General features: G+C 47.5%; 9 protein-coding genes across 19 annotated transcripts; 4 read left to right on the forward strand and 5 right to left on the reverse strand.

Annotated features, from left to right (window-relative positions):
• Positions 1-17,002: 17,002 nt before the first annotated feature.
• Positions 17,003-57,530, forward strand: BCL7A (BAF chromatin remodeling complex subunit BCL7A). Of its 2 annotated transcripts, none has more exons than XM_008005016.3 (6): positions 17,003-17,301; positions 25,903-25,984; positions 30,874-30,970; positions 38,676-38,843; positions 49,203-49,387; positions 54,569-57,530. In XM_008005016.3, the coding sequence occupies exons 1-6, from the start codon at positions 17,210-17,212 to the stop codon at positions 54,638-54,640; spliced, it is 696 nt and encodes a 231-aa protein (XP_008003207.1). In that variant the 5' UTR covers positions 17,003-17,209; the 3' UTR covers positions 54,641-57,530. The 2 variants fall into 2 exon arrangements, with proteins under 2 accessions (XP_008003207.1, XP_008003208.1); XM_008005017.3 differs by having other exon boundaries at positions 49,203-49,324.
• An 18,359-nt stretch (positions 57,531-75,889) lies between these two features.
• MLXIP (MLX interacting protein) lies at positions 75,890-144,346 on the forward strand. Its single transcript, XM_008005018.3, has 17 exons — positions 75,890-76,440; positions 124,028-124,134; positions 124,680-124,765; positions 125,912-126,001; positions 126,363-126,404; positions 126,718-126,889; positions 127,619-127,708; positions 129,105-129,196; positions 130,157-130,796; positions 132,212-132,333; positions 132,476-132,653; positions 134,483-134,604; positions 135,185-135,286; positions 135,415-135,542; positions 135,807-135,930; positions 137,930-138,059; positions 138,671-144,346. Exons 1-17 carry the CDS (start codon positions 76,028-76,030, stop codon positions 138,790-138,792), a joined length of 2,760 nt encoding a protein of 919 aa, XP_008003209.1. The 5' UTR covers positions 75,890-76,027; the 3' UTR covers positions 138,793-144,346.
• Positions 144,347-168,440: 24,094 nt separating this feature from the next.
• Positions 168,441-177,687, reverse strand: IL31 (interleukin 31). The gene is made up of 3 exons (XM_073021182.1): positions 171,285-177,687; positions 170,978-171,123; positions 168,441-169,869 (listed from the first exon to the last, which is right to left on the reverse strand). Exons 1-3 carry the CDS (start codon positions 171,298-171,300, stop codon positions 169,540-169,542), a joined length of 492 nt encoding a protein of 163 aa, XP_072877283.1. The 5' UTR covers positions 171,301-177,687; the 3' UTR covers positions 168,441-169,539.
• A 1,267-nt stretch (positions 177,688-178,954) lies between these two features.
• LRRC43 (leucine rich repeat containing 43) lies at positions 178,955-201,515 on the forward strand. Of its 4 annotated transcripts, none has more exons than XM_073021177.1 (12): positions 178,955-179,340; positions 180,563-180,823; positions 182,235-182,345; positions 183,761-183,900; positions 185,823-186,061; positions 187,075-187,262; positions 188,257-188,516; positions 196,725-196,962; positions 197,066-197,194; positions 197,274-197,465; positions 197,828-197,861; positions 201,359-201,515. In XM_073021177.1, the coding sequence occupies exons 1-12, from the start codon at positions 179,197-179,199 to the stop codon at positions 201,484-201,486; spliced, it is 2,064 nt and encodes a 687-aa protein (XP_072877278.1). In that variant the 5' UTR covers positions 178,955-179,196; the 3' UTR covers positions 201,487-201,515. The 4 variants fall into 4 exon arrangements, with proteins under 4 accessions (XP_072877278.1, XP_072877280.1, XP_072877281.1 ...); XM_073021179.1 differs by having other exon boundaries at positions 197,277-197,465; XM_073021180.1 differs by having other exon boundaries at positions 178,959-179,340; positions 196,725-196,866.
• An 831-nt stretch (positions 201,516-202,346) lies between these two features.
• B3GNT4 (UDP-GlcNAc:betaGal beta-1,3-N-acetylglucosaminyltransferase 4) lies at positions 202,347-205,536 on the forward strand. Its single transcript, XM_008005027.3, is given in 3 exon segments — positions 202,347-202,699; positions 202,702-202,712; positions 204,316-205,536. Coding segments are annotated over 3 exon segments (1,134 nt in total). The 5' UTR covers positions 202,347-202,647; the 3' UTR covers positions 205,387-205,536.
• Positions 205,537-205,767: 231 nt separating this feature from the next.
• DIABLO (diablo IAP-binding mitochondrial protein) lies at positions 205,768-226,349 on the reverse strand. 4 transcript variants are annotated; one of them, XM_008005021.3, is made up of 6 exons: positions 226,224-226,349; positions 224,750-224,882; positions 218,673-218,804; positions 216,866-216,976; positions 216,595-216,691; positions 205,768-206,565 (listed from the first exon to the last, which is right to left on the reverse strand). In XM_008005021.3, the coding sequence occupies exons 1-6, from the start codon at positions 226,271-226,273 to the stop codon at positions 206,369-206,371; spliced, it is 720 nt and encodes a 239-aa protein (XP_008003212.2). In that variant the 5' UTR covers positions 226,274-226,349; the 3' UTR covers positions 205,768-206,368. The 4 variants fall into 4 exon arrangements, with proteins under 4 accessions (XP_008003212.2, XP_008003214.1, XP_008003213.2 ...); XM_008005023.3 differs by lacking the exon at positions 224,750-224,882 and adding an exon at positions 224,883-224,986 and having other exon boundaries at positions 226,224-226,311; XM_008005022.3 differs by lacking the exon at positions 218,673-218,804.
• Positions 226,350-226,707: 358 nt separating this feature from the next.
• LOC140712809 (uncharacterized) lies at positions 226,708-227,768 on the reverse strand. The gene is made up of 2 exons (XM_073021183.1): positions 227,642-227,768; positions 226,708-226,941 (listed from the first exon to the last, which is right to left on the reverse strand). The coding sequence occupies exon 2, from the start codon at positions 226,856-226,858 to the stop codon at positions 226,724-226,726; it is 135 nt and encodes a 44-aa protein (XP_072877284.1). The 5' UTR covers positions 226,859-226,941; positions 227,642-227,768; the 3' UTR covers positions 226,708-226,723.
• Positions 227,769-232,130: 4,362 nt separating this feature from the next.
• Positions 232,131-265,800, reverse strand: VPS33A (VPS33A core subunit of CORVET and HOPS complexes). The gene is made up of 13 exons (XM_008005033.3): positions 265,645-265,800; positions 263,570-263,635; positions 262,704-262,831; positions 260,481-260,667; positions 250,924-251,040; positions 249,811-249,985; positions 243,476-243,669; positions 240,929-241,055; positions 239,080-239,147; positions 237,808-237,945; positions 236,369-236,506; positions 233,387-233,555; positions 232,131-233,011 (listed from the first exon to the last, which is right to left on the reverse strand). Exons 1-13 carry the CDS (start codon positions 265,744-265,746, stop codon positions 232,830-232,832), a joined length of 1,791 nt encoding a protein of 596 aa, XP_008003224.3. The 5' UTR covers positions 265,747-265,800; the 3' UTR covers positions 232,131-232,829.
• Positions 265,801-268,185: 2,385 nt separating this feature from the next.
• Positions 268,186-422,132, reverse strand: CLIP1 (CAP-Gly domain containing linker protein 1). Of its 4 annotated transcripts, XM_073021184.1 has the most exons (26): positions 421,985-422,132; positions 376,611-376,801; positions 372,878-373,449; positions 360,241-360,365; positions 358,003-358,225; positions 354,352-354,549; positions 353,695-353,798; positions 350,639-350,699; positions 349,005-349,037; positions 345,329-345,433; positions 339,058-340,002; positions 334,704-334,820; positions 332,716-332,773; positions 332,097-332,180; positions 330,722-330,878; positions 326,332-326,497; positions 326,018-326,233; positions 317,082-317,198; positions 314,612-314,718; positions 307,964-308,084; positions 286,677-286,729; positions 276,178-276,295; positions 275,942-276,092; positions 274,987-275,036; positions 270,794-270,918; positions 268,186-269,849 (listed from the first exon to the last, which is right to left on the reverse strand). In XM_073021184.1, the coding sequence occupies exons 2-26, from the start codon at positions 376,693-376,695 to the stop codon at positions 269,624-269,626; spliced, it is 4,317 nt and encodes a 1,438-aa protein (XP_072877285.1). In that variant the 5' UTR covers positions 376,696-376,801; positions 421,985-422,132; the 3' UTR covers positions 268,186-269,623. The 4 variants fall into 4 exon arrangements, with proteins under 4 accessions (XP_072877285.1, XP_072877286.1, XP_072877288.1 ...); XM_073021185.1 differs by lacking the exon at positions 349,005-349,037; XM_073021187.1 differs by lacking the exons at positions 345,329-345,433; positions 349,005-349,037 and adding an exon at positions 320,016-322,283 and having other exon boundaries at positions 421,985-422,093.
• Between the last annotated feature and the right edge of the window lie 32,929 nt (positions 422,133-455,061).

Below are 455,061 nucleotides of genomic sequence, written 5' to 3' on the forward strand. Positions count from 1 at the left end.
AGCCAGATGCTCTCTTTCTCTGTCCATCCGGCCTCAGCATCTCCTTTGGAGTCAGAGAGCGGGGAGGTGGAGGTCCTGGTTATGGATTGTGGTTAGGGTTGTGTTCACTGAGGAGACCAAGATCACCATGGACAGCAGGATTGGCATGAATAGCATTCCCACCCCATACCCAGCCCAGCCTGGCCGGGGGACCCTTCTTACCTGGGGACCTCTTTCTGCAGGTGTTTGTGGGTTTTTTGGTTTTTTGTTTTTGAGATGGAGTCTTACTCTGTCACCCAGGCTGGAGTGCAGTGGTGCAATCTTGGCTCACTGCAACCTCCGCCTCCTGGGTTCAAGTGATTCTTGTGCCTCAGCCTCCCGAGTAGTTGGGATTACAGGCATGTGCCACCAGCCACCACACCCGGCTAATTTTTTTCTTTTTCTTTTTCTTTTTTTTTTTGAGACAGAGTCTCGCTCTGTCGCCCAGGCTGGAGTGCAGTGGTGCAATCTCGGCTCCACTGCAACCTCCATCTCCTGGATTCAAGTGATTCTCCTGCCTCAGCCTCTCGGGATACAGCTGGGATAACAGGCATGTACCACCATCCCGGCTAATTTTTGTATTTTTAGTAGAGATGGGATTTCACCATGTTGGCCAAGCTGGTCTCGAACTCCTGACCTCAGGTGATCCACCTGCCTCAGCCTCCCAAAGTGCTGGGATTACAGGTGTGATTCCACCACTGTGGTGAAGGTGCTTGCATTTTGTTGTCTCCTGACTTCCTTGACAAAGGCAGGGCACAGTCAAGTGCCCCTTTCAGCTCCAGGAGGGCCTCTTCACCTCCCATCAGGGCAGGCCCAGCCTGGTGGCCGCACAGATGAGAAAAGGGAGGCCCCAGCGGCCCGGTTCCATCAGCAGGAAAGAGGGCGCAGTGCAGAGAACTCAGGCTCCCGGCAGTAGGGGTGGCAAGGCAGCAACAACAGGAAGGGAGAGCAAAGAAGAGAGCATCATGGAGCTCGCTCGTGCTTCACACTTAGGGACTAAACGCTGAACACAAAAACACTGTGATGCTCCTTTGCAGAAAGATTCCTGTGCGTTTCACGTGGGGCCTGTGGCCGGCTGACTCTCACATCGCGGTTTGTGAGTTCTGAATCTGGAACCACCAAGAGCCTCCCCAGTGCCAGCTCTCTGCTCCAGACCCCCGGTCCCACCTGCAGATGAGGGCCTCGCCCACACAGTGTCTGCGCTGGGAGCCCATGGACTTGCCACGCTCCTGTTCGGCTTCTGCAACTTTCTAGCCACCTGTGCGCCTTGGGTGTGGCTAAGCTCCTAGACCTCAGTTTCCTCCCGGAGCAACTCCTGCGGTGGTAGTGCGGATGAGAAGAGATGGTGCAAGTAAAGCGTTATTGGCACAGGGTAGAGCTCCAAATATGACAGCAGCTATTATTATCACAGCAGAAACTGTGCCTGAGAATCAGGAAGACATTTGGTGCGAATTAACCTCTCCCAAACCCAGAGTTTGAGCAAGAGTTAGCGTTTGCTCAAATAGGGGTCTCTCCTAGTTTTGATGATGAACTCTCAACAAGTATTTGTGGAATGATGGAATAAATGAATTTGAAGCCTCCGTACTCTTTTTTTTTTTTTTTTCTTTTTTTTTTTTTTTGAGACGGAGTCTGGCTCTGTCACCCAGGCTGGAGTGCAGTGGCCGGATCTCAGCTCACTGCAAGCTCCGCCTCCCGGGTTTACGCCATTCTCCTGCCTCAGCCTCCTGAGTAGCTGGGACTACAGGCGCCGCCACCACGCCCGGCTAGTTTTTTGTATTTTTTAGTTGAGACGGGGTTTCACCGTGTTAGTCAGGATGGTCTCGATCTCCTGACCTCGTGATCCGCCCGTCTCGGCCTCCCAAAGTGCTGGGATTACAGGCTTGAGCCACCGCGCCCGGCCGCCTCCGTACTCTTTTCTTTTTTTTTTTTTTTGTCGCTCTGTCACCCAGGTTACAGTGCAGTGGCATGATCGTGGCTCACTGCAACATCCACCTCCCAAGTTCAAGTGATTCTCCTGCCTCAGCCCCTCCCAAGTGGCTGGGATTACAGGCCTGCACCACCACACCTGGATAATTTTTGTATTTTTAGTAGAGATGGAGTTTCACCGTGTTGGCGAGGCTGGTCTCAAACTCCTGACCTCAGGTGATCCACCCACCTTGGCCTCCCAAAGTGTTGAGATTACAGGCATGAGTCACTGTGCCCAGCAGCTCCGTGCTCTTTTCATAGCTGACTTAGCTTTGGAATGAAGACCAATGGCAGGTCCTCACAGGGCCCTCATCAGGGTGGGCAAACCTCCCCTGTCAAAGGCCAGGGAGTAAATATTGAGGCTCTTGGGGCCAAAGGGCCTTGGTGGTGACTTCCTAATCCTGCCACTGTAGTGCAAAAGCCCCCAGGGTCAACACGGAAAAGAATGCCTGTGGCTGCCTCCCAGCCCCGATTTCCCTATGGACATTGACATTTGGATTTCATGATAATTTCCACATATCACGGAATATTATTCGTCTTTTGTTTTTCTTTCAGCCATTTAAAAATGTGAAACCTGGCCGGGCGCGGTGGCTCAAGCCTGTAATCCCAGCACTTTGGGAGGCCGAGACGGGCGGATCACGAGGTCAGGAGATCGAGACCATCCTGGCTAACACGGTGAAACCCCGTCTCTACTAAAAAATACAAAAAACTAGCCAGGCGAGGTGGCAGGCGCCTGTAGTCCCAGCTACTCAGGAGGCTGAGGCAGGAGAATGGCGTAAACCCGGGAGGCGGAGATTGCAGTGAGCTGAGATCCAGCCACTGCACTCCAGCCTGGGCGACAGAGCAAGACTCCATCTCAAAAAAAAAAAAAAAGCGAAACCCATTCTTAGCTCGGAGACCTGCAAACACAGGCGTCAGCCTAGATTTGTCCCGCAGGGTGTAGCTCACCACCCCCAACTCTGCCTCGTAGGCCAAGGGCACTCATTCCAACAGATTTCCACAGATACTACAAATCTGGACCAAACACCTGACCAGCACGCTTCAGAAAAATGTCAAGGTCATGACAGACAAGGAAAGAGGGAGAAACTCTCACAGACCAGAAGAGACGGAATCATGACAACTAAATGCAATGTGGACACCTGGATCCATTCCTGAAACAGAAAGGACATCAGTGGAAAAACTGGTGAAATCCAACTAAAGTCTATGGTTTAGTTGCTAGTGTTGCACCAATATTAATTTCTGAGTTTTGGGCAGGGTGCAGTGGCTCACACCTGTAATCCCAGCACTTTGGGCAGCCGAGCTGGGAGGATAACTTGAGCCCAGGAGTTCAAAACCTGCCTGGGCAACATAGGGAGACCCCCATCTCTACAAAACATTTTTTAAAAATTAGGTGGGCATGGTGGAGCCTGCCTGTGGTCTCAGCTACTCGGGAGGCTGAGGCCGGAGGATTGCTTGAGCCTGGGAGGTTAAGGCTGTAGCAAGCAGTGATCGCGCCACTGCACTCCAGCCTGGGTAACAGAATGAGATCCTATCTCAAAAGCAAATTCCTGAGTTTTGCTCAGTGTATCACGGTTGTGTGAGATGTTCACATTAGGGAAACTGGGTGAGGGGTCCAGGGAACATGGCACTATCTTGGCAAGCCTAAACTCATTTCAACATAAAGTTTTTAAAAAATGAAATCTGTACCACCTTTCTGACTCAGTCACCCCTGAATTATTTCCACTATCTGCCCTGTGCCTTTCAATTATTGAGCAAACGCTCCTGCCGGCGCCATAGCACCTGGGTGCCCTCGCTCACTGCCTGGCCTGTGCAGACCCAGCCTTCTGCTGTGCTTCGAGGTGATGCAAACAAAAAGGTCTTTTTTTAAACATCTGTGTCCTCAAGCTGTGGCTGCCTGAGACACTGGTGTTTTCGGCTCGAGCGTGTTCTTTAGGGATTTGGCCAGCAGTTCCCCTGCGGGTAGCTATTTCCAAATTGACTGTAATAAATAGATGCCAGGCGCTAGGAGTTGACGGCAGTTGCCACCCTGCTCATATGTCATGTAACCACCCTCTGCTAGCTTAGCTGGAAGGAATATTAAAAAAAAAAAGAAAACAAAAGCCAGTTGATGCAACACTGTTCAGCAGCAGTGCGATGCTGACTGGTGGGACAGTGAACTGCGGGTCTCTGTGCCCCGAAGCTTGTGTTCTCTGGAGTGCACTGATGCCAAGGTGGACTCGCGTTTGTCAGTGCCCAGGCGAGAGGCATCAGCTCCAGGAAGGTTGTTGTCCAGCGCTGGCGTCACTGCCCTCCCTGGGAGTGTGAAATCGCAAGTGATGCCATGAGGCAAGGGTGGGGCATCAGTACCGAAGCTGCCCCCACTCAAAAGGGCTTGGACCATGGCCGGGTGCGGCAGCTCACGCCTGTAATCCCAACACTTTGGGAGGCCCAGGCGGGCAGATCATGAGGTCAGGAGATCAACACCATCCTAGCTAACATGGTGAAACCCCGTCTCTACTAAAAAAAAAAATACAAAAAATTAGCCGGGCATAGTGGGGCGGACACCTGTAGTCCCAGCTACTCGGGAGGCTGAGGCAGGAGAATGGCATGAACCTGGGAGGCGGAGCTTGCAGTGAGCTGAGATCATGCCACTGCACTCCAGCCTGGGCAACAGAGCGAGACTCCGTCTCAAAAAAACAAAACAAAACAAAACCAAAAGGGCTCAGACCATCATCTGAGGCCCCCTCCCCATGTCCTCTTGTTGTTTTGATTGGAAGTCATAAAACACATCAGTGTAAACATAGTATTTATTTGTGCATATCTTTTTAAAGCTGCATATCTTTAAAGCTGCATATCTTTTTAAAGCTGCATATCTTTTTAAAGCTGCATATCTTTAAAGTTTTTTGAGGGGGAACAAGTTTCGTGACCACAGCCAGGGCAGGCTCCGGTGAGCACTTCATGCCACCTGGATGTGCTGCAGACTGCACCACCCCCAGCCCACCAGCCAGACTGACTGCCCTGGAAAAGGGACAGTGGGTAGTCCCCTGGGTCTGGACCACAACTGTCCCTGCACCCACGAGGGGATGGGGGAGCGGGGCACATGCCCCCTAGATGCGCGGGTGGCCGCCGTCCCTCTCCCCTGGAAGCATCTCATTTCTTCCTTTATAATCTGAGCGAGATGGGGCTGGAAGAAGTGGCTATAATCCTAGCTCTTTAGGAGGCCAAAGTGGGCAGATCACCTGAAGTCAGAAGTTTGAGACCAGCCTGGCCAACATGGCAAAATCCCATCTCTACTAAAAATATAAAAATTAGCCGGGTGTGGTGGCATGTGCCTGTAATCCCAGCTACTTGGGAGGCTGAGGCAGGTTAACCTGGGAAGCAAAGGCTGCAGTGAGCTGAGATGGCACCACTGCACTCCAGCCTGGGTAACAGAGCCAGTCTTCATCTAAAAATAGAAAAAAAAAAAACCTGTGAGAGACGGACTTCATTTATTTACCCACTCATGAATTCAACAAATGCTGACTGTGTGCTGGGTACTGTGTGAGGGCTGCCTATCTGGGGTGAACAAGAGAGTGGCTGTTGTTTTTAGGGGGCTCATGTGAAACAAACACATTAACGTAAACTTGCAAATGGAGGTCAGAGCCACGAGGGAAAAGCCCGGCCCCTGTGAGAGGGATTCCCTAGAGAGGAGAATGTTCCAGAAGGGGCCAAGTGAGCCAAAGCTGGGAGCTGCGGAAGAGCCAGATGCATTCAGTGAATCAAAGGTTTGTACAGTCAACCCTGGGGAATACTGCAGGCTCCAGACAAGGCATCTAGAATGACCTCTAGTGTTCCTTTACCACTGCCATTGTATGATTCTTCCTCATGAGTCTTAGTAGGAATGTTTCATTTGGAAAGTGGGTAAGTGGCCAGGTGCAGCGGCTCACACCTGTAATCCCAGCACTTTGGGAGGCTGAGGTGGGAGGATTGCTTGAAGCCAGGAGTTCGAGACCAGCCTGGGCAACACAGCAAGACCCCGACTCTATTAAATTTAAAAAGAAAAAATAAAGAAAGTGGGTAGGAAGAATGGAGGCTGGCCAAGTGTTCCAAGTGGAAGATCTGGCCACTTCTCATTTCTTCATATCCCAGGGCCCTGATGTGGGATAGGCGGCCACTCAGAGGGTCCCAGGAAAGACCAGCCCCAAAGTCAGCATGTTCCTGCCCATGACACCAGCCACAGATTGAATGGCTCACAGTGGGTTTCAGCCCCACAGACTTTAAGTCCTTGAGTTGGCACTTTTTCATGCTTTTGAGTTTTCCAGGGATTTCAAGTTTTTAAAAATGAAATCAGCTGGGCACATGATTACAGCTCATGCCTGTAATCCCAACACTTTGGGAGGCCAAGGCAGGAGGATCATTTGGGCCTAGGAGTTCGAGACCAGCCTGGGCAACATGGTGAAATCCCATTTTTATAAAAAATACAAAATTTAGGCTGGGCACAGTGGCTCACACCTATAATCCCAGCACTTTGGGAGGTCGAGGTGGGCGGATCACCTGAGATCAGGAGTTCGAGACCAGCCTGGGCAACATGGTGAAATCCTGTCTTTACTAAAAATACAAAAATTAGCTGGACGTGGTGGCACGCACCTGTAATCCCAGCTACTTAGGCGGCTGAGGCGGGAGAATCACTTGAATTTGGGAGGTGGAGGTTGCAGTAAGCCAAGATTGTGCCACTGCACTCCAGCCTGGGTGACAGAGCAAGATTCCATCTCAAAAAAATAAATACAAAATTTAGCTGGGCATGGTGGCACGAGGCTGTGGTCCTAGCTACTCAAGAGGCTGAGGTGGGAGGGTCACTTGAGCCTGGAGAAACTGAGGTGCAGTGAGGTGTTTTGCACCACTGCACTTCAGCCTGGGCAGCAGAGTGAGACCCTGTCTCAAAGAAGGAGAAGGAGAAGGAGAGAGGGACAGTTTCAATTTGGTGTCAATCATGATCTTTGGTTTGCAGTAACAGAAATTGACTCCGCTTAGCTTAAGTGGAAAAGGACTTGATTTCAAAGCTACCAGGCAACTCACAGAATCAGTAGAGATACTGGAGAAGCAAGCCCTGGAGATGAATGGGAACAAAAGGATGCCAGGATGCCCCAGTGGTGCTGCCACCCCTGAGCACTCAATCCTCCAATCCTGTTAAGCTTTCCAATGGCCACGTCTGCTGTGAGTCATTTCTCCATTGTCCCTACCTTCCTCAAACCTCAAAGTCAAAATCAATCCCACAATGAGATCCTGCTTGACCTCCACTAGGATAGCTAAAAAATTTATAAGACAATAACAAGTGTTGGCGAGGATGTGGAGCAGTTGCCACATTACCGGTGGAAGTGTAAAAGGGTGCTGCTGCTTTGGAAAGCAGCTTGGCAGTTCCTCAAAATGTTAAATATAGAATTACCATATGACCCAGCAATTACCTTCCTAGGTATGTAGCCAAGATAAGGGAAAATATACACCCACACATAAAGACCATTATGTATATTAGTGTTCATAGCAACATTAATCATAGTAGCCAAAAGTTAAGGTAAGACCAGGCACAATTGCTCATACCACAGATCATAGATCCCAGCACTTTGGGAGGCCAAGGTGGGAGAATTGCTTGAATCCAGTAGTTCAAAACTTCACGACTAGCCTGGGCAAGAGAGACCTCATCTCTAAAAAAAAAAAAAAAAAAAAAAAAAACAACACAAGGCCGAACATGGTGGCTCACGCCTGTAATCCCAGCACTTTGGGAGGCAGAGGCAGGTGGAGCACCTGAGGTCAGGAGTTTGAGACCAGAGGCCGGTCAACATGGTGAAACCCCATCTCTACTAAAAACGCAAAAATTAGCTGGGCATGGTGGCTTGAGCGTGTAATCCCAGATACTTGGAAGGCTGAGGCATGAGAATGGCTTGAACTTGGGAGGCAGAGGTTTCAGTGAGTTGAGATCACGCCATTGCACTCCAGCCTGGGTGACAGAGCGAGACTCCGTCTCAAAAAAAAAAAAAAAAAAGAAAAGAAAAGAAAAACAAAAAGTAGAAACAACCCAATAACCATCAACGAAAGAATGGAAAAATCAATTGTGGTATATCTATACAATGGAATATTATTTAGCTATAAGAACAAACGATGTATTAGTACATGCTACAAGATAGATGATCTTTGAAAACATGCTAAGGGAAAGAAGCCAGACCTAAAAGGCCACATATTGTATGACTCAATTTATGTGAAACATCCTCAATTTATGTGAAACCATAGAGACCAGTGGTTGCCAGGGGCTGTGGGGAGGGGAGACAGAGAGTGACTGTTTAATGGGTACAGGGTTGCTTTTATGGATGATGAAATGTTCTAAAATTGATTGTGGTGACCGTTGCACAACTCTGTGAATATGCTAAAAACCACTGAATTATATACTTTAAAAGGGTGAATTTTATGCTGCATGAATTATATCTTAATAAAACCATTATTTTAAAAAAATCAACTGACTAGACCATCCACCATCCATGCCTAAAGCTGGAACCCATGCCCAGGACTTAACTGGGCCCCCAGTTAAGAGAGAGACAGACCCCCTTTAGCTCCTGTAGCGGGGTGGGGAGGGGCTGCCTCCACCCACAAAGGCTCACCCGGAACTGGGAGGGTGTTCAGATGCTGAACAGGCGGAATCACTCCACATGTGGAGATTACAGGGGAAGAAATCTGGGCAGCCTTCTAGATCCCTGGCCTAAGAATGTACCAAGCCTGTGTGTAGAAAGATTCCAACTGTTAACTCCAAGTCACTGTGTCATCCAGACTTTCTGCATTTAGAAAATGCTAATAATTTGGGACCTCACTGAGCTCCACCAGCTGCATGCTGCTAAATGCTTATCAACCAGCTCTGGGTGGGAAAGAGGGGAGGGGCCTGACATATAGCACTTGCCAATTTCCATAGTGTAAATATTCCCATTAGAGCTGATTTCAAACTATCAGCATTATGACATATGTGGAGTCCAGAAGCCCAGTTTCCCCAATTGGGAGAGCTGAGTTCTGGCCACAACTCTGCTAAGTGACTGGGCAGCTATTGATTGTAGCTTTCTTTTCTGTAAAAGGAGGGAGGCGGCCTTGATGGTATTTTTTGTGCTTTGCTTCATAGCCTTTCTGTTCCTGTGTCAGAGGAAGGGAGTATATTTCATTCTGTGGTTGGAGCTTTCTCCTTAAAGCTTTGCCTCTTTGCTAGGCCTGGCTAATGACCTGCTCCCTAAACACCAGAGCACCTCTGTTTATGAAACCACAGGCTGCTGCTGCCACTGCAAGTTGCTAGGCTGCAGAGACTCACTGAGGCTGGGCCTGCACACGCCTCACAATTACACATCTCTGTTCCAGAGATGGAAACCTCCTCCACCCAGCAGTGGTGAACGAGCCTCCAACCCAGAGGAACAGCAGCAGGAATGGATGGAGACTTGAATTTAGAAAGCCAGGAAAGGGGAATAGTTTGACTTTAGTCCCTAGCGAGGATTATTACATAGTAATGATGTTTAATCATTATGATGATTATAATGACGACGTGAGCAATTGTACAGGTCCTTTAACAAATTTAGTCGTGTGTCACTTAATGACGAGGATATGTCCTAAGAAATGCATTGTTGGGGCCAGGTGCGGTGGCTCACACCTGTAATCCCAGCACTTTGGGAGGCCGAGGCGGGTGGGTCATGAGGTCAGGAGATCGAGACCATCCTGGCTAACACAGTGAAACCCTGTCTCTACTAAAAATACAAAAAATTAGCTGGGTGTGGTGGCGGGCACCTGTAGTCCCAGCTACTCGGGAGGCTGAGGCAGGAGAATGGCGTGAACCTGGGAGGAGGAGCTTGCAGTGAGCCGAGATGTGCCACTGCACTCCAGCCTGGGTGACGGAGTGGGACTCCGTCTCAAAAAAAAAAAAGGAAATGTATTGTTGGGGCAATTTTTTTCATTTTTTTTAAGAGACAGAGTCTCATTCTGTCACTCAGGCTGGAGTGCAGTAGCACAATCACAGCTCACTGCTGCCTTGAACTCCTGGGCTTAAGCGACCCTTCCACCTCAGCTGGCCGAGTAACTGGTATTACAGGAGTGCACCACCACACCTGGCTGATTTTCTTTTTTTTTTTTTTTTTTTCATTTTTTTGTAAAGAGTAAGTCTGGCTATGTTGCCCAGACTGGGCTTGAACTCCTGGCCTCAAGTGGTCCTCCTACTTTGGCCTCCAAAGTGCTGGGAGTACAGGTGTGAGCCATGGTGCCCAGCCCAGGCAATTTCATCAGTGTGCAAACAGCATGGAGTGTGATTACACAAACCCAGATGGTGTCACCTCCTGTATACCTAGGCTAGATGGTAGAGCCTACTGCTCCTACGCTGCAAACCTGTGCAGCCTGGGAATCCTGTACTGTACTGCACTGAATTCTGTAGGCAATTGTAACACAGCGGTAAGGGTCTGTGTATCTAAACACTTCTAAGCATAGAAAAGGTAGAGTAAAACTACAGTGTAAAACATAGAAAATGGTCCCTCTGCAAAGACACTTCTCATGAATGGATCTTGCAGGCTAGAACTTGCTCTGGGTGAGTCAGTGAGTGGTGAGGGAATGTGAAGGCCCAGGACATTACTATCCACTACAATAGGCTTTACAAACATAGTACACTTACGCTGCATTAGATTTATTTAAAAAATAGAGTTACAGCCAGGCGCGGTGGCTCATGCCTGTAATCCCAGCACTGTGGGAGGCTGAGGCAGGTGGATCACCTGAGGTCAGGAGATCCAGACCAGCCTGACCAACATGGTGAAACCCCGTCGCTACTAAAAATACAAAAATTAGCCTGGTGTGGTGGCAGGCGCCTGTAATCCCAGCTACTTGGGAGGCCGAGGCAGGAGAATCGCTTGAACCAGAGAGGCGAAGGTAGCAATGAGCCGAGATCATGCCATTGCACTCCAGCCTGGGCAAGAGTGAAACTGCATCTCAAAAAATAAAAAATAAAAAAATAAAGTTAGGCTGGGCATGGTGGCTCACACATGTAATCCCAGCACTTTGGGAGGCTGAGGCAGAAAGATCCTTTGAGCTCAAGAGTTTAAGACCAGCCTGGGCAACAAAGCGAGACTCCCGTCTCTACAACAAAGAAAAAAAAAAAAAGCGTGGTGGCACACACCTGTAGTCTCAGCCTCCTCAGGAGCCTGAGGATGGCTTGAACCCAGAGGGTCAAAGCTTCAGTGAGCCATGATCCTGCTACTGCACTCCAGCCTGGGCAATAGAGTGAGACCCTGTCTCAAAAAAGTAAATAAATAAAAAATAGCTGGGCATGGTCGCACACACCTGTGGTCCCAGCTACTCAGGAGGCTGAGGTAGGAGGCTTACTTGAGCCTGGGAGGTGGAGGCTGCAGTGAGCCTTGATCCTGCCACTGCACTCCAGCCTGGGCAGAGTGAGACCCTGTCTCTAAATAAATAAAGTAATTGCGGGAGCAAGACCCTGTCTCTAAATTAATGAATGAATTAATTAAAGTAATTGCACTATGATGTGAGGATGGATCCAATGTCGTCAGCTCCGTTACAATTTTCTGGGACCACCGTCGTATATGCAGTGGCTGACTGGAACGTTGTTATGTGGCACACTTCCGTCCTTTCTGATGTAGCACTTACTGCGTAGCGACACTGTTGTAAGTGCTTGACAGATAGTGTGCATTGCATAATTTTCTTTTGTTTTTTTGTGTGTTTGTTTGAGACGGAATCTCACTCTGTTGCTCAGGCTGGAGTACAGTGGCACGATCTCTGCTCACTGCAAACTCTGCCTCCCGGGTTCATGCCATTCTCCTGCCTCAGCCTCCCAAATAGCTGGGACTACAGGCGCCCGCCACCACGCCCGGCTAATTTTTTTGTATTTTTAGTAGAGATGGGGTTTCACCATGTTAGCCAGGACGGTCTCGATCTCCTGACCTCGTGATCCGCCCGCCTCCACCTCCCAAAGTGCTAGGATTACAGGCGTGAGCCACCTCGCCTGGCCTGGTGTGCGTAATTTTCGTAAGAACCCTATGAGATGGGTGTAGTTTTTTTCATTCCCATTTTACAGATGAGACACAGAGAGGTTAAGACATTTGACATAGCCATAACTAACTCACTTCTGTGACCCTGGAATCTCTCTTTTACCCTTTTCTTTTCTTTTCTTTGAGACAGAGTCTCGCTTTGTTACCCAGGCTGGAGTGCAGTGGTATGATCTCTGCTCACTGAAACCTCCATCTCCAGGGTTCAAGTGATTCTCCTGCCTCAGCCTCCTGAGTAGCTGGGATTACAGGCACGCGCCACCATGCCTGGGTAATTTTTGTATTTTTAGTAGAGACAGGGTTTTGCCATGTTGGCCAGTCTGGTCTTGAACTTCTCACCTCAGGTGATCTGCCCACCCACCTCAGTCTCCCAAAGTGCTAGGATTACAAGTGTGAGCCACTGTGCCTGGCCTTTTATTCTTTTAATATACCTAGAATAATAGTAAACATATGTAGAGAGCTTGACTTCCAGTTTCTGGTAAACAATTAGACTAACTCTCGAAGTAACTAAAAATGCTAGGAAAAGTATTTGAAAATATGCTAAAAGCCACTATGTGCTGACTGTAAGAAAGAAGACAGTGAGAAATTAGGCCAAAATTGAAGGAAAAAAACGCTGAAAGGTAATCTGGAAAGGAAGCCACTTTAACTTGTGCCAGCGCTAGCATATTTGAACTTGCCCATGAATGGTTTTATGGGGCAAAAGGCCAGAAAATTAGGCTGGGCATGGTGGCTCACGCCTATAATCCCAGCACTTTGGAAGGCCAAGGTGGGCGGATCATGAGGTCAGGAGATTGAGACCATCCTGCCTAACATGATGAAATCCTGTCTCTACTAAAAATACAAAAAAAAAAAAATTAGCCAGGCGTGGTTGCGGACACCTGTAGTCCCAGCTACTCGGGAGGCTGAGGCAGGAGAATGGTGTGAACCCGGGAGGCAGAACTTGCAGTGAGCCAAGATTACGCCACCGCACTCCAGCCTGGGCAGTGACAGAGCAAGACTTTGTCTCAAAAAAAAAAAAAAAAGGCCAGAAAATTAAAGAATTAAAGTCCATGACTCACACTAAGTGGGAGTCCTTTCCCATGATAATTTGGGCCTTGTCGGACTCCACCAATGGTATGCTGGTAAATGTTCAACCACGAGCTCTGGCTGGGGCTGGGGAAGGAGGGTCCTGATGTATAGATCATTTGCCAATTTCCATGGTGTAAATACTCCCACCACAGCTGATTCCAAACTCTCAGCATGAGGTCACTGAACACAGCGCTGGGAAGCAGAGGCCTGTAAACCACCTGCAGCACAACCCTGACTCCACCCTCAGACTACAAGGAGTCAACCAGTCTGGCACAGTTGTGTGGCCAGTATTCACATCACCTGAGTGGTCAGGGACTCACAAACCCTGAACTTGGATTAAGGTCATCCTGGACTAGCGGTGACCTGAGGAGCCTGGCAGAAGCCAATATAAATTATCTTCAGGGAAGGCCTCAAATTATCCCTATGAATAAATTTTAAAATAGTGTCCAGAATGGTCAAAGAGACCCAGGCATATAACAAGGAACTATGACACCATGAGCAAGACCTAGCAGAAACTCTCAGAGATGTCAAATATTAGAATCATCAGACACAGGCTGTAAAACTACTGTGCTTTGTTGAAAGAAAGAAGTGTAAAAATACCTGCAGGAGACAGGAAACTACTAAAAGTGACATACTAGATTTACAAAGGACATTTGAAGAAAGCTTTATGGTTTTTATCGGGGATCAAAGTCACAAATACCTTCAGGGGCCAGAGAGGTAATACAAATGAGTAAAGTGGCTACGAGTGCACTGGTGACCCAGAGAATTCTCTCTGAAAAATACAGGGTCCTTCAGCTCTAGCCAATGGGTGCCATGTGGCACTGAGGGTCCAGTTTGCAGGTCTGCTGGTTCTAGAGAAGCTGGGTATTTTTTTTTTCCTTCCTTCCTTCCTTCCTTCCTTCCTTCCTTCCTTCCTTCCTTCCTTTCTTCCTTCCTTCCTTCTCTCCCTCCTTCCTCCTCCCTCCCTTCCTTCTTCCTTCCCTCCTTCCTTCCTTCCTTCCCTCCCACCCTCCCTCCTTCCTCCTCCCTCCCTTCCTTCTTCCTTCCCTCCCTCCCTCTCCTCCTCCCTCTTTCCGTTTTCTTCTTTCATTCTTTTTTTCTTCTTTCATTCCTTCTTTCTTTTCTTTCCTTTCTTTTCTCTCTCTCTCTCTCTCTCTCTCCCCCCCCCCCCTCTCCTTCATACAGTGGCATGATCTTGGCTCACTGCAGCCTCTATGTCCTGGGCTCAAGCCATCTTCCCACCTCAGCCTCCTGAGCAGCTGGGGCTGCAGATGCGCACAACCACAACGGGCTATTTTTTGAATTTTTTGTAGAGATGGGGTTTCACCATGTTGCCCAGGCTGGTCTCAAACTCCTGGCCTCTAGCAATCCACCCTCCTCAGCCTCCCAAAGTGCTGGGATCACAGGTGTGAGCCACCGCACCCAGCCTAGATTTCTTTTTATTATGATCAAATACACATAAAATTGACCATTGTAACCATTTAACAGTGTACAATTCAGTGTCATTAAGTACATTCACACTGTTATGCAGCCATTACCACTATCTCATCCCAGAACTTTCCTATCACTCCAAAAGGAAACCCCACATCCGTTAGCAGTCACTCCTGTTCTCCCCTCCCCCTTGCCCCTGGTAACCACCAATCTGATGTCTGTCTTTATGGATTCGCCTAGTTTTAGATATCTCCCACAAATGGACTTCTTTATCCTTTTGTGACCGGCTTCTTTCACTTAGCATGTTTCAAGGTTCACCCATGTTGTAGCATGTATTCATTCCCTTTCATGGCTGAATAATATCCCGTTGTGTGGATAGACACATTTATCCGTTCCTCAGTCACTATCTGAATTCTGACATAATATTTTCCTATTTTAAATTTTAAGATACATCTTTTTAAAGTTTCGTGTGGCCCAAAGCACCTATCTATTGATCTCACATATCTCTGTGAGATCTGTTTTATGACCTGCTCTTGCATATTTTCCCAGAAAATTCTCGGAATGATTCTCTGAAGTATTTGTTCTTTTATTTTCTTTTCTCTTTTCTTTTTTTTCTTTCTCTCCTTCCTTCCTTCCTTCCTTCTTTCCTTCTTTCTTTCTTTCTCTTTCTCTTTCTTTTTATTTATTTATTTCAGTCTTGCTCTGTCGCCCAGGCTGGAGTGCAATGGCATGATCTTGGCTCACTGCAACCTCTGCCTCCCAGGTTCAAGCGATTTTCCTTCCTCAGCCTCCCGAGTAGCTGAGATTACAGGCCCGCACCAGCGCGCCCAGCTAATTTTTGCATTTTTAGTAGAGACGGGGTTTATCCATGTTGGCCGGGCTGGTCTCAAACTCCTGACCTCGTGATCTGCCCACTTCGGCCTCCAAAGTACTGGGATTACAGGCATGAACCACTGCATCGGCTTTTTTTTTTTTTTTTTTTTTTTTTTTTTTTGATACAGGGTTTCACTCTCTCCCAGGCTGGAGTGCAGTGGCTCCATCTCCGCTCACTGCAACCTCCGTCTCCCAGGTTCAAGCGAGTCTCCTGCCTCAGCCTCCCGAGTAGCTGGGATTACAGGTGCCCACCACTGCGCCCGGCTAATTTTTGTATTTTTAGTAGAGACGGGGTTTCACCCACCATGTTGGCCAGGCTGGTATCGAACTCCTAACCTCAAGTGATCCGCCCGCCTCGGCCTCCCAAAGCGCTGGGATTACAGGCATGAGCCACCGCGCCCGGCTGGTATTTGTTCTTTTCTTCATTTTTCACGTCAGGACTTTGCGTTTCAGAATAGTAAAAAGAAATGCCTAGGGAAAGGCCTGCGGTCTCTCCATTTCCTCAGTAGCGTTTTCCCCAAAGACCAAACCCTCAGGGGAAACGTCTAGAATGAGTGACAGCTTAAGGCTGCAACCTTGAACTTTCCCGGGACTCAGTTTCCCCAGCTGTGAAATGGCTGCTGTCGGGCTCTCATCTCCAGGCCCGGGGCGCTGACATTTGGGCCACTCTCGGTCTCCCACTTCATTCTGGGAGCGCATTAGCTCTGGTCCAGCCGGTTCCGCAGCTGAACACCAAGATGCGGCACCCAGGTTACCCTGATCATCGCAGATGTCTCCCCAGGGCTCTGTTCGGAGGCCTCAAAAGCCCTCCTTGTAGATGGGACCAGCCCCTAGTACCCGCTAGGGCCATTTGGGCAGTAGCAGCGCCTGGTCTCAGTCTGGTACTGAAGTCAGGAGTGGCTTTAGGTGAAATCGTGGTCCTCCGGTGAAGCTCAGGAAGACCCTCTCGCCTTGTTTATGACAAGGGAACTTCTAGGGGGACGGGGGCGGGAGGAAGAGTCCCTGTTACGATGCTGATCATCATTCAGCTTTTGCTGAGCAGAAAACTCTTTAGTACGCAAGGTCGAGAGTCTCTGGTAGTCCGCCTGGCCCCAGGCACCTTCCTACAACCCCAGTTTTCCAAAAGGACAAAGCCTGGGGCAGGCGACGTCCTAGCTCGCATTTGAACAGGGCCGCGGGCCAGCAGAGATGCGCGATGCCCAACTCTTTCCAAGAGCACCTCGCGTCCCGAACCGGCGCCTTCAACTCGGAGAAGTCAAGAGACCTGCAAGAAACTTGCACTACTGCACCCGCCGCCGTGCTCCGGGGGCAGGGCAGGGGCAGTTGGGCTGGGTCCCGGGGAACGCGTCCCCCCCGCCCCGCAGACCGGCTGTCTCCGGTGGACCCCTCCGCACCTGCGGCCTCCGAGGAAGGGTCCGCGCGCACGTCCGCACGCCCGCCCCCGCCGCGCGCCCGGAGCCGGGGGTCGCCGTGCGCCCTTCGGCACCTCCCCGGGAGGGCGTCCGGGGCGTCCCCTCTAGGGGCGCAGGAGGCCCGGTGGCGCTGCCCGGTGGCCGCGGCGCCCGGAGGCCGCACTGCCGGCGGCGGCGGCGCGGCTCCCCCTGCTCGGTGCAGCTGCCGCCCGGCGCTTGCGCACTGGGCCGGGCGCGCGGCGGCCCCGGGCTTTGTGTGTGTGTGTGTGTGTGTGTGTGTGTATGTGTGTGTGAGTGTGTGCGTGTGAGAGTGCGAGTGTCTGTGCGCGAGTGAGTGAGCGGCGGGCGGGCGCGAGTGTGGCCGCCGCGGAGCGCGAGCAGGACCCGGCGGGCGCGCTCCCCAGCCTCCGTCTCCCCGCCGGAACCATGTCGGGCAGGTCGGTTCGAGCCGAGACCAGGAGCCGGGCCAAAGATGATATCAAGAGGGTCATGGCGGCGATCGAGAAAGTGCGCAAATGGTAAGCGGAGGCGCCCGCCGCCCGCCGCCTCCCCGGCCACCCCGAGCCCGAGCGCGGCTCCGGAAAGCCGCGGGACGCAGCGCCCCGGCCGCCTGCCCTGGCCCGGCCCCGCCGCGGGCCCCGGGACTTGGCGAGGGCGGGCGGGCGGCGCGCGAGCCGAGTCACCTGCGCCAGGCGGGGGCCGCGGCCGCTGCCCAGGTGCGCTCGCGCCTGTCGCCCACCTGGCGCGGCGGTGGCGGCGGCCCGGAGGCGGCGGGCGCCGGGGTCGGGCGGCTGGAGCGGCGGGGCGGCCCCCGCGGCGGCGCTCGGCTCCCGGGAGGGGGGCTCGGGGCCGGCCCCAGAAGCCATTTCGTTTTGTGCAAGTCACATGAAAGCGGCTTCCCGCGCGCCGGGGCCGCGATGCCGGCGGCGGCGGGGAAAGCGCGAGCTCCATTGTGCAGGCTCCGAGCGGGCCGCCGCCGCCGTCTCCTCCCCGCGCGCCCCGGCCCGCGCCCCGCCGCCCTCCGCCGGCCCCGGCCCGCCCGGCCGCCCGCTCCCGCCTCCCGGGCCCGGCGCCCTCGAGTCTGCGGAGTTTGCAAAGCGCGAGCCGTTTAAATTTAGCGCTTTGGGCTGCCTGGAGCGAGGGCTCTCGGCGACCAGGAAAGATGGGGGCGAGCGCCGGGCGCCAGCGGCCAGGGGCGCGGGGCGCCCACGTTCCACCCCACTCTGCGCGGCGCCCCGGGAGGGGGGCTCGGGCCAGCCGATGATTTTGGCCAGAAGCCGTTGGTCCTGGGCCGCGGCTGCCTCTCCACACCGGGAGCTCGTGTTTGTTTTGCGGAGGGAGCCGTTGTTTTTGTTCTCTGCACGGGGGAGAGGGGAACGCGGCGGCGGCCGCGCGTGGTTTTCGGGTTCACTTTAGCGTCCCCCCGGCGTGGCCCGGTCGATATTAAGGGGATCGAACCTTTCCGCGGCCTCGTCGGGGTCTGCTCGGAATCGGCCCCTGGGCCAGGCCCGAGGCGCGAGCAGATCGCCAGGTTGGGTCAGACTTGTTGAAAACTCCCCGATCCCTGATTTCAACTTTATTGTTTTTTTCCCACGCCTTCACCGGGGTCCCGGAGGGAGAGGAGCCGCGGCGACTCTGGCCCCGAGTGTCAGCGCCCGCGGGCTCGTCCCGACGCTTTATTTCGAGCTTGGAAGCCGGGCAGGCCCGGTGGCAGGGGATGTTTACGTTTGGGGGTGTCGTTTCTCGAGTAGCGCCTCGGTCTCTAAAAGCCACTGGGGGCGAGCCTCCGGTGTGGCGGTGTCACAAGTTAGCTGTCCTTTCTGAGTCAAACCCAACAAAAAAGGCAAGAGGAAAATCAATAAAGTCCACGTGCTCCCCGGCCTCCTATGGAAAGGGCTGGCTGCGATGGCCGGATGCCCGGCCGTGGGCTGGGTTTGGCTCCAGTGGGACAAAGAATTTTCAGAACCGTGAGAAGGGGAGGCATTCCAAAGTTGAGATCCAAGTCGTCGGTGTCTCGGGAGCTCCCCTGGTACGCAGGGTGCCCGGTGCCCGACTGGAGCCATTTAAAAATGGCAGAAACAGCTGCAGGCCAACACACACACGCTGGGAAACAACCCGCAGCCCCCTCTACTGTGGGATTCCCCGCGGGAAGCCCGGAGTTGCTCCCCTCCTTGCCTCATCCCCTGTGCAAAGAACTGGTGTCTGTGCCTGGGTCCCTTCTGTCGCCGACCTGGAGGTTGGGAAGCAGCCGACAAGCCGCCTTTCTCTGCTCAAGGAGGCGTGGTGGGGCCTCCTACCCCAGGTTCCCGGCGGGACAGAGGCTCCTGCACCCTGACAGCTGCTCCCGCAGAGCGGCCAGCTGCTCTGCCGGGAGGGCAGATGGAGAGATGGGGCTTCCCACCCCGCGGGCCCCAGGTTGGCCGGCCTGGAGACCTTCCAACCCGCTGACCCCGCGGGGACCAGGCCTGTAGTTGGGGCTTGTGGGGCTGTGCCTCTGCACCTCCCTGGGTTTGGGGAAACAACACCTCGTGTCCTCTGAAGACCTCAGGTTTTGGGATCTCATGGTCCAGCTTCCAGTTCACTTCGTTGCCGCGACCTTGGGCATATCATTGTCACTTCTCTAACCATGGTGACCCGGGGCTCTCTGCTTGGCTTCCAGGTCTCGTCGGGTTGTTGAGGACGAGTGAGGTCATGCCTCCAAGAGCACCCCGCCCTGGGCGCAGGAGGAGCTGTTGCTCAGTGTTGTCCGTGTTATAAGGTGGACTTTGTAGAAACTTGGCTTTGAGATTTTTTTTTTTTTTTTTTTTTTTTTTTTTTTTTTTTTGGCCCCTTCTAAGCGAAAGCCTTGGACTTACTGCCCAGGTTTCTCCGGCCCCTGAGAAGCATATCCCACCTTCCCCGTGCCTTCGGATTGCCCAGGTTTCTCCGGCCCCTGAGAGCATATCCCACCTTCTCCGTGCCTTCGGATTGCCCAGGTTTCTCCAGCCCCTGAGAGCATATCCCACCTTCCCCGTGCCTTCGGATTGGGTCTTTGACTCAGCCCATGAGACTTTGGGTTGTTTATTAATTGTGTGGCCACCAACCATGCATTTCACCACTGGTGGGGAGGTGGGGTTGCCAGGTTTAACCAGATAAAAATACAGCACACCCAGTTAAACTCGAATTTCAGATAAACAGTGAAAGAATTAAAAATAAATGTTTTTGAGTATGTCTCATGCAATATTTGGGACACACTTATACTAAAAAATTATCTATTTATCTGAAATGCAAATTTAACAGGGCATCCTGTATTTTACCCAGAGGGAAGCTGAAGTGTCTGGCAGATCATTTGGCCCCATGAGCCTTGGGTGGGTTTCTCCTCAGCCCTAGTGACCCCTAAAATTACCCACCCACCCACTGTCCCCTGCCGCTTCCCCCACCCCCGGAAAAGCTGTGGCCTCCCTCTCATTTGGGGCAGGCTGTGTCCTCTCCTGTTTGTGGGCTGTTTCAGCAAGGCAGGCCGGTGGAGTGTGAGGTGACCAGAAGATGCCTGAAGGGAAAACAAAATGGCAGGCCTCTTTTTGGGAAACTGGGCCAGGGTTTGGAGGCCCTGTGCTGGTGGAGGAGAGAAGGGGTCCAGGGCGATGGTGGGAGATGAAAGCTTGGGCTGCAGCGGAGGCTTGGAGGCCCGCCACGGTGGCTCATGCCTGTAATCCCAGCACTTTGGAGGCTGAGACAGGAGGATTTCTTGAGCCCAGGAGTTCAAGACCAGCCTGGGTAACATAGTGAGATTCCATATCTTTAAAAAAAAAAAAAGCCAGGGGCGGTGGCTCATGCCTGCAATCCCAGCACTTTGGGAGGCTGAGGCGGGCAGATCACGAGGTCAGGAGATTGAGACCATCCTGGCAAACACAGTGAAACCCCGTTTGTACTAAAAAAATACAAAAAAATTAGCCAGATGTGGTGGTGGGTGCCTGTAGTCCCAGCTACTCGGGAGGCTGAGGCAGGAGAATGGTGTGAACCCGGAGGCAGAGCTTGCAGTGAGCTGAGATCGCACCACTGCACTCCAGCCTGGGCAACAGAGCAAGACTCCGTTTCAAAAAAAAAAAAAAGAAGAAGAAGAAAAAGCAAAAGAAAAATTAGGATGGACGCGCTGGTTCATGCCTGTAATCCCAGCACTTTGGGAGGCCGAGGCAGGCAGATCACCTGAAGTCAGGAGTTCGAAACCAGCCTGGCCAACATGGTGAAACCCTCTCTCTACTAAAAATACAAAAAATTAGCTGGCTGTGGTGGTGCATGCCTGTAATCCCACTTACTCTGGAGGCTGAGGCAGGAAAATTGCTTGAACCTGGGAGGCAGAGGTTGCAGTGAGCCGAGATCGCGCCACTGCACTCCAGCCTGGGCGACAGAGCAAGACTTCATCTCAAAAAAATGAAAAGGTCGGGCACGGTGGCTCATGCCTGTAATCCCAGCACTTTGGGAGTCCGAGGTGGGAGGATTATGAGGTCAGGAGATCGAGACCATCCTGGCTAACATGGTGAAACCCCGTCTCTACCAAAAATGCAAAAAATTAACCGGGCGAGGTGGCAGGCACCTGTAGTCCCAGCTACTCGGGAGGCTGAGGCAGGAGGATGGCGTGAGCCCACAAGGCAGAGCCGGCAGTGAGCTGAGATCGCACCACTGCACTCCAGCCTGGGCAACAAAGCGAGACTCCGTCTCAAAAAAAAAAGAAAAAAAAGAAAAAAAAGAAAAAAAGTTAGGCATGGTGACCCTCGTCTGTAATCCCAGCTACTCAGGAGGCTAAGCCCGGAGGATCACTTGAGCCCAAGAGGTTGAGGCTGCAGTGAGCTGCGATCATGCCACTGCACTCCAGCCTGGGTGACAGCCTTGTCTCAAAAAACAAAACAAACAAACAAACAAAGTAGGCTTAGGCCCAGGACCCCTCAGCCTGGTCTGAGGGTTCCCTCAATGACTTGCCGTGAGGACTGAGAAAGGTCTGTGCCTGAAGACCTCCTGTCTGTGCCGGGAGAGGTGGAGGTTTGGGCCTGAGGCCTCCCTTATCTCAGCTCCTCCGGAAGTTTCATCATGGAGACCTTCCTTCTAGGCACATGGCAGGTCAGGCAGACCTGGGCCTCGCTAGGGTGAGGCCAGCCATGGGCCAGGCCTCCTGAGGTGGCAGGGACTAGCCCTGAGAAGTGAGTACAAGGACAGGGATTAGAGCTCTCCTGGAGGGAGTCAGCAGGGTCCTCTTGGGCAGTGGGTAACGCTAAGATGGTCTTGTTGGCTAGCCCTTGGACCTGGACGCAGGAGAACATTCAAAATTGGCCTTAGCCTGGAGAATCTGGGATGGATTCTTGTAGTTTATATAGGAGTCCGTGCTGGAGAGGAGCATTTGGGGCTATATTCCTACTGCTAGGAACTCATTTTTGTCCTTTCCTCCCAGGAGCCCAAGTGTAATGGGAAGAGAGAGGTGCTGAAGTCAGGGTAAGGTGACGGGGCCGCCAAGACAGGAGGCGCGGGGCACAGCCAGGGCCAGCTTTGCAGCAAGCTGGGCTGCAGCCTAGGGGTCGCGGTGATTTCTAGACCCAGTGCCTACAGGTGTCAAGAGTGAGGGTATCCGAGGGGGCCAGAGAGCCCATCTGGGGCAAGCTGTCGCTCCCCAGGGCACATAGGCCCGGGTCATGTTTTCAAGAGTAGCCAGAAGTCTGGAATCTTATGGGAAGCCTGTTTTTTTTTTTGTTTTGTTTTTGTTTTTTTTTTGAAGTTTGGCAGCAGATTTAACATTTTTAAAGTACTGTGTAGGCCAAACAAAACACGTCTGTTGACCGGTTGTTTGCCACCCTAAATATAAAGTGGGGCTCAGGCGTCGTGGCTCACACCTGTAATCCCAGCATTTTGGGAGGCCAAGGCAGGAAGATCACTTGAGCCCAGGAGGTCGAGGCTGCAGTGAGCAGTGATCGCACCACCGCACTCCAGCCTGGGCAACAGAGGGAGACCCTATCTCAAAAAAATAAAAAATAGGCTGGGCGCAGTGGCTTATACCTGTAATTCCAGCACTTTGGGAGGCCGAGGTGGGTGGGTCACCTGAGGTCAGTCAGCCTGGCTAACATGGTGAAACCCGTCTCTACTAAAAATACAAAAATTAGCCGGGCATGGTGGTATGTGCTTGTAGTCCTAGCTACTCAGGAGGCTGAGGCAGGAGAATCGCTTGAACCCGGGAGGCAGAGGTTGCAGTGAGCCGAGATTGTGCCACTGCCCTCCAGCCTGGGCCACAGAGTAAGGGTCCGTCTCAAAAAATTTTAAAAAATGAAAAAATAAGAAAGTGATGGGCATAGCTTAATACTCTCATTGGTGGAGGGGAGCAATGCCCCTTTTTGGGAAGGGCTATGTGTTCTGTGGTGATGGTTTTGGGGGGCAATTGTGGGAAACCTCAGCTACTCTGCTGAACCTGTGTGCCCTCCCAATGTGTCTGTGGAATCCTGTGTCCTCCCGGGTGCTCACTTGGTGCCTTAAACTTGAGCTCCGCGGCCTCTCCGGGTGGCTGCTTGACTGAGCATAGGTCCAGCCCAGAGGTAGAGTTCTTAATGTCCTTGCCTCTATCCCGAAGCCCCCTCAGTGTCCACACCTAGAAATACAGTTTCTCATCGCTGAGGTAACTTGAGAACTCGGTGAAGAGGTTGCCAGTCGGGGCAGAGAGAGGCACGGAAGCCTGGCTGCATTCAGCTTGTAGCCTGTGGTGGTCTTGAGCCTCACTGGGAAGCAGCTGCAAACTTGCATCTTGGCTGATTTGCGGCCACAAAGCCCAGATCTCTGGCACACTTTCTGCCCTGAAAGGTGTCTTGTGTGTTACAAGTCAATTACTTTTTTTTTTTTTTCCCCCCAAACACAATCAAACCTTGAATGGGTTGATTTACTGGGAAGCTGGTCCAGGGCTCATGAGTAATGAATGGCTTTGGCCAATCTGCATGGGGTCCTGGCAATTTGTCATTCTTCCTCCAGCTTCTGTTACCTTGGCGCTCCTTTAGAATGATTCTTGGTTTTCATGGGAAGCAGAATAGCAGGAGGTGGTGTCTGGGGTCCAAGCCCAAATCTAATTCTCTTCTGCCACTTCCTATCTGTGAGACCCCAAGCTAGTGGTATAACCTCTCTGTGCATCCTGTTTCTGCATCTGTAAAAAGAGTGACAGTCGTCCCCCTCTTGTAGCCTGTTGGGAATCCCAGGGAGAGAGGGTGTGTGAGTAAAGTGCTTGGCGTGGAGCCTGGCATGTAACAGCCTGGGCACACAATGGCTATTGTGATGGTTGCGCTAACAACTGAGGTTCTTCCCAGGAGTACCCTGTCTCTTCTGGACACCTTCTGATGGCTCAGAATGGAGGAGGGGAAAGGTGGGCATTGTGGTTTGTCTGCTCTGCCCACAGGAGGCAGGAGACTGGCCAGTAGACTTAAGACACCCGTCTTTCCTGCATCGTTTCTGGGTGAAAATGTGCAAGGAGGGGGAGCAGAGAGGCTGGTCTCAACAGCTGTGCTGGGTGAAGGGTTTGAGTGCTGGCTCTGGGAGAATGAGTTCACCTTCACTGCCCTGTGCCTCAGTTTCTTAATCTGTCAAATGGGGAAGTTGCCATTTCCTGCCAGATGAGCCGGCACAGTACTTGGTACATAGAAGGCACTAGGAATGGCCATTGGTATAATAAGAAAAGCCGGGCCGTGGTGTCCTCTGAGGGAACACATGGGACCCGAGCAGGCAGGGTTTTTGGGGGTGAGGTGTCTGTGGTTTCGGCTGGCTGGCTTTGAGTATGCTCTGTCATCCCGCAACCCTCGTGGTGACAGGGTGGGAGTCCTGTAACCTGTCACACCAGCATGTGAGGGCCGTGTGCCCCACAAGGGGGTGACCTAAGGCTGAGTTTGGGCAGAGAGTCCAGAAAAGGTGCCAGGCAGTTCACGGACAGAGGTGCTTGTGCCACAGAGAATTCTTGGTTCTGGGAACTTTTGTCACTAAAATTGCTGAGGACTTGGGCAGCTATGTCGCCTGTACCAGGGGTGTGCCTGCCCCGACAGCCCCTGCTGGGGCCCTTAAATCTGCCAGCCTCCTAGCTGAGCCATCAGTGGCTCCCTTGGTGGCCTCACACATCTCCTATCTGGCAGAGCCTTGATTTAGAAGCCTCGGTTCCAACCCAGCCCTGCTTCTGGGGGGCTCTCCTGAGCCTCAGTCCCCTCAGGGGTGTGGCTGCTGGGCCTTTCAGGCTGTAAGGGACAAGTGGAGTGCAGGGAGTCAAGGACAGGAGGTGGCTGGCTGTAGCAGTAATCGGAACAATGGCAGTGGCTCGGAGCGGAGTGGTGGGGTGGAGGAGAGGGTGGCCATTGTTACCTCCAGTGAACACTGGTCCTGTTTGCTTCTGTGGCTTGTAAGTTTCTCCTCATCCACAAATCTGCCTCTCATAGTGAGGGGTCTGGACTTGGTCCTTCAGGTGTTTGTAATGCAGCTGGGGCGACCTTGCAGATAGGGTCGCTAGGAGCCCCGAATCATGGGTGCAGGTCCCCTCCCACCCGGCTGCCACCCACAGATTCAGGCCGTGTAACCTCCTTTCGGGCTGAGGTCACCACTCCCTGGCTCTCCTTGGCCGCCTCGAAGGGCGTTCTTCCGGCAGTGTGGGCGGCGCCCCGGCTTGCCTGCTTCTGCCTCCCCGACCTCCGACGCATTGCCCAGAGGGCAGGAGGAGCCCCGGGGTGTCCTTGGTGACGACTCCACCCCCGACAGGAGGAATCGGCCTGCTGGCCTGAAGGCGTCTCTGCTGCCCAGAAGGGCTCGGGTGGCCCAGTTCACTGGCTGAGTGGCATTGGCAGTGACACAGGGGGACCTGGGCCTGACTCCCGCCACCCATAGGAGGCCTTGTAATGGCAGCCCCGCCATTTTTTGGCGACAGCCTGGAGAGGGCAGCCACCCTGTGTGGTGTAACGGGGTGGAGAAACCAGGCTTAGTTGGGTGATGTGGCCTGCCCAGGGGCTTCTGCTACTGAGGGTGGAGCTGGGATTCAAACCCTCATCTGTGTGATCTGGAGCTTGCTCTCAGCCCCAGAGGAGTGTGGCCTGTGTCCCCCAGGGATGAAGAGTCCGCAGTAACAGGCTCTTCCTCGTCCTCCTCAGGGAGAAGAAATGGGTGACCGTTGGTGACACATCCCTACGAATCTACAAATGGGTCCCTGTGACGGAGCCCAAGGTTGACGACGTGAGTATGGAGGGCTGGTCCCCTGGGGTGGGCCACCCATTCGTGCTCCTCCCACCATGCGGAGGGAGGTTGTTTGCTGCTACCCACCGTGCTGGGGCTCTGGGACCAAGAGCCCCTGGGATTAAAAGGACCCAGCTTAGACTTGGGGAGGCTGCTGGACCAGTCCCCACCCCTCCTACTCCAGCCCAGAGTCTGGCCCTCAGAGCAGTGGGGGTGGGGAACATCCTGCAAGGTGTGTCCTCTTCTTCTTCCTTCCTCTTCCTTCCTCTTCTTCTTCTTCTTCTTTTTTTTTTTTTTGATACAGAGTCTCACTCTGTTGCCCAGGCTGGAGTGCAGTGGCGTGATCTTGACTCACTGCATCCTCTGCCTCGTAGGTTCAAGAGATTCTTCAGCCTTAGCCTCCCAAGTAGCTGTGATTACAGGTGCGCACCACCGCATGGGCCAATTTTTTGTATTTTTAGTAGAATGGGGTTTTACCGTGTTGGCCAGGCTGGTCTCGAACTCCTGACCTCAGATGATCCACCTGCCTGGGCCTCCCAAAGTGCTGGAGTTAAAGTGTGAACCACCGCGCCTGACCTGCAAGTTGTGTCTTCTGGGCTGAGCGCCCTCCCCAGGGCTTGGCACTGTGTTTTGGGGCAGGTGTGGTGGCGCCCACAGATAGGCATGTTCTCCCCACCTTTGTGGTTCTGTTCCTGAGCCTCTGACCATCTGCCAGGCCCTGGGCTGATGCCTCACATGCAGCATCTCTGTTATTTTTCCTACTCAGCCTGTGGAGTTGATGTTTTTAACTCTCCTCTGTACAAGGGAGGACACAGGCTCAGAGAGGTGAAGCCACTTGCCTAGAGTCACACAGCTCACCTCAGAGCTGTGAATGGAGCCCAGGTCTGTCTGACTCCAAAGCGCATGTTCTCTCTGCGCTTGGAGAAGCTTCTGGTGAGTGGAGCTGGTGGTGACAGGGCCCCCCCCCCGGGCCCCCCGGGGGTTAGGAAAGCCTGGTGCAGGGATGCGGGGTCTCCAAGAGGGCTCCAGGAGGGGTGGCGCCATCCCGACTTCCACCACTAGAGGGAGCGCGAGGCGCTGTCCTGTGATGGCTGGCAACTGCCCCGAGCAGACAGGGCTCTCCAACTTAGTGGCTCCCAGGCCAGTTACCTCCAGAGACCCCTCTCATTTCCATCCCAAATCAAGAACAGTCTCCCCCATAGGCCTTTGCCCGGGCTGTTCCCCCCTGCCTGGACTGCCTTCCCTATTTACCCAAACTCAGTCCTTCTACCCGGGAAGATGGCACAGACTAACCCACATGGCTGTAGCCACTCCTGAGAGCGACATGAGGTCATGATTGGTAGATTTGGGGTGGGGGAAGTATGTGGGGGTCCAGCTTCCTCCAAAAAGACAGGGGCTAAGTTTCTCCGCCCATCTTCAGTTACCTGCCCTGCAAGCCTTGGGTCTCTGAGCAGGGCTGTGGCTCCATTCTTCACCCCGTGATCACATGCTCATCCCTGAACGTGGGCTTTTGTTGTCCCTTCTGGTTCTAGCCTGGGCTCCTGGAACCACCAGAGCTGCTTTCCCCAAAGGGACTGAGCCTTAGTCTCTCTCTACATCTCCCAGGGAAGAGCAGGGCAGGCCCCTCGAAGGCAGCTCCTGGCTCCAGCTCCTGTCTGTGCCTTGCCCACCATTAGGTGTAGAAACCCCGGTTGCATTTGAGAAGATGTGGTCCCTGCTCTCAAGGAATTTCTAATCTCGTTGGGGGAAGATAATTATAGAATAGCATGAAACAGATATCAGGGAAGTGCCAAATGGAATATGATCAAGGGGAAAATGTAAGCTCTGGGCCATCAGGAAGGACCTGGCAGCTCTAGGCTTCAAGGGACCGTTGGATTTGGAGGCAGACAGACCAGCCCCGATTAACCTGTGATGTTGGGCAGGTGACCCCACCTTGCTGGGCCTTAGTCCCCTCTTTTGTGTAATGGAGCAGTAACATCCAACTCGCGGTTTCTGCAACAGAGCAAAAGCAATATATTACCACGGAGAATACTGAGCACTGTGTCGGCTGTGCAGACGGTGCCGAGAAATGCAAATTCCCTCTTCATCTGTGAACCAGGATGTGCCACGTGCCACTCCCCCACCCCCTTTCCCTCTGGGGCAATGGTTCTCAGCCTGGCTGAGCACCTGGAGAAGATGCAGATTCCTGGGCCCCACACCTGGTCGCTAAGTCTCTGTAGGTTGGGACTGGGAATCTGCCTGGTGGAGGGAGAGCTTTTGATTGTTTTAAACACTCAGTATCTGGTTATATCCATTTGTTACCTTAGAACTCTTGAAAATTTCGTCCTTTTAAATAGGTAAAACATGTTACAAAATTCAAACTCAAAACGGTTTCTTAATTAAGACAATTTACATATCATAGAAGTCACTTTTTTTTTTTTTTTAAGAGACAGGGTCTCTGTGCCCAGTCTAGAGTACAATGGCAGGATCATAACTCACTGCAGCCTCGACCCACTGCGCTCAAGCTATCCTTCTATCGCTGCCTCCTAAGTAGCTGGGACTGCAGGCATGCACACCTGGCTAATTTATTTATTATTTTCATTTATTTATTCATTTATTTTTTGAGACAGAGTCTCACTCTGTTGCCAGACTGGAGTGCAGTGGCATGATCTTGGCTCACTGCAACCTCCCCCTCTTGAGTTCAAGCAATTCTCCTGCCTCAGCCTCCCAAGTAGATAGGACTACAGGCGCCACCTCCACGCCCAGCTCATTTTTGTATTTTTAGTAGAGACGGGATTTCACCTTGTTGGCCAGGATGGTCTCAAGCTCTTGACATCATGATCCGCCTGCCTCGGCCTCCCAAAGTGCCGGGATTACAGACGTGGGCCACCATGCCCGGCCGCACACCTGGCTTATTTATTTTTTTATTTAATAGAGACAGGGTCTGGCTATGTTGCTCGGGCTGGTCTCAAACTCCTGGCCTCAAGCCATCTTCCTGCCTGAGCCTCCCAAAGTGCTGGGATTACAGGCTTGAGCCACCGTGCCCGGCCAGCAGTCACTCTTTTAAAGTATTCAGTTCAGTGAATATATTCACAGAGTTGTGCAACTGTCACCTCTGTAATTCCAGAACATTCTCATCACCCCCAAAAAGGAACTCACACCCATTAGGAGTCACTCCCCATTCCCCTCGCCTGCCCCTGGCAACCACCAATCCACCTTTTGTCTGTTTGGATTTGTGTATCTTCAGATGTTACTCTTTTACTGCATATCTTTTTAAAATCTGCCTCTCATCCCTGCCTGTACCCCCCATCCCCACCCCAGTTCTTGCCCCTGGAGGCGCCCAGTGTTGCCAGGTTTTGTTTATTTTTCTAAAGGGAGCCTTCGCTCGCAAACATGCATGTAAATACACGCATGCACACACACACAGGCGCGCACACATGCGCACACACACATTCTTTGCTTGGTGAGGCTCACATATCCTGCATCTTTCTTACATATGTGTGGGCAATATTGACATATTTTAATGTGTTAGTATTTTGCAGATCACCCCATGTTAGTCTGTGAAGAACCACGTTACTCCCTGTAATTGTTGTATCGGATTTCATTGAATGAATGTACCATGATTGGTTTAACGAGTCTCCTACCGTTGAGCCCAGGTTGTTTCTAACATGATTTCTGACTTCATGTGAATCCCACCAGGACCTTGGGAACTGCCCTTCCATGTCTACAGCCTTTTGTTAAAAAAAAAAAAAAAAAAAAAATGGGCCAGGCGCGGTGGCTCACGCCTATAATCCCGGCACTTTGGGATGCTGAGGCGGGCGGATCACGAGGTCAGGAGATCGAGACCATCCTGGCTAACACAGTGAAACCCCGTATCTACTAAAAATGCAAAAAATTAGCCGGGCATGGTGGAGAGTGCCTGTAGTCCCAGCTACTCTGGAGGCTGAGGCAGGAGAATGGCATGAACCCGGGAGGCGGAGCTTGCAGTGAGCCGAGATTGCGCCACTGCACTCCAGCCTGGACGATAGAGCGAGACTCCGTCTCAAGAAAAAAAAAAAAAATGGAATGACCGGGCATGGTGGCTCACATCTATAATCCCAGGACTTTGGGAGGCTGAGGCAGCAGATCACGAGGTTAGGAGTTCGAGACCAGCCTGGCCAAAATATTGGTGAAACCCGTCTCCACTAAAAATACAAAAATTAGCCTGGTGTGATGGTGTGTGCCTCTAGCCCCAGCTATTTGGGAGGCTGAGGCAAAAGAATCGCTTGAATCCGGGAGTTGGAGGTTGCAGGGAGCCATGGTCGCACCACGGCACTCTAGCCTGGGTGACAGAGCGAGATTCTGTCTCAAAAAAAAAAAAAGGAATGGCACAAAAAGCATCCCCACCCTCCCTCCTTTCTCCTGGGGTCTTCCCTCCTAACTCCTCCTGCACATTTGTGCTGGAGGTCGGCAGAGTACACTTTGAGAAAGGCTGCCCCAGGGGGCCTGCAGCTGGCGCAAATGAGTGACCTCTGGGTCACCTGGCATTACTTTGTACCTGCTCTGGGCTGACGGCGGCCTCTTCCCCAGATACTCTCCCTAAAAGAGGAGGCAGGTCCTGCCAGCCGGGCGTTTCCACACTGCTGCTGCCAGTCCCAGAAACAGGCAGGCTTATTTCCCAGGGTGCTGGAGCTGGGCCAGCCTCAGAACCCTCCCCTCTGTGGGGCTCTTTGATTCCACAGCGGGCGAGATCCAGAGGCCAATCCCGAATAGGACGCGTTCAAATGCAGGCCCAGGAAAGCGCTCCGGAGGCCTGGGGGCTCCAGGAGGCTTCCACGGAATAAAATATTCACGCCACTCCCCAGGGGCTCAGAGCACGCGCACACACATGCGATCTGGTGACTTGGTTTCTGCTCCATTCTCCCCTGCAGAAAAACAAGAATAAGAAAAAAGGCAAGGACGAGAAGTGTGGCTCAGAGGTGACCACTCCGGAGAACAGTTCCTCCCCAGGGATGATGGACATGCATGGTGAGTGCCCGTGGCCTGCCAGCCTCTCCTGCCCAACCTAGGGCCTTGGCCAAGCACTCGGTCATGTTTTTGTTTCTCCAGCAGGTTTGTTCACATTCCAGGCAAGGGGTAGGAGGGCTGGGCAGGGCCCGGAGGCCTCTGTGCCAAGGAGAAGACTCAGCAGAGGAGAGCAAGTTTCTTTTCCCAGCGTACCAAGCCAAGAGACATAAACTAAGCCAGAGACATAGAAATCAGACCCTCTCCTCACCCAGGGACAGGAACCACACAGGAGAGGGTTCTGTCAGCCTCCTATGCTCAGGAAGATTGTTTGGATGTATGTTTCTTACCCCCCTCATTATATAAATGAGGATGTATGTTTCTTACCCCATTATATAAATGGCTATAAATGGGGTTTCTTACCATTTATAAGATGGCTATATAAATGGGGTTTCTTACCCCATTTATATAAATGGCTGTGTTTCCCGTTTTGTTTTGGCTGCTGGAAATCTCCAAACTGGATTTTGTTTGTTTGTTTGTTTTGGTTTGGTTTGTTTTGTTTTGAGATGGAGTCTGATGGAGTCTCGCTCTGTTGCCTAGGCTGGAGTGCAGTGGCGTGGTCTTGGCTCACTACAATCTATGCCTCCTGGGTTCAAGCAATTTTCCTGCCTCAGCCTCCCAAGTAGCTGGGACTACAGACATGCGCCACCATCCCTGACCAATTTTTATATTTTTTAGTAGAGACGGGGTTCCACCATGTTGGCAAGGCTGGTCTCGAACTCCTGGCCTCAAGTGGCCTGCCCGCCATGGCCTCCAAAAGTGCTGGGATTACAGACATGAACCACGGTACCCGGCCTCCAAACTGGATTTCTGACTTCACGTTAATCCCACCAGGACTTTGGGAACTGCCCTTCCATGTCTACAGCCTAACTCCCTTTGCTGTTTAATTTCAAATGTTGTAACTTAACCAGGTACGGGGAACACACACCTGCAGTCCTAGCTCCTCGGGAGGCTGAGGCGGGAGGATCACTTGAGCCCAGGAGTTCAAGGCTGCAGTGTGCTATGATCACACCTGAGAGTAACTGTTGCATTCCAGCCTGGGCAATACAGTGAGATCCCATCTCTTCAAAAGGCAAAAAAACCAAAAAAGTTGTAACCTAGGTCCATCCACCAAATTCAGATGGTGCTGTGTGCCATCGTTTCCTGTTGCTGGTGTCTGTTTCTGTTTTGACCTTTTTATTTGAGAGGAAACGTGCAGATGATATGTGTACGCCTCCGTGAAATGTTCCCAAACTGCACACACCCGTGTCACCACCCAGGTCAAAACACAGAACGTTCCGAGCCGGTCCCCAGTGTCCCCCACGGGTCCTCACGGTTGTCTCCATCCACCCAAGGAAAACGCCCTCAGAAATTCAAACCTACAGCTCCTCTTTGTTTTTTGTTTTTTTGGTTTTTTGGTTTTTTGGTTTTTTTTTTTTGAGGCAGAGTCTCGCTCCTGTCACCCAGGCTGGCGTGCAGTGGTGCGATCTCAACTCACTGCAACCTCTACCTCCTGGGTTCAAGCAATTCTTCTGCCTCAGCCTCCTGAGTAGCTGGGATTACAGGCTTGTGCTACCATGCCTGGCTAATTTTCTTTTTATTTTAGTAGATAGTAGGTTTCACTGTGTTGCCCAGGCTGGTCTCCAACTCCTGGTCTCAAACACCCGCCTTGGCCTCCCAAAGTGCTAGAATTTATAGGTGTGAGCCACCGCGCCCGTCCCTAAAGCTTCATGAAAATTAAGTTGGCTTTCCACATTTGAAAATCAGTAAATCTCCATCCTGTCATCCCTTGAGAAATCACATCTGGCAGCCCCATAGCTGAGTGCTCCCTTGAGGCAGGGGCTGCCTGGAACTGCCTGAAGCCAGACCGCCTTCCCTTATGAAGAGTGTGGCACCTCCAGGCCCACCTGGGTCACCCACTGCCTCTTTATCACCTGTCTGGCCTGCTAAGACAAGAGCCTGCAGCCCCTGCCTTTTTCAGTCTCTTGACCCTCATTTCAATGTCTTTGTACTTTTGACCACCAGAACCTTTGGTCCAGCCAGGTAGTAGTAGATAAATAACTAAATAAGAAACTGGAAGGGAATATTGGTTTGCTGGAGTTTCTGACCTCTCCAGACGCAGGGCTGTCTTGTTCCAGGGAAGAAAGGCCAGCAAACCTCCCCACGTGCCCAAATTGACCTATCTGGAAAACGCAGTCACCAGTTCCAAGGATACGGGGACTGGTAGGTTTCTGAGCGGGCTTTAGAAAATCACAGTGGTGGTGGCTCACGCCTGTAATCTCAGCCCTTCAGGAGGCCGAGGCAGGTGAATCACGAGGTCGGGAGTTCAAGACCAGCCTGGCCAACGTGGTGAAACCCTGTCTCTACTAAAAATACAAAAAATGGGCGCGGTGGCTCACACTTGTAATCCCAGCACTTTGGGAGGCTGAGGCAGGCGGATCACGAGGTCAGGAGATCGAGACCATCCTGGCTAACACGGTGAAACCCCGTCTCTACTAAAAATGCAAAAAATTAGCCTGGCGTGGCAGCGGGCGCCTGTAGTCCCAGCTACTTGGGAGGCTGAGGCAGGAGAATGGCGTGAACCCGGGAGGCGGAGCTTCTAGTGAGCTGAGATCGCGCCACTGCACTCCAGCCTGGGCGATAGAGCGAGACTCCGTCTCAAAAAAAAAAAAAAAACCTTGGCATGGGACCAAGCGCAGTGGTTCACACCCGTAATCCCAGCACTTCGGGAGGTCGAGTTAGAAGGATCACTTGAGCCCAGGAGCTTGAGACTAGCCTGGGCAACATAGGGAGACCTCATTTCTACAAAAAAATAATAGGCCGGGTGCGGTGGCTCACACCTGTAATCCCAGCACTTTGGGAGGCTGAGGTGGGTGGATCACGAGGTCAGGAGATTGAGACCAACCTGGCTAACACGGTGAAACCCTGTCTCTACTAAAAATACAAAAAAATTAGCTGGCCATGGTGGCGGGCACCTGTAGTCCCAGCTGCTTGGAAGGGTGAGGCAGGAGAATGGTGTGTACCCAGGAGGCAGAGCTTGAAGTGAGCCAAGATTGTACCACTGCTCTCCAGCCTGGGCGACAGAGTGAGACTCTGTCTAAAAAAAAAAAAAAAAAAAAAAGATTAAAAATTAATAATAAATTTAGCTGGGTGTGGTGACACGCACCTATAGTCACAGCTACTCTGGAGGCTGAGGTGGGAGGATCACTTGAACCTGGGAGTTGGAGGCTGCAGTGAAAGGTAATTGTACCACTGCATTCCAGTCTGGGCAACAGAGCAAGACCCCATCTCTTTAAAAAAACAAAAACAAAACAAAACAACAACAACAACAACAACAAAATATATATATATATATATAATGATAATAAATATTTTATTTTGGGCCAGGCATGGTGGCTTATGCCTGTCATCCCAGCACTTTAGGAGGCTGAGGTGGGAGGATCATTTGAAGTCAGGAGTTAGAGACCAGCCTGGCCAATATGGTGAAATCCCATCTCTACTAAAAATACAAAAATGATTGAGTGTGGTGCTACACACCTGTAACTTGGGAGGCTAAGGCAGGAGAATTGCTTGAACCTGGGAGGCGGAGGTTGCAGTGAGCTGAGATCATGCCACTGCACTCCAGCATGGGCGACGGAGCAAGACTCCATCAAAAAAGAAAAAATTGTTTTATTTTATTCAAAAATAGAGACAGGGTCTTGCTGTGTTGCCCAGGCTGGTTTCAAACTCCTGAGTTCAAGCAATCCTCCTCCCTCAACCTCCCAAAGTGCTGGAAGTATAGGCATGAGCCACTATGCCCAGCCTATAATAAAAATTTGAAAAAACCTTGGCCTGTTAACAGCTAACATTTATGAAACCGTCACAACGTGCCAAGTATCATGCTAAGCATCATTGCCTCGTTTGAGTCTAATTACCAACCCCATTTTACAGACGGAGAAACTAAGGCCCAGTGAGGTGAAGTAACATGCATGGTTAGCAAGTTCATAATTTGCAGTGCCATTGCTGGCATTTGAGGTCCTTTGAAGACAGAATCCAGGTTTGTGGCTGGGCTTGGTGGCTCACACCTGTAATCCCAGCACTTTGGGAGGCCAAGTTGAGAGGATCATTTAAGGTCAGGAGTTGGAGACCAGCCTGGCCAAACATGGTGAAACCCTGTCTCTACTAAAAATACAAAACTTAGCTGGGCATGGTGGCGGGCACCTGTAATCCCAGCTACTCGGGAGGCTGAGGCAGGAAAATCCCCTGAACTGGGAAGGGAGGGTTGCGGTGAGCCAAGATCACGCCACTGCACTCCAGCCTGGGCAAGAGAGTGAGGCCGCGTCTCCATAAAAAAAAAAGATCCAGGTTTGTGACCTGGACGAACTCTCCAGAAGAATCTAGAATGCTGAACAAACCAAGTCCCCAGCCACAGAGGCCCTGTTCACTTTCTCATTTTCATTTTCGTGCACGTGCGGCCGAAACCCAGTCAGACTGCAGTCGTGTGAATGGGAAGGTCAGGGAAAGGTGTGGGCTGGGCGAGTTTTCTGAAAGGCATCCAGTGGGAGGATGGGTATAGCAGGAGATGAAGGGAGAGGGTGGTGCCCCGGGCCCTTTAGTCCACAAGACTCAGCTGAAGTTAGCCCAAGTATTGGTGTCACGCTGTTACCAGGCTACCAGGCTGGACCAGACATTAAACATTAGTGCTCATTGTCATTCATTAACACAGCCTCACAACCTCAGGAACCTATGGGGCCAGCTTCTTGCACACGTGCTTGCCGTAGGAAGTTTAGATTTTCTCGAGGGAGAAATCGGGGAGCATACATCCTTTTTTTTTGTTTGTTTAAGTCCCAGAATTCACAAGAGGATGCTTTTGTGTAACGAGCACCCCAGAGTACAGTTAAAATCAGATCCAGGTCACCCGTGTGGGGCCGCCTGACTGCCTGGTGCTTCCTTGGCAGGTTGAGGTAGAGGAGGGACATGGGGCTGGGAGTTGGGCAGATGGGTCCAGCAAGTGGCTCTTCTGCTCCCAGCCTCAGTTTCCCCCTCTGGAAAGTGAAGGTGGTAATGGCACCTTTCCAGCGGGTTGTAGGGAGGATTCCACGAGGTGACCAGAAATGCTTTTGCTTAGTGCCTGGCACAGTGGCAGGTGCCCAGGTCTGTTGGGATGTCTCTGTCTCCTCATGTTTACAAAAGTGGCCATCGCCCTGGGTGCAGCATGGCCCCCAGAAAGGCTGCTTCATATTGTGTTGGTTTTGAAACCTCCACTTGGGTCTCTGCTGTTTCAAACGACTCTCCTAGGTTGGGCATAGTGGCTCAGGCCTATGATCTCCGTGCTTTGGGAGGCCAAGACAGGAGGATCACTTGAGCTCAGGGGTCCAAGACAGCCTGGGCAACATAGTGAGGCCCCATCTCTACAAAAAAATTAAAAAATTAGCCAGATGCAGTGGCACATGCCTGTGGCCCCAGCTACCCAGGAGGCAGAGGCAGGAGGATAGCTTGAGCCTAGGAGTTCAAGGCTGCAGTGAGCTATGATTCTGCTGCTGTACTCCAGCCTGGGTGACAGAGCAAGACCCTGTCTCTAAAAATAAAAAATACATAGATGGCTGGGCGTGGTGGCTCACTCCTGTAACCCCAGCATTTTGGGAGGTTGAGGTGAGCAGATCACCTAAGGTCAGTAGTTCAAGAGCAGCCTGGCCAACACGGCAAAACCCCGTCTCTACTAAAAAATAATAACTAACAAAAATTAACTGGGCATGGTGGTGCATGCCTGTAATCCCAGCTACCTGGGAGGCTGAGGCATGAGAATCGCTTGAACCAGGAGGTGGAGATTATAGTGAGCCGAGATCGCGCCACTGCACTCCAGCCTGGGTGACAGACTCCATCTCAGAAAACTAAATAGAGTGACTATGTGCTTGAGAAGGGGGTGCAGGACAAGGGGAGTTGCAGCCCGGGCCCCAGCTCTGCCCGCAGCCCCACTGTGGATGCCATTGCTGATTACCCCTTCTCTTTCTTTGTATTGTAAAGGGTTTTGTTGTTAAGAACAGTAGAGAGGGGAATACAATCCCCCTATACACTCCACCTTGATTTTCATGAACATGATGCCATATTTGTCTCATCTATTTTTTCGATGTGTTAAATTTTTGTATTTAAAATATAATTCACATATAAAAAATACACAGCTAGTGGCCAGGTGCGGTGGCTCACACCTGTAATCCCAGCACTTTGGGAGGCTGAGGTGGGCAGATCGCCTGAGGCCAATAGTTCGAGACCAGCCTGGCCAACATGGTGAAACCTGTCTCTACTAAAAATACAAAACTCAACCAGGTATGGTGACAGGCTCCTGTAATCTACTTGGGAGGCTGAGGCAGGAGAATTGTTTGAACCCAGGAGGCGGAGGTTGCAGTGAGCCCAGACTGTACCATTGCACTCCAATCTGGGCAACAGAGCGAGACTCTGTCTCAAAAAAAAAAAAAAAGTGTCAAAGTTCAGAGCACCCTAACACTGGCCTGCAGCCTGCACTGAAGCATTTTCTGGTAAATTTCCCTGCCTCATGACATTCAAGTCTGCACCTAAACGTCACAGCATGCATTGCTAAAAACAGGATGTTTCTACATACCCACTGTCCCATGATCATTTCTAACGAAATTAACCAACAGTTCCTTAATAGCTTTTAAAACCCAGACCATATTCAGATTCCCCAGTTGTTCCAAAGTGTTACAGCTGGCACCTTCGAAACAGGATGCAAATAATTTCCATACATCATATTTAGTCGAGTCTCCTAGCTTTCTTTATTCTAAAATCATCTCCCCTCCCCCACTTTTTTTGAATTTTTTTTAATATGATACTGACTTTAAGGGAGTGGACCATGTGTCCCGTGGAATGTGCCACCTCCTGCTGTCTCTCTCTCCCTTTTATTTCCTATCAAGTGGAACTCGGCTCCGGGCTGCATCAGTCACACAGAGCGTCTTGGCAGCCCCACCTCACGGACCATGCCATGTCTTCCGTGTCGCTTCTCTGCCAGACACACAAGGCGTCTGGTTTCCAAACCCAGAATGAGGCCTCAAATGTCCCCCCAAGATTTTAAATATGTGAGGCCACTGTCCCCAGCTGGCTGCCTGCAGACACAGGGTACAGTTGGCTCAGTGTGGGGAAGGTCAGGCCAGCGCTGGAATTCTTTGCCTCTCTGGACACATGGGACGGCTGTGGTGCTTGGGTGGATGGGGGTGGGGGCGGGAGTGAGCTCAGGGGTCCCAGGAGGAGGAGTATCCAGTATCCAGACCCCTACCGCATGGCCGGGTGCAGTGGCTCATGCCTGTAATCCCACCACTTTGGGAGGCCAAGGTGGGCGGATCACCAGAGGTCTAGAGTTCAAGACGGGCCTGGCCAATGTGGTGAAACCCCGTCTCTACTAAAAATACAAAAGTAGCCAGGAGTGGTGCCTGTAATCCCAGCTACTCGGGAGGCTGAGGCAGGAGAATCACTTGAACCCGGGAGGCGGAGGTAGTGAGCTGAGATTGCACCACAGTCCTCCAGCCTGGTTGACACAGCGAGATCCGTCTCAAAAAAAAAAAACGATAACCAGACACCTCCCCGGTGGGAGAGCTGCTGTGGGGTTCCGGGCATTGAGGCACAGGGATACCGAGTCCTCCGACCTGCCCGTCCTTGGCAGCTGTGGGATTTCATCCTGTGGTTCTGTTCCCACACCCCACAGACGACAACAGCAACCAGAGCTCCATCGCAGATGCCTCCCCCATCAAACAGGAGAACAGCAGCAACTCCAGCCCCGCTCCAGAGCCCAACTCGGCTGTGCCCAGCGACGGCACTGAGGCCAAGGCAGACGAGGCCCAGGCTGATGGGAAGGAGCACCCAGGAGCTGAAGGTACGTGGCCTCTGGAGGTGGCTCTGACGGCCTCCCTGTAACCGGCCTTCAGGCAGTCTGTGGCTAGGTGTTCCAGGAGGCCCTGTCATGTGCCGGCCGCAGCACAGAGACAGTAGAGAGAGGTGACACCTGGAGTACATGGTCTCATGGGGGAATTAAAAAAATCAGACAGGCCAGGTGCAGTGGCTCATGCCTGTAATCCCTGCACTTTAGGAGGCCAAGGTGTGAGGACTGCTTGAGCCCAGGAGTTCAAGACCAGCCTGGGCAACATAGCAAGACCTCATCTCTACCAAAAAAAAAAATTAGCCAAGTGTGGTGGCACACACCTGTGATCCCAGCTACTCAGGAGGCTGAGGTCAGAGGATCACTTGAGCACAGGAGGTCAAGGCTACAGTGAGCCGTGATCATGCCTCTGCACTCCAGCCTGTGTCAATAAGACCCTGTCTCAAAAATAAGTAAATAAATAAAAATCAAACAATCAGCCAGGCATGGTGGCTCACACCTGTAATCCTAATGCTTTGGAAGGCTGAAGCAGGAGGATCACTTGAGGCCAAGAGTTTGAGACCAGTCTGGGCAGCATAGCAAGATCCTGTCTCTACAAAAAAATGTATTAAAATGAGCCGGGCATGGTGGCATGTGCCTATCTGTGGTCCCAGCTACTCAGGAGGCTGAGGTGGGAGTATCGCTTGAGCCCAGGAGTTGGAGGCTGCAGTGAGCCGTGATCACACAATTGAACTCCAGCCTGGGTGACAGAGTGAGACCCTGGCTCAAAATATAATTATATTAATAAAAATGTTTAAATATATTTAAAAATCAGACAACCTAGTATTAGGGAGATAAGTGTGGTGGAGAATTATAAAGTAGGAAAGGGATGGGGGTGGGGGGTCTTGCTGAATGACCAGGGGAGTTGCAATTTTAAATGGGGTGGTCAGGGGCAGCCTTTGAACAAGACGAGGCTCAAACTAGGTGAGTGAGCAAGCCGTATGGGGATCTGGGAGGAGAGCAGTGTGGGCAGAGGGAAGAGTGAGTGAGGAGCTGGAAAATAAGACGGGGACTGGGTGCAGTGGCTCACACCTGTAATCCCAGCACTTTGGGAGGCCAAGGCAGGCGGATCACTTGAGGTCAGGAGTTCTAGACCAGCCTGGCCAACATAGTGAAACCCCGTCTCTACTAAAAATACAAAAATTAGCGGAGCGTGGTGGCGTGTGCGTGTTGTAATCCCAGCTACTCAGGAGGCTGAGGCAGGAGAATCACTTGAACCTGGGAGGTGGAGGCTGCAGTGAGCCGAGATTGTGCCATTGCACTCCAGCCTGGGCGACAGAGTGAGACTGTGTCTCAGAAAATTAAAATAAATAAATAAATAAATAAATAAGATGGGGTCAGATAGGAGGCGGCGCCTCAGGTGTGGGGGGCTCGTAAGGCCACTGCCTGGGTTTTCATGGTAAGACGGGAGCCACTGGGGGCTTGGGTGACACGATCTGAAGGATTAAGAACAGATGATGGGGTGATTGTGTGTGTGTGATTGTGTGTGTGTGTGTTTGAGTCTCCACAGAAAAATTGAAAGAACAGCATAATACTGTCCTGTGCCTCCACCTGCTGCACTTGGCAGTCGTTGGCTTTTGGGGTTTTTTTGCTTTGTCTGTATTTTTTCTGGGACCATTTGAAAGTAAGTCACAGATCTCAGGACATTTCATCCCTAAGCATGTTGTCAGCACGTGTCTTTCAAAAATAAAGACATTCTGGGCTGGGCACAGTATGTGCTTATACTTACAATCTCAGCACTTTGGGAGGCCGAGGCAGGAGGATCTTTTGAGCCCAGGAGTTCGAGACCACCCTAGGCAAGAAGACAAAACCCCATCTCCACAAAAAATATAAAAATGAGCCCGGCATGGTGGCACGCGCCTGTCTTCCCAGGAGGATCGACTGAGCCTGAGAGGTTGAGGCTGCAGTGAGTCATGATTGTACCACTCCAGCCTGGGTAACAGGGTGAGACCTTGCTAGAAAAAAAAAAAAGAAAAAAAGACATTCTCTTGCAGGATTACAAATAGCGTGATTGCATCTAAGAAAAGGAGCAGCAGTCCGGATGGTCTAACATGGAGGTATAGTCTGAAGGTGGGGGAGAGCCTGTGTTGGGCAGTACACAGGGGGCGTGTGGACCCAAGGGTCACTTTGGGCACCTGGAGGGAGAGGCAGTGGCTGAGCGGGTCTACGGAGGGCAGGCCAGGTCTGGAGCGCCTTGCACACCCACGAGGAGCTGGCGAGCATGGAATGTGGAGTGGCAGATGTGACCAGCCTGCAGCCGGGGCCACCCCAGGACTCAGCGCGTGTGTGTCCTGGGAGCAGCCAGTGTGGTTCTAGGAGAAAGGCCGTCGCCTGCTGCACAGCTGATCCGCACACCTGTGCGAGGAGGCTCCGGGCTGGTGCCAGGGTCCCAGTCACAGCTGCACTCCGCCTCCTGCACCCCAAGAAGCCATAGGTCAGCGGGGAAGACAGACACTGGCACCAAGGACTCACTGGCAGAGTTGCCTACAGACGCTGCAGACAGACTCCAACCAGCCCGTGGTGTGAGGGTCTGGCCGTATAGAACCCCGTGGTATCATTTTTAAAATTTGAATGTGATGTCAAAATTTAAAACTTGAGCTTAAAACAGGATTGATTTCTAGCTTCTTTTGAAAAATCAGCTTTGACAATATCGGGCCTGCTTTTCCCTGGGGCAGTTACCAGCCGAAGCAGAAGAGACTCTTCCTATTGTCTCTCCAAACCAAGGCCAAAGGGCGCTTGCCCTGTATTACCAGGTGGCCACTCTTGTTTTTCTTATTGTAGATTTTAAAAAGAAAATTAAGATATTTCTTGTTTTTTTTTTTTTTTTTTTTTTCCTCAGACAGTGTCTTGCTTTGTCACCCAGGCTGGAATGCAGTGGTGCGATCTCGGCTCACTGCAACCTCCGCCTCCCAGCTTCAAGCAATTCTCCTGCCTCAGCCTCCTGAGTAGCTGGGATTACAGGTGTCCACCACCACGCCTGGCTAATTTTTCTACTTTTAGTAGAGATGGGGTTTCACCATGTTGGCCAGGCTAGTCTCAAATCTCCTGACCTCGTGATCCACCCGCCTCGGCCTTCCAAAGTGCTGGGATTACAGATGTGAACCACCGCGCCTGGCCTATTTCTTGGTTTTTGTTTGTTTGAAATGGGGTGTTACTCTATTGCCCAGGCTGGAGTGCAGTGGTACAATCTCAACTCATTGCAGCCTTGAACTTTTGGGCTCAGGTGATCCTCCTGCCTCAGTCTCCCAAGTAACTGGGACTACAGACATGCACCACCATGCCCTGGTAATTTTTATAGTTTTTTTGTCCAGATGGGGTGTTGCTATGTTGCCCGGGCTGGTCTTGAACTTCTGGGCTCCAGTGATCCTCCCACTTTGGCCTCCCAAAGTGCTGGGATTACAGATGTGGGCCACCACACCCAGCCAAGATGTTTCTTGAAGATATTTCTCTATCAAAAGTGGAGGTAGAAAGTGGAAAAGAAAAAAGAAAAAGACTGGAGAGGCTTTTTTTTTTTTTTTTTAGATGGAGTTTCGTTCTTGTTGCCCAGGCTGGAGTGCAATGGTGCAATCTCGGTTCACCACAACCGCCACCTCCTATGTTCAAGCGATTCTCCTGCCTCAACCTCTTGAGTAGCTGGGATTACAGGCATGCGCCACCGTGCCCAACTAATTTTGTATTTTTAGTAGAGATGCGGTTTCTCCATGTTGGTCAGGCTGGTCTCGAACTCCCGACCTCAGGTGATCCGCCTGCCTCGGCCTCCCAAAGTACTGGGATTATAGGTGTGAGCCACCACGCCTAGCCTGAGAAGGCTATTTTTTCTTTTTAGGAAAACTGGGAAAGTGCATATTTGAAGAGAGTATTTCTTAACATTTTATTTGTGAAGCTTATCTATGTCTGAATCAAACAGCCCACTTGACTCATTCGTGGTATTGCCTGGCCCCTGATGGGGCTTTTGAGTTCATAGTCACTGCTGTGATGGACACAGTAAAAAAGGGATTTGGAGGGCCACCAGAAAGGCTTGCTGGAGGAATTGAATTGCTGTCTTGACCTGGTATTAGAAAGGAGGCAGGCTGGCTGGGCACGTGGCTCATGCCTGTAATCCCAGCACTTTGGGAGGTCGAGGTGGGTGAATCGCTTGAGCTCAGGAGTTCGAGACCAGCCTGAGCAACATGGTGAAACCCTGTCTCTACAAAAAATTAAACAATTAGCTGGACGTGGTGGTACATGCCTGTGGTCCCAGCTACTTGGGAGGCTGAGGAAAGGATCACTTGAGCCCAGGAGTTTGAGACCAGCCTGGGCAACATGGTGAAATCCCATCTCTACAAAAGAATACAAAAATTAGGCAGGGGGAAGTGGCTCACACCTGTAATCCCAGCACTTTGGGAGGCTGAGGTGGGTGGATCACCTGAGGTCAGGAGTTCGAGACCAGCCTGCCCAACAAGGCGAAACCCCGTCTCTACTAAAAATATAAAAAATTAGCTGGGTGTGGGGGCAAGTGCCTATAATCCCAGCTACTCGGGAGGCTGAGGCAGGAGAATCACTTGAACCCAGGAGGTGGAGGTTGCAGTGAGCCAAGATCACGCCACTGCACTCCAGCCTGGGCAACAAGAGTGAAACGTCTTTTTTATATATATATATATAAAATATATAGTGGGGTGTGGGGGCATGCGCCTATAGTCCCAGCTGCTCAGAAAGCTAAGGTGGGAGGATTGCTTGAGCCCAGGAGGTGGAGGTTGCAGTGAGCATGATTGTCCCACTGCACTCCAGCCTGGATGACAGAGCACGACCCAGTCTTAAAAAAAAAAAAAAAGAAGAAGAAAGTAAGAAACTGTGGTGTGGCAAGACCACAGAGCTCAAAATAGGGAGTGTTGGGAAGGAAAGCTGGAAATAACAGGAATTTGGAAGCCTCCCTCACTCAATGGGGTGAGCAACTGGCTCTTCATATATGCTGGCGGCTGGGCACGGTGGCTCACGCTTGTGTTCCCAGCACTTTGGGAGGCTGAGGTGGGTGGATCACCTGAGGTCGGGAGTTTGAGACCAGCCTGGCCAACATGGTAAGACCCCATTTCTACTAAAAATACAAAACATAGCCCGGTGTGGTGGTGCTCACTTGTAATCCCAGTTTCTTGGGAGGCTGAGACAGGAGAATAGCTTGAACCCAGAAGGCAGAGATTGCAGGTTCATGCCATTCTCCGTATCAACTATAATGGTTCCCGTCAAGTCTGTGACTGTGCCATAATTTATTTGAATAGTCCCTTAGTGATGGTCACTTAGGCTTTTGTTTTGCGCATGCAGTCCTGCGGGGAGTCTGGTACCCTCATCTCTCTGCATCTTTGCCCAGGTGCAGGTGGCTCTGCAGGCTGCGTCCCTGGAAGTGGAACCGTTTAGGCAGAGGCTGCATGCACTCAGAACGTCCAGAATGTCACAGGTTCTGCCTGGCTTTCCTCCCGAGAAGTCGTGGGTAGAATGACGCCACTAGCGCAGGGGCTCTCAGGCTTGGCAACCCTGGCATTTGGGGCCAAATCATTCTTGTTTTTTCTTTTTTTTCTTTTTTTGAGACGGAGTCTTGCTCTGTCACCCAGGCTGGAGTGCAGTGACGCAGTCTGCAGGGCTCGCTGCAACCTCCGCCTCCCAGGTTCAAGCGATTCTCCTGTCTCAGCCTTCTGAGTAGCTGGGACTATAGGCGTGCGTTTGCCATCACACCTGGCTAATTTTTGTATTTTTAGCGGAGACAGGGTTTTACCATGTTGCCCAGGCTGGTCTCAAACTCCTGACCCCAGGTGATCCGCCCACCTCAGCCTCCCGAAGTGTTGGAATTACAGGCGTGAGCCACCGCGTCCAGTCTTGGATCCGTCTTTATTGTGGGGGGCCATCCTGTGCATTGTGGGACATTGAGCAGCCTCCCTGGCCGCCGCCAAAATGTTTCCAGTTGTTAACCAATGTCCCCGGGGCGGGGGGAGTCACCCCTGCTGAGAGCCAGTGCCCTAGCGGCTTTGCCATAGCGCTGGGAGAGATGGGGGCTGTGGTCACATCCAGGTGGACACTCACCAGCTGTATGGCCTTGGGCAGGCAACATCACCCCCACACACCCTCCTACTTCCTTGTTTGTAAAATGGGACAACCAGCCGCTCGGGAGGCTGAGATGGGAGTATCCCTTGAGCCTGGGAGGTGGAGGCTGCAGTGAGCCATGATGGTGCTCATTCCAGCATGGGCGACAGAGCGAGACCCTGTCTCAAAATAAAATAAAATGGATGAGCAGGAGCTGCCTCCCTCGCCGGGAGTGAAGAGGGCGAGAACGCCAGCAAAGTGCTCAGCCCGGAGCTGGGGCTTAGGAGGAGGGTCTGGTAGCTGCGGGGTTGCCTTGTCTGCCCTTCTGTTGGGGGAGCGATTGCGGGGGTCCCAAGGACAGACGTGGGCTTCATCTGCAGCTGTGTTCCTCCTTCTTTCCCGTCCTGTTTTTTTCTGGCCATGGCCTTGTTTCTCCCATGTTGGAGGTGTGTGTCTCCTTTGCTCTAGAAGCCAGATTTGAGCTCCGCAGCAGGAATTCTGTTTTGAGTTAGTGTGTCCAGTTAGTTGCTACTTTCTCGCTACCACCACCAGATGCTAAATTGGTGGGACCCAGGTGGGAGCCACACCAGGGCCCTCTCTGGCCACCCTAGGCCCCCGGGCCTGCACAGCTGCCCTGCACTGCTCAGCCAGGCTCCACCTGCCCACTGCCCGAGCTGCCCGTGGGAAGGACACAAGGACAGACCCGTGTGGCCTTCCCAGGTGGGTGCGTGCTCTCTGCCAGGATGGGGCAGGTTGGCCACCAGCTGTTGACCTTGCTTTGAACTTGTTTACTGCTATGTGAGTTCAGGGAATGACATAATTCCTGTCCAAGCTCCCTGGCCTAAATTTAGACCCCAGGAAAATAATTTTCCCTGGGTGAGTTCCAGCACCGCGGCTCCCAGAGAACCGGCTGCTGCCCTGAGCTCCTAAATGCTCTGTGGGTTCCAAGGCCGGTTCTCACCAAGCTCTGGGGTCTGGCTCTCAGGGGAGGCCTCTGCCGGGCACCTCTCTGCCCAGCATGGGTCAGCGTGAGTCTCTCGGCAACTGGCCACTTTCATGATTTCTAAGCCTACATCTGGGGCACCCACCTCCCCCACCACTCTGCAGAGCCTGCTGTGCCAGGCAGAAAAGGAGCTGTGGTCAGAGATGCAAAGCCACAGATGGGCAACTTTTCTAGGTCGGTAAAAACTTAATGTTTATGTTAAAGCAAACATGTAATATGAAATAGAGTGTAACATTAACATGATTTCTCTCTCTCTTTTTTTTTTTTTTTTTTGAGACAAAGTCTCACTCTGTCACCCAGGCTGGAGTGCAGTGGTGCGATTTTCGGCTCACTGCAACCTCTGCCTCCTGGGTTCAAGTGATTCTCCTGCCTCAGCCACCCGAGTAGTTGAGATTACAGGCACCCGCCACCACACCCAGCTACTTTTTGTATTTTTAGTAGAGGCAGGGTTTCACCATGTTGGCCAGGCTGGTCTCGAACTCCTGACCTCAAGTGATCTGCCTGCCTTGGTCTCCCAAGGTACTGGGATTACAGGCGTGGGCCACCATGCCTGGCCTGGCCCCTCTCTTTTAAAAAATAAATAAATAAACTCGAGATGAGATTTCACTATATTTCCCAGGCTAGTCACAAACTCCTGAGCTCAAGCGATCTTCCCACCTTGGTCTTCCAAAGTGTTGGGATTACAAGTGTGAGCCACTACACCTGGCTGATTTTTCTTTTTATTGAGATGAAATTCACATAAAATTAACCATGTTAAGTGAATAATTCACTGACAGTACACTCACAAGGTTGTGCAACCACCACTTCTCTCTGGTTCCAAAATGTTTTAATCACCCCAAAAAGAAATCTTGCACCCAGCAGCAATCATTCCCCACTTCTCCCTTCCCCCGCGACGGTGGGTCCCCACCCCAGGCAACCACGAAACTTTCTGTCTTCATGGGTTCGTCTATTCTGGACTTTTCATATAAATGGAATCATATACTCTCTGGCCTTTTGTGTCTGACTTCTTCTCACTCAGCATGATATTTTCTTTCTTTTTTTGTTGTTGTTGTTTTGTTTTTTGTGTTTCGTGTTTTGTTTTGTTTTGGAGACAGAGTCTCACTCTGTCACCCAGGCTGGAATGCAGTGGCATGATCTTATCTCACTGCAACCTCTGCCTCCTGGGTTTATGGGATTCTCCTGCCTTGGCCTCCCAAGTAGCTGGGACTACAGGCACGTGCCACCACATCTGGCTAATTTTTGTATTTTTTCAGTAGAGAGGGGGTTTTGCCATGTTGGCCAGGCTGGTCTCAAACTCCTGACCTCAGGTGATCCGCCCACCTCAGCCTCCCAAAGTGCTGGGATTACAGGTGTGAACCACCGCGCCCAACCTGTTTTTGCTGTTGTTGTTGTTGTCGTCGTCGTTTTTTGAGACAGTCTTACTCTGTCACCCAGGCTGGAGTGCAGTGGCGTGATCTCAGTTCACTGCAACCTCCACCTCCCAGGTTCAAGCGATTCTCCTGCCCCAGCCTCTGAGTAACTGGGATTACAGGCATGCACCACCATGCCTGGCTAATTTTTGTATTTTTAGTAGAGACGGGGTTTCACCATGTTGGCCAGGCTGGTCTTGAACTTCTGACCTCCAGTGATCTGCCTGCCTTGGCCTCCCAAAATGGTGGGATTACATGCGTGATCCACCGCGCCTGGCCAGGGCTCCTAGTCTGAGGAGTAACAGTGTCAACCCTGCTCAGCCTCCCTGGGAAGGAGGGTCTTGCTGTTCCGTTCCCCCATCCTCCGTGCCCCGGGTCCTGTACTATCTTCTTCTTCCCATCTTGCCTGCTGGCTTTTAAGCTGAAGTGTGGGTTATTTTCCCCTTTGTTATTCCTCTGCCTCAGAAACCCCAGTAAAGAAGTCTTGGTTGCACAGGCATTCTCTAGGATTAGTTTAGCATGCTTTTCAACATCAGGGTACCATGGTGTCGGGCCTTGGGTAGGATTTTTGCTGCCCCTTCACGAGTGTCAGGCTCTGTGTCCAGTAAGCTTTAGGAAAAACCACTGCGGCCACTGCCTCGTCCCAAGCTGCACCCACCCCCCGCCCCATCCAGCCTGCACCTTCTGCTAAAAAAACTTGGGGTGGAGCAGCAGGAAGACTGAGGCATGAGAAATCACCCAAATAACTGGGTTCATTCTACAGGTGATTGCTTGATGGAATGGTGTGCAGCCATCTTGTAAGCTCTGATATTTAAAGAATCTTTAAAGACGTGAAGAACTCCTCCGAAATACCATGTGACCCCCATTTGGGAAGAGGAGAAAATTTGTATGCAATGGAGCGAGGGAAAACTGTAAAGATGGGCATTAATCCTCTAAAGCATTAGTGGGGTGGTCCCTGGGTGGTGACAGGTGATTTTTAACTTTATTTTTTTTTCTGTATTTTCTGTTTCCTGCAATGATCAGTCATTGCTCTGGCAATCGGAAAAATACCCGTATTATTATTATTATTATTATTGTTGTTGTTGTTGTTGTTATTTTGAGACAGAGTCTCGCTCGGTCCCCCAGGCTGGAGTGCAGTGGCGCGATCTCGGCTCACTGCAATCTCCGCCTCCCGGGTCCTCGCCATTCTCCTGCCTCAGCCTCCCGAGTAGCTGGGACTACAGGCACCCGCCGCCACCACGCCCGGCTAATTTTTTGTATCTTTAGTAGAGATGGAGTTTCACCGTGTTAGCCAGGATGGTCTCCATCGCCTGACCTCCTGATCCGCCCACCTCAGCCTCCCAAAGTGTGGGATTACAGGCGTGAGCCACCGTACCTGGCCAAATACCCATATTATTAAGAGAAATGTTTACAAAAGGTTAGTTACCTCTGATGTTCCCCAGGGGGAGAGGGCAGGCTCTTTAAAGGAGGACGACGAAGCCACCTTGGCTGCGGGAGAGAGGAATTGACAGCCATGATTGTTAGTGCGCACTGCGGCCGCCAGGGGGTGCTGGGTGCATGCAGCACGGAGACTGCAGCCTCCTCCCGTCGCCTCCCAGGGCCCTCAGCAGCTAAGTGTGCAGGAGAGGGTTGCAGACTCCAGGGTCCGTGTGTGGCCTGGCTGCTGGAAACAGCGCCACTGAAAAATCCACAGGAGATTCCCCAGTCCTCCAGCCCTCCAGCCCTCCAGCTCATTGTAGCCTTCAAAGACCCCTGGCCCCAAAACTACCCGATTCAAAGTATTTTTAGTATTTGGCCCATCCGGCCCCGCCTCTCACGTGTCTGAAAATAGCTCCTGTCCTCTTGCTCTTCCCTCAGACGCTTCTGATGAGCAGAACTCACAGTCCTCGATGGAACATTCGATGAACAGCTCAGAGAAAGTAGATCGGCAGCCGTCTGGAGACTCGGGTCTGGCCGCAGAGTCGTCTGCAATCTCTCAGGTACCTCGCTCGAGGTCTCAGAGGGGCAGCCAGATCGGCCGGGAGCCCATTGGGTTGTTGGGGGTACGTTGAAAGGTGTTTTGTCACTGTGTTTTGTTGTTTTGTCGTTGGACCATTGGAACTGTCATTTGTCCATCAGGCGATGTCCATGAACACAGTCCTGGGCTCTGCCTTGGGCTCTGGGGCCAAGGGATAATGAGACTTGTGGCCTCTGCCCTCAAGGAGCCTCTGGGTCGGAGGAGGATGAAGGGACTTGAAGCCAGCCTCAGCTGCCGAGTTTTGTCTGTTCGGGTTCACAAAAGCATTGCCTCATCTCAGTGATCCGCAGATAGGTGAGCTTTAGAGCTGGGAAGACAAGACTTCAGAAACCTAAGTGGTGGGGCCTCCTGTGGAGTGGTGCCGCTGACCCCGCTTGCACTGCGTGGGCCCCTCTCCAGGGCATCACTCTGTGTTGGAATCTGGTCTGAGTGACTCAGCACAGGTGCAGTGGGGCTTGGTGGTTAGGAGCAAACCTCCCAGAGTCGGGCCCAAGTTTTAATCCCAGCTCCCAAAATGGGATCACAGAACTGTCTTAGGGCCACCGTGAGGATTCAATGGGAGAACGTAGGTAAAACTTAGCATGGAGTAGACACAAGATGCAGAACTGTTATTGGCCATGACCACTATTAGGATTTTTCACTGTAAATCTAGACTCTTTTTTTTTTTTCCTTCGAGACAGAGTCTCACTCTGTCACCCAGGCTGGAATGCAGTGGCATGATCTCAGCTCACTCTGACCTCCACCTCCTGGGTTCAAGCAATTCTCCTGCCTCAGCCTCCCAAGTAGCTGGGATTACAGGTGCCTACCACTATGCCCAGCTGATTTTGTATTTTTAGTAGAGATGGGTTTCACCATGTTGGCCAGGCTGGTCTCAAATTCCTGACCTCAAATGATCCACCCCCTCAGCCTCCCAAAGTGCTGGGATTACAGGCGTCAGCCACCACGCCCAGCAACTTCAAAATCTTTAAACCCTTTGATCGGCAGCTCCTGTTCCAGGAACTCACCCTGTGGAACCCCCTCCACATGCCCTAGCACAAAGGGGCTGCTTAGGGAAATCGAGTCTTGTCTGAGACAGACTAGGGTTCAGCCGTTTCGAAGAGTATGGTTGGGCCTTCCAGGTTCTGATAAACATTCCTGCAGTGTGCAGTGAGAAAAGCAAGCTGCAGATCCAGCAGGCGTAGCATGAGCCCATCTGGTTAAAAACAGTAGAAACCAAAGCCTGGTGATTTATACTAAGACCAAGGTTGTTGGCTGGGATCTCTGGGCCTCTTGAGCTCAGAGAAGAAAAGCTCAGCTTGAAACTTTGATCCATACCCTGAGAGTATGCAGTGTTCCCCCGGCAGTACCTGGAAATACCAGGAGTCCCCCATTCTCACATCGCCCCCACTACCCCCACTCTTGCTTCCAGGAGACCCAGACCTAAAATTGGGCCTCTTCCACCATTGTCACAGGCACACTGACACACATACTGTCCATGGAGCTAGGCGTGAGTGACATGGGGATATACTCCAGTAAAGCAGACAGCCTGACATTTCAAGCGACACATTTTTGGCAGGGTGCAGTGGCTCACATTTGTAAGCCCAGCACTTTGGGAGGCTGAGGCAGGTGGATCACTTGAGGCCAGGAGTTCAAGACCAGCATGCGCAACATAGCAAGACCCCCGTCTCTCCAAAAAAAGAAAAACAAAATTAACCAGGCGTGGGTGGTGCGCACCTATAGTCCCAGCTACTCTGGAGGCTGAGGCGGGAGGATCACTTGAGCCTGAGAGTTCAAGGCTGCAGTGAGCTCTGATCATACAACTGCACTCCAGCCTGGGTGACAACAAGACCCTGTCTCAAAAAAACAAAAAAACAAAAAAGGACAGAGAGGACAGCAAGGCAGCCTTCCTGACTCCCTGCGATCCCTGCTCCCAGGGTTCCCCAGAAGGGGCTCATGTCACCATCTCTGCAAGTCCATCACACGTCCTACTTGAGGCCTCTCTGCAACATTGATCTCTGAGAACCCACCATGGACCAGGGGCTATACCTAGTCCCTCCCTGCCACGGTGAGGCTGACAATGGGCCCAGCATAAGCAGATATAAGCAGGTCACGGAGTCCCACTAAGTCCCGTGAGAGAGAAACAGGGTGATGTGAAGAAGCAGAACAGGCTGGCCGGGCGCGGCGGCTCACGCCGGTAATCCCAGCTCTTTGGGAGGCCGAGGCGGGTGGATTGCGAGGTCAGGAGATCGAGACCATCCTGGCTAACATGGTGAAACCCCGTCTCTACTAAAAATACAAAAAATCAGCCCAGCATGGTGGCGGGTGCCTGTAGTCCCAGCTACTCAGGAGGCTGAGGTGGGAGGATCACAAGCCCAGGAAGTTGAGGCTGTAGTGAACCATGATTGAGCCACTGCACTCCGGCCTGGGCAATAGAGTGAGATCCTAAACAAAAACAAAGGCTGGGCGCGGCGGCTCACGCCAGTAATCCCAGCTCTTTGAGAGGCCAAGGCGGGTGGATTGCGAGGTCAGGAGATAGTGACCATCCTGGCTAACGCGGTGAAACCCCGTCTCTACTAAAAATACAAAAAATCAGCCTGGCGTGATGGGGGGCGCCTGTAGTCGCAGCTACTCAGGAGGCTGAGGCAGGAGAATGGCGTAAACCCAGGAGGCGGAGCTTGCAGTGAGCTGAGATCCGGCCGCTGCACTCCAGCCTGGGCGACAGAGCGAGACTCCATGTCAAAAAAAAAAGCAGCAGCAGCAGCAGAACAGGCCATGGGTAGAGGGTGTTGTGGCTGGTGTCAGCAGGGAGGGGCTGGCTGTGAGCCGGACATGAAGGGGGCCCAGGCTAGGACGGCGGGCTCTCCAGGCAGGGGCAGACCAAGGTGCACAGACCTTAAGACAGGAGCCAGCTTGAAGAATGAAAGAGAGGCCAGGGTGGCCGGGGAGGCCAGAACCTCATGGGTGAGGAAGAGAATAGCCTGATGAGGGAGGAAGTGGGCACCAGGCTGGTCACTAGGGCCTTCTCAGTCCTGGTGAGGAACTGCGTTTGTTCAGAAGTCAGTAGGAAAGTTGCGGAATGCTTTGTATTTTGTGTGTGGTTTCTATCGGAGGAAGGTTGCTGGGGCCATGTTCCTGGCCGCAAGGAAGGCACTCCATCAGCAAGGCCAGAGGTGAGGGGGAGGTGTGCAGGCGGAGATGGGGCTTCAGGGGGCTATCCCGGCCTGGGGCTTTCTCCCAGGCTGATGGGGAGCACCAGTTAGGACAGCTGCAGTCTGGAGTTTGGTCTCAGGTGACAGGTTAGGTTTGAGATGCCCAAGACAATTGTGTGATGGATGAGTGAGTGTTAAACCTTTTCTGGGGTCCTGGGTTTCTTGGGAATTCCGTGACAACTACAGACCCTTTCCCCCAGAATAACACACACACATATATGTATACCCAACAAATGCTGAGAGTCCAGCTCAGACCAGGCACTGTGCCCAGCCCCGGAGGAGCAGGAGTCTACATGGCAAAGTTGGTCTGGGCCTCTGGGAGATGGCCTTAGAACTTGGAGAGATTGCCAGGCATCATGGCTCACACCTGTAATCCGACCAGTTTGGGAGGCTGAGGCAGGAGGATCACTCGAGCCTGGGAGTTCGAGACCAGCCTGGGCAGCATAGCAAGACCTCATCTCTACAAAAAACTTTTTAAAAGAAATTAGCGGCCGGGCACGGTGGCTCAAGCCTGTAATCCCAGCACTTTGGGAGGCCGAGACGGGCGGATCACAAGGTCAGGAGATCGAGACCATCCTGGCTAACACGGTGAAACCCCGTCTCTACTAAAAAAATACAAAAAACTAGCCGGGCGAGGTGGCGGACGCCTGTAGTCCCAGCTACTCGGGAGGCTGAGGCAGGAGAATGGTGTAAACCTGGGAGGCGGAGCTTGCAGTGAGCTGAGATCCGGCCACTGCACCCCAGCCTGGGAGACAGAGCGAGACTCCGTCTCAAAAAAAAAAAACCAAAAAAAAAAACCAAAAAAAAAAAAAACCAAAAAAAAAAACTAGCCGGGCGAGGTGGCGGGCGCCTGTAGTCCCAGCTACTCGGGAGGCTGAGGCAGGAGAATGGCGTAAACCCAGGAGGCGGAGCTTGCAGTGAGCCGAGATCTGGCCACTGCACTCCAGCCTGGGTGACAGAGCCAGACTCCGTCTCAAAAAAAAAAAAAAAGAAATTAGCTGGGCATGATGGCATATGCATGTAGTCCCAGCTACTCAGGAGGCTGAGGCAGGAGGATCCTTTGAGCCCAGGAAGTCGAGGCTGCAGTGAGCTATGATGACCACTACACCCCAGCCTGAGCAACAAAGCAAGACTCTATCTCTAAAAAAAATTGTAAAAATAACTTGTAAAAGCTGGCGCAGTGGCTCACGCCTGTAATCCCAGCACTCAGGGAGGCTGAGGCGGGCGGATCACCTGAGGTCAGGAGTTTGAGACCAGCCTGGCCAACATGGTGAAACATGGAGACATGGTGAAACCCTGTCTCTACCAAAAATATAAAAAATTAGCCAGGCGTGGTGGTGCGCACCTGTAATCCCAGCACTCTGGGAGACTGAGGTGGGCACATGACCTGAGGTCAGGAGTTTGAGACTAGTCTGGCCAGCATGGTGAAACCCCGTCTCTACTAAAAATACAAAAATTAGCCTTGCGTGGTGGCGCATGCCTGTAATCCCAGCTACTTGGGAGGCAGGAGAATCATTTGAACCCGGGAGGCGGAGGTTGCAGTGAGCCGAGATTGCGCCACTACACTCCAGCCTGGTGACAGAGTGAGACTCAGTCCCAACAATAAAAAAAATAACTTGGAAAGGTGAACTTGAAACAATAATCACAAGTAATCACCCTAACAATTAATCACAGATGGGAAGATTGATAATAGCAACTCCTGGTCCAGTCTGAATGAGTGGGGAGAGCCTAGGGTCCAAGGCAGCAGTGTAGGAAACCTCCTGAGTTACTGGCCATTGGCATGTGATAGGGCCAGGCAGGGGCCAGGGGACACCGTGCTCTATAGCTCCAGGAAGAGTTCGGGTGTGAGGGTCTCCATAGGTCCTCGAACTCTCTGGAGTCCACGCTTGGGCCTCGGGTCCGGAACCACAAAGCCGCCCTCCCTCAGTTCCTTCCTGGGCCGACCTTTGGCCTCACGCCCAGCCTAACTTGCCCTCCTGGCCTATTAACCTGTGTTCCCCTTTACTTCTCTCCCCAAGGATTTGGAAGGAGTGCCACCCTCTAAAAAGATGAAACTGGAGGCCTCTCAACAAAACTCCGAAGAGATGTAGACGATGCTTTAAAGCCTCCGATCCATGTTCCATGGAAGGTACATCAGCAATTAATTCTAGAGCAACTTTGCCCCAGCGATTCCTCTTGGGTGCGAACAGAACTACTAACGTTTCAAGTTTACCAAGTGCAAATCCAAGAAGACCCAGAACGGCGTCACTTCTCAGACACTGAAGAACTCTGCTGTGAAGCAAAACACTCAAACCTTTAAGGGACTGTCCTTGGGGAGGCAGGTGGGGCTGACAGCTCAGGAGTGTCTGCACACTGTCTCGGAAGCCAGGATTCCATTTGTGTTGCTGCTGTATTTTTTTCCCCACTTCTCTATGTAACGATATAAGCTATTGGAGGGTGGTACCGATCAGGAACGCTTTTCGGCGGGGCTTTTCACTGTTCAACCGATTCCTTCCGCTTTCTTTTTTTGTGCCTTGTGCCCTTGAGGTGACCTCTGGCATGTATCCTGGTGGTTCTTGCATCCCCCTCTGCAAAGTGCCCTCTTGGTTTGGTTCGGGCGGCAGCTGCCACCCTACTCACCGCTCTCCTCCCTGCCCCAGGACTTCATCGGAGCAGGCAGGGTGGAGCGGAGGAGCTCCTTAGCCCACCTGGTTTGCAGGTGCAGGGGGACCTTAGGCATGCCCCAAGTACCAGGCACCAGGGCCCAAGGACACGCAGGTGTTGGGGCATAGTCCCCAAGAGCTCGGCTCCTTGGATCAGGCTGGGCACTCACTGTGCTGTCCCCTCCTTGGGGCGTTCAGGACTGGGCGTCTCCAAGCCCACCATGGCCCAGATGGACATGCAAAGCCCTTGGAATTTTCTGGCACTTCCTCTCTATTGCCCCCCGCACCACCACCACCACCACCCCCATTACTGCTTTCTCCCAGACCTCCGAATACGAAATGGCTTCTCTGGCTGACTGCAAGGCTGTCTCCTTAAGGTACTGAGTGGGCCGGGGAGGCTGGGAGCCGGCGGCAGGATTAGCTGGTGCTGAACTTTCTCTCATAGGACGTCGCTTGGATTTCAAATCCACAGTCACCTGCTGCCCTTTGCCTCCCCCGATGCCCCAGCCGATGCCCCAGAGTGGCAGGATCGCAGCGGTCAGAATCCATGTGCTTTCCTATTCACAGGCTGTTCTGACTCTCAGAGCCAACAGCTGGACCATGTCTCATCCCCGGAACATGCCGTCTGTCCCCACCAGGGAGCGGGCCTTGATGGCTGGGCCTCGAAGGCCACAAACAAGACGTCGAGGAATTGGAAAGATTTGCACACCCTCCAGAAAGGAGAGACACAATCTCCCCTCCCTCCCATCCCGCACCTGCGCTGGAACAGCTTCCTCTCACTGAACGGAGACGCCCCCTTGGACGAACTGCCTAATTGTTTGGTTCTGAGGCCTGGTTTGCTCTTAATTAATATATGAACTCCTCAGACCTTAAACCTTTTCCTAAGCTTTCTTTACTGCACTGGAGTTCTGACTCCCTTTGAGTTGTGTGTTACCGGGGGGGTGGGGGTTGCGGGTTTTATTGTTTTTTGGGGCTAATTGGTGCATATTCAGGTACCACCTTTGACGTGTGGATCTTTCTCCTGACCATCATGGGAAGTGTCTGCTGGATTCCATTTTTTAAGAGTTTCTGAGGGTGAGGCTCTTATTTTTTTTCAAGGGATCCTGTCTATTTCCTGCACTTCAAGAAGAATCAAAATGTTCCTGAATTTCAAATACCTCATGCAAAATGTCTCCTGAAATAAGGGAAAAAAAAAAAAAAACTTTGAAAATCTTAATGTTGAAGTTAGCAATGCCGAAAGGTTTCTGTCTTTAAAAAAAAAAAAAAAATCCTTGTACTTATCAATTTTGCCCCTTAGGCAGTCAGTTTTGTTGAGAACTGTGTCCTGTATCCTGGCGCAGAACCTACCTGATGCGGTTCCTCTCCACGCATCTCAAGGCGGCGTTACCTCCAGATCCCGTAGAGTTAGAGTCACATTTTTCTTTGCAGCAAAACTCCATTTTGGTGAGAGATGAATTTGGATATTTATTTCCTTTTCTTTTTTGGGAAATGAGAGGCTACAACCAAGACAGCTGAAGGAGAATGAAACACACATCTACAGAAACAGAGAGGCGTAGGTGGCCCTGCCGTTGGCAGCAGCCTCTCTGGACAGGCAAGGGGAGTTGGCGCAGGTGAGGACTAAGACGACGTCCACCGTACTGAGGCTGTCACTAGTATTTCTCTGAAGTGCCTGAAGGTAGGAATGGGCCGGCGATTGGGACCAGCTGGGCCCCACCACGGCCATGCCAGGCAAAGCGCCAGCAGCCCTGCACTCCACGCTGGCCAAGAAGGCCTTCCACGCAGAATGACGAGACTGCAAAAATCCGATGTGCTTCCTTCCCTGGCGCAGTCGCTCCTCTGAGCTGCTGCCCCCCACCCACCCTGCACCCCTCGCCCTCCCCCCACCACAGAATCTAAGACCTTTCAGCTTCGAGCCAGGGGGCGGGGAATCCCGAGCAAAAGCCTTCCATGGACATCAGGCCCCGTGGCCTCAAGGGCTCCCAGGGCAAACCTAATTTCCCCCAAAACTTAAATTCGGGGAAGCTGCGGCTACACATTCCACAAAGTGCTGGCACTTACACCTACAACCCGGAAGGCTGTGGACCGATTCCTCTAGGGTGGTGACCTCCCATGAGCAAACAGTGTCATGGTTTGGAATGTTCATTATCGCCGAGAACCTGGTTAGAGGCATAAAGACCTTTTTTCACCGTTACCTAATTTTTTTCCCCTCTCAAGACTTTTTTTTTTTTTGGTGTGTTGTACAGCAGTATAATTTTTCACTTATTTATTCCATCAGTAGATATGGTTTGTACAATGTACAATGGTTTCATTTCAGAAAATAAAAATTTCAAATCATGAATACTTTGTGGTTTTGTCACATTTTAAGTAAGTAAAGTCAGATCGATGGTGACATCCCTCTCTAGCTGCTCCAGCCTCTCCTGCATGGCCGTGTGGCCCTGATTCTACAAGACACACAAGTTCCTTGCACACAAGAGCTGTTGCCTACCACAGTCATAAGAGCTGCCATTATCAAGCACCAACTGGATGCCAGGCAACCCACTAGTTGCTCCTTTCTGTGTGCAGGTATTGTCGGCCACCTTGTGCAGGTGAGGAAACAGCAGGACAGTCCCATGTAGGACTCTCATGCCCGTCAGGCCCCCAGGTTGAAAGCCACACCTGAGGCCAGGCGTGGTGACTCACGCCTGTAATCTCAGCACTTTGGGAGGCCGAGAAAGGCGATTGCCTGAGGTCAGGAGTTTGAGACCAGCCTGGGCAACATGGTGAAACGCCGTGTCTACTAAAACTACAAAAATTAACCAGGTGTGGTGGCACGCACCTGTAATCCCAGCTAGTTGGGAGGTTGAGGCAGGAGAATGGCTTGAACCTGGGAGGCGGAGGTTGCAGTGAGCTGAGATCACGCCACTGCACTCCAGCCTGGGCGCAACAGAGTGAGACTGTCTCAAAAAAAAAAAAAAAAAAAAAAAAAAAAAGCCACACCTGATCTGTCTACCCCGAGCCCTGGGTTCCAGCAGGGACATGTTTTCGGCTTCCCTGTCTCGGAGGGGGCTCTGGATTGTGGCAGGGACTCAGGGGCGTTAGTGCATGGGTGGACTGCAACCTCAGCTTGACTTGTCTTAATGGCCTCTAGTGACGTACATGGTCGGGCTGGAACTGGACCTTTCCCAGGGCCATGACCCTTTCGGCCCAAACTGCTTCCCCCAAGCTGACTTCCCCACCTGTGTCCAGCCTCTCCTGGCCCTGGGCCAGCCCCTAAAGAGAGCTGGCAGGGGTGGGGGTATTGTGTCAGCGGGTCTAGGCCAAGCTGCACTGCGTGGACTGGCTACAGGCAGATGCTCTCTCCTGTGTTCTGTCTGACTCTCCTTCCTACCCGTTCCTTTTTAACATGTTCCAGTGTTTTTACCAGAATTGGCTGCTCAGCTAAATAAACTCCTGATATGGAAAGTTCAGCTTGACAAAACACAAATCATAGAGGCCTTGTTTGCTTAAGGGAAAAAAAAATGCCTGAGCTGGCACACGTTCCCGCGCTTCCTTTCTGCCCTCTCTGCGTGTCTGTTCCCAGCTCTCGCTCTCTGGATCGGCATCCCTCCCTCCTTTCTCTAAGGCTTCTGCCTTTTCCCCCTGCCTCCCTTGTCTCCACCCGCCTAGATCACTGTCTGTCAGTCATTCTGCGGAACTTCCTCTGTGTATCTCACTGGAGCGCCCTAACTTCCTCTCCCACCTCCCTTCATCAAGGAGCAGTCTCATGCACAGGAGCTACAAATGTAGCTTTGCAGGCATTGATTGAGCTGTGCTGGGCCCTAGGCAGCAATGACTCAAACTTGACACTTAACCCCCAGGCAGGTAAGTGAGCCCCAGTGCTTTCCGATGCCGACCACAGTTTGGAATTAGGGGATACAGACGTTCTGATGGCAAGGGTCAGGGAATCTCCTAGGACACTGGAGGAATACCAGGCCTGGGGATAAGCAGCTTGTTTTTCGTTTTTGACACAAAGGAGTGGCTGGAGGTTTCTGAGCCAAGGCTCTGCTGGACTGGGGATGGTGTTGCCAATGAATAGCATGGATTGGAAAAGACCAGACTGGAGGTGGGAGCTGGGCAACTAGGGAACTGGAACAATAGGCCAAGCAGGGAGCCAGCAGTTGGCAACACGGCCCATGTGCCCCCAGGGAATGCGAAGGCGGTCAGTAGGCAGGGAGGTGGGGTGGGGAAGGGGTCAGCTGGGGGAGGTAGGCAGAGAAGGCTCAGGTCCAAGCTCCAGTCCATGCCATGGCAACAAGTGTCACAGAGGTCCCTGGTGGGGCCAAGGATGAATTGCAGACCCTAAAGGCCAAGTCCAGCTTCTCTCTCTCGCTCCTCTGGGTGAAGAAGGTATGTTTCCTCCAGAGCCTCAGATTAGACATCCATTGACCTTGTCTATCCAGTTCTGTTTCCCTCCTCTTCCCATAGGGGTCGCCCTCCTTCCCCGGTCCTTAAGTGGGGCGGGCACCCTCCCAGGATGGTCATATGACCCAGTCCTAGCCAATCACCATGGTCCCGCCTCCTGGCTACCACAATTGGCTCAGGGATGAGCACATGGCCCATAGTGGCCCAATGAGAGTCATCCCTGAGTGGGAACTGGTGGGAAAGAATTCTGCTGGAGCATCTGGAGTTGCTCAAACGGTGTGCCTGCCGCCATCTTTCCTTCCACATGCGGAGGAATCAGCCTGAGAATGAAACCATCTCAGGAAAGGGCTGAAAGACAGTGAGTGTGTGCTTTCTAAGGGCAGCATTTGAGCCTAGGCCCCAGCCAGCCCTGAAGCCAGCACAATCCTCAGAACATCTCAATTTTGTGAGCCAATAAATGCCCTTGATTGTTTAGGCAAGTTTTCACTGGGTCTTACCCCACGTGAGCCCCCACTCCTCCATATGGACCTGTTTTGGACCAACGAGCCATCCCCTTCTGTAGTCCTCAACACGGGAAGCTCCACCACTCCCTAGCCGTGTGACCTCAGGCAAGTATCTTAACCTTTCTGGGTCGCTGTTTCGTCATTTGTATAATAGGAGAATAATGGTGCCTATAGGGTTGTTGTGAGGATTAAGTGAATACGTGTAAAGCGCTCAAAGCAGACCCTGGCACATGGTGAATCTCAAATGATAGCTGCTATTTTATCGTTATTATCCTCACGCACCTCTATCTTCAGAAGACCAGTTCTGAGAGCAGGAGGCACAGGGAAGGGAAGAATGGCCCTCCCCTGGTTGCCTTGGGTTTGCCCTCCGTTACACTTTGCTCTCTGAAGACCCACCTCTTCCCTAAGTGATTGACACTGGAGTCATCTGCACAGCATGCCCCAGATGCGGTACAGCCTGAGTCAGGCTTTGTGGGATGCGCCCACCCGGGAACAGGAAGGAGAGACGTGCCTGACTGAGCAGAGGGCTAAAGGTCAGACAACACGTCCCTGCCCTGGGCACTGGCTGCTCAGTCATTAAAGCAGACCCAAATAGCTTCTGGCCGGGGGCTCAAAGGAACAGCCAATTAGAGACTCATTCTTCCAGTCTCTCTTTCACTGTTGTTCTCTTTCCACAGGTGGGGTTGGGGAGAGGCCTCGGGATGGCAAGGACCAGGATCTGCTGCCAAGCCTGTGGGTCCTGTCTCTGGGATGCCCCTGGGACACTGGTACCCATGGATGCACTGGGTGACTTGAGGTCAATGGCTTTCTGTCTCCAGACCTAGGCAGAAAAAGCAGTCTGCTTTGCATCAGAGAACCTTAAGAGACTCTTAATCCTGCTCTTTTCTCCCTCTGGGCTCCCTCTGTGATGAGCTCATCTGACCTCTTGGCAACCCCAAAGGGTGGTTTAGAGCAGGGAATCAGCCTCCCGATTTACAGAAAGGATAACTCAGACCAGGGAAGCAACTTGGACAGGGTCCTGCAGAGACTCAGCGAAGGAGGCTTCGGAACCCAGCCTGTCTTCCAGCAGACCAGGAATCAGCAAATCTGGCTGACTACCTGTTTTGTTTTTTTATTTTATTTTATTTTATTTTATTTTATTTTATTTTATTTTATTTTATTTATTTTTTGAGACGAAGTCTAGCTCTTGTCACCCAAGCTGGAGTGCAATGGCACGATCTCGGCTCACTGCAACCTCCACCTCCGGGGTTCAAGCAATTCTTCTGCCTCAGCCTGCCAAGTAGCTGGGATTACAGGTGCCTGCCACCACACCCAGCTAATTTTTGTATCTTTAGTAGAGACGGGGTTTCACCATGTTGGCCAGGCTGATCTTGAACTCCTGACCTCAGGTGATCCGCCCGCCTTGGCCTCCCAAAGTGCTGGGATTACAGACCTGAGCCACTGCACCCAGTCCATCTGATTTTTTAAAAATAAAGTTTTATTAGAACAAACCATGCTCATTCATTTACATATTGTTCCTGGCTGCTTTCACCATACAACAACAGAGTTGAATACAGATGCTCTTCAATTTACAATGGGTTACTTCCCAGTAAGCCCATAAATTGGCCTGTGGTCCCAGCTAACTTGAAAGGCTGCGTGGGAGAATCACTTGAGCCTGGGAGGTCAAGGCTGCAGTGAACCCTGATGGCGCCACTGCACTCCAGCCTGGATGACAGAGTGAGGCCGTGAGTGAGGGTCCCAAGTAGCTGGAACAACACAGGTGCATGCTGCCATGCGTGGCTATTTTTTTTTATTTTTATTTTTTTGTAGAGACTGGATTTTACCATGTTGCTCAGGCTGGTCTTGAACTCCTGGCTTCAAGTGATCCTCCTACCTTGGCCTCTGTATTTACAGGGGTTACAGGCCTGAGCCACTGTGCCCAGTCCTGAATATTTAATCAACATGTAATGGTATAGCTCAATGATTTTTCACCTACTGAACACACCTGCGTGACTTGCATCTGGATCAATAAACAATATCACTAATCCCGAGTCCCCTTCCTATCCCTGTGTAGTCACTACCCCTCTAAGTGTGGCCGATACCCTGACTTCTACCTGCACTGATTTATTTGGCTTATTTTTTAGCTTTACATACACGGAATGATGTAATATATGCTCTTGTGTGTCTATCTTCTTTCACTCAACATGCTATTTGTGAGATTCAGTACTACTGTGTGAGATTGTATGTCATTCATTCTCATTGCTGGAGAATATTCCATGGGATGAGTGTACTACAATGTGCTTATCCATTCTTTGGACATTTGAGATATTTCCAGCCAGGGTGGCGGAGAGAATTATGAATTCTGGAAGATGGCTTGAGGCCAGGATTTCAAGACCAGCCTGGGCAACATAGCCAAACCCCATCTCTACAAAAAATTTAAAAATTAGCCAAGCATGTGATACACACCTTTAGTCCCAGCTAGCCAGGAGGCTGAGGTGGGAGGACTGATTGAGCCCAGGAGTTGGAGAGTGCAGTAAGCCAAAACTGTGCCACTGCACTCCAGCCTGGGCAACAGAGCAAGACCTTATCTCAAACAAAACAAAACATACAAACAAAAAAATGGCCTGGCAAAATCTTTGTGACTTTAGGGTTAGGCAAAGCTTTTTGCTAAAGCTTTGCCTAACCACTCCCCCAAAAAAAGGTTTCTTTTTGCCTGTAAATCCATCACTTTGGGAGGCCAAGGTGGGCAGATCACTTGAGGTCAGGAGTTCGAGACCAGCCTGGGCAACATGGTGAAACTCTGTCCCTACCAAAATTACAGAAGTTAGCCAAGTGGCTGGGCATGGTACACCTGTAATCCCAGAACTTTGGGAGGCCAAGGTGGGTGGATCATCTGAGGTCAGGACTTCGAGACCAGCCTGGCCAACATGGTGAAACCCCGTCTCTACTAAAAATACAAAAATCAGCCAGAAGTGCTGGTGGGCGCCTGTGATCCCAGCTATCAGGAGGCTGAGGCAGGTGAATTGCTTGAACTTGGGAGGTGGAGGTTGCAGTTAGCTGAGATTGCGCCACTGCACTCCAGCCTGGGCCAACAGAGCGAGACTCTGTCTCAAAAAAAAAAAAAAAAAGTTAGGGCCAGGCATGGTGGTGAGCATCTATACTATAATCCCAGCTACTCAGGAGGCCGAGGCAGGAGAATCACTTGAACCCGGGAGATGGAGGTTGCAGTGAGCCGAGATTGCGTCACTGCACTCCAGCCTGGGTGATGAAATGAGATTCTGCCTCAAAAAAAAAAAAAAAAAAAAAAAAAATTTCCAAACCCACATCCATCTATTTCTTCACCCTTCTGTGCCTCAGTTTTCTTATGTGTAAGAAAATGGTAACTATCCCTGACCTGCCCACCTCCCAAGGTTGTGTGGGAACCAGTTAAATCTGGACCTTTGAGGAAGGCTGTACAAACTGTTGAGGGCTGTTCAGTCATGAAACTCTTCTGCCTGCACCCCATACATACAATTAGGTGCTTGCTGCAGAGGCATCGGGGGTCTCTGGCCAGAGGCGACATCTGAAGCAATCGGGATCCTGTTTGGTTTTGCCACATCCGACCTGCCGCCTGGCCGGGGTAAGACAGCCACGCGCAGCGGATGCACCAGCCCTGAACTCTTTCTCGAGTAGTCCCCAGAGGTAGCTGCTGCCTTTCAGTTTCTGCACTTGTTTATTTTCAAAGGGACGTTGCCAGACCACGAGGCCACCCTGCCCTTTCATGGTTTGTTTTATGCAGATTTCAGGAAGAGAGAGAAGAGGTAAAGAGACCAGAAACAAAGTCTTCTGCAAGCAAAGAACTGCAACAGGCCCCAGCTGTTAGGTTTGAGGGGCATATGGGGCAGGCGACTGAACTGCACAGTTGGGGCCAGAGGTACGGTTGCTGACCCCTGAGCCCAGGAGCCTTGAGAATATGGACAGTGTTAATAATAACTGCAAACATCCAACAGATGATGCTAGAATAACTGGACATCTGTGTGCAAAAATAATGAACCTATACCTTGCACCTTATCACAAAATTCACTCAAAATAGATCACAGACCAAAATGTAAAACATAAAACTAAGACTCCTAGGGGAAAACAGGAGAAAATCTTTGTGACTTTGGGTTAGGCAAAGCTTTTTGCTAAAGACACTGATAAGAGATTGAAAAAAACAAGCAGACAGATCACCAGATGATCCTTGCAAAACATATATCTGATAAAAGACTTGTAGCCAGAACATAAAAAGAACTCTCTTTTTTTCTTCATTGTTATTTATTTATTTATTTATTTTGAGATGGAGTCTCACTTTGTCGCATAAGCTAGAGTGCAGTGGGGCGATCTCAGCTGACTGCAACCTCTGCCTCCCGGGTTCAAGCAGTTCTCCTGTCTCAGCCTCCTGAGTAGCTGGGATTATAGGGCATGTGCTACCACACCCAGCTAATTTTTTTTTTTTTTTTTGAGATGGAGTCTCCCTCTATCACCAGGCTGGAGTGCAGTGGTGCAGTCTGGGCTCACTGCACCCTCCTACTCCCTGGTTCAAGCTATTCTCCTACCTCAGCCTCCCGAGAATGTGGGATTACAAGCACGCTCCACCACCCCCCGCTAATTTTTATATTTTTGGTAGAGATGAGGTTTCGCCATGTTGACCAGGCTGGTCTCGAACTCCTGACCTCAAGCAATCCACCCATCTCAGCCTCCCAAAGTGCTGGGATTATAGGTGTGAGTCACCACACCCAGCCTCTTTTTCCTTCTCTTTTCTTTTCTTTTTTTTTTTTTTTTGTTCTTTTTGTTTTTTTGAGACGGAGTCTCGCTCTGTTGTCCAGGCTGGAGTGCAGTGGCCAGATCTCAGCTCACTGCAAGCTCCACCTCCCGGGTTCACGCCATTCTCCTGCCTCAGCCTCCCAAGTAGCTGGGACTACAGGCGCCCACCACCACGCCCGGCTAGTGTTTTTTTTTTTTTTTTTTTTTTTTAGTAGAGATGGAGTTTCACCGTGTTAGCCAGGATGGTCTCAATCTCCTGACCTCGTGATCCACCCGTCTCAGCCTCCCAAAGTGCTGGGATTACAGGCTTGAGCCACCGTGCCCGGCCCTCTTTTCTTTTATTTTCTTTTCTTTTTTTCTTTTTTTGAGACAGGGCCTTGCTCTGTCACCCAGGCTGGAGTGCAGTGGTGTGATCACGGCTCACTGCAGCCTCGACCTCCCAGGCTCAGGTGATCCACCCACCTCAGTCCCCCAGGTAGCTGTGATCATGCCACTGAACTCCAGCCTGGGCAACAGAGCAAGACCCTATCTCTAAATTTTAAAAAAGTGCAAAAATCTGGATGTAAATATTTACACTGGTCTTATTCATAACCACCAAAAACTAGAAACAACTAAAATGGCTTCAACCAGTAAATCTATAAACACAAAGTGGTACGTCCATAAAATGAAATACTACACAGCAATAAAAGGGAACGCGCTACAGATACACACAGCAGCATGGCAGAATCTCAGATGCATTATGCCCAGTGAGAGAAGCCAGACTCAAGGCTACTTTTTGGAGGATTCTATTCCGGAAAAGGCAAAACAATGGTAACAAGTAACAGATGGGTCATTGCCAGGGACTAGAATGGAGAGAGGGACTGACTACAAAGGACAAGTGGGAACTGGGGGTGAGGATGGGTACTGGAACTGGTGTGTGTGTATGTGTGTTTGTATACATGTCTATGTATATATATGTGTGTGTGTATATTATTATTATTATTATTATTATTTTTTTTTTTTTTTTGAGACGGAGTCTGGCTCTGTCGCCCAGGCTGGAGTGCAGTGGCCGGATCTCAGCTCACTGCAAGCTCCGCCTCCCGGGTTTACGCCATTCTCCTGCCTCAGCTTCCCGAGTAGCTGGGACTACAGGCACCGCCACCACGCCCGGCTAGTTTTTTGTATTTTTTAGTAGAGACGGGGTTTCACCGTGTTAGCCAGGATGGTCTCGATCTCCTGACCTCGTGATCCGCCCGTCTCGGCCTCCCAAAGTGCTGGGATTACAGGCTTGAGCCACCGCGCCCGGCCGTGTGTATATTTTTTGAGAGACAAAGTCTTGTTCTGTCATCCAGTCGAGTGTAATGGCACGGTCATAGCTCACTGTAGCCTCAAACTTCTGGGCTCAAGGGATTCTCCTGCCTCAACCCCCCGAGTGGCTGGGACCACAGGCTCACGCCACCATGCCTGGCTAATTATTTATTATTTTTTTGTACCGACAGGATCTTGCCATCTTACTAGGTTGGTTTCCAGCTCCTGGGCTCCAGTGATCCTCCCCTCTCAGCCTCCCAAAGTGCTGGGATTACAGGTGTGAACCACTGTGCCTGTCCTGTCCTATATCTTTTCTTTTCTTTCTTTTTTTTTTTTTTTTTTTGACAGAGTCTCACTCTGTCGCCCAGGCTGGAGTGCAGTGGTGCAATCTTGGCTCACTGCAACCTCTATGTCCCAGGTTCAAGCAATTCTTCCTCAGCCTCCCAAGTAGCTGGGATTACAAGCACATGCCACCACGCCCAGCTAATTCATGTATATCACCATGTTGGCCAGGCTGGACTTGAACTCCCGGCCTCAAATGATCCACCTGCCTCAGCCTCCCAAAGTGCTGGGATTACAGGCGTGAGCCACCGCGCCCAGCCCTGTCCTATATCTTGATCGTGGAAGTGGTCACTTTACTGTATATGTTTGTCAAAACTCCCGGAACTGTACATTAAAAAGAACTTTTCCAGGCGCAGTGGCCCATGTCTGTAAACCCAGCACTTTGGGAGGCCGAGGCAGGTGGATCACTTGACACCAGGAGTTGGAGACCAGCCTGGTCAACATGGTGAAACCCCATCTCTACTAAAAATACAAAAATTAGCCGGGTGTGGTGGCACACGCTTGTAGTCCCAGCTACTTGGGAGGCTGAGGCAGGAGAATTGTTTGAACCCAGGAGGCAGAGGTTTCAGTGAGCTGAGATCATGCCACTGCACTCCAGCCTGGGCAACAGAGTGGGACTTCGTCTCAAAATAAATACATAAATGAATAAAGAGGACAGTCAGACTGTGCACAGTGGCTCATGCCTGTAATCCCAGCACTTTGGGAGGCCAAGGCAGGAGGATCCCTTGAGCCCAGGAATTCTTTTTTTTTTTTTTGGAGACGGCGTCTCGTTCTGTCACCAGGCTGGAGTGCAGTGGCGATCTTGGCTTACTGCAACCTCTGACTCCCGGGTTCAAGCGATTCTCTTGCCTTAGCCTCCTGAGTAGCTGGGATTACAAGCGCCCACCACCACGCCTGGCTAATGTTTATATTTTTAGTAGAGACAGGGTTTCACCGTGTTGGCCAGGATGGTCTCGATCTCCTGACCTCGTGATCCACCTGCCTCGGCCTCCCAAAGTGCTGGGATTACAGGTGTGAGCCACCGCACCCAGCCAGAGCCCAGGAATTCAAGACCAGCTTGGGCAACATAGGGAGACCCTGCCTCTATTAAAAAATTAAATAATATAAAAATAAAGAGGATAGTTGCTCCTGAGCTCCAGCTGCTGACATGTGGAAATAAGGGCCCAGTGTTGTCAGGTGTTCTGATAGTTCAGGAAAATCCTTTTTTTTTTTTTGAGACGGAGTCGCGCTGTGTCACCCAGGCTGAAGTATAATGGTGTGATCTCGGCTCACTGCAACCTCCACCTCCTGGGTTCAAGTGATTCTCCTGCCTCAGCCTCCCGAGTAGCTGGCACTACAGGCATGGGCCACCACGCCCGGCTAATTTTTGTATTTTTAGTAGAGATGGGGTTTCACCATGTTGTCCAGGCTGGTCTCCAACTTCTGACCTCAAATGATCCGCCCACCTTGGCGTCCCACAGTGCTGGGATTATAGGCGTGAGCCACCGGTGCTCAGCCAATCCTAACATTCTAGTGTCTCTATAATATGAAATGTCATGATTTTTACAATGTTAGCAGATCATTCAAAATTTTAATAAACTGTCTAGATGTTAGTTTTTACTATGGTAAAAACATGGTCACCCCTTTTGCTCCTAAATCACCCTCAAAGTAAAAGAGAACAAGAAACAGAAGCAGAAAATCCATATTTATTGAAATAAGGCAACACCTGTAGCTCCAAACCTGTAGAAGCAGATCCCAGTGAAAAGCAGGCTGGTTCTCTTGGAATCCCATAAAGTCTCAGGAATTGGAGGCTTCAGTGCTGCAGTAGGGAGGGGACTAAAAACAAAGTCTGTATATGGAGCAGTAAGACCTCCGGGTTCTCATCCACCATCCTGTGCGCTCTCGGGTGACTAGCTCTCTCCCTCTCCAGGTTTAGCTTATGGAGAAATTAAATCAAAGAGGCTCCAGAACTGGGGACAGCAGGCATTGAGTGCAAGGAGTGAGTTGCCAGAGGCTGGGAGCAGAGAGATTTAGTGGCAGTGGGCAGAGCAAACAGCAAAATGACTGCCCTCTTCCCTGGCCTTGCTCCAGAAACTGAACAGCCAGACATACATACTCCCAGAAGGCAATTGGAGGTCCCCCTGGGCAATCAGAACCACCCACAGAGAAGACCTCCAGATACTGACATTTAGAAGCCTCTGACCAAGGAGCTGCCTGGCCACCCACTGGCTTACTCGCTGACAGGCCATGCTCCTGCTGTACACACTGATCCTATCAGTCATCCTCATGGGCTTCTTTCCAGACTTCTGAGGAAAGCTTCCAACATGAAGAGGGAGTTCAAAACAAACTGAGAGAGAGAGAAAAATAAATAAATAAACAAACAATGCAGGGAGCAAAAGATAACTTCAAATAAACTCAAAATATTCTTCGGGGAGAGATAAGAGACAATATTGCATACATAAAACAAGAAAAGGATGCTGTCACTAAATTTAAAAAAAAGTAACAGAAAGTAAGAAAGACCTCTAAGAAATGTTTCTGAAATGAGGTGTGTGTGTGTGTGTGTGTGTGTATAACACACACACACACACATACACACACACACACACGCATATATACATATATACATATATTATTATTATTTTTTTTTGGAGAGGGAGTCGCACTCTGTCACCCAGGCTGGAGTGCAGTGGCGCAATCTCAGCTCACTGCAACCTCCGCCTCCCAGGTTCAAGCGATTCTCATGCCTCAGCCTCCCGAGTAGCTGGGATTACAGGCACACACCACCATGCCCGGCTAATTTTTGTATTTTTAGTAGAGATGGGGTTTCACCATGTTGGCCAGGCTGGTCTCAACCTCCTGACCTGAGGTGATCCACCCGCCTCGGCCTCCCGAAGTGCTAGGATTACAGCCGTGAGCCACTGGACCTGGTGAAAACTCTTTTTTTTAAAATCATAACTTTAAAAACCCAGTTTTAAGGTTTTTTTTGTGTGTGTGTGTGCTACACTGTTTCTTGTGTTCCATATCTTTCTCGTACTTGAATTTCATTTTTGTCTTCTTGGAGAGAACAACCTGTAGTAGTAATTCTTTCAAATGTGGCCTATGGATGAAAAGACTATTTTACTTTATATCCTCCAGAATTTATTGAGGTGACAATATGAGGAGCTCAAACAACTCTACAGGAAAAAATCTAATCATCTGATTTAAAATGGGCAAAAGAACTGAATAGACATTTATCAAAAGAAGACATACAAATGGCAAACAGGTATATGAAAGATGCTCAACATCACTGATATCAGAGTAATGCAAATCAAAACTACAATGAGGACAGGTGTGATGGCTCACACCTGTAATCCCAGCACTCTGGGAGGCCGAGGCAGGAGGATCACTTAAGCCCAGGAGTTCGAGACCAGCCTGGGCAACATGGGGAGACCCAGTCTCTACAAAAAATTAACAAATTGGCCAGGTGTAATGGCACATGCCTGTAGTCCCAGATATTCTGGAGGCTGAAGTGGGAGAATCACTTGAGTCCAGGAGGTAAAGGCTGCAGTAAGCCTTGATTGAATTACTACACTCCAGCCTGGGCAACACCGTAAGACCCTGTCTCAAAACAAAACAACACACTAAATGAGACATCCTCTGTATTAGTCCATTTTCACACTGCTGATAAAGACATACCCGAGACTGAGCAATTTACAAAAGAAAGAGGTTTAATGGACTCACAGTTCCACGTGGCTGGGGAGGCCTCACAATCATGGGGGAAGGTGAAAGGCACATCTCACACGGCCGCAGACAAGAGAAGAGAGCTTGTGCAGGGAAACTCCCCTTTTTAAAAATCATCAGATCTCATGAGACTTATTCACTATCACTAGAACAGCACAGGAAAGACCTGTCCCCTATGATTCAATTACCTCCACCTGGTCCCTCCCACAACACATGGGAATTCAAGATGAGATTTGGGTGGGGACCAAAGCCAAACCATATCATCATCTCACCCCAGTTAAAGCAGCTCTTGGCTGGGCACAGTGGCTCATGCCTGTAATCCCAGCACTTTGGGAGGCCAAGGTAAGCAGACAATTTGAGGTCAGGCATTCCAGACCAGCCTGGTGAACATAGTGAAACCCTGTCTTTACTAAAAATACAAAATTTAACTGGGCATGGTGGCAGGTGCCTGTAATCCCAGCTACTCTGGAGGCTGAGGCAGGAGAATTGCTTGAACCAAGAGGAGGTTCATAAAATAAAAATAAAAAATAAAAGGCTTGTGTTTGTATCACTGGGAAATTTTCTTTTATTGCTGCTTTGGTTATTTCCTTTCTTATTTACTTCTTTCTTTCTGTAACTATCTAGATAGATCCTCCATGTCACAACTTCTCTTTGTCCTTTTGGCAGCTTTCTGGGAGAAACCCTCAGTTTATTTATTTATTTTGAGATGGAGTTTTGCCCTTGTTGCCCGGGCTGGAGTGCAATGGCGTGATCTCAGCTCACCGAAACCTCTGCCTCCTGGGTTCAAGCGATTCTCCTGCCTCAGCCTCCTGAGTAGCTGGGATTACAGGCATGCACCACCATGCCTGGCCAATTTTGTATTTTTAGTAGAGACGGGGTTTCTCCAACTTGGTCAGGCTGGTCTGGAATCCCGACCTCAGGTGATCTGCCCGCCTCAGCCTCCCAAATTGCTGGGATTACAGGCGTGAGCCACTGTGCCTGGATTATGCATTTTCTGAGACAGAGTCTTGCTCTATTGCCCAGGCTGGAGTGCAGTGGTGCAACCTCCGCCTCCTGGGTTCAAGTGATTCTTGTGCATCAGCCTCCCAAGTAGCTGGGACTAGAGGCATGTGCCACCATGCCTGGTTACTTTTTATAGAAACCCTCAGTTTAATCTTTTAGCTTACTGCTGTGTTTTTCAGCTTTATTCACTTTTCTTTTTTTCTTTTTTTTTTTTTTTTTTTGAGACAGAGTCTCGCTCTGTCGCCCAGGCTGGAGTGCAGTGGCCGGATCTCAGCTCACTGCAAGCTCCGCCTCCCGGGTTTACGCCATTCTCCTGCCTCAGCCTCCCGAGTAGCTGGGACTACAGGCACCCGCCACCTCGCCCGGCTAGTTTTCTGTATTTTTTTTAGTAGAGACGGGGTTTCACCGTTTTAGCCAGGATGATCTCGATCTCCTGACCTCATGATCCGCCCGTCTCGGCCTCCCAAAGTGCTGGGATTACAGGCTTGAGCCACCGTGCCCGGCCTCACTTTGCTTTTTTTCTATATTTTCATTTCAACTCAGCTTTTTAAAAATCATACTTGTATATTTGTATTTATTTTCCAAGACCTCATTTTTTTTTTTTTTTTTTTTGAGACAGAGTCTCACTCTGTCGCCCAGGCTGGAGTGCAGTGGTGCGATCTCGGCTCACTGCAAGTCCGTCCGCCTCCCGGGTTTACGCCATTCTCCTGCCTCAGCCTCCCAAGTAGCTGGGACTACAGGTGCCCGCCACCACGCCCGGCTAATTTTTTTGTATTTTTTTTAGTAGAGATGGGGTTTCGCCGTGTTAGCCAGGATGGTCTTGATCTCCTGACTTTGTGATCTGCCTGCCTCGGCCTCCCAAAGTGCTGGGATTACCAGCACCCGGCCCTCATTTGCCTTTTTCATAATGGGCTGTTGCTCAATGGTACAGAATCTTCTGTGTTCTTTCCTGAACTATTAGTTATTTTTAAAATCTTTGTTAACTTTCTCCCCCTTGCTAGTTCCCAGGTAGCTTTCTCCCAGAGTGCTGGCTTTCCTTAACTATTTGCTGACTTGTGCTGGTGTGTAACCCTTCATACTTGCGTATTTCTATTTGTCTGACTGCTGATTTGATTCCAATCCAGTGTTTCTTCTGATTTTTGGAGAAAAGACGGCAATCCTGTGAGGCTCTGGTTTGGTGGCTTGTCTGGGTGTGGGGGCTCCTCGTCCTCATGGGGTTGTTAGCTCCCTAGGTCGCCATCCCGCATGGCCACTCTCCTGCCGACGCTGCCCGCTACTCAGAAGGAGGGGAGGTCGAGACCTCCTCCTTATCCTTACAGACACTGATTGTGAGCTTGGAGCACCTTCTGTGACTGGACCGCCCATGCAGTGGTCCTTTGCTTTTTGCATTTTTAACTGCAATTTCCCCCAAGAGTCTTTCCTAATACAGTCTCTTAGGAATTGATGGTGGGATTAAATAAGGCATGTTTTTGCACTGAATACAGTCCATGGGTTGCCACTTTGCAACCTCAGCTTTAAGGCTTATCTCCTCCCAGGAAACTGATTTTAACTTTTTAAGTTAAAAATGGGTATATAAGGCCGGGTGCAGTGGCTCACGCCTGTAATCCCAGCACTTTGGCAGGCCGAGGCAGGCAGATCACGAGGTCAGGAGATTGAGACCATCCTGGCTAACACAGTGAAACCCCGTCTCTACTAAAAAAATACGAAAAATTAGCTGGGCGTGGTGGTGGGTGCCTGTAGTCCCAGCTACTCGGGAGGCTGAGGCAGGAGAATGGTGTGAACCCGGGAGGCAGAGCTTGCAGTGAGCCGAGATCGTGCCCTGCACTCCAGCCTGGGCGACAAAGCGAGACTCCACCTCAAAAAAAAAAAAAAAAAAAAAAGTGTATAAGTAATACATGTTTATTTTGGAAATTAGAAAATACAGGCCAGGTGTGGTGGCTCATGCCTGTAATCCCAGCATTTTGGGAGGTCGAGGCAGGAGGACTGCCTGAACCCAGGAGTTCGAGACCAGCCTGGGCAACATAGGGAAACCCCATCTCTACAAAAAATTAAAAATTAGCTGGGAGTGGTGGTGCTCACCTATGGTCACAGCTACTGGGGAGACTGAGGTGGGAGGATAGCTTGGGAAGGGGAGGTTGAGGCTGCAGTGAGCCATGATCACACCAATGTGACACAGTGAGAAAAAAAAAAAAAGGCAGAAAGAAAATATAGGTAAACATGAAGACAAAAATAAAAGCAGGGTATGGTGGCTCACCCTGTAATTCCAGCACCTTGGGAGGCTGAGGCAGGAGGATCACTTGAGGTCAGGAATTCGAGACCAGGCTGGACAGCAAGGAGAGACCCCATCTCCACAAAAAATACAAAAATTAGCAGGGCACTGTGGTGCGCACCTGTGGTCCTGCTACTCGGGAGGTTGAGGTGGGAGGATCGCTTGGGTCCTGGAGGTTGAGGTTGCTGTAAGCCATGATGGCATCACTCCACTCCAGTCCAGGTGACAGAGCCAGACCCTGTCTCAAAAAAAAGTGGCTGGGCATGTACACTTACCAAGGAGACAAGTCTTCAGATAAAGGAAGGCAACTCAAAGGACGGACTTTCAAACATTTGCAACCAGCATTGGGAACAGTAGTAGGTTGGGGAAGAGGGAAATCTAGGACTCACGCCTGAAAACTGCCAGTCATCCAGCCCATTTTTCCTTACAGACATTTGGAAATAAGTTAATGGAGCCATTTTGGTGAGAGCCCTCAGTTCCCTGCAGGAGGCCTTTGTCAGGAAGAGGGTGGGGCAGGGTATCCAAATCTGGAACTGAAACCAGCTTCAAAGCCAAGCGCAGAGCCATCAGGATGGCTCACGCCTGTAATCCCAGCACTTTAGGAGTCCAAGGCAGGCCTCACTTGAGGTCAGGAGTTCCAGACCAGCCTGGCCAACATGGTGATTGCACCACTGCGCTCCAGCCTTGGGTGACAAAGCAAGACTCTGTCTCAAAAAAACAAAACAACAATAAAACAAAGCAGAGTGCAGGAATGGCTGTGGACTCTAGATGCCCTGCTAGGATTAGGATGGGTGTTCCTGGCTCATGGGCCTCACTGGCTCTTCTGGTGCCCTGCCACCCCCACCCCAGACTGGCTTTGAGCCCTGGAAACCTTGACAGCTTTCTAGAAGTGTCTGTCAGTTAGGTTGTGCGACGCGAAGTTGCCGTTTCTGCAGGTCAGAAAGTGGTGGACTATTGGCAATTTCTAGGCACCTCTGGTCTGGTTGATCCAAATCCTCCAACCTGTGGCACATTTATTTAGCGCTCATTTTGTGCCATCCTGCCTGCTAAGCACCTTATAGCCATTTTTATTTGTATTTCTTTTTCTTTCTTTCTTTTTTTTTTGAGACGGAGTCTCGCTCTGTCGCCCAGACTGGAGTGCAGTGGCCGGATCTCAGCTCACTGCAAGCTCCGCCTCCCGGGTTTACGCCATTCTCCTGCCTCAGCCTCCCGAGTGGCTGGGACTACAGGTGCCTGCCACCTCGCCCGGCTAGTTTTTCGTATTTTTTTAGTAGAGACGGGGTTTCACCATGTTAGCCAGGATGGTCTCAATCTCCTGACGTCGTGATCCACCCATCTCGGCCTCCCAAAGTGCTGGGATTACAGGCTTGAGCCACCGCGCCCGGCCTATTTTTCTTTTTGAGACAGGGTCTCGCTGTGTCACCCAGGCTAGAGTGCAGTGGCGCGATCTCGGCTCACTGCAACCTCCACCTCCCGGATTCAAGCGATTCTCCTGCTTCAGCCTCCCGAGTAGCTGGGATTACAGGGGTGCACCACTACGACCGGTTAATTTTTGTATTTTTAGTAGAGACAGGGTTTCACCGTGTTGACCTGGCTGGTCTCGAACTTCTGGCCTCAAGTGATCCACCCGCCTCGGCCTCTCAAAGTGCTAGAATTACAGGCGTGAGCCACCGCGCCCCGCTATAGCCATTTTAGAACTGTCACAGGTTTCTGAGGCACCGGATTGTTCACCATTTGACAGAAGAAAACTCGGGCTCAGATACTCCCCTTTTGGAATTGTTTCGGGGGCTGCCTCGTCCGTCAAACTTTAAAAAAATAACAACAGCATCCTGAGTTGAAGTTAAAAGAGCTGGGGTCTGGAGGCCTCTGGGCTCAGGGGCGCTGCCACTCAACCGCTGCGCCGCGCTGGGGACGCGCACGGGCAGCAAGTTCCCAGCTCTGTGGACGCCAGGTCTCAAACAAATCCTGTCGGTATTCAGTCACCCAGTGTTCCCATCAATACGATGAGAATAATGGGGACAATAGCCACCTAGTCCGGCAAAGTCAGGCGTGAGCTGCGAGGACTCGGTACCGCCCGGCAGGGAAAAGCAGGGCCTGGAGGACGAGGAGCCCCACCCGCACCCACCACGTGGAGCCGGCCGGGCCCGCGGCGAGACCGCAGGGCGACAACCGGGGCGCGGAGCGGGGCGGGGGTGGGACTAGCAGTGGTTCCACTCCGCCGACGCCTCTCCCAGGCGGCGACACCGGCGAGCCGCTCCGCCCGGCCACCGTGTCCCTCAGCACCCGCGGACGCCGGGAGAGGAGGAGGTGGCGAGGCGCACGGCCGGGAGGCGTGGCCTCCGATTCCCGTATTTTTTTTGGTCCGCCTAGCTAAGGAAAGGTTCCCCTGCGCCTTTAAGAGGCCGACGCGGGCAGTCGATTGGGCCAGACTCCTCGGTGACGTCACGCCGGGGCCGGCGCCCTACTCCTCCCGCGGCGCCGCGCGCTCGCGGACAGTCGGCTGGCGGGCCGGGCCCCGCCGGCGCCCCTCAGCTTCGCGTGTCTGTGGCGTTGCCCCGGGATCCGGGGGATGCCCCCGGCCGAGCACTTCTCATGGCCGCCGACGTCTTCATGTGCTCCCCGCGCCGGCCCCGCAGCCGGGGCCGCCAGGTGCTGCTCAAGCCCCAGGTGCCTGAGGACGACGACGACTCGGACACGGATGAGCCGTCCCCGCCGCCCGCCTCCGGCGCGGCCACCCCGGCCCGGGCCCACGCGAGCGCCGCGCCACCGCCGCCTCGGGCCGGGCCGGGCCGCGAGGAGCCTCCGCGCCGCCAGCAGATCATCCACAGCGGCCACTTCATGGTGTCGTCGCCGCACCGGGAGCACCCGCCCAAGAAGGGCTACGATTTCGACACGGTCAACAAACAGACGTGCCAGACCTACAGCTTCGGCAAGACCAGCTCCTGTCACCTGTCCATCGACGCCTCGCTCACCAAGCTCTTCGAGTGCATGACTTTGGCCTACAGGTAGGGACCCCCGCGACCCCCGGAGGCCCCTGTTTGACAAAACAAGCGTGGAGGGAAGGGCCGCCTGGCAACCCCGTGGCTTCATGCGTTCCCTTTGGGTCTTCCCCCTTCGAGAGGGTTTATGGATCTGGGGTTCTCCGCGTTGCCAGAGAGGCCGGGATCCTGGCCTCTTTCCCTGCCAGCAGTGCCGGGGTCCTTTCGGGTTCACGTTCCCTATCCAGGCCCTCCCCTCTAGTGTCCTGGGGCCACTGATCTTGGACGAGAAAGAGGTATAAACACTGGCTGCATCTTGTGTTACCTGACTCTATGGACTCCTTCCTCCAAACGCTTTGTGTGTTTTCCCCATATCCAGCAGCGGTCAGGACCACCTGTTCCGGGTGACGGGAGGCTGGCTCTGCTGTTTAATGGTTGTGTAACACCTCGGAGCCTGTTTCCTCCTTCATAAAAGGGGAATGACTGTAGTGTCTGCCTCCAAGGGGCTGTTGTGGTACTGGAGTGACTTAGGTAAATTGCTTATTCCAGTGCTTGGCCAGAGTTAGGTGTCCCTGCACCTGGAGGCTGGCCCATTACAACCTCATCGGGAGGCCCTCCCCCATCTCGGGAAGGCCTTGGGTGCCTCCTAAGAAGACTTTTGGTGCCACAGCTGTTGGAGGTGCAGTCTGTCCTCCTGGCAAGTTGGAGGGTTTTCTGGCCGTCGCGAAACATTATATGAGGGAGATGTCATTGTTGAGGGCAGACATCCCAGACACCATTCTGACATGTGGATTCGGCTCTGGGCAGGGATTCCTCTTTTCCGAGACACAGAAAATGCCTGGCCCTCAAAGATTAAAGCACTTTTCCACTCTCCCTCCCAGCATGAATATTAGGTATTTGCTGCAGGTAACTTTTCTGCCTGCGCAACAGAACTTCTTTGGACCGGCAACAGCGGCCTTGAGCAGCTCGGCCCTGCATAAAGCTCTTGATAGGATCTCTGCTGAGTTGAGCTTATTACATTAGGAACTGGACTAGCTGGCGCTGTCTTAGGTCTGCTCTGCAGGCATCTGGGGAGAAGTTTCCTAGGAGACTCCATAAACAGCGTAATAAAAAAGCAGGAATATCTTGCCGTCCCCCAACCCCCCATCCTTTTTAAGAGAGCTGTGAGCTCCAAGCATAGCCAGGTTTAAACATTATGCTTTTACCTGAAGTTGAAATATTAAATACTTAGCCCTGGATGGCACCCCCTCACTGCCGCTGTCCCTGGAATAAACGATTAGTCAACTTGTTCTTTGTTATGTTCCTGAAACACCCCTATTTCCTCTCTTGAAGGTTTCCCTGATGATCTGTTCCCGTAGCTCCTCCTCCCATCCCCCTTACCCAGCACATTGGTCAGTCTCTGCTGATTCTCTGGTCTTGCCAGTTTGAGCTGGCACTCAGCCTGTAAAGATGTTCTGCTTTTTAAAAAACAAATGGTGTTGAGGCTGCAGCCCTGTGCACCCTCCAGTCTCAGATTTTGAGCACTTCCATTGGAATCAAACCCAACTGGATCACAGCATATGCTATGCCTCGAGAGAGCCTTTTCAAACAAAGCTCGAGGTGAAAAGACTGGAATGTATCTTATTAAGAAAACTTAATCCTCTCATTTTAATATAAACTTCTACATATACAGAGAGAGAATGGATGATTGAGTCACGGGGGGCATGGGCTGGGAAAGTCTTACCTAAGTAAGCTCTGCTAAATGAAAACTAAATCAGTCTCCCCTTTGCACTCTGTTTGGATGACCTAAAGCCTTATTAAACAACACCAGAGAATTTTAGTAATGTCATTTTTTTTTTCATTTCTCTCAAAAATATTTTGGCAGCTGGCCATTGCTCAGTTAACTTTCTTGATTGCAAAATGCACCATCAGTTTGGTGCAAGAAGCTTACCTTGCTCTCTTGGCTCTCACTTTCGCTCCTTTTCCCTGTGCCTAAGGTCGGCCACCTAAGGTCTACCACCACAGGCCCTCGGATGGGATCTGTCCAGTCGTTTCTCATGAAGATGCCCTTTGTCTGTCTGTGTGAGGCTGGTTTGTCCAGCCCTGAGTTTAGTTGGCAGTGTGGAACTTTGGTATGGATGACAGACGAATGACTCAAAACCAGTTGTCTGGGCTGTAGCCTGTGGGACAGAAGGAAGCTAGAGGAAGGTGAGTTTCTGACCCCAGCTCTCCTAGTGAGGACTGCTAGCTGGCTTTCAGGGAGGGAAGGTTGAGATTGGAGGCAATGAGGGGCGTGGTGGCTCACGCCTGTAATCCTAGCACTTTGGGAGGCTGAGGTAGAGGATTGCTTGAGCCCAGGAGTTCAAGATCAGCCTGAACAACGTAGCAAGACCCCATCTCTAAAAAAGAAAAAGAAAGAAAGGAAAAAAAGGGATTGGGGGCAGGGCAGAAAGAAGACGTAACCTCAGAGCTGGTCTGGTTTCCATCCTCGTGGGGTTCGTGTCTTCCCTGCTGGCTGTCTGGGTCCTCCCCTCCTGCCTGAGCTGAGGAAAGCCAGCTGGGTCTCCTCTTCTGTGTGACTGTTTCTGGCCTAGGTTCTTTCCAACTTCAACTTCCTGTCTGTCCCCTGGCCTCTTCGTTCTAGCTGTCTAACTCTCCGTGGTACACTCTGCTTTTTTTGTTGTTGTTTGATTTCCTGTTAGCTGCTGCCTCCCAGCTGTTTCCAGATGAGGTTCAACAGCTCTTTGGGGAGGAACTAAGTGCAGGGGAAGTTGTGGTTATTTTTTACCGAGTCCTGAGAAGTGGCCTAGGGATTCTGACTGTGATCCATTCCTGAACTGGCAGTGGCTTCACCTCCTGAAGGGTCTTTGCCTGGGACTGACTTCGGGTGGGGAACAGGGTGTTTGAGAACTTGGATGTGAGTGTGTGCCAGGGCCTACTGGGTAGGGAACTGTGCAGATGGGATTCCATGTCGGTCTCACTCTGTTTTGCTGAGAAGCCCTGTGGCGAAGGTTCTTGATTTGGTCCGGAAACATGTGCTCAATTATTGGGACATTTTGGAGAGAAGGGGTTGCCTTTCCCCGAGGCAAACCAGGTGTTAATGATGGAAAAAAGCCCTTAGCATTCCTTGTCTGAACTCTAAGAACGCTATCCGATGGGAGAGATAAAATTTCCCTGCAAGGTGGAAGTGAGGATCAGCAGAGACAACCTCTGGGAATGGGGCTGGGAATGGGGCTAGTGCCTGGCAAGTAACAGACAAGAGGAGGGTTAACTGGCTCCGCGTAGCAAGTGGGTTATGGCGGAATTTTAGTTCTGCATCTGCATTCATCTGACATTTATGAGGAGCCTGTGTCTTATCTGTGAACTGAAGGAAATAGTGTATCTAACCAGGGTCTTAGCTGAGCTTTCGAATGCCTGCTTGACAAATACTAAATAGAAGCATTCTTGATTTGGCCGGGTGCTTTCTGAGGCTCTACAATGGAGCTATGTACTGAAGAACATAGTTCATGGTTCTTGCCTTCTTAAGACTGTAAGGAATGTCACACATGTATATTCTCCACACAGAATTTCCTTTTTTGAGATAGGGTCTCGCTCTGTTGCCCAGGCTGGAGGATAGTGATGTGATCATAGTTCACTGCAACCTTGACCTCCCAGGCTCAAGCAATCCTCTTGTCTCAGCCTCTTGAGTAGCTGGGACTGCTGGCACGCACTACTATGCCTGGCTAATTTTTTATTTTTTGTACATATGGGGTGTTGCTATGCCTCTCAGGATGGTCTTGAACTCCTGACCTTAAGCAGTCCTTCCACCTCAAGCCTTCCAAAGCGATGGGATTATAGGAGTGAGCCATCGTGCCCAGCCCCCACTTACAGATTCTGAACACATCTAGTGTGTACCTTTTCGTGGTTGGTGTTGGTTTCGTTTATTTGCCTTTTTAGAAACTCCTTATTTCAGGGAGTGTTGGTATGAATATTTCCGGTGGTGGGGGGAAGAGATGGTCTTTTTCTGTATTTAAAGATAAGCAGTTTCTGGAAAATAGATTTCTGTTTAAAAAGTGGGTGTTTGAGGAGACTTAAATTTGGGCTTGTAAGATAGCCTTGGGATGTAAGTTTCTAAGATGTAGCCCCCTCCATGAATGCTTTGTATAGTAACCATTTTTTTTTTTTTTTTTTTTTTTTTCTGAGACAGAGTTTCACTCATGTTGCCCAGTCTAGAGTGCAGTGGTGCGATCTCAGCTCACTGCAACCTCTGCCTCCTGAGTTCAGGCGATTCTCCTGCCTCAGCCTCCCAACTAGCAAGGATTACAGGCATGCACCACCATGCCCAACTAATTTTGTATTTTTAGTAGAGATGGGGTTTCTCCATGTTGGTCAGGCTGATCTCGAACTCCCAGCCTCAGATCATCTGCCTGCCTCCGCCCCCAAAATGCTGGGATTACAGGTGTGAGCCACCGCGCCTGGCTAACCCTTCATTCTTGATCAAGGCAGAAATCTGTGCCAGACTTAAGGAATAGCAAGGGCTAATGGTTAGAGCACTGTGTCCTCCAAACTTTGAATTTTCAATAGAGGAACCGTCTAATGCTAGGCACAGTTAACCAGTTGTAAATGGAAACCTTTCATGCAAATACTAAATTGGTTTTTCTCTTTTGCAGTCATACCGAAGATAAGCAGTGTTTCTTCTCCTGCGTTCTTCAGTCTTTAACCATGAGATAGTGCACCATTGCAGGGTGTGCACTGAGGTGGGAACTGGGGCTGCAGAGATGAAGAACATAGTCTCTCTCCTCAAGGGGCTCACAGGCTAGGCATGGGAACAGATAGACAGTTGCAGAACAGTTGATAAGGGCTGTGATAACTGTGACCAGGTCTTGTGACACTACCGGGGAAGGATGTCTCAGCCAGATTGTGTGTGTGTGTGTGTGTGTTTTGACATGACCAGGAGCAGTGTGGATGGTCTTCCTGACATCAGGGTTTAATGCGTATCTCCCCTTTCACTGTTAACTCTCAAAGATTACCGATTATATTACCCAACAGGAAGCCCCAGTGCTCCCTGCTTTAGTGGTGCGGGACCAAACTTCCATTGTTTGTAGAGGCTGGTTGGTTCATTGCCCACATGCGGGAAGGGGAGGAAGGAGAGGAAGAGGAGGAAGACTTGGGGAAAGAGTCCGGTGACGAAGTTAGAGGAGAGGATGGAGGGAGGTTATTTTCCAGGTGGGAGAAGAAAAGAAAATTCACACAGGCTGAGCATTTATTATTTATTATGTTCCACATTCTCTTTCCATGATCTTTTTTTTTTTTTTTTTTTTTTGAGACGGAGTTTTGCTCTTGTCACTCAGGCTGGAGTGCAGTGGTGCAATCTCAGCTCACTGCAACCTCTGCCTCCTAGGTTCAAGCAATTCTCCTGCCTCAGCTTCCCAAGTAGCTGGGATTACAGGTATGCATCACCATGCCCAGTTAAGTTTTTGTATTTTTAATAGAGACAAGATTTTACCATGTTGGCCAGGCTGGTCTCGAACTCCTGACCTCAAGTGATCCGCCGGTCTTGGCCTCCCAAAGTGCTGAGGTTACAGGCGTGAGCACTGCACCTGGCTTCTTAACATGATCTTAAGCAACTCACACAACAGCCCTCTCAGGTAGGTGGTGGAATCCTCATTTAAAAAAATAAATAAGTATCAAGCCTGTAATCCCAGCACTTAGGGAGGCCGAGACGGGTGGATCACGAGGTCAGGAGATCGAGACCATCCTGGCTAACACGGTGAAACCCCGTCTCTACTAAAAATACAAAAAACTAGCCGGGCGAGGTGGCGGGCGCCTGTAGTCCCAGCTACTCCGGAGGCTGAGGCAGGAGAATGGCGTGAACCCGGGAGGCGGAGCTTGCAGTGAGCTGAGATCCGGCCACTGCACTCCAGTCCGGGCTACAGAGCAAGACTCCGTCTCAAAAAAAAAAAAAATAAAAATAAATAAGTAAATAAAAATTTAAAAACTGGAGCTCAGAAGTTAATTAGCTGTGTTGCCGAGAGGTTACGCAACTTGTCCATGGAAAAGTGTCTCGAGCAGAAAAGTGACCTACCTTATCTGCCGACAAACGCCCGGCTTCTGTTAGAGGGGAGTGCAAGTGCCAGTTCCTCTCCAGAGGGGGAAACCCGGATGGGGAAGGTGGATGCCTTGGGCCACTCCATGTCTCTCTGTGGCTGCCGTCCCTGCTGGGGAAACCCTGTGCTTCCCAGAGTGCATGAACATCACATCCCCCTGGAAGCTGCTCTGATGTCATTCAGCCTGTGTCATTATGTGATCCAGGCTTACCAGAATCCCTGCTGTCTTCACCTTTGACTTCCCTGCTAAGCCTAACAGCTTCAGCACATCCTAGGAGATTAAGAATCATATGATGGATTGAAAGGGACACTCAGGGACCTGGAAGCCAACTTTATAATCTGTAGCGAAATCTTTTTTTTTGAGATGGAGTCTTGCTGTCACCCAGGCTGGAGTGCAATGGTGCAATCTGGGTTCACTGCATCCTCCGCCTCCTGGGTTCAAGTGATTCTTCTGCGTCAGCCTCCTGAGTAGCTGGGATTACAGGCACCCGCCACCACACCCAGCTAATTTTTGTATTTTTGGTAGAGACAGGGTTTCACTGTGTTGGTCAGGCTATTTTTTTTTTTTTTTTTCTTTTCCTACTTGCAAGCTGACAAGTTAAGTGAATTGTGTTTGTCTTCAGCTCTGCAGAGACAAGCACAACCTTTGTGGAACAGTGCTTTATGGGACATTGGTGTGGAGTGGGACAACAGGAGAAGTGCTTTTGCTGGATGACGTTTGTATTGTGGCCTGCTTGGACAGGTGTGGTGGGCAGTTTAATGGCCCCCCAAAGATGTGCACATCCTCATCTACAGAACCTGTGACTGTGCTAGGTTATATGGCAAAGGTGAATTAAGGTTACAGCTGGAATTAAGGTTGCTGGTCTACTGACCTTAAAATAGGGAGATTATCTGGATTATCTGAGTGAGCCTGGTGTAATCAGGGGTCCTTAAAATTAAGAGGGAATCAAAAAGAGAACCAAAGAGCAAGCAGCGGAGGAAGGACATCAGCTGCTGTTGGGGGCTTTGAAGATGGAGGAAAGCCACGGGATTGGGAATATGCTCCCCTCAGAGCTGGAAAAGGCAAGGGGATGGGTTCTACCCCAGAGCTTCTGGGAAGAAAGCAGCCCTGCTGAATCCTGTGAGACCCAAATCAGACCTCTGACCTCCAGAACTGTAAAATCATAAAGTCTGTTGTTCTAAGCCACTAAGTTTGCGGTAATTTGTTAGAGTGACAACAGGAAGCTTATCTTCACTCTTCTCCCACCACAAGACAGCACAGGAGCCCACCCGGGGTTTAAGATTGAGCTATAATGGTTGGGCGTGGTGGCTCACGTCTGTAATCCCAGCACTTTGGGAGGCCGAGGCAGGCGGATCACGAGGTCAGGAGATCGAGACCATCCTGGCTAACACTGTGAAACCCCGTCTCTACTAGAAATACAAAAAATTAGCCAGGCGTGGTGGCGGGTGTGTGTAGTCCCAGCTACTCCAGAGACTGAGGCAGGAGAATGGCGTGAACCCGGGAGGCGGAGCTTGCAGTGAGCCGAGATCGCACCACTGCACTCTAGCCTGGGCAACAGAGCAAGACTCTGTCTCCAAAAAAGATTGAGCTATGCTGTGGGTCCTCGGCAGCAGCGAGGGAACTAGTGATAGGAGGGTCCTGGTTATAAAAGGAAAGGTTTGTAAAGTGGATCCTTGTTCCCTGGTATAATTCTATAATAGAGTATTGTAGAAAGTTAATTTTCCTCTTTTCAAAAAGGATTTATGTGATGGCCGATGAGAGCCTGAGCTCTCATTCCCTAGAATCAAATTACTTTTGGGTATAAAATATGCAGTCCAGAGAGCCAGTGTCTTAGGTGATTACTTTCTGTATTTTGTTGGAGTTCTCTTGTCTGTGATTAGAATTCAGGCCACGGAGCATGTGTTTTTGGCAGAGCTCTCTGGCTGCGTGGATCAGGGACCCTCGTGCTGGCCTGTGGAATGGGAGTGCCGGTCACCTCATGCTAATTCCGGGACTCCGAGGACTGGCCGATTTCAGTGGAGACTGGTCCTGGGTTCCAGGCAGCGCTAGGTCCCCCACAGGGGAGATACTCTTCTTCACTGTCCGGCCAGACGCCTTGAAGAGACTGGCTCTCACAGGCCGGCTCCGCCTCCTTTACAGCCCTGCTTCTTGCACTGCCGCTGGCTGTCACCCACCACCCTATTCTCTGGTACAAAGCTCTGCTCCTAGGAGCTTCTGGATCTGCTCAGCTTGAGCCTGCTGGGGCCTGTGTCTCGCATATGGACCTTGCTGTGAGCTTTCTGGGACCATCAGCTCTCTTTGGCAGTTGCCTAATCGAATTAGCCCTGTGAGGGCTAATTGAGAGGGAGCCTGGCTGGCCGGGCCCCAGCGCATGAGGCTGGCTATGGTCTGGGTTTGGCCGCCCCAGCACAAATGCTTTTTCCCTCCAGGCACACCCTGTTGTGTGCAGGCACGGTTCTAGCCCTCCGGGATACAGTGGTAAGCTAGATGGGTTAGTCCTCTCTCCTCATGGGACTTCCATGCTGGTGGGGGAATTGTCAGCACATCAGGTCTTATATTGTGAGTGCAGGCAAGAATAGAAAGAAGATGAAGGCTAGAGAGTACTGGGGCTGGGGAGGGTGGGCCGATACTTTAGGCTGGGTAGGGAAGTCCTCTGGGGAGGTGACCTTTCTGGGTGAACTCTGAAACCTAAGTGGCAAGTAGGAGCCAGGCACGATGGTCGTTCCAGGTGTGGGAAGAGGCCCAGGCAGAGGCCCTTGCTGGAGTGAGCTTGGCGCATCACAAGGTTAGAAAGAAGGCTGGCTTGGCCAGAATGTTGAGGGCAGGAGGTAAGATAGAAGAGGCAAGGGGCCTTGTGGGCCAGGGTAGGAAGTTAGGAGATGGTTTTGGTGGCACTGGGGAGTACTGTCTTACCTCCACAAGGCGGCTCGGGCCAGTCTACAGGAGACGGGTCTAGGGAGGGTGAGAGCAGGAGCAAGGCTACCAGTTGGGCAGTTGTGGAGCTCCAGCCTCAGCCTAGGATGGTAGCAGCGAGGTGGTGAGGAGCTGGATTCAGGGTGGTTTTTGGACTTGCTGGTGAATTGGACCTGGCAGATGAAAGGAAGAATTGGACCTGGCAGATGACTCTGAGGTTTGGCCTGAGCAGCCGGGGCCATTACTGAGATGAGGAAGGCTAGGGAAGGAGCGATGAGCTGTGAAGCTGGGACATGTCTCGCTGAGGACAATGCAGTGTACAAAGCTTGGCTGCCCGGAGGCCGCCCTGACAGCCAGAGCCGTGAACGGGCAACTTCCCTGAGAATGGCTGAGGGCTGTCAGTGTGGTGGGCATCACAGCCGTCTACTTTGCCCTACCTGGGTTTCTTCTTGCCCCCCAGTCCCTCCCCCTACCCCCGAGCTCGCTGTCCCTCTCCAGGGGAGGCTTTGGAGTTTGGAGCTTGCATTCTGAGTGGCGTGGAATATGCACCTCCTGCGGGCTGTTTCTGCTCAGCTGAGTCTGGTGGTGCTGGAGAAATACTGTCTGCTTTGAATACCCTAGAGACCTCTCCAAGCCCAGCATTCTTGATGTGTTTGGGAGTTGATTGCACCATCAGAAAAATCTTCTAGAAGGAGCAGTAGAGAAGGGGTGATTTTGGTAGCTCCAGAAGGGGGTCCAGGAACTGGAGAAAGAATTCTAGGAACAGGATTCCATGTCATCCACCTTTAAGTCTCAGAAGTAAGCATGAAGAATCCCAGTTGGGTGATGGTGAAGAGGAAAGGCTGAGGAGTCAGAAAAAGCTCCTACAAGAAGATGGAGCAGCTCCTCCAAAGAGATGGCTGTGGGTAGAGGCAGCCGCCCTGCGCAGTTTTCAGGCATTGGAGAGGAAAGCGGCTTCTCTGTTGAGGAATATTCTGTGAGTGGGCGATCCACTTTGAAAGCTGGTTACTATTCCTTCCTTCTAGGCCTGTGGGCAGGGAAGGAGGGCAGCCGTGTTTGCTCTGTTCCAATGAGACAAATTCGGTCACCAAAACAAAAAAACAGCTTCTTATGTAGAAAGTAGGGGAGTTAGCCTGGTTTTCGGATATTCACCCAGTATTCTAGCTTTTTAAAGAATAGCCTGAAGAGGCTGGGTGCAGTGGTTCGTGTCTGTAACCTCAGCACTATGGGAGGTTGAGGCGGGAGGACTCCCTGAGCCCAGGAGTTTGAGACTAGCCTGGTCAATGTAGCAAGACCCCCATCTCTACAAAAATTTAAAAAATAAAAAATAAAAAAATTAGCCAGGCGTGGTGGCGTGTGTCTGTAATCCCAGCTGCTGGGGAGGCTGGGGCAAAAGGATCCCTTGAGCCCAGAAAGTGGAGGCTGCAGACCTATAATCATACCACTGCACTCCAGCCTGGATGGTAGAGCAAGACCCTGTCTCAAACAAGCAAACAAACAAATAAAACACAGCAGCCTGAAGAACCTCTTCATATGGTTACATGGTCACATGGTAACCAGCCCGTTCACAATGGGCTGCCTCATTTTAAACTGGCAGTTGGGACCTGCCCAGATAGTTTGATTCTAAGCTTTTTAGAGAAAGTGAATCAATAAATTCCTTTTATTTATTAAAAGGAAACGCTTTCAATGTATTCTTAAAACATTATATAATTATCTTAGCTTGGTGTTTTAAACAACTGTTTTCTAGTTGAGTAGTGGGGTCTTTTAAATTGCCTCTTTTGTTCTTTAGATTATCAAGCAGATCCTTCTCTGCCTTGAAGCAGAAAACTCTTTCATCCATTTGTAGTCAGGCTTTTTTCTTTTTAACACAACTTTCTGTAAGTGTAATTTACGTAGCATAAAGTGCACCCATTGTAAGTGTAAGGTTCAGTGATTTTGGTTTTTTTAGTTGTGCAGTCATTGTCACAGCCCAGTGCTGGGACATTCCATCACCTCAGTAAGATCCCCAAAGTTCATCCATGTTGTAGCGCACATCAGGTATTTAGTTCATTTTAATGCTGAATAGTCTTCAGATTTTTAGGTGTACCACATTTTGTTTTACTGACATGTTTTTGAGGAGACACCTAGTACCTTTGTTATTCAGTTGTTGGCTTCCCATTTCCTATAGTAAGGCTGTTTTAGAGAGTCAGCTAGGAACTTCCTTACAGGGTGAGAAGAAGGAAATGGCTGTGAGGTATGTGGAAAGATGATGGGATTGGAATCCACAAGACAGTGGTGCGACTGGTTAGCATCTGCCATTTAGCTCCTCTAAGTCTTGGTGCCCATGAGGGTGGGGGATGCAAGAGAGAGAGGGTTAGACTGGAGTCATGGTTACCAACCTTACTCTTCTTCCTTGGCTTTCTTTTTTGAAAGACGTTTCCTTAGGAACAAAGTGCATTCAGTAATTTAAAAAGAAACTAATTACCAGTGTATGCCACAACATGAATGAATCTCAGAAACATTATGTTGAATGAAATAAGCCTTACCCAGCCGGGTGTGGTGACTCACACCTGTAATCCCAGTACTTTTCGAGGCCGAGGCAGGCAGATCATTTGAGGTCAGGAGTTCGAGACCAGCCTGGCCAACATGGCAAAACGCTGTCTCTACCAAAAATACAAAAAATTAACTGGCGTGGTGGCACACGCCTGTAATCCCAGCTACTTGGGAGGCTGAGGCAGGAGAATCGCTTGAACCCAAGAGGCGGAGGTTACAGTGAGCCGAGATCTTACCACTGCCCTCCATCCTGGGCAGCAGAGCGACACCCTGTCTCAAAAAAGAAAAATAAGATAAAATGAGATGGATTAATGGATGGAGAGATGGCTTAGTGGTTCTAATTGTAGAATCCAGGTGGTGGGTACTTGAGTATTCATTGTATAGTTCTTTCAACTTTCCTTGTATGTTTGATAATTTTCTTAATAAAATGTTAGGAAAATTGCATTTATTTGAAGAATGACCATCATGGTTTTATCATGGGCAAGTAAATACTTTAAAAAATATTGATCTACCTGAAGCTATCTTCCCACAAATAAAAGAAAAAATATTGAAAACAATGTTTGGAATGAAGTACTGATGCATGCTGCAGCATGGAAGAACCTTGGAAACGCTGCCCTAGGTGAAAGAAGCCAGACACGAAAGACCATGTATGTGATCTGTTGATGCGAAAGGCCTAGAGCAGCAAACTCATAGACTCAGAAAGCAGAGCAATGGCTGCCAAGGGTTGGGGAAAGGGAAAATGGATAGTCACTGCTAATGGGTTTTTTTTTTTTTTTTTGAGCCTGTGATGAAAATGTTCTAAAATTAGGGTGGCAATGGTTACACAACTCTGCATATACTGAAAACCACTGAATGCTGTTAAAGGGTCACTTTGATGGTATGTAAATTATGTCTCAATAAGCTGTTATTGTTTTAAAAATGTTGAAAACAGTTCGGATTTTCAACATTATCTTTAGGAATCTGACTTGGGAAGTGCAAGATCAGATGATCTTAGAGATCCTAAGTATGTCAGTGTCTAGAAATTCCATGATTCTTTATCTTTACTGTGTACAGTAAGTGGAGGAGTGTTTGGGAAAGTGACCTCCTTGGAGCATTCCTTTTAGACTGAAAATGACGTGGGAATTGGTTTCTCCAGCTTGCACCAGAGCTTGCCAAATCACCATCTGTATGTGTGTGGAGGGTAAAGTTAGTTTGTTAAGACCTTTACGGCCGGGTGCAGTGGATCAGAGCTGTAGTCCCAGCACTTTGGGAGGCCAAGGCAGGTGCATCGCTTGAGCTCAGGAGTTTGAGACCAGCATTAGCAACATGAAAAAACCTTGTCTCTGTTTAAAAATAAATAAATAAATAAAAGACTTTTTCTTCTTTTATCTGGGTCAAGGGTCACAAACTTAAATACAAGGACCAGCAAATAGGGTATCTGTAAGGCTAAAAAGACCTTTTCTGTTACTTATTTTCCTCCTCTTCATAAAGTCATGGTTATGGAGAAATCTCTCTTTGTTATGAAAACTGTAAGCATAAACTGCAGTTGATTTGGTCTCAATGATAGGCAGTAGGGAGTAGTGGAGACTGTGGTGGACTACAGAGTGTTTGCTGAAAGAGCAGCCATCACTCAACTTCAGGTGATTCTTGCCATTTGGGAATGTGAGCCTAGTGTTACGAGATTCGACATATTTGAAAAACTGGAGGAAATCTGGATTTAAGGTCTGAATTCAGCTATTAGGTATTCTGGGGATGTGAGTTTAATCTAGATTGAATCTGGTTTAGAAGTGAGTCTTGGCCTAAGCGATGAAGGTGATGTGCCGTTTGCCACAGATCGGCTCTGGCACAAGAAAATATATTTTTTTCCTTTCCTTTTTCTTCTCTTCTCTTTTCTTTTCTTCAGTTTTTCAATTTTCTTCTTTTCTTTTCTTTTTTTTTTTTTTTCTTTGAGATAGGATCTTTCCCTGTCAACCACACTGGAGTGCAGTGGCGCAATCTCAGCCCATTGCAACCTCCACATCCTGGGCTCAAACTATCCTCCTGCCTCAGCCTCGCAAGTAGCTGGGACTACAAGGCGTGCACCACCATGCCTGGCTAATTTCGGTATTTTTTTTGGAGAGACAGGGTTTCGCCATGTTGCTCAGGTTGGTCTTGAACTCCTGGGCTCTAGCAACTCATCCGCCATGGCCTCCCAAAGTCCTGGGATTACAGGTATGAGCCACTGAGCCTGGCCAAGGTAGATTTTTTTGGGGGGGTGTTCTTACGCTATGTCTACCTTCTTGGCCCTGCTCTGTTTAAAGTCACAGGACCATAATCTTCTGAATACCAAATCTAAGACTGTCTGCCTGGTACACCCCAGAGGTATGCGTGTGCCTAGGAGACAGTTAGTTACTCTGAGTTATGAGGTTTTAAGTATGATTTTAAGTATTCTTGTCCTTGGAATGGAGGATATATTCTCCATTTTGTGAAATTCTTGGACTATAGGTTCCATTCCATTTTAAACTCTCACCCCTCAGCATCACCCCCATACTTGACTAAGGTGGGGCTGTTTGTATAGGGTAATTTTGGGATGAGGGAAAGGGACAATACTTTGAACTCTATAAACAGTTGATTTGGCTGGAGTTGAAACAAAATTACAACATTAAGTTAGACTGAGGAGACCTCTGTCTTGGCTCTTGTTGAGTTTCTGACCTGCACATTTTATATTATGTTACATATCTCCGGCTTTGCTTCCCCAATATATGTGGTGTTGTGTGTGGCGTGTGGGATGTGTGTGGGGTGTGGGGTGTGGTGTGTGTGTGGTGTGTTTGTGTGTGTGATGGGGTATGTGGGGTGTGTGGTGTGGATATGTATGTGTTGTGTGTATGTTATGTGTGTGTGTGGTGTGGTCTGTGTATGTGTGGTGTGTGTGTGGTGTGTGTGGCGTGCGTGTGTTGGTGTGTTTGCAGTGTGTGGTGTGTGGCGTGTGGGTGTGTGTTGGTGTGTGGGATGTGTGTGGGGTGTGTGTTGGTGTGTGTGTGTTGGCATGTGGGGGGTGTGTGTGTGTAGTGTGTGGGACGGTGAGTGTGTGTGGTGTGTGTTGGTGTGTGGTGTGTGTGTGAGGTATGGTGTATGGTGTTTGTGGTGTGTGTTTCTGTGTGTGCTGTGTGGGTGTGGGGTGTGTGTGTGGTGTGGGTGCATGGTATGTGTTTGCGGTGTCTCTGTGTTGTGTGTGTTGGTGTGTGTGGTGTGTGGGTGTGTGTATTTGTGTATGTGTGGTTTGTGTTGGTGTGGTGTGGGGGGTATGTGTGTGGTGTATGGGTGTGTGTGTGGTGTTATATGTGTGAGGTGTGTGTGGTGTGTGTGGTGTGTGTATTGGTGTGTGTATGTTTGCAGTGTGTGTTTGATGTGTGAGGTGTGTGTGTGCAGTGTCTGTGTGTTGGTGTGTGTGCAGGGTGCGTGTGTTGGTGTGGGGGGTGTGTTTGCGGTGCCTGTGTGGTGTGTATGTGGTGTGGGTGTAGTGTATATGTTGGTGTATGTGGTGTGTGTGTTTGCGGTGTCTGTGTGTGTTGGTGTGTGTGTTGGTATGTGTGTGGGGTGTGTGTGCGGTGTCTGGTGTGTTAGTGTGTGTGCTGTGTGGGGTGTGTTGGTGTGTGTGGTGTGTTGGTGTGTGTGGTGTGGGTTTGCGGTGTCTGGTGTGGTGTACTGGTGTGTGTGTTGGTTTGTGTGTGAGGTGTGTGGGATGTGTGTGTACATGTTTGCAGTGTCTGTGTGTGGTGTTGGTGTGTGTTGGTGTGTGTGTGTATGCGGTGTCTGGTGTGTTGGTGTGTGTGTGGGTGTGTGTGATGTCTGTGTGTGTTGTGTGTGGTGTGTGTGGTGTGTTGGTGTGTGTTGGGGGTATGTGTGAGTGTGTGTTTGCGGTGGGTGTGGTGTTGGTGTGTGTTGTGTGTGGTGTGTTGGTATGTGGGTGTGTTTGCAGTGTAAGGTGTGTTGGTGTATGCGGTGTGTTGGTGTATGCGGTGTGTTGGTGTGTGTGATGGTGTGTGTGGGGGTGTATGTTTTCGGTGTCTGTGGTGTTGGTGTGTGTGGTGTGTGTTGTGTGTGGTGTGTTGGTGTGTGTGTGGGTGTGTGTTTGTGGTGTCTGTGTGTTGTGTGTGGGGTGTGTTGGTGTGTGTGTGTGGTATGTGTGGGGCAGTGTGTATGTTTGAGGTGTCTGTGTGTAGTGTTGGTGTGGGGTATGTGTTGTGTGTGGTGTGTTGGTGTGTGTGTTGGTATGTATGTGGGGTATGTGGGTGTGTGTTTGCAGTGTTTGTGTGTATGGTGTGGTGTTGGTGTGTGTGGGGAGTGTGTGGGTGTGTGTGTGCAGTGTCTGGTATTGGTGTGTGTGATGTGTATGTGGTGTGTTGGTATGTGTGTACAGTGTCTGTATGGTGTGGTGGTGTGTATTGTGTGTGGTGTGTTGGTGTGTGTGGGGTGTGTGGGTATGTGTGGGTGGTGTCTGTGTGTGGGGTGTGTGGGGTGTGTGGGTATGTGTGTGCGGTGTCTGTGTGTGTGGTATGGTGTTGGTGTGTGTGGTGAGTGTGTGGTATGTTGGTATGTGTGTGGGGTGTGTGTGGTGTGTTGGTATGTGTGTACAGTGTCTGTGTGGTATGGTGTTGGTGTGTATTGTGTGTGGTGTGTTGGTGTGTGTGGGGGGTGTGGGTATGTGTGGGTGGTGTCTGTGTGTGGGGTGTGTGGGTATGTGTGTGCGGTGTCTGTGTGTGTGGTATGGTGTTGGTGTGTGTGGTGAGTGTGTGGTATGTTGGTATGTGTGTGGGGTGTGTGTGGTGTGTTGGTATGTGTGTACAGTGTCTGTGTGGTGTGGTGTTGGTGTGTATTGTGTGTGGTGTGTTGGTGTGTGTGGTGTGTGTGGGTATGTGTGGGTGGTGTCTGTGTGTGGGGTGTGTGGGGTGTGTGGGTATGTGTGTGCGGTGTCTGTGTGTGTGGTATGGTGTTGGTGTGTGTGGTATGTTGGTATGTGTGTGGGTGTGTGTTCGCAGTACACATTCACATACATGGACACGTACTGCTTGTGCAGCCACCTTGCACAGATTCCTTAGGATTCCTGGCTCTGGCTTTTTGATCTGGTTTGGAAAGGTGTTGGCAAGTAGCTTTGTCGTTCTTAAGTGCGTTAGCATGGGCCTCTAATCCAGATTCAAATAGCGTTTGTATTTATCCGCAATGCAGTGCTTCCTCTGCGGAGATATGTTTGCTGAAAAGTTGGGGAATTCTTTAAAGCTTAGGATCTTACTTTTTGGAATTTTTCCACATCTTTCAGGCCTCCTTCCAGATTTTACTCATTGTTATTTCTCTATGTTCATAGTATAGATTTTTGTTTACATTTTTTTTTTATTATACTTTAAGTTCTAGGGTACATGTGCACAACGGGCAGGTTTGTTACATATGTGTACATTTTAAAATTAAAGTTAACTTTTTCTTTTCAAGTTTCATTTCAAATTATCATAGAAAAATCAGAAATATAGGTAAAGCTAAAAATAAATAAATAAAAATTACAACACCCAGAGATAACTTGTCAGTTCTCTAGTGTTTATTCTTATAGACCTTGTTTTTTATTTTTATTTTTTGCGTGGTGAGTACATATATGTTTTCCTTATTTTTATTTTTATTATTTTTTTTGAGACAGAATCTCGCTCTGTCGCCAGGCTGGAGTGCAGTGGTGCAGTCTCGGCTCACTGCAACCTCCACCTCCCTGGTTCAAGCGATTCTCCTCCCTCAGCCTCCCAAGTAGCTGGGACTACAGGCACAGGCCACCACATATTTTTTCCATTTAATAGAGTTTGTGCATTCCTCCAAGCCACAAAATATCCATCTGCAATTTTTTATTTTTTAAAGGTAGGTTCACTTTGTTGCCTAGGCTGGGCTGCAAATGTGTGATCGTAGCTCACTGCAGCCTTGAACTCCTGGGCTCAAGCAATCCTCCCGCCTCAGCCTCCCGAGTAGATGGGACCACGCATAGGTGGGACCACAGGTGTGCACCACCACACCCGGCTTCTGCAGTGTTACTTAGTAGCTGGATAGTATTTCGTTGTGTGGATGTACTACTGTTTATTTAATGTCTCTTTGTTGATCACTGAGAATATTTCCGTGGTGTTTTTGGTAACCTCTCCCTGTGTTTCTGGGCCCCTGTTCCATTCATTTCTGTTTTCATACCCCTGGTTGGCTACTTTCTCTGAAAATATCTCTGCTTCCTCCTTCTTCCTGACAGGACCCTTTACCCTGGGAAGCTTTCAAGACTGTAAAACGGCAGCAATTCCTGTCACCACTTTAGGCACCCCTCCTTGTCCCACTGTCCCACCCTCCCGGGACAGGCGTGTCTAGGGGAATGGTGGTCAGCAGGCGCTGAGCTGAACGGTGGTCTGTTTGTTCTGAGTCCAGAGCTGAAAGCTCCTGCGCTTTCATGTGTGTCCAGCAGCCTGCTGTGGGGCAGGGGTAGAACGCAGTCAGCAGCGTGCCCACAGGACTGATGCCGCAGCTTGCATGCCTAGTGGCGCTCTGCTGACAGACCCCCGAGGCTGTGACCGCAGCGTCCCTGAGGTGACTGCTGCCCTTGGCGGTGTGTTGTGCCTGAGGTAGGGAGAGCAAGGCTCTGTGAAAGTTGTGATTCCAGGTGTGAGTCCCCCCAGCTGGTGTGAGCTCTCACGTGGAACTGGAATGCTGCAGATGCATGTCCCTGCGAGTTACAAAACTGGGGAATGACTTGGTACGTGGAAGGAAGAGCTGACTCAACGCTCTGAAAAATGATTTAAATACTTTTTGTCAGATTGAGTCCGGAGATGCTGCTCTCTGGCTTGGCAGCCTTGTTTCTCAGCTGCTCGCTTGTGGTGCTTCCGTGGGTCTGTCTGTCCTAACACTTCCATTGTCAGAAGAGTGCTCAGCAGAGGGGCTGTTGGTCGAAGGCATGAGGACTTTGGTTATGGGTGTTTCTTTTGCAGGGAACAGGGTCTCACTCTGTCGCCCAGGCTGGAGTGCAGTGGTGCGATCACAGCTCACTGCAGCCTTGAACCCCTGTGCTTAAGCAGTCCTCTCACCCTGGCCTCACTACAAGTGTGAGCCACTGCACCCAGCCTCAATTTTAAACATAACCAGGGCCAGGTTCGGTGGCTCACGCCTGTAATCACAGCGCTTTGGGAGGCTGATGTGGGAGGATCACTTGAGCTCAGGAGTTCCAGATCATCCTGGGCGACATAACAAGACCCTGTTTTTACAAAAACTAAAAAATTAGCCAAGTGTTGTGGCTCACACCTGTAGTCCCAGCTACTCAGGAGGCTGTGGCAGGAGGATCTCTTGAGCCCAGAAGTTGGAGGCTGCTGAGCTATGATCACTGCACTCCCCCCTGGATGACAGAGTGAGACCCTGCCTCTAAAAAAAAAAAGAATTAATTAGTTAAAATTGCTCAGGCCCAGCTGTGTGAAGGCTGGTGTCCCCACACTGCCCACCATTCCCCTGCTGTGTTCTTGCTGAGAGCTCCTTCCTAGGGCTCCATTTCCTGGCCCAGTGGAAGGCCTGCTCCCAGCTCCCTACACTCCCAGGCTGCTCCCTTATCTATTGGGCCAGTCTCTCTTTCCCTTTCGTTTTGGAATCCATGGGTTTCCCCTCCCCACCCCTCCACGAGAAACCTTGGCAGAAGGCTTTGTCCATAGGGAAGCAAAGAACCCAGTTAGCAGCTCAGCTCTGGCCTGGCCTTGGCCTTGGCCTTCCACAGTACTGCGAGCCAGCAGGTAGGTAAGCTCACCTGTACTATGCATGGCCTCCTTCAGATCCTTCTTAGGGCAGCCTACCAGAGACTATTTGCAGAGGAGCTGGCAGGGCCTGTGTGGAGCCAGCTACGCTGTGCCTGATAAGTTTGTTTGCTTATCTTTGTTTGTGTGCTTGTTGTTGGCTCCTTGGAGCTATGGGTGTGTTTGTGGGGTGTTGGAGATGACTGACCCTGATTGGTAAAGTAGGGATGAAGTGAGCAGGGCAGGGTGTGGTGTGAGAAACCCTGTCATCTGTTCTTCCAGTGCCCCCCAGTTCTTCCCCACAGAGAGATTTTCCTTCTGTTCCCTGTCTTAGAGGGCCCTGGGGCAGCAGCTTTTAGGTTCTTGGAAAGATGGGGAGCAACCACCCCCGCTGAGCAGCTCAGATTGAGGTTGGGGTATGCTGCCCTCCCAGACGACTGGAAGATTGACACAGCAGCGCTGTGTTTCAGCTCTTTGTTCTTTGTTGGCTGGGATCACTAGAAATATATCAGTGAGACTTAAATGTGTCCTGGGAGCTTGAGCTGCCCAGTAGGCGACCCATGGCTGCGGAACAGCCAGCTCCAGTGATGTGTCATCTTGGAAGGGCAGCTGGCCTGCCTTCTGTCGAGTCACATGGGTTGGCTGATGTTGGATTCTATGTAATTTTTTTCCTCCTTTTTAACATGGTGCCTCAAAGTCACGGGGACTTGAGGGTAGAAATTAGGAGGGAAGGACAGGTTTTTAGCTGGCTCTTGGGCTGTGCTTGACAAAGCCATCATTGTTTTGAATAAAGTGCCAGTTGGTGTGGTTTGCGTCGCTCTGGTGCTCTGAAATTGGCTTCTCTTCTTCCACCTCTGCTGCTGATCCTGGGGGTGGGCTGGGAGGAAGACCACTGGTTCCAAAGGAGAAACCATTTCCCTTTGCCTCCCTGCTCAGCAGAAGCAGCGGGAACAGCGTCTTAGGGCAGTGAGTTAACTACTGCAGAGCAGCTGGGCATGGTGGCTCATGCCTGTAATCCCAGCACTTTGGGACGTCGACGGGGGAGGATCACTTGAGCCCAGGAGTATAAGACCAGCCTGGGCAACATAGCAGGATCTTCTACAAAAAATTGTTAAAATTAGCCAGGCATGGTGGCATGTGCCTGTGGCCCCAGCTACTTGGGAGGCTGAAGTAGGAGGATGGCTTTAGCTGGGGAGTTTGAGGCTGCAGTGAACCATGATTGTGCCACTGCACTTCAGCTGGCCTGGGCAACAGAGCAAGGCCCTGTCTCCAAAAAAAAAAAACAAAAACAAAACAAAACCCCAAAACAAACAAACACAAAAACCAAACTATTGCAGAGCAAACTGCTGTCTCTTGGTTTAGTGGGCATCCTGGACCCCAGCTGTTGCAGTCAGCCTTGCCTCTTGGTAATGCCCTGGGGGCATTGCCCTTCCAGGCATCACACTGCGTGCTGGTGGCCCCAGCCTCACTTGGCCCTTGCTTGTTCCAGACATGAGACCACCTGCTCCGGCCAGGTTCCCCACCTGCTATCCCTGCAGCCCTGGCTGATTTCTTTAACGTCCTTTTTGGTCTGATGTCTGTCCCTATCATGTGTATGATGCTTCAGGCTGCAAATAACCAGCAAGAGAGAGTAGTTCCTCTGCTGAACTCCCTCAGGTGGAGGAGCAGAGCCTCAGGGCTTTGGCTTTCTGATGCCAACTTAGGTTGCATTGTCCTACCTCTGCGCCTGCTTAGTTTCCTATTTGTGTGGCTATATGAGGAATAGTCCTCATATCCAAATATATTTGTGGAAATCCCAGCCCTGAAGGAGTTTAGGGCATTAGGAGAACTCCCTTGGTGGGTGGGAGGGTGGAGGCGGCTCACATGGAAAGGTGTTTGTAGTGAGAATATGGAGACTCCATTTCCTCCCCAAGTCAGGAACTTCGTTTGTCTGCCTTTGAATTAATAGCTCTCCAAGTGCAATGTGGTTATACCCTGACATTTGAAGAGCCTAGAAGGAGGAAATGCAGAGTGCAAAAACGTGTCAGGTCCCTGCCCCAGACAGCCAAGTTCAAGTGTTTTTTTCTCAAAGATGGAGCTGCTGTGCAGGAGTGTAGACCTGGTGGAGAGAGCTGGGTGGTCGGGTGGTGAGATGAAATGACCTTATCTACAGGTTAGTTATTCACAGACAGACTTGGGAAGCACCTCTATGGTACCATTTGAGGAGCACAGAAGAATCTGTGAATGGATCTAAAATGACTTCTTTCAGTCAGTCCTTTGAGTTTTATGGGATTAAGGTTGGCTTGCTATTAAAATGTGTTTGCAAAAATACCTAATTTGCTCCTCTCTCGAGGAATAGAGCTTCCTTTGATATTAACCAGTTTTCTAGATCACTGTTGTTTATTTTGTTTAATCATCTGTTTTATGAAATTAACCATTTTTAATGGGAAGTAGAAATCTCTCTCAAATGCATACTCATTTTTGCTGCTTTCTTGAACATATTGAACAGAACTTTTGATTATTTAGAAACATATTTTTGAATATTATTTATTGCATTATTGTGGTAATCTTCCATTGTTAAGGTATATTGAATTCTCTGTTCAACTGTTCCAGACTTTCTCATGAGTTAGGTTTTCAGATTGAATGATCGTCTCCTCTAGGCTGTTGGCTGTCACTTGATCAGCAGTGAGTTTCCCTTTTTGTCTGGCATCTCCCGTTTTCTGTTGGTTTGCATAACTTGTTAAATTGAGTGTAAAATAAGGGTAATTAACTTAGTGAGGGTTTAGAGACTCTCCTCTGAGTCAAGTGCACAGACCTTTGTTATCTATCTTGAATTACTTTCACTTACTTCTGGATAACTAAACTAAGCTCCAGATAATTGTGAAATAATGGTATACATATAGATTCCTTTTACAGAATACTCTGAAGCCATTATTAGCCAGTTATTAGCCAGTTACATCAGTGAATGTTGTTCACCAGATTAACTTGTATATGTAATAGAAATTATCTGCAAATCATGTGAAAGGGCAAAGATCCTAAACTCTTCAAAAAATTACAGTATATTCTCATTTTTGAAATCTGGCAAATAAGTAAACTCAATCAACAGGGCAGACTGTGTCCCCGTGCTAACTGAATTTTAATTTTGCCAATTATAAGATGGACATTCACTTCTTCCCCTTTGCCAAGAGAAAATCATTCCGTGGAGGTTCTTTTCCTTCCTCCTCCCTCATTGTATAGAGGTGCATACTCATGGTCAAAAGTAGGATTCAGACATTTCGGAAAGACAGGAAGAAAAGAGCCCTGGAAAGCTGCTCTTAGAGTTACACCCTGTGGTTTTGTCACTTTGCTTTTTTTTTTTTTTTTCCTGTGCCCATGTAGGTAAAAATAGACATGCAGCATCATTCTCAGTTGTCTTTTGAAGAGCAAAAAAGTTTTTAATTTTGAGAAAGTCTAATATATCTGTCTTTTTTTTTCTTTTCATGCTTTTTGTGTTGTATTTTAGAAATCTTTGCTAATCCAAGGCCTGTGAGATTTTTCTCCTATATTTTCTTCAAGAAGTTTTATAGTTTTAGCTCTTATATTTAGGCTGTGAACCATTTTGAGTTAATATTTGTGTGTGGTGTGAGGTAAGGGTTATGATTCAGTTAAATAGTCCTTTGATGAATATCCTTGTTTATTGCTCTTCTCATTACACTTCTTAAATTATTTCCTTAAGATACATTCTTAAAAGTGAAACTACAATGTCAAAGTAGGTATCCACACTGAAGTCTGATATACAATGCAAGAGTAGTTTTCAGAAGTTGTATTAATTAGAAAAGACAGCCCCTAGAATGGGAGAACATATTGGCAAATTATGTATCTATTAAAGGATGTATATCTAGAATATATAAAGAATTCTACTAATTAAAAAAAAAACAAATAACCCAATTTTAAAAAATGGACAAAGGACTTGAATAGACATTTTTCTGAAGAAGATTACAAATGGCCAATAAACATGTGAAAAGATGTTTAATACCATTAATCGTTAGGGAAATGCAGCTCAAAACCACAATAAGAGGCTACTTCACAGCATTAGCCTGTGGAAAGTGTTGGGGAACGTGGAGATCTGTTCCCTCTGTGCGCTGGTGGGAATGTACAATGGTGCAGCCGCTCTGGAAAACAGTCTGGCAACTCCCCAACACGTTAAACATGGAGTTACCATGTGACCCAGCAATTCCCTTCCTAAGTATCTCCCCAAGAGAAATGAAAATATAGTCCCTACAAAAACTTGTACACACATGTTCACAGAAGTATTACTCATAACAGCCAAAAGTTGGAAATAATCTAAATGTCCACCAGCTGATGAATGGATTAAACAATGTGATATATCCATGCATAGGAATATTATTCAGTGGCAAACAGGAATGGAATGCTGACACGTGCTACAGCATGGATGAGCCTTGAAAACATGATGCAGAGTCAAAGAAGTGAGTCCCAAATGGTTACATATTATATGATTCAAGTTATATGAAATATGAAACATCCAGAATATGTGTTCATATAGAGACAGAAAGTGGATTGATAGTTGTTTAGGGGTGAAGTGGAATAACTGAAGAGTGTGGGCATTTCTTTTAAATGCTCTAAAATTGTGATGGCAGTTGCATAGCTCTCTGAATATATGAAACACAATTGAATTGTACACTTTATTTTTTGAGACAGGGTCTCACTGTGTCACGCAGGCTGAAGTGCAGTGGCATGATCATGGCTCACTGCAGCCTTGACCTCCCAGGCTCAAGGTATTCTCCCACCTTGGCTTCCCAAGTAGCTGGGACTACAGGTGTACACCACCATGTCTGGCTAATTATGTATGTATGTATGTATGTATGTATGTATGTATTTTTGAGACAGAGTTTCGCTCTTCTACCCAGGCTGGAGTGCAGTGGCGCGATTTTGGCTCACTGCAACCTCCGCCTTCTGATTTCAAGCGATTCTCTTGCTTCAGTCTCCTGAGTAGCTGGGATTACAGGTGCCCGCCACCATGCCTGGCTAAGTTTTGTATTTTTAGTGGACAAGGAGATTTACCATGTTGGCCAGGCTGGTCTCGAACTCCTGACCTTGTGATCCCGCCTTAGCCTCCCAAAGTGCTGGGATTACAGGCATGAGCCATTGCCATTGCGCCTGGCCTATTTTTTTTGTTTTGTTTTTGTTTTTTTTGAGACATAGTCTCGCTCTGTCGCCCAGGTTGGAGTTTAGTGGCATGATCTCGGCTCACTGCGACCTCCGTCTCTCGGGTTCAAGCAGTTCTCTGCCTCAGCCTCCCAAGTAGCTGGGATTACAGGCGCCCACCGCCACACTTGGCTAATTTTTTTTTTTTTTTTTTTTTTTTTAGTAGAGACAGGGTTTCACCATCTTGGTCAGGCTCGTCTTGAACTCCTGACCTCATGATCTGCCCACCTTGGCCTCCCAAAGTGCTGGGATTACAGGCCTGAGCCACTGTGCCTGACCTAATTTTTTTTTTTTTTTTTTTGTAGAGACAAGGTTTTGCTGTGTTGCCCAGACTGGTCTCTAACTTCTGGGCTCATGTGATCCTCCCGCCTTGGTCTCCCAAAGTGCTGAGATTACAAGTGTAAGCTACCGTGCCTGGCTGAACTATATACTTCAGATGAGTGAACTGTGTGGTATGTGAACTATATTCCAATCAAGCTGTTAAAAAAAGCATGTGGTACCAATTAATAGTCCCCCTAGTGTTATTTAAGAGGGTCCAACTCCTTACATTTTCCCCAACCCTGAGTGTCATTACTATAATTACTTCAATCAGCTCTATTAAGGTATAATATGTAAACAAATTCACCCTTAAAAGTGTACTGATTTATAGTTTTGGCAAATGTATCCACACATGTGACCACTGCAATCAGTATACAGAACATTTCCATGACCCCAGAAGGTTCCCTCGTGCCCTTCCCAGGCATCCTCTCCTTCCCCATCTGCGCACTATCACTGTGAATCAGATTAGTCTTTCTGTGTGTTTTGTATAAATGGAATCAGTTTGTATTCTTGTGTCTTGCCTCGTTTGTTCGGCATGTTTTTAAGACTTATCCATGTTGCTGTCTGCACCTGTAGTTTATATTCTATCGTATGGATATAGCAGTGTGTTTTCTCCATTCATCTGTTGATAGATGTATTTGGTTTATCTTCAGTTTTCTTGTTTTAGGCTTTACCGTAATTACTTTTTTTTTTTTTTTTTTGAGATGGAGTCTCACTGTCTCACCCAGGCTGCAGTGCAATGGTGCGATCTTGGCTCACTGCAACATCCGCCTCCCGGATTCAGGCAATTCTCCTGCCTCAGCCTCTCCAGTAGCTGGGACTGCAGGCACCCACCACCACACCTGGCTAATTTTTTTGTATTTTTAGTAGAGATGGGGTTTCACCGTGTTAGCCAGAATGGTCTTGATCTCCTGACCTCGTGATCTGCCCTCCTCGGCCTCCCAAAGTGCTGGGATTACAGGCGTGAGCCACCGCGCCCAGCCAGCCTTTTTTCTTGTAGAGGAATCCTTCTGCCTTTCCCCCATGGCTCTGACCTTTTGAAGGGACTGGCCCAGTTGTCTTGAAGTTTGTCCCACAGTCTGCATTTGTCGTCTCCTGGTGAACATGTTTCCTTGCTCCGCGTGTTTCCTCTAAACCACATGTGAGTCCTGAAAGGCTTTGTTAGATTTAGGTGAAACATTTTTGGTGGGTGCCTCACGGGTGATCACATCAAAGGTCCATACTGTCAGGTGTGCCCAGCCTGTTGGTGGTGCTAAATTGGGCCATTTGGTTCAGACCTTGACAGCCACATCCTTTTTATCTCTGCAGTTAGTCATCGGGGAAGCTTCACTGATTGTGGAGCTCCTACACCTTAAGGACTAAACTTTTTTCCTAATGCCTCTCTCAGTTTGACACTTACCTTCAAACTTTGCTTATTTATTTATTTTTATTTAGAAGAGATTTTTCGCTTTTTTTTTTGAGATACAGTTTCACTCTTGTTGCCCAGGCTGTAGTGCAATGGTGCGATCTCAGCTCACCACAACCTCTGCCCCTACCAGGTTCAAGTGATTCTCCTGCCTCAGCTTCCTGAGTAGCTGTGATTACAGCCATGCCTGGCTGATTTTGTATTTTTAATGGAGATGGGGTTTCTCCGTGTTGGTCAGGCTGGTCTAGAATTCCTGACCTCAGGTGACCTGCCTGCCTTGGCCTCCCAAAGTGCTGGGATTACAGGAGTAAGCCACCGCGCCCGGCCCATTTTTCACTTTTATGTAGTCAAAACACCCATGGTACAAAAGAGGTATCTCTCAAAAACTTCCCTTTTATAAGCCCTTTCCTCCCCTTCTTTTCCTAATCTCTCTCTCGTTCCCTTCTTTCTTGGTTTGCTTTACTTTGGAACCTGATGTGACAAGTTAGCTTTGATTCCTATTCTGTCATCTTTTTGGACTATAGGTTCAGAAAATTACACTTAAGTGTGAGATGTTGGCCAACTGGCATTTCCATCGCTTCACTTGCTCTTCTTTTTTAAGGACTTGCCTGTCTCCCAGGCCAGCCCCTGGCTGGGAAAAGTAGCAGCAAGGTTGGGACTTTGATCCTAGGCTCTGCACCATGGGTGGTGTTATCTTAACTTATCTTTTGTCTTCAAAGCTGCAGACCCATTTATGGTGGTGACGGAGAAGGGAGGGAAGAGCATGTCCAGAAGCCAAAGCTGCTCGTATCTGGAAAAGGCCTCTTGATTCCCTCTGCCTGAAACCCTTTTCTCTCCCTTTTCTTTCCCTGGTTAACTCCTGCCCATCCTTGGGAGACTCTGCTCAGGCATCCTGATGAAGGAAAACACCGACTGGGCACGGTGGCTCACACCTGTAATCCCAGCACTTTGGGAGGCCGAGGCGGGCGAATCACAAGGTCAGGAGATCGAGACCATCTGGCTAATATGATGAAACCCGGTCTCTACTAAAAATACAAAAAATTAGCCAGGCGCTGTAGCGGGCGCCTGTAGTCCCAGCTACTCTGGAGGCTGAGGCAGGAGAATGGCATGAACCCGGGAGGCTGAGATCACACCGCTGCACTCCAGCCTGGGCGACACAGCGAGACTCCGTCTCAAAAAAAAAAAAAAAAAAAGGAAAACACCATTGGGTGCCCCTCCATTGCATTTCTGTACACTCCACACGTGCCTTTGCTCACTCAAAGGAAGACCTTTCTATCTTCTATGTTAGCTCGTGAGGTCCTGAGGGCAGGGCCAGGGATGGCATTGTCACTGTCTGTGCAGAGCCTGACACATTGGGCTTTTGGTTAGTGTTGCTGGGTTGTTCAACTCCCTGGCCTGCAGAGGGTTTCTGTATGGTGTAGATGCATTTGATTCCTGGTGGTGAAAGCAAGATGGAATCGCAGGCCTTTTTTTTTTTTTTTTTTTTTTTGAGATAGAGTCTTGCTTTGTCACCCAGGCTGGAGTGCGGTGGCGCCATCTTGACTCACTGCAACCTCCGCCTCCTGGCTTTAAGCCCCAGCCTTCTGAGTAGCTGGGAGTACAGGCACCTGCCACCACACCTGGCTAATTTTTGTATTTTTAGTAGAGACGGGGTTTCACCATATTGGCCAGGCTGGTCTTGAATTCCTGACCTTGTGATCCACCCGCCTCGGACTCCCAAAGTGCTGGGATTAAAGGTGTGAGCCACTGCACCTGGCCTTTTTTTTTTTTTTTTTTAATCAAAACAGACATTTATCTGTACCTTATAAATAGTTGAGGAATGGAAACCCTTTGTTCTTTACCTTTTTTTTTTTTTTTTTTTTGAGGCGGAGTCTCGCTCTGTCACCCAGGCTAGAGTGCAGTGGTGCGATCTCGGCTCACTGCAAGCTCCGCCTCCCGGGTTCACACCATTCTCCTGCCTCAGCCTCCGGAGTAGCTGGGACTAGAAGCGCCGGCCACCATGCCTGGCTAATTTATTTGCATTTTTAGTAGAGACGGGGTTGCACCATGTTAGCCAGGATGGTCTCGATCTCCTGACCTTGTGATCCGCCCACCTCGACCTCCCAAAGTGCTGGGATTACAGGCGTGAGCCACCGCACCTGGCCTATCCTTTACCTTTCTAACCGTTGCAGCTGCCCTGAAGCTGGCTTCTCAGCATTCTAGGGGAAGCATTTCTTATTTTACTACTATTTTTTTCTTTTTTGAGACAGAGTTTCGCTCTGTTGCTCAGGCTTGGGTACAGTGGTAAGATCTCGGCTCACTGCAACCTCTGCCTCCCAGATTCAAGTGATCCTCCTGCCGTAGCCTCCTGAGTAGCTGGGACTACAGGCATGTACCACCAAGCCTGGCTAATTTTTGTATTTTTAGTAGAGATGGGGTTTTACTACGTTAGCCAGGCTGGTCTCAAACTCCTGACCTCAGGTGATACACCCACCTTGGCTTCGCAAACTGCTGTGATTACAGGCATGAGCCACTGCACCCGGCCTTCACTGCTTTTGATTCCCATAGATTCACAGAGCTCAGAGAGATGTAGCGGCATCAGCTGTACTAGCTGCTGGGTGCAGGACTCCAGCCGGGCCTGCACCTCTCCTCTGAGAGCACTGGCAGGGGTTCACACGTCACCAGCCCTCCTCCTTGTGTTCTCCTCTGTCTGTCGCCCTCTCCCAGGTTGTCCACTCTCTAGCCTGACTAAGAGGAACTTGATAAGGGTCACTGCTGTGAAGTGTGCCTGAGAGCTGATGTTGCAGGCAGTCATCGGGCCCTCAGTGGCATTCCCTTACTGCGGGAACTTGGGGTGCAGGTGACGGGACAGCTGTGAAACCCCCAGGTGTGATTCCTGTGTAAGGGCTAATAAAGAAAGACACTTCTGCCTGTGCTGTCACTCCTGGTGGGATGCATTTGCATTTTCCTGGATGTACCTAATCTCACAGCTCTGGTGCTGTCCAGCTCCCCAGCACCTTTGCTCAGCACCCCGCACAGTTGTTCCCCTCTTCCCATCCAGAGTCACAGTGAGGCTTGGCCACAGTGGCCTGGAGGCTTTAATTGTGCGTTCCCACAGCACAGTGAGTCAGGCGACAGCCCTGAACGTCTTGGGAAACATCAGTTGAATGTATGAATTCTTTTGACCGAGAAGCTCCTGTGTTCCAGATAGAAAGTCAGTCTGCTCTAAATACCTGGTTTCGTTTCATTCTTACCGCAGCTCTGTGAAGTAGTTTTCTTTTTTCCCAAAGAAAGTGAAGTTCTGAAAGGCAGGTGTCTGTCCAAGGCTGTAGAGCTGGCAGGCGGTTGGACACTGACTGCCCTCTCCCGGCTCCCTGTGGCTGGTGGTGACCGGGTGGTTAGAAAAGCGTCTTTTCCGAGTTGGCCCTAATTGAAAAGGGGGAGGGTTGCAGGGACACTGCCCTCTCCGGCTCTCCCCTGGCCGGTGGTGACCATGTGGTTATAAAAGCGTCTTTCCAAGCTGGCCCTTATTGGAAGATGCGCTGTGTGTCCCCTGTGAAAGGCAGCCTGGCCTGGGATGCTGCTGATGGAGAAGATGCATTTTTATGACATTAAGACAGAATCAGGGCTGAGAGGGGTGGTTCACACCTGTAATCCCAGCACTTTGGGAGGCTGAGGCGGGTGAATCACGAGGTCAAGATATCAAGACCATCCTGGCCAACATCGTGAAACCTCATCTGTACTAAAAATACAAAAATTAGCTAGGCATGGTTGCGGGCATCTGCAGTCTCAGCTACTCAGGAGGCTGAGGCAGGAGAATGCCTTGAACCCAGCAGGCAGAGGTTGCAGTGAGCCGATATCACACCACTGCAACTCCAGCCTGGCGACAGAGCGAGACTCCATCTCAACAAAAACAAACAAACAAACAAACAAACAAAAAAAACGACAGAATCAGATTTCCTCAGTAAAATCTGGGATTTTGCCTTCAGAGGAATCAGATATTATCATTCTTCCTTATGTCAGGAGAGGGTAGCAGGCCCTTGTATATAACACGAGGACTGAAACTTTACAGTAAAAAAATCAGCATAAATGATTAGCTTGAAGTTTTGTTCATAATTCCTCTCTCCCTGCTTGACTCCTCCCCACCTCTAAATGCACACTAGCCCCCGAAGATCTGCAGGAAGGAGAAAACACAAAATCTCCTTCCCATGTGGGTCACGCCCTTTCATTAGTCCATGAGCTCCTGCAAGGCCTGTGTTTTGGTTTCATTTGTGAGTGTGGAGGGAACCAACAGTACATCAGGGACTTCAGTTTTGAGAAATCAGTGCCCATCACTGTCTAGGCAGACTTCTTTTTCCTGCTCTGTAGTTTTTCTTACATTATCTGTGCCTTACAAATTCTCATTCCATTTTAGTCTATTCTTCCAGGAGGTCTTCAAGCAGGGGTAAATGAAAGAGAGACATTAGTCACTCTGACTTTGACTTTTAGTGACTAAATGCGTGCTCACCCTCACATGAAGCTATAAAAAATATAATTTCCTTTTAGGTGGCACAATCTCAGCTCACTGCAACCTCCACCACCCGGGCTCAAGAGATTCTCCTGCCTCAGCCTCCTGAGTAGCTGGGGTTACAAACATGTGCCACCACACCTGGCTAATTTTTGTAATTTTAGTAGAGATGGGGTTTCACCATGTTGGGCCGGCTGGTCTCAAACTCCTGACCTGAAGTGATCTGCCCACGTTGGCCTCCCAAAGTGCTGGGATTACAAGGCGTGAGCAGGCCGGGCGTGGTGGCTTCCATTCAGCAAAAAGAATAGCTGGATCGCATCCCTGCTCTGGGTGCCTCTCACTTATATTCTTTAGGGCCAGGAACTCTTTTTCTGGGGAGGGATACAATTCCAGACCCTTAAAACTGAAAATAATGGGGAACAATCTTTATTGAATTATCTCTTGTCTCAAAAAGGGAAAAAACTATTTCAAGCCTATTTAGGTTTAGGGTCAGGTGCGGTGGCTCGCATTTGTAATCTCAGCACTTTGGGAGGCTGAGGCAGGAGGATCGCTTGAGCTCAGGAGTTCGACACCAGCCTGGGCAGTACAGGGAGATGCTTATCTCTCTTTTTTTATTTTTTGAGATGGAGTTTCGCTCTCGTTTCCCAGGCTGGAGTACAATGGCACGGTCTTGGCTCACTGCAACCTCTGCCTCCTGGGTTCAAGCGATTCTCCTGCCTCAGCCTCGAGAGTAACTGGGATTACAGGTATGTGCCACCACGCCCGGCTAATTTTGTATTTTTAGTAAAGACAGGTTTCTCCATGTTGGTCAGGCTGATCTCAAACTCCCAACCTCAGGTGATCCACCCGCCTCGGCCTCCCAAAGTGCTGGGATTACAGGTGTGAGCCACCGTACCCACCCTGGGAGACGCTTATCTCTACCAAAAAAATAAAAATTTAGCTGGGCATGGTGGTGTATGCCTGTAATCCCAAATTCTTGGGAGGCTGAGGTGGGAGGATTGCATGAGCCCAGTAGTTCAAGGCTACAGTGAGCTATGATCTTGCCACTGCACTCCAGCCTGCGGAACAGAGCTAGATCCTGCTGTTAAAAAGAAAAAAAAAAAAGGACCAGGCCCGGTGGCTCACGCCTGTAATCCCAGCACTTTGGGAGGCCGAGGCGGGCGGATCACGAGGTCAGGAGATCGAGACCATCCTGGCTAACACGGTGAAACCCATCTCTACTAAAAATACAAAAAATTAGCCGGGCGAGGTGGCGGGTGCCTGTAGTCCCAGCTCCTCGGGAGGCTGAGGCAGGAGAATGGCGTGGACCTGAGAAGCGGAGTTTGCAGTGAGCCGAGATTGCGCCACTGCACTCCAGCCTGGGCAACAGAGCGAGACTCCGTCTCAAAAAAAAAAAAAGCCTATTTATAGGTCTTGGCTACCTGGCAAGTGTTACCTTATCCTTTTAAATGCATCAGACAGCTTCAGATTTCTCTGCCTTGTAAGTAGGCTGTGTAGCTGGCAGTGCCTTGAAATGACTAATAATGGTGATAATATCACGTTTGTTTTTTGTCAGTCTTCATAGGTGCTTAGAAACATTTGCAAGTATGATCTGTTTATATTACATCTCTGGTAGCCAATTTCTAGAGTCTTGACTCCAGGTGTGTACTCTGGCTAGTGAACGCTGTTTCTTGATTTATCGCCTCTTTAAGCCAGGTGTCTGCAATTGGGTGGAGTTTTTCATTCTTTACCTAAACATTTTACCTTGGTGAATATTTAAACCAACTACCACTTAATTACCTTTTTATGAAGGTGCTAGGGAAAAGCTGTATTCTTTGGGGACAGTCATGCTTAGTACTGAATATAATGGAAACCTTTCCCTGCTGCCTATGGCTTAGCCACTTGGTCAGGGTGACAATGGCAGTTGCCGTATCAGCTAGGTGGGGCTATGTCAAACACAATAAAATGTGGATAGTGCTTGTGTTTGAGTGGTGTAACTGCGTGATTTGGTTTTGTTTTGCTGTTTTTTCTTTCTAAATTTCCTTTTTATATTATTTAGAAATGTTAGAAAAATATGATCAGACATGTGAAGGAAGTGCATGAAGCAAATTATAGAAAACCAGATAGCTTTGGATTTCTCTTACTTTTAAAGTAGGTTAAGTAGTGTAAGTAGAGTAACATTCCTTAATTTGGTATGGAGATGGCCCAATTTGAAGTGGGGTGCTGCCCACATTAATTGATGTATTAAACATAATCCCAATCAACATATTAAAATAGTTTTCTTTTGGCCGGGCACAGTGGCTCACACCTGTAATCCCAGCACTTTGGGAGTCCGAGGCGGGCGGATCACGAGGTCAGGAGATCGAGACCATCCTAGCTAACATGGTGAAACCCTGTCTCTACTAAAAAGTACAAAAAATTAGCCAGGCATGGTGGTGGACGCCTGTAGTCCCAGCTACTCAGGAGGCTGAGGCAGGAGAATGGTGTGAACCTGGGAGGCGGAGCTTGCAGTGAGGCGAGATTGCGCCACTGCACTCCAGCCTGGGCGACAGAGCGAGACTCCATCTCAAAAATAAATAAATAAATAAATAAATAAATAAATTAAATAAAATAGTTTTCTGTTTTTTTCTTTTAGAATAGTTTTCTTTTGAGATTTGTCAACATGGTTGTAAAGTTCACTTGAGAGAATAGTAGGCAAGAATTCTAAAATTGTTTTAAAAGATGATGGGTACTAACCTTACCTAGATAGTAAAGTATATCACAGAGTCGTGATGATTATATTAGTGTGATAGCAGCACAGGATTGGACAAAGGTCAGTGGTGATGCGGGGCCCAGAACAAGCCCTGGTGTATGTGAAGATGCAACATATATTCATGGAAGTGTCATAAGTCATTGTGGGAAGATGAGACAATGAGATAACTAGTTGGAATTTCTTTTGGTGAGCTGTGTAAAGAACTAAATTGATTTTTTCCCCAGATGAATCAGAGTTATGTAAAAAGTGAAATCATTAAAAATGGATGTACAAAACCCTGTAAGAAACAGCATCCAGAAGTGGCCCCAAATATATGTATCTATGGGAAGGGGGTGTATGATGAAGATGGACCTTTACTTTAATGGGGAAAGATGGATTATTTAGGAAATCCTACCTAAAGCAGGATCCCTACATCATCCCTGTACGTTCATTCCACCAAATAAATCCCAGTGGGTTTTATTGAATTGAATGTAACAAGGGAAGCCATGAAAGTTCTAGAAGGAAATAGGTAAGTGTTTTCAAAGTCTTAGGCTAGGAAAAAGCCTTGTTAAGTACAACACAAAAAACATAAAAGAAAGGACTTCTGAATTTCAACTATGTTAATGAAAATTAGTGTTTATCACAGCATTGTTTGTTTGAAAAAGCACATCTGTTAATATAAATGTATGTCTATGGGGAAATGGTTAAGTAGATTATGATAAATATGTACAGTGAAATATTCTGTACATAAAAATAAAATAATATAAAACTTTATTGGCATAAGATGTCTGTGACATATAAGTGAAAATTGCGTTATAAAACGAACCTGTTCCTACCTATTTAAGGATTATGTTATTCATATATATATGGATTTTTTGGGTTTTTTGTTTTGAGACAGGGTCTCACTCAGCCACGCAGGCTAGAGTACAATGGTGAGTTCACAGCTCACTGCAGCCCTGCAGCCTCCGCCTCCTGGACTCAGGTGCTCCTCCCACCTCAGCCTACCAAGTGGCTGGGACTACAGGCATGTACCACCACACCTGGCTAATTTTTGTATCTTTTGTAGAGATATGGTTTCGCCATGCTGTCCAGGCTGGTCTTGCTCTCCTGGGTTCAAGCGATCCACCTGCATCAGCCTCCCAAAGTGCTAGGATTACAGATGTGAGCCACCACGTCCAGCCTATTTATATATTTTTATCTTTATTTATATACATACATAATCAGATGAATATGTATTGCCAGGACTTAAGGGCCAACTACAGAGTTAGAATAGTCCATATATAACTGCCTTCATTTCTTTTTTTTTTTTTCTTTTTTTTTTTTTTTTGAGACGGAGTCTTGCTCTGTCGCCCAGGCTGGAGTGCAGTGGCACGATCTCAGCTCACTGCAAGCTCTGCCTCCCAGGTTCACGCCATTCTCCTGCCTCAGCCTCCTGAGGAGCTGGGACTACAGGTGCCCGCCAGCACGCCCGGCTAATTTTTTTGTATTTTTAGAAGAGATGGGATTTCATCGTGTTAGCCAGGATGGTCTCAATCTCCTGACCTCGTGATCTGGCCACCTTAGCCCCCCGAAGTGCTGGGACTACAGGCGTGAGCTACCGCGCCCAGCTGACTGCCTTCATTTCTAACACCAATACAAATTGGGGAGTTCCCAAAACCACCCTCAGGTTCAATAATTCACTAGGAAAAACAGAACGCACTGAAAAGTATTATATTTGTGGTTGCAGTATATTTTAAGGAAAGGATTCAAATTAAAATCAGCCAAGAGTCAAGTTTTTACTGTACTTGATCCATTCTACCCCTGTGGTTGACCTTTAGTCTCCAGCCCCTCCCAAATGTCTGGTTAAGACCTTTAGTTATCCTTTCCTCTGGAGGTTGGAACTGATATCCTGTGCTCCAGGCCCCCGTTGTAAATCAGATTGGTAACTGTTCTGTGGCCAAAGCCCCCAGGCAAACAAAGACACTCCCATCAGGCAGAAGTAATTTCTAATTCCAAGGGCCTAGAATTCAACTCACAGCAGCCCAGGGCAAAGACTGGACCTCTCTGCGGGAAGGTTGCTTCTTTTTTTGGGGGGGGGGTAGGGGACAGGGTCTCACTCTGTTGCCCAGTCTAGAGTGCAGTGTCACGATCTCTGCTCACCTCAACCCCCACCTCCGGGGTTCGAGTGATTCTCCTGCTTCAGCCTCCTAAGTAGCTGGGATTACAGGCATGCACCACTACCACCCTGCTAATTTTTAAATTTTTAGTAGAGATAGGGTTTCATCATGTTGTCCAGGCTGGTCTTGAACTTCTGACCTCAAATGATCCACCTGCCTCGGCCTCCCAAAGTGCTGGAATTACAGTCATGAGCCACTGCACCCAACCAGGAAGACTGCTTTTTTGCTACACAATGTTATCACCAAAATGTAACAGGTTATTTCTAGGTGGTGGAATTGAAGGTGACTTTGCTTTTATTCTTTGCACTTTTCCTTTTTGTTTGAATTTTCTGTCATTATGGACATGTATATTTTTAATCAATACAACTACAAAAGCTTAAAAGATAAAAGTGAAAACTAAATCTCTGAATGGGTGGGAGGGCAGACAGGGAAAGCAGTACAAGAAATTCTAAAGAAAAACCAGTAGCAGCCGGGCGCAGTAGCTCACGCCTATAATCCCAGTACTTTGGGAGGCCAAGGCAGGTGCATCACCTGAGATCAGGAGTTCAATACCACCCTGACCAACATGGTGAAACCCTGTCTCTACTAAAAATACAAACAATTAGCTGGGCGTGGTAGCGGGCACCTGTCATCCCAACTACTAAGGAGGCTCAGGCAGGAGAATTGCTTGAACCCAGGAGGCGGAGGTTGCAGTGAGTCAAGATCACACCATTGCACTCCAGCCTGGGCAACAAGAGCTAAACTCCTTCTCAAATTAAAAAAAAAAAAAAAGAAAGACCAGTAGAGATGACTACACAAATATGTAACCTACATTCAAAAGACATGCCATAGGCTGGGCCCGGTGGCTCATGCCTGTAATCCCAGCACTTTGGGAGGCCGAGGCGGGTGGATCACGAGGTCAGGAGATCAAGACCATCCTGGCTAACACGGTGAAACCCCGTATCTACTAAAAATACAAAAAATTAGCCGGGCGCGGTGGCCAGCACCTGTAGTCCCAGCTACTGGAGAGGCTGAGGCAGGAGAATGGCGTAAAACCAGGAGGCAGAGCTTGCAGTGAGCCGAGATCGCGCCACTGCACTCCAGCCTGGGTGACAGAGTGAGACTCCGTCTCAAAACGAACAAAAGACATGCCATAAAAACAAGTAAAAGACAATGAAAATCCTAGGGGAAGCATTTGCGGAAACATCACAAAGCATTAATACCACTAATGTTATAATATTGCAAATATAAAATAGCAAGGGAAACAATGGCTGACACTTGGGCACGGCGGCTCACACTTGTAATCCCAGCACTTTGGGAGGCTGAGGTGGGCGGATCACCTGAAGTCAGGAGTTCACCACCAACCTGTCCAACATGGTGAAACCCTGTCTCTACAAAAAGTCAAAAATTAGCCAGGCACGATGGCAGTATCTGTAATCCCAGCTACTTGGGAGGCTGAGGCCGGAGAATCGCTTGAACCTGGGAGGCAGAGGTTGCAGTGAACCGAGATTGTGCTGCTGCACTCCAGCGTGGGCAACAGAGCGAGACTCCATCTCAAAACACACACCCACAACGTTGATATTTCAATGACTGTAAATGACACGTAGTCTGTTTGCCAGTAATGTCCCAAAGCCAGTTTCTCGGTTTGGACATTGTGCTCCAGAGATAGAAGAGCCACGACTGGGGAAAGCTGGGTGAAGGGTGCATGGAGCTCTGTGTTCCATTTGTGTGAGTTCCTGTGAGTCTATAATTATTTCAGAATAAGTTATTAGAAAAGGCAATGGGCTTGGGCGAACAGCCTAGAAAATAAGGGACACATGGCTAACACACAGGTTTTTAATTGTGAAATTTCATTAACAAATAATGCAAATTGAAGTGAAACACCAAGTTTGCCCCTTGCAAATCTGGTTTCATCTCCAGTCCAGAGGAGTGGGGAGCACCTTGGGGTCTGATTGGGGTTTACTCTCCTGGCGAGGAAACCTAGGACTCTGGCTTTTTTTTTTTTTTTTTTTTTTTGAGACGGAGTCTTGCTCTGTTACCCAGGCTGGAGTGCAGTGGCCAGATCTCGGCTCACTGCAAGCTCCACCTCCCGGGTTCACGCCATTCTCCTGCCTCAGCCTCCCGAGTAGCTGGGACTACAGGCGCCCGCCACCTCGCCCGGCTAGTATTTTTTTGTATTTTTTAGTAGAGACGGGGTTTCACCATGTTAGCCAGGATGGTCTCGATCTCCTGACCTCGTGATCTGCCTGTCTCAGCCTCCCAAAGTGCTGGGATTACAGGCTTGAGCCACCGTGCCTGGCCGACTCTGGCTTTAAATGGTGCCCTGCCCAGGGGTCCCTGCCCCTGCCTGAAAGTCCACTTATGGCTTGAATCTGACAGGAAACTTAAGAACATGCCCAAGAATCTCCTAAAACTCAGGAGCGTGCCTCAGCATGCCCAGCATTGACCGTGTGCTGGGCCCAGGCCCTCATATCTGCTATGGCCGACCCTGCTGTCCTGAGTGGTGGATGTGGTCACTGTTTTGCAGAGGGTAGACTGGGTTGGCCTGGGTGACAAGGCCAGAAATGGAGCCACTCTGCTTTCTTTGTTGGTTAGAAGTGGTCTAGGCATGGTGGTGTCTGTCCTCTAGTGGAAGGCCTGGACACAGCCCATCCCAGGCAGGGTAAAGTCACCATTGCAGGCCGGCACATCTTGCCTAGTATCCACTCCCTCAATTGCCCTATTTTTGGATGGTCATGGAAATGATTACTCCCTGCTTTTCACACAAAAAAGACAAACATACACCCTCACAAACAAGCTGGCACGCACGTGGGCGGAACACCTGCAAGCACTCGAACGCTTGCACACTGGAGTGTGCACCAGCCTTCCCGCCACAGCCCTCGGAGCCTGCTTCTCCAACAGGATGTTCTTTGAATATAAGAAAAAAGATGCCAAGGATGCCACGAGGAGGATGGAGCAGGACCTGAAACCCCCGGGCTTCCTCCGTAGGAGGCTCTGTGCTCGGGTGGGCGGCCTGACATGCACACTGCCCCTCCTGCCAGGCCACTGGCGGTGGCCCCTCCCGTGTCCTGGCTCCTCAGTGAACTTTTGTTTGTCTGTAGCCTGTTAGCTTTGGCTGCTGGCAGCCTGTGGGACCAGGCCCACATCCCAGGACCAGCCGATAGAGACTGCCCTTTTGAAGCAAGTGAATTGGACTCCTGGAAGAGTCATTCCTCTACTCCCCCGTTGAAACCACCTAATAACTGTGATCCTCATATCTGGATCTGGTGCCCAGAGTTGACTCATTCACAAGTTTATATCTCTTTTTGTGATGAATTGTCTTCCGCAGTTAACTAGAAGCCCTGGAATGTCTTGGACCTTACCTGGTCTTTTTTCCTTGTTTACTTTGAAAAAGTAATACAGTAGTCCCCCTTATCTGAGGGGGTGTGTTCTAAGACCCCAGTGGATGCCTGAAAGCTCAGATCGTACCGAACCCTGTATACACTCTATTTTTTCACATGTTAGCTATATACTTGTGATAAAACTTAATTTATAAGTGAGGCACAGTAAGAGATTAACAACAATAATAACACAGAGCAGTTATGACAATCTATTCACAAGTGCACGGGGAGAAAATCTGTTTTTACCATAGATCTTAGCAACCTCAGCATATGAGTTTTTTTCTTAAGTCAAGAACTTTCACCTTTTCACTTAGTGAAAGCACTTTAAGGCTTCTCTTGGGCATATCTGAATTGCCAGCCTCACTACTCTTATGCTTTGTGGCCATTATTAAATAAAATAAGGGCTACCTGAACATAAGCACTGTGATACCACAACCATGGATCTGACCACTGAGATGGCTGCTAAGTGACTTAGCAGATGAGTGGCAATTACCATGTGGATCTGCTGGACAAAGGGACAAGTCGTGTCCCAGGCGGGACAGAGCGCACAGCATGAGATTTCATGCTATTCCAAACGGTGCATAGTTTAGGATTTATAGATTGTTTATTTCTGCAACTTTCCATGTAATATTTTCAGACAGCAGTTGATCATGGGTAAACCACAATACCACAGTAAAGGGAGGAATGGTGTACATTCCAGTGTTATATTTCAACAATACAAAACGGTGACCAGTGAACACTCCTTCTCACTGAACCCCTTGCTTCTCCAGCTCATCTCTGCAAAGGGAAATCGCTGTGGCACTCTTACCCTTGTGGCACTCTTACCCTTTTCTTATGTATCCATCCTGGCTGTCTTTTCTCCTCCCTCCTTTCCTATGTGTCTGTGTGGATATCTCTGAATATAAACGGTAGCCATACTGGGCCAGGTGTGGTGGCTCACGCCTGTAATCCCAGCACTTTGGGAGGCCAAGGTGGGTGGATCATGTGAGGCCAGGAGTTCGAGACCACCCTGGCCAACATGGCAAAAACCCGTCTCTACTAAAAATACAAAAATTTACCAGGCGTGGTGGCACATGCCTGTAATCCCAGCTACTCAGGAGGCTGAGGCAGCAGAATTGCTTGAACCCGGGAGGCAGAGGTTGCAGTGAGCTGAGATCGCCACTGCACTCCAGCCTGGCAACAGAGCAAGACTCCATCTCAAAAAATAAATAGATAATAAAAATAAAAATGAAAAACAAATGGACCGGGCACAGTGGCTCACACCTGTATTCCCAGCACTTTGGGAGGCCGAGGCGGGCAGATCACGAGGTCAGAAGATCAAGACCATCCTGGCTAACACGGTGAAACCCCATCTCTACTAAAACTACAAAAAATTAGCTGGGCACAGTGGCGGGCACCTGTAGTCCCAGCTATTCGGGAGGCTGAGGAAGGAGAATGGCGTGAACCAGGGAGGCAGAGCTCGCAATGAGCCAGGCTTGCACTCTAGCCTGGGTAACAGAGCGAGACTCCGTCTCAAACAAACAAAACAAAACAAAACAAACAAACAAAAAAACAGAAACAAGAAAAACAAATGGTAGCCATACTGTATGTCTTGTGCCTTGGTTTTATTTTTGTTTTTGCACTTACTTAACAGTGCTTCTTGTAGGTCTTCCCTGTATGTTACCACATAGAAATGTATTATTTTAAAAATTACCCCATAGTGTTCCACTGTGTAGATATGCCAGTTTTGACTGGTCCCCTGTGATGAATATCTAGGTTATTTTCAACCTTTTGCTACTGCAAACAGTGCTGCAGTTTAATGTCCTTCTCTTCACGTCTTTGTGCCCATGTGAAGTGAATCTGTCGAATCACTTCCTTGGAGGGGGCTTGTGGGCCACAGGGATGTGCAGTTATGATGTTGATGGGCAGTTGTCAGCTTGCCCTTCAAGAAGGCTCACAATTGTTTTTGCCCATCATTCTATCCCCAGCACCAGCTCAGTGATGAGAACTCTTCCCCACCAGAGCTCTACACTGATTGGGAAATAAAACGGAGGAGTCACTTTGTAGCAGCGCTATTTGCCATAGCCGAAAGGTGGATACAACCTGTGTCCTACTGATGATGGATAAACAGAATGTGGTCCATCTATGCATGGAATATGATTCTGCCTTGAAAGTAATGAAGTTCTGAGAGTATTTTTTTCTTTCCCCCTCCCTCCCTCCCTTCTTTCCTTCCTCTCTCTTTTTCTCTTCCCTTCCTTCTTTCCTTCTCTTTCTTTTCTCTTTTCTTTTGAGACAGGGTCCTGCCCTGTCACCCAGGCTGGAGTGCAGTGGTACAATAGTGGCTCACTGCAGCCTTGACCTCCTGGGCTAGAGCGATCCTCCCATCTCAGCCTCCTGAGTAGCTAGGACCACAGGTACATGCCACCAAGCCCAGCTAATTTTCTAATTTTTTGTGGACATGGGGGTCTCACTCTGTTACCCAGACCAGTCTCAAACTCCTGGGCTCAAGCAGTTCTCCTGCCTTGGCCCCTCAAAGTGCTAGGATTACAAGTGGGGAGCTAGGTAATAGTGCTGGTTAGAAAACATTGTGAATGAGGCCGGGCGCGGTGGCTCAAGCCTGTAATCCCAGCACTTTGGGAGGCCGAGACGGGCAGATCACGAGGTCAGGAGATCGAGACCATCCTGGTTAACACGGTGAAACCCCGTCTCTACTAAAAAATACAAAAAAATAGCCGGGCGAAGTGGCGGGCGCCTGTAGTCCCAGCTACACGGGAGGCTGAGGCAGGAGAATGGCATGAACCCAGGAGGCGGAGCTTGCAGTGAGCCGAGATCTGGCCACTGCACTCCCGCCCGGGCGACAGAGCGAGACTCCATCTCAAAAAAAAAAAAAAGAAAACATTGTGAATGTTCTTAATGGCACTGAATCATCTACTTTAAAATGGTTAAAATGGTACATTTTATATTTATTTTACTACAAGAAAAAGAGTCAGCAGATGTTGGCCAAAATATTAACTTTATTGTTGACCAAGCTGAGGATATGGCTTGTAAGAGAAGCCCGGACTGAACTTCCACCCCCATCCCCTCTTCAGGAGCAGGGGAAGGAGGGAACGACCCCAGCCCAGGTTGTCCTGCAGCCCTCACGGTACCTGTCCTGCAGCCCTCACTGAGGTGCCCCACTCTACCTGTCTGTCAGGAAGTAGGGAGGAAGCCAGGGGTGTTTTGCTAAGGGGTGTCCCTCTAAGAAGCACCAGGAATGGTGAAGAAATGTTGCCCCATGACAAACAAATATGGTTGAATGAACAAATGAATGGGCTCCACCACTGTTCTGAGACCTATAATGACAGCCCCAGAACCCTCTGCATGCTTGGTTTTTTTTTCTTTTTTTTTTTTTTTGAGACGGAGTCTCGCTCTGTTGCCAGGCTGGAGTGCAGTGGTGCCATCTTGGCTCACTGCAACCTCCACCTCTCAGATTCAAGCGATTCCCCTGCTTCAGCCTCCCAAGTAGGTGGGCCTACAGGCACGCACCACCACACCCAGCTAATTTTTGTATTTTTAGTAGAGATGGAGTTTCACCACGTTGGCCAAGATGGTCTTGATCTCTTGACCTCATGAACCGCCTGCCTCAGCCTCCCAAAGTGCTGGGATTACAGGCGTGAGCCACTGCATCCAGCTTTTTTTTTTTTTTTTTTAATTGAGATAGATTCTTGCTTTGTTGCCCAGGCTGGAGTGCATTGGCGAGGTCTCAGCCTCCTGAGTAGCAGGGATTACAGGTACGTGCCACCACGCCTGGCTAATTTTGTATTTTTAGTAGAGACAGGGTTTCACCATGTTGGCCAGGCTGGTCTCAAACTCCTAACCCTCGTGATCCGCCCACCTCGGCCTCCCAAATTGCTGGGATTACAGGCGTGAGCCACCGTGCCCGGCCTCTGCCTGCTTTCTTTTGGAGAGAGTGGTCTAAGCAGGAGTCAGGAGTTCGTCCCAGCCAGAACCAACAGAATTAGGGACCCCTGACCTTGCCATGCCCTGCCTGCCCTCTCTGCCCACCCCTGTTCTTACTTCCAGCTTGGTCTGTGCATGTCTTGCAATTTAATTTCCTTCCATTCCAAAGCAGTCTCTTGCCAGACCTCTGAGGAATTCATAGTTTGCTAGTTTCATCCAAGAAAAGTTTTGAGAGAGACTTTTGTTGTACTGTGAATTTCCTGTTTCACGTCAAGAACCTGCCTTCTAGGAAGGGCGGCCGTGGCAGGGTGGTGTAAAGATTGTTCTTCATGGAAAATTTAGCATTCATTTAATAACTGCATATTTAAAACACCTCCCACATGCCAGACCCTGTGCTGGCGACCCTAGTTGATGGCCTTCCCACAGAGGGGGAGGAGAGGGCTAGCGAATGGGTGAGTGCAGTCGGCCTTCACTTTTCTGATGGGCAGATGGCAGGGGCAGGTTCGGGAGGTAGAGGCCGGAGGAGAATTTCATGTCTTCGGGGAAGCCAGTGGTCTCACAGAAATAGTCAGGACATGTTTCTGGTCTGCTTTAAAGAAGGAATGGGGCATAATCCAAGTTAGACTAAGAGGCAGCCCAGTCACCTTTGTCTGGAAGATGTTGAGCTGGCAGCGTGAGTTAGGGGAGCAGAAGTCCCGGCAACTGCAGATGCTTTCAGTCTCACTGTCTCCCAGGCTGGAGTGCAGTGGTGCGATCTCAGCTCGCTGCAAACCCTGCCTCCCAGGTTCATGCCATTCTCCTGCCTCAGCCTCCTGAGTAGCTGTGACTACAGGCGCCCGCCACCACGCCTGGCTAATTTTTTGTATTTTTAGTAGAGACGGGGTTTCACCGTGTTAGCCAGGATGGTCTTGATCTCCTGACCTCGTGATTCACCCGCCTCGGCCTCCCAAAGTGCTAGGATTACAGGTGTGAGCCACTGCGCCCGGCCCTATTTTTTTTTTTTTTTTTTCTTTTTTTAAGAGACGAGATCTTGTTATATTGCCCAGGCTAGTCTGGAACTCCTGAACTCAAGTGATCCTCCCGCCTCAGCCCTCCAAAGTGCCGTGAGCCACTGCGCCTAGCCCCTTGTGGGACTTTTAGAGCAGCTTTTCCTGAGTACCCTGTGAAGAAGGGCCCCCATGGATGTCTGCGTAGGAAACGTCCCCGCTCCCCTCCTTGAAGATTGACAGTGCATAGCCTAACAGCTCTGCCAGGCCCATCAGGAGAGAAATCTATACAAGCTTGCCCAGGGTTTCTGGACGTGAGTCTTCGAGGGCGTCCCTTCCTTTGTAACACCTGAAGCATTCATTACCACCTTGCCACCTTCTGAGGCATCACAGAACTTCACGCGTTGCCTCCTCTGATCTTGACTTGAAATTGCCATGAGGGTGCGGGCGGTGGACCCTTTCTGGCGGTGGCTGGTTTAAGTTTGGATTTTGAGTTGGACGCCCTTCTTTGTGTTTGTTGAGCGCCACCTGTTGGCCATAGAGATATTACAGAAACTCGGGGTGGAGGGGTCATGCCAGTTGGGAGTTCTGATCTCCGTGTTGCTGCTGAAGTCTGACTGTGTTTGATGTAAACACCAAAGAAAAGGGAAACATTTCAGCTCACAGAGAGGAAGAAGAGGGGACCCTCAACTAAACCTTCTAGCCTGTAAGGCTAAATTTCCCTGCGTATTGCCACTCCCCTCATTGTATGTGATTAAAACCCTCTGCCCTCCAGGTTTGCTGCTACCCCCTGCCTTCAGACTCCCTTTTTTGGTTGGTTATTTTTGTTTGTTTGTTTGTTTGTTGAGACAGGGTCTTGCTCTTTCACTTAAGCTGGAGTGCAGTGGTGCCATCATGGCTCACTGCAACCTCAAACACCTGGGCTCAAGCGCTCCTCCTGCCTCAGTCTCCCCAGTAGCTGGGGCTACAGATGCGCGCCACCATGCCCGGTTCACACATTGAGGGCTTTTCACTGCCTCGATCAGGCTGAGTTCTGCTCACTGGGGCCACCACAGGCCAGGCAGAAGGAACTGCGTGGGCTTTGTCTCCTCTCGGCTGAGCTGGCTTTCCTTATCCTCTAGGCCTTTGCTTAAGCACCACTTCCTCCAGAAAGCCTCCCCTCACTGCTCTGGCCAGGTTGGTTATCCATCTTGTGCCCACAGCCATCTGCCCTTCAGGACGCTGAGCACGCGGGCATGACATGTGACCCACCAAAGACATGTTGCATGAGGAGAACCTCCCCGCCTCAGCTGTCCCCTGCCTTTAGTCCTCAGCTCTTCACAGCACAGAGTGGGTGAGGCTTCTGCAGCTACATGGATCCCACCCTCAGGGCTGGCCTGGCACTTGGAGCTGACTTCTGCCCAGGTCTCTGTTCCTTGTGTTGGCAGAGGGCACCGGTGTTACCTTTTCCACCTGTGGAGGAAGAGGAACCACATGGCAATGTGGCAAACAGAAAGAACTTCAGGGCGGGGGTTGTTAAAAACATCATGCCCTTCAATATATGTACCTACTGTGTATCCACGAAAATCAAAACTAAATTTTTTAAAATTATGCCTTTTGCCGGGCACAATGGTGCATACCTGTAATCCCAGCATTTTTGGAGGCTGAGGCAGGAGGATCACTTGAGGTCAGGAGTTCAAAACCAGCCTGGCCAACATGGTGAAACCCATCTCTCCTAAAAATACAAAAATTAGGCCAGGTGTGGTGGCTCATGCCTATAATCCCAGCACTTTGGGAGGCCGAGGCGGGCAGATCAGCTGAGGTTGGGAGTTCCAGACCAGCCTGACCAACATGATGAAATCCCGTCTCTACTAAAAATACAAAATTAGCTGTGTGTGGTGGCGCATGCCTGTAATGCCGACTATTCGGGAGGCTGAGGCAGGAAAATCACTTGAACCCGGGAGGCAGAGGTTGCCGTGAGCCGAGATCGCGCCACTGCACTCTAGCCTGGGCAACAAGAGCGAAACTCTGTCTCAAAAAACAAACAAACAAAAAATTAGGCTGATGTGGTGGTGGGCACCTGTAGTCCAAGCTACTCGGTTGGCTGAGTCAGGCAAATCTCTTGAACCCGGGAGGCGGAGATTGGAGTGAGTCAAGATCTAGCCACTGCACTCCAGCCTGGGCAACAGAGCGAGATTCTATCTCAAAAAAAAAAAAAAAAAAAAAAATTTATGCCTTTCAGTAATAACTTAACTCTAGATCATTGAGATGGTTATTAATATCTTTGTGTTTGCTTTAGGGTTTACCAGTTGTGTGTGTGTCTAAGCATGCATGTGTGTGTGTATTTTACTGTACACAAGAGTGCTTTCATTTAGTCCTTATTAACACACTCTGGAGGAGGGGATGTCATTCTGATTTTACCCAGGGCACTGCTGTGGTAGGCAGCAGGTACGCCATGACACAGCGGTGGCTGTCCAGTGCCGTAGCTGCCTGCTGTACTGCCAGTGAGGCCAGGCCATCAGCATGGAGGTGGGTTAGATGAGCCTTTGAACTGGGGAGAGAAGGAAGGAAGAAGGCGTGTGACTGCTTTGAGTCCCTAATCCGTTGCACAGAAGCTGCTGCTGTCTGCGTGTCTCTTGTGTGCTGAGAGGATGCACTGTGACATTTTTCTGGGGGTGTCATAACCTTCTGGCCTGTATTGCCCAAAGCCTGGGCTCCTTGGGGGTTTGGGTGGGGATAGGCACAAGGGTCCTGCCAGCGGTACAGCCAGGGCATCTGCCTTCCAGGGCAGGTTCCAGGTTCACAGAATGGTTGTTGCTCAGGCGCTTCCTGTGAAGGCTGCAACTATTGTTGGCAAATTTTGGCTTGCCACGTGGCCTTTCTGAGTAGGACTGGAGAAGGGGCAGGACTGTGGCCTGTGGTCAGATCAAACCTCCACAGCCCCACTGTGATATGGGCCAGAAATAGTGCCTTGCCCATCTCAAGCCATCTGAAAAAAAGAAACCCTATGCCAGCTGCCCAGAGATGGCTTGGAAAACTGAGCTGCCCAAGACAGCTGTGCCACCATGGAGGCTGGATTTACGAGTGCTCTTGACATATAGTGAAGAATTGTTAATTGAACCCCTACTATGTGCCAAGCCACCTAACAGTCTTCCCTAGAGCAGCTGCAGTGTCAACAGGGAAAGGCGCGTGTGTGCAGATACTGCTACATAAGAGCTCCCGTGAGACCGTCCCAGAGTAGAGGAGAGCAGAGGGACCCAGAAGGAATAGGCAGCAGGCTGGGAGAGGCCAGGCCGGCTCAGAGGAGATGGTGTCGGGGGCAGCATCTTGAAGGATTAGAAGGTGGCTGAGTGGAGGGACATCATGAGTGAGGACCATGTCAGAGGCTCTGGGAGGCAGGAGGGGCCCTGCCCTGCAGGCACTCAGGCCAGTGGGATGCTCAGGTACTTGGATTGTGAATGCCTCGTGGGGGGCTGGTGGCAAAGCAGGTGGGCCACGACCAGGTCACAGGAGCCTGGGTTTCACTCTGTGGTCAACAGATTTCTTTTAATTTTTAGTTATGGAAAATTTGTAGGATATGCCAAAGTAGGTGGAAGAATGTGGTGAACCCCACATGCTGCCGCTGCGCACACCAGTCGCTACCCCTGCAGCCAGTCCTGCCCTCCGCACCCTGACAGCATCCCCGCCACGCCCTGCCCTGTGTGGCTCTGAAGAAATCCCCCAGTGACCTGAATTCCATGAAGCCCGGTGTCTGGCTGGGGGTGGGTCAGTCAGGAGTTTGGTCCTGGAATGATTGGGTGGCACTTTGTAGTTTCACTTCAATTTCAGAGTAATCACTGAGTCTCCCTGTTTGCCTTGCCTTTCAGTGGGAAGTTGGTGTCTCCAAAGTGGAAGAATTTCAAGGGCCTGAAGCTACAGTGGAGAGACAAGATCCGGCTCAATAATGCCATCTGGCGGGCCTGGTACATGCAGTGTAAGTGCCACCCAGCCTAGGCTCCGGTGGTGGTCAGAACTCCATGGCCTGGAGGCCTGGGCACCCAGGGGCTAGAGTCTGCTCCTGAGACCTGGTGTTTCTAACAGAAGTTCAGTCTGTGCAGACAGGAAGCCCAAGCCAAGTCCTAGGGGAGTGGACATTTACTGGCTATCAGGCCCAGCAGAGGGGTGGCATCTGAAGAGTCAGGGAGCAGGTCTAGGAAGACTCGGGCACGGGCCTTCTCTCTCCAGCCCGGGTGTCGTGGACCTGGCAGCTTCTTCGGGAGATGAGTGTGCTGGGGCAGGCTTGTGTTGGGCTGGCCTTTCTCTGAGTAGCCACACTGCCTTTCTGGCTGAGGCGTTATTGACAGATTCCTCCCCTTTCACCTGGATTCCTTTATTCCCCTGAAATCTCCTTTTCCTAGGGAAGGAGAAGGAAAGGGTACCTGGGAATATGGTCCGCCCTGGGGGAGGGGTGCAGCAGACAGGCTGGGGCTCCCTCAGGGGTCTGGATCATGGTATGACTCTCACCCTCTCTCTGCTCAGATCTGGAGAAGCGCAAGAATCCTGTGTGCCACTTTGTGACGCCCCTAGACGGCTCTGTGGATGTAGATGAGCACCGCCGGCCGGAGGTACTTGGCAGTGACCAAGGGTGGTTGAGAATGGAAACATACCAGCACCTTACCAGGAGCGGCTCACCGCGGGCTAGTCCTGCAGGAGAGGCTGTGGAGGGGAGTACAGGGGCCAGGCCTGGAAGCTGGTGGCCTCTGGCAACCCCAGGCTGCAGAGCCTCCCCCTTCTCAGAGGGATTGGCCCAGGGACTGAGGGGGTTAATATCTTTTCTGTTAATTTTTAAAGTGTGTGTCTATGTGTGATTATACATGCACAGGAAGTGTCTAGAAAAATATACAGACGTGTCTTTATTAAGAGACTTCAGGAACCTCTGGGGAGTAGGATTAGGGCTGCCAGATGAGGGGGAGATGTTTTCTTCACTGCATACTCTTCTGCGTTGCTTTAATTTTGTCTAGGCATGTCTCACTGTTAACAATAAAGGGGAATTTAGAAGGTAAGCTAATGAAAGGCAGTTTTGAGACAGTCAGGTATAATCTGGTATTAGACAGTATCAAGGGATATCATTTTGTTGGGTATGGCAATATTGTAATCAGTTCTTTTTAACAGAAAAGCATCTTCGCTGTCACTGTCAGGGACCCACACAGAGTGTTTGTAGGTGAGGTGATTTGGGCCTTGAGATCAGAAAGTGAGGCAGCCCCAGGCGCTGGGGCTCCTTACCTCTAGAGCTCGGAGGCTGTCATGCCAGGCATCCACGCTGGCATCACGCGAAGGTTGGATGAGAGGCTCCTGGAGGGCACATTCCACCTGAAACTTCCTGGAATTGGCTGTTCATTTTTGCCCTTTGAATGTGGCAGAGGCTGTGGGGAAGGAGCATTTATGGAGGGCTCGGGAGTTTCTGCAGCGTTCCCCTGCTGCCTCCTCTGCTGGAGTGTTCTGCTCTCACCCCGTCCTCCTGGTCAGAGCCTCAGGACCGTGCCCCCAAGGCCTTTGGATGCCTTAGGTCTTGAGATGAAAGCACATTGTTAGCTAGAGGGCCTGCTGTGGCACAGCAGAAGTGAGACGTACTTTCTGAGTGATGTGGTAGCCACCGTGGGGTTTCCAGCTGGATTGCCTGAGGCCTGATTGTAGTGCCTCGGTACACCAGTTGAGCTTTACTGATCAAGCAGAGCCCCCTCTTTTCACTCTGGCCTCTGTCCCTGTCCTAGGCCATCACCACGGAAGGGAAGTACTGGAAGAGCCGCATCGAGATTGTGATCCGGGAGTATCACAAGTGGAGAACCTACTTCAAGAAAAGGGTATCTGGCTGGAGTGTTCAGGCAGCCCGCCTAGGGAGGGAGCCGGCAGAGTCCCTGGTTCAGAGCCCTGGCCGAGGCTGTAGGCTCCACAGCCGCCCCACCTGGATGTGGAGCATCAAGCAGTAAATCTGGGGCCCAGTGTGCCAGATTAGCCCAGGCGATGGCCTGCCTCAGTCAGGTCATCTTTGCTCTCAGTTTCTCCATCTGTGCATTGGGTGGGAGTCTCCTTTGTGCAGGCATCAGCCTGGAGATGGTGTGAGCAGGACCCCTGCCTGCCTCCCCAAGAGTTCTGTATATTCTAGAGCCCTTGGGCCCTCCTAGGGCCATTGGTGACCGCCATGTCCTGTCCCTTTGCCCACAGCTACAGCAGCACAAGGATGAGGACCTCTCCAGCCTGGTCCAGGTGGGTGAGCCTGGGAGCTCTGAGGACCTCCACTTTGACACGAGACAGCAGGGACTTCGGTGGCCCACCGGGGAGCCCTGCAAAAGGTGGCAGGCCATGGGCCCTCCCTGGAGTCTCAGGAATGGCTCAAGAAGCAGTCCAGCTCTCCATTGGGTGGGCTGGAGGGAGCTACTCTCCGAATGCCTCCACCCTGCTGCCTCACTTCCACAGAGCAGCCCTGTGACGAATTTCCCCAGGTGACAGGTGTGGGAATTCTTCGTCCCATTGTTAGTTACTCTTTGATGCTTCCTCCCCCATGTTGGTGTTGTGTTAGGACGATGACATGCTATATTGGCACAAGCACGGGGATGGATGGAAGACCCCCGTCCCCATGGAGGAGGACCCCCTGCTGGACACAGACATGCTCATGTCGGAATTCAGCGACACCCTCTTCTCCACGCTTTCTTCACACCAGCCGGTGGCCTGGCCCAATCCCCGGGAAATAGGTAACCCAAACCAGGCCCTTGGACTTTGAACAGCCAGCCGCTTCCTTCTCTGCCAGGCCTCCTCTGGGCCAGGGTTCCTTCAGGGCCGTCTCTGAGCTGCTGCGCATCATGGTTGGGGGCAGGCAGGAAGGAAGGGAAGGATGGCTGGCCTCATTTGACATCCAGGCTGCACGTACCGAGTGGGTGGGTCTGCAGAGTGGGCCTACTGGGCCGCTGCCATTCCCATAGTGCCATGGTGGGAGGATAGCAGCAGGGTCTAGTCTGAGTCATTGGCACATTTCGGATGCTGTTCCCTTCACGGGGGACATGTGCCATGCCTAAGCCAAGGCAGCCGGGCCGTGACTCATACTAAAGAAAATCGGAAGCACTCCCGGGTGTGACCCCTCACCTTGGTGGCATTCAGTCTTCCAGTTAACCCCTCAGGGAAGAGCCCTAAGATTGAAAGTTAGAACAGTGTTGGGGGAGGTCTCTGTTCTCTGTTGAGCTCTTCACAGCTTCCTGGGGTATCCATTCCCTGATACTCAATTTTACCTTCCTGGCAAAAACACTTTCCTGCCTTCTGAGGGTTCGGAATGGCCACAAACCCACGAGAAGGTAGAAATCCCAGCCAGCTCCTTGGAAGACTCTAGAATGTGAGCAGGGCCAGGAAGGTCTGTTCCAGGCCTTTTTTATGTTCCTGCAACATTGTCTGAGAAGACAAAATGGTTCCTCTCTCTGTGATTCTTGCAGCACATCTGGGAAATGCAGACATGATCCAGCCGGGACTGATTCCTTTGCAGCCTAACCTGGACTTCATGGACACCTTCGAGCCTTTCCAGGGTGAGGACCAGAGGCAGACAGAGCATGGCTGCCTGCATCTCCCCCAGCCCAGCACAGAGCAGATCGCTGCCTTCCTTTAAGAGCAAGACTTGGTAGAATGGGCAAGGGGGCGAGCACATAATTTTTTAAAAAACTAAACTGTTTTTTGTAGTAACTGCAGGGTCTGGGAAGTTTTTCTGGGACATTGTTCAGCAAGGAAATTGGTCCTGGGTTTAGCCGTGACCGTAAGCAGTTCTCCCTCGAAGCAGCAGAGGGTGCTGACGACACGGCCAGCTTCCTGCCAAGGCCCTGCAGTTAGATGGGTCCTTGAGCCCCTGCTGTTGTGAGAGCAGCAGAAACGCCAGGCCTGGGAGTGTTTCAGAGCCCAGGATAGTTGCCAACATGTGTGGTTCCAACCAGAGCCCCCTTTCTACAGAGAAAAAAGGTGTCTCTAAGGGTAATGCCTCTGGCCATGGCACCCCCTGGGCCATGTGGGCTTTAGGGGTTTAGTCCTTGATTTGTTTGAGTCTTTTTTTTTTTTTAGAGACAGGGTCTTGCGCTGTCACCCAGGCTAGAATGCAGTGGCTCAATCATGGTTCACTGCAGCCCTGAACTCCTTGGCTCAAGTGATCCTCCCACCTCAGCCTCCTGAGTACCTGGGTGGTTCACTGCAGCCCTGAACTCCCGGGCTCAAGTGATCCGCCCTCCTCAGCCTCCTGAGTACCTGGGACTACAGGCACACACAAACACACCCAGTTCATTTCTTCATTTTTTGTAAAGACGGGGTCTCCTATGTTGCCCAGGTGATCCTCCTGCCTCTGCTTCCCAAAGTGCTAGAATTACAGGTGTAAGCCATCACACCCAGCCTGTTTTAGTCTTTGTTATTTTGAGACAGAGCCTGGCTCTGTAGCCCAGGCTGGAGTACAGTGGCAAGAACACAGCTCACTGCACCCTCTAACTCCTGGGCTTAAGCGATCCTCCCACCTCAGCCTCCCGTGTAGTTGGGACCACTGGTGGCACCAACCAGGCATGGTGGTTGGCACCATTTTTTGTTTGTTTGTTTTTTGAGATGGGAGTTCTCACTCTGTCGTCAGGCTGGAGTGCAGTGGTGCAATCTTGGCTCATTGCAACCTCTGCTTCCCAGGTTCAAGCCATTCTCCTGCTTCAGCCTCCTGAGTAGCTGGGACTACAGGCATGCGCCACCACGCCGGGCTTATTTTTGTATTTTTAGTAGAGATGGGGTTTCACCATGTTGGCCAGGATGGTCTCGATCTCTTGACCTCATGATCCGCCCACTTTGGCCTCCCAAAGTGCTGGGATTATAGGCATGAGCCACCATGCCTGGCCCTGTTTGAGTCTTGATTCCAGCAAATGCTGGGCACACTGAGCTCAGAAGACCCCTGCTGTTGTTTTTCAGACCTCTTCTCTTCTAGCCGCTCCATTTTTGGCTCCATGCTACCTGCATCTGCCTCAGCACCTGTACCAGATCCCAACAACCCACCTGCACAGGTAGAGGAAGCTGGGGGATGGGTGGGGGAAGGGGCTGGCAGGCACAGGGCTACTCATCAAAGGTTTGCTGCCGGAGCAAGGCTAATGACATAGCCACACAGTCACCAGCAAAGCGTCAAGCGGTGCTACACCAGTGCTAATGTGCAGAGGCACGATTCCAGCCCTCTGACAGCATCCTTCAGCACCCATGGGTGGGAGACTCTGTCAGTCCAGGTATGCTCCTGCCTGAGTGCCAGGTAACCTATGTGCAGCTAGCTCTGCTCTGACTAATTAACATGGAATTAGCTAGACAAAAAAGAAAAGCATGGATTACTAATAAAAATATCTTCTGTATATTTCTTTCACGTTTTACTAAGCAATCCAAAAAGTTGCTTACAAGTGCTTGGGCTACAGAGCTGAGCGAGGTACCATTCTTTGTCCTTATGGAGCCCTCATGCTTATGCCCATGACCAGTTAGATACTGGTAAGCTGGCATCATCTTCAAACAGGCTCCAGGAAGAATTTCTACTGCAGAGACTGGGATCTGAACCATTCCTCGTAGCTTTTCTTATTTAGGAAGAGGTGGCCTGATGACCAGTTGACTCGTGAAATTGTCCTCAGGGAGCCCTGAGCAGCTGCAGTCCAGGCTACCTCTGCTCAGTAACAGAAAATGGCAGAGACTTTGGGAGACTCTGCTGGACTCCAGAAACAAGATATTCCCAGGCTGCTAGCCAGCTGTGTGAGGGCCGTTGCCTTATCTGAGCTCTGAGTTACTTAGTTTTTAATGGAAACAAGACCCCCGCAGACACGCAGGGAAACACAAATCCCTGTCCCCAGATCAGCAGCCATGGGCATGGAGACATGGCCTTTGTGCCTCTGTCCTAGCGCCTAGCCTGTGTAGTTGGACTTGGCCGTGTGCAGCGCTAGAAAGGAATTGTCTGACCCCAGTGTTGCTTCCTGGCTCCTCTTTTCCTTTTTCAGGAGAGCGTCCTGCAGACCACCGCCCTCCCCACTGTGAGCCTGCCTGACAGCCTCATCGCGCCCCCCACCGCCCCGCCCCTGGCTCACGTGGACGGGCAGAGCTGTGAACACACCTCCCGGGCTGAGGACCCGTTTATCCAGCCCACAGACTTCGGTCCCTCAGAGCCACCACTGAGTGTCCCACAGCCCTTCCTCCCTGTCTTCACCATGCCCCTGCTGTCTCCCAGCCCCGCTCCACCACCTGTCTCCCCCGTGTTACCGTTAGTTCCTCCTCCTGCCACTGCCCTGAACCCCCCAGCTCCACCCACCTTCCACCAGCCACAGAAGTTTGCTGGAGTCAGCAAAGTGCCATCTGTCATCACCCACACGGCCTCCGCCACCCTCACCCATGACGCCTCTGCCACCACCTTCAGCCAGAGTCAGGGCCTTGTGATCACCACCCATCACCCTGCCCCATCAGCGGCCCCCTGTGGACTGGCACTGTCTCCTATCCCCCGGCCTCCCCAGCCACGGTTAACTTTTGTGCACCCCAAACCTGTATCCTTGACTGGGGGCAGGCCTAAGCAGCCCCACAAAATAGTGCCTGCTCCCAAACCAGAGCCCGTGTCCTTGGTGTTGAAGAACACCTGCATCACCCCAGGTGAGCCAGGTGGGGGAACTTGGTGTGGGGCTCCCCCTGACCTAGAGCAGAGGGATGTTTTCCCATCCCAAAGGCTTTCCAACTTGTGACCACCACCCCCACCCTGGTGTGCACATGTGCGCGCATGCACACACAACCACTTAAATGAAACAAAAGTGGCATTAAATAATACATGTCCATGATCTAGTCCATTTTCTATGCTCTATCTTTTTTTGGTTTTTCTGTTTGTTTTTTTTTGAGACAGAGTCTTGCTCTGTCACCCAGGCTGGAGTGCAGTGGCATAATCTTGGCTCACTGCAACCTCCCCGTCCTGGGTTCAAGCAATTCTCCTGCCTCAGCCTCCCGAGTAGCTGGTATTACAGGTGTGTACCACCATACTCGGCTAATTTTTGTTTGTTTGTTTGTTTGTTTTTTGAGACAGAGTCTCACTCTGTCGCCCAGCTCTAGTGCAGTGGTGTGATCTCGGCTCACTGCAACCTCCGCCTCCCGGGTTCAAGCGATTCTACTGCCTCAGCCTCTTGAGTAGCTGGGATTATAGGCGCCCATCACTACGTCCAGCTAATATTTTGTATTTTTAGTAGAGACAGGGCATCACCATGTTGGCCAGGCTGGTCTTGAACTCCTGACCTCGTGATTCACCCTCCTCAGCCTCCCAAAGTGCTGGGATTACAGGCATGAGGTACCACGCCCAGTCCATTTTTTTAATTTTTAGTAGAGATGAAGTTTCATCATGTTGGCCAGACTGGTCTCGAACTCCTGATCTCAGGTGATCTGCCCACCTCGGCCTCTCAAAGTGCTAGGATTACAGGTGTGAGCCATCGCACCCAGTCTCTATTCTCTATCTTTTTTTTTTTTTTTTTTTTTTTTTTTTTTTTTTTTTTTTTTTGAGATGTAGTTTCACTGTTGTCGCCACGGCTGGAGTGCAATGGCGCAATCTTGGCTCACTGCAACCTCCGCCTCCCGGGTTCAAGTGATTCTCCTGTCTTAGCCTCCTGAGTAGCTGGGATTACAGGCGTGTGCCACCACACCTGGCTACTTTTGTATTTTTAGTAGAGATGGTTTCACCATGTTGGCCAGGCTGATCTCGAACCCCTGACCTCAGGTGATCCACCCACCTCGGCCTCCCAAAGTTCTGGGATTACAGGTGTGAGCCACAGCACCCAGCCTCTCTATCTTTTTTTAAAGTTAGTCACAACCTACAGTGTGAAAACACATGGTCCTGGCTATCTCTTTACTGGTTCTATAACATATCTCCTTCAAGAAGTCACACAAAGTTTTAGGTGCCTTGGTGCCTTCATCTTCCTGTCCCCTGCGGTTGGAAACAAGCTGTCTCACTGGCAGAGAGGCAGTCTCTGCAGGGTGGGCCAAGCCCTGTGGCCCAGGGCTGCACCTGAACCTCCTCCTTGTCCTGGCAGCTGCCTTTTCAGGCCAACCACAAGCGGTGATCATGACGTCAGGGCCTCTGAAGAGAGAAGGGATATTGGCCTCCACGGTGTCCCAGTCCAACGTGGTCATCGCACCTGCTGCCATCGCCAGGGTGAGGAGGGCCCTGGACAGACCCGCAGTGTCCTTCTTACCCGGAGCACCCTGTTCTTGGGCAGCCCTCACCTGAGACGACGGGTGTCCCGCCCTGCTGTGCATCAGCAGTCGGGGGTGACCTCTCTCCCATGTCACTGCAGGCTCCTGGGGTCCCGGAGTTCCACAGCAGCATCCTGGTGACAGATCTCAGCCATGGCACGAACAGCCCGCCCGCCCCCATCTCCCGGCTCTTCCCGAGCACAGCGCAAGACCCCCTGGGGAAGGGCGAGCAGGTCCAGCTGCATGGGGGCAGCCCCCAGGTCACTGTCACAGGGCCCAGTGAGTGTTCACTCAGCAGGATGGTTGGGACATCACAAGGGAAGTAACTGGGCCTGCTGTGGATCATGGGGGGCGCTTGCTGGGTCCTCAGGATGGAGACTGGGCTTAGAACACACAGTGAGGTCTTGTAAGCCTGCCAATAATACAGTCTGGGAACATGCTCTGTGGGTGGCAGGATGACCTGTGGTGGCACTGGCAGGGGGAAAAGTAATGGGCACGTGGCCGTGTAGGTGACCAGTGTGCTCAGGGAGTCCCAGCTGACTGCCCACGAAGGCCTGGCACTGAGCTGCTGTTCTCACCCAGAGAAGGGATTGAGGAGCCCTGGGGTTCCTGTCTCTGGGAACTTCAGCCTGGGGTTGCTGTGGCCACAGAAGCCACCCAGCCTCATCTGGGCACCAACATGGCCTTCCCCAGCAGGTCTCAGCACTACAGGTCTGTGCCCCATGCCCACTCTTGGGCCATCCAGGGGTGAGACAGTCAGAGCAGGACTGATTTTGCCCAGGGACATCTGAGGAGCCAGCAGGCCAGGTCAGGGATGAATGGTTTGCCTGAGGCTGTGCTGCTGGTAGAGGGTGTAAGCAGATGGGGCCCCTTCCCTCAAATGCCTGCCGTGCCAGGAAGGGAAATGGAAATGGCCTCTTTTCTTAAATAAAAGCATGGTGTAGGCCGGGTGCAGTAGCTCATGCCTGTACACCCAACACTTTGGGAGGCTAAGGCAGGTGGATCACTTGAGGTCAGGAGTTCAAGACCAGCCCGACCAACATGGCGAAAAATAAAAATAAATTTTTTTTTGTCCCTACCTAATAATAATAATAATAACAACAACAACAACAACAACAGGGCGTAGTGGCATGCACCTGTAGTCCCAGCTACTCAGGAGACAGAGATGGGAGGATCACTTGAACCCAGGAGGTGGCGGTTGAAGTGAGCTGAGATGGAGTCACTGCACTCCAGCCTGGACGGCAGAGCGAGACTCCGTTTTAAACAAACAAAAGCATGGTGTAGCTGCTCCTGGAACTCTGTGAGCGAAGAGTTGTCTCCCTCCTCAGGAAGACACGAATGAGGGAGAGTCTCTGACTTAGCGGGCTCGGCCAGCAGGGGCCTTTTCCAAGGACAGGCTTTGGAGAATAAGGACTCTTCAGTCTGGAAAGACAAAAACACAGGAGAGTTGGGAGTCAGGCCCCTCAAATAATCGAGGGAGAGGTTAGGGCCAACCATTGCCTTGGTCTCCGGAGTCTCAGAACACAGAACTTAGAGCCTGCTGTACAGCTTCACGGGGAGTTTGGGGAAAATAATCCAACAGAGAGGAAAGGAAGCTGAGGCAATTGTTACAGTAAAGCGGGATGGGCCAAGAAGGCCGAGTCCACCTGGGGCCAAGTGCGGTTGCTCACTCCTCTAATCCCAGCACTTTGGGAGGCTGAGGCAGGTGGATCGCTTGAGCCCAGGAGATTGAGACCGGCCTGGACAATATAGTGAGACCTTGGCTCTATAAAAAATGTTTTTTAATTTAAAAATATGATAATAATAAGGAGCCCACCTGCGAAATATCTCCTAAAATGACACCAGTGACTGGAACACGTCACACAGGGTGGCTCCATCGTGTTCTCTGTGGGTTAAGGGTGTTTTTGTTGTTGTTATGAATTTAAAATTTCTGGGGAGTGAATAAGAAAAATCTAAGGAAGCATACGTGTGCAGTTTAAAGGACCAAGTGCAGCACATGGGTAGCAGCGAGCGCCTCATAACCCTGCAGAGACCCTGGGCTGCCTCCTGGTGGCTTTGAGGGGCCAGGGCTCCGTCCCCCGTCCCTCAGAGGAGTCTGTCCTTACCAGGTCGGGACTGCCCAAACTCAGGGCAGGCCTCTCCATGTGCATCGGAGCAGAGCCCCAGTCCTCAGTCTCCCCAGAACAACTGCTCAGGGAAATCCGACCCCAAAAATGTGGCTGCACTAAAGGTACCGCGTGTCTCTCTCGGGTCTTGGTTCCCTTGGGAGGAGGGGAGAGGAGTGCAGAAGGACATCAAGGAGCTGTGTCTGTCTGGAAGGGAGACCTCAGACCCAGCCAGAGCTGCCCAGGCAGGGGTGGATCAGAAATGGGCTTCTCCTTGCCCCATCCCACAAACCAGCCCTGTGGGGACGGTGGGCCCGCTGGAGGCTTCTGGGTGGGCCCCAAGCCCGGGAACCAATGCTGAGTCCACGTAGTGTGGCAGGTACCGCATCAGTTGCAGGAAGGGTGTGGCCACCACCAAGGCTGGGCTGGGTGGGGAAGGCGGGGCTTGCAGCACCTGGGATGCACCCGTGCAGCCCTGCGGTTCCCAGCCCTGGCTGTGCTCCGTTCTGCAGAGCAGGTTTTCTATGGTTCCCCGTCTTGTCCCTGCGGCTCCTCATTGGAGCCTTCAGCTTCTTGTCATGCCCTCCTCCCACGTAGCTCTCTAGCCCTGGCCCTTGGGCACCCAGCATCAGCGTAGGGAGTGAGGAGGGGTGGGCAGTGTGCCTGCAATGTGCCTGTCTCAGTGACCAGCGGGTTCTCCAGCAGAACCGGCAGATGAAGCACATCTCAGCTGAGCAGAAAAGGCGCTTCAACATCAAGATGTGCTTCGACATGCTCAACAGCCTCATCTCCAACAATTCCAAGCTGGTGAGTTGCCAAGAGTGTGGGCCGTGGCAGGGCAGGGGAGCTGGCAAGACGTGCTCCCTGCGTGGTCATTGCTGGTGGCAGGCCTGCTGGCTGTGGGTGCCACCTCCAGCCACCTGCCCCTTCTGCAGACCAGTCACGCCATCACACTGCAGAAGACCGTGGAGTACATCACCAAGCTGCAGCAGGAGAGGAGCCAGATGCAGGAGGAGGCCCGGCGGCTTCGGGAGGAGATCGAGGAGCTCAATGCCACCATCATGTGAGCTTCTGGGCCTTGGGGCTCCAACCAGGCACCCCAACCCCACGCAGGGCCTGCCTCAGAGGTGGTGGGACCCTGTGGCCTCGTCACTGGTCGATGCCTCTTTGCTGCAGTAGTTCTGCTGTTTGTCACCCTCCTACCACAGACCTCTCTTCTCTGTGCCTGGCTGCAGCACGGCACTGGGCCAGCCCTGTCCATCTTGTGTCCCAAGGTCCTTATTGGCCACTGGCTGCTCCACAGCTCCCACGGCTCCTGTCATTTCAGCTCCTGCCAGCAGCTGCTCCCTGCCACGGGAGTCCCCGTCACCCGGCGCCAGTTTGATCACATGAGAGACATGTTTGACGAATACGTGAAAAGCCGGACCTTGCAGAATTGGAAGTTCTGGATTGTATCTTTGGGTTTTCTTTTTGCTCTTCCCCGCCCTCAGCCAATGCACTGAAGCCACAGACCTTGGCACTGTAGTTACTTTAGAAAGACTCTTTAAATGCCTGTCAGCAAGCTCCTCATGACAGGCAGTGCTAGTGTCTATCTCAGGAGAGAGTGGTCCGGCCTGGCCTGCTGTGTGGGCTGGAGCTGCTGATGGGGCTTCAGGGTGCTTTGCAGGAAGGGCTAAGGAGGCAGAACGGTGGGCTTCGCTCTCTAGGTCCTTAAGAAATCAGGACAATGCTAGAGCCACTTGCAGAAGGTGCAGGGGAAGGAGGAGTGGTCCCACAAAGCCTGGCAGCCAGCTTGGTCCTTGAAGTCACAGGGAGGGTGAGTGCCACCCCTGCTGTGACAGGCGGAAACCAGGACTCCCTCCACCGAGTGGCAGAGCCCAGTCTGAAGCCTGACGGAGCATGTCCACCTCTGTCCACCTCGGGGGGCTCTTGGGCCAAGGCCACCCTGCACTTGGCCTTCCAGGTGGCAGCATAGCTCTTACGGGGAGTGGTTCCTGCCTGGTCACTCCCCACCCTGCCACTGCTCTGCCTCTGAGTAAACAGTCAGCACATGTGTTGGGTTGGCCGTGGCATTGAGGCTTGGGTCTGACAGTCACAGGTGACGGTCGTGCAGGAGGAGAGAATCCCAGTTGCAGCTGTCAGGCAGGGCAGACACAGCACCTGTGTGTGCGGGAAGCGGCAGGTGTTTTTGTTTGTATCTTTTTTCCCCCTGAGACAGGGTCTCACTCTGTCACCCAAGCTGGAGTATAGTGGTGCAGTTACAGCTCACTGCAGCCTTCACCTTCCCAGACTCAAGTGATCCTCCTGAGTAGCTGGAACTACAGGCTCACGCTACTATGACCGGCTAGTTTTTGTATTTTTAATGGAGATGGGGTTTCACCATTTTGGCCAGGCTGGCCTCGAACTCCTGACCTCAGGTGATCCCCCCGGTCTTGGTCTCCCAAAGTGCTGGGATTACAGGTGTGAGCCACCATGCCCGGCCATAAGAGGCAGTTTTTAAATGAACAGGTGACAGCCTCCAGCTCTGATTCCCTGTGTTGCTGTTTTACTGCCTGCCCTGGTCCTGATCCCCGTCATTAATAGAGCTGGGTGGCATCTGGAATGAATTGGAGCCTCTTTGATGAAATGGCACACTCCCCATCATCAGGCTGGCGTGGGGAACTGTGGGCGCCGTCCTGATCAAAGTCCAAGAGGAAACATGCCTCAGGCCTTCACTAAGATGGTCTAGGAGACTGGCATGCATTTTTGCATTTAACACAGAAGGCAAACACCACTTTCAGGCAGATGGCTCCTGCCTTTATTATTATTTTTGAGAACAGAGTCTTGCTCTGTCGCCCAGGCTGGGGTACAGTGGCACAATCTCGGCTCACTGCAACCTCCGCTTCCTGGGTTCAAGTGATTCTCCTGCCTCAGCCTCCCAAGTAGCTGGGATTATAGGCACCCACCACCACGCCCGGCTAATTTTTGTATTATTAGTAGAGACAGGGTTTCACCAAGTTGGCCAGGCTGGTCTCAAACTCCTGACCTCAAGTGATCCACCCACTTCAGCCTCCCAAAGTGCTGGGATTACAGGCGTGAGCCACCGTGCCCGGTTGGCTTCTCCCTTTCCACCTGTTCTGTGCTTCTGATGTTCCTGCCACTGTATGTAAGAACGATTTTGATCACGTGGTTGTGCTAGGACCTGTTCGAGACTAGAGACCTTCTGTGTCCCTGCCCCCTGCCCGCTTGGTGTTTGGCCCTGTTGTCCAGATACAGTTAGAGCAGAGTGTTTTCGTGAAGTAGAAGACATACCTTGCCTAGAGATCGCTCCCCCTTTTCCCCAGTGATCCATTCTCTGTGGGCAGGTGCTTTCCAGCCCCGGGGGAAAGGAGTAGGCCAGCCCGGCCACCTTCAGGTCTGCAGTCCCCAGCCCTTCTCTGTGCCTGCCTTTTCTTTAACCACACACTGCAGTTCAGCATAATTATCAAGCCGCTGTTTGAGTCATTCAAGGGCATGGTGTCCACCAGCAGCCTGGAGGAGCTGCACCGAACGGCGCTGTCCTGGCTGGACCAGCACTGCTCCCTGCCCATCCTCAGGCCAAGTGAGTGGGGCAGTGCCAGGGTGAGGGGCTTCATGCTAGTCCTGGAGGGAGGACGGCCCCAGGCTGAGGACAGTGTTTGCCAGACTCCACTGCAGGCAACCAGGTGGGGCCGGGGCAGGGGCACAATGCTGTCCAGGAGGCCCTCAGTCAGGAGCGTCCAGTGGGGGCGGGAGGCTCCTGCCCTCCCATGTCTCCCAGCCTGCTCAGACTCAGCTTGCATGGATCGAGTGCCCACTATTTGCCAGGCCCTGTATCAGGTGCCTTCGGGTGTGTTTTCTTGTGTAATTCTTGTAATAACAAGCAAAGATGATCCTGTATGTTAAGGTTATAGAAGCTTAATATCAGAACAGCTGGCAGCCCCGTGGCACCAGGAACAGCATAGGATGCTCCGCCTATGGCAGCTCCTGCTAGGATTTGGGGAGGCTTCTGGAGGCAGAGGGGTGAGTGCCCAGGTCTTGGCGTAGGCCCCCAGCACTCCTCCCTGCAGTCCAGAGTGGCTGCCACTTGCCCCATGTCTGAGCATTCCCACATGGGTTGTAGGTACGAAACCGGGTGTGTGGTGTGTGGTGGTTCTGTGTCACTGCCCGTGTCTGACCCGTTCTGTCTTGCAGTGGTGTTGAACACGCTGCGGCAGCTGAGCACCTCCACCTCCATCCTCACAGACCCGGCACAGCTGCCGGAGCAGGCATCCAAGGCTGTCACCAGGATCGGCAAAAGATTGGGAGAGTCCTAGCTGCTTAGCTGGCATGCAGCCGCATGAGATGCCAGGAGACCTTTCTCTGCTCATGGAGAGTGGGCTGCGCCCCCCCAGCCCTTCCTGACGCTCAGCCTTGGGGCCTCTCTCCAACTCTGCTGGCCCACCGTGGCGTCGGGAGGCCATGCTCAGGTCTGAAGCAGGTTCGGGGCCTGCTGACAGCAATAGCCCGCCTTCGGGAACCCCTTGCTGTGAACTCTCTCACTCAGTGACCTCAGTCACCAACCTCTTCTGCCCTTGGGGCAGCCCAGACAAAAGGGAAGTGCTGGCCGTGCTGGTCCTGCCCTGCTGGTGGCCTGCCAGTGAGCGCCAGTGAGCGGAAGCGATGGGATGAGGGTGACAGGGCCTGCTCCTGTCCTGAGGCCCAGCCTTGTCCCTCCTGCCACATCCTGTCCACATGCATGCCTCTGCCTGATGCCCTGCTCCACTCTCTGGCCTGCCCGTGGGGCAGTCGGAAGGCATCTTTCTTTCTCCCCTCAACTCTTGACAATGCCTGGCCCTTGTGGATGGACTTGGGCTTCTATTCAGGCTTATGCATGGCAGGCTGCCAGGAGGAAGTGCCTTCTTCAGAGAGCCTCCAGGACACATGTGTGCAGAAACAGTGGATGTGGGACACACAGGACCAGAATGGAAGTGTGTGATGCACGGTGGCTGCTCTGGCTGAGAGGCCCTGCTGGGTGTGTTTCATCAGTCCCGTTTTAGCTCCACCTGACGTTGCAGGATCCACAGGGACTCAGCCTAGGACTTTCTCGGATGTCACCTCACCACCATGGCCCTTCTGCCATTCTTCTCTACTTGTCTCCAGCTGCAGCTGTTGACAGGTCAAGCGTGTCCAGTGGGAGCTTAGAACCCTGAAGTTCTAGTGTCCGAAAGATCAGACTCCATGTCCTGCTGTCAGCCTTGTCATCTTGTCTGATGTCTTTCAGCTGGGTTCCCCAAACGAGGACAGTTCTCAGACCAAGGATGCCCTCACACTCAAAAGTCTGTCCTGCCTTGTGTTTGGAGAAGGAAACAATGTTGGCGAGCAGCACTCTGCGGTGGTCAGCCCTCAGAGCTGTCTCTAGGCATCTCTCAGATCAGACAGCAAAGAATCTACCCAGATCAGGGCTGGGTGGAGGCGTGGCTGGGCTAGGGGCCATTTTGAGCCTGCAGCAAGAGATTGGCCCAGCCTCAGTCCTTGCCCTTCTCCGGCTACCTCTGCAGGGAGCTGCAGGGGCAGGCACTCTCTCCAGCACTCAGGAAGCCCGGCTGAGGGTACCTCCTCGTGGAAAGAATGCACTTTAAAGCTCTGCTGAGGAGTTCGGAGCCCAGGCTTTCAGGCGACTTCTGCCCTCTCTGCCTCTCTTCACCCTCCCTCTCTGCCTGCAGGGCCTGGGAAGGGCTTTGAGGGAGCCTGGGAGCCGTGTGAAGAGGGGCACCCTGGGCTGTCCCCAAAGTTTAGATCCAGTTGGAGGTTCTCCCTGGCTCCTGCAGGCCTGCAGGGGTCTCTCCCCAGTTCAGGCCTCCGGCCAACCGCCTGCCCCCTTATCTGTGCTTCAGCCTTGCACAAAAGCAGCTTGGTGACACCACTCAGCCACTCAGAGCGTGTGTTTACAGGCTTTCCAGATCACCTTCCTTTGGGGTGAACATAAAATGAGGCTGGGCTGGTCCTTGGAATTTCCCCTGGGAAATGGTAACAGACTCCATCCTTGACCCAGGGATAAGCATGAAGGCAATGTCCCAGAGGCAGAGGCCACGGTGGTAGGAATTCCACCAAGGCCAGAAGGGAAAAAGGAAGAGGCCACCGTGTCCAGCTGTGTGGGCCCTGGGGAGGGTCGTGAGTGCAGCCCCTCTCCACTTCCGTGCCTTTGTAAAACGTGTAGATAACCGCAGAGGTTGGCTGAGCCAAGAACTCTCCTAAGTCAGTGGCTTTCTCCCCACCCCTTGCTGGGGATTCATTCTTTTTAAACTCCGTGGGATATAAAATTGGCCTCCTGCTGCTTTGGCCTACCTCTCCCTCTGCTGACTTAATGATTCTGTTTCTTCAGGTATTTAAGGCTGTTAGGTTGTGTGAGCCTTGAAGGATATGTGTGTGTGTGTGTGTGTCCCAGCGACTGTCCACTGTCCAGGAGATGCATGTCTTTGTATTGGAGATATTTCTGTAACTCATTCTCTTGGTGCTCACGATTGCCATGGCCATAGGGCCACAGTGCCGTATCTCTGCTGCAGACATGATTGTTTCTTGTTCTAGAGGTTTCCTTGTTTTCAAATCTTGCCTGATGAATCCAGCCAGACCAAGGGGCCTAGATTTGACCTCTGTCCTGGGCTCCTGGGCCAGGTGCAGGGACATCTGAGGCCACTCTGCTGGCCGCCTCCAGTGGGAGCTGACCTCAGGGTGGGCTTTGTTTACACTCATTTTCACCCTGATTCTTGCCCCCACTTTCATAAAAGAAATTTCAAAATGCTGACGCTTTGGAGAGTAAGAAAATCAATCTTGGCTGGGCGCGGTGGCTCCTGCCTGTGATTCCAGCACTTTGGGAGGCTGAGGCTGGAGGATCACTTGAGCTCAGGAGTTGGAGACCAACCCTAGCAACATAACAAGATCCTGTCTCTACAAAACAAAATTTAAATTAGCCGGGTGGGTGTGTCAGTGAGTGCCTGTGGTCCCAGCTACTTGGGGCTGAGGCTGGAGGATTACTTGAGCCTAGAAGTTGCAGTGAGCTATGATCATGCCACACTGTACTCCAGCCTGGACTGACAGAGTAAAACCCTGCCTCTAAATAAAAGAAAACAGAGGCTGAATGCGGTGACTCACACCTGTAATCTGAGCCCTTTGGGAGGCCAAAGTGGGTGGATCACCTGAGGTCGGTCCGGAGTTCACAACCAGCCTGACCAACATGGTGAAACGCTGTCTCTTCTAAAAATACAAAACATTAGCCGGGTGTGGTGATGCACGCCTGTAATCCCAGGTACTGGGGAGGCTGAGTCAGGAGAATCACTTGAACCTGGGAGGTGGAGGTTGCAGTGAGCTGAGATTGCACCACTGCACTCCAGCCTGGGTGATAGAGCGAAACCCTATCTCAAAAAAAAAAAAGAAAAAAATAGAAAATCCAAAAAGAAAAACCAGAAGTCCTGCTGGAATCCCTGGCGGGTTTCTGAGAAATCGCCCTGTGCTGTCAGCCCCTACCCTGCACTGCTGCCTTCCGTGGTGGGTGGGAGACCCCAGAGCAGGGCAGGCGCTCCTGAGGGCCTTTCCTGGAGTAGGCCGGCAGGCCACACAGCGTCCGGCACCCTGGGTGGGCTGGCTGCCACCTACTTAGGACGTCTCTACTTTGGAGGATTTTACTGCAGGAAGCAGCGGCAGTGCTGGCCATTGGTGCTGGTGACAACATTGGGTTTGGTTGAGGGGAAGGGGCTGGAAAGCAGCAGGCCCCCCAGTGCTGCACATGGTCCCAGAGCTGTCGGCCAGGGGAGTGGGGTCAGTGGTCAGCCAGCCCTCCCATTTCTTGCCTATGGGCCCTGACCACACTCCCTTTTCTAGAAGTCAATCCCAAGGTTTCTCTGCTGTGGCTAAGAGGGATGGAAATTTGGATTCTTGGAGGGCATCACGCCCCCGTCCCTGCCCAGGTAAAGTGGCACAGTGGCATGCGGCACCTCTTTCTGTTGCTGGGGTGGGGGGCTCACACACCCACCTCATCTCTGTGCGGAGCTGTGACTGGCCCTGCCGGCAGCTGGAGTACAGGTAAGGGTCTCTCTCAGAGAGGGGAGCTGTAGCCGGGAACTGGCAAGGCCCCTTCCTGCAAGGCCCTAGCTGGCCTCTGGGTGAACCTGAGGTGGCAGGTTCAAGTTTTCAAGATGGTGAGGTCTTGTCTACTGGACAGGACATTATGCTCTCAGAACTCGTGGGAGTGGAGCTGGGCCTGTCCTGGGCCAGTGGACCCCTGTGTGTGGGGGATTTGGGGTGCTGCGGGCCTGATTCTGCACTGGCAGATGGACTTTGCTTTAATCCAGCTCTTTCCTTACCCTGGCTCTGACGTGGGAAGGCTTGGAGGGCCCCTCTCATCACCCCTGTTGGCCCTCAGCTGTCCCTTTCCTTTGTCGCCTGGCTCCTGCCTGGCCTGCCTGAGGCCTCCTAGCAGGCACCCTGGGTGTGAGTTGAGCCTTTCTCTTTTCCCTCTGATGGGAAAGTGGCCTTTCCCTCGACACCTGCTCCCTGGCCCCAGAGGAACCCACCCGTTTTGGAGCTCAGCTTGGCCCAGCGTTTCCTTGGGAAAGGGAAAGGAGAGCTGGACAGCATGATCCAGGCAGGCAGCGTGTGCAGTGGTGGCCGGCCAGGGCGCCACAGATGTACGGGGATGTGGCGTGTGGCTCCGGGCCCTCGACATCTCTGCTTTGGAGGATTTTACCTTGTCTGCACACCTGTCGGGAGAGGGGACAGCAAGGTGGGAGGTTGAAGAGCTTTGAGGCTCAGCAGCATGTTTGTGGCATTCGGTGGACTCCGTGGCCTTGGGCGGCTGGACAGGTTTTTGTGATGTGAGGGACATACATGGGGCACATGGGAAGCTTGACCAGGGCTCCAGGAACGCTGACAAAGCGTTTTAGGACCCCCACCCCCATGCCTGTACCAGGGCTGGCCTCCAGAGTGGGTGAGAACAGAGCAGCTGTGGGCTTTTCATTCTGAGGTCTTGGCCCGCCCTGGCCACCGCGTGGGACTCTTTGCTTGTCAGGGCTTGCAAAAAATCAACCTTCGAGAAAGAAAAGGGAACTCTTCACGTTGAATGTTGACGCTGTGTGTGTGTGTGTGTGTGTGTGTGTGAGAGAGAGAGTGCGCATGCGTGTGTGCACTTGCACAAGCTTGCGTGTCCGTGTTTACTTCATGGAATTTTGTTTTTGTGAAATCCCCCTCCAATCATGTGTCAGAATTTACCTCCATGCCCCAGTCACACTGTTGGTTCTGCTCTCTGAACCCGGGTGTAGCTCATTTGAAGGACTCTTCTGTGTTTCCTAACAGTTATTTGGTGGTCTCAAGAGTTGAGGTTGTGGAGGGTTGGGAGAAACTGAAATTCTGTACATTTCCATAGAGTTTACATCCTGCAGTTAAAAGGCAGGAAGGGCTCAGCCCGGGCCCCACAGCTCCACGCCGCCCCCCACGGGTCGCCCACAGTGCCCCCGTTTCTCCAGCTGAATCTTTTTCGAACAGCCCAGGAAAGGAAAGCGGGTTCGCTTGCTGATTTTGTTCACAGCGGAAGCACCATGTTCTGTTCCTTTTTTAGGTTCAGTTTGTTGTGTAAATGGCGGTTTTTTCTGGTGTGAGCTTTGGTGATTGTGGCAGGGCTCCTCTGAGGAGACAGTTCCACCTCGTGGTCTGAAGAACAAACCAGAGAAGAGTCTGGTTTGGCCAGAGGCCCCCTCTGGCCCACGTCACCCTGAGTACGCCCCTCTGATGCTCTGCTGTCAAGAAGCACGTTTCCACCAGCTGTATTCAACACTACAATGCATTTTTAAAACTATATTTGCATCCAAGACAATAAAGAAATCTTATTTTTTTTGAAAAGCCTGTGATGTGTGGCCTTAAATACTATCCTGTTACGCAGTGGGAGAGATGGGAAAATGAAGAGATCTGAGCACAGCGATGCCCTTGGCCAGCTCACTCCTTCTAATCTCAGGAGGTGTGATCAGCCTGGGATGGAGGCATCGGGTGGGGAAGAGGCCCAGGGTGGGAGGGCGATTCTGGAGGTGTGTCCAGAAAGTCAGTGCTCCTAAAGACGGGCCTCCCTGCAAAGGCTGATGAGAAAGGCCCAGTGTGGCAGGTTCTGCCTGTTTCCTCAGCAGGGGCTAGTGAGGCAGGCCACTGCTCCAGGCCGCACCCAGGTGGACAGAGCTCACTGGTGCCCCTGTAGACCTCTCATTTCCTCATCCAGGACTTGGGCAAATAGCACCAGGCCTGCACACTTGACAGTTTCACGTGAAATCACGTGTGTCTGCGTGTTCAGTAGCCCGTGGAGCTCTGTGCTTAGAGAGAGCAGTCATCAGCACAGCCAGCACTGGCCCAGCTCTGCAAGATCCTCAGTCACAATGGGAGCCTCCAGGCACTGTGGTTCCCCTGCTTATTATTGACTCAATACCAGAGATGGGAAAGACTAGAAAACTGACCAGTAGAAATGTCCCTTTGTTCAGGTGCTGAGAAGGTTTGGCTCATCTCTGTTTCATGTAGAAGCTTTTCTCTGCCATTTTCCTGGGCCCCACACCCACCCATCTGGCCCCTTGTGCCTGGACAGGGTGACCCAGCAAGAAGAGCCAGCCCCGCACGGAGCCGTGGGGTTGATTCACGAGATGACTGCCCAGATCTGGATCTCGATGTAGAATGCAGTGGGTTGATACACAAGCTCTTGTCTGATCAAACCTCCACGCCTCCCCTGAGGAGACACAAAGCAAGCCTGGGCCTTGAGAACCGGGGGTCCTGGAGAGAAAGGTGAACGCCTCACAGACTTATTTGGGCTAGAAGAAACTCGGTTTCCACTGAGCTCAGCCACAAGTGTCTGTGTTAATGTTTTGAGCACAGCTCCATACCTACCTGGGATCCTAAAAGATGGTAGAGACGTGATTGGAGGAGAAAGCCGAGTTTTCTTTTGGGTTGGGGAGGGAGTAGCAGCGACAGGAGCAGGATCCGGAGGGAGCCAGGCCGGTGCCCTGGAGTCCCGTTCCTTGATGTGCACTGGGCCCTGCTCAGGCTTAACGTTTGCGGCTGCTGCAGGGGCGTGTACAGCTCTGCACAGTTCTCAAGGTGGTGGCGTGGTTAATTCCCTTTACAGAGCAACCAGAGTCATATCTGAGGTAGCAAGGCCACATGGGTCAGAGAAGCCTAACAGGGCTTTTCCATCTTGTAAGTGGCCTCTCCATCCACCACTCACCAAGCCCAAATCCAGAGAGTTATCCCTGATGTCCTTTCTCACCCCTCCCAATACCAAGTCCTGCCAAGTTTCTCTTCTCAGTTTCTTCTAAATACATCATCCGCTTTTCTCCATCCCCACTGCCATCCCCCGCCGTCCAAGCCACGCCATTGCCTAAGCAGCTCAAGTAGTGACCTCATCTGTCCTCCACATCACAGCACGAGCTTTCAAAACCCCAAGTCTAGCCAGGTCGCTCTTCAATCCTTCCAGTGCTTTCCAGATAAAGTCCTGGGCCCTCATGGAAGCCCTTCCCCTGCTTTCTGTGCTGTTTTTTCGTTTTCTGAACACACCAGGTTTGGTTTGGTTTTGCTCTTTACAGTTTTCCCAAGGCCTGTCTCCTCTCTCCAAGCCCTTCTCCATCTCTACTGTTTTCCTTCAGGTCTTTCTTTAAACATCAAATCCTCAGAAACCAGCCTTTGTATGCCCTCCCCGCCGCACAGGTGCACACACACATGGAGTCTCGGAGCGGCTCTCAGGACCCCGATCATGTTAAATTACTCAGTTTCTCTTCCCCACCAGATTCCGAGCTCACCGGGACCAGGGCCTGGTGCCCCCGTACCTCGCACAGACCTGGCAGGAAGCAGATATCCAGACAGCCAGGGGACAAACCCTCCCCGAACTCACCCCACTCCAGCTGCCTCTGCCCACAGCTCTGGGAACTGGTGGGGCAGGGGAGGAAAGGGGATCAGAGGGGCAGGGTTGAGCGACAGTAGGCGTTGACACTGAAGACTGCGTAGGTAATTTCAAAACTTCAACTTGAGTAATTGTAGCTATAAGACTAATCTCTAAATGGCGTAAAAAGCATTTCATCTTGATGTGGACTCGATTCTGTAGAACATGGTTTCCTTTATTTTTGGTAAAGATCTGAAATTAGACTTGTATAGAGTGGTGTGATTGAACTTATCCTGAAGTTTAATGCGTGTACTTTTTACCTTTTTAGTTCAGAAAATCTCCAGTACACACAGAAATGGAGAATAGTATAATGAGCTCCTTCGTCATAATGAATGCCCATCATCTACTTTAACAATGATCAACTCCGGGCCGATTTTGTTTTCTTCTGAGACCTCACGCCCACCTCCATTATTTTGAAGCACGTTCCAGACACCATATGGATTTCATCTGTTAAGTATGCCTTTTTTTTTTTTTTTTTTCTTTTTTTTCTTATTTTTTAAGACAGGGTCTCACTCTGTTGCCCAGGCTGGAGTACAATGGTGCAGTCTCAGCTCACTAAAACCTCTGCCTTCCTGGGTTCAAGCAATTCTCGTACCCCCTCCTCTCGAGTAGCTGGGACTACAGGTGCCTGCCACCAGGCCGGGCTGATTTTTATATTTTTAGTAGGACAGAATTTCACCATGTTGGCCAGCCTGGTCTCAAAGTCCTGGCCTCAAGTGATCCACCCACCTCGGCCTTCCACAGTGCTGGGATTACAGGCATGAGCCACCGCACCCGGCCTTAAGTATGCTTTTTAGTACGATTTCCAGAACTGCGTATATACCTGCAAAGTTGGTCATTTAAAAGTTCCCAAAGGCTTTGTGAAAAGCAACAAAATCACAGTTAATGAGAAACCTGGGGAATGGGGCATTCTGATTGATCAGATTTTCTGTTTCACTGAAAGTCATTAGCTAGAAAACCCTTATTGTGTAGAGAGGGGAAAAGCTTTTTAAGATAACAGTCTGCTTTCCTGCCTTAAGGGCTTGGTGCAGTGAGCAGTCTAATCTCTTCATCTAGTCTGACTGATTTTCACTCCTGGGGGAAGTACTGAACAGAGCTGGTTGGTTCCATTACAATTTTGTATTGGGGATGGGGCCTGAGTGATCAGGGGTTAGCGGTCCTCCCCACCTGCCCCCATCACCTGTCCCACAGCCCTGATTCCAACGTGTTGGTGTCTCCCAAGTTCCCAGCGCCACCATCAGTGGACTATAGTGACGCTGTGTCAACTTTCCTGTATGTACTGAGATCTGTGTAAATTTCTCTAGTTTCTGTCCCTCCTTTCCCTAATACTTGCTGTGTATTTACCCAACTCTTCCTTTTTTATTCTCCTTTGACCAAAATGTGGGTACTGGCCTGGCGCAGTGGCTCATGCCTATAATACCAGCACTTCGGGAGGCCAAGGCTGGCAGATCACTTGAAGTCAGGAGTTTGAGACCAGCCTGGCCAGCATGGTGAAACCCTATCTCTACTAAAAATACAAAAAAATTAGTCAGGTATGGTGGCAGGCGCCTGTAGTCCCAGCTACTCAGGAAGCTGAGGCAGGAGAATTGCTTGAACCCCAGAAGTGGAGGTTGCAGTGACCCAAGATTGAGCCACTGCACTCCAGCCTAGCGACGGAGTGAGACTCCCTCTCAAAAAACAAAAAAGTCCAGGCACGGTGGCTCATGCCTGTAATCCCAGCACTTTGGGAGGCTGAGGCAGGTGGATCATGAGGTCAGGAGTTCAAGACCAGCCTGACCAATATGGTGAAACCACGTCTCTACTAAAAATACAAAAATTAGCTGGGCGCAGTGGCAAGTGCCTGTAATCTCAGCTACTCAGGAGGTTGAGGCAGTAGAATCACTTGAACCTGGGCAGCAGAGGTTGCAGTGAGCCAAGATCATGTCACTGCACTCAAGCCTGAGTGACAGTGAGAATCTGCCTTAAAAAAAATAAAAACCCACAAATTAGCCAGGCGTGGTGGCACACATTTAATAATCCCAGATACTTGGGAGGCTGGGGTGGGAGGATCACTTGAACCCAGGAGGCAGAGGTTGCAGTGAGCCAACACCATGCCACTGCACTCCATTCTGGGCAACAGAGTGAGACTCCATAAAAAAAAAAAAAAAAAAAAAGGGCTGGGCGCGGTGGCTCACACCTGTAATCCCAGCACTTTGGGTGGCCAAGGCGGGTGGATCACGAGGTCAGGAGATCAAGACCACGGTGAAACCCCATCTCTACTAAAAATACAAAATTAGCTGGGGTGGTGGCACACGCCTGTAATCCCAGCTACTCGGGGGGCTGAGGCAGGAGAATCGCTTGAACCCGGGAAGCAGAGGTTGCCATGAGCCGAGATCGCGCCATTGCACTCCAGCCTGGGCAAAAAGAGTGAAACTCTCAAAAAAAAAAAAAAAAAAAAAAAAAAAAACAGTAGCTGGGCATGGTGGCAGGTGCCTGTCATCCCAGCTACTTAGGGTGCTGAGGCGGCAGAGTTGCTTGAAACTGGAGGTGAAGGTTGCAGTGAGCTGAGATGTGCTACTACATTCCAGTCTGGGCGTCAAAGCGAGACTCTGCCTCAAAAAAAAAAAAAAAAAATAAAAACCAGATGTGTGTACTGAAGGTTGTATTTTAATGAGGCTCAGAGAATACAACAGTGACTTTATTGTGAATGCATTAAAATCTTTGTTGATACCTGCGATCGGTGTGGCAGGTGGCTTCTGAACAGAGATCCACCAGCAAAGGGGTTGGGGGCAGGCCGAGGAGGTAGAAGGCAGGGCTCCCATGCACAGCCCTTTAGGGAAGGGCAGACTTCACAGAAACAGCGGCCAAATCTCACATCTGCAGAGGTTTTGTCTTTTCCTGGACCATTCCCTTTGCTATCCCCTGGGGCTTGCTCTTGTCAGTTATCTCTTCTGTCACTTGCATTTTTCTCCCTTTTTCATCGACTCATTCCTCTCCATTCACAAGTTTCTCTTTCTCAAGTCTCTCTACCTCTAACTTACCTTACTTTCCATCTCTGTGCCCAAAACTTGTTCCTCCGCAAACATTCTGCATGCCAATAAACGGCACTGGCGTCTCCCCAACTGCTTCAGCCGGAAACTCAGACTTCACCCTGACGTCTTCCTTTCCCTCTCTTCCCACATTCAGCCTATTAGCAAGTCTCGCCAATAACACCTCCGAAATACAGACAGCCCTAACTTAGGATTCCTTTTTTTTTGAGACGGAGTCTCGCTCTGTAGCCCAGGCTGTAGTGCAGTGGCGTTATGTGAGCTCACTGCAACCTCCACCTCCTGGGTTCAAGCGATTCTCCTGCCTCAGCCTCCCTGGTAGCTCGGATTACAGGTGTACAGGTGCCCGCCTCCACGCCTGGCTAAATGTTGTATTTTTGGTAGAGACAGGGTTTCACCATAGTGGCCAGGCTGGTCTTGAATTCCTGACCTCAAGTGATCCACCTGCCTTGGCCTCCCAAAGTGCTAGGATTATAGGCGTGAGCCACCACACCTGGCGATTTAGGATTTTTTGATTTTAGGATGGTGTAAAAGCAATACAGACTCAGTAGAAACTGTACTTAAGATGTCGAATTTTGATCTTCTTCCAGGCTAGTGACATGCCGTATGATCTCTTCGTGGTGCTGGGCAGTGGTGGTGAGCTGAATGAGGGCAGACAGCCAACACTCCTGCATCCTGGGCTGCCAGGCGCTTTTGCCCAACTGTAGGCTGCTGTGAGTGTTCCCAGCCCTTTTAAGGCAGGCTGGGCTGAGCTATGATCAGGAGGTTAGGTGTATTAAATGCATTTTTTACTTAACATTTTCAACTTACAGTGGGTTTATTGGGACGTGACCCCATTGTAAGTCCAGGAGCATCTGTAATCACAGACCCAGCCACCTTTCCCCATCCCCACTGCCATCACAATAACCCTCTTGCCTGGACAACTTGAATATTCATGTTGTTGTTGTTGTTATTGATGTTGTTTTGAGACACAGTTTCACTTTCTCACCCAGGCTGCAGTGCAATGGCACAATCTTGGCTCACAGCAACCTCCACTTCCCAAGTTCAAGCGATTTTCGTGCCTCAGCCTCCTGAGTATCTGGGATTACAGGCATATGCCACCGTGCCTGGCTAATTTTTGTACTATTAGTAGAGATGGGGTTTTGCCATATTGGCCAGGCTGGTCTTGAACTCCTGACCTCAAGTGATATGCCCAGCTTGGCCTCCCAAAGTGCTGGGATTACAGAAGTCAACCACCCCGCCTGGCCTGTGTTTTGCCTCTTGCTGCTTTCAGTCAATTCTCTATATAGCTGGAATGGTCTTTTTAAAAGATGCTGCTTCAACTTCCAACGGCTTCCCATTACATTTAGAATGAAATCCAGAGTCCTCATTGTGAAGTGCTAGTCTCAATATGGGTCCTGAGTGACTGCCTGGGTGACAACTGTCCTGTGCCTGGAAGTCTTCTATGAAGTGTGGATAATAATCACACCTCTCCCATGGATTCTTGGAAGAATCAAATTTGCTGAGTTTGTAGTCAGCACCTATAAAGGCAGCAACTTTTCTTTTTCTTTTTGAGACGGAGTCTCACTCTGTCACCAGGCTGAAGTCTAGTAGCGTGATCTTGGCTCACTGCAACCCCCACCTCCCAGGTTCAAGTGATTCTCCTGCCTCAGCCTCCCAAGTAGCTGGGATTACAGGTGTGTGCCACCACACCCAGCTAATTTTTGTATTTTTAGTGGAGATGGGGTTTCACCATGTTGGCCAGGATGGTCTCGATCTCTTGACCTTGATCCCAAAGTGCTGGGATTACAGGCATAAGCCACTGCGCCTGGCCCAGCAGCAACTTTTCTTTTCTTTTCTTTTCTTTTTTTTTTTTTTTTTTTCTTGATGGAGTCTTGCTCTGTCACCCGGGCTGGAGTGCAGTGGCGTGATCTCGGCTCACTGCAAGCTCCACCTCCCTGGTTCAAGCAATTCTTCTGCCTCAGCCTCCCAAGTAGCTGGGATTACAGATGCATGCCACCATGCCTGGCTAATTTTTTATATTTTGTTGTTAGAGACCGGGTTTCACTGTGCTGGCCAGGCTGGTCTCCAACTCCTGACCTCGTGATCCGCCCACCTCGGCCTCCCAAAGTGCTGGGATTACAGGCATGAGCCACCGCGCCCAGCTGCAATTTTCCTTATTCTTCATCTCTGTTTCCCCATTCCTGACAAAATGTCTCAGTTCATGTGAAGACTGTCCGGCTCAGTCAGTAACACCCTGGCAGCATTTCTGAGTTTTCTCTCTTCACAGCAGCCTGCCTGCCCTTCCCATTCATCGAATTTTGGGTGGTGAATTCTTTCTCCAAAATGTTGCTACCTGTGGTCCCATCCCATGCCGTGCACATAGCTGGTATAAGTCAGAATTCAGTTACCTCCTAACAGAACTCTCCTAGCGCTGATCAAAAAAGATCAGGAAACATCATCCTGCTTTCTAACACACATCCCTTTTTCTTTTTTCTTTTTTTTGTAGAGATGGGGTCTTCCTTTGTTGCTCAGGCTGGTCTCAAACTCCTGAGCTCAATCAGCCCACCCACCTCAGCCTCTAAAAGCACTGGGATTACACGCATGAACCACCATACCCGGCCTTTCCCCACTCCTTTTTCTTTTCTTCTTTTCTTTTTTTTTTTGAGATGGAGTCTTGCTCTGTTGCCCAGGCTAGAGTGCAGTGGCACGATCTCGGCTTACTGCAACCTCCGCCTCCCGGGTTCAAGCGATTTCCGGCTAATTTTTGTATTTTTTTAGTAGAGACAGGATTTCACCATGTTGACCAGGCTGGTCCCAAACTCCTGATCCACCCTTCTCGGCCTCCCAAAGTGCTAGGATTAGAGGCGTGAGCCACTGCGCCTGACTTCTTTTTTTTTTTTTATTTGAGACAGAGTTTCGGTCTTGTTGCCCAGGCTGGAGTGTAGTGGCATAATCTCGAGTCACCACAACTTCCACCTCTTGGGTTCCAGTGATTCTCCTGCCTCAGCCTCCCGGGTAGCTGGGATTACAGGCATGAGCTGCTATGCCCATTTAATTTTTTTTTTTTTTTTTTTTTTTTTGTATTTTTAGTAGAGACGGGGTTTTACCATGTTGGCCAGGTTTGTCTTGAACTCCTGACCTCAGGTGATCCGCTTGCCTCGGCCACCCAAAGTGCTAGGATTACAGGTGTGAGCCACCATGTCCAGCTCCCATTCCTGTTTCAAAACTCTGCCTCCCTCCACACCTGCCCTCAGCAGGACCACTTCAATTTATAAATCTTCTAAAATAAGTCCCCCCACCCCTGTCCATTACTCAGCATTCAGTGCAACAGTAAGTTCAGTCCCATTGCTTCCCGATTACAATTACACAGCCCAGGTCCCAGCAAGAGGAGCTCCCTGTGGCTACTCAACCGTACCCCACACTTCTTCCCTCGTGCCGCTGTGCATTTCCCTCCCTGGAAGGCCCGGCGCTCTCTCTCCACTGTGACCTGGCCTGGCCCGCCCTGCTGTGCCCCCGGAACCAACACCAATGTTCCATTTCTGCTGCTGATATCACATGCAATGTAGCTGTCAGTACCACATTTTATCTCTCCTTTTTCAGGACAAGGACCACATCTCATTTTATCTGTCATCTATCATAGCACACAGCTTCTATGTCCCAGGCACTTAGTAATCTCGCAATTTAAATCACATCTACCACTGCCTGCCATGTGAGCCCTAGGAGGTAGATGCTTTATAATACCCATGTTAGAGATAAGGAAATTGAGGCTTACGGGGTTATATCAGATATACCCCAGGCGTGAGCCACTGCACCCAGTCTTATGTTATCCCATTTTCAACCTCAAAAAACTCTCCATATAGATATTGTTGTCCTTATTTTACACATGAGAAAACAGTTTTACCTTTCAATATAACATTTAACAAACCAGGAGTAGATGGAATAAAACTTCCCCAGCCTGATGAAGAGCATCTACAAAAAGTCCACAGCTAACATCATGTTTAATGTGAGAGACTGATGCTTGCCCCTAAGATCAGGAACAAGAAGTGGACGTCTGCTCCTTCCCCTTCAATATTGTCAATAGCAGTACTGTCCTGAAGGTTCTGGTTAGGGCAATTGGGCAAAACAGAAAATACAAGACTTGGCCAGGCACAGTGGCTCACGCCTATAATCCCAGCATTTTAGGAGGCCGAGGTGGGCAGTCACTTGAGCCCAGGAGTTCCAGACCAAGACTGGGCAACAGTGAGACCTCGTCTCTACAAAAAATAAACAAAATTAGCTGGGTGTGGTGGTGCATGCCTGTAGTCCCAGCTACTTGGGAGGCTGAGGCAAGAGAATCTATTGAACCTGGGAGGCAGAGATTGCAGTGAGTCAAGATCGCGCCACTGCACTCCAACCTGGGCAACAAGAGCAAACCTCCATCTCAAAAACAAACAACAGCAACAACAACAACAACAACAACAAGAGGCAGGACATAGTGGCTCACATCTGTAATCCCAACACTTTGGGAGACTAAGGTGGGTGGATCACCCGAAGTCAGGAGTTCAAGACCTGCCTGGCCAACATGGTGAAACCCCATCTCTACTAAAAAAAAAAAAAAAAAAAAAAAAAAAAAAAAAAAAAATTAGCTGGGTGTGTGTGGTGATGGACATCTGTAATCCCAGCTACTCAGAAGGCTGAGGCGGAGAATCGCTTGAACCGGGGAGGCAGAGGTTGCAGTGAGCTGAGATCACGCCATTACATTCCAGCCTGAGTGACAAGAGCTAAACTTCGTCTCAAAAAAAGAAAAGAAAGGAAGAAAAAGAAATACAAGGCCTTCAGATTGGAAAGAAGGAAAATCATTTGCAGATGATACGATGGTATGCATAGAAAGCCCTAAAGGATGCACACAAACTCTTTAGAGCGAGTGAATGTGATCAGCAAGGTTGCAGGACATGGGATCAGTATGCAACAATCAGCTGTCTTTCTGTACACTGGCAAGAAATAGCCCAAAAATGAAATTAAGAAAACAGTTTCATTTTCAATAGCATCAATGAAGACAAAATACTTAGGAATAAATTCAACCAAGGAAGTACACTCAGTATTATACTGAAAGTTATAAAACAGTGTTGAATAACGTTATTCAACCATACAAAGGAATGAAATGCTGATATGTACTACAAGGTGGAAGACCCTCAAAACCATTATGCTGAGTGAGAGGAGTCAGACACAGAAGGTCACATGTTGTGTGGGCTCATACAAATGAAATATCCAGGGCCAGGCGTGGTAGCTCACGCCTGTAATCCCAGCACTTTGGGAGGCCGAGGCAGGTGGATTGCTTGAGCCCAGGAGTTTGAGACCAGATGGTGCAACTTGGCGAAACCCTGTCTCTACAAAAAAGTACAAAAATCAGCTGGGTGTGGTGGCACACACCTGTAGTCCCAGCTACTTGGAAGTCTGTGGTGGGAGGATCACTTGAGCCTGGGAGGTCAAGGCTGAAATTCAGTGAACCATCATTGCACTACTGCACTCCATCCTGGGTGACAGAGTGAGACCTTGTCTCAAAATAAAAAAATTAATTAAAATTAAAATTTAAAAAAAGAGAAATGGGCCAGGCGCGATGGCTCATGCCTGTTAATCCCAGCACTTTGGGAGGGTGGATCACCTGAGGTCAGGAGCTTGAAATCAGCCTGGCTAACATAGTGAAACCCCATCTGTCTAAAAATTCAAAAGTTAGGCCGGGCGCGGTGGCTCAAGCCTGTAATCCCAGCACTTTGGGAGGCCGAGACGGGCGGATCACGAGGTCAGGAGATCAAGACCATCCTGGCTAACCCGGTGAAACCCCGTCTCTACTAAAAAAATACAAAAATCTAGCCGGGCGAGGTGGCGGGCGCCTGTAGTCCCAGCTACTCGGGAGGCTGAGGCAGGAGAATGGCGTGAACCCGGGAGGCGGAGCTTGCAGTGAGCTGAGATCCGGCCACTGCACTCCAGCCTGGGCGACAGAGCGAGACTCTGCCTCAAAAAAAAAAAAAAAAATTCAAAAGTTAGTCACATGTGGTGGCAGGCACCTGTAATCCCAGCTACTCGAGAGGCTGAGGCAGGAGAATCACTTGAACCCAGGAGATGGAGGTTGCACTGAGTCGAGATCATGCTACTGCACCCCAGCCTAGGCAACAGAGCGAGAATCTATCTTAAAAAAAAAAAAAAGTAGGCCAGGCATGGTGGCTCACGCCTGTTCCCAGCACTTCAGGAGGCCGAGGCAGGCTGATCACGAGGTGAGGTAGGAGAATCGCTTGAACCCAGGAGACGGAGGTTGCAGGGAGCCGAGAGCACACCACTGCACTCCAGCCTGGGCAACAAGAGTGAAACTCCATCTCAATAATAATAATAAATAAAAACAGGGATACTTGTAGGTAAATGTTGGAAGCAGCATTGTTCACCATGGCCAAATGTGGCAACTACCCAAGTGTACTTGAAGTGATGAATGAATAACAAAATGTGATCTACCCATACGATGGAATGTTACTCAGCTGTCAGAAGGAATACGCACTGACACACACTGCAACATGGATGAACCTTGAAAAAGGGAAGAAGTCAGACGTAAGAGGACAAATACTATATGATTCTCTTTGTGGGAAATTGTGGAGTAGGCCGGGCGCGGTGGCTCACACTTGTAATCTTAGCACTTTGGGAGGCTGAGACGGGCAGATCACCTGAGGTCAGGTGTTTGAGACCAGCCTGGCCATCATGCTGAGACCCTGTCTCTACTAAAAATAGAAAAATTAGTTGGGCATGGAGGTGGGTGCCTGTAATCCCAGCTACTTGGGAGGCTGAGGCAGAAGAGTCGCTTGAACCTGGGAGGCAGAGGTTACAGTGAGCAAAGATCCCGCCATTGCACACCCCCGTGGGCGACAGAGCAAAACTGTCTCAAAAAAAAAAAAAAAAAAAAAAAAATTGCAGAATAGGCAAATCCATCAAGACAGAAAGCAGATTAGTGGTTTCTAGACACTGGGGAGACTGAAAGCAAGTGGGTAGTGACTACTAATGGGGAGATAAGAATGTTCTGGAATTATATAGTGATGATAGGTGCACAACTCTGTGAATACACACACACACACACTGCTAAATTGTATAATTGTTTAATTGTAACTTTTAGAGATAAAGTAGTTTGACTAAGGTTACGTCACATATAGTAAGTAGAGGACTAGAAACTGGAATCCAAGAATAGCTGCTCTTAGCACTAATGCTGTTGGGGGAAAATGTTTCTAGGGCCATTGAATAGGAAATTAATAACGTTGGGATCTTGAAGAGCCTCAGAATTGTCATTCTAAGTATTCCTTCTCGTTATAAAGTGCTGTCATTTTGGGTAGTGCATAAAAGGGCTAAGAGAAATAATATTGCATTGGTTTTACTGCAAAATTGGTTCTGCAAGGAGTCACGCCAGGGGACTGCTTTGCCCATTCAGTGGGGAGATCCAAAGAGCAGATGAAGAGCTGGGGACAGTGGAGCTGAGCCTGATGTCAGGGATAGTTGAGAAGAAACACTGATGTCACCAACCCACTGCTACAGTAAGACACCTGGGGGTGCTAAAGTCTTTTACCCTTTTTACCAAGACTTGGAAAACTCTTCGCACCTCTCCGTTTCTCACCTTCTCTCCAAGTGCTATTTCTTTTTTAAAACTTTAAATCATGTTTATTTGACTGATTTCTAAAATACGACATACTAACTTTAGAAAATTTGGAAAATACATTAAAATATAAAGAAAATTCTTGGCCGGGCGTAGTCGCTCATGCCTGTAATCCCAGCACTTTGGGAGGCCGAGGTGGGTGGATCACCTGAGATCAGGAGTTCAAGATCAGCCAGACCAACATGGTGAAACCCCATCTCAACTAAAAATACAAAAATTAGCCTGGTGTGGTCGTGGGCACCTGTAATCCTCACTACTCAGGAGACTGAAGCAGGAGAATCACTTGAGCCTAGGAGGAGGAGGTTGCAGGGAGCTGAGGTCGCACCGTTGAGATCAAAAAGAAAAAACAAAAAAAGAAAAAATCTCCCGCTGCCCAAAGTTTTTTTTTTTTGCTAGTCTTGCTTTCTGTCCATATGTAAGATAGATGGACACACACAGACACTTTTGTTTAAACTTATATTTTAGGTTCAGGGGTACATGTGAAAGTTTGTTACATAGCAACATGGTATGGTTAGGCTTTGTGTCCCCAAATCTCATCTCGAATTGTAATCCCAGCGTGTCTAGGGAGAAACCAGGTGGAGGTGATTGGATCGTGGGTTTTCCCCATGCTGTTCTCGTGATAATGAGTGAGTTCTCACTGATGGTTTAAAAGGGTGCTTCCTCCTTTGCTCACCACTCTCTCTCACCTGCGGCCATGTAAGAAGTGTCGCTTCCACTTCTGCCTGTGATTGTAAATTTTCTGAGGCCTCGCCAACCCTGCAGAACTGTGAGTCAATTAAGCCTCTTTTCTTTATAAATTACCAAGTCTCGGGTATGTCTTTATAGCGGTATGAAAATGAACTGCCGGGCGCTGTGGCTCACGCCTGTAACCCCAGCCCTTTGGGAGGCAGAGGCGGGCGGATCACCTGAGGTGGGGAGTTCACGACAAGCCTGACCAACATGGAGAAACCCTGTCTCTACTAAAAATACAAAATTAGCCGGGCATGGCAGAACATGCTTGTAATCCCAGCTACTCGGGAGGCTGAGGCAGGAGAATCACTTGAACCTGGGAGGCAGAGGTTGCAGTGAGCCGAGATGGCGCCATTGCACCCCAGCCTGGGCAACAAGAGCGAAACTCCGTCTCAAAAAAAGAAAATGAACTATGTAAACTTGTGTCATGGGAGTTTATTATACAGATTATTTCATCACTCAGGTATTAAGCCCAGTACCCAATAGTTATCTTCTCTGTTCCTCTCCCTCTTCCCTCCACTCCCTGCCCTCCTCCACCCTCCCCGTCAAGTAGACCCCAGGGTCTGTTGTTTCCTTCTTTGTGGTCGTCGGTTCTCATCATTTAGCTCCCACTTACACGTGAGAATGTGCGGTATTTGGTTTTCTGTTCTTACATTAGTTTGCTGAGGATAGTGGCCTCCAGCTCCATCTGCGTTCCCCCAACAGACATATTTTTTAACTCAGTGGGGGATCGTCAAAAATATATTTTATAATCTGCTTTTATAAATTAACATCATACTTGAAGCATTTACCTTGCCATTAAATATTCTTTGAGAAAATGACTTTGAATGGCCACTGTTTGATCATTGCCTTATTTTCAGTCATTGAGGTTGTATGGCGGCCGTGAAAGTGTGCCCCTCAGATTTCCCGCTCTGGGAAGTATAATGGACCGAGGGCCCCAGCTGCTGTGCCCCTAAATCCATCACCCAGCACATGGAGACCCCACTTCCCACAGGCTTCTCCCAGCTAGAGACAGCATGGCAGGGATGCTGAGGCTGGCTCGCTCCTGGCAGGCCTGGGCTCCTCTGTCTGAGGATTTTCCCACATTCATGCTGAAGTCTCCCAGGATGGCACCGCAGGCTGAGACGCTGCCCCCAACCTCCGTTCCTTCTTTCCTCAAGTCCTTCAGCAAGTCAGACCTGCCTGGGGTGGGACAGCTCCCTGAGACCTCTGCTCCCTCCTCTTTTCCCTCCCAGACCCAGCTCTGATGAATCTCTTTATGTATTCAGTATTTTTTATTTTATTTATTTATTTATTTATTTTTGAGACGGAGTCTCGCTCTGTCTCCCAGGCTGGGGTGCAGTGGCCGGATCTCAGCTCACTGCAAGCTCTGCCTCCCGGATTTACGCCATTCTCCTGCCTCAGCCTCCCGAGTAGCTGGGACTACAGGCGCCCGCCACCTCGCCCGGCTAGTTTTTTGTATTTTATTTTTAGTAGAGACGGGGTTTCACCATGTTAGCCAGGATGGTCTCGATCTCCTGACCTCGTGATCCGCCCATCTCGGCCTCCCAAAGTGCTGGGATTACAGGCTTGAGCCACCGCGCCCGGCCCAGTATTTTTTTCAAGACATTCTCGCTCTGTCGCCCAGGCTGGAGTGCAGTGGCGCCATCTCTGCTCACTGCAACCTCTGCCTCCCAGGTTCAAGCAATTCTCCTGCCTCATCCTCCCGAGTAGCTGGGATTACAGGCACCTGCCACCACGCCCGGCTAATTTTTGTATTTTTAGTAGAGAGAGTGTTTCGCCATGTTGAACAGGCTGGTGTTGAACTCCTGACCTCAGGTGATTCTCCCGCTTCCACCTCTGAAAGTGTTGGGATTACAGGCGTGAGCCACCACGCCTGGCCTTGATGAATCTCTTGCATGGCAAAGAATCCCATCTTGTTCCCTGCGTCTAGAGGACGTGGACTAACACAGGTCACCTCCACTTTGGTTTGCTTGTTTGGTTTTGGTGTTACCCTCAGTGCTGCTGTGAACATGTAAGTGCGCATATCCCGTCCAAATCTAGGATTATTCCCTTAGGAAATTATGTGAGGCAGGAATTCCAGGAGAGGGTTACTGGGTAGAGACAGAATCCTTTTGTAAGGCCCTGATGCCTGTTTCAGAAGTGACTGAGTGGGCCTTTCTCACCCTCAGGCCTTCTCACTTGTAAAGCTCTGCTGATGTGAAGGCATAAAAAAACCTCCTGTTTATTTGCCTTTCTTGGTTACTTGTGAGGTTGAGCAGAGTTTCACATTTACTGCCTATTTAATTTCTGGTTTTATATTTAAGCTTTTCTTTTCTTTTTTTGTTTGTTTTGTTTTGTTTGTTTTTTGAGACGGAGCCTTGCTCTGTCGTCCAGGCTGGAGTGCAGTGGCGTGATCTCAGCTCACTGTAACCTCCACCTCCTGCATTCAAGTGATTCTCATGCCTCAGCCTCCTGAGCAGCTGGAATTAGAGGCATGCGCCACCACGCCCGGCAAAGCTTTTTTTTGTTTTTGTCTCCCCTCTCCTCCTTCTTTTCTCATTTGTCTCTCTTTGTCTGATTACCTCTCCTATTTGCTTTGTCTTTTTTTTTTGAGATGGAGTCTCTCTTTGTTGCCCAGGCTGGAGTACAGTGGTGCGATCTCGGCTCACTGCAAACTCCACTACCTGGGTTTAAGCAATTATTTTGCCTCAGCCTCCCAAGTAGCTGGGATTACAGGTACCCGCCACTCTGCCCAGCTGGGATTACAGGTACCCGCCGCTTGTATTTTTAGTAGAAACGGGATTTCACCATGTTGGCCAGGCTGGTCTTGAACTCCTGACCTCAGGTGATCCTCCCGCCTCCATCTGCCAAAGTATTGGGATTATAGGTGTGAGCCACCACGCCTGGCTTCTTTTTCCTCTCATCTCTTCATTCTCCAGAAAAGGAAAATGATATTCTTTAAAATTGCTTTTTTACAGCTCTGTATTCCCTGTTCTTCCTTGATAAATTGGGCAGGTTTAAGCTTTGACCCCATCTTAGAAAGGTTCCCCTAAAATAAAAAAATCATATTATCATATTACCATTTTCTTCTCTGTGACTCTTGATGTTTTGTTTGTTTGTTTGCCTTTCCTCTGTGAGTCGGTGGTACTGAATTTTTAAAAGTAATTATTTTGGACTGTTTCGATCACACTATACACCCTGGAAGTTGGTGTCTTTTTGCCTCTTTCTCTCTTCCTTTTTTTTTTTTTTTTTTTTTTTTTACGGAGTCTCACTCTGTCCCCAGGCTGGAGTGCAGTGGCGTGATCTCGGCTCACTGCATCCTCCAACTCCTTGGTTCAAGCCATTCTCCTGCCTCAGCCTCCTGAGTAGTTGGGATTACAGGCACGTGCCACCATGCCTGGCTAATTTTTGTATTTTTAGTAGAGATGGGGTTTCACCATCTTGGCCAGGATAGTCTTGACCTCCTAACCTCGTGATCCACCCACCTCAGCCTCCCAAAGTGCTGGGATTACAGGCATGAGCCACCGTGCTTGGCCTTTTTTAAGTTTTTGTTTTTTTGAGACAGAGTCCTGCTCAGTCGCCCAGGCTGGAGTGCAGTGGTGCGATCTTGGCTCACTGCAACCTCCACCTCCCAGGCTCAAGCCATTCTCCTGCTTCAGTCTCCCGAGTAGCTGGGCTTACAGGTGCCTGCCACCATGCCTGGCTAATTTTTGTATTTTTAGTAGAGATGGAGTTTCACCATGTTAGCCAGGCTGGTGTTGAACTCCTGACTTTGTGATCCGCCCACCTCATCCTCCCAAAGTGCTGGGATATTACAGGAGTGAGCCACTGTGCCTGACATTTTGTTGTTTGTTTGGTTTTGGTTTTGGTTTTGAGACGAGTTTTGCTCAGTCGCCCAGGCTGGAGGGCAATGGCACGATCTCGGCTCACTGCAACCTCCACTCCCGGATGCAAGCGACTCTCCCGCCTCAGCCTCCTGAGTAGCTGGGATTACAGGCGCCCGCCATTAAGCCTGGCCAATTTTTGTATTTTTAGTAGAGACGGGGTTTCACCATGTTGGCCAGGCTGGTCTTGAACTCCTGACAGCAGGTGATCCACCCCCCCTCGGCTTTCCAAAGTGCTGGGATTACAGGTGTGAGGTCCTTTTTGCCTCTTTCTAGGTTTTGGCAGATTATCATCCACATAAATTCTAGTGACTTGAGAGTTTATGGTAGTTGCGTTCCAGATAATTTAGGAGTTATCACACTCACCCCTGCAGTCGGTTCTGTCCTATGTTGCGTTCGGGAAAGGCAAATATGAATTAGGTTTTTTCCTCTTGCATATGTTGTGGGAGGTGATCTTGATTTACATACAAATGTCTGCCCCTAATCTCCTTCCCTATCTCCCTTTGAAATTTTTCTTGTTTCTGAGAATCTGTGGGGAAAACAGGCATCAAGTCAAATGTTGTCATACAGGTAGACCCCCTGCATCAGGCCTCAGGGGCTTGTGCCAAAAACAGCGATCACAATGAATGGGAGTGCTGCTACAGGCTGCAGCCTGGATGAACCTTGAAGACACCAGGCTAAGAGAAAGAAACAGCCAAAAAAGACCACATGTTGTCTGATTCCTTGTATATGAAATGGCCAGACAGGAAAACCCATGGAGACAGGGAGTAGCTTAGTGGTTACCAGGGACTGAGGCTAGGGAGGGATGGGAAGTGCCTGCCCATGGGCACGAAGTTTCTTTATTTTTTTGCAGAGATGGGGTCTTGCTGTGTTTCCCAGGCTGGTCTCGAATTCCTGGGCTCAAGCGATCCTCCCACCTCGGATTCCCGAAGTGCTGGGATTACAGGTGAGCCACCATACCCAGCATGGTACAGTTTCTTTTGGGGATGATAAAAATGTTCTGGAATTAGATAGTGGTGATGTGGCACAACTGTGAATATCTTTAAAAACATCCAATTGTGGCTGGGTGTGGTGGCTCTTGCCTGTGATCCCAGCACTTTAGGAGTGATGTGAGAGGAAGGCATGAGCCCAGGAGTTCGAGACCAACCTGGGCAACATAGTGAGACCTCATCTGCATTAAAAAAACCAAAACAAGCACAAAAGACATCTAACTGTAAACTGTATGTATGTATGTATGTATGTATTGAGACGGAGTCTCACTCTGTCACCCAGGCTAGAGTACAGTGGCATGATCTCAGCTTACTGCAACCTCCATCTCCCAGGTTCAAGCAATTCACCTGCCTCACCTTCTCCAGTAGCTGAGATTATAGGCACACGCCACCACGCCTGGCTAATTTGTGTACTTTTATTAGAGATGGGCTTTCACCATGTTGGCCAGGCTGGTCATGAACCCCTGACCTCAAGTGATCTGCCCATCTCAACCTCCCAAAGTGCTAGGATTACAGGTGTGAGCCACCACGCCTGGCCCAATTATACACTTTAAATGGGCTAACTTTACAGTATATAAATTATATGTTTAAAAAAACTGTTTAAAATACTGATTCCGTGCTGGGCACAGTGGCTCACGCCTGTAATCCCAGCACTTTGGGAGGCTGAGGTGGGTGGATCACATAAGGTCTGGGGTTCGAGACTAGCCTGGCTAACATGGTGAAACTCCATCTCTACTAAAAATACAAAAATTAGCTGGGCGTGGTGACGCGTGCCTGTAATCCCAGCTACTCAGGAAGCTGAGGGAGGTAAATCGCTTGAACCCGGGAGCCAGAGGCTGCAGTGAGCCGAGATTGTGCCACTGCATTCCAGCCTGGGCGACAGAGCAAGACTCTGTTTAAAAACAAACAAACAAACAAACAAACTGATTCCAGGGCCCAGCCAAAACTACTAAATCAGAACCTCTGGGTGTGAGCCTGGGAATCTGCATTTCACCTCCCTCTCAGCAGTACCGGCTGTGCACTTTGTTTAGAAATCACTAAGCATTTCAAGACAGTGATGAGAACAGAGAGTGAAAACAAGCTCGGGGCCCTCTAAGCTCTGGGCCCCATGACTGAGTAGGTCACAGGCTCGTGAAGCTGGCCCTGCAGCCCGGAATGAAGCCTGCATGCTCTACCCAAAGGACGAATAGAGCACTTGCTTAGCGGGTTTGCCTCTTCATCCGAGGACCTGGAAGGTGAGGAGAAATTAGCAACTTCTAAAGGTTTCCTCTGCAAGAGCAATGCAGTGGTTTTAGTGAGAAGACTGCAGCGGAGTCCCCCGGCCCATGGCTGAGTCATCTCCAGAACTGCGGGCTTTCTGTGACAGAAGGAGAAAGGCTGAGCCTGCGCGAGATCTACGGGAGCTCCTAGGTCAATCCATCAATCCAACAGCATTAAATGACTCTTCTGGCGAATTGAATCAGAATGGGAGTTCATTAAAGGACACCAGGTGGTTCGCGGAATCCCTGTGAGCCTGTTGCTCATGGGGAACCCAGGGTGGGGAGCACCAGGCGGCCACTGAGGGCTCAGCCCCTGTTCCTCCAGAGAGGGGATCTTGTTGCAATTGCCACCTCTCCCTGAAACGAAGCACCTGCCACCATCTCTGCTGCTTCATGTCACCAGCGTCTGATTTGAAGTCTGATTGCATTGCCGCAGTCTCAGGCCCACAGCCTAGCTACGAGGGAGGCTGGAAAGACAAGTGTCACATTTCAGCTTCTGCAGCAGACAGCAGGCCCTGCTGCCCACCAAACAACCCTTCCCCAGAGTGGGCATATGTCAAGCTTTTATTCAACTCGGTGTTGAGGGAATCAGCATAACGCAGCTGATGCAAAGGAGGAGATGAGAGACTAATACTGGTGTCTGTCTGTCTGTTGTCAATGAAGATAAAGAATGCCAAAAGCAAACAGCTCTGTTAGATGCGAAAGTGGTTCATGCACTACAGTCAATACGACCATAACCTTTGGAGTCATCTTCTCTACTTGGTAGAGATCATTTGCATCTTATCTGTTTTCTCTAAGTTCAAAGACCCTGGGACCTAATGAATAATACATAATACGTCAAACAAAGTTCCATTCTCTGAGAACAATGCCATCTAATAGAACTTCCTGCGGTAATGGAGATGTTCTGTGTCTGTGCTATCCAATAATGTCGCCATTAGCCAGTGCAGCTGTTGAGCACTCAAGATGTGGACACTGAGGAACTGAATTTAAAAAAAAAATTTTTTTTTAATTTGAAATGGAGTCTCACTGTGTTGCCCAGGCTGGAGTGCCGTAGTGCAATCTCCGCTCACTGCAACCTCTGCCTCCCAGGTTCAAGCGATTCGCCTGCCTCTGCCTCCCTAGTAGCTGGAACTACAGGTATGCACCACCACACCTGGCTAATTTTTGTAGTTTTTAGTAGAGATAAGGTTTTACCAAGTTGGCCAGGCTAGTCTCAACTCCTGACCTCGGTGATCCACCAGCCTCAGCCTCCCAAAGTGCTGGGATTACAGGTATGAGCCACCGCTATATATATATATATATTTTTTTTTTTTTTTTTTTGAGACGGAGTCTCACTCTGTCGCCCAGGCTGGAGTGCAGTGGCCGGATCTCGGCTCACTGCAAGCTCTGCCTCCCGGGTTTACGCCATTCTCCTGCCTCAGCCTCCCGAGTAGCTGGGACTACAGGCGCCTGCTACATTGCCCGGCTAGTTTTTTTGTATTTTTTAGTAGAGACAGGGTTTCACTGTGTTAGCCAGGATGGTCTCGATCTCCTGACCTTGTGATCTGCCCGCCTGGGCCTCCCAAAGTGCTGGGATTACAGGCTTGAGCCACCGCGCCCGGCCTATATTTTTTTTAAGTAATTAAAAAAAAAAAAAAAGAGATGGGAAGGCCAGGTATGGTGGCTCACGCCTATAACCCCAGCACTTTGGGAGGCTGAGGTGGGTGGATCACTTGAGGTCAGGAGTTTGAGACTGGCCTGGCCAACATGGTGAAACCCCATCTTTACTAAAAATACAAAAATTAGCCAGATGTGGTGGTGCATGCCTGTAATCCCAGCTACTTGGGAGGCTGAGGCAGGAGAATTGCTTGAACCTGGGAGGTGGAGGTTGTAATGAGCCGAGATTACATCATTGCACTCTAGCCTGGGCAACAAAGGCAAAACTCTGTCTCAAAAAAAAAAAAAAAAAAAAAAAAAAGAGGTGGGCTCTCTCACCATGTTGAAATCTTGCCATGTTGCCCAGGCTGGTCTTGAGCTGATCACTCAAGTGATCCACCCACCTCAGCCTCCTAAAGCACTGGGATTACAGGGGTGAGCCATAGCACCTGACCTGTTTTAAGTAATTTTAGATTTATAGAAAAGTTATAGATAGTACAGAGACTTCCTGTATACCCTTCACCCAGCTTCCACTAAGTGGGAATTTCTTAAATAACTGTGCATATTTATAAAAACTAAGCGATTAACACTCATAGGATATCAATCACTAAACTACCAGCTGTCTGAATTTTCTCCATTTTTTTCACTAATGTCTGTTTTCTGGTCCAAGAGTCAGTCCAGGTTCCCACATTGTGCTTAGTGCTTGTATCTCCTTAGTCTTCAATCTGTGACCATTTTCTTAGCCTTTCCTTGTTTTTCATGACCCTGACACTTTTGAAGAGTGCCAGTCAAGGATTTTGTGAAATGACCCTAGGTTGGGCTTGGCAGGTGTTTTCTCCTGATGGGACTGGGATGGTGATTTTGGAAGATCACAGAGAAGTGAGGGAGGTAGCTTCTCATTGTGTCACGTGAGGGGCGCGTGCTATCCAAGTGTGGGCTCACTGGCCAGAGGTGATGTCTGAGACGCGTCTCCCCTGCCGCCTTGCTGCCTTGCTGTATTCCCTCTTGTGCTCTGTTCTTTAGAAGGGAGTCACCAAGTCCCACCCACCTTCAAGGGGAGGGGAGTTAAGCCCCTCCTCCTGGAGGGAGGAATATCGATTTTTTGTGGACATATGTTAAAGCCACCACCATGGTTTGAAGGGAGATTCTTTGAGGCTGTGCAGATTTCCTGTTTCTCCTTAAAGTTTCACCTGCTAACTTCAGCATTCTTCTGTGGATCCTGCCTGAGGCCGTTATTACTGTGGTATTCTAATGATGATTTTCTATTTCCCTCATTCCTCTGTATTTATGTTTTATTAATTAGAATTCTATAAGGAACATTTGTCCCTTTTCCCTCATTTATTTATCTCGTCAACCATTTATTTTTATCTTTATTTTTTGTTGGTTTTGTTTTTTGAGATAGGGTCTCACTCTGTTGCCCAGGCTGGAGTATAGTGACGCCATCTTGGCTCACTGCAACCTCTGCTTCCCAGATTCAAGCAAGTCGTACCTCAGCCTCCCAAGTAGCTGGGATTACAGGAGTGCGTCACTACACTCGGCTCGTTTTTGTATTTTTTGTGGAGATGGGATTTCGCCATGTTGCCCAGGCTGGTCTTGAACTCCTGACCTCAAGTAATGCTCCTGACTCAGCCTCCCAAAGTGCTGGAATTACAGGTGTGAGCCACCATGCCTGGCCCAACTATTTGTTTATATCACAGTGAACTTATGGGTATTTACCTTATTCTTTGAAAGGACATGTGGTCATCTTTTTGCCTTATTTCCCAGTTTTAGATAATTTTTCTAATATATGTAAAGGTGTTCTGATGTAGGACAGTCAAAAAGAGAGAGAGAAGTCCACTACACTGGATATTTTCTGGAAAGATCACCAAAACCTCGTCCTTGGAGACTAGGATATCTGGCAGCTTAAATGCCTGCTATGGGGCTGGGTGCAGTGGCTCACACCTGTAATCCCGGCACTTTGGGAGGCCGAGGCGGGCAGATCACAAGGTCAGGAGATCGAGACCATCCTGGCTAACATGGTGAAACCCCGTCTCTACTAAAATACTAAAAATACAAAAAATTAGCCAGACGTGGTGGCGGGCGCCTGTAATCCCAACTACTTGGGAGGCTGAGGCAGGAGAATCGCTTGAACCTGGAAGGCAGAGGTTGCAGTGAGCCGAGATCGCACCACTGCACTCTAGCCTAGGTGACAGAGTGAAACTCTCTAAAGGAAAAAAAAAAAAGTCTGCTAGGGGACTGCAGTAGAAATACGTGCGAGAATAAAAATGAGAAGCCCAAGACTGAAGTGCATGTCTCAGAGTCCTAACCACATCCCCCCTTGAGTGTGAACTTGTGCAAACCACACCTCTTTGGTCCTCAGTTTCCCCAGAGATAAGATGAAGATGTAGGTGCTGGTTGACTCAAGATTAGTGGTTCTCAAACTCTAGGGTGTGTTAGAATCCCCTGGAGGGCTCCACAAAGCCCAGATTGCTGTCTCCACCCACAGACCTTCCGATTCAGTAGGTCTGGGGTGAGACCTGATGATTGACATTTCTAAAATGTTGCCACGGGCTGTTGCTGCTGCTGCTGGCCCAGGGACCAGGCTTTGAGTCTGGGTGATCTCTAAGAAATCTTAACAGTTGTGGACTTAACAATGATTCAAATGACAAAATCTTTGGACCTGGCTGTGAAGAAGTCCCCTAGGCCCTGAAAACCCAGTGGGGAGTTGTGCAGAGGACACTGTAAGATTGCTGCATGCCGCACCTGGCATCGAGGGCCTGTGAGACCCAGCCACTGCCCGGGGAGGGTCAAAGGCTGGGTAAGGCGGAGAAGCCCAGGCTGGAATCTGGGCTCCACCCCTTAATAGCTGTGTGGCCTTGAGCAAGTGACTGACTGACTTCCTGCCTCAGTTTCCCTACCTATGAAAAGAGGATGGTACTTAACATGACCTGGCATAAAGAAAATGCTCAATGAGTATTTATTGCTCCTGGGATCTTGCTTTGTCTCTGGAGTGAGTGGTACTGTCCTAGCTCACTGCAGCCTCGAACTCCTGGGCTCAAGCAATCCTCCCACCTCAGCCTCCCAAGTAGCACACCACCATGCTGATTTTTTTGTTTTGGTTTGGTTTGGTTTTTTTAGAGATGGGATCTTGCTATGTTGCCCAGGCTGGTCCTAAACTCTGGCCTCAAGCAGTCCTCCAGCCTTAGCTTCCCAAAGTGCTGGGATATCTGATCTGTGTTACAACTCTATGAGGCTGTGGCCATCACCATTGCCATTTCCAAACGAAACTAGCCACCATGCCCCGCCAAAGTCATTAGTTTTTTTCTCTTTCTTTTTTGAAATAGAGATGGGGTCTCACTATGTTGCCCAGGTTGGTCTTGAACTCCTGGGCTCAAGTGATCCTCCTGCCTTTATCTCCCAAAGTGCTGGGATTACAGGTGTGAGCCACAGTGCCCAGCTCAGGGTCATTATTTTTTATTGAGCCTGTCCAGTGGGAAGAATGACAGTGGTAAAGTGATACCTCTTTCTAGAGCATGTCCATCCGCCCTCTGCCACAACGCTACCCAGCTTGGAGTCCCATTTGCCAATGTCAAGCCCCTCACAAAATGCATCACAGATAATGAGAAAAATTCAATATAATTTATTAAATAGATTCCACGGGCTCCCGCAAGGAGCATTAACAACTTTTAGTACAATAAATATCAATAAATTAACATAGCTGCCACCTCCTGCCCTCACAAAGGTATCATAAGTAAGATTTAAGCCTCCTGAAGAAAAACATTCCATAAATACCAAGACTAATAATAACCTAATGTTTTTCAAGGTAATTCACAAATTTACATCTCAGCCCTCCCAGGACTAGCCCATCTGAGGGGTCACTGAGATTATTCACTGGAAAAATGTACTTAAGGAATCATGGCAGAGTTCCCACACTTAGCTGTCAGTCATCTTTTTAAGGCTCCTTAAGTTCCTGCCATTCCGAAAGGAAGAGATGGCCTTAAGTGGTGGCCTGCTGGGCTCCAGAAGTCAATGATTTTAATGCAAGGTCCATGCACTCTGAAAACTGTTGAGAAATAGTCAGGATGAAGCGTTTACATTCATGGGTGTCTGTTGGCACAGAAATGTTTGTTTCTGGTGCATCTTGAAATATGAGTTTGTCGAGGTGCTCTATGATCTCATCAATAACAGATTTGTTGTCTAACTGTCTGATTGTCTTGAGATATGCCCGGATGGCTGGGCTGTGGATGATGTTTGGCGGCTGGGCGTCAGGGGTGAGACACGGCAGCTTGTAATTCTGGGACACGAGCACCCCCTTGTCTTCCTTCACCTGTGGAATGAGGAGAAATGGTGAGTGTTGGGTTTGCAATAACAGCTGCAAGTCCTGACAGTGAATGTTTGCATGCTTCCTCCACAACCCGCCTGGTGGATATATTTATCTGATCAATGTCACAACCCTATGAGGCTGTGCCATCACTAACCCCATTTCCAGATGAAACTAGAGCTTAGGTGGCTGCAGTCCTGAAGCCTGTGCTCAGAACCACCGACCCATCCAGCTGAGGCCTCCCCAGCCTTCTAGAACCCACTCTCAGGTGCTCAGGGTGGTGGAAACTGCAGCACATCTGGCCTTCCATGGACTTCCGCCCTTTGTACTCTGTGTTAAAGCCACGTGCGCCCCACTTAGAGAGGACAGTGTTAGGCTTGTCCAGAAAGGCATCCAAGATACAGGGGAGAGTTTTCCCAAACAAACCAAGGAGTCTGGACCACTCCCTCCCTGCCCTTTTTCTAAGGACTAACCGTTTTTGAGTCAGACCAAATTGGCAGCAGCACCTCATCAACCTGAACTGCCCAGTCATCTTTGGTTGGTAACAACCTCTGCCTTTTATCAAAGCCAAGGCTAAAGTCTAAATGCCAAGGCAGATGAGAAGGGTAATGCCAATTTCATGAATTGCTTCCAAGTTTGGGTATTTGTTCGTTTGATCAAAGCTATCTTGGCTGGGCACAGTGGCTCACGCCTGTAATCCCAGCACTTTGGGAGGCCGAGGCAAGCGGATCACTTGAGGCCAGGAGTTCGGGACCAGCCTGGCCAACATGGAGAAATTCCGTCTCTACTAAAAATATGAAAATTAGCCAGGCGTGGTGGCATGTGCCCTTACTCCCAGCTACTCGGGAGGCTGACGCAGGAGAATCGCTTGAACCCATGAAGCAGAGGTTGCAGTGAGCCAAGATCGCGCCACTGCACTCCAGCCTGGGTGACAGAGTGAGACTCTATCTCAAAAAAAAAAAAAAAAAAGCCATCTTCTCCTGTCTAGTTGCCCCCATCCCTTCCTGGCATAGCCACAGCCCTGGCTTCAGGTCTGGAGAGATGAGCCTCTTCGGAGGGCAATGGAAGGCATTTTTAAGAAATCGTTTAGAAAATAAATCTCTAGGGCACTCACGTCTTTCAAAAGCATCTTCGAGAGGGACTGTAATTCCTCGACTATTTTCTGTATATCACTTGGTTGTAGGAAATGGACGGGCAACGTGTGAGAGGTCAGCCAGCCTCCCAGGCAGCAGAGCAGAAACAGCACGGACGTCGCGGGGCCTGGAGAGAGAACGATGCCGTGAACGCATGCATCACACACCCCGTCCACCCCGGCTCCCCCTGCAGCTGTGCTGAGCCACCCCTGGGGGCAGTGCTTCCAGAATCTTCCTGGTGAGATAAGATGATGCCCAAGACTCCGGAAGCACCAGGACCAGCGATACCTGAGTGGGAGGCCATGGCGAGAGAGAGCAAGGCCAGCTTCGGTGGGGTCTTCTGGAGCCAGATGTGTTCGCCATGGCTGCCTGGAGATATATAAAGGGCCAGGGTGAGGAGGAAGAGCAGTCAGCGTCCCGCCCATGGCAAAACCATTTACTCAGCTTTTCTCCAGAAAACACACAAAGTTCTGCTGGCCACGGCTGAGTGAAAGGGCTGAAAGGAAATGCTGAGGTTACCCTCAAGGTGGGCAGATGCCTGACTCAGACATACACATACTTCACAAAAACACACATGCATGCATCTTTGCCTTTCTTCGTGGAAGGAACGTGTTGATTTGACTAGACAAACTTTTGAAGCCCAGGGTTGACAGACACAACCGTACCACCAAGGAGCGGGTGACTTCCAGGAGTTCAAGGCCAGCGCCCACAGGGAATTTCTGGGGAGGAAATGCGAAGCTGGCGTGAGATGTGCGGAATGCGGTATCTCTGGAAATTTCTGCAGTATATGCCCACGCCGGTGTGCAGGGACGGCCCTGTAACTGCTGTGAGTGTGGTGGGTCGAAGGCTTCATCTCAACTCCGTGTATCCTTGGACATCACTGGACTCTCCATCGTGCCTCTGCAATCTCAGGGCCCAGAACCAGAGGCTGTGCTCCAGAGTTATTGCTTGAAATCCTTGTTCATATCTTTTTTTTTTTTTTTTTTTTTTGAGATGGAGTCTTGCTCTGTCACCCAGGCTGGAGTGCAGTGGCCTGATCATTGCAACCTCCGCATCCTGGGCTCAAGAAATTCTCATGCCTCAGTCTCAGCCTCCCAAGTAGCTGAGACTACAGGCACGTGCCACTATACCCAGCTAATTTTTGTATTTTTAGTAGAGATGGTGTTTCACCATGTTCGCCAGGCTGGTCTTGAACTCCCGACCTCAGGTGATCCGCACACCTCAGCCTCCCAAAGTGGTGGGATTACAGGCATGAGCCACCGCGCCCAGCCTGCCCGGCTAAGTTTTAAAATTTTTTCGTAGAGACAGGGTTTCACCATGTTGCCCAGGCTGGTCTCAAACTTCTGGGCTCATCCTCCCACCTTGGCCTCCCAAAGTGCTGAGATTACAGGCATGACGACTGCACCCGGCCTCCTTATTCATATTTTAGTGCCAGCTTTGATCAGGCCCTTTTCTAGGGTATTGGGAATAGTGGCGAAGAAGTTAGACAGGGTCCCCGCCCTTGTGGGCCCGGCATTGCAGTGGGCCGTGGCAGACAATAGCAACAACATTCATAAATAAGCTAGAAGGCACTGTGATGGTTGGAGAGTGACGGGCGGGATACTTTCAGTCAGGTGATCAGCAAAAGTCTCTCTGAGAGGTGACAACATTGAAGCAGAGACTGAAAGACAAGAAAGAGGCGGTCATGCGAAGACCTGGGAGAAGAGTGTTCCAAGGCGACAGGACAGGAGTGCAAAATCCTCAGGCGAAAATGAGCTCGATGCTGTTCCTAGAACGGGAAGAGGGTCATGGCAGCCTCGGTGATGAGAGAGGACAGGAGGGTGGTGGGGAGGCGGGCAGCGGCCCCATCACAGAGGCCTGAGGCTGGGACAAAGAGCCTGGGTTTATTCCACATGTGACGAGGCAGTGCTGGGCGACTTTCAGTAGGGAAACAAAGGATCGGATGCACTTTATTTTTTTCTTTTCTTAATTGTTTTGTCTTTTGTTTTTTTTGGAGAGGTGTCAAGGCCATCCTCCCACCTTGGCTTCCCAAAGTGCTGGGATTACAGGCATGAGTCACCATGCCTGGCCCTGAGGCACTTTATTTATTATTAGTAGTAGCATTTTTTTTTTTTCTTTTTGAGACAGAGTCTCACTTTGTCACCCAGGCAGGAGTGAAGCGGCGCAATCTCAGCTCACTGCAACCTCCACCTCCCATGTTCAAGTGATTCTCGTGCCTCAGCTTCCTGAGTAGCTGGGATTACAGGCATGTGCCGCCATGCCTGGCTAATTCTTGTGTTTTTAGTAGAGATGGAGCTTCACCATGTTGGGATGAGGTCAGTCTGGGCGGCCCATAGAACCCAAGATGCACAGAGGGACATACCAGGAAGCCTCCCACCCATCCTCCCAAGTCCCCCTGCTGCCAGCCACCACTGACTTTTTCTTTACTTCCCAAACCACCACAATATGGCTTTCAGCACCCCACTAATTTAATCAAAATCCTCCAGCAGAGTCCATGGTGGGCATGACCTTCATCTGCAGGTGTTTACTGCCATAATTATGTTGCATTGCACGACAAAAGGGATTTTGTAGGTATGGTCATGGTTACTATTCAGTTTACCTAAAATAGATTTTCCTGGGTTCCCTGGGCTGCCCCAACACAATCCCACAAGCCCATCAAGCAGAAGAGGAGGTCAGAGGGATTCCGAGCGAGAGAAGAGCTCACCTGCTGTTGCTGGCTTGAAGATGGTGGGGGCAGCGTGGAAAGCACGAGAAGGAAATAATTTGGTCAATAACCACTGAGCTTGGAAGTGGATGCTGAGACCTAAATGAGAACCCTAGCCAGCCAGCACCTTTATTTTAGTTCAGTGAGTTCCTGAGCAAATAATCTATCCATGGCATGCTAGACTTTGACCTACAGATGCTATGAGAAAGAAAATGTGTGTGTGTGTGCGTGTGTTTAATAGACAGGATCTTGCTCTCTCATCCAGGCTGGAGTGCAGTGGTATGATCACAGCTCACTGCAGCCTTGACCTCCCAGACTCAAGTAGCCCTCTTACCCTAGCCTCCCAAGTAGCTGGGACTATAGGCCTCCACTACCATGCCTGGCTAATTTTTGTATTTTTTGTAGCGATGGGGTCTCACCATGTTGCCCAGGCTGGTGTTGAACTCCTGGGCTCAAGCAATCCCACCTCACCTTCCCAAAGTGCTGGGATCATAGGCATGAGCCACTGCACGTGGCCACATTTGTGGTTTTATTTATTTATTATTTTGAGATGGAGTGTGGCTCTGTTGCCCAGGATGGAGTGCAGTGGCATGATCTTGGCTCACTGCAACCTCTGCCTCCTGGGTTCAAGCAATTCTCTTGTCTCAATCTCCCAAGTAACTGGGATTACAGGCGCGTGCCACCATGCCTGGCTAATTTTTGTATTTTTTTGTAGAGATGGGGTTTCACCATGTTGGCCAGGCTGGTCTTGAACTCCTGACCTCAAGTGATCCACCCACCTTTGCCTCCCAAAGTGCTAGGATTACAGGTGGGAGCCACCACGCCTGGCTGCATTTGTGGTTTTAAACTGCTGTTTGTGATATTTGTTATGGCAGCAATAGAGAACTAATACGGTACCCAGAGACCACATGTTGTCAGCCTTCCCGGGGTTTCAGCCTTCATTTTACATAACCCATCTATAGCATGAAACATTGCCAACCACTTCCACTTTCTTGACAACCTCTTGTTCCTCTCCTAAAACAACTTCATCCTGATCCATTTTGCCCCTCTCCCCAGCTCCATGGACTCTACCCGTGATCTGGATTCCTCATACTTTAGTGTATGTCTCCTTCACACTCCAGACCTAAATGTCCACCTCAATGTCCCACTGATACCTCAAAATCAACATGCCCAAAGGTGGGCGTGAGAACAGGGTAATAGTGACAGTGGAGATGAAGAGGTGTGGATGGATTGTAGAAATGTTTAGGAGGGAAAATACATAAGAGGTGACTTTTTTGTTGTTGTGTTTTGTTTTGTTTTGTTTTTGAGACAGCATCTCGCTCTGTCACCTGGGCTGGAGTGCAGTGGCACGATCTCAGCTCACCACAACCTTTACCTCCTGGGTTCAAGCGATTCTCCTGTCTCAGCCTCCTGAGTAGCTGGGATTACAGGTGTGAGCCACCACACTTGGCCTTTTTTTTTTTTTTTGTATTTTTAGTAGAGATGGGGTTTTGCCATGTTGGCCAGGCTGGTCTTGAACTCCTGACCTTGTGATTCACCTGCCTCGGCCTCCCAAGGTGCTGGGATTACAGGTATGAGCCATGGCGCCAGGCCAGAAGTGGTGTTTGATTGGATATGGGGATAGTGGAGAGGAAAGAGTTGAGGACAACTTCTAGGTTTTTGGTTTGGGCAACTGGAAGAATGACATTGGTACAAACTGAGAGGATTACAGGCCTAAGGCCTTTGGGGATTGGGTAAGGTGATGAATTCTAGCTCTTTGCTTGTTGGTTGGCTGGTTTTGTTTTGTTTTGTTTTCTTTAAGAGGCAAGGTCTCACTCTGTCACCTAGGCTAGAGTGCAGTGGTGTGATCACAGCTCACTGCAGCCTCAAACTCCTAGGCTCAAGAGATCCTTCTGCCTCAGCCTCCTGAGTAGCTGGGGCTACAGGCACACAGCACACCACCATGCCTGGCTAACTTTTTAATTTTAACTTTTTGTAGAATTAGGATCTTGCTCTGTTGCCTAGGCTGGTCTTGAACTCCAGGGCTCAAGCAATCCACCCACCTTGGCCTCCCAAAGTGCTGGGACTATAGGTGCGAGCCACACACCCGGCCTGATTCAGCTTTTGACACAGTGAATGGGAAGCGTTATGGATGCTCAGCGGAAGACATACAGCAGGCCATCGGACGTGTGCATCTGGAGCGTGAAGGAGGGAACTACAGACGTAAATGTGGGTGCCATCAAGGTATTGTGGCAGATAAAACTATAAGCCAGTAAGAGACGAGCAGTGTGAGGTGTGGAAGTCAAGCATGGAGCCCTGGGACATGCCTCCATTAACAGGACAAGGAGAAGATGATTTAATCTAGAACATGGAGAAGGCACTCTCAAGAGAAAAAGAAGGCTGGGCGCGGTGGCTCACACCTGTAATCCCAGCACTTTGGGAGGCCAAGGCAGGCGGATCACGAGGTCAGAAGGTCGAGACCATCCTGGCCAACATGGTGAAACCCCATCTCCACTAAAAACACAAAAAATTAGCCAGGTGTGGTGGTATGTGCCTGTAGTCCCAGCTACTTGGGAGACTGCGGCAGGAGAATTGCTTGAACCCAGAAGGCGGAGGTTGCAGTGAGCTGAGATCGCGCCACTGACCTCCAGCTCGGTGACAGAGTGAGACTCCATCTCAAAAAAAAAAAGAGAAAGAAAAGTAACCAGAAACACATGCTGTCATGGAATAAGATGAAAAGTAGTTTTTCAAGAAGGAGGAAATGGTTGGCATCATCAAAAGCCACGAAGAGGTCAAATAAGATAAAGGCTGCGGAGATTCACTAGATTGGGCAACATGAGGTCACAGAAATTTTGCTGGGAGAGTTTGAATAAATTGTTGGTGTGGCAGTTATATCGTGGTGGTTTGGGAAGTGAGGAAAAAGTGAGCATAGGCCAGGCATGGTGGCTCACACCTGTCATCCCAGCACTTTGGGAGGCTGAGTCAGGTGGAACACCTGAGGTCAGGAGTTCGAGATCAGCCTGGCAAACATGGTGAAACCCCGTTCTACTAAAAATACAAAAATTAACTGGGCATGGTGGCGGGGCGCCTGTAATCCCAGCTACTCGGGAGGCTGAGGCAGAAGAATTGCTTGAACCCAGGAGGTGGAGGTTGCAGTGAGTCAAGATTGCACCACTGCATTCCAGCCTGGGCGACAGAGCAAGACTCCATCACAAAAAAAAAAAAGAAAAAAGAAAAAGAACAAGTGAGCATAGATCACTGTGTCAAGAAGCTTGGATGAGAAGGAAGAGAAAAGAGACAGTGGTGGCTGCAGGTATACTTGGGATGAAGGGTGGACGGACTTCCTGGCTGGGCCCATTCTGTGCATCTCGGGTTCTGTGGTCCGCCCAGACCTGACCTCATTCCTGAGCTCTTACTCCTAACCAATGGCTGATTTGACAGAGTAGATGCCCACTGGCATCTGGACCTTAACTTGTTCCAAACAGGATGCTTGATTTCCTCTCTCAGTCTTCTCTTCCTTCACTGCACATTGTCTATCTGTTGCTCCATCAAAATCGCAGGAGCCATGTCTGTGATTCATCTCCTTGATTTATTTATATCACTATGGACTCAAAGATATTTATTTTATTCTTTGAGAGCCAGGCATGGTGGCTCACGCCTGTGATCTCAGCACTTTGGGAGGCTGAGGTGGGTGGATCACTTGAGGTCAGAAGTTCGAGACCAGCCTGGGCAACATAGTGAAACCCCATCTTTACTAAAAATACAAAAACTTAGCCAGGCGTGGTGATGCATGCCTGTAGTCACAGCTACTCAGGAGGCTGAGGTGGGAGGACCACTTCAGCTCAAGAGGTCCAGGCTTCAGGGACCTGTGATCACGCTACTGCACTGTAGCCTGGGTAACAAAGTGAGACCCTGTCCCCCCCAAAAAAAGACATTTTCTTCTTTGAAAGGACACATGCTCATCTTTTTGCCTTAACTACCTGTTTTGGATAATTTTTTTTTTTTTTTTTTTTTGAGACAGTCTTGCTCTGTTGCCCAGGCTGGAATGCAGTGACGTGATCTTGGCTCACTGCAACCTCCGCCTTGTGAGTTCAAGCGATTCTCCTGCCTCGGCCTCCCAAGTAGCTGGGTTTATAGGCACATGCCACCATGCCTGGCTAAATTTTGTATTTTTAGTAGAGACGGGATTTCACCATGTTTGCCAGGCTGGTCTTGAACTCCTGACCTCAGGTGATCCACCCACCTCAGCCTCCCAAAGTGCTGGGATTACAGGTTTAAGCCACCGCTCCCAGCCGCCCAGCCTAATTTTTCTAATAACAGTAAAGTTGTCCCAATATCGTATAGTTAAAAAGAATGAGAGATGTTAATGTGTTCCTCCGAAATTCATTTGTCAGAGCCTGATGCCCAGTGTGATAGTATTAAGAGGTGGGACCCTTTGGGAAGTGATTAAGTGTGGGGGCTCCTCAGGAATGGGATTAATGTCTTTATAAAAGAAGCTTCATGGCTGGGCGTGGTGGTTCACACCTGTAATCCCAACACTTTGGGAGGCTGAGGCTAGTGGATTGCCTGAGCCCAGGAGTTTGAGACCAACCTGGGCAACATGGTGAAACTCCATCTCTACTAAAATGCAAAAAATTAGACCAGGCACAGTGGCTCACGTCTGTAATCCCAGCACTTTGGGAGGCCGAGGCGGGTGGATCACCTGAGGTCAGGAGTTCGAGACTAGCCTGGCAAACATGTTGAAATCCTGTCTGTACTAAAAGTACAAAACATTAGCGGGGCGTTGTGGCAGGCGCCTATAATCCCAGCTACTCGGGAGGCTGAGGCAGGAGAATCGGTTGAATCTGGGAGGCGGAGGTTGCAGTGAGCCGAGATCACGCCATTGCACTCCAACCTGGATAACAAGAGTGAAACTCGGTCTAGAAAAAAAGTCGGAAGTGGTCATGCGCGCCTGTAATCCCAGCTACTAGGGAGGCTGAGGCAGGAAAATCGCTGGAACCCGGGACACGGAGATTGCACTGAGCCGAGATCTCGCCACTGGACTCCAGCCTGGGCGACAGAGTGAGATTCTGTCTCAATAAAATAAAATAAAAAGTTAAAAACATAAAATGAGGACTGAGTGCTTAAACAGTTATACAGGTGGACAGTATGAAACCCTTGACTCCAGGCTTAGAGAGACCCACCCTGGAACCCACTGGCTGGCTGGAGTTGGGTCCTCTTCTCCTTTCTCCAGCTGTCAGATGGGTATAGGATGACTTTCCGTGGGGAGTGCTTGGCAGGAGCTAAGAAACAGGTCAGCTACGGCGCTCACTGCCTGCGGGAGCTGCTGCACTTAGAACCACTAGCTGTTATCCCATTTTTGTAGATGAGGGCAGAAGAGAAAACCCAGGTGGTTGGGGCCGAGTTGTCTGTGATCCAGATGGGGGGGCTTTTTCCTCCGGGCAGTTGAGCGCGCTTGGAGAGGCCCCGGCCCCCGCGCACGCGTTCCTGGCGGTTGCCTGGCAACGCGGCCCGGCCATGGAGGCGTCTTACAAGTCTGAGTCCGAGTCTGAGGCCTGGCCTGGGACTCAGCGGCCCGGGACCGGGACCGTGAGCGCGGCCGTGCGCGAGCACTTGCGGAAGCTGTGTCTGCGCGAGTTCCCGTGCGGTGCCGGCAGCTGGGTGCGGGCGCCGGGGCTGGGACTCTGGGGGCCTGGACCGGCTGCGGGGAGGCACGGGCCTGGGCGAGCGGGGCGGGCTGGTCCCTGGGGCCTGGGATCTGCGCATTCTGGGGGCCGCCAACGTGGGGGCGGGTGGGGCTCGAGGGTGAAGGTGGGGACCGGGCCGTGGGCACTGCCGGGGGGAGGAGAGCGGGGCCCGTCCTGAGCACCTCAGCTGACCTGGGCCAGGGCCTCTCCCTGACTCGATGCCAACACCCCAGATTTCCAGTGGGCAGGTTCCTTTGGGGTGAAAAGCTTTTGTTTTGGGCAAAGAGTGCAACAACTTTTCCCAGCCTCCGAGCATTTAATGAGAGCCTGAGGCAGTGTGAGTCGTGGCTCTGAGCCTGAAGCCTGCGACCCGGGGTCCAGGAGAAGGGGTTACCCCTGCATCCCACCTGTCTCCAGAGTCCTAGACCCTTCCCTCCCGTGGCTTCAACCACGAGGGGAGCCCAGGTGTAGCCCAGGAAGGCCTATTGCCCAGGCTGGAGCTTAGTGACGCGATCTCGATTTACTGTGACCTCCGCCTCCCAAGTAGCAGAGATTACAGGCAGCTGCCACTATGCCCAGCTAATTATTGTATTTTTAGTAGAGACAGGGTTTCACCATGTTGCCCAGGCTAGTCTCAAACTCCTGACCTCAAGTGATCCGCCCGCCTTTTTAAAAGGAATGGGATCTTTTAATTATTTTTATCTCACCTCATCTGTAGTTATATCCATGGCTAATAATCCATCAAAATTATTGATTACTGTCTAAATTTCTTTTTTCTCTCTCTTTTTTTTTTTTTTTTTTTGAGATGGAGTCTCGCTCTGTCCACCCAGCCTGGAGTGCAGTGGCGTGATCTTGGCTCACTGCAACCTTCGCCTCCCGGGTGCAAATGAACCCAGCCTCAGCCTCCCGAGTAGCTGGGACTACAGTTGCATGTCACCACGCCTGGCTCATTTTTTGTATTTTTAGTAGAGACGGGGTTTCACCGTGTTAGCCAGGATGGTCTCGATCTCCTGACCTCATGATCCACCTGCCTCGTCCTCCCAAAGTGCTGGGATTACAGGCGTGAGCCACCGCGCCCTGCCCACTCTCTACTGATCCCTAATCATCCAGTTTTATGATCTGTTCTGTTTTGAGCATTTGGTGTCCTTAAGGGGGCTGTGTCACACCTAGAGAAATCCCCACCTCTGCCACTGCAGAATAAGTCACGCTTTCTTCCTCAAACTTGGCGAACATGGAGAGAGCTGGTCCCCAAAGAGGAGGATGTGGTGAGCCCCGGGGAGGAAACGGTGGAGGCCCTGCTGGGCCTGGTCCGCAGCCCCCACTCCCCCTGGGCTCTGCTGAACGACTCGAATGCTGAAGACAGTTTCCTGAGAGAACTGGCCATCCGGAACCCGCTGATGATCACAGACACCTTCTTCTACTCCTACTTCCGGTCCCTGCGGGTGGTAGACAAGGAGGTGAGTGCTGGGCACGTGGGGGGTGATGTTAGGGTGGCCGCTTCCCTAAGGGAGGTTGGGGGGAGGGCACCCTTCCCCACAGCGCCTCAGGGATCCTGCCCTGGGGGCTGAAGCCAAGGCCAGCCTGCCCTCTGCTTCATCTCCCTGGCTTGTGTGCCAGCCAGGGTCAGCTACTCGGTCAGCCTCGCGTTTCTTCTTCCTTTACCCCTGGTAAAGGAAGGCCATCATGGCACATCTTCCACAGCTGAGTTCTGCAGTGGACCCTCCTGGGTTCTAGTAAAGGTTTTCCAAAGGGTCTGTGTTAGTTTTACTTCATTTAAACCATGGAAGTCAGGGTGGAGGATGGTTGGTGTAGTTCCAACTATTTTAATTTGTTACCAAAAAGCATTTTTTGTTTACATCAGTAACAGAGCCGAGGCTCGGCAACGGTGCTTGTAATCTCAGCACTTTGGGAGGCTGAGGCAGGAGGATCGCTTGAGTCTAGGTGTTAGAGACCCAGCCTGGGCAACATAGTGGGATCCCATCTCTATAACATTTTAAAATTTAGCCAGGTATGGTGGTGCACGCCTGTAACCCCAGCTACTCGGAGACTGAGGCAGGAGAATCACTTGAGCTGGGGAGGTAGAGGCTGCAGTGATCATGATCACACCGCTGCACTCCAGCCTGGGTGACAGAATGAGACCCTGTCTCAAGCAAGCAAGCAAGAGTGAGACTCTGTCTCAATGAATAAATAAAGTCAGCAAGCCAGCCCAAACATTGCCTGGAAACTTGGTCTCAGCCTTCCCCAGGCTTGGCTTTCTTTTTCCAGAGCCACTGGGAAGTGACACGGCACTGGGGGACAAATAGGGTGACTGGTAGCAGTTTGCCAGGGACTTTCAGTTTCAGTGCAGAAGGTTTCGTGTCCTGGGAGTGAACTCCTTCCGTCCTTGGCAGACTGGCACAGTTGGTGACCCTGGAGAAGGGAGGCCCCGCTAGAAAGGGTCCGGATGTCTTTGAGGCCACAGGAACTGAGGAGTCATGGATGGGTCACTGCAGCTTCTAGTCAGACCCTGCTCTGGGTGATTCCTGGACACCTTGACTGACTTCAGTGCCCAGAGTTCACTGTGGCTCTGGGGCAGGCAGAAAGGAGAGAGGTTCCTGCCCTCACAGGTGGCTTATGGTCCAACAAAGGACACAGGTCATTGGCCTGGAAATCATGCACCGCCTATGGTCAGAGAAGGATGGAGGTTGAGAGAGGCTCTTGGATCTTGGCAGAACAATGCAGTGCAGGAACGGCTTCCAGGGAAGCAGGGGGTGGGGAGGGAGGGGAGGTAACTGATGGAGGAGCCGCTGTCTTCCTAATGTGGACATGGGTTCTGTGCCTGTCCTCCCTTGCCTGCTATAGCCCTCAGCTTCCTCTCCCCTCTTCCAGGTCACCCTGGTGGATAAAGACCTCCTGAAATTTCTAAAGCTGGAGGAGTTGGTACTGAGCGCCAATCGAATCAAGGAGGTGGATGCCACCAATCTGCCCCCCACACTCAAGGTGAAGGAGCCCTGGTCTGTTTGGAGTATTTGGGCCACCGCAGCCCAGAGGCCTTGCTCTACCCTGCCCCACATAGGTGTGGCCAGTGTGGGTGGAGGGTAGGGCCCAGCTCCAGGCTTTTAAAATGTAGGGCACTTTCCTAGAAGTTTAACATAGAATTACCGTATGACCCAGTGCTTCCATTCCTAGGTGTATCCATGAGGGAACTGAAGACAGGGACTTAGCCAGATTCTTGTACTCCAGAGTTCAGAGCTGCTTTACTCACAATAGCAGAAGGGTGGACAGAACTCAAGTGCCTATAAACAGATGAACGGCTAAACAAACAAAAAATGTGGTACAGGCCAGGTGCGGTGGCTCACGCCTGTAATCCCAGCACTTTGGGAGGCTGAAGTGGGCAGATTGCCTGTTCTCAGAAATTCGAAACCAGCCTGGGCAACATGGGAATATCCCGTCTCTACAAAAATACAAGAATTAGCTGGGCGTGGTGGCTGGTGCCTGTAATACCAGCTACTCTCAAGGCTGAGGCAGGAGAATCGCTTGAACTCAGGAGGTGGAGGTTGCAGTGAGCCAAGATTGTGCCACTGCACTCCAGCCTGGGCGACAGAGCAAGACTCCACCTCAAAATAATAATAAATAAACAATAAATAAATAAAAAATTTAAAAAGCCCAAACCAGCAAGCAAACAACAACAACAAAAAAGGTGTGTGAGGCCATGGATGAGAACTACAAGCAAGGAAGGTTAGCTTTGGATTTTTGCCTTATCCATCTAGGGGCCCTTTGGGCCTCCCAGGGACACATTCCTATGGGTTGAGAAGGTGCCAGATGTTATGCAGATCCCCACTGCCAATCCAACATCACCCCCCATTCCAGATGTTGACGTGTCTTTCACAAAAGGCAAAGAAACTTCCCGAGACCTGCTGCAGGAATCTTTTCTTCCTGGGTTTTTTTTTTTTTTTTTTTTTTTTTTTTTGAGACGGAGTCTTGCTCTGTCGCCCAGGCTGGAGTGCAGTGACCGGATCTCAGCTCACTGCAAGCTCCGCCTCCCGGGTTTACGCCATTCTCCTGCCTCAGCCTCCCGAGTAGCTGGGACTACAGGCGCCCGCCATCTCACCCGGCTAGTTTTTTTTGTATTTTTTAGTAGAGACGGGGTTTCACCGTGTTAGCCAGGATGGTCTCGATCTCCTGACCTCGTGATCCGCCCGTCTCGGCCTCCCAAAGTGCTGGGATTACAGGCTTGAGCCACCGCGCCCGGCCTCTTCCTGGGTTTTTTAAAGGGAGGCCGGGTGGCGCCAGGGAGGCCGGGTGTGAGTAATTTGTGATTCCTCTACTAAGTTCTGCGGGACGGAGGGGAGGGGCCTGATCCTCAGCGCTGACTTGGCGCCCTATCCTCCCGGGCCTTCCGTGTGGTCTCCCAGGTGCTGGAGCTCTACGGCAATGAGATCAGCAGCATGGAGTGTCTGTGCGCCCACCCGCCCGCCGGCCTGCAGCACCTGGGGTTAGGCCACAACAAGCTTCTAGGCCCCTTGGAAAGTCTCTACGTCACCGCTGATCACTGGTAACTCCGGAGCCCAGGTGGAAAGCGAGAGGGAGGGATTAAGTATCAGGTTGAGGCGATTTTACCCCGGTGGCGTGAGAGCTCAGCTTTGGTCTTTTCTGTAACTCCCAGTTGACTGCTAACTCCAGACTTAACGGTTTATTTCTCTGAATCCCCCTTCAGTGGGATTTTGTAAACAAAAAGCCCAGAGAACAAGAGGTGGTGGGTGTGAAAGCCTTTGCTTTGGTGCCATCTTTTAATTTTTTAATTTTAATTTTTTTTTTTTGAGATGGAGTTTCACTCTTGCCCAGGCTAGAGTGCTGTGTGCTGTCTCGGCTATGCAACCTCTACCTCCCAGGTTCAAGCGATTCTCCTGCCTCAGCCTCCCAAGTAGCGGGTATTGCAGGCACCCACCACCACACCTGGCTAATTTTTGTATTTTTAGTAGAGATGGGGTTTCGCCATGTTGGCCAGGCTGGTCTTGAACTCCTGACCTCAAGTGATCCACTTACTTCAGCCTCCCAAAGTGCTGTGATTACAAGCATGAGCCACTGCACTTTGCCTGGTGCCATACTTTAGAGGAGGGTTTCTCCCCTTGGGCTTGCTGGCATTGGAGTCCCATCATTCTTTGTGTGGGGCTGTCCAGGGTATGGTAGGATATTGAACAGCATCCCTGGCCTGCATCTGCAGATGCCAGGGGCACCTCCCTGCTAGTTGTGACAAACAAAAATATCTCCAGACAGTACCTAATGTCCCCTGAGCAGCAAAATCCCCCAAGCTGAGAACCACCGCCCTGGAACGAAGCCCTCCTAGCACCAGCCGCTCCATCGCTGTTGAAGGTTCAGGCTCTTTAGGAGCCTGCAGACGGTTCAGCTCCCAGTTGATACTCAGCTTGGTTTCCTCCGTGGGTGAGCGGTAGAAAACTTAACATCCTGGACCTGAGGGGTAGGAGGGGGACCAGAGACCACCCAGAAAAGGCCATCAAAGGAAGCTGGGAGAGGAAGGCTTTGCAAAGCATGCTGTGAGAAGTCCCAGGACTTCAGCAGTCCAGCAAGGACGGAAGGGGTAGAACCGCCTCCCCGCTTTCCTTCCCCCAAGGAACCTGGAGGGCACGCCCTTGGGGGGTCCAACCCTCTGCATGCCTGGAGCGGGCGGATGCAGCAGGGAAGGGAAGCCCCTCTCGGACCCTGCTCTCCTCTCCCCCCTCTTCTCTTCTGCTCCTAGGGGAAGAGTGAGGCTAGGATTGGGGGACGCTGTGCTGGCAGCGGCCGCTTGTGTTTTTCGTCTGTTCTCAGAGCTGAGATCAAGTCGCTTTCTAGTTTGTGGCAGCAGGAAATTCACCCTGCCCCTGCCCTGTGTCTTGGTCTGGCCACAGGCCTCGGCCCATGCCCTTTGCAGGCCCCTCCCAGCCCCCTTGCCTCCTGGGGTCCTGCCCCAGTCTGCCTTTGAGACGCCATCTCCTGCTTCTAGAATGCCCAGCCCTCCAGCCTCTGGCTCCCTCCTCCTAGTCCCCAATGTCAACTCCACTCCTGCCCTGTCCACTCCTGCCCCTGTCCACAGCTCCCCCACGGTGGCTGTCCCCTGCTGTGCCATCCAGTCTGCCCGTAGTATCTGTGCAGAGCCTCCTAGATGCACGCAGTGTGCAAAGCTCTACGGAAGCTACTGAGAGGTTTGGCCAAGAAGAGAGGAGTCCTGTGAGGGGAGGTTGGTGGGGGCGTCTCTGTGGCTCTGACTGAGGGCGGCAGTGCTACGGAGAGTGGTGATGAAGAGCCAGGCACTCATTCCCGACCCGGGGTTAACTTGGGTCAAGGGTAGGACAGGGTGGGCAGGCCATGGGTGGGCAGAGTCCTTAGGCCCAGGCCCGCCGTTGGTTTGGCTGCAGGGCTGCTTGTCCCCTGCTCACCTGGCTTCTTGACCCTCAGATGGTCCTGCTCACCTTCCAGGCCCAACCTCGTCTCCCTGGACCTGGGCTTCAATGACCTGACAGACCTGCAGAGCATGGTTGCCAGCCTGAGGACCCTCCGGCACCTGCGACTTCTGGTGCTACAGGGAAACCCACTGGCCTTGGTGCCTTACTACCGCGGCCTCACCATCGACAGCCTGGCCCAGCTCTGCGTGCTGGACGACATCACCGTGTCTCCCAACGAGAAGCATCTCTTCCGGGGGCTCAGCCTCAATGGCGGTGAGGGTGCTGGCAGGCAGGGAGGGGGTGGCGCGTGACACCCCAGCCTCCGCCTGGCTGTGCCCCACCCTCCTGGGTCCGCACACCCCTCTGTCCTGCAACTCCCCATTTGACCCAGACCCTAGTCAGGTACAGCCTCTCTTCTGGGCCAGAGTTTCCCGCCAGGCTTTGATTCCTGTGATTGGGATTTGGCAACAGAAATGATAGGGGGAGGCTGGGCACGGTGACTCGCGCCTGTAATCCCAGCACTTTGGGAGGCTGAAGCAGGCAGATCGCTTGAAGTCAGGAGTTTGAGACCAGCCTGGCCAACATGGTGAAAACCTCATCTCTGCTAAAAATACAAAAATTAGCCGGGCATGGTGGCGAGTGCCTGTAATCCCAGCTACTCAGGAGGCTGAGGCATGAGAATCTCTTGAATCCGGGAGGTGGAGGTTGCAGTGAGCCAAGATGACACCAGCGTACTCCAGCCTAGGCAACAGAGCGAGACAAAAAAAAAGAAAAGAGGTGGTGCGGGAGGATCACTTGAGCCCAGGAGGTGGAGGCTGCAGTGAGCTATCATCTCACCACTGCACTCTAGCCTGGCCACAGAGCAAGACCCAGTCTCTAAAAAAATAAAAAATAAAAACCTGTAGGGACTTGGGACAGTTATTTCAATCAGCTTCTTCACCTCCCTGGTGGCTGGAGATCACCCCCTTGTGGTTCATGCCGCAAGGTGCACTGGAGGCTTCTTCAGGTCACTGTGACGTGCTAGATAATACTAAGGTGACCTTCTGCAAAGCAGCCCTTATCACTCCCATATACAGATCAGGAAGACAAGCCGAAGAGGGGTATAATGACACCCAGATCACTCCAGGCCAGCTTGCCGGAGCGGTGGCCTGAACCTGACTGCCTCACCAAGGCTCAGCCCTGAGTGCTGGAGAGAATCCAGGGCCCTGTGCCTTCCCAGCCCTCTTGTTTTCTGTCTGCCAACTTCCATTCCACGGGGCCCCCGTCCTGCCCATTCCTCTCTGCAGATCTCTTGGCACAGGAGGCGCAGTTCGTGGTGACCATCGGAAACATCAGAGGAGTCCTGGACACCTCTGTTCTAGACCCAGAACCCGGGCCCGAGGGCCCTTTTGTCGCTTATAGCTATTATGTGACGTACGATTTTGTGAGAGACGAAGAAGGTGAAGCGGATGAGGACACAGGCGAGCTGGCTGAGGTGTGCCCTGGGCTGTCCTTGGGAGTGTGGGAGGCTCTTGTGAAGGCTGAACCGCTTCCTGGGCCCCAGGAAGAACCTTTTAATTAATTCATTTATTTATTGAGGCGGAGTCTCACTGGAGTGCACTGGTGCGATCTCAGTTCACTGCGACCTCTGCCTCCCGGCTTCAAGCGATTCTCCTGCCTCAGCCTCCCCAGTAGCTGAGATTACAGGTGCCCACCACTACGCCCAGCTAATTTTTGTATTTTTAGTAGAGATGAGGTTTCACCTTGTTGACCAGGCTGGTCTGGAACTCCTGAGCTCAAGTGATCCTCGGCCTCCCGAAGTGCTGGGATTACAGGCGAGAGCCACTGCACCCAGCCCCATTCTGCAATTTCTACAACTCCTCCCATCTCCCTCCACATCAGAAGAAAACCCAAGGATACCATCCGACTAGGGGAAATGTGGTGACACCTGTCTCCTGCTCCCACGTAGAAGTGTTTCTTTTTTTTTTTTTTTTTTTTTTTGAGACGGAGTCTCGCTCTGTCGCCCAGGCTGGAGTGCAGTGGCCGGATCTCAGCTCACGGCAAGCTCCGCCTCCCAGGTTCACGCCATTCTCCTGCCTCAGCCTCCCGAGTAGCTGGGACTACAGGCGCCCGCCACCTCGCCCGGCTAGTTTTTTTTGTATTTTTAGTAGAGACGGCGTTTCACCATGTTAGCCAGGATGGTCTCGATCTCCTGACCTCGTGATCCGCCCGTCTCGGCCTCCCAAAGTGCTGGGATTACAGGCTTGAGCCACCGCGCCCGGACAAAGTGGTTCTTGCTTTTACTCTTAACATAGGTCTCTCAGAAAAACAAAACTGGGTTTCTAAGAGCCTTCCTATCTCCTGGCGTGGTGTGTCTGCTCATGCGTGAACCTCATCCAGATGTCGGGAGCTGCATTACAGACACCCCGGGCATCAGCCGAGCGTGTCCTGAGGACGGCAGCCTTGGACGAGTTTCTGTCTTCCTGCAGATCATCAAGCCCTCTCCCAGCTCAGAATTATTAGTTGAGGAATCTCCTGAAGAGGTCGGCGAAGATGTCATCAAAGACATTGTTGGAGGGGTCACTGAAGAGGTCGAAGGATCTCTGGAGTCTGAGGTGGAGGAGTCAGGAGAGTCGGAGCTGTCTGTCATCTCGGGGCCTTCGACCGTCTTGCAGACGCCAAGGGCCTCTGCAGAAGAGCTGGCCAAGTTGCGGCTGCATATAGATCCCCGGCTCTGCCCATCCCCAGGGTAAGAATGGAAACCTGAACCAGGGCAAGTGGTCAGAGCAGTAGGGTCACAAGCCTAGACCACACTGTGGCCTTCCATTAAAAGTCCTGAGGCTGGCTGGGCGCAGTGGCTCACACCTGTAATCCCAGCACTTTGGGAGGCCAAGGCAGGCAGTCAGGAGATTGAGACCATCCTGGCTAACACGGTGAAACCCTGTCTCCACTAAAAATACAAAAAAATTAGCTCCAGACCTGGTGGCGGGCACCTGTAGTCCCAGCTACTTGGGAGGCTGAGGCAGGAGAATGATGTGATCCCAGGAGGTAGGGCTTGCAGTAAGCCAAGATGGCGCCACTGCACTCCAACCTGGGCGATAGAGCAAGATTCCGTCTCAAAAAAAAAAAAAAAGGTCCTTAGACTGAGTCTCTCCTGGATCCCCCACCCCCAGGAATGGTTAAGGCCCCACTAGGCTGTTAGCTGTGCTGGCAGCATTTAGATTTAGTGTTCAGCCCTCTTTTCTGAAGGGTTGAACTTAGCTCAATCCTTCTACTCTAACCATCTACTCAAAGTACAACTGAGTCTCACTTCCCTGACCAGCCAAGATTTTCGGAATGATTGAATTTCTTTTTTGGCGGGGACAGAGTCTCGCTCTGTCACCCAGGCTGGAGTGCAGTGGTGTGATCTCAGCTCACTGCATCCTCCACCTCCCAGATTCAAGCAATTCTTATGCCTGCGCCTACAGTTCAGACTACAGGCATGTGCTACCATGGCCGGCTAATTTTTATATTTTTAGTAAAGATGGGGTTTCACCCTGTTGGCCAGGCTGGTCTCGAGCTCCTGGTCTCAAGTGATCTGCCCGCCTCAGCCTCCCAAAGTGCTGGGATTACAGGCATCAGCCATCGCACCCGGCCTGAATTTCTTGAGTCGATTGAGAGATTATAAATTAACAGCCCTTTTCATTTCAGCCCTTGGGTGTGAAAACCTTTTTTGGTTTAACATTTTAATCCATCTAAGATGTATTCTCACACATAAAGTGCTGTAAGGATCTTCCATCTTCCATCCTGTATATCATGTTCTTTCTTGCCAGTCTAGCTCCATTCTTTCTCTCTTTTTTGTGCTACTTTTGTTATGAAGATTGTAGTAATTGTTATAAATATTAATTTTATTATAAACATACATGTTACAGACCCAACAATACATTGTTATAATTACTGCTTTATATAATCCATGTCTTGCAGAGTAGAAAGGAGAGCACAAAAATTTTTTTTTTTAAGCTTGTTAACCTTCTTAGTTACCATTTCTGGTTCCTTTCATGTCTTCCTTTAGAATTGATTTGCTGTTGTGGCTCATGCCTGTAATCTCAGCACTTTGGGAGGCCGAGGTGGACAGATTACTTAAGTTCAGGAGGTGGAGACCAACCCGACCAACATGGTGAAACACCGTGTCTACTAAATACAAAAAATTAGCCAGGAGTGGTGATGCACACCTGTAATCCCAGCTACTTGGGAGGCTGGGGCAGGAGAATTGCTTGAACCCAGGAGACAGAGGTTGCAGTGAGCCGAGATTGCACCATTGCACTCCACCCTGGGCAAAAAGAAAGAAGTTCCATCTCCAAAAAAAAGAAAAGAAAAGAAAAGAATTGATTTACTTTCTGGTTTCATTCCTTCCCTCCCTCTTTCTTCCTTTCTCTCTCTCTCTCTTTTTTTTTTTTTTTTTTTGAGATGGAGTCTGGCTCTGCTGCCCAGGCTGGAGTGCAGTGGCCGGATCTCAGCTTACTGCAAGCTCCGCCTCCCAGGTTTACGCCATTCTCCTGCCTCAGCCTCCCGAGTAGCTGGGACTACAGGCACCCGCCACCTTGCCCGGCTAGTCTTTTTGTGTTTTTTAGTAGAGACGGGGTTTCACCGTGTTAGCCAGGATGGTCTCGATCTCCTGACCTCGTGATCCGCCCGTCTCGGCCTCCCAAAGTGCTGGGATTACAGGCTTGAGCCACCGCGCCCGGCCCCTTTCTCTCTTTCTTTTTTGTGGTGGGGTCTCACTATGTTGACCAGGTTGGTCTTGAACTCCTGATCTCAAGCAATCCTACTGCCTCGGCCTCCCAAAGTGCTGCAGTTACAGATGTGGGGCACTATGCCTGGGCTTGGTGTCATTTTCTTTCTCCAGTATGCTTCATTCTCACCTCCATTTCCTTCATGTTGTTACAGTCAAATATATTACATTTCTACATGTTATAGCCCAAACTACAATCTTATAGATGTTATCTTATGCTATTGTATTTTATTCTAATTAGAATCAAGGACAAGAAATATATGACAATACTGTCTTTTGTATTTGCCTACGTAATTACCTTTATTGGTGCTCTTTGTTTTTATGTGAATTTGAATTACCCTCTGGTGTTACTTCCTTTCAGCCTGAAGAACTTCCTTCAGGATGTTAATGTATTCATGTATGCAACTTCTTTTCATGTTTCGTGTAAGGCAGATCTACTGGCAACAAAGTCAGTTTTTTCTTTTTCTTGATATGTCTTTATTTCACCTGCAATTTTGAAAGATAGTTTTGTTGGGTATAGAATTATTGGTTGACAGTTTTGGTGTTTTTTTTCCCCCCACTACCCCAGAACATCTTTTTTTTTTTTTTTTTTTTTTTTTTTTGAGAGGGAAGTCTAGCCCTATTGCCCAGGCTGGAGTGCAGTGGCTGAGTCTTGGCTCACTACAACCTCTGCTTCCTGGATTCAAGCGAGCGATTCTCCTGCCACAGCCTCCCAAGTAGGTGGGATTATAGGTGCCTGCTACCATGCCCAGCTAATTTTTAGTAGAGGCAGGGTTTCACAATATTGGCCAGGCTGGTCTTGAACTCCTGAGCTCACAGTCGAGCCTCCTCAGCCTCCCAAAGTACTGAGATTACAGGTGTGAGCCACCATGCCTGGCCTACCCCAGAACTTTGAATATGTCTCCTGCCTGCCTACTGGCCTCCATTGTTTATGATGAAAAGTCAGCTGTTCATCTTATTGGGATTCCTTTGTCTGTCATGAGTCGTTTTTCTCTTCCTGCTTTCAGGATTTTCACTTTGTCTTTCAGCATTTTTACTATGATGTGTCTGGGTGTGAATATGTTTGCATTTATCCTGCTTGGAGCTTGTCAAGCTTCTTGAATATATAGATGAATGTTTTAAATCAAATCTTGGAAGTTTTCAGCCATTATCCTTCAAGTATTTTTCTCTATTCCTTTTTCTATCGCCTCTCCTTCTAGCACTTCTATTATGTGTTCTTTTAGTAGCTCTTCAGAAAACCCAAGGAAAATCTGGAGTGTTTACCAGGGGCCCACCTCCTTGGAGGGCTTTGAACACAAATTTTTGTCCCCCTAGTGCCCATGAGGTTGCCTAAAGTTCTCTTCAGCTTCTCAGCCACCACTTTTGGAATTGGCTCTTGAGCATTAATGTGGCACTAAGCTCATTTTCTTTGACTGTTCCCCTTTGCCCTGATGTTGGCCCTGAAAATTCTGTGACTTGGCTCTTCAGCACCTTCAACAGATAATGTTAATATTGTGTCCAGCTGATATGACTGTTCTCAGCAGGAAGGTTTGTCCAGTATAGTCTAGTCTACCATGTCCTAAAACAGAATTTCCACATTGATTTTCTAAAAATACATTTTGTTTTTGCAGTCTAATAGATTTATTTTAAATTGTCTTAAGTTATATTCCTTAGTTTACTTGTAAGCCTTTATATTTTCCATATAATTATTTGCCATATGTAATTGCCCAAGTTCAACAATTAGCAAACGCCAGTCATCCACATACCATTTCCAGGTGTGATGCTGGGTATCGGGATTATAAACAACAAATCAGATAGAAAATTGTCTGTTCTAGAGGGTTGGGTGCAGTGGCTCATGCTTGTAATCCCAGCACTTTGGGAGGCCAAGGCAGGTGGATCACTTGAGGTAAGGAGTTCGAGATCAGTCTGGCCAACATGGTGAAACCCTGTATCTACTAAAAATATAAAAAAGTATCTGGGCATGGTGGCACATGCCTGTAATCCCAGCTACTCAGGAGGCTGAGGCAGAAGAATCGCTGGAACCCGGAAGGCAGAGGTTGCAGTGAGCCGAGATCGCGCCATTGCACTCCAGCCTGGGAGACAGAGCAAGACTCCGTCTCAAAAAAAAGATCTGTTCTATTTGGGCGCTTACCTTTTCATGAAGGAAGTGAACAAACAGTAATTACATATTCTAATGTCACAAGTGGTACACCAGAGGAAGTACAGGACAAATCTCTGCCCCTAGGGTGGGCACATAGACTTAGACACAAAGAACAGCGGAAATGAGACTTTTAATGGCAGTTTTGCAAGACCCGGTGACTGGTAGGCAGGCAGCTGGGGCAGTCACAACAGGTCATTTATCTCCTAGTGGGCAAACCCCTCTCCCAGTTCCTCATTGGTTGAGTACTATGGGGTTACAATCTTCCTGGGTGTCACCTAAGTTTCATTATCCTCTTATAAGATCATACTGCGTCCCCTTCCCCACTCAAGTTTTGCTCTTGTCGCCCAGGCTGGAGTGCAGTGGTGCGATCTCGGCTCACTGCAACCTCTGCCTCCTGGGTTCAAGCAATTCTCCTGCCTTAGCCTCCCAAGTAGCTGGGATTACAGACGCACGTCACCACTCCTGGCTAATTTTTTTTTTTTTTTTTTTTTGGTATTTTTAGTAGAGACAGAGTTTCACTACGTTGGCCAGGCTGGTCTCAAACTTCTGACCTCAGGTGATCCACCCACGTTGGCCTCCCAAAGTGCTGGGATTACAGGAGTGAGCCACCACGCCTGGCCCCCTTTTATGGGCTGACCCCTCCTCTACTTCCTGTTCGCTAAGCGTGACTTTCTAGGTGCCTGAGTCGTGTGGTTTGTCACGTCTGCAAGGCTGGCTGCCAGTACTTAGATTTTTCATGCCTTGCAAATGGACCATTTAAACTGTTTCTCATAGGAGGAATGGTAGAAAGAAGATTAACTATGGAGGAAGGCAGGGATTGGCAAGAGACAGGGCTGGAGAGAGAGAGAGAAAAAGACCCCTTTCTCCTAAGCGGAAACTATCGGAAAGTTTTTCAGCAGAGGAGTAATGAGATCAGGTTTCACATTTGAGGAGGATGACTGCAGTGGACACGGTGACAGTGTGCAGATAGACTTTGAACTCTTCTCACTTCTCTGCTAGATTGTTGAGTGCTAGCCTTCATATGTTTGTATCATTTATGTACGTATGTTATCACTGGTTTGGGGTTTTTTTAATGCCATTTTTTATTCAGGAGGGTCAACATTTCTTTAAGCTGAGAAGTACAATTTTTCTTTTCCTTTTTTTTCTTTTTTTTTCTTTTTTTTTGAGATGGAGCCTCACTCTGTTGCCCAGGCTGGAGTGCAGTGGCGCAATCTCGGCTCACTACAACCTCTGCCTCCTGGGTTCAAGCGACTCTCCTGCCTCAGCCTCCTGAGTAACTGGGATTAGAGGCATGCACGACCACACCCAGCTAATTTTGTATTTTTAGTATAGGTAAGGTTTCTGCGTGTTGGTTAGGCTGGTCTCGAACTCCCGACCTCAGGTTATCTGCCCGCCTCTGCCTCCCAAAGTGCTGGGATTACAGGCATGAGCCACCGCGCCTGGCGAGAAGTACAATTTTTCACATTCTCTCTTGGATTCTTTCTATGTGTCCATTTCACTACATTTCTTCTTTTTTTTTTTTTTTTTTTTTTTGAGACGGAGTCTCGCTATGTTGCCCAGGCTGGAGTGCAGTGGTGCGATCTCTCTCACTGCAATCTCCACCTCCTGGGTTCAAGTGATTCTCCTGCCTCAGCCACTTGAGTAGCTGGAATTACAGGTGCCCGCCACCATGCCCGGCTAATTTTTGTACTTTTAGTAGAGACAGGGTTTCTTTTTTTTTTTTTTTTTTTTTTTTTTTTTTTGAGACAGAGTCTCGCTCTGTCGCCCAGGCTGGAGTGCAGTGGCGCGCGATCTCGGCTCACTGCAAGCTCCGCCTCCCGGGTTCCTGCCATTCTCCTGCCTCAGCCTCCTGAGTAGCTGGGACTACAGGCGCCCGCCACCGCGCCCATCTAATTTTTTGTATTTTTAGTAGAGATGGGGTTTCACCGTGGTCTCGATCTCCTGACTTTGTGATCCGCCCGCCTCGGCCTCCCAAAGTGCTGGGATTACAGGCGTGAGCCACCGCGCCCGGCCGAGACAGGGTTTCACCATGTTGACCAGGAAAGTTCGAGACCAGAACTCCTGACCTTAAGTGACTCACCTACCTCAGTCTCCCAAAGTGCTGGGATTACAGGCATGAGCCACTGCATCCGGCTGAGATATAGTTAGCGTATCATAACGTTCATTTTAAAGCACATGTGTTGGTGGTTTTTAGTATATTCACAGAGTCGTGCAACCATTACCACGGTCTAATTCCAGAACGTTTCCATTACCCCAGAAAGGTACCCATTAGGCGTCACCTTCGATTCCCCTATCCTTCTAGTCCAAGGTAACCATTAAAGTACTTTCTGTCTCTATGGATTTGCCTGTTCTGGACATTTCATATGGATGGAATCACAAAATGCGTGGCTTTTGTGTCTGGCTTCTTTCACTGAGCATCATATTTTCAAGGTTCATCCATGGTGTAGCATCAGTGCTTCAATCTTTTTTCTTTTTTTAATTTAATTTTTTTTTTTTTTTTTTTTGAGATGGGGTTTCGTTTTTGTTGCCCAGGTTAGGGTGCAATGGTGCGATCTCGGCTCACTGCAACCTCCACCTCCCAGGTTCAAGCAATTCTCCTGCCTCAGCCTCCTGAGTAGCTGGGATTATAGGCACCTGCCACCATGCCCGGCTAATTTTTTATTTTTAGTAGAGACAGGGTTTCACCATGTTGGCCAGGATGATCTGCCCGCCTCGGCCTCCCAAAATGCTGGGATTACAGGTGTGAGCCACCGCGCTCAGCCTAGTTTCACGATTTTTACGTTTTCCTTGTAACACTTGGTTTTTCACAGTTTACAAGCCTTCGTTAATTTACTGGGCTTTACCTGCTGTGATATTTCATTTGGCAACTTGGTCTCTACTTATCTTGGAGGGAAAATGTTCTCCATCCTCAGTGATGAAATAAGTTATTTATTCTATTTTCTTCTGTTTTCTATTAACGTTCAACTTGGACATACTTTAAATTTGTTGGAGTATATTATTCTCCTTCATGCTGTGATTCAGTTGGTAGAACAATTTATGTTAAGTCACTTCCCGAGTGGGATGCTGCTTCAGGATTGCCATGGTGTTCTGAGACTTAGGAAACTCCAGTTGCCTCTGTGTTCTAGCCTGGGGCTAGGCTAGAATTGTTTCTGCTTTTTTTTTTTGAGATGGAGTCTCACTCTGTCACCTAGGCTGGAGTGCCCTGTCACAATCTCGGCTCACTGCAAGCTCCACCTCCCAGGTTCAAGCGATTCTCCTCCCTCAGCCTCCTGAGTAGCTGGGACCACAGGCACGTGCCAACACGCCTAGCTAATTTTTTGTAATTTTAGTAGAGATGGGGTTTCACTGTTAGCCAGGATGGTCTCGATCTCCTGACTTCGTGATCCGCCTGCCTCGGCCTCCCAAAGTGCTGGGATTACAGGTGTGAGCCACCCCGTCCAGCCTCTGCTTTTTTTTTTTTCCCCCTGTAAGAGGGCCTCACTTTGTTGCCCAGGCTCGAGTGCAGTGGCATGAACACGGCTCACTGAAGCCTTGACTTCCTGGGCTCAAGCAATCCTCCCACCTCAAGCTGGGACTACAGGCATGTGCCACCACGCCCAGCTAATGTGTCTATTTTTTGTAGAAACGGGGACTCGACATGTTACCCAGGCTGCTCTCGAACTCCTTGGTTCATGCGATCCTCCCGTCTTGGCCTCCCAAAGTGCTGGGATTAGAAGCCAGAGCCACCACGCTCAGCCCTTGGCTGAACTCTTCACAAACAACTCTTGGTGCATTGTGGTTGGTTTCTGTCAGTTGCTCAGGGCGGTCCTGCCTCTGAAGGAGGGCTCCATGCACCTTTGTTTTGCTCTCTCCTCTGTGGCCACATTCCTTTCTGGCCTTCTGGTCCCCTTGCCCTGCCTGCTGGCTGGCAGCCAGGCCCTGCCTCACGCTGTTTGTGGGCTTCGATGCTCATGGTCTCCTCGGATGTCCCCTCGCAGTCCTGTTCCGGGTCCCCGGCCACAGCCCCTGGCTGACGGCACCCACGTCTTCATCTCTCCCTCCCCAAGGACTGTCCTCTTCAACACCACCCACAAGCCCTGGGCTGAGGTCATCCCGTGCGGCTACGAGATGCAGCACTCTCTCAGGGACCTGGTGCCACTGAAGGCCTTCCTGCTGGCGGGGACCACTGTGACCATCGTGGAGGAGAAGGTGGGCAGGTGGAGTCAGCGCCCGCCATCCACAGGCTGCACTTCTGCCCCGTTCCTGTTCTCATCGGGCCGTCCCCCATGGGAGCCCCGCTCCCTGGTTAGATGAGGTCTCAGCGCCGCTCCAGAAAGGGTGAGGGAGAGGCGACCCCAGGCAGCCCACCTGGGCCTCTGCTCACTCGAAGATTCTCTCCTCCCCCTAGATTCTCTCCTGGCCTGTGGTGCTACCTGCTGTTGACAGTCCCCTGTCTGCCAAGAGAGGAAAGGCAGAGAAGGACAAGAAAGGGAAGGAGAAAGACAGGAAGGGGCAAGGAGAGAAAGAGCCGGCCAAGGTACCGGGCCTTGGTGCTGGGGAGGGCAGCCTGGCCACATCCTTGCCTCGACATGTCCCACCCTCCTGTCCTCCCCTAGCAGGAGTGGAAGGTGCCGAAGAAGAAGAAAGAGCTGCCCAAGGAGCTCCGGCAGGACCCCCCCATCCTCCAGGTGCTGGGCCGGAGCCTGGTGATCCTGGAGCCCCTGCTTGCCGGGGAGCCCCTGGTGTCCACCGTGTGCAACTTCGGCATGGTCCGCACCTTGACATCGGACAGGCTGACACTGGCCAGGGTACAGCTGGGCCCCAGCCACATCCTCCACCTCTGCCTTCGCCCTCCCCACCGGAACCCTGTGGGCAAGCAAGGGCTGAGGGCCTAGGTCACCGGATGGGGAGGAGGTGGCGGGGAGGGCCTTTCCCTGGGTCACGCAGCCAGCGAGGCTGCTGGTGCTGCCGCCTGCACAGAGGGCGCCTCCGTGGACTTTGGCCCAGTCAGCAGCCTTCCCCTGGGGGTGGGCTGGGGCAGGCACCCTCACCGGGAGACCTCCGCCTTCCTGGACCTGTCAGATGTCTTGGAGGAGGTGGGCCCCCAGAGACACTCCTCCAGCACCTCCCCTCTCCAGTAAGCATCTCATTTTGTGGTTCTTTCTCTCAGGATTCAAAGAAGATTAAGAAAGTTGCCAAAAAAGGTGAGTGCCGATGGTGGTGACTGAGGGCAGGAAGTGTTAGTAGGACCCGCCGAGAGCCAGCCCTGGTGGAGGCCAAAGGAACAGAAGGGTGGGGAATGGTAGCTTCTGGCCTGGCCTGGGGAGAGGCCACATCCCCCCTTAGGATCCAGTGTTGTTATTTCTTCTCTGCAGCCCTCAGACCACAGGGCCTGTGTGGGTTGTGGCGCGGGTGGGGAAGGCACCTGTGGTAGAGCCATAGGGGGCAAGGGCTTGGAGCTGGGGCTGCCTGGGGTTCATCTGCTTCCGAGGTATCTGCCTCCAGCTTCAGGCCATCGGCCCTCATTTGCTGTAAAAGGGACCTGGACTTGTCCTGTGGGGAGCTGCAGAAGCATCTGAAACGGGTGCGTCTCAGATTTGAGGTTCAGAAAGAACATCCAGTGGGAGGGAGAGAAAGGAGACAGGGAGAGCTGTGGGAGGTGGCTGCAAAGGCACGAGGCCCGATCACAGCAGAGCAACCCATCATGCTGAAGCTGAAAAGTGGAAACAGGCCCGACGTGGTGGCTCACGCCTGTAATCCCAGCACTTTGGCGTGCTTATCACCTGAGGTGAGGAGTTCAAGACCAGCCTGGCCAACACAGCGAAATCCCGTCTCTACTAAAAATACAAAAATTAGGCCGGGCGCGGTGGCTCAAGCCTGTAATCCCAGCACTTTGGGAGGCCGAGACGGGTGGATCACGAGGTCAGGAGATTGAGACCATCCTGGCTAACACGGTGAAATCCCGTCTCTATTAAAAAAAAATACAAAAAACTAGCCGGGTGAGGTGGCGGGCGCCTGTAGTCTCAGCTACTGGGGAGGCTGAGGCAGGAGAATGGCGTCAACCCGGGAGGCGGAGCTTGCAGTGAGCTGAGATCCGGCCACTGCACTCCAGCCTGGGCGAAAGCGGGACTCCATCTCAAAAAAAGAAAAAAAAGAAAATACAAAAATTAGCCAGGTGCGGTGGCGGGCGCCTGTAATCCCAGCTACTCAGGAGACTGGGGCAGGAGAGTTGCTTGAACCTGGAAGGCAGGTTCAAGCTCAGGTAGTGGGCTGAGATCGTGCCATTTCACACCAGCCTGAAGAAGTAAATGTTGGAGAGCGTACGCTACTGGACTTCAAAACCCATGCCTATATGAACACATGATTTGTGATACTTATCTGTGGGTTAAGATGGCCTTAAAAGGTTGTTTTGGCTGGGCACGGTGGCTCATGCCTGTAATCCCAGCACTTTGGGAGGCCGAGGCAGGCGGATCACGAGGTCAGGACATCGAGACCATCCTGGCTAACACGGTGAAACCCCATCTCTACAACAAATATAAAAAATTATCTGGGTGTGGTGGCGGGCGCCTGTAGTCCCAGCTACTGGGGAGGCTGAGGCAGGAGAATGGCGTGAACCCAGGAGGCGGAGCTTGCAGTGAGCCGAGATTGTGCCACTGCACTCCAGCCTGGGAGACAGAGACTCCGTCTCAAAAAAAAAAAAAAGGCCGGGCGCGGTGGCTCAAGCCTGTAATCCCAGCACTTTGGGAGGCCGAGACGGGCGGATCACGAGGTCAGGAGATCGAGACCATCCTGGCTAACACGGTGAAACCCCGTCTCTACTAAAAAATACAAAAAACTAGCCGGGCGAGGTGGCGGGCGCCTGTAGTCCCAGCTACTCGGGAGGCTGAGGCAGGAGAATGGCGTGAACCCGGGAGGCGGAGCTTGCAGTGAGCCGAGATCCGGCCACTGCACTCCAGCCTGGGCGGCAGAGCGAGACTCCGTCTCAAAAAAAAAAAAAAAAAGTGTTTTTTTAAAAAAATCTCTTTAATGTTTGGCTTAATTGAAGACAGCTGGATTCTTATAGCTACTTCTGTAGTCAACCGCTTGCAATATGTTGCTGTAATTGAAGTGCATAAAGAATAGCCGGGCACGGTGGCTCACGCCTGTAATCCCAGCACTTTGGGAGGCCGAGGCGGGCGGATCACAAGGACAGGAGATCGAGACCACGGTGAAACCCCGTCTCTACTAAAAATACAAAAAATTAGCCGGGCGCGGTGGCGGGCGCCTGTAGTCCCAGCTACTCAGGAGGCTGAGGCAGGAGAATGGCGTGAACCCGGGAGGCGGAGCTTACAGTGAGCCGAGATCGCGCCACTGCACTCCAGCCTGGGCGACAGAGCGAGACTCTGTCTCAAAAAAAAAAAAAAAAGGCCGGGCGCGGTGGCTCAAGCCTGTAATCCCAGCACTTTGGGAGGCCGAGACGGGCGGATCACGAGGTCAGGAGATCGAGACCATCCTGGCTAACACGGTGAAACCCTGTCTCTACTAAAAAAATACAAAAAACTAGCCGGGCGTGGTGGCGGCGCCTGTAGTCCCAGCTACTCGGGAGGCTGAGGCAGGAGAATGGCGTAAACCCAGGAGGCGGAGCTTGCAGTGAGCTGAGATCCGGCCACTGCACTCCAGCCTGGGCGACAGAGCCAGACTCCGTCTCAAAAAAAAAAAAAAAAAAAAAAAAAAAAAAATCCAACCTCAGACCTACAATTGGAAAAGAGGGGAGTATTTTAATAGACCTTCAGATAATATAATTTCTTTAATATTACACCAAATTTGACAAGTGGTAGTTTCTTAAAGGTTGTTACAATGTGAAAACAATCTATATTGAATTTTTCATAATCAGATTAAAATTAGTCTAGTTTGCATTTTGAATGGATATTTTACCATGCAGTTTGTAACATGCATGAGTTACTTGTAAACTACAGGTTAACCGACTTATGCAGACATTCCAACTGTTGACACCCCTCACTATACATTTTCCAAAAATCACGTTCTTTCCTATCACCACCCACGTCATTAGAAAGGTCTTTGAGTATTGGAAAATTGGTAACTTCATGGTGGCAGTAACAATGTTTTTTCATTTTTAGGGCAAATGTTATAATTTATTGAAATACTTTCAGTTGTTTCCCCCGAAGTGCTAGAATTACTTCATTTTTAAGAAAATATCTGCAGCTGGGCGCTGTGGCTCACGCCTGTAATTCTAGCACTTTGGGAGGCCTAGGCGGGCGGATCACTTGAGGTCAGGGGTTCGAGAGCAGCTTGGCCAACATGGTGAAACCCTGTCTCTACTAAAAATACAAAAATTAGCCAGTCGTGGTGACAGGCGCCTGTAATCCCAGCTACTTGGAGGCTGAGGCAGGAGAATCGCTTGAACCTGGGAGGCGGAGGCTGCAGTGAACTGAGATCGCGCTACTGCACTCTAGCCTGGGCGACGGAGCAAGACACTGTCTCAAAGCGAAAAGCAGCCAGTCTTGCAACTCAAACAGCTGCGACTTATTAAATGATCTAATTAAATGCAATTTAATTTTCTTATTACGGTTAAGACCCGAGGACGGAAACTGAGCTCCTGCTGGGATAGGGCCCAGGGCTTGCATTTGGGATGGGTCAGAGCGACCGAGAACGCCAGCCCATCCGTCTCCCGGGGCTCATGCTCGCGTTTTAATTTTCTCAGAAAAGCCAAAAGCCGTGAATCCGATCTACGAAAGCGATTACCGCCCCGAGCCCCTGACGGTAGAGGTGCAGATCCAGCTGAACCAGTGCCGCTCGGCGGAGGAGGCTCTGCGCATGTTCGCCGTGTAGGGCGTGGGCAATAAAGGCTGTTCCCAGGACTCCCGCCTCGGCGTCTGTCCCGCCGCGCGCGTCGAGGTGGGCGGGCGTGGCGCTGGCGTCCTGGGGAGGAGGAGCAGCCTCTGCCCGACCCGCTCGTGCGGACCCCAGGACCGGGCGCGGGACCCGTGCGTCCATCCCCGGGCACTGCGGAGACTCGCGGCTGGGACCGGGGAGGGCCCGAACCCGCCCCCGCCAGAACCTCCGCCCTAAATCCCCGCCTCCTCCAGAAGCCCCGCCCACCCCCGAGCCCTGAGAGCTCCGTGCACCTGGGGACCATCCGCCCTGGCTCCGCTGCGCGAGCTCCTCACCCGTACCCCGGCGTCACGCTCAGGTAGGTTGGGGGCCGGGCCCCCGCTGCTGTGAGGGAGGCTGGGTCACCGTGCGGGGAGGGGCGTCGCCAGGGCGGCCGTGTCTTTTCACCCCGCGGCCCGCTCCCCGGTCCCCCAGGGTCCCCGCGAGGACGCCGGCCCCGCCCGGGTGCGGCGCGAGTCTGGCCTCGGCAGGCACGGCTCGGGACCCACGGGCCGCTCGGCTTTGGTTCTCCGGGCTGGGGACAGAGGCCGGAGCCGGGCGTCGTAGACCCCGCCAGCCTGGGCCGCCCGCGCCCGACGCGCAGCGCTGCCGCCAACCCCGGCCCGGGGGACCCGCGGGGTGGGTCTCTGCTGCCGCCAGCCCTTCAGAGACTGTCGCGTTGAAAGAATGAACCAGAGTTCGCCCCCTGCCCGCGCCGGGGCGTTTTGGGTCACCTAGTCCTGTGGGGACCAGAGGTGGCTGTCGCCCGAGGCCGAGCGCAGCCTCAGGACCCGCGCCCCACCGGAAGGGGTCGTGCGCCCTGCGGCGGGTGGAGAGCCGGGCTCTGGGGTCTCCGCGGCTCGGAGGGCGGTGGGGCGAGGCTGTGCGGCCAGCGCCTGGGGACGCCCGCGGACCACCCGGGCCGCGGCGCAGCCTGGACTGAAACCTCCCGGGACGGAACCAAGCCACCTGCTGTGCGCCCTTCTCGGTGAATGGCACCGCCGCCCACCCGGGCCCCTCGCCCATAGCCCGCGGTGCTCTCATACCTGAGACTCATCTCCCTTCGACCCTGCCGCCGCCCGGCATCCCGAACACGGAGACAGTCTCCAGCTGCGCTTCATGCTTCCTCCCCAGCCTTCCGCAGCCCACCAGGGAAGGGGCGGTAGGAGTGGCCCTTACCAAAGGTCAGATTCTTTCACCACCTCGGCCAGACCCCCTTGTCCCCCGCCCCCGCATAGATCTCCAGGGCGCTCAGAAAACTCTGGCCGGTGGCTCACGCCTGTAGTCCCAACGCTTCGGGAGGCCGAGGCAAAGCGGAAGGATCGCTTGAGGCCAGGAGTTCCAGACCAGCCCAGATACCACATCTCTACAAAAAATAAATTAGCCGGGTCCTGCACGCCTGTAGTCCCAGCTACTGGGGAGGCTGAGGCCGGAGGATCGCTTGAACCCAGGAGTTCCAGGCTGCAGTGAGCTATGGTTGTGCCACTGCACAAGAGTCTGGGTGACAGAAACACTGTCTCAAAAAACCAACAAAACTTTAACTCTTTCACTAGCCGGGCCGGCCGTCTCCTACTGTAAACCCGCTGGGCCCCCCTCTCCCTTCTCTCTCCCCTCACTCCTGCCCTGGAGCTACCTGACTCTGCCCTCAGCCTGCAGAGACCCCAGGTCTTCAGGCAAGGTCCCACTCCTCACCCAGTTCTTGCTCACACGTCCCTCCATCAAGGAGGGCTTTGTTAGCTACCCCTGGCTATAGGATCCGTCCTCCCCATCAGCCAATTCTCTGCATTAGATTGTAACTTTTCAACATACCCGGTTCCTATGTATTTTGTGCTTCCCTCTGAGAGGGCAGCAACCCTGTCTTGCTTGCCACTGCATCCCTAGCACCTAGCAGTTGCTTTTCTGGTGGTGGTGGCGGTGGCTGTGGCAGTGGCCGGTGCGGCAGACTGGTCAGAAGTGAAGGGACAGGACGACTTGGCAGTGGAGGTGAAGGGGAGGGGACTGGGGCAGAGGGAGACACCAAAGGGACCAAAATGATGAGAAACTGAAGCCTGGCTTTGCTACTGTGGAACTCAGGCCACTTGGTTGGATTCTGTCTCCGCATCCTTCTCTGTTCAGGTCCCTGGGAGAAATCAACCCTTAGAGCATGGTGGGAAGGCAGGGCGGGGGCCTTGGAAGCCATCCCTGATACAAGTCCCCAGCTTTCCTGCTCCCCCTCTTGCTGTGTGTGGCTTTGTCTCACTACCGCCTGGAAGCCCGAACCTCTGAGGCAGGTGTAAAGGGTGTGTGCTTTGGTGGCCACGGCCACCCCGTGGTGCTGGTTCCTCTCCAAGGGAGGCAGTGCACTCCTGGTCATCTTGGAGATGCCCAACACAGGACCCCACAGGCACCAGGCTTTTTTTGGGAAATGGTGTCAGTTCCATACTTAGTGAATTTGATCCAAGCTAAACTGAGTCTGTGCCTAAAACTCATCAGGTGCTCGAGTTTCCTGGGACAATGGCTGGGAACATTTATGGTGTCAGCTGTAAAGTGGCAGCAAATCATTTTGGGACAGACCGACCTAGGAGTCCTCAGATGATGGCAGAGGAGGGCAAGGGCTGGCAAAGGAGCTGTGCTTAGCCCATCCTCAGGGGAGGGAGGACTCTGGAAAGAGCCTGAGGACACTGAGAATAAAAAAAAAAAGTCCAGAAGCCAGCAGGGACTTAGCCGCTGGGGTGCAGGACTTAGCTGCTTGGGGACAGCAACAGGGACCCGGGACTGGACCCTGCTCAGGTGGCTCTCTCCTTGCAGGGACCAGCAATGCTCCGCAGGCTGGGCTGGCTGGTCTCGTACAGCCTGGCTGTGCTGTTGCTCGGCTGCCTGCTCTTCCTGAGGAAGGAGGCCAAGCCCGCAGGAGACCCCACGGCCCACCAGCCTTTCTGGGCTCCCCCAGCACCCAGTCACAGCTGGTGTCCACCCAATCACACAGTGGCTAGCGCTTCTCTGTCCCTGCCTAGCCGTCACCGCCTCTTCTTGACATATCGCCACTGCCGAAATTTCTCTATCTTGCTGGAGCCTTCAGGCTGTTCCAAGGATACCTTCTTGCTCCTGGCCATCAAGTCACAGCCTGGTCACGTGGAGCGCCGTGCGGCTATCCGCAGCACGTGGGGCAGGGCTGGGGGCTGGGCTAAGGGCCGGCAGCTGAAGCTGGTGTTCCTCCTGGGGGTGGCAGGACCCGCTCCCCCAGCCCAGCTGCTGGCCTATGAGAGCAGGGAGTTTGATGACATCCTCCAGTGGGACTTCACTGAGGACTTCTTCAACCTGACGCTCAAGGAGCTCCATCTGCAGCGCTGGGTGGTGGCTGCCTGCCCCCAGGCCCACTTCATGCTAAAGGGAGATGATGATGTCTTTGTCCACGTTCCCAATGTGTTAGAGTTCCTGGATGGCTGGGACCCGGCCCAGGACCTCCTGGTGGGAGATGTCATCCGCCAAGCCCTGCCCAACAGGAACACTAAGGTCAAATACTTCATCCCACTCTCAATGTACAGAGCCACCCACTACCCACCCTATGCTGGTGGGGGAGGATATGTCATGTCCAGAGCCACCGTGCGGCGCCTCCAGGCTACCATGGAAGAGGCTGAACTCTTCCCCATTGATGACGTCTTTGTGGGTATGTGCCTGAGGAGGCTGGGGCTGAGCCCCATGCACCATGCTGGCTTCAAGACATTTGGAATCCGGCAGCCCCTGGACCCTTTAGACCCCTGCCTGTATAGGGGGCTCCTGCTGGTGCACCGCCTCAGCCCCCTAGAGATGTGGACCATGTGGGCACTGGTGACAGATGAGGGGCTCAAGTGTGCAGCTGCCCCCATACCCCAGCGCTGAAGGGTGGGTTGGGCAACAGCCTGAGAGTGGACTCACTGTTGATTCTCTATCACGGTGAGAAACTGATCCCTGCTGGTCTACAGAACATGCGACTTGGTTTTTGTAACTCCCCTCACCTTGTTAGCTCTGATTAAAAACACTGCAACCTGGCTAACTTGTCTAGCATATGTTGAATGGGAGCCAAAGGGTAGCAAATGCTGCCAGGAACCTGTCGGAGATTCCTGCAGCCACCTGGGGCACTGCCAGTCTGGGGCCTAAAGGAAGGAGGCTGCATAGGACCCCAGGAGAGAGACGCATTTTCTCTTTTAGATGCAAACAAAATCTTACTCTTCTCCTTTGGATACAATAGAGAAACACAAAGGAAAGAAAGGAACAAGAGGCCTGTGTTAAGAGTCCTGTTGAGAGCACCAGGTAAACATTCTGCATCCCTTCCCTTAGTAGTAGTAGTCTTTTCACTCCTTGGCCTGAGCTGTCCTCACAGGGCAGTGAGGGCAGATCAGAGAACACATTAGAAACACTTAACAGCAAAGCGTACAAACTGGACAGGTTCCCTGCCCCCTGCCAAAACTCGCATCCCAACAGAGGGAACAAGTACTAAATCATTTTTGACAATGTAAATAAGACTGAAAACAGGTTAAACAGCTGCTGAACTTAAGGGCACGACAAAAAGGATTCCTCTCTCTGACCCAGGTCAGCAAAAATGCTTTGGGTGTGAGGTGAAAAAATGGGTGGGTAAGAGCAGCTGTACAGAGTGGGGTGAAATGTTAAACAAGGTACAGTGCCCAAGGGCTGAGAACCAGGTCCAGGTGCAAGCCTGAGACCACAGGCGGCACTCAGAGCTCACAAAGGCGTCTCGCCTGATTGGCCAGAGCAGGACCTGCCACCTCTTGTCGGTGTAGATACTCATGCCAACCCTGGGCAGGATGGCATCTGCCCGTGCTTTCCCCACTGAGTGGGGAGACAGGGCAGTGGACTCAGGCCCTCAATCCTCACGCAGGTAGGCCTCCTGCTCCAACTCAGCCCGGTCCTCTCCTTCCTCCTGTGTTTTCTGACGGAGCTCTTCTATCTGTGCTTCTGCCAGCTTGGTTTCTGCTTTCCGGGAGAGCTGGTGCACCTCGTCCACCTGCAGTTTCACCAGCTGAATGTGATTTCTGGCGGTTATAGAGGCCTGATCTGCGCCTGCCAAAAGATGGGACAATGGGGTTGAGTAGTTGTGCAGGGCAGAAGGCTCATGTGGACGTCGGCCTGGGGGTGCTGTGGCTGTCATCTGAACCCCTCTTGGGGTCATTTTCCTTGACCTCCCTGTCTTCTCTCTCTGCAAAGGAACTCCCACCTCTATGTTCAGGTCTGGATTTAACCGACACTGTCAAAAACAGTATTTTTCTTCAGCTATCAGCGGCCAACACAATTATTAACTCTCACAATCATCTTTATAGCTACACAGCTTTTAATACAGACCTTTGATGAATTTAACTACATGTCATCCATTTCTTTTTGACAAAGAGATCACAAATAAAACTGTCAAAGATCCCTTCTGTCACCCTAATCTTTTTTTTTTTTGAGACGGAGTCTGGCTCTGTCGCCCAGGCTGGAGTGCAGTGGCCGGATCTCAGCTCACTGCAAGCTCCGCCTCCTGGGTTTACGCCATTCTCCTGCCTCAGCCTCCCGAGTAGCTGGGACTACAGGCGCCGCCACCACGCCCGGCTAGTTTTTTGTATTTTTTAGTAGAGACGGGGTTTCACCGTGTTAGCCAGGATGGTCTCGATCTCCTGACCTCGTGATCCGCCCGTCTCGGCCTCCCAAAGTGCTGGGATTACAGGCTTGAGCCACCGCGCCCGGCCTGTCACCCTAATCTTTAAAGGTAAAGGAATGCATAGAAAAATATTGTTACTATAAATTTATAAATTTTAAAAAAAGAAACAGCATAAAAGGTATTAAACATGTTTTATAATTTTTTCACTTAAACATGTGTTTTGAAGGCCAGGCGCCGTGGCTCTAATCACAGCACTTTGGGAAGCCAAGGCAGGCGGATCACCTGAGGGTCAGGAGTTCAAGACCAGCCTGGCCAACATGGCGAAACCCTGCCTCTACCAAACATACAAAAAAATAAATTAGCCAGGCATGGTGGTGCATGCCTGTAATCCCAGCTACTTGGGAGGCTGAGGCAGGAGAATCACTTGGACCCAGGAGGCGAAGGCTGAAGCGAGTCAGGATTGTGCCACTGCACTCCAGCCTGGGTGACAGAAACTCCATCTCAAAAAAAAAGGTCAGGCGCAGGGGCTCATGCCTGTAATTGTAGCACTTTGGGATGCTGAGGCGGGTGGATTGCCTAAGCTCAGGACTTCGAGACCAGCCTGGGTAACACAGTGAAACCCCGTTTCTACTAAAATACAAAAAAATTAGCTGGGTGTGGCGGAATGCACCTGTAGTCCCAGCTACTTGGAAGGCGGAAGCACAACTGCTTGAACCTGGGAGGCAGAGGTTGCAGTGAGCTGAGATGGCCACTTCACTCCAGCCTAGGCGACAGAGTGAAACTCGTCTCCAAAAAAAAAAAGGCGTGTGAGCTCTCATTTTACCTGCTGCTAGTTAGTGTATTTCATCATCTGGGTATACACATTTTATCAATTCATCTATAGAACATTTTGATCTTACTGCATTACCAAGAGCCTTCAGTACAATGTTGACAGGTAGTGGAGAATGGCAGGCATCCTCCTCTTCTGACTTCGATGAAAACACTTCTGATAGTTCACACAATTAAGTAGGATTACTTAACCTTTATTACATTAAGAAAAGTATCTCTTCATAATTGTACTTAGATTTGAATCATAAAGGCTACATTTTATTGAAGATGTTTTGGGCATATATTGAGATAATTAAGTGGTTTTTCTTGTTTAATCTATGGATGTATCATCTCAAGTAGTGAATTATGTATTTTTTTCTGAGGAGTCGTCTCTCTAGTTTTTTACAGTGGTGAACTATCACTCTATTTTGAGGGTAAATGGCTACATTTGATTTACGGCTACATTTTGAAGTGATACTGAACTATACCTTCTTGTTTTGGTGCTGCCCTAGCCCCAGTTTGGGATCGGGGCTATGCTGGCTTCATACAGTTGTAATATGAGGCTTGTCATTACTTTCTATGTTCAGGTACACTGACAGTAACATAGGTATTCTAGTTTTGGGAGATTTGATACAACTCTCCCACAAAACATCCTAGGCCCTGGTGTCCATTTCAGGGACATCAAAATCTTTGAATACCATTTCTACTTTTTTTTTTTTTTTGAGACGGAGTCTCACTCTTGTCACCCAAGCTGGAGTGCAGTGGCGCGATCTCAGCTCAGTGCAAGCTCCACCTCCCGGTCCCGGGTTCACGCCATTCTCCTGCCTCAGCCTCCCAAGTAGCTGGAACTACAGGCGCCCACCACCATGCTTAATTTTTTTTTTTTTTGTATTTTTAGTAGAGACGGGGTTTCACCATGTTAGCCAGGATGGTCTGTCTCCTCACCTCATGCTCCACCTGCCTCGGCCTCCCAAAGTGCTGGGATTACAGACGTGAGCCACTGCGCCTTTCTACTTTTATAGTTACTTATTTTTGGAGATGGAGTTTCGCTCTGTTGCCTAGTGTGGAGTGCAGTGGCACAATCTTGGCTCACTGCAACGTTGGCTTCCTGGGTTCAAGCAATTCTCCTGCCTCAACCTCCCAAGTAGCTGGGATTACAGGTGCATGCCATCATGCCCAGTTAGATTTTATATTTTTAGTAGAGACAGGGTTTCACCATGTTGGCCTGGTTGGTTTCGAACTCCTGGCCTCAAGTGATTACCCTGCCTCAGCCTCCCAAAGTGCTGGGATTACAGTTTTTTTTTTTTTGAGATAGGGCCTAACTCTTGCCCAGGCTGGGGTGCAGTGGCACAATCATGGCCCCCTGTAGCCCTGAACTCCTGGCTCTTAAGTGATCCTCCGACCTCAGCTTCCCAAGTAACTGGAACCACAGGTGTGTACCACCACACTCGGCTAGTTTTTTTCGACTTTTTGGTAGAGATGGGGTCTTGCTATGTTGCCTAGGCTGGTCTTGAATTACTGGGCCCAAGTGATCCTCCTGCCTCAGCCTCCCAAGTACTGGGATTACAGTTGTGAGCCACTGTGCCCAACACAGTCTTATACAGATTCTTTGAGACTGACATAAAGATCATAATATTCTCATGTTAAAAAAAAAAAACACTTCTGTTAACGATTATTTCTGATGTTACTTTACCACTCTCTCTAAAGTCATACTTACCAAATCTTTGCCTAATTTTTCAGTCTTTTCAAGAGAGCAGATTTTGCCTGATTGTTCCTATTTAACTACTTCTAATATGTTCCATTTTTCTCATTTTGCCTTTCTGATAACTGAGTTAAAGTTTAACTTGCTTATTTTCAGTATTGTTACAGTAAATATTACCTGTCATTCACAGTCTTTGTATTTATGACATAGGTGTAAATCTCCCTTTAAGAGCTACTTTTGTCTACAACCTCCCAGTTCTCCTATATACGGTGCTTGTCATCACCGTTCTAAATATTTTTAAATTTCCATTTAAATTTTTTTAGCCTGTAGTTTTTAAGAAGCATGTTTTTAAACTTTGTAGACATAAGGAATTTCTTTTTTTTTTTTTTTTGAGACGGAGTCTCACTCTGTCGCCCAGGCTGGAGTGCAGTGGCCGGATCTCAGCTCACTGCAAGCTCCGCCTCCTGGGTTTACGCCATTTTCCTGCCTCAGCCTCCCGAGTAGCTGGGACTACAGGCGCCCGCCACCTCGCCCAGCTGGTTTTTTGTATTTTTTAGTAGAGACGGGGTTTCACCATGTTAGCCAGGATGGTCTCCATCTCCTGACCTCGTGATCCGCCCGTCTCAGCCTCCCAAAGTGCTGGGATTACAGGCTTGAGCCACCGCGCCCGGCCAGGAATTTCTTTATTAGTGGTAGATTGAAGGTTGGTGAATGTGATATATCAACCTTTTTTTTTTTTTTGAGATGGAGTCTTGCTTTGTTGCCCAGGCTACAGTGCTGTGGCACAATCTCGGCTCACTGCAACCTCTGCCTCCCGGGTTCATGCCATTCTCCTGCCTCAGACTCCCGAGTAGCTAGGACTAAAGGTGCCTGCCACCATGCCCGGCTAATTTTTTTGTATTTTTAGTAGAGATGGAGTTTCACCGTGTTAGCCAGGATGGTTTTGCTCTCCTGACCTCGTGATCCACCCGCCTCGGCCTCCCAAAGTGCTGGGATTACAGTCGTGAACCACCACGCCCGGCCGATATATCAACTTTTTAAATGATTTTGTTGTCTTTTCCTTTTGTCACCTGGTACAAAATTTACTTTGTGTCTTAGAAGAATATGAAGGTATAGAGGGAGGGAACAAAGTTTTATATTCAGTATATATACATTTATCACGTGTTTAAAAATCACTCTGCGAAACCAGCCTGGGAAACTTAGTGAAACTCTGTTTCTACTAAAAATAAAAAAATTAGCCAGGGCATGATAGTGTGCACCTATAATCCCAGCTACTGGGGAGGCTAAGGTAGGGAGGATCACTTGAGTCCAGGAGGTTGAGACTACAGCAAGCTATGATGTATGATCCACCGCTGCATTCCCGCATGGACCCTGTGTCTCTCACACACACAAATCTGATTTTCCTTTGTTTAGTTAAAAAAAAAAAAAAAAATCACAGACGGGCACAGTGGCTCACACCTGTAATCCCAGCACTTTGGGAGGCTGAGGCAGGTGGACTGCCTTAGCTCAGGAGTTCGAGACTAGCCTGGGCAACATGGTGAAACCCCATCTCTACCAAAAAATAAAGATTAATCGGGTGTGGTGGTGACTGCCTGTGGTCCCAGCTACTCAGGAGGCTGAGACAGGATTGCTTGAGCCTGGGAGGCAGAAGTTACAGTGAGCCAAGATCAAGGCACTACACTCCAACCTGGGTGACAGAGTGAGACCCTGTCTGCAAAATAAAAAATCAAAAATCATACTGAGCTGGGTGCAGTGGCTCAGCTCACGCCTGTGATCCTAGCACTTTGGGAGGCCAAGGCGGGAGGATCACTTGAGCCCAGGAGTTCAAAATCAGCCTGGGCAACATAACAAGACCCCATCTCTTAAAAAAAAGAAAATTAGTTGGGCTACTTGGGAGGCTGAAATGGGAAGATGGCTTGAGCCCAGGTCAAGGCTGTAGTAAGCTGTGATCATGTCATTACACTCCAGCCTGGGCAACAGAGCAAGACCCTGTCTCCAAAATTCTGTTCTAATCCTTAATAGCTTTAATTTTTTTGGTCTTCTTGACCTGCAAGCGTGCTCAGAAAATTAAGTATTACACACATCTCTGAGATCTCCTTGTAATTCTCAGTTTTTGCCTTATTAAGTACATGTTTCATGATTGATGTCTAAAAGAACTGTTCTGTCCTACTGATTGCTTTTTATCTTGAATGCTTTCTTTGATTTAGCTAGATTTTTTGGAACACAATCTAAAAGTGTCATTTAATAAGTTTACTTTTACTGTAATCACTGATGTTTGAAATCATTCCTATATATTTTTTTAAATTAGAGATGGGGTTTCGCCATGTTGGCCTCGAACTCCTGACCTCAGCTGATCCACCTGCCTCGGCCTTCCAAAGTGCTGGGATTATAGGTGTGAACCACTGCGCCTGGCCGTTTTGTATTTTCTAATTAATGGGTTTTCTTTTTAAACCTTTCCTGCCTCGATTGAAGCTACCAAGTTTCCTGCCACTCCTACTAATTCTCTGCAGTGTTTAATAATGTCTAATGTCAATGTGCTTAGCATGTTTTCACTTTCCCAAATTTAAAAACTTGTTTTACACTCAGAACTTTTGGAAAAAAATTTTAGTAGCTTCTTTCAAAACTGATTTTTCCTTCTTCATAGTTCTTCCAGAAAGTGTATGCAGGTGGTACTTTGAGTCTATGTCTGAGGGTATATTTTATTCTCACTTTTTGATGGTAGTTGGCTATACATAAAATCCTAGGTTATTTATGTATCGTCACCTCTAGTGTTGTGGAGAAGATGCCTGATGTTTGATTCTACTTCCTTTGTAGGTAATCTGTTTTTTCTTAGTAGCTTTTGGGATTTTGCTCTGAATCTTTCTGTTATGCTGTTACTTTATTATTTGCTTATTTTATTTGTTTTTTGAGATGGAGTCTTGCTTTGTTGCCCAGGCTGGAGTGCAGTGGTGTGATCTCAGGTCATTGCAAGCTCTGCCTCCCAGGTTCCCACCATTCTCCTGCCTCAGCCTCCTGAGTAGCTGGGACTATAGGCGCCTGCCACCACACGTGGCTAATTTTTTTGTATTTTTAGTAGAGACAGTGTTTCACCGTGTTAGCCAGGATGGTCTTGATCTCCTGACCTCGTGATCTGCTCACCTCAGCCTCCCAAAGTGCTGGGATTACAGGCGTGAGCCACTGCGCCCAGCCATTTTTTTGTTTTTAAGACAGCGTCTTGCTTAGTCAACCAGGCTGCGGTGCACTGGCCTGATCATGGCTCACTGCAGCCTTAACCTCCAGGGCTCAAGTGATCCTCTCACCTCAGCCTCCCAAGAAGCTGGAACTACAGGCGCCCACTACCATGCATGGCTAATTTTTTTGTAGAAACAGGGTTTCATCATGTTGTCAAGTCTGGTTTCGAACTCCTGAGCTCAAGTGATCCACCTGCTTAGGCATCCCAAAGTGCTGGGATTACAAGAGTTATGAGCCACTGCACCTGGACCAGATTTTTTGTTAAAAAAGTGAAATCATAAGGCCGTGCACAGTGTCACATGTCTATAATCCTAGCAGTTTGAGAGGCCAAGGTGGGCGGATGGGCAACATGGCAAAACCCTGTCTCTGCCAAAAACACATAATCCCAGCTACTTGGGAGACTGATGTGGTAGGATCGCTTGAGCCCAGAGGCTGAGGCTGTAGTAAGCAGTGAGTCATGACTGTACCACTATACTCCAGCCTGGTGACAAAGTAAGACCAGAAAAAAAAAAAAAAAAAATTCTGTTTACAACTTGCTAGCCCTTTTATGAGTTCTAGGAAAATGTCTACTTTTTTCAGATAATGCTTATACATCCTATCCTTCTTTTCTCCTTCTAGATCTAAGCATATCCTCCTGTTCACTGCACCCAGGAATCCTCTGCCATCTTTGTGTGGCACGACTATAATGCTGCTTCCACACTTCTGTTGTTTCATTTTTTGTTCCAAATCTCCGATTCCTCAGGATCACTAATAATCCTTTTTTCTGGGCCAAGCGCAGTGGCTCATATCTGTAATCCCAGCACTTTGGGAGGCCAAGGAAGGCGAACCACCTGAGACCAGGAATTAGAGACCAGTCTGGCTAACATGGTGAAACTCCGTCTCTACTAAAAATACAAAAATTAGCCAGGCATGATGGCAGGCGCCTCCAATCCCAGCTACTCAGGAGGCAGAGGCAAGAGAATTGCTTGAACCAGGGAGGTGGAGGTTGCACTGAGCTGAGTTCACACCATTGCACTCCAGCCTGGGGGACAGAGTGAGACTCTGTCTCCAAAAAAAAAAAAAAAACCTTATTAACTTCTAAAAGAATTACTTTTTGTTTTTCAGTATGATGACACAACACTTACCTTAAAAAATGCTTTATATCGGGCCGGGCGCGGTGGCTCAAGCCTGTAATCCCAGCACTTTGGGAGGCCGAGACGGGCGGATCACGAGGTCAGGAGATTGAGACCATCCTGGCTAACACGGTGAAACCCCGTCTCTACTAAAAAATACAAAAAGCTAGCCGGGCGTGGTGGCGGCGCCTGTAGTCCCAGCTACTCAGGAGGCTGAGGCAGGAGAATGGCGTAAACCCGGGAGGCGGAGCTTGCAGTGAGCCGAGATCCGGCCACTGCACTCCAGCCTGGGCGACAGAGCCAGACTCCGTCTCAAAAAAAAAAAAAAAAAAAAAAAAATGCTTTATATCTTTTGAGATGGGGTCTCACTCTGTTGCCCAGGCTGGAGTGCAATGATCTCGCCTCACTGCAACCTCTGCCTCCCAGGCTCAAGTGATCCTCCTGCCTCACCCTCTCAAGTAGCTGGGATTAGAGGTGTAAGCCAACACACCCAACCCTTTCTGTCATTTTTAAGATTTGATGCTTGAGACCCTAGTCTGCTAATCTTGACATCAGAAAACAAGAGTATGTTTTAATATAACAATTTCTTTTTTGAGAGACAGGGTCTAGCTCTTTTGCCTAGGATGGAGTGCACAGGCATGATCATAGCTCACTGCAGCCTTGAGCTCCTGGGTTCAAGCAATCCTCCCACCTGAGCCTCCCGAGTAGCTGGGACTATAGGCAAGCGCCAATACGCCTAGCTAATTTTTGTATTTTGGGTAGAGATGGGGTTTTGCTGTGTTGTCCTTGAACTCCTGGGCTCCAGCAATCTGCCCGCCTCGGCTTCCCAAAGACACGCGTGAACCCCTGGGCCCGACTCATACCAGTTCTTTTTTTTTTTTTTTTTTTTTCCTTGAGACAGAGTCTCGCTGTGTCACCAAGGCTTAAGGTGCAGTGGAGCCATCTCAGCTCACTGCAGCCTCCACCTCCTGGGTTCAAGTCATTCTCCTGCACAGGCGTATGCCACTACACCTGGCTAATTTTTGTATTTTTAGTAGAGACAGGGTTTCACCATGTTGGCCAGGCCAGTCTCGAACTCTTGACCTCAAGTGATCCACCCTCCTCGGCCTCCCAAAGCGCTGGGATTAGAGGCGTGAGCCACTGCAACCAGTTTCTTAATAACAGCTAGTACTGGGCTATAATTCTGGTGAGCTGGCTGGGTGTGGTGGCTCATGTCTGTAATCCCAGCACTTTGAGAGGCTGAGGTGGGTATATCACTTGAGGTCAAGAGTTCGAGACTGGCCTGGCCAACATGGTGAAACCCTGTCTCTACTAAAAATACAAAAATTAGCCAGGTGTGGTGGTGCATGCTTGTAACTGGGAGGCTGAGGCAGGAGAATTGCTTCAACTGGAGAGGCAGAGGTTGCAGTGAGCTGAGAAAGTGCCACCACTGCAGCCTGGGCACCAAGTGTGAAACTGTCCAAAAAAAAAATTTTTTTGGCTGGACGCAGTGGCTCATGCCTGTAATCCCAGCACTTTGGGAGGCTGAGGTGGGTGGATCACCTGAAGTCGGGAATTCGAGACCAGCCTGGCCAACATGGCAAAACGCCTTCTCTATTAAAAATACAAAAACTAGTTGGGGCGTGGTGGTGGGTGCCTATAATCCCAGTTACTTGGGAGCCTGAGGCAGGAGAATCACTTGAACCCAGGAGGCAGAGGTTGCAGTAGGCCTAGATGGCGCCACTGCACTCCAGCCTGGGTGATAGGAACAAAACTCAGTTTCAAAACCAAAAAAAAATTCTGTGAGCCTACCTAGTTTGGAACCACTCAGGTAGGATGTTCTATGATGGGCACCTTGGGGTACTAAGGTGCAGAGGACAAAGCACCAGCTGCTAGGAGAAGCAAAGGCTTTGGAATTCGACATACTTGGCTCGGTGGCTCATGCCTATACTCCCAGCACTTTGGGAGGCCAAGGTGGGTAGACTGCTTGAGCCTAGGATTTCGAGATTAGCCTGTGCAACATGGTAAAACTCCATCTCTATTTTGTAAAAAAAAGAGACCTACTCAGCTGAGTCCCAGCTTGGCTGCCTGCTCACCGCACCACGTCGTCTTAGCTGAATTATTTGGCCCATCTGCCCTCTAGTTTCTTCACATATAAAAAGTGCCTACGAAATGCTTACCACAAAGCCTGACATAGACAAATAATTTGTCCTGGTTTTGCCACTGACTATGATTCCACATCTCATTTTCTCCATCTATACAAAAAGGTTCACACAGATTAATCATCTCAAGTCTCATCTAACAGTGTAATTCTATGATTGTTAATAAACTGTATTACCAAAAACTCAAACTATTTGGAAGCAATCCAGTTTTCCAATGGTAATGGTTGTATCATTTTTCATTTTGAAGATACAACCTAGCTTCTACTGGTCTGGTCTGCAAAGGTATGCTCATTTTTTCTATTGTGTAAATAAAATGTTCGTTAATATATAGGAAATGGGGAAAATTTCTCAAAGTTAGAGCCACTTAGACCATCTAATATAAAGCCCTCATTTTAGAAAACCAGATGAAAACTCAAATGGCACCTCTAGTTAAAAAAACACCAACACAAAACTTGAACCTACCAGTTTGATATGCAGCTTCTGCTGCCATCTCTGAAAGACCAACTGCAGTCATCCAAGTGGTTTCCAGCTTCAAGTATTCTTGGTGTTTCGAAGACATCTATATAAATCAAGCAAAGTGCTTCAGACAGTATGAGAGGTCTAGCCCATTTAAATGGACTTAAAGTAGAAGATTTAGAGAACACTGATTATATTGATTAGACTTAATTCAATAATTTAGATACCACATGAGGTAGATGCACTAACACAGAAATGCCTAGAACTTTCTGCTTACCTCAGCTCTGGCTCCTATGATCACCTGCCACACTTCATCTTCCTCCTGTGAATTCATTTTCCCAAGTAAACTTGTATATTGTCGGTAAAGAGAAATTAAGGTATAAACAGCCTACAAATACAGAATGAACAAGTCTGAGTAAAATAACTGAGACATATCAGAAGGAATAGAGAGATTTCTACCTCAAGGAAACTAAGTTCCACCACAGCAAACTGGCTCTTCCATCCTGCTGCCTCAATTAAATTGCACTATTATCCTATGAAGTAAAGGTATCAGGACATTAGTATCTCCGTCTGTAAACTTCTGTGTGTATGGTTTTTTTTTTTTTTTTTTTTTTGAGACGGAGTCTCGCTGTTTCGCCCAGGCTGGAGTGCAGTGGCCGGATCTCAGCTCACTGCAAGCTCCGCCTCCCGGGTTTTTACGCCATTCTCCTGCCTCAGCCTCCCGAGTAGCCAGGACTACAGGCGCCCACCACCTCGCCCGGCTAGTTTTTTTTTTTTTGTATTTTTTAGTAGAGATGGGGTTTCACCTGTTAGCCAGGATGGTCTCGAACTCCTGACCTCGTGATCCACCCGTCTCGGCCTCCCAAAGTGCTGGGATTACAGGCTTGAGCCACCGCGCCCAGCAACTTCTGTGTTTTTAAAAGCTTGTCAGCAGTTCAGACACAGAAAGAGAAAATAATGCAAGGGAAAAATCTAAAGGCTGAGGAAAAAAAGCTGCTGGAAAATGTATGTAAAACAAATGCACAAATGAGACTTCAATACTTGATTAACCATATACTCTTTAAAAAAGTTTTATTGGCTGGGTGCGGTGGCTCACGCCTATAATCCTAGCACTTTGGGAGGCCAAGGCAGGTGGATCACCTGAAGTCAGGAGCTCAAGACCAGCCTGGCCACCATGGCGAAACCCCATCTCTACTAAAAATACAAAAAATTAGCCGGACATGGTGGTGTATGCCTGTAATCCCAGCTACTCAGGAGGCTGAGGAAGGAGAACTGCTTGAACCCAGGAGGTGGAGGTTGCAGTGAGCTGAGATCATGCTACTGCACTCCAGCCTGCGTGAGCAAGACTCCATCTCAAAAAAAAAAAACTGTTTTTTACAAACAGGATGCTCTGTCACCCAGACTGAAGTGCAGTGGCATGTTCACAGCTCACTGTAACCTCAAACTCCTAGACTCAAGTGATCCTCCCACCTCAGCCTCTGGAGTAACTGGGACTACAGGCACACAACGCACTATGCCTAAGTTTAAAATTTTTTTTCTGGTAGAGGTAGGGCTTGCTACATTGACTGGGCTGGTCTTGAGCTCCTGGCCCCAAGTGATCCTCCCAAGCTGCTGCTGGGATTATAGATGTGAGCCACCATGCCTGGCCCATATACTCTCTTTTCTATTAGCTTAGATCAGTGGTTTTTAATCCTCACAGAGAAACCTCTGTTGATGGACCATGGCCCTGTGCCCCTAACTGCACCACATGAGCTCTACTTCTGTTTTATATACTAGGCTGCCACATTTAAGAGTTTTCTGAAAAAAAGGTTCCTGAAAAAAGTCTAAAAACTAGTGATTTAGATCAGGGCTCAGCAAACATTTTTGTGAAGGGCCTAACAGTAAATATTTTAGGCTTTGAGGGCCTTACAGCCTCTGCTGAAACTACTCAAATCCTCAAAAACCGTTACTGACAATACATAAACAAATAGTCCTGGCTATGTTTCAATCAAATACCAACATGGGCATCAGACACAATTTGGTTGTGAGCCATTATTTGCTAAACCATGGTTTAGAAGATCAAGAGTTAACAAGAGGAGACATACCTTAGTATACTCAGTAATAGCTTCAATCAATGCATATGTGGTCTGAGAGAGAAAGGTAGAGGTGCTATCTGTTACCAAAGACACTGCCCTTCTCATCAATGCTTCACTACTAAGGGAATGAGGCTCCGATTTCTGAAAGACACAAACATTGTCACTCAACCTCTAAAGCTCAAACTGAGAACTTTTTCACAAACTGGCAAGTAAAAAACATAATTGTCATGCTGCTTAGTGTTTTAGGCTGAAACTGCACTATATTCCTTTGGGTTATATTTTTTAAGGCCTTATTTTGGCAATTTAAGACAATATAGAGAAATAATTCCAGAGTATGCTTTCTAACCAACTTTCATTCTCTGCTCCAAAAAGCAAATTATTTCTTTATATATAAAATAAAATGCAGTGGGGTGCGGTGGCTCACACCTGTAATACCAACACTTTGAGAGGCAGAAGCAGGCGGATCACTTGAGGTCAGGAGTTTGAGACCAGCCTGGCCAACATGGTGAAACCCTGACTTTACTAAAAAATACAAAAATTAGCCAGGTGGTAGTGGTATGCATCTGGAATCCCAGGTACTCAGGAGGCTGAGGCAGGAGAATCGCTTGAACCCAGTAGGCAGAGGTTGCAGTGAGTCAAGACTGCGCCACTGTACTCCAGCCTGGGCGACAGAGCAAGACTCTTGTCTAAACAAACAAACAAACAAAAACAAAAACAGTGCCAGGCACGCTGGCTTACGCCTGTAATCCCAGCACTTTGGGAGGCTGAGGCAGGCGGATCACGAGGTCAGGAGATTGAGACCATCCTGGCCAACATGGTGAAACCCTGTCTCTACTAAAAATACAAAAATTAGCTGGGCGTGGTGGCACGCGCCTGTAGTCCCAGATACTTGGGAGGCTGAGGCAGAAGAATCACTCGAGGCCGGGCACGGTGGCTCAAGCCTGTAATCCCAGCACTTTGGGAGGCCGAGACGGGCGGATCACGAGGTCAGGAGATCGAGACCATCCTGGCTAACACAGTGAAACCCCGTCTCTACTAAAAACAATACAAAAAACTAGCCGGGCGAGGTGGCGGGCGCCTGTAGTCCCAGCTACTCGGGAGGCTGAGGCAGGAGAATGGCGTAAACCCAGGAGGCGGAGCTTGCAGTGAGCAGAGATCCGGCCACCGCACTCCAGCCTGGGTGACAGAGGGAGACTCCGTCTCAAAAAAAAAAAAAAAAAAAAAAATCACTCGAACCCAGGAGGCGGAGGTTGCAGTGAGCTGAGATTACACCACTGCACTCCAGCCTGGTGACAGAGTGAGACTCCATCTCAAAAACAAAACTAGTGATTATAACAAATTGACAAGATTACAATTCATTCATTAACAGTGTTCGATACTTGAGACACAAGTCTCAACAAGACGTTCTCTGCCCTCAAACACAGGTGCAGGGTAGAGAGAGGAGGATGATGGGCTAATAGAACTAGAAAAATGAACACAATCATGTATCATGGAAGCCGTGGGAGGAGTATGTAGGAGCTACAGTAGGGGCATGCAGAAGGGAGCAATCAGTTTTTTTTTTTTTTTTTTTTTTTTTTTTTTTTTTTTTTTTGAGACGGAGTCTCGCTCTGTCACCCAGGCTGGAGTGCAATGGCCGGATCTCAGCTCACTGCAAGCTCCGCCTCCCGGGTTCCGGTCATTCTCCTGCCTCAGCCTCCCGAGTAGCTGGGACTACAGGCGCCCGCCACCTCGCCCGGCTAGTTTTTTGTATTTTTTAGTAGAGACGGGGTTTCACCCTGTTAGCCAGGATGGTCTCGATCTCCTGACCTCGTGATCCGCCCGCCTCGGCCTCCCAAAGTGCTGGGATTACAGGCTTGAGCCACCGCGCCCGGCCGGTAGCAATCAGTTTTATGCTGAGTGCTAATAGCTTAGAAAAGGCTTCACAAATTTGATGAGGATTAAGCTGAGTCTAAGAAAGGGGGCTGGGCACAGTGGCTCACGCCTGTAATCCCAATACTTTGGGAGGCCGAGGCGGGTGGATCACAAGGTCAAGAGATCGAGACCAGCCTGGCCAACATCGTGAAACCCCAACTCTACTAAAAATACAAAAAAAAAAAAAAAAAATTAGCTGGGCATGGTGGTGGGCGCCTGTAGTCCCAGCTACTCAGGAGGCCGAGGTAGGAGAATCGCTTGAACCCGGGAGGCAGACATTGCAGTGAGCTAAGATTGTGCCACTTCAGCCTGGGCGACAGAGTGAGACTCTGTCTCAAAAAAAAAAAAAAAAAGTAGATGGGGGAGGGCAATTCTGAGCAGAATGAAGCAGTACAGTGTTGATGGGGGGACCTCAGCTGTTTTATTTTTTTGAGACAGAGTCTCTACTAAACAGACACAAATTAGCTGGGTGTGGTGGCGGGTACCTGTAATCCCAGCTACTCGGAAGACTGAGGCAGGAGAACTGCCTGAACCCAGGAGGTGGAGGTTGCAGTGAGCCGAGATTGCTCCATTGCACTCCAGCCTAGGCAACAAGAGCAAAACTTGTCTCAAAAAAAAAAAAAAAAAAAAAAAAAAAAAAATCAATCACTCTATGTTGTGTCTTGTTTTTGCGACTCAAGAGTACAAACACTCAGAATCACTGCATGTTGAAAGAGGCAGTCAAAAACTATTTTTGATATGAACAAATCAAGAACTTTATATTTCAATCAAATAATTAAGTATTAATTAGGCACCTCATACAGGACTACAAAAGGAAGACACCTCTGCTCACAAGAAGCTAATTTTGTCTCAATATTCTGAGAGTCTTCGTAATGTGCTACATTTTATAATGTGTTTTCCCTTGTTCCTCACAATAGTCCAGTTATTATCCTTTACAAGCAATGACACGGAAGCTCAGAACAGTTCTATAACTTTTCCAAAAAGTCCCATCTAGACCTCAAACAAAATCTCACTTTAAAGTCTGTACCCTTCCCATTATGCTCTGATGACTCAGGAGAGTGCCAAAGGATTATCATCAAATATCAAAATACACAACATTAAGTGGCCAGAAAGGAGATAGTTGTTGGACAGGAATAAGGAAAGGCTTTAAACAGAGGTGAGATTTGGTACTAAAGACACCTAGAATCAGAATGGCCAGGCATCCTGGAGAATAGGTTAGCGATGAAGAAAAGAATACTTGTGTTGCGGGGGATGTCCAGGGATCTAGCCTGGTTGGAGCAATGGCACAAGAGAGACGAGACCCACTAGGGTCCTGGGTGCAGGGAGACTTAAGTTTGATTTTAGTTCTGAACGCCTCATGGAAAGCCACTGTAGGTTTTTCATTTCTCATTCTGTTGCCCTCCATCCAGTGTTGATCCCAGCTCACTGCAGTCTTGAACTCCTGGGATCAAATGATCCTCCTGCCTCCCAGGTAGCTAGGACTACAGACACACACCACCACACCTAGCTAATTATTTTTTGTAAAGGGGTGGTCTCTGTTTCCCAGGCTGGTTTCGAACTCTTGGCCTACAGTGATCCTCCCACCTCAGCCTCCAAAAGTACTGGGATCACAAGAGAGAGCCACTGTGCGTAGCTGACCACTGAGGGGTTTCGAACAATGGAAGTGGCACTGCTGTACTAAATGACTAGAGGCCCCAGTCATGTGGCCCAGAACTGAGGTTAACTGGGCTTAGAAAGTAATATAATAACTGAGACAGGACAAACCTAAAAAAAAAAACCAAAAACCTTTTGAATGAAAAATCAAAGGTTGTCCCAATTGTGGCCGAAAATGGCCTGGTATTCAAGTGAGGGGTTTTAGGGCTATGGATTCATCAGCATGCAGAGATGACAACTGAAGTGAGGCACAGTAAGGTGAGGGCTCATGAGTGAGCCACAGAAGATGCTGAAAATACTTGTGATACATGGAATTTATCTTCCTTTTGTGATGAACACACACGTAAGTGGCAGGAATATTTTGCTGAAATGGAGCTTGCTGGTTTCCTCTCTAGCTCTTCCCCATAAAACAAATAAGCTATGATTTTTTTAAGTGAAGTGCCACTTTTATATCAACTACCTGATAGCTCCACCTAGATGTTTCCTAGACATCTTAGAAATTACATTTCCAAAAAATTTTTCTTTCAAAACCCACTCCTCTTCATCCTACTAAATGGCATCGCCATTCATTCAGTTGCTAAGGCCTTTAAAAAATCTTGGAAGCTAGACCAGTGGTCCCCAACCTTTATGGCACCAGGGACCGGCTCTGTGGAAGACAATTTTTTCATGGACTGGGTGGGGCAACGATGGTTTCAGGATGAAACATCCACCTCAGATCATCAGGCATTAGTTAGATTCTTATAAGGAGCACACAACCTAGACAGATCCCTTGCATATGTAGTTCACAACAGGTTTCGTGCTCCTATGAGAATCTCATGCCACTGCTGATTTGACCAGAGGCGGAGCTCAGGTGTAATGCTCACCTGCCCACCACTCACCTCCTACTGTGCAGCCTGCTTCCTATCAGGCCACAGACCAGTACCAGCCCAGGGGTTGGGGGCCCCTAATCTAGAGAATACACCCCACAACCAATCCATCGGCAACTCCTGCTAACTACATTCAGCTTAATTCTCCCCACCTCTTCTGCTTGCCTGGTCCAAGCCAGTATCATTTCATGCCTAGATAGAGCAACAGCCTATTAGTCTTCCTAGTTCCACACAGCAACCTTTTAAAACTTCTAAAATTTATGTCAGATCATAACACTTCTGTGTTAAAAATCCTCTGTGAGGGCCAGGTGCGGTGGCTCAGGCCTGTAATTCCAGCGCCTTGGGAGGCCGAGGTGTGTGGCACGCCTGCGGTCAGGGGTTGGTGACCAGCCTGGCCAACATGGTGAAACCCAGTCTCTACTAAAAATACAAAAATTAGCAGGGTCTGGTGGCACACCCCTGTAATCCCAGCTACCTGGGGGGCTGAGGCATGAGAATCGCTTCAACCTGGGAGGCGGAGGTTGCAGTGAGCCAAGATTGTGCCATTGCACTCCAGCCTGGCCAACAGTGAGACTCTGTCTTAAAAAAAAAAAAATTCCTCTGCGGCTTTTCAGAAAACCCAAAGCCTTACAACAATGGCCCACAAAATACAAAGTACACAATCTGATTATCAGTTAACTCTCTGGCTTCATCTATTACTGTCTCCCCGATTCCACTCCAGCCACATTAGCCTCCCTGCTCCTCAGACATACCAGGCATAGTTCTGCTTCTAGGTCTTTGTCCTGAGTTCCTTCTGCCTGGCAAGCTCCTCTCCGCACCAGACAGTATAATGGCTCTTTCAGAACATTCAGATCTCTATTGCACCTTATCAGAGTAGCCTGACCACCTTTATCTAAAACAAAACAACCCCCTCCCAGAATTGCCTATTCACTTACCTCATTTGTTTTGTTTTGTTTTTGAGAAAAGGTCTTGCCATGTCGCCCAGGCTGGGAGCAGTGGTGAGATCATAGCTCACTGCAGCCTCAAACTCCTGGGCTCAAGCGATCTTCCTGCCTCAGCCTCCTGAGTAGTTGCGACTACAGGTGTGAGCCACCACACCTGACTAATTTTTTTCTTTTTTGTAGAGACAGAGTCTCCCTATTTTGCCCAGGCTGGTCTCAAACTCCTGAGTTCAAGCCATCCTCCCACCTCGGCCTCCCAAAGCCCTGGGCATCAGCCACTGTGCCTGGCCCTGTTTTCTTCCTACCATTTATCACCAGCTGATATTTTATATTTGTTTATTTTCTCCTCTTTCATCTCCACAAAGCATTTTGTGAGAGCAAGAATTTTTTGTTCATGTTTACATTCTCAGTGTCTTGCACATAAAAGTTGCTCAATAAATTTCTGTGAATCAAAGACTACTTTGTTGATAGACTGTAATATTCTCTTATTTCTCTCTACTCGCTTTATACAATCTGATGTGCTGTTCCTATCAAATGAGACAATCAAAATGAGAATATTAACACATCTGCTCAACTGTGAAAAGATGCTGGTACTGCAGGGGAAGGGATGGGAGCACTGGGTAAAACTATGGTAGCTTGTCTAATGCTTCATTGACCATGTGAGACTTCAAGACGACACGGTACACTAGATAAGAATCACTGCACACGACAGTACCTGTGCAATAGGAACCGCACACAGGGTTACTCCAAAGCCAACCGTCACAGTTTTGTGCCATGGTCTTATCAATTCTGAGAAACACCGCTTCTTAAAGTTAGCCACAACAGGAACACACAAACACTGTCTGTACCTGGAAGTAGAAGTCAGATTTCATAAGGCACGACCGCCAATCTGTAACAGGCTCTTGGATTTACTTGCAGGGGCTGTAAACTCAAACTCGAGTCAAGCAGGAACCTAAATGAGGATGCAGGACAGCTGAGGGGTTTTGAAATTTTGAACATACAGCAAGTTTAAAATGTTGCCTCAGGTGGCTCACGCCTGTGATTCTAGCACTTGGAAGGCCAAGGGCAAGGCGGGAGGATCACTTGAGCCCTGAAGTTCACGACCAGCCTGGGCAACATGGCTGGCAACATGACCCGGTGTCTATTTAATATATATATATATATATAAAAAACAAAAAGGCCGGGCGCGGTGGCTCACGCCTGTAATCCCAACACTCTGGGAGGCCGAGGCGGGTGGATCACTTGCCGTCAGGAGTTCGAGACCAGCCTGGCCAACATGGTGAAACCCCGTCTCTACTTAAAACACAAAAATTAGCCCGGAGTGGTGGCACAGTCCTGTAATCCCAGCTACTCGGGAAGCTGAGGCAGGAGAATCGCTTGAATCTGGGAGGCAGACGTTGCAGTGAGCCGAGAGCGCCCCACTGCACTCCAGCCTGGGCAATAGAGCGAGACTCAGTCTCAAACAAAACAAAACAAAATTAGCCGGGCGTGGTGGTGGGCGCCTGTAATCCCAGCTACTCGAGAGGCTGAGGCTGAGAATTGCTTGAACCCGGGAGATCTCGCCACTGCACTCCAGCCTGGGCGAGATCTCAAATAAAATAAAAAATAAAATAAAATAAAATAAAATAAAATGATGCCTTAAAACATTTTAGAAACGGATGCCACAATAACCGCTCCTGCAGGCAGGATTTAGCTCTGGACCCCTGGCCTGCGTGTCAGGTGTGTGTGACGGTCCCGCTACAATCGCCCAAAAGCCTGCAGGGCTAGAAAGGGAGCCGAGGTCCCCCGCGCCTGCTCCCCGGGCCCCTTCTGCCTTCGGGAAGACGTCCTCAGACGCTCCCCTCCCTTCCCAGGCTCCCCCATGCCGTGTCCCTCCTCTCCACGTCTCCTTAGGGACTTCGAGGGGCTGACGCGAGCTGGTCGGGAGGCGGAGCGGCCCCAAGAAGGCAGCCTGGGGTCTAGGGGACTCGTTTCTAGAAAATGGACGAACTGAAAAGGAAGCCAGCTTGACCCAAGGGGCGGAGGCGGGACTGTCCTCAGTCCTCTCGAGCGGGGCGAGACGCCGCTACCCAGCTGGGCCGACGAGGGATGTGCGCGTAAGAAAAGCGGGCACCGCGGGCCGGCCCACAGCGCTGTCCGCGTCGGTCCCTCCCTCTGGTCCTGTCCCCTCTACGCGGCGGCAGCGGTACCTGAAGAGTGAGGTTACACTGCGCGACAGCCAACTCTTCAGAGCCGCCATCGTGCAGCGGGCGGACGCCGGACGCACACGCCGGAAGTGACGCAGCTTCGTGAGCGCGGGGCCGGGCACGGCCTCCGCCAGAGAGAGCCTCACCCCATGGCCACGCCCCCACCCAAGGAAGCAGTCGGGATTGGGCAGACAGGGGGAAAGGGGGCGAGGCTTAGGGCAACGGCTGTAACGGCCGCGCAAGGCAACCAACCGCCGGAACTTCCGCGTGGGGCGGGGCATACGCAGGGCCTGAGGGCGCGGAGCTGAGTCGGACACCGTGACGCTACGGGTGGGCGGGGACTCCGGCCAGGGCTTGAAGGGAATTCCCTGTTGAGTTGGGGAGGCGGGGCCGGGCGGGAGGCGGGGCCGGGCGGGAGGCGGGGCCGGGCGGGAGGCGGGGCCGGGCGGGAGGCGGGGCCGGGCGGGAGGCGGGGCCGGGCGGGAGGCGGGGCGGCGGCGCTGTCACTTCAGCACCAGGAAGTAGGTGGTCCAGCCGGCCAGCAGCAGCGCCCCGATGAGCACCGTGTAGCTGAGGAGCACGAAGGCGAGCAGCTCCCGCAGCAGCTGCAGCACGTGGACGGTGGACAAGGCCGGCATCGCGCTGCGCGGGAGACCCGGGATGGTCGGCACCCTGCCGGGCTGGCGCCGTCCCAGAGGGGCGGACGGGAACACACGAGGCCCTCGAAACAGCAAACGAAGGCTAGGAAGCCCACAGTGCCGACCTCCCCAACAGCCTCCTGGACGCTCGCTTCTCGATTACACTGGAGAATCCTTCTCAACTCAAACTGCCCTCGTTCTTTGGCTCTGATCCGGGCTGAGGAGGCAGAAGCCCGGCTCTTCCCCGCGCCCCGCAGCTGCATGAGTCTTCCTCCCGGCTCGCTCCTCCCACCACCACCTCCTGCATTTTTAATGCTGTGAGTGCCGCTAATGGGCTGGTGGAGTATAGCTTTCTTTTCCCGTCACTCAAGCTGCAGCCCCAGCTGCGGCCCTGGCTGGAAGGGGAAGAGAAGACCCATTTGGGCAGGAGGAAGGCACAGGCCCAAACCTGCCCTTCTGTGAGTCCCCTGACCCCAAGGCTTGCCAGCAGCAGAGCTGGCGGATCTTTGCTTTGTGGTCCGGTATGCTTGCCTTCTGGCCAGCTGGAACTGCAGGGTGCCAGGTAGTGGGTGGGCATCAGTCCGATCCTGGGCTCACCTCCCCCACCGTGCTCTGCACATCTGCCCCAGCCCTGCTAACTTCCACAAGAGACGGCATCAGACAGTAAGAACCCCACACCAGCTCATCAGACAGTAGGAACCCTACAGCACCTCCAAAGCTGCTTTGCCCAGCCACTCCCCGCAGTGTCGGGCACTGGCTTCCTTCTCTCCCCACCTCACTTACTTGGCAAAGTTTCCACGACTCTTCCACCCTGAAGCTCTGCGGTTCCGTCTGCTCTGGTGCCCAAAGGTAGCTTGTGTGTATTCCGCGATCTCAGTAGAACTGAGATTTTCAAGCAGCGGCACTCAACTAGGTGTGGTCTAGAGACCAATTACAACCTCCGCGTGGTCCCCGAGCTCTTAGCGAGCTGTGCACAGGCGTTCCCAGCCCAGACGGGGCGCTGGCAACCCTGCCCGCCCTCCGCCTGTGTCGCCACCACAGCCCACAGGGCTCAGATGTGGTTTCACAGACCCAAATGGGCTGAGCAGGCGGTACACTAGTGGGTATTTCAAGCCCCTTCTTGTTTTTTTCTGAACGTTGTAGGGAGTTATGGGGTTATAGTGCCAATAGTTTCGTTTCTAACAAACACATTGAGAGCAGTCCCATCTCCTCCTCGTCTGGGCACCAGAAGAACCACTGGACAGTGTTCACTTGCGACCACCCAACTACTAAAGCAAAAGCTGTTGTCTTAAAAAAAATGCAAGTGCAAACATGCACGTGTGTGAGAACCAGGCTTAAGTGACCGAGATCTCCTGAGTGCTTGATTCCGATTTACAAAGAGTTTCGCAGCTTACAGACTCATTATACAGGTACCTTCCCAATGTGACACTTCCAATTTCACCTCCTCAGAATGTGAGGCAAAAGGAGCCAGTAAGGATTTCTGCAAAGAACAGACACTTTCCCAGATGCAACAACAAAGGAAACGAAAGCATAAACTATGCTGCTTCTGAATATTTTGCTTGTTGCAGTAGTTTTTAGTTCAAGACTGTTTTCTGACCTTTGAAAGAGCAGGCAGTGTGGACATCAACCCTTTTATCAACATCATCATCCAGAAGCAAATGGCTCCTTAATTTAATCAGGATCTCTTATTATCAAATTATTGCCTTGGCCACAGTGAGGCTGAAAACAGGAGCAGAACATTATCAAGCTGCTCAGGAAGCCAGTGAGTAGTAATTACTCCCCCAGAGAACTGGTCATCTTCCGTGTCCTACCTAGTGGAAACGGAGTATAGCTGACATTTATACCCTCCTCCACACCAAAATAATGGATGAAACAGACAGGCTATTAAAAATAGGCCTGGTTCTGTTCCCTTTTAACTCTCACATCCTTCAAATGGATGTCTCCAGGCAGTTAAGTGTTCTAGCCTTTGCAGCTCCTTGTTACCACCCGATTTTGGGTGTTTTACAGCAACGGAGTAACTTAAGCTAAGAAACACTATGTGGCTTGAAATTCACACTAATCCATTTAGAAATAAAAGAACCAGAAATTTTAAATAACTGCCTTTTTCTTCTGTTGTCTGACAAAAAAGGTATCCTCTATTTTCTATAGGATGTCATCATTAAACCACATGACTGAATATATCAGACTCTACAATAAATTCAGTCTAAAGATCATCTATGTGATGTCTGCATTTTTTGCCTCACCATCTTTATCATAGTCCCTCTTACTGTCTGCTTTAGACATCCAGTTCATTTTGATATTTTTAAAAGAGTATTTCAGCTGGTGTGGTGGCTCACATCCATAATCCCAACACTTTGGGGGGCTGAGGCAGGAGGGCCGCTGGAAGCTAGGAGTTCGAGACCACCCTGGCCAACAGAGTGAGACCTGTTTCTACAGAAAATTAAAAAGATAATAAATTTAATAAAAAAGAAAAAAATAATTATTTCTCTTAAGGCCAGGAGTTTGAGCAACATAGGCCCTGTCTCTAAAAGGAAGAAAAAAAAATTAGCTGGGTGTGGTGGTACTTTCCCATAGTCTCAGCTACTCATGAGACCGAGGCAGGAGGACTGCTTGAGCCCAGTAGTTCAAGGCTTCGGTTAGCTATGATTGTGCCACTGCACTCCAGCCTGGGCAACAGAGTTAAGACCTCATCACAAAAAAGTAATTTCTTCTTGAATTAAACTCTGCTCAATTCAAACACTTCCTCCTGGTGACAGGCTGGTCTTTAATGTACAACTGAGAACAAGACAGACCAGCATGTCATGCTTAATCATAATCCATTTCCAGTGAGGGCGGATCTGAATGGAACAGAACTCACAGTGAGACTGTCCCAGTTTTCTCTGAGAATTAAATGTGCTGTTTTAAATCATCCCTCTTTCAACCATTACTCTTTTGTTCCACAATTAACAAAATACTTAATTCTCTGTTGGTTAGAATTCAACACTGTATAGCAAGACACGAAACAGTGTCTATGTAGACTTCTTTATTAAGGGGGCTGCTGGTGTAGAACTGTCTACCCAACGAGACAAAAGTCCAGACATGATGTAAACAATCCACTCTCTCCAACAATAAATGTACCGTTCACATATCCTTTCTCAGTAAGGGCACACTCTTTTGAGACAAAGACTGCTTCAAGTATTAAATGAACTTACTCAAAGGCGTGTAATATATAATCATCTACCACTTTCTATTTGCATACAAATGAAGCAATTGATGTTTTTCAGTCTTCTGCTGAATGCATTTTTAGGAGCTGACCTAACTATGCTCTGAGCAAGCAAGTATAGAGTCTCGGGTGAGTGTAGACACATGAGACTACAACTAAGTATCTGTTCCCAGGACAGAATCTCCAGCCAGGGAGACCTGACCAGACTTGAATTGAGCCCCAGGAACCAAAAACGTGGAGGGGCAGGATGGATTTCATTCTCTAAAGCAGCTGATGACTGCCTGAGGTGGAAGGTATAAACTAATCTCCCTGGGATATAACAAGTATTTGAAAAAGGATTTTCTACAATGAGAATGGTTTTCTTTAAGACATTTCCAAATACTGAATATTAAGGCCAAATTAATTCCATGACAAACAAATCTTTCAATTATTATCTCTACCACCCTTCATTCCTTTTTTTTTTTTTTTTTTTTGAGATGGAGTCTCGCTCTGTCACCCAGGCTGGAGTGGTGCAGTGACGCGATCTTGGCTCACTGCAAGCTCCGCCTCCCGGGTTCACACCATTCTCCTGCCTCAGTCTCCCAAGTAGGTGGGACTACAGGTGGCTAATTTTTTTTTTTGTATTTTTAGTAGAGATGGGGTTTCACTGTGTTAGCCAAGATGGTCTTGATCTCCTGACCTCGTGATCCACCCGCTTCGGCCTCCCAAAGTGCTGGGATTACAGGCTTGAGCTGCTGCATTCTTTTATTAAAGAGATTTTTTAAAGTATACAGAATTTCTCTTTCATTACTAGTATTTACCGTGCCCATCAGAACTCCACTAATGGGCCGGGCACAGTGGCTCACGCCTGTAATACCAGCACTTTGGGAGGCCGAGGTTGGCCAATCACCTGAGGTCAGGAGTTCAAGACCAGCCTGGACAACATGGTGAAACCCCGTCTCTACTAAAAATACAAAAATTAGCCAGGTGTGGTGGTGCAAATCTGTAATCCCAACTACTCAGGAGGCTGAGGCATGAGAATCGTCTGAACCCAGGAAGTGGAGGATGCAGTGAGCCGACATCGCACCACTGCACTCCAGCCTGGGCATGAGCGTGAGACTCTGTCACAAACAAACAAACAAACAAAAACAAAAGAAACTCCACTAATGAAAAAGGTGGGGGAAAAACAATGTGTAGTTACTAATCAACAACCAAAACCACACCTCGCTGGGACCCAGAAAAGCAGGGGACGAACTAATTCTGCTAGCGGCTTAGGCACGGGCAGCAAAGCTGCCAATCTGACTTGGTGCCCTTGGTGCCTTAACTCCTCCAGAAGCTGAGATGCAGCAGCAGAGAGGCAGAGAACACACGGATTTCCAACTTCTCCTCCCACCTCCTGCCCTCCACCACAGCCTGACAGTCTCCTGCAGGAGTAGCAGCAGCTGTGATTGCTGGTCTCCAAGATCAAGAGATACACCTGGAGAAGGCTGAGGTCACCAGAGAGGGGGTTGAAACAGTGTTTTCAGCTGAGAAGGGAGTGGCCACAGACTGCTAGAAAAGTACATGTGGCAGTTACCATGGAAACAAAGTGGCCAGATGCTGAAGAAGCAAGAGTTACCCCTCCTCATCGTGGGACCAGTTGGATGTTGGGCCCTTGATGGACAGGAGAGAAAATGGAAACCTCAATGGAGGCATCCACCACTGCTGTGTCTGCAGTTACCATGTGGGCTAAGAAACTGTCTTTGAATTCTTTCAAAGGCTGAATTCCAGAAGGCTGCTCCTCAATTATCACATTCTTCCATGTCAAAAGCCCCTGATAAGTATGGAACCTACAGAGATGTAGCTGATCGCATAGAGCATAAACGTTGTTTCTGGGCAAGAAGCTCCTCTAAACCTCTTGCTTTGTAAGAAGTAGAAGGAAGCAAACTTGCCTTAGTGATCAGTTGCGACAGCAACTGATGACCCTAAATATAATCTCCCATACTCTGCAGGAAAAAGAAATCTCAACTCAGTGATAAAATGATGTCCAGCTCCCAACACTTAACCACTGTCCTAGGCCTGATGCACCCTGAAGAAATACAGCACTGGGGATTAGGGGATGGACTTTCTCTTTTTATTTTCAGTTTCACCTCCTCAGTCTCAGCTTTCTTATTTTAAGAGCCGGCCTCCTTTGTCTGGCAGAATGGATTATCTACCCCCATCATCCTTAATGTGTTTCCAGAGGTCTCTAATGAAGACCCTGAGCTTAGAAAACTCAAAACCAGTGCTTCTTTGACTCAGGTTGATTCTCTTCTATTCTTCTTTATTCAGCAGATTAGGGGCTGGGCATGGTGGCTCAGGCCTGTAATCCCAGCACTGTAGGAGGCTGAGGTGGGTGGATCACCTGAGGTCAGGAGTTTGAGACCAGCCAGGCCAACATGGTGAAACACCATCTCTACTAAAAATACAAAAATTAGCTGGGTGTGGTGGTGCATGCCTGTAGTCCCAGCTACTCAGGAGGCTGAGGCAGGAGAATCTCTTGAACCCAGGAGGTGGAGGTTGCAGTGAGGTGAGACCGTGCCACTGCACTCTAGTCTGGGTGACACAGCAAGACTCCGTCTCAAAGCAAAAAAAAAAAAAGGAATACAAAAGAGAAGGAGAAAGCAGTAAACGGTAGTATAATTTAAGAAGCTGACCCCAGAATATATTCTGCATTCCATGTTTCTTCTATGGGGTTTAACTTCCTTTCAGCAACTTCTTCAAAGAGGCAGTTTATTCTGCAGTACACTCGTTAAGTCTCCTCTGAACACCCTAGAAAGGTTTTTCCATCAGAGCCTCTATCCAACTGGTTCCGTTCATTAGTTTAGTGGTGGCAATGACATATTCTGTACCTCCATCTTCCAACTGGGAGAGAAATCGCAGGGCAGCAATTTCAGCAAAGGTTACGCCCCCGAGGAAAAATATCAGAGTCACTCGGTTTTCTCCTGGTTGACCTAAAATTTAAACATTTCAGAATTAAAAACTATTTATTACCGGTGCTCCTCTTCCCACCTCTTCAAACATTTTATCATTCACAAGAATAAACAAGTGTCTTCATCCAGACAGTTCATCTGAAACCCAGGAATACTGATTTTGATCTCAATGTTTTTTCTAACTCCTGAGATTCTCAACATAGAAGTTGAAAGCTGCTACCCCTCAGGGAATAATCCGATTCTAGTGCTAACTATATACATTAGCAACGAACAAAAGAGGTATATTTAATTCTGACTCCTAAGTGCTTTACTAAGTATTTTACAAAGCAACTGTACAATACCTGAAAACCACACTAACAGGACATAATTATCTGTAGATGCTGCACTGGGACTTACGTTTCTTCTGCAGTCCTGTGGGCAGTGGCTGTCGCTCCTCAAAGTGGGGCCCTGGGAGGATGCGGAGGACCTCCTCGATGCTCCGCCAGCCAGGTCGGGAAAGCAGCTGGGCCAGCCGCACACTGAGTGGGGCATACCCACTGTACACGTAGGATATGTCCGTGGGGTTCTGTGAGATAATTAAAGAACAAAAATCCTGTAGATACAGAGACTTAGAGCAACCTGACTGTGGCCTTTTGGGTAATCCAAAATTATTTGATTTGGATTTAAAGATAGATAAACAACCCCCACCCCTGCCATGCCCTGTTCTAATCCACCCCAGCAGAGCTCAATTTTAGCAGCCAGAGCTTCACTTTTGACTCAAATCTTGAAAAGCCACTCAAAGCAGCTCTAGGTACAGAAGATGAAAAATTACTTGGTTTGGCATGAAACTTTTTTTTTTTTTTTTTCTGAGACAGAGTCTGGCTCTGTTGCCCAGGCTGGAGTGCAGTGGTGTGATCTCGGCTCACTGCAACCTCCGCCTCCCAAGTTCAAGCAATTCTCCTGCCTCAGGCTCCCAAGGAGTTGGGATTACAGGTGTGCACCACCACTCCTGGCTCATTTTTGTATTTTTAGTAGAGACAGGGTTTCACTATGTTGGCCAGGCTGGTCTTGAACTCCCAACCTCAGGTGATCCACCTGCCTCGGCCTCCCAAAGTGTTGGGATTACAGGCCTGAGCCACTGCGTCCGGCCAGCATGAAATGTAGTGGGGGGAACTTGGCACTCCCTAGCTGAGCAATGATGAGCAATAACCTTTGAACTTAGCAATTCTACTTTTAGGCATTAATCCTACAGAGATGCTTGCAGAACAAAATATAATAGACCAAAGTATAAACATATTAACTGCAACACTGCATGTAATAGCAAAGACTGGAAACAACCTGAATTTCTATCAGTAGCAATCTGTTAAATCATTAAATAAGGTATAGCCTCAAAACCACTATGTAGCAATTTAGAAAAATTAAAAAGAAGGGGAAGATCACAAAAGACTCTTCAAGATCCATTGTTAAGTGGTAGGTGGGTCCGGAGTCAGAAAGGTCAAAACAGTGAAGGCAGCTGAACTAATATGTACATGACAGACTCTAGACATTAAGGGCCTCTATTTTCCCACTGGGAAAAAATCATCCAATTTTGCTCCTGACAGAGGAGACTGTCTAGTTACGAGCTTTGGTTGCAAGAGGCAGCCTAATAAAGTCCCTTATGAAAAAACAAAAAAGACTGAAATTTAGAAACATTAGAATAAATAATAAATGTATAGCAAAGTGCACCCCACTTTGGAGACCAACAGTAGAGAATATGCACTCTTTATGTAAAAATGTATATGCACAGAATCTTTCTGGAAGGATAGATAAAAAACTGGCCACAGTGACTGCCTCTGAGGGGAAATGGTGGAAGGAAACTCACTTGGCCCTGATGGCCCTGCTTTTGCATAGCTTTTTTCTTTTTCTTTTTTTTTTGAGATAGAGTCTCATTCTGTTGCCCATGCTGGAGTGCAGCCATGCAATCTCAGCTTGCTGTAGCCTCAACGTCTCAGGCTTAAGGGATCCTGCCACCTCAGCCTCCTGAGTACAGTAGCTGGGACTACAGGTGCATGCTCCACCATGCCCTGATCACTTTTGTATTTTTTGGTAGAGACACGGTTTCATCATGTTGGCCAGGCTGGTCTTGAACTCCTGACCTCAAGTGATCCTCCTGCCTTGGCCTCCCAAAGTGCTGGGATTACAGGTGTGAGCCACCACGCCCATCCATGGCTGGCTTGTTTATGAGAGCTGGACGTCTCCACTGGCTCCTCTAGACACTCTCCACCCTTCTCCGCAATGCTCTATGCCCAGAGATGGACCTGTACGTCCCACACCAACACACTCCAATGCCTTCTCTTTGGGTCTGACCAGTGCAAAGCACCAGAGTGAACTGGAGAGTTGGTAGCAGTGTGAGGACGAGGTTGTCACTGGCCGGCTTCCTTTGCTGGAGGTTGACCGTACCCTCAGCCAGAGGCCCCTCACCCCTTACCTCAACAGATGGCCCCACCACAGCTCTTCTCTCCAGGTTCTAAGATAAGTTTCTAGAATACCCCCCTCTCCTTGCTCTTCAGGCCACGTCTGGCAAGGGCTCCCTACCACACTGCCTCTTACTGGTCTCCACTCTTCCCACAACTTTATTTAAGACAGAGTCTTACTCCCTAGCCAAGGCTGGAGTGCAGTGGCGCAAACATGGTTCACTGCAACTGCCTCCTGGGCTCAGTGATCCTCTAATCACGGCCTCTCGGACTAAAGGCTCATACCACCATTGGCCATTTTTTTTTTTTGCAGAGATAGGGTTTTGCCACGTTGCCCAGGCTGGTCTCGAACTCCTGGACTCAAGCGATCTGACACTTCAGCCTCCCAATACACTGGGATTACAGGCATGAGCCACTGAGCCTGCCCCATATCTTTTTGTTTTTGGAGAGAGAGTCTCGCTCTGTCGCCCAGGCTGGAGTGCAATGGCGCGATCTGAGCTCACTACAATCTCCGCCTCCTGGGTTCAAGCGATTCTCCTGCCTCACCCCGCAAGTAGCTGGGATTACAGGTGTGCACCACAATGCCGGGCTAATTTTTGTATTTTTAGTAGAGATGGGGTTTCCCATGTTGGTCAGGCTGTTCTCAAACTCCTGAGCTCAAGTGATCTGCCCGCTTTGGCCTCCCAAAGTGCTGGGATTATAGGTGTGAGCCACCGCGCCTGGCCCACATCTTTATTAAACTCTCCAGAAACTCCCCAGTTTAAGAGCATTCTCTGTTTCCTTCTAGGGTTCTGATGGATACAATACATGATGCATTACTTTTTCGAAAACATTAGAAAATTGTTTTTAGAAAGCAAGGCAGATGTGTAGGTTCAGAAGCATGTGTTGTCATGTGGACGATCTAACCAGTCCCTAAGCTGAGACGAGGTGGAGAAGTGTGGCTTACTTGCTCGTTAACATCATCCATCCAGAGGCGTAATGTTTTCCGTATAGTTGGGTAATTGTTTCTGCCCCCGGTCTGTGGTTTCAGTAGGCCGGCCTTCTCCAGGTTGTGTAAGGTCAATATGTGCTCATAGCCATATGTCTGCAAGGGAAGTCATTTGGCCTTGATATTAGATTAGGAAAAGAATTTCTGCAATTTTCAAAGAAGGGCACTTCCAACAAATCAATTTGGTTTGTACCGTAGGACATGTTACCAAAGTCCAGCAATGTTAGTGGATGGGCACAGAGGACAGGGTGGAGGGATGAAACTTGTCCTAAAACTGCTTGCCTGTTAACTATTAATTCAGCTCACTGTTTCAAAGAGAAATTTAAATTTTTTACTTTAAAGTCAGAATGTATGGACCCAATCTAAGTGAGCATCAAATAAATGATAGTATATTTTTATATGGTATATAATTAGCTCCAAAAAAGAATAAGGCATATCTACACATCCTGATAAGAAAGGTCTCCAGAATATATTAAAAAACAATAATATGCAATGTAGGATATTATTTCTATTTTTAAAAAATAGCCAAGGTCTGGGCATGGTGGCTCACACCTGTAATCCCAGTACTTTGGGAGGCCAAGGTGGGTGGATCACTTGGGGTCAGGAATTTGAAACCAGCCTGGCCAACATGGCAAAACCCTGTCTCTACTAAAAATATAAAAATTAGTTGGGCCTGGTAGCGGGTACCTGTAATCCCAGCTACTCAGGAGGCTGAGGCAGGAGAATCGCTTGAACCTAGGAGGTTACAGTGAGCCAAGATTGTGCCACTGCACTCCAGCCTGGGAAACTCTTGCTATGTTGCCTAGGCTGGTATTGGCCTCCAGCGATCCTCCTGCCTCAGTCCCACAAAATATTGGGATAATAGGGGTGAGCCACTGTGCCCAGCCTGTTGACTATTATCATCACACAAATACAATAAACAGTGATGGCTACCAAGACTAATTCCTCTAGGTGTTAAAAAATTTACAAAACAGTGGTGACAAGACACCAAAATGGCAGCATTGTATTTTTTATTTTTAAAAAAATTTTAACTTTTTATTATTATTTTTTGAGACAGAGTCTTACTCTGTTGCCCAGGCTGGAGAGCAGGGGCGTAATCTTGACACACCGTAACCTCCGCCTCCTGTGTTCAAGCAATTCTCCTGCCTCAGCCTCCCAAATAGCTGGGACTACAGGTGCATGCTACCATGCCTGGCTAATGTTTAAATTTTTGGTAGAGATGGGGTTTTACCATGTTGGCCAGGCTGGTCTCAAAGTCCTAACCTCAAGTGATCCACCTGCTTCGGCCTCCCAAAGTGCTGGGATTACAGGCGTAAGCCACTGTGCCCGGCACATGACGTATTTTTTAAAAAGATGCTGTCCTCCTTGGCAAATTAATAATTTAAAAATATACTTACCTGGAGAATCTCTCTTTTGTAATAATCCAAAACTTTTTGTTTGAGCCCACTATTACACACGGATTGGAGGCAAACTAATCTTAACACCTTGATCAACGAGTGCTTTTGGGCGATACAATCCTCAATGTAATTGTTGACCTAGAAATAAAGTAGTGTACATATACATTTACATATACATATACACATACATGTACATATACACACATACACACACACAATGCATGGTTTGGGAACTTAACTTGATGTTTATTATTTTTCAAAGTCCAATAAAGGAGATATGTGGGAAAATGAGATATTTTTCCACAGTCCCTAACCCTTTCCTGAAATAGCTCTGCTAGCCCCAGCCACATACACACCCTGGCCACCACACACACACACAGACACACAGACACACACACACACACACACACACACACAGTGATCAGGCCAAGTCACTGGAGCCCAAGGCTGCTGAGAATACAATTGGTCACTCCCTATGCCTGTCTGGACACATCTGTCTCTAAGGACACGCTTCTGAGAGGCTACCAGATGCCTACTCCATTTCAATAGTATCAACAACTAATCTAGCAAAAAGTATCAGTAATTGTTTTATGTTAGGAATTTTCATAAAGTGAATAAAATTTGTTAATATTAAGAGCTACTTAAAGGAGTTATATAAGAAACTCTTTCAAAAGAGCAAATACCTTAATTTATCTAATATGGTCTTAAAAAGATTTGATTTTAGGGGCTGGGTCTCATCTTGCCATGTACGGCAGAAAGTGTCTTGCACAGAATAATGTTAAATATCTGTTACTTGATAAAATCTACACTTGCACATTTTGCATTTGCTCTTAAAAATATTTAAGTGGCTGGGTGCAGTGGCTCACTCCTGTAATCCCAGCACTTTGGGAGGCTGAGGTGGGCAGATCACAAGGTCAGGAGATAGAGACCATCCTGGCTAACATGGTGAAACCCTATCTCTACTAAAAATACAAAAAATTAGCCAGGCGTGGTGGCAGGTGCCTGTAGTCCCAGCTACTCAGGAGGCTGAGGCAGGAGAATGGTGTGAACCCGGGAGGCGGAGCTTGCAGTGAGTGGAGATCGTGCCAATGCACTCCAGCCTGGGTGACAGAGCGAGCTGGACGACAGAGTGAGACTCCATCTCAAAAAAAAAAAAAAAAAAAAAAAAAACTTAGGCAAGGCATGGGAATCGAAGCAGTTGGTTTTCTGGCTATAATCTGAGGTTTAATAAGTTTTCAATTACTTGTTAAAGAGGTTTTTTTGTCCACATACCTTATCAGTGTCTATTCCAGACATAAACTCCTGTTCCACGGTTAATTTATCAAAGAAGTCTTCAGAAGCTAAAATGAAATTAGCAAATTTGCAACTTAGAAATTAAATGTTAATCTACTTGAGTGGCATGCTTTTATACATAGAGCACGATTCAGAAACTAGACATGTAGCTGGGCACAGTGGCTCACACCTGTAATCTCAGCACTGTGGGAGGCCGAAGTGGGTGGATCACTTCAGGCCAGAAGTTCAAGACCAGCCTGACCAACATGGCCAAACCCCATCTCTGCCAAAAATACAAAAATTAGCTGGGTGTGGTGGTGCACACCTGTAGTCCCAGCTACTCGGGAGGCTGAGGCACAAGAATCACTTAAGCAGGGAGTGGAGTTTATAGTGAGCCAAGATTGCGCTACTGCATTCCAGCCTGGGCAACAGAGTGAGACTCTGTCTCTAAAGAAAAGAAACCAGACATCAAGCAAAAAAAGCAAGCAAGCAATAAGTTTAAGTCATCACCTGAAGAAAATCTTCTAGGAAACATGGAGAACCCTAGGCCTCTGCACTCCTAAGTTACACTGAGATACAGTCAACAACAGTGCTCCTTTGTATCCTTAGGATTTCAGTACATACTCCAGAATAAGCGTCAGTATGAATGAAAGCTAATTTCTCAAGAACATTTCATTTTCATCATTAGGTTCAACCCAATTTCAACTAGTTTCCACTTCTATGAACAGGAAAACAAAGGACTGATTTTCCAATACTGTGATTTGGTTAATATTCGAAGTATACTTCATAAAACAATCTCCTATTCAGCTCTTATAGCCCTGTGTTGTAATGAACAAACTCATGTCTGCTTTAATAGGTGTCTTCTGAGCTCTTTCAAAATACTTAACATATACTCTTTGTACCAATTCTGCAGAGTATTCAAGGGAAGAACACGAGCCAATTAAGTAATCCTTCAAAAAAGGAAAAAAGCGGCTGGCCGCGATGGCTCACGCCTGTAATCCCAGCACTTTGGGAGCCGAGGCAGGTGCATTACCTGGGGTTGGGAGTTCGAGACCAGCCTGACCAACATGGTGAAACTCCATCTCTACTAAAAATACAAAATAAGTCGGGCATGGTGGTGCATCCCTGTAAAACCAGCTACACGGGAGGCTGAGGCAGAAGAATCGCTTGAACCTGGGAGGCAGAGGTTGCAGTGAGCCGAGATTGTGCCATTGCCCTCCAGCCTGGGCAACAAGAGCAAAACTCTGTCCCCTCCCCCCCCACAAAAAAAAAAGAAAGAAAAAAGCTAGACTAAAAACATTAACCATCTCAAATTATGATGGCAAACTTATGGATAATTTTTTTCTCTTATCTACATTCCAAATATTTTTCATATAAATTATAATGAAAAAATTTGAGTTAACAAGTGGACTCTTCCTCCCTCCCTCTCTCTTTCACTCTTTCGAGACAAGAGTCCTGCTCTGTCGCCTGGTTCAAGCAATTCTGCCTCAGCCTCCCGAGTAGCTGGGATTACAAGTGCCCACCACCATGCCCGGCTAATTTTTATATTTTTAATACAGATAGTGTTTCACTATGTTGGTCAGGCTGGTCTCAAACTCCTGACCTCAGGTCATCTGCCTGTCTCGGACTCCCGAAGTGCTGGGATTACAGGCATAAGCCACCAAGCCCCGCCTAGAACATTCTTAACTATTAACATATGTACACTTCATTAATGCTGAGAAGAACACGTGGTACTAAGACAGAGCTGACACTCCCAGGAGGCATTGTGGTGTTGATGACCTAGGTGTCAAACCTAGGTTGTATGTGCAAGTAGCCCCAGAATGAAACAATCATTACAAAGGATACTCACTAGTGACATCTTTGATCAATTCTGCAATTGAGGTATGGTTTGCAAGCGAGCCCCTTGCTGCCTGCATGTGGGGCAACTGGGAAACGAACTGCTTGATCTCCCCCACGGTCTTAGCATTGTGTCTTTCCTGAAATAAACAACAGAGCAGTGCCTCAAGCAGGGAAGACAGTTTATTTATTTTATTTTTTTGAGAGGGACTCTCGCTGTGTTGCCCAGGCTGGAGTGCAGTGGCGTGATCTCGGCTCACTGCGACCTCCACCTCCTGGATTCAAGAGATGCTCATGCCTCAGCGTCCCGAGTAGCTGGGATAACAGGTGACCGCCACCACGCCCAACTAATTTTTGTATTTTCAGTAGAGATGGGGTTTCACCACATTGGTCAGGCTGGTCTCGAACTCCTGACCTCAGGTGATCCACTTACCTTGCCCTCCCAAAATGTTAGGATTATAGGTGTGAGCCACCGTGCCCGGCCAATATTTTTTTTTTTTTTTTTTTTTTTGAGACGGAGTCTCGCTCTGTCGCCCAGGCTGGAGTGCGGTGGCCGGATCTCAGCTCACTGCAAGCTCCGCCTCCCGGGTTTACGCCATTCTCCTGCCTCAGCCTCTCGAGTAGCTGGGACTATAGGCGCCCGCCACCTCGCCCAGCTAGTTTTTTGTATTTTTTAGTAGAGACAGGGTTTCACCATGTTAGCTAGGATGGTCTTGATCTCCTGACCTCGTGATCCGCCCATCTCGACCTCCCAAAGTGCTGGGATTACAGGCTTGAGCCACCACACCCAGCCGCCCGGCCGATATTTTAAGTGCTCTGTTTTTTGTATTGTTCAGAGGATGTTTCATTTATATTAATGAGAAAGGAAGAATGGAATACAAATAAATCAGGGCAAACACAGCTCCAACAGTATATAGAAAAACAGAAAAGAAAAAGTATATATATCACTGAAATACAGAGTTCATGGTGCCTGTCTCCTGAATTAGCACTTCTTTAGAGAAGCAAATGCCTCAGAGTCTGTCTTCCAATGTACCAGCTCACACATTGTGTCAGTATTTTGTGGACATCTGAGTATTGGTGAAAGATAGTATTATATAAATCATACAAATTTCCGAGTAAAAAACTAAGATAAAAAATTGTGCTCAGAGGGTATCATAAAGAGGAAAGGTTTCCTATGTAACAGAAAAAAATCCATTTTTCCTGTTGACCGTCAGTCTTTTATTTGATGTCGAAACAGGGTCTCTCTGTCGCCCAGGATGGAGTGCACTGGTGTCATCACAGCTCATGGCAGCCTCTGCCTCCTAGGCTCCCACCTCAGCCTCCTGAGGAGCTGGGATTACAGGCACACGCCACTGCCCAGCTAGTTAAAAAAAAAAAAAAAAGTTTTATAAAGACAGTGTCTTGCTATGTTGCCCAGGCTGGTCTAGAACTTCTGGGCTCAAGCGATCCTCCTGCCTCAGCCTCTGATAGTGCTGGGATGACAGGCGAGAGCCACTGTGCCTAGCCTGAACCTTAGTCTTGAGTATAGTCTATGAACAAAGCAAACCTAGCTTGGTGATGATGATATTTGTTGGCAAAATTTAATAAACCAAAAGTAACTTCAGAAATATGAAAATCAATTAATGAATATAATTCCTGAGAAAGATAAAATCTGGAATTACATGGCTGAGTTCCAAGCCAGCCTGGGTAACACAGGAAGTCCCCGTCTCTACGGGAAAAAAAACAAAACAAAACAAAAAAACAACAAAAAACTTGGCTGGCATGATGGCATGTGACTGTGGTCCCAGCTACTCAGGAGGCTGAGGTGGGAGGATTGCTTGAGTCTGGGAGGTAGCAGCTCCAGTAAGCTGTGACTGTACCACTACATCCATCCTGGAAGACAAAGCGAGACCGTGTCTCAAAAAAAAAAAAAATCTGGAACTACATACTCAGTGAAAAATTCATTCTCAAAAACTTCCAATTTATGTTTCCAAAGTTGAAATATTCAGACTTTATGATCTTGTTGAATTCCCATATTTCAAAAAGGAGCCTGAGCAAGAATAAACTAGTGAACGGGCAAGAGGAGGTAGGAAGGTGATAATAAAGCCACCAATTTCAAAGCTCTGGGTTGCTGGGGATTTCAGTCTCATTATCACCTGCCACACGTGCTGAGTTTCCCTGCCACATTCACACTGGCTAAACTGGAGTTTTCAGCATGAAGCACAGGTTCTATCATAGAGGATCTTTAGTTATAGTACAATGGCTTCCTCTTAAGTGAGGTAGGAAATAATTTAAAGGACAATAAAGCAAAAGTTTATGATGGAAGTCTGTAAACTGCACACACTTGTGCCTCCACCTACCCCCCACACAAAAAGAACTTTACACAACGCGGGTCTGAGAAAGTTTAAAATGAAAGAAAACCTTGGATCTTCCAATACTGAATTTGCAGTTACTGAAGATAAGAAAACTTGCACTGAAGCCTGGTTTAATGGCTACATATTTTTGGAGCTCTTATTCCCCTCAGGGATGGGCATCTACCTGAGACCTAGAGTTGCAGAATGACACCCAAAACTTGCCTCACCTCGAATGCTGCCGAGATGATCTTTGCTTTCTTGCTGAGCACAGAGCCCACCGCATTGAAGTTCTTGTCTCGGATCTCAGCATAGAGCTCCTCTGCAGAATTCAGCTGCAGCTTCTTTGCTTCCGTGGGGAGGTCCTTACCACCATCGCCCTGTTTCTTAGGTGCAAATTTCTCTGGAGGTAATTTCACATAACCTGAGCAGCAATGGAAGGGAATAAGCACCTGTGCGCAATGACTGGAAGAACCAATCAAGCGGCCAAGCACAAAACAGAATTTCCCTCAGGAGAAAATGGAAAATGGCAAATGACACATAGCTCTGAGCTTTTGATTTTCCATGATCAAAGTACAGGAAGCAGTGACTCTAATATTGATACCACAGTTCTAATTAACTTTGGGGCACTTATATAAACCACATGCAGCACTGTCTACCTCCTAAATTTATTCAGAGATTAGGTCACTTTTCCACTCAGAAAACTTTCAAGGATCACCCCATTGACTTTTAGTGTTTTTTCAAACTAGATCATGTTCCATTAGTGGATCATGAAATCAAGTTGGTGGGTTGCAAGTAGCATCTTAAAAACAAAACCAAGACAAAACAAAACAAAACAAAACAGCAGTACCAAAAACAGCGAGCGGAAAGTACACAAGCTTATCACATGACGTTAGAGAAACTAGTGGTGACTTCGGTTTTTTTTTTTTAATAAAACTTTTGTTTCAGTTTCACATGCACACATATACATACATGTATGTACTGGGTCATGATATAAAATACATTTCTTACTGTGGGATGGAATCCAAAATAGTTTAAAAGCGATTATAGAACAAGAATTAGAAACTATGATCTGAGGGCCAAACTCTGCTCACTCTCTTTTTTTTTTTTTTGAGACGGAATTTCACTCTTGTCACCCAGGCTTGAGTGCAATGGCATGATCTCGGCTCAATGCAACCTCTGCCTCCTGGGTTCAAGTGATTCTCCTGCCTCAGTCTCCTGAGTAGCTGGGATTATAGGCACCCGCCACTACGCCCAGCTAATTTTTTTGTATTTTTAGTACAGATAGGATTTCACCATGTTGGCCAGGCTGGTCTCGAACTCCTGACTTCAGATGAGCCACTTGCCTCGGCCTCCCACAGTGCTGGATTATAGGCGTGAGCCACCACGCCCAGCCCACTTTCTGTTTTTGTAAATAAAGTTTTATTGGCACACGGCCACAGCTATTCTTTTTGTATTGTCTATGGCTTCTTTCACATTACAATGACAGAGACAAGGAGGTTCCTCTGTATGACTTGCGCTGTGTAACAAGTGAAAGCCTAAAATATTTACTATCTGGGTCTTTATAGAAAAAGTGGTACACCCTCATCTAGAATAAGCTTCCAAATTCCTTAGCATGGGAGTCTTAATTTCCTTCTCCCTACTCTGCTCCTGCCAAGCCAAGTGAGTCTCTATTTCCCTGGAACACCCCACACGTGCTCATGAACTACTGATGGCACGGAGCTGGTGTAACTCTGTAGTAAAGCAATTTGGCAACACGTACCTAGTGCCTTTCACCCCAAAAATCCTGCATCAGGGAATCCAGGGAAAGAAAATAATCTGATATATGAAAAAAATCTTATGTAGGCTGGGCACGGTGGCTCACGCCTGTAATCCCAGCACTTTGAGAGGTTTAGGTGGGAGGATCTCTCTCTTTCTCTTATTTTATTTATTTATTTAAGAGGGAGTCTTGCTCTCTTGCCCAGGCTGGAGTGCAGTGGCGTGATCTCAGCTCACTACAACTTCCAACTCTCGGGTTCAAGCGATTCTCCTGCCTCATCCTCCCGAGTAGCTAGGATTACAGGCACCCACCACCACATCTGACTAATTTTTGTATTTTTAGTAGAGATGGGTTTCATCATTTTGGCCAGGCTGGTCTCGAACTCCCGACCTCAGGTGATCCGCCCACCTCAGCCTCCCAAAGTGCTGGGATTACAGGCGTGAGCCACCGTGCCCAGCCACTTCTTTTTTTTTTGAATTGAGACAGAGTCTCACTCTGTCACCCAGACTGGAGTGTAGTGGGATGATCTCGGCTCATTGCAACCTTTTTACCTCCTAGGTTCAAGTGATTCTCCTGCCTCAGCCTCCCAAGTAGCTAGGATTACAGGTGCACACCACCATGCCCACCTGATTTTTGTATTTTTAGTAGAGACAGGGTTTCGCCATGTTGGCCAGGCTGGTCTCAAACTCTGACCTCAAGTGGTCTGCCTGCTTCAGCCTCCTAAAGTGTTGGGATTACAGGCATAAGCCACCACACCTGGCCTGGGAGGATCTCTTGAGCCTAGTTCAAGACCAACTGGGGGGCAACATAGAGAGACCCTATCTCTGCAAAATCGTGAAGTTAGCTGTGCGTGGTGGTGCATGCCTATAGTCTCAGCTACTTGGGAGGCCGAGGTGGAAGGACTGCTTGAGCCCAGAAGGTCAAGGCAGTAGTGAGGTATGATCACGCCACTGTTCTCTAGTCTGGGTGACAGAGTGAAACCCCGTCTCAAAAACAACAACATTGGCTGCGCATGGTGGCTCAGGCCTGTAATCCCAGGAATTTAGGAGTCTGAGGAGGGTGAATTGCTTGAGTTCAGGAGTTCGAGAACAGCCTGGGCAACAATGGTGAAACCCGTCTCTATTAAAAACAAATAAACAAAAAACAAAAACAACAAAAACCCCACTTATGTATACAGATGTTTTTATAATCACACACACAAAACCTAAAATGCCCAGCATTAGAGGAATGACTCTGTAAACTAGGGTTCAAATATACTATGAATTTTCCCTTTTTTTTCTGAGATGGAGTTTTGCTCGTTGCCCAGGCTGGAGTGCAATGGCGCGATTTCGGCTCACTGCCAACCTCCACCTCCCAGGTTCAAGCAATTCTCCTGCCGCAGCCTCCCAAGTAGCTGGGACTATAGCCGCCCGCCACCATGCCCGGCTAATTTTCTTTTTGAATTTAGTAGAGACGGGGTTTCACCATGTTGGTCAGGCTGGTCTCGAACTCCTGACCTCAGGTGATTGGCCCGCCTTAGCCTACCAAAGTGCTGGGATTACAGGCATGAGCCACCATGCCTGGCCTATACTGTGGACGTTAACATAACGATTACAGTATGCATACACTGGGAAAATGCTCATTAGCATACCAAATCAAAACTCAGGTTTGACACTACTTGTGCAACCTGATTCCATTTTTTGTTAACTAAAGTAAACTACATAAGGGGAAAAAAAGACTAGGAAATAATACCACAATATTAACAGTGGTTGTCCCAAGGTTTGGGGCCACAGGATAGGGCTGGAGGATAATAAGGGATCTATGTTTCCTTCTATTTTTCCAATTTTTTTCTTAATCAATGTTTGACTTACATTACCAAAAAACTTGCTACAAGGAGGATGGGAATTTATACATATTTTTTCTCTTCCTGGAAAATCCCTTCCCACCTCTCACCTCTCCTATACAGCTATCCCCCTCTCCCCCTGCCACTCCCCATCCTGAACTTCAGAACTCTTCTCTCATGCCTTCCTGGGTGGTACACACTCTGGGACCACCCTGTTTCTTTGATTTCCACCCATGACCCAGCATAGGGCTCTTCTGAAATAAATTCCTCTGTCAATAAATAAGGTTTTAAAAAGTATTAAAGGTGCCATTTTTTGGACAAATAACAGTAATAAAAAGACTTTACAATCTTACCACTAAAGACCTTGAGGAGGCGTGTGGAAACGCCTCTTCATGTCTCTCTCTCCATTCCCTCACCCACGTCATTCATTTATCCATTCTTGTGGTAAACGGCACATAATATAAAAATTACTACTTTGTCTTACAGTGAATATCCAGTAGCATTTAGTACATAGACAACATGGTAGGACCACAACCACTATCTAGTTCCACACTTTTTCATCCTAAAGGGAAACCCCATCCCCTTCCCGCAGTCCTGGCAACCACGAGTCCGTTTCCCTCTGAATTTCAGGCCTTTCCTCCCTTCCTTTCTTTCTAAATATTTTTAAAATTTTTCACCTATTTTATTATTTTTTTGAGACAATGTCTCACTCTGTTGCCCAGGCTGGAGTGCAGTGGTGCGATCTTGGCTCACTGCAAGCTCCGCCTCCTAAGTTCAAGTGATTCTCATGCCTCAGCCTCCTGAGTAGCTGGTACTATAGGAATGCGCCACCAAATCCAGCTGTGTGTGTGTGTGTGTGTGTGTCTGTCTGTGTGTGTGTGTATTTTTAGTAGCGATGGGGTTTCACCATGTTGGTCAGGCTGGTCTCAAACTCCTGATCTCAAGTGATCTGCCTGCCTTGGCCTCCCAAAGTGCTGGGGTTACTAGTGTGAGCCACTGCACCCGGCCTCATCTTTCTTCCACATCCCTCTCCTCTGGCCTTCCCTTGGCTCCGTGTGGCTTCATTCAGGATGGCAATAGAGGCTGGGGACTATGCAGATGAGGGAAGAAGGCCAGGCTGAGACAGGTGTGGGGGTCTGTGGTGAGGCAGGGAGTTCTAGAGGCACTAGGTCCTGGCCACCAGCGGGAGCGTGGCCTCTTGCCAGTGCTTCCAGTATTTTTCAAGTCATGGCATAATTCAGGATTATTACTTAAAATGTATTACATTTAAAAACTGACAGAAATAAATACCATGTAGGCCAAAACCAGTCAAACCAAACATGCTTGTGATCTCTGACCTAATCACTCACCAAGGCCAAGCTCTAGCCAGCCATCCACATTTTCCATCGAGTGGCCTCGACCTTCTGTACCAGTTGTTTTTCTTTTTTTTTTTTTTGAGACGGAGTCTTGCTCTGTCACCCAGGCTGGAGGGCAGTGGCGCTATCTCGGCTCAATGCAAGCTCCGCCTCCCAGGTTCACGCCATTCTCCTGCCTCAGCCTCCCAAGTAGCTGGGATTACAGGCGCCCGCCACCATCCCCGGCTAATTTTTTGTATTTTTAGTACAGATGGGGTTTCACTGTGTTAGCCAGGATGGTCTTGATCTCCTGACCTTGTGATCCACCCACCTCAGCCTCCCAAAGTGCTGGGATTAGAGGCGTGAGCCACCACGCCCGGCCCTGTATCAGCCGATTTTCTAAAATATTTCTCCAGCCATGCGCTCCACTCAACCACGTTGTTTGGCTCGTCATGACTTGTGTATGATACCGCCTGCCCCTGCCCCAGGATCTTCATCTAAACTCTCCGTGTCTTTCCAAACCCAGCACAAACACCACTGCTTCCACCGCCTTCCTCAACTACTGCTGGCCGCAAGGATGTGTGCATTGCAAATGCCAGTGCCCTCTGTGGGAGACCCTTGGCCTCTGCTCACAGGGGACAATGACAGGCCTGGGCACTAAACTTCCGGCCAACTCTTGTGTCACCGATAACTGCAGTTTGCTCAGATGTCACTGAAGCCTAGTGTCTGAAAGTCAGAGGTCAGTATTTTCATTGTTTCAAGGGTTCTCAGATTTCTGTGTAAAGGAAGCAGCTTTCTAACAACTGAGCCTTTGGAGGCATGGTCTGAGTATTCCGCCTCCAGTTATTCCTGGTTTTTATGGTATTCTTAGTTATTTTTTATAGATATAAATATAGTTTGGAACACACATATATACGCAGACACATATATAACAATTTCTAATGGAAATAGACATGGCTATGCAGTTTTTCATGTTCCACATTTATTATTTTGATGGTTCCACAGTATTTTCTTTTTTTTTGAGACGGAGTCTCACTCTGTCAGCAGGCTGGAGTGCAGCGGCACTATCTCAACTCATGGCAACCTCCTCCTTCTGGGTTCAAGCAATTCTCTCACCTCAGCCTCCCAAGTAGCTGGGGCTACAAGAACGCGCCACCATACCCGGCTAATTTTTTGTATTTTTAGTAGAGACAGGGGTCTCATCATGTTTGCCAGGCTGGTCTCGAACTCCTGACCTCAAGTGATCTGCCTACCTTGGCTTCCCAAAGTGCTGGGATTACAAGTGTGAGCCACCATGCCCAGGTGGTTCCATAATATTTTATAACGTACTCAACCACTGAAATTTTTTGGAAAATTCTGGTAAGAAAATGGAAATCGAAATTTTTATGCAAACCTCACTGATGCCCTTTTTTGGAATGATTCCTCAATGCACGTTCTTAGGCTTTGGGCTTTCTTGGGCCAAGGGTTAGAAAAGTTTTTTGTGTTGCTAAATTGCTTACAAAAAGGTCTATATTAATCTACACTTTGAATCATTAAAATTAGATCTCTGACTTCAAATTACGCTTAAGTGTGCAATATACAAACAGTAGTCTCCACAAAGGATATTCTTCCCATATTACCTATTAGTGAAAACAGATGTCACGTACTTACTGTTCTGAATGCCATAAATTTCATCAATGAGTCCTTCATATGTCAGCTGAGTGGCAAGAGGTGTTAATAAATCCACATTCCGATCAAGCAACAAGAGATTATCAAAAACGGGAAATATCAAATTCTGGCTTCCTGTAAACTCTCTCTTCATCCTGATCATCATATTGGCCACTTGCTGGAAACAAAACATTAGATGAGGTGGGGCCCTCCTGGGAATGAGCAGATGTGAAAATTTGTCTAAAACCAGCAAGACAATCAAAAAAGTGAAAAAGGAGAAAAACTGGAAAAGTGCATTGCTAAGAAATAAGCAGCTCTAGAAAAGCACCTTGCTGTTGGCACCTATCCCAACACTTGCGCCAAGGGAGCTGCCATTTGCCAATGAGGCATAAAATCAGATCAGTCTATTCTTGTGATTGGCAGTAGTGATGCTCTATGAAGTCACTGCAAACACTAAATTAGCAAAGATGGAACCACTGGTCCTGGGAGAAATGCAGACTTAGGTTCCTAGGAGCCTCTGGTCTCAACGTTTTTGTCATTTGATCAATACATAACCCAGTTTTATATGTGTTTCTGCTTAAAGATGCCCGATTTAACATAATTATTGATCACTCACATTGAACTGACAGCCAGCAGCTCTGTGACTCGTGCCTGAACAAAGCGTCTCTGACACACGTAATGTCTCTGCCAGGCACACCACAGCCTTCTTGTGCACAGGACACCAGACTGCGCCTCAGCCCTACGTTTGGGGGCCATTTTAAACAGTGAAATCACCAAAAAAAGTACAGATGTGTGGAAAACATGACAGTGAGACTGTGAAAAGGACACTTGTTTGCAGTCCGAGAGCTGAAATGGGAAGGTGGAGTGTCACCTGCCTCAGCTGGGAACATGCACAGTGGTTACTCAAACTGTCACCACTGTGCACGCCCACAAAAGCACCATGAGTACTGACTTGGAGGATTATAAATGCATTTTAATCAGTAGGCAAATTCATGAGTACAGTATTCGTAAATAATTAAGATCAACAGAATTTGTTTGTAAGGAGCTTCCCGTTCCTCCTCCCTTCTGGGGTGTGAAGGGCCCCTTCTTTACCACCAGAAAGCAGCTGGTTCTTACCCGAGCGCATTCTCCTTTCCCAAAGATCTGGGGGATCGTTCCGTACAGAGCTTGCAGGGTCATCAGCCCCTTGGCTGCATGGTACAGGCTCGTCTGGTCACCCTCCAGGTAGCACTCCTGTGAGGGGAAAGGCCAATTACTGCCAGGCCATGGGGGCCTCCCAGGGGTCCATCTCTGTTCCTGGGGCTGGGGTGCACCAACAGACAATAAAATCATTTCCAGTTATTTCACACTGTGCCAGGAAAATTGGGAACTCAAGTTCATTTTCCAAAACTGCTGCCTGTCAGACCAGGCCCTGAGGCTGGCAGCCCCAGGGTGGATGCAGCCCTGGAAGCACCTCTCCTGGGCAGAGCCGGGACTTCTGGCAGAAACTGTTCACCCAGCATGCCAGCTCTTCTGAATAAGCTCTTAACTAAAAGACGGAAGAATACAGACTTACACTGAACGATGGGTTCCCATTCACTGGTGAGAGTAAACTCTGGCAGGACATGCTGGGAGAGCCACATGCTAATCACCCAGAAATACAAAAGACCACAGGACAGAATACTTTATTGTTTTTACAAAGGATGAGGCAGATTTTCATGACAACTGACAAATGAAGGCCACAATCTCTTGAGTATGATCTCATTTTATAAAAAATATATATATTTGCACTGAAAAAAGGACCTCCAAATACACACAAAACCACCTGGGAAGGCTAGGTGCATGGCTGTAAACCCAGCACTTTGGGAGGCCAAGACAGGAGGATTGCTTGAGCTCTGGAGTTTGAGACCAGCCTGGGCAACATAGTGAGACCCTGTATCTACACAAAATTAAATTAGCCAAGGATAGTGGCATGCACCTGTATCCGAGCTACTCAGGAGGATCACCAGAGCCCAGGGGTTTGAGGCTGTAGTGAGCTATGATCGCACCGCCACACTCCCCTCTGGGCAACAGAGCAAGACCTTACCCCTTTAAAAAAAAAAAAAAGAGAGAGAGAAAAAAACCACCTGCAAAGTGAGAGGAGGGAAGCGGTCACTTTTGATACAGGTAGATCAAAGCACAGATTCTAGACTCAGATTGCCTTGTTCTGAACCCAGCTGTGTCACTTACTAGCTGTGCCCTGGGCCAGTTAGAGAATCTCTCAGTGCCTCAATTTATTCATATGTAGAAGGGAGTATAGTCCACATAGGGCAAGGATTACATGAGAAAAATACATGTAAAGCATTTGATCGCAGTACCTGAAACATATAGCAAATGCTCAAAAACAGTTAGCTTTTTTTTTTCTTTTTTTTTTTGAGACGGAGTCTCGCTCTGTCGCCCAGGCTGGAGGGCAGTGGTGCGATCTTGGCTCACTGCAAGCTCCGCCTCCCAGGTTCATGCCACTCTCCTGCCTCAGCCTCCCGTGTAGCTGGGACTACAGGCACCCGCCACCGCGCCCGGCTAATTTTTGTATTTTTAGTAGAGACAGGGTTTCACCGTGTTAGCCAGGATGGTCTCAATCTCCTGACCTCGTGATCTGCCCGTCTGGACCTCCCAAAGTGCTGGGATTACAGGCGTGAGCCACCGCACCCAGCCTAACAGTTAGCTTTTATATGGAATGATTTGGGTTTTTTACAACCATTATCCACTCATAAGTCAATACGGTACATTTTATCAATTCCCTCCACCCCTACCAACCCAACATGTCCCTGCTGTCCACAGCCAGAAATGAGGGGGCCCTGAGGGTCCAGGTCCTGAGGAAGAGAGAACGTGGTTGTCACTTGTCAGGCCCTCTGCCCCAGGGAGGAAGGATGGCAGACATGGTGGGGAGCATTTGGTTATTATTGAAAGTGTTGCCAGACTACTCTTTCGAGTGTGGTGTATTTTAACATTTCCCAGAATATGGCAGACCATCATTGAGAATGTCAAAAGACACACTTTTTGGCAAAACTACTTAAAGCTCCAGATCAGATGAACATCCAAGGGCAAAAGACATTAAGGGCCAGGCACAGTGGCTCATGCCTGTAATCCCTGCACTTTGGGAGGCCGATGGGGGTGGATCATGAGGTTGGGAGTTTGAGACCAGCCTGACCAACATGGTGAAACCATGTCTCTACTAAAAATACAAAAATTAGCTGGGCGTGGTGGCATGTGCCTGTAATCCCAGCTACTCAGGAGGCTGAGACAGGAGAATCACTTGAATCCGGGAGGTGGAGGTTACGGTGAGCCAAGATTGTGCCACTGCACTCCAGCCTGGGCAAAAAGCAAGATTCTGTCTCAAAAAAAAAAAAAAAAAAAAGACATTAAGGAACTCCCCTCCAAATAGCATTCATATTTTACTTAATTTTTTTAAGTTGTACTACTACAAAGACATCTCTTTTACAATATTTTTTAAAAGATGTAAAAGTTAGCAACAGATTTTAATCTTGTGGGTTTTTTTTTTTTTTTTTTTTTTTGAGTGCAGTGGGGCAACCTCAGCTCACTACAACCTCCACCTCCCAAGTTCAAGCGATTCTCCTGCCTCAGCCTCCTAAGTAGCTGGGATCATAGGCGCCTACCACCATGCCTGGCTAATTTTTTGTATTTTTAGTAGAGATGAGGTTTTACTATGTTGCCCAGGCTGGTCTCAAACTCCTAACCTCAGATGATCTGTCTGCCTCAGCCTTCCAAAGTGCCACCACACCCAGCCCAATAACCTTAACATTTAAATGCACATTTTTTTTTACCCCAAAGTCTCACACACCCACACAACAGAATACCTTGCAGTTTGCATAAAAGAGGCAGATTTTATATATACTGATTTTTATATATGCGAATAAAGACCACAGTACCTTAAGCAATGCTATTGAGCATTCAAATGGGCAGAACTCTAATTCTCACATTTTACACAGAGCAATGACATAGATGATCACAACCGTAACTCAAAACACAGAGATCTAGATGTGCCTCCTGAGGCCAAGAAACCACCAAGTTGTGCTCAATATTGAAAATCACAGAAATACGATTATGTCATCTCCGTCAAAAATCCGGGTTGACTTTAAAATTAGGCTCTCAGGTAAAGCTCTTAGCTTTACCATCCAGATAAAGTCCTTTCTTTTTTTTTTTCTGCCACTTCTTCCAACTCCCCCAAACCCCCCGCCTTTTTTTTCGTCGTTGTTGTTGAGATAGGGTCTTGCTTTGTTGCCCAGGCTGGTGTACAGTGGTGCGATCTCGGCTCACTGCAACCTCTGCCTCCTGGCTCAAGTAATTCTCCTGCCTCAGTCTGCCAAGTAGCTAGGATTACAGGCATGAACCACCACATCCAGCTAATTTTTATTTTATTTATTTATTTATTTATTTTTAGTAGAAATGGGGTTTTGCTATGCTGCCCAGGCTGGTCTCAAATTCCTGACCTCAGGTGATCTGCCCACCTCAGCCTCCCAAAGTACTGGAATTACAGGTATGAGCCACCATGTCCGGCCAAAATCCTTTCTTTCTTTCTTTCTTTTTTTTCTTTTTCTTTTTTTTTTTTTTTTGAGACGGAGTCTCGCTCTGTCGCCCAGGCTGGAGTGCAGTGGCGCGATCTCGGCTCACTGCAAGCTCCGCTGCCTCCTGGGTTCACGCCATTCTCCTGCCTCAGCCTCTCGAGAAGCTGGGACTACAGGCACCTGCCACCACACCCGGCTAATTTTTTGTATTTTTAGTAGAGAAGGGGTTTCACCGTGTTAGCCAGGATGGTCTCGATATCCTGACCTCGTGATCCGCCCATCTCGGCCTCCCAAAGTGCTGGGATTACAGGCTTAAGCCACCGCGCCCAGCCAGTTCTGCCCTTTCTTACAAATCATAAGTAAAATAAACAAGTTATTTCTCCTCTGCACAGATTTTGTCACTCCAAGAGAGTTTGCTTTGGCTGCTACCAATTCCCATTAAATACACAAATATGGATTAATAAAAAATGGGTATATCATCACAGATATGTGATAAAGCACATACAGAAAACTGTTAATCCAGAAGATAAGTGGTGGATAGATGGGTGTTCACTGTACAATTCAATTTTTTGGTATACTGAAATTTTCCTATAAAATGTTAGAGGGAAATCTGTATTTCCATCAGATGGGATTTAGTGTAAGCAAACCACTAGGGAACAGGGTACAAAAGAGCCAAGAGGATTGGGCGCAGTGGCCCACGCCTGTAATCCCAGTACTTTGGGAGGCCGAGGCGAGAGTATCGTAAGGTCAGGAGTTCGAGACCAGCCTGGCCAACATGGTGAAACTCTGTCTCTCCTAAAAATATAAAAAATTAGCCAGGTGTGGTGGTGGGCACCTAATTCCAACTACTCGGGAAGTTGAGGCAGGAGAATCACTTGAACCTGGGAGGCGGAGGTGGCAGTGAGCCGAGATTGCGCCACTGCACTCCAGCCTGGGGAACAAGAGTGAGACTCTGTCTCAAAAAAAAAAAAAAAGCTAAGAAAGTCCCCTGGTTATAGCACTAGTTGGACTAGTTGGTAGTGCCACTGACTTCTACTGTCCCAGATTAACTTTTTTATTTTTCACTTTTTTCTGTGGCCATGTCTCACTCTGTCACCCAGACAGGAGTGCACTGGTGTGATCACAGCTCCCTGCAGCCTCAACCTCCTGGGCTCAGGTGATCCTTCTGCCTCAGCCTCCTGAGTAGCTGGAAATGACAGGTGCACATCACCATGCTTGGCTAATTTTTTGTAAAGACAGGGCCTCACTCTGTTGCCCAGGCTGGTCTCGAACTCCTGGCCTTAAGTGATCCTCCCACCTTGGTCTCCCAAAGTGCTGGGATTACAGGCATGAACCACTGTGCCTGGCCTATTTTATTTTTTGCATTTCTACCCCTTTTGTGAAAACTGTAAAAAATTAACTCTTTTAACGAGGTGATCTCTGTAACAACACAACAGGGAAAAAAATGATTCGAATAATTTTATGTACTTTACCAGTGGTTCTCTAAAGTTCTAGTCTATACCTTCTAAGTATTTTATTGGTAAAAAGAAAAAAAGGTCAGGCACAGCGGCTCACACCTGCAATCCCAGCAGTTTGGGAGGCCGAGGCGGGCAGATCTCTTGAGGTCAGGAGTTCGAGACCAGCCTGGCCAACATGGTGAAACCCCATCTCTATTACAAATACCAAAATTAGCCGGGCATGGTGACATGTGCCTGTAATCCCAGTTACTCGATGGCTAAGACAGGAGAATTGCTTGAACTGGGGAGGTGGAAGTTGTGGTGAGCTGAGATTATGCCACTGCACCCCAGCCTGGGTGACTGAGTGAGAATCTGTCTCAAAAACAATTAAAAAAAAAAAGTTCTAGTCTCCAGAGCAGCACCACCGGCAGCAGCAGCAGCATCATAAACTCATAAATCAAAGAAACATGGGTAAGTGTGATTATGTTAAAAACATACACACAGCCAAAACTACCAGAAGCAATATCAAAAGAAACGACCAAGGCAAAGGCAGCCTGCAAAGGGCACATGTGCAGAGGGGCCTACATACAGGCTCATTATCGGTAGCATGGCCTCCAACAGCATAGGGAGGAAAACAATGCCCTCCACTAGAAGGCTGATTGAATACATTATGGTACATCTAAACAATAGAACTCTATGCAGCTTCAAATGAGAACAACACAAGCATTGCTATATGTGGTAGAAAATAACTTAGATATATTATTAAGAGAATAACGCAACATACCAAAGTGTGTATGTCACATGCTACTACTTGTACAAAAGTGGGGAGGGATTATATACTACGAGCTGTAGCTGCATATAATATCCCCCCCCAAAAAATAAAAAGAGAAATAGTGATTGCTTCTGGGATAAGCGGCAGTCTGAGAACTGGGGTAAAAAGTAGCTTCAGGCTGGGCACAGTGGCTCACGCCTGTAATTCCAGCACTTTCTGAGGACGAGGCAGGTGGATCATTTGAGGTTAGGATATCGAGATCAGCCTGGGCAACATGGTGAAATCCCGTCTCTACTAAAAATACAAAAATTAGGCAGGCATGGTGGCAGATGCCTGTAATCCCAGCTACTTGGGAGGCTGAGGCAAGATAATCACTTGAACCCAGAAGGCGGAGGTTGCAGTGAGTCGAGATTGTGCCACTGTACTCCAGCATGGGCAACAGAGTGAGATTCTGCCTCAAAAAAAAAAAAAAAGAAAAAGAAAAAAAAAAATGGGCTGGCGTGGGTGGAAGCTTAAGAGTTCAAGACCAGCTTGGACAATTCGGTGAAACCCCATCCCCACTAATACACAACAAAATTAGCTGGGCATGGCAGCATGTGCCTTGTAATGCTAGTTACTTAGGAGGCTGAGACAGGAAAACTGCTTGAACCCGGGAGGCAAAGGGTGCAGTGAGCCAAGATCACACCATTGCACTCCAGTCTGGGAGACAGTGTGAGACATCATCTCAAAAAAAAAAAAAAAAAAAAAGATTTCCTTCTTTGTCTGCAGAGTAGAAGATTTATGAAGACTCAAAAAGCACAATCTAAAAGAACAAAAGTGATATATTTACCTGCCTTAGGATGAAAGACTCACACTTCTATTTCAAAGCTTATGGCAAAGCTACTGTAATCAAGACAGTGTAGTACTGGCATAAGGACAGACATACGGACATACAGATCAGTGGAAGAGAACTAAAAGACCAAAAACAGACCCTTACGTTTGTGAACAGTTGATTTTTGACAAGGGTACCAAGACAATTCAATGAGGAAAATACAGTTTTTTCAACAAATAGTGCTGGAACAAACACATATCCACGTGCAAAAAATGAAATTTGGACCCCCACCTCGCATTATATACAGAATTAACTTAAAATGGGTTGAAGACCTAAACGTAAGATGTAAAAAAATTATAAGCTGGGCACGGTGGCTCACGCCTGTAATCCCAGCACTTTGGGAGGCTGAGGTGGGAGGATTGCCTGAGCTCAGGAGTTTGAGATCAGCCTGGGCAACATAGTAAGACCCGTCTCTTTAAAAAATAAAAAATTACAAAACTCTTAGAAGGAAACATCAGAGTGAATCTTTGTGATCCTGGGGTAGGCAATGGTTTCTCAGAGATGATACTGAAAGCACAAGTAACAAGAGGAAAACTGGATAAAAGGGAGTTCATCAAAATGTAAAACTTTAGTGCATTGAACGACACCAATTTCACCAAGAAAGTGAAAAGAACTCACAGAACAAAAGAAAATATTTGGAAATCATATATCTGTAATCCCAGCTACTCAGGAAAGTGAGGCGGGAGAATCGCTTGAGCCCAGGAGGCAGAGATTGCAGCGTGCCAAGATCGAGATCGCGCCACTGCACTCCAGGCTGGGAGACAAAGTGACAATCCGTCTCAAAAAAAAAAAAAAAAAAAAGACAGAACAACAAGTATGTCCATGTGGATATACAACTGGAACCCTCACACACTGCTGCTAGGAGTACAAATGGTACAGCTTCAGTGCAAAAGTTTCGCAGCTCCTCCAATTGTTAAATGTAGAGTTACCACAAGACTCAGCAATTCTATTCCTAGGGGTGTGTGTGTGTGTGTGTGCGTGCGTGCGTGTGTATTTATTTATTCATTTAAGACAGAGTTTCACTCTTGTTGCCCAGGCTGTAGTGCAATGGTGTAATTTCGGCTCACTGCAACCTCCACCTCCCGGGTTCAAGCGATTCTCCTGTCTCAGCCTCCCAAGTAGCTGGGATTACAGGCATGTGCCACCATGCCCAGCTAATTTTGTATTTTCAGTAAAGATGGAGTTTCTCCATGTTGGTCAGGCTGGTCTCGAACTCCCAACCTCAGGTGATCTGCCCACCTCAGCCTCCCAAAGTGCTAGGATCACAGGCGTGAGCCACCACGCCCAGTCTCTACTCCTAGGTATATCTAAGAGAAATGAAACCATATATCTACATAAAAACTTTTCACAATATTCACAGTATTGTGACAGCCAGAAAGTGGAAACAACCCATCAGATGTCCATCAAATGATGAACGATAATATCATTACAATGGAATACTATTCAGCAATACGAAGGAATGAAGGCCTCACACAGGCTTCAACCTGGATGAATCCTGAAAACATTATACTAAGTGAAGATGCCAGACACAAAGGACCACGTATGTATTACAGGATTTCATTTCTAAGAAATCTCCAGAATAAGTTCAAAACCAGCCTGGACAACATAGTAAGATGCTGTCTCTCCAAAAAATAAAAATAGAAATAAAAGAAATTTTAAAAAGTTAGCCAGGTGTGGTGGCACATGCCTGTAGTTCCAGCTACTCAAAAGGCTGAGGATGGAAGATCACTCAAGCCTAGGAGGTCAAGGCTGCAGTGAGGTATGATCATGTCACTGCATTCCAACCTGGACAAAACAGTGAGACTCTACCTCAAAAAAAGAAAAAGAAAACTCCAGAATAGGTGAATTCATACAGACTGAACTAGATTAGTGGCTGCCAGAGGCTGGAAGGAAAGATAGGGAAGGACTGCTACCGGGCATGGGAATTCTTTTTGGGATAGTTGAAATGTGCCATACTTAGATAGTGGAGATAGTTGCACAACTTTGTGAATATACTAAAAACCACTGGAATTTCACACCTTAAAGGAGAGAATTTCATGGCATTGTGAGTTTTGGTTCTGTTTTTATTTTTTTTTTTGAGATAGAGTCTCCCTCTGTCGCCCAAGCTGGAATACAGTGGCACGATCTCGGCTCACTGCAACCTCTGCCTCCCAGGTTCAAGTGATTCTCCTGCCTCAGCCTCCTGAGTAGCTGGGACCACAGGCACCCACCACCACACCCGGCTAATTTTTGTATTTCTAGTAGAGATGGGGTTTCCCCATGTTTCCCAGGCTGGTCTCAAACTCCTGATCTCAGGTGATCCACCCGCCTCAGCCTCCTAAAGTGCTGGGATTACAGTCATGAGCCACTTAGCTCAGCCAGTATTGTGAGTTATAATAAATAAAGCTATTATTTTAAAATTTAACTACTTTTAATGGGAAGTGTCTACAAGATAAAAGACATTATACAGAAAGTTAAGCCGGGTACAGTGGCTCACGCCTGTAATCTCAGCACTTAGGGAGGCCGAGGCGGGCGGATCACAAGGTCAAGAGATCAAGACCATCCTGGCAAACCAACATGGTGAAACCCCATCTGTACTAAAAATACAAAAATTATCTGGGCATAGTGGCACACGCCTGTAATCTCAGCTACTCAGGAGGCTGAGGCAGGAGAATCCCTTGAACCCAGGAGGCAGAGGTTGCAGTGAGCCGAGACCACGTCACTGCGCTCCAGCCCGGGCGACAGAGCGAGACTCCATCTCAAAATAAAATAAAATAAAATAAAATAAAATAAAATAAAACAACAACAAAAAACAAAGTTGAAAGACAAGTCACAGACTGGGAAGATCCTTGCAGCTTTTGTAACCCATAATGATCAACATCCAGAATATATAAAGAATTACTCAAAGAGAAAAAAATGGGCAAAGAAAACAATTTGTTGAATAGAAAATCTGAAGCATCAGTAAACATATAAAATGGGACTCAGCTTCACAGTAATCAATACTGTGATACTTTCACACTCAGAAACTGGGCAAAAATTAATGCCTCAAGTTAAGGAAATGCCAAACTTACTTTGAACGCACCCTCTGATTCCATGGATAAGAGATCCCCATCGAATGGAATGAGATCTAAGCTGTACTCCTCCCTATGAATAAAGGATCCCAAGACTCCCAGATCCTTCAATCGCTGTTCGCACAACAGGCTACGGCGTGGCACAAACAGAATATGAAAATCTCTCGTCGGGCCTCGTCTATCTTCACTGCAAAGGAAGCAACATTTGTTAGTTTATGAGCTCCTAAAAGTCATAGACCACTTTGCTTTTTTTATCCCCACTGCCTGGCACACAGCAGGCACTAAATAAATGCTGGCTAGATAAATAATATAAATACTGACTCTCAGGCTGGGTGCAGTGGCTCACAACTGTAATCCCAACACTTTGGGAGGCCAAGGTGGGCAGATCACTTGAGGTCAGGAGTTCGAGACCAGCCTGGTCAAGATGGCAAAACCCCGTTTCTATAAAATACACAAAAATGGCCGGGCACAGCGGCTCACGCCTGTAATCCCAGCACTCTGGGAGGCCCAGGCGGGCGGACCACAAGGTCAGGAGTTTGAGACCAGCCTGGTCAACATGGTGAAACCCCATCTCTACTAAAAATACCAAAAATTAGCCAGGCATGGTGGCAGGAACCTGTAATCCCAGCTACTTGGGAAGCTGAGGAAAGAGAATCGCTTGAACCCGGGAGGTGGAGGTTGCAGTAAGCCAAGACCACGCCACTGCACTCCAGCCTGGGCAACAGAGTGAGATTTCATCCCAAAATAAATAAATAAATAATAAAATAAAATATACAAAAATTAGCTGGGCATGGTGTGCCTGTAATCTCAGCTACTTGGGAGGCTAAGGCAGGAGAATTGCTTGAACCCTGGAGGCAGAGGTTGCAGTGAGCAGAGATCCCACCACTGCACTCCAGCCTGGGCAACAGAGTGAGACTGTGTCTCAAAAAAATAACCAAAAACTGACTCTCAGACAGAAAGTGTTACAGCTGTGCCCACTCTCTCTCTCTTCCTCCCCCCTGACAGGAAAGCAGCACTGAGTCCTGGCTAGAACTTTCTAGCATTCTCTTAAACCATTTATGGGGCATTAAAGCTCTCAGGTTTATTGAAATAGGGTATCTGTGTCTCACTAAAAACAAATGGTTCTTCAACCGAAGCAATGCAGCCACAAAGAGTCTTAAATTAAAATGAAAGATCACTCTTGACTCCCGCCCTTACTCTCCTTGACAGAGGACTTCCAAAAATAGCCCACATGCTTTTAAGATTTTAGGGGCTGCAACAATCAATTGTACCACAGACCGGAGACTGGGCTGGGAGCACTTCCTCTATAGACTGGATGCTATATTAAATTTTAATCAGCTTTTTTTTTTTTTGCTTATGAAATTCAAGTACATGCAGTATATTTAAAAATTACTGCTGGAGGTTTATTTTTTTAAACTAGGGTCCTTTTTATTTTTTTAAACTTTTTACTGACACAGGTTTAAGCTTTTGGCTATCCTGAAAGAATGGGGTTATAGAATGATCCTCCTCTCAAACTGCTGAGAACGACCTCCTAAGTTTCCCATCTTCTCTATTTTCAATTTTTGGGGGGTACACAGCAGGCACATATGTTTATGGGGTCCATGAGATGTTTTGATATGGGCATGCAGTGGGAAATAAGAACATCATGGAGAACAGGCGGGCATATCCTCTCAAGCACTTATTCTTTGAGTTACAAACAGCGGCGTGATCGCTCACTGCAACCTCTGCCTCCCAGGTTCAAGAGATTATCATGCCTCAGTCTCCCGAGTAGCTGGGACTACAGGCACACGCCACCACACCTGGCTAATTTTTGTATTTTTAGTAGAGACAGGGTTTCACTATGTTGGCCAGGCTGGTCTCGAACCCCTGACCTCAAGTGATCCACCTGCCCTGGCCTCTCAAAATGCTGGGATTACAAGTGTGATCCACCATGCCCAGCCTTACTCTTTAAGTTTAAAAATATGCAATTATTATTAACTATAGTCCCCCTGCTGTGCTATCAAATAGTAGGTCTTATTCATTCTATTTTTTTTTGTACCCATTAACCATTTCCACCTTCCCCCAGCCCCCATCTTCTCTTTCATATTCTTCCATGCTTATCCCAGTTTTTCAAAAGACCACCTTGCACTGGCAAGAGTGAGGGTCTTCCATGAGAAGGAGCTCATACATTAAAAGTATTATAAGGACCAAACTCTTTTAGATCAAACACAAGCTCTGAGATACCTGAGCACGTTTTCAGCAATTATATCCATCAACTCTAGCCTGGGTCTGACAAAAAAAATAATATTCTTGACATCAGCTGCCGGCAAACGATTTCCTTTAAGTGTGAACATTTTTTCCACTTCATGTTCCTAGGCAAACACATACACAAAAGGTTAACAAAAGGACTGAAATTTGCCTGTCATTTTCAGACTCAGAAATCATAAATACCCCCAATCAAGTGCACATTAATATTTTAATATCGAAATTTAGATTTCCTCAAAGCCAAATACATAAAGGACAAAGTTTCAGTATAAAGCCACTGTTGTTTTTTTTTTTTTTCTGAGGCGGAGTCTCGCCCTGTCACCCAGGCTGGAGTGCAATGGCGTGATCTTGGCTCACTGCAACCTCCGCCTTCTGGGTTCAAGTGATTCTCCTGCCTCAGCTTTCTGTGTATCTGGGACTATAGGCGCACACCTCTGTGTCCATCTAATTTTTGTATTTTTAGTAGAGACAGAGTTTCACCACATTAGCCAGGCTAGTCCAGAAGTCCTGACCTCATAATCCACCCGCCTCGGCCTCCCAAAGTGCTGGGATTACAGGCATGAGCCACCACGCCTGGCCCTAAAGCCACTGTTACTGCATCAGCATTCAAATGACGCTTACATGATGAACTATCAAAGACACCAGGTAATGGTCACATAATATAATGCTAGAATCAGTACAGAATCACTGGCCAATGGATACAAAATGTTAATCGGGCACTAGTGTTAGTGTTTATAAAGACCAAACAGCTTTGCAAACCAATGATTCAGGAAGAAATATAAAATCCTACCATAACTGCTAAAGTACAGATTAATCCCCTAACAAAACCCAAATAGCTCATTTACCTTCAATAGTGAATACTGTGCAATCAGGCCAAAGGGTCCAGTTAGGTATTCATCCCAAACTATTGCCTGTAAGAGGGGAGAAACATTCTCTTATTATAGTTAATATCAGGAATTTTAACAATATCAATAAAAAATTGCCTATCATAAACAGAAGGAATATTTACTTCAAATTCTGGGTTAAAAATTTTTCTCTTAGTGTTACAAGATTAAAATAATAATAAAGCAGAAAAAAGAATTTAAAAATGTTTGGGGTTTTGCTGTTATTTCATTTTTGAGACAGAGTCTTGAGTGTTGCCCAGGCTAGAGTACATTGGTGTGATCTCGGCACACTGCAACCTCTGCCTCCAGGGTTTAAGTGATTCTCCTGCCTCAGCCTCCTGAGTAGCTGGGATTATAGGTATGCACCACCATGCCTGGCCAATTTTTGTACTTTTAGTAGAGATGAGGTTTCACTATGTTGCCCAGGCTGGTCTCAAACTCCTGACCTAAGGTGATCCACCCATCTCGTCCTTCCAAAGTGGTGGGATGACAAGCATGAGCCAATGCATGCAGCCGAATAAAAAAAAAATTAATTACTTCTGACCACATTCACATCTTTGTATATCTGTGTCATGGATTTATCAAATTGAGCCATATGGAAATTGTCAATTATACAGAATTAAAACCTACGATATAGGTATCACAAATCTTATTTTGGCAAAAGAGAATTTTTTTTTTCTTTGGAGATGGGGCAGTGGTGGAATCACAGCTCACTGCAGCCTCGATTTCCTGGGCACAGGTGATCTTCCTGTCTCAGCCTCTGGAGTAACCGGGACTACAGGTGTGTGCCACCACATCAGGCTAATTTGTGTTTTAGTAGAGATGAGATTTCGCCATGTTGCCTAGGCTGGTCCTCCAACTCTGGGCTCAAGTGATCTGCCTGCTGTGGCCTCTCAAAGTGCTGGGATTACATTGCACTTCCTCTTCCACCACGCCTGGCCAGAAGAGAAAATTCTTAAAAGCTCAGTAAGTTTAAGTAACTTTCCAAGGCCATATAGAGACCTTAGACCATACAGAGTGTAAGGGAGTGAGGACTCCAACCTAGGACTTTTTGACACCACGAGTCACTGCTCTGGACCCCTATGAGCATTTCTACCGCTTAACTCCAGTATAAATTTTTTTCTTAAATTAAAATATTTATTTAAATAATCGTACATTAACATTTAATTAAAAGAAATAATACAGAGCGAGCCCCTGTACACTTTGCTCAGTTTCCTCCAGGGGTAACATATTACAACCAGGAAATTGACATTGATACAATCTATGATGCTATTCAGATTTCAGCATCCTTTGCTGAATTGAAACTGGACCCCTATGATGTAGTCTGTTTTTTTCTCTCAAAGGTTGCTAGCACCTACTCTACCTCTTCCGGTTCTGTTCTCTCCAAGACTGAGGCTCCCCAGTTCGACTTTTCACAGTTGTACTGTCAGTAACTTAGGGTGACAGATAAACCCTAAGGGGATGAAGGACAGGTGACACCATTTAAAAGAAATCCTATAAAATCTCTGATCTAGTTCCTAACTCTCTTGTGAAAACGGTGCTACTAGATAAGTTACACTACCTTAGGAGGCCAGGTTAAAAGCCCAAATGATTACAACTTCTCTCTTAACACGCGTGAGCAGCAGGTTGCAAGGTGCTGGTGTTTCAAGAGAGTTTCTAAGGTACGATTTGTACTGACACGTATGATCTCCGTAATGAATGGACACTGGACCATCCACATTGTTGGACCGCCCACCCGTCCGGTGCCTCGGCAGGCAGCAGAGGAAACACCTGACGTAAACCGGCTCATGAGCGGCCGGGCTATCACAGTGGCTTACTCTGCTCTCACAAAACAGTCGCGGTGCCACTCCGGCTCCAGGCTGTACGCCCAGGGCCCGCCCTTCATCGCTACAGGGGTGCAGGTAAAAGGGCCCTGAGGCTCGCCTCCTTGGAAGCCCCAGGGACCTCGTAAACCGCGAACTCAGGCGGCAGGGAACGGATTAAGCCAGGCCGGACCAAGGGAGGCGAGGGCGGTGTCACTGCCTCCCGCCCCTCACCTTGCTTCCTGCGCACTTGTCCAGGAACTCGCGCAGCTCGCGACGCACCGCCTCGCGCAGCACGTTTAGGTTCACTCGCCCGTAGGAGAGGTGTGCCGCCATCTTTCCCCACCACCCGCTGCCCCACAACGCCAACCACGTCCGCCGGTTGCAACAGGACCACTGACGCAGTCACGTGACAACGCGTCCACGTGACTGGTGCGGCTGCGCATGCCAACTCGGAAAACGGAGTCTACCGGGTTCGGGTTCTACCTCGCCTGGCCCTAGTGTCCACCTCTTTCTTCTATTCTGGTGGTGGTTCAGATTCTCGCCAAGACCCAGGGCGCGTTTCAGAACCTGGTCACTCCAGGAGTCGTCGGGCGCTGAAAAGCGATTTTAAAGATCTGGAGTAGACCGGGCGCGGTGGCTTACGCCTGTAATCCCAACACTTTAAGAGGCTGAGGTAGGAGTGATAGCTTGAGGCCGGGAGTCCGAGACCAGCCTGGGCAGACTTCGTCTCAAACAACAACAACAACAACAACAAAACAACCAAACAAACAAAAAAGAAATTGTTTCTTGTCCCTTTTAAAAATCGCGAATTTTTATTTGCAGCAAACGTACTTGCTGTAAGATATCTTAAGGCCAAATTTGGACAGAAAAAAAAAATTTTTTTTGAGACGGTCTCACCCTGTCGCCCAGGCTGGAGTGCAGTGACATGATCATAGCTCACTGCAGCCTCTACCTCCCGGGCTCAAATGATCCTCCCACCTCAGCCGCCAGAGTAGCTGGAAGCACAGGTGTGCGCCGCCACCCACTGCTCAAATACTTTAAATTATAGCAGTCAGAAGGTTCTTAGCTTTGCAGTAATCAAGGCTGTTTTGATTTGTGAGCTAAAATGAATGAATATGGTGAGGAGTCGAGGGAATCTTGAGTGGACGGTTTTTTTTTGGGGGGGGAGGGGGGTAATCCCTTCCTAACAGACTTTTACAGCGATGTGGCATTTCACACAAATAGTATTGCTTCTGGAATCCAGGTCCCACCACTTGCCTCAGTAAAATTCCATGTTACCTCTGAGTTGTAGTGAGGACCAATGAGGACATGAATTTCATCGTGTAGTCCACGTGAAAGGCTTAGCTGGGTGCCTGGAACTTAATTGCTCAATAAATTATTAATATTAGTAGAATATATGCGTTTCGATACTTTGGGGTGGAAATGGGCTTTTTGGGATCTGGTCAAAGACGAAAATTTCCTTCGAGAGTGAATAGCTTACCTTTTTTTGAGACGGAGTGTTGCTCTGTCACCCAGGCTGGAATGCAGTGGCACAATCTCGGCTCACTGCAACCTCCGCCTCCTGAGTTCAAGCAATTCTCCTGCCTCAGCCTCCCGAGTAGCTGGGACTACAGGCATGTGCCACCACGTCTGGCTAATTTTTTGTATTTTTTTAGTAGAGATGGGGTTTGACCGTGTTAGCCAGGATAGTCTCAATCTCCTGACCTCGTGATTCACCCACCTTGGCCTCCCAAAGTGCTGAGATTACAGGTGTGAGCTACCACGCCCAGCCCCCAATTTTTTTTTTTTTTTTTTTTTTTTTTTGTGAGACGGAGTCTCGCTGTCGCCCAGGCTGCAGTGCAGTGGTGCAATCTCGGCTCACTGCAATCTCCGCCTCTCGGGTTCACGCCATTCTCCTGCCTCAGCCTCCCGAGTAGCTGGGACTACAGGCGCCCGCCCACCACACCCAGCTAATTGTTTATATTTGTTGTAGAGATGGGGTTTCACCGTGTTAGCCAGGATGGTCTTGATGCCCACCTCCGCCTCCCAAAGTGCTGAGATTACAGGCGTGAGCCGCCGCGCCCAGCCAGCCACCAATTTCTTAAAAACCATTTAGTAACAAGACTGCAGTAGAAATTGCTATATGACTGTATAGGGTTTGATCATTTGAAGTAAAACCATTATGACAAACCTGAGAATATCAGTTTACTACCATTAGCAAAAAAGAATAAGCATTTATTAGCTGGGCAAGTACAGCTCACACCTGTACTCCCAACACTGTAGGAGGCTGTGGTGGGAGGATCTTGAAGCCAGGAGTTCAAAACCAGCCTGGGCAACATAAGGAGACTCACTCTCTACAAAAAAATTTAAAAATTAGCCAGGCGTTGTAATCCCAGCACTTTGGGAGGCCAAAGTGGGCGGATCACGAGGTCAGGAGATCGAGACCATCCTGGCTAATATGGTGAAACCCCGTCTCCACTAAAAATACAAAAAACTAGCTGGGCGTGGTGGTAGATGCCTATAGTCCCAGCTACTCCAGAGGCTGAGGCAGGAAAATGGCGTCAACCCCGGAGGCGGAGCTTGCAGTGAGCTGAGATTGAGCCACTGTAGTCCAGCCTGGGCGACAGAGCGAGACTCAGTCTCGAAAAAAAAAAAAAATTGGCCAGGTGTGGTGGCACTTGCCTGTAGTCCTAGCTACTTCAGTGGCTGAGGCGAGAGGATTGCTTGAGCCCAGGAGTTGGAGGCTGCAGCAATCCACAGCCTGTGCAAACAAAACCAAACCCACAAAACAAAAACGAATAACCATTTATTAAAGTAGATACAGAACACTTGTTTGGCCAAATTTTAATACTGCTTTACACGTTTTCTGTTTGTCAAACAATTTGTATTACATTTATAACCAAAAATTTCAACTGGTAACAGATTTAATATTCACTGTCAAACACACAGTTGATCATCTTGAGGGGAAAATACATCAAAGGCATATATACAATTATAGAAGTTCTTATTGTACATGTAGCATGGAAGATACATTTTATTCCTTTTTACATATTCTAGAAGACATTCAAATGAAGATAAATAGATTCAAACTGGTCAATAAACTGTTCTGGTGCTTTGAGGTCCTTCATTTTCTTTTTTGTGATAAGAAAATCCAAAATTATTAATGTTGAATTTCTCATCGTACATTCATCTAAAAACAGTAAAAAAACTTGTAAAGGAAGATTGTAGACTGGTTAATTTAGGCGTTTTATACTGGCTTATTGTTAACTGACTGCTGGGGATACCTGCTAGAGAAGGAAACAAAATTGGAGAAAATTCCTCCAGTTATTTAAATCTGTTTAAGAAATAAAAGGAAAACAAACAAATGAAAATGTTGCAAAGCCGCATGATGCTATGTCTGGCCTAGTCCGGTATGTCCTAATGATCATTTTAAGTGTTTTCTTTTTCAAAAAGGTAAATATCCAAAAAGAAAGACACATTGTGTATGTTTTTTTCCCAAAATATAGATTTTTAAAAAATATATACATATAATATATAGAAGCTGAAATTATGGAAAACTAATAAACAAAACACCACAGTAGATTAAGTGGGTGCAGCATATAGATTATCAAATGTCCCCACAGCAGTTTGGGGGCTTTCCCCTCCCTTTACCTGCTTCATGATTTTATAATCACACCTAAGTATTATCAAGCCTGAAACAAAGGCACTACTGATAACAGGTAGTGCAAAGAGCTCAGATATTTCTTTGAATAAGAATAAAATACTTTAAATGAGTAGATGAAAATGCAAAATGGCACATTTTTTCAACTCATTCCAGTGTCAAAGCTTAACCAAAAAATCTAAATATACAAATGCAGCCTGGAAACATTTTAGTGCAAATATGAAAAGTAACGGCATAATTTAAAGTTACTTAAATAAGGTATTGTAAGGGTAGGGATTTTTCTATGAGGTCTAGGGACAATAAATGTAATGGCATCTGGTGCAATGTCTTCAAACTTAAAAATCAAGAAAACAAAATTTGAGGTGAAAACTCACCTACTAAATATTTATTCTCCTAACTCATAAGGGGAGACTAAAGGGCAATTTGTTGAAGATCAAAATATTTTCCTAGATTTGCTGATGGGGTAAAAAATACCATGAGTTCTCTTGGAGTCTGCACACACAATGCTGGTGTTACGCTGTGTCAGTTCGAGTGCATCTGAGAGAGCCGTGTCCTCCACTTGAGGCTTCATCAGAAGGTCTCGTCGTCATTGCAGTTGGTGGCCCAGTGTCCAAACATCTCACAGATTTCACAGTATGGGCGCTCCTCACCCCGACTGCCATGGTGTGTGGAATGGGGAGGGTCCTCTGACATCTGTGCCTGGGTAGGACAATCCTCTGTATCGTGGAGATCAAAGCAGTCACAAATGTCACAGAAGAGGCGAGGTTTCTTCTTGGACTGTTTCTCCTGATCATCGCTACAAATGTCAATGTGTGAAATCAGAAAATGTGTAAGAAGAAACTGAAGAGACAAGAACACTTGCAAAGAATTTTAAAAATTAAGCATGAACTAACTATCGTCAAGTCTGTGAGCCTCCAGTATAAGTAGTACATTATTCCACATTTAAAGTTTTTTTTGTTTGTTTGATTTTTTGAGATGCAGTCTCACTCTGTCACCCAGGCTGGAGTGCAGTGGCATGATCTTGGCTTACTGCAACCTCCGCCTCCTGGGTGCAAGCAATTCTGCTTCAGCCTCCTGAGTAGCTGGGATTACAGGCGTGCACCACCCCCTGTCAGCTAATTTTTTTGTATTTTTAGTAGAGATGGGGTTTTGCCAGGTTAGCCAAGTTGGTCTCAAACTCCTGACCCCAGGTGATCTGCCCATCTCGGCCTCCCAAAGTGCTGGGATCACAGGTGTGGCCACCATGCCAGCCTCACATTTAAAATTTTCACATCAAACCATTTGTAGTCTCCTCTCACTCACTTGCCAGATTTACAGAAATCTATTTATGGCAAAGGAACTGCAAAACAATTGGTTTTTTTGGTTGCGTCTTTTTACAATCCCCTAGAGAAGCTGATTTTAAAAACATATTTATTTTGATGAAACTAAGGTTCCAACCAGTATGGCTTTTTTTGAGACAAGGTCTTGCTCTGTCACTCAGGTTGGAGTACAGTGGCACAATCTTGGCTGATTGCAACCCACACCTCCAAGGCTCAAGCAGTTCTCCTGCCTCAGCCTCCCAAGCAGCTGGGATTACAGGCATGCGCCACTATACCTGGCTAACTTTTGTATTTTTAGTAGAGACGAGGTTTCACTATGTTGGCCAGGCTGGTCTCGAACTCCTGACCTTAAGTGATCTGCCCGCCTTGGCCTCCCAAAGTGCTGGGATTACAGCAATCAGTATGTCTTCATATGAAATACCTGTCATAATTGTTCAGGTCATCCCCGTTCCCATTCAGGGCTGCTTCTGACATCATTTCCACCTTCATCTTGAGGTCTTGATTCTTCCTTTGAAGGTCCACTATTACTGAATTTAGGAAATCAATCTGATTTGTTTAAAAAAAAAAAAAAGATGTGTAAAATGTCAAGAATATATATAAGCTGAAGCATCAAGAAATCATGAAGTTTATACCTTTAAGCTCTGGTGGCAAAATGTGCAGAAGGGGCCAACAGTGGCTATTAGGAACCCATGCTTTTCACTCTCCCCAAGGACAGGCATGCTGAGATTGTGTGAGTAAAGAGCTGAACTTAAATGAGGCTATGTCTAGGTGGTAAGACTATGGCAGTTTCTTTTACCCCCTCATACCTTTCAGATTTCTTCAAATGTTCCTGAGTAGATGCTATTTTATATTAAAAAAACATTTAAATTACACTTCATTAAATGTTTCTAGGTATAACATGGGTAAACTTCATTTCTTTTTGAGGCAAATGAAATTATTATTATTATTTTTTTTTCTCGCTCTGTTGCCTAGGCTGGAGTGCAGTGTCAGGATCTCAGCTCACTGCAGCCTCTGTCTGCTGGGTTGAAGTGATTCTCCTGTCTCAGCCTCCTGAATAGCTGGGATTACAGGTACGTGCTACCATGCCTGTCTCATTTTTGTAGTTTTAGTAGTAACAGGGTTTCACTATGTTGGCCAGGCCAGGTGTCAAACTCCTGACCTCAGGTGATCCGCCCGCCTCAGCCTCCCAAAGTGCTGGGAATACAGGAGTGAGCCACTGTGCTGGGCCATGAAATTATTTATTTATTTATGAGACGGAGTCTTGCTCTGTTGCCCAGGCTGGAGTACAATGGCTCGATCTTGGCTCACTGCAACTTCTGCCTCCCAGGTTCAAGTGATTCTCCTGCCTCAGCCTCCCTAGTAGCTGAGACTACAGGCATGCACCACCACACCCGGCTAATTTTTCTATTTTTAATAGAGACAGGGTTTCATCATATTGTCCAGACTCGTCTCAAACTTCTGACCTCGTGATCCCCCAGTCTTGGCCTCCCAAAGTGCTGGGATTAAAGGCATGAGCCACTGCACCCAGATGAAATTATTCCTAAACATCTAAATCTGTGGGCTGGTGGAGTGCTATTGGTTCATGAAAAAGTATAAGAAACATTTTTTTTTAAATAGGAAAAATCTTGCATTCTCCAAAGTCATAATCTTGACATTTCTGAATATATGGGCACAAGTTTGTTTTCATTCTACCACATAAAAAATATTGGCCGGGCACGGTGGCTCACGCCTGTAATCCCAACACTTTGGGAGGCCGAGGCACACAGATCACCTGAGGTCGGGAGTTCAAGACCAACATGGCCAACATAGTGATACCCTGTCTCTAGTAAAAATACAAAAAGTAGCCAGCGTGGTGGTGTATGCCTGTAGTCCCACCTACTCAGGAGGCTGAGGCTGGAGAATCACTTGAACCCAGGAGGCGGATGTTGTAGTGAGCCATGACTACACCACTGCACTCCAGCCTGGGCAACAGAGCAAGACTCCATCTCAGATAAATACATACACACACACACACACACACACACACACACACACACACACACAGCATAAAAAGGTTAGTTCTTCCATTAAACTCTACAATACCTCCAGGATTTTTCTGTTCTGTAGATTTGAAAAAGTCACATGGAAATCTCCTTCAGACTGTCATTTATCAACTGACTGGTAATGGTGGAGCAATAAGTAAACATGTCCTCAGGGAAAATGGAGAAGGCTAAAGCTCCCTCCCAACCAAGGAGAGACAGCCGAGCACGCCAACTAGGCGGTGTTCAGGTACCACCCAGAGGGCGAGCACCTGTGCCAAGAGCCCTGGGGCAGCAGGGACAACAAGACGGCCGACAGGAGGGACCGCTCTTGTCCTGAACATTTCCTTTCAAACGAAGGGCATTTTGACTTAAAAACAAAAAATTTCTTCCTTCTTCTACAAATAATAAAAACATCTCATTTCTCTAAATTGAAAGAACCCACTTTATAATATTTAAAATATATATAGATATACACATACATATATACATAAATATTTTACTTTTTTTTTTTTTTTTTTTTTTTTTTTGAGACGGAGTCTTGCTCTGTCACCCGGGCTGGAGTGCAGTGGCCGAATGTCAGCTCGCCCGGCCAATATTTTACTTTTTAAAGAAATATTTGGTCTTTTTCTCCTGCTGGGGAGTTATGAAGCAAAGTTAGCAGTCACTGCAGTCCTTCTCTGCAGCATATCCCAGCATCATGGAGGCCACCTATGAAGGCAGACCTACTGAGTCTATCTTCACTTCTCAAAGTGCATTTTCTAAGTCATCATCATGTTAAGAGCTCCATTTCAGGAAGAAGAAAAAGCCACAATACGGATGTAAGTATAGTGGGAAACTACACACACACACACACACACACACACACACACACACGTGTGCACGCAAATTAGGAAACATGAAACAAACCATTTGCTGATGGGAAGAAAAGTGTTGTCAGCAGCAGATGAAACAGACCGAAGCAGAAAGGAAGGGGGAAGAGAAGACACTGTTAGTTATTAAGCCCGGTAGACATACAAAGAGGACAATGCTAATCCATGGTAAGTTTGTACAATGTTGAATCGTTTCATGCCCCTCAAGGGAGGTGTCTGGCAACTAAAACCTCAAGGTGAGTTTTTCTTTTATTTAAAAATAGAATGTGGCTTTTGTACTTGTGAATTTTGAACACGACTAATACATACAAAATACATTATTAAAATTAAAAGATGGATGTTTATTGCTATATACAATTATATTTCCAAATATAGAATAGTTTTCCTTTATATAATCCCTTTCTACAAATTTTTGTCTGTTTTGAGACAGGGCCTTGCTCTGTCACCCAGGCTGGAGTGCCCATGTTGCGCAGGCTGGTCTTGGGCTCGAGCGGTCTGCCTACCTTGGCCTACCAAAGTGCTGGGATTGCAGGTGTGAGCTGCTGTGCCGGAGCCCCCCACCCCACCTTTTTTTTTTCTGAGACAGGTTCTTCCTTTGTCAGTGAGGCCTAAGTGCAGTGGCATGATCATGGCTCACTGCAGCCTCAACCTTCTGGACTCAAGTGATCCTCCTGCCTCAGCTTCTGGGGTAACTGGGACTACAGGAGCATGTCACCACGCCTGAGTAATTTTATTTTTTGTAGAGATAAGGTCTTGCCATTGTTGCTCAGGCTGGTCTCGATCTTCTGATCTCAAGCAGTCTGCTTGCCACAGCCTTCCAAAGAGCTGGAATTAAAGGCGTGAGCCCCTGCACCTGACCCAGGCCCTTAACTTTTTTTTTAATTAATTAATTGTTTTGAGACAGGGTCTTGCTCTGTCACCCAGGCTGCAGGCTTTTTTTTTTTGAAGAGATGAGGTCTCGCTATGTCCAGGTTGGTCTCAAACTTTTGAGCTCAAGCAACCATTGCACCTTGGCCTCCCAAAGTGCTGGAATTACAGGGGTAAGCCACCATTCCTGGCCTAAACCCATTTTTAGTTTAAAACTAAAGTTGTTTTGTTAATTTTTGCTTTAAGAGACTGAGTTTTCAAGAAACCAGTCTTTTTAAGGTTAAGATGAGTAACAAACCCTTTGACAGAGCAATTCTACTTCTAGGAATTCATCTTGCAGAAATACCAATACGTAAAATGATAGCTGCCCAAGATAATTCCTTACAGCATTGTTTATAATACACCCAAAGGATCAGAAACATCCCAAGGGTCATTGTCAACCAATAGGGAACTGACTAAATTATAGTAAATCCACGTAATGGAACACTACATAGCTATAAAAGAGATAAGTGCAGAACGGTTTATGTAGAGTATGCCATTATCTACGTTAAAAAAGGGAGGGAAGACTGTATTAGTGTTGGCTTATATACACATTTTTTAAAAATCTCTGAAAAGGAAAGACACTAATAACAGTAATTAACTGTTTGCAGGGTTGGGAACTGAGCAGAAGAGAGAGAAGGTTTGGACATTTAATGTATATATGTTTAATTCTGTTCAATGTTTGGACTAGAGGAATGTATTACCCATTCAAAAGACTAAATGATACAAAAGGCATCAAATGAGAAGGAAAATAAACCAAAAGACTCAATGATTTTGAAAAATAGCAAGAAAGCAAAGCAATAAGGCAGGAACATTACCTGACTTTCCTGGGCTCTTTCATCCTCGTCTGCCTGAGTGTCCGTATTACCTTGTATTTGAGAAAAAAAAAAAGGTGGAGGGAGAAGAGATGTATATTTTTAATCACAATCTAAACTACAGGGAAAGGGCCTGTGTTCAAAACTCATTTTCCTGTGGACTTCCCAGATGCACCACTTTGTTTTTTTTTTTTTTTTTTTTTTTGAGACGGAGTCTTGCTCTGTCGCCCAGGCTGGAGTGCAGTGGCCGGATCTCGGCTCACTGCAAGCTCCGCCTCCCGGGTTTACGCCATTCTCCTGCCTCAGCCTCCCGAGTAGCTGGGACTACAGGCGCCCGCCACCTCGCCCGGCTAGTTTTTTGTATTTTTTTGGTAGAGACGGGGTTTCACCGTGTTAGCCAGGATGCTCTCGATCTCCTGACCTCGTGATCCGCCCGTCTCGGCCTCCCAAAGTGCTGGGATTACAGGCTTGAGCCACCGCGCCCGGCCAGATGCACCACTTTGAACACATGTGGATGAGTTCCTGTCCCCTTGCGGGACCCTACAGGGTCTCACAGACACCAGCCCTGCCCTTCACGTCGTGCTCTCCCTCAGGCCTGCTAACTCCTGGGTAAGAATGCCTGTCACGTCCATCTGAATGTACACAGGCAATCCACCCTTCTTCACCAAAGGGACCACCTCTTCTCCTGCACTGCTGTGTACTTTAAGACCCCCCAGTCTGGATGGCAGCAGGCAGTCATCATCGTAGGTTTGTGACAACATTGACAGACCACAAGAAGGCCCAGGAATAGGGATGGCAGGCACGTGGCATTAGCCCTCGATTGATTAAGTGGTGGAAGAGCTGAGGAGAGTCAGGGTCAGGGCAGCACGAAAGCTGTCTTCGAAGAGCATCTCTACTAGAAAGGGCTCCTCGGGAGGAAGCGTGGTGTACAGAGCAGCACTGGGCAGGCGTCCTTTACCTGAGGAGCTGCTGAGCTGCCTCTTGTTTTCTTTGAGTTGAAGCTCCAAGTTCTTTACCTTGAGCTCAAGCTTCACCTTATCAGACTCTAGAGTCTGAACAACTGAATGCAAGGACTTGGCAGAGGCGTTTTCTCCCCTGAGCACTGTGACCTGAAACACAGTTGTTTAGCTTAGGCTGGGCGTTTGAACAAAAGGAGGCGGCGGGAAAGCTCGCGCACCCTGTGTGGTACTCTACCTCATTTCTCAGTTTCTCCAGCTCGGCATCCTTCTCTGTGAGTAAGGCACTAGTTATGCTGATGGATTTCTGCAAGGAAGCTTTCTCTTCATCTGCGTCTTTTATGAACTTGGATTCTCTAAAAGACCAAAGAGTTAAAAGTTCCACAAATCAACCGAAAGACTGGTCAGTGTACAACTGTTCTAGAACAAACACATAATTAACGTTAATGTAAAAATATATATATATATAAAACAGGGAAGTTGTATAGGGCGTTAAGGCCATTATGCTCACAAAATTTTACTTGAAATTTTACTTACTGTGAGGGGAGAAAAAGTTTACCTATGCATAGACATGCCAGAGTCTGCATATGATTGTATCCATTTGAACTTAAAGAAACAAGTTAATAAATTTGGAAGAGGTAGAATTAAAAAAGAAAAACCGGTTGCACCCTCCCCAATATTCTACTAAAATCTAACCCCAGGTTGAATTTTGTTAATTCTTGAATAAATTATTACCAAGCAATAATAACAATTAAAATACACACATGCAAAGCAGTTATACAGATGTCATGCAGAGCAGCTTTATGCTGGAAATATCAGTTGGTTCTCACTAATTTCAGTAACTTTTTTAGCAAGTTCCAAGAATGGGTGTTTAAGATGTTATGGGCCAAAACAGTAGTAAAGATGATTATTATTACTCAAACTGAAGGATTATTACTTTCCAGCCATAGACTCTGAAGAGGACATTAAATTAGCTCATAGAAATTAGTGGTAATTCCATAAAGGCTAGAACAGAAAATGTTACAATGGTTTTCTCAGGTGCACAATGAAAGCATGGCGAGCCTTGAAGGAGGAACTCAGAGCGCCTGGTTATGTTCTCAGCCTGACTCAGTACTTGGTTATCAGCAGAGGGCAGGGGTGAGGCCGTTAATGAGAGGGCTGTGGGAGTGGGAAGAAAAAGGGAAAGATGAAGGAGGAACAGGGAGGGACGCAGGACACAGTGAAAAAGCCCAAAGAGCAGGCTAGCATGTGTTTCCATATGTGTACCTATTTAAAGTTGTGGGTTTTTTTTTTTTTTTTTTGACAGAGTCTCGCTCTGGTGCCCAGGCTGGAGTGCAGTGGCGTGATCTCTGCTCACTGCAACCACCGCCTCCTGGGTTCAAGAGATTCTCCTGCCTCAGCCTCCCGAGTAGCTGGGATTACAGGTGCACACCACCATGTCTGGCTAATTTTTGTATTTTCAGTAGAGACGGGGGTTTCACCATGTTGACCAGGCTGTTCTCAAACTCCTGACCTCAAGTGATCTGTGCACCTCAGCCTCACAAAGTGCTGGGATTACAGGCTCACACCACCAGGCCCAGCTAATTTTTGTATTTTTAGTAGAGTCCAGGTTTCACCATGTTGGCCAGGCTGGTCTCAAACTACTGACCTCAGGTGATCCGCCCACCTTGGTCTCCCAAAGTGCTGGTATTACAGGCGTGAGCCACTGTGCCTGGCCATACTTAAAGTTTTGTTATAAAAACTTGCATTTTAAAATGCCAAGGTCATTAAAGAGAAGAGAAGGCTGAGAAACTGTCACATACAGAGGAGACGAAGGAGATATGACAACGAACTGCAAGGCGGGATCCTAGTTTGGATGCTGGAACACAAAAGGACATTAGTGAGAAAACTGGTGAAATCTGAATGAAGTCCCTTGTTTCAGTTGAGAGTATGCTGCTCATGGTAATTTCTCAGTTTTTTGATAACTGTGCCAGGGCTGTGTAGGATGTTCAATTAGGGGCATCTGGGGGAAGGTCTATGAGAACTGGATGTACTATGTTTGCAACTCTTCTGGAAATCTGAAATTATTTTACAATAAAACGTTTTTAAGCGACATGCAGTGTGAAACACGAGAGGAAAATGACAAAAATACTTTAGGAAAAACAAAACTGGAGAAAAATTTCCTAGGCTAGGCCACAGGCCATACAACCTAAGATACTGCATTAGCAGAGACAATCATCAGTGAGCGGTCATAACCTTCACAAGAAGTCAAATCACACCTGCTGCTATTCCAAGGAACTGGGAAAATGCAGAGGATGTACTGGTTGTCTGTTTTGGAACCAACTGGAGGAACAGGAAACTGAGGCCCAGGTTAGAAACGGCAGAATGTATGTCTGGTTAGTGAGACCCAAGATATCCGGCACACAAGTTACAGAAATCTCATGACTTATGGCAAATTGAAACTCTACACAAAGATGAAAATATAAGTGTTGTATTTATCTCATTGTGTGGCTTACACTTACACTCCAGAATGAGAAGTAGTAAGAAAAGAATCTGAGACAGAAATTTCTTGAATTAAAAACCCCAACATTACTCATGCACTGGAAACGGGTGGGCATCAGTGCAGGTAAATTACTAAGCTAGTAATACCTTGTTAGGACATAGGCTCTTGCTTAGGTTAAAACAGCAACTTAAATGAAAGGAATGTACAGGCGCTTTTTGCCATCTGGGAAGTAAAAATATCTGATGTCATCCAAAAATGCAATAAAGCCTGGGTTTCAGCTAGGCATGGTGTCTCATGCCTGTCACCCCAGCACTCTGGGAGGCAAAGGCAGGAGGATCGTTTGAGGCCAGGAGTTCGAGAGCAGCCTGGCAGACACAGTGAGACCCCCGCCTCTACAAAAACTGGAAAAAAAAAAAAAAAAAAAAAAAGCTAGGCATGGCAGCACATGCCTGTTGTCCCAGCTACTAGGGAAGCTGAAGCGGGAGGATCGCTTGAGCCCAGGAACTTGAGGTTGTAGTGAGCTGTGATAGTGCCACTGCACTCCAGTCTGGGCAACAGAGCAAGACTCCATCTAAAAAAAAAAATTCCCGGGTTTCTTATGTTTCTATTAAACGCATTTAGTAACTGATTGTGTTATAAAAATGATTTCCAGAGCTTCACTTGCTATAAATCCAACTCAAATTTGAAAAATGTAATTTTAAATGTTTTTACTAAAAAAATACCAGGATTTGGGGTTGTCAAGAAGAGATTTAGATTTCCCTATAATCGGGACTCTATTTGGCCAAGATCCCACAGATGCTCAGTGCTGGGGAGGAATAAACAAACCTCCAGCTGGCAGAAGGAAAAAGGGACAGGTGTCCTTCTCGGGGGCCACCAAACAGACTCTGCTCATAATCACATACACACACAACCTCTCAGTCTGGCTGCTTTCTAAGGAGATGGCTGCCAGAATGTTTCTTATACAAGTTACCAACACGTGCATGGTTAAGAAATCTGACTTGTGATTTATATACCAGATGACAGGGTAAGTAGACTCTGGCAGCTCATCTTTGCGACCCATCGTCATCGCTAGCTTCTTAAGCCATCTCTAAGCCCCAGTTCCACCGTGCAAACCACCAGGAGGGGCGAAAATAAACCATCGTCTATGCCAACATTACTGACATCTGAGTCACAAATTGTATTAAGCCATTAGCTGGAATGACTTGGTATTACCAAAAAAAAAAAAAAAAAAAAAAAATCAAGAAGGGAAAATAAACATAATATGAAAGAAGGGATAGAGGGACCAGAAATCTCTCTCTCTCCATCTCCCAAGGGAACATTTTATCTAGATTCTTTCCTTACTACTTATATAAGAAATAAATTCCAGTAATGAAGCAAATACCTTAAAGTGTTACTGGGCAAGCTTTAAAAATGCAAGATAACAAGAACCAAATATTAGAACCATGAAGAGAAATGCAAATACAGTAAGGAGACTAAATTTGCACTGAAGTTATTTGCTGTATATAGATATAAAAAGGAAATATGTGTGTGTGTTTGTGTGTGTGTGTATATATATATATACTGCTGAGAATATTTTACAAAACAAAAGCAAGACACAGAGGGACAAAGGCAGCCAAAAAATATATACAACAATTTGGTTTACTAAAAATATATGAAATTTATTTATTATAACGTGGATAGACTTTCTTTAGTCTTACCATTAAAGACACACAGATATAGCAAAGGAAGCAAGAGTAGGAAAGGGAAAAGAGAGGGGTGAAATGAGCATTGGTAAGTAGCGCAAGCTCGGAGACAGTCAGACAGTTAGCAACCCACAGTGAGCCGGATGAGCTGAAGTAGCACGGGACCTCTTCAGAATTTGGGGGCTTTATTGTCAAACCAGTTTTCACTCCTAACAGAAATACTGCATGGGCACTGACAGGATGCATTCTGACTCCAAAAATCCAAGCCTTGCGCTTTGGCTTTGGAGCCCCTTCTTTGACACGAAAAAGCCTGGAGAAGGGAGCGAAACCAAACCAGCTCCCGAAACTGCATCAGGCTTCAGAGGCACAGATGAACAGACCCGCCCCCACTCCCAGCTCTGGCAATTAGAGCAATGCGAGGCATACCCTGCTTTACCCATTAGACTCTTAGAGCCTGTTTTAAAGGCTTGCCCAACTTGAGAGTTTTTCAAAGAAATGATTACATTTTTATGCTTGGGAAAGAATTTTTACTACATATTGCTTGCAACTCGGTGTTTAAAGTTACCAAAAAAAAAAAACCACACACAACAAATAAAGAAAGGTTCTACTAATTTCTTTCTGTCTTTCTTTCTTTTATTTTTTGAGATGAGAGTCTCGCTCTGTTGCCCAGGCTGAAGTGCAGTGGTGCAATCTCGGCTCACTGTAACCTCTGCCTCCTGAGTTCAAGCAACTCTCCTGCCTCAGCCTCCTGAGTGGCTGAGATTCCAGGCATGTGCCACCACACCCAGCTAATTTTTGTATTTTTAGTAGAGATAGGGTTTCACCATGTTGGTCAGGCTGGTCTTGAACTCCTGACCTCAGGTGATCCTCCCAAAGCACTGGGATTACAGGTGTAAGCCACCGTGCCCAGCCAGATTCTACTAACTTCTTAATGATAACCAGTTTAATCCTACAGTTGGGAGTAAGGTGTGCACTTGAATATCATGACCATTTGGCCAAAGTGATTCTATTACTCTCTTAACTACGTATATTTAATGATCACTTCTGAATTCAAGTGTTGACTAAGCTCTCAGTTCTTGCATGACCAACTACATTTCAAATACTTCACAATGTAAGTATTTGCAAGGCTTTTTAAATTAATAGTATATTAAGTTCTTTTTGGTACTCAATGGTTGATACATTTATTTAATCATTACACACAGACCTACATATGAATCCTTCATCAAACTGACTTTTAGAAGGCATCCCAACTATTAGCTAAAATACATTTACATACAGGTTTCTAAAATAGAGATAACTTTCCATAACCGTTAATTAACAAACAAACAAAAAACACTTTTACATATGAGAAACTAGGAGTGAAATTTTCACTTCCAGAAACAGTTATCTTTATCTATAATTTCTGATGAAAATTAAGAGTGATTTTCAAGAGACATTCCCCTAAACATTGAGGACATAAAACAGGAACAGAGAGAAGTAGGAGAGAGAACTTCACAGCCCCCAAATTTGTTCCATTTTTTTTTTTTTTTTTTTTTTTTTTTTTTTTTTTTTTGAGATGGAGTTTTGCTCTTGCTGCCCAGGCTGGAGTGCAAGAGTGCAATGGCACGATCTCGGTGCACTGCAACCTCTGCCTCCCGGGTTCAAGCGATTCGCCTGCCTCAGCCTCCTGAGTAGCTGGGATTACAGGCGCCCGTCACCACGCCGGCTATTTCTGTATTTTTAGTAGAGATGGGGTTTCACCATGTTGGCCAGGCTGGTCTCAAACTACTGACCTCAGGTGATCCACCTGCCTTGGCCTCCCAAAGTGTTGGGATTACAGGCATGAGCCACTGCGCCTGGCCATATTCCATCTTTTTTTTTTTTTTTTTTTTTTTTTGAGACGGAGTCTTGCTCTGTAGCCCGGGCTGGACTGCAGTGGCCGGATCTCAGCTCACTGCAAGCTCCGCCTCCCGGGTTTATGCCATTCTCCTGCCTCAGCCTCCCAAGTAGCTGGGACTACAGGCGCCCACCACCTCGCCCGGCTAGTTTTTTGTAGTTTTAGTAGAGACGGGGTTTCACCATGTTAGCCAGGATGGTCTCGATCTCCTGACCTCGTGATCCGCCCGTCTCGGCCTCCCAAAGTGCTGGGATTACAGGCTTGAGCCACCGCGCCCGGCCATATTCCATCTTTTTAAGCCATGAAAAACGTCCCATACCTAACCGTATTTTGAAAGGCATGTAATTTAAAGTTACATAAGGACTTTATCATTAAGTATGTCATATTTTTAAAAATATATATATAAATAATAAATAAATAAAAAGCTGAAAAATTCACTGAGAAGAGAACCAGCATAAAAATCTGATGACCTGAGTCTTTAGCCTGCACCTATCTTTTATTAGTCCTGAGTTCTCGGCCAACTTGCCTAAGGTTTTGAGTTTTAGTTTCATCGTTTTATGTATTTATTTTATTTTAGAGACAGAGTCTCGCTATGTTGCCCAGGCTAGAGTACAGAAGCTCTTCTCAGGCATGATCAGAGTGCACTACACTACTGAATACCTGTGCTCAAGTGATCCTCTCACCTCAGGCTCCTGAGTAGCTGGGACTACAGGCATGTGCCACCATGTCCAGCTAATTTCATCATTTGAAAATGCAAGCTCCACCATTATATTTCACTGGGTTGTTTTGAGATGAGATCAATTTGTGAATTATGAAGTGCTACATAAATGTAGGGAGACACCAGTCTTTTTTTTTTTTTTTTGAGACGGAGTCTTGCTCTGTCACCAGGCTGGAGTGCAGTGGCACGATCTCGGCTTACTACAACCTCCACCTCCTGAGTTCAGGCAATTCTCCCACCTCAGCCCCCCGAGTAGCTGGGACTACAGGCATGCGCTACCATGCCCAGCTAACTTTTGTATTTTTAGTAGAGATAGGGCTTCACCTTTCACTGTGTTGGCCAGGATGGTCTCGATCTCTTGACTTTGTGATCCACCCGCCTCGGCCTCCTAAAGTGCTGGGATTACAGGTGTGAGCCACTGCGCCCGGCCTAATTTTTGTATTTTTAGTAGAGACTGGGTTTCACTATTTTGCCAGGCTGGTCTTGAACTCCTGACCTCAAGTGATCCACCCGACTTAGCCTCCCAAAGTGCTGGGATTACAGGTGTGAGCCACAGTGCCTGACCTTTTTTTTTTTTTTTTTGAGGCGGAGTCTTCACTCTGTCACCCAGGCTGGAGTGCAGTGGCTCGATCTCGGCTCACTGCAAGCTCCGCCTCCCGGGTTCTCCTGCCTCAGCCTCCCGAGTAGCTGGGACTACAGGCACCCGCCACCGCGCCCGGCTAATTTTTTGTATTTTAGTAGAGACGGGGTTTCACCGTGTTAGCCAGGATGGTCTCGATCTCCTGACCTCGTGATCCGCCCACCTCGGCCTCCCAAAGTGCAGGGATTACAGGCGTGAGCCACCGCGCCCGGCTTTTTTTTTTTTTTTTAAATGAAGACACAGTCTCACTATGTTGCCCAGGCTGGTCTCGAACTCTCGTGCTCAAGTGATCCTCCCTCTTTGGCCTCCCAAACTGCTGGGGTTACGGGCATGAACCACCTTGCCCGGCCACAGCTCCCTTGCCAGAATGCTACAGGAACAAGTCCTATTTATTTTTCCACATGTCCTTGATAACTCCTTACATAAGGGTTTAAAAAAATAAAAAATGAAAACCTTATTTATGTAAAATTAAATACCCTGAGGCCCACAGAGACAGAATGGTGCCTGTGAACAGGAATGAGGTTTGGGCACGTCAAACTAGGCATCACTTTTCAAGGTCCCTGGAGAACATCTGGCTGGGCTGGGAATCATTGGTCATGCTATTCTTTAAGGTTTGTTTTTAGTTTTAGTTTTGTTTCTAATAAGCAAAAAAGCACATCACTATTGTGATACGCACCCATTTAGTATTCTGCAGCAACTGCTGGACAGGCTGTGGTTCTCAGCAGTAGCACCCACTAAACCTGCTTGGCACCGTGTAAAGCACATTCTCTAAACAAAAAAACGCACATTTTAAAAGAGCAGACAGGCCAGGCGCAGTGGCTCATGCCTGTAATCCCAACACTTTGGGAGGCTGAGGTGGATGGATCACGAGGTCAGGAGTTAGAGACCAGCCTGGCCAGGAGGGTGAAACCCTGTCTCTACTAAAAATACAAAAATTAACCGGGCATGGTGGTGCACGCCTGTAATCCCAGCTACTTGGGAGGCTGAGGCAGGAGAATTGCTTGAACCTGGGAGGTGGAGGTTGCAGTGAGAGCCGAGATCATGCCACTGCACTCCAGCCTGGGTGACAGAGCAAGACTCTGTCTCAAAAAATGAATTAGACAAAAACTTATCAGGGGCATGGCAGTGGTGAAACACACATGCATTCTGAGTATAAACACCACCTTAGGGAAATTTCATTAAGTATTTCTAAATTTAAAAAAAGGAAAGGTAGCCTGGGCAACATAAAGAGACCTTGTCACTATAAAACAATTTTAGCTGGGCGCGGTGGCTCCCACACCTGTAATCCCAATACTTTGGGAGGCTGAGGTGGGCAGATCACAGGGTCAGGAGATCGAGACCATTGTGGCTAACATGGTGAAACCCCATCTCTACTAAAAATACAAAAAATTAGCCGGGCATGGTGGCGGGCACCTGTAGTCCCAGCTACTCAGGAGGCTAAGGCAGGAGAATGGTGTGAACCCGGGAGGCAGAGCTTGCAGTGAGCCGAGATTGTGCCACTGCACTCTAGCCTGGGTGACGGAGAGAGACTCCATCTCAAAAAAAAACAAAAAAACAAAAAAACAAAAAAAAAAACTTAAAAGCCGGGTGCGGTGGCTCACACCTGTAATCCCAGCACTTCGGGAGGCCGAGGTGGGTGGATCACAAGGTCAGGAGATCGAGACCATCCTGGCTAACACGGTGAAATCCGCCTCTACTAAAAACACAAAAATTTAGCTGGGTGTGGTGATGGGCACCTGTAGTCCCAGCTACTCAGGAGAGGGAGGCAGGAGAATCACTTGAACCCAGGAGGCAGAGGTTGCAGTGAGCCGAGATCGCGCCACTGCACTCCAGCCTGGGCCACAGAGTGAGACTCCCTCTCAAACAAACAAACAAAAAATTAGCCAGGTGTGGCCACACATGCATGCCTGTAGTCCCAGCTACTTGGGAGGCTGAGAGGTGGGAAGATCAATTGAGCCCAGGAGATTGAGGCTGCAGTAAGCCATGATTGAGCCACTGTACTCCAACCAGGGCGACAGAGCAAGACCATGTCTTGAAAAAAAATAAATTTAAAAAAGAAAATGCATCCCTGGACCAAGGCCTAATATCCTTTAGAATGTGGCTAATGGAATCCAAATAGCTAAATCTAAATAAATAAATAAAACCCTCAACTCCTAAGCAACTGTCACGCTGGCAGAGGAGACAGTGCTGTGTAAAACACACACCTCAGTAGGTTGGTGGGGAAACCTCCTCTGCCCTGACGAGTGGGAATAAAATACTTCATGAGAGCATGGAGAAATTACTGGTTATGCTACTGTTTAAGGTTTTTTTTTATTTCTAGTTTTGTTTCTAACAAAAAGCACATCACTGTTGTGATATGTACCCATTCTGTAGCGCCCACTGGACAGACTGTGGTTCTCAGCAGTAGCACCCCCTAAACTTGCTTGGCACTGTGTAGCACAGACATTCTCTAAACAAAAACTGCACGTTTTAAAAGAGCAGACAAAGACTTATCAGCTTATAGAAGCATCAGGCTTCTGTATAATTATTTCTGTGGGCCATGTTCTTTCTTACTGGAAAGTACTGAAAAAGTTATCCTAGTTTTTAATTTGAGTAACATTTGACTATCATGGGAGAGTAAGTAAAAGCCTTTTAAAGCAAATAGAAACATTTAAAATGACATTACCCATTACTAGTGAACATTAAAATTTTTATATAATTGAAATCAGTATTTATATCCAGATCAATAACTATATGTAAGACTCTAGTATTTTTAGTTACTGAAACTAGGAGATAACAGTGGTGTAACATGAGACAATCTGATTTTAGATCACTTCTGAGTGAAAGCAACTGAACATGGCTTACAAATAAAACTACTGTGAAACTTCTGCAAATGAATTTTCTTTTTTTTTTTTTTTTTGAGACGGAGTCTCGTACTGTCGCCAGGCTGGAGTGCAGTGGCGCTATGTTGGCTCACTGCAACCTCCGCCTCCCAGGTTCAAGCGATTCTCCTGCCTCAGCCTCGCAAGTAGTTGAGATTATAGGCGCCCGCCACTATGCCCGGCTAATTTTTTGTATTTTTAGTAGAGATGGGGTTTCACTATGTTGGTCAGGCTGGTGTCGAACTCCTCGTGATCCGCCAGCCTTGGCCTCCCAAAGTTCTGGGATTACAGGTGTGAGCCACTGTGCCTAGCCCTGCAAATGGATTTTCATATTTTGTCAATTACAAGTACCAAACTATCACAATGCCATTTCCCGAATATAAGAAGGTCACTTGTTTTCTGCTTTAAGTTACCATACATATCATGTTCTGACATTTTATTAAACACACACACATACAACAGTAAACAGAAAGCTTACCTTTTTTTCATTTCTAACAACTGGTTATTGAGCACAGATCTTTCCTCTTCCAGCTAGGAAAAAAACATAAACAACTTTCGTTCATAACCAGGCCACAGAGAGGCATATTTTTCATCCCACATGTCATCCCCCAGGCTCCAGGATACCTAAAGCCACTGGCTTTCCTCACCCGCAATGAAGAGTAGCAAGTGGTCACTCTATCACAGGATATCGTTATTAATATATAAATCACTTATGACCTCAGTAACTCCCCTTCCTCAGGGATCTGAGAGTTAAAAATATTAAATAATAACACCTTGAACACAACAAAGCACCACATCTTAAGCATTCAAAAAAAATTTTTTTTTTTGAGACGGAGTCTCACACTGTCGCTCAGGCTGGAGTGCAGTGGCGCAATCTCCGCTAATTGCAGGCTCCACCTCCCAGGTTCACGCCATTCTCCTGCCTCAGCCTCCTGAATGGCTGGGACCACAGGCGCCCGCCACCATGCCCAGCCAATGTTTTGTATTTTTAGTAGAGATGGGGTTTCACCGCGTTAGCCAGGATGGTCTCGATCTCCTGACCTCGTGATCTGCCTGCCGGCCTCCCAAAGTGCTGGGATTACAGGCACAAGCCACCGCTCCCGGCCAGCATTCAAAAATGTTAATTGGCCAGGCACAGTGACTCACACCTGTAATCTCAGCACTTTGGCGGGCCCAAAGTGGGCAGATCACCTGAGGTCAGGAGGTCGAGCCCAGCCTGACCAACATGGTGAAAGCCCATCTCTACTAAAAATATAAAAATTAGCCGGGTGTGGTGGTGTATGCCTGTGATCCCAGCTACTCCGGGAGGCTGAGGCAGGAGAATGGCGTGAACCCAGGAGGTGGAGCTTGTAGTGAGCCGAGATCGAGCCACTACACTCCAGCCTGGGCAACAGAGCGAGACTCCGTCTCAAAAAAAAAGATTGTTAAATGAGTGAGTAAAGCTCCACTGCTAACATTCTAGTTCCTCTACTTAAACTGCAAAGGTCAAGTGTCACTAAATTGCAGAGGACTAGGAGCAGGCTACCTACTCTCTATGGGCCTCAATTTACTCATCTATCAATTCAACACACATTCACTGAATGGTTACTATATTCAAGCATTATTCAAGTATTTGTTTCTCACGTATAAAACAAAGAGGTTACAAAAGAATTTCCAGTGGTTCTTTATTATCCCATGAAGGATAAAAAACAAAAGATTCAGGTAGTTAATCTTGTGAAGGAAGAATCATCTCTGCCTCCAACTTGCACTACCCAGTTTGGCCAAATACCACCAGTTTCAACTCACACTGTTTTTTTTGTTTTTGTTTTGATATAGAGTCTTGCTCTGTTGCCCAGGCTGGAGTGCGGTGGTACAATCTTGGCTCACTGCAACCTCCGCTTCCCAGGTTCAAGTGATTCTCCTGCTTCAGTCTCCCAAGTAGCTGGGATTACAAGTGCCTACCACCATGCCCAGCTAATGTTTGTATTTTTAGTAGACAGGGTTTTGCCATGTTGGCCAGGCTGCACACTGTTAATTTTTTAAATAAGGGTAAAAAAGCTCTTATATGTTTTTCTTAAATAAAAATATAACAGCAAAGATTATGTAATGGTTTCCAACAGCCTAGAGTTTAAGTTACTAGCTCACTCTACGTAGTTATAGTCATTATTAGTTATGTTCATGCTTTGCTATGAGGTCTTACTTTTAAAATTCTTAAACATACATAACACATGTTCTGAACATAAATATCCCTTTACCATGAAATCTATAGAGGTTAACATAGTTTTATAGACTCTTTGATGTCCTAGCCCATTAAGATATATGTTTTTGCTGCATGACTAATTCACAGAAATATTTAGAAATTTTTAGAATGAAAGAAGAAAAAAGAGTGGGAGGCAAACTTTTAAAAAATGAAATGAGAAAGAGAACATCTGGAGAGTGGGATATGGAGATGAGAAGGGTTTTCATTTTGGTCTTTATGGCCTTTGTACAGTTTATATTTATTCTTTAAAGAAGGAATCTGTTTTAGTTTTAAAACTTAAAAGTTAAAAAAATGAATACTTAAAACTGGAAAATTTTTACAATGAATATATAAATGGACAAAGAGCATGGCAGATAATTCACAAAACAGAAAAATCATTAATGAACATTTGAAAAATCATTCAACCCTACAAACACACAATACACAAAGATTCTCCCTCTTTCTCAGAGGGTCCATGTGCCTGAACTTCCAAGGAAGAGACGTTTGATATTTATTATACTGATCTTTATAGAAAACAATGTTTTTTCTTCTTCTGGTCCAGGATTATTACCCAATCTAGGAGATAACAAGCTGCATCTAGCAGTTTTATTTCTTTTTTCTTTCTTTTTTTTTTTTAAAGACAGCGTTTTACTCTTGTTGCCCAGGCTGTAGTGCAATGGCACGATCTCACCTCACTGCAACCTCCGCTTCCTGGATTCATGTGATTCTCCTGCCTCAGTCTCCTAAGCAGCTGGGATTACAGGCACCACCATGCCTGGCTAGTTTTTCATATTTTTAGTAGAGACAGGGTTTCACTATGTTGACCAGGCTGGTCTCAAACTCCTGATCTCAAGTGATCCACCCGCCTCAGCCTCCCAAAGTGTTGGGATTACAGATGTCAGCTCCCGCACCAGGCCCTTCTTTTCTTTTTTTCTGAGATGGAGTCTCACTCTGTCACCTAGGCTGGAGTACAGTGGCGTGATCTTGGCTCACTGCAACCTCTGCCTCCCAGGTTCAAGCGATTCTCCTGTCTCAGCCTCCCGAAGAGTGAGGATTACAGGCGTGTGCCACCACACCCAGCTAACTTTTGTATTTTTAGTAGAGATGGAGTTTCACCATGTTGGACAGGCTGGTGTTGAACTCCTGACCTCAGGTGATCCACCCGCCATGGCCTCCCAAAGTGCTGGGATTACAGGTGTGAGCCACTGCACCCAGCCAGTTTCTCCAGTTCCTCATTCTTTCCTTGTATTTTGTGGCCTTGACCGTTTTGAAGAGTAGAAGCCAGTTATTTTGTAGAGTATCAGTTTGGATTCGTCTGATGTTTCCACGTGATTAGAGTCAAATCATGCACTTTTTGGCAGGAATACCACAGAAGTAATCCTGTGTCCTTCTCAGTAGATGATATCAGGAGGTACACATGGTTAATTTTTGGTGAGGTTAACTTCGGTCACTTGGTTAAGAAGGAAGTATCTTCCATGTTTCTCCACTGGAAAGATACTATTTTTTTCTTCGTAATTAATATGTATTTTGGGGAGATACATTTTGAAACTATGTAAATATCCTGTTATTCAACAAACTTTTACCTACTTATTTTAGCAAAGATTGATGATTCTTGCCTGAAAAAGTTATTACCGTGCTGGTTACCATATGGTGATTGTATGATTCCATCATTCCATCCATTAAATATTTATTAGTTGGCCTTCTACCATCAGGAAGGGCTTTCATTTTCCATCCATCCATCCATCCATCCATCCATCCATCCATCCATCCATCCATCCAAGACAGAGTCTCGCTCTGTCACCCAGGCTGGAGTGCAGGGATGCAATCTCGGCTCACTGCAACCTCCACTTCCCAGGTTCAAGCAATTCTCGTGCCTCAACCTCCCAAGTAACTGGGATTGCAGGCATGCGCCACCTCGCCCAGCTAATTTTCTGTATATATATATATATATATATATATATATATTTTTTTTTTTTTTTTTAAGTAGAGATGGGGTTTCACTATATTGGCCAGGCTGGTCTCGAACTCCTGGCTTCAAGAGATCTGCCCATCTTGACCTCCCAAAGTGCTGGGATTACAGGTGTGAGCCACTACTCCTGGCTTCCATTTATTTATTAATACCTGTTTAGATTCATGGTTTCCTGTTATTCAATCGGTTATAATCCATTATATCTCTATGTATTTTGATGCTCAAATTATCTAATATTTGGTCAGTAGGAGCTTCTTCAAGATGGCTCTGATGTCCTCTCCACTAATCTCCATTATTCTTTGAGCGCTTCCTTGCTTTTTGGTACACAAAATATTCCATGCTCACCTTATACTCTTTCCGTCCCAGCCCTGGAATCAGCCATTTCTCTATGGACTTCTGGTTCCTTTAGTGAAGAGTATTTAGAAAACAAGCTCTAGGTACTAGTTGTGCTCATTGGTACTGGGTTTTGTTGCTTCTAAGCCCTGTCAGTGGAGTTGACCAAAACTTAAAACTTCTACTCTTCAAAAGACATTGTTAAGAAAATATAAAGACAAGCCATAGATGGAGAGGAAACATTTGCAAAACACAACCCAATAAAGAACTTGTATCTAGAATATATTAAGAACTCTTACAATGCAATAATATGTAGACACAAAAACAAAATGAAAAACGACCAAAAGATTTGAACAGACATTTTACCAAAGAAGAGAGACAGATGGTTAGTAAGCACAGGAAAACGATACTCAGCATTATCAGTCATCAGGAGAACATAAACTGAAACCACACTGAGATACACTCCACGTGCCACCTGGGCACCCAAGCCCTCCATCCCAGTGGTTCCCTAGTTGGCAAGTAGATTAATGTTTAATATTAAAAAGACAAAACAAAACAAAAACCCCTAGATGCTGAGAAGTATGTGGAATAACCAGAAACCTCATAAGTTGCTGGTGGGAATGTAAAATAGTACTAATTTTGGAAAATGGTTTGAGAATTTTTCTTTTCTTTTTTTTTTTTTTTTTTGAAATGGAGTTTCACTGTTGTTGCCCAGGCTGGAGCACAATGGTGCAATCTCAGCTCACTGCAACCTCCACCTCCCGGGTTCAAGCTATTCTCCTGCCTCAGCCTCCTGAGTAGCTGGGATTATAGGCATGTGCCACCATGCTCGGCTAATTTTGTATTTATAGTAGAGACAGGTTTTCTCCACGTTGATCAGGCTGGTCTCGAACTCCAGACCTAAGGTGATACACCTGCCTCGGCCTCCCAAAGTGCTGGGATTACAGATGTGAGCCACCGTACCCGGCCTGAGAATTTCTTAAAAAGTTAAACATACACTTACCATACTAGCAATTCCACTCTTAGGTGTTTACCCATTATAAATGAAAACATATGCCCTGGCCTCTTCACGAGTGTTCAAAGCAACTGTACTCAAAATACTCCCAAACTGGAACAACCCAGTGTCCAAATGGATAAAGCAACTATGATATAATCCCAATCTATTGATATACATAACAACATGGACAGAGCTCCAAAGCATATGCTAAGTGAAAGAAACTTAGAGAGACTGGGCGCAGTGACTCACACCTGTAATCTCAGCACTTTGGGAGGCCAAGGCAGGACGACCACTTAAGCCCAGGAGTTTGAGACCAGCTTGGGTAACATAGTGAGACTTTGTCTCTACAAAAAGATCAAAAAATTAGTCAAGTGTGGCGTGGATGCCTATAGTCCTAGCTACTCAGGAGGCTGAAGTGGGAGGCTACAATGAGCCAAGACTGCACCACTGCACTCCAGCCTGGGTGACAGAGTGAGACCCTGTCTCAAATAATAATAATAGAAAAAAATAGGGCCGGGCGCGGTGGCTCACACCTGTAATCCCAGCACTTTGGGAGGCCAAGGTGGGCGGATCACGAGGTCAGGAGATAGAAAGCATCCTGCATAACTAACATGGTGAAACCTCGTCTCTACTAAAAACACAAAAAATTAGCTGGGCATGGTGACGGGCACCTGTAGTCCCAGCTACTCGGGAGGCTGAGGCAGGAGAATTGCTTAAACCCAGGAGGCAGAGGTTACAGTGAGCCGAGATTGTGCCATTGCACTCCAGCCTGGGAGACAGAGCGAGACTCCATCTAAAAAAATAAATTAATTAATTAAAAATAAGTTAACATTAAAATTAAAATTAAAAATAGAAAAAAATTTTCTCTTTGGGAGGCTGAGATGGGCGGCAGATCATTTGAGGTTAGGAGTACGAGACCAGCCAGCCAACACGATAAAACCCTATCTCTACTAAAAATACAAAAAATGAGCTAGGTGTGGCGGTGCGTGCTTGTGGTCCCAGCTACTCAGGAGGCTGAGGCAGGAGAATCGCTTGAACCCAGGAGGCAGAGGTTGCAGTAAGCCAAGATAGCACCACTGCACTCCAGCCTGGGCAACAGAGTGAGACTCCATTTCAAAAAAAAAAGAAACTAGATATACATAAGGCTATATAATGTTTTGAATTTCCCAAATTTTCTTATATATAATGTCTAACCTTTTCTACTGTGGTAGGGGAAGATAGTTTGAAATATTTCACTCTTTTAAATTTACTGAAAATCATTTTATGGTCTAACACATAAACTGTCCTGGAGAATCCTCCCTGTGCACTTGAGAAGTGTGTGTATTCTGCTGTTGTCAGATGGAACAATCTGCAGATGACTGACTGATAGGTCTAATTGATTTCTAGTGTTATTCAAGTCTTCTGTTTCCGTCTTCATCTCTGCATAGTTGTTCTATCCATCACTGAAATGGGGTACTGAAGTCTTCAGCTATACTTGTTGAATTCTATTTCTGTTTTTAATTCTGTCAGTTTTTGCTTCATGTATTTCGGGACTCCGTTATTAGGTACATCTATGTTTAAAATTGTTATGTCTTCCTGATGGATTGATATGTTTTCGTTGTTCTCTGTCTCTAGTAACAATTTCTGCCTTAAAATCTATTTTGTCTGATACTAGCATAGTTTCTCCAGCTTGCTTTTGGTTACTGTTTGCATGGCATATCTTGTTCCATCCTTTTACTTTCAACCTATTTGTGGTTTTGAATCTAAATTGCATCTCTTATAGACAGCATATAGTTAGATCATGTTTTTTAAAAAGTCCATTCTGCTAGTCTCTGCCATTTATTCAGTGTTCAATCCATTTATGTTTACTGTGTTTTTGAATAAGGTTACATACTGTTTTGACTTCATTTATGTGACCTACTAAAAAAGGCAAAACTATTGGACCAGAAAAAAGATAAGCATTTTCAGGGAGTGAGAATGAACTGACTATAAAGGAGGATAAGAGAACCTTTTGGTGTGAAGGAAATCTTGACTGTGGGGTCAGTTTTATGACTGTATATATTTGTCAAAACTCACCAAACTATACACTTATAAAGGGTAAATTTTATTTGATGTAAATTAGACCTCAATAAAGATGACTCTGAGAAAAAGAAAGCAAGTTGGAGTAATTTGTGCAATACGGCTTTTGTAGAAAACAAAAACAATGTATGCATATATGTATTTGCATATGCTGGTATACACATGAGGAACACCAAGGAAAAATATACCATTTATAATGTAGCTTCAATGAAATGGCAATGAAGAGTAATAACTTTTAAATTACACATATTTGTATTGTTTCACGTTACAAATGTATTATATTTCTAATTTAAAAATAACATTAAAATTTAAAATAAATAATTCTTATTTCTTTGGAAATAAAAAATTTATAGATGAAATGACAGGATATCTAGGATTTAGGATTTGCTTCACAACGCTCAGGGTAGAGCTGGGTGTGGTGGCTCATGCCTGTAGTCCCAGCTACTCAGGAAGCTGAGGCAGGACTGCTTTAGCCTTATAGCTGGAGGCTTCAGTAAGCTGTGATCATGCCACTGCACACTAGCCTGGGTGACAAAGCGAGATTAACTCAAAAAAAAAAAAACACAAAAAAACAAACAAACGCAGGGCATACAAGGTAGAGAGGATGAATGGGAGTATAGCAGAGACGAGTGGCCAAGAGTTAACTGCTAATGGAATTTTATACACAGAGATTCATTGTACTGCTCACTCGGCTTCTGTATATGCTTGAAACTTTTCATAATAAAAGGTTAAAAGGAACATGGATATGTAAAGGGGAAAAAAGGGAGAGTTGAAGAAGAATATTTCAGAGAACGACGTTACAGTGAAAGTGATGCCCAAATAATCATAGTTTGGGGAACGCTGGACCGGAAAATCTCCAAGAGCTCATCTTTGCATAACCCTATTTTGTAAATAAACATGGTGGGTACTTTGTTTTATGTCTGTCAGCTACGCTAAGAAAAATAGCAGCTCAGGTGAAATGAAGGTCATGTAGAAGTCCCTAGTCATAATATATACAACTTCTGCTTTGTCGGCTCAGTAAAACCACTTGAATACAAATCTCCAGAGACGAGAAGCACCTTTCTGTTTTGTGTACTGTGATCTCCTCTATATTTGGAACACTGACGGGCACACAGTAGGCACTCAATAACTATGTACTGCATGAACGAATGTGTCATAGTCAGTAAGCTGGTGCTCTCAATGGGTATAGTTAGTAGTGGCACTCAGAAGCCAGGATTCTCACCGAATGAAGAACTTTCTGCTCAAGTGAGGTGTTCACATTTGGGCTATTTTAGTCTCTTCTCGAACCAAGCAAGTGTTCTGAGGCCCAAAATAGCAGCTCTACCTTGACAGCACAAAACCCATTCCCTGTGTCTGAGAAATTCTAGTCTCGCCTCCCACACACAGACTTCTGCTCCTGGAAGTGGAGAAGGTAACAGGGAAAACGGAAGAGGAAGACGCAGTCATTTTTGTATGGCAAAGCCCTTTCAGAGAAGAAAGGAGTGGGGCGGACACAGAGATCGGCTGCGTAGATTCGCCTTTTGCTCAGCTTCTGGGACAGCTTAGCTGGTGGCCCCATCAGGCATCACCACAACTATGGAGCCACTTCCAGCAGGGTCATGTCGCCTTCCCAGGAAGGACCACAACCAGTGACTGATCCATGTGGGATTACAGAAAGACTGGCCATCTCAGTCCAGTTTGGGACAAATCTGCAGGCCACTCCAGCTCCAGAGCTCGCCATGGCATTGGTCAAGGCTGTTGCTGGGCCTGCATCACGGCTCAGTTTCTCCCACTGCCTAATCCTGTCTCTTTCTCCTCCTCTCCATAGGAGCTGCCCCGAGAGCATACTTCAGTATCATCACACTAAACTCTCCCTCGGCCTGTTTCCCAGGGAACTCAACCCACAGCAGTGCGCATTATGCTACCAACTAAAGTTCTATATTATGCAGGAAAGACCACATGCCTCAGGACTGGTTTAAGTTTACATGAATATGTACATGAATTATGTAAGAATATTTACATCTTCAGGCTGGGCATGGTGGCTCACGCCCGTAATCGCAGCATTTTGGGAGGCCGAGGTGGGTGGATCACCTGAGGTCGAGTTCAAAACCAGCCTGGCCAACGTGGCCAAACTCCATCTCCACTAAAAATAAAAAAAAAATTAGCTGGGCGTGGTGGCAGGTGCCTGTAGTACCAGTTACTAGGGAGCCTGAGGCAGAAGAATTGCTTGAACCCAGGAGGCAGAGGTTGCGGTAAGCTGAGATTACGCCATTGCACTCCAGCCTGGGTGACAGAGCAAGCCTCTGTCTCAAAAAAAAAAAAAAAAAAAAAAAAAAAAAAAAAAAAAAAAATTACATGTTCAAATACATTCACATAGGTATCATTGTCCTTATCAAAGAATGACATTGGGGCTGAGCGGTGGCGCACGCCTGTAATCCCAGCACTTTGGATGAGCCAGGTGAATCACTTGAAGTCAGGAGTTCAAGACCAGCCTGGTCAACATGGCAAAACCCTGTCTCTACTTTTTATACTAAATACAAAATTAGCTGTGTGGTGACACATGCCAGTAGTCCCAGCTACTAGGGAGGCTGAGGCAGGAGAATCGCTTGAACCCAGGAGGCGGAAGTTGCAATGAGCTGTGATCGCGTCACTGCACTCCAGCCTGGCAACAGGGTGAGAGTCCATCTCAAAAAAAAAAAAAGAAGAATGATATCGATGGTGTGGCTACAGGGCGGGAATATCATGACTGCCTGAAGCCAATACATACAAGTAGTTCTTCACAGAGAGTGCACATGTCACCTTAATCTTTACTTTTTACTCCTGGGTGCTGAAAAGACAACAGCTACTCTTCCCTTAATACTGCTAGTATCTTTAGTGCAGCTGAAGTGCATCTTCTGTTCAGATGCAAACACCCTTAACTATGCAGAGGCAGAGTGGAAAAGAGCTACACCCTTTGGCCTAGACTCTGGCAGTCATTTCCAGAATGGATAACTTCTCAGTGCCAGGCATGGCTTTCTACAAAACCCCTCAAAAGTCAGAGAGGTTAAGAAGACTCCCAAGTCTAGAGGAACGTCTCAAGCAAGAAACTTAAAAGATACGAAAGAGAATACACAGACTGTAAAAAGACTTTCAGTAACTGAACATAACACTTGGACCATTTCCTAAACGTAATAATGCTTGAATGCATGTGATTGGGTGAAAGGATGATTCCCACAGAATCTAAACAAATCAGACATTTGGCTTTAGTGACTCCCTAAGTTGCGGATATAATTATTATTTTTTAAAATAATAATTATTGTTAAAATGATACATGCTATTTTTTTAAAAGAATACATTCAGCAATATTTTAAAAAAGACAGCTGGGTGTTGTGGCTCAGGCCTGTAATCCCAGCACTTTGGGAGGCCGAGGTGGGTGGATCACAAGGTCAGGAGTTCAAGACCAGTCTGGCCAACACAGTGAAACCCCATCTCTACTAAAAATACAAAAAATTAGCTGGGCATGGTGGTGGGTGCCTGTAATCCCAGCTACTCAGGAGGCTGAGGCAGGAGACTCGCTTGAACCCGGGAGGTGGAGGTTGCAGTGAGTTGAGATCACACCATTGTACTCCAGCCCAGGAGACAGTGCAAGACTCAGTCTCAAAAAAAAAAAAAAAAAAAGAAAAAAAAAATGAAAGACAGAAAGAAGAAGGAAATATATTTCCCCAATTCTTCCACTTAGAAATAACTACAACTAGGCTGGGTGTGATAGCTCATGCCTATAATCCCAGCACTTTGGGAGTCCAAGGCCAGAGGATCGTTTGACTCCAAGAGTTTGAGATCAGCCTGGGCATCACAGCAAGACCTTGTCTCTACCAAAATCAAACAACCAAACCTTAAAAATTAGCCAGGCATGGTGGTATGTGCCTGTGTTCCCAACTACCCGGGAGGCTGAGGCTGAAGGATGGCTTGAGCCAGGGCACTCGAGACTGCAGTGAGCTGTGATTATGTCACTGTACTCCAGCCTGGACGGCAGAGCAAGACACTGTCGAAAACTAAAGAAAGTAAAAGAAAAAACATAACACTAGCTGAATGACATGCCAAACATCTCCATGTATATATACAATGAGAAGGACAGAGAGGGGGAAAAAGCAAATTCAGTTTTACTTTAACAGGAGAGAGAATAAATGGAAGTAAAATAAATTGGTTGAGAGCAAAAAAATGTTATTTATCACAAGATATACATGATTCTAAGACATCCCAATAGGTTCATACTACACATTCATTTTGTAAAATTTAAGTAAAATATGTTCTTAAAATGTAAGAGGTTGATGCAATTTTCTTAGGTATAAATTAATTCTCTTTTTGTTTTGAGTCAGGGCCTCACTCTGTCACCCAGGCTGGAGCGCAGTGGCGCAATCTCAGTTCACTGCAACCTCCGCCTCCCAGGTTCAAGTCATTTTCCTGTCTCAGCCTCCCAAGTAGCTGCCCGACCTTAATTTTAATTTTAAGCCATATTGAACATTTCTGTGATATAAAAGATGAGGAAATTTGTACACTTCTTTCAGTCGTACCCCTCAAATTTTGTTAGTCACATTCTCTATTTTTTTCTACTGTTTTTCCTTTTTCTTTTTACCTTGCAAATGTTTTAAACTTGCATTCACCAAGTGATCAAATTCACATCACCAATAATGGGACAAAGAAATATCACGTGCCTCCTGGCAGGACACAGTATCACTTACATAGTCTTTCCACTAAAAATGCATAACCTGAATATCATCAGGAAGAAGCATCACACAAACTCAAAATGAGAGACTTTATGCAGCTTAACTGGCCTGTTCTCATAAAAAATGTCAATGTCATGGAAGACAAAAACAGAGGAATCGTTCCAGATTAAAGATGACTAAAGAGACGCGACAACTCAGTGAAAAGAATGCATGATCTTGGACTGGATTCTGAATTTAAAAAATAATGCTGTAAAGGACATTACTGGGACAACTGCCTGAACAGGAACAGGGTCTGTACATTAGGTAATAGTGTTGTATTGAGGTTAAACTTCCTGAATTTGATGACTGCACTATGTTTATGTAAAAATAATAGAATATATAAGCATCATTTGTTCTATTCTTATAACTTTTCACAAAGTTTGAAATAATCTCCAAATAAAATATTTAAAACATTAGTCTGGGTCAGGCGTGGTGGCTCATGCCTATAATCCCAGTGCTTTGGGGGCCGAGGCGAGTGGATCACTTGAGGTCAGGAGTTTGAGACCAGCCTGGCCAATACGGCGAAACCCCATCTCTACTAAAAATACAAAAATTAGCTGGGTGTGGTGGCGCGCACCTGCATTTCCAGGTACTCTGGAGGCAGAGGCAGGAGAATCGCTTGAACCCAGGAGGCGGAGGTTGCAGTGAGCCGAGATTGCAGCACTGCACTCCAGCCTGGGTGACAGAATGAGACTCTGTCTCAAAATAACAAAGAACCCCACAACATTAGGGTGTGCCCATAAACCGCACAGCTGTGTGCTTAGCTCTCTGTTTACTTGGATTTAATGCTCATGAGCAGTCCTTGTGTCCGCTTCTCTTTTGCTAAGGCCTTTACTTTGATTCATGTCTTGCTTGGCTCAAATTTATCATCAAGTGGCTCCTTTTCAGAAGGACTCACAAACACCACAGCTTTTAAGTCCTTTCATGTATGAAAACATGTGCCTGCCGTCTCACCTGAAGAGTCATTGTCTGGAGATGATGCTCTTGGCCATACTTCCTGTCCCTCAGAACTCTGGATGCAGTGCAGCAGAGTTTTCTTGCACTGAATGTACCTGCAGTTGGGTTGGTTTTTCAAGTTTTTATAAAAAATTTGATTTTTCTGCCTGGGCACTTAGAATTTTTTTTTTTTTTTTTGAGACAGTTTTGCTCTTGTTGCCCAGGCTGAAGTGTAATAGCGTGATCTCAGTTCACCACAACCTCCACCTCCTGGGTTCAGGCAATTCTCCTGCCTCAGCCTCCCAAGTAGCTGGGATTACAGGCATGTACCACCACGCTTGGCTATTTTTCTTTTTTTTTGGATTTTTAGTAGAGAAGGGATTTCTTCATGTTGGTGAGGCTTGTCTTGAACTCCTGATTTCAGGTGATCTGCCTGCCTCGGTCTCCCAAAGTGCTGGGATTATAGGCGTGAGCCACCCCACCCAGGCTAGAATTATTTTTATATGGTTGAATTTCAATAATCACCAGGGTATTTTTGGGGGGTATCTATTATTGTGGATCAATTTTTCCCAGTGGGTCCCCTTACTGGGTTTCCATACAACCCACTCTCTTTTCTGTTTGTGGATTCAGTTCTTCTTTTACTTGGGGAAATGTCCTTATCATATCTCCTAATACTTTTTTTTTTTTTTTTTTTTTTGAGACGGAGTCTTGCTCTGTTGCCCGGGCTGGAGTGCAGTGACCGGATCTCGGCTCACTGCAAGCTCCGCCTCCCGGGTTCACGCCATTCTCCTGCCTCAGCCTCCCGAGTAGCTGGGACTACAGGCGCCCGCCACCTCGCCCGGCTAGTTTTTTGTATTTTTTAGTAGAGACGGGGTTTCACCGTGTTAGCCAGGATGGTCTCGATCTCCTGACCTCGTGATCCACCCGTCTCGGCCTCCCAAAGTGCTGGGATTACAGGCTTGAGCCACCGCGCCCGGCCCATATCTCCTAATACTTTAAACACACACACACACACACACACACACACACACACACACACACATTTTTTGAGACGGAGTCTTGCTCTGTCCCCGCCATGCTGGAGCACAATGGTGTGGTCTCGGCTCACTGCAACCTCCACCTCCCGGGTTCAAGCTATTCTCCTGTGTCAGTATCCAAGTAGCTGGGATTATAGGCGCCCGCCACCACACCTGGCTAACTTTTTTATTTTTTAGAGACAGGGTTTCACCATGTTAGCCAGGCTGGTTTCAAACTCCTGACCTCAAGTGATCCGCCCACCTCGGCCTCACAAAGTGCTTGAATTACAGGCTTGAGCCACTATGCCCGGCCTAAATATAGATACATTTTTGAGACAGAGTCTTGCTATGTTGCCCAGGCTTGTCTTGAACTCCTGGGCTCAAACAGTCTCCTGCCTTGGCCTCCCAAATTGCTGGGATTACAGGTGTGAGCCACTGCACCCAGCCCTTCCCTTTATATTTTAAGAAACATTTATAAGGCTGCAGTTTATGATTTATTTAGTAGTCTTGATCTGGTGTGGTTTGGTCTTCAATTTGTTTCCTTAATTCTTCAATCTCCCTGTTAAACTTGTGTCATTTTATCATCTTCTCTTTGAACAGTTGTTTTATTCAAATAACTTGAGTTTTACATAACACAAAGCACTATTTTCCCTGGGTAACAGCTTCTCTTGGCCTGAATTCCTGTGTCTCTCTGGCTCTCGATGTTCCCTTCTTTCCCGTTCCCTCTTAGGGTGCAGAATGTATACACTTCTTCATCTTATTCTGGATGGCTCTACCTAGACCTTGCCTTTGCTCACATATACTGAGAGTTTCCCCCAACACCCTTCCTACCTTATCTGAGGCCTTTATCTTTAACCCCTCTACAGCTAAAAGGTAAGCACTACAACTGACACATTTCTGTAGCCAGAGGCTTCTGGATACAGTCAAGGTTGGGATAGTTGAGGCTACAATAGAGTCTGCTGGCGATCTCTTTCCTGAGATTTTTTCTTCAGTGTTCTGTGCACATCACTCACTCTACCTGAACACACGTAATTCCATTCCCACAGGAGAACATCCTCAGCCTTGGGACACGTATCCCCAGTGGGCTGTTTCCACAGTGCTCCTACTGCTTCTGCTGCCTTCCCTTCCTAGAGACTGGAACCCAGCCTCTCCTGTGATTGGAGGTGGTTATGTGATACAATCACAGAAATATGAACTTTCTTCCCCAAATTAGAAGACAGAGCCATGTGAGAAGCCCCTTGTGCTTCCCTGCCTTGTCCTCCCGTTGCTTCCTTCCAGAAAGCTCTGTGATGCTTCAGGTACAATAGCGGACCGGGGATCAGACGGACAAGAACTACACACCTAGCAGAGCTGCAAGCAGGAAGGAAGAGCCAGCTCCGTGCAGACGTGCCTGAGGGGGTACCCACCCCAGACTGCCTACTGCGGACTTATTATCACTTGGGAAAAATACCCACAGTGCCTTGTGCCTGTCAGCCGCAGTTTGTTGGCTGGACTAGCTACAGAAAATGACCACGGGCAGTTTTTCCCACTGTTGGTAAAATCCTGTGGTGGTGCAAAGGGGCATCGAGCCTCAGAAACTTTTCCTTTACTTTTCCCAGGCTGTCTACTCACCTCTTCAGTCTAATTTTTTCCAAACTAGACTGGGCACAGGGATGGGGAGAATTCGAGTAAAAATTTTTAGGATTTTGCTGTTCACCATCCTTTCCACTTAACACTGGGGACAAAGTGTCAGAGTCAAACCACAATTTTGTTTCCTTTCTTGGTTGTCAATTTACCTTTAATTTTTTGAGACGGAGTCTCACTCTGTCGCTCATGTTGGAGTCCAGTGGCGCAATCTCGGCTCACTGCAACCTCTGCCTCCTGGGTTCAAGTGATTCTCCTGCCTCAGTCTCCCGAGTAGCCAGAACTACAGGCGTGCACCACCATGCCCGGCTCATTTTTGTGTTGTTTTATTAGAGACGGGGCTTCACCATGTTTCTCAGCTGGTGTCAAACTCTTGACCTCAGGTGATCTGCCTGCCTCAGCCTCCGAAAGGGCTGGGATTACAGGCGTGAGCCTCCGCGCCCAGACTTGAGTGCCAATTTAAAAGTTTACAGCATCAAGTTGACTGGCTCTGTTGGCTTCTTTTGGACACACATTTTAATACAGAAAAACTGTGTTCATAGCATTGGGTACTGAAGGGAGAGAGAGTCTGTGATCCAGCTTCAATCAGCCCTAGTTGCCCAGAAGTCCCTGAGCCCAGATTAAAATTATGATGGCTGATAACCACCATTTTTCCAAACTAATACACAATAAGCTAAAAATAGCTTTCCCTTTCTAAGCATTCATGTCTGGGAATTGAGGCTCATTTATTAAATGGCAGGTGATTTCACGATCAATTTAGATGCTAACCTCATTTTTTTTGTATAACACATCTGCTGTAACCTCTGTCAGGAAAAACTGTTCATGAAAAACAGGTATTGTGTCATTTAATCCCTGTCCAGTTTCCATAAGCAAACTGTAACCTCATTCTACAAATAGCCAGGGGGAGAATCAGCTCTGTTCCCATAGTGACAGCTCACTGTATTTGCTATCTTTACAAGGTGGAACACATGTGAGGTTGGAAATGATAAATCAGACATATCAAAAGTGACTACCTAAGGTGACTATTTCTATAGAAGAACTAACATTATTTTTAGAATTCCCTATGAAAAGAAAATAGAGGCTAGACTATACCTGTGGTCCCAGCTACTGGGGAGTCTGAGGCCGAAGGATCCCTCGAGCCCAGGAGATTGAGGCTGCAGTGAGCTACGATAGCACCACTGCTCTCCAGCCCAGGTGACAAAATAAGACTCCGTCTCTTAAAAAAAGAAACGAATGCTCTGTATGGTTTCCATTAATCTTAAACCATACGACCCTGCCTGAATTTACACCGTATGCTTCTATCAGCCACGCAGAGAGCAAATGCCCCACTAAGTTGGTGATCAGGCTTTTGGCGACCACAACTCTGCAACAAAAGCTACTGCGATGGTTAATACTGAGTGTCAACTCGATTGGATTGAGGATAAAAAGTATTGATCCTGGGCATGTCTGTGAGGGTGTTGCCAAAGGAGATTTAACGTTTGAGTCAGTGGGCTGAGAAAGGCAGGCCCACCCTTAATCTAGGTGGGTACGATCTAATCAGCTGCCAGCTTGACCAGAATAAAAAGCAGTCAGATGGCTGGGAACAGTGGCTCATGCCTGTAATCCCAGCACTTTGGGAGGCTGAGGCGGGCAGATTGCCTGAGCTCAGGAGTTCAAGATCACCCTGGGCAACATGATGAAACCCAGTCTCTAATAAAATACAAAAAATTAACCAGGCCTGGTGGCATGCGCCTGTAGTCCCAGCTACTAGGGAGGTGCTACTAGGGAGGCTAAGGCATGAGAATCGCTTGAGCCCAGAGGGCAGAGGTTGCAGTGAGCCAGGATTGAGCCACTGCTCTCCAGCTTGGACTACAGAGTGAGACTCCATCTTTAAAAAAAAAAAAAAAAAAAGCAGGCAGAATGTGAAAAGACTAGACTGACTTAGCCTCCCAGCCTACATTTTTCTCCCATGCTGGAGCTTCCTACCCTAGAACATTTGGACTTCAAGTTCTTCAGCTTTGGGCTTCCTTGGTCCTCAGCTTGCAGATGGCCTCTTGTGGGACCTTGTGATTGTGTGAGTTAATAGTCCTTAATCAACTCCCCTTCATATATATCTATCCTATTAGTTCTGTCCCTCTGGAGAACCCTGACTAATACAGCTATGAAACTGGAGGTAAAAGGAATCATCTAAAAAAGTGGAAAGAGCAGTCACAAAGTCTGTCTTCTTCTGTAAAACAGAAACTGGGCCCTAGCTAAAAACAAGTTACTCACCAAACACCCATGCATTCATTCAAACCTACAGGTGGTACTATACGATTCCTACTTTCTCACAGTCTGTGGGAGAAGCAGGAGAAGCAGAAGTACACAATGCTGACCACAATGCTGGGTTCTAAGGGTCAGGGCACTGCAGAGCCCACACCTAACCACAGAGGGGCAGCAGCTTGCTCTGCTTAAGATCAGACGCGAGGACCTTCAAGATGTGCCTTTAACAATGAGGACACGCTCACCAAGTGGGAAAGGAGACAAGAAAAGATGCAAAAGCGGCCAGGCGCGGGTGGCTCAAGCCTGTAATCACAGCACTTTGGGAGGCCGAGACGGGTGGATCAAGAGGTCAGGAGATCGAGACCGTCCTGGCTAACACGGTGAAACCCCTTCTTTACTGAAAAATACAAAAGGCTAGCCGGGCCAGGTGGCGGGCGCCTGTAGTCCCAGCTACTCGGGAGGCTGAGGCAGGAGAATGGCGTAAACCCGGGAGGCGGAGCTTGCAGTGAGCCGAGATCCGGCCACTGCACTCCAGCCTAGGCAACAGAGCGAGACTCCGTCTCGAAAAAAAAAAAAAAAAGAAAAAGAAAAAAAAAAAAAGAAAAGATGCAAAAGCAGACCTGTGAATGGCAAGATTCTGGGATGCACTGGGTTTTCTAAGCAAAATAAACACTTGAGGTAGAAAAAAAAAAGTACCAGTAGGGTTCAGAGTCCATTTTTAGAGCACTGTTTGACCCACCTACCCCATTTCTAGCTCACAGCTTTTTAAAACCTTCAACAACAATAATCATGAAGTAAGCAGAAAAAAGTTTTATTCTCACAATAGAACAGCAGCTGGACAAACAGGCTTTCAAGTTAGGCAGACATGATTTCGAATCTCGGCTCCTCCACTGCCTATCCGTGTCTCCTTGGTAAGTTAGTTCACTTTTTTTTTTTTTTGGAGATGGAGTCTCACTCTGTCGCCCAGGCTGTATTCAAGCAATTATCTGCCTCAATATCCCGAGTAGCTGGGATTACAGGCACCCGCCACCATGCCTGGTTAAATTTTTGTATTTTTAGTAGAGATAGGGTTTCACCATCTTGGCCAGGCTGGTCTCGACTCCTGATCTCATGATCCACCCGCCTCAGCCTCCCACAATGCTGAGATTACAGGCGTGAGCCACCACGCCCAGCCGTTAGTTCACTTTTGAGCCTGTTTCCTGTCTAAAAATAATCCTACTATCTCTGAGGTAGGTTGTGATGATTCCATGAAATAATGGTAAAGCAATCAGCTCAGTTCAACAAATTATGATGCTTCTAAATAAAGGAATCAGGAAAGAACCTAGGTGGTGGGTCAGTATTTACCTTTCCCAAGTCAATCTAGTCGCCGCTGTCTTGATTTTAGAATGAAAAAGCAAATTTTTCTGTAGTACTACAACTAAAATTATTTTTTTTAAATGGCATTTCTGCCAAATACTGTAGCTGTGTAATACATTTCAAACACAGTTGATCAATAGTTTGACTTAACTATAGAAAGCAACTAAGTGAAATTTTATAGAATTCTTGGAGATGATACAATAAGAGAGTAACAGAGCCGAATGAATTAATCGGTCTTCATTAAACTAAGGTTGCTTCTAAGTTACTTTAAACGGGTGGCTCACTCCACTCTTTTGAAATATATACACCATGGAAAGAATGATCTGTAATCTTTCTTGGTAATCAATATTTTTCACAATCTCCATCATGAAAGCCTATCACATTTTAGTTCACACACACATTATTTCTCCTTCTGAGTTACATACAGGAAACTACCACTGGCATAAGAATCCATCCCATTCTTTAAAAGGAAGTCACTTGTTGGCCGTTCCTGTAGGCATTATTTTCTAACACTCTGCAAAGTACCTGATTTTTACATTTTTTAGTCACAAAACCTTTTCAGTAGGAAGCTAATTGAAATCTTTACTGCAAAAGAGAACAGAGCTGCTAGGATGGAGAGGAGCCCAAGACAGGCAAAGAAACTGTGGGAAATTCTAAACAAGGAAGCATGATGTCTCCTGAATTCCTTCTGGTTCTGAGTGACAGAGACAAGAACTGTAATCATCAGTCCAGTCAAGGGCCACAGCATTAAGATAAGAGGATGATCTCTGTGTGTTCCTCCTATTTATGGAACCCACTCTCTCTACCAGAGGTGTTCAATGAAATGATAGGAGATGGCAATAGACTCAGCACTTAGCCAACATCTTTCTCCTTCCAAGTCCCTGTGGACACACTGATGCTGGAGATGCCAAATGCTGTAGGTGTTTTAGCTTGTGCCAGGAAAAAAGAACCCCTGCTGGTTAATGGGCTTCCATTCTTCATGAACTCCAGTTTCTCACAAACTCATCAAAGGAGAGTGCAGTGACCCTAGTTAAGTCAACACACTGATTCTTTCCTTGGCCCCCATCAGAAGATGACATCTCTTGACACTAGTCGCCAAATGATGCTGAACGAATTACTATCATCTTTGTGCTTCCATTTCCCCTTTTACAAATAGGGATAATAATAGTGCTATCGCTTAGAATTGTGGCAGGGACTGCGATGATACCTAGCACTTATTTGTGCCTGTCACATAGCAAGAGCCCAAAACTGTTAGCTACTATCAACAACAGCATCATCATCATCTCGGAGTCTGGAGAGACGTGGCATTTCCTTCACAAAATAAGAAAATTGTGGAGAGCAACAACGAAGATTTTAAAGTCTAAAATTAACTCTCCAAAAAGTGCTTTCACCACGAATTGCACCATGTCAATGGGTACTCAGTACAATTACCCCAAACTAATCCTAATCCCAAGTAAGAATTAATGTTTGGAACATACAATGGGGGGAAAAAAATTTTCCCCTTGGAGTATAAAGCAACAATGAATGACTACACAGCAAAAGTCTCCTAAAAATGTAATTTTAAGCTGCTGCTCCGAAGTCAGATGTGACTTACAATTCAGCACTTTGATTCAACTGTTAGAGAAGAATAAAAGGCAGAATACAGCTTCCTTTAAAATCAGTTTTGTTGCCATGTTTAATCAACTTCTCTAAAAGAAACCTCTGAAATTTAAATATAGAAGCAAATAGGTTGTGGTTTGCTTATAGTTCATGCCAGTTGTAACATATATTCTATATTTACCAATGCATACAAGTGCACATGTATGCACAGTTCCATTAGAAAAGGCTTAAGCATGCTTTTTAATTTAAACAAAAGCAGAGTTCTATTTAAAATCAGCTGCCAACACTCACACCAAATCTATATTCTTGGAATCTGTTTCTTCAAAATCAATTTTGATGAAAGTGAAAAAAAATCTTAAGGGAAAAATAATTTTGTAATCCAAGTAGTAGTAGGGAGAAGATACTGTCCCCTTCCATTTAAATGTTGAGCTACAAGATTGTCTAATAAAGATCGTATTTTCTACTTGCTTGCAAGTTCCAGTGTTTTGTGTGTTTTTTAAAGGATCTCTCAAATCTCTCCTACCCTAAATCCTACAGCAGCACGTTTGAAAACGAGACACATAGCACAGGTAACTTGGAATTCCGTTTGGAATGACCCCACCACACTGAGCAGACCTCCGAGTAGCCTCTGAGCATGCTGCCAACAGCAGCAGCACCCAGCATGGCAGAGCTGGAACCCCTCGCCAAAGGACACTGACCTTTTGATGACTTGTGACTTCGTCCCGGCTTCTCCCCAGCTCCTCAGCAAGTTTAACGTTCTCTTCTTGCAATGCTGAAAGCTGCTGGGACTTCTGAGCTGCTGCCTGCTTTAGGGTTTCTCTGCAAGGACAGTGAGTGCAGGGTTACCATAGAAACAAGACAGGCAAGGAAACTGTGGGAGACAACCAGCTTCACAGCACTGAAGAAAATATATCTGGGTCACGTGCCTGATAGGATCTATAATAACAGCAGACAGTATTATCTACATGCAGAAGGGGCTAAATGGCCACAACCTCCCAAAAGGAGGACTGCCACCCACAACTATTACATTTTTCAGAACCTAATAAACCCTATGGCCACCCTCCCACCACCCACTTACCCCATAAAAAGGAATTTTGCTATAAAATAAATGACAAATGAGATAGTCAGTACAGCCCTCCTATCTTTAGGAATATTTCCGTTAGATGATTTTACTAAAACCCACTTCGTTGATAAAGTGATTTAATTTGCTGCCAAGGCACTCTGTTCTAACTGCACAGATCTATAATTTTTTTTTTTTTCTGGAAGAAATACAAATCCAATGGTCCCATTTACCAGTGTATCTGTCAGAGTCGAGTGCTGATGTAAATCTGAGTATATTTTTAGGACAACCAGAGGCGGAATGCCCAAAGGAAATACAGTTTCCTAATTACATAACAGGTGTTTTATTTTGATAGTAGTCTTTCCACAATGCTAATTTATAATTGAAAGAAGCAAATAAAAATATAATACAAACTACTAACTTATACCATGAATATCAGCATAAAAAAATGAACCGGATAGGTATATTTATTAAACATCTTCTTGTTCTTAAAATAATCCGAAACACAGATCCTAAACATTATCCTTTATACATGAATATGCACAATATTTGAGCACTAAATCTTAGTTTTAATGTTATAGAGGGTTTTGATGGAATTGTGAATTTTAAGTACATCTGTGTTGGTTAAACTCCGTTTAGCAAGCTGTCATACATGGCTGAATTCTCAATCAAGTCATCTGGGTATGAATCCATCTGCTGATGCATGAACGCATCTATTTTTAACTTCAATTGTCTAATGGGTGGCAGTTCTCGGCACATTCGATTTTCTCAATTTTTATTTCTCCATCCACCTATAATATGCACACTGAGATGACCTCAGGAAGACTTAGGGAAATAAATCTACACAAAAATTCTCTTAGCACACTAAATTAGGCTTTTTACAGAGATGTTTATTTAGCAATTGAAGATAAACTGAGAAGGAATTTTAGCCTCAGCTAGTCACTCACGAAAGAGACTCATATATATGAATCTCTATATATATGTATATATGTATGTACATACACATACACACACATCACAGCGAAAGTTCATCTGTCCAAAGTCCATCAATCTTTGACAAATCAGATTTCCTTATGGTAAAATTACCATAAGCCAAACGTATTTCCCAGGTGGTCACTGCCTTTATGAGTGGCTACACGGTGTCTGCATGTGTGTGGCCTGTCAAAGTGCTACGCTTATACTCCTGTTCCTTCCTCTCTCAAGCCTACAGGAAGGAAAATTATAACAATGCATCAAGGAAGTAATCTAAAAGTGGCCAAAGTGTCCTAAAGAATTGACCTATAAAAACAAAATTATTGGTTTTTTTTTTTGTTATTGTTGTTTTGAGACGGAGTCTTGCTCTGTCACCAGGCTGGAGTGCAGTGGCGCGATCTCAGCTCACTGCAAGCTCTGCCTCCCGGGTTCACGCCATTCTCCTGCCTCAGCCTCCTGAGTAACTGGGACTACAGGCATGTGCCACCGTGCCCAGTCAATTTTTGTATTTTTAGTAGAGACGGGGTTTCATCATGTTGGCCAGGATGGTCTGGATCTCCTGACCTCATGATCCACCCACCTCGGCCTCCCAAAGTGCTGGGATTACAAGTGTGAGCCACCACGCCCGGCCAAAATTATTGTTTTAAAATTTACAAAATGCTTCCATTTTCTCATTTAATCCTCAAAGCCCAAGGAAGCTAATGTTATTTATGTTTTAATGAGAAGATTGAAGCTCCGGGAAGTAAACAGATTTGCGATTTGCCCCAAATCATAAAGCCAGTACGCAGCAAAACCACAAGAACAGGAGCTGCAGTTGGCAGATGACTTCAGTCGTGATTCAGACCTAGAGCACTTCGTTTTTTCTTTAGTGGGTAGCGGGTGAATCCATTTCATAGAGGAAAGAGGCTCCAATAACCCAAATTCTGGAAATACTCAAGGAATGATTCTCAAAATAGCTACAAAAATATTTCTACTGGTTTTTAAAGAAGCTACTTTTCTTTCTGCATGACAAGATATCCTGACACAGAAAAGACTAGGTTTAAAACTAAAGACAAACATTGTTAATATTGACATGCAAACATTTTACTTATGAATCCATCATAAATCTATTATCATGCTAAATGTATTGTACATTTACTACTGTGCCAGGTGAGTAAAGACAAAAATTAGATTGCTTATACCCTTTTTTCCCTAAGATCCAAAATTATACACAAGAAACTGTTTCATTGTTGATTTACAACTGAAAATAGGAGCTGGCTAACCGAAATCAAGCAAGAGCTTTCCTAAAAGCAGACTTGTAAGTGGCACACAGGAAAAGAACATTGTTACAAGTGCTGGTTTCCAGGGGCAAGGGCAATATTCCAGAGGGAGTGGTTTCTATTAGAACCCCTGTGGTGGTTGAGCACAGTGGCTCAAGCCTGTAATCCCAGCACTTTGGGAGGCTGAGGCAGGCGGATCACTTGAGGCCAGGAGTTCGAGACCAGCCTCGCCAACATGGCAAAACCCCATCTCTACTAAAAATACAAAAATTAGCTGGGCGTGGTGCATGCCTGTGATCCCAGCTACTTGGGAGGCTGAAGTGGCATGATGAATTGAACCCGGGAGGTGGAGGCTGCAGTGAGCTGAGACTGCTGCCACTGTCCTCTAGCTTGGGCAACAGAGTGAGACCCTGTCTCAAAAAAAGAAAAAAAAAAAAGAAACCCTGTGTCTATATTGGTCCCCTTTTCCTCCAGTAACCACAGTCCTATTAGGTGAAGAGAAACACCAAAAAAGCTCCAGAGGACACGCAAAACCCCACACACATTAAACCACGGATGAAGTAAGTGGCTGCTCATTCTCCAGCTTTGAGCTCTGAGGAATAAGACTAAGGAGGAGCCAAGTGACTGCTTTGTTTTGAGAAGCACTGTTCCCATTACACAGTCCTCTTACAGCAGAAGGCCCTGGAAACTGGACCAGGGGGCCACTGGTCATCAGGGGCAGGGGTTTTTTCAACCTACTCCCCATACCTCCTGCGCTGGCTTCCATGGAACGCTACCAGCGTGTCTCCCACCGTTCCTCCCTCCCGTTAACAGTCCCAGGCATATTGTGCCAAGTCACTAACAGGAAGATGTGGTTCCCTCAGGTCTTTTGGGGCAGAAAAAAGGTAGAAAATCCAAAGCAGCCCAGGCTCTTTCTGCCCTGGGATCCGGTTCTTCCCTACCCGAATGTGTTCAGGGATCAGAGGTCTGGGGAGTGCAGCACCAGGAACAGCTCAGCACAGGCTGGGGCTAGCATGACAGCAGCTGGAGCCACGATCTCAGCTAAGCTTTTATTAGCCAATGGAATAATTCGAAGGAGGAGGTCACAAAAACAACTTATGTCACCCGGCCAGGCACGGTGGCTCATGCTTGTAATCCCAGCACTTTGGGAGGCCGAGGAGGGCGGATCACCTGAGGTTGGTAGTTCAAGACCAGCCTGATCAACATGGAGAAACCCTGTCTCTACTAAAAATACAAAATTAGCTGGGCATGGTGGTGCGTGCCTGTAATTCCAGCTACGGAGGCAGGAGAATCACTTGAACCCAGGAGGCGGAAGTTACGGTGAGCCAAGATCATGCCACTGCACTCCATCCTGGACAACAAGAGCAAAACTTCATTTCAAAAAAACAAAAACAAAAACAACACCACCAAAAAACTATTTTTCTTCATAAAGGTGAAATCAGCGCCACACTGAGGGTAGGTGACATGACAGGATTCAGTGAGGACTCTGAACATTAAAGAGTGATCTCACTGGAATACTAGTAATGATCACAACAAAAGACTCCTAAGAGCCGGGTGCAGTGGCTCCCGCCTGTAATCCCAGCACTTTGGGAGGTCAAGGCGGGCAGATCATTTGAGGCCAGAAGTTCAAGACCAGCCTGGCCAACATGGTGAAACCCCATCTCTACTAAAAATACAAAAAAATGGCCAAGCGCAGTGGATCACGGCTATAATTCCAGCACTTTGGGAGGCTGAGGTGGGCAGATTACAAGGTCAGGCGTTCGAGTACAGCCTGGCCAATAGGATGAAACCGTTTCTACTAAAAATAGGAAAAGTAGATGGGCATGGTGACAGGCACCTGTAATCCCAGCTACTCAGGAGGCTGAGGCAGGAGAATCGCTTGAACCCGGGAGGCAGAGGTTGCAGTGAGCCAAGATTGCACCACTGCACTCTAGACTGGGCTAAAGGGTGAGACTCCATCTCAAAAAAAAAAAAAAAACAAGTACAAAAAAATTAGCCGGGCATGGTGGCGCACGCCTGTAATCCCAGCTACTTGGGAGGCTGAGGCACGAAAATAGCTTGAACCCAGGAGGCAGACATGGTGAGCAGAGATCACACCACTACACTCCAGTCTGGGGAACAGAGTGAGACTCTCTCTGAGAAGCAAACAAACAAACAAATAAAAACAACAAAGCACTCGTACGTAGTACTGCAGGAAAGTGGAATTTTATCTCAACCCCACGAACCCTCTTGGCCAGGTCCACTTGGCCCTGCCCCTCCATCACCTAGTAGGACCCAGGGAGTTCGATGGTGGGATTATGGCAGCGGAGGCTGGAGAGGGAGTCTCCCATGGCAGTTCACACACTCCCTTACCAGCTGCCCGTGGGACACATCGCAGGAATTCAACCTGATGCCCCAAAGCCCTCCAGGTTTGCAAAATGACTCGTGTCACCAAGAAAAGAAATCCTAAGCTGTACCTGCACCCCGCTTCCTGAATGAATAGAACTGTCACGTTACAACAAATGACTTTGTTTTTCCTGCCATGGTGACCCATCTTCTATTTGTGTCATTTGATGTTGGCAGGCCAAGGAAATTGAAGCCTCCCCTGATGACCATAATCATAATTATAAATTTATAAATCTGCATAAGTGAAATTGTTGGAACTGTTTAAATATAATCCCATCATCTAGAGACCCGCCATTTAAACTAGGACCGAGGAAGAAAATCGCTGACATCACAAGCTGTACATCTCCTCGCAGGAGCAGCTCAGATCAGATTCTTCCCAGGAAAATTTTAAAACTCTCAGAAGAACTACACATGTGCTAGCTTAATCCAAGCTCAATCAACAAATAGTATTGAGGATGGTGACTTAAAACAGCAGTTTGGAAATGATGCTTTTGTTTTTGTTTGAATCTCATCTATGTATTAGGATTGGAAATAAAAGACACAAACCCTCGAAGGGCAGGGACCATATATACTCACCCTCTTATGCTTCCTACCTTAACTGTACCTACCATGAAAGAAAAAGACACACTCAAATGTTCACCAGGTGAATTAGCTTTAGGGTTTTAGGTTAATACGGTTGATACAGTGTAGTTAACAGAAGATCAAATGAAATCTACACTGTAACCATCCTTTAAAATGTCAGAAAATGCCAATCTCTAATAACTACACTAGCCAAACTTGAAAGGCAAGAACTGAGTTAGCATCAACAAAGGAAGTATGAACAGTCTGTCTGCCTGAAACCACGTAACAAACTGATGTGTAAATCTTAATTTTAAAGTCTTCCAAAATGCTGGTCATTTCATTTGCATGCCAGATGGTTTGATTACTCTTTTTTTTTTTTTTTTACTATAAAAAGAGTTTTGAGGGACTTGCTAATAAAGGGTCTGACATTTCCAAATGTTAAGATTGGCTGGCCAGGTGCAGTGCTCACGCCTGTAATCCCAGCACTTCGGGAGGCTAAGGTGGGAGGATCACTTGAGGTCAGAAGTTCAAGACCAAATGTTAACATTCTGCTTGTACTTTCAAGGCTTTCAAGTCACTTCTTTTCTTTTTTTTGAGACAGGATCTCACTCTGTCACCCAGGCTGGAGTGCAGTGGCACGATTACGGCTCACTGCAGCCTCAACCTGCCGGGCTCAAGCGAGCCTCCCACCTCAGCCTCCCGAGTAATTGGCAAATAGGCATGCACCACCATATCCAACTAATTTTTATATTTTTTGTAGAAACAGGGTTTCGCTGTGTTGTCCAGGCTGGTCTCAAACTCCTGGGCTCAAGTAATCCACCCACCTCAGCCTCCCAGTGTTGGGATAACAGGCACGTGCCACCACACCCAGTCCAAAATCACATCTGAATCCCCAGCTTAACTCATCAGCCAGTACACATTTCATTCTGATCCTTTAACTCAGCAGTGGTTCTGACTTAACAGCGGTTACTGATGTTACTTCTAGGGTATGCAATAGAGTTGGCATACGTTTATGTGCTTCTCAAATATTTTTAAAATAATTAGCATTGTGTTCACATTTTCAATTTAAAATAAATTCCGTATTTTTTTCTCAAAGGAGAGAAACTTACATTTCTTTCCTAAATTCTTCCATTTTTTGATTCTCCACAGTCAGGAGTTCTTTTGATTTGTTCAGCTCTTCCACATTTTTCAAGTTGTTTTCTTTAAGTGTGTCCAACTTAAAGACCAAGAGAAAAAAGCTTGATGAAATTATTTCATTTTCCAATGACATGAATGAACAAATTATTCATGAAAGTGTGTACTGAAAAGACAGATGAAATTAGTCACTTGCAAAAAAAAAAAAAAGTCTCCTGGGTGAAGAGATTACAGATGACAAGTCTATTACAAACTGCAAACCTCCTCCTTACATTTAGTCTGACATATCCTGTACACCTGGCCAAAATGTCAAACTAAATTGCTACAGAGAAGTAAAGTTTTCTTTCATGTTGTGTACAATTCTCAGCACTTATCACGGAACTTGCTATTCAAATATGATTCATTAAAAACAAGAAATAAAATGCAAAGCAATGACATCAGCAAGGATTATTCTTTGTAATGAAAAAGAAACCCTTTTCTTTCCCCAGAGATTAGTGATTTAGGATATGATATTGTTCAGTGTCAGTACCAGATTTACATAGTCCTCATTACAAAAATTATTTATTTAACTCAAAATTATTTGTAGATTGGAAAAAAATTTAGTAACCCATCTGAACTTGAACCTGAAGAGGAAAAAGTCACGTTGTGGGACTGAAGGGCACTTACACCCATTTGGCTCCATCATTGGCCCACGGGGATGCAGCCAGCGGAGGGTCTGGCCCTTGGTGGAAAGCCAGAGCTGTCACTGCAATGAGTGGGGATGTGACTGATCATAGGCTGTGGCAGGTGGCTGGAGCTCTAGGTGTGGAGCCACCACCAAGGATGGCAGCTAATGTGGGCCTCCATTCCTCAAGGTGGCTCCTGGGGCCATGCTGGCTTTCTGGGCCCTGACAAGTTGTCTCCTACAGGCAGAAGAGGGAGCTAGCTCCTTTTGCCATGCCCCATGCCACCAGTCAGGAGTCCTAGAAAGTGTCTTGCTAGTTTTACAACTACCATCTTCCTTTTAACACTGAACATTCCAGATTAACAAAACAAGAAAAATAAAGTATCACAATGTGTCTGAAAACATGGTTCATCCAACCCTGAATTCTGGCTGTAACAAAGACACCAAGGGATCTGTTACAGAACGACACAGTTCCCCCTGGTTCCACTGCTGCAAGTTACACACATTCCCTAAAATCCTCTCACTTACTTCAGCTCTTAATTTTGATTAACAGCTACGATTTTTTAATGCTTTTATATTTTTAGCTTAAGTCATCTTCTCTTAGGATTGTCAGTTCTATAAATGTGCTTCCTTCTACGTGAACTGTTGTTATTTACCATATCATTACCTCCAAATGTTCATCTCCTTTGAGAAGTTGATTCTTGACCTCCACAATGAGAAGGCCTAGTCTTGACAGTGGCTCCTCAGTTTGGCCACCGCCTCCCCCTTGATTTCCTTCCTTAATGTCTTACCTGCCTATTACTTTTAAAAGCATCTGGGCAGGGCGTGGTGGCTCCCACCTGTAATCCCAGCACTTTGGGAGGCCAAGGCGGGCAAAGATCACGAGGTGGAGTTCAAGAACAGCCTGGCCAACATGGCAAAACCCCGTCTCTGCTTAAAATACAAAAATTAGCCAGGCATGGTAGTGGGCACCTGTAGTCCCAGCTACTCAGGAGGCTGAGGCAGAAGAATCACTTGAACGCAGGAGGCGGAGGCTGCAGTGAGCCGAGATTGTGCCTTTGCACTCCAGCCTGGGCAACAAGAGCAAGACTCCGTCTCAAAACAACAACAATGACAACAAAACAAAAAACAAGCAACAACAACGAAAAAAGCATCTGAAGTTGCACAGGACTTCACATAACCATTTTGGTGCGTCAGTCGGCTTAGGATTTAGATAACAGCTTTCCAAACAAAGGGTTGGTATGAGCTGGGAGGGTGGGAGCAGGGAAATCCAAAGAGGAGGACAAATGCTACTTGTGGACAGAATCAAAATATCTTGACGCCACATATTTGTCCCTGCTCCAAAAGTGACTCATTCAAGATGACACAAAAGGAAATCAGTACTGAAATGGGCCAAGAAAAGGCCTACATCAGACTCAGGACTGAGGAATGCAACTTAGTGGCTCAAAGTTGGGAAAGCGAAGAGAAAAAACGATGTGTGTGATGTAAGATAAAGGATACAAAAGCTAGAGCAGGCCATCAGTAGCTCTTCTCACTAGCGCTATCACTAAATAGTCATCTTAGAAAGCCACACTATTAGGGTTTTTCCCTCAATTTGTAAAGTTGATCCTAATAAGTAATGAAGTGATACACTTTATTTAAGATTATCATGACTCTGGAATGCATTTCAAACCTGTGTAAGGTCACACTTCAAAAACATAAGCAATCCTGAGTTAGTGATCAAACATTCCACGAAGCTGGTAAGCTGTTCTTTGTATAAAAAGCTATTTAAATCTGATTACTTCATTCTGTAGTTTTGCATTTGTTTGCTTGGTGTCCTCCAAGGAGGCCAGAGTCTCAGTCTTCTCTTTGGTCATCTGTTCCATTATCTGCATGGCATCTTCCGCTGTTTGAGCAGCCTAAATACAAGGAAACACTGTGAGAAATGAGGACACCCCTCACCAACACCGTTAGGTGAGGATCGGGCTGTGCCGTTCAGGCAGCACTCAGTGTCTGTGTGGGTAAGGGAGGCACACAGAGAGGGTGAATCAGTCACCAATCCAGTGCTGAAACAGACAGACCAGGACAGGAAAGGTCTTTACTCTAAAGTAGAATACGCAGACTCTTTCCTGCCATTTTTCAATGTCCATTGTTACGCAATTTGCATGTTTTCAGAACCTCTAAACATACATCTTCCAGTGAAAGTTCCAAATGACACTGGCAAGCATGCTCCCTTCATTCTGACTTAAGTTTGAGAGACTATTCGGAGGTAACAATGAATAACATCCTAATATAGCTGAATTTCTTGGAATCATATTTTTTATTATAAGTTTAAAATACTATCCTTGCTATTTCAAATCTGGGGCTTTTAAAGTCACTCAAATTTAGGCTGAGAATTTTTCAAATAAATATAAAAATTATTTGGGCACTTCTAACATGAGGCTCAAGTGTTTAATGAGAAGTATTTAATGCAAGTTGTGGGTAATGAATAAAAACATGGCTGTGAATAAAAAGATGCATATGGAGACAAATTCTTAGCTGCTATCAAAATTAATTATAAAAAGTGAGATATAGGCTGGGCGCGGTGGTACACGCCTGTAGTCTCAGCACTTTGGGAGGCCGAGGCGGGCAGATCACAAGGTCAAGAGAATGAGACCATCCTGACCAACATGGTGAAACCCCGTCTCTATTAAAAATACAAAAAACTAGCTGGCCGTGGTGGCGGGCACCTGTAGCCCCAGCTACTCGGGAGGCTGAGGCAGGAGAATGGTGTGAACCTGCGAGGTGGAGGTTGCAGTGAGCCGAGATTGCACCACTGCACTCCAGCTTGGCAACACAGCCAGACTCCATCTCCAAAAAAAAAAAAAAAGTTAGATATAAAAATAAATGAAAATATAGCTAGGCATGGTGGCATGTGCCTATAGTTCCAGCTACTCAGGGGGCTGAGACAGGAGGATTGCTTGAGCCCAGGAGGTTGAGAGCGGCCTGGGCAACACAGCAAGATTCCCACCTCTAAATAAATAAATAAATAAACAGGCCACACACGGTGGCTCATGCCTGTAATCCTAGCACTTTGGGAGGCCAAAGCAGGTGGATCACAAGGTCAGGAGTTTGAGACTAGCCTGGCCAATATGGTGAAACCCAGTCCCTACTAAAAATACAAAGCTTGGCCAGGTGTGGCAGCACGCACCCGTAGTCCCAGCTACTCAAGAGGGTGAGGCAGGAGAATCGCGTGAACCCGGGAGGCAGAGGTTGCAATGAGCCAAGGTCACACCACTGTACTCTGTACTCCAGCCTGGGTGACAGAGCAAGATTCTCTCTCTTTTTTTTTTTTTTTGAGACGGAGTCTCACTCTGTCACCAGGCTGGAGTACAGTGGTGCAATCTCAGCTCACTGCAACCTCCGCCTCCCTGGTTCTAGTGATTCTCCCACCTCAGCTTCCGGAGCAGCTAGAACTACAGGCCCACACCACCACCACCTGTTAATTTTTGTATTTTTAGTAGAGACAGGGTTTCACCACGTTGGCCAGGACAGTCTTCATCTGATCTCGTGATCCACCTGCGACAGCCTCCCAAAGTGCTGGGATTACAGGCATGAGCCACTGCACCCAGCGAGACTCTGTCTTAAAAAATAAATAAATAAATAAATAAATAAATAAATTTCTTTTAGGCACTTGTTTATAATTTATTGGTCTAATAAAGTTTATGAAAATTCTGCAATTTTCCCTATCCAATGATCAGCCATGAAGATTTTAATGGAATCTTCCAACTCCAAATGGATAGACACAATGAAAGAGTTAAAAGCCAAACAGAAGACCCTATATTTCAATATGCGCCAATTTATTGCTTTTTTTTTTCTTGAGACAGATTTTTTTCACTCTTGTTGCCCAGGCTGGAGTGCAATGGCGTAACCTCGGCTCACTGCAACCTCCATCTCCTGGATTCAAGTGATTCTACTGCCTCAGCCTCCTGAGTAGCTGGGATTATAAGTGCACGCCACCACACCTGGCGAATTTTTGTATTTTTAGTAAAGACGGGGTTTCACCATGTTGGTTAGGCTGGTCTTGACCTCCTGACCTCAGATGATCCACCCGCCTCAGCCTCCGTGTGCCACCACGCCCGGCTGCTTTTTTTTTTTTAAGATGGGGTCTTGCTCTGTCACCCAGACTGGAGTGCAATGGCATGATCTTGGTTTCCTGCAACTTCTGCCTCCTGGGCTCAAGCAATCCTCCCATCTCAGCCTCCTGAGTAGCTGGGACTATAGGTATGTGTCACTACACCCAGCTAATTTTTGCATTTTTTGTAGAGACAGGGTTTTGCCATGTTGTCCAGGCTACTCTCAAACTCCTGGACAGAAGCCATCTGTCTACCTCAGCCTCCCAAAGTGCTGGGATTACAGGCGTGAGCCACTGCGCCCGGCCTTATTTCACTATTGCTCTTAAGCCTTTAAGAAACCACAGTTAGCTTTTTCACAAAGTTTCTCCTTAAATTAAAAAATAAATCCTTTTTATTCACAGTTTGCAATTTTTTTCAAATGGGGAGAGACTACTACAGTGAGATACTTCGTAAAGAATCCCCCTTTCAGACTGTAACAAACAGCTTGAGACATATAAGCAACTGACTTAATGAGGTGGATTTCCATAAGCAGAAATGAAGAAACATGACCTACACCACTTGAGTTAGTGCACAGTGTTAGTAAACAGTCTGGGTGCTCAATACTTGACCCTCTCACTTTACCGTAAATGACTGAAGAGTCTCGAGCTCTCTAATTTTAAGAGTAAGCTTGTTCTTGTCTTTCCTCAAAGTACGGTTTTCATTTTGAGATTCTAGGAGATTGGCTGAAATATGGCTGTTGGTTTTGGCCAACTGGCTGATCTCTTTCTGAAGGATGAAGTAGCTTTCTGCCAGCGTTTCCTTCTCCTTCAGGAGCTCATCCTTTTCCAGCATCATTTCACTCTTCTCAGCCAGGAGGTTCTGGTTGTCTTGCATCACCTGGGCTTTTTCGGCCAGGGTCACCTCATGGTTCAGCTGAAGGTCATCCAGAATCTTGGTGAGGCAGCTGTGCAGTTCCTGCAGTTCTCCCTTGGATGTGGACAAGGCAGCAAAATCACTTTTCAGAGTCTTTATATGGGCAGCAAGTTGAGCTGCTTCTGCAGTCAACAGTTCCTTCTCCTCAATTATCTCTGCCACTTCTTGCTCCGATTTGGTCTTCTCTTGAAGTAGCACAAACTTCTCGGACTGCAGCTCCTCGATACACACTCTTAACTCCTCCACCTCCTGCTCCAGGAGCACCATCCTCCCGTTAAGTTGATTGTTTTCGTACAAGGATGACTCTTTCTCCTTTGCTCTGGCTTCCTGTTCCAGGATTAAGGACTGCTGCATTTCCTGGATCTCCTCGCTTAATTTCTGACACTCTTCTTGCAGGTTCAAGCTATCTCTCAGCAAAATGTTCTTCTCGGAACAACACGTGTTAAGTTCAGCATCCAGACTCTCCTTTGCTTGCAATATGTGAGTGTGTTCTTTTTCCAGATTCTTTTTGGCATTTTGAGCCTCTTTCAGCATCAAAGAGAGGTCGCACTTGCTGGCCACTAGTTCTTGGTTTTCGTTTTTTCTCTCTTGAAGCTCCTTCTTCAGAGCATCAATATTACCGAGGAGTTTCATATTCTCTTGCACAATTATCCTTCTGTTTGCAGACTCTTGATCACATTGCCTTTTGAGGTCTCCTATGGCTTTGATGGAATTCTCTCTCTCTGCAAGTAAAACTCCATTTTGGGTTTCCAGTGCGGATTTTTCTTTCAAGAGACTATCCTGATGCTTTTTAAGTTTAGTCATTTTCTGAGAAGCCATCTCCTTCTCGGAAGTCAGGTAAGTGATCTTCTCATTCAGGCTCATCTCAGTATGAGCAGCCTCTTCTGAGCATTTGTGGAGTTTTTCAGTGATGATTCTATTTTCACTTAAAAGTTCTTCTTTCTCAGCCAAGAGCCTTCTCTCAGAGGCAGCCAAGGTTTCTTTCTCATGCAGAAGCTGGATGCACTCAGAGTCTGTGACTGCCCGCCTGGCCTTAATTTCCTCCAAGAGCTTCGTGAGGCTTGTGTTTGTGGCCTGGAGTTGCATGGTCTCCAGCTCTGCCTTCCTCAGGGCCTTGCTGGCATCATCCAGCTGTGCGCGGAGCCCACTGGCTTCTGAGTGGAGCAGCTGTTTGACCTGGAGAGCGGCCTGGAGGCTGGCATTCAGCTTTTCCTGATCGTGCAGCAGTATGTCTGTCTCTAACTGCAGATCTCTGTTGTTCTGAAGAGCATTATCTCGTTCCACCTTTAAGGCTATGCACGTGTTATCGAGATTGGACAGTTTCTCTAAAGCTGACTTTTTCTCAGCTGTGAGATCTTCAATGTCCTGTACCAAAGCTTTCTGATCTTTGACTAGTTCCTCATAAGAGCTCTGCAGCTTCTGAATGATGTCATCCTTATCTTTGGCCAAGATGAAGTTTTCGGTAATAAGTTTCTTGATCTGGTCCGCCAGGTGATCTCTTTCTTCCTGGTCCTTCTCAGTCTTAGCAATCAAAGCATCTTTGCTGAGCTGCAGCTCTTCGATGAGCGTCTGCATGCTCACCTTGGAAGCTTGCAAAGAGTCATTCTCCACATTGATCTTCAAGAGTTCTTCCTGTGCAACATTGATTTCTTTAAGCAATTTCTCTCTCTCAACAGCCAAAACTTCTTTATTGAGATGTTCCTGCTCATAATGCTTTTCAGCATCTTGCTTTTCTTCTAAGAATTTCTCCTTTTCTAAATTAAGAGTTTCATTCACTGACCACAGTTTCTGCTGGTCTCCCTGAAGTAAAGCTATTTTGGCCTCCAATTCTACAAGCTTGGATAAAAGTGAACCGTTTTCTAACTTTAAATCATTTCCCTCCTGCGAAAGAAGCTGCTTCTCTGATTTCAGACCCCTCAGCTCTTCTGACATTAGTTCAATTTCTTTTTTGGCTGATGTTAACAAATAAGTTAGCGACTACAGAAACAAAAGATGGAAAGAATGGAAACAAAAATGAAATCAAGCAGACAAATGCAAGCCCAAATAACTTAATGTAACCTAAATGATAAAACCTTTACAATTTCTACAATAAACTTTATAGAAACTATCTGAATAACAAGGGAAAGAAACTAAACAGAGCCCATAAAAAGATAAGTCAAAAGTAGCTTTGCAAAGTGCTTCTGTATCTGTTAGCTTATTTTATCTTTGAAACAACTTGTGAAATTATTCCCAGTAGCTACCTAGAAGATAAAAATAGTAGCTTGATTTTAATATCAGGGCAAAAAGATTCTTTCCTACCATTCCAATTATCAAATTATTTTGAATGCAGAAAGGATTCATAGAAGAATTTTTAAAAATACAATTAAAAGCAATACAAAAAGTCAGTACATTGTAATAAAAAAAGGAAGGGGCACAACAAGGGAAAATAAACTATTGCCTTCCAAACTCACCGCAGGACCTTACTTAAGGACAGCCACTGGGCTGAGAGTGATTTAGTCCTAATATCACATATAACTTAAAAACTACAGCCTAATTTCTAGGCTTTGGTGACTAAAATGAATAGATTTTTTTTTTAATTTACTGAATTATAATTTGACCACAGTGTCTATACCAGTGCTGTCCAGAATTTTCTACAATGATATAAATTTTTTTTTTTTGAGACTGAGTCTCGCTGCATTACCCAGGCTGGAGTGCAGTGATTCAATCTCAGCTCACTGCAACCTCCGCCTCTGGGTTCAAGCCATTCTCATGCCATAGCCTCTCGAGTAGCTGGGATTACAGGGCTCCGCCACCATGCCCGGCTAATTTTTGTATTTTTAGTAGAGACAGGGTTTCACCATGTTGGCCAGGCTGGTCTCAAACTCCTGACCCCAAGTGATCCACCCACCTAGGCCTCCCAAAGTGCTCGGATTACAGGCATGAGCCACCATGCCCAGCTGATATAAATGTTCTTATTTGCAGTCCCATCATGGTAACCTTATGACTACTGAGCACCTGAAATGTGGTGAGTGCAACTGAGGAGCTAAATTTTTAATTAAAATGTAACAAATTTAAATTTATTTATTTATTTTTTGGAGACAGTCTCACTCTGTGGCCCAGGCTGGAAGGAAGTGGCGCGATCTCAGCTCACTGCAACCTCTGCCTCCCAGGTTCAAGCGATCCTCTTTTAAGCATATACAAAAATAGAGAAAATAATGTAGACCGCATATATTTCCATATTAAGGTTTTTATTTTTATTTATTTATTTATTTTTTTTATTTTTTTTATTTTTTTTTTTTGAGACGAAGTCTCGCTCTGTCGCCCAGGCTGGAGTGCAGTGGCGCAATCTTGGCTCACTGCAAGCTCCGCCTCCCGGGTTCACGCCATTCTCCTGCCTCAGCCTCCTGAGTAGCTGGGACTACAGGCGCCCGCCACCACGCCCGGCTAGTTTTTTTGTATTTTTTAGTAGAGACGGGGTTTCACCGGGTTAGCGAGGATGGTCTCGATCTCCTGACCTCGTGATCCGCCCGTCTCGGCCTCCCAAAGTGCTGGGATTACAGGCTTGAGCCACCGCGCCCGACATTTTTATTTATTTTTTGAGACAGAGTCTCACTCTGTCACCTAGGCCAGTGTGGTGGCACCATCTCAGCTCACTGTAGCCTCCGCCTCCCAGGCTCAAGGGATTCTCCTGTCTCAGCCTCCTGAGTAGCTGGGACTACAGGTGCATGCCACCACGCCCGATTAATTTTTTGTATTTTTAGTAGAGACAGGGTCTCATGAAGTTGCCCAGGGTGGTCTCTAACTCCTGAGCTCAGGCAATCTGCTCACTTTAGCCTCCCAAAGTGTAGGATTACAGGTGTGAGCCACCAGAACTGGCTACAAATTTAAACTTGAATGGCCTCACATGGCTGGTGGCTACTATATTAGGCAGCACAGCTATAGCCCACTGGCTCTTAAAAGTAGGGAATAAGGAGGCTTCATGGGCTCCATGAACCTTGTTGAGTGCACACATAAACTTTCCTGAAAGAATATCTGTAGATTTCATTAGATTTTTCCAAAGAGTCTGGGACTGATTAAGATCCACTGAAATCAGATACCAGACAACTTTGGAGGCGAACAGTCCTGGCATTTTAACTCAGTGACCCTTGCACAAAACCAACCAACAAAATTAGTGAGACTGGCCAGGAATGATGGCTCACACCTGCAATCCCAGCACCTTGGGACGCTGAGGCAGGTGGATCGCTTGCATCCAGGGGTTCAACACCAGCCTGAGCAACATAGCGAGACTTTGTCTCTACAAAAAAAATTTAAAATTAGCCAGGTGTAGTGCCACGTGCCTTTAGTCTCAGCCACTTGGGAAGCTGAGGCAGTGGGATCACTTGAGCCCAAGAGGCTGAGGTTGCAGTGAGCCATGATTGTGCCAGTGCACTCAGCCTGGGTGACAAAGTGAGACCTTGTCTGAAGAAACAAACAAAAACCGAGGAGACCTTACATCAGCTTCTACAATGCTGTGGTTTGCTCAGGCTGCAACATTTTAAAGGAAATCCAAAAAGAAAACTGAAGTCTGTACAGATAAAGGAAACCACAAAGACAAAAGATCTGGGAATTGTATCTAGTGTTAAATGGCTCATAAAACTGGAGGTATTTCACAGAAAGAAGAGAAATCCTCAACTATCAGCACGTAGAAGAGGGAGAATATGGGCCTCCCAGATGACATGCACGGCGCACACACACCACGTCACGTCCACTTAGTTAGCAAGAGGCTTTTCATGAGATTGGTTTCAAGTCCTAATATGCTCTTTTATCATTTCTTTCTACTAAACTCCCATAACACATTAAAAATAAATAAAGATGAATATTTACTTTCCTTTGAGCAATAAAAGGTTAAATAGTGGGAAGGTTGAACTTCGTGAAGTTACCAGACTCACAAAATATACTGGTCAGGCCAGGCACGGAGGCTCACACCTGTAATCCCAACACTTTAAGAGGCCAAGATGCGAGGATTGCTTGAGCCCAGGAGTTCAAGACCAGCCTGGGCAACATAGTAAGACCCCATTCTCTACAAAAAAAGAAAAAGAAAAAAAATATATATTGGGCACAGATACAATCCTGAAACCACAAAATGAAATCCAACATATCAAGTTCTGCTCTATCTACTAACAGGGTGTTTCCTCCCTGCCCTTGAATCCAGCTTCCTTGTCAATAAGTTCACGGTACCTTCCTGAGGACACATAAAAGCCCTCTGTGGAGTTTTCAATTCTAACTCTTCCTGGAAGAGCTCTGTTCCTCCAACCAGGCTCTCTCTAGTCCTGATTCCTTGCTTGCTTGCTTCATGTGACCTCTGCCTCTTGCTTTACTGCAATGTCTCTCCTAACCCTAGTGCAAGGCGGCAATAAGCATGGCCAATATTAGAAGAACAAGCAGGCAAGCAGAGCTCAGGCAATGGAAGAACCTTTGTGATGGCTGGGAAACAAGCAGCACGGGGGTGACAGCTACACACTCCATTCCAGGAAAGACCGGCCGCCATCACCATCCCTGAGAAGGAATGGCAGCTGGCACAAAACACTTGAAGCCATAGGAAACGTAACGTACCACCCACGCACTCAGAAGGGTAACGTTTGTAGAGGCCATCGTAACTTGTCCCACTGGATGCTGCTTTCTAAGCACCCTTCCTGCCTTGACACAGAGCTCAGGCAAGCTACAGCACAAGGAAATTCTCTCGCATCACGTACTTTGGCTTTGTCGGCTTGCTTTCTCAGCTCCTCCAGCTCCTGCAGCAAGCCACTGTTCTCCTCCCGTGCACCCTTCAGCTTGTCCTCTGTGTCCAGCAGCGTCTTCCGGAGGTTCTGCAGGATTTCTTCATGCTTGGTTTTTGTCTCAGAAGTGGCTTTCTCATACCCGGCTTTCAGCTCCTGACACTGGTTGTGGCTCGTTTCCATCTTCTTTTCCTGCAGAGACCCCGAGTGAGGGAATGAGTCATCTGCCCATGTGTGTACTACCCCTTGCCTTCCTTTCCAGCCAAGAGACCCACTGAGTCTCTCCTTACCAGGTCTGACAATTTCCTCTCCAATTCTTTCTTTTCTTCCTCATGCTTTTCAGCTGCTTCTTGCTGGCTCTGTTCAGCTTTGAGAGTCATGTCCTCAATACTTTTTTGCAGAAAACTTGCATTTTCATTAGCCTTTGTAAGTTTTAGCTGTAATTCTTCTACATATCTAGAAAAAGTTTCAACATAAGGTGTCAGATTTTTCATAAGAATGTTTTAAATTTAAGAGTTATATTAAAATATACTACTAATAACAACTGTAGTAATTATTTTTTAAAGTTATGTGCAATTAACAACATCTGAACTAGGCAAGAAATTTTAAAATGCTTTGCCTAATCATTTTACCAATTATGACAGTTACAAATACATTATTTACAGTAACAACTACTATAATTGTGAAGGTTTACTATTTTACGTCAATAATTTTAAAAGGAAAAATGAGTGAAAAATAAACTTATTAAAGGAAATGAGGCCAAGTGTGGTGGCTTATGCCTATAATCCCAGTAACCTGGGAGGCCAAGATGAAATCACTTAAGTTCAGGAGTTCGAGACCAGCCTGGTCAACAATGTGAAACCCCGTCTCTACTAAAAATACAAAAATTAGCCGGGTGTGGTGATGAATGCCTGTAATCCCAGTTACTCAGGAGGCTGAGGCAGCAGAACTGCTTGCGTCTGGTAGAAAGAGGTTGCAGTGAGCCAAGATCACGTCACTGCAGTCCAGGTGGGGCAACAAAGCAAGACTCCATCTCAACTGAAAATAAATAAAGGAGGTCAGGTGCAGTGGCTCATGCCTGTAATCCCAGTACTTTGGGAGGCCGAGGTGGGTGGATCATGAGGTCAGAAGATCGAGACCATCCTGGCTAACATGGTGAAACCCCATCTCTACCAAAAATACAACAAATTAGCCAGGCATGGTGGCGGGCGCCTGTAGTCCCAGCTACTCGGGAGGCTGAGGCAGGAGAATGGCATGAACCTGGGAAGTGGAGCTTGCAGTGAGCCGAATTCACGCCACTGCACTCCAGCCTGGCCGACAGAGTGAGACTCTGTCTCAAAAAATAAAATAAAATAAAATAAAATAAAATAAAATAAAATAAAATAAAATAAAATAAAGGAAATGAGTATTTTAAAATTTTAGCAGACTATATAACCAAAAATTCATTCTAGTGCTTCTGGAGGACAGAAGATACAAAAATGACAATAACTCGAAGTTCTACTTTAAAGAGACCACGTGGTTGAACAAAAACATGTATACAAAACATGGGGGGCTGGCACATTGGCTCACGCCTGTAATCCCTGCACTTTGGGAGGCCGAGGTGGGCAGATCGCCTGAGGTCGGGAGTTCAAGACCAGCCTGACCAACATGGAGAAACCCTGTCTCTACTAAAAATACAAAATTAGCAGGGCGTGGTGGCGCATGCCTATAATCCCAGCTACCCAGGAGGCTGAGGCAGGAGAATCGCTTGAACCTGGGAGGCAGAGGCTGTGGTGAGCCAAGATGGTGCCACTGTACTCTAGCCCGGGCAACAAGAGTGAAACTCCATCTCAAAAAAAAAAAAAAAACACGGGACGCTGACCAAGAAAACAGACTATCAGATGAATCACAGATACGAGAGGGAAACTTGGGGGCACTTCTGGCTTTTACATCCACAAAACACCTACAAAAATGGAGGTTTTTGAAGGCACTGAGCCACCACTACCTGGACAACAGCACCACCTCAAGGCAAGGTTGACCAAAGTTGCCCAACCAAGGCCTGACCACCACTCAGTGCTGACAGAATTGTGTGAGGGTGAAAGACTGGATGTCTTAATAAATAGAATTTTGCAGGTATTAACACTTTTAAGAAGTAGAAGTCTAATGCCTACAGACTTAATTTATAAATCTTTGCCTTATAAATTCTTTGATTTTTATATGACAGCTATTAAAAGAAAAAGATCAAAGCAACAAGAATTCCAAATAAAGACAAGAACAGATATTAAGACAGAGGAAACTTCAGCACTGAGGAAGTACAATGCAGTTTTTGTTTTTTTTTTTTCTTTTGAGATGGAGGCTTGCACTGTTGCCTGGGCTGGAGTGCAATGGCACGATCTTGGCTCACGGCAACCTCTGCCTCCCGGATTCAAATGATTCTCCTGCCTCAGCCTCCAGAGTAGCTGGGATTACAGGTGCACACCACCACGCTCAGCTATTTTTTTGCATTTTTTTAGTAGAGACAGCATTTCACTATGTTGGCCAGGTTGTTCTTGAACTCATGACCTGTGATCCGCCCGCCTTGGCCTCCCAAAGTGCTGGGATTACAGGCGTGAGCCACTGCGCCCGGCCTACAATGCAGTTATTAAGAGCAGGAGGGGCTCTGGGACCAGACTGCTCAGATCTGAAACCTCAGGCTTCACCCCAGTAAGCCTCAGTTTCCCTCCCTTCCTTCCTTTTTATTATTTATTTATTTATTTATTTGTTTATTTATTTTGAGGCGGAGTTTTGCTCTTGTTGCCCAGGCTGGAGTGCAATGGCACAATCTCGGCTCACCACAACCTCCGCCTCGCAGGTTCAAGTGATTCTCCTGCCTCAGCCTCCTGAGTAGCTGGGATTACAGGAATGCACCACCACACCTGCCTAATTTTGTATCTTTAGTAGAGACGAGGTTTCTCCATGTTGGTCAGGCTGGTCTTGAACTCCCGACTTCAGGTGATCTGCCTACCTCGGCCTCGCAAAGTGCAGGGATTACAGGCATGAGCCACAGCGCCTGGTCTTATTTATTTTTTGAGACAGAGTCTAGCTCTGTTGCCAAGGCTGGAGTGCAACAGCGTGATCCTGGCTCGCTGTAACCTCCGCCTCCTGGGTTCAAGCGATTCTCCTGCCTCAGCCTCCCAAGTAGCTGAAATTATGGGCGCACACCACCATGCCTGGCTAATTTTTGTATTTTTAGTAGCGATAGGGTTTCACCATGTTGGCCCAGCTGGTCTCGAACTAGTGACCTCAGGCAATCTGCCTGCCTCAGCCTCCCAAAGTGCTGGGATTACAGGCGTGAGCCATCGTCTCTGGCCTCTTTTTCTTTTAAATGGGAATAATACTAAACTCACCTCGTAGGATAATAAGAATTAGAAAGCTGTTAGCACAGTGCATGGCCCATAGTAATAGGTAATGTGTGTTTCCTATTAAAATAAGTTCAGGCCAGGTACAGTGGGGCTCATGCCTGTAATTCCAGCACTTTGGAAGGTCAAGGCAGCCAGATCGCCTGAGGTCAGGAGTTTGAGACCACCCTGGCCAACGTGGTGAAACTTCATCTCTACAATAAACACAAAAATCAGCAGGGCATGGTGGCATGTGCCTGTAGTCCCAGCTACTCAGGAGGCTTAGGCAGGAGAATTGCTTGAACCTGGGAGGTGGAGGCTGCAGTGAGCCGAGATCATGCCACTGCATTCCAGCCTGGGCAACAGAGTGAGACTCTATCTCAAAAAAAAAAAAAAAAAAAAAAGTTAAAAATATTTTTAAAGGCTGGGCATGGTGGCTCACGCCTGTAATCCCAGCACTTTGGGATGTCGAGGCAAGCAGATCACCTGAGGTCAGGAGTTCGAGACCAGCCTGACCAACATGGAGAAACCCTGTCTCTACTAAAAATAAAAAATTAGCCGGCATGATGGTGCAAGCCTGTAATCCCAGCTAATTGGGAGACTGAGGCAGGAGAATCACTTGAACCCAGGAGGCAGAGGTTGCGGTGAGCTGAGATAGCACCCAGCTGAGATCACGCCACTGCACTCCAGCCTGGGCAAGAAAAGTAAAATTCCATCTCAAAGAAAAAAAAAAAAAAAAAAAAGGAAAAAAAAACCTTTTCTTTTTTCTTCTTTCAAGATGGAGTCTCGCTCTGTTGCCCAGGCCAGAGAGCAGTGGCACAATCTTGGCTCAATGCAACCTCCACCTCCTGGGTTTCAAGTGATTCTCTCATCTCAGACTCCTGAGTAGCTGGGATTACAAGCACATACCACCACATCTGGCTAACTTTTGTATTTTCAGTAGAGACAAGGTTTCGCCATGTTGGCCAGGTTGGCCTCAAACTCCTGACCTCAAGTGATCCGCCTGCCTCGGCCTCTCAAAGTGCTGGGATTACAGGCATGAGCCACTGTGTCCGGCCTTCTTATCTTTTCTTTACAAGTCACCAGAAGCTCTACAAATAATACTGTATTCCTTAATTCTGTTGTTCTTGACAAGTAAGATATGTTAAACCCATTTTAGAAGGTTAAATAGTTGATTCAAGGACACAATGAGGTAACAACAGAAAGGAACAGAGACGGGGAACTTGAAAACATAACAATCCTAAACATTTTCTCTCCCCTCCCATCTATAGCTTGCCGCAGAGCCTAACTGAAGGTGGGCCCTCTTTTCAACAGTCACATATACCTTTCTTTCAGACGTAACTCATCGTTCATTTTCGTCAGCTGAGAAGAGTTATCTCCTGACATCTTCATTATTTCTGCAATGTCATTTTCCAGTTTTTCCTTCGCCTTTATCAGCTGCTCTTCTCTCTCATCTTTCTCTCTAAATTTTGCCTCCATCTCTAAATATATATAGAAAAAAAGAATAGCATGGCTGTGTTATAATCAACAAAAACTGACTGAGTATATCCTTGCTCTTGTAATATTTTCACATAGCAATCCTTGTCCTCATAAAAATCACATTCTAATGAAGAAGGCAGACAATAAGCAAGACAAAGAAAATAAATTGGTCAGGCGCGGTGGCTCACGCCTGTAATCCCAGCACTTTGGGAGGCCGAGGCGGGCGGATCACAAGGTTAGGAGATCAAGACCATCCTGGCTAACATGGTGAAACCACATCTCTACTAAAAATATAAGAAATTAGCCAGGCGTGGTGGCGGGTGCCTGTAGTCCCAGCTACTCAGGAGGCTGAGGCGAGAGAATGGTGTGAACCCGGAAGGTGGAGCTTGCAGTGAGCCGAGATTGCGCCACTGCACTCCAGCCTGGGCCACAGAGCGAGACTCCGTCTGAAAAAAAAAAAAAAAAAAAAGAAAAAGAAAAAAAGAAAATAAATCATATAATTAATAGTGGTAAGTTCTAAAAGGAAGAAAAATAAATGCAGGGAAAGGAGCTGGGAAGGAGGTTAGACTCTCAGATGGGGCTTCCCTGACATTTCAGGGGCTGACATTTCAGAGAAAACCTGAAGGAAGTGAGGGAACAGGGAAAAGCAAGTGCACAGGCTCTGAGAAAGGAACACCCACCACGTCCAAGCACTGCAAGGAGGCTGAAGTGGTTGGAGTGGAATGAACAGGGGAAGGGGGTCCCAGATGAAATCCAAGAGGTAATAGGGCCTGATCGTGGTAAGGACCACGGCTTTCCCTGAGTGGGATGAGAGCCACTGGACGACCTTGAGGAGAGAAGCGACATGATCTAAGTTCATATTAAAAGGATTGCTCTGGCTGCTGTGTTGAGAACAGACGGAGGCTGGCACAGGCAGCAGCAGTGAGCCCTGGTGGTCAGCTGTCAGGGTAGCTCAGATGAAAGATGGCTGTTGGCTTGGAGCAAGGATAGCAGTGGGAGTGGTGAGATGTGGTAGATTCTGGCTCTTGTCAAAACAGAGCAAAGAGGATTTGCTGGAGGTTACAGATCTCGAACAAGTATTTCATCACATTGTTATATCACCATAATGAGTGAAGAGTCTACGCTTGAATAGTACATTTGTTATGTAACATACTACAAGTGTCTCAAATACGGGAAAGCCTACTGTATTTAATGTTTAGTCACCAGAGATGTCTTCTTACCTGCTAAGTTTTCTCTCAGCTTCTCCAAGTCAGAAGACAGCATGTTAAACTGTTCCTCCTTTTGGTGTAACTTATTTACAGTTTCTATTTAGGATAAAGTTAGAAGTTTAATATGTTTCATATTTAATAAGCTATCTGGAGCTTGGCTGTCTTACAACCCAATCAAATATTATGCTCAAAAGATCTGAGAACACAGGAATACTAAAAAGTCCCCTTACAAATCATATAGCTGTGCACAGCCTGAAAGAAGCAGGTCTGCTGCTGTCTCTGGCCTCCCCGAATCTGTACTTTCGGCAGGCATCAGGCCCTTTCCACTCATCTCTTTCCTTCTTCCAATTAAAACTCAATAAAGCTATCAATGATGAAAGCATAAATAACACTCTTCCCAGGAATACTTACATTTTAATACGGAACAAGCCTTAAGCTAAAAGAAGAAAAAATTGGGAGTTTGAGGCTTCAGGAAACCAATGGAAGCCAGTCTTTCTGAGCACGGCAGGAACTTCCAGGGAAGTGAAATTAGGCTACGGGCAGTGTCTACTCTGTGCACTCCACAGGCCAGCTCCAGTTTGAAAGAATGGTATTCTTTAAAGCAATCTGCACACGCTCTAGTAAGACATACCTTGCATACTTCTCTGAACAGAGACTGCCTCCTCTGAAGCTTCAGCAAACTTTTCTTTCTAAAGAAAAAGAATCAGAGATTCTGAACAGAAAGATTTCAAACTGTGAAGACAACAAGTTTCTATCAATTATAATTACAATACTATCTACTTTTTGTTGCTGGCCTTGTTTTATTAAAACTAATATACTTGAAACATATGATACCAATTACTACCACATGTGGGTCATACACATGTGCATGTATACACACAAAAGACTGCAGTCTGCATGTGTGTGTGTGCACACGTGGGAAGGCAGGTGTACCTGCATGCCCATGTAGGCATGTTCATACTTAGGTTAAGCACATGCATGTGCGTGTATACACAGGGTGCAAGTGTATGCTTCATGTTGCCACCCCTCAAACAGCAGACCTTCTCTTCAGAAATCTGCCTGAGATGGTGAACAGAGCTCTGAAGTTTGTTATTTCTGAGAGTAATCTGAGTCTAATATCTTGAATCTAGGTCTGTGTTGCTACTTTTGAAACTGAAAAGGCCCTTCAGTCACTTACTGTTCAAGGTCTTCTTTTCTAAACACGACTATAGGCCAAGTTAAGAATCACTCTCCTGGTTGTCCTGAGATGAACTTCGAGCTAGCTACATCAAGAAGATTGTTACATGAGTATTTCTAACTAGCTAAGATTATGATAAGATGGCACAGGGGCCACAGTGCATCCAAGCCCTCAGGCTGCCCCCTGTGCCATCCCACAGCCAGACTCAGGGTGTCATGTCTTGTCCTAAGATATACAGAAGGATACTCTAACTTAGGAGGAAAAAAAAAAAAGGCAAGGCTTCCTAAAAGCTTTGGGAGGAGGGCAGAGAAGCAATGAACTCAAAACATTTTCTTAAAGGACATCAGGCCGGGTGTGGTGGCTCATGCCTATAATCCCAGCACTTTGGGAGGCTGAGGCGGGCAGATCACTTGAGTTCAGGAGTTCGAGACCAGCCTGGCCAACATGGAGAAACCCCATCTCTACTAAAAATACAAAAACTAGCCTGTCGTGGTAACAGGCGCCTGTAATCCCAGCTACTCAAGAGGCTGAGGCAGGAGAATCTCTTGAACCTGGGAGGCAGAGGCTGCACTGAGCCGAGATCGTGCCACTGCACTCCAGCCTGGGCAATAGAACAAGACTCTGTCCCAAAAAAAAAAAAAGAAAGAAAGAAAAGAAAAAAAATCACACACGTTTATTCACACTGTTAATAGCACAGAAGTGTAATGAACAGGGAAGAGGGAGGGATGTGGAGGACCTGGGACAGCTGAGCCTGCGTGGCACATATGCCTCTTGTCTAGTTTCTCCATAAGCCTCTGGCTTTTCTTTCCATGGCATGTGGATGGGTACCACTGGCACTACTCGTATCAGCCTTGTTTAAACTCAGGTTTTAAGTGCAGGAGGCAAGTAGGAAGGAACAAAGTTGAGAAAAGGTAAAAAAAATATATATGTCATACAACTTGAGATTAAGGTAAAAGACAACATATAAAAGGGAAAGTAATTTTCTGAGATGGAATAAACTGAGTGAGATTTCTTTGAATTTGTTTAATTAGACAGCAAACATCCTGCCTCGCCAACAGAGGGCGCCAATGGCCCAGGACAGCTGCTGCCCTGATAGGCACAATTGAGGGGCCTTATTCAATATGAAACCTAACTGTTCAATGCATAACTTGGAAGGGCTCTGTCTTTAGTAAAACTAAGTAGTCAGTAACGTTTCAAAGCAGTGCGTTACCAGAGGCGAAGGGATAGATTAAAAAAAAAAAAAAAGTAATACCTACCTCAGTTGTTTAGGTTTGATCTGATTCCCCTCAAAGGACAATATTTATTAGCCAATAACTAATACACTCAAGTTCAATCAACACTTAGAAAGAGAAGGAAACAGCTGCAATATTTCTTACTGGAGGATTTTTTAAAACAGGAAATGGCCAGAAACCCTGAGATTCAGATTCCCAACAGGTACTTACCAAAATCTGAAGTTCTTTTTCCAAAGTGTCTTTCACTTGACTGACTTCACTCAAATTTTCCTGAAGGTTAGTAAGCTTTAGCTCTCTCCCCTGGAGCTCTCTGGTAATGCTACTAGCCTAACACACAGAGTTACATGGTATGGAAGCAAATGAACAAAAGGAAAACAAAAGAGAATGAGAAGAAAAAAAAAATAAACAAATGTAAAAAAACTTATGAGAAACATAAAACAAAACTGAAAGGAATACAAATTTGGTATTGGTTTTTAATTCTAAGACGTCAACGACTTTTCGAACAATCAGTTCTACGATACGATTTCCTAATGGCTATTTTCGTTTTTTTGTTGTTGTTGTTTGCCTTTTTGTTTGTTTTGAGACGGAGTCTCGCACTGTTGCCCAGGCTGGAGTGCAGTGGCGCAATCTCGGCTCACTGCAAGGTCCGCCTCCTGGGTTCATGTCATTCTCCTGCCTCAGCCTCCCGAGTAGCTGGGACTACAGGCACCTGCCACCATGCCCAGCTAATTTTTTGTACTTTTAATAGAGATGGGGTTTCACCGTGTTAGCCAGGATGGTTTTTTTGTGTGTTTTTTTTTTCTTTTTGAGACAGGGTCTCTCCCCTGTCACCCAGGTTGGAGTGCAGTGGTGTGATCATGGCTCACTGTAGCCTTGAACTCCTGAGTTCAAGTGATCCTCCAGCACCAGCCTCCTAGGCAGCTGAGATTATAGGCCCGTGCCACTACAGCTAATGTTTAAAACAATTTTTTACAGATGGGGTCTCTGGCCGGCCTCGGTGGCTAATGCCTGTAATTCCAACATTTTGGGAGACTGAGGCAGGTGGATCATTTGAGGTCAGAAGTTCAAGACCAGCCTGGCCAATATGGTGAAACCCCGTCTCTACTAAAAATACAAAAATATACCGGGCATGGTGGCATGTGACTGTAATCCCAGCTACGCGGGAGGCTGAGGCAGGAGAATTGCTTGAGCCTGTGAAGGAGGCCGAGGTTGTAGTGAGCTGAAACTGCGCCACTGCACTCTAGTCTGGGTGACAGAGTGGGACCCTGCCTCAAAAACAGAAAGAAAGAAAGAGAGAGATCATGCTGCCCAGGCTGGTCTCAAACTCCTGGACCCAAGCAATCCTCTTGTTTTGGACTCTCAAAGTGCTGGGATTAGAGGCATGAGCCACTGTGCCCAGCAACTATTTTTAAAGAGTCAAAATAGACTCTTTTTCTATACTTCATTGTAACTTGGGAGTATCAGCATGATCTAAAGTAGACGGTGTGGATGCTTACTTTCTAAATGAGCTACTTGAGCAATTTCATTTCCTAGACTTTAAAAACCTTGGCTGGCCGCGGTGGCTCACACCTGTAATCCCAGCACTTTGGGAGGCAGAGGTGGGCGGATCACAAGGTCAGGAGATAGAGGCCATTCTGGCCAACATGGTGAAACCCCGTCTCTACTAAAAACACAAAAAATTAGCCAGGCATGGTGGCACGCACCTGTAGTCTCAGCTACTTAGGGGGCTGAGGCAGGAGAATCGCTTGAATCTGGGAGGCGGAAGCTGCAGTGAGCCAAGATCACACCACCGCACTCCAGCCTGGGCCAAAGAGCAAGACTCTGTCTCAAAAAAAAAAAAAAAAAAAAAACCTTAAGGCCAGGCACAGTGGCTCACACCTGTTATCCCAGCACTTTAGGAGGCCAAGGCCAGTAGATCTCAACTGAGGTCAGAAGTTCAAGATGGTCTGGCTAACATGGTGAAATCCTGTCTCTACTAAAAATACAAAAATTAGCCAGGCGTGGTGGCACACACCTGTGATCCCAGCTACTGGGGAAGCTGAAGCAGGAGAATCCCTTGAGCCTGGGAGGTGGAGGTTGCAGTGAGGGTGACAGAGCAAGACTCTGTCTTAAAAAATAAATAAATAAAAACAAAAACCTTAAGATGGGAATATATGTGGTCTACATTATTTTCTCTATTTGTGTATATGCTTAAGGTATTTTGACATTTAAATATAAATACAATTTAAAAATCCACTGGACAGGCAAGGTGTGGTGGCTCAAGCCTGTAATCCCAGTACTTTAGGAGGCTGAGGTGGGTGGATCACTTGAGGTCAAGAGTTCGAGACCACCCCGGCCAATATGATGAAACCCTGTCTCTATTAAAAATACAAAAATTAGCCAGGCATGGTGGCGGGTGCCTGTAATCCTGGCTACTCGGAGACTGAGGCAGGAGAATCGCTTGAACCTGGGAGGTGGAGGTTGCAGTGACACCCAAGATTGCACCATTGCACTCCAGCCAGGGCGACTGAGTGAGACTCTGTCTCAAAAAAAACAAAACAAAAAAATCCACTGGACAATAGTCATTATAACTTGGTTTTCATGAAATCTTGATGTTAAAAAGTAAACTAACATTAGCTAAATATTATCTTCTAATTTTTGTGTTTTGATTAGTATTTCGGAACCACATGAGGAGATTTGAGAAAAATTTCCTGTAACCAGTTTGTCATCTTTGACTACGGTTAGTTAGAAATTCTTTGCTGTTTGTCAGTCCTCACCTCACCCCACCTTAACCATTACAACCCTTCCTTCTTTGCCAATAGAGCAGCTTCTCCCACAAAAAAGTTCAGAACATTGAGCATCAATACCAGTGCCTCAACTAGTGGCAGGACTGGGAAACAATTCCTCCAACCATCCTTAAAAATAAAGATGACTTTTAACAAGGCTAGTTAGTAAGGAACACAGCTGGCGAATGTTTCATTTAATTTTCTAAGCCTTGACCACATGCACACTTGTTCAGTATTTCCCCCAGAAAAGAAAGGGACTGATCGTGTTCTCATTGTGCCACAGAAAAAAACTCCAATGAGATTTTTGCCATGCAAAGGGCTCCAAGCTTTTACCCTTAATTTTGCTGTGAATGTTATTTATCACGACATGTGTTTTTTCAGTTTTTTTGTTTTTTGGAGATGGAGTCTCGCTCTGTCGCCCAGGATGGGGTACAGTGGCACAGTCTCAGCTCACTGCAACCTCCACCTCCCAGGTTCAAGCAATTCTTGTGCCTCAGCCTCCCGAGTAGCTGGGATTACAGATGCACACCATCATACCTGACTAACTTTTGTATTTTTAGTAGAGGGGGCCAGGCTGGACTCAAACTCCTGACCTCAAGTGATCCGTCTGCCTTGGTCTCCCAAAGCACTGGGATTACAGGCATGAGCCACCTTGCCCGGCCAACATGTTAATTTATAATCGTCAAGAAGCACTGAGTTCACATTCTGTTTTTATACATAACCCTATAGATTAGGCAATTACAGTCACGCATTGCTTAAGAATCAGGATACCTTCTAAGAAATGCATCATGAGGCATTTCATTATTGTGGGGACATCACAGGGTGCACTTACACACACCTAGAAGGTATAGTGTACTACACACCTGGGCTACATGGCACAGCCTATCGTTCCTAGACTATAAACCTGTATAACATGTTACTGTACTGAACACTGCAGGTAATTGTAACGCAATGCTAAGTATTTGTCTATCGAAGCATATTTAAACATACAAAAGGTAAAGATACCATATTATAATCTTATGGAACCACCTTTGTTGATGTGGTCCATTGTTGATTGAAACATCATTATGTGGCACCTGACTACGTGTGGTTAGAAAAGGAGGAGATGATCTTTCAAGCTTTTTTTTTTCTTTCTTTTTTTTTAGACTGAATCTTGCTGTCTCCCAGGCTGGAGTGCAGTGGCATAATCTCGGGTCACTGCAATCTCCACCTCCCAGGTTGATCAAGCGATTCTCCTGCCTCAGCTTCCTGGGTAGCTGGGATTACAGGTGTCCGCCACCATGCCAGGCTAATTTTGTGGTTTTAGTAGAGATGGGGTTTTGCCATGTTGGCCAGGTTGATCTCGAACTCCTGACCTCAGGTGATCACCTGCCTCAGCCTCCCAAAGTGCTGGGATTACAGGCGTGAGCCACTGCGCCTGGCTGATCTTTTAAGTTTCTGTTCATTTATTCATTTATCTTAACACCATAGTGTTAGGGCATTCTTTATTTTAAAGAGTATAGACTGGAGCTAAGCTCGAATTAGAAGTCACAGCATAGCCCAGAGATAAATAGATCAGGTACTCAGATAATAGGCAGCCAAAATAAATTCACATGGTTGAGCCATTATTTTCTCTAATCTCCTCAGATGAAACTATACTTGAGATACTCAGAACATACTACACTATACTCAACTAGCGACATCGAACAATTTAATTAAATTAGCAATTTGAAAGATGAATGACCTCAACTCAAAAGTAACATAATGCAAAATAAGAATAACAAATGGAAAAGAAAAGGATGGAGGATGTCAATACAAACCTTGCTACTTTCAGCATTCTTTTCAATCTCTAAATGTTTAATCTGTTTCTCAGCTGCCTCAAGCTGCTGTCTAAGTTTCTCCATTTCCGATTTACCTTCGGAACTGGCTTTCCGAAGTGCATCAAGATCCAAGAGCTTTTCTTCAGTAGCCTTGAGCTGTGATGTAAAATTATCAATAACCTTGGTTTGTTCATTGCATTTGGCTTGTAGTACCTCTAGTTCCTTTACCTTTATTTCAGCTTCCTGTAATTTGTTCAACGTATCTTCCATTTCTACGAGATGCTGGTCTTCTGCTTTGTCCAGTTTCGACTTGATGGCTTCCAGACTGTTTTCCTTTTCTTTAATAACTTTCATCAGTTTAGCCCTCAAGGCTTCCATCTCTTTAGCATGAGCAGACCGTTCAGAGTCTTGTTGATTCTGCAAATTTTCTATTTCATGTTGGTAATCTAGTCTCATTTTCTCTATTTGTGTTTTTAGCTCAGCAAATTCTGCTGTCTCTGTCCCAAGCCCTTTGCTGAAAGATACCTTCAGTTCTTCCATCGCCTGCTGGTGGGACGCAATGGCAGTCTCCAGTTTGGACTTCCATAGAGCTATCACATCTGAGTTCTCTTTGTTGGCATGCTCCAGCTTGCTTTTCAATGACTCGTTCTCTTTGGAAAGCTTTTCCGTGGCAGTATACAGAGCTTTTATCTCCTTCTGATGAGTTTCTTCCCGGGCTCCAAAATGCTCCTTCAGAGAAGTTATTTCTCTCTGGTGGTCAGTACGGGTGACTTCTAACTTTTCTTGCAAAGAGCTTATCTCTTGCAAAAGGGAAAGTGACATGTCCACATCCCCAGCAGGCTTATTGGACTCTAGCCTTCTTCGGAGCTCAGCTACTTCCTGTACTCTCAATGCTAGGTCTTTCTCCAACTCCATTATACGTGATTTTTCTGAAACTGTAGCCACCTATTAACAGCAGCCCAAAGAAAAAAAGATCATTTAAATAATAAGTCATTGACTTTTTTTTTTTTTTTTTTCTTGAGATGGAGTTTCACTCTTCTTGCCCAGGCTGGAGTACAATGGTGCGATCTCAGCTCACTGCAACCTCCACCTCCCGGGTTCAGGCAATTCTCCCGCCTCAGCCTCCTGAGTAGCTAGGATTACAGGCATGCGCCACCATGCCCAGCTAATTTTTGCATTTTTAGTAGAGACGAGGCTTCACCATGTTGGTTAGGCTGATCTCAAACTCCTGACCTCAGGTGATCCACCCACCCCGGTCTCCCAAAGTGTTGGGATTACAGGCGTGAGCCACCGCGCCCAGTCTGATTTTCTCTGACACTGAAGATATTTAATAACTACCTCATCTCAGGCAGCAAACTATTATGAATGTTTATAGGTTAATACATATTTCTAACTGTGATAATGGCTTAAGTCCAACTTTAGTAGCTCCAATTCTAAAGAAGCTTAAATCAGATAAATATCCATTAACTGATAAGTTAACAGAAACAGTAACTTTCAAAGTTCTCAGATATATCTGCCTCCTGAAAGAAAACATTTCCTTATTTTGCCAGTTTGTTCTACTCCACTTCATCCAGGCTGCATAAATGCTTATCCATTTCATGGAGGTGATCTTACAGAACTGTGCCATCCGGAACAGTAGCTGTTAGCCACACGTGGCTACTGAGCACTTGAGACAGGGCTCATCTGAAGTGAGGTGTGGTATAAGTGTAAAATACCCATCAGAGTTTGAAGACTTAGAAGGAACACAAAATGTCTTGTGGGCCAAGTGCAGTGATTCACGCCTGTAATCCCACCACTTTGGGAGGCCGAGGCAGAAGGATCACTTGAGGCCAGGAGTTCAAGATCAGTCTGGGCAACATAACAAGACTCCATCTCTGCAAAAAATAAAAAATTAGCCAGGTATGGTGGTGTTGCCTGTGGTAACAGCTACTCGGGAGGCTAAGGCAGGAGGATCGCTTGAGTCCAGGAGGTTGAGGCTATAGTGAGCAGTGATTGCGCCATTGCACTCCAGCCTGGGAGACAGAGCAAGACACTGTCTCTAAAAAAAAAAAAAAAAAAAATGAAATTATATTTTAAAATGGTTAAAATATCTTGCTAATTTTTATATTGATTAAATATTTTGGATATATAAGTTTACATAAAATATATCATTAAAACTAATTTAACCTGTGATTACAAAAAAGTAATGTGGGTACCAGAGAATTATAAATTGTACATGTGTGGCTTGCATTATACTTCTATTGGATAGCACTTGCATAAAAGGTCTAAAGTTACCTATCAAATGTTTCAATAAATAACACATCACCTGTAGAATGAAACTCTCATTGAAGAATGAAGAATTAATTTACTAAACCTTTTTTTTTTTTTTTGAGAGGGAGTTTTGCTTTTGTTGCCAAGGCTAGAGTGCAATGGCATGATTCCAGCTCACTGCAACCTCCGCCTCCCAGGTTCAAGCGACTCTCCTGCCTCAGCCTTCCAAGTAGCTGGGATTACAGGCATGTGCCACCACACCTGGCTAATTTTGTACTTTTAGTAAAGACAGGGTTTCACTATGTTGGTCAGGCTGGTCTCGAACTCCTGACCTCCAGTGATCCACCCACCTTGGCCTCCCAAAGTGCTGGGATTATAGGCGCGAGCCATCACGCCCGGCCTACTAATCATTTTATTAAAACACAAAGTAAGAATGATTACTTACCTGCAATAATACGTAAGAACCTTACACAAAATCCCCTTTTTAGATCTGATAATTCTGTCAGCATTTTGATGTAAATATCTTCTTCCCCTAACCCTCTAACCCAGTGGTTCTCAGACGTTAGTATGCACATGAATCACCTGGAATGTACGTCTAACCTGCAAGTTTCCACCTATTCCCAAGTACTTCGATTCTATTTGAGCTCTTGGGTAGTACCCAAGAATCTTCTTCCTTTAAATAAATACCCCAGGGCTAGAAAAACACTTTCTTAACCTGTGCCCTTTCATTGCTAGAAAATTATTTCCCTCTGCTACCTGCTACGCAGGCCATTCAGTACATAGGACATGTGGAAAATAGCTTCCATCATAAAAATTCTTGGACTAATCTGGGAAATGAAAGGAAACAAAATAATTTTAAAACAGCAATGAGTCCCATATTTCAAGGATCAAAACTCCTGTGATTGGCTGGGTGAGGTGGTACATGCCTATAATCCTAGCACTTTGGGAGGCCAAGGCAAGAGGATCATTTGTGGCCAGGAGTTCAAGATCAGCCCGGGCAACACAGCAAGAACCCCATCTCTACAAAAAAATGTTAAATATTCCTCTGAATTTAAGACTCCTCTCCCACACACACTGCCTTTCTTTGAGACAGAAAATAACAGATACGTTTCTTTCATTTCCTCTGCCCACCCTATAGTCTGTGACAACATTAAAGATTAAAATGTCCATAAAAGAAGAGGAAAAGAAAGCACTGGGTCTCCAAAATTGCATAATCAAAGTAAATAAAATTAAATATTTCAGAGCTGACTATAATTGCTGTGCTTCATAGTTATAGACTCATCAGGTTAAAGATGTTAATTCATTTACACATGATTTTCTGGAGAGGGAAGAGTCCAAGAGTTTGTTATGCCAAAATGACATACAAAACATTAATAAACCCATCAGGATATGGTAAAATTTGCTAAATAAAAGAAAAAAAACCACAAAACACTAATAAACCCCATTGCTGCAAGGTCTGTAGCATAAATACATTAAACCCAATAGGGCAATGGTTCTTAGTTACAACAAAACAGTCAAGTAGAGAAAAATGCCAAGTAAAAAATAAGTAAAAATAATAAATAACAATGTGATTTTACTTTCCATGGCATTTTCCTATAAAGTACAGCAACTTATTTTTCATTTCCCAAAATCTGCCCTCATTCAAAACTATGTAGTATGTCTGCTTCTCCCACTAGTTTAAGACCATGAATTAAGTCAGAAATTATTTCTTATTCTTGCTAACATCTCTACAGCACCAAGCACACTGTTTGGAAACTGGATTTATTGGCTAGAAAAAATTCTAAAGCACTTCCTAAAAAGTAACATAGGTGATACGAAACTTACATGGGTAGCTGGTTATTTTAACACTTGGGAAACCAAGAGTGAGGATCAACGGAAGACATACTTCATTATGGAAAGATATAAGCTTTACACTGAAATACCTGGATAAAACATAGTGTAACTGTATGCCTTATCTAGAGCAGAAAAAAAAACACAAAATTGTTTGCTGACAAAAGGGAGAGGAGTTTACATGTTTAAAAAAAATATATTGCTTCAACAGCCCATCACACTAAAAGAACTCAATCTCATTAGTCCATTGTATTTCCCAGATCAATTATTCGGCTCTCAGTTAATGAGGAAACAGCACCAAATTACCACTTTTTTTTTTTTTTTTTTAAACAGGGTCTTGCTCTGTTGCCCAGGCTGGAGTGAAGAGACATGAACATGGCTCACTGCAGCCTGAACCTCCTGGGCTCAAGAGATCCTCTCACCTCAGCCTCCCATGTAGCCACCACACCCAGCTAATTTTTTTTTTTATTTTTTGTAGAGGCAGGTGTCACCATCTTGCCCAGGCTGGTCTTGAACTCTTGGACTCAGGTGATCCTCCTCCCTCGGCCTCCCAAAGTGCTGGGATTACAGGCATGAGACACCATGCCTGGCCCACTTTTTTTGTTTTCTTACCAAATACACAGGAGAAATCTTTAGTTCGGAGGCCGATTGTTCCTTCTTCTTAAAAAATAAAAACGTATGATTTAGAAAAGAAAAACTGTCTAGATTTTTAGATCAGTGAATGAATTCTCAACAAGAGAAATTTCTACAAACATTAGAAATTTCTTTTAAAAATCAAGATAGAAAATTTGATTAGAGTAATTTTTGAAATTCTAAAGTTAAGAATCTGGGCAATTTAGTCACTGACAGACAAATTCATGATTTAAAAGGGTATGTGAATACATATCTTACATGTAAGTGACTGTTTCTTAATCTTTAAGCACAAAATGACTTCTATAATAGACAGACTCCATCCTGTGGTGCTTAAGAGCACAGGCTCTGGGGCCAAATGTCCTAGATGCAAATCCTGCCTCCACTATTCTATTTGCTGTTTTATCTTTGGCAAGTTACTTAACTTCTCTGTCCCTCAGTGTTCTTGTCTGTAAAATGGGGACACTAATACTCCCTACCTCCTCTGGTTGTGTTGAGATGGAATACGTCTAAAGCACTTAGAATAGTGTCTGGCATGTAGTATGTACTATATAGGTGATTTAATACATAAATAAACTAAAACCTGACTAATGTCCTGGCTCCAAGGGCCAAGCACAATGAGCTCGGGGCAGGAAGAAGCCATTCTGTTCCCAACATACATTTCCCTCCTGACCACTGAGTGTTTTTATTGTTTTGTTTTGTTTTGTTTTTTCCAGTCTCATTCTGTCACCCAGGCTGGAGTGCAGTGGCATGATCTCAGCTTACTGCAACCTCCACTTCCTGGATTCAAGCAATCCTCCTGCCTCAGCCTCCCATGTAGCTGAGATTACAGGCACATGCCACCAGGCCCAGCTAATTTTTGTATGTGTAGTAGAGACAGGGTATCACCATGTTGGCCAGGCTGGTCTCAAACTCCTGACCTCAAGTGATCTGCCTGCCTCAGCCTCCCAGAGTGCTAGGATTGGAAGCGTGAGCAACTGCGCCCAGCGTCCACTGAGGTTTCAATCCCCTGCGTGACAGGATGGAGGGAGATGCAGAGATCAGCCTTCCAAGATAAAAAGGTAACTGGGGTGAAAGTCTTTAACTCTCATGAAACAGAGCCCATGTTTCCATTTCCTTCTCCCAAGAGGCCAGGGAAGAAGTCAGGAAGAGAGCTAAAGTAAAACAACAATAACAAAAAATTCTTTAGAAAGCCTACTAACTAGAAATATGAGAACAAGAGGACAATTGACTGCTTGTGGCCAACTGGAGAAATGTATTTCATGGTATTAATATAAAGAACTTTAAATACCGTTATATCCACTCATTTATTCAGTTGTAAAGTTTCTGATCCTGATTTGGTTGGGTTGCCAAAGGAATGAGTCTTTCCTTTTGACAAAAGAGGAGATATAAACACCTGTTCCTGCTCATCAGTCTCAGCTCACGAACACCTGAACGGCACCAAGACCAAACTCAGGTTGAACCACTGGGTCAAGGCTCAGGCCAACTCTAAAGCCTGTCACCTGAGGTGTCCACCATTCACATGCATGGGTCTGCTTCATTAAATAGTGAAAACCATTACCCTAGTGTCTTCTAACTCCCTCTGGAGTTTGTCAGCTTTGGTCTTTTCAAAGAGCAGGCTCTGTTCAAGCTCCTTAATGCGGGCATGCTCCAGTTTGGTCTGCGTCTGTTAGTAAAAAGGAAGAGGAAGAGAACACAACAGTGCCACCATGACATGCCAGCGCGAGAGGAGAGACAGCGGCATGCAGGCTGAGCCACCAGTACCTTCTGCCAAAGGGTGAACCAAAGGGGAATGGAGAAGGGAAGACGTGGAGGTGAGATGAGGTGGGCAGTGAGGATGAATACCAGGGATAAAGGATGGTGGTGGGCAGGGGGCATGGGCTAGTCTGTTCAGAAAGAAAAAAATGGAAAACACATGAGGCCAGATGAAGTGTCAGAGGCATGCAGCCAAATATAAGTAATATTGATAAGTGAAGTTTATCAGCACCAATTAGAATAGTTAATATCCCTCCCTCTAAACTATCCTTATCCCTCCGCCCCACAAAGGCTGCTTGACATTAATGTGTATGTAACTGACTTGATCACTTTAAAAGGTATATTGACCCTCAGAATGACCGTCACTATCACCTAAATATGGCAAAGATACCATAAATCTTAAACTGTTCAATAAGTCCTTAGAGCAGATTCTTGCACCTTAGCATATAACTTGACGTAAATAAGGGTCAAATAATAACCCCAATAGAAGGAATCTGGAAACTAGAGCTAAGAAATCATGCTAGCAGCCTCTGCAGAAATGGGCGAGAAGGGTCTGAGTTAGAGTCTCAGCAACATTCCTACATGTGATGGGGAAGAGGCCATGGAAGCTCTAGCTTCCTTCCAGCAGTGGATTTCCCAAAGGCTATTTGGCTCCAGGGAGGGAAAAAAGGACTCAGAATTACAAAGAGAAAATTTAGTAATAATTATCCTCTATAGTCTCCATCTCTGAAGCAGGCCAATGAGAGGCTCAGGAGAAGAGCAAAGTTTAGCTCAAACTGGTAAGGGGTTATTTTTACCTTAAGATGCAGATGTTTTTATTAGCTCAGATGTAAAAAGGCGACTCAACACAAAGGCATGGGTTCGAGCTCTCGCAAAAAGAGCTGGTGGGTTACTAAGGTGATTCAACACCTGTGATCTCAGAAACTCTGCTCTCCCCACCATCACGCACTTGGGTGTAGCCTGATGGGGAACCCAGAGGATAATCTCTAACAGGTTTAAGTGCAGCAGAATCTTAATCAATTTGAAATAATCTGGGTCCAAATGTACCTCTTCCCACCCCCACCTTTCTTATACAAGAGGTTATCAGTTATCAGAATCAGTGACTGACAAGGCCCACACCTGCAGGGCTGCTCTCAGCAGCTGTCAGTTACTTGCAGTAATTTAAATATTTTGTGGTTCTAATTGACCTGTCAGTCTGGACAATTACAGGCAATGAAAAAATGACAACAGACTCTAAACAAAGTGACACAAAGTAGTGCAGAGTTTGAGTAGAGGAGGGGAACGTAAAAGTGAAGGTTACAAACGTCTTCACTCATTCCAGTGGGACTTGGGGACCTCAATGCATTCAAGAGGTCATTTTGCTTGTGAACCAGGTATCAACAAACCATCACGGGATATTTAAAAGGTGAACAAAATATTTTTTTTAATTTATCACCTGCTTCAGCTCTGTAGAGTCCACAAAAATAATGAAATACAATTCAAGCCCTAACTGTCTGGATAATCCCCTTGGTCTGTATGTGCCTTGGATGGACACTGTTCAATTTCCCTGCTTTTATAAGAAAAGAATCTAATCCTTACCCACATAATTGGGGTCACAGCCTCAGGAGCTAAAATCCAAAACTATAGTAGTAGGAAAAAGAAAAGGCAACAGAACTTTTCTTCTCTTGACATAGTTAAGTGTCCTCTGGGTAAAAGGTCACTATTTCCAGATAAAAAGCAAATATACATTTAATGTGATCTCTTCCCCATTCAGAGATCTTCCAGATAAGCGTAGCCAATGCCTCCTTACTGATGGGTCTATATACCTATTATCTGGGGCTCTACAGTGCCTCAGCCTCCCCAGTAGCTGGGATTACAGGCGTGCGCCACCAAACCTAGCTAATTTTTGTATTTTAGTAGAGACTGGGTTTCACCATGTTGGCCAGGCTGGTCTTGAACTCCTGACCTTAGGTGATCAATCAGCAGCAAGGGAACTAGTGATCCACTTCCATGCCGCAGTACACAGTAAAAAATGTGACACTGAACAGGACAACCCTTCTTATAAAATCATTCCTTTCTTAGAATAAGACACAGAGTATCCCAAGAGGAAAGTCCTGGGACAGGGGACTGAGAAGGAATGCAAAGGCTTTGCGAGAAGCGCACAGGAAAGGCAGGGGGGAAATCCCATGCAGACTGACACCGGGGGCAGCAGCAGCCTGTTTCGGAACGAGAGAAGAGACCCAGATCACTGAAGTAGCTTCACAAAAAGGAACTCTTCAGAACGAAGACCTTTTAAAAAATTTAGTCTTTTTTTTTGAGATGGAGTTTTGCTCTTTTTGTCCAGGCTGGAATGCAGTGGCGTGATCTCTGGTCACTGCACCCTCTGCCTCCTGGGTTCAAGTGGTTCTCCTGCCTCAGCCTCCCTAGTAGCTGGGATTACAGGCGTGTGCCACCACACTCGGCTAATTTTTTTATTTTTAGTAGAGACGGGGTTTCACCGTGTTGGCCAGGCTGGTCTCAAACTCCTGACCTTAGGTGATCTGCCCGCCTCAGCCTCCCAAAGTGCTGGGATTACACGTGTAAGCCACAGTGCCCAGCCAAAAGTTTAGTCTTGAGCTGTCTATTTCAGCTGCCAGGAGGTGGTAGGAAGTAATGTCATTCTTTAATTTCCTTCTTATGTGGCAATAAATCAAAGCGGAATGCTTTCAGGTTCTTTACAACCAGCAGCACAGCTGGCAGGGTACACCAGGAAGCAGTGCTCTAGAGACCACATAGCAAGAACTTGTACTGGATGTTTGAACTTAGAGGAAGAAAAATAAAACACCTGCATGCCTAGTAATGCTACAGCTAGAAAACTCTCACTTCACTAATAACAATTTAAAACATACTGTGTCTTCACTGACAAATGCTTGCCTCTAGTTTCGCAACTAAGGAAAATACTGTAGAAACAAACGGAAGTTTGAATGTCTCATCAGCTGCATTGGCAGGCACTGGCCAGTGGTGGGGGCACACTGAAAAGGCAGCCAGTCAGCTCTGGGACAGCAGCCAGCCTCACGATACCCTTTCCTCTCACGGGAAGTAAAATTAGACAACTTGGAAACTTCCCCAGAATTCCCACAACTCCACATCTAGAATGCTTTATGCTCTAGTCAGATATCATCTCTTTTGGAGTAATTCCACTAAAATTAGAAGACATTATGAATTAAGTGAAGAAGGCCAGGTCTCCAGACAAAACACTTTTTCCCCCCTTTCTGGCAAAATTCTTTATAAAGCAAACATTGACCTAGTCGTTAAACACATGAATGTGTGGTGCTTAGTCATTACATACAATTTCTTCAGGATATGAACGTAATTGCTTTGAAAGCCACATGCACAGGAGCGTTAAGGTCAATGTCCCAAAGTCAGGTTATGCAGTTAGTGTTTGAGTATATCAATAAGCATTTTAACCTGTGATCAATCTTTGTTAACAAGGGAAATATCCACACAGTTAAGTGCCCTCTTACATTCTCAGGATCTTCAGAAATCTGGCTCTTTTGCTATCAGTAAAAAAATGAAAAAAATTAAACAACAACAAAAAAGAGATTCCAATAGAGCTTCAATATGTGTTAGGGTTTCAAGATAACTTTATTTGATTAATTTCAAGTAAGTTTATCAGACAGACTATACAAGCCTAGTGCTGATGTAAATTATTGTAACTGGACCCTCCCCAAGACACCATAGGCTGTATTTCATATGAATTAGATGATGACATGAAACTTCTAATGAGACTTTGGGATGTTTTTAAATGGATGAGAACAACACAAAAATTGACTAAAGGAATGTGGCTGTATATGAAATGAGTGAAGAAGATATCTATTACATTGTTAATGAACCATTAAATTCTGGGCCCCATAAAACTAGAACCCAGGAAATGCCCCGCCCCCTTGCTTTGTTAACTGTAAAGATACATTTATTTCCAAAGAAATCAGAGTTGCTGTTTGGAAGGACCCCTCAAATTTAAGAACAGTGTGGGCAGCCGACAGACTCTAAAATTGTAGCAAAACTGCATATTTGGGAAATGCACAGTTAAGTACAATTTTTACTAAAATATTGTAGATTAAAGGACCACAAATCTGGAAAATTTGAAAAACTGAATGATTTACATTTGTCATATATCTAGCAATGGCTTGAAACCATCAAAACCATTTAATTCTGATATCTAATTTAAAAACTAATATGAATACATTGTTTAAAAGGGATGAGAAACCTGACACTAAAGGAAAATCCATGAATTCTACAAATGCCATGAAATAAAAGAAGCTGAAATATAAAGTGTTCTTAGTTTTTGCTCTGCCGATTACTTTTTTAAAAAAAAATCAACAATTACAACATATTCCTTTTATAGGGTTATAAAAGGATTTATCCTGCTCAACTGGAAAGCAAAGTTGAGATAAAGAAAAAAAGCTTTGTTATGGACTTTTTTTTTTTGAGACAAAGTCTCGTCCTGTCCCCCAAGCTGGAATGCAGTGGCACCATTCGGCTCACTGCAACCTCCACCTCTCAGGTTCAAGCGATTCTCCTGCCTCAGCCTCCCAAGTAGCTGGGATTACAGGCACCCGCCACCATGCCCGGCTAATTTTGTATTTTTAGTACAGATGGGGTCTCACCATGTTAGCCAGGCTGGTTTTGAACTCCTGACCTTAGGTGGTCCACCCACCTCGGCCTTCCAAAGTGCTGGGATTATAGGCGTGAGCCACTGCGCCCGGCCTGTTAGGGGCTGCTATGACCAAATTTTAAATGCCTTTTCTAATCACCAGAGGAACATCAGTCTCACTTAGGACTGCTTTAAATTGAGGACACACTGCCAGATTTATGACTTGATGAAATCCAATTCATGGTTTTGAATTGTGAAGCACGAGAAAGAAGTAGTGCAAGTTTCACTCTGCCACAGGACATGGACACACAATCACAGGCTCAAGGACTGGCACCGTCACCACAAAGCCACCCCCAGAAGCCAACCTGGCCAGAGAGGCCAGGGTTTCCCCTGCCACTTCCTCAGCTGACTGCTCTGGCCGCTCATTTCGATTGGTGCATTATTTCACTCATGTTCTGAATACTGATACCCATCAAAGCTTTAAGAGAGCTGAAGGGGTTTTACCTCAAGATCACCTTTGGTAATTGATTCTTCTTCAACCCGGAACTGAAGGTCCTCAACCTTCCTGCGGAATAAAACCCAAACAAAACACTTAAGAAACTAAGTAACACACAGCCTTAAAAAAAAAATCACATTGGGGATGGTAGGTCACTCCTATAATCCCAGCAATTTGGGAGATGGAGGCAGGAAGATCACTTGAGGCCAAGCAGTTTGAGACCAGCTGAGGCAACATAGTGAGACCCAGTTCTTATATTAAAAAAAAAAAAAAAAAAAAAATCTATCATCACTACCCTGGTGAATTCAAGCAGAGAGCAGCAACAAATGCCTTAGAGACATAACAAGTTTAAAAATGCATCTCTGCACTTTGGGAGGGCAAGGTGGGAGAATGGCTTAAGGCCAGAAGTTTAAGAGCAACATGACGAGACCCATCTCTACCAAAAAATTTAAAAATTAGCCAGCTGTGGCAGCATGCACCCGTGATCTCAACTACTTGTGAAGCTGAGGTGCGAGGATCACTTGAGCCCAGGCAGTCAAGGCTGCAGTGAGTTATGATCGTATCACTGCACTCCAGGCTGGGCAACTGAGTGAGATCTTGTCTCAAAAAGAAAAAAATAAAATAAAATAAGCTACCTGTAATTCTAGCATTTTGAGAAGCTAAGGTAGGCAGACTGCTTGAGCTCAGTTTGAGAGCAGTCTGGGCAATATGGCAAAACCCTATCTCTACAAAAATTAGCCACGCATGGTGGCACGTGCCTGTAGTCCTAGCTACTTGGGAAGCTGGGGTAGGAGGATCACTTGAGTCAGGGATATCAAGGCTGCAGTGAGCCATGATCACACCAGTGTACCCCAGCCTGAGTGACAGAGTGAGACCTTGTCTCAAAAGATAATAATGGCTTTTTTTTTTTTTTTTTGAGACGGAGTCTTGCTCTGTCGCCCAGGCTGGAGTGCAGTGGTGCAATTTTGGCTCACTGCAACCTCTGCCTCCTGGATTCAAGCGATTCTCCTGCCTTAGTCTTCCAAGTAGCTGGGATTACAGGCACCTGCCACCAGGCCTGGCTAATTTTTGTATTTTTAGTAGAGATGGGGTTTCACCATGTTGGTTACGTTGATCTCGAACTTCTGACCTCAAGTGATCCGCCCACCTTGTCCTCCCAAATTGCTAGGATTTACAGGCATAAGCCACCGCAGCCAGCCACACATTTTTTTTTTTAAAAAAAAACAGAAGCAAATGGAACTGGTGCCATGGAATTCAGAAGGGCCTAGAGGGTCTATCACTGTCTCTTGTTTACTTGCAGCCATTTTTTAAATATGAAGAGAATTTCCTACGTATAGTGTTTCTCTCTCCAGTGAGAAAGTAAGAGATGGTATTGTACCCCACTATGACCCCTGACAACACTGCTTATGACTGGCATAAGCACAAAGCAATACTAATTTATTACTGAATTAAGTCCCTGTTACCAGAAATGACAGAAGATGGCATTAAATCCAAAAGAGATAAATGTCCCATAACCCAGGGATGTTCAAATGATTTCCATGCAGACACTTTTTTCAGAGACTGTGTCTGTTCACGGCCTCAAGAAAGTTCCTTTGTTTGTTTCTGAGACAGGGTCTCACTCTGGTGGCCCAGCTGAAGTGCAGTCTCAGCTCACTGCAGCCTCAACCTCCTGGGCTCAGGTGATTTTCCCACCTCCTGAGTAGCTGGGACTACAGGCATGCGCCACCACGTCCAGCTAATTTTCCTTTTTTTCTTTTTATTTTTAGTAGAGACAGGGTTTTGCCAGGGTGTTGCCCAGGCTGGTCTCAAACTCCTGAACTCAAGCAATCTGCCCGCCTCAGCCTCCCAAAGTGCTGGGATTACAGGTGTGAGGTGCCACGCCCGGCCTGAAAGTACCCTTTATAAGAACCAAACTTAAGTCTCTGTCTCATACCATTTAACATTTGATCTCGTACTGACCCCTACAATTCTCTCATCGTTCCACATGTGAGAATTTCGTTTTCCTAATAAGGCCTGAGTTTCTCAAGTACAGGGACCTTATGTCACTTACCAGACGTAACACAATTCATAAACACTAGGTAACTTGGACCTAGAAGAGCCTCTCACCAGGAAACTGGTTCCAGGTGAAAACCGGTTGGGAATGGCCACCACAGCTCTGATGAAGGCGACCCTCCAGAGGAGGTCTGGAATGCATCACAGCTCAAGAAATAGGTTATATTAACCAGGCCATGTCTTTATTTCTTCTTTTTGAGATGGAGTCTCACTCTGTCACCCAGGCTGGAGTGCAGTGGCGCAATCTTGGCTCACAGCTATTTCTGCCACCCGGGTTCAAGGGATTCTCCTGCCTCAGCCTCCCAAGTAGCTGGGATTACAGGCACCCACCACCAATCCCGGCTAATTTTTTTGTATTTTTAGTAGAAATGGGGTTTCACCGTCTTGGCCAGGCTCGTCTAGAACTCCTGACCTCATGATCTACCCGCCTCAGCCTCCCAAAGTGTTGGGATTACAGGCGTGAGCTACTGTGCCCAGTCAATCAGGCCATGTCTAAATGATTCCAAACTTATTGAAACAAGTTGAATCAAAGCAGATCCTCTTCACACAGTATGGCAGAGTTCACTTTCTGCTGGATATATAGTCATTCCTTTGGTCCTGAGGGTTGATACCAACATGATTATTAATAGGAAATTTTCTTCTAAAGTCATTTAAAATGAAAAGGCTGCTGGGCACGGTGGTTCACGCCTGTAATCCCAGCACTTTGGGAGGCCGAGGCGGATGGATTTCCTGAGCTCAGGAGTTCGAGACCAGCCTGGGCAACGTGGTGAAACTCCATCTCTACTAAAATACAAAAAATTAGAGACAGGTGTGGTGGCGTGTGCCTGTGGTCCCAGCTACTTGGGAGGCTGAGGCAGGAGAATCGCTTGAACCTGGGAGGCAGAGGTTGTAGTGAGCTGAGATTGCACCGCTGCACTCCAGCCTAGGCGACAGAGCCAGATTATGTCTCCAGAAAAAAAAAAAAAAGGGCGGGTGGAGGCTACAACTGCACCAGGAAACAATCTGGGGTCACCTTTTCTCCTCTTCAAGCTGGTTAAGCAGCTCCACCTTCTCCCTGTCCGCAGCTTCCACCATGGTTCGCAGCTGGTCCATTTTGGCTTCCAATTCCAGGACATGCTGGGGGAGGCAAGAATGTCAGTGAATGGACTATTTCTGACCGAGACACAGACCCAGAGATACTTCCCCAAAGAGCTGTGGGTCACCATAGTGGGTGGGCGTTACTCTAAAACCTTATGTTAAAATGCTTTCTCTATTTTAATAGGTTATTCTCAACAGCTTTCCTGGAAGATAGATGATGAAAAACCACACCGTTAAAGTGATAAAGAACAATGTTAAAACAACCCTCATCTTTTTTGAAGCTGAAACACATATTAACAGTAATCCACAAATAGCAGCTATAATCACTGGTAAGGCCCTAGTAACTGAGCTGGCCTAACACCCGACACAAAGACCAGACACTAAGGTTGAATCAAGAACAAAACTTCATCTCTCTGATCATGGAAACTGGCACCCCAGGTGGTAGCTTTCAAACAAGCACAGCAAAGAAATGTACACCCATTTCCAGTGCTCTCAAGACCAGCTCCTCGGTGCCAAGCACTGGGCATGCTTCTCGGCCTCCTCGGCGGCTTTAGAAACCATCACCATCTCCACAACAAGGTCCAGACTTCACCTGGTCATGTCCGTCCCGGGCCAGAGCTAGCTCCTGCTCTATCTCCCCCACGTGGCTTGTGGCCTTGGCCACCTCCGCCCTCTCCAGATCCCGTTCCGCCAGCAGCTGCTCAATGTGCTGCTGCTTCTCCTTCAGGGCCTCCTGGAGGGCAGTGGTACCGGAGATCTTCCTGGCGTAACGGGAGGAGGTTTCAGTCAACTGCAAAGGAAAGTTAGAGAAGTGAAGGGCGGTGATGCTGTCAGAAAAGCGAGGGAGGCGTGATGCATGCATGGCGGGCATCTGCTCAGCAAAGCAAGGGCGCTGCTCCAGTTGGCAGGCTGGCCAGGATTAGGAAAGGCTTCAAAAACACAAGACAGCGTGTGCCTTCTGTCTATAAATCTCACAAAGAATACGTCAATGTAAAGAGATCGGCCATGTGCAGTGGCTCACGCCTGTAATCCCAGCACTTTGGGAGGCCAAGGTGGGTAGACCACTTGAGGCCAGGAGTTTGAGACCTGGTCAAGATGGTGTGACCCCATCTCTACTAAAAATACAAAAATTAGCTGGAGTGCAGTGGTGCGATCTCAGCTCACTGCAACCTCCACCTCCTGGGTTCAAGTGATTCTCCTGCCTCAGCCTCCCAAGTAGCTGGGATCACAGGCACGCACCACTACCACACAGCTAATTTTTGTATTTTTAGTAGAGACGGGGTTTTGCCATGTTCGCTAAGCTGTTCTCGAACTCTGAAGTGCTAAGGTTACAGGTGCGAGCCACTGCACCAAAGGCCATCTGCTCAGCCACTGCTGGCTCCAGACCAATTCAGCCTTGACTTCATCTTCTGCCGTCAGAGCTGCAGCTGTCGCCTGAAAGCTCTTCTCTTCATCGGTCTCCCTAGGCCCTTGCTGCAAGATGTACAGGATGCAGACTTACAGCGAGGATCTTTCCTCAATTAATAACTCGGCAACTTGAGAACTACAAAAGAAGCCAATCGAACCCAAATTGCCCTTTGCTGTTTCATTTAGTCAAAGTTCTTGAAATTACTTAAACATACTAGGAAGTAACTCCTGTTGTCTTTTTTAACCATTTGACCTTGACCTTCCAATTGCATTATATAGCTAAATTATATAATTCTTCTCTTGCTAGTATTTCTTCCTGAATACATTAAATGTGTGGTTCCCAACCACGTGCAGAGATGCCCCAGGGTGCTGAGCAAACTCACCAGTGCACTGTAGGATGCTTTCAATTTTCAAGAGAAACACAGCGACATCTGCTGGACTCTATGGAAACTACTAGTTTGAGGCAATTCAGTCTCATCATTAGATTGTCCTACAGTCCTTTCAATAACGTCATGTCTTTCAAAGCTGGGTTTTGGCTATTCCCATGACGGAAAAGAAAGTACGATGCAAAAATCAACATGCATAGGAAATGAGGTTCGCGATGAGAAATAAGATTCCAAGGCTCGACTAGATGTGTAGAGTCCAACAGCAGCACACACAGTAACACTAAGTCATTGTGGTTATTAAATAATGAATTGGCCAGGCGTGGTGGCTCACGCCTCATGCCTGTAATCCCAGCACTCTGGGAAGCAGAGGCAGGCAGATCACTTGAGGTCAGGTGTTCAAGACTGGCCTGGCCAACGTGGTAAAACCTCGTCTCTACTAAAAATACAAAAAGTAGCCGGGCATGGTGGCAGGCGCCTATAATCTCAGCTACTTGGGAGGCTGAGGCAGGTAAATCACTTGAACCCAAGAGACAGAGGTTGCAGTGAGCTGAGATCACGCCACTGCACTCCAGCCTGGGCAACAGCGAGACTCCGTCTCAAAAAAATAAAAAATAAAAATAAAAACAAAGAATGAATAAAATATTTTTTCAATTTTTGTTTTTCTAAAACAGAAATACATTTCTGAGCAAAATAATTGAAATGACACTTTCAATTCCTCTGTATCTTTGTCATACTATTTTACGGTGATTTTTGGATTAGAAACCATAAAGACACAACAATAAGCTGTCTCACAGGTACAGAAACTCATGTCTCTTGTCAATTTTCACTGCATGAGGTGAGCGAAGAGGTGCGAGCACTGGTCCAAAAAGTAAGAGGAGAGATTGGTGGGAGCAGGGAGAGCTTGCTATTTCCCAAACAAATGGACACAATTACAAGGTAATAAAAATTACTCAAGAAAGAATTTCTAATCCAGAATAGACCCTTCCATGGAATTGTTCCTAGAACAGCAAAGGAGGCAAGCTGTCCATATCAGAGTTTCCGACCCACATTAAATAAAGCTCTGTCTGAACACAGGGGTTTGGGGTTCTTCTCCATGTCATTGTTCTTGTCATGCTTTTCTCATAAAAGTAATTCATCTGTCTCTTCATGTGCAAATGGAAACGCTCTGAGCAGTACTTATTCTACCTGAACATAGAGGAAGAAAGCCTAGATGGCTGGCAGAGGAGCACAGCGCCACGTAACGATTTCAGCACCTGTCCCTTCTCTGCCCGCCGACAATGGAAGAGCAGGCACCGTGAGATCCCAGGCTAACCACCTCCTCCCCATAGCACCACGCAACATCCTAGCTCCTAGCCTGTGGTTCCCCACCACCCAGAGGAGACCTGAACTCAGTCTGAGGAGAGTCTGATGCCGCCATTTCTAACTTAAACAGTACTTGCCCCACTTCTAGGAAATAAACTTATGGGCAGGGCTTTTGACCCTAATAATACCTTAATAAACAGAATGAGATGTTGCCTATTCTAATGCTAGTGATTCTATTTTTACTGCTCTAAACAGGAAAAAGAGGGAGAGAGGGAAGGGGACCGGGAGAAGATGGAAGAAGAGAGTAATGCAAACAGGGCTTTCCTACTATCCCCTTCCGGCTCCAAAAGTTCCCTTTAGTGTCCTCCGGCTCAAGTCAGGGACGCTTCACACACTAACTGCTTCCAGTAGGTTAGGTTGTATTAATATTAAAATCCTACGGACACACCTTTTCTCAAAACACTTCAGTTCCTAAAATTATTTGAAGTCAAAGAGAAAGACAGGCTGGGAGCGGTGGCTCACACCTGTAAATCCCAACACTTTGGAAGTCCAAGGCAGGAGGATCGCTTGAGCCTAAGAATTCGAGACCAGCCTGGGCAACAGAGTGAGTCCCTCTCTCTACAAAAAAAAAAAAAAAAAATTAAATTAACCAGGCGTGGTGGTGTGCATCGGTAGTCCCAGCTACCGGGGAGGCTGAGGCAGCAGGACGGCTTGAGCCTGGGACGTTGAGGCTGGGTGACAGAGTGAGACCCTGACTCAAAAGAAAAAAAAAGAGAGAGGGAGCGACAGATCTATGGACTTGAAGAAAAGGATCTCGCCAATGTTCCTATCATTTTGTCCTAAAATATTTTCATAGAAAATAATTTGACCCCTGTGTTAGACTAAGCAGTAGTTACACAGATTCACCATGAACACATGCATTTTTAAGCTTTTAAGAATATGAAAGGGACGATTAAAAGCACTTTCTGATTTCAAAAAATGCATTCTTGCTGGAGTTACCTTTTTCAAAACTTACTTGCAAGGACTTTCACAGCAAAAGCTGTGAGCAACATTCAGCACAAGGACAAGCAAAGCAGCAAAGCAGGGGCACTGACCACGGGCCTTAGTCATGCCTGGGAAGTGGAGGCAGGTAGAGAAAGGGGGCTTACTAGTCCTGTTCGACTGGGCCTGCTGCTCACAGAGGAGGCCACTGAGCTCATGGAGCTGAGAGAAGAGGCAGAAGGGCTGCGCTTCAGGCTGGCGGACGTGGTCGCCATCACTCGCCTCACTGCGTTGGCCTTGGCTTTGGCTGGTGTAGTGGAAGGGAAGCCAATCTTGGTAACTTTGTGGACAGGAGCAAACAAGCCGTATTTGGGTTGACACTGAAAATACCTTTAGAGAACAACAAGAACAGTAACAAAAAAACGACTTAATCACAAGAAATAATAACTATAACCAAAATGCTCTCCCAACTCCTAACTGAAGGTGGGATTCCTGGAAATTCAACTACTAAGCTGGGGTTATACACCAGCATGTAGCAGTCACGTGTATGTAGGCTGACTAACAGCTTCAGTGATGGTTTAGAACACACACTGGTGACGATATGATACACAAAGTCAGGTTTACTCACCTGTTGCTGAGATTCTACATAAAGGAAATAAATATTTCCACAACCTGATAAATGTACAGCAGAGGAGTTTAGCAACAGAGCAAGCCCATTTAATAAAACTGTGCCAAACAAAGGGAAAGGAAATCAACAGGCACCTAACTTTGGCAGATCCATTAAAGTAAACATGAAGAGCTGTGCGTGGTGGTTCACGCCTGTAATCCCAGCACTTTGGGAGGCCGAGGTGGGCAGATCACGAGGTCAGAAGATCAAGACTATCCTGTCCAACATGGTGAAACCCAGACTCTACTAAAAATACAAAAATTAGCTGGGCGTGGTGGTGCGTGCCTGTAATCCCAGCTACTCCGGAGACTGAGGCAGGAACCTGAGAGTCACAGGTTGTAGTGAGCCCAGATTGCGCCACTGCACTCCAGCCTGACAACAGAGTGAGACTCTGTCTCAAAAAAAAAAAAAAAAAAAAGATTCATTGAAAATTTGCAATGTTTGTTTCAATAAAAATATGCAAAAAAAAAAAAAAAAAAAAAAAGATAAAGTATTCTGCAAGTATAGCATTGAGAAGACTCAGAAAAAAGAAAACGGCATTGAAGAAAAAGAAAAAAAGAGTAAACATGGAGAAATATTAACTAGTAATGTCTGTTTTCGGACTGACATGGGCAATGTCATGACTCTAAAGGATTACAATGCTTTAGTATTAAGAAAAGATGGCTTCGTAATCATTGCAGTTCCAAGAGATCTTTATCTCCATGAGTCATAATTACTGTATGTGGTAGATAAAGCCCTTTTCTCTATAATTAATTTGCTTATAACCAATTTGTCTGTGTTTTATAAGTAAAATGTTAACTACCACATTTTACTAATCAAGTGATTCATTAGTGTACTATATACTACTAATAATGCATCACAGACAACACCTGTGCCTTCAAAACATCTTGAAGAGAAGAGTGGAAATTCCTTCTGCATCTGTGTGCATTACTGTACTCCCATCCTGTGTCTGCGAGGCAAGAACGGGGTTATCCAGGCCGGGCCGGACGCAGTGGCTCACACCTGTAATACCAGCACCTTGGGAGACTAAGGCAGCTGGATCACCTGTGCCCAGGAGCTTGCAACCAGCCTGGGTAACAGGCCATCTCTACTAAAAATACAAAATTTAGCCAGGCATGGTGGCGCACGCCTGTAATCCCAGCTACTTGGGAGGCTGAGACAGGAGAATTGCTTGCACCCAGAAGGCGGAGGTTGCATGCAGTGAGCCAACACGGTGCCACTGTACTCCAGCCCGGGCAAGAGAGGGAGGCCCTGTCTCAAAAAAAAAAAAAGAACGGGGTTATCCTTACAATGGAAGAAGTCCACTTGCTGGTCTGTTCTCCTGCCACAGGATGGAATTCTCATCAAATATGAAGACACGTTTTGCAGTTCTTTTCCCTAACAAAGGTGGCTACCTTCTACCCCCACCCACACCCCAGATGCCCAGGTGCTCTTTCAGAAGTCAACTCCTACTAAAAGGGAGAGAAACCAGACAGATAACGTAGTATTTGCTTTCTATTTTGAAAAATAAACAGAATGCTTGTTGAGAATCTACTCAGTCATGTATTATTACGGAGACAGTCAGAAGAACAGCCCCAGTTTTAGTGTGGGGAAAACAAATCAGCAGATGGGTCTCAGGAAATAAAAGTGCCACTCTTCCGAACACACGTTTCCATGTTATGATACACACTTGGCGAGACTGGCTTGAGCATCGTCACGTACAAGAGTGACACAAGAGGTTGCACAACGCCAAACCAACCTTGTTCCAGCAACAGCGCCATCGTTCTTCCCAAGCGGCTCGTCTAACTCCACACCACACCATTCCCCCTTGGCAAAGTCCGTCTCGCCAAGAAACCGGACTACACCAGCCTTAGTGCCACCAACCTGGAAGAAGAGAAGGTTAAAATCAAGAGATGAACGTTACTCTATAGCTTAATCATTTGTGGTTCCAACTAGTAACTAGGTACTACATTCCACCATTTCCACCAGCAACTTCTTTGCTTTAGCTTCTCTTTGACTCTAACAGTTCTCTTGAAGGAAGTCTGGCAAAGAAACTTACCTGGCTGACTTATATTACCAGAGTGATTTGATGCCTAATATGTTGTAATAATGAGATAGCCAATCTAACATGTAGATATTAAGGCTGTTCACCAAGTTCATTATTCCTTGTCTTAGAAAATACTTTATCTTTTTTTTTTTTTTTTTTTTTTGATCTCTGTCGTCCAGGCTAGAGTACAGTGGCACGATCATGGCTCACCGCAACCTTGACCTCCCGGGCTCAGGGGATCTCCCCACCTCAGCCTCCTGGGTAGCTGAAACTACAGGTGCACACCACCAAACAGGCTAATTTTTTTGTATTTTTTGTGGAGACAGGGTTTCGCCATATTGCCCAGGCTGGTCTTGAACTCCTGGGCTCAAGTGATCTGCCTACCTCAGCTTCCCAAAGTGTTGGGATTACAGGCGTGAGCCACCACTCTTGGACCTTATTTTATTTTTCTAACAGAAATGCTTCTGCTTCAAAAGAAACTTGTGGCTGGGCACAGTGGTTCATGCCTGTAATCTCAGCACTTTGGGAGACCCAGGCAGGAGAACTGCTCGAGCCCAGGAGTTCGAGACCAGCCTGGACAACATAAGGAAGACCCTGTCTGTACAAACAATAAAAAAAATTAGCCGGGCACAGTGGTGTGTGCCTGTGGTTCCAGCTAGTCAGGACGCTGAGGTGGGAGGACTGCTTGAGCCCAAGGGTTTGAGGCTGCAGTGAGCCACAACTGTACCACTGCACTCCAGCCTGGGCGATGGAGTGAGACTCCACCTCAAAAAAATAAAAAAGTAAATAGGCCAGGCACGATGGCTCACGCCTCCCAGCACTTTGGGAGGCCGAGGTGGGTGGATCACTTGAAGTTGGGAGTTTGAGAGCAGCCTGGCCAACATGGTAAAGCCCTGTCTCGACTAAAAATACAAAAATCAGCTGGGTGTGGTGGCTCACGCCTATAGTCCCAGCTACTTGGGAGGCTGAGGCACAAGAATAACTTGAACCCAGGGGCGGAGGCTGCAGTGAGCCAAGATCACATCACTGCACTCCAGCCTGGGCAACAGGGCAAGACTCTGTCTCAAAAAAAAAAAAGACTTCAAAAAATAATTGGCTCGGTGTGGAAGTTCATGCCTATAATCCCAGCACTTTGGGAGGCTGAGGTGGGAGGATCATCGGCGTCCCCAAGGCTGCAATGAGCCATGATCACACCACTGCACTACAGCCTGGGCAACAGAACAAGAAACTGTTTCAAAAAATAATAATAATTGACTCTTGCTATTTTCCACAGTGAGGCTCTCTGTTTCTTCACAACTATTAAAATTATCATTCCTAGGCTGGGTACAGTGGCTCAGGTCTGTAATCCCAACACTTTGGGAGGCCAAAGCAGGTGGATCACTTGAGGCCAGGAGTTCGAGACCAGCCTGACCAACATGGTGAAACTCCGTCTCTGCTAAAAATACAAAAATTAGCTGGATGTGGTAGCACACACCTATAATCCCAGCTACTCAGGTGGCTGAGGCATGAGAATTGCCTGAACCTGGGAGGAGGAGGTTGCAGTGAGCCAAGACTGTGCCACTGTACTCCAGCCTGGGTGACACCGTGAGACTTTGTCTCAAAAAAAAAAAAAAAAAAAAAGAGTACTAGTTCTAGACTTGACACATTTGATCTTTTAATACTCGTTAGTTAGTACCAATACACAAATCGTCACCTATATAAAATTGGCCTTACTGCAGTTGAGTCAAAAGAAAATAAAGCAAGTTGGCCTGAATTTTCTCCTTCCTCCCACATCACACCATTCAGAGCAGCAGTCCAGCCAGCATCATGTGAGCACGACACAGCACATTAGTTAAAGATGATGTAGCCTCTTCAGATAATGTGTTAAATTCTTTGGGGGTGAGTCGAAGTTACTGTCATGACAATTGTTTTTCCAAGAGACATCTAACAGGCTATAGTCAGTAATTCTCCAAGCAAACTACAAGCTTCATTCAGATCAGCTTTGTAAAAAGTAATCACAAATAACAAATTAGCAACTATTTCTCTAAATGCAGGTAATATATATGTATCCTGAAAAAAAATCATGTCACAAAGTTTGTCTGAAATGAATGATTACTAGTTCCTAGAACAGAAAGGTTTTTAATATTTTTTCTCCCACCAAATGTGGAACTCTTCACTCATATAACATAAAATGTATTTTTCTTTTCCCTGTAAAAAATCAGTAATTATTCTATGGAGACAGAAAGTCACATGAAGTCCTAAAATCATCAAATGTTTTTCTACTTAATCATTCTACAATCAAAAAACGTTTATGCATTTAAACAGGACTTTACAAACTTAGGTTTTATTTCTCATGTGTTCCAGACAATGCAGAAAAGTCTAGTACATGCACGTACAGGAAACAGAAGCATTAAATAATGCATTGACAATAAATAGAAGCCACTATGATCAAATCATATCTAAGAAATCTATGTTCTAAGACAAATATCTAAGTGATTAAAGAAAAACATTTTTAATATTGAAACAAAAAACAAGGCCAGGTGCAGCAGCTCATGCCTGTAATCCCACCATTTTGGGAGGCCAAGGCAGGAGGATCATTTGAGGCTAGGAGTTTGAGACTGGCCTGGGCAACACAGTGAGACCCCATCTCTACAAAAATTTAAAAATTAGCCAGGCACGGTGGCATGAGCCTGTGATCCCAGCTACTCAGGCTGCAAGTGAGCTATGATCATGACACTGCACTCCAGCCTGAACAAGACAGTGAGACCCTGTCTCAAAAACAAACAAAGAAACTAAAAGATAGATTCCCATGGCAAACACAAACAAGCATAATTCATTCTCTTTACTCTCAGAATGTTAGCATAAAACTCCTAACACTGTGGTAAAAGTCACTATTGAAGACAGAATTAATTTAAACTAGAAACTCAAAAAAAAAAAACCCTAGCTACTATTTTTATGCTTTAGCAAACCTCAGATTTTTAAGTTATCATTCATTTATTCAATATGTATTTCTTGAGTGTTTGGATCCTTGAAAAACAAAGATAAACAGAATACAGCGTTGGCCACTGAGGGAGACAGACAAGAAGATTCGGACAAGAAATTCCTGTAAAAAGTGTGAAGTGCATCCAGAGGTTTCTACAAAATGCTGTGGGAACAGAAACAAATACCCTTCCTGTAAGCTCCTGTGAAAAATAAAAACACTGATAAATTCCTGCTGGGTTAATGAGTGGGTCTACAAACAGGAAACAGAAACGATCCTCTCTGGACTCTCATCTCTTCATTATCCAGTTCTCAGCAAGTCATTTAATCTTACAGTGCCTTAGTGCATAAAGCTATAAAATGTGAGGGGTTGTTTCACAGGAATTTTGTAAGCAGTCTTGTAAGGTGGCTTCTTATCTGCCATATTCCAAGATAAACGGCTTATTTTAAAAAGTAAACATGGGGGCCGGGTGCAGTGACTCACACCTGTAATCCCAGCACTTTGGGAGGCCGAGGCGGGCAGATCACTTGAGGTCAGGAGTTTGAGACCAGCCTGGCCAACATGGTGAAACTCTCTCTCTACTAAAAATACAAAAATTAGTCAGGCATGGTGGCAGGTGCCTGCAATCCCAGCTACTCGGGAGGCTGAGGCAGGAACGTCACTTCGACCCCGGAGGTGGAGGTCGCAGAGACCCAAGATCACACCACTGCATTTCAATTAAAAAAAATAAAATAAATCAACATGGTTAGCTGGTATTTGCCAAATACAAATGTAGGCCTCACTTAAAACTTAATTGCCTGTGACATGAAAGAGCCAAAGCACTGGTACTTTTTTTTTTTTGAGACAGAGTTTCGCTTTGTCATCCAGGCTGGAGTCAAGTGGCATGATCTCAGCTCACTGCAACCTCCGCCTCCCGGGTTCCAGAGAGTTTCCTGCCTCAGCCTCCCGAGCAGCTGGGATTACAGGCGCCCGCCACCACGCTCGGCTAATATTTTTGTATTTTTAGTGGAGACGGGGTTTCACCATGTTGGCCAGGCTGGTCTCAAACTCCTGACCTCAACTGATTGCACCCACTTTGACCTCCCAAAATGCTAGGATCACAGACGTGAGCCACCAAGTCTGGCCACTTTTGATTACCTCAAGTAATATAATTCTCTCCAGTGGAGGGCCAGTTGACCTTCCAGCAGCTCCCCTATAGAGAAGGGTAAAATCTTCACTGGTCCTAAGTTGACCTCTGCGTGTCATACTTTACTCTCCCCTTCATGGGTATAAAGTTATGACTGTATTCAAAACCCTCTGATTCTGTCCACACTATTTAATGAGCTTCTACTATGCGCCAGGCACTGTCCTAAGTGTTGTGGGTGTGACAGTGAATGAGACAGAAAGTTTCTGTGCTTTCACGGAGGTTAAATTCTGGTCAGGGAGAAATGGATAATAAACAAGTAAAAAAATGCAAGCCAATTTCAACTGGTGAAGAGTGCGATGAAAAAAACAAAACAGGGTAGTGTGATGCTGCTATAGAAGGTGTCTTTAGTTGAGGTGGCCAAGGAAGGGATGCCTGAGGAGGTAACATTTGAGCCACGACTTGAGTGACCACGAGGCACCGGGGACAAAGCATCTCAAGCAGAAGAAACAAATTCTGAAGTGGGAATGAGTCTGGGAGTTCAGAAACAGCAAAGGGGGCTGGGCACGGTAGCTCATGCCTGTCATTCCAGCACTTTGGGAGGCCAAGGCAGACAGATCATTTGAGGACAGGAATTTGAGACCAGACTGGGCAACATGGCGAAACCCTGTCTCTACTAAAAATACAAAACTCAGCCAGCTGTTGTGGCTCACACCTGTAGTCCCAGCTACTCAGGAGGCTGAGGCGCGAGAGTTGCTCGAGCCCTGTAGGCAGAGGGTGCAACGAGTCGAAATGGCGCCACTGCACTCCAGCCTGCGCAACAGCGCAAAACCCGTCTCAAAAAAAAGAAGAAGAAGAAGAAAGAAAAGAAACAGCAAAGGGGCCAGTATAGCTGAAGCAGAGTGAGAAACGGGGGTGAGAAGGACAAGAGGTCGGGAAGGTGGGCAGGGTCCAGAGAACAAGGGGCACTGCAGGTCCAAGGAAGGAGCTTCGATTTTTATTTTAATGCCATGAGGAGCCGCGTTAGATCACGATGTGTTGGTCCTGGTTGGTGCCACATCTACAACACCTGGAACAACTTCCGGTGCCTAGCAGACGCTCAGGATATTTTCTGAATGAACCGCAGACTGTTAAACACAGCCCTTATAAAGTCATCATATTTTCTCTAGGCTAAATAAACAGTCCCAGTTACTTTGTTCCTTTTATGACATCATTTTGAGTCTCCCAATCTCTAACAGGTGACATTAAATAAATCCCCTTAAAAATAAATGTGACAAGAGTAAACGACATATAACAGATACCCTCTCGTAAGTCTAACTCTCCCTAGAACAAACAGGTAAACAAAAGATGCGTAATTATGAATAGACGCTTTGGCTAAAAGATGAAGTGACACTTGACTTGCACTTTATGTCTCGGAACTACTTAATCTCCGCTTCTGAAAGGCATCTGAGCTTCCACAGGATCCAGACCCCAAGAATATCAAGACACTGGAAAGGGTAGTTCACGCCTGTAGTCCCAGCTACATGGGAGGCTGGGACAGAAGAATCGCTTGAACCTGGGAGGCAGAGGTTGCAGTGAGCTGAGATCGTGCCACTGCACTCCAGCCTGGGCAACAGAGCAAGACTCTGTCTCCAAAAAAAAAAAAAAAAACCACCTCTTCTAACCATGGGGGTAGATAAAACGCAGAATATTTACTCACCAGAAGCAGTCTTGTATATGGCACCCACTTGACCAAAATACTAGCAAAGTTTGCTTTTTAAATCTACAAAAGATCATACACTACGAAGCGTCTGAGGCTCAAGATATTTTTGTGATTATGCTTAGAGAACTCACAGGGACAATCAAGTTGTTAAGTTAGGAGCTGGGATCCAGTAATAAGACAACACTGGCGCTCAGGACTCAGGCCTGTGTGGTCAAACCTCCCTCTCCCCAAGTCCCAAAGCAGCGGCCTGGGCTCCTCAGCACAGAAAAGCTCCAAACTCCCAAGCCCCAACAGCCTACACAAAGTTCTCAAGGCTAGACAGATACCAAATTTGGCACCTTTGGGGTTAAGATGTTGGCTCAGGTTTACAAAAAGAAACCACTGCCCAATTACTGAGCACCACAGAAAACGCTCCAAACATTGTGAAAATCAAAGCCAACGTTGCAGGCAGACTGGGCACTACTAAAAAGATTTCAGGCAAGGGAACAGCATCACCAAATTGACATTTTAATTGAACCTCTCTGTAACTGTGCAAAGAATAGAAGTGAGGAGAGACGGGGCAAGAGGCATGGATGGTGCCCTGCAAGTCCAGGTAAAGATGATGATGGTCTGACCCGAAGCAGTTAGGGCCACGGGACACAGGCGAGGAGGATGGACAGCGAGACCAGAGGCGTGGGATCGGACAGGCAGGTGGACGGTCTCCTGTGTTTCCAAGCCTCAAAAGGAAAACTGGGGAACCTTCTCATAACTGAAAGCAAGGAGCAGGAAGAGCACTGACAACAATGACCTGCTAAAACCTGACCCCACTGAGTCTGCTGTGCGCAAACAGGAAAACGCTGCCGAACGCAGCTTCTCTGCAGCAGCATGAGGTGCTCTGTATTTCCCTCCTGGACGATCCTAAAAGGTTATACTGGGTGAAGTTCAGAACTTCTGGGAAACTGAAAAATGAAAAAAAAAAACTTGGCCGGGCGCAGTGGCTCACGCCTGTAAACCCAACACTTTGGGAGGCCAAGGTGTGCGGATCACTTGACGTCAGGAGTTTGAGACCAGACTGGCCAACATGGTGAAACCCCGTCTCTACGAAAAAAAAATACAGGCCAGGCTTGGTGGCTCACGCCTGTAATCCCAACACTTTGGGAGGCCGAGGAGGGCTGATCACCTGAGGTCAGGAGTTTGAGACCAGCCTGACCAACATGGAAAAACCCCGTCTCTATTAAAAATCCAAAATTAGCCAGGCATGGTGGCACATTCAGGTAATCCCAGCTACTCAGGAGACTGAGACAGGAGAATCGCTTGAACCCGGGAGGCGGAGGTTGCAGTGAGATTGCACCATTGCACTCCAGCCTGGGCAACAAGAGTGAAACCTGGTCTTAAAAAAAAAAAAAAAAATTAGCTGGGTGTGGTGGTGGGTGCCTGTAATCCCAGCTATGCTACTTGGGAAGCTGAGGCAGAAGAATCGCTTGAACTCATGGGGCAGAGGCTACCGTAAACTGAGATCATGCCACTGGACTCCAGCTGGGCAAAAGAGCAAGATTCCATCTTGATTTAAAAAAAAAAAAAAAAAAACTAAAATCAGAAAAAAAAAAAAAATTCAAATCTGCAGCAAACCTCGTTGCAAAGGAATTAAGCCAAGTAAAACCCATTGTGTCAGAAAAGATCTCAAGATTCAGCCAAAAGGGCTTTTAACTAAATGTGACTATCTGGAGTCTTTCCAATTGTGGACCATACAAAACAGCAAATCCTGCCACCAACTACTCCATCAGCAATCAAGACAAATGGATTTCAGGTAAAGAACAACTTCCCCAGAGCACAAACCCCCACCCAAAAAGAGCCCAAGAATTCCCCAAGTCGGCAATGAAGAAACACTCAATGTAAATGCAAGGTCACAACCAGGCTCAGAGGTTTGAGGTTCTAAGTCACCGGTAAGAGGACGAAGAAAAATAGAAGAAATCAAATTATTAGGTGCAGCGTATACTGCTCGGGTGATGGGTGCACCAAAATCTCACAAATCACCACTAAAGAACTTACTCATGTTAGCAAACGCCACCGGCTCCCCAATAATCTACGGTAACAAAAAAAATTTAATTAAAAAAGTTAACAAGAGCCGGGCACAGTGGCTCACGCCTGTAATCCCAGCACTCTGGGAGGCAGAGGCGGTGGACTGCCTGAACTCAGGAATTCACGACTAGCCTGGGCAACAGGGCAAAACCCCATCTCTACTAAAAATGCAAAGAATTAGCTGGGCGTGGTGGCGCACGTTTGTAGTCCCAGCCACTCCGGAGGCTGAGGCACGAGAATCGCTTGAACCCAGGAGGCAGAGGTTGCAGTGAGCCAAGACTGCACCACTGCACTCCAGCCTGGGGGGACAAAGTGAGACTCTGTCTCAAAAAAAAAAAAAAAAGTTAATATGATAAATGAATTTTAAAAAAGAGCTTTAACTACCTTAACAAGGTGACAAAAAGCACCAGTAAGACTAAAAAAAAAACTTACCAGGAAGGACATATTTGTATACTGTTTGTGGAAACAAAAATAAAAGCTTTTTGGATTGCAATTTGGCAATATCTATTAACGATTTTATTTATATCCCTTGACTCGAATTTCATTTCTAGGGGAAAAATGGGTGCAATCTAAATGTGTATGATTAAATTAGGTATAGTACATCAAAATAGTATAATACCAAACAGCAGCTTATTGTTTTAAATTAAGACCTGTATTTCCTTCCATACAAATGCCCCAAATCCACAGTCTACAATCTACAAAAGCATATCATTAAAATTGGTCTATATATAAGACCCTACTATGTGTGCATTTTAATTCTACAAATTATAGACAACCCTCACAAAAACAGTGTTCGGCAAATGAAGACAGACACTAAAAAGCACATACTGGATAAATTATAGTTATTTAAGGTTCAAACACAAGCAAAACAAATCTGGTAAATTTTTTTTTAATTCTCAGGAAGATTATTTTTCCCCTTTCACAGTATCAAAGACCTGTATAAGAAGTCTTGAGCTCGTGCCTGTAATCCCAGCAGTTTGGGAGGCCAAGGAGGGCGGATCACAAGGTCAGGAGCTCGAGACCAGCCTGGCCAATATGGTGAAACCCTGTCTCTATTAAAAATAAAAAAATTAGGCCGGGCATGGTGGCCCACGCCTGTAATCCCAGCACTTTGGGAGGCCGAGGCAGGCAGATCACGAGGTCAGAACATCACGACCATCCTGGCTAACATGGGTGAAACCCCATCTCTACTAAAAATACACACACACAAAAAAAAAATTAGCAGCCGGGCACAGTGGCTCACACCTCTAATCCCAGCACTTTGGGAGGCCAAGGCAGGCAGATCACTATGTCAGAAGATCGAGACCATCCTGGCTAACACGGTGAAACCCCATCTCTACTAAAAATACAAAAAAAAAAAAAAAAAAAAGTAGCGGCCAGGCACGTGGCTCATGCCTGTAATCCCAGCGCTTTGGGAGGCCAAGGTGAGTGGATCACGAGGTCAGGGGTTCAAGATCAGCCTGACCAACACGGTGAAACCCCGTCTCTACTAAAAATACAAAAATTAGCTGGGCGTGGTGGCAGGCGCCTGTAATTCCAGCTACTCAGGAGGCTGAGGCAGGAGAATTGCTTGAACCCAGGAGGCGGAGGTTGCAGTGAGCCGAGATCATACTACTACACTCCAGCCTGGGCGACAGAGCGAGACTCCATCTCAAAAAAAAAAAAAAAAAAAAAAAAATTAGCCAGGCATGGTGGCAGGCACCTGTAGTCCCAGCTACTCAGGAGGCTGAGGCAGGAGAATGGCACGAACCCAGGAGGTGGAGCTTGCAGTGAGCTGAGAACGTGCCACTGCACTCCAGCCTGGGGGACAGAGTGAGACTCCGTCTCAAAAAAATATATAAAAATTAGCTGGGTGTGGTGGCACATGCCTGTAGCCCCAGCTACTCGGGAGGCTGAAGCAGAAGAATAGCTTGAACCCGGGAGGCGGAGATTGCAATGGGCTGAGATCGCACCACTGCACTCCAGCCTGGGAGACAGAGCGAGACTCTTGTCTCCAAAAATAAAAAATAAAAATAAAAAAAAGAAGTGTTGAGAACAAGAAGATTCTTAGCGTAAGGGCCCTGGGGAGTAGCTCATAGAAAGATAAAGCTTGTCAGTTCAAATATAAAGAGCTGACAAGTCACCTCATGTATGGTCATGAGCTAAAAATTCAGCACAGAACATGCAGTCCAAGGCATGGAGACAACCATGTTGAAACAGAACAGCTGGGCGTCAGTCAAACTGTCCAAGAACCTGACATCACATCCTAGAAATATCAAATATAGTCGAAATGCAGCACTTTAGCCTTGCTTATAGAGGTTAGGAAACTAAGTTGTTAAATATCTCACTGAGGTCCCAAAGGCAAAGCAGGGACTCAGCTTGTCTTCTTAGCACTATGCTACTCTGCTCCTCTTAAAAAAAAAAACAATCACTAAATTCAGAGGTTCTAGAATGTAGAGTACATAGACCTTATACCTTGCATTTCCGCTTATTAGTCAAACAGTAGCTACTGTACATTTCTTTCCTCTTCCTAAATCTAAACCTCATCATTTGAAAGGCCCGGAAATTCTTTTTTTTTTTTCCCTTTGAGACAGAGTCTCACTCTGTTGCCCAGGCTAAAGTGCAGTGGCACAATCTCAGCTTACTGCAACCTCCATGTTGACCAGGCTAGTCTTGAACTCCTGACCCTAGGTGATACACCTGCCTCAGCCTCCAAAACTGCTGGTATTATAGGCATGAGCCACTGCACCTGGCCTTGGCCCAGAAATTCTTAAGTAACATCCTCTGACGCCTTGAGTTTTCCAAGCCATTTAAGGTAGCAGAATCTTACAGACACCCACATAATTTCACTAAACCAAAAATTAAAAATCAGAAGGGGCAAAAAATCTGATTTTTATAAACATACCTAAGTTCACTCCTGAGCTTATTTTGTCAATAAAGTTACTTTTTTTTGTTTTGAAACAGGGTCTTGCTGGAGTGCCATGATGTAATCATAGTTCCTCGCAGCTTCCATCTCCCAGGCTCAGCCTCCTAAGTAGCTGGGACTATAGGCATGTGATACTATGTTTGGCTTATTTTATTTTTATTTTATATGGAGTCTTGCTTTGTTGCCCAGCCTGGAGTGTAGTGATATGATCTTGGCTCACTGCAACTTCCACCTCCTGGGTTTAAGTCATTCTCCTGCCTAAGCCCCCCGAATAGCTTGGATTACAGGTGCCTGCCACCATGCCTGACTAATTTTTGTATTTTTAGTAGAGACGGGGTGTCGCCATGTTGGCCAGGCTGGTCTTGAACTCCTGACCTCAAGTGATCCACCCGCTCAGCCTCCCAAAGTACTGGGATTACAGGAGTGAGTCACCCCGCCCGGCCAATTTTTTTATTTCTTATAGAGACGGGGTCTCACTTTGTTGCCCAGGTTCAAGTGATCCTCCCACCTTGGCCTCCCAAAATGCTGGGATTACAGGCGTGAGCCACCGTACCTGGCCACTGTTACCTTAATATTTACAAGTTCCTTGTTAGTATAGTGGTGAGTGTTTCTGCCTGTCATGTGGAGACTGGAGTTCGAGTCCCCAACAGGCAGCCATATAATATTAAGAAAATAAATTTTTGGTTTTTTCGAGACAGAGTCTTGCTCTGTCTCCCAGACTGGAGTTCAGTGGCACAATCTTGGCTCACTGCAAGCTCCGCCTCCGGGGTTCGGGCCATTCTCCTGCCTCAGTCTCCCGAGTAGCTGGGACTACAGGCGCCTGCTACCATGCCCGGCTAATTTTTTGTATTTTTAGTAGAGACAGGGTTTCACTGCATTAGCCATGATGGTCTTGATTGCCTGACTTCATGATCTGCCCGCCTCGGCGTCCCAAAGTGCTGGGATTACAGGCGTGAGCCACCGCGCCCGGCCAAGAAAATTTTTAATAACAAAAGTAAATATTTACAAATTATAAACTCAATATTCTTTTAGCTAAACTGCTAGATACAACTAGAATAGATCACTGCAAACCTATGCTCTTTCTAGACACAAACTACATGCCAGTTTCTAATTTGTTGCATAGTTACCCATAAACTGAACTGATTAATTTCTCTATAAAGGAGGGGTCGTCCCTCCAGAACAGACGCTGAGCCAAGAAGTATCCCATGTGTGTATTTCCAGCTTTTTTTTTTTTTTTTTTTTGGGACAGAGTCTCACTCTTTCACCTAGGCTGGAGGGTAGTGGCACAATCTTGGCTCACTGCAACCTCCGCCTCCCGGGTTCCAGCAATTCTCTGCCTCAGCCTCCTGAGTAGCTGGGATTACAGGCGCCCGCCACCAATCCCAGCTAATTTTTTTGTATTTTTAGTAGAGATGGGGTTTCACCATCTTGGCCAGGCTGGTCTTGAACTCCGGACCTTGTGATCCACCCGCCTTAGCCTCCCAAAGTGCTGGGATTACAGGCGTGAGCCACCGTGCCCGGCCCTGATGTGTGTATTTCAACCACTCCCTGGTGTTTACATCTCAGTTCAACAAAATGACCTCAGAATGTTTCTCTACTCACCAATACTCTGTCTCCAATTTTGAGCTCTCTTTCTCCTTTCTTGATTGAGCCAGCCTCTGAAAGGTTGGAGATAGATTCGCTGGCAGTTTTTGTAAGGTTGCTGATGGGAGGCGTAGCTGAAGGTTCCTTGGCTGTTGGCTGTGATGGTTTCTGGGGAATGTTTGAGGGGGTGGCTGGGGAGGAAGACACCATGCTGGCTGTAGAAGTGGACAGCGGTGAAGTAGCTCGGGAGGCAGGCGTCATCTGCAGGCCATTAGCTTCATCTTCTGCTTGCACCTTCCTTGTTAACTTTGAAGGTCGGGTAAATATACCCTTTAAAGGCTCACATTGGAAATAGCGAACTCCTGCCACCGAACCGTCGTTCTTGCCTATGGGTTCATCTAAAACAATTCCAGCCCACTGGCCTGGTGCAAACTGAGTTTCTCCAAGAAACTGGATAAATCCAGGCTTATTTCCATTCACCCAAACTCGCTCCCCAACTCGAAAGTCATCCACAAATTCCTCCTGAGTCTCAGATGATGGAGTGCTGGATGCTTTTTCACTGGATATTGTTTTTTCTACTGGAGCTACAACTGAAAACAAAACATCAGAAGAGATTCGATTTAATATTCAAGTAGACAACCTCTAACTTCAAGAAAAACTGGAGAAAGCCAACAGCCTGCAGGAGTAGTCTACAACTCTTAGAAAGGTTTTTTTTGTTTTGTTTTGTTTTGTTGTTTTTAGACAGTCTCTCACTGTCTCCCAGGTAGAAGTGCAGTGGCGCGATCTCAGCTCACTGCAAGCTCCGCCTCCCGGGTCCTCGCCATTCTTCTGCCTCAGCCTCCCAAGTAGCTGGACTACAGGCACCCGCCACCACACCTGACTAATTTTTTGTATTTTTAGTAGAGGTGGGGTTTCACCGTGTTAGCCAGGATGGTCTCAATCTCCTGACCTCATGATCCGCCTGCCTCAGCCTCCCAAAGTGCTGGGATTACAGATGTGCACCACCATACCTGGCTAATTTTTGTATTTTTCGTAGAGACGGGGTCTCACCATGTTGGCCAGGCTGGTTTCAAACTCCTGACCTCAAGTGAACCTCCCACCTCAGCCTCCCAAAGTGTTGGGATTACAGGCATGAGCCACTGTGGTTCACAAAAGTGTTTTTGTTTTGTGTTGTTTTGTTTTAAACAAAGAAGACAAGAATAACTGATCCTTCACTACCATCTTCAATGCTGCTAAACTCAGCAAACTGGTAGTTGAGGTTTATTCCTTTACTTGCAATTAAGATGAGAAAAAGTCAAAGCAAGAAAAAAATAAAATCAGTCCTTTTTCCAGGCCTATATTCATAATTGGTCTGATTTCATTATTCGCTACACCCACCACCCTGAACATCATGAGCAAATACCCATTCAGATTCACTAAATACCACTACTCCACAATTGAGTAGTCAATTCAAGCTGACAAAAATTAGGACACAAAAACCAGGCACAGTGATTCACACCTGTAATCCCAGTTCTTTGAGAGGCTGAGGTGGGCAGATCATTTGAGGTCGGGAGTTTGAGACCAGCCCAGTCAACATGATGAAACCCCATCCGTGCTAAAAAAAATACAAGGCTGGGCGCAGTGGCTCACATCTGTAATCCCAGCACTTTGGGAGGCCGAGGTAGGCAGATCACCTGAGATCAGGAGTTTGAGACCAGCCTGACCAATATGGAGAAACCCCATCTCTACTAAAAATACAAACTTAGCTGGGTGTGGTGGAGCGCGCTTGGAGTCCCAGCTACTCAGGAGGCTGAGGCAGGAGAATTGCTTGCACCTGGGAGGCAGAGGTTGCAGTGAGCCGAAATCACGTCACTGCACTCTAGCCTGGGCAACAAGAGCGAAACTCTGTCTCAAAAAAAAATTAGCTGGGCATGGTGGTGGGCACCATTAATCCCAGCTATTCGGGAGGCTGAGGCAGGAGAATCGCTTGAACCTGGGAGGCAGAGGTTGCAGGGAGCCGAGATTGAGCCACTGCCTTCCAGCCTTGATGACAAAACAATACAGCATCTCAAAAAAAAAAAAAAAAAAAAAACCAGGCCGGGCATGGTGGCTCATGCCTATAATCCCAGCACTTTGGGAGGTGAAGGCAGGCAGATAACCTGAGGTCAGGAGTTCAAGACCAGCCTGGGCGAAACCCCGTCTCTACTAAAAATACAAAATTTAGCTGGGCATGGTGGAGCGTGTCTGTAGTCCCAGCTACTTGGGACGCTGAGAGCCATGATAGTACCATGCCCTCCCGCCTGGGCAACAGAGTGAGACCCTGTCTCAAAAACAAACAAAGAAACAAACAAAAAAACCTACAAAAATTCATTAAGCTCTCCACATAAAAAATTTTATGTCTTTCAATTAAAAATTATTTCAGGCCAGGCATGGTGGCTCACACCTAGAATCCAGCACTTTGGGTGGCTGAGGCAAGCAGATGAACTCCTGACCTCAAGTTAAGACCAGTCTGGCCAACATGGTGAAAACCCATCTGTACTAAAAATACAAAAATTAGCTGGGTATGGTGGCGTGTGTCTGTAATCCCAACTACTAGCGAGGCTGAGGCAGGAGAATCGCTTGAACCCTGGAGGTGGAGGTTGCAGTGAGCCAAGATCGCACCACTGCACTCCAGCCTAGGCAACAAAAACTCCGTCTAAAAAAAAAAAAAACAGCAGGGCACGGTGGCGCATGTCTGTATTCCAAGCAATTTGGGAGGCCAAGGCAGGCAGATCACAAGGTCAGGAATTCAAGGCCAGCCTGGCCAATATGGTGAAACCCTGTCTCTACTAATAATACAAAAATTAGCTGGGTGTGGTGGCGCACGCCTGTAGTCCCAGCGACTCTGGAGGCGGAGGCAGAAGAATCGCTGGAACCCAGGAGGTGGAGGATGCAGTGAGCCAAGATTGTGCTACTGCACTCCAGCCTGGGGAACAGAGCAAGACTCCATCTTAAAAAAAAAAAAACAAAAAAAAAAGGCAAAGCGCAGTGGCTCACGCCTGTAATCTCAGCACTTTGGGAGGCCGAGGTAGGGAGATCACGAGGTCAGGAGTTCAAGACCAGCCTGGCCAATGTGGTGAAACCCCATCTCTACTAATAATACAAAAATCAGCCGGACGTGGTAGCGAAGGCCTATAGTCCCAGCTACTTGGGAGGCTGGGGCAGGAGAATCACTTGAACCCAGGAGGCAGAGGTTGCAGTGAGCCAAGATTATGCCACTGCATGCCAGCCTGGGTGACAGAGTGAGACTCTGTCTCAAAAACCATTAAAAAAAAAAAAAAAAAAAAAAAAAAAAAAAAAAAAAACGGCCAGGCGTGGTGGTTCACATCTGTAATCCCAGCACTTTGGGAGGCCAAGGTGGGTGGATCACCTGAGGTCAGGAGTTTGAGACCAGCCCGACCAACATGGAAAAACCCTGTCTCTACTAAAAATACAAAATTAGCCGGGCGTGGTGGCGCATGCCTGTAATCTCAGGTACTCGGGAGGCTGAGGCAGGAGAATCGCTTGAACCCAGTAGGTGGAGATTGCAGTGAGCCAAGATTGGGCCATTGCACTCCAGCCTGGGCAACAAGAGTGAAACTCTGTCTCAAAAAAATAACAATAATAAAAAAAAACTTTCAAATATTTTCAAGAATATGAACGTATATAAAATAATGTTTTAAAATTAAAAATCAAATTGAAGTCTGCATCTAAGATAGTTCATTTGTCATAAAGGAAAAGGGTAAAGTATTACCAGCCGTAGGTGTCTTCAGAGCTGTGCTTCCAGGCTTCAGGATCTTGGTGGGGGCCTTAAGCCCACTTGGTTTTAGCATACTCATTTTCTTTGTATGTCAGAGCTGCTTCTCCTTTGCTTGTTGCCACTATCTTTCCCCAACCATTGATACAACTGTGGCTTCTATAGTGAAGTCAGTCTCTGGATTAAATCTGAAAAGAGAAATAAATAAAAAGATTTTATAATCTATAGGAGAAAAGTGGGAACAACATGTAGCTTTCACAGACTAAAGCTTTCCTTTTATTTGACAATAATCCATCTCCAGGCTGAACCTAGGAACCTAGAAGACTCTGGTTATTAAAAACATGAGGCCGGGCGCGGTGGCTCAAGCCTGTAATCCCAGCACTTTGGGAGGCCGAGACAGGCGGATCACGAGGTCAGGAGATCAAGACCATCCTGGCTAACACGGTGAAACCCCGTCTCTACTGAAAAATACAAAAACCTAGCCAGGCGAGGTGGCGGGCACCTGTAGTCCCAGCTACTCTGGAGGCTGAGGCAGGAGAATGGCGTGAACCCGGGAGGCAGAGCTTGCAGTGAGCCGAGATCCGGCCACTGCACTCCAGCCCGGGCGACAGAGCGAGACTCCGTCTCAAAAAAAAAAAAAAAAAAAAAAACATGAAAATGCTGCTGAAATGGATTTAAAGGCAATTTACTATCCTCAAGACAAGCAGTTAGCCGGGTGCCACGACCCACTCCTCACACCTGTAATCCCAGCATTTTGGGAGGCTAAGGTAGGAGGGTTGTTTGAGGCCAGGAGTTCGAGACCAGCCTGATCAATATAGCAAGACCCTGTCTCTACAAAAATAAAAATAAAAATAAATTAGCCAGCAGGCTGAGGGGGAAGGATTTCATGAGCCCAGGAGTTTGAGGCTGCAGTAAGCCATGATCACACTACTGTACTCCAGCCTGGGCGACAGAGCAAGACCCTGACTCAAAACAAACAAACAAAAAACAAAACAAAAACAAGCAGTTGAGGCAAACGAAGTATTTGCTTTGCTTTATATATCTAATGTTCTCAGCTGAGTATAGCTCCTAAAACCCACACAATCCCTAAAAGAGGGTTCAGAAAAATCTACACCAAACAATGGGGGGAGGAAAAGGAAGCTTTCAGTTTTTCACTTTCATTTCTATATTGCTTACGTTTTACTACAAGTCTGTATTAGCTATATTTTTTAAATCCACAGAATTATGCAATTTACAATATAAAACTATACATATGTTAAACTACAGGAAGATTAAAACTATGTAAGAAAAAACCCTATCTGGGAAGTGATGAGGGAAAATTACCTTGGTTCTATCTAGAAAAATGCAATACACTTCTGGTTTACTCAAGACCAGATATGAATCTATGACTTTTGGGCTAAGGTAAAATAGTATCCTGTCATCTTCTCTTTACCTCCATAGAAAGTGAGTTGAAGACGACCTTGGGGTTTTGGAATATAGGGAAATATTTTCAGACATAATACCTAAAAACAGAACAATTCAAAGAGAAAAATGCTGCCATTTAATGACTCTCTGTCAAATGACAGTGTTCTGCATTTTTCTCTGCGAGCAGAGCTTGGATGATGAAGCACAGACCTCACATTCTCATCCTGTCTCCCTCACAGCCAACACCAGCCACTGGCAAAGAATCTGGCCAGTGATGACACAGGCACCTGCAGCCCACTGCAGCGGACAGAACAGTGCCCTACCCCAAAGACATGTCCCCCATCACCTGTGAATGTGACCTTATTTGGAAAAAGCATCTTTGCAGATATAATTAAGAATCTTGAGATAAGATCATCGTGGATTACCTTGGTAGGCCCAAAACCCAATGAAAAGTATCCCTATAAAAAGAAGTGACCAGGCGTAGTGGCTTACGCCTGTAATCCCAACACTGTGGGAAGCCAAGGTGGAAAGATCACTTGAGGTCAGGAGTTCAAGGCCAGCCTGGTGAAGGTGGTGAAACCTCGCCTCTCCCAAAAATACAAAAATTATGGCTGGGTGCGGCGGCTCACACCTCTAATCCCAGCACTTTGAGAGGCCGAGGCAGGCGGATCACCTGAGGTCAGGAATTCTAGACCAGCCTGACCAACATGGTGAAACCCCGTCTCTACTAAAAATACAAATAGCCAGGTATGGTGGTGCATGCCTGTAATCCCAGCTACTCAGGAGGAGTCTGAGGCAGGAGAATTGCTTGAGCAAAACTCTGTCTCAACTATATATATATGTACACACACACACACACACAAATTAGGCAGGCGTGGTGGCGCGTGCCTCCTGTAGTCCCAGTTACTTGGAAGGCTGAGGCACGAGAATCCCTTGATCCCAGAAGGTGATGGCTGTAGTGAGCCAAGATTGCACCACTACACTCCAGCCTGGGCAACTGAGCAAGACACCATCTCGAAAAAAAAAAAAAAGAAGATGAGAACACATAGAAAGAAGGCCATGTGAAAACAGGCGGAGGTTGGGCATGGTGGTACAAGCCTGTAATCCCAGGTACTCAGGTGGCAGGAGAATTGGTTGAACCCAGAAGGCAGAGGCTGCAGTGAGCCGAGATCGCACACTGCACTCCAGCCTAAGTGACAGAGCAAGACTATCTCTCAATAAACAAATAAATAGTGTGGTTTGGGAGAAGAATCTGACGGACAGAGTAAGAACTGACATTTGCCTGGGCGACAGAGTGAGGCTGTCTCAATAAATAAATAAGTGTGATTTGGGAGAAGATTCTGAAGGACAGAGTAAGAACTGGCATTTACCTGAAGACAGAAGTCACTATCCTGACTATGAATATAAAAGTCCCAGGCTCCCCACCGCCATTACCACCATCACCACCGCCATCCATGATGAGGGAAAGAGAGATCCAGGTGGGAGTCCCTACGCTAAGGCTGTAGCTCTGATTCAGAGTCAGGTTTGAAACCACCTGCTTTACTGTCAGACTCTCACCACACAGCTTACAAGATTCAAGCAGAGTTATTTGTTCCTGCTGCCGCCTCAGACAGATAGAAGGGATTGGCCAAGTCTCCTCTAGACTCAGCCAACGAAGGCCATGTCTATGTCCATAAAATCTGAGGAGGATGCGGACAGGTTAAATGTAGAAATTCCCGGGGGCCTTCCCTACTCTTCACCCTGGACCAACATCATAGAGTGACAAGGGCCAGGGAGAACTGACAGAGAACAGACAGAGCAGGCACTGTGGTCCTGGAAAACCTTTTATGGTGACAAAATGAAAGAACAAAATACTCCCTAAACTGTTTCACTTGGGCAAAACAGGGAACTGTTGGGCTCAGGTCAAGCACTCCCTAAAGAGGAATTTTGAAAACGACCACAAGACCTAACTAGGGAACTTTCAAATCCTGCAGCTCAGTATCATAAACTCACAAAACTCTGACCATCTTCAAGCCTCAGCCTAAAACACAGAAGCATGTGATCATCACAAACCAAAGACTAACCAAAGCTCTGTCTAGGGCTGTTGTCCAATCCTCACGCCTCTGGATGTCAGTCCATCTGCGTTCCTTCAATCCTAAAGCAGAGAACTGCGACCAAGACTTAATGAAGGAGAAAAATCTAATCTGTCTCAATAAAAGAATTAGCAGCAGCAACACCAGTGTTGGTTTTTTAAATCTTCCAATTTATAATTTCTTTTTCATGCATTATTAATGACTGGCATGTCAGGCTTGCTCTGAAAAATTCACTGAAAAACAAAAGATCAAAGTCTTTGTCATGGTACCCACAGCATGCAATGACCAGGAGGCAACATCTCTGTATGTTTCAAGGTCAGTGAATGTCACACTGAAACTAATCAATTCCAAAAAGTGTGCAAAAAAAAAAAAAAAGACATTGTTGCCTCACTAATAAGCTGGGCATATTTGAATTTTTGACACTTGTGCTCAATGAATCAGGAGATTTGGACCTAAAATAAGACAAACTACCCTTCTCCCCCACCCTCCCAATACGTAAGGACCATAACACATAGAACACTGTAATTCAGAAATAATTTTTATGTGAATTACTACCCCATTTGAGCGTTACATTACTATGAATTAGCCACTATTATTACCTCTTCTTTACAAATGAAGAAATGCCATAGTAATTAAGAAATTATCAGATGTGTTTCCTCATTTGTTAATCACCTGTCTCCTAAGGTCATTTAGCTCAGTGGCAGAGATGCAAACACAGGTATTGTGATTCCAAAGTTCATCTCTTTTCACTAAATTTAACATTCAAACATAGGAGATATCACACATCAAGATGAAAAACATCAGTTCTGCTACTATGAGAATGACCATGGCCGGGCGCGGCGGCTCAAGCTTGTAATCCCAGCACTTTGGGAGGCCGAGATGGGTGGATCACAAGGTCAGGAGATGGAGACCATCCTGGCTAACACGGCGAAACCCCGTCTCTACTTTAAAAAAAATGCAAAAAACTAGCCGGGCGAGGTGGCGGGTGCCTGTAGTCCCAGCTACTCAGGAGGCTGAGGCAGGAGAATGGCGTGAACCCGGGAGGCGGAGCTTGCAGTGAGCTGAGATCCGGCCACTGCACTCCAGCCTGGGCGACAGAGCGAGACTCCATCTCAAAAAAAAAAAAAAAAAGAGAATGACCTACATATGTATGGCATCAAGAGCTCACATAGCACAAATACAAAACTGCCTGTGTCTCAAGTTTTAGCTGTGAAGGCAGGTGTGCAATTACCATTAGTCCAATCAGGAATAAAGAGAATGAGGATTTACAAGGTTAAGTAACCTTCCCAAGGTTACTTGATTAAAGAAGTGGTGGCACTCAAGGGCCAGGCACAGTGGCTCATGTCTGTAATCCCAGCACTTTGGGAGGCCAAGGTGGGTGGATCACCTGAGGTCAGGAGTTCAAGACCAGCCTGGCCAACATGGTGAAATCCCATCTCTACTAAAAATACAAAAAATTAGCTGGGCGTGGTGGCGGGTGCCTGTAATCCTAGCTACTCAGGAGGCTGAGGCAGGAGAATAGTTTGAACCTGGGAGGCAGAGCTTGCAGTAAGCCGCCATCGCACTCCAGCCTGGACAACAATAGTGAAACTCTGTCTCAAAAAAAAAAAAAAAAAAAAAAACCGAAGTGGTGGCACTCTCTGGGATCTGGTGCTCTGCCTAACACACTAGTTCTGAAGAAAATCTACCTATAGGCCAGGTGTGGTGGCTCACGCCTGTAATCTCAGCACCTTGGGATGCTGAGATGGACAGATCACTTGAGGTCAGGAGTTCAAGACCAGCCTGGTCCGGCCGGGCGCGGTGGCTCACGCCTGTAATCCCAGCACTTTGGGAGGCCGAGGCGGGCGGATCACAAGGTCAGGAGATCGAGACCATGGTGAAACCCCGTCTCTACTAAAAAATAGAAAAAAATTAGCCGGGCGCAGTGGCGGGCGCCTGTAGTCCCAGGTACTCGGGAGGCTGAGGTAGGAGAATGGCGTGAACCCGGGAGGCGGAGCTTGCAGTGAGCCGAGATTGCGCCACTGCACTCCAGCCTGGGCGACAGAGCGAGACTCCGTCTCAAAAAAAAAAAAAAAAAAAAAAAAAGACCAGCCTGGTCCACAGGGTGAAACTCCATCTCTACTAAAAATACAAAAATGAGCCAGGCATGATGGCACAGGCCTATAATCCCAGCTGAGGCACAAACATAACTTGAACCCGGGAGGCAGAGGCTGCAGTGAGCCAAGATCGCACCACTGTATTCCAACCTAGGCTACAGAGTTAAGACCCTGCCTCCAAAAAAAAAAAAAAGAAAAGAAAAGAAAAAGAAAATCTACCCACAAGATAGTCATCCATTCATTCAACAAATATTTCCTGAAGAACTTCTGTGCAAAAGACTCTATTCCCTCTTTTCAGCAGCCGGGTGGCAGGAAGGGAGAAAGCTCTGGGTGGCTGAGAGAGTGCTGAACACACAACACGTGTGTCTCGGAGCAGAGAAAAGGGAGCTTACTAGGGAACTATAGTAGGACTACCAAGCAGCAGTAGGTATCATGTGAGGTTCGTGGTCATGAATTTAAAGTGAAACCAGGGCCGATCGCCTGAAGTCAGGAGTTCGAAACCAGCCTGGCCAACATGGTGAAACTCCGCCTCTACTAAAAATAAGAAATTAGCTGGGCATGGTGGTAGGCGCCTGTAATCCCAGTTACTCAGGAGGCTGAGGTGGGAGAATCGTTTGAACCCGGGAGGCAGAGGTTACAGTGAGCCGAGACTGCACCATCGCACTCCACCCTGGGTGACAGAGCAAGACTCCATCTCAAAAAATAAAAAATAAAGTGAAACCATTATCTTCAGTTTCTCCTTTTTTTCTCTTGTAACACATTTCTGTTTAGGCACAGACACAAAGAAGATACCTAAATTCAACCATAATCAAAATTTATTGGTGGTAATTGTTTCGTTTTTGTTTTTGTTTTTTGAGATGGAGTCTCGCTCCGTCGCCAGTCTGGAGTGCAGTGGCGTGATCTCGGCTCACTGCAACCTCTGCCTCCTGGGTTCCAGCAATTCTCCTGCCTCAGCCTCCTGAATAGCTGGGACTACAGGCGCCTACCACCACGCCCAGCTAATTTTTGTATTTTTAGTAGAGACGGGGTTTCACCATGTTGGCCAGGATGGTCTCAATCTCTTGATCTCGTGATCCGCCCGCCTTGGCATCCCAAAATGCTGGGGTTACAGGCGTGAGCCACTGCACATGGCCAGTGATAATTTTTAAAGGGTGTTTGAAAGGTGTCACTAAAATGGGACAGGATATCTGAGATGGGTAAAAAGGGACATGAAGGCAAAGTAGAGCTGACAGTGACAAGGCGTGAGGGCAACCGACGAAGGGCCGCTGCAGCGAGGACACTGGATGCTCAGATGTGCATGCAAATCTCCCCAGGATCTTGTGAAACTGCGGCTTCAGCTTTCTTGCACTCCCGGGAGGTATTAATGCTGCCATTTTGAGGACCCTCCACCTCTATGAATATAGCAAGGGGTCAAAGGATAGGAGGTGGTGGTTAGAGTGAGAAGTTTCATCCCTTTGACCACAGGATGGAACTCAGAGGCCTGAGTGTTGAAGGGACTGCTGGTAGGACTGCCCATGTCTATATTTGGAGGGGGAGGTGTTGGCAGTAAGAAGGGAAAGTGAAAAGGAATGAAAGGAAGAGACAGAAGTCAGTGGATGCAGTGAAACCCCGTCTCTACTAAAACTACAAAAAAACTAGCCGGGCGAGGTGGCGGGCGCCTGTAGTCCCAGCTACTCGGGAGGCTGAGGCAGGAGAATGGCATGAACCCGGGAGGCGGAGCTTGCAGTGAGCTGAGATCCGGCCACTGCACTCCAGCCTGGGCGACAGAGCAAGACTCCGTCTCAAAAAAAAAAAAAAAAAAGAAGTCAGTAGATGTCAGCTGCAGGTGGGGGTAACAGGTGGCAGCACTTGAAAGGACCTTGAATATTTGAAGGATGGAGAAACAGTAACATATCAGCAGGAAACAACATGGTCAGCTACCCCATGTGCCTTCCCTGAGGAGCCCCCTTTAGAGGGGTACAGAAGAGCAGTGTCTTCAGGGGCCATCCAAGTTTTAGTATAACAAGAAGGGAAAGAGAATGCAGAGAAAAGGCAGGTGATAGACAAGTTTCACAATCACAACTTGAATTACAGAGTCAGGAGCTTAAAGAGTTTGGGATGGAAAGAAACAAAGAATTGGGCTCGGGCAGGAGCATTGGTTCACACCTGTAATCTTAGCACTTTGGGACGCCAAGGCAGGCAGATCACCTGAGATCAGGAGTTTGAGACCAGCCTGGACAACATGGCAAAACCCCATCTCTAGTAAAAATACAAAAAATAGCCAGATGTGGTGTTGCACGCCTGTAGTCCCAGTTACTCGGGAGGCTGAGGCAGGAGGACTGCTTGAACCCAGGAGGCAGAGGTGGCAGTGAGCCAAGATCACACCATTGCACTCCAGTCTGGGCAAGTGCAAGACTCCATCTCAAAAAAAAGAAAAAAAGAAAATACATCAAAATGAAGAAATGTAACTATGTGTTGCCAAACTAAAAAGAAGTATAGACCAGGTGTGGTGGCTCATGCCTGTAATCCCAGCACTTTGGGAGGCTGAGGCGGGCGGATCACGAGGTCAAGAGATCAAGACCAGCCTGGCCAACATGGTGAAACCCCGTCTCTACTAAAAGTACAAAAATTAGCTGGGCATGGGGGCGCTCGCCTGTAGTCCCAGCTACTCAGGAGGCTGAGGCAGGAGAATTGCTGGAACCCGGGAGGCGGAGGTTGCAGTGGGCCGAGATCGTGCCACTGCACTCCAGCCTGGTGACAGAGTGAGACTCTGTCTCAAAAAAAAAAAAAAAAAAAGTTTAGTCCAAAAAGTCTAGAAAAAGGAAGCTATGAAGAAAATGTCTATTGACTAACAATGGAAAAAGGTTCTCTTGAAAAGAGACAGTGAGTCCATGGAGCAGGTACACCATTGTTACGGAAAAGGTTCGTCAGGATCGCAAAGCTGGATAAAAATAGGCATTCGAATAGTCAAGTCAGTGTTCCAAAATTCTATGCTCAGATTACAGTTTTGGTTTTCAACAGTGACCAAAGAGAATAGTGTCTTTTTGGCATTTCTCTGATTATAAATACACAGTTATTTTTTATAAACTACAATCTCTCAATTTGTGTGATTCAATAATCTCTGAGTAAACGATTTTTTTTAAAAAAATGAGATTCTGGCTGGCACAGTGGTTCACACCTGTAATCCCAAGACTTTGGGAGGCCGAGGTAGAAGGATCATTTAAGTCAAAGAGTTTGAGACCAGCCCTGGACAATATGTCTCAAAAAAAAAAAAAAAAGACAGAAATTCTGAGCTTACAAAGCTGAGGGTAAGATCATCCTGCCAATCGTGACTTGATTTTTTTTAAGACAGGGTCTCGCCCTGTTCCTCAAGCTGGAGTGCAGTAGCACGATCACAGTTCACTGCAGCCTCTAACTCCCGAGCTCAAGTGATTCTCCCACCTTCGCCTCCCATGTATCTAGTACTACAGGTGCATGCCACCACACCCAGCTAATTTTTAAACATTTTTGTAGAGATGGGGTTTTGCCACATTGCCCAGAATGGTCTTGAATTCCTGGGCCCAAGGGATCCTCCTGCCTCAGCCTCCCAAAGCACTGGGATTATAGGCGGGCACCATCGTGCCCAGCCCCTGACTTTCATTACTATAATACAGTGGTTCTCAAAGTGTGGTCGGTCCACTCCTAGGGAACCTTTGAGACCCTTTTAGAGAATCAAAACTATTTTCATAATAATACTAAGACATCATTTGCCTTTTTCACTATGTTGACACTTGCACTGATGGTACAAAAGCAATGGTGGATAAGAACTGTACATGCTGTTTCAAGGCAATGGAACCAAACTGTACTATTCTTTTCTGTATTTTACATCAAGAGTGCTTGTGGGGGCAGGGCGGACTACTTTCATTTAAGAATGTGATGAAGCATTTCATAAAGGAGATAAATAATTCTGTTAAATTTCAACCCTTGAATATATGCCTTTTCATTTACATATTTTTATTTTTTTAGAAACAAGGTCTCGCTCTGACACCCAGACTGGAGTGCAGTAGCACGATCACAACTCACTGCAGCCTCAACCTCCTGGGCTCAAGCCATCCTCCCTAGCAGCTCAGACGACAGGCACACACCACCATGCTTGGCCAAATTTTTATTTTTGTGTAAAAGTGCGGTCTGCTATGTTGCCCAGGCTGGTCTGGAACTCCTGGGCTCAAGTGATCCTCCTGCTTCAGTCTCCCAAAGTGCTGGGACGAAAGGCGTCAACCACTGCACCTGGCCTATTATTATTTCTAATGAATTAATATTTTTAAACATTCTCAAGTTTTAATTTCTAATATGGTAAATGTTAACAGCCATAACATACATAAACAAAAGCTCTTTAGAGACCTCACTCGTTTTTAAGAATGTCAGAGGGCTGGGTGTGGTGGCACAGTTCAAACTCGTGTTGTTCAAGAGTCAACTATACATAAAACATGCATTTCTATAAAGCAGTCATCAGAAGCACTGGCTCTACAGCAGAGGGTCTCAAAATGTACAGAATCGGCATCACCTGAAAGTCGGTTAGAAATGCAAATCCCAAACCTACTGAAACAAACAAACTCTGAGGGTAGGCCAGCTATCTGTTTTTTTGTTTTGTTTTTGTTTTTGTTTTGAGATGGAGTCTGGCTCTATGGCCCAGGCTGGAGTGCAGTGGTGCGATCTCCAGCTCACTGCAAGCTCCGCCTCCGGGATTCAGGCCATTCTCCTGCCTCAGCCTCAGGAGTAGCTGGGATTACAGGCACCTGCCACCGTGCCCGGCTAATTTTTTGTATTTTTAGTAGAGACGGGGTTTCACTGTGTTAGCCAGGATGGTCTCGATCTCCTGGCCTCGTGATCTGCCCGCCTCGGCCTCCCGAAGTGCTGGGATTACAGGCGTGAGCCACCGCGCCCGGCCAGTCATCTGTATTTTAACAAGCCTTCAGACGATTTGGATGCTCAAGTTTTTTATTGCTGTTGTTTCAGAGACAGGGTCTTGCTCTGTCACCCAGGTTAGATTGCAGTGACACAATCGTAGCTCACTGCACCCTTCAAATTCTGGGCTCAAGTGACTCAAACCCCAACCTCCTGAGTAGCTGGGACTACAGGTGTGTGCGACCAAGTCCAGGTAATTTTTTTAAATTTATTTTTTGTAGAGACTGAGTCTCACTATGCTGCCCAGGCTGGTCTTAAACTCCTGGGCTCAAGTAATCCTACTGCCTCATTCTCCCGAAGTGCTGGGGTTATAGACGTGAACCACTACACCCAGCCCAGATGCTAAAGTTTGAGAACCACTGCTAAGTTATCCATCAAGAAGTAATCTGAGGTTCAACTTCTCAATGATATGGACATAAATCACCTACACGACTGACTTCCCAAGCACCTCTACAGCAGCCTTGGTGCTTCCCCTCCTCCATGTTTTCAAGGCTAGGGGTCCCCTTTGTTTCCAATGTCCTTTCTAAGTCTTGTAGCCTTCAGCTGCTGAAACTTGGCTCAAGGGCAAACTGAGGCATTCATGTGCCCCACAAAACTTACTCCAGTCCTCGCAATGAAAATCTGTTCATCCTTCCATTACCCATGGCAAGTCTGTGCTCCTGCAATAGCCCCTTGCACACTTGGCCACGTGTGTAACTCACATATTCCACCACACTAGAAATCTCTCAAGGGAAGAAACTATTTTAGTCACCTTTATGTTTTACCTAGCACTTTATAAACAATGCTTACTAAATAAAATGAATGGGAAAAATAGTCTCAAGTATTTAAATGACTCTACAAACCAGCTGGGGTGTACCCAATACCAAACAAAAATTACAGTTGTTGCTTGCTACAGATGACAGAAAACTATATGACAGACATCTAAGCCCAAAGAATTTATAAAGAGCTGGGTGCCGTGGCTCATGCCTGTAATCCCAGCACTTTGGGAGGCCAAAGCGGGTGGATCACTTGAGGTCAGGAGTTCGAGACCAACCTGGCCAACATGGCAAAACCCCGTCTCTACTAAAAATACAAAAATTAGCCGGGCGTGGTGGTGCAAGCCTGTAGTCCCAGCTACTTGGGGGAGGCTGAGGCATGAGAATTGCTTAAACCCAGGAGAAGTGCTTGAACCCAGGAGGCGGGGGTTGCAGCGAACTGAGACCATGTCACTGCACTCCAGCCTGGGTGACAAAGTGAGACTCCGTCTAAAAAAAAAGAACAAGGCCAGGTGCGGAGGCTCACACCTGTAATCCCAGCACTTTGGGAGGCTAAGGCGGACAGATCACCTGAGGTCAGGAGTTCAAGACCAGCCTGGCCAACATGGTAAGACCTTGTTTCTACTAAAAATATAAAAATTAGCTGGGCGTGGTGGCACATGCCTGTAATCCCAGCTACTCGGGAGGCTGAGGCAGGAGAATCGCTTGAGCCCAGGAGACGGAAGTTGCAGTGAGCCAAGATCATGCCATCGCACTCCAGCCTGGGGGACAAGAATGAGACTTAGTCTCAAAAAAATAATAATAAAATAAGAAGAACTTCATGTCAGCTTTAGGACATGAAAAATAAATGACATTTGTGATGTCAAATTTAGTATTCCTGAAAGTAGGACTATTCTTCCTCCCAACAACACAAAAATGTGTTCTACCCTCCATAAAGTCAAGATTTAGTACCTAGTGCGTTAGATACTGCCATAGCCCCAATGCCTGGAAAACACCAGAACCTGGGGGATGTTTCAAATAGTTGGAACACCATTTGAATGCACCACCACCAGTCCATACAAGAATCACAAATGTTAGTTGTATTACTAATTCTAAGAATCCAAGCTCCCCATTTTCCTCTCAGATATCACTTCTTATCACTACACATTATTTGAACAGTAAATGACATAAAAATCTGTCTTCTAAGCCAGGCACTGTGGCTCACACCTGTAATCCTAGCACGTTAGGAGGCTGAGGTGAGAGGACTGCTTGAGTCCAGGAGTTTCAGACCAGCCTGGGCAACACAGTGAGACCCCCCATCTCTACAAAAAAATACAAATTAACTGTGTGTGGTGGATCACGCCTATAGAGCGAGCTACTCAGGAGGCCGAGGCAGGAGAATGGCTTGAGCCCATAAGGCCAAGACTGCAGTGAGCCAGGATTACATTACTGCACTCTAGCCTGGGCAACAGAACGAGTCCCATCTCTAAAAACAAAACAAAAGAAACAGGAAATCTGAGGTTGGGTATACCTACAGTTCAAGACCACAGCCTTCTCAAAACATAAAAACATGCTTTCTGTATTTATTCCTTTTAATAAGCAATCCCCTATAACCTGCCTTATTAAGGTAAGAATATTCAAAATATCCACATAAGGAAAAAAATTTGACTTGTGGTAGAAGAGAGTGAGTGAGTTACCAGGATCTTGAACGAAAATAAAACAGGACCCCAGCAATGAATCCTAAAAGTTGGTGGTGAAGTTAGTGCTGTACAGCACTTCACGCAAAGCACAAACGGCGGTCACTGTTCCAGGAACCCCAGAAAACTACCATGGTAAGCCGGCTTGAGAATCACTCCCGCTCTAACGCCTGCTACCACTCAGACCGTATCTCAGTAACCACCCTTCTGAGAAAGAGATCTTGGAAGGTGAATGTGAATTCAAAGGTTAAAGATTCACTTCTATTCTCCCTAATAAGAATACATACTAAAAGCACAAAAATTGTTTGTTTGTTTGAGACAGGGTTTCATTCCTATTGACCAGGATGGAGTGCAGTGGCCCACTCTCAGTTCACTACAACTTCCACCTCCCAGGCTCAAGCAATCCTCCTGCCTCAGCCTCCCGAGTAACTGGGACTATAGGCACAGCCACCCCCCCAGCTAATTCATTTATTTTTAGTAGAGATGGGGTTTCATCATGTTGGCCAGGCTGGTCTTGAACTGCTGTCCTCAAGTGATCCACCCGCCTCAGCCTCCCAAAGTGCTGGGATTACAGGTGTGAGCCACCACACCCAGCCAGAAATGTTTTTAATAATGAAAATTGACCTAAAGCAGTTAAATATTGTACCTGTGACTAAAATTCACTGCAGATTGGCAAACTTTTTTTTTTTTTTTTTTTGAGATGGAGTCTTGCTCTGTCACCTAGGCTGAAGGGCAGTGGCATGATCTCGCCTCACTGCAACCTCTACCTCCTGGGTTCAAGCGATTCTCCTGCCTCAGCCTCCCAAGTAGCTGGGATTACAGGCGCATGCCACGACGCCCAGTTAATTTTTGTATTTTTAGTAGAGATGAGGGTTTCACGATATTAGCCAGAATGGTCTTGATCTCCTGACCTCACCTGATCCGCCCGCCTCGGCCTCCCAAAGTGCTGGGATTACAGGCATGTGCCACCATGCCCAGCCAGATTAGCAATTTCAAGTTCTTACAACCTACATGTATAGGATGGCTCATTTCTACAAAGCTGTCTTAAAGATATCCCAGTTAAAGAGACATTTGAAAGGGCATACACCTAGTAGACCCATAAAGGGCTCTTAGTCTCTAAGAAAGTGTTTTATTTTGTTTTTTGGTTTTTTTTTTTTTTGAGATGGAGTCTTGCTCCCTTGCCCAGGCTGGAGTGCAGTAGCACAATGTCGGCTCACTGCAAGCTCCGCCTCCTGGGTTCATGCCATTCTCCTGCCTCAGCTTCCTGAGTAGCTGGGACTACAGGTGCACGCTGCCACACCCAGCTAATTTTTTGTAGTTTTAGTAATTTTTTGTAGTTTTTGTAGTTTTCACCGTGTTAGCCAGGATGGTCTTGAACGCCTGACCTTGTGATCCACCCGCCTCGGCCTCCCAAAGTGCCGGGATTATAGACGTGAGCCACCACGCCCGGCCGTGAAAGTGTTTTAAGAGTCTAGATTTTGGCCGGGCATGGTGGCTCCCACCTGTAATCCCAGCACTTTGGGAGGCTGAGGCGGACAGATCATCTGAGGTCAGTAGTTTGAGACCAGTCTGGCCAACATGGTGAAACCCCATCTCTACTAAACTACAAAAATTAGCCGGGTGTGGTGGTGCGCACCTGTAGTCCCAGGCACTCAGCAGGCTAAGCCAGGAGAATCATTTGAACCTGGGAGGCGGAGGTTGCAGTGAGCTGAGATCAGACGACTGCACTCCAGCCTGGGTGACACAGTGAGATTCCGTCAAAAAAAAAAAAAAAAAAAGAAAACAGGGACACATGACTGTTACAGAGGGTAAAAAAACAGAACACAAGGACAATGGTTTTAAAACCGCAGTCTACTTCAAAACATAGGATGTGATGTCTCTCTGACATTGACGTGCTTTATGGGGTGCAAAGCAATAAGAAAATTATTTGGGAGGGGGCGCATCATCTCTCCACTTAAACTCACAGTCAAACTTAGAAAAAAGTTCCATTGTTTACGTACTGCATTACTTAAATAAAAGATGGAAAGGGGCCGCGCGCGGTGGCTCACGCCTGTAATCCCAGCACTTTGGAAGAGCGAGGTGGGCGGATCACTTGAGGTGAGTTTGAGACCAGCCAACATGGTGAAACCCCCTCTCTACTAAAAACACACAAAAAATTAGCTGGGTGTGGTGGTACACGCCTGTAATCCCAGTTACCCTGGAGGCTCAGGCACAAGAATTGTTTGAACCTGGGAAGCCGAGGTTGCAGTGAGCCAAGGTTGTGCCACTGCACTCCAGCCTGGGCAACAGAGTGAGACCCTGTCTCAAAAAAAAAGGGGGGGGAAGGGACAATGTATCAAGTGTTTGCACCCAGCATACAGAAACACAGGGTTTTCCAAGTTTTTATTTACTTAAGGACAATCCTTAGGCTGGGCACAGTGGCTCATGCCTGTAATCCCAGCACTTTGGGAGGCCGAGGCGGGTAGACCACAGATCAGGAGATAAAGTCCATCCCGGACAACATGGTGAAACACCGTTTCAACTAAAAATACAAAAATTAGCTGGGTGTGGTGGTGCACACCTGCAATCCCAGCTCCCAGGAGGCGGAGATTGTGATGAGCTGAGATTGCACCACTGCACTCCAGCCTGGCGACAGAGCGAGACTCCGTCTCAAAAATTAAAAAATAGAAGGACAGTCCTTTAAGAAGTTAATATTAGCCCTCAGAGACTAGGTTTCTGAATATTTGTATGAACCAACACTTTTTCTTCTAACTCCAACTGAAACAGGTACAAAGAGCACAAGGCAGAATAATCAAAAATAGATAGTGATAACCTCTCGATTGTGATGCATCTGAATTGAGACCTCTGGGTCATAAAGAATTTCTACCACTGATAAAGTAATCATTTCAAACTGTTACTTTTTCACAAAAGAAAAAACTTGATGTTTATTTGCAGCAAAAATTGATGGTAAATTCCACAGCAAATAGATCCACTGACTACTCACGTACACACAGCAAAAACACTTTCTACTCAACTATGGAGTTTTCTGCTTTGGAGTTTTCTGCTTTTAAAAGTCCTGCCAGTGGATAGTCACAGTGATTTTCTCACCATTATACAATCTCTTTCAGCAAAATAAAGAGGGCCTGGGGTCATATCTTTACTTTTTATCTATAAGAAGTTGAAGAAAGTCAACACAAATCTAGAATATGAAAATAGTACCTCATGGTGTCTGTGGAATCGAGGCAGGCATCAGCGCATTACTGCCAGAAGCTGGGCAAACATTTTTAACAGCCTGGCTGTGAGGTCATGATGATGACCTCACAAACAGGAATTCTGATGTTAGTCGGCCTCTGGGCTCAAACCTCACCACTTTAAAGAAAAACCAGAGGGTTCCGTATCCCTGAATCTGGAGCTGATGACTCAAGAAATGTCCTTCCTCCTAAGAAATAATCCTCCCATCTGAGATTAGCAGCATCTAATCTCAGTTTTCTCCACTGCTGACCAGCATCAGCAACACAGGTAAGCAGAGAAAAGCACGTCCACCTAAATAGCTGAACACCAGTCACGTATGTATATCTGTATTTACCTGCAAACTTCCAGCATGCAAGTTTTTCTTTTGGTTCGGATCCAAACACTTTTTCTTACTGTTCTTTACTGGAAAATTGGGCTACACTTAAGAATCCCGGCCAGGTGCGGTGGCTCACGCCTGTAATCCCAGCACTTTGGGAGGCCAAGGCGGGCGGATCATGAGGTCAAGAGATCAAGACAACCCTGGCCAACATGGTGAAACCCCGCCTCTACTAAAAATACAAAAATTAGCCGTGCATGGTGGTGCACGCTCGTAGTCCCAGCTACTCAGGAGGCTGAGGCAGGAGAATTGCTTGAACCTTGGAGGTGGAGGTTGCAGTGAGCCGATACTGCGCCACTGCATTCCTGCCTGGCGACAGAGCAAGACTTCATCTCAAAAAATAAAAAATAAAAAATAAATTCCTGATAACTGAGTAGGAAATAAATCATAAACTTAAAATGTTACCCTTGCTAGTCAGGCACGGTGGCTCACACCTGTAATCCCAGCACTTTGGGAGGCCAAGGCGGGCGGATCACGAGGTTAGGAGATTGAGACCATCTTGGCTAACACGGTGAAACCCTGTCTCTACTAAAAACACAAAAAATTAGCTGGGTGTGGCAGCGTGCACCTGTAGTCCCAGCTACTCAGGAGGCTGAAGCAGGAGAATGGCGTGAACCCAGGAGGCAGAGGTTGCAGTGAGCCGAGATCGCACCACTGCACTCCAGCCTGGGCAACAGAGCAAGACTCCGTCTCAAAAAAAAAAAAAAAATATATATATATATATATATGTTTTTAAAACACACAAGTTTGGCCAGGCGTGGTGGCTCACATTTATAATCCCAGCGTTTTGGGAGGCCAAGGCAGGAGGATTACTTAAGTCCAAGAGTCTTAGAGTTGCCTGGACAACATAGTGAAACCTCATCTCTAAAAAAATTTTTTTAATTAGCTGGGCATGGTGGCACCTGCCTAGAATCCCAGCTACTTGGGAGACTGAGGCAGAAGGATCGCCTGAGCCCAGGAGATTGAGTCCAGCCTGGGCAATATAGCAAGACTTTATCTCTAAAATCTTTCTTTAAAAAGTTTAAGGGAAAAAAAGAGACTTATTATAGAAAATACATATTTTAATAAAATCTAACCCCCCTTCCTCCTGATCAGGTATCTGAACAAAAAAAAAAAAAAACCTTAAGCAATTTACAGAAACAAGAGGTTCCACAAAATCAGCAGTTCCCAAAAACAAGAATGGTGAAAATTACGCTCATACAAGAAGGAATAATATTCTTTATAATTCTCATCTAATTTCTTAAGGTTATGTTTACTCCTATTTTTTAAATGTCATGGTTCAAATAAATACAAAAGTACGAACAGAGAGCTGGACTGGGAAGTGAGACACCTAAACTCCCGTCCCAGCTGGACGATCCTGAACAACTCACGTTTTGTAACCCCTTCCCCGGCTCAGTATTCCCACCTGCAACCTGAGGACACTCATTAAATAAGATCTGTTTCTAACTCCACACCTTCACGGTGCTAGTCCTGTTTTGGGTATCAAATCAAAATCCTGTAAGCAAAAGGTCAAGGATTCAGAAGTGAAAGGAAAGATGGTGGCTCTAACTTTGCCAAAGTAAAAAGTACAGGCCTCTGCCATCAGTGAAGAAAGAACCCAAATCTGGTAAGAGTTTCAAACGGGCTCAGCACCTCCTGGCACATATAGAGCGGCATCGCGCTGCCCCAAGAAAATCACATCTCTACACGTCAGACCCTTTCCAGTCCATTTTGCCCCATCCACAAAATGAAAATGCCACTTGATTTACTAAACCTAAAAATTCTGTTGGGAGGCAAAGGAGAGTTAGAGAATTTGCAATGAATTTAACCTGCCAGGAGAGGGAGTTTAACACCAAGCTTCCAGAAACAGGCTGCGTGGTAGCTACAACGTCCAGAAACCCAGGTTTCAACGCGGCCTGGCTGCACAACCCAAAGGAAATTCAGCACCAGGCGGGTGAAGTGACTTACCTGTGCACAGCTCCACTCGCAGACTTCGGAGCCCCCACCTAATTCTATAACGCTGTACATCCATGAACTTAATAACAGAAGGTCAGGGGAGAGACGTTCTGGGAGCAATGAAAGTCTATCTTAAGATAAAGATGTTTCTGAAGCTGATTTTTCAAGTCAAACTTGAGAGAGAAATTCAAAGGCTATGTTCTCATATCACATTCCTGGGTTTGGGAGGTTCATTCACAGCTTAATCCTGTCCCCTGAAGTCACCGTTACGTAAGTATGCTGTGTCACTTGCTGTCCCCACCCCCAACACAGGAGATGCAATGTAACCTGAGCTCCCTGGCTTCAGCCACTGAAAACATTTACACAACACTGGGACCTTTCCAAATTGACTTGTTTCCTCTAAACAAAGGGCAAGCTATTTGATTGTCGTCCTTCCACTTCGTTCACATTTGTATTTCTGTATATAAAGAAGAGACTGGAAAAGATAAATAAGATTGAAGGGTATTTGCAAATTTTCTTCAATTCTTGAGTAAAACAGGAAAGTCAACTATTCAATGTCACAGAAGAGTAACCAAAAAAAAAAAAAAAATTATGGGCCTGCTTAGCCCCAATTTAAAAACATCACATCTCCTGGCTGAACTGAGCTTAAGGTCTTTGGATGGGCTTCATTTCCCACGTACAGACTGTTTCTAGAGCCAGACCCCATACGTCACTGCCACGCGCAGCACACTGCGACACAGAAGGGCTTTGGGGGCACATGGGAAATGGCTCTCCAAGAACACAGGAGACACATCAGCAGTCTCTTCTGACTACTCTTCTTGCCCTCTCTTCCTTCTCTGGACTACTCCAGCTACTGGGCAGGCTTCGATTACGGAATGATGACTCACACGCTTTCCTGCTTTGTTTGCATATCATGCTATGACTAAGTCCCATGAGATTTGATTTGTCTTCGCAACCAAAGAATCTAAAAAAGTTTGATACACAGTAAGAGTTCAAAAAAATTCTCAAGTGAGTCAACAGCAAAACAAGAATCCATAAAATTATGCAAAATGATGCAATTTTCAAACTAAAGCAACAAGTAACTGTATCTTATACTCCAAACACCTGACAAACCCAGCAGCATTAGAGGGTTTCCCAACTCTGGATCCCTTTTTTTTTTTTTTCTTTTTTTTGAGACAGAGTTTTACTCTTGTCGCCCAGGCTGCTGGAATGCAGTGGCATGATCTCAGCTCACTGCAACCTCTGCCTCCTGGGTTCAAGCCATTCTCCTGCCTTAGCCTCCCAAGTAGCTGGGATTGCAGGCATGTGCCACCATGCCTGGCTAATTTTTTGTATTTTTAGTAGAGACAAGGTTTTGCCATGTTGGGCAGGCTGGTCTCAAACTCCTGACCTCAGGTGATCCGCCCGCCTTGGCCTCCCAAAGTGCTGGTATTACAGGCGTGAGCCACCACGCCTGGCCTGGATCCTTTTTTAAAAAGTGGGCCAATGAAGGGTGGGTATAGTGGTTCACAGCTGTAATTCCAAGACTTGGGGAGGCTAAGGTGGCAGGATGCTTTCAGCCCAGGAGTTCAATACCAGCCTGGGAAACCTGGTGAGACCTCATCTCTAATTATTAACAAATGAATAAAAAGTAGCTCAATGGGCTGGGCGCGGTAATCCGAGCACTCTGGGAGGCCAAGGAGGGTGAATCACTTGAGGTCAGGAATTCAAGACCAGCCTAACCAACACGGGGAAGCCCCATCTCTACTAAAAATACAAAATTAGTGGCTCAAGCCTGTAATCCCAGCACTTTGGGAGGCCGAGACGGGCGGATCACGAGGTCAGGAGATCGAGACCATCCTGGCTAACACGATGAAACCCCGTCTCTACTAAAATATACAAAAAACTAGCCGGGCGAGGTGGCGGGCGCCTGTAGTCCCAGCTACTCGGGAGGCTGAGGCAGGAGAATGGCGGGAACCCGGGAGGCGGAGCTTGCAGTGAGCTGAGATCCGGCCACTGCACTCCAGCTTGGGGGACAGAGCGAGACTCCATCTCAAAAAAAAAAAAAAAAAAAAAATTAGCCAGGCATGGTGGCACACGCCTGTAATCCCAGCTACTCAGGAGGCTGAGGCAGAAGAATAGCTTGAACCTGGGAGGAAGAGGTTGCAGTGAGCAGAGATGGCGCCACTGTACTCCAAAAATGTAGGTCAATGAAGCTAAGGGCAAACTGTTCAATTACTACCTACAATGAGTGCTATTTAACAGGTATGAGTCTGGGCTGGGCACGGTGGCTCATGACTGTAATCCCATCACTTTGGAAGGCCAAGGCAGGAGGATCACCTGAGGTCAGCAGTTTGAGACCAGCCTGACAGATATGGTGAAGCCCGTCTCTACTCAAAATACAAAATAAGCCAGGCGTGGTAGCACATGCCTGTAATCCCAGCTACTCGGGAGGCTGAGGCAGGAGAATCGCTTGAACCCGGGGGGTGGGGGTTGCAGTGAGCCAAGATTGCGCCATTGCACTCCAGCCGGGGTAACAAGAGCGAAACTCCTTCTCAAAAAAAAAAAAAAAAAGGTATGAGTCTCAAATTAGATAATTACATTGTTGACACTTATACTTTCTAGACTAGCACTGTCCAATAGAAATATAATGCAGTACAAATGTATAATTCTGAATTTTCTAGTATCCATATTTTTAAAAATGAAAAAGAAACAGGTGAAATTAATTTTCATGATATAGTTTATTTAGCCCAATAGATCTAAAATATTATTTCAAAATGTAATCAAAGACTGGGCACGGGTGCTCATGCCTGCCCAAGTGGAAGGATCACTTGAGTTCAGGATTTCAAGATAAGCCTGAGCAACATAGTAAGACTCCATCTCTATGAAATTTTAAGAAATTAGCTGGGTGTAGTGGCACACACCTGCGTCCCAGCTACTCAAGAGGCAGAGGTGGGATGACTGCTTGACCCCAAGAGTTTATTTAAAAGCTGCAGAGAGCTATAATCATGCCACTGCACTCCAGCCTGGGCAACAGAGCAAGACCTCATCTCCTGCCCAGGCACACTGGCTCATGCCTGTAATCCCCGCACTTTGGGAGACCGAAGCACGTGGATCACTTGAGGTCAAGAGTTTGAGAGCAGCCTGGCCAACATGGTGAAACTCCATCTCTACTAAAAATACAAAAATTAGTCGGGCGTGGTGGTGGGCACCTATAATCCCAGCTACTCGGGAAGCTGTGGCAGGAAAATTGCTTGAACCCAGGAGGCGGAGGTTGCAGTGAGCTGAGATCGCACCACTGCACTCCAGCCTGGGTGGCAGACCAAGACTCTACCTCAAAAAAAAAAAAAAAACCTCATCTCTAACAACAACAAATGTGATTAATGTAAAATTATTAGTATTTTACATTCTTTTTTCAAAATCGATCTTTGAAATCCACTGTGTATTTTATACTTACAGCACCTCAATTTGAACTCACCACATTTCATGTGCTCAATATGTGATGGTGTGGCTCGTGGCTACTACACAGGCCAATACCGGGCTAGAATACACACTGAAGGCAGAATACAAGCAGCTCTCCTCTCGGCGTCAATAGGAAAACTAACAAGCAGATAATATCCCAGGCCCCGGTGGGTATGCAACATCCATCTTTTGTGCTCCATTACAACACATATGTGAGGAAAAGGACAGAGAAATGTGAAACTCCTGAATCTCGAACTGGGAATAATTTAATTGTTCTTAGCATACAAGAGGAAAAAATAGCACTGACAGTAACAGGAACTTTAAAATATCTATTTGACAGGTGAAACATAATGTATAAGGAAGCCCTGCTGGCAGCACAAGGCACTGCCCAGTAAAACCGAGAGCTCAGCACAGAGTCTGAAAACACACTCACATGAAACTCAAAGCAAAATACAGTACAGAGACTGAGCTACCGATGAAAAATTTAATAAGTATATCTCAAAGCACATGAAAGGAACCTGTGGCTGGAGATTTAAGGCCAATACAGCAGGATACATCATTTCTTGTTTTTTTGTTGTTGTTGTTGGTGGTGGTTTGTTTTTTGGTACAATCTCTGTTACCCAGGTTGGAGTGCAATGGCGCGATCTCGACTCACTGCAACCTCTGCCTCCTGGGTTCAAGCAATTCTCTTGCCTCAATCTCCTGAGTAGCAGGGATTACAAGCACCCGTCACCATGCCCAGCTAATTTTTTTTAGTAGAGAGGATTTCACCATGTTGGCCAGCCTGGTCTTGAACGCCTGACCTCAGGTGAACCACCCACCTTGGCCTCCCAAAGTGCTAGGATTACAGGCGTGAACCACCGCACCCAGCCACATATAACTGTTTCATTGGCCCATATTCTAACACCTGGGAAATTCGTTAGTCTTCTGAATAAGATACAGAACACTCCCTGTGCACATTTACACAGTGTGGTCCAGTGACATGATGACACTGTGTGACTGATCAGAATGTGTGCCCTAACAACAGTTCCGTGACTCAAAATCAAACCACAGGAGACGAAGGCAGGGAGCATCCACTCCAAGGTGGAATGCCCGGTAAGCACATGAGTGAGTGGTCTCTGAGAGCTGAGGATGAGTGACAGACACCCAAGAGCATCGTTGACTCTGTCTTCCCAAAGTTTGGCCCTGAACACAGGGAGAATGTGTGTGATGTCACCAAACACAGTTTGAGGCACAGGCCACTGAAGGGCCAATGTATCAAATCAGTGCACTAAGAAGCAAGATTCACTGGACAGAATATAAAGCAGGGACCTGGTGACACTGGTTTCAGCATCAACTAATAGGCTGATTTAAAAGGTAACAGAATAGGCCAGGTGCAGTGGCTCATGCCTGTAATCCCAGTATTTTGGGAGGCCAAGGCAGGTGAATCAGTTGAGGCTAGGAGTTCGAGACCCTCCAGGTTGGCCAACATGGTGAAACAGTGTCTCTACTAAAAATATAAAAATTAGCTGGAAGTGGTGGCACATTCATGTAATCCCAGTTATTCGGGAGGCTGAGGCAGGAGAATCGCTTGAACATGGGAGGTGGAGGTTGCATTGAGCCAAGATTGCGCCACAGCACTCCAGCCTGGGCAACAGAGCAAGACTCCATCTGAAAACAAAAAACAAAAAATAAAGGCCGGGCGTGGTGGCTCATGCCTGTAATCCCAGCACTTTGGGAAGCCGAGGCAGGCGGATCATGAGGTCGGGAGATTGAGACCATCCTGGCTAACACGGTGAAACCCCATCTCTACTAAAAATACAAAAACAAAAAATTAGCTGGGCATGGTGATGGGCACCTGTAGTCCCAGCTACTTGGGAGGCTGAGGCAGGAGAATGGCGTGAACCCAGGAGGTGGAGCTTGCAGTGAGCCGAGATTGCACCACTGCACTCCAGCCTGGGAGAGAAAGCGAGACTCCATCTCAAAAAAAAAAAAAAAATACACCAACACGATGCCATGTGTTCACATTTCCATCCAGTTACACATATCCCCATCAAGTTCAGTGCCTTGTCTATAGGACTGACTTATGCCACCTCTAGAGTCAGGTGTCAGAATAAAAGCATTCTGTCATCTTCAGAAACATGTGCCTTTCACATGAGATTACTTAAATGTTTTACTGAATATTAAAGTCATTCAGCCTGTCCTTTTTTCCATTCCTGTCATGACTATTTATAAGCACCAATATTTCTTCACTGATCTCCATCCCCTGTGTATCCCACAAGATGTTCTATCGCTGCTGTATGGCTCCCGTTGCTGTCATCGCCTGGATCCACAAGGGATGTGCTCTCACAAGTACTATAGTCAAAAAAGTTAGAAAGATTCCAGGAGCTGGAACTCTAGGTTTTTTTAGTCTTCTGTCACTTTACTGTGCTAGGACCACTAAGATCTATTTTCACTGATATTTCTCTACGTATGTGGGTATTTATGTATGCTTCATACATGACATATTATATATAACTTTTTAAATAGGCCAGACTCAGCTTTAAAATTAACACAAAGATTAAAAAAGCAAACAGCAGCCAGGCGCGGTGGCTCATGCCTGTAATCCCAGCACCTTGGGAGGCCGAGGCAGACAGATTACCTGAGGTCGGAAGTTCAAGACAAGCCTGGCCAACATGGCGAAACCCCATCTTTACGAAAAATACAAAAATTTGCCAGGCGTGGTGGTACACCATAATCACAGCTACTCAGGAGGCTGAGGCAGGAGAATCACGTGAGCAAGGGAGGCAGAGGTTGCAGTGAGCAGAGATCATACCACCACACTCCAGCCTGGGCAACAGAGTGTGACTCTATCTCAAAAAAAAAAAAAAACAGCAGCTGAGTATGGTTGCTCAAGCCTGTAATCCCAGCACTTTGGGAGGACAAGGCGGGTGAATCACCTGAGGTCAGACATTCGAGACCAGCCTGGCCAACTTGGTGAAATCCCGTCTCTACTAAAATACAAAAATTAGCCAGGCATGGTGGCAGGCTCCGGCAATCCCAGCTAGTCAGGAGGCTGAGGCAGGAGAATCGCTTGAACCTGGGAGGCGGAGGTTCCAGTGAGCCTAGATTGCACCACTGCACTCCAGTCTGGGTGACACAGTGAGACTCCACCCGGGAGACTGGGGGCTGGAGTGGGGTGGGAAGCAAACAGCATATCTTTAAGTAAGGATAAAGTACGAAAGATGAGTAAATATTGTAATCACTGTTTATTTAAAAGGTCAATGTGGGCCAGCCCGGTGGCTTATGCCCATAATCCCAACACTTTGGGAGGCCAAGGTGGGCAGATAGTTTTGAGCTCAGGAGTTTGAGATCTTCCTAGGAAACATGGTAAAACCCTGTCTCTGCAAAGAATACAAAAATTAGCCAGGCGTGGTGGTATGTGCCTGTGGTCCCACAGAGTGAGACCTTGTCTCAAACAAACAAGTAAATAAATAAATGGATCAATGTGAAAAGCCCATTCAGACACTAAAGGACTGATGCAAGTCAGTAAGTATCAGAAAATTAACTAGCTCCTTAATTCAAAAGGAGCTACAAAGAAGTTTTATTTCCAAATTCTAACTGAGATAGCCCTCACAGAGCAATTTATAAAATTAGCCGGCTAACCTTAAGTGTTGATTTGAGAATATTATACAATAAGACACTGCCAGTAAATACAAAGTTTATGGTATCTTTCCAAAGTCAAGAGTAGACATACCCCTTTGAAAAATTATTCTGTGCTTAGGAAAAGTATGTTTTTAAAACCTAAGATGTGTATGACACAGTACAGAACACAAGTTGTACCTAGAGCAGTTTTAAAAAGGAAGGACAGAATTAAAAACCAACCCAGGGAGAAGGTTGGGACATAAGACAATTTTTTTTTTTTTTTTAGAGATAGAATTCTGTACTCTGATGCAACTGCCTGCAATTATGAATGCCTTTGCACAGCTCAGTCTGAGTGAAGATTTATATACCTACTACTTAGCACGCAGAAAATAAAGAGCCTCCCAATGTTCCTCTATCTGCAAAAAAAAAAAAAAAATGTTTTAAGGGAACATGGAAAGCTGAATAATTTGAGTTATTTTGTTCATTTACACAAAATTCTACAAAAATCCTGTGACTTTATAACTCTAACACATACCACTAGCTTAGACACAGATCTTAAAAGGGGCTGAAATTACTAGGCCTCTCTAGTATCTCCCAGAAGAACTTACTTAATGGGTCGGCAGCAGTCAATAACTAATGTGCAAAAAGAAGCAATGTGCTTAATATAGCATCATAAAATTGTAGAATCAGAAGAGACGGTAGCAATCTAGTTCAACTTCCTCATTTTACCAACAAGAAAATGATTCTAAACAGTGAAATCACTTGTCAAGGTCATACTTACTTAACAGTCTAGAACTAAAACCCCAATCTCCAGGCTCCTGACCCTAATGTAAACTGATAAATAAATGTTTCTGAATTATTATATACAGCAGTGAGATCAAAGAGTCCATCTCAAAGCAAGTTAAAATTGACCTCCCCAGCCAAGGTGGCTCACACCTGCAATCTCAGCACTTTGGGAGGCTGAGGCAGGAAAATCACTTGAGCCCAGGAGTTCGAGATCAGCCTGGGCAACATGGCAAAACCCCACCTCTACCAAAAATTAGCCAGGTATGGTGTCACGTGCCTGCAGTCCAAGCTATCTGGGAGGCTAAAGAAGGAGGATCACCTGAGCCTGTGACACTGAGGCTGCAGTGAGCTGTGATTGTGTCACTGCACTCCAGCCTGGATGAGTTTTTTGGGTTTTTTTGTTTTTTTTTTTTTTTAACTTTTGAGACAGAGTGAGACCACGTGCTACAAGGAGGGTTTTTGGTGAGACTCTGTCTCAAAAAACAATAATAATAATTGATTTCCTTTTCCATTCTTCACAAAGGAAAAAAGTAAGCATATTGTTGCCCGCCCCTTAAAGAGTCAGTAACGGCCCACGCTAAAAGCAAAAGCATACCAAAACTGTTTGCTCTGAACAAGAAAAGTGCACAAAAACAACTCTTAAAAGAATCAATGTCTTTCATATTGGGTTGCGTTTTTTTCTCTTTATAAAAGCTTTCTTGCCTGTAATGCCAGCACTTTGGGAGGCCGAGGCAAATCATCTGAGGTCAGGAGTTCAAGACCAGCCTGACCAACATGGCGAAATCCCATCTCTACTAAAAATACAAAAAATTAGCCGGGCGTGGTGGTGGGCACCTATAATCCCAGCTACACGGGAGGCTGAGGCAGGAGAATCACTTGAACCCAGGAGGCAGAGGTTGCAGCGAGCAGAGATTACATCATCGCACTCTGGCCTAGGCGACAAGAATGATACTCCGTCTCAAAAAAAAAGTTTGTTTTTATTTTGCAAATGAGCAAATTTAACAGTTGCTATAGGTCTTGGGAGACAATGGACAAACAATCACATTTTTTTAGACACTTTTTTTTTTCTCAAAAAAAAAAAAGCAGCCAGGATGGTCTCGATCTCCTGACCTCACGATCTCCTGCCCTGGCCTCCCAAAGTGCTGGGATTATAGGCGTAAGCCACTGTGCCCAGCCTATCCTGTTTTTAAGAGACTATGTTGCCCAGGCTGGTCTTGAACTCCTGGGCTCAAGTAATCCTCCTGCCTCAGCCTCCCAAAGTGTTGGAATTAAAGGCATGAGCCACTGTGCCCAGCTTATAACCACGTTTTTATTTTCACAATACTACAGGACACCTTGCTATATTTATTTTTTTATTATTTATTATTTTTTTAAGATAGAATCTCCCGTCTGTCACCCAGGGTGGCACGATCCTGGCTCACTGCAACCTCCGCCTCCCAGGCTCAAGTGATTCTCCGGCCTCAGCCTCCCAAGTAGCTGGGATTACAGGTCTGCACAACCACGCCCGGCTAATCTTTATATTTTTAGTAGAGACAAGGTTTCACCATGTTGACTAGGCTGGTCTCAAACTCCTGGCCTCGGGTGATCCGCCCACCTCAGCCTCCCAAAGTGCTGGGATTACAGGCATAAATCACCACGCCCAGCCTATTTTATATATTTTTTTTTTTCTTTTTTTTTTTTTTGTTGAGATGGAGTCTTACGCTGTCACCCAGGCTGGAGTGCAGCAGCACGATCTCGGCTCACTGCAACCTCTGCCTCCCAGGTTCAAGCAATTCTTCTGCCTCAGCCTCTCGAGTAGCTGGGATTACAGGCATGCACAACCACGTCCAGCTAATTTTTATGTTTTTAGTAGAGACAGGGTTTCACCATGTTGGCCAGGCTGGTCTCAAACTCCTGGCCTCAGGTGATCTGCCCACCTTGGCCTCCCAAAGTGCTGGGATTACGGGCATGAGTTACCACGCCCAGCCTGTATTTCCAGAGAAGCAATCTACTAAATTTACTCACAAATCCATAAGATAGTTTCTGTACAACCACCTTAGATGCTGTAAGTGGAAACCAGGAATTGGTTTCATTTGGATTTATTTTATTTTTTATTTTTTTCCAAGACAGAGTCTCACTCTGTTGCCCAGGCTGGAGTGCAGTGCCTCAATCTCAGCTCACTGCAACCTCTGCCTCCCGGGCTCAAGAGATTCTCCTGCCTCAGCCTCCCGAGCAGCTAGGATTACAGGCACCCGCCACCACCCCCAGCTAATTTTTGTATTTTTAGTTGAGACGGGCTTTTGCCATGTTGGCCAGGCTGGTCTCGAACTCCTGACCTCTGGTGATCTACCCGCCTCGGCCTCCCAAAGTGCTGAGATTACAGGTGTGGGCCACCACACCCGACCATATTTGGATTTTAAAACCTAACTTCAGTGTTTGTTATTTTTCACCTGTTTAGGTAAACTTCTATACAGACACACAGCAGTTCTATCAGACCTTCCAAAAGAAAAACCCCATCTTTAACTGTGGGAAATAAAACTGACACACAAAATGGCCTTAAATTTGGCAGGGCACAGCTAGACATGGGGCGCATGAGTTGCTTTTCCATGCAGAATGTTTAAATCCTCACAAATTCAAAGTTCTAGGCCAGGTGCGATGGCTCGCACCTGTAATCTCAGTACTCTGGGAGGCCAAGGCAGGCGGATCACTTGAGGTCAGGAGTTTGAGACCAGCCTGGCCAACGTGGTGAAACCCTGTCTCTACTAAAAATACAAAATTAGCCAGGCGTGGTAGCGCATGCTTGTAATCCCACCTACTTGTGAGGCTAAGGCAGGAGAATTGCTTGAACCCAGGAGTCGGAGGTTGTGGTGAGCCAAGAACACACCATTGCACTCCGGCCTGGGTAACAAGAGCGAAACTCTGTCTCAAAAGTAAAATAAAATAAAATAAAAATACCAAAAATTAGCTGTACAGGTGGGCGCCTGTAATCCCAGCTACTCAAGAGGCTGAGGCAGGAGAATCACTTGAACCCAGAAGGTAGAGGTTGCAATGAGCTGAAATTGTGCCACTGCACTCCAGCCCGGGTAACAGAGGAAGACTTCATCTCAAAAAAAAGAAAAAAAAAAAAAGTGGCCTGGCGTGGTGGCTCACTCCTATAATCCCAGTACTTTGGGAGCCTGAGGTAGGTGGATCACCTGAGGTCAGGAGTTCAAGACCACCTGAGGTCAGGAGTTCAACCTGGCCAACATGGTGAAATCCTGTCTCTACTAAAAATACAAACAATTATCCATGTGTGGTGGCAGGCACCTGTAATCCCAGCTATCGGGCAGCAGAATCGCTTGAACCCAGCAGGTAGAGGTTGCAGTGAGCTGAGGTCCCACCATTGCACTACAGCCTAGGCAGTAAGAGCAAGATTTCGTCTCAAAAAAAAATAAAAACGTTCCCTTCAATAATGGCAAGACACTCTTACTCAAATTCACTTTCATTCTTTTTTTTTTTTTTTTTTTTTGAGACGGAGTCTCACTGTGTCACCAGGCTGGAGTGCAATGGTGCAATCTAGGCTCACTACAACCTCCACCTCCCTGGTTCAAGCGATTCTACTGCCTCAGTCACCGCATGAACCACCACGCTGGGCCATTTCAAATTCACTTTCTAAAATGTGGTATAAGGAAAGGTTTTAAGACTAGACGCGGTGGCTCACGCCTATAATCCCAGCACTTTGGGAGGCCAAGGTGGGTGGATCACGAGGTCAGGAGACTGAGACCATCCTGACTAATACGGTGAAACCCCGTCTCTACTAAAAATACAAAAAATTAGCTGGGCATGGTGGTGGGCGCCTGTAGTCCCAGCTACTCGGGAGGCTGAGGCAGGGGAATGGCGTGAACGCGGGAGGTGGAGCTTGCAGTGAGCCAAGATCGTGCCACTGCACTCCAGCCTGGGCAACACAGCGAGACTCAGTCTCAAAAAAAAAAGAAAAAAAGGTTTTAATTTCCCATGCCAATAAAAGTGTTTCCCCCATTCTGATTGAAATAAAAGGACAAAATTGAGGGGTTGAAGTAAGAGATCAGAAAGACACTGGGATTACAAGGAAGAATTGTAACATTTACTGAGTTTTACACACATTAATTCACTTAATCTTCACAACAACTACATGAAGCAGCTATTCTCTCCAATTTATAGGTAAGAAAACTGAACTCCAGAAAGTTAAGAAATCCGTACTATCTTCCAAAACAAACAGAACCAATTTTTTTTTTTTTTTTTTGAGAAAGAATCTCAGTCACCCAGGCTGGAGTGCGATCTTGGTGTGATCTTGGCTCACTGCAACCTCTGCCTCCCAGGTTCAAGTGATTCTCCTGCCTCAGCCTTCCAAGTAGCTGAGATTACAGATGTGCACCACCATGCCTGGCTAATCTTTTGTATTTTTAGTAGAGACGGGGTTTTGCTATGTTGGCTAGGCTAGTCTCGAACTCCTGGCCTCAAGTGATCCACCCGCCTTGGCCTCCCAAAGTGCTGGGATTACAGGTGTGAGTCACTGCACCCAGCCTGATTTCTTGCTCTTAATCTGCATTCCATTAACAGCTAGTTTCCTCGAGAAGCAGGACACACACCTGTTTTACTCAAGTTCCCCAATGTCTGGGCTAGTACCTCCCTATAGAAGATGCTTAATAAATATCTGCTAAATATAGGAACCAAAAGATGAAGCATTCTTTTGTATACCATTTTCATTCCAAATGGTAACATACCATTGTTCTATGCTTTGCTTTTGTAAAGTTATATTTATTTTTATTTATGTACACACACACACACACACCTTTTTTTTTTTTTTTTTGAGATGGAGCCTGGCTCTGTCGCCCAGGCTGGAGTGCAGTGGCACGATCTTGGCTCACCACAACCTCCGCCTCCCAGGTTCAGGAGATTCTCCTGCCTCAGCCTCCTGAGTAGCTGGGATTACAGGCATGTGTCACCACACTCAGCTAATTTTTGTATTTTTAGCAGAGACAGCGTTTCGCCATGTTGGCCAGGCTGGTCTCAAACTCCTGACCTCAAGAGATCTGCCCACCTCAGCCTCCCAAAGTGCTGGGATTACAGGTGTGAGCCACTGCGCCCAGTCTTATAAGTAATATTTTGAAGGTAAAAAGAAAAAGATAACAGGTTTGTTTCTCCAAAGAAGCTATACAAATGGCCAAAAAGCACATGAAAGGATGTTCAATATTACTAGCCACCAGGTAAATACAAATCAAAATCACGATGAGATACCACACTATGCACTCACTAGGATTACTATAATCAAAAAAATGTAGAAATGCTGGTGAGGATTTGGACAAGTTGAACCTCATTGACTGCTGGTGGTACAACCACTTTGAAAAACAGTATTGCACTGCCTCAAAACGTAGAGTTCACATATGACCCAGCAATTCTATAATACTCTTAGGTATAGGCCCACCATAAAAGCAAGCATATGTCTACACAAAAAATTATACACAAGAGCCAGGCACAGGGGCTCACACCTGTAATCCCAGCACTTTGGGAGGCCGAGGCGTGTGGATCACAAGGTCAGGAGATCAAGATCACCCGGCTAACACGGTGAAACCCCATCTCTACTAAAAATAGAAAAATTAGCCAGGCGTGGTGGCGGGCGCCTGTAGTCCCAGCTACTCAGGAGGCTGAGGCAGGAGAATGGCGTGAACCCAGGAGGCGGAGCTTGCAGTGAGCCAAGATGGTGCCACTGCACTCCAGCCTGGGCAACAGAGCAAGACTCAATCTCAAAAAAAAAAAAAAAAAAAAGTGGAAACAATCCAAAGGTTCATCAAGTGATGACAATGCACAAAGTGGTATGGGGATGCATCCACACAACAGAATATTACTCAACCATAAAAAGGAATCAAGGGCAGATGCATGCCACAACATGGAGGAACCTTGAAAACGCTATGTTAAGTGAAGGAAGCCAGTCGTAATATATGATTCCCTTTATATGAAATGTACAGAATAAACAAATCTGTAGAGACAAGAGTAGATTTACCATGTTGCCCAGGCTGGCATCAAACTCCTGGCCTCCTGCCTAGGGCTGGGAAAGTTGGGAGAAATAAGGAGTGACTGCTAATGGATACATGGTTTCCTCTGGGGATGATGAAAATATACTAAAACTTACTTTTCCAAGCGGGAGAAAAGGAAAAAAATGAAAATATAATAAAACTCATAATGCTGATGGGTGCATAACTGTGAATGTACTAAAAACCACTGAATTGTATACTTTAAGTTGGTAAACTGTACAGCATATGAATTATATCTCAATAAAGCTGTTATTTCTTTTTTGTTTTGTTTTGTTTTTTTTGAGACGGAGTCTCGCTCTGTCGCCCAGGCTGGAGTGCAGTGGCACGATCTCGGCTCACTGCAAGCTCCGCCTCCCGGGTTCCCGCCATTCTCCTGCCTCAGCCTCCCGAGTAGCTGGGATTACAGGCGCCGCCACCACGCTCGGCTAATTTTTTTTTGTATTTTTAGTAGAGACCGGGTTTCACTGTGGTCTCGATCTCCTGACCTCGTGATCCGCCCACCTCGGCCTCCCAAAGTGCTGGGATTACAGGCGTGAGCCACTGCGCCCGGCCTAAAGCTGTTATTTCTTTAAAAACTGGCATACTTAGCAGTTTTCCTACTTACTATCTACAACCAGCTAGTTTCTTTTTTTTTTTTTTTTTAAGAGATAGGGTCTCACTCTGACACCCCAGCTAGAGTGCAATGGCACAATCATGGCTTACTGCAGCCTCAACCTGCTGGGCTCAAGGAATCCTCCCACCTCAGCCTCCTGAGTAGCTGAGACCACAGGTACACACCACCATCCCTGGCTAACTTTTAGTTTTGTAGAGACGGAGTTTTGCCATGTTGTCCTGAGCTCAAACTCTTGAGCTCATGGGATCCATCCTCTTCAGCCTCCCAAAGTGCTGGGATTACAGGAGTGAGCCACTGCACCTGGTCAAAAAATTTTTTATAAGACTGAGGCCAGGCATGGTGGCTCACCCCTGTAATCCCAGCACTTTGGAAGGCTGAGGTGGGTGGATCTCATGAGATCATGAGTTTGAGACCAGTCTGGCCAACATGGCAAAACCTCGTCTCTACTGAAAATACCAAAATTAGGTGTGGTGGCACGTGCTTGTAATCCCAGCTACTCAAGAGGCTGAGGCAGGAGAACCATTTGAACCCGGGAGGTGGAGGTTGCAGTGAGTCGAGATCATGTCACTGCACTCCAGCCTGGGTGACAGAGTGAGACTCCGTCTCTTAAAAAAAGAAAAAAAAAAAAAGACTGAAAGGACATACTCTAAAATATTAAAAAGATTCCTCTGGGCAGTAGCATCATGGATAATTTCTTTTTTTCTGTGTTTTTGTATCTATGCAAATTTTATAATTTATACAATTAACACACATATTTTAAGAGAACATTATGTTACTAAAAAGTAAAGCCCATCTTAAAACTAATGTATAAAGAAAAAATAAACCTAAGACCCTAAAAAAAACTTCACCGGAAAATATTTTCTAAAATCTAAACTTGACTCTAATACTAGATTCTCAAGATGACAACCTAAGCAAGCTACGTATCCCTTTCAACAGAAACTAGTAATATGGTTTCATGTAATAAAGACACCCACTTTTCAGAAACCCAGGAAATAAGTTTTCTTTCACTTAGGCTATAAAAAAAAATCACCCTGCTTATAAAGTTTATTTATTCTACAATCTAGAAAGGAAAAGTCTAAATAGGTTCCTTCCTGCTTTAAGGTATTAGAATATAATGTCTTAATAAGTCATTATATGGGGTAAATCAGCTAGAGAGAGGATGCAAGGGGTCAGAGGCCTTGATTAAAAGATTTTCAGAGCTGGGTGCAGTGGCTCAAGCCTGTAATCCCAGCACTTTGGGAGGCCGAGACTGGCAGATCACGAGGTCAGGAGATCGAGACCATCCTGGCTAACACGGTGAAACCCCGTCTCTACTTAAAAAATACAAAAAAAACCAGCCGGGCGAGGTGGCAGGGGCCTGTAGTCCCAGCTACTCGGGAGGCTGAGGCAGGAGAATGGCGTAAACCCGGGAGGCGGAGCTTGCAGTGAGCTGAGATCCGGCCACTGTACTCCAGCCTGGGGACAGAGCGAGACTCCGTCTCAAAAAAAAAAAAAAAAAAAGATTTTCAGGAAAACATCCCTAGCGACTCTTATCTTTCCTGAGAAGAGGGGGGAAATATGCCAAATATTTCACTGCAATACTTGAGTAAAGGAAGAGATTTTTAGAATCACGGAAAAAAAATAAAAGACTCATTATATTGCCTTCCCTTTATACATCAAACCCAAATTCTGGATGATTTGCACATCATGAACATCTGGCTCTTCTTCTGGCCCTTAACTTCGGAGAAGATATTATAAATCAAGGACTCAGCAATTTTAAGTGTTAAAAAGGGGCAGAGTTAAACTGGGATCTATCCAAGCCATACTTAGACAGAAGCAAGCAAAGGAGCAAACAAACACCAAACTACTTAATTCAAGTCGGAAGTATTCTGGAGCTTATGCTTATAGAAAACATTAGGGCAGCAAAATGTCTGCCTGTAGTCTCATTAGCATTCCTGCAAAGAGGTAGGTGAGAATACACTTCCCCGGGGTAAGAGACACCAGGGAGGGTTCCCAATAGGGATTCTGTAACATGACTACTTCCTCTTTTCAAAGATTTTTGAAAACCATACTTTTAAGATTTTGTTGCTGAACCACAATAAACAATTAAAAAGTAGACCCACCCATTGAGTTAGTGCTAGTGGAATCTGTCCTTCTGGAAGTGCCAGATGGAGATTTACAAAAAAAAAAAAAAAAAAAAGCTCTTTACTAATTGTGGCCAAGATTCCATGGTACTTGGTGCCAGGGCCAGGAGTGGTTTGGTTTTTTTTCTCACTCTATTGTCCAGCCAGGAGTGGTTTGGTTTTTGGGGTTTTTGTTTTTGTTTTTGTTTTGAGACAAGGTCTCACTCTATTGCCCAGCTTGGAGCACAGTGGTTTGGTTTTTGGGTTGTTTTTTTTTTTTTTTTTGAGACAGGGTCTCACACTATTGCCCAGCTTGGAGTGCAGTGGTGTGAATACAGCTCACTGCAGCCTCCTAGGATCAGATCTTCTGGGTTCAAGAGATCCTCCTGCCTCAGCCTCCCAAGTAGGAGGGAATACAGGCATGTACCATCACACTCAGCCAATTTTTTTAAGGTTTTGTAGAGACAGGGGTCTCAATGTGTTGCCCAGGCTAGTCTCAAACTCCTGGACTCAAGTGATCCTCCTGCCTTAGTCTCCCAAAGGGCTGGGAGTACAGACATGAGCCACTACGCCTGGCCAAAATTCTATTTCGTTTTGTTTTTGGGTTTTGTTTTTTTTTTTTTTTTTGACATGGAGTTTAGATCTTTTTGCCCAGGCTGGAGTACAATGGCGTGATCTCAGTTCACTGCAACCTCCACCTCCCAGGTTCAAGCAATTCTCCTGCCTTAGCCTCCCAAGTAAATGGGATTACAGGCGCCCGACACCATGCCTGGCTAATTTTTCGTATTTTTAATAGAGACGGGGCTTCGCCATGTTGGCCAGGATGGTCTTGATCTCTTGACCTCATGATCCGCCCGCCTCGGCCTCCCAAAGTGCTGGGATTACAGGCATGAGCCACCACACCTGGCCCAAAATTCTTGTACAGTACCATCGGTCATTACGGTTTCCCTTAAGAGTGCACTGTAACTCAAATGCCAACTTAAAGCATACGGATTCTTTGAGTTCTGCCTATATGGGAAACACACTATGTATATTAAAAATACTAAAAAATTAGCTAGGCGAGGTGGCATATGCCTATAATCCCAGCTACTCAGGACTCTGGGGCATGAGAATCATTTGAACCCAGGAGGCGGAGGTTGCAGTGAGCCAAGATCACACCAGTACACTCCAGCCTGGGCGACAGAGCGAGACTCTGTCTCAAAAAATAATAATAGGCCGGGCGCGGTGGCTCAAGCCTGTAATCCCAGCACTTTGGGAGGCCGAGACGGGCGGATCACGAGGTCAGAAGATCGAGACCATCCTGGCTAACACGGTGAAACCCCGTCTCTACTAAAACTACAAAAAAACTAGCCGGGCGAGGTGGCGGGCGCCTGTAGTCCCAGCTACTCGGGAGGCTGAGGCAGGAGAATGGCATGAACCCGGGAGGCGGAGCTTGCAGTGAGCTGAGATCCGGCCACTGCACTCCAGACTGGGCGACAGAGCGAGACTCCGTCTCAAAAAAAAAAAAAAATAATAATAATAATAAATAATTTTTTTAAAAATATGATGCTGTTAATAGTTTAAAGCCTCCCTAAACAGCTATCTAAAAACTTGTATGTAGGCAAATACTAACAATTGACACTGCTTTCCAATTAAAATTGAAAACACTTGACTAAAGTTTTCTCTTAAACATAGATTTTGGTTGGGCACGGTGGCTCACGCCTGTAATCCCAGTACTTTGGAAGGCCAAGATGGGTGGATCACCTGAGGTGAGGAGCTCGAAACCAGCCTGGCCAAAATGGTGAAACCGTGTCTCTTTTTTTTTTTTTTTTTTTGAGACGGAGTTTCGTTCTTGTTGCCCAGGCTGGAGTACAATGGCGTGATCCCGGCTCACTGCAACCTCCGCCTCCCGGGTTCAAGCGATTCTCCTGCCTCAGCCTCCCTAGTAGCTGCAATTACAGGCATGTGCCACCACGCCTGGCTAATTTTTTTGTATTTTTAGTAGAGACGGGGTTTTTCCATATTGGTCAGGCTGGTCTCAAACTCCCGACCTCAGGTGAGGGTGCCTTGGCCTCCCAAAGTGCTGGGATTACAGGCATGAGCCACCGCACCCAGCATGAAACTGTGTTTCTACTAAAAAAACAAAAAACAAACAAACAAAAAAAACCCCATAGATTTTGAACTATAAAACTTTAAAAAGGATGGCTTTGCTACCAGGTGCGCAATTCCAGGAAAAAGCTACATATGCCAATATCAAGTTATCAGGCCTCCCAAAGTTAAGCAAAGATCCTGGGCCAGGCATGGTGGCTCACGCCTGTAATCCCAGCACTTCGGGAGGCCGAGGCGGCTGAATCATGAGGTCAGGAGTTCAAGACCAGCCTGGCAAAGATGGTGAAACCCTGTCTCTATTAAAAAATACAAAAATTATCTGGGCGTGGTGGCGGGCACCTGTAATCCCAGCTACTCAGGAGGCTGAGGCAGAGAATCGCCTGAACCTGGGAGGCGGAGGTTGCAGTGAGCCAAGATAGTGCTACTGCTCTTCAGCCTGGGCGATGGAGCCAGACGCCATTTCAAAAAAAAAAAAGGCCAGGCGCGGTGGCTCACGCCTGTAAACCCAGCACTTTGGGAGGCCAAGGTGGGCAGATCACAAGGTCAGGAGACTGACAGCATCCTGGCTAACACGGTGAAACCCTGTCTCTACTACAAATACAAAAAATTAGCCAGGTGTGGTGGCGGGCACCTGCATTCCCAGCTACGTGGGAGGCTGAGGCAGGAAAATGGCATGAACGCAGGAGGTGGAGCTAGCAGTGAGCTAAGATCGTGCCACTGCACTCCAGCCTGGGTGACAGAGCAAGACTCCACCTCATTAAAAAAAAAAAAAAAGTCCTGAATAGTCCTGAATAGATGGATACAAATAGGAAAGTATACACTCAATAGCGCATCTGAACATCAAGTACTGGGCTGGCCTTTGTGCCATTGCCAAGGTATTCTGTACATTACTTAAAATAACCTAAACTGGGCTCAATTTCTATTCACTAGCTGTGTGGACTTTTAGACAAATTAGGGAAATTCTTTTGAGCCTCATTTTTCCCCATATCTTTATCTTCATCAAAATCATTAATAGGCCGGGCATGGTGGCTCATGCCTGTAATCCCAGCACTTTGGGAGGCTGAGGTGGGCGGATCACAAGGTTAGGAGATCGAGACCATCCTGGCTAACACGATGAAACCCCATCTCTACTAAAAATACAAAAAAATTAGCCAGGCGTGGTGGCGGGCACCTGTAATCCCAGCAACCCAGGAGGCTGAGGCAGGAGAATGGCATGAACACGGGAGGTGGAGTTTGCAGTGAGTTGAGATCGTGCCACTGCACTCCAGCCTGGGAGACAGAGCAAGACTCTGTCTCAAAAAAAAAAAAAAAAAAAAAAAAAACATTAATAAGATGACATAGTCATCACAGTAGTAAAAGCCTACAGTCCTACAATCCCAGCTACTGGGGAGGCTGAGATGGGAGGATTACTTAAACTCAGGAATTTGAGTCTATCCTGGGCAATATAACAAGACCTCTTCTCAAAAAATTAATTAATTAAAAATAACATGGTTGCTGGGAGCAGTGGCTCACACCTGTAATCCCAGCACTCTGGGAGGCTGCAGTGGGTAGATCACCTTAGGTCAGGAGTTCAAGACCAGCCTGACAAACACAGTGAAACCCCATCTCTACTAAAAATATAAAACTAGCCAGATGTGGTGGTATATGCCTGTAATCCCAGCTACTTGGGAGGCTGAGGCAGGAGAATTGCTTGAACCCAGGAAGCGGAGGTTGCAGTAAGCAGAGATCACGCCATTGCACTCCAGCCTGGGTGACAAGAGCGAAACTCCATCTCAAAAAATAATTATAACAGTAACATGGTACCCGAGTGCAGTGGATCACACTGGTAATCCCAACACTCTGGGTGGGAGAATCTCTTGAGGCCAAGAGTTCAGAAAAAAAAATTTGCTGGGCCAGGCGGTGGCTCACGCCTGTAATCCCAGCAGTTTGGGAGGCCGAGGTAGGTGGATCACCTGAGCTCAGGAGTTCGAGACCAGTCTGGCCAACACGGTGAAACCCCGTCTCTACTAAAAATACAAAAATTAGCCAGGTGTGGTGGCACACACCTGTGATCCCAGCTACTCGGGATGCTGAGGCAGGATAATCGCTTGAACCTGGGAGGAGGAGGTTGCAGTGAGCTGAGATTGCTCTATCGCACTCCAGACTGGGGGACAAGAGCAAGACTTCATCTTAAAAAAAAAAAAAAAAAAAGGAATATGCTGTGTGTGGTGGTGCATGCCTGTAGTCCCAGCTACTCGGGAGGCTGAGGCAGGAGAATGGCGTAAACCCGGGAGGCGGAGCTTGCAGTGAGCTGAGATCCGGCCACTGCACTCCGGCCTGGGTGACAGAGCAAGACACGGTCTCAAAAAAAAAAAAAAAAAAAAAAAAAAAAAAAAAAAAAGGAATATGCTGTGCTGTGTGTGGTGGTGCATGCCTGTAGTCCCAGCTACTTGGGAGGCTGAGGCAGGAAGATGGCTTGAGCCCAGGAGTCCAAGGCTACACTGAGTGATAATTGTGCCACTGCACTCCAGCTTGGTGACAGAGTAAGACCCTATCTCTAAAAAATAAAAGCAATTTTTAAAAAAGGCAGAAAATTATTCGGTTTTGTTTTTTTTGTTTTGAGATGGAGTCTCACTCTGTCGCCCAGGCTGGAGTGCAGTGGCATGATCTTGGCTCGCTGCAAGCTCCACCTCCTGGGTTCACACCATTCTCCTGCCTCAGCCTCCCGAGTAGCTGGGACTACAGGCACCCACCACCACACCCGGCTAATTTTTTGTAGTTTTAGTAGAGACAGGGTTTCATCGTGTTAGCCAGGATGGTCTCGATCTCCTGACCTTGTGATCCACCCACCTAGGCCTCCCAAAGTGCTGGGATTACAGGTGTGAGCCACTGCACCCGGCCAAATTATTGTGTATTTTTAAATATTTCAACAAATACATATTTTAAGGACTACAGCCTAGAAAGTCTTCGATGTCCTGCCTCCTCCTTCCTTCTCCCTAGGATGTTTTCCTCTCTGGGCTTCACATTCCCTCACTTCCTTTCAGTCTCTACTCAAAAGTCACATTCTCAGCTAGGTCTTCTCTTGCTGCCCTATGAAAAATTTCCGTTCTTCTAACTCTTATCCCCAGTACTTTATACTTTCCCTTCTCCGATTGTTTTTTCTTTGCCATGTGTCACCTAACATACAATAAATTTAGTTTTTGTTTCTCGTCTGCTTTCCCTACTTGAAGGGAGTTCCAAGAGAATAGGAATTTCTGTCTTTTATTCACTGTTGTATCACCAGCATCTAGAACAGCACCTGGCACACAGTACATGCTCAATAAATATTTGTTGCATGAATACCAAATGAGATCTAATTACAGCCCACAGATAGGTACATCATAGCCTGACAAGCTGCCTTTAGTGATGATGTCACAGTTCAAAAATACTGCAAAAGAGAACTACAGATTTGCCATAATAAACAACACTGTCTACTCTTCCTATCAAAGAAAAGCACACTTGACCTTCCATCTCATTTGTACAAGAAGAGGAAAGAAGTTGATTATTTGGATAGTGGGGCTGGGCATGGTGGCTCATGCCTGTAATCCCAGCACTTTGGGAGGCCAAGTTAGGAGGACTGTTTGAGCCTAGGAGTTCAAAACCAGCCTGGGAAATATAGCAGACCTCATCTCCACAGGAAAAAAAATTTTTTTTAATTAGCCAGGCATGATAGCACGTACCTGTAGTCCTAGTTACTCAGGAGGCTGAAGCGGGAGGACTCCTTGAGCCCAGGAGTTCAAGGCTGTAGTGAACTATGATTATGCCTCTGCACTCCAGCCTGGGTGACAAAGCGAGACCCTGTGTCTAAAAAAAAAAAAAAAAAAAAATACTGGCCGGGCGCAGTGGCTCAAGCCTGTAATCCCAGCACTTTGGGAGGCCGAGATGGGCAGATCACGAGGTCAGGAGATCGAGACCATCCTGGCTAACACGGTGAAACCCCGTCTCTACTAAAAAAAAAATACAAAAAACTAGCCGGGCGTGGTGGCGGACACCTGTAGTCCCAGCCACTCTGGAGGCTGAGGCAGGAGAATGGCGTGAACCCGGGAGGCAGAGCTTGCAGTGAGCTGAGATCCGGCCACTGCACTCCAGCCTGGGTGACAGAGGAAGACTCCGTCTCAAAAAAAAAAAAAAAAAAATACTGCAAAGGAGAACTACAGGCTTGCTATGACTAATAAACATTGACTACTCTTCATATCAGAGAAAAACACATTTGACCTCTCACTTAGAGAAGCTGTTCATTATTTGGATAGTGGAAAGTCATACAAAGTGAAAGTCTCAATTTAGTTAACAATATGTAGACAAAATTCTCTTGTAATGTTAACAAATATTAAACCCTCTTCCTGTGACTTTACTATACTATCTTCTGTTTTTTTCCTTTGGTTTGACTGCTATAAAATCAATCCTGACCTTTATGAACCTTACATTTTCAATTAACTGAGAAACAGATGGGCGTGGTGGCTCACACCTGTAATGCCAACACTTTGGGAGGCCAAAGCAGGTGGATCACTTGAAGTCAAGAGTTCGAGACCAGCCTGGTCAACATGGTGAAACCTCAGCTCTACTAAAAATACAAACATTAGCAAGGCATGGTGGCAGATTCCTGTTGTCCCAGTTACTTAGGAGGCTGAGGTGGGAGAATCACTTGAACCCAGGAGACAGAGGTTGCAGTGAGCCAAAATTGCACCACTGCACTCCAGCGTGGGCAACAGAATGAGACTCTGTCTCAAAAAAAAAAAAAAAAAAAAAAAAAAAAAAACAATAAAATAAATAAATAAATAAACATTTACTGAGTACACGGAACTCCGCAGAATTCTCCAAGGGTCCCATAACATGAAAACCCTGGCCTTGATATATCTATTCAAGGAAGACCAGAAATACACCTGTAAGTAAGAATGAAGAACATGAGGTGCCCAGTATGTGACAGATTAAAAGGTGCCTACTTTTGTATGGGCCATAAGAGAATCAACTCATCTCTTACACACCATCCGCTGGCTTTCGAATCCCAGCAGACAGCACTAAAAAAGCAAGAATCAGCCGGGCACAGTGGCTCATGCCTGTAATCCCAGAACTTTGGGAGGCTGAGGCTGGTGGATCACTTGAGGTCAGGAGTTTGACACCAGCCTGGCCAAAATGGTGAAACCCTGACTCTACTAAAAATACAAAAATTAGCCCAGTGCCATGGTGTGCACCTGTAATCCCAGCTACTCGGGAGGCTGAGGCAGGAGAACTGCTTGAGCCTGGGAAGCAGAGGTTGCAGGGAGCCAAGGTCGCACCACTGCACTCCAGCCTGGGCGACAGAGCAAGATTCTGTCTCAAAAAAAAAAAAAAAAAAAAAAAGAATAGGCTGGGCGCGGTGGCTCACGACTGTAATCCCAGCACTTTGGGAGGCCGAGGCGGGCAGATCATGAGGTCAGAAGATCGAGACCATCCTGGCTAACAGGATGAAACCCTGTCTCTACTAAAAATACAAAAAATTAGCCAGGTGTGGTAGCAGGTGCCTGTAGTCCCAGCTACTAGAGAGGCTGAGGCAGGAGAATGGTGTGAACCTGGGAGGCAGAGCTTGCAGTGAGCCGACATTGCACCACTGCACTCCAGCCTGGGCAACAGAGCAAGACTGTGTCTCAAAAAAAAAAAAAGAATCAAACATGACTGAGTTAGTTCACGCCCCTTATGAGTCACATGGGATGTGACAGACTGAATTTTAGCCACTAGGTAAAAAAAAAATTTTTAAGATAAGGACATCAGGTCAGGCTCAGTGGCTCACACCTATAATCCCAGCACTTTGGGAGGCGAGGCAGGTGGATCACCTGAGGTCAGGTGACATCAGCCTGGCCAACATGGTGAAACTCCATCTCCACTACAAAAATACAAAAAATTAGCCGGGCATAGTGGCAGCTACTCAGGAGGCTGAGGCAGGAGAATCACTTGAACCCAGAAGACAGAGGTTGCAGTGAGCTGAAATCACACGATTGCACTCCAGCCTAGGCAACAAGAGTGAAACTCCATGTCAAAAAAAAAAGATAAGGACATCAGATTCTAAACTCCTCAATAGGACAGAAACCAGATTAGCTTATGTCATGCTCAAGCGCAAGCTGTGAAGCTCAAACAATGATTGAAAAAGTAGGAAAGGGCAAAATCTTGATCTTCAGGCAAAATATCTACCCAGGGTCCCACCTAGTTTTGGTTTTCCCCTTCGAACTAGGTCTAGTGGGAAGATGTACTTAACTGCTTTCTCTGAACCTGAAAAATTAGGCACAAGCCTTTGGCCAATTACCCACTTCAACTTTGCTTTAATGAAGACCAGCCTTGAGGCCAGGTGCGGTAGTTCACACCTGTAATCCCAGCACTTTGGAAGCCCGAAGCCGGTGGATCACATGAGCCCAGGAGTTCAAGATCAGCCTGGGCAACGTGGTGAAACCCCATCTCTACTACAGATACAAAAATTAGCCGGGCAAGGTGGCGCGTGTCTGTAATCCCAGTTACTTAGGAGTCTGAGGCATGAGAATCACTTGAACATGGGAGGTGGGGATTGCAGTAAGCTGAGATCAGGCCACTGCACTCAGCCTGGGGCGACAGATTGAGGCTCCCTCTCGTTGATTGATTGATTGATTGATTGGTTGATGGACAGACAGACAGACTAGCCTTGCATTTTGCCATAGGTTCCCTATACTATTCAAATAACTAAGCACCTGAAGTCAGAATATCTGAGTTCACACGCTGGTTAAAGGTATTCATTCTGACTTCAGGTGCTTAGTTATTTCATTAGTATAGGGTCATACACCACCACTTAGCTATATGACCCTGGTCAAATTACTTGACCTTTCTTTCTATGACCCTCCTGCCAAATGCACATGACGACAGCACGCTCACTGGGTTGGGGTTGATTAAATGAAATAAAACACATAAAAGACTTTCCCAGGGCCTGGCCACAAGATGCCTTCAATAAATGTTCATTGTTATAATTTACAGAGAAAAAAAGGCCCCAAGTCTGAGAAGCAACATGCCTGGGGATACTTGCTAAAGGTTATCATTAAATCTAAAAGTCAAACAAACACATTCCTGACTCTGGGATACTCTCCTGATTCGTGGATACCATTGGTAACAGTAGTGATAAAAATCAAATAATAAGAACAGCCAGAATCATAACCCTAATGACAGCAGTGGCCACAGTACTTAATACTTACAGAGCTGCTAGGGGCCACTGTCCTAAAAGAGGAAGAAGGCCAGGCTGCTGAATCACACACACACAATTACAGAATCTTCTCCACCCTCTTTTTTAAAATACAGTTCACTGGCGCCCAAGTTTTGCTAAAAGCAGGTATCTAAACCGGTGACGGACAACGTGTAATTTCTTCATACCAAAGAGGTGGGGCTGTGTAGGGAGGAGGGGGTGGCGCTCGGCTCCTGCCAGATGGAAAAGCCACATGAAGTGGACAAACAGCAAGATTCAGGATTCACCCCCGAATCAAAATCCGATTTTTGAAAGGCAGGACCTTCCAATTCGGGCAATCGCTAGGTTCTGCTTGTAAAATAACCTCTGAACAAGTGTCATCTGCCTTCCGCGCCAATCCCCTGCCGCGGTAGAAGGTTCGGGTTACCGGGCAGCGGTGTGATTTCGGAAACCCGAGAGCGATCTGGCCACCTCCAGCCTTCCTCGGTCTCAGAGAATCACAGCCCCACTTGGGAGGGAAACAAAAGCCGGGGCAGCAGGGGAAGCCAGTCCAGGGTGCCCTCCATGCCGGCTCGCGGGCGCCGGGCACCCAGGGCCTGAGGAATGCTCAGGTGACGGGCGCGGCGCCCGGGGCAACAGGTCCCGCCCGGCTTTGGCCTCCCGGGGGTCCAGCCGACCCCACATCCGCCCCGGGGCCCAGGGGAGAGAGCAGGGCGCCTGGGAGAGAGCGGCGCCTGGGGCGGCGCAGGGGCAAGGAGTCCAAGCTCCATCTTGAGGCGGGCGGAGGAAGCGAAGGCCCGGCTTGGCGCTGCCAGGGCCGCCACTTTTCCAGCTCCGGAGGGGCCCCCCAGGGACCCCCGGCGGCCGGCGCCGGCCACCCGAGACTCCCGCGGTCCCCTCCCGGACGGCTCCGGCGCGCAAGGCTCGGCCCCGCTCCCGGACGCCGGGCTTCGACCCCAGACCCGACCCTGGGCGGGCCCCCCAGGCCGGGAAGCGGGCAGGGGAGGGGGGGTGGCGGGAAGGGGAGAGGGCCCGCGCCGCTGCCTGCTCACCTCCTCGGACGCCGCGGGTCGCCGCCACCTGCCTCACTGCAGCAGCAGCAGCCGCCGCGGCCGCCGCCTCCCGCCTCCCGGCTCGTCGGCTCGGGGCGGGGGAGAGCGTGACGCGCCGCCGCCGCCACGGGGCCGGGCGGGCGCGCGCCGCCAGGAGAAGACGCCGCGCGGCTCCTCCCCGCGCTCCGCCGCCGCGCCCGCCCGGCCTGCCCGGCCCCCCGAGTCCGCACCGGCCCCGCGCCGCCCCTCCGCCTCTTTGTCTGCGCCCACCCGCGGCCCCGGGAGGACCCTGGCCCCGGCGCGCCCGCCGGTCCGCCCCCGTAACCTCCCGAGCCCCGACCTGGGGAGCAAGGTGGGAGGGAAAACCCAGAGGCCTGCTTGGAGGGGCTTCTCGTCATTTCTGCAAAGTGTTCCCAGAATTTGCAAGTCACACCCGAGAGTCCGGTTCAGCCTCAACCTCAGCCTGCTCTTTGGGGCTGATTCATTTGTTTGCCCTCCCCTTCCCGCCAGACATGGGTGAGAAATCCTTTGAAACAGGCTGCAAGGCGCTTCCGACAGCAGGTTAAGTTGGGGATTGGGAAGGATCATCTCTGCCCTCGCCTCCCTCAGGGAAAGACCCTGGATGAGGCGTCCCTGGGAAAAATGCTGAAAGGAGCTGTAGAGCAGATTAAGCTTGGGAAGAACCATCTCTGCTCCCCACTTCCCTCCGGGAAAGACCGCGGGTTTAAAATCCTTTGAAACAAGCCCAGGGTTTGCTCCGTTCGTTTGAGAAAAGCCCCTTTTATTCGCCCTGGCTGCTTGGACGGAAGCCCTGGTTAGTGTCCCATCCTCCCTCCCCCCTGGGATTTCCTTTAAAAGCTTTTGAAGGGGACCGGAGGGAAGGCTGCAACAGCCTGCTCGGGGCTGGGGTAGCAGAGGGCGGCCAGCATTTCACTCCCATGGACCATGGCAACCCCAGAAGCCTTACATCTCCAGGGAGGAATTTGCAGCTGTCGGGGAAGCCCAGGATTTTGCGGTGGGTAAGGGGGCAGGGGCTTCCTCCTCCTTGCCAGTGGAAGAGAATAATCGGAGGGTGACCCCTCTAGCTGACCTTTATTCAAAGCACCGTGCTTCCTGGACGAGCAGGGAGAGGGAACTGCTCTGGAAATGCACGAAGTTCTGAACAAAGTAAATTTGTCTCCTGGCCTCTCCTCTCTATTCATGTCTGAAATCCTTCCAAATGCTGTTACCTAATTCAACATTGCCCTAATTTACAGGCTGCAAGGTCAGGTGGTGGTGATACTCCTGAAATCCCATATCCATATTCCTAATCTGAAAGGCGCGCCTCACCCCCTAATCTAAACAGTCTTCAGCTGTAATCAGCAAGTTGTGGAATCATAGAAGCAGGCACAGGCCACTCCTAATGGGGGAGCTCAGCTAGGAGCACTTATGGGCTTGTCTTTTCTCCTCTACACATTAGGCTGAGCCTGTCTTTATTAAAAATATTGTTTTGGGGCTGGGTGTGGTGGCTCATGCCTATAATCCCAGCATTTTGAGAGGCCCCGGTGGGTGGATCACCTGCAGTCAGGAGTTCAAGACCAGCCTGGCCAACATGGTGAAACCCTGTCTCTAACAAAAAATACAAAAATTAGCTGGGCGTGATGGTGCATGCCTGTAGTCCCAGCTACTCTGAAGGCTGAGGCACAAGAATTGCTTGAACCCGGGAGGTGGAGGTTACAGTGACCAGAGTTCAAGCCACTGCATTCCAGCCTGGGTGCCGGAGGGAGACTCTGTCTCAAAAAAAAAAAAATATATATATATATATATATATATATATATCTCATTTTGTTCATCATGGAGTCTTGGCATTAATTTTTATTTTTAAAAAAAAATCGTATCTGCTGGGCACAGTGGTTCCCGCCTGTAATCTCAGCACTTTGGGAGGCTGAGGTGGGCAGATCACGAGGTCAAGAACTCGAGACCCCCCTGGCCAATATGGTGAAACCTTGTCTCTACTAAAAATACAAAAATGAGCCAGGCGTGGTGGTGCATGCCTGTAATCCCAGCCCAGCTGCTCGAGAGGCTGAGGCAGAAGAATTGCTTGAAGCCAGGAGGCAGAGGTTGCAATGAACGGAGATCGCACCACGGCACTCCAGCCTGGGTGACAGAGGGAGACTCCATCTCAATAAATAAATAAATAAATAAATGGCGTATCACAAAATTATTTACCTTCACTGCCTCCTTCAATTGTATGAGCAAGGCCTGGTCTCAGCCCTACTACCAGGGCATTGACAAGGCTCAGACCCCAGGTGGCCACTGTTAGAGGACTCAAAGGTCCTCCTTCAATATTCACATTCTGTTTTTAGATCTAGCCACTGTGCTTTTTTTTTTTTTTTTTTTTTTTTTTTTTTTTTGAGACAGAGTCTTGCTCTGCTCACTGCAACCTCCACCTCGTGGGTTCAAGCTATTCTCCTGCCTCAGCTTTCCAAATAGCTGGGACTACAGGCACATACCACCACACCCAGCTAATTTTTTGTATTTTGAGTAGAGAGGGGGTTTCTGTGTGTTAGCCAAGATAGTCTCAATCTCCTGACCTCGTGATCCGCCTGCCTTGGCCTCCGAAAGTGCTGGGATTACAGGCGTGATGAGTCACCGCGCCGGCCACCACTGTGCTTTCTTAAATGCATGTCTTCTGTAAATATGAGAACAGCTCAATTGATGAGACATTGGAAGGTGGAAGGGATGTTGCAGAAGTAGAATGCAAAATAAGAGCTCTCAAGTCTTCATTTTACAAAGTGGGGAGGTGGGTAAATGCCTAGGGTTTTGTTTTTTGTTTTTTCTCAAAAATAAAGGTTTAACGATATCATTAACGTAACCAATAGGGATCATTAAAAATAGTGGCAGGATTGTGTGGAAAGGAGAGGTAGTCGTGTCTTAGTCATAACAGAAAGTCAATAGATAACACCTACAGTTGATAAATAACACAAGTATATTTTTATGTGTTTTTGTTTTTGTTTTCTTGAGATAAGGTCTCATTCCTGTCGCCCAGGCTGGAGCACAGAGCACAGTGGTGCAATTATGACTCCCTGCAGCCTCAACTTCCCGGGATCAGGTGATCCTCCCACCTCAGCCTCCTAAGTAGCTGGGACTACAGGCATTTACAGCCATGCCCAGCTAATTGTTTGTATTTTTAGTAGAGATGGAGTTTTACCATGTTGCCCAGGATGGTCTCAAACTCCTGGGCTCAGCCAACCTGTCTCCCTCAGCCTCCCAAAGTGCTGAGATTACAGGCGTGAGCCACCGCACCTGGCCCACAAGAATATTTTTAGAGGGATGGAAGTTAACACCAGAAGAACTAAAAGCAAAAAATTAATAGTCTCTGGGGAACAGGGTTAAGACTAAGGAGGAGTGAGGAAGAAGAACTGAGAACTGTTGCTTTTCTTTTCTTTTGTTCTTTTGTTTTTGTTGTAATTGTTGTTGTTGTTTTTGAGACGGGGTCTTGCTCTGTTGCCCAGGCTAGAATGCAGTGGTGCAATCATAGCTCATTACAACCTGGAACTCCTGGGCTGGAGCAATCCTCCTACCTCAGCCTCAGACTGGCTTGGACTACAGGCACGTGCCACCATGCGCAGCTATTTTTTTTTTTTAATTTTTAGTAGAGCCAGAGTCTGTCTATGCTGCCCAGGTCTCAAACTCCTGGGCTCAAGCAATCCTCCTGTCTCAGCCTCCCAAAGTGCTGGGATTACTGGCATGAGCCACTATGCCCAGACTGCTTTTAATTATAAACCTGAATGTATTTTATTTTTTAAAACCATGTGCAAGGCCAGGAGCAGTGGCTCACACTTGGAATCCCAGCAATTTGAGAGGCCAAGGCAGGAGGATTGCTTGAGTTGAGGAGTTGGAGACCCACCTCGGCAACATAGCAAGACCCCATCTCTACCAAAAAATATATTAAAAATTGGACAGGCACAGTGGCTCATGCCTGTAATCCTAGCACTTTGGGAGGCTGAGGCAGGTGGATTGCCTGAACTCAGGAGTTTGAGACCAGCCTGGCCAACAGGGTGAAACCCAGTCTCTACTAAAAATACAAAAATTAGCCAGCTGTGGTGGCGTGCACCTGTGGTCCCAGCTACTCGGGAGGCTGAGGCAGGATAATCACTTGAACCTAGGAGGCAGAGGTTGCAGTGAACTTGTGCCACTGCACTCCAGCCTGGGCGATAGAGTGAGACTCCATCTCAATAAATAAATAAGCTGGGTGTGGTGGAGGCTGAGACAGGATAATCACTTGAACCTAGGAGGCAGAGGTTGCAGTGAACTTGCGCCACTGCACTCTAGCCTGGGCGGCAGAGCGAGAACTGCATCTCAAAAAAAAAAAAAAAAAAAAAAAAAAAATTTCAAACTACTATTTTTTAGTGTGTTGTCCTTGAATAGTGATAAGAACTATTAGGCCCTGGGCCGGGCGCGGTGGCTCAAGCCTGTAATCCCAGCACTTTGGGAGGCCGAGACAGGCGGATCACGAGGTCAGGAGATCAAGACCATCCTGGCTAACACGGTGAAACCCCCGTCTCCACTAAAAAATACAAAAAATTAGCCGGGCGAAGTGGTGGGCGCCTGTAGTCCCAGCTACTCGGGAGGCTGAGGCAGGAGAATGGCGTGAACCCGGGAGGCGGAGCTTGCAGTGAGCTGAGATCCGGCCACTGCACTCCAGCCTGGGCGACAGAGCGAGACTCTGTCTCGGAAAAAAAAAAAAGAACTATTAGGCCATGAGAGATTTAAAATCTTTCTAAACTGTAATGTATTAATTTAGACATCTTTATAGTAATTTTTTCAGGATCTTTGGGATTGTAGCTATTTTGTTGCCTTCATTTTGCTTACCTTAATTTTATGTAATAAACACCTATTGTTCTTTTTTTTTTTTTTTTTTTTGAGACGGAGTCTGGCTCTGTTGCCCAGGCTGGAGTGCAGTGGCCAGATCTCAGCTCACTGCAAGCCCCGCCTCCCGGGTTCACGCCATTCTCCTGCCTCAGCCTCCCAAGTAGCTGGGAGTACAGGCGCCCGCCACCTCGCCCAGCTAATTTTTTTTGTATTTTAGTAGAGACGGGGTTTCACCGTGTTAGCCAGGATGGTCTCGATCTCCTGACCTCGTGATCCGCCCGTCTCGGCCTCCCAAAGTGCTGGGATTACAGGCTTGAGCCACCGCGCCCAGCCCCTATTGTTCTTTAAAAAAAAAAAAGAAGACAAAATACAGGAAAAAAAGTCTCTAGTTGTTTAGAATATAGGAGTCTTACACCACATCCTTTTAAAAACTAATCTACTGCCGGGCGCGGTGGCTCAAGCCTGTAATCCCAGCACTTTGGGAGGCCGAGATGGGCGGATCACGAGGTCAGGTGATCGAGACCATCCTGGCTAACATGGTGAAACCCCGTCTCTACTAAAAAAATACAAAAAATTGGCCGGGCGCCGGTGGCTCACGCCTGTAATCCCTGCACTTTGGGAGGCCGAGGCGGGCGGATCACGAGGTCAGGAGATCGAGACCATCCTGGCTAACACGGTGAAACCCCGTCTCTACTAAAATACAAAAAAATTAGCCGGGCACGGTGGCGGGCGCCTGTAGTCCCAGCTACTCGGGAGGCTGAGGCAGGAGAATGGCACGAACCCGGGAGCGGAGCTTGCAGTGAGCCGAGATGGTGCCACTGCACTCCAGCCTGGGAGACAGAGTGAAGACTCCGCCTCAAAAAAAAAAAAAAAAATACAAAAAATTAGCCGGGCGCGGTGACGGGCGCCTGTAGTCCCAGCACTTTGGGAGGCTGTGGTGGGTGGATCACCTGAGGTCAAGAGCTCGAGACCAGACTGACCAACATGATGAAACCCCCGTCTCTACTAAAAATACAAAAATTAGCTGGGCGTGGTGGTGGGCACCTGTAATCCCAGCTACTCAGGAGGCTGAGTTAGGAGAATCACTTGAACCCGGGAGGCAGAGGTTGCAATGAGCCCAGATGGTGCCATTGCACTCCAGCTTTAGCGATAAGAACGAATCTTCATCTCAAAAAAAAAAGTTAAGTATTTAAGGTAATACATATAGCTTGCCTTTTTTTTTTTTTTTTTTTTTTTTTTTGAGACAGTCTCTCGCTGTGTTACCCAGGCTTGAGTGCAGTGGCCCAGTCTCAGCTCACTGCAATCTCCACCTCCCAGTTTCAAGCGATCCTCCCACCTCAGCCTCCCCAGTAGCTGGGATTACAGGCACCTACCACCACACCAGGCTAATTTTTCTATTTTTAGTAGAGATGGGGTTTTGCCATGTTGCCCAGGCTGGTCTCTAACTCCTGGCCTAAATCTGCCTGCCTTGGCCTCTCAAAAGTGCTGAGATTATAGTCATGAGCCACTGTGCCTGGCTTATTTTTTAAATTACTTCTACTTTTATTAATATTGCTTCGGAAATCAGAATCCAATTGATTAGCCCCTTCAACAAAGATTGACTGAAATCCTGCTGAGTCCCAAGCACTATTCTAGGTACTGGGGCTACAGCAGTGAATATCAAGTCCCTGTCCTCAAACTGTTGACTATTACTGCTCACTGGTTTACTAAATGAAGGTGGAGTAATCACTGTTCCTTGATCTCCCCTGGTTTTATGTCCGAGGTGGGTATAATACACCAGACCACAACCCTTGTCAACATTTGGAAATGTTAACATTTCCAAAGGTAGGGAGCTAGTGCTAGTTCATTTCATTAAAAAGTGACTCAGCGACCGGGTGCAGTGGCTCATGCCTGTAATCCCAGCACTTCGGGAGATCAAAGCGGGAGGATCATGAGTCAGGGGTTCAAGACCAGCCTGACCAACATGGTTTAACCCCATCTCTACTAAAAATACAAAAATTAGCTGGGTGTGGTAACAAGCGCCTATAATCCCAGCTACTCAGGAGGCTGAGGCAGAAGAATCATTTGAACCTGGGAGGCAGAGGTTATAGTGAGCCAAGATCATGCCATTGCACTCCAGCCTGGGCAACAGGGCGAGACTCCGTCTCAAAAAAAAAAAAAGACTCAGCCAAAAGGAAACAGAGTCTTAAACGGCAGAGAAAGGACACAAACAAACAAACAAAAAACCCCCAACAATGATGATGCATTCATTGACTATTTTGGACCAAAAATTAATTTTATCCCTGAATCCAATTAAGACTGCTGTATCCACTTTATACAGACAAAATGCTGATGGTAGTGGTTTCATGGAATGTTTTAAAAAGCAAAACTGTGGGCAGGGCACGGTGGCTCATGCCTGTAATCCCAGCACTTTGAGAGGCCAAAGTGGATCACAAGGTCAGGAGTTCGAGACCAGCCCGACCACTATGGCGAAACCCTGTCTGTACTAAAAATCCAAAACAATTAGCTGGGCGTGGTGGTGTGTGCCTGTAATCCCAGCTACTCAGGAGGCTGAGGCAGGAGAATTGCTTGCACCTGGTAGGTGGAGGTTGCAGTGAGCTGAGATTGCGCCACTGCACTCCAGCCTGGCGACAGAGTGAGACTCCATCTAAAAAAAAAGCAAAACTGTGAAAAAATGACAAGCTACTGCATATATATATATATACACACACACATATATATATATATATATATTTTTTGGACACAGGGTCTTGCTCTGTTCCCCAGGCTGGTGGTGCAATCATAACTCACTTCAGCCACAAACTCCCTACCTCTCAGCCTCCTAAACTGCTGAAATTACAGGCACACCCCACACCCAGTGCCTATTAAATTTAAATTCATAAAACCACTTCTCAAAGAGAACCATCTTGTGACAACAAAGACTGCATTGTACATATTCAGTTAACAAAGAACAGTATCAATAGGGCACCACACACCATGATGTAAACTGTATTTAGGGCCATCTAAATAGACTAGTACTTTGAGTGCGTGCAGTTTGAAGATGAGGGGGTTGAACAAGATTACTTTTAAACTTCCAACCACAAACATTTTTAAGATTCTGTGACTTTTATCGACTAAAGCAAAACATTTGTGAAATTTGCATTTGATGCAGCAGTTCTTATCTAATTCAACAAATATTTGTTGAGTACATGGAAAGTTGATTCTGTCTTCAGCAAAAATCAAGCAGACTTGACCAGGCGCGGTAGCTCATGCCTGTAATTCCGGCACTTTGGGAGACCGAGGCGGGTGGATCACTTGAGGTCGGGAGCTTGAGACCAGCCTGGCCAACAGGGTGAAACCCCATCTCTACTAAAAATACAAAAATTAGCTGGGCGTAGTGGCACATGCCTGTAATCCCAGCTAATGGGGAGGCTGAGGCAGGAGAATTGCTTGAACCCGGGAGGCAGAGGTTGCAGTGAGCCAAGACTGCACCATTGCATTCCGGCCTGGGCGAAGAAGCAAGACTCCATCTCAAAAAAAGAAAAAGAAAAAAAAAAAAAGGCTGGGCACAGTGGCTCGTCCCTGCAATCCTAGCATTTTGGGAGGCCAAGGCAGGTGGATCACCTGAGGTCAGGAGTTCAAGACCAGCCTGGCCAGGCTGGGTGTGGTGGCTCATGCCTGTAATCCCAGCACTTTGGAAGGCTGAAGTGGGCAGATCACGAGGTCAGGAGTTCAAGACTACCCTGGCCAATATAGTGAAAACCTGTCTCTACTAAAAATACAAAAAAATTAGCCAGGTGTAGTGGTGTGCGCCTGTAGTCCCAGCTACTCGGGAGGCTGAGGCAGGAGAATCACTTGAACCTGGGAGGCGGAGGTTGCCTTGAGCCAAGATCGTGCCCTTGCACTCCAGCCTGGGCGACAGAGTGAGACTCCATCTCAAAACAAAAAAGACCAGCTTGGCCAACATGGTGAAACCCTGCCTCTACTAAAATACAAAAATTAGCAGGGTATGATGGTGGGTGCTTATAATCCCAGCTACTCAGGAGACTGGGACAAGAGAATCACTTGAACCCGGGAGACGGTGGTTGCAGTGAGCTGAGATCATGCCACTGCACTCAGCCTGGGTGACTAAGTGAGACTCCATCTCAAAAAAAAAAAAATCAAGCAGACTCAAATATATGTACACATGTTCACAGTAGGAAAAAGTGGAAACAACCAAAATGTCCACCAATTGATGAAATGAATAAACAAATTGTGGTCCCTCCGTGCAGTGGAACATTACTCAGCTGTCAAAAAAAGAGAAGAGTACTGATGCATGATACATGCCTGGATGACAACAGAGCAAGACTCTGTATCAAAAAAAAAATAATCATACAATATGGTTTTTTTTTTTTTTTTTTTTGAGACGGAGTCTCACTCTGACACCCAGACTGGAGTGCAATGGTGCGATCTCAGCTCACTGCACCTCTGTCTTCCGGGTTCAAGTGATTCTCCTGTCTCAGCTTCCCAAATAGCTAGGACTACAGGCGCACGCCACCATGCCTAGCTAATTTTTGTATTTTTAGTAGATATGGAGTTTCATCATGTTAGCCAGGCTGGTCTCGAACTCCTGACATCAAATGATCCTCCTGCCTCGGCCTCTCAAAGTGTCAGGATTATACGTGTGAGCCACCACGCCCAGCCACATATTGTATGATTCTTTACATGAAATATCCAGAAGAGGTAAATCCATAGAGATGGCGAGCTGATTAATGGTTGTCAGGGGCTGTGGGAGGGGAGAGTTAGGAGCAACTGCTTAAGAGGTACACGGTCTCCTTTTGGGGCCAGATGCGGTGGCTCGTGCCTGTAATCCCAGCACTTTGGGAGGCCAAAGCAGGCAGATCACCTGAGGTCAGGAGTTTGAGATCAGCCTGGCCACATGGCAAAACCCCTTCTCTACTAAAAATACAAAAATTAGCTGGGTGTGGTGGCAGGCACCTGTAGTCCCAGCTATTCAGGAGGCTGAGGCGGGAGAATCACTTGAACCCGGGAGGGGGAGGTTGCAGTGAGCTGAGATCTTGCCATTGCACTCCAGCCTGGGCAACAGAACAAGACTCCATATCAAAAAAAAAAAAAAAAAAATGTGCCAGGTGCTGTGCCTCACGCCTATAATCCCAGCACTTTGGGAGGCCAAGGTGGGCAGATCATGAGATCAAGAGATCAAGACCATGCTAGCCAACATGGAGAAACCCCATCTCTACAAAAAATGCAAACATTAGCTGGGCATGGTGGCACACGCCTGTAGTCCCAGCTACTATGGAGGCTGAGGCAGGAGAATCACTTGAACCGGGGAGGCGGAGGTTACAGTAAGCTGAGATCACCATTGCACTCCAGCCTGGCGACAGAGCAAGAGTCTGCCTCAAAAAAGAAAAGGGGGGGGTTCTCCTTTTGGGATGATGGAAATAATTTGGAACTAGAGGAAAGGTGGTAGTCACACAACATTGTGAATGTACTAAATGACACTGAATTGTTCATTTTATTTGTTTTTGTTATTATTTTTATTTTTGTAAAGACAGGGTCTTCCAACATTGCCCAGGCTGGTCTCAGACTCCTGGGCTCAAACCGTCCTCCTGCCTCAGCCTCCCAAAGTGCTGGGATTATAGGCATAAGCCACCATACCCAGCCTAAATTGTTCTTTTTTTTTTTTTTTTTTTTTTTTTTTTTTTTTTCCCTGAAACAGTCTCACTCTGTCGCCCAGGCTGGAATGCAGTGGCTCCATCTTGGCTCACTGCAACCTCTGCCTCCCGGGTTCAAGCAATTCTCCTGTCTCAGCCCCCCAAGTAGCTGGGACTACAGGTGCACACCACTACACCAGGCTAATTTTTGTGTATTTAGTAGAGACAGGGTTTCACCATGTCAGTCAGGCTGGTCTCGAACTCCTTACCTCAGGTTATCCACCCACCTTGGCCTCTCAAAGTGCTGGGGTTACAGGCATGAGCCACGATGCCCAGCCGAATTGTTCATTTTTAAATGGTTAACTTTATGTTATGTGAATCTCATATCAATAAAAAATAAATAAAAGGAATAAACTATTCAAAAAAAAAGTCAAGTAGAGAATGCATGGTAACCAGGTAGATGAAAGATTTTAGAGAAGAGATTTTTAAATCCAGAGGCAGTTTCAGCCAGGTGAAGTGGGTCACACCTGTAATCCCCACACTTTGGGAGGCTGAGGCAGGAGGATCGCTTGAGTCCAGGAGTTTGAAACCAGCCTGGTCAACACAGCCAGACTTCATCGATACAAAAAAGCTTCTTACAAAATTAGTTGGGTGTGGCTCACACCTGTATTCCCAGCTGCTCAGGAGGCTGAGGCATGAGAATCACCTTAGCCTAAGAGTTCACAGCTACAGTAAGCTATGATTGTGCTACTGCACTCCAGTCTGGGTAATAGAGCAAGGCCCTGTCTCTGAAAATAAACAAGCAAACGAACAAACAGGTGTCAGTTTGGACTAACGTTATTCTCAACTCTAATATTTTATTATTGTACAGATTCAACTCTTAGTGTTCAATTCTGACAACTGGATGAATCGCAAACCTTCTTAGATCTATCACCTAACTGTACAAAAGAGACCAAAATTAAATTTTTGCTAGAAATCTAAAAAATAAAAAAAAAAAAACAAGTACAAAGAATATTCAGCTCTGCCAGGCCTTTTTTTTTTTTTTTTTTTTTTTTTTTTTTGAGATAGAATCTCACTGTGTTGCCGAGGCTGGAGTGCAGCGGTGTGATCTCGTCTCACTTCAGCCTCCACCTCACGAATTCAAGCAATTCTCCTACTTCAGCCTCCCAAGTAGCTGAGATTACAGGTGTGCGCCACCACGCCCAGCTAATTTTTGTATTTTTAGTGGAGATAGAGTTTAACCATGTTAGCCATGCTGCTCTCGAACTCCTGACCTCAAGCGATCAACCTGCCTTAGCTGCCAAATGTGCTGGGATTACAGGCATGAGGCACTGCACCCGGCCCTAAATTTTTATTTGTTTACTTATTTTGAGACAGGGTCTCACCCTGTTGCCTGGGCTGGAGTGCAGTGTGCAATCTTAGCTCACTGCAGCCTCAACTTCCCAGGCCTACATGATCCTCCCACCTCAGCCTCCCGAGTAGCTGGGACTACAGGTACATGCCACCACACTCAGCTAGTTTTTGTATCTTTTGTGGAGACAGGATCTTGTTATGTTGCCCAGGCTGGTCTTGAACTCCTAGGCTCAAGCAATCTGCCTACCTGGGCCTCCCAAAGTGCTGGGATTACAGGTGTGAACTATCCACCTGGACATTTTTCTTTTCTTTCTTCAGACCTTGATATCAGACCGCCCAAGGGATTTGCCATGACTGGAAGGAAGGAGAGAGGGAAGGTAGGGCTGCCACCCAAGAAGAGTTAAAAAAAAAAAAAAAAAAAAAAAAAAAAGGAATTGATATTCAGATTTTGACATTCAAAATGGTATTTTAAAAACAGTTTGAGATATAATTTACATACCCTACGATTCACCCATTGAAAGTGTGTAACTCAGGCCAGGCACGGTGGCTCACGCCTGTAATCCCAGCACTTTGGGAGGCCAAGGCGGGCGGATCACCTGAGGTCAGGAGTTCAAGACCAGCCTGACCAACATGGAGAAACCCTGTCTCTACTAAAAATATAGAATTAGCTGGGCATGGTGGCGCATGCCTGTAATCCCAGCTACTCAGGAGGCTGAGGCAGGAGAATCGCTTGAACCCGGGAGGCAGAGGTTGCGGTGAGCCGAGATGGCACCATTACACTCTAGCCTGGACAACAACAGTGAAACTCTGACTCAAAAAAAAAAAAAAAAAAAAGTGTGTTACTCAATGGTTTTTAATATAATACATTATGAATTTTTTAGATTGTGGTAAATTATATGTAACATAAACTTTTCCATTTTAACCTTTTTTTATTTTTCCCCTGGGAGACGAGGGTCTTGCTTTGTTGCCCAGGCTGTTCTGAAACTCCCACGTCAAGCGATCCTTCTCCTTTGGTCTTCCAAAGTGCTGGGATTATGGGGTAAGCCGCTGCATCTGGCCCATTTTAACCATTAAGTATACAACTCAGAGGCATTAATTTACAATATTGGTGCCACCCCAAATAGGATTTTGCAGAGGAAAAAAAAAAGTGGCTTGATATCCCAGCAAAAGCAACAAATAATTTTTTAAAATTTCTTTATTTTTCATTTGTCATATCAAGGACCCTGAAGGCCAGATTTTTTGCTACCATATACAGAAGAAACTCCTCTCTGACATTAAGACTTAGCCACTCCAGCCTGGGTGACAAGCGAGACCCTGTACACACACACACACACACACACACACACACACACACACACACTTAGCCAGCAGGCCAAAAATGGTAAAAAGGAAGACATGACATAGAAGACATGAAAGAGAGCAGTGTCCTTCCAGACACAGGAGTCAATGGGGAGAAAGGAAGAGGGACAGAGGTGAGGGAGGCAGATCTACCGACTGAGATCTGGGACAGGGAGGGGAGCCTTTGTCCCCACTCCATATTTGAGCATCTTGAAGAAAACCCTTGGGCAGGGTGGGGGCCCCAAGCCAACATTTTTAAGATGCGTGTGACAAGGTCAGAAGTAAGGAAGATCCAATTTGTGCTCCGGGACTTTCTTTAGACACTCAGCAGCATGAATGCTTGGTTAAGAGTTTTGGGTGCCTACTCTGGGACCCACGCTGGCAGTATCATGGCAGAGATTCAGAGGAGTCAGCTGTGCCAGCGATTGGAGGGGAGGTTGACTCAGCAGGGAGGAGGCACTGAGTCCTGACTGAGCCAAGAAAGAGCATATGTTAGGAGCGGACTCCAACCACTTAGACACAGAACTGGGACACCACGTTACAGGACCCAGCTGTGGCTAACATTGCTAATTGCCTCCCCGAGATTCATTCCCCTTTTGTACTAAACAAACCTCTATTTTATGTGGCATGGCAATGTGCCCAACAACTTATGCTCACTTCCTGAAGCTTCTCCTGGGAAAGTCGGCTAGAGGTGCTTCTGGGAAAAAGCTTTTCCTTTCCTGATAAATGGGCACAGACATCAGTGTGCTGTCTGGGGCCGAAGCAGCCATGTTGTTACCCTGAGGTGATGAGGATGACGACAAAAGCCATCAGGCCAAGGTGGCAGAGCAGAAAGACTGAAAGAACAGAACTACTCTCTTGGGAAGAGCACGATTTATCTGGAGCAAATACTTTAATAAGAACCAAATTAGGCTGGGCGCAGTGGCTCATGCCTGTAATCGTACTACTTTGGGAGGCCAAGGTGGGCAATCCATCTCAAAAAAAAAAAAAAAAGGAAAAGAAATTAATGGCTAGCAGACTGATAGACAAAGGACTTTGTGAAGAAAATAGAAATGGCCGCTTGAATATTTTTTTTTTTCCAGATGGAGTCTCACTCTATTGCCCAGGTTGGAATTCAGTGGCACGATCTCCACTTACTGTGACCTCCGCCTCCCGGAGTCAAGCAGTTCTCAGCCTCAGCATCCCAAGTAGCTGAGACTACAGTTGCGCGCCACCACGTCTGGGTAATTTTTGTATTTTTAGTAGAGATGGGGTTTCACCATGTTGGCCAGGCTGGTCTTGAACTCCTGACCTTAGCTGATCCACCCACCTCGGCCTCCCAAAGTGCTGGCAGCCCCACTTGAAGATTTTTATTGTTTTATGATGTGTTGTGGGTAGTGGTGGTGTATTCCAGTTTTTTCTTTTTTTTTTTTTTTGAGACATAGTCTCGCTCTGTCGCCCAGGCTGGAGTGCAGTGGCATGATCTCGGCTCACTGTAAGCTCCGCCTCCCAGGTTCACGCCATTCTCCTGCCTCAGCCTCCCGAGTAGTAGCTGGAACTACAGGCGCCCACCACCACGCCCCACTAATTTTTTTGTATTTTTAGTAGAGACAGGGTTTCACCATGTTAGCCAGGATGGTCTCGATCTCCTGGCCTTGTGATCTACCTGCCTCAGCCTCCCAAAGTGCTGGGATTACAGGCGTGAGCCACCGTGCCTGGTTCCAATTTTTTTCATAAAATGTCTATTGCAGCCAGGTGTGGTGGCTTAAGTCTGTAATCCCAGCACTTTGGGAGGCTGAGGCGGGCAGATCACAAGGTCAGGAGGTCGAGACCATCCTGGCTAACACGGTGAAACCCCATCTCTACTAAAAATACAAAAAATTAGCCGGGCATGGTGGCGGGCGCCTGTAGTCCCAGCTACTCGGGAGGCTGAGGCAGGAGAATGGTGTGAACCCGGGAGGCGGAGCTTACAATGAGCCAAGATCGCGCCACTGCACTCCAGCCTGGGCGAAAGAGTGAGACTCCATCTCAAAGAAAAAAAAAAGGTCTATTCCTTAATGCTTTTGAATTTGGCTTTGGGGCATATCACATAGTCTTGAGTCCTGCTCCAAGGTAGACATGGCTTCAGGGGAGAAAAAAAGGTTGTTTATAGCTTAACCTCAGTAGTGAGTTCTTTTTTTTTTTTTTTTTTTTTGGAGACGGAGTCTCGCTCTGTCACCCAGGCTGGAGTGCAGTGTAGTGAGTTCTTAAATGACACTTGGATACTCTATAAAGTATATAATCCATATTTAAATACAAACACAACTAGTATTTTCACATAGAAATCATCTCATCATTCTGGACTTCGTCCCAGATAGGGGAGTTTATCTTTTGTTTTGTTTCCTTTTGCTTTAACACAGAGTATCACTCTGTTGCCCAGGCTGGAGTGTAGTGGCAGGTTCTCAGCTCACTGCAACCTCCACCTCCCTGGCTCAAGCTATCCTCCCACCTCAGCATCCTGAGTAGCAGGGACTCTAGGTACACACCACCACGCCCAGCTAATTTTTGAATTTTTTGTAAAGACAGGGTTTGACCGTGTTGCCCAGGTTGGTCTTGAACTCCTAGGAATCAAACAATTCTCCCTCCTCAGCCTCCCAAAGTGCCAGGATTACAGGCATGGTGAGCCACCATGCCCAGCCAAGGGTAGCTGATCTTACCGTTATTTCCTGCATTCCTGTGTTAACCTCAGGCTGAAGATTGATGTCGAATGCATGAGTAATCCACTTTTTCTCCAGTATCTATCCTCTACCCTATCTGTTTTTGTTTTTGTTTGGTAGAGATAGGATCTTGCTTTGTTGCCTAGGTTGGTTTCAAACTCCTTGGTTCAAGTGATCCTTCTGCCTGGGCCTTCCAAAGTGCTGGCATTACAGGTATGAGCCTCTGCATCAGCCCTCTACCTTGTCTGTCTCTCTTTTTTTTTTTTTGAGATGGAGTCTTGCTCTGTTGTCTAGGCTGGAGTGCAGTGGCGCAATCTCAGCTCACTGCAACCTCCACCTCCCAGGCAGGAGCTGGGATTATTATAAGTGCCTGCCAACATGCCCGGCTAATTTTTGTATTTTTAGTAGGGACCGGTTTTGCCATGCTGGCCAGGCTGGTCTCAAACTCCTGACCTCAAGTGGTCCGCCTTCCAAACTGCTGGGATTACAGGCATGGGCCACTGTACCCAACCTCTACTTTGTCTCTTAACTGATTCCTCATTAGCAAGTAAATATATTTGAGCTCTTCTATCTTAAAAACAAAACGAAACAAAACTGTCCCTCAGTACATTTCCTAGACAAGCTTCTTGAGCTTTATGCCTGATATCTCTGTTTACCCTTAGCAATCTTACTTTTGCCCCCATGGCTTAGCTGAAATTGCTATAGCCAACATTATTAACAGGCATATCATTTAGTGACCTTAGTGGTATGGCTGTCATTGATGACTTTGGTAGTAGTAGTTTCATCTGAGCAGTGGAGACAAGAATTTAACCCACCTGAGCTCTTAGCAGCATTTTCACTGTTGCCTAGTCTGTCTATGGTATATTGTAAAAAGTGAACAAAGCCGGACACAGTGGCTCATGCCTGTAATCCCAGCACTTTGGGGGGCCGAGGTGGGCGAATCACCTGAGGTCAGAAGTTTGAGACCAGCCAGACCAAGATGGAGAAACCCATCTCTACTAAAAATACAAAATTAGCTGAGCGTGGTGGCACATGTCTATAATCCCAGCTACTTGGGAGACTGAGGCAGGACAATCGCTTGAACCTGGGAGGTGGAGGTTTCAGTGAGCCGAGATTGCGCCACTGCACTCTAGCCTGGGCAACAAGAGCAAAACTCTGTCTCAAAAACAAGTGAATACAATTATTCATGTCAAACTCTACCAGCAGAGCTACCTAGATAACCGCAACTGACTGTAGTTGCATCAGGGAACCCAGCTGAGACCAGAAGAACTGCTCAACTAAGCACAGCCTAAATTTCCAACCCACAGAATTATGAGTGAAATAAATGGTTCCAGCTTTAAACTACTAAGTTTTGGGATGGGTTGTTACTCAGCCGTAGCTAAATGATATGTCCTCTTTCCATATCCCCTTCTCAGCTATGTTTTCCATAACACCATACTCTGCTATTTTCCTCCATCCTCTCTGGCTGTCCCTTTTCAATCTCTTTGCAAACCTCTACCTATCCCTTAAGACTGATGTTCCTCAGGGATCTCTTCTAGTTTCTCTTCTCTTCCTACTGGGTTCAAGTGATCCTCCTGCTTTGGCCTTCCAAAGTGCTGGGATTATAGCACTTTGGATAATCTCATCAGTTTACCCTCAATTACTATCCATAATATATAGAAACAATTCCTGATCTTTTTTTTTTTTTGAAACTGAGTCTTGCTTTGTAACCCAGGCTGGAGTACAGTGGTGTGATCTCAGCTCACTGCAACCTCCACCTTCCAAGTTCAAGCAATTCTCCTGCCTCAGCCTCCTGAGTAGCTGGGATTATAGGCGTGCACGCCCCGCTAAGTTTTCTTTTTTTTGAGACAGACTCTTCTTTTTTTTTTTTTTTTTTGAGACAGAGTCGCTTTGTCACCCAGGCTAGAGTGCAGTGGCGCCATCTTGGCTCACTGCAACCTCCACCTCCCCGGTTCAAGCAATTCTCCTGCCTCAGCCTCCTGAGTAGCTGGGATTACAGGCATATGCCACCACGCCCAGCTAATTTTTGTATTTTTTTAGTAGAGATGGGGTTTCACCATGTTGGCCAGGATGGTTTCAATCTCCTGACCTCGTGATCCACCCGCCTTGGCCTCCCAAAGTGTTGGGATTACAGGTGTGAGCCAATGCACCCGGCCAAGTTTTCTATTATTAGTAGAGATGGGGTTTCACCATGTTGGCCAGGCAGGTCTTAAACTCCTGGTCTCAAGTGATCCACCCGCCTTGGCCTCCCAAAGTGCTGGGATAACAGGCATGAGCTGCTGTGCCCAGCCTGCTAAACCTTTATATCCAGTCTTTTTTTTTTTTTTTTTTTTTTTTGTAAATTCAGATACAAAGTCTCACACTATTGCCCAAGCTGGAGTGCAGTGGCATGATTCCAGCTCACTGCAGCCTTGACCTCCCCAGGCTCAGATAATACTCCCACCTTAGCCTCCGAAGTAGGGACATATTTTTTGTAGAGATGGGGTTGAGGAGATTCTCACCATGTTGGCCAGGCTGGTCTTGAACTCCTGGCCTCAAGTGATCCTCCTGCCTCAGCCTCCTGAGTAGCTGGGACTACAGGTGTGTGGTACTGCAACCAGCCAATAAATAGTTTTATTTATTTATTTAAGACGGGGTCTCACTCCGTCACCCAGGCTGGAGTGCAGAGATATGATCTCTGCTCACTCACTGCAACCTCTGCCTTCTGGGTTCAAGTGATTCTCCCACTTCACCCACTCAAGTATCTGGGACCACAGGCGCACACCACCATACCCTGCTACTTCTTTGTATCTTTTGTAGATTCGAGGTTTTGCCATGTTCCCCAGGCTGGTCTCAAACTTCTGGCCTCAAGTGATCCTCCTGCCTGGGTCTCCCAAAGTGCTGGAATTACAAGTGTGAGCCACCATGCCTGGCCCAAAAAATATGTATTGGTTTTATCATATGCACCAATTGTATATATTCCATACTGAACTCTTAAGTCCTCGTCTAGGACTCCTTATTTCCTTAGCTTCTGTCCACATCAGATCAGTCACCAACTTCTGTCAATTCTATCTCAACTTTGTGCTGAATCCATCTACTCTTTTCCAGCCCTACTACCACTCTAGTTCAGAATGCCATCAATTATAGGACTCTTCCAACAATGTAGGCAAAAAATGTAACCCTAGCACTTTGGGAGGCCGAGGTGGGAGGATCACTTGAAGCCAGGAGTTCAAAACCAGCCTGGGTAACATAGCCCACCACTACAGAAAAATAAAAATAAAATAAAATAAGATAAAAATTAGCCGAGCATGATGGTACACAACTGTACTCCTAGCTACTCAGGAGGCTGAGGCAGGATTGCTTAAGCCCCGGAATTCAAGGGGACAGTGAATTCAGATGGCACCACTGTACTTCAGCCTGGGCGAAAGGCAGACCTTGTCTCAAAAACAAAAAAACAAAAAGTTCTTCCCTCTGAATAAGAGCAATATGTGCTTGTTAGTCTTCCTGTCTCATTTGTTACTGTTCTTCAATCCTTTCTCTGCCTTGTTTTCAGAATGGTCTTTTTATAAGGCACAGTTAATATAACGCCCCTATTGAAAACTTTTGTGAGACAACCAGCCTTTATGTGTGCCTGAATGTGATGCGATATAAAATAAACAGCACCATCTATGATGCATTCTTGCCAAAAAAAAAAAAAAAAAAAAAAAAGATATTGAATCTAATCAAGACTTTAAGGCTAACTTCCAGTTTGCAGAAAATATAAGAAACAGAAGAAAAGTCTGGGTGCGGTGGCTCATGCCTCTAACCCCAGCACTTTGGGAGGCCAAGGCAGGCAGATCACTTGAGGCCAGGAGCTCAAGACCAACCTGGCCAACATGGTAACACCCTGTCTCTACTAAAAATACAAAAATTAACCAGGCATGGTATTGCATGCCTGTACTCCCAGCTACTGCAGTGGTTGAGGCGGGAGAATCGCTCGAACCCAGGAGGCGGAGGTTGCAGTGAGCTGAGATCGAGCCACTGTACTCTAGCCAGGGCAACAGAGTGAGAAAAAAAAAAAGAAGAAGAAGAAGAAAGAAAGAAAGAGAGAAAGAGAGAGAGATTGAGAGAGAGAGAGAAAGAAAGAGAAAGAAGGAAGGAAAGAAAGAAAAGAAGGAAGGAAAGAAAGAAGAAAAGAAGGAAGGAAGGAAGAAAGGGAGGGAGGGAGGGAGAAAGGGAGGGAGGGAGGGAGGAAGAAAAGTTAAGCCAGGCGCAGTGGCTCACGCCTCCCAAAGTAATTCCAGCACTTTGAGAAGCCAAGGTGGGCAGATCACAAGGTCAGGAGTTCAAGACCAGCCTAACCAATATGGTGAAACCCCATCTCTACTAAAAAAAAAAAAAAAATACAAAAATTAGCCGGGTGTGGTGATGTGTGCCACCTCATCTCTACTAAAAAAAGTTAAATAGGCTGGGCGCGGTGGCTCACGCATGTAATCCCAACACTTTGGGAGGCCAAGGCGGGCGGATCACGAGGTCAGGAGATCGAGACCATCCTGGCTAACACAGTGAGACCCCCGTCTCCACTAAAAATATAAAAAATTAGCCGGGCGTGGTGGTGGGCACCTGTAGTCCCAGCTACTTGTGAGGCTGAGGCAGGAGAATGGCATGAACCCAGGAGGCAGAGCTTGCAGTGAGCTGAGATTGCGCCACTGCACTCCAGCCTGGGCGACAGAGCAAGACTCCATCTCTCCACACACACAAAAAGCTAAATAACAAATCCAGAAGCTAGAACATTCTATAGGACAACTGGCCCAGTTTTTTATTTCTTTATTTTTTTTTGAGACGGAGTCTCGCCCAGGCTGGAGTGCAGTGGCACGATCTTGGCTCACTGCAAGCTCCGCCTCCCAGGTTCACGCCATTCTCCTGCCTCAGCTTCTTGTGTAGCTGGGACTACAGGCGCCCGCCACCTCGCCCAGCTAATTTTTTTTGTATTTTTAGTAGAGACGGAGTGTCACCGTGTTAGCCAGGATGGTCTTGATCTCCTGATCTCGTGATCCGCCCGTCTCGGCCTCACAAAGTGCTGGGATTACAGACGTGAGCCACCGCACCTGGCTTCTTTTTTTTTTTTTTTTGAGATGGAGTCTCACTTTGTCACCCAGGCTGGAGTGCAGTGGCACGATCGTGGCTCACTACAACCTCTGCCTCCCGGGTTCAAATGATTCTCTTGCCTCAGCCTCCTGAGTAGCTGGGGTTACAGGCACGCACCACGAAGCCCAGCTAATTTTTTTTTTTTTTTTTTAAATAGAGACAGAGTTTCACCATGTTGCCCAGGCTGGTCTCAAACTCCTAGGCTCAAGCAATCCACCACCTTGGTCTCTCAAAGTGCTGGGATTACAGGCATGAGCCGCCACAACCAGTCCAGTTTTTTCAAAAGCATTATAGAAAAAATAAAAAAATAAAAAAAGGAGGGGACTGTGATACACTGAAAAACTAAAAATAGTGTTAAAAGAAATTGAAGAAGACCTAAATAAATGAAAAGACATTCTGGCTGGGAACGGTGGCTCACACCTGTAATCCTAGCACTTTGGAAGGCTGAGATCATGCCACTGCACTCCAGCTTGGGTGACAGAGTGAGACTCCATCTCAAAAAAATCAAAATAAAAATAGCGATAGAGCATTATTATCATTCATCCATTGCTATGGTCTGAATATATCTCCCCAGAATTAATATGGGGAAATCCTAACCCCCAAGTTGATGATATTAAGAGGTGGGGCTTTTGGGAGGTGATTAAGTCATGAGGGCAGAGACACCTCAGGGCTGGGCACCATGGCTCACGTCTGTAATCCCAGCACTTTGGGAGTCCAAAGTAGGCGGATCATGAGATCAGGAGATCGAGACCATCCTGGCTAACACAGTGAAACCCCGTCTCTACTAAAAATACAAAAAGTTAGCTGTGTATGGTGGTACGCGTATGTAGTCCCAGCTACTTGGGAGCCTGAGACAGGAGAATCCTTTGAACCTGGGAGGTGGAGGTTGCAGTGAGCTAAGATCGTGCCACTGTGCTCCGCTCTGGGTGACAGAGCAAGACTCCGTCTCAAAAAAAAAAAAAAAAAAAAAGAAAAAAAAAAGGCACTTCAGAGAGTTAACGAGACTTTTCCACTACGTCAGTACACAGTGAACAGATGCCATCTATGAACCAGGAAATGGTCTATAGCAGACACTGAATTTGCTGGCACCTTAATCTTGGACTTCCCAGCCTCTAGAACTCTGAGAAATACATTTTGTTTCTAGGCTATCCAATTTATGGTATTTTTCTTTTCTTTTTTTTTTGTTGAGACGGAGTCTTGCTCTGTCACCCAGAGTGGAGTGCAGTGGCACGATCTCGGCTCACTGCAGTCTTCGCCTCCCAGGTTCAAGCAATTCTCCCACCTCAGCCCCCCGAGTAGCTGGGATTACAGGCATGCACCACCATGCCCAGCTAATTTTTGTATTTTTAGTAGAAACGGGGTTTCGCCATGTTGGCCAGGCTGGTCTCGATCTTCTGACCTCAGGTGATCTGCCTGACTCGGCCTTCCAAAGTGCTGGGATTACAGACATGAGTCACTGCCTGGCATTTTTTATAGCAGCCTGAATGGACTAAGACAGCCATAAAAAGGAATGAAATACTGATCTATGCTATGACATGGAGGAACTTTGAAAACATGATGCTAAATGAAAGAAGCCAGTCACAAAAGACCACAAACTGTATAACTCCATTGCTATAAAATGTCCAGATAGGAAAATCATAGAGACAGAAAGCATGAGTGGTTGCCAGGGGCAGGGGAAAGAGGAAATGGAGAGTGACTGATAATGGATACGGGCTTTCTTTGGGGGATGATGAAATATTCTCAAATTGTTTGTGGTGATGGCTTTACAACTCTGGGAATAGACTAAAAACCACTGAATTGTACACTTTAAAATGGCAAGTTTTTAAATATGTGAATTATATTTCAATAAAACTGTTATACAGTTTTATATAGAGCTACCCATATGTGAGTACATGTACAACAGGTGAGATCTTCTGAACGCTATAGAGCGCACCAATGTCTATTTCTTTTTGGGATATTGTAGTATATGGTTGTATGTTAACATTGGCGAGACCTAGGAGAGGATGCCTGGGACTTTCTAGTATGTTGTTTTGCAACTGTCAGTAAATCTATGATTGTTTCAAAATAGTAAGTTCAAAAAAAAAAAAAAAAAATGAGGCAAAATGGTTAGGTTGTTTTATTTATTTATTTTGAGACAGAGTTTCACTCTTGTTGCCCAGGCTGGAGTGCAGTGGCATGATCTTGGCTCACTGCAACCTCTGCCTCCCAGATTCAAGCGATTCTCCTGCCTCAGCCTCCTGAGTAGCTGTGATTACAGGTGTGCACCACCACACCTGACTAATTTTTTTTTTTTTTTTTGAGATGGAGTCTCCCTCTGTCACCAGGCTGGAGTGCAGTGGCACGATCTCAGCTCACTGCAACCTCTGCCTCCCAGGTTCAAGCGATTCTCCTGCCTCAGCCTCCTAAGTAGCAGGGACTACAGGTGCCTGCCACCACACCTGGCTAATTTTTGTATTTTTAGTAGAGATGGGGTTTTACCATGTTGGCCAGGATGGTCTCGATCTCCTGACCTCGTGATCTGCCCGCCTCAGCCTCCCAAAGTGTTGGGATTACAGGCATGAGCCATTGCCCTGGCCACTTTTTTGTATTTTTTTTGAGATGGAGTCTCGCTCTGTTGCCCAGGCTGGAGTGCAGTGGCACAATCTCGGCTCACCACAACCTCCACTTCCTGGGTTCAAGTGATTCTCCTGCCTCAGCCTCCCAAGTAGTTGGGACTACAGGCATGCCCCACCGTGCCTGGCTAATTTTTGTATTTTTAGTAGAGATGGGGTTTCACTATGTTGGCCAGGCTGGTCTCGAACCCTGACCTTGTGATCCATCCGCCTTGGCCTCCCAGAATGCTGGGATTGCAGGCGTGAGCAACTGTGCTGGCCTCTTTTTTTATATTTTTAGTAGAGACCGGGTTTGGCCATGTTGGCCAGGCTGGTCTCGAATTCCTGACCTCAGGTGATCCTCCCGCCTTGGCCTCCCAAAGTGCTGGGATTACAGGCATGAACCACCATACCTGGCCTAGTGTTCTTTCAGTTTCAAGTGTGTTGAAAAATGTACCATGCATTTATCTCTATTCCCTTCCTAAATCCTACCAAAATGGCACTGAACGCATGAAAATCCCACAAGGATAAAGAGAACAGGAGAAGTACCAATAGCTTTTTTTTTTTTTTTCCTTTCTAAAAGTATTTTTGGAGAATGAAAGACAGAATAATACCCAGTTTTAGTAGAAGAAAGGAAGCTGGAAGTGCCTTTAGAGGGGATGCTGATGAGGAACAAGCAGTTTCACCCCACACAACCTGGGGAGGCTCAGGAACTAGAGACAGAGGTGCCACAAGAGGTGAGGATGAATCGTGGGCTGGCTGTATGCCACGGGATACTTGGGACCTCTTTTTTAGATGTCAGCCCTGCAGCAGCCGCAGAGAATCTTTCCCTCCCTCCCTCCCTTCCTTATTCCCTCCCTCCCTTCCTCCCTTCCTCCCTTCCTCCCTTCCTCCCTTCCTCCCTCCCTCCTTCCCTCCCTTCCTTCCTCCCTTCCTCCCTTCCTCCCTTCCTCCCTTCCTTCCTTCATTCAACAGAGTCTTGCTCAGTCACCCAGGCTGGAGTGCAGTGGTGTGATCTCTACTCACTGCAACCTCTACCTTCTGGGTTCAAGCAATTCTCCTGCCTCAGCCTCCCAAGTAGGTGGGATGCGTGCCACCACGCCTGGCTAATTTTTGTACTTTTAGTAGAGACGAGGTTTCACCTTATTGGCCAGGCTGTTCTCAAACTCCTGACCTCAGGTGATCCACCCGCCTTGGCCTCCCAAAGTGTTAGGATTACAGACGTGAGCCACCGCGCCGGGCCTATTTTTTTTTTTTTAATTTAATTTTATTATTATTATTTTTTTGAGACGGAGTCTCGCTCTGTCGCCCAGGCTGGAGTGCAGTGGCCAGATCTCAGCTCACTGCAAGCTCCGCTTCCCGGGTTTACGCCATTCTCCTGCCTCAGCCTCCGGAGTAGCTGGGACTACAGGCGCCCGCCACCTCGCCCGGCTAGATTTTTGTATTTTTTAGTAGAGACGGGGTTTCACCGTGTTAGCCAGGATGGTCTCCATCTCCTGACCTGGTGATCCGCCCGTCTCGGCCTCCCAAAGTACTGGGATTACAGGCTTGAGCCACCGTGCCCGGCCCTATTTTTATTTTTTAGAGACAGGGTCTCACTTTTCCACCCAGGCTAGAGTGCAATGGCATGATCATAGCTCACTGCAGCCTTGAAGTCCTGGGCTCAAGGGATCCTCCTGCCTCGATGTCTCAAGTACCTAAGACTATATGTGTGCACCACCATGCCAGGCTAATTTTTCTTTTCTTTAAAAACAAGAAACAGTGTGTCTTTTTTTTTTTTTAAGCTAGGCTAATTTTTTTGTTTGTTTTTTGTTTTTTGAGACTGAGTCTCACTTGGTCGCCAGGCTAGAGTGCGGTGGCGCAATCTCTGTTCACTGCAACTTCTGTCTCCCTGGTTCAAGCGATTCTTCTGCCTCAGCCTCCCGAGTAGCTGGGGTTACAGGCACATGCCACCACGCCCAGCTAATTTTTGTATTTTTAGTAGAGATGGGGTGTCACCATGTTGGCCAGGCTGGTCTCAAACTCCTGGCCTCAAGTGATCTACCTGCCTCGACCTCCCAAAGTGCTGGGGTTACAGGCGTGAGCCACCACGCCTGCCTGTAAATAATTTTTTATGTTTTGTTTTGTTTTTTGTATACATAACAAAGTTTGCAATTAATCATGAAGGAATTTATTTTTATTTTATTTTTAGATTTGAACTAGTTTTATAAATTATAGAACTGGGACATGAATATGGTAATTAATTCAAATACAGAAGAGTAATAAAAATAAAACTCTTTCCTTTGGACCATGAATTTCTCATACTGCTCTCTATATTCCCTAGAATTTTCTAGCAATGACTTACAATTGCCTTTTTTCCCTCCAAGTTGGCAGAAGAGACCATTTTTAATCTTAGACTTTTCAATTATTTGCATTATTTTTGGGGTCCCATGTCTTCCTCTATTCTTGGTTTTGTTTTGCTTTTTTCATTTTATATTCAAGAATTTCAGCTGGGTGAGGTGGCTCATGCCTGAAATCCCAGCACTGTGGGAGCATCATTTGAGCCCAGGAGTTTGAGACCAGCCTGAGCAACATAGCAAGACCCTATCTTTACAAAAAATAGTAGAAGATTAGCTGGGTGTGGTATTGTGCACCTGTAGTTCCAGCTACTCAGGAGGCTGAGATGGGAAGATTGCCTGAGCGCACTCCAGCCTCGACCACAGAGGAAAAAAAAAAAAATTCTTCACGGTACATGCCTTAGAGTGGAATTGGTGAGTCATGAGGTATGCACATGTTTAACTTCGATGTATATTGCCCAATTACTCTCTAAATGGCAGGTCCAGTTCTACTATGTTTCCAGCAGTAGAATTTAAGAATTCCCACTGCAGCCGGGCGCGGTGGCTCAAGCCTGTAATCCCAGCACTTTGGGAGGCCGAGACGGGCGGATCACGAGGTCAGGAGATCGAGACCATCCTGGCTAACACGGTGAAACCCCGTCTCTACTAAAAATACAAAAAACTAGCCGGGCGAGGCGGCGGGCGCCTGTAGTCCCAGCTACTCGGGAGGCTGAGACAGGAGAATGGCGGGAACCCGGGAGGCGGAGCTTGCAGTGAGCTGAGATCCGGCCACTGTACTCCAGCCTGGGCGGCAGACCGAGACTCCGTCTCAAAAAAAAAAAAAAAAAAAAAAAAAAAAAGAATTCCCACTGCAAAGCCTAGCATGATGGCACGCACCTGTAATTCCAGCTACTTGGGAGGCTAAAGCGAGACGATCCCTTGAACCCAGGAGTTTGAGTCAAACCAGGGCAACATAGTGAGAACCCCTGTCTTCAGAAATATGTGGGTATTGCACCTAACAATATATATACATTCAGCCAGGCACCGTGGCTCACGCCTGGAATCCCAGCACTTTGGGAAGCCGAGGCGGGTGGATCACTTGAGGCCAGGAGTTCAAGACCAGCCTGGCCCACCTGGTGAAACCTCGTCTCTACAAAAAATACAAAAATTAGCCGGGTGTGGCAGCACCCGCCTGTAGTCCCAGCTACTTGGGAGACTGAGGCAGGAGAATTGCTTGAACCCGGGAGGCAGAGGTTGCAGTGAGAAGAGATCGCACCACTGCACTCCAGCTTGGGCGACAGAGCAAAAAAAAAAAAAAAAAAAGAGTATATATACATATATGTGTGTGTGTGTGTGTGTGTATTCCAGTAACAATGTAAAATGTAACATACATATACATATAATATAGTTTAGTTAACATGTATTACGTAGAAAAGTTAATATATTAAATAATACATGTTATATATTATCTAGTACAACTTATCTTTTATATACACACATACACACCGTCTTTAATACATATATTAGCGGAATAGATAGGTAGACCCCTTTCCATATCAGAAGATGTAGATTATCTCACATTTACAATTTTTTTTTTTTTTTGAGACAGAGTTTTGCTCTTGTTGCCCAGGCTTGAGTGCAATGGCTCAATCTCTACTCACTGCAAACTCTGCCTCCTGGGTTCGAGTGATTCTCCTGTTTCAGCCTCCCAAGTAGCTGGAATTACAGGCACGCACCACCACACCCGGCTAATTTTGTATTTTTAGCAGAGATGGGTTTCTCCATGTTGGCCAGGCTGGTCTCGAACTCCCAACCTCAGGTGATCCACCTGCCTCAGCCTCCCAAAGTGCTGGGATTACAGGCGTGAGCCACCATGCCTGGCCCCATATTTTAAATTATTTAATTTTTTTTTTCCCTAGAGATAAGGTCTCGCCATGTCGCTCAGGCTGGTCTTGAACTCCTAGGCTCAAGCGATCCGGCTACCTCAGACTCCCAAAGAGCTGGGATTACAGGCGCGAGCCACTGTACCCCACCTCCTCATTTTTTTAAACCATTGCATTGTGAGATCATAGCGTGCTGTGATTTCAACAGCTTCCTACTGATAGACATTTAGGTTCAGTACTTGCTATTACACACATTGCCACAGTAAACAGCCTTGGGTGCATATATAGTATACTTGTATTTCTTTTCTTCTTAAAAACTTTTTTTGTCTTACCAAGAAGCTTGAATCTGAAGCACACATAATGTGCTTTTACAAACATAGTTGTAGGATTAATTCTTAGATTAGAACCACTGAATCTAAAATATGCACATTTAAATTTTTAAAAAATTTACCCTCCGAAAAAAGAGTGAGCCCATTTATATCCCCACCAATAATGTATGAGAATGCCTGTTCCCCTCTACTTTAACCTTTCTTAAATGTAAAACCAATCTTACTCCATCAAATACAGGCCATGAGAGATTACCAGGAAATAGCTATGCATATGTTCCTGTCAGATAAAGCCATTTGAATCCCTAATGAAATTCCTAAAGCTCAAAGGAGATAAGGGTGCCTAAATCTGCTGGGACCAGTCAGATGTTGAGGTTCATGCTCTGCTGGTCAAAAATTATCTTACATTTTAATAGCGTTTACATCAGTTAGCACGATCTCAGCGGCCAGGCTAACTCAGACTAGCTGAGACAATAAGGAAACTCATGAGCTCACAAAACAGGATGTTTGCAACATGGTTCAGCTTCAGGGTTGGTTGATTTAGTGGCTCAAGCCACTAAATTTCTCAAGCACCCAAAATCTTTTCTTCTCTTTCTCTGCCATTTGCAGAGGTGGCTTCATCCTTCATTCAACCATCCTAAGGTAAGATGGTTGCCAGAGCAATGGATATTGTATATGATACATTTCTGTCTCATGCGTTGTGTGAAGAGACCACCAAACAGGCTTTGTGTGAGCAACAAGGCTGTTTATTTCACCTGGGTGCAGGCGGGCTGAGTCCGAAAAGAGAGTCAGCAAAGGGTGGTGGATTATCATTAGTTCTTACAGGTTTTGGGATAGGCAGTGAAGTTAGGAGCAATGTTTTGCGGGCAGGGAGTGGATCTCACAAAGTACATTCTCAAGGGTGGGGAGAATTACCAAGAACCTTCTTAAGGGTAGGGGAGATTACAAAGTACATGATCAGTTAGGGTGGGGCAGAAACAAATCACAATGGTGGAATGTCATCAGTTAAGGCCATTTTCACTTCTTTTGTGGATCTTCAGTTGGCTTCAGGCCATCTGGATGTATACGTGCAGGCCACAGGGGATATGATGGCTTAGCTTGGGCTCAGAGGCCTGACAATGTCCTTGTTCATGCTTTCCTGTGGTTTTCCTTTGCTTTGCTTTTGCTTTTGCTTTTTATTTATTTACTTATTTTTTTGAGACAGAGTCGCACTCTGTCTCCCCAGGCTGGAGTGCAGTGGTGCAATCTCGGCTCACTGCCACCTCTGCCTCCCAGGTTCAGGTGATTCTCATACCTTAGCCTCCTCAGTAGCTGGGATTACAGGCATGCGCCACCACACCTGGCTAATTTTTGTATTTTTAGTAGAGACGGGGTCTCACCCTGCAGGCCAGGCTGGTCTCGAACTCCTGACCTCAGGTGATCTGCCTGCCTCGGCCTCCCAAAGTGTTGGGATTACAGGTGTGAGCCACTGTGCCTGGCCTTTCCTATGGTTTTCTAAGTGTGCATGTGCATGCACACACACATACACACACACACACCCCCTCTGGCATGCATCTCCTTGGCCCAGATGGGCCCAAGTCTGTCCACCCTGAATATACCATGATCAGGGTACAGTGAATATTGCACAGTCAACTATAACATTCACTACTGTGGCCAGGCACAATGGCTCACGCCTGTAATCCCAGCATTTTGGGAGCCGAGGTGGGCAGATCATAATGTCAGGAGATGGAGACCATCCTTGTTAACACAGTGAAACCCCATCTCTACTAAAAATACAAAAATTAGCTGGGCGTGGTGGCGGGTGCCTGTAGTCCCAGCTACTCGGGAGGCTGAGGTGGGAGAATGGCGTGAACCCAGGAGGCAGAGCTTGCAGTGAGCCGAGATCACACCACTGCACTCCAGCCTGGGCGACAGAGCGAGACTCCGTCTCAAAAAAATAAATTAAAAAAAGATCATAATGTCTGATTTTGCATTATCGTTGAAATGAAAGCAGAAAATAAAAAAATTTCTCAGGGCCAGGTGTAGCGGCTCACACCTGTAATCCCAGCAGTTTGGGAGACCAAGGCAGGCAATTCCTTGAGGCCAGGAATTTGAGACCAGCCTGGGCAACATGGCAAAATCCTGTCTCTACTAAAAATACAAAAACAAACCAAAAAAATTAGCTGGGTGTGGTGGCATGCACCTGTGATTCCAGCTACTCGGAGGCTGAATTGGGAGGATCGCTTGGGCCTGGGAAGTCAAGGCTGAAATGAGCCAAGATTTCACCACTGCTCTCAACCCTGGACAACAGAGAGACCCCCTGTCTAAAAAAAAGAAAAAAAAAAATTCTGTGGAGAACTTGTGGATTTCTGAGAGACAATTTGTCTGTAAACTCTGTGTTGAACAGTGAAACCCCATCTCCATTAAAAATACATAAAATTAGCCGGGCGTGGTGGCGGGTACCCGTAGTCCCAGCTACTTGGGAGGCTGAGGCAGGAGAATGGCGTGAACCCAGGAGGTGGAGTTTGCAGTGAGCCGGGGTTGCGCCACTGCGCTCCAGCCTGGGGGACAGAGTGAGACTCCATCTCAAAAAAAAAAAAAAAAAACACACACACAAAAAATAAAAAAGGCCGGGCGCGGTGGCTCAAGCCTGTAATCCCAGCACTTTGGGAGGCCGAGGCGGGCGGATCACGAGGTCAGGAGATCGAGACCATCCTGGCTAACACAGTGAAACCCCGTCTCTACTAAAAATACAAGAAAATTAGCCGGGCGTGGTGGCAGGCGCCTGTAGTCCCAGCTACCCGGGAGGCTGAGGCAGGAGAATGGCGTAAACCCGGGAGGCGGAGCTTGCAGTGAGCCGAGATCGCGCCACTGCACTCCAGCCTGGGGCACAGAGCAAGACTCCGTCTCAAAAAAAAAAAAAAAAAAACCAAACTCTGTATTGAGAACTATTGCTATAGTATAGACCTATAGTATAGCATAATTTGCTGTAGGGTTGGCTGTGCTCAGTATGTGGCAAGATAAGGCCAATGTTGACTATGGAATGCTCATCTCATTCTGGAAGTCTCTGACTCCTCAAAGATCGCGGAAAACAGGAGAAGATGAACATGGATGCAATTTTTTGGAACAGATTCTGCCTGTCTGTAAGGATGAGAATCAGCTGACTGGGGCCTACCACAAAGTCCCTCAAACTGGGTGGCTTGCTCAGCAGAGTGTAGAAACATATTCTGTCCGTTTTTTTGTTTGTTTGTTTGTTTTGTTTTTTTTGAGATGGAGTCTTGCTCTTGTCGCCTAGGCTGGAATGCAATGGCATGATCTCGGCTCACCACAACCTCCGCCTCCAGGGTTCAAGCGATTCTCCTGCCTCGGCCACTGGAGAAACAGGATTACAGGTGCCCGCCACCATGCCTGGCTAATTTGTGTATTTTTAGTAGAGACTAGTTTCACCACGTTGGCCAGGCTGGTCTCAAACTCCTGACCGCAAGTGATCCCGCCCACCTTGGCCTCCTAAAGTGCTGGGATGACAGGTGTGAGTCACTGAGCCCGGCCATATTCTCTCAGCTCTCAAGGCTAGAATTCCCAGGTTGGCTCCTTCTGGGCACTCTGAGGGATGGGCTGTTCCATGCCTCTCTCACAGATTCTGGCATTCCTTGGCTCGTAGATGCATCACTCCAGTCTCTGCCTCCATCTCCACATGGCCTTCTGCCTCCATCGCTGTGCCAAATTTCCCTCTTATAAAGGTGTCAGTCTTATAAAGGCACAGTGGCTCATGCCTGCAATCCTAGCACTGGGAGACTGAAGTGGGAGGATCTCTTGAGCCCAGGAGTTTGAGACTCGCCCAGGCAGCAAGGCAAGACCCTGTCTCTACAAAAAATTAAAATTAACTGGGCATGGTAGTGCGTACCTGTGTTCCCAGCTACTTGGGAGGCTGAGACGGGAGGATCACTTGAGCCCAGGAGGTAGAGGCTGCAGTGAGCGATGTTTGTGTCACTGTGCTCCAGCCTGGGTAGCAAAGGGAGATCGTGTCTTTAAAAAAAAAAAAAAAGGCCGGGCGCAAGCCTGTAATCCCTGCACTTTGGGAGGCTGAGAAGGGTGGATCACGAGGTCAGGAGATCGAGACCATCCTGGCTAACACGGTGAAACCCCGTCTCTACTAAAAAATACAAAAAACTAGCCAGGCGAGGTGGCGGGCGCCTGTAGTCCCAGCTACTCGGGAGGCCGAGGCAGGAGAATGGCGTGAACCCGGAAGGCGGAGCTTGCAGAGAGCTGAGATCTGGCCACTGCACTCTAGCCTGGGCGACAGAGCGAGACTCCGTCTCAAAAAAAAGAAAAAAAAGCAATTTTACTCTGAGCATCAGAATAAAGAAGGAGCTTAGAAAATTGCTTCAGTTCAGGCCAGGCACAGTGGCTCACGCCTGTAATCCCAGCACTTTGGGAGGCCGAGGTGGGAAATCACGAGGTCAGGAGATCGAGACCATCCTGGCTAACACGGTAAAATCCAGTCTCTACTAAAAATACAAAAAATTAGCCGGGCGTGGTGGCGGCCTGTAGTCCCAGCTACTCGGGAGGCTGAGGCAGGAGAATGGCGTGAACCCGGGAGGCGGAGCTTGCAGTGAGCCAAGATTGCGCCACTGCACTCCAGCCTGGGCGACAGAGCGAGACTCCGTCTCAAAAAAACAAAGAAAGAAAATTGCTTCAGTTCATTAAAAATGAAATGCAAGTTTTGATGAAGGAAGCTCAAGTAAGGGCAAAACACAGACCAAGGAGTTGGAGGGATGGCTGGGTGCAGTGGCTCTGACCTGTAATGCCAGTACTTTGTGAGGCTGAGGCAGAAGGACTGCTGGAGCCCAGGAGTTCAAGACCAGCCTGGGCAACAAACTGAGACCCCATGTCTACAAAAATAAAAATGAAAATTAGCCATGCATGGCAGCATGTGCCTTTAGCCCCGGCTCCTTGGGAGGCAGAGCAGGAGGATAGCAAGAGCCCAGGAGTTTGAGGCTATAGTGAGCTATGATCGCATCACT

Source organism: Chlorocebus sabaeus, chromosome 11 (genome assembly GCF_047675955.1).
Source record: "Chlorocebus sabaeus isolate Y175 chromosome 11, mChlSab1.0.hap1, whole genome shotgun sequence".
NCBI lineage: Eukaryota > Metazoa > Chordata > Mammalia > Primates > Cercopithecidae > Chlorocebus > Chlorocebus sabaeus.

What these genes read in the sequence shown, in the direction of transcription:
- BCL7A (XM_008005016.3), top strand. Translation starts at nt 17,210, where the DNA reads ATGTCGGGCAGGTCGGTTCGAGCCGAGACCAGGAGCCGGGCCAAAGAT. An exon ending in ATCGAGAAAGTGCGCAAATG is followed by an intron (nt 17,302 to 25,902) that starts GTAAGCGGAGGC and finishes CGTCCTCCTCAG; the next exon opens with GGAGAAGAAATGGGTGACCG. An exon ending in CGGAGCCCAAGGTTGACGAC is followed by an intron (nt 25,985 to 30,873) that starts GTGAGTATGGAG and finishes TCTCCCCTGCAG; the next exon opens with AAAAACAAGAATAAGAAAAA.
- MLXIP (XM_008005018.3), top strand. Translation starts at nt 76,028, where the DNA reads ATGGCCGCCGACGTCTTCATGTGCTCCCCGCGCCGGCCCCGCAGCCGG. An exon ending in ATGAGCACCGCCGGCCGGAG is followed by an intron (nt 124,766 to 125,911) that starts GTACTTGGCAGT and finishes TCCCTGTCCTAG; the next exon opens with GCCATCACCACGGAAGGGAA. An exon ending in GAGCTCAATGCCACCATCAT is followed by an intron (nt 135,543 to 135,806) that starts GTGAGCTTCTGG and finishes CTGTCATTTCAG; the next exon opens with CTCCTGCCAGCAGCTGCTCC.
- IL31 (XM_073021182.1), bottom strand. An exon ending in CGAAGATGCTTTTGAAAGAC is followed by an intron (nt 169,870 to 170,977) that starts GTGAGTGCCCTA and finishes CTCATTCCACAG; the next exon opens with GTGAAGGAAGACAAGGGGGT.
- LRRC43 (XM_073021177.1), top strand. Translation starts at nt 179,197, where the DNA reads ATGGAGGCGTCTTACAAGTCTGAGTCCGAGTCTGAGGCCTGGCCTGGG. An exon ending in CATGGGAGCCCCGCTCCCTG is followed by an intron (nt 196,963 to 197,065) that starts GTTAGATGAGGT and finishes TCCTCCCCCTAG; the next exon opens with ATTCTCTCCTGGCCTGTGGT. An exon ending in GAGAGAAAGAGCCGGCCAAG is followed by an intron (nt 197,195 to 197,273) that starts GTACCGGGCCTT and finishes GTCCTCCCCTAG; the next exon opens with CAGGAGTGGAAGGTGCCGAA.
- DIABLO (XM_008005021.3), bottom strand. Translation starts at nt 226,273, where the DNA reads ATGGCGGCTCTGAAGAGTTGGCTGTCGCGCAGTGTAACCTCACTCTTC. An exon ending in CTATTACTGAGTATACTAAG is followed by an intron (nt 216,977 to 218,672) that starts GTATGTCTCCTC and finishes CTGTATTTGTAG; the next exon opens with GCTGTTTATACCTTAATTTC. An exon ending in TCATAGGAGCCAGAGCTGAG is followed by an intron (nt 216,692 to 216,865) that starts GTAAGCAGAAAG and finishes TGATTTATATAG; the next exon opens with ATGTCTTCGAAACACCAAGA.
- LOC140712809 (XM_073021183.1), bottom strand. Translation starts at nt 226,858, where the DNA reads ATGCCGGCCTTGTCCACCGTCCACGTGCTGCAGCTGCTGCGGGAGCTG.
- VPS33A (XM_008005033.3), bottom strand. Translation starts at nt 265,746, where the DNA reads ATGGCGGCACACCTCTCCTACGGGCGAGTGAACCTAAACGTGCTGCGC. An exon ending in AATCAGAGGGTGCGTTCAAA is followed by an intron (nt 251,041 to 260,480) that starts GTAAGTTTGGCA and finishes TTCCCCTCACAG; the next exon opens with GAGTGCTACCTGGAGGGTGA. An exon ending in TGGATGATGTTAACGAGCAA is followed by an intron (nt 233,556 to 236,368) that starts GTAAGCCACACT and finishes ATTATCTCACAG; the next exon opens with AACCCCACGGACATATCCTA.
- CLIP1 (XM_073021187.1), bottom strand. Translation starts at nt 376,695, where the DNA reads ATGAGTATGCTAAAACCAAGTGGGCTTAAGGCCCCCACCAAGATCCTG. An exon ending in CAGCTTGAAGAGGAGAAAAG is followed by an intron (nt 350,700 to 353,694) that starts GTGACCCCAGAT and finishes TTTATTCCGCAG; the next exon opens with GAAGGTTGAGGACCTTCAGT. An exon ending in GACCTGAACAATTATGACAG is followed by an intron (nt 269,850 to 270,793) that starts GTATTTCATATG and finishes TGACATTTGTAG; the next exon opens with CGATGATCAGGAGAAACAGT.